At 44.9% G+C, this 576,716-nt stretch overlaps 6 protein-coding genes, 2 long non-coding RNA genes, 3 other non-coding genes and 1 pseudogene across 22 annotated transcripts in view; 6 read left to right on the top strand and 6 right to left on the bottom strand.

The window, feature by feature from the left end:
* The window catches only part of CREG2 (cellular repressor of E1A stimulated genes 2), a 15,862-nt gene extending 780 nt beyond the window's left edge, over window positions 1-15,082 (top strand). The window contains exons 3-6 of the mRNA XM_081587365.1: window positions 1-307; window positions 2,964-3,133; window positions 12,453-12,566; window positions 14,501-15,082. The exon at window positions 1-307 is cut by the window's left edge and continues 408 nt beyond it. Of these exons, the coding sequence (XP_081443491.1) occupies window positions 1-307; window positions 2,964-3,133; window positions 12,453-12,566; window positions 14,501-14,648 (739 nt within the window). The 3' untranslated portion in view covers window positions 14,649-15,082. The remainder of the gene's footprint in view (window positions 308-2,963; window positions 3,134-12,452; window positions 12,567-14,500) is intronic.
* A 27,835-nt stretch (window positions 15,083-42,917) lies between these two features.
* LOC145504137 (small nucleolar RNA U13) lies at window positions 42,918-43,022 on the bottom strand. The gene has a single exon (XR_014052118.1). It is a non-coding gene; the product is annotated as a small nucleolar RNA U13 (small nucleolar RNA).
* A 7,561-nt stretch (window positions 43,023-50,583) lies between these two features.
* On the top strand, window positions 50,584-77,173 carry RNF149 (ring finger protein 149). 2 transcript variants are annotated; one of them, XM_081591531.1, is made up of 7 exons: window positions 50,584-51,171; window positions 62,427-62,677; window positions 63,485-63,553; window positions 67,159-67,241; window positions 69,525-69,621; window positions 73,427-73,625; window positions 75,929-77,173. In XM_081591531.1, the coding sequence occupies exons 1-7, from the start codon at window positions 50,733-50,735 to the stop codon at window positions 75,970-75,972; spliced, it is 1,182 nt and encodes a 393-aa protein (XP_081447657.1). In that variant the 5' UTR covers window positions 50,584-50,732; the 3' UTR covers window positions 75,973-77,173. The 2 variants fall into 2 exon arrangements, with proteins under 2 accessions (XP_081447657.1, XP_081447658.1); XM_081591532.1 differs by having other exon boundaries at window positions 62,433-62,677.
* Window positions 77,174-78,380: 1,207 nt separating this feature from the next.
* LOC145504120 (small nucleolar RNA SNORD89) lies at window positions 78,381-78,492 on the top strand. Its single transcript, XR_014052103.1, has one exon. It is a non-coding gene; the product is annotated as a small nucleolar RNA SNORD89 (small nucleolar RNA).
* A 2,579-nt stretch (window positions 78,493-81,071) lies between these two features.
* Window positions 81,072-93,821, bottom strand: CNOT11 (CCR4-NOT transcription complex subunit 11). The gene is made up of 7 exons (XM_081591530.1): window positions 93,226-93,821; window positions 89,883-90,047; window positions 89,341-89,493; window positions 85,887-86,089; window positions 84,478-84,680; window positions 82,079-82,175; window positions 81,072-82,005 (listed from the first exon to the last, which is right to left on the bottom strand). The coding sequence occupies exons 1-7, from the start codon at window positions 93,740-93,742 to the stop codon at window positions 81,808-81,810; spliced, it is 1,536 nt and encodes a 511-aa protein (XP_081447656.1). The 5' UTR covers window positions 93,743-93,821; the 3' UTR covers window positions 81,072-81,807.
* Window positions 93,822-112,098: 18,277 nt separating this feature from the next.
* LOC145545994 (uncharacterized) lies at window positions 112,099-120,283 on the bottom strand. Its single transcript, XR_014082400.1, has 4 exons — window positions 120,180-120,283; window positions 114,965-115,125; window positions 114,096-114,187; window positions 112,099-113,053 (listed from the first exon to the last, which is right to left on the bottom strand). It is a non-coding gene; the product is annotated as an uncharacterized LOC145545994 (long non-coding RNA).
* Window positions 120,284-136,354: 16,071 nt separating this feature from the next.
* TBC1D8 (TBC1 domain family member 8) lies at window positions 136,355-279,771 on the top strand. Of its 6 annotated transcripts, none has more exons than XM_081591517.1 (20): window positions 136,355-136,593; window positions 192,615-192,770; window positions 221,144-221,262; window positions 225,779-226,007; window positions 229,622-229,862; window positions 237,657-237,864; window positions 241,417-241,611; window positions 242,821-242,988; window positions 244,194-244,344; window positions 245,664-245,878; window positions 247,104-247,221; window positions 250,271-250,556; window positions 251,458-251,587; window positions 251,731-251,829; window positions 253,079-253,147; window positions 261,093-261,333; window positions 262,164-262,229; window positions 275,335-275,424; window positions 277,511-277,608; window positions 278,763-279,771. In XM_081591517.1, exons 1-20 carry the CDS (start codon window positions 136,467-136,469, stop codon window positions 279,228-279,230), a joined length of 3,474 nt encoding a protein of 1,157 aa, XP_081447643.1. In that variant the 5' UTR covers window positions 136,355-136,466; the 3' UTR covers window positions 279,231-279,771. The 6 variants fall into 6 exon arrangements, with proteins under 6 accessions (XP_081447643.1, XP_081447647.1, XP_081447645.1 ...); XM_081591521.1 differs by having other exon boundaries at window positions 279,435-279,771; XM_081591519.1 differs by having other exon boundaries at window positions 192,615-192,725.
* On the bottom strand, window positions 141,015-141,121 carry LOC145504161 (U6 spliceosomal RNA). Its single transcript, XR_014052137.1, has one exon. It is a non-coding gene; the product is annotated as a U6 spliceosomal RNA (small nuclear RNA).
* Window positions 279,772-280,392: 621 nt separating the features above from the next.
* RPL31 (ribosomal protein L31) lies at window positions 280,393-285,523 on the bottom strand. 2 transcript variants are annotated; one of them, XM_081591533.1, is made up of 5 exons: window positions 285,432-285,523; window positions 284,914-285,020; window positions 282,023-282,148; window positions 280,767-280,879; window positions 280,393-280,457 (listed from the first exon to the last, which is right to left on the bottom strand). In XM_081591533.1, the coding sequence occupies exons 2-5, from the start codon at window positions 285,018-285,020 to the stop codon at window positions 280,426-280,428; spliced, it is 378 nt and encodes a 125-aa protein (XP_081447659.1). In that variant the 5' UTR covers window positions 285,432-285,523; the 3' UTR covers window positions 280,393-280,425. The 2 variants fall into 2 exon arrangements, with proteins under 2 accessions (XP_081447659.1, XP_081447660.1); XM_081591534.1 differs by having other exon boundaries at window positions 285,258-285,442.
* A 3,769-nt stretch (window positions 285,524-289,292) lies between these two features.
* NPAS2 (neuronal PAS domain protein 2) lies at window positions 289,293-485,078 on the bottom strand. 5 transcript variants are annotated; one of them, XM_081591527.1, is made up of 22 exons: window positions 484,963-485,078; window positions 484,831-484,890; window positions 410,093-410,146; window positions 379,335-379,483; window positions 367,344-367,435; window positions 358,539-358,628; window positions 348,430-348,550; window positions 347,231-347,344; window positions 328,086-328,204; window positions 327,128-327,210; window positions 326,278-326,384; window positions 323,880-324,027; window positions 321,225-321,309; window positions 315,959-316,100; window positions 315,026-315,126; window positions 311,774-311,863; window positions 308,385-308,531; window positions 302,294-302,485; window positions 300,920-301,095; window positions 299,962-300,054; window positions 293,214-293,379; window positions 289,293-290,697 (listed from the first exon to the last, which is right to left on the bottom strand). In XM_081591527.1, exons 3-22 carry the CDS (start codon window positions 410,122-410,124, stop codon window positions 290,530-290,532), a joined length of 2,415 nt encoding a protein of 804 aa, XP_081447653.1. In that variant the 5' UTR covers window positions 410,125-410,146; window positions 484,831-484,890; window positions 484,963-485,078; the 3' UTR covers window positions 289,293-290,529. The 5 variants fall into 5 exon arrangements, with proteins under 5 accessions (XP_081447653.1, XP_081447650.1, XP_081447655.1 ...); XM_081591524.1 differs by adding an exon at window positions 389,589-389,640 and having other exon boundaries at window positions 484,831-485,078; XM_081591529.1 differs by having other exon boundaries at window positions 289,293-290,691; window positions 484,831-485,078.
* On the top strand, window positions 324,657-324,926 carry LOC145545993 (dynein light chain 1, cytoplasmic pseudogene; annotated as a pseudogene).
* A 35,785-nt stretch (window positions 485,079-520,863) lies between the features above and the next one.
* On the top strand, window positions 520,864-525,924 carry LOC145545972 (uncharacterized). The gene is made up of 2 exons (XR_014082370.1): window positions 520,864-523,632; window positions 524,971-525,924. It is a non-coding gene; the product is annotated as an uncharacterized LOC145545972 (long non-coding RNA).
* The last annotated feature ends 50,792 nt before the right edge of the window (window positions 525,925-576,716 follow it).

A 576,716-nucleotide genomic window follows, 5' to 3' on the forward strand; every position in this document is an offset into this window, starting at 1 on the left:
CGTGTCCTGGGCCGTCACCAACGAGGTGGACGAGGAGCTGGACGGAGCCTCCACGGAGGAGGCGCTGCCCGCGCTGCTGGGGGACTCGGGCAGCCTCTGGCAGCGGAGCTTCCCGGCCTCGGCGCACAAGGAGGACGCACACCTGCCTCCCCCGGAGGGCGCCGCCCGCGCCAGGCCGCCCCCCGCGCCGCCCGGAATGTTCTCCTACCCGCGCGAGGGCGGCGCGAGGCTGCGCCCGGGCATCGCCCGCTTCTTGGCCCACGCCAGCGCCTGGGGCTGTCTGGCCACTGTGTCCGCCCATGAGAAGGTAAGCCGCCCCCGCCGGAGCCGCCTGCAGGAGCGTGCCTGGCGCGCCCAGGGGACCCAGAGAGCCTGGGGCCACTCCCGTGCTCCGTCCGATCCAGATCTAGCAGACGCGCGCAGGGGTCTGGATCGGGGTGGACAGCGTGTAATTAATGAAAGCAGATTTTGCTTCGGTTACTGGGGCAAACCAGGGGCGGGGGGTGCGAGGGGAAGGACGACAAGCAGGCTTCCTGCCAGGTGGATGAGGACAGAAGCGCGGTCTTGAAATGGCCAAAGAGGGGGTGCAAATCACCACGCCTGACCAGAGACCTGGACAAAAGAAGCCAGAGCCGCCTTTAGCATCACCAAATAGCACATCCAGCCTGTCCCCGCATCCAGCCCCATTCCCGCCCACCAACCGGAATTGTCCTGTCGCCTGTTGACACCAGGACAGTGGCTTTGGTGGAAATTTACATTTAAAACAATGGCATTCGAGAATTGTTCTGGAAAGGAGGCTTACTGTGCTGAAGCTGTGAGTGTTGGAGTGACAGCGCTGTTGCCAGGGGCAGCCCTCATCCTTCAGTTCACAGGTTATTTTATTCACCTGTTAGACATGATTCCACCTGAGGCTGAAATAACATGGATACCTAAGGAGGATGTAGCATTGCTACATGAACACCCTCCATAAAGCTTTTAGGGCTGTTGAGATAGATGTAAGGAGTCCGGTGGTTGGGACTTGGCCTTCCCGTGCAAGGGGTGTGGTTCCACCCCTGATGGGCAGCTAAGATCCCACCTGCCTTGGGCCCAAAAAGACAAAAAACAGAAGTAATAGTGTAACAAATTCAGTAAATAAAAACAGTCCACTTAAAAAAAAAAAACTTAAAAAAAGAGATAGATGTATGGCAAAAATGATCACAATATTATAAAGTAATTATCCTCCAATTAAAATACATTAATAAATTTTTAAAAAGAGATAGTTGTAAGGGTTTTATTACAGGGCAGTAATTTGAACCCCTATTTATTTAATGCAAAAAAAATTTATTTTATTATGGCGTTTGTAGGTCATGAGGGAGGGGACGGGGGAAGGTTCTGGGCCCAGATCCGGGTCTCACCAGGTCCGAAACTGTGGCTAAGTCACTGGGTCCTTCACTTCGCTTTCCTCATCTATGAAATTGTGTTGGACTAGGTAGTTCTGAAGGTCCTTTTATGCTTTGGGGAAAAAAAGAATCTAAATGACAACTTTATTCTAATTATGATGATGACCTTAACGTCTCTCACAGCCTTCAAATAGTTTTCCACAGCAATATCTTATGCTCCTAAGACACACCTTCAGAGGATATGAAGCTGCTCTTGGTTTAAAACATAGATCACTTCCAGCAATTAAAAGTCTAATGCCAAAGTATTCAAAGGTATTATGACTTTCAACATCCCTTTTCTTGGCCTTGTTAGTAGTTCCCTTTTCCACTATTGACATTAACACCAAATCCAATAAATTCAGAGAACATTTACATGTGTGCCCAGCATGACCAGCCAGTTTGTGAATCAGTTCAGTTCAGTCGCTCAGTCGTATCCGACTCTTTGCAACCCCATCGCAAAGTTTGTGAATGACCAACTGAAAACAGGATCTGGTAATGACACGTTACCATTTGGTAGGATTTCTTCAAAAGTTAAAGCCACCCCTTATCACAATTCTACATACAGTTGTTAAGTGATACTTCAAAGACAGCCCCCGAGTGCTGAGCTAAGTAACAATGAGAAACACACTCTATAAAGGGTTAAGGTCATGATGCTGGACCCAGCAGGGCTTGGGAAAAACCTGAGAAATATCTGTGTATATGTCTGAGAATTTCACCTGCTGAATGATCGTGAACAGAAATTGTTTCTCATGGTTCTGTATCTTCCTTGAAGCTAATAGGGTACGAAACAAATTCCCTTAAATTACTGAATTATATGATTGAAATATTATTAACTATAATAAAATAGATGACTGGTAAGTGAGGAGGTGGTATAACCCTAAAGGAAACAATAACAGAAAGTTCCTGGATTCCAAAGACCAGGTAAGATGTGAGGTTTAAATTCTATCCCCAGAGTTGCCAAAAATTTGGGGCAGGTGGTGAAGGCAATGGGATTTCCAGGGCAGCTTGTGAGAAAGGTCTTTAGTGACCCTCCACCTCTCCATGAATTTCATTGCCTTTTCCCCAAATAACTTTCAATTTAATAGAGTGGTTTTTTAATTAATTAGTTTTTATTTTGTCCCTTAATTTTTGGTTTGTTTTGGGCCACACCACATGGCACGTGAGATCTTAGTTCCCGGGCCAGGGATTGAACCTGGGCCCCCATGTGGAAGCACGGAGTCCTAACCACTAGACCACGAGGGAAGTCCCAATACAGTGTGTTTGCTGTTTTTCTGAAGCTTCAAGAATAATTCCCTAACCATCCCCCATCCACGGTGCCACTGCTAAGATCCTCTATAGACATCATGAAGCCATCAGTGGGTAAAGTGGACAGGCTGGGAACCACTCTGCCTGGGTTTATGACCTGTCAAAACCGTGGTGATGTCGTGCTGCCTTTGCATCCCCAGTGCTCTGTTTTCTGGTCAGAGACACAGACTTAGCTCCCAGCTCAAGTCAGTTCACAGCCCTGTATTGAAAAGGCCTTTTTTTTTTCTTGATGTTTGTTAGATCCCAGGCCTGCCATTTGGGACCTGCCTGCCCATCAGTGATGGCCCCTTCGACAACAGTACTGGGATTCCTTTCTTCTATGTGACACCCAAGGACCTCCTGGTGGCCGATCTGATGAAGAACCCCATGGCCTCGCTCCTGCTGCCAGAATCTGAAGCAGAGTTCTGCAGGTAGGCAAAGGCCTGGCTTCCCTCACCCAGCTCCTCTACACAAGGCAGGGAGGTTGTGGCGTTCATAGGGCCCCGAGATGCAAAGCCATGTCCTCACCACTCAGCCAGGGCTGTTTCTTGTCCCGGCTCTGGGTCTCACCAGATTCCAACACTGTGGCCAAGTCACTGAGGTCTCCATGCTGCTTCATCATCTATGGAATTAAGTGATGAACTAGGTAGTTTTGAAGGTTCTTTTTTGTTTTGAAAAAAAATTATCGAAGCAACAACTTTATTCTGAGGATGGCAATGATCTTAACCACTTAGGCAGCTTCCAAATGGTTTTTCGTGTTTCTATTTTATGTCCCTAACACACACCTTTGGAAGATATGAAACTGAAATGTGAAGCTGATCTTGGTTTAAAATATAGATCATTTCAAGCAATTAAAAGTCTAGTGCTGGGGTGGTTTCCCAGGTGGTCCACAGGCTAAGACTCTGAGCTCCCAATGCAGGGGGCCTGGGTTCAATCCCTGATCAGGGAACTACATCCCACATGCCACAGCTAAGACCCAGCGCAGTCAAATAAATAAACAAATAAATATTTTAAAATATATTTTTTTAAAGTCTAATGCCAGGGACTTCCCTGGTAGTCCAGTGGTTAAGATTCTGTGCTTCTAACACAGGGGGTACAATTTGATCCCCAGTTGGGGAACTAAGATCCCACCATGCCAAGGGGCATGGCCAAAAAAAAAAAAAAACCTATAAAAGTGTAGTGCCAGTGTGTTCCAGATACACTGTCAACATATGTTGTAAGAATGTATTATAAGCCGTGGAATCAGATCAATAGAATTCTACCATTCATGAGGTGTGTGATTTGGGGCACAAAGTTATTGAAATTTGGGAGCTTCTATTTCCTCATCTGTGAAATGGAAATAGCAATTTCTACCTCCTAGGGTGATGGGGAGGGTTGGAAAGATTTGAATGTGTTGCACAACCCAGATGAGTAAATGACAGCTCTTGTTGTGATAGCAAAGATGGAGGTGGGAAGGAGAGGGTAGAGAAGGAAGAGCCAGTGGTTTGTCCCCCAGGAACATACTGCATAGAGTCTATTTATTGTTTTTCTACCTGCCCCCATGAGGTATGCGCAGTGAAGACCCAGAGCCCCTAAAATCACTTTCTCAAAAACTTTCTAGGGACTTCCCTGGTGGTCCCAATGCAGGGGGCCCGGGTTTGATCCCTGGTCTGGGAACTAGATCCCACTGCTGCTGCTGCTGCTGCTAAGTCGCTTCAGTCGTGTCCGACTCTGTGCGACCCCATAGACAGCAGCCCATCAGGCTCCGCCGTCCCTGGGATTCTCCAGGCAAGAATACTGGAGTGGGCTGCCATTTTCTTCTCCAGTGCATGAAAGGGAAAAGTGGAAGTGAAGTTGCTCAGTTGTGTCCAAGTCTTAGCGACCCCATGGACTGTAGCTTACCAGGCTCCTCTGTCCATGGGATTTTCCAGGCAAGAGTACTGGAGTGGGGTGCCATTGCCTTCTCCGCTAGATCCCACATGCTGCAACTAAAAGATCTAGCACAGTGGAATAAATAAATAATATTTTAAAATAAATAAATGTTATTTCTTTTTAAAAAGACAACTCTCTAAAAGAAAGGACAGTAGGCAAAAATGGAACCCTGTAACACCTTTGTCTGAAATAAAAATGTAGTGCTGTTAGGGAGATGTCTGCACCCAGCTATCTTCTGGAGGGGGGTGCATGAGAGGAACACCCCCACAGCAGTAACAGAGGTGGCGGGAGACCTCGGGAGAGTCCCTTCACCCCCGGAGCCTCAGTTGTCTTCGCCTGTAATGTAGTGATGCTTTAGGAACTCAGGTAAAATTCCTCCCAGCTCCAAAATGCTGTACTTCTTTATGCAAAGCATGAAAAACATATTAAGTGAACAGATGTCAGTTCTTAGGGGGCATGCTCAGTCGTTTCACTCATGTCTGACTCTTTGCGACTCCATGGACTGTAGCCCACCAGGCTCCTCTGTCCATGGGATTCTCCAGGCAAGAATACTGGAATGGGTTGCCATGTTCTTCTCCAGGGGATATTCCTGACCCGGTGATGGAACCCGAGTTGCCTTCATTGCAGGAGGATTCTTTATTGCTGAGCCACTAGGGAAGCGCTTCTTTGGGGGAGGGAGGTGCTAATAATCAGAGCAATAGTGCACCATAAATTGCAGCCTGGATAAGGCCCTGTGGCTTACCCCCAGCCCCTCACCCCGCACCAGAGCTGACAATGGAGATGCAGCCAGCCAGCCGGAGGCAATTCAGCTGACCCAGTGCTCTACCTGGGCATCTTTCAAAACCCAGACAAGATCCACAAGATCCTGAGATTCTCCTGCTTAAACTCTTTCATTAGGAAAAGATAACAAAATCCTGAATATGGCCTGGGAGACCCTGCCTACCTCTTAGGATAAAAATAATGCCTGATCCCTAATAGTTAATATGACCCCTAATAATTAAGTTAATGACCCCTAATAATTAATAATTGACTTAATATGTGATTTAGGCCCTCCTTCAATGCAGGAGACACAGGTTCGATCTCTGGGTTGAGAAGATCCCCTGGAGAAGGGAATGGCAACCCACTCAAGTATTCTTGCCTGGAGAATTCCATGAATAGAGGAGCCTGGTGGGCTACAGTCCATGGGGTCACAAAGAGTCAGACAGGACTGAGCGACTAACTCTATTAAGTGTAGAGCTTTAACCTGAAAACTTGTCATCTAAGCTGATGTATGTGTTTGGCATGTAGCTCAGAAGTGCTTTTTTAAACATTGTGATAATTAACGTGTTGATTTGATACATTTATGTATTACAATGTGTTACCCCTGCAGTACTAGCTAACAACTTGATCACATCACATAATTATCATTTCTTTTTTGTGGTGAGAACATTTAAAATCTAGTCTCCTAGCAACTTTGACATTTATAACACAGTAATGTTCAATATTCATTGGAAGGACTGATGCTGAAACTCTAGTACATTGGTCACCTGATGCGAAGAGCCGACTCACTTGAAAAGACCCTGATGCTGGGAAAAATGGAGGGCAGGAGGAGAAGAGGGCATCAGAGGATGAGATGGTTGGATGGCATCAATGATTCAATGGACATGAGTTTGAGCAAGCTCAGGGAGATGGTGAAGGACAGGGAAGCCTGGCATTCTGTGGTCCATGGGGTCGCAAAGAGTCGGACATGACAGAATGACTGAACATCAACAGCAACATTGAGTATGATCACTGTGCTGACTTTAGATCTCCAGGACTTAGTCATCTTCTGACTGCAAATTTGTGCTCTTTGAGCAATATCTCCCCAGTTCCCAAGCCCCTAGACTCTCACAACCACCACTGAATCTGTTTCAATGTGTTTGGCTTTTGTAGCTTCCACATATAAAGATATCATGCAACATGTCTTTATCTAACTTAGTGTAATGCCCTCAAGGTCCATCCATGTCACTGCAAATGGCATTATTTGCATTATTTCACTCTTTTTTATGGCTGCATAATAGTCCATTGTACATATGTACTACATCTTTATCCATTCATCTGTCCATGTCCAGCTATTGTAAATAGTGCCGCTGTGAACTTCGGCATACATGTATCTTTTCGAATTCGAGTTTTTGCCTTTTCTAGATATATGCCCAGGAGTGGGGTTACTGGATCATGTCATAACTCTATTTTTAGTTTTTTAAGGAAACTGCATACTGTTTTCTGTAGTGGTTGCACCAATTACAGTCCCACCACCAGTGTAGGAGGGCACCCTTTTCTCCAAGCCCTCTCCAGCATTTATTATTTGTAGAATTTTTGATGGTGGCCATTCTGACCAGTGTGAGATGATACCTCACTGAAGTTTTGACTTGTATTTCGCTAATCATCAGTGATATTGAGCATCTTTTCATGTGCCTGTTAGCCATCTGTATATCTCCTTTGGAGAAATGTCTATTTAGGTCTTCTGCCCATTTTTTGACTGGGTTGTTTGTCTTTTTGACGTTGAATTTTATGAGTTGTTTGTATGTTTTGGAGATTAACCCCTTGTCAGTCGCATCATTTACAAATATTTCCTCCCAGCCCACAGGTTGTCTTTTTATTTTGTTGATGGTTTCCTTTGCTGTGCAAAAGACTTTTAAGTTTGATTAGGTCTCATTTGTTTATTTTTGGTTTTGTTTCTTTTGCCTTGGGAGACTGAGCTAAGAAAAATTGCTGCAATTTATATCTGAGAATGCTTTGGCTATGTTCTCTTCTAGGAATTTTATGGTGTCATGTCTTCTATTTAGGTCTTTAAAACACTCTGAATTTGTTTTTATGTATAGTGTGAGGGAGTGTTCTAACTTCACTGATTTATGTGAGACTGTCTTTTCTCCATTGTATATTTTTGCCTCCTTTGTCAAAGATTAGTTGACCATGGGTGTATGGGTTCATTTCCAGGCTCTATTCTATTCCATCCATCTATTAATATATGTATGTTTTTGCCAGTACAGTTCTCTTGACTCCCATCTCAGGCCATATTGAATTGAATGCTATTACCCTGCACTGTATTCTCTTGGGCTTCCTAGGTAGCTCAATGGGTAAAAAATCCACCTGCAATGCAGGAGATGCAGGAGACGTGTGTTTGATCCCTGGACCAGGAAGATCCCCTGGAGGAAGGCATGGCAACCCACTCCAGTATTCTTGCCTGGAGAATCCCATGGACAGAGGACCCTGGCAGGCTGTGGTCATAGGGTCACAAAGAGCCGAACACTGAGCAACTGAGCACACAACCCCTAATCTGATCTTCTGCCTTCCTCTCTAAGGACCCTTGTGTTTACATTGGGCCCATCCAGATAATCCAGGATAAACTCGCATCTCATGGTCATTAACTTAATCATATCTATGAAGTCCTTATTGCCATATAAATAACAGTCATACGTTCTGGGGACTAGGACGTGGACATCTTTGTGGGGAGGCTTTATTCAACCCACCGTGGATGGGTGTACCAGTTTCAGTGCATTTGCAAGTGTGGAGAGAAACATGGTAATTCACTCTGATGTATGCTAAGGCTCTCATTGGTATTTTGAGGGAGTCATGATTGTTCCTATTTATAATATACATGTATTTTAAATATAGATATTAAAATGACTCACATGTGATATGCAATCAATGAATATAAATTTTAATATATTCTTAGCATGGCAAAATGATAGAGAAATGTGAAAACTGCAGACAAACGGGTTGTAAATTGAACAGTCCTGTGAAATTGTGCTTTGCCTGTTAGAGTGAACTGTTTTTAGCATCCCTGCTGCTCTCCTGCCTGGAAGTGGACCTAGCTCCCCCTTTTGCATGTCTTGTCCCTTTACATGTGTCCCTCTGAAGTCTATTGAATCACAAGACTTGATGCTGAATCAAAGAAAATCCTAGCCCAAGACACACGCAGAAATGTAGCAGCCTGTCCTACAAAGACACATGGCCAAGGCTTCCAAATGACAAATATTTCATCCCAAGAAACTCAGAGAAGCCATGGATAAGAACATCAAACTGAGGAGTGGAAATAGCATCAACAGCATGAAAATGGACCAACTTGTTCAGAGTCTCAAAAAACAGAGGCTGGAAGAGCCTGCAGGTGAACCCAAATAACTTTGATAGTTATTCCAGGACAGACTGTTTAAAAAAAAAAATAGTGTTGGATTTCCCTGGTGGTCCAGTGGTTAAGGTTCTGTGCTCCCAAGGCAGGGGGCACGGGTTCGATCCCTGGTCAAGGAACTAAGATCCCACATGCCACACGACAAAAAGTAAAAATAAATAAGTATAAATACATAAATTGGGCCAAGATATTAAAAAAAAAAGACTATATAAAAAGAAAAGGTGACCCTTCCTGAGATGAATTTGCCCTTCTCCGTTATCACCACCACCTCAACCTCAGTCACACAGAGATGCACAAATGCAAAATCGGCAGCAGTCACTATTAAAAATCTTTAATAGTGATGTTTTCTTGCTCCATTAGGAGCCAAGGAATGAAGTTAAGCTAGAGTCAGAGGTCAAGGAATAGCAGATGGTGTCTCAGACTAGGGAGCCTGTGTACATGCTAAGCAGGAAACAAGAGGAATACAGAAGACCTCTGGAGGTTCAAAGAGGCAGAGCAGGGGGCTCCTTTGTGCCAGTGCTGCTAACACCCCCAGGTAGGGGAGTGGGCCCCTAAAAACCCTGGACTAGTCCAGAGAAAACAAGGCCATTCAAGGCTTCCGAACAGCACCAGCAACATCTCTTCCATTAGTTTGCTCTATAATCCTTGTAAGATGTAATATTTTGTCTAAAGAACAGATAACAGGCTTCAGGGAAAATTCATTCTCTTGCCTTTTCCAGCTTCTAGAGGCTCTCTTTTCTCCTGGGTTCAGCCCCCCACCTCCCATATTCAAAGCCAGCTATGGCCAGGAGAGTCTTTTTCCCATCACATCACTCCAACCTTCTCATTTGCTTCCCTCTTCCCCCTGGTGGCTCAGACGGTAAAGCATCTGCCTACAATGCGGGAGACCCGGGTTCAGTCCCTGGGTCGGGAAGATCTCCTGGAGAAGGAAATGACACCCGACTCCAGTACTCCTGCCTGGAGAATTCCACGGATGGAGGAGCCTGGTAGGCTACAGTCCATGGGGTCGCAAAGAGTCGGACACGACTGAGCGACTTCACTTTCTTTCTTTCTACAGTTCCTTTTGGAGAAGGAAATGGCAACCCACTCCAGTGTTCTTGCCTGGAGAACCCCATGGACAGAGGGCCCTGGTGGGCTACAGTCTATGGGGTCGCAAAGAGTCGGACACGACTAAGCAACACACACACACACATCTTCTTTCTAGCTGGTGTAATCACCACCAGTGGAGATGCAAAATGCTCCCTCCTTAAATCCAGTGTGTTCTTCTATCATGACTTACTTATTTATTCTCACTTCATTGCTTTCATGAAGGAGCAAGTTTGCGGGGAAAAAAATGGCTTTAATAGCAAACAAATTCAGTACAACTGATGACAATCTTGTCGGGTATATGTAAATTTAGTTCCCATTTACTATTTTTACTTTCTCCTATCCATCTCAGGTTTTTATACAAACTTCAATGTCAATTCAGTGTTTACAGCTATTATGTAGATTGCCTCCCATCCTTCTTTCATCTTAGAAAAATTCACAATTCAGCAACAACACTTTTGCAGTGTCAAAACCACCGCAAACAGTAACACTTTCAAATGGTATGCAGTGTTCTCACATGAAGCAATTTACCTGAACCTGTGGGCGTGTCCACTCTTTCTCTTGACTCAACAGGGTGTGTAATAAAGAAAAACTTGTAGGCAGGTGAAAACAAGTTCCCTAAGTATAAGCAAAACATATGCTTTGCTTAACAAATGTACCTTTCTCAAGTTAATGTTATAATGGACGGGAATGAGTTCTAACGAGTCAAGCCTCAAAGCCGCCGTTTTGTGATATACACCATCTTTGAAAAGAGCATCCTGGGTCTCCTTGGTCAGTTGTGCCTGGGGTCCCAAGACCACCCTCAGGCTCAATGACTCCTTGGAAGAACTCACAGGACTCAAGAGCTCGGGGTTTATTCCAGTGAGAGGATACAGATCAAGGTCATCAAGGGCAAAAGGTGCATGAAATGAAGTCCAGGAAAAACCAGGCCTGAGCTTCCAAGGGCCCTTTCCCACTAAAATTACATGGGGATACGCTTAATCCTCCCACAAATGATGTGTGACAATAGGTGCAAGATATTGCCAACCTGGGAAGCTTACCTAAGCCTGGATATCCAGGGTTTTTATTGGAATCCAGTCACTTGGCAGTTTCAACATCTGCATGACTGATCTTAGCTACTCAGACTCAGGGCCCAGGAGGTCAAGCTGACCCAGCATGGCCCAGGGCCTCAGGCACAAAAACATGCTTCTGAAGTAGGAAATCTCAAGGACTCAGAGGTATCTTGGAGGAGCCAGTCAGGGGTCAGTCCTCCTGAAGACAGGCCTTTCAGAACCCAGGTCTGCTGAATTACCCCTTCATTCCCCACCAGGAGATAATGGTATATGACCGTTATTTTTTTTTAGTCTTTTTCCAGCTTTATTGGGGTATAATTGACAAAATTATAAGATATTTAAAGTACACACCCTGATGATTTGATATACGTACACATTGTGCAAAAATTCCCACCACCTTACAGCCAGTAAGGAGAAGAGTATAGAGATTCCTTAAAAAAATAAAATTAGAGCTACCATATGACCCCACAATCACACTCCTGGCCTTATATCTGGAGCAAAACATGATCCAAAAGGATATATGCACCTCAGTGTTCATTATAGGAAGTGAAAGTGAAGTCGCTCAGTCGTGTCCGACTCTTAGCGACCCCATGGACTGTAGCCTACCAGGCTCCTCTGTCCATGGGATTTTCCAGGCAAGAGTACTGGAGTGGGGTGCCATTGCCTTCTCCGATCTAGAGAAATCTCCGATCTTAGAGAAAAGTGGTATATATATATATATATATACGCATACACACTGGAATATTATTCAGTCATTAAAAAGAATGAAATAATGCCATTTGCAGCAACATGGATGTACCTAGAGATTGTCATCTGAGTGAAGTAAGTCAGAGAAGGAATAATAGTGTATGATATCCCTTATATGTGGTATCTAAGAAAAAATGATACAAATGAACTTACTTACAAAAGGATATAGAAGTATATAAAATAAAAAGAACTTTTCCCCAACACATCAAGCCCCTCAGATCTCTTTCTGACTTCACTCAGTGTGATCATTTCTAGGTCTGTCTATCCATGTTGTTGTTTCTATATATAAATATAAAATATTTTCACATAGGCAGTGTGACAGGAGTGTGTGTGTACACTAGATGTCAGTCTGCATCCTCAGGGCAGGAGACAACTTGGGAAGTACTAGTCAAGAGTACACAGGCCAGGGCAGGGCTCCGCAAGACCCTCACTGGGAGCCCCTGAGAGTCAGGTCGCTGCTCTGTACAGCTCCAGGGGGCGCCACTCATCTGACCATATCTTTATACATTCATCTGTCGATGGACAATTAGGTTGTTTCCTTGTCTTGGCTATTGTGAATAGTGCTGCAGTGAACAGTGGAATGTGTGTATCTTTTTGGATTATGGTTTTCTCTGGATATATACCCAGGAGTGGGATTTCTGGATCATATGTGTCAAAGTATTTTCAAGTAATTCCAGAAAAATGTAAAAGCCTGAATGATATAACTAGCAATGTAACTATTATTTTCTCTTTTTAGTAAAATCCTTCATATGTCCAGCTGATGTTCTATCATCATTTTAATATCTGGAAAATGTCCTTCAAATGCAGAAAAAGCATCGTGGACCCAGAAGATCCTCGCTGTGCCCGGTTGACGCTCACTGGTCAGATGGTCGCAGTGTCTCCAGAAGAAGTAGAATTTGCCAAGCAAGCCATGTTTTCAAGGTTGGTATATGGTTTAAGTGTTTGTTCTTTCCAAACCCTTAAAAGTTACTATGACACTGACATCAGTAGCATCTTCCTTCATGAGTAAATATTTGTGGAGTTATTGACCCGCCCTAACAGGTGAATCAGCCTTTTTGGAAAAGGAAATGGCAACCCACTCCAATATTCTTGCCTGGAGAATCCCATGTACAAAGGAGCCTAGTGGGCTACAGTCCAGGGGGTCACAAAGAGTTGGACATGACTGAGCGACTAACACACACACACACACACACATATGGTTTAAGGGGCTTCCTCCTGTGGCTTAGCCTTAAAGAATCTGCTTGCAATGCTGGAGACGCGGGTTCGATCTCTGGTCCGGGAAGTAAGATCCCACATGCTGTGGGGCAACTAAACCCAAGCAGCTCAGTTACTGAGCCTGCGCAGCATAATTGAGACCCAGTGCTGCCAAATAAACTAACAGCACACTGAAAAGCAGGGACATCCCGCCAACTATGCCAAAAAATGAAAACGCAGAGACATCGCTTTGCTGAAAACGGTCCACCTAGTCAAATCTATGGTTTTTCCAGCAGTCATATATGAATGTGAGAGTTGGACCATAAAGAAGGCTGAGCGCCAAAGAATTGATGCTTTTGAACTGTGGTGCTGGAAAAGACTCTTGAGAGTCCCCTGGACTGCAAGGAGATCAAATCAGTCAATCCTAAGAGAGATCAACCCTGAATGTTCATTGGAAGGACTGATGCTGAAGCTGAAGCTCCAATACTTTGGCCACCTGATGCGAAGAGCTGACTCACTGAAAAAGACCCTGATACTGGGAAAGATTGAAGGCAAGAGGAGAAAGGGACGACAGAGGATAAGACGGTTAGAGAGCATCACCGACTCAACAGCCATGAGTCTCAGCAAACTCTGGGAGATAGTGAAGGACAGAGGAGCCTGCCGTGCTGCAGTCCACGGGGTTGCAAAGAACTGAACATGACTGAACAACTGAACAGCAACATTTATTTATATTTATTTTGGCTGCACTGGGGCTTCTTGCTGGTTGTAGCTCATGGGCTTAGTCGCTCCAGGCGTGTGGGATCTTAGTTCCCAGACCAGGGATCAAATTTGAGTCCCCTGTATTGGAAGGTGGATTCTTAACCACTGGACAGCCAGGGAAGTCCCAATAAATATTTAGACAATAAATAAATACTCAGTTTTTAAACCACAAAATAAAAAGAGAGAGGACTCAAAATTCTTTTAACATTTCATACAGAGATATTTTAAGCCTTTCTTGATGCTTCCTGATAACAGTGACCCATGTCCCCTGAACACTTCCTCCAAGCAGTTTCCTTATGAGCCTCACTGTCTGTTCCCCACGCAGCCCTGTGGTCCCAACAGCGTCCCTCTCACCCCACATGACCAGCAAGGATACCAGGCTTGAGAGGGCAAATAGCCCGTGAGGCATCCCAGTTCATCAGCGCCAAACTGTGGTTCAGACCACGTTGCCTGGCTCCAGACTTGAGCTGTCCACCACCCTCTGGGGATGACTGTCCTGCCCTCCTTTTGGGGTCCCAGACCCCAGCCCTGGCTCCCTGGCTTTGGCCTCTGGCTGGTTTGAGCAGGTTTCAGAGACCTGGGGGCTTCCCGGGTAGCCCAGTGGGTAAAGAATGCAATGCAGGAGATGCAGGCTCTATCCTTAGGTCGGGAAGATCCCCTGGAGAAGGGAGTGGCAACCCACTCCAGTATTCTTGCCTGGAGAATCCCACAGACAGAGGAGCCTGGCAGGGGTACAGTCCATGGGGTCACAAAGAGTCGGACACGACTGAAGCAACTTAGCACAAGCACAAGAGACCTGGCGTCTGGCCCTGTGACCTGGCCAAGGCTACGTCTGGCCCTGTGCTCCAGAGGGCACATCCTTCAATGAAAACTGCTCTATGGTGACTTCTTTATTTCCGCAGACACCCAGTGATGAGAAAGTGGCCTCGGCCATATGAGTGGTTCTTCATGAAGATGAAGATAGAACACATCTGGCTTCAGAAATGGTATGGAGGAGTAGCCGACATCTCCAGGGAGGAGTACTTCAGAGCCGTTCCAAGAAAGGCCTGATGGAGGGAGAAGAAAGTCCTTGATGATTGCGTAAAATGGAAACTTTTACGCAGCGCTGCCGGACAGTGGTTGACTGCTGTCTCTTTGTGGAAGGGTTCACAGCAGGCCTGTCACCCTGACAGCAAGCAGGATGAGAGCAAGTCACCAGGGACCCCTGTGCTGGCAGGAGAGTGAAGTGGCCATTTGCAAATACCCAGATCACACAGGGACTCCACCTAGAGAGTCTGTTCACATGCTTTCAAACCAGACTCACCTGTGTGGGAGCATTGTTGAGACAGCTGCTGTTCCATTCAAACAAAAATTATGCCTGTATGTACAACGTGATTGTTTTGTATTATAAGAATGTGTTTGTTGCTTGTTGTGCCCAAAGCTGTGTCTTTGTTCTAAGCTCATAGCAACCACAGAAGAACTAAATATACATCATTCAGCTGTCATCTTGTCTTCAGGGTGAGGGTGCAGGAATCTTTGTATGGGTTACCATCCTGCTGGGCTTCCCTGGTGGCTCAGTGGTAAAGAATCCCACCTGCAATGCAGGAGACCCAGGTTCAATCCCTGGGTCGAGAAGGTCCCCTGGAGAAGGAAATGGCAACCCACTCCAGTAGTGTTGCCTGGAAAATTCCACAGACAGAGGAGCCTGGCAGGCTACAGTCCATGGGATCATAAAGAGTTGGACATGACTGAGCGACTAACACTTTCACTTTTTCACTACCATCCTGCTGTTGAATGGCGGATGCATTATTGAGTCTCATTTGCTAAAATGTACTGGTCACTTATGAAGCTTTTTTCCCCACTGTAACGTGACAAACCATGTGAGAACCTCTGAGTTTGGTGCACAGCCCTATTCTAGGTAATGATCAGGTCATGATAGTACATTAAGGGAGGGGCAGCTTCGGCATTAGGCTCCCCAGGTCCCCTCTCCTGGTGCTGTGACAAAGGGTCCCCTTCTCTTAGACACAGGGAGTGGTACTCAGTCTGTGGTGTAGAGAGAAGAGGGGGAGAGGGAGAGGCTGGAAAGGAAGAAAAGGCCACATATAAGAAAAGAGAGGAAAGAAGTCAATAGCTGAAGGCATGCTTCCTGCCCATCCGTGGGCCAGACCCTTGACAGGATCATCTCACTGGAGTCTGACAACCAAGGAGATGCATCATCGTTGCCACTTTCAGACAAGAACACTGAAGCTCAGAGAGCTGAAGTCAGCATCCCAGGGTCTGACTCCAGCATGCACTGCACACAGTGGACGCGATGGTACCAGGCAACTTCCAATTCTAAGAACAAGACTCCAGCATGCGCTGCACACAATGGACAGGGTGGTGCCCAAACAACTTCCAGTTCTAAGAACAAGACAAAGAGTTACTGAAATACACAGGTAGTCACGGAATCAGCAAAATCAGTAAAGCGATGACTAACCTACCTGTGGATGATCAGCTACTATTTTCTACCAAAAAAGAAAAAAAGTCTCTGAAATTTCATTCTTACTTTGGATTTTAAATTTTCTACAAATTATACACAGGAATGCCCACATCATACCTTTGTATATACCTAAGGCCTTCAAGGACCTATGAGTACACATTTGAGACCACTTACATTTGAAATTTATAAGGAATCTAGCAAGACCCAGTTTTCTGCTTTTTTATAATGACTCTAAGCCCGCTTTGGTGGGTTAGGTATGTTTTATAAACATTAAAAACACAATACACAAAATATAGGAAATATTTACTTAAAAAATAAATAATAGTGTTATTAATTGTTACACTATTGTTTAAAAAATTAAGACATGAAGAGAGTTTGAGTTGTCAAAATATTTTTAAGTGCCTATTCATAAGAGCATAGTCAAATGCACAGAATTTTTTATTTATCAAAAGTCAAGTCACAAAAGCATTATTTAACAATAGCAATGTCTAATATAGAAGAATAAAGTAAATTTGAGGGTAAAAATAGAGCTACCATATGACCCAGCAATCCCACTCCTGGGAAAGAGGAGAGAAAACCATAATCCAAAAAGAAACACACACCCTGAGGTTCACAGCAGCACTGTTTACAATAGTCAGGACATGGAAGCAGCCTAAATGTCCATCAATGGAGAAATGGATAAAGAAGATGTGGCACACATATACAACAGAATATTAATCAGCCACAAAAAGAAACAAAACTGTGCAATTTGAAGAGGCGTGGATGGACCTAGAGACTTATACAGAGTGAAGTAAGTCAGAAAGAGAAAAACAAATAATGTATGATGTCACTTATATGTGGAATCTAGAAAAAATGATACAGATCAACTTATTTGCAGGGCAGAAATAGAGACATAGACATAGAGCACGGATGTATGGAGACTAGGAGGGGGTGGGATGAACTGGGAGGTTGGGACTGACATATATACATTACTATGTATAAAACAGATAACTAATGAGGACCTCCTGTGTAGCACAAGGAACTCTACTCAGTGCTCTGCAGTGGCCTGATTGGGAAAGAAATCCACAGAAGAGGGAATACACAACAACGCACAGCTGATTCACTTTGCTGCACAGCAGAAAAGAACACAACATTGTAAAGCAACTATACTGCAATAAAAATCAATTTAAAAAATAGAGCATAACCCTAAACGTGAAATATAAAGCCATAAACCTTTTTAAAAAAATATAAAATCTTTGAGACCTAGGGCTAATCTAAGCTAAGCCTTCTTAGACTTGACACCAAAGGCCTAAAGTCCATAAAAGGGAAGTTTGATAAATTGGACTTCATCAAAATTTTAAACTTTTATTCTACAAGAGATCATCATGTTAAGAAAATGAAAAGACAGGCTACCTACTGGGAGGAAAAACCTGCCAATGGCATATTCCAACAAAAGACTACCATCTGGAATAGATGGAGAATGCTTAAAACTCAACAGTTTTTTTAAAATCCAATTAGACAATGGAGAACATGAATGAACTTTCTCTGAAGATAATACGGCAGGTGAGCACATGAAAAGGTATTCATCATCAGCAGTCATTATGGAACTGCAAATTAAAACTCCAGTAAATACCATGGGGCACCTACCAAAATTGCTGAATTTTAGTAACAACATCAAATGTTAGCAAAGATGCAGAGCAATGAGATCAGTCTGTAGCTGGTGGGAAAATCAAACAGAACAGCCACTCTGGAGAACCAACTGACAGTTTTTTACAAAGCTAAACAAGTGACTGTCATACTACTCAGCAATTGCACTCCTGGGCATTTATCCCAGAGAGGTGCAAACTTATGTTCACACAGAAACTTGTACGTGAATGTTCAAAGCAGTTTTATTCATAATATTCCAAATCTGTGAACAACCAGATGTCCTTTAATGGGTGACTGGTGAAACAAATTGTGATACAGTCAAGTCATGGAATACTATGCAGCAATAAAAAAATAATTTCTGATACAAGCAACCACTTGGATGAGTCTTCAGAGAATTATGCTGAGTGAAAAAGCCCATCCCCAAAGGTTATGTACCATGTAACTCCATTTATAGAACATTTTGAAATGTAAAATTCTAGAAATTGATCAGGGTCACCAGGGAGGAGGGTGGAGAAGGAGAGAGGTGAGTGTGACCATAAAAGGGGTACTTACTGTGATGGAAATGTTCTCTAGCTTATTTGTATCAATGTCGAAATCCTGGTTGTGATACTGTATCATTTTGCAAGACTGGGGGAAAAATAGATAAAAGGCACACAGAATCTCCCTATTCAATCTTTCAACTCCCTGTGAATCTACAATTATCAGCAATTCTCTCAGAATCTACAATTCTCTCAGAGTAAAAAGTTTAACAAACAAAATTTAAGGCTTAGCTTAAATAAGACATTTATGTCCTCTCACTGGTTCCTAATCAAGTTAAGAACTGATCTATGTGCCAAAGCCTAGCAGAACAGATGACAATTTGTTTTTAGCCATTAATATATGCACTTTTTGGAAGAGGGAGAATATTTCTTTCAAAGTATGCAAGAGGTATTCAACTTAATACTGAATACAAATTAATAAGAATTCAACAAATCTGCTGTATAGATTTTATGTGGGACACTTAGAAGAAGAGGAAATCTTTCAGTTTCTGGCAGAAAGACATTAAGGTACAGGTGTATATAGGCCTCCAAGTCTGTGCACAGTGACTCTCCACTGATGTTCATAGCAAAGAGCTGTATTTTCAGTCATCCTCCACTAAGAATTCTTTTTTTGTTTCTATGAATAAGCTATATCCTGCCCCACACATTTTTATTTTCCATGATTATACACATCTATGATGTTGACGTAGACAGCGTATCTGATGTGACTTGTTTCAATATGCCTTTTATATGTCAACATATACATATATATTTGTATACATGACATATACAGTCTTGTATAATGTTGACTCATTCTAAGATAGTTGTCTGGGATTGAAATGTATTTCTACAATTTTTCCAGAAAGTCTCTATTTCATTTTTAATAATTTAACCATCAAATACTGTTCTGAAAATAAAACTTCTCCAGAATAATTTCTTGATGCTTATTTGATTGCTTATACCAAGTCAATTGCTAAAAAAAATTTGAATTATAATGAAGCTATGGTTTGCCCTATGTAATGCATGTGGAGTGTAAAATATATTTTTGACACTGTATATGTCTATCTAATTAAACACTATTTCATTCCGGATATGATTTCATGCTCAATTAAATAAATGTATAATATTTCTACATAGCCCTTTCACGGAATATTAGCAATTGACATTATTAGATTAATAAGAAAATAGATGCTATTATAATAAATCAGCAGTTACATTTCCAACAGAAAGAAAAGAACTAGCTGGGTGACTATTGTTGATATGACTTTTTTTTTTAATTTAGCTGCAACACACAGGACCATTGTTGTCACATGCGGGATTGGCATGTGGGATCTACTTCCCTGACCAGGGATCAAATTCGGACCCCCTGCATTAAGAGCACTGAGTCTTAACCGCTGGGCCACCAGGGAAGTCCCTTGATAGGATTTTTTTAAAAGCTCTGAGTACAATGCAGTTAATTTGCAGACTGGAAAATGCTGATATAACCACATTTCAGTATTCCCACTCTAGAAATCTTTGCCATTTTTAGCATAGTTGTTATTCCTAGAATTCAGGGCTACCAAAAAAAGCTCCCTTTTGCTAATGAGAAAACATACCACACATACTTAAGTCTAGGTCAAAAGATGATACATGCCTGCAAGCATGATCGATCCTGCAGCTTTCACAGACCATCCTGTGACACTCAGCTTCTCAGAGATGCTCTTATCTTAGAGACAAAGCAGAGCGCGACCAGCAGCCCAAGTGACCCAGGACTGGGGGGGCCCCGGGACACAGGACTTTCAGTGGTAAAGTCAGAAAGTTCAGGGCAAACCAAGATGGATTGGTCACCCTACCTCCACTCCATCTCACACTCCGGATCCTGAGCGGGTCATCTCCAGAACCAGCCCACCTGGAAAAATGGATTCGGACATCCAGGCATGTCCTCCAACCTCTCCACCCTCCTCCCAGCTCTCTCTTCCTGCTCTGGAGCCCTGAGCCTCTTCTCTGACACCATCTGACTCACTTGCCCAAGCAGGTGTCTGACCACGTGGTGGGATTACAGTGGAGAACAAGGCACAGCCCCCAGGAAGCTTGTGTTTTGTAAACGATAAGTGAACAAGTAGGTTTTGAAGCCAGGTGATCCGGTAAGGTCTGCAGATTCGGCTCCATCACGTTAGCCAGGATCCTCAGCATCCCCACTGTTTTCTGTTGGAACCACGCAGACCCCGTCCTGGATAAATTCCGTGACCATCTCTGCAGCTTCACTTGTAACAGAGAAAAGCCACAACCACCAGGAGCGGTCGCACCTTAAATCAGGGGTCCTCATCCTTGACTGGCCCTCCAGCTGCCCGGAGACCCTGACGTGGTTCTCCCTGAAGCTCTCTCCCACTCTCATAAGCAGTTGTCTCCAGGGCTGTCCATAGTCGTCAGCCCCTCAACCTCCTCACTCTCAGCCGAAAAAGAAAAAGGTGCTTCCCAGAGAACCTTCAAATAAACACAACCTCAATCACAGAATTGTCTATTCCTCTGTTGCTCCCCCTCTCCTAACACTCTCTGCAGCTGGGTGAGTTTTCTGGATGCAAGGCTAGGTTTGTAGGAGTTGGCAGCAAGTGCCATGGAGGAGGGTCAGACAAGCGGGAGTTTAGAGTGTCTTTAAGAGTAGGGGCTTAAAGGCTTAAACTGAGGGGTTTCCCTGGTGGCTCAGTTGTAAAGAATCCGCCTGCCAATGCAGGGGACACAGGGTTAGAGATGAAGGCGTCATATGTCTCATTATTTTCATATGCGTGTTGGTCATCTGCCCACGTGTCAGCCTCCTCAGGAAGGCTGTGAGCGACTCAAGGGGCTGATGTAACACGCCACCCGTTTGTGGCTCATGGTTAAGGGCTTGACAAGTGGATAAATGATCTGTGGGCTGTGGGCCAGAGCCTCTACCTTTCAGTCACACGTATTCTTTCCTCCTCCTCCAGCTCTGGCTCTCCTCCTAGCCTGCTTGTCCTCACGGAGGTCGTCCATCCTCCTGACCATTTCCAGATGAGCCCTGACCAACCCTCCCAGAGCTTCTGACAAAGCAGTCAGTCCCAACAGCCGCGGCAAAGAACCGTCGCGCCCCCTGGTGGCTAGATCTGGAAACTTCACCTTGTTAAGACCAGAATCCCGGCCGAGGAAGAACCTAGAATGTACAATCCAGGCCAGTTCCCAGAGGCACCAGCCATGCACACCGAGCACTCTGCACTCACTTGGAAAATACAGTGTTTTCCTGCATGTGATGGCAGGACAAACATAAATACTTTGACATTTGGATAGTGATATTATAATTAATTATTAATTACCTGGTGGCTTTCACTTTTCACTTCCATGCATTGGAGAAGGAAATGGCAGCCCACTCCAGTGTTCTTGCCTGGAGAATCCCAGGGATGGGGGAGCCTGGTGGGTCGCCGTCTCTGGGGTCGCACAGAGTCAGACACGAGTGAAGCAACTTAGCAGCAGCAGCAGAACGTAAAGAATCCACCTGCAAGGCAACAGACCTGGGTTCCATCCCTGGTTTGGGAAGATCCCCTGGAGAAGGAAATGGCAACCCACTCCAGTATTCTTGCCTGGAGAATCCCATGGATGGAGGAGCCTGGTGGTCTACAGTCCTTGGGGTCCCAAAGAGTCAGACATGACTGAGTGACTAATACTTTCACTTTTAAATTATTTATTTATATTTTAGTTATTTATAAATAATTAGCTAATTGCAGCAGTTATCGTAATTTAACTCATCCCATGAGCTAGGTATTTTATATACTTTTAAAGAAATCTCTTTTAGTTTTTACATCCACCCTCCAAGGAAGGAGAAAACTTCAGTTTTCAGCAGTTCTCAGACCAGCGTTCCTGGGAACTAGGACCAGGAAGGAGGCCCAGTGGGTACTAAACCCAGGACCGTCTGAGGACTGACACCAGCCTCCTGTCCCTCTTCTCAATGCTTGGGTAGGGCGGGGAGGAGACTGGAGGAGAGGCTGGTGGATCTATGTAGCTTTTCTTCTCTGCCTTCTTTCTGTACCCCCCGGTGAGTGGCTATCCCTGGTGTGCCCTCAGGCTCAGGGAGGGGCAGGTGCAAAGACATTGGAAAATTGACTAAGTGCTCTGTTAGCTCTTCACAAGCTGTACCTGGTTTAGTTGTCCTACTAACCGCGGGATGTAGAGAATTCTAATTGCCAAGTGAGAAGACCTGAACAGAGTCCCCCGATTAGTAAATGGTGATGAAAAAAGAAATTAACAGGATTTTCCTGGTGGCCCAGTGGCTAAGAATCCACCTGCCAATCCAGGGGATACGGATTTGATCCCCAATCCAGGAAGATTCTACATGGCATGGAGCAACTAAGCCGGTGCGCCACAACTCCCGAGCCTGTGCTCTAGAGCCTGGGAGGCGCAGCTGCTGACGCCCAAGCGCCTAGAGCCCGTGTTCCGCAACAGGAGAAGCCACCGCAGTGAGGAGGTCTCACACCACAGCAAAGAGTAGATCTCTGCTCTCCACAACCAGGAAATGCCCAAGGAAAGCAAAGACCCAGGGCAGACAAAAAAAAAAATACAAAAACAGAGAGAGAAACCCAGAAAACGTTATAATAAAAAATGCCCAAACAGAAACTCTTATGGCAAAAAGCAAGGAAAAAATAAAGAGCCTCTTGATGAAAGTGAAAGAGGAGAGTGAAAAAGTTGGCTTAAAACTCAAAATTCAGAAAACTAAGATCATGGCATCTGGTCCCATCACTTCACGGCAAATAGATGGGGAAATAATAGAAACAGTGACAGACTATTCTCTTGGGCTCCAAAATCACTGCAGATGGTGACTGCAGCCATGAAATTAAAAGATGCTTGCTCCTTGGAAGAAAAGCTGTTACCAACCTAGACAGCATGTTTAAAAGCAGAGGCATTACTTTGCCAACAAAGGTCCTTCTAGTCAAAGCTATGATTTTTCCAGTAGTCATATATGGATGTGAGAGTTGGACTATAAAGAAAGCTGAGTGCTGAAGAATTGATGCTTTCGAACTGTGGTGCTGGAGAAGACTCTTGAGAGTCCCTTGGACTGCAAGGAGATCAAACCAGTCCATCCTAAAGGAAATCAACCCTGAATATTCATTGGAGGGACTGATGCTGAAGCTGAAACTCCAATACTTTGGCCACCTGATTCGAAGAACTGACTCACTGGAAAAGACCCTGATGCTGGGAAAGATTGAAGGCAGGAGGAGAAGGGGACGACAGAGGATTAGGTGGTTGGATGACATCACCGACTTGATGGACATGAGTTTGAGTAAGCTCCAGGAGTTGGTGATGGACAGGGAAGCCTGGCGTGCTGCAGTCCGTGGTGTCGCAGAAGTCAGACCCGACTGAGCGACTGAACCGAAACAGTAAACCTCAATTATACAGAGCCAGGTGACCAGAAGGGGGCGCTCTCACGCTGTGGGAAGAAGCTGCCCTACAGGTTAGAAGAAAGATTCTTCTCTGAGTACAGTTGAGCCAATGGAAATCCATGGGCTCTTTGTTTACTCTAGCCCTCCCAGCTTCCTCTTCCCGCTCCAAAAGAGTTCTTCCTTTGCTGTGCAGGGACTTGCTCTTTGCTCCCCAGGGTCGCAGAGCCCAAGCTACATTTCTCTGCTGCTCCCTGTGTGTGCTCAGTCGTGTCCGACTCTTTGGGACTCCAAGGACTGTAGCCAAACAGACTCCAGTGTCCATGGGATTTCCCAGGCAAGACTACTGGATTGAGTTGCCACTTAATCCGTTTTGTTGTTGTTGTTGTTGTTTTTTTTTTGCTAGAGAAATAGCTGACCTCAGGCTTCTTTGTGTCTTTTTCAGTATCAAATTGTGATTCACATTTTTATTTTGATTCAATAATGCTTCCAAGAACAGTAACTCAAGTGTAGACTCACAACCTCCAGCCAGGCAGTAGGAGCTTTTGCCATCTTCCCTGCTCCCAACCCCACCTTCCCAACCTCCCACTTCCTCAGATCTTCCAGCTTCTTCTTGACCAAGTCCCTGCATTAGACCCCTCTTTACTTGAATGCTGCCTGACTTGCCTTTCAACATAAAAGAAATGTTTGTGGCATTGATCTCTGAGTTTCTCATGCAAGAAAAAAGCCTTTGTCCTGTCATGACTGTGTCTCACATTTCCTAATTTATCATATAATTTAATAAACCTTTGTTCTGAACTTATATGAATGCCACTGTTTATAGGCAGTTTAAAAGGACTTTGTAGTTGACCTAAAAAAAGTTCCCGAAAGTGTCTGCAAATAATAAAACAGGGATTTTTGTTTGTTTTTTTAACATAGCAGGGTTGTTTGTCTTTTATTTGTTTTCTAAATGTATGTAATTTCTTAGATGGCAATTACAGGGAAGCCTGGCATGCTGCAGTTCATGGTGTTGCAAAGAGTCAAACACTGTTTAACCACTCAACAACAAATTTCTTTTTATAGATTTGTTTTTTTATATGGATCATTTTAAAAATCTTTTGTTGAATTTGTTACAATATTGTTTTTGATTTTATGTTTCAGTTTTTTGGCCATGAGGCATGTGGGATCTCAGCTCCCAGAGCAGCTGTTAAACCTGCACCTCCTGCATTGAAAGGTGATCTTAAGCACTGGATCACCAGGGAAGGCCCTAGAAGTTATTTTTAAATAAAAATTGTACTCATGGTATCCTTCTGGAATGTAGCTGGTGATTTTTTAATTTTTGATTAAAGATTCAATTCTCTCTCCAGACACTATGCTAAGAAAGGAAAACTGCCCTGCCCTTGCCTTGGATCTGGCTGACAAGCTAGACATAGAGTCAGTTGCAAACTTAACTGGCAACATTTCTCCCAAGATCATGCTACAGCTGTAAAGTGTCATAACCAACCCCTTTTTGAGTGACTTCTGATTTCTCAGTGAGAAATCGTGTTCTAAATTCAGCAGCTGACAGAATCTTTGGTGTTTGAAGTCTAATCAGTAAAGTTACCACAAAATTGGGCTCACTTCTTGGTGAGTGTCAAGCCAAAAGACACAACCAAACTAAAGATGGGGAGAAGGAAGAATGGGAAAGAAGTTTATTACCTGCAACAAATAAGGAAAACACTGGGGATCTTTCCCAAAGCAGTGCCTCCCAAAATCAACATGATTTTAAGCTAAAGGGTACATGCACATGCATGAAGGGGCTTGAGTAGAGGAGAATTCAGCATAGAATTGGGGCAAAGGTCAACAGAGTCCAAGCTTTAGTAGATAAAAGTCAAGGGTCAGAAAAAGTTAACATCATCATCTCTTCAGTCTATCAGTTCATCAGTTCTATCAGTCTGTCAGTTCAATTGCTCAGTTGTGTCCGACTCTTTGTGGCCCCATGAAATGAAGCATGCCAGGCTTCCCTGTCCATCACCAACTCCTGGAGCTTACTCAAACTCATGTCCATCCAGTTGGTGATGCCATCCAACCATCTCATCCTCTGTCGTCCCCTTCTCCACCTGCCTTCAATCTTTCCCAGCATCAAGGTCTTTTCCAGTGAGTCAGTTCTTCGAATCAGGTGGCCAAAGTATTGGAGTTTCAGCTTCAGCATCAGTCCCTCCAATGAATATTCAGGGTTGATTTCCTTTAGGATGGACTGGTTTGATCTCCTTGCAGTCCAAGGGACTCTCAAGAGTCTTCTCCAGCACCACAGTTCGAAAGCATCAATTCTTCAGCACTCAGCTTTCTTTATAGTCCAACTCACATCCATATATGACTACTGGAAAAACCATAGCTTTGAGTAGTCGGACCTTTGTTGGCTTTTTAATATGCTTTTTAATATGCTGTTTAGGTTGGTAATAGCTTTTCTTCCAAGGAGCAAGCATCTTTTAATTTCATGGCTGCAGTCACCATCTGCAGTGATTTTGGAGCCTGAGAAAAGAAAGTCTGTCACTGTTTCTATTATTTCCCCATCTACTTGCCATGAAGTGATGGGACCAGATGCCATGATCTTAGTTTTTTGATTATTGAGTTTTAAGCCAACTTTTTCACTCTCCTCTTTCACTTTCATCAAGAGGCTCTTTAGCTCCTCTTCACTTTCTGCCATAAGGGTGGTGTCATCTGCATATCTGAGATTATTGATATTTCTCCAGGCAACCTTGATTCCAGCTTGTGCTTCATCCAGTGCAGCATTTCGCATAATGTACTCTGCATATAAGTTAAATAAGCAGGGTGACAATATACAGCCTTGACATACTTCTCTCCTAGTTTGGAACCAGTCAGTTGTTCCATGTCTGGTTCTAACTGTTGCATCTTGATCTGCACACAGGTTTCTCAGGAGGCAGGTAAGGTGGTCTGCCTTCCCATCTCTTTAAGAAATTTCCACAATTTGTTGTGATCCACACAGTCAAAGGATTTAGCGTAGTCAATGAAGCAGAAGTAGATATTTTTCTGGAATTCTCTTGCTTTTTCTATGATCCAATGGATGTTGGCAATTTGATCTCTTGTTCCTATACCTTTTCTGAATCTAGCTTGAACATCTGGAAGTTCTCAGTTGATATGCTGTTGAAGCCTAGCTTGGAGAATTTTCAGCATTACTTTGCTAGCATGTGAGATGAGGGTAATTGTGTGGTAGTTTGAACATTCTTTGGCATTGCCTTTCATTGGGACTGGAATGAAAACTGACCTTTTCCAGTCTTGTGGCCACTGCTGAGTTTTCCAAATTTGCTCATCTTATCCTGTGAGAACTCCAAAATTGCAACTCACTGCTGAACAACCATCAACAGGAGAATGTTGGATCCCACCAAAAAATGATACCCCAAGTCCCAAGGCAAAGGAGAATCCCCAACAAGGTGGTAGGAGGGGCAAAATTGCGTTTAGAGTCAAACCCCATACCCGCCAGAACCTTGTGTGCACCAGGACCCAGAGACCCCACAAGAGACTGAGCCAGACCTGCCTTTGAGTGTTTGAGTGTCTCCTGCAGAGGCATGGGTCAGCAGTGGCCTGTGTCAGGGACAGGGGCTCTGGCTGCAGCAGCGTGTGGCATAAATCCTCTTGGAGAAGGTCACCATTAGCCCTACCAAAGAGCACCAAGCAGATAACCCACAAACTGAGAGGTTCCCGTTGATCTGGTGGTTGAGCGCTCAAGGAGGGAGGGGTTTAAGTTCTGCGAAACAGCTCAGGACAGCTTCAGGTTAATCTTTACTATTGAAACAGAACTTGGAGTCTTTACAACTGATTTATTATCTTTGCTATTGTTATTCCTGTTGCCTGATAACAGTTGCTTGTTCTTTGTTCCCGTAAGATCAGTATCACTGAGACCTGTTCAAGGGCAAGCATTGTGACCAAGCTTAGATCACAAAATGGCTTAGACCTGGGACTTCCCTGGTGGTCCAGTGGTTAAAATCCCAAGCTCCGAATGCAAGGCGTATAGTTCACTCCCTGGTCAAGAAACTAAGACCCTAAAATAAATAAATAAAAAGAGAAAAAAATTGAAAAACCAAAACAAAAAAGAACTAAGACCCCCCATGCCACATTGTGCAACCAAAAAGTAAAAAAATAGTAGAAGACCAAATATGCATATATTTTTAAATGGCTTAGACCTAAAATGGGGCTTCTCTGGTGGCTCAGATGGTAAAGAATATGCCTGCAACGCAGGAGACCCAGATTCGATCTCTGGGTTGAGAAGATCCCCTGGAGAAGGGAATGGCAGCCCACTCCAAGTATTCTTGCCTGGAGAATCCCATGGACAGAGGAGCCTGGTGGGCTACAGTTCCTAGGATCATGAAGAGTTGGACACAACTCAGCGAAAAACATTTAGACCTAAAATGGCTTCTCTTGTGTCAAACAGCAACATCTAGGGGACTTCCCTGGTGCTTCCAATGCAGGGAGCACAGGTTTAATCCCTGGTTGGGGAACTAGGATCCCACATGCTGAATGATGCAGCCAAAAAAAAAACCTACCTCTGGTTCTTTTTCTCCAGGAACCCACTACCTTATCTGCTTACAGTAGGAAGGAAATATTCCACTTTGCCTGGAAGATCTATGTCTTGAACATAGAAAGTAGCCTTGATTTCCAACCCCAATGAAGGCTCCAAACATAAGTCTTTCTAGGAAAGACCTTGTGTTGGTATCTTGACTTGTCATTTCCAAGAAACAGGGCCCTAAGTCTACTTTGCAGTTTAGACCCAAAGTTGACCCCTGTTTGCCTCATTGAGGCTACCCAAACATTGCTTCATTTAAATTTTACTCCTTCCCCCCTATATCACATAACAACCTGATCTCTTTCTTTCACTGATGAAATGCGTTAGGCTCTGCTGGAATGCAGTCTCCCTTCCCAGGAGACAGTAAACCTGTCATTCTTGGGGTTTGTCCTCAGGACACTGGCTGAGGGAACTTGGTGATGCCATCCAATCATCTCATCCTCAGTCATCCCCTTCTCCTCTTGCCCTCAATCTTCCCCAGCATCAGGATCTTTCTTTTCTAATGAGTTGTCTCTTCATATCAGGTGGTTGGATGGCATCAATGCACATGAGTTTGAGCAAACTCCAAGAGATAGTGAAGGACAGGGGAGCCTGGCATGCTGCAGTCCATGGGGTCACAAAGAATCAGACACAACTTATGGACTGAACAACAACAACAGCATGAATTGAATCCACATGCAATTGATTTATAAGCCATCATGCTAACTTATTAATGTTAAGCGAATAAAATATTTGTAGTAAACCATAATCATTGGCTTTGTTATTAGAACTCTTAGGTCTGAAGAAGCCAAATTAGAGAGCAATACTGCAAGGTAAGCCTGATGACAAAGGAAGACGGAGGCGGTGGGGAGACTTTTCTGGATCTCTGCGATGCCATGAGCAGGTGTGGGAAGCTTCCGCAGGGGAGAGGGAGCCAAGATTCTGGCATCTTCTTTCTGGCAAGTGGAGATAGGGCGGCTGCCATCAGAACACTGACTTAGCCTTAGTAATATGTTTGCTTCTCTCTTTCTGCTGTATGGTAGCCACTTAAGAAGAATTTTGATCTTGCTGCATTTTTCCTTTATTTGTTCAATAAACATTTATTAAGTATGAGCATGGCAATTGTACTGGGTATTGGGGCTACAGTGCTGAGTAAGGCGCAAGCCTGCTCTTCACTGGCAGTGATAATGTAAAATATATAGATAAATGGCTAGACTCTATCTCGAGAAGATTCCACTCTCTGCTTTCTTTTCTTCATCCTCCAGGGACCCCATATGGATGAGCCTTGCCAACTGGTTTTACCACACATTCCTGGATTTAGTTGCAGTTGGGCTCCCAGTGGTCTTCAGAAATCTGTTTGCCCATACCCAGTCAACTCTGAGTCTCATTCCCCAGCAGCTGTTTCAGTTCTTTCCTTTATTCTCAAATCCCATCACCTGCCCCATCCCAGTCTCTGGTGACCTCACTTTCTGTCCTCTTGAGAAATGTGAGTTGTGCACTGAGATTGCCTTTGGCTTCCTGATCTGTCTTTGGATCCAAACTTGCCATTTCATCCTCTCCTGTGATGAAACAAGGTGTCTACCCCTTTTCTTCTAAGCTTGCCAATCCACCCTTTTTGCAATTTTAATCAGTCACTCACTCTAACCTCCACCCTCTGTGTCCACTTATCCCTGGTTCTGTCTCCTCAGCCTACACACATTCCCAGCTCCCCCACTCCAAGAAAGAAAATGTTTCCCTCAATCCTACTGTGTTGTTATTTAATTGCTCAGTCATGTCCGACTCTTTTCAACTCCTTGGACTGTAGCCCACTAGCTCCTCTGTCCGTGGGATTTCCCAGGCAAGAATACTGGAGTGGGTTGCCATTTCCTCCTCCAGGGGAACTTCCTCACCCAGGGATTGAACCTGCATTACCAGTCTTGCTTCTCCTCAAGTGACTTAAAAGGGTATATACTTTCAGCCCCCAGTATTGCAGTCAATAATATCCTTGGGGTCTTCTTCCTTCCAATGCCTCTTCTTCATTCTCTTGCCCTTCCCAACCACTACTTCTTCCCCTCAGGGTTTTCTACCTTCTCTCATCAAATAGTTTCCTTAGCTGGGCATTTCGATCCTCATGGCTCCCTCGTCATCTTTATGCCGTCACCTCTCAAATTAGGATCGCTAGACCTCACCTCTGTCTCTAGCTGCTGACCTATATTGCCAGTGCACATTTCTACATGAGTGACTTGCCAAGAACCTCAAACTCAATCCAAGCCAACTCATCATTGTCCCACCAAACCAGTTCTTCCTGCTGCTTTCTCTACCTCTGCTTGGCACTGTCGTCCTTCCAAGCTTCCTTTCTTTCCCTTGTTGTTCCTATTTGAGCAGTTTTAAGACCTATAAATACTGCCTCAATCATAGCTCTTTATACACTGTCATTCCTCTCAGATCCCACTGCCAATACCCTTGTTTGGTCCATCCTATTGGTCTCTTATTATTTAAATAGTCCCTTAGTCTCTTTCACTCCAATCTCATCCTCTTTAGATGTCTGTTCCTCAAAGATATGAAGTTAATCTTCTAAATCAAAGTAGAATCATGCCACTTCCTGGTTCAAAAAATGTCAGTGGGTCCCTCTTGTCTACCAAGTGAAGGGTAAACTTCATGGTATGGAATACAAGTCCTATGTCACTTGGCCTCAAATACATTCTGACCTTACCTCACTCTAACTTCCATACCTATTTACCATTCGTTGGGCTCCAAACACAACCCTCATTTTCCCACTTCCAAATCTTTTCTTATACTGTGTCCTACCTCAAAGCCTCGTCTTTTCACCTTATCAACCCCATCAAAATCTTAAACATCACTCATAACCCAATAAAACAGTGGGAGAGGATCCAAATAGACAGTTTTTCCAAGAAGACATACAGTCAAAAGGTATGTGAAAGATTAATCATCAGGGAAATGCAAATCAAAACCACAGTGAGATATTGCCTCACAGCTATTAGAACTACTATTATCAAAAAGATAAGGGATAAGTGTTGGCAAGGATGTGGAGAAAGAAAACCCTGTTAGTGGGAATGTAACCAGGTACAGCCACTATGGAAAATGTTGCATAGTTTTCTCAAAAAATTAAAAATAGAACTACTATACAATCTGGACTTCCCTGGTGGCTCAGATGGTAAAGAATCTGCCTGCAATGTGGGAGACCTGGGTTGAATCCCTGAGTTGGGAAGATCCTCTGGAGAAGGGAATGGCAACCCACTCCAGTATTCTTGCCTGGAGAATTCCATGGACAGAGGATCTCGGTGGGCTGCAGTTCATGGGGTCACAAAGAGTTGAACACAACTGAGCGACTAACACACACACACACCATACAATATAGCAATCTCATTTCTGCTTGTATAACAAAAGGAAATGAAATCTACATCGTGAAGAGATATCTTCATCCATTCAACACTATTCACAATAGCTAAGATATGGTACAACATAAGTGTCTGTCAATGGATGAATGGATAAAGAATATACCTAGTTCATCCATAAAAAAAAGAAGAAAATTTTGCCATTTGTGACAACATAAATGAAGCTAGAGGACATTATGATAAGTAAAATAACCCAGGCACTAAAAGACAAACTATATGGTATGACATATTTAAAACCTAAAAAAACTGAAGTCACGTATAGGTGATTCACATTGATGTACAGAAGAAACTAACACAATATTGTAAAGCAATTATTCTCTAGTAAAAAAATGAATTAAAAAGAAGAAAAAAAATTAAACTTGTACAAACAGAGAGTAGAATGGTGGTTGCTAGGGGCTGAGTGGTGGGGGAAATAGGGAAATGTTGGTCAAAAAGCACAAACTCTGAGTTATAAGGTGGATAAGTTCTGGGGATGTAATGTACAAGAGGGTGAAAAGAGTTAGTAATACTATATTTAATACTTGAAAATTGCTTTAAAAATGGTAGTTATGTGGGTGAGTACTAAGTTGCTTCAGTCGTGTCCAACTTTTTTTGACCCCATGGACCCACCAGCCTCCCCTGTCCATGGGATTCTCCAGACAAGAACACTGGAGTGGGTTGCCATGCCCTTCTCCAGGGAAATCTTCCCGACCCAGGGATCAAACCCATGTCTCTTATGTCTCCTGCATTGGCAGGTGGGTTCTTCACCACTAGCACCACCTGGGAAGTCTGGGTAGTTACATGAGATGATTATATTAACTTGACTATTAATTATTTCACAATGTATATTGAATCACCATATTGTACACCATATACATCAATTTTCATTAGTCAGTTATGCCTCAATAAAGCTGAAAACAAATATTTTTCTCCCTAAAAGATTTTTTCAACATCATGCAAACTTTAGTTCATATTCACTGCTTCCTTGAAGCATCACCAGATTTTTCCACTAAGAAGTTCTCTTATTATTTGGAGCTTCTCTGATACCTACTACAACTTACCCTGTAATAAGACATAGAAAAATGTGCATCTTATCCCTGATACTCAGTCATAAATAATCTTGTATCTGATCTATCTTTGCATCTTCCCATACAGTGCCTCATGGGCTTCGCTGGTGACTCAGTGGTGAAGAATCCGCCTGCCAATGAAGGAGATATGGATTCGATCCCTGGGTTGGGAAGATCCTCTGGAGGAGGAAATGGCAACCCACTCCAGTGTTCTTGCCTGGAGAATCCCCATGAACAGAGGAGCCTGGCGGGCTACAGTCCATGGGGTCAAAAAGAGTGGGATACGATTTAACGACTAAACAACAACAATGCAGTGCCTCATGCAAAGTATGGTCCCTATCACTAAGCACACCACTCAGTTCAGCTGAATTTTTTTCTTTTTATATCAAAACTTTTTTTTCGATAAGGGAAACAGTAGATTGATTTACCCTCTGGCACAAGCCCCTTGTCCCTGGCAGACCATTGACAAACAGCTTACTGGCACCAGATCACATACAAATAGGATTGCCCTGGGACACAGTATCTTCCAATACATATTTTAAATGAATAAGTACTCTGATCATTGGGCAGTCTTACTCCTCTCTATTAAAAGTCATTATCGATAATCTTATTGACTAGTTTTCACTTAGTGTCACATGCAAGTTCCCTATCTGTATTAGTTTCCTGTAATTTTTTTTCATTGTTTCTTGATATAGAATCTTTCATCTTGGCAAGTTGACATGAAGATAAGTTTATCAAATGTAATACACAGAGAAAGAAATTTCTGGATTAGCCAGTTAAGGACCTCTGAAAGCCAAATCTCCACAAAAGCAATAAAAACACTCCCAGGAAACAGTCCAAATCAACTTTTCAGATCTGTGGAAGTTAGCCAAAGTTTTGCAACAATCTGAAAGGCATTAATTCAAGAAAAATGGCCAAATCTCCATGAGAACAGCAAGCTTTGTGGTTTTTTGACACACCCTGCCTCCATCCACATCTCCCCAGCTCCACAGTAACCTTTAAAACCAACCTTGGGAACTTGCCTGGTGGTGCAATGGCTAAGAACCTGCCTGCCAATGCAGGGAAAATGGGTTCAGTCCTCGGTCCTAAAAGATTCCACGTGCCAAGATTCCACATGTGTCAGAGCAGCTAAGCCCATGCGCCACAACTACTGAGGCCATGTGCTGTAATTACTGAAGCCCGTGCGCCTAGACCCTGTGCTACACAACAAGAAAAGTCTTCACACCGTTCTCCACAGCATGAGAAAACTCCAGCACAGCAATGAAGACCCAGTGCCACCAAAAATAAATAAATAAATAATTCAAAAAAAAAAATCCAACAGCCTAAGACTTTCCTGGCATCCAGTGGTTAAGACTCTGAGCTTTTACTGCAGGGGCATCAGTTCCATCCCTTGTTGGGGAACTAAGATCCCGCATGCCTCACAGCACAGTGGCACATAAATTTGAAAAATCTGCCAGTGAACATTTACAAAAGATTAAAAAAAAAAAAAAAAAAACGCCTTGCAATTGTAACAGCCGTGAAAACAAGTAATCTAGCAACCAGCTCAGTCTAACATGATGTGCTCAGAGCACCCAATAATGCCCCATTCCCTGAGAACTGCATTATTCCAGCTGTCTGGAAGTTCCCTGGAAACACAATAGAGTTTATCTTTGTTTGACCTCATTCAGAGCTTGTTTAGTGGGGCTAGCCTTTCCCTAGGGATATTTGTTCAAAATAACCAGCAATGTTCATATTTGTCACCTGCCTGAAGTAGTATTGTATGTATGTAAGTATTGTATGAAGACAGGCTTCAACAATTCATGAACCAAGAACTTCCAGATGTTCAAGAAAAGGCAGAGGAACAAGAGATCAAATTGCCAACATACATTGGATCATAGAAAAAGCAAAAGAATTCCAAAAAAACATCTGCTTCTGCTTTATTGACTACGTCAAAGACTGACTATGTGGATCACACAAACTGTGGCAAATTCTTCAAGAGATGGGAAGGCAGACCACCTTACCTGCCTCCTGAGAAACCTGCATGCAGATCAAGATGCAACAGCTAGAAGGGGACGTGGAACAACGGACTGGTTCAAAATTGGGAAAGGAGTATGTCAAGGCTGTATACTGTCACCCTGCTTATTTAACTTCTATGCAGAGTACATCATGAGAAATGCTGGGCTGGATGAAGCACAATCTGGGATCAAGATTGCTGGGAGAAATATCAATAACCTTATATATACAGATGACACCACCCTCGTGGCAAAAAACGAAGAAGAACTAAAGAGCCTCTTGATGAAAGTGAAAGAGGAGAGTGAAAAAGTTGGCTTAAAATTCAACATTCTAAAAACGAAGATCATGGATCCAGTCCCATCACTCATGGCAAATAGATGGGGAAACAATAGAAACAGTGACGGACTTTCTTTTCTTGAGCTCCAAAATCACTGCAGATGGTAACTGCAGCCATGAAATTAAAAGATGCTTGCTCCTTGGAAGAAAAGCTATGACCAACCTAGACAGTATACTTTGCCAGCAAAGAGACATTACTTTGCCAACAAAGGTCCATCTAGTCAAAGCTATGGTTTTTCCAGTAGTCATGTATGGATGTGAGAGTTGTACTATAAAGCAAATTGAGCACCAAAGTATTGATGCTTTTGAACTGTGGTGTTGGAGAAGATTCTTGAGAGTCCCTTGAACTGCAAGGAAATCCAACCAGTCCATCCTAAAGGAAATGAACCCTGAATATTCATTGGAAGGACTGATGCTTAAGCTGAAGCTCCAATACTTTGGCCACCTGATTCGAAGAACATGACTCTTTGGAAAAGACCCTGATGCTGGGAAATATTGAAGGCAGGAGGAGAAGACGACAACAGAGGATGAGATGGTTGGATGACATCATCAACTGGATGGACATGAGTTTGAGTAAGCTCTGGGAGTTGGTGATGGACAGAGAGGCCTGGCGGCTGAAGTCCATGGGGTGGCAAAGAGTTGGACACCACTGAGTGACTGAACTGTGCTGTACTGAAGTAGTATTAATAGTTGCAGCAAATGAAAAGCTGATCAAAAAATTTGAGAAGCTGATAAATTAAAGTATAGGGACTTTGTAAACCTCCAGCATATTCTTTTTTTTCCCCCTAACTGCTTATTTTGTATTGGAGTACAGCTGATTAACAAACTGTGTTGTGATAATTTCAGGTGAACATCAAAGGGACTCAGCCATACATATACAGATATCCATTCTCCCCCATACTCCCCTCCTATCCAGCTCCAGCATATTCTTGGGAATCTAAAGGAACATGCCTGCACAGAACTGAGAAGGTCCTGATCTCTCACCTACGATAACCTTGAGGCTATGCACAACTCAGAAAGGAAAATTAAGGCAGAATTGTAAACTATCTTCTGGAACATTGAAAAAAAACATGCCCCATTGTGTACACAGAGCCCTTAAGCAAAGGCTAGGAGATGTAATGGTTCAAGGCACTTAAGAAAATCTCAGACCATTCATTAACCAATATTCAGAAAATATTAATATGAATATTCAGAAAATATAGCCCAAGGATTCTATATTTAAGAAAACTATACTTCAAAAAAAATGTAGAAGCAATTAAGACATTGCAAGATTAACAAACAAAAAATTAGGAGAATGTATTTGTCAGCAAACCTGCTCTATAAGAAATTTAAAGAGGGTCCGTTAGATTGAAATGAAAGAACACTTTAAAAGTTCTCAATAAGTTTAAGATAATTGAAATCATGAGAAGTGTGCCCCCCAAACACAGTGGAATTAAATTAGAAGTTGTAACAGAAATAAATTGGGGAAATTCACAAATATGTGGAAATTAGGCAACTCACCTCTAAATAACCTATGGGTCAAAAATTTTAAAAAAATAAGGAAAAATTAGAAAATAATTTGAAATGAGTGAAAATAAAAAATAAAACATACCCAAAACATATCAAACAGGATGCAGGTAGAGCTGTGCCTAGGGCAAAATTTATACTAGTAAATGCCTTCATTAAAAAAGAACAATGTCGAATCAATAACCTAAACTTTCACTAGAAAGAATGAGCAAACTAAACCCAAAGCAAGCAGAAAGTAGTATGTAACGGAGCTTAAAACAGAAACAAACAAGAGAGAGAATAGGGAAAATGATAGAGAAAATCAATGCAAATAGGCTCTTTGAAAAGACAGAAAAAATTGACAAACTTTCAGTTAGACTGGCCAGAGAAAATGAACTCAAATTACTAAATCAGGAACAAGAGGTGACATTATTTCTGACCTTCCAGAAATAAAAAAAGTTCTAAGAGAATATTATGAACAATCATTTGTCAACGTAGATAACTAGATGAAACAGAAAAATTCTCAGAAAGACAAATATAACAGTTATCTACAAAATGCTGCTATATTTATTTGCCTGTCCATAAGAGCATATGTTCAAAGACTAACTGAAAATTAAGGAAGGAGATAGACCATTTTGAATATTGGTAAATGAGCCTGTCATACGCCTCTTTTTTTTATGACTTTTTTTTTTTTTTTTACCTTGCTGGATCTTCATTGCTTTGCTCTGGCTTTCTCTGGTTGCAGTACACAGGCTTCTCATTGCACGGCTTCTCCTGTGGTGGAGCACAGGCTCTAGGCGTGCAGGCTTCGGTAGTTGCAGCACGCGGGCTCAGTAGCTGTGGTGCACAGGCCTAGGTGCTCCACAGCATGTGGAATTTCCCAGACCAGCAATCGAACCTGTGTCCCCTGCATAGCCAGGCTGCTTCTTATCCACTGAGCCTCCAGAGAAGTCCCTAGATGCTTTCCTTTATTTCATTTTGTTCTTAGGTTCCCCTCTAAAGGTACAAGTGTTAGTCATCCAGTTGTGTCTGACTCTGCAACCCCACGGACTGTAACCTGCCAGGCTCCTCTGTCCATGGAATTCTCCAGGCAAGAATACTGGAGTGGGTTGCCTTTCCCTTCTCCAAGGGATCTTCCTGACCCAGGGATTGAACCCAGGTCTCCTGCACTGCAGGCAGATTCTTGACCATCTGAGCCACTAGGGAAGCCCCTAAAGGTACAAGTGATTATCTAAATAGGATGAATGAAGGTTCAAGAACCTTGCCTCTTCTTTTAAATGTCCTCAGAAAAGCCCCTCATTATATAAAAGGATTAATGTACTACTTGCTTCCAGAAAAGCCGCACAACGCACAAGCTTGAGGAAATGGAAGACTTTTTACCAGGGTGAACTATAACATTGCATAACAGGCTCTGTTAACACAAGGTATAATCATTGGATGACCTAGTATTAGGAATGCACTTAACTTACAAATTGCAGGTTGCACCAGCAGCAAAGCCTTATACACACCCCTGTTTGTGGGCATTTAGCAACCATTTACAAATCTATGTATTTCTGAAGTTTGTAGGATGTCATAGTCACTTATTTCAGTAGGATAGAGAAAGGTTTTGGTAAATATCCAATCTCACAATTTCTCACCATCTGGTAACCTATCTGTTTCATATACTGGTGCTAAATTTTCAGATGGTTGTAAGGCAAAGTTTCCATTGATCCATTTAGAAATATTTATTAGAGAATCATGGGCTGCCCAGGTGGCTCAGCGGTAAAGAATCCTCCTGCCAATGAAGAAGACACAAGAGATATGGATTTGATCCCTTTGTTGGGAAGATCCCCTGGAGTAGGAAATGGCAACCCACTCCAGTATTCTTGCCTGGAGAATCACATGGACGGAGGAGCCTGGCAGACTACGGCCCATAGGGTTGCAAGCGTTGGACGTGACTGAAGCGACTTACGCACGCACGAGCCTAGAGAGATCTCTTCTCTCTAGAAGCCACCAGGGGTTTTTTTTTTTTTTTTTTTTTTTTTTTTTTTTTTTTGCCAGTGTTTCAAAACTGTTTATTTCATAAGTGGATGGCTATTCCTATTACATTTTTCTCATGGACCAGCAATGTAGTCTTTTTTTTTTTTTTTTTTTTTTTTTTTTTTTTATAAATTTATTTATTTTACTTGGGGGCTAATTACTTTACAATATTGTAATAGTTTTTGCCATACATTGACAAGAATCAGCCATGGGTTTACATGTGTTCCCCTTCCCGAACCCCCCACCCACCTCCCTCCCCCTCCCATCCCTCTGGATCATCCCACTGCCCCGGCCCCGAGCCCTTGTCACATGCATCGAACATGGAATGGTGCTCTGTTTCACATATGACAATACACATGTCTCAATGCCATTCTCCCAGAACGTCCCACCCTCACCTTCTCCCTCAGAGTCCATAAAATTGTTCCATGCATCTGTGTCTCTCATTCTGTCCCGCATATAGGGTTATCGTTACCATCTTTCAGATTCCATATATATGCATTAGTATACTGTATTGTTGTTTTTCTTTCTGGCTTACTTCACTCTGTATAATGGGCTCCAGTTTCATCCATCTCAGTAGAACCGCTTCAGATTGAATAAAGTCAGGCAGAAGTTCACCCTGGGGTGTGTGCCTCCGGGCTCTCTACCATCAGCTGGTGTCAGTCAGGCAGAGCCGTTGCCACACGCCCCAGGGAGCCTAGCAAAGCCCTGTCCTTAATCCACCAGGTGTCAGCTCTGTGCTCTCTTGATGTGCTCCTACACATCCCAAACCAAACCAGGAAGCCTTTGCAGACCTGGAAACCTAGGTTTCACTTAAGCTTCTAAGATTTATTTTTCTACCAGTGAAGTCAGACAAGTGCATTAAAGAGAAGTTCTAAAATAGAGGAGTTTTTTACAATTTTTTTTGCTTGTTTGTTATTTGCTTAGTCATGTCCAATTCTTTGCAACCCCATAGACCGTAGGCCACCAGGCTCCTCTGTCCTTGGGATTCTCCAGGCAAGAATACTGGAGTGGGTTGCCATTCGTTCTTCCAGAGGATCTTCCCAGCCCAGGGGTGGAACCCGGGTCTCCTGCACTGCAGGCAGATTCTTTACCATCTGAGCCAACAGGGAAGCCCATAAAAATTTAAAAATTCATAGTGAAATAAAGCTAAATCCAGAAAATTCACTCAGAGAGGGCCTTCCCTGACAATCCAGTGGTTAAGATTCCAAGCTTTCAAGGCAGGGAGCATCGGTTCTATTTCTGGTTGGGGACCTAAGGTCCCACATACCACACAGCATGGCCCCCCAAAAAAGAAAATGTACTCAGAGTAGTACCAACCATGAAAACGACTACTATTAACAACTACGTGAGTTCCATTAAAATCCTTTCTCAGGCATACTCAGGTTGGGTCAAGGTGAATGTGTGTCTTGTAGAATTTTAGTAAATTATGATTTATTCATTCATTCATCACTGTGAGTACACAAATCTAAAAGCCACAGCCCCTACCATCAGGAAGGTCTTTTGTCTAGGAAAGGGGGTTTTAAGCTTCTTTAGAAACTTTTTTTAATCTCAGTGGAATTCTAATGTGCATATAGTCCACATAGAAATCAGATAAGTGATGCTTTCGTCATGGAACCTAATTTTGTAATTTCAAATTGGTAATATCTGTTCTGAAATACTTGTGGCTTCCCAGGTGGCACTACTGGTAAAGAGCCCACCTGCCAATGCAGGAGACACAAGAGTTGCAGGTTTGATCCCTGGATTGGCAAGATGTCCTGGAGAAAGGCATGGCAACTCACTCAAGTATTCTTGCCTGGAGAATCCCATGGAGAGAGAAGCCTGATGGGCTACCGTCCATAGGGTCGCACAGAGTCCAACACAGCTGAAGCGACTTAGGAGGCAAGCACGTTGTGAAATACTAGTTTGTTCTCCTATCAATGACCACATTATCTCACACCCCTCCCCCACACAAGCAGGTCCAGGGCTTGGCTTTTCTTGGCCTTGAGAAGTTTGCAGAGCAGACAAGAGAAGCCATCCTAAGGCTCTTCCATCTTTTGAAGGGGTCCTCGCCACTGTTACAGAAAGAGTGGTCCTCTGAGGAGCTGTGGGCTTGTTATAAATGTGAGCCCATGGGTCCCACCAGGTCCCTGGAATCAGAATCTTTGTGGGTGAGGCCCAGGGAAATCTTGTAAGAACTTCCTCAGGCAATGAGCACACATATCAAGGTGAGGGAGCCACTGTGTTAGAGGAAAGGTAACAGAGACAAAGGGGAGGAAGGAGGAAAGAAAGCCAGGCTCCAGGGCAGGAAACAGGAAGCTGCTGAGACCTCAGGTGAGGTGGCCTGGGGTTCCCGGCCCGGCCAAGGCTCCTCCTGCCCCCCACGATAGGCAGGGAAGCAGGGTGCGAATGAACTTCAAGGCACCACCAGAGGCCTTGACTGTGAAGGTCAGTGTGTCCACAATGGGCCGCTCATCAGAGCCCTGCCTGGTCCCCCAGCCCTGTATTCTGGACCCCTTTGGAGCCCACTGCATTCTGCAGGGCCGTGTGGTTAAACACCCATCCAGGGACAGAGCCCACAGCCTGATTGATTGATGGCTGTGACTCACTTTGAGAAATTGCACTTGGGCTCCCAGAGCCAGGGCTCCTGTCTTGAGTCCAACCTGTAGAAGCAGACTCGGGGTTAGAAGAGGGCGTGGAGAAAGTGAGGAAGGAGGAAGGGGCAAGGCCACCTGTGATCCTGCTCATTAACCGGTCCCTCTGTTGTTGCTGTTGTTTAGTCGCTAAGTCATGTCTGACTTTCTGGGACCGCATGGACTGCAGCATGCCAGTGCTGGACTGTCCATCACTATCTCAAGAAGTTTGCTGAAACTCATGTCCATCAAGTCAGTGATGCCATCCAACCATCTCATCCTCTGTCACCTGCTTCTCTTTCTGCCCTCAATCTTTCCCAGGATCAGGGTCTTTTCTGATGAGTCTTCACATCAGGTGGCCAAAGTATTGGAGCTTCAATTTCAGCAACAGTCCTTCCAGGAAATATTCAGGACTAATTTCCTTTGTCCAACTCCTGCATCTGTACATGACTACTGGAAAAAGCACAGGTCCCTCTGACCTGGCTCAAAATTTCCTGACCACAGAACTGCCTCAGGGCTTCCCACTAACAAGACAGAATCCCCAAAATAGGGGCCACAGACTCAAATACTTTCATGGTAGGCCAAGGAACAGGTGTGGTGAGGTTCAAAATGTTAAGTTATATTACAACTTGCATGTCTTAAGTTGCTCATCCTGAACCTGAAGTCTTGAGATGAGCTTTTTTTTTTGATCCCTTCAGTTATATGGAGGTTTCTCTGCAGGATAAATACTTAGAGGTGGAAATGCTGCGTAGGTACATTCATAATTTTTTTTTAACTTTTGATCCCTTCGTCTGTTTTTTTCCACCCCTGACTGCCATCTCTTCCCACCCCTGTAATCACAATCTATCTGTTCTCTGTACCTATAAGCTTGGTTTTATTTGTTTCTTTTTAGATTCCACACTTAGGAGAGGTCACACAAGATAAGCTCTTTTCTCTGTCTGTTTTATCTCACTTAGCATAATGAGATAAGGTCCATGTTGCTGCAAATGGAAAGATTTCATTTTTTATGACTAAATAATATTCCATTGTGTGTATACACCACAACTTTGATCTATTCATCCATCAATGGACAGTTAGGTTGGCTATTGTGAATAGTGCTGCAATGAACATGGGAGTGCTATATGTTTTCAAATTAGGGTGTTTGTTTTCTTTAGATAAATTTCCAGAAGTGAAATTGCTGGATCATATAGTAGTTCTATTTTTAATTTTTTGAGGAACCGCCATACAAATGTCCATAGTAGCTACACCAATTTACATACCCACCAATAGTGCACAGAGTTCCCTTTTCTCCACATCCTCTCCAAAACTTAGTTGTTGTCTTTTTGATAATAGCCATCCTAGCGGTTTGAGGTGATATCTCATTGTGGTTTTGATTTGTATTTCCCTAATGATTAGTGATGCTGAGCATTTTTTTCATGTACATCTTGACCACCCATAAGTCTTCTTTGGAAAACTGTTGAATTTTTTCGTAATCAGATTTTTCTTTTTAATGTTTATTTATCTATTTTTGGCTGAGCTGGGTCTTTGTGGCTGCGAAGCTTTCTCTCATTGCCAGGAGCAGGGGTTACTCTTGGTTGCAGTGCTCAGGCCTCTCGTTGCGGTGGCCCCTCTTGTTGTGGAGCACGGGCTCTAGGCCGCTTGGGCTTCAGTAGTCGGGGCTCCCAGGCTCTAGAGCATAGGCTCATTAGGTGTGGTGCATGGGCTTAATTGCTCCAGGGCAGGCGGAATCTTCCTGGATCAGGGATCAAAGCCGTGTCCCCTGCATTGGCACGCATATTCTTGACCACTGGACCACCAGTGGAGTCCTGTTTTTGTGTTTTGTTTTTCCTATTGCGTTATATGAGTTCTTTATTTGTTTTAGATATTAACCCTTTATCAGATATATGATTCACAAATATTTTCTCCCATTTCATAGCTTACCTTTTATTTATTTATTTATTTTTTCTCTTTTCACGTCAGACGGGTAATGTGCCGGTGTCGTAACAAGGTTTGCAGGGAGGCACATGTCACGCAACAGCATGAACACCCAATCATCACGCTCATGAACTACAAAAAGATCTTATAGGTTACCTTTTAGTTTTGTGGATGGTTTCCTTTGCTGTGTGAAAGTTTTTTAGTTTGATGTAATCCCACTGTTTATTTTTGCTTTTGTTGCTTTTATTTTTGGTATCAGATTAAAAAAAAAAATCACCAAGACCTATGTAAAGGAGCTTACTACTTATGCATTCTTCTGAGATTTTTATGGTTTCAGGTCTTACATTGTATAAGTCTTTATCTTGAATTCATTTTTGTGTATGGTATAAAGCAGTGGTCCAGTTTTACTCTTTTGCAGTGTGACTGTCCAGTTTTCCCAACACCATTTTTTGAAGAGACTATCCTTTCTCCATTGTATATTCTTGCCTTCTTTGCTGTAGATTAATTGATCATAAGTGTGTGGGTTTATTTCTAGGCTCTCTATTCTATTCTTTTGATCTACATATTTTTTGCCAATACCATACCATTAGTGTATCTTTGTGATATAGCCTGAAGTTGGGAAGCATGATATTTCCAACTTTGTTCTTCTTTCTCAAGATTGCTTTGGGAATCTTGTCTTTTGTGGTTCCGTACAAATTTTAGAATTATTCATTGTAGTTCTGTGAAAATTGTCATTGGTATTTTAATAGAGATTGCATTGACTCTGTAGACTGCTTTGGGTAGTATGGACATTTTAGCAATATTAATTCTTCCAGTCCTTGAGCTTCCCCGGTGGCTCAGCAGTAAAGAATCTGCCTGCCAATGCAGGAGACATGGCTTTGATCCTTGGGTCTGGAAGATCCTCTGGAGAAAGAAATGGCCCAGCTCCAGTGTTCTTGCCTGGGAAATCCCATGGGCTACAGTCCATAGGATTGCAAAGAGACAGACACAACTTAGCAACTGAACAACAACAAGTAACAACAATCCTTGAGCATGGGGTATGGCGCTTTTTCGTGTGTCTTTTTCATTTTCTTTCCTTAATGTCTTGTACTTTTCAGGGTGCAAGTCTTTTACCTCCCTGGTTAAATTTATTCCTGGGTATTTTATTCCTTTTGATGCAGTTGTAAATTGAACTGCTTTCTCATTTCTCTGAAATTTCATTATTAATGCTTAGAAATGCACTAATTTTTGTGCATTGATTTTGCATCCCACAACAGTATTGGATTCATTTATTAGTTCTACCAGCTTTTTATGGAGTCTTTAGTGTATTCTATAAAAGAGGAAATATTGCAAAAGATACCACAGAAATACAAAGGGTAATAAGAGACTACTGTGAACAGTTATATACCAACAAATTGGACAACCTAGATGAAAAGGATGCATTCCTAAAAACAGGACCGAATCATGAAGAAATTAAAAATCTGGATAAACTGATTACTACTAAGGAGATTGAAAACTCTCCCAACAAACAAAAGTCCAGGGTCAGATGGTTTCACCGGTTAATTCTATCCAAGAGGAATTAATACCAGTCGTTCTCAAACTCTTCCAAAAAAATAGAAGAGGAGGGAACTCTTGCAACCTCATTTTACATGGCCAGAATCACCCTGATATCAAAACCTCACAAGGATTCCACAAGAAAAGAAAATTAAGGGCCAATGTCTGTGATGAACATGGATGCAAAACTCCTCAACAAATATTTGCAAACAAAGTTCAACAATTCATTAAAGGAGCATACACAATGATCAAGTGGTGTTTTTTCTGGGGATGCAAGGCTGCCTTAATATCCACAAATTAGTCAATATGCTACACCACACTAACAAAACGAAGGGTAAAAATCATATGATCATCTAAATAGATGCAGAAAAAGCTTTTGATAAAATTTAACATTTATGTTAAAAAATCTCAACAAAACAGGCATAGAGGGAACATACCTCAATATATTAAAGGCCATATATGATAAACCCTTCCCTAGTGGCTCGGTTGGTAAAGAATCTGCCTGCAATGCAGAAGACCCACGTTTGATCCCCGGGTTGGGAAGATCCCCTGGAGAAGGAAATGGCAACACATTCTAGTACTGTTGCCTGGAGAATTCCATGGACAAAGGAGCAGGGCAGGCTGCAGTCCATGGGATTGCAGAGTCAGACACAACTGTGCAACTAACTTTTTCTTTCATGCTAAGCCCTAGCTAACACCATACTCAAAGGCGAAAAGCTGCAAGCTTTACTTCTAAAATCAGGAAGAAGACAAGGATGCCCACTCTTGCCACTTTTACTTGACATAGTATTTGGAAGTCCTAACTTGAGCAATTAGACAAGCAATTAGGTGGACTAATTAAACAATTAAAAAGAATAAAGAAGTGAAGAATTCTTTGAGGTTGTAAAATTGTATTAATAAACTGAGATTCCTCCCCATTACATATATTATAGAGTCAAAAAATGAGAAAAAGAACCATTTCAATGAATACAAAATTCTTTATGGGGTAATGAATGATACTTTCTGTTTTTTATCAACCTCACCATTTAAGGTATTTCTTTATTAGGGATTTTTTTTACAAACTATGAAGAAGAATGAAATTAAAAGATGCTTGCTCCTTGGAAGAAAAGCTATGACCATCCTAGACAGCATATTAAAAAGCAGAGACATCACTTTGCCAACAAAGGTCTATCTAGTCAAAGCTTTGGTTTCTCAAGTAGTCATGTACAGATGTGAGAGTTGGACTCTAAAGAAAGCTGAGCACCAAAGAATTGATGCTTATGAACTGTGGTGTTAGAGAAGACTCTTGAGAGTCTCTTGGACTGTGAGGAGATCCAACCAGTCCATCCTAAAGGAAATCAGGCCTGAATATTCATTGGAAGGACTGGTGCTGAAGCTGAAACTCCAATACTTTGGCCACCAGATGGGAAGAGCTGACTCATTGGAAAAGACCCTGATGCTGGGAAAGATTGAAGGCAGGAGAAGGGGAAGACAGAGGATGAGATGGCTGGATGACACCACTGACTCGATGGACATGAGTAAACTCTGGGCATTGGTGATGACAGGGAAGCTTGGCATGGTGCAGTCTATGGGGTCGCAAAGAGTCAGACACGACTGAGTGACTGAACTGAACTGATGAAGGAGAAAATCTTTAGTTACGCTGAGAGGTAGGTTCACTTATACAGTTTTTTTTGAGGTTTGTGGCATTGTACAGGAGGCAGGGATCAAGACCATCCCCAAGAAAAACAAATGCAAAAAGGCCAAATGGTTGTCTGAGGAGGCCTTACAAATAGCTGTGAGAAGAGAAGCGAAAGGCAATGGAGAAAAGGAAAGATATGCCCATTTGAATGCAGAGTTCCAAAGAATAGCAAGGAGAGATAAGAAAGCCTATGCAAATCAATGCAAAGAAATAGAGGAAAACAATAGAATGGGAAAGACTAGAGATCTCTTCAAGAAAATTAGAGATACCAAGGGAATGTTTCATGCAAAGATGGGCTCAATAAAGGACAGAAACGGTATGAACCTAACAGAAGCAAAAGATATTAAGAAGAGGTGGCAAGAATACACAGAAGAACTATACAAAAAAGATCTTCATGACCCAGATAATCACGATGGTGTGATCACTCACCTAGAGCCAGACATCCTGGAATGTGAAGTCAAGTGGGCCTTAGGAAGCATCACTACGAACAAAACTAGTGGAGGTGATGGAATTCCAGTTGAGCTATTTCAAATCCTAAAAGATGATGCTGTGAAAGTGCTGCACTCAATATGCCAGCAAATTTGGAAAACTCAACAGTGGCCATGGGACTGGAAAAGATCAGTTTTCATTCCAATCCCTAAGAAAGGCAATGCCAAAGAATGCACAATTGCACTCATCTCACTAATAAATTAATGCTCAAAATTCTCCAAGCCAGGCTTCAGCAATATGTGAACTGTGAACTTCCATATGTTCAAGCTGGATCTAGAAAAGGCAGAGGAACCAGAGATAAAATTGCCCACATCTGCTTGATCATCAAAAAAGCAAGAGGGTTCCAGAAAAACATCTACTTCTGCTTTATTGACTATGCCAAAACCTTTGACTGTGTGGATTACAACAAACTGTGGGAAATTCTGAGAGAGATGGGAATACCAGATCACCTGACCTGTCTCTTGAGAAATCTGTATGCAGGTCAGGAAGCAACAGATAGAACTGGACATGGAACAGCAGACTGGTTCCAAATAGGGAAAGGAGTACGTCAAGGCTGTATGTTGTCACCCTGCTTATTTAACTTCTATGCAGAATACATCATGAGAAACACTTGGGTTGATGAAGCACAAGCTGGAATCAAGATTGCCAGGAGAAATATCAATAACCTCTGATATTCAGATGACGCCATCCTTACGGCAGAAAGTGAAGAAGAACTAAAGAGCCTCTTGATGAAAATGAAAGAGGAGAGTGAAAAAGTTGGCTTAAAGCTCAACGTTCAGAAAACTAAGATCATGGCATCTGGTCCCATCACTTCATGACAAATAGATGGGGAAACAGTGGAAACAGCGACAGGCTTTATTTTTTTGGTCTCCAAAATCACTGTAGATGGTGACTGTAGCCATGAAATTAAAAGACACTTGCTCCTTGGAAGAAAAGCTGTGACCAACCTAGACAGCATATTAAAAAGCAGAGACCTTACTTTGCCAACAAAGGTCCGTCTAGTCAAAGCTGTGGTTTTTCCAGTGGTCATGTATCAGTGTGAGAGTTGGGACTCTAAAGAAAGCTGAGTGCTGAAGAATTGATGTTTTTGAACTGTGGTGTTGGAGAAGACTCTTGAGAGTTCCTTGGACTGCAAGGAGATTCAACCAGTCTGTCCTAAAGGAAATCAGTCCTGAACATTCATTGGAAGGACTGATGCTGAAGCTGAAACTCCAATACTTTGGCCACCTGATGCAAAGAACTGACTCATTGGAAAAGACCCTGACGCTGGGAAATATTGAAGGCAGGAGAAGATGGGGATAACAGAGGATGAGATGGTTAGATGGCATCACCAACTCAATGGACATGAGTTTGAGTAAACTGTGGGAGTTGGTGATGGACAGGGAGGCCTGACCTGCTGCAGTCCATGGGGTCACAAAGGGTTGGACATGACTGAGTGACTGAACTGAACTGAGGCAGAGTTTGGGACTTGCCTGGTGGCTCAGACAGTAAAGAATCTGCCTGCAGTGCAGCAGACTCAGGTCTTTCCTGATTGATATTATTCTGAAAAAGTTAAAATAACTGAAGATGTGAAAAAAATATCTTTATTCAGATATAGGCCAAAAAAAAAAGGCTATCTTGGTAACACAACTAAAGTCTCAGGTGTGAATAAAATTGGTTGGTAGATTACACATTTAAATAAGTGTCTCTTAATTCCAACTTTGAATTGGAACTCCATTAAGAATAATATTATATTGGTACTTCTCTCGTGCTCCAGAGGTTCCAACTCCATGCTTCCGACACAGGGGACACAGGTTCGATCCCTGATCAGGATACTAAGATCCCATATGCCATGGGGCATGGCCAAAAAATTAAAGAAAAAAAGAATATTATAGCTAACATGGGGGGATCTCACAAAAGAAGTCCTCTAGAATAACACTGCAGTGTATCATTTCTCAAGGGGCAAAGTCAACATGTAGGTACCAGAGGGACTTCCCTGGTGATGCAGTGAAAGTGCCTATTAGCCTGCAAACTTCTCTGAGCAATAAGCCTGTAAGTAATCATAAGAGTTTTAACTCAAATAGTACAAAAGAGCTATTTTGCTTATTTAACAAACATGGATTACATACATGATGCTATAGGCTGGTGGAAACATCAAAGACACACCCCTGGTCCTCAGGAAACTCACAGTATTATTAAGAAGACAAAACACTGTTTGAAAAGCAGTACTGCTGGTTACTATAACATTGATGCGAAAGCAAAACATCCATTAGCAACATGGAACTTTGGAGCACTCAAGTTTTGCTTTTAGGAACCAGGAAAGGTTTCACAGAAGAAATAGCTTTTCAGGACTTCCCTGGTGGTCCAGTGGCTAAGATGCCATGCTCCCAATGCAGGGACCTGGGTTCTGATCCCTGATCAGGGAGTTAAACTTTGAAGATGAAGTTGGTGTTTTCCAGGACAAGAACCAGGAGCAGGAGGACTTCAGGAAGAAGGAAATGAAATGGCAAGACATAGCATGCCACAATAAACACCTTTCCTGGAAATTACAAGTATTTTTTTGCTTGTTGAGCTTATGGTGGGGGTCCTACACTGCCATGACCACCATACCTTATCTCCTTTATTTTAGGCTTGGAACAAGCAGGAAGGCCTCAAGTCTTTTGTTTTTTAATATTTATTTTTATTTATTTATTCATTTGGCTGCTCCCGGTCTTACTTATGGCACGCAGGATCTAATTCCCATACCAGGGATTTAACTTGGGTCCCCTGCATTTAGAGCACAAAATCTTAGCCCCTGGACCACCAAGGAAGTCCCCTTTCAGGCTTTTAAAGCTAGTTTCCTAGTGGTGAAAGGAAAGGAGATCCAACTTCAAGGAAAACTTGTGTTGTGGGCTGAATTTTGGAGCAGAGTTTTAAAATGCAGTCCAAGAAGGCCTTTCAACAAAGAGGATACAGAAGGGTATGTCAAGCCCAACAAAACGCTTTGTGTGACAGCAACCTACTTCCTGCAATTATAGGTTCTTGTGCAAAGAAGGAAGATGAGTCAGAAATCAGTGTTCTAAACTTCTTTTCCTGTAACAGTAAGGCTTCCTTTTCAGGGCAATTTCATATGGACAATCACCCAGTTTTTATTTCCCAACAGTAACTTTCTCTTTTTATTTACTGCTGTGCCATTTAAGTGCTCATCTAAACAAGTAGTTTGATGCACTTAACTTCAAAACTACAGACTATACATGAAATACCGAAATCAATTAGCCTTAGAAAATCCGCAACAAAAGTGATCTGGAAAATTTGTGTAGCTTTGGAGCTTTTTTCCAGTGTTTTAGACATGCAAGGCCTTTGCCACGTGCCTTACACAGTAAATTCTTCACAAACATCCGCTCAGTGATTTTACACAATCACGCTCCCACGCTCCTCGGCCGGCTCCCGAAGTTCCCCGTTTCTCCGGGCGGGGTGCGGGTAGGGGGTGGTTACTTCCCCAGGTTTCTGGGCACTGGAGCTCCTGTTGCATAAGCTCGGCCCCTGGCCACTGAGGCCCGGCGTGGCATAAGCCACACCCGCTCCTCGGGATACGCTGGGTGGTAGGTAAAGCGAGATGCTCTAGGACACTCGTGGATCCTGGGCCCGCGATTCTGGCGCCAACGTCAGCGCAGGGGAGGTGCCAGACCAGGCCACGCCCCCACAACAACAACGCGCCCCCTGCCGCCGCTCCGTCAGATGCGCGTGCGCCACCGCCCCGCCCGCCAGCCCCGCCCTTGCCCCGCCCTTGCCCCGCCCTTGCCCCGCCCCTGCCGCCGCTCCTCCAGCTGCGCGTGCGCCACCGCCTCGCCCTTGCCCCGCCCTTGCCCCGCCCCCGGCGCTGCTCCTCCAGGTGCGCGTGCGCCGCCGCCTCGCCCTTGCCCCGCCCTTGCCCCGCCCCTGCCGCCTCTCCTCCAGGTGCGCGTGCGCCGTCGCCTCGCCCCTGCCCCGCCCCTGCCCCGCCCCTGCCGCCGCTCCTCCAGGTGCGCGTGCGCAGCGGCGCCGCTCGCAGACGGTGCTCGCTCTTCCCGGGCGAGGCAGCGGGACCTCGCTTCTCCGCTCTGTTCAGCGGCCTCGTCGGCGCGCGCCGTGCGGCCCCTGCCGGGAGTCGCCCGGCTCCCGGCCGGTCCCCTCGCGGTCAGCCCGGCGGCGCGTCCATGGCGTGGCGGCGGCGGCCCGAGGCCCGCGGCGCGCTGGCGCTGCTGGCGCTGGCCCTGTGCGCCCCCGGGGCCCGGGGCCGGGCTCTCGAGTGGTTCTCGGCTGTGGTGAGCACCGAGTACGTGGACCCGCAGACCAACCGGAGCGTGAGGAGCGTCTCGGAGAGCGGCCGCTTCGGCGACAGCTCTCCCAAGGAGGGCGCGCGGGGCCTGGTGGGCGTCCCGCGCGCGGAGGACCACGACCCCGAGGGCTGCGAGGCCGGCACTCGCTTCCTCGTGCCCGGCGGCCGGGGCGCCGCGCCCTGGGTCGCGCTGGTGGCGCGCGGGGGCTGCACCTTCAAGGAGAAGGTGCTGTCGGCGGCGCGGAGGAACGCCTCGGCGGTGGTCCTCTACAACGAGGAGCGCCACGGCAACCTCACCGCGCCCATGTCCCACGCGGGTGAGCCGCCGGCGCGCGGGGACGGGCGGGGCGGGGCGGCCGTGCACCGGGGCCCCAGCCGAACGCGAGGTCCTCTGCCCGGCCCCTGAGGGGCGGCGATGATGGGCTCCGGACGTCGGGACCTGCGAGGGTAGCGCCAGCTTGGCTCGGTGTGACCCCCGGTGCTCTAAGGAGGGAGGCGAGCCTCCGCACAGGATTACATCTTCCCCCCGGGTCGTTCAGGTGAAAGGTGCCGTGTGCAGGAAGGAGGGCGGTGGGGAGAACTATAGACTTTAAAACCCGCATGAGGATTGTGGTTCTCACCGGCGGAAAGTCTCTTGATTCTAATCAGGGATCCCTTGCCATTCAGTGTTTCCCAAAGTCAGATGGGGCTGGAGTGGAAGCTCTTTTCCAGGGCTTTACGGGGTCTGGCAGTCCCTTCACCATGTAAGGCGGTGGCTCGGTGACACTCTGGTTTCTTCCCTTTAATAATGTACTTCAGTATTCTAAACTTTAAAGTGAGACAGTCTGGATTTAACTGAGTCAGAAAACCGGGCCTTAAGTTGGAGTATGTTTTCTCACTTGTTAAATAGAAGGTTGTAATACTGGCTCCATTGTCAGATTCCTTGAGTGGAGTTTAGATGAAAATTTTTAAAGTGATCATGCAGGGAAAGATTTTGTTCTTAGCTAGGCAGCCCTTCCCACAGGCAGTTTTCCGAGGCAACAAGTTACATCTTCAAGCACTTATGAGAATTTGAAAGGTTTATTTTGCAACGGTTCTTATTCTCAGAAAGGGCTTCCTCGGTGGCTCAGTGGTAAAGAATCCGCCTGCAATGCAGGAGACTCAGGTTCGATCCCTAGGTCAGGAATATCCCCAGGAGGAGGGCCGGGGCAAGCCACTCCAGTATTTTTGCCTGCAGAATCCCGTGGACAGAGGAGCCTGGTGGGCTACAGCCCATAAGGTCACAAAGAGTCGGACACGACTGAAGCAACTTAGCACGCAGGCATGCATCATTCTCAGAACTGAAATTCCAAGTGCTGTTCGACCGATACAGAGTCTGACGGCCTTCTAAGATCAGACTCATTCTGAACTTCCTGGGATCAAAATCTGTAAAGTTTCTGCTGCTGCAAGTCAGACATTCTTTTTCCCTGTGCTTTTGACTTGTTCTGTTTTGGCTTCTTGAATGTAAGTTCAGAATACCTGTAAAATGAGGACAGAAGGGTGACTTTGGACTTGGCCTGTTTTAGCAGAGTGATGGAACAGAAGTCAGTTCGGAGGTGGGGAAGTGAGACTGTTAGAATGATGCTTTCAAGACGGTTGATAGCGACGGCTGGGGGGGTGCTGAAAGATGGGTAGAAACTGGGGAGAGGTGGGATGCACGGCACAGTGAGGAAGGCACATTGAAGTTGGATGGGGGAGAAGAGGTAACTGAAAGAGTCAGGTCTTTGGGAAGGATGGCGGCTATGTCCAGGATTCTCGGAGGGGTTGACCTCCGATAGAAGAGGGGGGAATTCCTCAATTGCAACAGAGAGGAAGTGGGTTTGGGGAGGAAATGGGAGCAGATGTCCACGCGGTGGCATTGGGCGAGGTAGCACCTTTGGTGCAGTTATTTCAGTTGTACCCAAGTCATGTTTCTGCAAAACTCTCATGAGAAGTGCTGTCGGAGTTCACACAGCGTTCCAGACGCCTCCTGTGGACAGGGTTCTGTCGGAGAAGAGAGGGCAGTGTGCCAGGATCCTCCGATGCTGGGTCCTTGCGTTCACTTCTGAGCCTGCAGCTTCCTGTGGGCTTTCTTTTTTCCATGGCAGTTCTTTTCCATCCCACAATTTTCTAAATGTGTTTACTGCATTTTTTGGCAATGACACTAACATCCTTCCAGGCTAATCGCACTTTCCTAACCATGGTTCAGCAACCTTGGTTGCTTATCTTACGGACGTATAATTTATCCAGGCTCAGAAAGCCCCTCATCGATGCTCATTTTTAATCTTCTTGCAAGCTTCTGTTACCATTCTCGGTGTTCATTTTAGTCTGTTTCAGTGTAAGATTAATTCTGTTTGAGGAAAGAGACAAAAGTAACAGCATTAGCAGTTTTTTAAAAAATGTATGAAAGTTCCCGGTGTAGTCAGTTCTCTGCTTAACGCTCCTGACAGCCCTTTGAGGTAGGTGCTTGAACCCCAGTTTACAGATGAGGAGACTGATGTTCAAAGAATTGAAATGACTGGCCCCCGGGAACAAGGCAATCTACGGCCAGATCATTCTTTATTGCAGGGGCCTGTCTTGGCCTGTATCCACAGGATTCCAGTTGTGACAGCCAAAAATGTCTCCAGATATTGCCAAATGTCCAGAGGCAGAGAGGATGACAGTAAGATCCCAAATTTTAACTGCTGACTTAAAACACACGAATTTGGTAGCAGTGAGGCCAGTGGGTTACACAGAGGAAAAGCTGAAATCCACTAGTCCAAGCAGAAATATAAGGGCCTGTGCTGTGTTGGTGACTAGAAATGGAAAAGAAGGTCCCTTTCATTCTCAGAGCTCAGTCCCGCCGGGGACAGGGGTACAACTGTGTCATGTCTTTTTGAGAATGGATTGGAATTAAGAAGGGAGTGAATGGAATTAAGTCAGAAGAGGAGCTGGCTTTGACAGACTTGAATTTTAAATGTTACACAGAACCTTGACAGCAGCTCAGACTTTAGTTTTTCCTGTTTTGTCAGAATGTGGGTGGAGCCAGTAAAAACCACTGATCTGTGGTTCTCAAGTGTTCAACACTGTGTGATACTAGGGGTCTGTGTACATAGGTCAGGTGGCTGCTACTGAACTCCGATTGTGATGATCTCCTCCCAAGTCTCAGAATTTCAACAGTTTTTCGTTTTTTTTTTTTTTTTGGCTGTGCCAGTTCTTCACTGCTGCACAGGCTTTCTTCTAGTGTGTCAAACGGGGACTACTCTCTAGTTGCAGGTTTCTCATTGTGGTGGCTTCTGTTGTTGTGGGGGCCTCCCAGGTGACGCTAGTGGTAAAGAACCTATCTGCCAAAGCAGGAGATATAAGAGGCTCGAGTTTGGTCCCTGGGTCGGGAAGATCCCCTGGAGGAGGAAATGGCAACGCACTCCAGTATTCTTGCCTGAAGAATCCCATAGACAGAGGAGCCTGACAGGCTGCAGTCCATGGGGTCACTAAGAGTTGGACGTGACTGAAGCAACTTTCCATGCACACATACTCTTGCGGAGCACGGGCTTTAGGGCGCAGACGTAAGTAGTTGCTGCTCCTTGGCTTGGCCTCTAGAGCACAGGCTCAGTAGTTGTGGGGCAAGGGCTTAAATTAGTTGCTTCTTGGCATGCGGGATCTTCCTGGATCAGGGGTTGAACCTGTGTCTCCTGCATTATCAGGGAGATTCTTTACCACTGAGCTACCAGGGAAGCCCCTCAGCAGTTTTTTTAAACCGTGTTGCTTGACTGCTAAAATCCAGTACAAGATGTTGTGGACTTAAGTCAGTATTTTACTGTGGCTCCAAAATAAGTTGTGACTTTAAGATAATATTCTGTCAGGACTGTAACAGCCCTAACTGTAAGGACTGTTACTGTAATGCCCAAGGTTGGTTCCCTTTCCTTTGACAGATGAATAGAGAGTGGCCAGTCTGGGCCGCATATGGCACCTGCTTGCGAGTAGAAATGCCTAAGACACGTACCAGCCTTTGAGGAGTTCACAGCTTAGTGGAGTGATAAACAGACCTTTCCAGCCCATACGGTTGGGCCCTCAACAGAATTATATGCCCAAGTGCTTAAAAACATAAAGGAGGGGCATCCAATGTAGATCTTGCAAAGGTGATTAGAGGCTATTTTGAACAAGAAGAGTAAAAATTGATACAAGTCAAGCCGTTGAAACGAAAGCTTTTAGAGAGGATTGGCCTTGATGTGGTGACTGCTAGTTAATTACAGGCAATCCTCCAGTCTTGAGTGGCTGTTTAGACTGGCACTTTCCTTGTGTCAGCAGTTTACTGAGGCCAGGTGTTGGCAGGGCTGAAAGGTGTGTTTGGGGAAGGGGCCAGCGTTGGGGTGGCGGGAGATGACCCAAGATAAGAAGTCCCTTAGCTTAAGAGAGATGTACACTCTGTGTTTGCAGAGCGTGGGAAATGGTCTTTTATGAGTGAGTGGTGCTCAGTGATCTTGAATGCTTTGCTCTCACAAATGAGCTAAACATTTAGATTTGAGTTTAGCTTGTATTTTGGTGCCCTAGGAAGAGATGGTGCCTTACAGCCTCATAGCAGGTGGGATTAACTCAGACTGTTCCCAGATAGCAGGCAGACAGAGTCTTGAAGGACAGCTTAAGTTGAAGGTTTCTGGGTATATGTGATATGGGGGCTAGGTGAAGAGCTGTAGAACCTTTTGGGTGACAAGAGTGGCCTTGCCCAAGACTGAAGGACTGAGATGAAGTAATGCATTTAGCAAAACTGCAAAGATTGTACAGTGCTATACTCAACAAATACAGAATATTCTTGAGCAAGCCAGATTTCTCCAAAACAATGTGAAATTCCAAGACAAGAATTGCATGTGTTTTTGAGTCCTCATCACTCATCCCAGCCAACCATAAAGACATTTGTGTTTTGCATGATAGCTCACGTTCTGGAGACATTTCCATTCCATTCATATTCCATGTACTATTTCCCCTGCAAAGGGAGTCTCTGATATTCTCCTTACCTTGGGTCAGTTCAAGGATAATACCAGAAGAAAAACCAGTTTTGCAGGTCGACTCATTCATACAGAAACCATTCTGTTGGGTCATCGCGTATGATGCCAGAGCTACAGAAACTAATAAATAAAAACAGTAGTCCTTGCCTAGTGAGGAGGAGGGACTCACGAAGACATTATATGTGTGCGTGCGTGCTAAGTTGCTTCAGTCGTATCTAACCCTTTGAGACCCTATGGACTGTAGCCGGACAGGCTCCTCTGTCCATGGGGTTCTCCAGGCAAGAAGACTGGATTGGGTTGCCATGGCCTCCTCCTGGGATCTTCCCGACCCAGGGATTGAACACACATTTCTTATGTTTCCTGCATTGGCAGGCAGGTTCTTTACCACTAGTGCCACCGGGGCAGCCCAAGACATTCTATAGCAGGTGAATAAAAACACGTGTACTTAAGAGGCATTGCTGTATCGTATACACAGAGGTATGGGGATGCTGGAAACCAAGGCTGAACCTGTGCTGAATCTTAATTCTTCCATGTTGGCTGCAGGATGGAGAGACTGTGGAAAAAAAGAAAACCTAAAAGGTCATGGGATTCTCATGCTGGAGCTTTAAAGTGCATTTTTTTTAAATTTCTTACTTTTAATAGTTTTATAGTCGTATTTACATACATTTACAAATTGTTAAGTTTACAGTTATGAAAGCATACCGGTTTTTATGTTTAGGCATATTAAAGTAAAATTATAATAGTAACCTCTCACACTTGGGTATCTTTGATGTATTTTTCCTTCCAAAGGAAGCTATTTATTTTTATGTTTTTAAGCTTTTTATTTTTTATTGGGGTGTACAAATACCCTTAACAATGTTGTGGTGGTTTCAGGTGAACAGCAAAGGGATAAAATGCATTTCTTGCTGCCTCCATCAGTTTTCTAGACCAGAAATCTAATCTACCACTTTAAATATTTTAGTAGTTCCTGTCTCCTTCAAGAGAATGTTGAAATCTACTTTAAATAGTTTCCTAGGGAGGAGAAATGGTACACTAGACTCATATGACCCTGCAGAATTTTGAAGCTGTAGACCAAGACAGGTTTTGTTTTTTTTTTACATTTTTTTGTTTGTTTTTGACAAGGTGGTAAGAGGAACTATTGTTTTTCAAGAAGGTTTATGGTCATGTGCTCTGTGCAAGACCTTGAGTTACATCTAAGTTAGGAATACAACAAACTGCCTTCCCGGAGTTAGTGACTGACGGTTGTTTGGGGGGAGGGGCGGGCATTGCTAGCAATGTGAGGCTTAGGGAAGAAAAACATTCAAAGGGTTTTTTCTTCCCCTGTCCCAAGACTTTGAGCGTCTTTGCCTTCTGTGAGGAAATTCAGCTATTTGGTTTGGAAATCAGCTGGTGACTTGCTCTCTCAGGCCACCAGGGCTCTAAGACTGGCCCAGGGAGGCAGTGATAAGTCAGGAGGACAGGGCAGAGCCAGACAGGGGCCTGTGCTAGGTACTCCTGGGGGCCGTGCACCCAGCGACCCTAAGCTCAACTGCCCTGCCTCCATTCATCCCCCGACACATCCCAGAAAAGCCAATCATGGGATAGAAGAAGTCTTCATTCTGAGTTTCATGATTTAAAGTAGTTCCAGAAGGGACTTTCCTGATGGTCCAGTGGCTAAGACTCATCACTTCCAATGCAGGGGGCCCGGGTTCAATCCCTGGTCAGGGAACTAGATCCCACATGCTGCAACAAAGACTTGAAGTCACATAAGTAAATGTTAAGTAAATATTTTAAAAATAGAGTATTTCACAGAGGCAGTCTTGCTGCTATAATTGTTCAGTGGCTAAATCATGTCCGACTCTTTGCCGCCTCATGGACTGCAACATGCCAAGCTTCTCTGTCCTTCACTATCTCCCAGAGTTTTCACAAACTCATGTCCATTGAGTAGGTAATGCCATCCAACCATCTCATTCTCTGTCACCCCCTTGTGCTCCTGCCCTCAATCTTTACCAGCATCAGGGTCTTTTCCAGTGAGTCGGCTCTTTGCATCGGGTGGCCAAAGTATTGGAGCTTTAGCTTCAGCATCAGTCCTTCCAGTGAATATTCAGGGTTGATTTCCTTTAGGTTTGACTGGTTTGATCTCCTTGCTGTCCAAGGGACTCTCTGTACTTAGAGTGTAGCAAATTTTAGCCCTCAGCCCAGGCACAATATTATTATTATTACTTTTTAATGATTTCTTGTAACTTAGTGAACTAAGAATTTTTTAGGTGAAAAACTTCAGATTGATTCTGCAGATATTTTCCATTCCAGGTGTGCTTCTGATGACCAGAGTGTTTCTGCAGCCCCTCCCTTGAAGTTTCAGGTGTTCTCAGCTCATCCACCATCTCTTACTCATTTAGGCAACAAATATTTATTAAACACTTACTATGTGCCAAGCTGCATGATGCACTGGAGGTACTGAGATAAACAGGATACCTTTGTGTATATTGAGTCACTAAGCAAACTGGGCCAGTCACCAATGCAAATATGCTTTTATGATGGTACACTGCCTAGAAAACCTCCCTTTTTGCTTGATAAACTCTTCTGTCCATCAAGATGCACTCCCTGCCCAGGGAAGAGTTCCTTCCCATCCCAGAAAATAGGATCACCTCATTTCTGCAGCTTTTCCTTATTCCACATTATCATTCAATAATCAACAATCCAAAATAGAAAAATTGTCATTCCCGTTGTACAGCTGAAGAAATAGTCTCAGAGGACCCAGACATGAATTGTCAGCGGAAGATTGGAGCCCAGCCTGGTGGTCCTGAAGCCTGTGTTCCCCCACTCCCCCCCCACCCCCCACTCACAAGGGAGAAAGGCAGAGGTGCACGGAGGAACTGGGTCTTCAGGCCCTGGGACTGGCTTTTCCAGGTGCTGCGTCATATTGAGCAATTCTCTTAAGATGTCTACAGCCCTGGTCTGTAGAATGATCACTCGCCTCTTTCTGCCTCAAGTGAAATGTGATACAAATGTGAAAATGCTTGAGAGTTGGTTTCCGCATTAACAACCAAAGATTGTTCTATGAGTACAGAAATTGTACCTGTAACCATAGCATAGAAATGTTTTGTTTTCTGCATAAACGTGGAGACAGGTCCGTGGGGTTCACTATACTGTCCTTTCGACTTTAGTATGTGCTTGACATTTTCCATTAAAGGAAACTTTTTTAATTTATGAAAAGGGTCTTCAGCTTCCAGGGCACCCCGTAATCATACATGGTGTAGTTCTCCTAATTGTTTCTGTATTTGTCTTTCTCAGCTACTAGCTGTTTATTTCCCTGAAGGCAGGAAGTGCCTTGCTCCTTATTGAGCCTCCCCAGGGATGATGTAGAGGATTGTGGGAGCACTCAGGCAGCCATGGCACTTGCCAAGTGACACTTGTTGGACTGGGTTGCAGCATCGGCTTCCAGACAGGAGCCACCTTAGAAGGTTCCTCTTCTGGGGTTTCAGTAACTAAATCCCCATGGCCGAGGGCCACAGTGGATTTGCTATGGATTAAATTTCTCCCCACAATAAAATAGTGTTAGAATGTGGTTTCAGTGTAATGCCAGAGAACCGTCTTTAAATGTATTTTGGGGGGTTAGTTTTTGAATAGATAATATGTACACAGGGTAGAGATTTTTTACTATGTCCAACTCTCTCCCCCCACCCCCTCTACCAAGGCAGGTGGTGGTCTGTATTTGTGTGACCTTCATGGGTGTTCTGTATTGATATGACCACGTAGACCTCTTGTCCACAGTTTTTTTTTACATGCTGCTTTTTTTTCCTCCTCTGTCTTGACTGCCATCAATATTAACAGAGCTGCTGCCTCAGTCTGTACACATACTATAATTTATATAATGGTTTTCTTGTTGATGGACATTTAGATTGTGATAGCAAAAACTTAGAAAAGGGACTTCCCTGGTGGTCTAGTGGTTAAGAGTTCACCTTCCAACGCAGGGGGATCGGAAATTCCAGAAAAACATCTGCTTCTGCTTCATTGACTACACTAAAGCCTTTGACTGTGTGGATCACAACAAACTGGAAAATTCTGAAAGAGATGGGAGTACCAGACCACCATACCTGTCTCCTGAGAAACCTGTATGCAGGTCAAGAAGCAACAGTTAGAACCAGACAAGGAAGAATGGACTGGAAAAAGAGTATGTCAGGGCTGTATATTGTCACTCTGCTTATTTAACTTGTATGCAGAGTACATCATGCAAAATGTCAGGCCGGATGAATCTCAAACTGGATTCCAGATTGCCAGAAGAAATATCAATAACCTCAGGTGTGCAGTTGATACTCTAATGGCAGAAAGAGAAGAAGAACTAAAGAGCCTCTTGATGAAGGTCAAAAAGGAGAGAGAAAAACTGGCCTAAAACTCAACATTCAAAAAACTAATATCATGGCATCTGGTCCCATCACTTCGTGGCAAATAGAAGGGGATAAAGTGGAAACAGTGGCAGATTTTCTTTTCTTGGGCTCCAAAATCACTGCAGATGGTAACTACAGCCATGAAATTAAAAGATGTTTGCTCCTTAGAAGGAAAGCTATGACAAACCTAGACAGAGTATTAAAAAGCAGAGACATCACTTTGCCGGCAAAGGTCTGTCTAGGCAAAGCTATGCTTTTTTCAGTAGTCGTATATGATGTGAGAGTTGGACCATAAAGAACACTGAGCACCAAAGAATTGATGCTTTTGAATTGTGCTGGGAAAGACCCTTGAGAGTCCTTTGGACTGCAAAGAGGTCAAACCAATCAATCCTAGAAGAAATCAACCCAGAATATTTATTAGGAGGGCTGATGCTGAAGCTGCAAAACTTTGTCCACCTGATACGAAGAGCCATCTCACTGGAAAAGACCCTGATGCTGGGAAAGATTGAAGGCAAGAAGAGAAGAGGACAAAAGAGGATGAGATGGTTGGATGGCATCACTGACTCAATGGACATGAGTTTGAGCAAATTCCGGGAAATGGTGATGGGCAGGGAGGCCTGGAGTGCTGCAGTCCATGGGGTTGCAGAGTCAGACATGACTTAACAACTGAACAACAAAAACATTGGATTGTACACTTATTTTAAAGAGTGAATTTTATAGCATGTAACTTATATCTCACTAAAATTGCCTTTTAAAAAACAAAACCCATTTGTGTTTTCTGCAAGCTCACTTCATTTTCTTTGTCTTTCTGTTGCTCTTTTTCTTATAGGAAATTAGTTTTTATCTTTGCTATGTTACATATATTTTCCCCCTGCTGGCCATTTGCTCTTTTGATCTTGAGTCCTTGATTTTGCTTTCTTTTAGTCAGAACAGACAATTTTTGTTTTTATATAATTGGTTAGTTGCTCGAGTCTTTTTTTTTAAAAGAAGTTCTGAGGTGATTTTTTCACACTTGGAAAGGTTTTCCTTCGATGTTACTTATTTTTTAATGTCCATGTTTCTTCTGGCTCATCTCTGTTTTTTCTTTTTTATGTATTTACATCTTGGATTTTTTTAGAATTTAATTTTGGCTTTAAGTTGTGAAGAAAGGATTCATCTTTTTTATCCTTAGATGGTACTCAGTTGCACCCATACTATTTTTTTTTTAACATAGTCCATTTTACCCCATTGATTTGAAATCCACTTTTATCATTTACTGAATTCTTTTATGTTTGGGGATCTTAATTTCTGGGCTGTCATATGCTACTACCACACTGTTTTAATTATTTTGACTATAAAAGCTAGTTCAAGTTTTATTGTTTACAAAGTTTTCCTAATCTTGATTATTTTTCCCCTAAGTGAACATTAGAAGCAGAATTTTTAGGGTTTTTAAAATCCCATTGATAATTCTAAAGATTCACTTATAGATGAAAAGTGAAAGTGTTAGTCGCTCAGTCATATCCAACTCTTTGTGACCCTCATCGACTGTAACCCGCCAGGCTCCTCTGTCCCTGGGATTTCCCAGGCAAGAATACTAGAGTGGGTTGCCATTCCTTCTCCAGGGGATATTCCCGACCCAGGGATCGAACCTGGGTCTCCCAAATTGCAGGCAGATTTTTTACCATCTGAGCCACCAGGGAAGCCCTATTTATAGATAGATTCTTGTAAAATTGACCTTTGTATCCCTTCTGTTTTATTTCTCTTTTTTGTCCTGTCTGCTCATGCATTCAGAACAACATGAAATAATACCGAACAGAGTAGGAATTCTCAGATTGCTTCCCTGAGTTAATGGGCACGCTCAGGCGTTTGTATTAATATTTACAAGTAAAATTGGTATTTGTGTATTTTTTTTTTACCGTGTTTGGTTTAATTAAGCTAGAAATAATTTTAAGACTTCTTTTTTTTTAAATCTGCTGTAGAACACTTTATATGTTGCTCTTTAAAGATTTGAGAGTAGAATTCTCTTGTGAAATTGAATGGGGGAGGTGGGGGGTCTCTTGCTTGCTTTCAAGGGGGTATTTCTTAGTGATTTATTCTGCTTCTTATGTAATCAGTCTGTGTTCTCCTTGGTCACCCACGTTGGTGACTGGGGTTTTTATCACAGTTTTCGGTCACATGTGTATGGACCCATACTTTCTCCATATCTTATTTTGTGTTCTTATGTTGACTGCTTTGTTCTTTACTAAGGAACAGGAAACATAGTGGTCATTATGGTTAGCTACCCAAAAGGAAGAGAAATTGTGGAACTTGTGCAAAAGGACATTCCGGTCACCGTTACCATCGGGGTGGGCACCCGGCACGTCCAGGAGTTCATCAGCAGTCAGTCCGTGGTCTTTGTGGCCATTGCCTTCATCACCATGATGATTATCTCATTGGCCTGGCTAATATTTTACTATATACAGCGCTTCCTATACACCAGCTCACAGTTCGGAAGTCAGGTAACTCTCAAAATATCGTTTGTAAATATTTCCTGTGTATATTTTTTGAAACTATTAGACAATATTCTTAATTTCATTATCATTTATAATATTTAAGTATTGATATGTGGGAGTTTTTTTTTAATAAGTTTTAAATTAGAATATATTCAACTTTATGTGCTGTAGGAAATCAGGTCATCTCTCACTCCTGCAAAGATCTTCTCTCCTTTCCAGACATAAAGGGATGACAAAAAGGCATGAAGTTGGGGGGAACATGGTTGTATTTTGGAAGGTAAATGGGCCTGCCTGTCTCCACAGTGGGGCTGCATTCAGAGCTGTTTATCTGCGGGGGTGCTGGCTCAGTAGAAGCAGAGCAGGGCCCTGTGGGTCCCACACTCACCTGTTGTCTTGAGAACCACCCTTCCTGGCTGCTCAGGCAGCAGATGGTCATTGCTGGGTCACCTTCTACCTCTGACCAGGAAGCCTCTGTCCTTTTAGGGGCCTTCACAGATGAGTGTATGGAGCCCCGTCCTCAGCTGACTACATTCTTACCAATAATCAGACATAAGATTGGTTTCTTCTTCAGGCATGGAATTGAAAATAAGTATTCTTGATCAAACAGCTCTTAAGTTACACATGACTGTCCTGTACCTTAGGACTTAAATGGTAGTTTTTTGTTGTTGTTGTTTTTTAAGTTATTTCATTGTAGTCACCAAATTTTTGCTTTTTATGACTTTTTTTTCCATAGCTTGCTTACACCATATGAATTTCTTAAATAGTGACTTAAACATTTCAATAATAATAATAATAATGTTTTTCTTCCCTAAGAGCCATAGAAAAGAAACAAAGAAAGTTATTGGGCAGCTTCCTCTTCATACTGTAAAGCATGGAGAAAAGGTAATATTTTCGTGGTTGTTTTTTGTTTATAATATAAATCTGGAGACTTCCCTAAGACTTTGCCTTCCAATGCAGAGGGCCTGGGTTAGATCCCCTTGGTCGGGTAGCTTAGATCTCATATACTTCTCAGCCAGAAAACCAAAACATAGAACAGAGCAAATTGTAACAATTCAATGAAGACTTTAAAAATGGTCTACATTTTAAAAAAAATCTTAAAATATATATATATATAAAATACCAATCTGTTTGTATGTCTCAGCTAACAGTGTTGATCATGGAGTTTTGGCTAGTTTGTTAATTTTGACATATGTGTTTATTTTAAAGAAGAGTTGACTGAAACACTCCAGTGTATGGGAAGAGCCTTCTATACCTGTGCTGCCCAGGAAGGTACCCCTAGCCACATACAGCTGTCTGAAATTAAATGAACTAAATTAAACTGAAAACTGAGCTCCTCACTCACCCTGGCTGCATGTCAGATGCTCAGGTGGCCATACTGGCTACTTGCTGCCAGACTGGATGGTGCTGTCAGTCAGACACAGGTGACTCTGAAGAAGCTCCAGTCTCTCTACCAGAGACACTGAGGCTTAAATCCACCTCTGTTAAATCTTGTACTCTGTCCATTCTCTCTGACTCCATTAATTACAGGGAGTAAAGACTGGGATTTATGGAGAAGAGGAGAAAAGATGTTGAGTCCTAATCACTGGACCACTAGGGAAGTCTCTAAAAGGCCAAACTCATAGCAGAGTTCAGAAGCATTTTTGCAATAAGTCCTGTTTCAGAACCTCATGTTCTTAGAGGATAGGTTCCTTACAAGGAAAACAGTTACTAATGCAGGAATAGTTACTCTTTTAACAGTCCGTTTTCTGTGCTGTGAAACGTTGAGTCGACATAGCTATGGGTGGGTGCCATCGTTTGGGTTTTCTTTTTTTCCTCCATGAGTTGTTGAAACCTGGTCCATGCCGACATTGCAGCCTCCGATCCCCAAGTGCCCTTGGGTTCACATCTCCTCCTATGACCTACTTAAAGGATTAAAGCTTCAGGATAACACTGATTACATTTATAGACCTTTGATTTTAAAGCTTTGGGATCAGATATTGATGGTTCCTATAGAATATTTACCAGTAGGATACTCTAGGAATTACATTGTTGGCTGCATTCTTTCCTGGATGCCTTACATTGTAGTGACAGTGAATTTTCCGACTTGGTGCCGAGTCCAGGTTTCTTTCCATGTGGGTTTATTTAAAAGGAAAAGTATAAAAAAAAAAAGTCCCATCTCATGGGAAGATTAACATATGATTTACAAATTATGAGGGTCCCTGGCTGCGGGGTGCAGAGAGAGAGAATGTGTGTGTGTGTGTGGGTGCATGCATGCATACTCAGTCGTGTCCAGCTCTTTGCAACCCTGTGGACTATAGCTTGCCAGGCATCTCTGTCCGTGGAATTTCCTAGGCAAGGATACTGGAGTCGGTTGCTATTTCCTTTTCCAGGGGATCTTCCCGACCCAGGGATCTAACCTAAGTCTCCTGCATTGGCAGGCAGATTCTTTAGCGGCTGAGCCACCAGGGAAGTGCCCCCTGGGGGAGAGGGTCCCCAGCAAGTATCTTGAGACAGGCTGTGCATTCAGCTAGCAGTTCCGTGATAAGCACAGTTTTATGTTCCTCTTGAAATGTATCTTCTACTCTCTGGCAGGAAATCTGTCCTTAAGTATGAGAAGACATAGATTCATATGTGTAATTTACTGCATGAAGTCTTTGAGAACATAAGTCAATTGATATTACCCTCTTCCTGTACAGAACAATTGTGAAAATAAGCTTCTACAGACTATTGTCAGAAATAATGGTTTAAAAAAAAGAAGTCTCCATAAACGATCCTTGAGGTATATAGGTGGATTTTCTGGCAATCTTACATGTTTAATTTGTGCAAATAAATACTGTGTTTTTTCTTAAATCTACATCTTGTCGAGTTCCAGAGACTGGTTGTTTCCTAGTTTTTCTTACAGACTCAATCACAGTAATGTATAAGCTTGCAGACCATTAGGGAAGTAAAAATGATTTCACCATTCTTTCTTGGCATGTGAAAAAAGGTGATGATGTCTAGTTGCAACATCTGATTTTAGTTCAGTGACAAAGTTAATTTTAGTACAATCTTTGATAGCAGTATCCACATATAAAATCAGTTTTTACTGCTTGCTTGTTAACAAGTGACCTATGTGCTTAAAGATACTTTTAAATAATTACATGATGACTGTGAAGCTGTGTTCCATAAAATTAACTTGCTAAAGCTACAGACACTGGTAACTGAGTCCCTATCCCAGAGTCGTGGAGGAGAGAAGCTCATTGGCCAAATTTGGGTCAGGTGACCAGGTCGGCCATGCTCATTACTTTGGTTGATGGGCTAAAGCCAGGTGGACAGATCCAGGCGGTACCCAGGAAAGTGGGATGAGCGGACACCCCCAGAAAGGTCACAGCCTACAGACTCTCAGAGCTGAAATCGTGTCACAAGACTGCTTCCCCAGAAATTTTTGTTTCTTTTTACCTTTGTTAATTTGATGTACAAAAAAGTAACTCAAGCTTCCCAGTGGTAAAGAATCCACCTGCCAATGCGCAGGAGGCGTGGGTTTGATCCCTGGGTCAGGAAGATGCCCTGAAGGAAGAAATGGCAACCCACTCTCGTATTCTTGCCTGGGAAATCCGATGGACAGAGAAGCTTGGTGGGCTACAGTCCATGGGGTTGCAAAGTTGGACATGACGTAGTGACTTTAAATATAAAAAAAAAAAGGTAACTTATTTTAATTTGTGGTTCTTTTATCACTAGTGAGGTGAATATTTTCAGGTACTTAGTCCAAAAGTATCTCATTTGTATTTTCTCATTTGTGGGCTATAACTTTGCATTTTCTCATCTGCAAGTTATAACTTTGTTCTTTAGCATATTCTAATGAAACTGCTTTTGTATTATATTTCCAATGATTCCAGAAAACATAATCTTGTTAGATATTCATTCTCTTTGTAAGTTTTATATTTGAAAAAAATTTTTATTATAATAAAGCAGGCATTTGCATTTCTACAGCCCTTAAAAATATGATCACTTAAAAAAGTAAACAGCCTCTTATTTAAACATTATTCATGCCTGATTAGTTAGACAATGAAATTTTTTCCTTTTCAGACAAATTCTTTTAAAAATAAAATCTCTTGATGGTGGTAAAGATAAATACCAAGTAGAAATTATCTGTATTTAATTTCAGGATGTACCAATGCAGATTAGAATTCATCATTGTTTTAGTTGAGTTGTAGTGAGTTTTGTTTTTGTTTAGATTTTATTGTTGTAGTGAGTTTTACCAAGAGTATGTTATTTACTAGTGTTAGTCGCTCAGTCCTGTCCAACCCTGCAACACCATGGACTGTAGCCCACCATGCTCCTCTGTCCATGGGATTTTCCAGGCAAGAATACTAGAGTGGATTGCCATTTCCTCCTCTAGGAGATCTTCCTGACCCAGGGGTTGAACCCAAGTCTCCTGCATTGTCAGGGGGATTCTTTACAGTCTGAGCCACCAGGGAAGCACATACTGTTTGCTAAGGATACAGATTTTTTGTTCTTCTTTTTTACAGGGGATTGAAGTCAATGCTGAAAATTGTGCCGTGTGTATTGAAAATTTTAAAGGAAGGGACGTAATCAGAATTCTGCCATGCAAGTACGTTCTCTTACTTCCTGAGATGTTAAAAATCACAAGTTTCAGGTTTCTGACCAAATAGTTAACATGTCTTTTAGGATATGAAGATCTTACTATCAGGTGATATCTTGTGATCATCTCACCTTTTAGAAAAGAAGCTCAAAGCCTTCAAGGTCCTCTTGTACTGTTTTACTTTAAGACTGTTGAAGACTTTAGGTGACCGTTAAGACCCACTGTCTCCTTTTGTTGCAGATTGGCTTTTAATCTTATAAGCAAGAAGGCTTCAGTAGGGTCCTGGGGGTCTATACTGTACATTTATCAATGGAGAAAGTCTGCCATGTTGGGAGAAAGGAAACTGAAGCTGGCCAGGTGAAGGCTCTGGGGGAGAGAGCCACAGACAATCAGCAGACCTGGCTCAGGCTCTGCTATTATTATTATGATTATTATTATTTTAGCTTTTAACTATTTTAATTCTTATGTTTTAAACTAGTGAACATTTTCCCAGACATTTATTAGAAATGTTATCCTTAAAGACATTTCCTGGTTATGTATTTTTATCTGTTATTTTTCTATGAAGATGCCTTTTTTCTTAGATTAGGCTCTGCTGTTATTTGCACCCTGCGTTTGGATTCTTTTTGGGGTTGTGTGAAATAAATATTCCTCCTCTATTTAACTAGCTTTTTTTTTTAGCAACAGGAAATTGTTTCCTTTTTAATCATGAGATGCTTTGATAACTTTTCTTTAAAAATTGCTTTTTCAGCAGAAAGGTGTACCGAGACTGTGTTTTAAAGCTGGTCATTTTAAATTCTGCTTCACACCGATTAGAAGCAGGTCACAAGTTAGTATGTAATTATGCCTCGCTTTATGTTTGCGAGTGTTCAGAGTATATACCAGTACTTTATAGGAGATAAAGTTCTCAGGAGTTCTGTAGAGGACATGAAGTAATGAGGATCGGATAACAAAATTAATTTCCCTGCATCAAGATAGTGAACTTAAATCTACAGGAGTTCATGTGGGTTGGTGTGCGGGGTGAATTGGGGTCAGTGTCTGTTGATGGTGTCCTGTAGAACATTATTAAAATAGAAAAGAATTATTGTTCTAGGCCGGTTGAGGGCAAGTCTTTCTGACTTGAATGTCACACAGTGAGCAGCCAGGTTTCCTTTTACAGGAAATGGAGATACTCCTGATGGCCTAGCTGGGACTTGCACTCATATCATAAACAGCTGAGTGTATCCTGAATGTGCATGTATCCTGGTCTCCTTAGTGGGGTTTTCATTGCTTGCCCCCACCCCACCCCAGTTTTCTCCTGTGATTTATTTCAACTAATTTCCCATTGGAACCAACATATTTGTTTGTTTTTTTTTCAAAACTATTCCTGTGGGTCAGTTTCAGTTTAAGGATGGACAGGTCACAAGACAAGCTGTGTTGGACCACCTTACGTCCTTACCTGCTGTGTTTTTAACTGCCCTGACAGGTTTCCCTTTGGAGAAAAGGTCTTTAGACAATGATGACAGTAATAATAATGAAAAATTGCTGAGGATTTATAGTGCCCACTACCCTAGTAGCCACGTGGCATGTTTGCTTCTCAGAAAAGTCTTTGGGGTAGGTGCAGAGGGGCCTCAGGATCTAGTTCAAAGTCATAGCATCTGATCACACAGCTGGTATCTGAGCCTAATCAGTGTGGTTCTGATCCCCACACGCACTTACCTGCAGCACAGATACACTGTAGATTCATCACCCAAGAGGGAAAGTGAGCCAATGAAGACATCAGTAAAAGAAGAAAATTCATATGTGATTTCTTTGATTCTGAAACTAATGTGTTACATTCTAGAAAAATGTAGATGCTACAAAAATACGTTAAGACAAAAAAATAAGTGTTTTTTTAACTTGCAACCCAAAGATGGCTTTAATATTTTAATTGATGGTTTGTTGTATTTCTATTGGAGTCACTTTATATAAGATGCTGTCAGTTTTTTGTTAGTTTGTTACTGTTAGTTTACTCTTCAGTTTCTTAGGTCACATTCATTCCCAAAAGGCTAACAGAGGCACATAAAAATACATCCCAGCAGGATACAGAAATAAACCATGCTGCTTTCGTGCAGTGAAGGGGGAATTTCCCTCTGCCAAATTCCATTTAATTTGGAAAGTAGAACAGATAACCACCCAGGGTAAGTGGATACACTGGAATTTTGATATGACGGCATTTAACTTGTGAACAAGAAGATGAGTTGGTAGGATGTGTTATTTCCTTTATAAGGTATAAGCAATTATTTTAAGACATTAACACGTACTTAATTTTTTTAGGCATATTTTTCATAGAATATGCATTGACCCATGGCTTTTGGATCACCGCACGTGTCCAATGTGTAAACTTGATGTCATCAAAGCCCTGGGATATTGGGTTTGTTACATTTTTGTTTATATTCAATCTCTGCTCCCCCCACCCCACTGCCCCCCATTCTCCCTGAGTGATTTGATTCTGTTCCTGACCAGAGGCAAGAGGAGTGAACCAGACTCTCCTAGGGCTCTGCTGGTTCCTGAAGAAATTTTCCTCTGTATTAAAAGTGAATTCTTAAGACAGTCCCCCAAAATCAGTGAACTTAACAGGGTTATCGAATAATACACTAGGTGTATGCTTAAAGTTCGTACTTAGAGTGGCATTTTTGCTATATGTTGTAACACTCTGCAGAGTCTTGTAGATGCTGGTTAGTGTTGTAGAAATAATTATTGTAAAACATCTGACCTGCAAGGAGCCAGGTGCACATTTTACACACAAGGAAGTGAAAGCCAGCACCTCTGGACACGAGCTCTCCTGATACCTGGGTTTCAGAGTCAGATACCGCAGGGGAAATTCCTCCTGCAGCGAACATGCTCCATCACTTGGCGATACTGAGCTGGTCACAGGACCACGCTCAGAGAACAGGGCCGCGAGGGCGGAGTGAAAGAGAGCAAGTTATTGCAGCCATGCAGTGAATGACTTACGTGCATCAAAATATTGACTCCTGGTCTCTCTGGGAGGGTAGCGCTGTTTCAGTAACCACCTTTAGTAACCAGAAACACGAGCTTAGAAGTCGCTCATCACGGGTGATGTGATGGGGTATCAGCTTTCAGGTGTAAGTTTGCTTAATTCCAGGGTCCAAGCTCTTAACTACCCTCCTACCCAAAAGAGGGAAAACAGGTTTTCCTAGATTGTTATATTTTTAAAGTCTAAATACAATCTATTACTGTCCCAAGATACTCTTGGTTAAATATAAATTGTTTTGAAACAGAGATCTTTGAGAGAAGTAATTTAAATATCAGATAATATTTTTCTAGTTGTTAAACATAAGAGGTTTTTGCAGCATTTATTAAAGAGATTTTTTTTTATGATAATGATTTTATGTGATTGTACCAGCCCTCAAGGCTGCAGGCCTCCTTCAAAATATTTTTCATTTTCCAGATCAGCATATCTTCAAAAGAGAGCTAAGCGACCATGCACTGTCTTAATAACCAGTGTGATTTTCTGTGAACTACAGTGTTCAAGTGTGAGTTGCAGAGGCCTCACTGTGGATACACAGAGAGGGAGGCAGAACTGTCTTACTGGAACCTCACCCACTTAGATATCTAGAAAACATGCCTTTGCTCTAGAATCTATAATGTTCATTCGGAGAAGGCAATGGCACCCCACTCCAGTACTCTTGCCTGGAAAATCCCATGGATGGAGGAGCCTGGTAGGCTACAGTCCATGGGGTCGCTAAGAGTTGGACACGACTGAGCAACTTCACTTTCACTTTTCCCTTTCATGCACTGGAGAAGGAAATGGCAACCCACTCCAGTATTCTTGCCTGGAGAATCCCAGGGATGGGGGAGCCTGCCGTCTATGGGGTTGCACAGAGTCGGACACGACTGAAGTGACTTAGCAGCAGCTATAATGTTCATTGATTCGTTGTTTTTGATAACTGGCAGCTCTCCTCAGTTTGGTGGGTGTCCTGGGCTTTCTTAGTGACCGTGGCTCATTCCTCTCTCGCCGGGCCCTCCTGGGACCGTGTCTCAAACAGTGGAAGCCAGAGATTAAACAGTGGTTTCCTGGCAGTTTTCCTCCTCCTTTTCCTTCTGTAGATGCACTCTGAAACTCCTTTTGAGTTGCTTTCTTTGTTAGTTGGTAACTTTAAAGCTGCTTTTCATTTCTAAACATTTGTGGAAAAGGCATTCCATTGACCTTAGCATTCAGACTGTTTTTGAAAATGCATCTATGTATATTTCATGCATTAAAACTCAAGACTCATTTTACATCAGGTTGTCTTGCTTTCAGAACGTTAGTTTCAGAAGGCTAGAATATGTGTTCCCAGAAAGCTTGTTTTCTGTTTTGAAGAAACCTACAGTAATTTGCGGAGAAGGCAATGGCAACCCACTCCAGTACTCTTGCCTGGAAAATCCCATGGACGGAGGAGCCTTGTAGGCTGCAGTCCATGGGGTCACAAAGAGTCAGGCACAACTGAGCGACTTCACTTTCACTTTTCACTTTCACGCATTGGAGAAGGAAATGGCAACCCACTCCAGTGTTCTTGCCTGAAGAATCCCAGGGACGGCAGAGCCTGGTGGGCTGCCATCTATGGGGTTGCACAGAGTCAGACACGACTGGTGCAACTTAGCAGCAGCAGCAGCACAGTAATTTGAAATCACACTTACGAAATTAACTTGTCTTGCCTTTATTTATTAATTTTTTTAATTCTTTGACAGATCTGCCTTTTTTTTAGACCCGCTGACCCTCCTGCATTGAGTTCTGGAGAGTTTTACACTCTTCCTCTCGTGTGGCAACTAGTTCTAATTTCCACAGTGGGGAAATGACCACAGTGGGAGCAGCACAGACTTCAGCGTGGTGCCCGACCTTGCAGCTGTAACCGCTTTGACATGCCTCTTGTCCCTGTCGTGTTTGCTTCTGGGGCCGGCCTTTATCAGGGGTGTGCAGTGCTGGGTCTGGACTTGGCTCTGGAGAGGCAGAGCTGGGTAAGACTCCACCGTTCTGCTCACTGGCTCCTGGGGATTCCGCCATCTGGACTGGCGGAGGGCAGGCATGCACCCCACCCCGCTGGCCAAGAACGCCTGTTTGGAGAGCGTGGGGCACAGAGAGGGGAGGCCTTGACCCTGCCAGCAGCAATGGGAGAGTTCAGGGAGGGGTTTCTGGAGGGACATTTGAGCTGCGTGTTAATGGATCTGCGTATCACAGGTCAGTGGCGAGTGACCACATGGGGTCTGAAATGGGCAGCTAGTTCAGCCTGGCAGGTATTCAGACAGGTACCTAGAAAAACAGATTAGGGCGGGCTGAGCGGGAGCGCGGGTGCAATGGCAGTCCAGCAGGACTTGTTGGTTGGTGTGGCAGGAGTCTTCTCTGGGGCTGCCTGTGAGAAGGCAGTGAGACACGCTGTGTCCAGGAGTGGGGAAAAGGTTCTAGAACACAGGCAGAGCCGTCAGCGGGAGCAGCAGTGCCCTTGGCCCTGAGGACCCCAGGAGTGGAGTGGGCAGCTAGGCTGTGTGGTGTTCAGTCTCAGCCCCGGTTCACAGCAACACCCACCTGCCTGCAGTCGGTCTTTTACCAGCAGATTTGTCCATCACAACTTTGGCGTTAATCAAAAAAGGTTTCTGGATGGCCCCCAGGTTTTGAGACTCAATGCAGGGGTGCTTCTAGGGTTTCCTGTACTCACTTTCATAATCTCATTTTCTTCTTTAAAGCAGCATATGGGGAAATGGAGACACACTGGCAGCAGGCAGACACCCTGTGCAGAATTGGTGCTCTCTGAGTGAACCAGGGGCAGTCTGTACCCCCTGATGATCAGGAGCCTACTTGTCTCCTGAGCCCTGGCCGCTGGCAGCGGTTAGGGCGGTCTTTCAAGCTCAGGGCCCTGGTCTCAGTGGTCAGCAGCCAGCCAGGCTGCTCAGGAAGTCAGGAAAATGCATTTGTGACAGAGCTTCATTTTCTGTCAATACATAGTTTAAAAGGTGGCATCACGTGTGTTGAGGGGAAAAATGGTTTTTTGGAGGAAAAGCATTTAGGCCATGTAAAGCTACTTACTGAGAAGTAACTCACTTTCTGGTGATGCTAAGAAGACACTGATGTGCTGTTTGCAATATCGGTGTTTAAATAGTTTGTTTGAATTATGAGCAGATGATGATAGATAAGCTTGATGGTGTTACTAAGAAAAGGTGTTTTCTTTGCTCTAACTCTCAAGGGCGAGCTTGAGGACGTGCAGGAGGTGACGGCCCCAGAATCTCCCCCTGGGGGTGTCTCGGCTGCAGATCTGAGTCTCGCAGTACCAGACAGTGAGAGAAGTGACGCTGGCAGCTCCGAGTTGCCCTCCACCAGTGACCCCGTGCCGCCCTGTGATGCTAGCTTTAAAGAGGATGCAGGTGAAAACACAGCTTTGTTGGGTGAGTCACTCCCAGTTAGCAAACACAGTGGTGGTATCAGTGCTTAAACGAAAGTGAAAAAGCATGTAACGTGCAGAAAAAACATAAAGGAAAGATGAAAACCATAATCTTACCCCTACAGATACAATACTGTGTCAACATTTCGATAAATATATCTCAGATTTTTTTCTCTGTGTGAGGAGGAGGAGAATATCATTTATGTGCCCTTAGGTAACCCATTTCTTCCTCTTAGTGTATGAAACTCTTTCTGTATCCGTGGGACAAGACATGTGATTTTGTGCAGCTATGTACTAGAGTACATTCTGGGTTCTGTGTAGTTTCTGTAAACCACATCCTGCTGATGGGCTTTTATCATCAGTAACACTGAAATAATTTCCGTGTATACATTTACCACCTTCTGTCTTGTGTCCTCCTCATAGGTAAAACAGAGTGAATTACATTTTTAAAGTTACTGATGCAACTACCTTCTTTTCATATTTGTTGGTTATTTATATTTCTTTTCTGAGTTGCCCATTTCATCCTTAATTTATTTTTCTATAGAAAAACTAATTTTTTCATATTGATTCTAAGAGCTCTTTGGTCTTTGCTTTGTTTTTTATTTAGTCCAGCCTTCTCATACTTTGTATGATTCTGCCTTTGATAGAATGCTAACTTAGGAAAGTCTTTCTCGAGGTTATTAACTTATTTTACTAACAGTTGTGGTTTTGTATTTTATGCTTAAATCTTTAATGCACATAGCTTCAGAAAAGATTTAACTCAACCATTTTCCCCAAATGTTTAACCACTTGTCAGTTGTTTAGTGATCATTACTTGTGAATAATGTTTTGATATTCACAAGGCAAGGCAAATTTCCTCATCTTTATTCTTATTTTAAAAAATTTCTGAGCTGTTTTTCATTTTTTAAGATTAATTTTAAAATTAATTTACCATGTATAAGAAAATCCCATGAAAATTTTTATTATAGTTGAATTAATTTATAGATTAACTGAGAAGAACTGATGCTTCTAATTTTGAATTTGCCAACCTGGAAAAAGAAGCATATTTTTCCAAACTGGTAATGTTCAGACTGAATCAGTTTGTCTTTTTTTTGTACATTTTTAGAATCTGGGAGGCAAAGATAGAAACATGAGAACTGAAGTTTTAAAGCAGAACCAGAGGAAGAAAGAATGCATTGTGTAAGAAAAAGGGAGAATGAATTTCAGAGAATTAGGAAGTGGAAAGGTGGATCTCCTAGGAGTTCTCCTAGCCTGTTTCCCTAGCCGGGTCTCCTGCTGGGAATGAACCACCTTGTTTTTTAGCAATTCCATTGCATTGAGCACAGATGCATTCCATTGTAATTTTTGCTGTTTCCTTCAGTCTCCAGAAGGGAAACAAAATTTGTTTCCTATACTACTTGACTACCCTTGAGATATTTCAGGACAGGTAAAATTCTTAAGCTGAATTTCTAAGTATTTGTTCACTAGTAAATTTAACAGGTAATTTATGTGTTAATATTATTTCTAGCCTACCATCGTAACAGCATCATTTGAGAACTATTACATTGGAAAAAAGTTAATTCTTTCCAGCCGAGCTTAGGGTTTCCAGAGTATAATGTAACTTCACCAGTAGCCAAGCTAACACTTGCTCAACCCTCAGCAGCATCTGGAGATGAAGGTGGGGGTTCTTAGGGCAGTCCACTCCCTAGAGAAGGTGTCTGCAACCAGTGGGCTCCTCTCTGGTCCACATGACCTCAGGTCTGATTGTAGGTGAACTCACAGAGTTTGGTTCTCCTATATTTGAGGAGGTACTGTATTCTTGAAAGAAACCTTCTGTGCCAAAATTATTCTGTTTTACTTTCCTAGTAACATCCGACTGGACTCGAATGCCAGTTTGATCCTCTCCATGTCTCAATTTCCAGTCTCTAGATTAGGGATAATAATGTAGCCGTCTCTAGCTCGAAGGGTCAATATACATTGCCCAGTAAACGCAAGCTGCTGTGTTCATGGGTGGTGATGCCATCGCTGTGTATTTGAAAACACACTCTAGTTAATCCCACCAGCTCAGCCTGCGTCTTTTCTGTTGCGCGGTGCTGACCACATGCTTGTTGATTAGACTAGAAAACCTCTCATGCTCTATATGAAGGTGTTTTTATATTTTCTTAACTCTCTGTCTGGAATAGGTTGCTGTTCTTCTATGTAAGTTTTATTTTAAAATTTCTATAATTTGTTTCTATGAACTATGATCTCCAAATGTAACAGTGTTTATGTAACCAGAGCTCAGAATATGGCAAGCGACTAACATTGGCTTCCATTGCTTTATTGTAGAGACAGGCAGGAGTGACGCTCAGCGTGATGGACCTGCCTGTTAGCGCTCGACCTGTGGACCGTGTCATGGACAGAGCCCAGGCTTGAATTAAAGGACATTTTATTTTTTTTACTTCAGTGCATAGTTTGTATATGTGAAAATAATGTACATTCTTTTACCTTTCAGGTTCTAATTTGGTATAAAAGCTGAGATATTTTATTCTTTCAAGAGACTTTTTGATTAGTCTTGATATATTTATCTATTGAAATGTATCATAAGATTATTCTGTCTTCTCAAGGATAGTTCTAGACTAAGCATGTTGAATTTAGACTAGTTGAAATGGAGTTGTGTGATTATATTCAGTAATTGGTCATGCGAATTTCCCTGGAGGAAAGATTTTTTAGAACATTAAACTTGTAAATGTGATGAGAGAAATCTGTTGCTTTCTTGCACCTCTACTTTAGAGAGATTTCCAAACCTGAGAGCACTTTCATTGTTGTTTTTTAAATTTGGAATTATGAAAAAAGTACTGGTGGACTTGAGTAATTTCATTTCTCCCTTTTATTACTTAATTTCTTCTAATAACCTTGATGGGGAAGGAAGTTTTGTCCCTTTTTTTCTACAAATAAAAAAAGCTAAGATTCTGTATCACACACGAGCATGAAGTTCTTCATTGCTTGTTAAGGAAATGGAGTAAACAGACTCTAAAGTGTTGGGGTTTTTTTTTTTTTTTGAGGTAAATGATGAATTTACTGATTCCAGCTAGAGTTTAATCTTTACAATTAAAAGGGTGATAGATGGAGACTTTCAGTTTCTGTTAAAATAAACAAGTAACCCGTTTTCTAGATTAATTTTAAAGCAAGCTTAATGACAGTGAACTTGTTTCATCATCTCTCCCCTTTACTCTTGTTTGCTGTTATTCCTTGAAGGTAGGGGGATTAGGCTGCTCTGAAGCTTTGAGGGCCTCTCTCTAAGTTGAAAAAGTGATTAAACAAACACACGGTGGTTAAGACTCTGCACTTCCACTGCAAGGGCCGCAGGTTTGATCCCTGATTGGGGAAGTTCTGCATGCCACAGGCAGGGGTGGCCAAAAAGAACCCCAAAACACACACATACATTCTGCTCTGCTGTCAATTCTTAGAGGTGGAAGGTCCAGAGTGAGGAAGAGTTTTTTACAACTTGAAATTGTAGTCCTTTGTAGCTTCCAAACTGTTTACTGTGTACATCTTTATTTCATGGTAAAAATAAATGTTTACTAGAGTATATAATTTTTAAAGTGCCAACGATTTATTCTTATAGCTGTATCTAAGACGTAAACTTTATATAGTTTATTTTTTTTCCGAGTTCCTTAGTACACACTGATTCCAGCCACTCCGTGAAACTCTAGGTGATTAAACAGTGTTACTGGTATCAGTGGAGGCCAGACTCCTTGGGAATAGCTATTGGGATAGAAATTGCCTTACTCTCGAGTGCTCATTTCAACAGACACTGCAGTGGGTTTCCATAATAGCCATTATCTTTGAAATTTGCCTTGTGTGTCATTCATTGCAGATAGGAAAATATGTCCCTGATTCTATACCAAGTAGATTATTACTCTTTGTATTTTAAGACACATACTAGTGGAAAGTGCTTTAATTCTTCCCATTAGCCAATGAAGCTGACTTTAAAGAATGCTTTGACAGATCAGGGTGAATTGTTTTTGATGATTATGGGCGAGTGAGTTCTTATCAGCGGCTGTCAACCAGAGCTCCACCTAATTCAGGAGTTTGAGGGACTCCTCTGGGGCTCACTGTTGGGCGCTCTGTGCTTCCACCACAGGGGGCACGAATTCCACCCTTGTCAGGGGACTAAGATCCCCTGTGCTGTGAGGCACAGTCAAAAAAAAAGAGAGACTTTGACCCTAAGTTATAAACATAAGAGACTGGAAAAATTATAGTACTCTCTAGAAACACAAGTCTTTAACAGCAAATAAAGAAATCTGCAAGAGCAGACAGAAAACCCTTGTGTACTTCGTAAGGAAAATGTTTCCTTTCAAAAGGATTTTCTTAGGTGGACGTGATAAAGGGTCAGTTACTAGAATTTTTGCTGAAACACAACATTGATAAAATGCTGGGAATCTGGGGAATATAAATGAAGAAAGGTTAGTAAAGCAGAGAGATTTAGTTCAGATTGTATTACTTAATGGCAGTAATCACTTTCCTTCTGACAGTTGTCTTGAAAGCTTTGTTCACAAATAATGTAGAGACAGTGTTCTTTCTTTTTAACTGTGAGGGCCTCGGTGGTGTGTGGACAGCATGTACCCATGGATGCCAACGCCCCTGCTGTGCAGCTTCCGGGCTTTCCATCAGAAAGCCACGCCGCCTGGAGGAGGGATGTGCACACAGCACCTGTAGCAGGTAACAGCTCCTCACCTGCTGTCCTGCTGGGAATGTTGGGTACCCAGACTCTTTCCTGGAGGACTGCCCCATAGTTACTGAGGAATGATGACACTAAAAGGCCGAATTGCAGTGTGTCCCTTGGCAGTTGGCTCTCTGGGTGCACGATGACAAAACCTCCTGAAGCGAACCTCTGGTCTGACCTCAGTAATGTCAGGGCAAGGTTTCCAAAATGGGCCTTTCCAGCAAGCTCAGACATTTTTAAAAAGAGATGATCGGTGAACCCTGGGCAACTTTGGGGCTTCAGCATGCAATAAGCCCCTTTCTACATGTTTTATGATATACTTGCTACATCAAAGACCGCTAGAATCATGAAAACAATAATAATAGTAATAGACCACAATGGTAAAGAATTTGCATGCCAATGCAGGAGACACAAGAGGCATAGGTTCGATCCTTGCCTGGTTCAGGAAGATCCCCTGGAGGAAGAAATGGCAACCCACTCCAGTACTCTTGCCTGGAAAATTCCATGGACAGAGGAGCCTGGCGGGCTGCAGTCCATGGGGTCGCAGAGAGTCAGACATGACTGAGCACACAAGCACAAAACATTCAAGACCCAGGTTGTTTTCACTGGGACAAAATACCCAACATAACCAGATGCCCCAGCAAGACGGCTTAGCTTAGCTATAGTCTCTGTTTTTGAGCATATTAAAGTTCGTATCATCAATGAGGGCTGAGGTTAAGTCAGCACATATACATGGCTAACTAGAACCTAAGGTACTTAACATGTTTTAGTCAAAAGCATTTCTCCAGGCTTGGTGTAAACCCTAATTTGCAACTTACAGAGCACAGAACTTTGCCCTGATCCAGAGTTCATCTTATTTTTCTGCACGCTGTGCTTCTGTCATGAGATCACCAATTAGAAAAGCCACTGATGCTTTTCCCAGTTAATTTTCATTTTTGAAGTTTTAAAACACTTAAAAGCATTTCATTTTCAAAAGTACTGGCACATCTGTTACTAGTTACAAAAGTAAAACAATGTCATCATCAGCCATGCAGCTAGAAGTGTGCCCTCATTCTAACAGGAAAGTATAAAATAAGTTGTAAATCAAAAAAAGTATTTGCATTACATTAGTTTAAGATTAGTACCAAAAAAGTCAATCCATTCTTTTTGATGTGTTGGAGGCTTATGTATCAACAAATAAAGAGAAACCTGGGAAGACACTTATACTTTGTTAGGCTGATTATAGTTATTGAATCTCAGGGTTTTGGAAGTCCTTTTCTTAAGGATTTTCCACGTAAGAGTTTGCACAGACTCATGTCCATTGAGTCCACTGAAATTTATGAAAGTTTGTCTATTCTGTAGGAATAAAAGTTGAATGATACCATTTTAAGTTGCATAAGTAAACAATATCGCTAAAGAAAGTTACCTAAAATAGTTATATTTTAGGATCACAAATACTTTTTCCAACATCTTTCTATCCTAAGATGTCATTTTAATAGGTCTTCTTGCTTCTTTTAAACAGGTGATTTGAAGATGTTAAAGCTAGAAATTGGAACTAAAAGGCCAGAGAATTCAAGACGTGGTTTTTAAAAAACATGAACTCATCTAATTAAACTTAAAAAGTTGATGCAGTTATCAAATCCCAGGATTATAGTTCCTTTTATTTCAGGTAAACTTTCTTCTACTTTTAAACATGTTTAAAGAACTTTTTGCTGGTGTTGTAAATGTGTATCTGGGGGTTTTTTTCCCTCCCATAAAATGTTCTCTAAATATAACTACTTTTCTTTGTAAGCTGTTTATTTGAAATACATCTGAAACCCTTTCCTCTGTCAAGTAAACACCAGGACTATAACCTGCAAATGATGAGCAGTGGTCTGTCTTTCAGAGAAGGCAAGGCACCCCACTTTAGTCACCGGCCACGTTTGCAGATCTACCCACAAAAGCCCCTTTGTGGCCCCAAATCAGTGCTTGCGTGGGTGGCGACTTGTGGATGCCCTTGGGGGCAGTGAAGTGCCTAGCTGCCAGCACACACGCTCCCAGGTGAGGCTGGACAGGAGAACATGGTCTTCTAGTGTCAGACTGACAACAGGTGTCCTTTTGTGGTCAGTGTGGTGCCACATTTCTGACATTTTGTGCTGCTTAAGTTGGTGATTCCGTAGCTTGGGACAGTGCTCAGGCATAGGGCTGCCACATGACTGAGGTGCCTCACAGAGAAAACGTGTGTTAGGTGGGCTTCATGTGTGCGTCCAGGCTGCTGGCCAGGAGCTCTTGCTTACCGAGAATCGGCAGGGCCTGAACCCGAGGTTGGGAGGCTTCCAAGCAGTGGTGTGGTCGAAACTTCAGCATCACAGAGAGTACTGGCTCATAAACTTTCTTTGCCCGGTGCTAATGTGCAAAATGGTGATGCCCGCATGTCAGCCCTGGGCAAAGAAAAGTTAGGTGTGGGAAGACGTCCGTTCCTGCCGTCATTTTTGGACTTCTGAAGGCGTGCCTGTTACACCAGCTTGGGTCCTTTTGAAGCAGATGTATTTATCAATCTCTTCCCTTTATGAGAATATCTAAGCTAAAATTTCTCATCATCTAGGCATACTGTTTTGCCAGTATTACAAGGCTGGAATTTATACTAATCTTAAAACCTGCCCTGCTTGGTATATCCTTTAACTTTTGCTAAGAGTTGGACTGGAAGGTGAGTGATTCAGGTCTCTGTAAAGAGTATGCTTTGAAAGTACCTCAGTAGATGGGGAATTTTTCATGATTTCTTCAAGTAAAAACTACATCAGATAATAGAGATCATAGAAAACTTTAATGTAAGGCACTGTTGTCCAGAGTTAAAAGAGGGATAACAGCCCACAGGACCCCACAGGTGGGGTACACACCCCATTCGGTGAGGACAGCTCCCCAGGACCATCCTCCCTCCCAGAGCACCGAACATCAAGAGAAAAAGCCCAGAGAACTACCAGCTATTACAGTCCCCAAAAGTGGTTTCTAAGAATTCCCATCTTGGTAGGCAGCCCAGGAAAGTGTTTACTCTGTTGTCTCTTAGGTCCCTGTGAAAAGAAAGCATGAGGTTGCACGTGTGTCCGTGGCTCACACTGGGCCCAGTGAGAAGTTCAAGGGTCAGACTGCCATCCCGGGATGACTCCAGGCCCCAGGGGCAGGAATTCACGTTCTTAAAGAGGGTCTTCATTTACTCTCCCTAAAGCCTTATCAGAAGCCTATGACTTACATCTTAAGCAAAAACAAGCCTGTTGCCCTTCAGTGCTGATGGCCTCATCTCCTGAGTGCAGTGACTTTGGGGTGACCTTTCCCTGTGGATAGCCCTCAGCAAGACACCTACAGGATGCATTCTTCCAGGTTCTTACCAAAAATTCATCTAAAGGGGAAAGTCACCCAGGGAGGCAAGACTAAGTGGAGAGAGTGATGTTTATGTGCATTGAACCAAGCAATCACTGGGGTCTGGACAGTTTAAAAAGGAAAGCACAGCACAGCTTAACAACGAACGGGAGGTCCCGACGAGGCATCACTTGGACATCTTGGTCTCAGCAGGTGTCTCCCCAGTGTCCAGGGTCTTCAGTAACCGGAAGAGGCCCGCAGCCTCGCGGATCCTGCTGAACTCGATGCAGAAGGCCTGCACTTCTATAAACAAGTCCTGCACATTGATGATCTTGTTACGGATCAAGGACTGGAGAAAGACGCACACGAGACGCACCAGACGATTCTGAAAAAGGAAGCTGTGTTAGCGTCTGTTTTCAGGGCAGGCATTTATGAAGGTTACAAAAATTGTTCCTTACCTGCATATATTTGTCCTTAATTTGTTCACAGGTAGAAATGCAATTGGATATATAAAGGTGAATAAATTCGGGAGGTAGATCAACAGCTGTGGTTAGTCTGTTTCATAAACATAAAGGCAGGCCTGTTAATTTCGGTCATTTAGTGAAAATTCTGATATTAATGGTTTATGCAAGTAAACATTGTAGCCACCCACCCCACTCACCCCCGTTAATAAGTGACACTTCCATTTCTCAGGTCTGCACATCATATGTAATACGTGCTGAGCACCATGTCCCTGGGTGGTCTTGGCCGAATCTTAATTCCTAGTTACCATCGAAGGCTCTGACGATGTGGGCAGTTACTTTGTCTACGTAAGTAATACCAACCTGATTACACATGAGTGCTATGCAAGGAGCACTTGTGAAGGAAGGCATGGTAGGAACTGAACAGCACAGTGCATGACTAAGTACTTACGTGGGAAAAATGTTTGCACAAGGAGCAGTGTAAGTGGCAAGGCTTCACAGGGCATATGATTTACACTGATACCCAAGGAGAGAAGTGTTCCTTCAAATCAGTAAATAATCTGAGTGAAGTGTAGAATCGGGGTTGGCGTGGCGTGTTTCTAAACTTACTTGACTACAGAATTTTTTCCCTCAAGGCTCCAAGGAAATGCAGCCATAGGCTGCTGGTGACGCGTGGGATGGGGTGATGCACAATGAGGAGGGTGGGTGGGGCTCCCACAGCAGGCCCCACCCTTGAAATCATGTCCACACTATGATAAAAGGATGTAGTTATCCTTGGACAAAGTGCCTACTGTCTGGTTTAGACAGTAAGTGAGCACTCAGCATGGTCAGCCTGGAGGTCCCAAACAGAAGAAAGGCTCAAAAGAGAAGGTGACAGAAGTAGCAGGTTAACAGGTCTTGCAAATGACAGAAAATGAAGGTTGAAAACCTCGTGCTTCCTCTCTCTCCCTCCCCAATCTGTGCTATCCTAGGACACACCTGCCCTGGGCTTTCAGTTAGGGTTCTCCCACCAGCTGATTAACTTAAAAGGACTTTTTTTGGGGGCGGGGGGCCTCACCATGCAGTTTTTGGGATCTTAGTCGTGTTCCCCCTCCCCACCCAAGGGAGTGAATGCTGGCCCTCGGCAGTGGTCTGCAGTGGAAGTGCTGAGTCCTCAACACTGGACTGCCAGGGAATTCCCAGCTTAGTACAGCTATAAATAGGTTAAAAAACAATAATCCCCAACTTACAAAGGAGCGCTCCACAAGGGTCGTGCTCTAATTGAAGTGTAGTTGTCTAGCACTCAGAATGGATCTCCCCTTAAGCAGAAAGGCCATACGATTTAGCCCCCAAAACAGGACACCACGTAGAGGGGGGTTGAGGATGAGAAGCCTAAATTGGGACCACACCAGGCAAGCCTGCCTATATAGCTACACTATTTGTCGTTGTTCAGTTGTTAAGTCGTGTTTGACTCTCCTGTGACCCCATTTGCTGTACCCCATCAGACTCCTCTGTCCATGGGATTTCCCAGGCAAGAATACTGGAGTGGGTTGCCATTTCCTCCTCCAGGGGATCTTCCTGACCTACACTACATATAAACAGCTTAATAGTAGGTTCCCAAGCTAACCTCCAAGTCTGTGAAATTTGTGATGTACTTCAAACTTACTTGTAAGCAAAATAACAGAGTGAGAAACCACTTGTTGCTTCCCTGACAGTCGATGACAGCAGAGCAAGGAGACCAAATCAAAGAACGGTTCAGAGAACAGTGCCAGGAATTCTAGGAAGGTATTCTTGGAACTGTCTCAGCTCCTCGGCCCCTACCTTCCCACGATAGAGCTTTAGTCACTAACAGAAATAATGTAACACCTGTAATGTATGTAGAGATAAAGAATATAGAGCTTCCCAGGTGGTACAGTGGTAAAGAATCCACCTGCCAACGCAGAAGATGCAGGAGACTGGGGTTCGATCCCTGAGTCAGGGAGATCCCCAGAATAGGAAATGGCAACCACTCCAGGATCCTTGCCTGGAAAATTCCATGGACAGAGGAGCCCGCTGGGCTACAGTCCACGGGACACACAGAGACGTGACTGAGTGACTGAGCACAGAGCACTAAGAACACATGACCATAAACAGGGAAATAAACGTTAGCAATTAGCTTTCACAGACTGTGACTTCCCAGGTGGTCCAGTGGTTAAGATAGTGTTAAATGCTCAGAATATCCTCTAAGTTCTTCCTTGGGGGTGCGAAATTCAATGCAGTTAACACTAAAGCTCAGATTATTTAATGGCTTTTCTCAGACTAACAATGTCAGGAAAAAAAATTTGTTGTGAGTTTTTTCCCTTCTAATCATTTAATCAGGATCTATACACCTGCCCCACACACCCCCACCCAGCATTTGATCGAGTACAGAAACTTACCGATTTACAACTTCCATCGAATGTAATGACATATCCATATTGACTAGAACTGAAAAATACTCAGTGATCTGGCTTGACTGCATTAACTTCAGCAACATTTCTATAGCGACTAGAGGATTGTTTTCCACTAGGTCAGGAAGTTTGGCTGGAGTGAGGCCAATATGATAAACAAGTTTGGGGTCCTTTTCCAACTCTCCAAGGAGCTAAATAAAATCAAGTTTTTTTAAAGAGAGAAAAAGAAGTTAAGTTAGAAATTCTCTTTCCCGCATATAAAAATACCCAAGTATTTTATTTTTAAAATGTTATAAAATTTACCTGCACTGAACCAACTTCATCAGTATCTTCCCTCAAACCCATGATCATCATGCTTTGGTATTTTGACACATTAGAATTGTCAGGTATTACAACCAGGCACCATCACAAGAGTTGATAAATAACACTGATGCCTCCTGGGCATGAAACCAGAATCAATACTGTCTGGATTTTAACAATAATATCCTTAAGTACCTTGTAGGTAGGTTTTTTCTTTTTTGTTTTTGGTTATAATCAAAAATAATCTTACCAACTAGTACTACTGAAAAGCACAGACCACACAGGTCATCAGGAAACTCAGGAACTGAAGCCCTGCCTAGCACCTGGGGGAGGGGGAGAGTTGGGGGTCAGATTGCGTACACTACAGTGCAAGTCACACGCCCACTGTTATTCAAATATGTGTCCTCAAAAATAATGTTTTTTGCCAAATTTGTACATTCCTTTACATACATTTTCTATGCTATTTCCCCATCTACTTGCATGTACACACATACTCTTTCAGGACTGACTGGTTAGCAAAGTGAACTACAAACAAGGCTTTTACTTGACTCTGAAGATGGTGTTAGGTGGTAAACCGGATTGGAGATGTATCTCCTGACAAGTTCTAACGGGAAAGTGTGCAAACTGGGTAAAATTCACCAACAGGAACTACCCACAGCGTCCTGTCTTTCCTGAAGGAAGTCTCATCGTTGGGCACAGGGACTTTTGAATCCACGACCAACCGTGTGATGGGCGCTGGTTTACCTTCCTGGTGAAACGTGAGTAACTGCAGACTCACCCTCTGGGGTAAGTCCTGTTCAGCTAAGCAACAATGTACTTGAAGCACCCAGCAGCGGAGGCAGAGCAGAGTGCCCTGAAGTGAGCGCCACCTCAGAGCCCTCGCCCAGGTCGAACTGATCCCAGACAGAAGTTGCAGGGTGTTCGGGCACCAGACTCGTTGCCCCACCACAGTGCAGTGAGCAGAGTGGGAGGCCAAACGAAGCTTCAGGGACCAAAACACTTCCTGCTAGTGGATCATGGTGACGACACCGTGTCACTTTATGAGAAACAGACACGCTTGGTGAATTCCATACAGAACGCCGATGGTGAACACATACCTGTGTCTGCTGAGGAGAGGACAGGGGGCTTTTGAAGGCTTTAGCCATTATTCGCTTGATTTCTACGCCGGTGCTGTTCTTCACGCACATTGACTTGTCCCACTGGATCACGTGGTCAGGCTCGGTGGGGTTGAGCCAGGCCAGCTCGTCCTCACACACATGCAGTGGAGGTGGGGGGCGAATGAACTCGGGCCGAAAATGGCCTGCAATCAGAGGAACCTGTGTGACTGCTGCTGTGGGTCGGCTGACACTCAAGCACTTCTGTATAAACCCCATATCTGTGCATGCGGGCGTGCTCAGTCATGTCTGACTCTGTGACCCCATGGACTGTAGCCCTCCGGGCCACTTCTGTCCACGGGATTGCTCAGGCAAGAATACTGGAATGGGCTGCCAAGACCTCAGATGCCACTTAGTGCAGTGCAGTTAACACTCTCTTAATAAGGACAACACGGTCACACTGATTGAAAAATCAGAAGCAGAAATGACATAAAGTCGGTTTTTTCCAGAACACAAACGAAAGAATGAAACGCTAACATAGAATTATTATACCAGAGACCAAACCTACCTTATCTTTGGAGAGCAGAGGAAAGCATTACCACCCCCTGACAAGTCCTGGTTCAATCATGATCAGTAGCAAAAGGACACCACTTACTTCATTGGTAAGTCTTTTGATGGGAAAAATAAAACACTATTTGATCTCAGTCATCCTATTCTCAGCACTCTTATTCAAGAGACCATACAATGTGTACCAGTTTTATTTTTGCATCTTAAAACCTTGCAGTAGCAAATTATGTACAGATAAAATGGGCAGGTAAGAACTATGGTTGACTGGACATTCTCAAACGAATCTGGAGAGTTTCATAAACCCATAAATTCACAAATGCCATATCATTTTCATAAAACAGTAAAAAACAACAACAACAAAAATAAACAGGACAGGGGAGTGACTCGATACCTCAACTGTTTTATAAAGATTGATCCCTAAGATATAAATGCTCTGAAGTAAATGAAAACAAACACTGGCTGGGACTCCCGAGCAAACTTCCCCCCTCACTTTGGTGTTCACACAGGGCCTAAGATGGCTGTCTCCTCCCATGGACCAACCCCCAGTCAAATTTCAGACTCGGATACTCCAGTTCATTGAAAATGTCTGTTTTCTGGCTAAGAATCATCCCTTTATCTTTTTTTTTTTGGGTTGTGCTAGGTCTTTGTTGTTACATGGACTTTTCTCTAGTTGCGGAGAGTGGGGTGTACTCTCCAGCTGCGGTGCATGGGCTTCTCATTTCGGCAGCTTCTCTTATTACAGAGGAACATGGGCTCTAGCCACATGGATTTCAGTAGTTGCAGCTCCTGGGCTCTAGAGCACAGGCTCAATAGTTGTGGTGCACAAGCTCAGGTGCTCCTCAGCATGTAGGATCTTCCTGGACCAGGGATTGAACCCGTGTCTCCTGCACTGGCAGGCAGATTCTTTACCACCAGGCCACAAGGGAAGCCTCATCCCTTTATCTTAAACTATGCCATCTCTTCACATATATTACCAGAACCAGCACTGAATCTCTGCAGACTATTAACAAAGAAAAAGTGTTTTAACATTTTAGGAGATGCAGTACTTATGTGATCAAGCGAAAGTTCCCATGAGGTAAGGATGCTTGGTGTTCAGCTAGACTCGGACCTGATACCTGACCAGTCTACTTCTTACATCCCTTTCCAGTGGCCCATTCCGGTCACAGCTATGCCCAGCAAGCATTAAATAACCACCTCTCTGTGCCTTGGACCTTCCCATACACTGTGACTAGCTGAGACTTGTTTATGCCAAAGATCTACTACAAATGGCATTAAGTGTCACAGTGCAGGTTTCAAACTCAAGGTAACACTAGTCTGGAGAACATAATCTTATCCCTAAGCAGAAAGCACGCTTTCATCATTAAAACCACACAGAAGCCTGTAAAACCAAAAAATACAGTTCCATAAGCTTCAATAGGTGTTTTCTTTGAATTAAAGTAAGAGCCGTAAGATCAGTAAAACTTTGAATGGAGAATGATGAGATTAATAAAGAGGTATAAAACAAAAAAGGTAATAAGATACAAAAATAAGCTCATTTCAGTAAAATCAGGGAATTTATAGCTTTAGGTATGTAATAAAAAAACTTGGTATTTTTATTAAAGAAGAAACTAACTTTTATTGAGCATATCTACTATGTTCTGGACACCATACTAGAAGTTTGTCATTAAATTCATGTTTAACATTCTCTGGCATAAATCCCACCAATATTTTTTTAGATCCTTCTCCTAAGGCAATAGAAATAAAAGCAAAAATAAACAAATGGGACCTAATCAGACTTATAAGCTTTTCTTCAGCAAGGAAAACCATAAACAAAACTAAGAGACAACCTACAGACTGGGAAAAAATACTTGCAAATGATGCGACCAACAAGGACTTAACTTCCAAAATACACATACAGCTCACCCATCTCAAGAGCAAAAAAATCAACCCAATCAAAAAATGAACAGAAGATCTAAAGAAACATTTCTTCAAAGAAGGCATACAGATGGCCAATAGGCACATGAAAAGATGCTCAACGTAGCTAATTATTAGAGAAATGCAAATCTAAACTACAATGAGGTACCACCTCACACCAGTCAAAATGGCCATCATTAAAATCTACAAATAACATGCTGGAGAGGGTGCGAAGAAAAGGGAACTCTCCTTCATTACTGATGGGAATGTAAATGGCTGCAGCCACTATGGAAAACATCAAGGAGGCTCTCAGTAAACTAAAAACAAGTTGCCATATGATCTAGCAATCCCACTTCTGGGCCTGTTATCGACAAAGGTGCAATTCAAGAAGACAACATGCGCCCCTAGGTTCAGAGCAGCACTATTCACAGTAGCTGAGACATGGAAACAACTTGTCCGTTGAGAGGTGAACGGATAAAGAAAAAGAATGAAATAATGTCATCTGCAGCAACATGGACCTAGAGATTATCATAATAGTGAAGTAAACCAGACAAAGACAAATATATCACTGATATGTGGGATCTAAAATGTGACACAAATGAACTTATCTATGAAATTGAAACAGACTCACAGACAGAACAGACTTGTGGTTGCCACGGGGGCGGGATGGATTGGGATTTGGGGATTAGCAGATGCAAACTATTACATGGAGACTGGATAAAGAATAAGGTCCTACCATATAGCACAGGAAACAAAATTCAATATCCTGTGAGAAACCATAATGGAAAAGAATATGAAAAAGAACATATAACTGAATCACTCTGCTGTACAGCAGAAATTAACACTGTAAATCAACTATTTCAATAAAATAAAAGTTTTAAAAGATTCATGTTTCAGCATAAATGAAAACAACATGTTTCAGAACACCAGAGTCTCAGGGGGACACTGGTAAAATAAAACCAAGAATATAAAAGAATATAAAATCAGATTTACTCACTTTCAATAGGTGGCTTTGGTCCACTGACTAAAGCTTCCGTGATCTGAGAGGCAACGGAGCTGTCGAATCCAGAGTTAGACGAATCTGGGTCCGGGTCACTGAGAATGCTAGGGAAGCTGGCCTTACTTTGAGTTGGCAATTCAGACTGGCGTTCTAAAAAAGATTAAAACAGAAAACACTTTAAAATGTGGTACAAGGAGAGTGAAAAGACAAGCTAGTAACTGGAGAAACTTGTCTACAACACACAAGCAAAGGGCCAGATTCAAGTTTTTTTTGTTTTTTCTCCCAAACTCCTGCAAGTCAGTCTTTAAAAATAGGGGGGGAAATGGGCTAATGGCTTCAATGAGTATTTACTGCATACACACTGTAGTTGTAACTGTCCCTTGTCGTCATTGATGCTTATTTCCTAGTTTTCTTAAAGTTAGGAAAACACAATTGCATCATCCATAAATATATCTGTGGTCCCTGGATCTCACTGCAAAGACATCTGAATTGCAGACCAGCCTCTGCACAAGAGTAACTGAACTGTGGCTCCGCCTTACCAGCCAGGGCGAGTTGAAGCCCGCTAATGTCCACAGACTGGCCCATGTTCCCGACGTCCATGAGGGCGATCTGCCGAGGTGTCTTTTTGAAGAGTTCCCGTGGAGGTGCCAGCATCAGCTGGGAAAGAAAAAACTTCTCTGGTGGAGTTATAGGAGGTAAAAACCCTGTAAACACACAAGCAAAAAATGTATGACGATTTCTCTAATGGTTATTTTTATAAATTATCTTGAGCCTGATAAAGTTAGCATCTCACGTATCTTTAAAGACAATTATAATTGAAGATTCATTTAACCAAATACATACATTTATGAAAATGTAATTAAGGAGTCATCTCAAGGACTGGTTCCAGGACCACCTGCAAATACTAAAATCCAGGGATGCCTGGGTTCTATACATAAAAAGCTGTAGTATTTGAATGTAACCTACACACATCCTCCTTATACTTTAATCTCCAAATTACTTACAATACCTAAGACAGTGTAAATGCTATGTAAATACAATGTAAATGCTAGGTAAGTACAATGTAAATGATATGTAAATAGCCGCCAGAATTCAAGTTTTGCTTTTGGGAACTTACTGGAACTGCCCCCCTCCCCACCCCAAGGGGCTGGTTGAATTCTTAGATGCAGAACCCAAAGATGTACAGGGCCGACTGTATGTCAACTGATTCACTATGATCTGTGGCGATGTCAATGAAACTTAAGGTTTCTGGAGCTATTAAGAACTTTGTTTTCTAACATGCTTCAGTTCCTACAAAGATAAGCTTAGGTATACAGACCAAAACAAATCAAAAACTATAGTGCTTAGAAATGCTTTTCTTCTCTGCTGCGACCAGCAACTGTGTAAAAGGTAAAGAGACAAGGAAGCAACCACTAGCTCTGCACTATTATAAGACCTTCCTCATCTGGTCCTGACGCAGTCTCCTCATTCCATTTCCCCCTCCAGCGCTTGTGTTCTACATTCTGGTTGCACAAAACCTCTCAGCTTCTGATTCCTGATTTCAAAACATAAAATACACGCAGCTCTTTAGAATACCTGAGAGGGCCGCATCCTTCTCTTCCCACCACCGCCAATCAACATCCAGCAAAACCATCACTCCCTCTCGTGGTCCCTCCAGCTCCACGAGTGTAGTTCCCCATTCCACGAGGCACTGTGTATGTGCCACATAGCACAGCCCTGGATGTCGGGTCACAATCACGTTTGTGTTTCCTCAGCCAGACTGAAGTTTCGTGAATGTGAAGCCTTCCTACTCACATACAAATACATTTTCAACCTTGGCTCTGCAGCAGAGTCACCTGAAAAGCTCAAAAAACATACACCCACTAGATGGAAAGCTGCTGTATATACAGCACTGGGAGCTCAGCTCCGTGCTCTGTGATGACCTAAAGGGGTGGGATGGGGGAGAAGGAGGGAGGTTCACGAGGGAGAGGATGTTTGTATACATACAGCTGATTCACACTGTTGCACAGCAGAAACTAATAACACTGTAATTACACTAACTGTATATATACCCATTATATACTCCCCTTGATGTACAATGTAATAAGCCTTGGCATCGACAGTCCCTCTCTTGTCAATTTAAGCACCATCCCTACCAACGGTAATTGTGGATAACACTTACTTCTATTCTTCACAACTCTGTGTTTGTTAGTCCCTAAGTCATGTGCAACTCTTTGCCACATCATGGACTAGCCCACCAGGCTCCTCTGTCCATAGGATTCTCCAGGCAAGAATACTGGATAGGTTGCCATTCCGTTCTCCAGGGGAACTTCCTGACCCAGGGATCAAACTCTGGTCTCCTGCTTTGCAGGTAGATAATAACTCTGCCAGCTCGGAATTATTATCTGCAGCTTACAGACAAGTACACTGAGGCAGAGACAGGCAAAATAACCAATCTATGGATTTCTTTCCTGGGAAATCTGTACAATACAGTTAACAGCCTAGATCTAGTTTCAGACTCACTGCATTTGAGAATAACATTACATAAATCACAGTTCCTTTACCTAACCCATCCTACAGAATTCAGAAGGCTCTCACACCCAAATCCCACACTGTCTCTGTCCATCTTGGGTGGTGGGTTTGACCAGACCACACACAAACACACAACACACCTTGCATTTTTCTGGGCATTCTCAAACTTCCTGAAAGTCAGGCTCAGAACCTGCACCCTACTGACATCTCATGGAATACAAAAGTTGCCCCTTTTAGGTAAGAGCCGTGCAGGAAACCAATCAGAAGATGCTTTAGATCCAGAAGAATTGCCAGCAGCAACAATGACTAGCTTAACTGCAGAAGCCCTCTCCTGCAAGAAAAAATTCTCTAGTATTACATTAACCCTCTGCCTTCACCTTCTGGCTCCCAGAATAGTAGTCCCTTCCTAAGAAGTAAGTGACTTACCTGTTTCCGCACTGCCTAAGGACTGAGATCAAGCTGCTTCCCACCTCTGACCACCTGTTCTGCCCACTACACTGGGCCCCGTCTAAATCTCCCAGACACTCATCACCATCTATCTCCTCTGTGCCTTTCTCTTCTCCTGGCTTCAGGTCTTCTCCTAAAATCAAGTCTCGTAAACCACCTCTTGAGTTACCACAAAAAAAAAAAAAAAGCAGCCTGGCATCAAATCCACCGGTCTCACCCAAGTTGCAGAAAACACACCTTTTACATAATGTCCAGTAGTAGTTTTCTAATCTAGGCGGTGAATTCGAGGCTGCTTTCTATCCTGTGACCCCCATCGCGTTAACCAAGGACACCTAACAACAAGAAGGTGGCTAGTATAGTCCTTTGTTGTTTAGCTGGTAAGTCGTGTCCCACTCTTTGCGACCCCATGAGCTGTAGCCTGCCAGGCTCTTCTGTCCATGGGATTCTCCAAGCAAGAATACTGGAGTGGGTTGCCATTTCCTTCTCCAGGAGTTCTTCGTGACCCAGGGGTCCAACCCGTGTCTCCTGCATTAGCAGGCGGGTTCTTTACCACTGAGCCACCGGGGAAGCCCTGCGTACTGTGTATCTCCGCTCAACCACGTCTTCCGGTTCTGAATGACTTCTCATTGACTCCCCTGAGACTTAAAGCCGGGGGCAGATAAAGTGTGTCGTTACTTACAACTTCACACACCTCTGACGGGCTAGACGAGAACGAACGGCACGTGAGGCAGAAAAGCGTCAAGCCCCACACTAAGCTGCACGGTTTGACGGCTCCTACTGTTGCGAGGGGGAGCGGTTAATTTTCGGTGCCAGGAAGCTGCCACTCGTCCGTGGAGGGGGTGGGGAGGGAATTTCACAAGGAGACGATGGATTTCCCGGGCCGGTGAAGGCCCAGCAGCTCCAGGCGGGCGGTCCCGGCCGTACCTGAGAGGGGCGGCCGGTCGGGTTCCTGGCCGCCGCGGGCGGGCGGCGCAGGGTTGAGCAGGTGCGCGAAGCTGGCGGCGAAGGGGTTGGCTGCGAGCGGCTCGGTGCGGTACATCTCCCAGAGCAGGTAGAGCGCCGTGAGGCGCTGCGCCGCGCTGGGCAGCAGGTCCGGCTGCTGCAGCAGCATCACGAGCACCGAGCCCAGGCGGAAGTGGTCGGCTTTGCTGAAGTAGTGGTGGAAGGCGGTGGACAGGCCCTCGAAGGTGCTGCCGCCGCCCGCCTCCTCCGAGATGATGTTCAGCAGGCTCGAGAGCTCCTTCGGGGTCAGGCTCATCCTGCCCGCGGGGCCCCCCGGGCCTCCGCTCCCCGGCCCGGGGACGCCCGCTCCGCCTCTGCCGCCGGAGCCCGAGACTCCCGGGCCGCTCCTGGACCCCGACCCCGCCGCTTCCCGGGCTCCCCTTTGCTCCGCGGCGGTGAGAAGCCGGCCAGATGCCGCGCTTGCTCCGCCACCGGGCATCAACCTCTTCCGCCCGTCCTGCTTCCCGGCCGGAGAGGCCCTGGCGCCGGCTCGCTCCGTCCCTGCGGCCGTAAAGCGCGCTGTGGCACGACAGCGTCGCAAACAAAACAAGCCTGGAACCCAGCCGCAGTAGAAGAGGGCAGCGCGGAGCCAGAGCGAGGCTGCTGGAGCCAGGCCAGGGAGAAGATCCTGAGACGCCGAGGGGGCGGGGCAAAGAGCCGGAAACTGAGGCGGGGCTTGCAGGAGGTGCCGAGCCGCCGGCGGGGCCCGGATCTCGCCCTGCGGAAGTCTCGCGGAGCCACAGCGCGGCATTGCGATGTCATCTGCGCGTGCGCGAGCGAGAGGCGCGCCCCCGGGCGCTGTGCCCGGGAGCTACCGTCGTCCAGATAAACGTGTGGAGAAGTGCATATTCGAAACTGAAAAGTTCTCTTAATTAACACACATGACTATTCATGGTAGACAACTTTTAAGTGCAAATAACTATAGACCACGTGTTTCTCATAACCAAAATTAATTTTCAGTCCTACACTATTTGAAGAAATGGAGTCACATGAGCTATTGTACGCAGTTGTTACAACAAAATTTCCGGAAAATATTTTCAGAAGGCAGAGACGCCTGCCCAGGTGACTAGGGCTCTCTCCAGGCTGGGAACCACCGAGTGGTGTGACCAGACTTGCTTGGTTCCTCCCTTAGACCTGCAAAACCCTGCAGGGATTCCTGCCAGGGAATTTGGGAATCCCAAGTTTGGGAAATCCTGTGTGAGCTAACTAATGCTGGCAACTGGAGAATTCTCTAGTTCAGTGCCTCCTTAGTTCTAAAGTAAAATTGAAAGAAGAGATATTGTTTGGTCATAGAGGATGCATATTCTGAAGACTTCTTGAATTGACTAGTAGAGGGGCATCCCTGGTGGTCCAGTGGCTAAAACTCTGTTCTCCCCCTACAAGGGGCCTGGGTTGGATCCCAGGTCAGGGAGCTAAGATCATGCATGATGCAATGAAGAGCAAAGATTCCATGTGCTACAACAAAGGCCTGGCACAGCTAAATAAATTTTTTTTTTAAGTTTAAAAAATTGTTAGATATCCCTCTAGAAAGGTCCTGCCAATTAAGAGCAGCAGACGTAACTTGCTAACTTAGGGAACTGATTTAAATTATCTTGAAAGTATTCTTATTTACTTCAGTAAATCAACTTTATTGTGTTTGGGAGGTCTGTTTGTTACTGGGGTTTGGTCCTTTAATTTTTGTACTGCAGATTGTTTTAAAAAATATTTATTCATTTAAGCTGTGCTAGGTCTGGCCAGTTGTGGCATGCTGGATCTTTAGTAGTGGCATGTGAGATCTAGTTCCCTGACCGGGGATCATACCCAAGTCACTTGCATTGGGAGCACAGAGTCTTAGCCACTGCACCACCAGGCGAGTCCAGATTTACTGTTTTGTTTTGTTTTTAAGTTGTTTCAAAATATTTGAACATTATGTGCCCCCCAAGCACCAATAAACTAAATATTTTTTTTTTTCTGTAGGAGCACTTTCAAAATTAGGTTGATGTTACAAAGAAACACAGAGGCCCCAGATGGAGTCACTTCTCCTAGGTCACACCACTAACCTAACTAAAACTTCATCCTCCCCCAGAAAGTGTGAATGTTAGTCACTCAGCTGTAGCCGACTCTTTGCGACCTCATGGACTGCAGCCAACCAGGCTCTTCCGTCCATGGAATTCTCCAGGCAAGAATACTGGAGTGGGTTGCCATTCCCTCCTCCAGGGGATCTTCCTGATCCATGGATTGAACCCCAGTCTCCTGCCGTATAGAAGGCAGATTCTTTACCATCTGAGCCACCAGCGAAGCCAAAATGTAGGCTTAACCAGGAATTTTCTAGTTGGCATCAATGAGGTAATTGGTCATGTGGACCCTCTCCATCCCCCAAAGGGAGATGAGGTAGCCTGCCACAAAGACCCCTTCCGTTCCCCATAAGCAAGTTGTGTGCTGTGCTCAAGTCGCTTCAGTTATGTCCGACTGTTTTACCTGCCAGGCTCCTCTATCCATGGAATTCTCCAGGCAAGAATATGGGAGTGGGTTGCCATGCCCTCCTCCAGGGGATTTTCCTGACCCAGGGAGTGAATCTGTGTCACCTTCGTTGCAGGCTGGTTCTTTACCCACTGAACCACCTAAGGAGCCCCATAAGCAAGTTACCTATGCCTGAAATAACATTTTTTTGCTGATGACTTCCTTATCTTGCCTTTGAAAACCTTTCCCTTCCTAAAAAAGCCATTGGGAGCTCCTCTCTACTTCCTGGATGGGATGCTGCCTGACTTGTGAATGGTTCAGTAAAACCAGTTAGATCTTTAAAATGTACCCGGTTGTATTTTTGTTATTTAACAGCAGTATCCAGGGTTTCCTTCATGTTCCCTGAAAACAACTCTCAGGTCCTGGAAACAAATAACCACAAACATAAATCTGTCCTCTCATAGTTCTGGAAGCTAAAGGTCCAAAATGGGGGTGTGAGCAGAGCCAGACTCTACACCCCTGAAGGCTGTAGGGAAGAATACTTCCTTGTCTCCTCCTGGCTTCCAGTGATGTCCAGTGGTGTCTGACATCCCTTCTCTTATGCTTCTGCCATTCCCATCTCTGCCTCTTCGGTCAGGTGGCCTTCTTTTTTTATATTAATGTTCACTGGAGTATAGTTGCTTTACAATGTTGCATTACTTTCTACTGAACAGCAAAGTGAATCAGTATACATATATATACATGTATATATATATATACATATATATGTATATGTATATATGTATACATATACATGTATATATATGTATACATGTATACATATATATACATGTATATGTATGTATATCTTCTCTTTTTTGGATTCCCTTCCCATTCATTTTTTTAAACTCAGTTTTATTGAGATGTATTGATATATAACATTGTATAAGTTTCAGGTGTATAGCATATAATGTTTTGATATATGGTGCTGGAGAATATGCTTGAGAGTCCCTTGGACAGCAAGGAGATCAAGCCAGGCAATCCTAAAGGAAATAAACCCTGAATATTCCTTGGAAAGACTGATGCCGAAGCTGAAGCTCCAATACTTTGGCCACCTGATGCGAAATGCCGACTCATTGGAAAAGACCCTGATGCTGGGGAAGATTGAAGGCAAAAGGAGAAGAGAGTGACAGAGGATGAGATGGTTGGACAACATCACTGACTCAATGGACATGAGTTCGAGCAAACTCCAGGAGATAGTGAAGGACAGGGAAGCCTGGCATGCTGTAGTCCACGGGGTAGCAAAGAGTCGGACATGAACTAGCAACTGAACGACAACAAACAACATACATTACAAAACGATTAGCACAATGAGTTCAGTTAACATCGTTCACCTCACACACATAATTCTTCCTTGTGATGAAAACTTTTTAAGATCTACTCTCTTAGCAGCTTTCAAATACACAGTAAAGTATTGTAACCTGTAGTTACCAGGCTGTATATTAAACCCCTAGAACTTATTTCTCTTGTGTAACTGCAAGTCTGTGCATTTTGGCCACCTTCACGTAAATCCTCCTCTTGTATAGACCTCTCCTTCTTAGCAGCTTTGCCTGCTGTTTCGTTTTGCTTTGCACCTCACACTGCTCCTGCATGTTCAGGGCACCACAGCACGCTGTGTAGAATTCTCTGAGCTATACAGTAGGTGCTCATTCATTGTCTATTTTATGCCGAGTATCAACATGTGGCCTTCTTTCCTGTGTATCTGTGCTTCACGTGGCTTTCTTATGGGGACACCAGTCATTGAGTTTAGGGCCCACCCTAATCTCATATGACCTCATCTTGACTAATTACACCTGCAAAGACCCCATTTCCAAATAAGGGAACATCCTGAGGTTCTGGGTGGACGTGAGTTTTGAGGAGACAAGACTCATTCTCCACTCAGTAGAGACCCAAAGTTCTCCTGGGCACATGTCTTGGTGGTTCTCCTTCACACTCACCTCATCTCTGCCCTTAGACTCTCCCCTAGCATTTATACAGTTAACAAACACTGCGGTTTATTTTTATATTTACTTATGTGTTTTGCGGCACATGGGATCTTTGGTTGAGCCATGCAAACTCTTAGTTGTAGCATGAGAGGTCTTAAGTTCCGAGACCAGGGATAAAAACCTGGACCCCTTGCATTGGGAGTTTGAAGTCTTAGCCACTGGACCACCAGAGAATTCCCCAACAAACAGTGTTTTGAGCACCTACTATGTGCCAGCCAGTGCTGGAGGCAGTGAGCAGAGATGATAAAGCCCTGCCTCAGAGGAGGTGGTCAGCCTCTTGTTCAGCCTTACAGTAACTCTCAGCACAGCCTGGAACCCACAGGAGACCCACCTCATCCTAATCATTGACTTGACCAAATAATCGAAACGTCCCGCTGAAACTTTTAAATTCTTTCTGCAGTGGATCACGTTTCCCTTTCTCTTTAGACTGAAGTATATACAGGATTTCACCTTGCTGTCATTATAACTGGTGTGTTCTCAGACAGTAACCTCCAGGGCCAGTGACACACAGAGAACTTGTTGCCCTGCACAGAGGGTCCTCAGTTGCTGGACCTTTCAACTCTTGTGCCTTTTGCAGTTTTTCTATTTTTCTGCCCTGTCGGGTTGTAGTTACTCTCGCATGAGAGTTAACCTTCCAGCTGCAGTTCACACAAAAGTGTTGTAGTGAGAGGGCATATGGTTGCTGGAAACTTGACTTTTTAAAATTTTTATTCATCAGTTTGGCTGCGCCCGGTTTTAGCCGCGACACGAGGGATCTTCCTCTTCATTGCGGCATGCGGGCTCTTTAGTTGCAGCATGAAGGATGTAGTGCCCTGACCCGGGATTGAACCCGGGCCCCCTGCGTTGGGAGCCCACACTGGAGCACGAGGGAATACCCTATAAAACATTTTTGAAAAGACCACATTTTGGAGATTAAAAATAGATTAATGGTTTCCAGAGACTGGGGGGGGCGGTGGCAGAGAGGTAGGTCTGCCTCTGAAAGGGTAACATGGGGAGCTCTGTGGTGATAGGAGAGTTCTGTACCTTAGTTGTGATGTTGGCTACACAGATGTGTACGTGTGATAAAATTGCATAGAACTGAACATGTATATTGTAACATTGCTTGTTTCCCAATCTCAATTGTGTACTAGAGTTACGCAAAGTTCTACCATATTGAGGGAAATTGGGTGAAGAGTAAGTAGCACTCTCCCTACATGTTTTTGCAATTTCCGGTGAATCTGCAGTTATTTCTTCTGTTTTGGAAAAAACCTGCTTAAAAAAAAAAAAACTCTTTATTGAATTTGTTACAGTATTGCTTCTCTTTTATATTTTGATTTTTTTGGCTGCAAGGCATATGGGATCTTAGCATCCCAACCAGAGATCGAACCCTTACTCCCTGCACTGGAAGGCTAAGTCTTAACTACTGGACCACCAAGGAAGTCCCTGCAGTTATTTTAAAATAAAAAGTGTTTTTTTTTAATATAGCAACATTCCTATGGCATAATGCTAAATGCAGAAAGCAAAATAAATGTGTTTCTCTGTGTGTGTGTGTACATGCATGTATGCTTTAAACTGCAAACAGTGATTGTCCTTAAATATTTACCTTTTTATTGAAGTATAGTTTACAGCGTTGTGTTAGTTTCAACTGTGCAGTAAAATGATTGTTATATATTCTTTTTCAGATTCTTTTCCATTATAAATTATAAGATATTGAATATATTTGGCTTCCCTGGTGGCTCTGTGATAAAGAATCTGCCTGAAATGCAGGAGACGTGGGTTCAACCCCTGGGGAAGATCCCCTGGAGAAGGAAATGGTAACCCGCTCCAGTATTCTTGCCTGGAGAATCCCATGGACAGAGGAGCCTGGTGGCTCTTTGTGCTATACAGTAGGTCCTTGTTATTTATCTATTGTATACATAGGGGTCTATATGTTAATCACAAACTACTAATTTATCCCTCCCCTTCCCTCCCCTTTTCCCTTTGATAACTATAAGTTTCTCTCTTATTTCTGTGAACCTACTTCTATCTTGGAAATAAGTTTATTTATATTGTTTTTATTAGATGCCAGAAATAAGTGATATCATAGTTGTCTTTGACTTACTTCACTTAATATAATAATCTCTAGGTCCTTTGTTTCTTTTTACATTGATGTGACTTCTGAATAAAATGTATTACTTTTAGGATGGAAAAGAATTGTACTGAAACACAGGAAACATCCACTGTGGGTGTATGATTGGGATCTGTTCCCATTTACTCAGACGTCTGCCCATGAGACCTTTCTGAAGTCTCCTCCGCTCCCCAGCTGAAAGGAACGGTAGGTGTTTCCTCTTTGTCTGTCGCCTGCTCCTTCTTGGGGTGCCAGCAGCGTCCATCCATGTTCCACGTGGATCGCTGTGAAACTGAAGGCAAAGCAGTGCGAGTGTCCCTGTGGTGCCATCAAAGAGAGCTTACAGTTGGTTTATTTCTTATCCCTCCTGAGTGGCTCTTCCAGAAAAACCAGGAAAGGCAAAAAAGAGGAAGGAAGCTTCAGTGAAAACCTCTGATTTTCTGCCCATCAGATGAATGGTCACCTCCTGTGAGTGTGCTAGCATCATAAAGCTCTTTCCATCTCTGACTCTCCCCAAAGCCCTTCTATATGCTGCGCACAGTCACCAGTCATTTGGGGTATCTTGTCAATTCAGGGCTTTCAAACAACTTGACCAACTCAGCTGAAATAGGTGTAAGCCAGGGAGGTTGGCAGCGCTACAGAAGCAGGCTCACCTGGTCTGCCCATGCGTGCCTGCTAAGTCGCTTCAGTCGTGTCCAGCTCTTTGCAACGCTATGGACTGTAACCCGCCAGGCTCTTCTGTCCATGGGATTCTCCAGGCAAGAATACTGGAGTAGGTTGCCATTTCCTCCTCCTGGGGATCTTCCCGACCCAGGGATCGAACCTGCGTCTCTTCTGTCTTCGGCATTGGCATGTGGGTTCTTTACCACTAGCTCCACCAGGGCGCCGCTCAGTAAACCCCTCCCGAGCACAATTTGTGAGCCCCGAGAATGAGCTGGAGTGGTGGGGGGACAACGTGGAGGAGACCTAGTCCCTGCTCTTGAGGAGCCTTCAGGCTGGATGAGGAGGAGCTTAGCATCCCCTGCTTTGTAACATTGGCCTCGGGTGGGCTCTCTGGGCCTCAGGTTCCTCTTCTGGGAAACAGGGGCTTCCCTGGTGGCTCAGACAGTAAAGAATCCATCTGCAATGTGGGAGACCTGGGTTCGATCCCTATGTCGGGAAGATCCACTGGAGGAGGGCGTGGCAACCACTCCAGTATTCTTGCCTGGAGAATCCCCATGGACAGAGGAGCCTGGCGGGCTACAGTCCATGAGAGTCGGACACAACTGAGTGACAAAGCACAGCACAGCACAGCTGGGCAACAGAAGATCCACAGCAAGTGAGCCATTGTTTGGGCTCCCCTTGCCTCAGATACCTATCTTGAGAAAGAGAAGAAAGAGTTGTGTGGGGTTTTTTTTTAAGTTAATCTTTTTTGGATTGTGGATTTTTAAGCATAAAACTATCTTTACTGGGACTTCTGGTTAAGAAGTGGTCCAGTGGTTAAGAGTCTGTGCTTCCATTGCAGGGGACGTGGGTTTGATCCCTGGTCTGGGAACTAAGATTCCATGTGCCATGGAGTGTGGCAAAAACAAACAATCCCCTCCCCCCAAAATTAGATTTTACTGCACACCTCATTCAATAAAACTTTTATTTCAGCCTTTAGATAATTTCAAGACATCTGACATGAAATTAACTTTAAGCATTTCTAAATCTTTCTGATGAAAAAGACCAAACCTGTGAACATAGAGGGGCTTCCCCGGTGGCTCAGTGGTGAAGAATCTGCCTGCAATGCAGGAGCTGTAGGAGATGCAGGTTCAATCCCTGGGTCAGGAAGATCCCCTTGAGGGGGCATGGCAACACACTGCAGTGTTCTTGCCTGGAGAATCCCATGGACAGAGGAACGTGGCGGGCTACAGTCCATAGGGTCACAAGAAGTCAGACACCACTGAAGTGACTTAGCATGCATACAGGCCTTTCTCCTCTCAAAAGAGTATAAGTTCCATAAGACCAGAAATCTTTTTTTTAATGTTTTGATTTGTACTTCTTTCTCTCTCTATTTTTGTTTCACTGGGTCTTCGTTGCAGCAAGCGGGGGCTACTTACTCTTCATTTTGGTGAGCAGGTTTCTCATTGCAGTGGCTTCTCTTGCTGCAGAGCACAGGCTCTGGGCACACAGTCTCCAGTATTTCGACACACAGGCTCAGTAGTTGTGGTGCAGGGGCTTAGTTGCTCCACGGCGTGTGGGATCTTCCCAGAACAGGGATTGAACCTGTGTCCCTTGCTTCGGCAGGCGGATTCTTATCCACTGCACCTCCAGGGAAGTCCAAGACCAGAGATCGTAGCTGTCTTAATTGCTTTACTTTCCTAGGACCTAGAAGAGTGCCTGGCACATAATATGTACTCAATAAATATTTGCTGAAGGAGGGAAGCGCTGGCGTTAAATGTTTCTCTTTTTCATTTTAGGATGGTGGTTCTCAATCTTGGTTTTGCACTGTTATCACCTGAGGAGCTTTTAAAAAGTCCTGCTGCCCATGCCACACCCAAGACCAGCCAAGGCAGAATCTCTGGGGCTGGTGCTCAGGTATCAGTAATTTTTTTTTAAGTTCCTGGGGTGTTTTGAAGTCTGAGTCCCTTGCTCGCAAAGCAGTCCTTTTTGAAGCAGTACCTGTCATTTCCACTAGATGGCTTCAGAAACCGTCCGGATGTTACCAGCCGAGCCCTGAAACCCATGCCCTTTGTGTGTGTGTCCTCTGTCGCTAAGTCGTGTCCCACTCTTTGCTACCCCATGGATTGTAGCCCACCAGGCTCCTCTGTCTGTGGGATTTCCCAGGCAAGAATTCTGGGAATGTGTTGTCATTTCCTTCTCCAGGGGATCTTTCCGACCCAGGGATGGAACCCACATCTCCTGCACTGGCAAGCAGGTTCTTTACCACTGAACCACCTGGGAAGCCCAAGAGCTAAAATTCACTCAGAAAAAAATAATGCCACATACTGTAAATGTATATTTGTTTCATCAGATTGGGGTTGGTGTTTATATTGGGAGTAATTCCATAACTCTTAATTACAGCAGATCTTCTGGTTTTGCTTCATTTTAAAACAAAAGGAAGTGAAATAATGATAAAACAATACATACATACATACCATACATCTATGGTATGTGAGATTATTTTTTCTCTGAATGAATTTTAGCTATTTCTAATCACTTTCCCCTAAAAAAAAGGAAACACTTTAGGCATACAAAGAATTATACAACATCACCAACATCATATAATATACAACATCATATAATAAGTATCTATATGCCTTTAACCCAGGCTAAGAAATCAGAAATAAATACAGTTGTAATCCCCAGGGGCTGTTTCTTCTTTCTCTACTCCACCTCTCCTGCTGTGGTGGTAGTGGTGGTGGTTTAGTCACTGAGTCATGTCTGACTTGAGACTCCATGGATTGTAGCCCACCATGCTCCTCTGTCCATGGGATCCCAAGTAAGAATAATGAAACTGGTTCCTGACCCAGGAATTGAACCTCCATCTCCTGCTTTGCAGGAGGGTTTTTTACTGACTGAACCACCAGGGAAGCCATCTCCTATTGTGAAAAGGCTAAATTTATGAGTAAGCTCATATATACACAGAATCTCTCAATGCCATAGACACAGCAAAAAAATTTAAGCCTATATCCAGGATTTAAAAGAATCTCTCTTTTCTTTTTTACTAACCTGACTTGATTAAAAAATATCTTTGGACTTGAAGTATAGATGATGAACAGTATTATGTAAGTTACAAGTGTACAATATAGTGATTCACAATTTTTTAAGCTTCTATTCCATTTACAGTTATAATAAACTATTGGCTATACTCTCTGTGTTGTATAATATATCCTTGTAGATTATTTTATACACAACAGTTTGTACCAGTTATATCCCTATTCTTATCTATCCCTTCCCCCTCCCCTGTCCCCACTGGTAACCACTAATTCATTCTGTATATTTGTGAGTCTGCTTCTTTTTCATTATATTCACTGGTTTGTTGTATTTTTTCGATTCTGCATATAAGTGATATCATACAGTATTTATCTTCCTCTGTCTGATATATTTCACTAAGCACAATGTCCATCCATGTTGCTACAAATGGCAAAATTTCATTTTCTTAATGGCTGAGTAGTATTTCATTGTGTGTGTGTGTGTGCCACATCTTCTTTTTCCATTCATCTATTGATGGACGCTTACACTACTTCTATACCTTGGCAGTTGTAAGTAATGCTGCTATGAACACTGGGGTGCATATATTGCTGTTTTTGTATTTTTCAGATAAATATCCACAAGTGTGACTTCTGGATCATATGGCGGTTCTATTTTTGGTTTTTTGAGAAACCTCCATACTGTTTTCCACAGTGGCCGCACCAGTTTACATTCCCACTGTAACCAAGCTATGGGACACCTGCCACCCCCACCCTGCCTCCAAATATTCTCCAGCTGCCTGTGTCTGTAGAGAAACTTTCAAGATCAATTTAGGGACTTCCCTGGAGGTCCTGTGATTAGGACCTCACCTTCCAGTGCAGGGGGTGCGGGGAAGCTAAAATCGCACATGCCTCATTTCCAAAAAACCAAAACGTGAAACAGAAGCAACATTGTAACAAATTCAATAAAGACTTTTAAAATGGTCCACACCAAAAAAAAATTCTTTAAAATAAAAGAATAACTTTAATGGGGGAAGTGAGAAAATGCAGAAAGAAAGGAAAACAGTCAAATGACAAAATAATAATAGTTTAGCCATTAAGTTCCTCCTCAAGGACTTTAGATAATATTCTGAGCCATGTCCTTTCAGCTTTTTTGCAGAGACTGAAACCCCTGCCAGGTGGAAGCAGGAAGATGCTACCCACAAGCACACAGACCCCAGACAGGTTGGAACCAGGTTGATGATGTTGACTCCTGATTACCTCACCACCAGCCAATCAGAAGAATGTCCACGAGCTGATTAGACACCCCATGAACCAACCTCCCCCCCCCCACCTTGTCTTTAAAATCCTCCCCATGAAAGCTTTCATGGGGTTCAAGTCTTTTGAGTACTAGCTGCCTGGACTAAATAATAAACATTACAATAGATGCTGACTCTCCTTCACTACAATCCCATGTCAGTGAACTGGCTTTCCTGAACTCAGGCTAGTGGACCCAGGTTTGGTTTGGTAATACCACCAACAGTGTAGAAGTAATCTGACTTGATCTGAAATCCTCTTTTTGTAACAATTTTATTGAGATATAATTCACATGCTATACAATTCACCCATTTCAAGTGAACAAGTCAATGGAATCCTTCTGTTTTAGGGTCTGTTTTGTGGTTCAGACGGTAAAGAATCTGCCTGCAATGTGGGAGGCCTAGGTTCAATCCCTGGGTTGGGAAGATCCACTGGAGAGGGGAATGACTGCCAACTCCAGGGAGAAGGCAATGGTACCCCACTCCAGTACTGTTGCCTGGAAAATCCCATGGACGGAGGAGCCTGGTGGGCTGCAGTCCATGGGGTCGCTAAGAGTTGGACACGGCTAAGTGACTTCACTTTCACTTTTCACTTTCATGCGTTGGAGAAAGAAATGGCAACCCACTCCAGTGTTCTTGCCTGGAGAATCCCAGGGACGAGGGAGCCTGGTGGGCTGCCATCTATGGGGTCACACAGAGTCGGACACAACTGAAGTGACTTAGCAGCAGCAGCAGCAGCCAACTCCAGTATTCTGGCCTGGAGAATTCCATGGACAGAGGAGCTGGTGGGCTACAGTTCATGGGGTTGCAAAGAGTCAGACACGATTGGAGTGTCTTTCACTTTTACTATTTTTAAATTTATTTATTTTTTTAGGCTTCCCTGGTGGCTTAGAGGGTAAAGCGTTTGCCTGCAATTCGGGAGACCGGGGTTCCATCCCTGAGTTGGGAAGATCCCCTGGAGAAGACAATGGCAACCCACTCCCTACTCTTGCCTGGAAAATCCCATGGGCAGAGGAGCTGGGTAGGCTGGAGTCCATGGGGTCGAAAAGAGCCAGATACGACTGAGCGACTTCACTTTATTTTTGTCTGTGCTTTGTTGCTGCGCGGGATTTTCTCTAATTGTGCCAATCCAGGGCTACTGTTTGTTGCAGTGCATGGACTTCTCATTGCAGTGGCTTCTCTTGTTGTGGAGCACTGGCTCTAGGGTGCACGGGCTTTAATAGTTGTGGCACGTGGGCTCTAGAGCACAAGCTCAATAGTTGTGGAGCACGGGCTTAGTCGCTCCGCAGCATGTGGGATCTTCCCAGATCAGGGATCGAACCCATGTATCCTGCATTGGCAGGTGAATTTTTACCACTGAGCCACCTGGGAAGCCCTAGAGTCTGCTTTTTATATGCAGCTGTGGGCTTTTCTTCAGAGATATTCTCAGGCTCCATCCAAACTGGTCATGTGTGAAGTTCCCATCTGCTTCCATGGTGTTGCTGGGGAGCCATCAATCTCCTCCCTCACAGACTGATTTCTCCCATCCCCACATGGGCACAGAAAAAGGCCTGATGAAACAGCCAGCAAGCCGTGGGAAGCTGGGCAGAACTTAGATGGCGTGTTTAATGAGCTTCTGTATCGTTTGACAGTTTCACAAATGGTATGTCTATTATTTTAATTTTAAAGCAATTTTTAAAGTCTTATCTCTCCCTAGCATTTGCCTAGTTATCATCTTCGGAGGCACTAGTAGTAAAGAAAGAACCCACCTGCCATCACAGGAAGTGTAAGAGATTCTTCCTACGTGGAAAATGCCAGGAGCATCCAGTGGAAGGCAGACCATCCCGTTCCTTCCCAGAGAGCAAGTTCTGTGTCAGATTTCCCATCATAAGAGGGTCAACTCCACCCCTCTTGTTCTCTTTCCTTCCATCACTCCAAGGATGAAGGTCCTCCCCATGCTAACTCATCTGCAGACAATGATGACTGCCTCTAGGTAGAGAAAGTTTAAGTCACAGAATTCCTTTTAACAGACAAAGGTATCAAATGCCATAGAGACCAGTCCGCTAGCTTTCAAAACACAGTAAATGAAAGCAGTGTTAATGTCCATCAAATTTCCTGACAGCAGCTCTGAATGCAGCGTGGAGCTGGCCCATCCCTGATTATGTGTCTGGCAGAGACCCTGGCCCTGAATCCAGGTGGGAGGGGACCTCAGACACACCATATCCAAACTAGTGAGCCTGGGGAACCCTGCACTGTGTTTACTCAAGGTCCCCTGGGAGAGCATCACCCGATCGAGAGCTGTGAAGAGTCTGAGATTTTGCTTTACAAGGAAGCCACCACTGTTTCATGGCTCTGGTGGAAAAGGGGACTCCTGGATCAGAGCTGGAGGGTGGATCATTACTCACAGAAATAGCAACAGCATCCGTGCTGGTTCCCAGGGCCCCAGCTCCCAGGGCCACACAGAGACGACCAGGTGAGCCCTGCACCTCAGTAACGACACTGCAGGAGGAGATCCCTGAGCTCATGGAACCAGGGCTTTTATAACAGACAACAAGCCTATCTGACCTTTATGATGGAGAGGGCAGCTTTAGTCACACCTATCCTTTCTCCTTGCTGTTCATCATACTCAGATTTTTGGAAAGATGACCCAAAACAAAGGTAGTCAGAGCCTTGCTCACCAAGATCCAGGGAGAACTGTCATAGTTGAGCTGCTAAACAAAAATACCCTCTATAATTATTATAGTTCTGAATTCTGTACATTTGAATAGTTTTTTTTTTAATCTTTTGATCAGGTGTCATGTGGATCTTAGTTCCTGACCAGGGATTGAAATCATGCCCCCTGCCTTAGCAGCAAGGAGTTTTAACTATTGGACTGCCAGGGAAGTCCCTATGTGCATTTTAAATTAAGTGGGAGCCTTAGGAAAACGTGAGTGAAAGTCGCTCAGTCGTGTCCGACTCTTTACGACCCCATGGCCTATGCAGTCCATGGAATTTCTCCAGGCCAGAATACTGGAGTGGGTAGCCTTTCCCTTCTCCAGGGGATCTTCCCAACCCAGAGATTGAACCCAGGTCTCCGACATTGCAGGGGGATTCTTTACCAGCTGAGCCTATCATCCATAAAATTCAACTCCTCTGTTTTTCTTTACTAGGCTACTTAGCTCAAAGCAAAGTTAAAAACTAAATTTCACTTTAGACATTCTGAGAATATTTTCTCCAGACTAGAAACTTACAGAAGAGAAACAGTAAATAAATTACATTTTCCTAACCAGATAGGAGAGTTTCATGTCTTGCTGCTTTGCTACAAGAAAGGAGAAAAATAGATATTAGCCTATTAAAAACAAAAAACTGTTAAAGATGAATTTACCTTTACCTTATGACTAGAAAATGTCACCCCTTGATTAATTTTTCCTTTTCTGCTTTCCTGTGGGTGTAGCCCGAGGTAGAAGCTTTGATTTTTGCTTTCTTAAAATTTATTTTAATTTCTTAAAAATTGGAATATACTTTCTTTACAGTATTGTGTTAGTTTCTGCTGTACAACAAAGTGAATCAGCTATAGAACCCCTCCCTCTTGGATCTCTCTCCCCCTCCCCATTCCATCCCTCTAGGTCATCACAGAGAACTGAGCTGAGCTCCCTGTGCTATAAAGCAGCTTTCAATTAGCTGTCTACTGTACACAAGGTAGTGTATGTTTTTCTGAGCAGAGTTGTGGATTGGATATAAATGAGCAGAGGGTGTAGAGAGATCCTGGGTGGGGCTGGGGTGGCAGGGAGCAAGGAGTGTGCAGAAAGGGATAGGGAGGCTGAAGTGGGGAGGGATAGGGGAGCAGAGGAGGCAGGGTGGGACCAGAAGAGATACACCTTCTCCTTAGGAAGTGGAACTTTGGGTGAGAGATGTTACAGCGATTTTTTCTGATGTTTTCCGGTGTGAGTGGAACCTTTGCCTTCTCTTTTCCTTGAAACTTTATCCACATTATTTGCAGATGCTTTCCAGTGGGTTTGGAGTTTTTACAAGGTACAGCTCTACAAACTTGGCCTCAGGGTGTAGGGTGACAGCCGAATCAGATTGGGTTGCGATATTACTTTTTGAACCCCAAAAGTATCCTCCTGGTTTATCTATGCAGTGATAGGGAAATACCAGGTCGCTGAGCAGACACTCTGGAAAAGACGGCTTAGCCTCTGGCGAGGAAACCGTGATTACCTGCAACCATTGAGGGGCTATTTGGGAAATACTTGTAGGAGGAAAAAGGAAGCTGTGGAAGGTCCACATTCTGCCCTGGGGCGGCTCTCTGCTGTAGACAGACCGCCTCTGGCGCTAACCAGTGCCCCGGTGTACGTGTTTTCTCTCCTTTCTCATAACCCTGAACACAACACCCGTCACCAGCTCTCCATTAGCTCTGGGAGCACCTGTTAACCTGAGTAACGAGCAACAGCCCTTGGTACTTTGTGAGCTCGTGGCCAGAAACTCTGCTCACAACCACACGCATGCCCGTGCTTCATCCCGCCAGCCGCTCAGGTGACTGGAAAACGAGATGCTTTTCGCTCTCAGGTAGGTGGGCGGAGCCCTGGGGACGGAAGAGGAAGCCGCTGCTGGGATGCTCGGAGGTGGAGACCGGAGAGAAACAGCGCCCGCTTCTGACGCCCGGGCTGGAGCGCAGGGCTGCGAGGACGGGCAGAGAGGGATGGGGATACGTAGTGAGAAAGAGAAGGGCCGGCAGACAGGGTGGCGACCACGCCGCAGCCCCGACCTTGCATTGGGCTTAGCGGGCCCCGCCATCCTGGGCCCAGCGGAGGAAGCAGCCCTGGTGGGGGTGGGGGTAGGGTGTCGGGGCAGGGATGAGGAAATGGGGTTGGGGGAGATAGGTGACTTGCACAGTCACACGGCTGGAAAACCAGGTTTTGGCTCCCAAGCGGGTGCTCTTCACTGGTTGGTGTTGTTTAGTCGCTCAGTCGTGTCTGACTCTTTGTGACCCCATGGACCGTAAGCCGCCATTCTCCTCTCTGCCCATGAAAGTCTCCAGGCGAGAGTACTGGAGTGGGTTGCCATGCCCTCCTCCAGGGGGTCTTCCCCACCCAGGGATCAAACCCATGTCTCCTGCATTGGCAGGTGGATTCTTTACCACTGAGCCACCTGGGAAGCCCCCCCTTCATCGGTTACCACACTGTGTGAAAGCAAGCTTTGCCTCCTGTCTGGGTGCTGAGGACCACCCTGCCTTTGGGATTCTCCCTCAACAGCCCCCACTGTCGGGCAGGACCCAGGCTGGTCTTGGCTGCAGTGTGGGGCGCTGGGTAGGCTGAGCGACCTCGGATCAGTGGATGGACAGACCGGCTGCACCAGGCCTGCTCCCCATTTAGGAGGCCCTCCCAAGCACTTCAGGTGCAGGACCCAGGCTGGTCTTGGCTGCAGTGTGGGGCACTGGGCAGGCTGAGCGACCTCGGATCAGTGGACGGACAGACCGGCTGCACCAGGCCTGCTCCCCATTCAGGAGGCCCTCCCAAGCACTTCAGGTGCTCGGCACGCACAGCATCTTTCTGAGTCAGTTCATCACTTATTCCTGGCTTCCCTTTTCATGGCCTCATATCCAGCGATTGTTACTTGCCTTTGCAACACCACTTGATGCTGGAAAAGCTTTAAATACACTTTAATGAAGCATAATAGCATCGTATGGGCTCAGGAAGGAGTTATTGATTTTTTTGGTGTAAAATATTAACCTGTCTTTCAGGCTATTTATGTCCTTGGACCACAGAGCTCAGGATGTCTGATGCCACACCAAGACCTGGTTTTCTTTCTGGGAAAACATCAAATATTTACCAGTGGCATCACCTCCCTTCTCTTTCCTCATTTTTATTGTATGTCCAGGATCTAAGTCATGACGGCTGTAGGTATGTTTATGCAGCAGATGTATCAGGTTTTCAGGACCTGGTCTCGTCTGTTTCTGAGGTGGGTGCTGACCTGGTTTTGTTTGTTTTGTTTTGTTTTTTTGGCTGGGATACACAGCATGTGGGATCTTAGTTCCATAACAAGGGATGGAACCCACACCCCCTGCATTAGAAGTGCGGAGTCCTAACCACTGGACTACTAGGGAAGTCCTTGTGCTGACCTGGTTTTCACTGGAGCATTCTAGAGTCATCAGCTCCATGGCTGCTGTCAGATGTGGTTTCTGATGAAATAAAAATGTAAAATGTTTTTGGTATGTGATCTTCCAAACATTCCTCATTTTTTCCCCAGAAGTACACATGACAGATGGTGCTAGAAGTGCAGGGCAGGGGGTAGGTAATACTCTTCCTGGCTCCACAAAGAGGCCTGGGCTCAGAGGCAGGATGGAGCTGGATCAGGAGTGAAGGTCAAGGTGCCCTTGGGGCTTCTTCAGATTGGTGCCCCCAACCAACACAGATGATCATGCTGAGACCAGGAGGGCCAGTCAAGCAGAGTTTCCAAGACAGTGTGCGGCCAGTACCACACCTTTCCTCCTCAGTGCACAGAGAGACCATAGCACATCTTGAGAAATGAAATTATTCTGGACAAAGGGGTGTGGGCGACGTTTAGATTCAGCCCATAGGCATCTCCCACCCACGCTCCTACCTTCTCTCTTCCTTGGCTCTTTTGGAGACCACATGTTCCAGGAGGTGCAGCTACAGGAGGGAGGAAGGCCCTGGCACCCCCATTGCACTCTGATGTTGATGCTCTTAAACTTGCATTGTGTCACTTGACTAGGGTTCCCCCATATACCCTATCCTTTCCATACCATTCAGCTATGTACTCACTCGGGGACTTCCCTCAAAGTCCAGCTGTTAAGACTGCACACTTCCAGTGCAGAGGGCATGGGTCCTATCCCTGGCCAGGGAATCTAAGATCCTACGTGCTATGTGGGATGGTAAAAAAAAAAATTTTTTTTTAATTAAAAAAAATAAAACAGGGCTTCCCTGGTGGCTCAGTGGCAAAGAATCTGCCTGCTAATGCAGGGGACAAGTATTCGATCCCTGATCTAGGGAGATTCTATGTGCTACAGGGCAACTAAGCCCATGCACCACAACTACTGAGCATGTGTTTCAGAGCCTGGGAGCTGCAACTACTGAAGCCTGTGTGCCCTAGAGCCCGGTGCTCCGCAGGAGAAGCTCGCACGCTGCAAGTAGAGAGTAGCTCCTGCTCCCCCAACTAGAGAAAAACTCGAGCTGCAACTAAGGCCCAGCACACCCAAAATACATAAATTAAATTAAAAACATTCTTTTAAGAAGTAAAACAAATGCGTACTCGTTAAAAAAAAAAAAAACCATTGTAAGTTCCTTGTTTGTAAGTTTCTTGCTCAAATAATTTGAGGAACATTGGTTTGCACTTGTTTATTCATTGCCAAATTTCTCAGAGACTTTATTATCCTAACATGTATTGTGAATCTTCTAGAGAGGCATAGCAAGCCCTCTTGACCCCTGGGGCCCTTTTTTTGCTGATGTCTCATTGGAGAAGGAAATGGCCACCCACTCCAGTATTCTTGCCTGGAGAATCCCAGGGACAGAGGAGCCTGGTGGGCTGCCGTCTCTGGGGTCGCACAGAGTCGGACATGACTGAACCGACTTAGCAGCAGCAGCATGGGAAGAACTTTCTAAAAAATTCACTTGGGGAGATACTGCATCAGGGAATGGAAAATAGTAAAGGTCTTTTGAAATGTCAAACAGGAAGAGGTGGCATCACTTCATCCCATGGTGTGTGTCTTTGTGGAGGAGGAAATGGCAGCCTACTCCAGTATTCTTACGTGGGAAATCCCATGGACAGAGGAGCCTGGTGTGCTGCAGTCCGTGGGGTCACAAAAGAGTCGGAAATGACTTAGCCACTGAACATGCACACATGCACCATGTATCTTTGGGGTTTCTGAGCTGATGCTCAGGGATTTGGGTGCTGTCATCAATGTCATCCTTGAGGATAAAGACTGTAATTGCAGCAGTCCACATTACATAATGGTGTTTTTGAAAGTTTTCAAGGCCTTGGCCTAGAGCAGGTTAATCCAACCAGCTGCCTGGGGCAAGAGGCTCCAAGTGGTACTAAAATATCATTTGAAACACAAGCAATAAAAGCAAAAAATAGATAAACTGAAATTCATCCAAATTAAAAAACTGCTGTGCGTTAAAGAACACTATCAAAAAGGTGAAAAGACAGGGGCTTCCCTGGTGGCCCAGCAGTTAAGCGTCTGTTCTTGCAATGCAGGGGTCTCAGGTTCCATCCTTGGTCAGGGAACTAGATCCACATGCTGCGAAGATCGAATATCCTGTGTACTGCAACTAAGACCTGGCACAGCCAAATAAATAAGTAAAAATACAGCATAAGAGAAACGATTTGCAAATTATATGGGTTGGGAAGATACCCTGGAGAAGGGCATGGCAACCCACTCCAGTATTCTTGCCTAGAGAATTCCGTGGACAGAGGAGGCTGGTAGGCCACAGTTCATGGGATTGCAAAGAGTCAGATACAACTGAGTGACTAACACTTCACTTCACCTCATATCTAATAAGGGATTAATATCCAAAATACATAAAGAACTCTTACAACTTAGAACAGTAATCCAAAGACAAATACCTCATTTAAGAAATGAGAAACCTCCTTCTTTAAAGAAGATATACAAGAGGTCAAGAAGCACACAAAAAAAATGCTCAAGTCAAGAGTCATGCATGAGTTCGTGCTCAGTCGCTTCAGTTGTGTCCAACTCTTTGCGACCCTATGGACTACATCCTGCCAGGCTCCTCTGTCCATGAGATTCTCCGGGCAAGGATGCTGGGGTGGGTTGCCATGACCTCCTCCAGGGGATCTTCCCAACCTAGGGATCGAACCTGCGTCTCCTGTGTCTCCTGCATTGCAGGCAGAATCTTTACCACTAAGCCACCATGGAAGCCCTATGAGTCATAAGGGAAATGTAAATCAAAACCACAGTGAGATGCCTCTTCACACCCACTAGGGTGGTTGTGCTGAAGAGGCTGTCCAGTGATAAGTGTCAGCAAGGAGGTGCAGAAGTTGGAACCCTGATATGTTGCTGGTGGAATGTAAAACAGTACAGCTGCTTTTGGAAACAGTTCAGCAGTTCCTCAAAAAGCTAACCATAGAATTTCCATATGACTCAGAAATGCTACTCCCAGGTGTACGCCCAAGAGAAATGAAAACATATATCTATGCAGACACTTGTACTGAAATGTTTGTAACAGTGTTATTTATAATAAGCAGAAATTGGGAAACTATCCAGATGTCCATCAACCAATGAATGGATAAATAAAACGTGGTATAGCCATACAGTGGAATATCATTTGGCAATAAAAAGACATGAAGAACTGATACATACCACAACAGGATGAACCATAAAGTGTTACACTAAGTGAAAGAAGTCAAGCACACACTCGGTCTTCCCTGGTGGTCCAGTGGTAAAGAATCTGCCTGCCAATGCAAGGGACATGGGTTCAGTTCCTGGTCCAGGAAGATCCCACACGCTGTGGAGCAACAAAGCCTGTCTCCACACCTACTGAGCCTGCCTGCAGCAACTACTGAAGCCTGTGCACTTTGGAGCCTGTGCTCTGCAGTAGGAAAAGCCGCTGCAATGAGAAGCCTGCGCACCACAACTAGATAGTGGCCCCTGCTGGCCACAGCTAAGGAGAGCCTGTGTGCAGCGACGGAGGCCCAGCACAGTCGACAAAATACATAAATAATTTTAAAACACACCCCGAAGCCGTATATTCTATGATTCTGTTTATGTGAAATGTCCAGAATAGGCAAATCTATAGAAACAGAAACTAAACTAAAGGTTGCTAAGAGCTGGGGAGAGAGGACAATGGGGAATGGCTGTGAGGATGTGTCTCTTTTTGAGGTGATTTAAAATGTTCTGGAATTAGATGGTGTGGTGGTTGTACAACCTTGTGAATATACTAAGAATCATTCAATTATACACTTTAAAAGGGTGAATTTTATGATTGGTGAATTATATCTCAATAATGATTTACGAAATCGTTAGAATAAATGGGAAGTAGAGTGCTCATCCGGAGAAGGCAATGGCACCCCACTCCAGTACTCTTGCCTGGAAAATCCCATGGACGGAGGAGCCTGGTAGGCTGCAGTCCATGGGGTCGCTAAGAGTCAGACACGACTGAACAACTTCACTTTCACTTTTCACTTTCATGCATTGGGGAAGGAAATGGCGACCCACTCTAGTGTTCTTGCCTGGAGGATCCCAGGGATGGGGGAGCCTGGTGGGCTGCCGTCTATGGGGTCACACAGAGTCGGACACGACTAAAGTGACTTAGCAGCAGCAGCAGCAGCAGGGTGCTCATCAATGCCAGCTTGCACACAGGACTCTTCACATAACTGGCAGAATATCCTCACTGGGGGAAAAAGCAAACAGACAAAACAAAAACCAAGCAACCAGTTAGAATTCCTCAGCAGTGCCAATGTATTTTTTCAGATTTTTTTACTTTTTATTTTATATTGGAGTATAGCAGATTAACAATGTTGGGATAGTTTCAGGTGGACAGCAAAAGGACTGAGCCATATATATACATGCATCCATTCTCCCCCAAGCTCCTCTCTCATCCAGGCTGCCACATAACATTGAGCAGCGTTCCCTGTGCTATACAGCAGGTCCTTGTTGGTTATCCATTTTAAATATAGCAGTGTGTACATGGGCTTCCCTGGTGGCTCAGTGATAAAGAATCTGTCTACAACGAAGGAGATGAGGGTTTGATCCCTGGGTTGGTAAGATCCCCTGGAGAAGGAAATGGCAACCCACCCCAATATTCTTGGCTGGAAAACTCCACGGACAGGGGAGCCTGGTGGGTTATAGTCCATGGAGTCACGAAGAGTCAGACATGACTTAGGGACTAAACAGCAACAGCAGTGTGTACATGTTAATCCCAAACATATTTCTGTAGAGCACTTTTGCTCTGTGTTGTATCCAACAGTCCCGAACAGGCCTGCATAGGCTCAGCCCTGAACCTCAGACCAATCAGATGAGGGTCACCCAAGATAATGTCTAATGTTCAGAGATGATAACTGGAAGTTAATGATTCTTTTTATTATCTACACTGTAAAGTCTTCAATAGTTTTGCCACACAATTGCCAGATTCAGAAAACAGCAAAAGAAAACTGGAGAACAAAACATACTGACATGTAGGGCAGGGTTGGCCCCAAACAAGCCTGAAGAAATAGCACAGAAGATGATCTGGACAGGTCTGTGTGAATGTGAGTGACTTAGGCTGCCCAGTTACAAATGATGCCATGAAGGACAATTCGGATGTTGTCATTTACAGCTTGGCGATATTGGGCTTGACCTGAACCCTGTGCTCCTGGGTTAAAAAGGAACTGTTAAGAAGCACCCTCCTCCCTTTGCATCCTGAAATTCTACCTCTGCCCCACTCTACTTGCTTGGTCTCTGAGAAACAACTGACCCTAATTGCAAAGTACCTGTCTCCTCCATTTGACTTAGGTAACATCCACTGTCCACTCTCCGGATTCTACAAGTATAGAATCTGGGGCCTCCTAGTCCTCCTGCCTCCATAAAACCAGGTCCCCTTCCTTTACATCAAAACATTCCTCATTAATTATGTTCTCTCTTGTAATAGCCAAAATAAAACCATCTCCTTAGTTATCCAATGCACTTTTGTCTTTCACAGGCATATAATAAATCCTTTCTTCTGAACATGAAGAAAGAGGTACACAGTTTTTCTTAGCGGACAATCTGTTCTTTCTGCCCCCCACTAAGAAAATGTTGGAAAAATATGCAAAGAATGTCAGTTTGAAGGGATGCCAAATTATTCGCCAGCCGGACTAAAGTCTGTCTTGACCAGATATCTCAGATAACCAGGACTGCGGAACAGACTTGCGTGAAAGAAAATTCACCCCCTGGTAGTGATCAATCAAGGGAGTTTTGTTTTTTAAAAAAAATAATTTTATTTATTTATATATTTTTGGCCATGTTGGGTCTTTGTTGCTGCACAGGCTTTTCTCCCTTCGTGGTGATCGGGGATCCTCTCTAGTTGTGGTGCGTGCGCATCTCACGGTGGTGACTCGTCCCAGAGCACAGGCTCTAGAGCATGCAGGCTTCAGTGGCTGCGGTTCCTGGTCTCTGGAACCCAAGTTCAGTAGTTGTGGTACATGGGCTTAGTTGCTCCAAGGCATGCGGGATCTTCCCAGGCCAGGGACTGATTGGCAGGCAGATACCTTATCACTGAGCCACCAGGGGAGCCCCCTGTTGTTGTTGTTTTTTAATTAAAAAAATATATATACATACATCTAGGTATGTGTGCGTGCGTGCCCAGTTGCTTCAGTCATGACTGACTTTTGTGACTCTATGGACTGCAGCCCGCTAGGCTCCCCTGTCCTTCATTGTCTCCAGGAGTTTGCTCATATTCATGTCCACTGAGTCAGTGATGCTATCCAACCATCTCATCCTCTACTGTCCCCTTCTCTTCCTGCCCTCACTCTTTCCCAGACTTAAGTTTGAGCAAACTCTGGGAGATAATGAAGGACAGGGAAGCCTGGCATGCTGAGTCCATGGGGTTGCAAAGAGTCAGACATGACTTAGTGACTAACAAGACTGTGCTCTTTATTTTTTTTTGGCTGCGTCATGTAGCATGCAGTATCTTGGTTCCCTGACCGGGAGCTGAACCATGCCCCCTGCAATGGAAGCGTGAAGTCCTAGCCACTGGGCCACCAGGGAAGCCCCAAGACTGTGCTTATCATTCTTCTGAGACATATTTATGGAGACCCCACTAGACACTTGGTAAAACGGCGATGAAAGGAAAGATCCCTCCTGTGCCTGGAACCCAGCAGAAAGTGACACACCCTAAATGACAAACATAATAAATGCAAACATATATGATAGGCAGCAAAGCATTTCGATAATTACAGCAAAAGCATTATTCAAGTAGATGCCCCAAACCTGTGGAGGTCGGTTTGAAGGCTTTGATATTTTGTTGTTCTCTTTAACCAACTAACCCAGATTGCCCTGTTGTGGAAAGGCGAGGGTGGCCAACGAGCCCAGGATTCTTGTGTTTAGAGTTTTGTTTACAAGTAACAAAACCAACTGAAGCTAGATTAAGCAAAAAGGGGAACTTTACAGAAAGACAAAAACAAATATCGTCTATTAACACATATATATGGAATCTAGAAAGACGATACTAATGAACCTGTTTGCAGGGCAGTAATAGAGACACAGTCATAGAGAACAGACTTGCAGACACAGTGCGGGAAGGAGAGGGTGGGACAAATTGAGAGAGCAACATGAAAACCTACACACTGCCATATGTAAAATAGGTAGCCAGTGGGAATTTTCTGTACGGTTCAGCGAGCTCAAACCCAGTGCTCTGTGACAACCTAGAGGGGTAGGATGGGGTGAGAGGTGGGAGGGCGGTTCAAGAGGGAGGGGACGTAAGTATACCTGTGGCTGATTGAAGTATGGCGGAAGCCAACACAATATTGTAAAACAATTATCTTCCAAATTAAAAAAAATTTTTTAAAGGGAGACTTTATGCCAAGGACCCAGGGGTGTGTCATGGAACTGCACACTGACCCAGGATTGATACTGGGCTGCCTGGAGTGCAGACCTGCAGGAGGCAGCCGGGTTCATGCAAGGGCAGGGCCGTGCTGGTGGGAGACCTTGGTCAGGTTGTTCAAGCCCCAGGTGCCTTGTCTGCCACACCCTAATCCAGCCTCGCTGGGCCTCCTCCAGAGACTGAAAGGGGCCCTGAACAGCTCCTGGGGCCTGGGTGTCCTCTCACTGCCCAGGTCTGGGCTCCCCTCACCACCCCACATCAGGAACATGTCTAAAAATACCAAATATTTCATGTTACACATGTTTCTTTCTTTTTATAATTATTTTTATTTTTGGCTGTGTTGGGTCTTAGTTGCAACAGACAGGCTCTTCATCGAGGTTTTCAGCCTTCTCTGGCATGGGCTTAGGTGCCCCAAGGCATGTGGGATCTTAGTTCCCTGACCAGGGATCGAACCCATGTTCCCGGCATTGCAAGGCAGATTTTTAACCACTGAACCACGAGGGAAGTATAAGTGCATGTTTCTACAAAAAAATGTTAAAGATTTTACAACTTGCTGTTAGAAATAAACATTAATTTGATTCTGCCATTTTCTCTTCATATATTGGAGCTGATACCCTTTCCAGGACTCAAAACTTTTCAAGGACCCTGGAAACACATGTGCAGGCTCTGGGCTCTCAGCTCATCTTAAACCCTCAGCCAAGCTGTTCTGATTGCTTCCTCTGCTCAGGGCCCCAAGTGAAATCAATCCAAGGAGTCCGATGGCCAGATCTGATATAGGGGCCAGGTAAGAACCTGAGCCGCCTTGGGGACCGGCTGGGAATCTCAAAGCAGACACACGTTCCCCGTTAGCTGCTACCAAGGAGGCCAATTTCAGCAGAATCATTAAAAGTTGATGATTCTGCAAATGTCTTTTGTTGGCTATGGCTAGGTTGTATGTGGTGGGGGGAGTGAGGAAGGGTGTTTTTCTCCAAAACGGAATTAAGCACTAGCTGAAGAAAGGCTGTAAGATAATCCTGCACATAACCTTAAACTGACCGTGGGATTCAATGTTTAAGACTTTTCAGAAAGATTCGGGAGGAAAGGAGAAGTTGGGGTAACCACTGAAATACTGAAAGGTCAGGATATGGGGTAAGGAGGTCCAGGAGTACCTTCACAAGAAATCAGAGCACAAAGAGCTGGTCTTAGAAATATTTTTCCCCTGAGGAATTTAAATACATCAGTGTTTGGTAACACTGTGTTTGGTAACACTGTTTGGTAACATCAGTGACAGTAAATTTGAGACACTGGACGGCATCACAGGATGCATCCTTCTGTACCCGATAGGGCTGAGGTCCCACATCTCCCTAGGGGGAACAGCTCTGGCCTCAGAATGCAAAGGGCCCTGTACACAGAGAAGGGAACAATCCAGTAGGGGACACAGGCTCCTTGTCATCAGAAAAGGTGGCACAGCTGAGCTGAGCTGGATCCTGTGTTTCCGGATTCTCAGTCCAAGTCTAACATTCCCACTCTTTGTTGTTGTTGTTGCTTAGTCTCTAAATCGTGTCCAGTTCTTTTTCGACCCCATGGAATATAGCCCCCCAGGCTCCTCTGTCCGTGGATTCCCCAGGCAAGAATATTGGAAAGGGTTGCCATTTCCTTCTCCAAGAGATCTTCTCAATCCAAGGATCAAACTCACGTCTCCTGCATTGGCAGGTGGATTCTTTACCATGAGCCACCTAGGAAGCTCACTCCCACCCTTCACATAAACATAAGCTGACTCATCCGGCTCAACTGTAGGCCATTTGTACATTCTGAATAATATTTGTAAATGACCCACTCCCGTGGATTGTTCAGAAAGCTAGTACTTAGATTTTGCTGTATTTCTTTGCCATGAAAAAAGCACTTACGTTCAGTGAGTTTTGTTTGTTGAGCTCCTTCTTTCTCAGTCACTTGCTGCAAGCCCACAGATGATCAGCAGAACCACGGGACCTGGAAAAAATGGCTTATGGGCAGTTTCACATCATAAAAACTTCTTGCTATTATAGAACAGAAAAAAAAAAAAAAAACAACCCTGAGGTTAAAGAAGAGGGAACGGCCTTAGTGACACTGGAGGGGGCGTTTCTAATGAGCAGGTCAGTAGGTCAGAGCCGTATGAACTGTCTGCCTTCCCTGTTTCTCTCCACTACTTTCCTGAGTAGTTCAGACTGTGTCGTCTCCTCTCCCAGGTAAAGCATCACTGAGCATCCTCCATGAAACAGAGATTCAAGGGGTCAGGAATTTCTCAGCACAGCATGGGGGATGCTGCTGGAATAAGGTGGTTCTGGTTATTGCTTGGCACCAGCAGCCTTCACTGTGGCTCCCTTAGACATGCTGCGGCCCCCTGGGAAATCAGAGGCTTCAGGACCACTGTGCTCATCTCAGACTCCTGATCGCCATGGCAGCCCCTCAGCTCACAGCGCTGTAACCTTCACAGAGGCTGGAGGCAGTGCTGGGGAGTGACCAACCTAGAGGGGTTGTAAGACCGAATGACTCAGACTGAGACTTGAGCCAACTGTCTTTTAATTGAGATCACACACCTGGTCTCAGGACTTAGCGAAGCTCACATTCTTGATGTCTCAGTGCAGAAAGAATTTAGTGAGAGGCAAAGTGATAGGTTTTGTTGTTCGTTGTTCAGTTGCTAAGTCATGTCAAACTCTTTGCAACCCCATAAACTACAACACACCAGGCTTCCCTGTCCTTCTGTCCTTCACCATCTTCTGGAGTTTGTTCAAACTCACGTCCGTTGAGTTGGAGATGCCATGCAACCATCTCATCCTCTGCTGTCCTTCTCCTCCTGCCCTCAGTCTTTCCCAGCATCAGGGTCTTTTCCAATGAGTCAGGTGGTTAAAGTTTTGGAGCTTCAGCTTCAGCATCAGTCCTTCCAATGAATATTTAGGATTGATTTCCTTTAGGCTTGACTGGTTTGATATCCTTGCAGTCCAAGGGACTCTCTAGAGTCTTCTCCAGCACCACAGTTCAAAAGCATCAGTTCTTTGGTGCTCAACCTTCTTTATGGTCCAGCTCTCACATCTATACATGACTATGGGAAATACCATAGCTTTGACTACACGGACCTTTGTCAGTAAAGTAATGTCTCTACTTTTTAATATGCTGTCTAGGTTTGTCATAGCTTTTCTTCCAAAGTGATAGACCAGAAGTAGATTTATTTAGAGAGATACACATTCCATGGACAGAATGCAGATGTCTCAAAAAGTGAGAGTGGCCCTGGGCATGGGGTCCTCTTGGAAACTGAGTATGGTCCTGGGAGAAATACCCTACAAACAGAGTGTGGGCCATCTCAAAAGGTGAGAGACTCTGAAATATGGGGTGGTTAGTTTTTATGGGCTGGGTAACTTCATTGACTAATGAGTGAGAGGACTATTCCAACTATTTTGGAGGAAGGGGCAGGGATTTCCAGGAATTGGGCTACCACCTACTTTTTGGCCTTTTTTGGTCAACCTCAGAACTGTCACGGCACTTGTGGGTGTGTTGTTGTTGTTTAGTTGCTCAGTTGTATCTGACTCTTGTGACCCCATAGATTGTAGCCTGCCAGGCTCCTATGTCCATGGGATTTCCCAGGCAAGAATACTGGAGTGGGGTGCCATTTCCTCCTCCAGGGAATCTTCCCAGCCCAGAGATTGAACCCACATCTCCTGCATTGGCCCGTGGATACTTTACCGCTGAGCCATACCTGTGGGTGTGTCATTTAGCGAATGTATTACAGCTGGTGTGTAATGAGGCTCAAGGTCCACTGGAAGTTGAGTCGTGAACCATCTTTTGCCTGGTTGGTTCTAACTAGTTTTTTTTTAATTTATTTATATTTTGGTTGCCCTGGGTCTTTCTCGCTGTGCTTAGACTCTTTCTAGTTTCGGTGAGTGGGGAGTAGTCTCTGGTTGTGGTGTGCAGGCTTCTCACTGCAGTGGCTTCTCTGTTGTGGAGAATGGCCTCTAGGGTGCTTGGGCTTCCTAGCTACAGGACACAGGCTCAGTAGTTATGGTGCATGGGCTTAGTTGCCCCGAGGCATGTGGAGTCTTCCTGGACCAGGGATCGAACCCTTGTGCCGTGCATTGGCAGGTGGATGCTTAACCCCTGGACCACCAGGGAAGTCCTTCTGTAACCAGTTTTTGTTGTGTCCTTAAGGACCATGTCATTCTTTTAAAGGTGTCCCCTGCCCCCTTCCCTCCTGTTTCCCTTGGACAGGAGGGACATCTGTACTGCTGATGACTTCCTGCAGAGAGAGACCACCACCCTTGACAGACTGGAAAGTACCCTGTGTTTCAGACCTTCTGTGAAGTCAGGCTGTCCCTTCTCTCCCTCATGTTTCTCCAACTGCACGAGCAGCCGAGGGAACTGAGACCAGAGGAGGAAGTGAGGAGGATGCTGAGGGGGAACTTCAGTGGCTCGATGACCCTGCCCTTGAAACTCTCCTAATGCTATTGTGTGTGCCTTAGTGTCTGAGCACTTGAAATGACAGAACAGAGGGGCAGGGGCCAGGGCCAGAGGGATGGCCTTGGAGAAAAGAGCCCTGGCTTTTCAGATGACAGCATCACCTAGGGGGAGAGAGAGGGTCCCCAGGGACGAAACTGTCACTCATTCACCTGTTCATCTATCAAACACTGCAGTGGGTAGGGGAGTTCCCTGGTGGTCCAGTGGTTAAGAATCCTCCTGCCAATGCAGGGGATGCGGGTTTGATCCCTGGTCAGGGAACGAGGATCCCACATGCTTCAGGGCAACTAAGTCTGCCCACCGCAACTACTGTGTGCTGCAGCGAAGACCCAGCACAGTCACAATGAAATAAATAAATGAAACACCCACATCGGGTAGCAGCAGGTGAGGCACCAGGGAGATAAGTGTCCAGCAGTCAGACCTTCCTCTAGGAGCTGACAGGACAGTGATAGTGCCTTGTGGAGTTATGAGATTACTGGAAGAGGTCACATAAAGCTGAGGATGAGCAGGAGTTTGCCAGATACAGAGATGAAGGTTGTGTTACCAAATTAAGTCCCATGGATGAGGCTTGGGCCCTAGCCCAGCCAGCAGCCTGCCTCTTGTTCCATTCGGGGTCAACGGCCAACAACAAAACCAGAGCTGAGATCCACACAGCACAAGCCGTATTCAGTGGCCAAAGATGGGAAGACTGGGGAAGTGGGAACCAAGTTCACAGAACCAACTTCTCGTCCACATGTAGTGGCAAGGGGGATTTAACTTTAAATATAATGGGAGGAGGAGTGAGGCTGATGATGGGGAGGTATATGCAACGGTCTACCAGGGAAGGAGCGGGGCTTTTCCTGAGGGAGTGGGTTATCACATTTTTTCACCCCTTTTTGGTCCTTGAAGTCTGATTCTGTGGCTGGCAGGTGTCTCATCTCCCTGGTGGTCCAGTGGCTGAGACTCTGAGCTCAGACCCAATGCAGGGGGTCCTGGGGTTCAATCTCTGGTCAGGGAACTAGATTCCACGTGGTGCAACAGAGTGTTCACATGCCGCAACTAAAAGGAATCCGCATTCTGCAACCAAGACCCAGCGCAGCCAAATTAATTAATTAATTAATTTAAAGAATAATGCTGATGTGGTAAAATTAGCATATAATGAGACTCAGGGTCTGTTGGAGGTCAGATTCATCACCATCTTGGCCCTAGCTGGTTCCCTCTGGTATTTTTGTTTGTAGCTTCCTTTTTTTTAATCTCTGGACCTTTTATTTATTTATCTGTCTATTTAGTTATTTTTTGACCACACCGAGCAGCACGCAGAATCCTAGTTCCCCGACCAGGGATCAAACCTGTACCCCCTGCACCGGAAGGCAGGTCTTAGCCACTGGACTTCTGGGGAAGTCCTTGAACCCTTTAACCTGAAGATTTATGCAGATTGCTACTAAAGGTGGGGGTTGGAGGGCTTTGGGCAAAGATCCAAAGCAGCACTGGCAGCAGCTGGGGAGAGGTGGGCATTTCTAGTTGAGGAGCCAGCAGGATGGGGACCGGCCAGATTCCTGTGTGTAGATCTGCATGTCTCAGTATACCCGTTATCTTCTAGTGAGGAGGCCGCTGTGCAAGTCCAGATAAGAGGATGGAGGTCTCACATGGCAGAGAGGGGAGGGGCTGAAGAAGGAGGGTAAACCATGAAAGTGATGAGCAATGTGTATGTGCATGCTCAGTCGTGTCTGACTCTTTGCAGCCCCATGGACTGCAGCCCGCCAGGCTCCTCTGTCCATGGGATTCCCCAGGCAAGAATATTGGAGTGGGCTGCCATTTCCTCCTCCAGGAGACCTGGAGTCTGACACAAGTGAGTGACTAACACTAGCAGTAGTTATATATGACCACACTGACTGAGGTCTTTCAGTAGTTGTTCGTGTGGATAGGTCATCATTTGTGACCTATGAACCTCCTTTCCTGAATTTACTATTATTATTATTACTATTTTAAGTTTATTTTTGGCTGTGCTAGGTCTTTGTGTTTTTTAAAATTTATTTTTAATTGAAGGATAATTACAGTATTGTGTTGGTTTCTGCCAAACACCAACATGAATCAGCCATAGGTTTCCCCGTGTCCTCTCCCACTTGAACATCCCTCCCACCTCTCTCCCCATCCCACTCCTCTAGGTTGTTACTAAGCTGGTTTGAGTTCCCCGAGTCATACAGTAAATTCCCATTGGCTATCTATCTTACACATGGTCACGTATGTTTCCATGTTTCTCTCTCCGTACCCCCCATCCTCTCCTTCCTTCCCACTGTGCGGGGTCTTTGTGCTGTGAGCTGGCTCTTCTCTAGTTTCAACGAGCCGGGGTTGCCCTCTGTTGCAGTGTGTGGGCTTCTCATGACAGTGGCTTCTCTTGTTGCAGAGCACAGGCTCCAGGCGTGGGCTTCAGTGGTTGTAGCGTGTGGGCTCTGGGGTGCCCAGACTCAGTAGTTGTTGCACAGGGGCTTAGTTGCCCCATGACATGTAGAATATTCCTGGACCAGGGATCGACTCCATGTCCCCTGCATTGGCAGGTGGATTCTTAACTACTGGACCACCGGGAAAGTCCCCTTTCCTGGATTTAAAACATGAGCCAGGTCGTCTCTTCTTTCTATGCTCCCCTGTGCTTAAGAGAATGCCAAGGGCAAGTCTCCAGTCTTCACCACCTGAAAGCAGCTTCAGAACTGCAGGCAGAGAAGAGATGTCGCTGGTGTGCCCAGACCCAGAGGTGATGCTGTGCGTGCATGCTAAGTCCCTTCAGCTGTGTCTGACTCTGTGTGACCCCATGGACTGTAGCCTGCCAGGCTCCTCTGTCCATGGGATTCTCCAGGCAAGAATACTGGAGTCGGTTGCCAGGCTCTCCTCCAGGGGATCTTCCCAACCCAGGGATCAAACCCAAGTCTCTTGTGTCTTCCTGCAGGCAGGAAGCCCAAGGTGATGCTAACAGTTGCCATTTGGAAGATGCCCACGGGCAAGCCCTGTGGTAGGCACAAGGCCTAGTTTACTTCATTTAGGCCTTGTAACATCTCAGTGAGATGTGAATATTCCAATTGAGAAACGGAGAATGTAATAGGCAAGAATACACAGAAGAACTGTACAAAAAAGATCTTCACGACCCAGATAATCACGATGGTGTGGTCACTCACCTAGAGCCAGACATCCTGGAATGTGAAGTCAAGTGGGCTTTAGAAAGCATCACTACGAACAAAGCTAGTGGAGGTGATGGAATTCCAGTTGAGCTATTTCAAATCCTAAAAGATGATGCTGTGAAAGTAATGCACTCGATATACCAGCAAATTTGGAAAACTCAGCAGTGGCCACAGGACTGGAAAATGTCAGTTTTCGTTCCAATCCCAAAGAAAGGCAATGCCAAAGAATGCTTAAACTACCGCACAATTGCACTCATCTCACATGCTAGTAAAGTAATGCTCAAAATTCTCCAAGCCAGGCTTCAGCAATACGTGAACTGTGAACTTCCAAATGTTCAAGCTGGTTTTAGAAAAGGCAGAGGAACCAGAGATCAAATTGCCAACATCCGCTGCATCATCGAAAAAGCAAGAGAGTTCCAGAAAAACATCTATTTCTGCTTTATTGACTATGCCAAAGCCTTTGACTGTGTGGATCACAATAAACTGTGGAAAATTATGAAAGAGATGGGAATACCAGACCATCTGACCTGTCTCTTGAGAAACCTGTATGCAGGTCAGGAAGCAACAGTTAGAACTGGACATGGAACAACAGACTGGTTACAAATAGGAAAAGGAGTACATCAAGGCTGTATATTGTCACCCTGCTTATTTAACTTCTATGCAGAGTACATCATGAGAAATGCTGGGCTGGAAGAAACACAAGCTGGAATGAAGATTTCTGGGAGAAATATCAATAACCTCAGATATGCAGATGACATCACCTTTATGGCAGAAAGCAAAGAAGAACTAAAGAGCCTCTTGATGCAAGTGAAAGAGGAGAGTGAAAAAGTTGGCTTAAAGCTCAACGTTCAGAAAACTAAGATCATGGCATCTGGTCCCATCGCTTCATGGGAAATAGATGGGGAAACAGTGGAAACAGTGTCAGACTTTATGTTTTTGGGCTCCAAAATCACTGCAGATGGTGATTGCAGCCATGAAATTAAAAGACGCTTACTCCTTGGAAGGAAGGTTATGGCCAACCTAGATAGCATATTTAAAAGCAGAGACATTACTTTGCCAACAAAAGTCTGTCTAGTCAAGGCTATGGTTTTTCCAGTGGTTATGTGTGGATGTGAGAGTTGGACGGTGAAGAAAGCTGAGCGCTGCAGAATTGATGCTTTTGAACTGTAGTGTTGGAGAAGACTCTTGAGAGTCCCTTGGACTGCAAGGAGATCCAATCAATCCATTCTAAAGGAGATCAATCCTGGGTGTTCACTGGAAGGACTGATGTTGAAGCTGAAACTCCAATACTTTGGCCACCTCATGCAAAGAGTTGACTCATTGGAAAAGACCCTAATGCTGGGTAGGATTGGGGGCAGGAGGAGAAGGGGACAACAGAGGATGAGATGGTTGGATGGCATCATCGACTCGATGGACATGGGTTTGGGTAGACTTTGGGAGTTGGTGATGGACAGAGAGGCCTGGCGTGCTGCAACTCATGGGGTCGCGAAGAGTCGGACACGACTGAGCGACTGAACTGAAATGAATAGGTTAAGGACTTTACCTGTTGTCTTAGGACTGGCAAGTGGGGAAGCAGAATTTGGAATCCAGGCCTGGCTCCTTTGGAGCCCCTGGCATTTAGGTGATGGCTCTAATCTTTATTAAAAGTAATGTTAAGGAAAGCAAGTGGTGTCACTCTGCTTCTGTGAATCAGACTGAATCACAACCAAGTGCACGTTAATGGAGAAAGCATTGGTCTGTGATTCAGAAAAGCCTAAGAATAAATGCTGGTTCTGCCCCCTATCAGATGTGTGATGTTGGTGAGTGCCAAGCTCTTCTGTGGGTCTGAGTTTCCTCATCTATAAAATGGGACTAATTTTACTTTCTTTTTCCTTTTTTTTTTTTGTGTGTGTGTGTATGAAAAATGAGTGATATTCTTTTGGGAAGTACATGGAGCATTGTGCTTAATACAGAGTGGCCCTCCTTCAGTTCTTTCTCTCTTGGGGGAATGTCCCCTTGGTAAGATACGAAGGTGGATACTAAATTTATTCATCTTTGCATCCCAGAAATTTTGCACTGTGCTAGGCTTTTGAACATTCTCAATGAATGGTTTATTTATTTATTTGGCTGCATTGGGTCTTAGTTGCGGCGTGTGTGATCTTTCCTTGTGGCGCATGGACTCTGTATTTGTGGCGTGTAGGCTCAGTAGTTGTAGCACCTGGGCTTGCTAGCTCCTCGGTATGTGGGATCCTAGTTCCTGGATCAGGGATGGAACCCTTAGCCACTGGATCACCAGGGAAGTCCTGGTGATGAAGTTCTGAAAAAGTGGTGTGCTTTCATCTCCACATGAGCATCCTCACACTTCAGGGCACACTTGTGTGCTGTGTTCCTCCGCTTCATCAGAAGGCCAGTCAGTTAGAGCGGAGGAGGTGGCCACTGGGGTTTGGATGCTTCCAGAGCAGAGACATGACCCAGAGACCAGGCCTGGTTCCCTCAATGTGCTTTGCCTAGAGTGTTAGCCTAAGGGACTTGCATCTTTTCTTGGGGGCCGGGGAGTATATTTAGTGACGATTCATATCCTGTGTAGAGGAGAACAAGTATCTTTGAAGTTCCTTCTCCCATAACTTCTCTCTCCATTTTCCATCTTTCTACTATAATGAAATAATTTCAGCATCTGGCCAATGATGTAACCCTTCTTCTTATTGCTAAAATATAATTTTCAAAAAGTTAAAAGCATAATTCTTACTGCAAACATAAAATGAACATTGGACCAACAATTTTATTCAACTCAATAACTCACGAATCCACAAATACTTAGAAGGGATGAACTTGATGAGTTTGGCTCATCTCCCCAAATTCTTGTCCCTTCAAGTCCTTGCTGCCATCATTGTCCCCTCATGACTTTAAACAGATTTAAAAACAGTACTTTGTCCAGATTTGCGGTTGTTTTCAGCAGGAGGAATGATACTTCACTGCTGTTCCTAGAAGAAGAAACTTCCCACATTTCTTAAGGTCTTGATGAAGATGTATAGTGTAGTTGTAGGGTGATGATCCCAATGACCAGGGGTATGGTATGGTTGTGGGGTGGTGGTTGTGTAGGTTGTAGGTTACAAATAAAATACCCACTCAAATATTCTCTTCTCATCAACCTTTAAATCTTAGTCTACAATATGCCAGGGAAGTTTTGGCATCTCAGTCTCATTGATTTATGATAGTGTGTGTGTGCACGCACTCATAATCATGCCGGACTCTTTGTGACCCCACAGACTGTAGCCAGCCAGGGTCCTCTGTCCATGGAATTTCCCAGGCAAGAATAGTGGAGTGGGTTGCCGTTTCCTCTTCCAGGGGATTTTCCCAACCCAGGGATTGAACCCACATCTTCTGGCGCCTCCTGCACTGCAGGCAGATTCTTTACTGCTGAGCCATCAGGGAAGCCCCACTGATTATGGGCATTGTTAAATCCAGGCTTCAATAAACCAAGGAATCAAACCTTAGAGCCTCTCAGATGTGCTGAATATAATAGAGCCAGTTATGCAGAGTGAAGTAAGTCAGAAAGAGAAAAACAAATATTGCATATTAATGCATTTGTATGGAATCTAGAAAACTGGTACTGATGAACCTATTTGCAGGGCAGGGATAGAGACACAGATGTAGAGAAGACTTGTGGACAAAGCAAGGGAGGGCAAGGGTGGCATGAATTGACAACGCAGCATTGAAACATACACACTACAATGTGTAAAATAGATCACTAGCGGCAACCTGCAACACAGGGAGCCCAGCCTGGTGCTCTGTGATGACCTAGGGGTGTGGGATGGGGGTGGGGTAGGAGTGAGGCTCAAGAAGGAGGGGATATATATATGTAGTTATTTGAGTTGGTGTACAGCAGAAACCAACACAACATTGTAAATCAGTTTTCCTCCAATTAATTCCTAAAAATTAATGAACAAACAGAAAAAAAACCCAATTACATTGGGGATCCTGGGTGAGTGTAACATATGTTTATAAATTTTGCTGAATCCAACCTTGAATTTCATCCTTCTTGGTTTAACACTGTAGATTCCATTCCCATCCATGACCTCAGCTTCCTCTCAATTCATGTTGACAGGATGTTCCGATTTCCTTGGTGTGTAATTTACCTCTACCCCGTCCCTAGCAGATCTTGCAGTTTTCTTCTGGGCTCAGCTAGGAGTTTATTCTTGTTATGGCCCCAGAGCCAATGCGGTGGCAAGTGGTCAGGATTTGAGGACAGGCATCTACATGGCAGGCAAAAGCCCCAGATGAGAGACCTTGTGAAGGATGGCTGATTTCCTCAAATAGGGGAAGAGTGGGTGCTTTTGTGCAAGGGAGGCTGGGGGTTGGGAGGTCAACTGTTAAAAAAAATTAATAATATCTTAGTAGTTTGTTCAGCATCTCTGGAATCTACAATTTTGTTTTTATTTGTATTTATGAAGCTGTATTTTGAATATTCTCCCCCTCCCCTTTTCTCTCTCTTTCTATTGATCAGTCTTTCTAGAGACTGTATTTATTTTTCAATATCCAACTTTTGGGTTTATCTATTCTCTCTATTGCACTTTTGTTTTAATCACTTTTTTGATACTTTTATGAATAATTTTGTCAACTTATGTTCTAATTCTGTTGTTCTCTGTTTCCTATTTATTTCTTTGAGTTTCTGCATTCAACTTTCTGCTTTTTCAATTGAGATATAATTGACAGAAAATGCTGTGTAAGCTCAAGGTATAAAATATATTGATTTGATATGTTTACATGGCAATATGGAGAAGGGAATGGCAACCCACTCCAGTATTCTTGCCTGGAGAATTCCATGGACAGAGGAGCCAGGCGAGCTACAGTCCATGGGGTTGCAAAGAGGGGTACAGTCCATAGCGTTGCAAAGAGTCAGACATGACAGAGCAAGTAACACTAGCTGTCTCTGTTACACACTGTATTGCAATATGAAAGCCATTGTAGCATTAGCTAACATCTCTATGGCCTCACATAATTATCACTTTGTCTCTGCCTCACCCAAATATTCCCTTCACAGGCTATGGTCCTGCTCCTCTCCTGTCAACATCCTAATATTAGCAAGAGACTTGCTGAGGTTGAACACTTAAACTTTGCAACAAAGGGAAAAGAATCTGAAAAAAAATGGATATATATGTGTATATATATATATATATATATATACACACATACATATATATAGCTGAATCACTGTGTTATACACCTGAAACTAACATGATATTGTAAATCAATTATAGCTTAATAAAGAAAAGTGAGAAAAAAACAAACTTGCAACAACTTTATGACATGAACAACATTAAAAATTAAAAAAAAATTTATTGGAGCGTAACTGATTTACAATGTTGTATTAGTTTCAGGTGTACAGTAAAGTAAATCAGTTATACATATACATATATCCACTCTTTTTTAGATTCCTTTCCCACATAGCCCATTAGAGTATTGAGTAGAGGTCCCTGTGTAATACAGTAGGTCCTTATTAGTTACCTATTTTATATATAGTAGTCTGTATATGTCAATTCCAACCTCCCAATTTATCCCTCCCTCTCTGAACAATTATATTTAGGATCTGAGGATGACCCTTGTCTGTCCTGCAGCTGTACCAGATTAAGACTTCCTTGAATTCACTATACCTGTATCATGAAATTGAAATTTAAAACTTCATGCTTATTTAAAAAAAAAAAATCAAAAAAAAAAATCAACTCTTCAGGGCAGTCAGAAATGGCCATCTTACTACTCTACACACCTTGTAATTATCATCGTTGCCATGGCAACCAGTGCACCAGAGGCAAGAGCCCCCTCAAGCCTTGTCCCCCCTCTGCCCGTCACACTACCACTGTGCTCATTTGAGTAATCCTGTGGCCACTGTGCGCCACGCCACAGGTGATCGCAGGTCTCTTACTCCCAGTGTAGGCACAGATATGCAAGTGGCTCAGCCAGAATTCCATACCGAGGAATTCCCTACTGTGTGTGCTGGGGCCACTCCCAGCATCAGTCACAGTCCCTGAAGGCACCCAGGTCAAGAGACCTGCAACTGAACAGCCGTGGGCAAGATTAGGGAGCCAACTGCATGAGTTTTCTAGGACTCCCTTAACAGAGTACCATCCATAAACTACATGAGTTAACAACAGACACTGTCACACACTTCTGGGAACCGGAGATCAAGGTGTTAGTGAGATTGGTTCCTTTTTGTTGTTGTTGTTGTTATTATTTTATTTACTTATTTGTAACTTTAAACTTTGTGTTGGGGTATAGCCTGTTAACAATGTTGTGGTAGGTTCAGGTGAATAGCAAAGGGACTCAATCATACATATACATGTATCCATTCTTCCCCAAACTCCCCTCCCATCCAGGCTAGCACGTATCATTGAGGAGAGTTCTGTGTGCTATACAATAGGTCTTTGTTGGTTATCCATTTTAAATATAGCAGTGTATACATGACATTCCCAAAGTCCCTGATATCCCTTCCCCCTGGCAACCATAATTTTGTTTTTAATATTTATTTTTATTCATGTGGCTGCAGTGGGTCTCAGTTGAGGTATGTGGGATCTTCGTTCTTTGTTGCAGCATGCAGGACTTTAGTTGCTGCATGAGAACTTTGGGCTTCCCAGGTGACTCAGTGGTAAAGAATCTGCCTGCCATTGCAGGACACACAACAGACACGGGTTTGATCCCTGAGTCAGGAAGATCCTCTGGAGGAGGAAATGGCCACCCATGCCAGTATTCTTGCCTGGATAATCCCATGGACAGAGGAGCCTGGTGGGCTACAGTCCACGGGGTCGCAAAGAGTGGGATGTGACTTAGAGACTGAGTACACATGCATGCACACATGCAAACTCTGAGTTGTGCCGTGTGGGATCTTAGGTCCCTGACCAGGGATTGAATCCGGGCCCCCAGCACTGGGAGCACAGAGTCTAAGCCACTGAACCACCGGGAAGTCCCAGGGTTGGTTCCTTCTGAGGGGAGGGTGTGTTCAGGCCTCTCTCCTGGCTTCTAGTCATTCAGTTGTGACAGCTTGACTCCAGTCTTCACATCTCCCTGTGTCCAGATACCCCACTTTGTAAGAACAGCAGTCATACTGCATTAGAGCTTACCCTAAAGACCTCGCTGTAACTGAATTACATCTGCAACAACCCTATTTCCTAATAAGGTCACATTCTAAGGTACTGGGGATCAAGGCTTCAGTCTATGAATTTTGGGAACACTTCTAATACCAACCATAATTGCCCAGAGATGAGTGGCAGTGAGATATATCTACCATTCATCACAATATCCACTTGGGCTGGATATTCTCCACTGGCCCCTCCGGATCCCCTCTCTGACCACCTCCACCTTGCTCTTCTGCAGACGGCATATCCCAGGCTCCCCTGCCTTTTCACTTCTATTGGACTTCACCAATGGGAGGCATAGGCAGGAGCCTTGCACGTGGGAGGAGAGAGAGGTCAGGGCACCGTACCCCAAAAGACCCTTCCCATCCCCTCCCAGCTGCTTTCATGTGTTACTTTCCATGATTTAATATCATATAGTTTATATTTACCATTTGGCAGATAATGAGAGCTTGGTGCTAGGTAGGTTTAGTAGCTTAGTCATTTGCTACTCTTTGCAACTCCATGGACTATAGCCCACCAGGCTCCTCTGTTCATGGGATTTCCCAGGCGAGAGTACTAGAGTGGGCTGCCATTTCCTTCTCTAGGGGATCTTCCTGACCGAGGGATCAAAACCATGTCTCCTGCATTGGCAGGTGGATTATTTACTACTGAGCCACCAGGGAAGCCCAATAAGAGCTTAATAATGTTTAAAATATGGGTGAGTATGTCTGTGGATGGTTTCGCTTCCAAGAATGTCTGTACATTTAGTGCTAACAGCTGACATTTATTGAGTGCTTATGTGTGTTCTAAGTACTTGAATATGTTATACACTGGATAGAACCTATAAGGGAGGTGCTATGATTATCCCAACTTTATAGTTGAGTAGACTGAGGCTTCCTGAGATTCCAGTTATGGCCCAGATCAAGGTTCAATTCAGTTCAGTTCAGTTGCTCAGTCGTGTCCGACTCTTCGCGACCCCATGAACTGCAGCACATCAGGCCTCCCTGTCCATCACCAGCTCCCGGAGTCCACCCAAACCCATGTCCATCAAGTCGATGATGCCATCCAACCATCTCATCCTCTGTCGTCCCCTTCTCCTCCTGCCTTCAATCTTTCCCAGCATCAGAGTCTTTTCCAGTGAGTCAGCTCTTCGCATCAGGTGGCCAAAGTATTGGAGTTTCAGCTTCAACATCAGTCCTTCCAATGAACACCCAGGACTGATCTCCTTTAGGATGGACTGGTTGGATCTCCTTGCAGTCCATGGGACTCTCAAGAGTCTTCTCCAACACCATAGTTCAAAAGCATCAATTCTTCGGCGCTCAGCTTTCTTTATAGTCCAACTCTCACATCCACACATGACCACTGGAAAAACCATAGCCTTGACTATACAGATCTTTGTTGGCAAAGTAATGTCTCTGCTTTTTAATATGCTGTCTAGGTCGGTCATAACTTTCCTTCCAAGGAGTAAGCGTCTTATAATTTCATGGCTGCAATCACCATCTGCAGTGATTTTGGAGCCCAGAAAAATAAAGTCAGCCACTGTTTCCACTGTTTCTCCATCTATCTGCCATGAAGTGATGGGACCGGATGCCATGATCTTATTTTTCAAGGTTGCATGGTGAAATAGTAGCCGGATTAGAATTTGATCTGTCTCTAGGGCAGTCTGTCCCTAGAAGTGTGCCCTAAGCCACACGAGCACACATGCTGATCCGCTCACCAGGCCTGCCCTCCTGACTTGTGCCAAACACATTCATTTCCCAAGCCCTGGTCAAACCACAGCTGTTGCGTGGGGCTTTCTCATCCGCTCCCTGGGGAGCCGCCCCTTCATTCTGTGAACCCACACTGTCCCCAGCCGTACTCCCGCTGCACCTTGTGCCTCTTTCCTACCTTCAGGGCAGGGGCCCTGTGCCACTCATCCTGCAATTCCACGGCCTGGCCCTGCGTCTGATTGTGTGTGTGTGTGTGTTAGTCGCTCAGCTGTGTCTGACTCTTTGTGACCCCAGGGACTGTGGAGCCTGCCAGGCTCTTCTGTCCTTGGGTTTCTCCAGGCAAGAATACTGGAGTGGGTAGCCATTCCCATCTCCAGAGGATTTTCCCGGCTGCTACCACATGTCTATTTCCACCAGGCTTTGAGGAAATACTCATTTTTAAAGCCCAACCTCCACTTTCCCTATAGCTTTTCTTTACTGTCACCTACTCCATATTGCCCATCTTTTCAACTCTCTGAGAACCAACATGCCTGGTTTTGTTCCTGGGTAGGGGACATGCATGGGAGTCCTCACATAGGCATCTCCTGTGCCCACAAGGGTTGTGCAGTGTTGAGTTTGGTCTGACACTCCCCTCAGATTCCTACAGCATCACCCCTCTTCAGCAGATCCGTGGATTCGCTCCTGCGCGCATCGAGAGCGTACACTCAGCATTTTTAAAAAGCAGAAGAAAATTTTATTTTTTTAATACTATTTTTTGGTTACTTGTAAAAATGTTTCTTATTTTATTTTTTTGTATACTTGGCTTTGAGGAGTCTTGGTTCTAATTCCCCAACCAGGGATCGAAGCCCAGCCCCTTGCATTGGGAGCTTGCAGTCTTAGCCAATGGACCACCAGGGAAGTCCCTGTTTCTTGTTATTTTAAAATAAATTCTATTTATTTAGCTTTGGTTGTGCTGGGTCTCCTTGCAGCTCGGGTTTTTCTCTATTTGTGGCGATCCGGGCTACTCTTTAGTTGCGCTGTGTGGGCTTCTCATTGTGGAGGCTTCTCCTGTTGCAGAGCATGGGCTCTAGGGCCTGCTGGCTTCAGTAGCTGAGGCACATGGGCTTAGTTGTTTCAAGGCATGTGGGATCTTTCCAGCCTAGGGATTGAACCCGTCTCCTGCAATGGCAAGTGAATTTTTTACCGCTGAGACACCAAGGAAGCCCCGCTTGTTATTTTAAATGCTACACTTGCGTTTCATGGCGTGCATGCTGTTCCCCAAAACATAAAGGCCCTGGGTCGGCAACTTGCAGCTGTGACAACAAGATGCCTTTTCCCCCCATCTCCTCCTCCTCCTCTTCCTGCTGCTGCTCTCCAGACTGCCTCCTCCCAGGGGCGGAGGAGGGGAGAGGGGCCCCGGCGCCCCCCGCGCCCCCCGCGAGCGCTGGAGAAGAGGCGGGGAGCAGCCGGGATCGGACTTCCTCCCTCCACTCCGGAACTGCCTGGAGCCGCCAGGACTCGGAAATCAGGACGTCCCCACGGGAGCCGGCGGAGTGGGCGGGGCGCAGGCGGAGGGCGTGTCCGGGGCGGGTCAGGGGCGGACTGGGGGCGGGGCCGGCACGAGGACTGCGCGGGCTGCCGGGGAGAGCTGCACCCGCCGCGCTCCCTGGACTTCGGAGCGCAGGGCGCCCACAGGCTGCGCTCCTCGCCGCCTCCTCCCGATCGGGCTCGGCCCGGCGGCCGGGGCGATGTGAGCCGGGGCCCGCAGGCGCGGCCGGACCGCTGCGATGTGGCTCAAGCCCGAGGAGGTGCTGCTGAAGAACGCTCTGAAGCTCTGGGTGACTCAGAAGAGCAGCTGCTACTTCATCCTGCAGCGGCGCCGCGGGCACGGCGAGGGGGGCGGCCGGCTCACGGGTAAGGGGCGCGCCGCGGCGGGCGGGTGGCCGGGCCCGGACCTCGCTCCCCGCTGGGCCCGCGGCCCCAGTCCCGGGCTGCGTGCGGCGCAGGTGGCGGTTTCTGGGGAGACGCCGGGCTGGGTCGGCCCTGCCTCGGGCATGTTTTCCTTTCTCCTGCGTTTCTCCTGTACGCTCCCGTCGAGGTGGCGGCCGGAGGGACTCTCGGGCTCGTGCATTTCCCCGGGCGGGGCAGGTGCCTTCACCGTCGGGCCCGGGGGCCGCCTGGAGGCCAGGCTTGACTCGGGCAGCCAAGGAGAGATCTGCGCTGGAGCGAGGGCCGCGCCGGGCGAAGCGGGGCCAGGTGACGGCGGGTCCGCCCGGCCATCTGGACTCGCCCGAGGCTCCAAGTGGCGCCGCGGTAGGGACACTTGAACAACCCCCGGCGAGACGAGGCTCGGAGGCTCTGGCAATCTGAGACTGTCGGAGAGATGAACGAGTCGGGCGGGGCGGGCCGCGCACCGTCTGTACGCCCGGAGGAGAAACCCAGGTGGAGCGAATCCCGAGCTCGTGATCCTAGTAGCAAAACCGAGCGGGTCAGCTCCCCACCCCCACCCTTTCGCTTTCTTTCTAGGAATGAAAGGAGGAAAAAAAAAAACAACTCAGGCTTGTAAAATTTATTTACCCCCTCGCCCCCCAATTTAAGGTCCAAAACTCTTTGAAAATCAAGCATTTGGACAGTTTGCATCAGCGAGGACACCTGTTTGAACGGTCAGTGGAGGAATAATAGGAACTTTTCTCAGCTGTATCTAGGGAACCCATTTGGAATTTCAGATTTTGGGATCGAAGTAAAAGGAACCTTAGAGCTTCCCATCTTGTCCCTTCTTATACCCAGGAGGAAACCAGGGCCGGGGAGGGAGTGGTGAAGGGGCCGGGCCTGGGTCCCTGGGCTCCCTGTTGGTGACTCTACTGCCTGCTTATTCTGAGGGAGGCCCTCCAGGCCCTATGGGGGAAATGCGATTGGTACATCCTGAAAGGGCAGAGCCAAATGCCAGGGCTTGCTTTACCCTGCCCATACTTTAGACTGGGGAGGCCTGGAAGCTGGCAGCCAGATTCCTTAGGGAGGGCAGACTTCACTGAGCCTCAAGGAGTCAATAGGAGTTGGTGGGGTTTCTGGTTGGAAGGGGCAGTGGGGTGGTGGTCAGTGGGAACAGGTGGACGGCAGGTGGGCCTGCTCTGGGAACTGTTTGAGGCTCTGAGTAAGGGAATTGGCATGGGAGATCAGAGGTCAAAGGGGTCATTGGTGGGCCCCTGAGCAGCACACTGGCTCTTAGTGCCTGGGCTCTTGGGGAGTGGAGGTGGGTGCTGTCCCGGGGAGGGGGGCTGCTGATCAGAGGCGAAAAGTCTGGAGGAGTGGTCTGTCCCCTCCTCGACCTTTGAGCACAGCGGAGCTTTAATCTTTGGTGTGTTCAGCACATAACCTGGCCTACAAAGGGCCTCCTTTAGTAGAGGGTGAGGACAGAGCCTGAAATAGGAAGCGTGAGGAATATTGGTTCAGCAAGTGTTTGTTAACTTGGTTCCCACACGCTGTCTGTGGGGTGCTCCTTCCCCATGTGGCTGTGTTGGGAAAGACTTCAGGTTATTTGCCATCGGGCAGGGGAGACAGTCCAGACCCAGAGGGCAAACCTTATGGTCCTGTGACTAAGACAGGTTCAGGACAGCTTCCCTTCTGGAGAGCCTGCCTTGTGATTCAGTTGGTCTTGCTGCTCAGTCGTGTCTGACTCTTTGTGACTCCATGGACCCCCGCTAGACTCCTCTGTCTTTCGGATTCCCCGTCTGTCTTAGATGAACTCAAAATGATGCTCCTTCTTCCACTGCATTCCAGCATCAAAGAGTACCTGTACCTTTGGTCTTACTTGGGCTTGACTGTGGTTTTGGCTTGCTGTGAATATGCACAATTTTCTTACTTTTAAACTATTTTTATTTATTTGGCTGTGCCGGGTCTTAGTGGTGGCCTGCAGGATCTTTAGTTGTGGCATGTGGGAACTAGTTCCCCGAGCAGGGATTGAACCTGGGCCTCCTGCATTGGGAGCGCAGAGTCTTAGCTGCTGGACCACCAGGGAAGTCCCCAATTTTCTTATTCTTAAAGGAAGTAAATCAGCTGAAAAAAGGGAAGAAAAATCCCCAGAAAAAGACCCATGACATTTTGCTTTATTTCTCGGAGACTCAGAACCTCTTTCTGGGGCTTCCCAGGTGGCTCAGTGGTAAATAATCTGCCTGCCAATGCAGGAGACGTGGAGTTCGATCCCTGGGTCGGGAAGATCCCCTGGAGGAGGAAATGGCAACCCACTCCAGTATTCTTGACTGGAGAATCCCATGGACAGAGGAGCCTGGCGGGCTACAGACCACAGGGTTGCAAAGAGTCGGATACAACTGAGCACACACAGAACCTCCTTCTAATTGTGAAAGAGTGGTATCCCCTCAGCAACGGGCACCCCACCTTCGGGCATTCAGCTGGGAGCCAATGGCTGTGCCGATTAGGCAACTCCGTTGCCACATCCACCGGTGAGCTGGTCTAACTGGGGCCTTAGGAATGTTGTGAAATCAAGACTGATGTGACACTGGGGCCAGCTCCACGTTGGTATGGTTTTCAGAACCGGCAGACTCCTCATATGGCAATTTTTTTAGCAGTTTATTTCAAAGATTTAAAGCTTAGGCTGAGTTGACTCAAGAAATTAATGGGTGCACATTCTGACTGATTTTTGGGCTCTTCTTTGGAGAGAAGCAAGTAGCAGGTGGTTAAAAGGCTTGGAAATGAAAGGTGGAGGAGCAGTAAAAGGAAGCGTGATGCAGAATTTGAGATTAGGTTGTTGTTGTTGTTGTTCAGTCGCCCAGTTGTGTATGACTTTTTGCAATCCCATGGACTACAGCTTGCCAGGCCTCTCTGTCCCTCACTGTCTCTCAAAGTTTCCCCAAGTTCATGTTCATTGCATCAGTGATGGCATGAGATTAGGTAGCAGAGTCTTAAACATGTGAGGTTCCCATTGGTGTTTTATTTTATTTTATTTTTTTCAGTTGTAATGAAATTTTTATTTTTTTTTATGGTCTGTCCATTGAAAGTAATTTTATTTATTTATTTATGTATTTTTTAATAAATTTATTTATTTTAGTTGGGGGCTAATTACTTTACAATATTGTAGTGGTTTTTGCCATACACTGACATGAATCAGCCCTGGGTTTACATGTGTTCCCCATCCTGAACCCCCTCTCACCTCCCTCCCCATCCCATCCCTCTGGGTCATCCCATTGCCCCAGCCCTGAGCATTTGTCTCATGCATCGAACCTGGAATGGTGTTCTGTTTCACATATGATAATATACAGGTTTCAATGCTGTTCTCTCAGAACATCCCACCCTCACCTTCTCCCTCAGAGTCCATAAGACTGTTCTATGCATCTGTGTCTCTTATTCTGTCTCGCATATAGGGTTATCGTTACCGTCTTTCAAATTCCATATATATGCATTAGTATACTGTATTGTTGTTTTTCTTTCTGGCTTACTTCACTCTGTATAATGGGCTCCAGTTTCATCCATCTCAATAGAACTGATTCAAACGTATTCTTTTTAATGGCTGAGTAATATTCCATTGTGTATATGTACCACAGCTTCCTTATCCATTCATCTGCTGATGGACATCTAGGTTGCTTCCATGTCCTGGCTATTGTAAACAGTGCTGCGATGAACATTGGGGTACACGCGTCTCTTTCAATTCTGGTTTCCTCGGTGTGTATGCCCAGCAGTGGGATTGCTGGGTCGTATGGCATTTCTATTCCCAGTTTTTTAAGGAATCTCCACACTGTTCTCCATAGTGGCTGTACTAGTTTGTATTCCCACCAACAGTGTAAGAGGGTTCCCTTTTCTCCACCCCCTCTCCAGCATTTATTGCTTGTAGACTTTTGGATAGCAGCCATTCTGACTGGTGTGAAATGATACCTCATTGTGGTTTTGATTTGCATTTCTCTAATAATGAGTGATGTTGAGCATCATTTCATGTGTTTGTTAGCCATCTGTATGTCTTCTTTGGAGAAATGTCTGTTTAGTTCTTTGGCCCATTTTTTGATTGGGTCGTTTATTTTTCTAGAATTGAGCTGCAGGAGTTGCTTGTATATTTTTGAGATTAATTGTTTGTTGCTTCATTTGCTATTATTTTCTCCCATTCTGAAGGGTGTCTTTTCACCTTGCTTATAGTTTCCTTTGTTGTGCAAAAGCTTTTAATTTTAATTAGGTCCCATTTGTTTATTTTTGCTTTTATTTCCAATATTCTGGGAGGTGGGTCATGGAGGATCCTGCTGTGATTTGTGTCGGGGAGTGTTTTGCCTATGTTTTCCTCTAGGAGTTTTATAGTTTCTGGTCTTACGTTTAGATCTTTAATCCATTTTGAGTTTAAAAATATGGAACGCTTCACGAATTTGCGTGTCATCCTTGCGCAGGGGCCATGCTAATCTTCTCTGTATCGTTCCAATTTTAGTATATGTGCTGCCGAAGCGAGCACCCCATTGGTGTTTTAAAGTAATCTGACATGTTGAAAGCTTGCCCACCGTCAGAAAGAGGAGGTTTTGTTTCATTGAGGATTGTAATTCATCCTCCGACTTAATGCACATCCCTATGCACATCTCATTTTATTTTCTCCATAGCCCTTTCTCACTTTTCTTTCTTTCTTTTTTAAAGTAGTTTTTATTGTTTTTTGGTCACACCGTGTGGCATGTGATCTTGATTCCCCAACCAGGAATCGAATTTGTGCTCCCTGCGTTGAAAGCTCAGAGTCTTAACCACTGGACCACCGGGGAAGTCCTTCACTTTCTGATATCCGTCGCACTTATGTGTTTTGTTCATGGTTTCCCCTACTAGAGTGTCTGTTCTGTGAGGGCAGGCATTTTACCCATGGTGGTGCCTAGGACATAGCATAGGGTCAGTTAACATTTGTAGGATGAATAGATGGATGAGTCCACGCGTGAATGATCGAGCGCACATTTTTCTCCAAAGCTAGGTGGGTGTGAAGGCCTAGCTTTCAGACTGAGCCTGAGCTGACCACATGGGACAGGAAGCATACCCTCTCTGTCTTTTGCTTTCTGTGTATCTGCAGGCTGACCACCAGGAAGCTGGGGGGAGTGGGTGGGAATTGAAACCTATTTTTGTGCCTCCTTGCTTCGAGGGCCAGCCTCTTAGGTGGCTTCTATTGCCAGCCTCAGGCACCTGTCTTGAGAAGATCCCAAGCCGGTGAGGAGGGTTGGGTGTGGCGGTGGAAGGCAGTGACCTTCACCTCCAGTTCGAACTTAGTGACTGAACACAGTATTTTGAGATGTTTCCAAAACTCCCCTGACAGTGATTCTTGCTGCCCTGGAAAGGAGGAAGTTATACAGTGTTTCCTTGGACACAATCTCCAGCCAGGGGGAATATTTCTTATAAAAGTGCAGTCAGCCCTGGGAGAACAGAGTGGAGGCACTTAGCCTTTGGAAGTGGTGGGCAGAAGGACACCAGCATCACTTCCCCCTCCCTGCCGGGTTCTCTGATGCACTTGCAATGAGCCACATAAATGGAACTTTAAAGACCAAGTATCACCACCCATATGTGCCCCTCTTAAGGGCACATTTATTTTTCAGTGTTTTATTTTGTGCATTCCTGTATGATCTTGAAGTTCTTTCCCCAAAGAGGCCGGCACTTTAAAAGTTATCATTTGAATCCCATACTGATGTTTTCTACTTTTCAGGGTGTTTCCCTCCGGCCCTTGTTCCTGTCACCGTACTTGGAGCAGTTATGGGCTAACCAATTTCCTAACAGTTAGGGACACGGGAGGAAGTATGGGCTGGGAGTGGAAAACAGGGTTTGGAGTCAAGATAAGTCTGTTGGGTACAAATCTGGGCTAGTTTATTTGGTTTCTTTGAGCCTTTGTTATAACTCTGCCTTAAGGCAGGGACAGAAAGGGACTTTAGAGGGTTAGAAACTGTTTTCCACCTTGACTATCCCATCTTACATTCCCATCAGCAGTGTGAAAGGCTTCTGATTATAATAAGGGTTAGAATGAAAATAAACATTATACAGCAAGGGCTTAGTTGTGCTCGTCACCTAGTAGTTTTAAAGAAAAAAAGCAAAGTAACATTTAAAAAGTCAAATAACAGGAAGGCTTTTTAGAACAAAAGTGTTGCCAAAAAAGTTAGTTGCATTGTACTGAAGGATGTGAGAAACAGTCACTTATCCATTACTGCAATATTTACTAAGTGTAATTAGAAGAGGAGCTATTTTTTGTTTATTTAATTTTTAAAAATCTTCACATTTATTCCTTTAGTTTTGTTTTTGGCTGCGCTGGATCTTTGTTGCTATGCGCAGGCTTTCTCTAGTTACAGAGAGCGGGGGCTGTTCTTTGCTGCAGTGGCTTCTCTTGTTGGGAGCACGGGCTCTAGGGCACACAGTCTTTAACAGTTGTGGCTCTTGGGCTCTAGAGCACAGGCTCAGTAGGTGCAGCGTAGGGGCTTAATTGCCCCATGGCACATAGAATCTTCCTGGGCCAGGGATCGAACTGGAGTCACTTGTATCAGCAGGCGGATTCTTATCCACTGCGCCACAAGGGAAGTCCAGAAGATGAAATATTTAAATAGCAATTTGTGCCAGCAGGATTTGGGTACGGGGGGTCTTGGACCACCTCAAATGCTAGTTAATAAAGGGAACTGAGTGTGAGTGGCCAGCTGTGGCCAGGGTGAATTGTCTACTGCCTTCAGGACAGTGCCCACGATGGGGGGAGTTTCATCTAGGGACTTCTGTGGAAGGTTCTGAGGCTTGCTCAGATGACTGTTGCATGGCTGGAATGGTGAAGCCCAGCACCGCTGTGGCCTTTCTCGACTAGTCTGTCTGACATCAGCAGGAGTCCTGCTCAGGCTGCCGAAGCTGGTGGATTACTTCCCCGCCACCGACAGAAAGGCCTTTCGGCTCCACAGGGCTGCTGTTGCGTGGTGTGGTGCGTGCTCCCCAGATACTGGCCCTAGAGTCTTACATGCTTTGGTTTTGTTTTTCCAAAGCAGGACAAGGAAGAAATCACAAACAAAGGAAGTACTTTGATTCCAGGAGCCTAAATCGGAAGGTTCATATAAGTAAAATAACGGGCATATCTCTAAGCACTGATAAGCCATTACCAAAAGCTCTGGGGTCCCCAACAGATGCGTTTAATGAGAACATAACAAGGGCCATGCATTTGAAATTGGATAATCAAACAAGGCCCAGTTCGGGTCACTCTAGGAAATAATATGAGGTACAAATGTGTGGATGGCGGAATGGTGGACGCTATTTCAGCCTAATTGGGGTTCTTTAGGAAGAGCTGAAAATGAGAGGCTTGGAGCATTTGAAGAATTCATTTGCTCCCTGTGAAGGGTTAGGATTTCATGATCTTGACTCCACATTCTGGCAGTGCTGGATAAGGGAGGGATTTATTTAAAATGAAAGTAGTAAGTCTGATCATATTTCCAGCACAGATGTCCCCCCTTTCATTTTGTAAAACTTTAATCTATCAAAGAGCAGGCTTCCCAGGTGGCTCAGTGGTGAAGAATCCGCCTGCCAATGCGGGAGACCTGGGTTCGACCCCTGGGCTGGGAAGATCCCCTGGAGAAGGAAATGGCAACCCACTCCAGTATTCTTGCCTGGGAAATCCCAAGGACAGAGGGGCCTGGTGGGCTACAGTCCATGGGGTTGCAAAGAGTCAGACACAACTGAGTGACTGAAAAACAACAGCAACAACAAAATTAAAGAGCAGCCCTAGCAAATTTTCACAGCTCCTGGGGTTTGATGAACTACCCCTGCACGACCTCTAAGGCTCTATCTCCTCCGCCTTCTGCTCTTGAACAAAAGACCCTCCAGCATGTAGGTCACTTTCCTCTCCTTGGGTCTTCACAGACTGTGCCCTCTGCCTGGGTTCTCCCACCTCCTCTTGTAGTCTCAGCTTGAACTCCATTGCCTAGAGGTGGGGCCCCCACCCCCATCTTGTCCTGCCCTGCCCTCTACCTTTTTTTTTTTCTTTTTTAAAGAAAGTGTTTGTTTTATTTTTGGCTGTGCTAGGTCTTTGTTACTGTGTGTGGGCTTTCTCTGATTGCAGCAATCTTGGGGGCTACTCTCTAGGTATGGTGTGCAAGCTTCTCATTGTGGTGGCTTCTCTTGTTGCAGAGCATGGACTCGAGGTGCCTCAGTAGTTGCAGTGCATGGGCTTAATTGCCTCGAGGTATGTGGAATCTTCTTGGACCAGGGATTGAACCCATGCCCCCATGCATTAGCAGTCAGATTCTTAACCACTGGACCATCAGGGAAGTCCCCCTTCACTTTTGCTGTATAACACTGACTGCTGTTTGTTACAACGTGGCTCTTTGAGGCTTTATCTGTTTCGAGCAAAGCAGACCTTGAGCTCCTGAAGGAAGGTCCCTGGTTCGCCACCAGCATTGGAATCCTTGCTGTCAATGGAGCACTCTTGATGCATATTTAGTGAATCCACGGATGCCCAAGTCAAATCGATAGCTGTGAGCCTTTGAGGTTGAGAAATGTTTTTCGTCATCCTGAACATGGAAATTAAGCAGAAAATAGGAATAGATAATACAGAGAGTTGTTACTGCTATTTCTCATGCCCGCGTGCATGATGGTAAGGATTGGCGGTAGCTTGTCAGCCGTGCCAGCCCAGCTGTGAGAACTCCCTGGTGGTAACCTCTACAGAAATGAAGACCCAGAAGGATTTTCCCAGCACGTCACCAGCCAGCTCACACAGCTCTACGAGTCTGAGTCATTAATATTCTTGAACATTTGGTAGGTGTGTTGTAACCACTAGATTTATTATTTCTCTGCTTCCTTTTTTTTTTCAACTTAAAAAAAAAAGGGAAAGAGAAATCAACAGCAAAATAAACAGTCCCCAGTAAGATCTCCTTGGGCTTCCCTGGTGGCTCAGTGGTAAAGAGCCCTCCTGCCAATGCAAAAGACATGGGTTCGATCTCTGGGTCAGGAAGATTCCTTGGAGAAGGAAACAGCAACCCATTCCGGTATTCTTGCCTGGGAAATCCCATGGACAGAGAAGCCTGGTGGGCTACAGGCCAAGGGGTTGCTTAAGAGTCGTACATGACTTAGCGACTAAATAACAAAAATAAGATCTCTGAAGGAAAAGGTATCATATTTTGTGATTAGTTATATTCTCAGCAAGTGAATAGTTACTAGTAGAGAATGGAAATTCAAATATAATGGGATGATAGTTTGCCTGAAGTTTTAAAATAGAAATCTTTTGTGTGCATAGGAGTATATAATGCAAGTGTGAAGTATAAGTAACACAATAGCCACCAGCTATTGCTAAAAAAAATAGAGTATTTCCTGTGCTTGAGAGATCCCTTGTGTGTTTTTCTGATTGTATTTCCCTCTCTCCCTTGTGGGCACTAATATACTGAATTATGTGTTAGTACTGCCCATGCTTTTATAGTTTTGACACTTTTATATGTATCCGTCATCTATACACTGTTGCTACATTACATTTTTTCCACTCAGCTGAAGCATGGTAATTAGTCACTTTAAAAAAAATCATCTATGCATTGTTTAGTTTTGTGTGTTTTTTAAAAAAATTATTTATTTATGGCTCTGTCTTGGCATGGGGGATTTTAGTTCCCTTAACAGGGATTGAACCTCTGACCTTGCAGTGGAAGTGCAGAGTCCTAACCACCAGACCACCAAGGAAGTCCCTGTATGTATTTTTTAAAATGCTCTACAAGGGGAGTCATACTTTATTTTTCTGAAGCTTGTTTTTCTGCAACCCCCCCCAACGTTATTGTTACAGTTTTACATGTATAGTTAAGCTTCCAGTACTCTTGCCTGGAAAATCCCATGGATGGAGGAGCCTGGTAGGTTGCAGTCCATGGGGCTAGGAGTTGGACACGACTGAGCAACTTCCCTTTCACTTTTCACTTTCATGCATTGGAGAAGGAAATGGCAACCCACTCCAGTGTCCTTGCCTGGAGAATCCCAGGGACAGGGGAGCCTGGTGGGCTGTCGTCTGTGGGGTCGCACAGAGTTGGACACGATTGAAGCGAGTTAGCAGCGGCAGCAGCAACACTGAACCATGCTGATGTCTGGTTCAGTAGCTGTATTCATTCATTTTCCCTGATGAGTAGTAACCCATTGAATAAATATGCCATTATTGATTGATTTATTCATTAATTCTACTGTCTGTTGATATTTGGGTTTCTAGTTGTTGTTTTGCTATTACAAATAGTGCTGCTGTGAACATTGGCAGAGATGTGATTTTTTGTGAATCTAGTAGGTATTAAAATAGTGTCTGAGAACCACAGAGGTGGTATTTCCTTCATAGGAATAAGAATCTTTTTATGTGTTTATTAATTACTTGTCCTGCCTTTTGATAAAGGTTTGTGTCGTAGGAGCTGTGTGTGCATGCACGTGTCTGTATGTGTTCTGTATTCTTTTTCAATTATATGTATTGAAAAAATCTCTCTATGCCTAGGCTTTTTTCATTATGGGTCTTTTGAAGAACCAAAGTTCTTAAAAAAAATTTTTTTTATTCTTTAATTTATTATTTTATTTTTTCATTGGAACATAATTGCTTTACAATGTTGTGTTAGTTTCTGCTGTACAACGAGGTGAACCAGCTCTATGGATATATATATCCCCTCCCTCTTGGACCTCCCTCCCACCCCTGCCCCTCTAGGTCATCACAGAGCACTGAGCTGAGCTCCCTTTGCTATACAGTAGCTTCCCACTAGCTTTTAACATTCTTAATCTTCACGCAGCCAGTACCATTCTTTCCCTGTAATAGTTTATGCTTTTTGTTACTTGTTAAGAAGAAATCCTTGGAAAGGACTGTCCAGGATGACAGTGAAGAGAAATCCTGAGATGAGAATCCCATCCTTGGTCCAGTTTGAAGCAGGGCAGAGGCTCCAGGACAACTCCTAGAAGAGAAACTGATGGAGCGGGGCATGTATGTGTGCTCAGTTGCTCAGTCATGACTGACTCTGTGACCTCATGGACTGTGTAGCCCATGAGGCTCCTCTGTCCATGGGATTTCTCAGGCAAGAATACTGGAGTGGGTTGCCATTCCCTTCTCCAGGGAATCTTCCCAACCCAGGGTATGAACCTGCGTCTCCTGCGTTGGAAGGTGGATTCTTAACCACTGAGCCACCAGGGAAGCCCCAATAGAGCATTGCTATTGAAGGCTCTATTGCTCTATTGCTATTTCAACGTTCAGAAAACTAAGATCATGGCATCTGGTCCCATCGCTTCATGGGAAATAGATGGGGAAACAGTGGAAACAGTGTCAGACTTTATTTTTGGGGGCTCCAGAATCACTGCTGATGGTGACTGCAGCCATGAAATTAAAAGACGCTTATTCCTTGGAAGAAAGGTTATGGCCAACCTAGATAGCATATTTAAAAGCAGAGACATTACTTTACCAACAAAAGTCCGTCTAGTCAAGGCTATGGTTTTTCCAGTGGTCATGTATGGATGTGAGAGCTGGACGGTGAAGAAAGCTGAGCACCGAAGAATTGATGCTTTTGAACTGTGGTGTTGGAGAAGACTCTTGAGAGTCCCTTGGACTGCAAGGAGATCCAATCAATCCATCCTAAAAGAGATCAATCCTGGGTGTTCATTGGAAAAACTGATGTTGAAGCTGAAACTCCAATACTTTGGCCATCTCATGCGAAGGGTTGACCCATTGGAAAAGACCCTAATGCTGGGTAGGATTGGGGGCAGGAGGAGAAGGGGACAACAGAGGATGAGATGGTTGGATGGCATCACTGACTCAATGGACATGGGTTTGGGTAGACTCCGGGAGTTGGTGATAGACAGAGAGGCCTGGCATGCTGCAATTCATGGGATCGCAAAGAGTGGGACACGACTGAGTGACTGAACTGAACTGAACTGATTGAAGGAAGATCTGCTCACCAGGGATGAGCTTGTGGGTGAATTCTTGACACACAGAAAACTGAATCAGCCAAGAATCCCAGGACTGTTGTCAGTTCCAGGGAAAATATAAAGCTGTGTAGTGTAGGAAATGGAGAAGGCAATGGCACCCCACTTCAGTACTCTTGCCTGGAAAATCCCATGGACGGAGGAGCCTGGTAGGCTGCAGTCCATGGGGTTGCAAAGAGTCGGACATGACTGAGCGACTTCACTTTCACTTTTCACTTTCATGCATTGGAGGAGGAAATGGCAACCCACTCCAGTGTTCTTGCCTGGATAATCCCAAGGACAAGGGAGCCTGGTGGGCTGCCGTCTATGAGGTCGCACAGGGTCGGACACGACTGAAGCGACTTAGCAGCAGTAGCAGCAGTGTAGGAAAGGTTTGATCCTTTTACTACAAAACTCAGCTCTTGGTAACATTTCAGTAATGTAAATGTTTCAGTTGTCTTTACAATAATGTAAGTATCCGCTGGTGATCTAACCCAGGCTGTTGCCTAACTGAGTGAATGGCAGGTGGGGGTGCTGAGAGAACGGGGAGCTGTTAATACATACTTTGTTTCTGAAAGTTGCCAGCCGGTGCCCACAGGGAAAATGATAGTAGTGGTACCCGCATGGTAACCGCATGTTCCTTGAAGAAGTGGAAGTAGATGGGAAAAGAGCCCATAAAGAGTTGGGAGTAAAAAAAAAAAAAAGAGTAAAAAAAAAAAAGAGTTGGGAGTAGTTGCTCTCTGGGAGCTGGGAAGTGGGAGCAGGGAGGGGTTGAGGGGCCTGCTGGGTTCTCGTGAGCCTTGTGCAATTAGATGTTTCTTTCCACGCGTGTGTATACTGGATAAAAGACAGAATGGAAGCTTTCGGAGAGCTTGGCATTTTTTCTGGCTAGGAGGATCAGGAGAGGCATTGAAACAGTGTAGCCTGAGTGCCTCATAGGCCATGATTCCTGGACCACCAGTACTTCAGACATTTGTCCTCTCAGTAAACTATATTTAGCCTTCAAAGTGTCTTGGATATGTGGGGTATGTCAGTTTCACAGAGGCTTAAAACTTGTTTTCAGAAATGGATCTAATTTAGCCAGGTACTTTTTTTTTCTTCCTTTCTAGTTTTCCCTTTCTATTTTTAAAAAAATATATAAATTTTAAAATTTATTTTTGGCTGTGCTGTGCCTTTGCTGCTACTTGCAGGCTTTCTCTAGTTGTGGTGAGCAAGGACTACTCTTCATTGCGGTGCCTGGGCTTGTTGCAGAGCACGGGCTCCGGGGCTCAGGGCTTCAGTGTTTGCGGCTTCCGGGCTCTAGAGCACAGGCTCAGTAGCTGTGGTGCACGGGCTTAGTTGCTCTGCAGCATATGAGATATTCTCAGACCAGGAATTGAACCTGTGTCTCCTGCATTGGCAGGCAGATCTTTCATTTGAAATTAAAATATATCTATTGTGGATTTGTTTTCCTCTAGAGGAGAAATCAGTTTAGAATTTGACATTTATAATATGTGTATCATTTTTGCCCCTTCCCTAGCCTCAGACCTAGGGTGCTATAATTGGATCCCATCCCTCCTGAGGTCTCAGATTCTCTGCCTGAAAAGCAGTGATAATAATTATAATAACGAAAATAGTTATTGGTTGGTAGAAGTGTTTATACTTTGAACTCTCATATTTTACAGTCATGTTGGCAAAATCCATTTAATTATTTGTGTGTCAAGACGAAGGAAAAGCCAAGAGAATACTGCAACACTGCCAGGCCCTGTGTTCTTATGACACATATGGTCGAGGGGTGGAGATACTAGTGGGAAGGGGGCAGTATTAAACCATGAAATACAGAATTATCAAGGGTGGTCACTGCAGGGGGAGTGAGAGGGAATAATAACAGGGAAGCTCATTTAGGTTGGGGTGTCAGGGAACTTTTCTCTGAGGACATGTAAACTTAGCTGAGACCTGCAGGTGTATAGGATGGTATTAACCTACTCTTGCATGTCCAAGAGTCCTGTGGCTCCCAAGAGCCTGCTTTGGACAAATTAGGTTTGATGAGCTGTGAGCTGTCCAGTAAGGCCTGTGGAGCAACTGTTTGGGCACCAGAGACCAGTTTTGTTGGAAGACAGTTTTTCCTCAAACCAGGGGGTGATGGTTTTGGGATGATTCAAGCCCATTACGTTTAATGTGCATTTTATTTCTATTATTATTACATCCGCAATACCTCAGATGTGCTTCCCTGGGTGGCTTAGACGGTTAAGAATCTACCTGCAACGCGGAAGACCCGACTTCAATCCCTAGGTTTGGAAGATCCCCTGGAGGAGGAGATGGCTACCCACTCCAGTATTCTTGCCTGGAGAATCCCGTGGACAGAGGAGCCTGGTGGGCTGCAGTCCATGGGGTCGCAAAGAGTCAGACATGGCTGAGTTAACAACACTTAACACCTCAGATGTAGAGGTGTTTTGATTAGGAAGTGTGGTCGCATTCTGAAAATGGGATGGGCCTTAGTGATGCCAGGTTTGGAAGGACTTCTGGAATTTCTCACTTGAAAAGTAACATTTGCATGACAGAAACACTCTGTAAAAAATAAATAAAAGGCAGAAAAGGATAGCACAGGAACATAGAGCAAATGGGCTGTGAGTTTCTATTATGTTGCTGTGTTGCTGTCGTGGGCTTCCCTGATGGGTCAGCGGGTCAAGAATCCACCTGCAATGCAGGAGACACAGGCGATATAGGTTTGATCTCTGGGTTGGGAAGATCCCCTGGAGAGGGAAAGGGGCAATCCACTCCAGTATTCTTGCCTGGGAAATGCCATGGACAGAGGAGCCTGGCAGGCTGAAGTCCAAGGGGTCACAAAGAGTTGCTATTATAATTAAAAATAAACGTAAAATGTAAGATTGCTTTCAGAATATATAGCTTATGATCTCTCATCTATCAAGGATTCAATCACAGGAAGAATTTGGCTGGAGAGACTAGAATTGGGTAAATCCAATGTGGCAAAGTTGTGTGCTTTGTGGATGTGTGTGTACATACGCATGCCTGTGTGTTTTTGTTTTAAGTGGACATTGTTTCATCCCAGTACAGTAGAGCTCTCAATGTTTGGATTAGGTTCCAAAATCAACATGGAAGACAGAAATTGCTTGTGGTAAAACTTACCCTTGAAATCAGCAAGGTCACCTGTCTTGATAATCTGCTTCTGGTACAAAGAGTTCCTGTGGGGGGGGCAGGGAGGGGGGAAGTGGGGAGTTCTCAGTGGAGCTGGGAGATTCCAGCTGCCCAGGGAGCTCAAATTGGCCAGTGCAGGTGGTTGAGGTTTGTTTTTTTTTTTTTAATATTTATTTATTTGGCTATGCTGGGTCTTCCTTTAGGCACGCAGGATCTTCATTTGCACCATGTGAACTCTTAGTTGCAGAATGTGGGATCTTGTTCCCTGACCAGGGATTGAACTAGACCCCCTGCTTTGGAAGCTCAGAGTCTTAGCCACTGGACCACCGGGGAAGCCCAGGTGGTTGAATCTGGTAAGTTACCCATGAGATTGGTGTCTGTGTACCACCATCCACTGGTTTAAGTAGAACCTCTGAGTCAGCTCTGCGGGCAGGTGAGGGCAGTAGACATAGGGTCTGCCTGGGACGCAGGAGACCCGGGTTTGATCCCTGGGTCAGAAAGTTCCCCTAGAGAAAGGAATGGAAACCCACTCCATTATTCTTGCCTGGAGAATTCCATGGACAGAGGAACCTGGTGGGCTACAGTCCATGGGGTTACAAAGTGTTGGACACAACTGAGTGACTAAGCACTTGGCACATTAATTTGGGAATTGCTGTTAGGTGAGGTTGATGATGAGTATCCTATAGGTACAGTCCTCATGTCCACTGATGAGATGGTTTGCCGTGAAAAAGTCAGCATTAAGCAGAGGTTGTTCTGTCTTCATTTATCCAAATAAAACATTGAGATTAGAGGATAAGAAAGGTTGGAAGGCCTCTTGTGGAATTGGAGGGTTCTCTCTGATGGTTTGTGTGTCCCACTGGAAGAGCTGCTTTCTTTGCTTGATTTTAACTTCTGTATGACCTGGAAGGCTGGGTTGAGCATTGAATTGTTGTTAGTCGCTCAGTCATGTCCGACTCTGTGCAACCCTATGGACCGCAGCACACCAGGCTTCCCTCTCCTTCGCTATCTCCCAGAGTTTGCTCAAACTCGTGTCCATTGAGTTAGTGATGCCATTCAACCATCTCATCCTTTGTCATCCCCTTCTCCTCTGGCCTTCAACCTTTCCCAACATCAGGGTCCTTTCCAGTGAGTCGACTCTTTGCATCAGGTAACCAAAGTATTGGAGCTTCAGCATCAATCCTTCCAATGAATATTCAGAGTTGATTTCCTTAAGCGTTGACTGGTTTGATGTCCTTGCTGTTCAAGGAACTCTCAGGAGTCTTCTTCAACACCACAGTTCAAAAGCCTCAGTTCTTCAGTGCTCAGCCTTCTTTATGGTCCAATTCTCACACGTGTACATGACTAGTGGAAAAACCATAGCTTTGACTATATGGGCCTTGTTGGCAAAGTGATGTCTCTGCTTTTTAATACAGAGCATTGTATATTGAAAGGCAAAAGTTAAGTTAGAGTCATATAATCATAAGCATATTTACTTTCTTTGGATTAAAATATACAGGAACCCAAACTGTAGGCAAGGTCAGAGATTTAATTGTGTTGATAGTGCCTGAAATCTAGGTTTCAAGATCAGAGTCTCCATAGGTGAGCATTGCTTTATAGCAGAAAGATTGTTAGAAAGTCTATGTGTAGGAGAAGGAAGGAAGGAAGACAGGAGATCCTAATTGCAGAAGCTTTGGGAAGATGTGCTCAAATGTGCTACATTATAATATTGCAGCATGCATTCCTGCAGAGTTTTAGTTAGAATCAGAATTGTATAAATTAGACAAGTTGCCCATTACTCACAACCTTAGAGAGATCTACATTTTAAGAACAGAGAAAGTTACTGAAAATTTGTAGAAAAATCTGTAAATTTGAATCAGATCATATTTCAGGTATAAGAATATTTTTATTACAAACTAAAAACAGCTTTTGGGATCGAAACTGTCAAAAACAAAAAAAGGGCAATGGGGACTTCTAACTTCAAAATGCCACACTTAAAGACAAAGAAAAGCTGTGGATTCAAGGAAACTGCGCAGACCTGATCACTAAATGTGATACCTAACCTAACCTAACCCAATATGCTACTGGAGATCAGTGGAGAAATAACTCCAGAAAGAATGAAAAGAGGGAGTTAAAGCAAAAACAATACCCAGTTGTGGATGGGACTGGTGATAGAGGCAAGGTCGTATGCTGTAAAGAGCAGTTTTGCATAGGAACCTGGAATGTTACACTCATGAATCAAGGCAAATTGGAAGTGGTGAAACAGGAGATGGCAAGAGTGAACGTCGACATTCTAGGAATCAGCAAACTAAGATGGACTGGAATCGGTGAATTTAACTCAGATGACCATTATATCTATTACTGTGGGCAGGAGTCCCTTAGAAGAAATGGAGTAGTCATCATGGTTAACAAAAGAGTCCAAAATGCAGTACTTGGATGCAATCTCAAAAAGGACAGAATGATCTCTGTTCGTTTCCAAGGCAAACTATTCAATATCACAGTAATCCAAGTCTATGCCCTGACCAGTAACGCTGAAGAAGCTGAAGTTGAATGATTTTATGAAGACCTACAAGACCTTTTAGAATTAACACCCAAAAAAGATGTCCTTTTCATTATAGGGGACTGGAATGCCAAAGTAGGAAGTCAAGAAACACCTGGAGTAACAGACAAATTTGTTCTTGGAGTACAGAATGAAGCAGGGCAAAGGCTAACAGAGTTTTGCCAAGAGAATGCACTATTTATAGCAAACACCCTCTTCCAACAACACAAGAGAAGACTCTACACATGAACATCACCAGATGGTCAACACTGAAATCAGATTGATTATATTCTTTGCAGCCAAAGATGGAGAAGCTCTATACAGTCGGCAAAAACAAGACCGGGAGCTGACTGTGGCTCAGATCATGAACTCCTTATTGCCAAATTCAGACTTAAATTGAAGAAAGTGGGGAAAACCACTAGACCATTCAGGTATGACCTAAATCAAATCCCTTATGACTATACAGTGGAAGTGAGAAATAGATTTAAGGGACTAGATCTGGTAGACAGAGTACCTGATGAACTATGGACGGAGGTTCATGACATGGTATAGGAGACAGGAATCAAGACGATTCCCACGAAAAAGAAATGTAAAAAAGCAAAATGGCTGTCTGAGGAGGCCGTACAAATAGCTGTGAAAAGAAGGGAAGCGAAAAGCAAAGGAGAAAAGGAAAGATATACCCATTTGAATGCAGAGTTCCAAAGAATAGCAAGGAGAGATAAGAAAGCCTTCCTCAGTGATCAGTGCAAAGAAATAGAGGAAAACAGTAGAATGAGAAAGACTAGAGATCTCTTCAAGAAAATTAGAGATACCAAGGGAACATTTCATGCAAAGATAAAATGGGCTATTTCAAATCCAAAAAGATGATGCTGTGAAAGTGCTACACTCAATATGTCAGCAAATTTGGAAAACTCAGCAGTGGCCACAGGCCTGGAAAAGGTCAGTTTTCATTCCAATCCCAAAGAAAGGCAATGCCAAAGAATGCTCAGGGTACAGCACAATTGCACTCATCTCACACGCTAGTAAAGTAATGCTCAAAATTCTCCAAGCCAGGCTTCAGCAATACATGAACTGTGAACTTCCAGATGTTCAAGCTGGTTTTAGAAAAGGCAGAGGAACCAGAGATCAAATTGCCAACATCTGCTGCATCATCGAAAAAGCAAGAGAGTTCCAGAAAAACATCTATTTCTGCTTTATTGACTATGCCAAAGCCTTTGACTGTGTGGATCACAATAAACTGTGGAAAATTCTGAAAGAGGTGGGAATACCAGACCACCTTACCTGCCTCTTGAGAAACCTGTATGCAGGTCAGGAAGCAACAGTTAGAACTGGACATGGAACGACAGACTGGTTCCAAACAGGAAAAGGAGTACGTCAAGGCTGTATATTGTCACCTTGCTTATTTAACTTATATAAGAGTACATCATGAGAAACACTGGGCTGGAGGAAGCACAAGCTGGAATCAAGATTTCTGGGAGAAATATCAATAACCTCAGGTATGCAGAAGACACCACCCTTATGGCAGAAAGTGAAGAAGAACTAAAGAGCCTCTTGATGAAAGTGAAAGAGAGTGAAAACGTTGGCTTAAAGCTCATCATTCTGAAAGCTAAGATTATGGCATCCGGTCCCATCACTTCATGGCAAATAGATGGGGAAACAGTGGAAACAGTGAGAGACTTTATTTTGGGGGGCTCCAAAATCACTGCAGATGTTGATTGCAGGCATGAAATTAAAAGACGCTTACTCCTTGGAAGGAAAGTTTTGACCAACCTAGATAGCATATTAAAAAGCAGAGACATTACTTTGTCAACAAAGGTCCGTCTAGTCCAGGCTATGGTTTTTCCAGTAGTCATATATGGATGTGAGAGTTGGACTATAAAGAAAGCTGAGAGCAGAAGAATTGATGCTTTTGAACTGTGGTGTTGGAGAAGACTCTTGAGAGTCCCTTGGACTGCAAGAAGATCCAACCAGTCCATCCTAAAGGAGATCAGCCCTGGGTGTTCATTGGAAGGACTGATGTTGAAGATGAAACTCCAATACTTTGGCCACCTGATGCAAAGAGCTGACTCATTGGAAAAGACCCTGATGCTGTGAAAGATTGAAGGCAGGAGGAGAAAGGGATGACAGAGGATGAGATAGTCGGATGGCATCACTGACTCAATGGACATGGGTTTGGGTAAACTCCGGGAGTTGGTGATGGGCAGGGAGGCCTGGCGTCCTGCAGTTCATGGGGTCGCAAAGAGTTGGACACGACTGAGTGACTGAACTGAACTGAACCTAACCCAAGAGTGGGTCCCACACTGGAGAGGAAAATGCTGTAATGGATGTTATTGTTTCACATAACACAACTGGGATATAGATAGTCGATAAATGCACAGCACGTGTTAATTTGTGTGACACTGATAACTAGGTTATTGTGTTAAAATATCGTTATTCAATATCATGTCATATCAAAGCACACTACATCATGTTATAGCATACCATCTTACATCATGTTCTATCATACAGCACATGCCATCATTTAATGTCGTAACATACTGTGTCATGCCATGTATATGCCCAGTTGTGTCTTCCTCTGCGACACCATGGACTGTAGCCTGCCAGGCTCCTCTCTGTCCATGGGGTTTCCCAGAATACTGGAGTAGATTACCATTTCCTCCTCCAGGGGATCTTCCTGACTCAGGGATCGAACCTTTGTCTCCTTCACTGGTAGGCAGATTCTTTACCACTAGCTCCACCTGGGAAGCCCATATCATGTCATACCGTATCATATCATAGCACTTCACATCATGTCATATCTCATGAGGAAGAGAAGATGAAAGAGCTGTGTTAGAGCAGATGGGGTGAACTGTTACTAGTGAACCTGTTTCTAGGCAAAGGTTATATGGGTGTCAGTGGTCCTGTTTTAATTCCTGAGGCTTTTATTGAAGCTTGAAGTTATTTCCAAATAAAAAGTTAAATAAATAGATACGTTTAAGTTGCAACCCGGAAACACTTATCCACTTTGATAGAGGTATTTTTAGCCTGTAATAACAAAATATAAAATAGAACTTAAAAAAAAACAACACCTCTATGAAGTTTCTGCAGGAAGAATAACTTTATTGTGAGTAGGAATTAGCCATCCTCTGCTTTTCTCATTGAAACAACCATCTGTATAACCTGGTTTCTGAAAAGTTGAGGTTTCTTGGGGTCCCTGTTGCCATGTGCAGCTGGACAAATGTTGGCTGTAGGAGGATCCCCACCACCCTAGGCTTGAAGTGGCTTTGACATAGGCCTTCTTAATATCACGTGTGTGTGTGTTTCTGTGTTAGGTTAGGCCTTGGTTGTGGTCAGTAAACAGTTGAATTTTAAGAGAATAAAGCTTTTGGGAAAGAAGTTCACTGAATAGGTATTTACTGTATACCTCTGGGCACCCAGCTCTCTTCCAGGCAGTGGACACGACAAAGCCCTGCCTCATGGTGTACTCTCCTCTCCTAGATAGTCTAGAGCACCTCTTCTCTTGTTCGTTGTTGTTCAGTTGCTAAGTCATGTCTGACTTTTTGCGACCCTGTGAACTGCAGCACAGCAGGCTTCCCTGTCCTTCACTGTCTCCCCGAGTTTGCTCAGACTTACGTCCATTGAGTTGACGATGCCATCCCAACCATCTCAGCCTCTGTCGCCCCCTAAAGTGATTACTTGCTCTAGCAATTAATCTAGAACAACTTTGCTCCAGTAATTACTTACTCTAGCAATTAATCTGGAACATGTCTGCTCTAATAGTTACTCTAGTAATTTAGAACAACTCTGCTATAGTAGTTACTTAGTCTAGTAATGAACCTAGGACTAGAATTCTCAAGTGTGCATGCAAATCCCCTTAACTGTGGCATCATTATAAATTTACTTCATCAAAACATTTTATGACGTTTCTACCGCACTGTAAGGGGTTGGCTTTTGTCTTTTTCGCTCTTAAAAACTGAAATATTTAATCCAGGAAGTTAGGGCCTCTGATCCAAATCTTTGAGGTTCTTTCCTGCTTTTTGTTGTTCAGTTGCTAAGTCATGTCCGACTCTTTGCCACTCCGTGAACTGCAGCACGCCAGACTTCCCTGTCCTTCACCATCTCCCAGGGTTTGCTCAAACTCCTTTCCATTGAGTCAGCGGTGCCATACAGCCATCTCATCTTCTGTTGCCCCTTTCTCCTCCTGCCTTCAATCTTTCCCAGCATCAGGGTCTTTTCCAATGAGTTGTCTCTTTGTATCAGGTGACCAAAGTATTGGAGCTTCAGCATCCACGTTATTTATAAACTCTCTGTTGGGGCCCAAAGACTTGAAGTAGCTCCTGCTCCCTTGAAGTCTTTCTTCCTCTTTCTCGTTATCAGAGACCTGGCACACTTACAGTGAGCACAGCTGGCCTGGGCGCATGGTACTCTGCCCTGGGCCTCAGGTGCAGGAGTGGCTGGGTGCCCTGCCCTCCTGAGCTCCCTGAAGTGTTGGCACCTTCGGCCTCCTTGGTCCTTTGGTCCTTCTCTCTTTTGTGAATCAGCTCTGCAGCCTTCTGTAGGTGACTAGAATGAAGTGGGTTCATTTCTTATTTAAAAATAACCTACAGAGACTTCCCTGGGCTTCCCTGGTGGCTCAGATGATGGAGAATCTGCCTGCAGTGCAGGAGACCTGGGTTCAATCCCTGGGTCGGGAAGATCTCCTGAGAAGGGAATGGCAACCCACTTCAGTATTCTTGCCTGGAGAATTCCATGGACAGAGGAGCCTGGTGGGCTATAGTCTATGGAGTCGCAAAAAGTTGGACGTGACTGAGTGGCTAGCACTGAATGCCATTTAAGGACATTCACATTGTTGTGCAACCAGCACGGCTGCATGGTTCCAGAGCTTTCTTTTTCTTCCCAGAAGGAAACTCTGTCCCCATTAAACCCCACCTCCCCAACCCTCCTGCCCCCAGCCCCAGGCACCCAGCACTCTGCTTTCTGTCTCATACAGATATACCTCTAGGTCCCTTGTGTAAGTGAAATCATACAACATTTGTTTTTTCTTAAATATGTTTATTGTGTTTATTTCGCTGCACCAGGGCTTAGTTGCAGCACGTGGGATCTTTAGCTGTGGCATGCAAACTCTTAGTTGTGGCATGTGGGATCTAGTTCCCTGTCCAGGGATCAAACCCAGGCCCCTGCATTGGGAGCATGGAGTCTTAGTGACTGGACCACCAGGGAAATCCTGGTATTTGTCTTTTCATGACTAGCTTATTTCACTGACCATAATGTCCTCCAGGTTCATCCACATTGTAGCCACAGTTTCTTTCCCCTTTGCATGCATGTGTGCTAAGACATGTTAGTCGTGTCCGACTCTTTGCAGCCCTATGGACTGTAGCCCACCAGGCTCCTCTGTCCATGGGACTCTCCAGGCAAGAATACTGGAGTGGATTGCCGTTGAACCTGTGTCTCTTAGTCTCCTGTATTGACAGGTGGGTTCTTTACCACTAGCACAACTTGGGAAGCCCTCTTTCCCTTTAAGACTGAATAATACTCCATTGCATGTAGAGACCACACTTGGATTACCTGTTCATCCATTGAAAGACACTGAACTGCTTCTGCCTTTGGACTGTCATGAATAATGCTGTTAGGAACATAAGTGTGCAAATATTTGTCAAGTTCCTGCTTTCAGTTCTTCTGGGTGTATACCCAGAAGTGGGGTTGCTGGATCATACGGTAATCCACTTGATTTTTGCATCTGATTCTCCATCTCCCTGGGCCTCTGTGGACTTGACCATCTGGCTGGGACTGTACTCAGTTTTCTGGGACCCCCAGCTTCCCAAACACCTTCCGCCTGGCTCTAGAGACCTTCACTTCTCTTCCCGTTAAGATTGAGGAAGGAATTGGAGAGAACTGAAGCTAGTTCAGAGGGGCATGGCAGTCCATCGAAGAAGATGAAGAGGAGTTAGAATTTGACTTTGGGAGTATCTTCATGTTTATCGTTAGGTTGTTTGGATTTCATGGAGTTTTGTGTTTTATAGCTAAGCTATGGAGTGGAATAATGAACATTAATTTGGTTTTGGTGGATTGTACTAGTATGTCCTCAATTCCATCTGAATTTAATTTCCTTAATTGTTGTTGGTTGAAAAGAGTAGAACTACGAGGAGATAGGAAAGAAATCTTGTTCATATTCCTTGTATTATTCCGTGGGGCTTAAAGTTTCCTCTTGTAAAATGAGCTAGTACTATGCACCTAACACAGATCATTGTAATTATAATAGCAATTGGGAAAAAACGTGAATCTGAAGTTTTGATACTTGGACTGTGCTTGACAGCCACTGGACTTAGTGTTAGTCTCAGCTTGTCTTTTTTTTTTTTTTTAATTAAAAAACTTAAAAAACATTTTTGGTTATGCTCTGTGGCTTGTAGAATCTTAGTTCCCAAACCAGGGATTGAATTCGTGCCCCCTGCATTGGAAGTGCAGAGTCCTAACCACTGGCCCCCCAGAGAAGTCCCCTCACTCTGCTTGTTACTGTGCAGTGATTGGAAATGGTATGTGGGGGTATATAGTGGTCCTCAATTTTTTTTCTAATTGAAGTAAAGTTGATTTACAATATTATGTGAGTTTCAGGTATATAACAAAGTGATTTCTTTTAAAGAGTCTTTTCCCTTATAGGTTATTACAAAATATTGAGTATAGTTTCCTATGCTATATATACAGTAGGTCCTAGTTGTCTTTTATTTTGTATCTGTTAATCCCAACCTCCTAATTTATTCCTCCCCTCACTTTTCCCCTTTTGTAAACATTAATTTGTTTTCTATGTCTGTAATTCAGTTTCTGTTTTGTAAATAAGTTCATTTGTATCTTTCTTAGATTTCACAAATGAGTAATATCACCTGGTATTTGTCCTTCTCTGACTGACTTTGTTTAGTATGATAGGTCCATCCGTGTTGCTGCAAATGGCGCTATTCCACTTTTTATGGCTGAGTAGTATGCTATTGACCGGAGAAGGAAATGGCAACCTACTCCAGTATTCTTGCCTGGAGAATCCCAGGGATGGCAGAGCCTGGTGGGCTGCCGTCTGTGGGGTCGCACAGAGTCGGACACGACTGAAGTGACTTAGCAGCAGCAGCAGCAGCAGCAGTATGCTATTGTGTTTATATATACCACATCTTCTTTATCCACTCCTCCATCAGTGGACACGTAGGTTGCTTCCCTGTCTGTCAAAAATAGCAGTATTGCAAACAGTGCTGCTGTACCTTGGCTAGTGTAACCACGCGCGCATCTTTTCAAATTATGGTTTTCTCCAGATGCATGTCCAGGAGTGGGATTGCAGGATCATATGGTAACTCTACTTTCATTTTTTTAAGGAACCTCCATCCTGTTCTCCATAGTGGTCCTTGATGTTTGAAGAGTAAGACAGCAGCAGTGGGATGAGCTGGGAGCAGGGCCGAGAGGGGGTTCCAATGTCACACAGGCAGTTAACTCTCTGTACTGTATGACCCCAGGTCACTTGCCCAGCTCCCTCCAGCCTCAGATCCTCACCTGTCAATGAAGATGTTGGTCCCTTTCCTCCCTGTGGTTCCTTGTGGCTCAGCGATTCCAAAGGATTCTGTTTATGCCTAATCTTTATATACATATGTACATACATACACACACACACACACACACATAATTGACATATAGCATGATACTAGTTTCAGGTGTACGACATAATGATTTGATATTTATATATTGTGAAATGATCATCACAGTAAGTTAATGAACATCCATTATCTCACATAGTTAACAGTTTGTTTGTTTTTTCTTGTGATGAGACCTTTTAAGATCTATTCTCTTTGGGACTTCCCTGGCGGTCCAGTAGTTTAAGACTTTGCCTTCCAGTGCAGGGGGTGAGGGAGGCTGAGATCCTACATGCCTCACAGCCAAAAAATGAAAACATAAGCAATATTATAACAAGTTCAATAAAAAGACTTTAAAAATGGTCTGCATCCAAAAAAAAAAAAAAAAGTCTTAAAAAGGATCAACTGTCTTTGCAACTTTCAAACAGGTAATTCAGTCTTAATAACTATAGTCATGTCACCCTTGGTGTATGTTATATCCTCAGGACTTATTATTTTATAGTAGAAAGGGTGTACCTTTTGACCCATTGCATACCTCCCACCCCCAGCTTGACTGTGGAGTTTTTTTCTTTTCCATGATATCAAGTCCATTCTCTGTAGGTGGTGGACATATCCCCTTGGGATGGGTGTGAAGTGAGCTGAGAATTTCTGGTATTTCAAGATCTGCTGCTTTGGGGCCAGGTGGGATCCAGGGTTTCCTGTTACCAGGGTGGATGCCAGACTTCTGGCTCCAGCCCCAGATTCCAAATACCCATGAAGAGTAAACTCTCAGGCTCCTGTGTCCCTGGGGCTGGCCAAATCTAGCAAGGGAATTGGAGAGTCCTTCCCAGGGAGAGGAGAGGAGAGGAGAAAAGGATGAGGAGAAGGTCTTTGGGGCTGTGGATATCATTTTTACTTGCTCAAAAATAGAGTGAAATCATCTTCAAGGAATTGGGCAGAGGCTCTCTTGCACTGCCCTCTTCAAGCCTTGGCTGTTGTCTACAGTTAACCTTGTCTGCTGTATTACTGTACTACAGTGATAGGTCTTCATTTTCTCCAAGAAAGAACAACCAGCATGTAACTTGTAATGCCTTTTTATTCTCATCTTCCTATTTTAAAAAAAGATTGCTTCTTAGTGCAAGACTTCCCAGGTGGCTCAGATGATAAAGAATCTGCCTGCAGTGCAGGAGACATGGGTTTGATTCCTGGGTCAGGAAGATCCCCTGGAGAAGGGCATGGCAACCCACTCCAGCGTTCTTGCCTAGAGAAGTCTCATGGACAGAGGAGCCTGGTGGGCTCCAGTCCATGGAGCCGCAGAGAGTCAAACACAACTCAGTGACTAAATAACAACATTACTACAGTGTTTTTGTGTATTGCATTGCACTTTTCATCAACTTTCCCTCCCTGAATGTGTACACAAAGATTTGGCTGGGCCACTTGGCATCCTCCGGTTGCAAACTGAAGTGAGTGTGGCCACCTGATTGCTCTTGGTGGCAGAGCCCTGGCACTTTCTCTCTTCTTTCAGCAACACTCAAGAAGTGTGTATTTGTGGGAAGTCTGCATATGCCCAGCAGAGATGCTTGTGGTGGAGAATTCTTACCTTCAAGGCATTATGACCTGATAGGGTCTCAAGGGGAAGAGGATGGAGTCCAAGTCTGTTCCCTGTAATTAATATAGTTATTTAATTAATGTCATTAAGGCCAGTAATTAAAATGTCTGATGCAAGAAGGAAGCGCTGTGGATTCATAGTTTGGGGATGTCTGAATTTAATACTGTAATACTAGTTCTGCCTGATGCTGGCTTTAGGAAAAGGAGATGTCTGTGTGTGCTTAGTCACTCAGACCCCATGGGCTGCAGCCCGCCAGGCTCCTCCATTGGATTCTCCAGACAAGAATACTGAAGTGGGTTGCCATTCTCTTCTCCAGGGGATCTTCCCAACCCAGGGATTGAACCTGGGTTTCCTGCACTGCAGGCAAATTCTTTACCAGCTGAGCTGCTTGGGAAGCCCAGGGAAAGGGGATAGTGTTTTTCTGTTTAAAATTATGTCAGTTTTTTTAAAAAAATTATTTGGCTGTGTCAGGTCTTGTTGCAGTGCATGGAATCTTTTATTCATTGTAGTGTGCGGGATCTTTAGTTGTGACATGTGGGTTCTAGTTCCTTGACCAGGGGTCAAACCCAGGCCCCGCACATGGTCTTAGCCACTGGACTACTAGGGGAGGTCCCAGGAAAGGGGACAGTGTTTAAACAATGGATTCAGATAACCTTAAACCTCTGGGCTGTCTATCATAAAAGCTTATAGCTTATCTCTGCAAGCCATTTCACAATATAATTAGGTGTAAAGACAGGAAACATTGCCTAACATGACTTATTTCTAACCTTTTCCTCCTATTTTTTAACTGACTTATAGTTGATTTTCAGTGCTTCAGCTGTTTAGCAAAGTGATTCCATTATAGTCTTTTTCAGATTCTTTTTCATGATAGGTTATTACAGGGTATTGAATATAGTTCCCTATGCTATACAGTAGGAGGTTGTTGTTTTTCTAGACTCATTTCTCATCTTGAGGGCAGATGGTTTGGGGGTTGACCTCTGGAAGGAAAAGTATGGGTGGGCCCACGACCTTCTTTGGAACAGAAAAAAGATGTTTAAAATAAATGAAATTACAGTAGATAAGAATCTACCCTGGCTCAGATAGTAAAGAATCCACTTGTACTGTAGGAGATGTGGGTTTGATCCCTGAGTCGGGAAGATCTCCTGGAGAAGGAAATGGCAACCCATTCCAGTAATCTTGCCTGGAGAATCCCATGGATAGAGGAGCCTGGTGGGCTACAGTCTGTGGGGTTGCAAAGAGTTGGACATGATTGAGTGACTAACACTACATGGAAATAAAACTTCTGGAAGGAAGCTTTGTTTTTTTTCTTTTCTTCTTTTCTGAATGTCTGTGTGCATATTTCCTGAAGTTCCTGACTTTGTATGTTTAATAAACCTGTCAAAACAGCAGTGTTCAGGTCTGGAAGCACAAGACATGGGAAATGGGGTGATTTCTACAGTTTTTCTTGACCGGCTGTCCTGACTACTACTGGCAGGGAGTGGCTGTGAATAGCAGGTTTAGGAATGCAGGACTGTGTTTTCAGAATATGAACTCCGGCCCTGGGCGCCCGGGGGCTCTGGAGGCTCGGGGCTGCCAACTGCACTTGTTGGCGGGGAAGAGATGCTGGTCTGAGGAGTGGCCGGAAGGCCTCTGAATTGTTTGGATGATGAATGCATCTGTCACGGGAGACTGCTTGTTTTTAAACAGGCATAAAAATATCATTTGCTCAGAGGAAATGAATTCGCATACACATGTCATGAACCTGTTCCTCGGTGATCTTGTGTTGTTTGTCTATGGTTTGCAGATTGAGGAGCTTAGTTCTAAGGCATTTGAGGCAGGGGCTCTGAATCTGTGCTCTAGAGCCTGTTTGGTGAGCGTGTTTGTCTGCCTCTGTAGGGAAATCCTACCATGTCTCCAGGGGCATTTTTTTTTTTTCTTTTCAGTTGTTACATGCAAACTCTCAGTTGCAGCATATGGAATCTAGTTCCCTGACCAGGGATCGAACGCAGGCCCCCTGTATTGGGCGCTTGGAGTCTTAGCCATTGGACCACCAGGGAAGTCCCTTCTTCAAGGGCTTGGAAGAGGATTCTTGCCTACCCAGCCCTTCATGATGCTCTGATGGTAGGATTTTCCCTCATCCCCCACCATCTTCCTAAGTAATAATCTTCTAGTACTTCTGGCAGCTGGTAGGTCTGGGCTGTGTACCAAAAAAGGTACAAGTTTGTACTCAAGAACTTTGGGCAAAAGCTTTGAGGCTGGGCCTCAAATTCAGTCTTGCCTTTGGTGAGTTCTCTTGGGGAATAACCTGAGCTTACCTCTTCTCCACCGGTTACATAAAACCCTTGCCAAATCTATTCCTTTGCTTGTGCCAATGGAATATATGTTGAATTAATATGAAGTTTTCCCTTAAATTCAAGGAGTTGTTTTCTATTGTATTTTTGGATTTGGGGAGTAGAAATGTGGTTGTTTTTACCTCAGTTAGCCTGTAAACAACCATTATAGAACTCTCTAGAAATTATTGGGAAATTTGGAAGTGTTTCTCTTAGAGACTTGAAATAGCAAATGCACTTTCCTTAGATGTTGTTTAGTTGCTAAGTCATTGTCTGATTCTGCGACCCCATGGAGCCTGCAGGCTGCTCTGTCCATGGGATTTCCCAGGCAAGAACACTGGAGTGGGTGCCCATTTCCTTCGCCAGGGGATCTTACCAACCCAGGAATCCAACCTGCATCTCCTGCTTGGCAGGTGGATTCTTTACCACTGAGCCCTAGATACACAGCACTTAAATGCTGTATTTGTATATGTAACTTTGTTCTGTATTTTCCAAGTCTCCTGTAAATGTGTTATCATACTTTTGTAGTTCAAAAAATAAAGAAACTCATAAAAAAGTAAATGCTGTGTTTAGGTAATGATGCAAATACTTTACAAAATGTGTGTAAAGAAAGGGAAAGGGTGGACTTCCCCAGTGGTTCAGTGGTTAAGAATCTGCCTGCCAATGCAGGGAACACGAGTTGATTCCTGGTCCGGAAAGATCCCACATGCCATGGGGCAGCTAAGCCTGTGCGCCACAACTGCTGAGCCCAGGTGCCCTAGAGCCCCTGTTCTACAACCAGAGACGCCACTGCAGTGAGAAGCCAGCGCGCCGCAACTAGAAGTTAGCCTCCACTAGCTGCAACTAGAGAAAACCTGTGCACAGCATCAAAGACCCAGTGCAGCCAAAAGTAAAAAAGAAAGGGAAAGGGTTTGAATTGTTCTTCTCTTGTTGGAGATTGCTTTCCAGTGAATGCTCCCCTGCCTCCCTCCTGCTGTTTCGGGCAGCTTCTGAAGGTGCACTTGTCAGGTTCTAGAAGGAAGGGGGCCCTGGCCGTGGGAAGCAGGTGTTCTGTGGCTTGTGGAGGGCTTAATGCTTCAGGGCTTACTCCGTGAACACCTGGCCAAATCTAAACAACCACCTGTCTGTTAAGCCAATGAACTGTCCTCTCTTTTATAAGGTAGAGCAATAGAGGGGACATTGTGAATCCCAGGGAAGGGCATCCTGCTCTCTTTTAGGAATAGCGGTTAGAAATACAGCATGAGGGACTTCCCTAGCGGTCCAGTGCTTAAGACTTCCCCTCCCAATGCAGGTGCTGTGACTTTGATCCCACGTCGGGAACTAAGATCCCACATGCCTCATGACCAAAATGCCAGAATATAAAAAAAACTGAAGCAATATTGTAACAAATTCAATGAAGACTTTAAAGATGGTCCATGTCAATTAAAAAAAAAAAATCTAAAAATATAAAAGAACCATAGCATGAAAACCTGCTCTACAACCAGCTCCAAACCACAGAGCTTTCACAGATAGTTACAGGACAGGTTGAGATAGGCTTGTGCACTGCCTCAGAGCTCACCGGAGAGACCCCTGTCTCGAGCAGCAGCTCCCCAGCATCTTTGGGACGCCAGGGACTTTGGGTTCATCTGGAATGTAGCTGGCCTCGTCAGCCTCGGGGACAGCCAATCCCTGCTCTGGGGTCACATCCCGTTGGCTTGTGCGCTCTTTGTACATTCCGTCAGTCTCTGACTCCTTTGCCCTAGTTTATGGCTTCTCAAGGCCTTGACCTTGTGTATTTTCGTGGATACAGGTGCTGCCCTGACATTCTACTGTGCCCCTCACTTTTTTTGGTGGGGGGCTTGTGAGATCTTAGTTCCTTGACCAGGGATTGAACCTATGGAAGCGAGGAGTCCTAACCATTGGACCTGCAGGGAAGTCCCCCCATCACCTTATACTTATTTTTTTTTTTTTCCAAACTTTACTAAACTTTTTATTTTGTATTGGGATATAGCTGATTAACGGGCTTCCCTGGTAGCTCAGCTGGTAAAAAATCCGGCTGCAATGAAGGAGACCCTGGTTTGATTCCTGGGTTGGGACGATCCTCTGGAGAAGGGATAGTCTACCCACTGCAGTATTCTTGTGCTTCCCTGGTGATTCAGACAGTAAAGAATCCACCTGCAATGCAGGAGACCTGGGTTCGATTCCTGGGTCACAAAGATCCCCTGGAGGAGAAAATGGCAACCCACTCCAGCATTCTTGCCTGGAGAATCCCATGGACAGAGGAGCCTGGCAGTTTGCAGTCCATGGGGTCATAAAGAGTCGGACACGACTGAGTGACTGAGCACAGCACAGCACAGCCAATTAACAGTGTTATAGTTCAGGTGAACAGCAGAGGGACTCAGCCATACATGTACCTGTATCCATTCTCCCCCAAACCTCCCATCACCTTTTATTTGCAGCTGTAGGTCACCTACCTAGGTCACATTGCTGCATGACCTGCTTGGCCTGGTGTTTTTTCCTGAAAAATGCCACTATACAGGTATATATACATTCCTGGCTGTAGCAAAACACGGGTTACACATTGATCAGTGTTTGGCCCCACTGGGAAGGGCTTGTGGCAGGCTGGTGTGACAGCACATGGGCAGAAAACACAGGAGGACCCAGCTTTGAAATCTGGGGGTATTATTTTAAATACTGATTTTAAAGCCTTGAGCAATTAGCATCTTGACTGGTCTGGAAGTTCATCTTGGTTCCACCAGTGATTATGTCATATGCTATTACAAGTTCTGGCTATCCTTGGATGGAAAGCTTCCTCAATACAGTGGTATTTTTTTTTTTAAGTCTTGATTGAATTTGTTACAATATTGCATCTGTTTATGTTTTTATTTTTGGCAGTTGAGGCAGGTAGGATCTTAGCTCCCAACCAGAGATCGAATCCGCACCCCTTGCATTGGAAGGCGAAATCTTAAGCACTAGACAGCCAGGGAAGTCCCAATAGAGAAGTGTTAAAAAAAAAAAAGACCATTTCCCGTCATGATTTAGTCTTTAAGTTAGAAAACCGAAAGCATTAGAAACACTTTTTTGTAGTGATGCTTTCTTCCATGATCTTATAAGTCAGTGCTGATGGTAGAAAATTGGAAAAAGAAGAAAAAGCCCTGAAAACCATAGTTAACCTTTCTGTATTGATTTTGAAGCTTTATCTGTAAATTTTGTTTATATGGTCAAGTTCATACTGTTTAGGGCTTCCCTGGTAGCTCAGTTGGTAAAGAATTAGCCTGCAATGCAGGAGACCCTGGTTCGATTCCTGGGTCAGAAAGATCCCCTGGAGAAGGGAAAGGTTACCCACTCCAATATTCTGGCCTGGAGAATTAAATTGACTGTATAAACCATGGGGTCACAAAGAGTTGGACACAATTGAGCGACTTTCACTCTCACTTTTCACACTGTTTTTGAAATTTTGTATCTTATTTCTCACTTAATGGAATTATAGCATTAGAAAATGTGCCACACATGTATTTTGTGTGTTTGTGTATGATTTACAGCCTCTCAACTGGGTCCTGCATTGGCACCTACCTCCTGTATATGCCCCAACATGCCCCCCTCTTTCCCTACCCAGGCTCCCTGGGGACCCCGACATAGTGGCCACAGGTCAGCATCAGCATTAAGAACATTCTTGAGCCCTAGCTCAAGCCTGTCTGTGCCTTGGTGAGACCCTTGTGTTTTGGATGAGGAACTTGGGATTGGAGAGGTAGTCTGTATCCCTGCTCGCATCTCAACTTTCCTTGACACTTAGTTTTAGGTTGTTATTGTTGCTAAGTCATGTCCAACTCTTTGCAACCCCATGGACTGCAGCATGCCTGGCTCCTCTGTCCTCCACCATCTCCTGGAGCTTGCTCAAATTCATGTCCATTGAGTCGGTGATGCCATCCAACTGTCTCATCCTCTGTCACCCCCTTCTCCTTCTGCCCTCAATCTTTCGCAGCATCAGGGTCTTTTCCAATGAGTTGGATCTTCGCATCAGGTGGTATGGCCAAAGTATTGGAGCTTCAGCTTCAGCAACAGTCCTTCCAATGAATATTCAGGGTTGATTTCCTTTAGGATGGACTGGTTTGATCTTCTTGCAGTCCAAGGGACTCTCAAGAGTCTTCTCCAGCACCACAGTTCAGAAGCATCAGTTCTTCAGCACGCAGCCTTCTTTGTATCCAGTATTAGATTGTACCAACCTGTTAAAACAATGACTTGGATGGTCCTCCACTTAGAAAGCAAACCCCAGCCTGTTCTTCTCTCTCACCATCAGCACTCCAGCAGAGGGTGGTTGCAAAGCCTGTTTAGTCTGGCTAAGGTCCAGTGCTCAGGAAACATGTACACGTTGATGAATGTGGGCCCCAGGTCCTGTTGGGTGGTCCTCAGTGTACATACCACCTGTCTACTAAGATGCTTGTCTCTGTCTTTTAGGTCGGGAGCGATGCTGAGTGTAGCTTTGTAAAGTGCGCGTGGTGCAGTCCTGTCAATCATCTTGGCGGTGACATTCCTGGGTGATGTTGAGACCTCCCGAGGTGGCAGGGGCTCAATTTTGTTTGTGGTCCTGTCAGAAACATTACACCTTGTCGGGACACTGTTCCTATTTTCTGTTATTTCCGGCGGGATGTGAAATTCACTTGTGCAGAGATGACTTGAGATTGGCAGGTTTGCTTGGTTAATTAAGAGTCAGGTTCCTGGCTCGGCTGCGGAAGTTCAGCCCGAGTCCTCCTGGCCCGGCGGACCCATCAGTGGTAGGTGCTGTGCATGGGCTGCCCGCGATCGGGTGTGCAGGCCATGCTCCCCAGGGGCTCTCCCTGGGGTCAGGACCTCTGTGATGGCCTGGCTCTGCATGTGGAAGTTTCCTAAGGCCACCTTCCCTCCTCTGGTGAAGTGACTGGCCCAGGGCTGTGCCAGGGCAGATGCTTCACTCCTGCTAGTACTCCTGCCAAGGATCTCTCTTCCAGCTTGTAGACTGCTGGCGCCAGGGCCCGTGTTGCTGCTCTGTGCTCCAAGCTGGAACACGAGTGGGTCCACAGAAAAGCCCAGGCTGCCTGTCTGTGCACTGTGGGTAAGGCTGATCAGGGGATGACTTCCCTGCTTGCACATCCCAGCTGTGTGACCTTGTACCAACTGCATAACCATTCGGAGCCTTGGGGATAAAACCACACCCACCTTTAGGGTGGTTGTTGTTCAGCTGCTGAGTTGTGTCTGACTCGTTGTGGTCCCATGGACTGCAGCACGCCAGGCCTCCCCTGTCCTCCACTCTCTCCCCCGGAGTTTGCTCAGATTCATGTCCATTGAGTCGGTGATGCTATCTAACCTTTAGTGTAGTGAGCCTTAAACAGAGGTAATGAGAGGGAAAGGTTCATCGCAGTCCCCATCATTTGTTCTTTGTATGATGTGTGCTAGCTGATGACAGTTATGACTGTGTCCACAGTTGGGGGGTGTTGGGGATAAGACTGAAGTAACTTGTGTTCAAATACGCACGGCCGATAACGATGTTCTATAGGACAGAATACAGTTCAATGTTTCTGGGCTGCTGAATTTCAAAAGGGCCAAGAAGTTTAAACAAAGCAAAACAAAATCCTCAGTGGCTTGCTGACGTTTAACTCTAATAATAGGGATTTAGCTTCTAAGCTTTAGGGCTTCCCTGGTGGCTCAGACAATAAAGAATCTTCCTGCATTGCAGGAGACCTGGGTGATCCCTGGGTCAGGAAAATCCCTGGAGGAGAAAATGGTAACCCACTCCAGTATTTTTGCCTGGAGAATCCCATGGACAGAGGGAACCTGGCAGGCTCTAGTCTGTGGGGTTGCGAAGAGTCAGACGTGACTGAGTGACTAACACTTTCACTTTCTAAGTTTGAAGGCCTCACTGCCCCATTTAAAGGTCTCCAGACCTGTGAGTGTGTATGTGTGTGCACACGCCCTCTGAATGCCTTCTTTCCAAGGCTGTGTGCCCTGAGCCCACTCCCTGGTGGGTGGCTATGAGCAAACTCTTATTAGAGTCACATGTGAACCAGCTGCCCATCACATCCTTGGGTCCATCCACTGCTTCCTGGGACTTTGTTTCTTATCCAGCCTGACCCTGAAGTCTGTTTGCATCTTGTCTGGGCTTCTGTGATTTTGTGTTTAGTTATTTTAACAAAGGAGACCTACAGGTGGTTTCCTCCTGTGTGTGGCTTGGTTTATTTTCTTTTTTTATTGGGATATAATCTACATATAACATGCTATAAGTTTAAGGTTTACAACTTATGTTGTTTTGACACATTTGTATGTTGCAGTATGATTACCATGTGGTCTTGACTCACACCTCTACCACTTCATACAGTGATCATTTTTTGTGGTGAGAACAATGAAGATCTAGTCTTTTAGAAGCTTTGAAGCCTGTAACACAGGACTGTTGACTATAATTGCTATGCTGTGAGGTAGATCTCCAGGATTTTTTTATCTACTAGTGGCAAGTCTGTACCCTTAAACAGCATCTCCCCAATTCCCCACACCCCCAGCCCCTGGTAACCTGCGTTCTACTCTCTGTTTTTATGAGTTGACTTTTGCAGATGTAAGTGAGATCATATAATATTTATCTTCCTCTGACTTATCTCAGCATAATGCCCTCAAGGTCCATCCATGTTGCAAATGACAGGATTTCCTTCTTTGGATCATATTCCATTGTGTGTATGTGTGTCTGTGTCTTTATCCCCCCCTCGCCCCCCACATCTTTCTTTATCCATCATCTGTTGGTAGATGCTTAGGTTGTTTCCATGTCTTGGCCCTTGTGGGTTAGTTTATCCTCTCCTGTACTTCATGTCCTCTTAGGGAGACTTTAGTGGGCAACTCCATCATGTAATGAAGGCTGCTGCTTAATTATTCAAAGAACAGGATAGAAGCAGTCATTCGGAATCCTGGAGCACTTCCAGTGGGCCCCACTGATTCCTTGCGTCTCTAGCTTAGGGTTTTGAAAGCTCCCCCTGTGACCCTGGGCTTCCTAGGTGGCACTAGTGGTAAAGAATCCACCTGCCAATGCAGGAGACTCAGGTTCAATCCCTGGGTCAGGAAGGTACCCTGGCGGAGGGCATGGCAACCCACTCAGTATTACTGCCTAGAAAATCCCATGGACAGAGGAGCCTGGTGGGCTCAGTCTTGTAGGGTCATTAAGAGTCAGATGCGACTCAGAGACTGCGCACAGGTGACCCCAGTGCTCAGGCATGATGGAGAACAAGTGGACTAACCCCCGGCTCCTCCTGAGCCATGCAGGACAGCCGGCCAGGGGGATCCTCAGCCTGGGCAGGTGGGTTTTCCTGTTACCCCTGTCCTGGTCTGAGGAGCGAGCTCTCAGATGATGGAGCTTTCCTGCTGCTGGCTGCCCTGCTCCTTCCCCACCCCGGCCCCTGACCTTGGTGCTGGCTCTGGCAGGAGACAGACCCCCAGATGAAGACACAGGGGTGGCTGAGGGCAGCGGGGGGCCCGGATTCCACACCGGCTCACACACACGAGTTACTCGGCCTGTTTCCTGGAGGAGGGACATCTTCTGTGTGTCACCTCGTTTTATCTGGTCGTTCCTGTGACTAGAGAGAGGGACTCTCGTCCTTATTTTACAGATAAGAAAACTAAGGCTTGAATGGAATGAGTGAAGAGTCCAAGGAAACAGCCAGTGTCTTTTCAGGGCACCTATAGGAGAATCGTTGGGGTGGAGGTGGGGCGGGATGGAGAGAGAAGAAAGGGGGCGGCAGGCGTGTCCTGCCTTTTGGTAACTTTGGAGATGAAAGTAACCCTAGGAGGGAAGTAACAGCTCCAGGCAAACAGGGTCAGGAGCCTCAGGGAGAAAGAGAAGGTCCTTGAATGGCAAGTCTCCGTCTCCCCTGCTTGGCAGGCTCTCAGGGGAGCTTGTCACAGTGTGGGGGCCCAGGCAGCACTCTGGACCAGTCACCCCAGACTTGGGTGCAAGGATGTAGGCATTGCTGGAGGCTCCCAGCCTCATGACTCTGCAGTGAAGCCAGAGATCGGGAGCAACAGGAGATGAAAAGGGGTCCTTACTGCAACCAGGTTCGGGAGGAGAGGGCTTGGGAGCATGGAGGGAGGGGATTGTGTGCCTTCGGAGGCTGGCAGGGAAGCGGGCACCACCAGGTGACCGATGGGAGGTAACCTGCCACTCAAGTGCTCTGCATGCCCCCTTCCCGGCTCCCCTGTCACTTGGGACCATGTGAAGCCCCAAGGGGACCCGCGGGTTTGGCCGAGTGGCGGGGTTTGGACCAGAGGCTGGAAAACACACAGCGCCAGTACTTCTCCACTCCCTGTACGTGGGAGGCCCCTGGGGAGAATTGGGAATGCTGAGGCCAAGCCCCACCCTGGCCCAGGAGAACTCAAGTCCCTGGCTGCGCCTGGGGAGGCAGGGAGGGCCTGGCTTTCCTTCCCCCACTGAAGCTGGCCCAGTCCTCACTGTGTGTGACCTGTGAGAATCGTTAAGGGTAATGTTGGCTGTTTCAGGAACTTCAGCAAATGAGCCTGGTGTTGATGTTGATCAGGAGCCTGGTCCTCAACCCCCTCCTCCTTCCACAGACATTCCAAGGAGCTCGCTTTTTTTTTTTTAAATATGATTTTATTTATTTATTTATGGCTGTGCTGGGTCTCCATTGCTGCATGGGCTTTTCTCTGTTTGCTGGAAGTGGAGGCCACTCTTCCTTGCAGAGTGTGGGTTTCTCATTGCGGTTACATCTCTTGTTGGGGTTCCCGGGCTCTGGAGCACAGGCTCAGTAATTGTGGCGCACGGGATTAGCTGCTCCAAGGCTTGCGGGATCTTCCTGGAGCAGGGACCAAACCTGTGTCTCCGTGCATTGGCAGGTGGATTCTTTACCACTGAACCACCAGGGAAGCCTGGAGTTCACTCTTCTAAAGGCTAAAAAGGAACATTTTGCCCTCTAACAACTGCCGCGCTCTTGGAATGCATGGGTGTCCCCTCCCATGAGTTTGCCTTTTGCTGGACTTAGGTTATTGGTAAGTCAGGGCAGTGGGTGAAATAAAGGTTAACCACTAGTCAGTAAAGACTGTCTGTGAAATCCATTTTGGGTTCAGAGAGATGGTTGGATGTGATGGTCAGTGTGTTGTGTGGGGTGGTGGAGGCCCCGTCTTGACACATTTGGGGCTGCCTTGTTCTCCATGCAGGTGGGCAGGGGCCGCCAGGAAGCCCCCCGAGTTGGCGGTGTCTATGTTTCCTAGGGCTGTTGTAACAAAGACCCGCAAACCAAGTTGCTTAAAAAAACGGTAGTTCTGGGATCTGGAAGTCCAAGATGAAGAAGTTAGCGGGCCAGCTTCCCAACACCTGCGGGGGAATCCTTTCTTGCTTCTTCCTTGCTCCCCGTGCTGGCTGGAAACCTTTGGGGCTCCCTTACAGCTGTGTTGCTCCAGTCTCTGCCTTCATCGTCCGGAGGTGTTCTCCTTGTCTGTCTGTCTGTCCTCATGTGGCCAACTTCTCACGCACACCAGTCAGGCTAGGTTGGGGAACCTACTCTGTACCAGGATGACCTCATCATAACTAATAATTACACATGCAGTGACCCTGTTTTAATAAGGTCACACCCTAGGGTACTGGGGAGTAGGGCTTCAGCATCTTTGGGGAGCATACATAGTTCAGCCTGTGACAGGGGTGTTGTTTAGGTGAGGTGTTTAGGACCTCTGTATGAGGTCCATGCAGACCTCAGTGGACAGGGGACTAAGTCACACAGCCATTCCAGCACAGAGTCAGGATTTGAACCCAGTTCAATCCAGTCGCTCAGTCGCTCAGTCGTGCGACCCCATGAACCACAGCACGCCAGGCCTCCCTGTCTATCACCAACTCCCGGAGTCCACCCAAACCTATGTCCATTGAGTCGGTGATGCCATCCAGACATCTCATCCTCTGTTGTCCCCTTCTCCTCCTGCCCTCAATCTTTCCCAGCATCAGGGTCTTTTCCAATGAGTCAGCTCTTCGCATCAGGTGGCCGAAGTATTGGGTTTAAGCTTCAACATCAGTCCTTCCAATGAACATCCAGGACTGATCTCCTTTAGGATGGACTGGTTGGATCTCCTTGCAGACCAAGGGACTCTCAAGAGTCTTCTCCAACACCATAGTTCAAAAGCATCAATTCTTCGGTGCTCAGCTTTCTTTATAGTCCAACTCTCACATCCATACATGACTGCTGGAAATAGTATAGCCTTGACTAGATGGACCTTTGTTGACAAAGTAATGTCTCTGCTTTTTAACATGCTGTCTAGGTTGGTCATAACTTTCATTCCAAGGAGTAGGCGTCTTTTAATTTCATGGCTGCAGTCACCATCAGCAGTGATTTTGGAGCCCCCCAAAATAAAGTCTGTTACTGTTTCCACTGTTTCCCCATCTATTTGCCATGAAGTGATGGAATTTGAACCCAGGACTTTGCAAATCCAGAACAACATATGTCTTCCCTGGTTTGGACTGACTGAGGGTTCTCTGGGGCTTCCTGTGGAATGAAGTTCATTGGTCTTCTGGGCTTTCTCAGGGCATTGGAGACATTGGGCTTCCCAGCTGGCTCAGTGGTAAAGAATTTACATGCCAGTGCAGGAGATATAGGTTCGATCCCCGGGTTGGGAAGATACCCTGGAGAAAGAAATGACAACCCTATCTAGTATTCTTGCCTTTCTGGAAAAATCCCATGGACAGAGGTGCCTGGCGGGCTACAGTCCACAAGGCTGCAAAGAGTCAGACATAACAACTAAACAACAACTGGGCACATGACCCAGCTCTAAGTACTAAGCTACCACTTTCCTGCCCTCATTCCCTTTCTGGCAGGGGCCGCCTTTCTGGATGAAAGAAGATAGCACCCATTTACCAGAAGGAAACTCAGAAACAAGAAGTTAGCTTGATTTGTTGACGGGGTTGCATGGGGATTTTTCTTATGTTTATTTTTATTTCCATTCCCATCCTCATGAACAGCTTAACATTCTCTTAAATGGTACAAAGAGAGCTTTTTAGAGCTTGGTTAACCAACACCCTGCTGAAAGTTGCTTGTCCCTTGGGATCCTCCTGTGTCATCAGCCTTATATGACAAGGACTTAACCTGGTTCCTACTGGGGAGCAGTTCCTACAACACCAGAGGGCCCATGATGGAAGGGTCAGGTTGTGAGGTGGCCTGGTTCCACGGTAACCACCAGGCGTGTGTCTGTAGAGTCAATGTCACTGTGTTTTGCCAGCAAGTGCCTTGTACTGGCTGGTTGCTGGGACCCAGCGTCTTGCAGGCTACAGCGACTTTGGCAAATGGCAGGCTTTCAACAGGAAGATTTCAAGATCAGAATTCCCAGCGGAAAACTCCCTGAAATAAAGAGGCGTCCGTGAGTCTGAGGGTCAATTGCTGCTGCTGCTAAGGCTCCCCCATTTCATCTTGTTAAATTTTAATTGGATTTTTCTGATTCCTGGATCCATGTTTGCATTTCCCACAGGTCCTCTGCCAGTGGATGTGGGCAGATGTGCAGCGTGAGTCCAGAGAGAAAGATTTTCTAAAAACGGGTGAGGAGACCTCTATTCCTAGGATGTGTGATGGCCTTAAAGGCAGGGGCAGGCCACTATCTGACCGTCTCCTCCTTTCTTCCTGTTTTCTGCCATGGACCCTGTCGTGATCTGCACATGGCTGACTGACCCATGACTTGCTGAGGACCCAAAGATGTTGGCTACAGACCAGTTTCGCAATAATGTCACTCTTGGGGAAGGCTGGAAAAACCATAGCGTTGACTATACGGAACTTTGTTGGCAAATTGATGTTTGTTTTTTAATATACTGTCTAGGTTTGTCATAGTTTAGCTATGGTTTTTCCAGTAGTCATGTGCAGATGTGAGAGTTTGACCATAAAGAAGGCTGAGCACCTAAGAATTGATGCTTTCAAACTGTGGTGCTGGAGAAGACTTGAGAGTCCCTTGGCCAGCAAGAAGATCACACCAGTCCATCCTAAAGGAAATCAACCCTGAATATTCACTGGAAGGACTGATGCTGAAGCTTCAGTACTTTGGTCACCTGATGCAAAGAGCCTACTCATTGATAAAGACCCTGATGCTGGGAAAGATTGAGGGCAGGAGGAGAAGGGGGTGACAGAGGATGAGATGGTTGGATGGCATCATTGACTTAAAGGACATGAGTTTGAGCAAACTCCAGGAGATAGTGAAGGACAGGGAAGCCTGGTGTGCTGCAGTCCATGGGGTCAGAAAGAGTCAGAGACAACTGAGCTACTGAATAACAAGGGGAAGGCTGATTATGGGCCATGGAATAAATCCACTTGCTTGTTTCCTTGGGGAGGGAGTGTGTTCTCCTCACCCTCCAATTTGCCCTGCTCTCTCCGCCTGTTTTCTGCTTTCTTGAACTAATGGTTCATTAATCTGAATCTCAGCGGTAAAGAATCCACCTGCAATGCAGGAGATACAGGAGATGCAGGTTCGATTCTGAATCTCAGCGGTAAAGAATCCACCTGCAATGCAGGAGATACAGGAGATGCAGGTTCGATTCTTGGGTTGGGAAGACCCCCTGGAAAAGAAAATGGCAACCCATTCCAGTATTCTTGCCTGGAGAATCCTATGGACAGTACCCTGGTGGGCTTCAGTCATGGGGTTGCCAAGAGTTGGACATGAGTTAGTGACTGAACAACAGCAACGTCTGAATCTGTATGACTCTGTAGATGGAAGGCTTGCATGTGGTTTTCCTTTAACCACAAAACAGAAAACAAGAAAACCGGCTTAGTCCCTGGGATAAATTTAGTTACTGAAACACTTATGTTTTGCCTTAGCCCCAGATAAGATTAGTGGAATTCTGTAAGAGAATCCAGCAACTGTTGATAGCCTAATGAGGCTCTGAAAGGGAGTGACAGATGGCCGGCTTTTAGTAATCGCGTTTCGAGATCAGAGTCCACAGTGAACAAAACTCCAGCTTCTCGTGGCATATGGGGGACAATGTCCCCTAAACAAGCTTAAGGAACCATGCCTTTGATTTCATCTTGTTCTGAGGATTCATCAAGCAGTGAGGGGAGGCCAAGAGCCAGGCACACCAGCTGTTGGGAGCTGATGCAAGCTCGCTGGCCCGCCCCTTTGTCTCCCCGTAAAGAGGCACTTACCAGTAAGAGGGATTCTATGGGTTGTAAACATTCAATACTTAGTTGTAACAAATTAGGTATAATTTGATGCCTGAAAAGACTGTGTTATGACCCAGGACAGAAAGTGTCTAAATGAAAGTGAGAAGTAAGTAAGGTCTTTTTTGCGAAGGTTGTATAAGGGTTTTTGTAAAACATTTGTGCCAAATACCGATATGCAGAGCTTGGCGTCTTTGGGTCCATACATCTGCAGCCTTCACTTCCAAGCTGAATGGAACCCACTGTGTCCTTACTGGCTGGAGTTTGTAAGCATAGACGATACTGGCATGTAGTAGGAGTTCAGTGAAAGTGTGTTTTAAAAATTGCACAGGAGCTGCTGTATTGATAAGCCTGATGAAACTGGCGGGCTCATCCCTTTTAAAGGAGTTTTACAGGCTCCCCAGGGGTGGGGATTGGGGGCTGACTTTCCGTGTGAGGAGCTGGAATCCAGTGGGTACTGTCTTTCACTTTGAACTTGAGCCAATGGAACTGTCTTGCCCGGCTGACCCTTTTGACTCTTCTATTGATTTCCATTTTGCCAAGGAGGCACTATTGCTTTGTCTTACTATTTATTTCTCTGTGCTCCTTGACTGCTTCCAAGCTCCACTTCCTGCCTTCAATGATGTAGAAGGCCATTAAGCAAAAGTGTGGTTTGCAGGTTGAATTGTGGCTGTAACAGCTCCAAGGAGCTGGTGGGCAGTGGGCTGCACTTGTGATTAGATTTGGCTGGTAAACTGGTTTGCACACCACCTAGGAGTCTTGTTGAGCAAGTTTACCAGCCTTTCTACAACTGTCTCTGAGCACAAAAGGAGAATTCTTTGTGTTTCATGTTCAGTCTTGTTTAACTTCCAATCCTCACTATCCCCAGTGTGGGAGCTTAATAGTCTAAATTTGTGATTAGTTAAGAAAAAATGCCAGGAGCACACAAACCAGGGGTTATTGTCATGTGGCAAGATGTGAGATAAGTTTAATTTTTTTCTTTGTGCTTTTATGAATTTCCCCAAATTTCTACAACAAAAAAAGTGTTCATTTTGTAATCAGGAAGATCAAAACCAAAAAACATGGGATAGCTTTAGGAGGACAAACTGAGACTGGGCCTTATTTTGGGGGGAAAGATTTTTGGAAAAGCTGTTCTTTGTAACTGGTGCCCTTTATGTGATTTGAGGGTCCTGTTGGGCTTCTTAAATATGGGTCATCAAAAGTGATAAATCATTCTGTCTCAAATGGAAAGTCTCCTATCACCGTCTACAGGTACCACATGTATCAGGCTATTAAAATACTTGACCCAAGGCAGATAGTTTCTCCACAGATTAGAGAGATCAGAAACGTTTTGCCAGAGGATTTGGTTGTTTTGAAGTTGCAGAAAATGGCAAGGGAATACGGCTGCTGCTGTTGTATTTGATTGCAACACAGTCGTATGATGTAATTTTGTGACTTGTTTTTCTAGGCTTCAGTGGACTTCAATGGCTTCAGTGGATGGTCCAGTCTTCATGGGTTAGGGAATCTTCATGGATTAGGAAATATTAGGAGGGAAGGTTCGGGATTGAAATGGGTGACAGTGCTTTAGAAAAGGGAATTCTGCCGTTTGCAACATGAGTAAACCTTGAGGACGTTACGCTAAGTGATAAAAGCCGGTCATAGAAGGACTCGAGCCACATGCCATGTGTGTGACGAGTCTACGATCGTCACACTCAGAGAAGGAGAGGGTGGGATGGTGGCTGCCCGGTGTTGGGGGAGGGGAAAGTGAGGCCACATTAGTCAGAGGGCACAGAGTTTCAGTTATACAAGCTGAATAGTTCCTGAAGGCCTACCATACAGCATCAAATGCCTATAGTTAACAGTCTGTATACTCAAACATTTGTCAAGAGGGTAGATCTTATATTAAATGTTCTTACCCCATTGTATGTATATTCATATTAATATTGGGTTGGCCAAAAGGTTTCTTTGGGTTTTCCCATAACATTTTATGGAAAAAACTCCAATGGAACTTTTTGGCTAACCCAGCAGAAGGCGGAGAGGGAACTTGTGGAAGTGATCAGCATGTTTGTGGCATAGATTGTGGTGATGGTTTCATGGGTGTATACTTATCTTCAAAACATTGTTGCATATGTTAATTATGTACAGCTTTTTGTATGTTAAAAAGAGGGTGACAGGTTTCTAGAAAGAGCCAAGTAGCATGGGGAAGGCAGATTAGCACATGGATGGACCCATCAGGCAGGTGAGTGGGCAGTCCTGGAGCAGTGGGACTTTCATTTCAGAGTCAGTGTCCAGGGAAGAGTTCTGGGTGCCCCTGGACTCTGTTGGTCTTGGCCGTGGAGGGAGAGCAACAGTCCTTTCCTGTCCACCCCAGATACCCTTGCGGCTGGTGTTTCACTTGACAACTGTATCAGATCTTAAAGCCAAGCTCTTTGTTGAGTCTTTTATTATTATTATTATTAATTTATCCATTTGACTGTGCATGGTCTTAGTTGCGGCTTGCAGGATTTTTCGTTTTAGCATGTGGGGTCTAGTTTCCTGATGTGGGATCGAATTCAGGCTCCCTGCATTGGAAGCATGGAGTATTAGCCACTAGGCCACCAGGGAAGTCCCACCTTTGTTGAGTCTTGGTTTTCCTTCTTTCCTGGTGTCTTTTACCCTTTCACTTCATACCCTTGAATCATCCCTTTTCTAAAAGAACTTAATTCTAATTGCTGTGCATAACTGCCATGCCAAAAGACCAGATAAATGGACAGCCAGGTAGATGGAAATGCTGGGAAATTTTCAGAAGAGCGTTTCATCGTACCCACAGCAACACATATCTGTAAGGCAGGGAAGTCCCTGTGTTGGAACTGGCTGTCATGGTGGTGTTTCAGAGCAGGATTCTTGCTGTCACATATTTTGAGCATTACATCACCCTGCTTGGAGGTTCATGATGGCAGGATCCGTACAGTAAGTGTGAGCCAAAACAGACTGCTTGGTTCCCATCCAAGGATTATTTATGGAGTGGCTAGAAGAACATGTCAGGGTTCAGCAGGGTGGACATTTATGTTCAAATGTGTTTAGGATTTGTCAGTTGGGGGATGGTGTTAGGAAAAGTTTCTATACTTACTGTAGGAAGCCAGCTGCAGAAATTACCGACCATTAACATTTTCATAGTTTAAGACAATTGTGGTAAAAAACACGTAACATAAAATTGGCTATCTTAACTGTTTTTAAGTGTCCAGTTCAGTAGGTATTAAGTATATTCACGTTAGACAGTCATCACTACTACCCAATGCCAGGGTTCTTTGCATCTTGGAAAGCTGAAACCCTATACCCAATAAAGAATTTTCACAGTTTTGGAGTGAAGACAGAAAAAAAAAAATTTTCCTTATAATTCCAGCATGACCATGAGCAGGACAGCCACTCTGGCACTGTGACTCCCGCAGCTGGACAGAGCCGCTCTCTGCACACTCTGCTGTCTCCTGGCTTCCTGAGATGCCGGGGGTCCTGTGCACTGTCTGCAACCCTGCTGTCTCCTGGCTTCCTGAGATGCCAGGGGTCCTGTGCACCGTCTGCAACCCTGCTGTCTCCTGGCTTCCTGAGATGCCAGGGGTCCTGTGCACTGTCTGCACACCCTGCCGTCTCCTGGCTTCCTGAGATGCCGAGGGTCCTGTGTGGCCTGCCTTGCTCCGTGTGTCGGGGACACGGTGTGCAGGTGAGGGCCTGGTGGCTGCCTCTCCTGTTTTCGACAGCTGACTCTGGAATCCTTCCCTTATGATGGCCTTGAAGGCCTTCTCTCTGGACCGTGATGGTTACCCTGTGGCCTTGCCCATCGAGCTGCTGCATCCTCTGAAAATAGCACTGCCAACTTTTGGGTTTAGTGGAAATGTGTGGACTCCTAAGGGAACCAGACAAAAAGAAATACCGACTTCTATACAATGCTTTGTAAAAAAAAAAAAAATTGCAATTGAGTAATTTGGGTTATGAATTTTACTTCCAAGAGGGGAATTCTCAACATCCTCATGTTGAGAATGCAAATACCCTGCGGGTTATGAATTTTACTTCCAAGAGGGGAATTCTCAACATCCTCATGTTGAGAATGCAAATACCCCAACCTTCATCTTCCCTCTTTGACAGTCAGGAGAGAGAACTTCAGACTTCCCTGGTAGCTCAGCTGGTAAAGAATCCACCTGCAGTGCAGGAGACCCCAGTTCAATTCCTGGGTCAGGAAGATCCCCTGGAGCAGAGATAGGCTACCCACGCCAGTACTCTTGCGCTTCCCTGGTGACTCAGACAGTAAAAGAATCCACTTGTGGTGCAAGAGACCTGGGTTTAGATCCCTGAGTTGGGCAGGTTCTCTGGAGAAGGGCATGGCAACCCACTCTAGTATTGTTGCCTGGAGAATCCCCATGGACAGAGAAGCCTGGCAGGCTGCCGTCCATGGGGTGGCAAAGAGTCGTCGGGCATGACTGAGCGATTAAGCACAGCACAGCCCAGAGAGAACTTCATGTAATCCTTTATGGTTATTTGTCACTTTTCAAAACTAAGAGTTTTCCCCTTTATTCTGGTTCTTCATTTGCTTTCCCCACCCCAGTCTCCAAAACAGGGGCAACAGCCAAACCACACAGCCCTGACATGAAGACAGAGATACAGCCCAGATTGGTTTCCTGATAGGGGGTTAGGGTGCTGAGCTGGTGCCCTGTGAATGTGCTGTGACCTTGAAGCTTGTGTGCTGTGGTGAGAGGCCCTTTACTGGAGAGGCAGAAGTGTTTGTCATGGGGTTGCTTAGGGCCTTAGTTGTGGCATGAAAGCTCTTAGTTGTGACATGTGGGATCTAGTTCCCCCACCAGGGATCGAACCCCGGCCCCCTGCATTGGGAGCTTGGAGTCTGAGCCACTGGGCTACCGGGAAGTCCTGCCCACCCCCGCCTTTTTAAGTAATTAATTAATTTATCTGACTGCATCAGCTCTTTGTTGTCTTGTACGGGATCTTTGGCTGCAGTGAGCAGTTTCTCTAGTTGTGGCACACGGGCTCCGTAGTTGCGGTGGGCAGGCTCAGTTGCCCTGGGGCTTGTGGGATCTTAGTTCTCCCACCAGAGATTGAACCCGAGTCCTCTGCAGTGGAACGTGAATTCTTAATCACTGGACCACCAGGTAAGTCCCTCAGGTATACTGTTTCTAAGCCACTAGGAGGATCTGCTTTCTTGAGTGCATTAAGAGAAAAAAGGACTTTAGGCTTTCTGGTTTTCTGACTTTTCATTAAAATGCTTTTCGTGGGGGATGGGTGTCACTGTTTTTCAAAATGGGTTTATTACACTCTGGTGCTCTTACTGCTAAGAGCACAGAACTTTGTCAGTGTGGCCAGCGCTAAGTCTCCGGGCCCAGCATAGAGGTTATAGAGCCAGGAGGCCATGGGAAGCCTTCTCCAAGCATCCTTTCTTTTTCCCAGGTCAGAGGCTATGATTTCATCTTAAACTTGGTTCCATCCACTTGCATGGAATGCAGCCAGGAGGAAAGAATAGTGGCTTTCTCACTTAGCAGCAAATTTTTCCTCCGTCCCTCTTTGGGCCATAATTATAAAACTTGTCACTCAACAGCTATCTCAGCCTGAGTTGTTATTCTGATTGGTTAAAAATAGGAGTGTTGCACTCACAGGACACCAGGAGGGTTTCCCTGGAGCTCCCGACCAGCCATATGGAACTGCCTGGGAAACAGGGAACCCAGGAAACCCCCAAGCGCTGCTCTGCTTTTGTTGGGGGGAACTTGCTCCTCTCCGTGGGCATTCTCCAGGCTGGAATACGGGAGTGAGTTGCCATGCTCTCCTCTTAATGAGCCTAAGCCTAGCTAATAAATATTGCTAATGGGCTTCCCAGGTGGCTCGGTGGTAAAGAGTCCACCTCCCAATGCAAGGAGATCGAGGAGATGTGGGTTCGATCCGTGGATCAGGGGGATCCCCTGGAGAAAGAAATGACAACCCTCTTCACTGTTCTTGCCTGGAGAATTCCATGGACCAAGGAGCCTGGTGGGCTACAGTCCATGGGGTCGCAAAGAGTCGCACATGACTGAGCACACACGCACCTTTGAAGCAGGGGTCCCCAACCTCCAGAATTGAATGCCTGATGATCTGAGGTGCTGATGCAGTAATAACAGAAATAAAGTGCACAAGGGATGTAATGCACTTGAATCATCCCGAAACCATACCCTGCACCCTTCCGTGGAAAATTGTCTTCCACAAAACCAGTCCCTGGTGCCAGAAAGGTTGGAGATCACTGTCCTAAAAGACATCCATGGGGGTTATCTTCAGCTTCTTTATAAAAGGGGAGAATAAGTAGGACAGTGTACCCTGCCGTTAGGAGTCATGCCGAAGCGTTTTTCTGAATATTTGCTTTGTTTACGTGTATAAGTGTACATGTTTTTGTCTTTGATGCATTTGAAATTTGCAGACATATTACCATTTAAAAAAATAACCTTGAAGGATTTGTTTGCCATGCTAACTTCTTCTAATTCACCTCTGTAAACAACAGAAATTGAAGGGTGATTTTCTCTTCCTGAGTTCATTTCTCACTTTGGTTTTCCTCTCTTGCTGCCCTACCTCCTGGCTTTGCTGCTTCTCTGTGGTCTTGGCCTCTTGTCTCCTATTTTGTTTTTGTGCTTTGGTGGGCTCCACCCCAAGTGCTCTGGTTTACTCCTCTTCCCCATTCATTGCTCCTGCTGCTCTTGCGGGTTCTTGCAGGAGAGTTTGCATTTGCACAGACAGAGAGGTCACCCCTGTACTTGTCTGGAGGTGGATACTGACTGGGTTGGCTCCCCTTGTCCTTTTCTTTTTTAAAAATTAAAAAGCAATTTTTAATTGGGGGTAATTGCTTTACAATATTGTGTTGGTTTCTGCCATACATCAAGATAAATCAGCCGTGGTGGTTTAGTCACTAAGTCATGTCCGACTCTTGCGTCCCCCATGGACTGTATGTTGCCTGCCAAGCTCCTCTGTCCATGGAATTCTCCAGGCAAGAATACTGGAGTGGGTTGCCATTTCCTTTCCTGGGTATACATATGTCCCCTCTCTTTTGGACTTCCCTCCCACCTCCCACCTCTCTATGTCCTTTTCTTTTTAATAAACTTTATTTTTAGACCAGTTTTAGGTTTAGAGAAAAATTGGGAAGATAGTAGTCCGAGTTCTCATACACCTCCCATGCAGTGTCTACTATTATTGACATGTTAGTATGGCGTGTTTAGTTGCAATTAACTAGCTGATACTGATCAGTTACTGTGATAGGCAGAATAATGACTGGAACCTGGCATTAGGTCACATGGCAAAAGGGGGATTAAGAGCATGGGTAGGATTTAGGTTGCTCATCAGTGGACCTTAAACTAGAGGGATTGTCCAGGTAGGCACAGTGTTATCACAAGGGTTCTTAAAGCTAGAAGAAGGACTCTGAAAAGAGACCCAGAGAGATGGCAGCATGGGGAACTTGTCCTGGTGTTTCTGGCTTTGAATAGAGGAAGGGGCCATGAGCCAAGGAAAGTGAGTGGCCTTTTAAAGCTGGACAAGGCAGGCAAATAATTCTCACCTAGAGCCCCTAGAAAGAAGACTTCTATTGACACCTTGATTTCCGCTCAGATCAGCATTAGACCTCTGATGTTACAGAACTGTAAGAGAGGAAGCTTTTTTTGGGGAGGAGGGCGGATCGTTTTTAGACTTTCCTGAATTTGTTACAGTATTGCTTCTGTTTTCTGTTTTGGTTTTTTTGGCCATGAGACGTGTGGGATTGTAGCTCCCAACCAGGGATCAAACCCACACCCCCTACATTGGAAGGTGGTCTTAGCCACTGGACTGCCAGGGAAGTCCCAATAAGTTTTTTGTTTAAGCTATTATGTGGTAACTTGGCGCAGAAGCAGTAGAAAACTAACACGATGATTGTTACCAAAGTCCACCTTTTCTTTGGTTTTCTTTGGTCTTTTTTCTGCCTACGGATACATTTAGTTGTCATTTGGGTTGTGACAGGTTCTCAGACTTCTCCTTGTTTTGACCTTGACAGTTTTGAGGAGTATATTGCTCAGACATATTGTAGACTGTTCCTTAATTGGAATTTGTCTGAAGTTTTTCTCATGACTAGAATGGGGTTAAATTAAGGGTGTTTGGGAGGAGAAATGGGGTAAAGTGCTATTCTTATTGCATCCTATCAGAGGATTATGACTGATATTGACCTTTATCACATGGCCAAGGTATCTCTTGCCAAGTTTCTCCACTGAAAAGTTACTGCCTCCACTTCCGGTACTGTGGGACTTTTTCTTTCTTTTGTTGAGCACGATCTTACTTTTCAGCCACTACAAGGTGCTCTGGGATCATTTTATGTATTTCCTGCTCCGGATCTAGAATCAGCCATTTTCCCAGAGAGTCCCAGTTCCTTTTATTGGAGGTTAGTAGAAACCGAGACCTGGGTCCTCTCTGCTAACAGAACAAGGAAATCTATGTACTACCTTTGTATACCCACACATCAGTAAGTGTTTCTGTGTGTAGCCATTTGTATTTGTGGTAAACTAAACATTATACCTATGGCTTGGACTCTAATTACTGTATTTTTAATTTACTTGGGCTGCGGTGGATCTTCATTGCTGCACGCGGGCCTTCTCTAGGTGCGGAGGGCAGGGGCTCCTCTCTTCGTTGAAGTGTGCGGCTTCTCACTGCGGTGGCTTCTCTTGCTTTGGAGCTCAGTCTGTAGGCCCACGGGCTTCAGTAGTTGTGACACATGGGCTTAGTTGCCTCATAGCATGTGGGATGTTCCCAGACCAAGGATCAAACCCGTGTCCCCTGTGTTGGCAGGTGGATTCTTAACCACTGGACCACCAAGGAAGTCCTAATTACTGTATTTCTTGGCTCTGCCTTGCTTACCTGTAAACTCCCACTCCAGTTAGGAACCTGGCTGTCACCTTCCATCATCCTCTTTCTTATGTTGGTTTCTACCCACTCCAGTACTCTTGCCTGGAAAATCCCACGGACGGAGGAGCCTGGTAGGCTGCAGTCCATGGGGTCATGAAGAGTCAGACACAACTGAGTGACTTCACTTTCACTTTTCACTTTCATGCATTGGAGAAGGAAATGGCAACCCACTCCAGTGTTCTTGCCTAGAGAATCCCAGGGATGGTGGAGCCTGGTGGGCTGCCGTCTAAGGGGTCGCACAGAGTTGGACACGACTGAAGCGACTTAGCAGCAGCAGTATTCCAGAAATGTATCAGAATTGTTAGCAGTGGACTCTATGGAGTACAGTACTTAAGCACATTTCTTTGACCTTTCTTCCTAAAGACTCAGTTCATTTCCACAGTTACTTAAGTCAAACCCTTTTCCTGTATACTCTTCACTCTCATTTCATACATTTGTAATACAATTAGATTTTTTTTTTTTTTGGTCATATTCTGCATTCACTTGGGAACCCTTGGACCTCCTAAATGATTTTTTTTTCAAAACTTGCAAACATGAACGTTCACTCTTTATGCTGGAAACATCTGGATTTTGACAAAGGCACAGTGTCATGTATATACAATTAGAGTATCATACAGAATAGTTTCCCACCCTAAAATTCCCCCACATTTGACTAATTCAGCCCCTTCTTGGTAATCACTGATTTTTCTACCCTTGCTGTATTTCCCATTTTTTTTCCCCAGAATAATTAGAATCGTGCAGAATGTAGCCTTTTCAGGAGGGCTTCTTTCACTGAGCAATATGGGTTTAAGGTCTCTCTTTTCATGGCTTGGTAATTTGCTTCTTTTCATCACTGAAAAATACTCCATTGAATTATGTACCACAGTTTGATTTTCTCTTCACCTGTTGAAGGACATCTTGGTTGTTTCCAATTTGGGACAGTTATGAATACAACTTCTATAAGTATTTGTGTGCAGGTTTTTGTGTGGGGGTAAATTTTCAAAACAGTTGGATGAATACTTAAGAGTGTGATTGCTCTGTGGTCTAAGACTATGTTTAACTCATCAAGAACAACCAGACTGTCTTCCAAAGGGACTACCCTAAGCATTCCCATCAGCAATGAATAAGTTCCTGTTGCTGGCATCCTTGTCAGCAATTGATGTGTGATACATTTTGAGTTAATTTTTGAAAGGTATAAGATCTGTGTCTTAGGTTTGTATTCTTTCATATGGATGTCCAATTGTTCCAGAACCATTTGTTGAAAAGACTATCCTTCATTGAATTACTTTTGCTCCTTTGTCAAAGATCAGTTAATTGTACTTGCAGGATATTATTTGTGAGGTCTGATTCTGTTCCATTGACCTGTGTATTTTATTGCCCATACCACATTGTCTTGATTACTATAGCTTGGTACAATGGTTAAGTCTTGAAATTGTATAGCATGAGTCCTCCAACTTTGTTCTTCTTCAGAGGTATTATTATTGACTCCTCTAGGTCTTTGTCTTTTCAAGTAGACTTTCTAATCAATTTATCAATATCTAAGATTGATAAATCTTGGATAATCTTAGATAAATCTCAGCCAAGATTTTTGTTGTGTTGCCTTGAATCTATAGATCAGGTTGGGATGACTTGACATCTTAACAGTACGGAATCTTTCAGCCCAAGAACATGGATTATGTTTCCATTTGTTTAGATCTTCTTTGAGTCCTTTCATCAGAGTTTTGTTGTTTTTTGCATATAGATCCTGTGCATATTTAGATTTCTGCCTGATAAAACACCTTTTGCTATTGTCAATGGTAATTACATTCTTGTCAAATTCCAATTGTTCATTGCTGGTATTTGGGAAAGCACTTGTCATTTACCCTTCTGTCTGACAGCCTTTCTATGTTTGCTTATTAGTTCCTTAAGTTTATTTTTTTTTGGTTATTGATTCTTTGGGATTTTTCTGTAAAAACAAGCATGTCCTCTGTGAACAAAGGCAGTTTTGCTATTGATTCATCAGTTTCTTTCTTTTTTTTATTATTCAGGCATTTTATTTTATTTATTTTTTTTAATTTTTTTAAAAATAAATTTATTTATTTTAGTTGGGGGCTAATTACTTTACAATATTGTAGTGGTTTTTGCCATACATTGGCATGAATCAGCCGTGGGTTTACATGTGTTCCCCATCCTGAACCCCCCTCCCACCTCCCTCTCCATCCCATCCCTCTGGGTCATCCCATTGCCCCAGCCCTGATCATTTGTCTCATGCATTGAACCTGGAATGGTGTTCTGTTTCACATATGATAATATACATGTTTCAATGCTATTGTCCCAGAACGTCCCACCCTCACCTTCTCCCTCAGAGTCCATAAGACTGTTCTATGCATCTGTGTCTCTTATTCTGTCTCGCATACAGGGTTATCGTTACCATCTTTCAAATTCCATATATATGCATTAGTATACTGTATTGGTGTTTTTCTTTCTGGCTTACTTCACTCTGTATAATGGGCTCCAGTTTCATCCATCTCAGTAGAACCAATTCAAATGTATTCTTTTTAATGGCTGAGTAATATTCCATTGTGTATATGTACCACAGCTTCCTTATCCATTCGTCTGCTGATGGACTTCTAGGTTGCTTCCATGTCCTGGCTATTGTAAATAGTGCTGCGATGAACATTGGGGTACATGCGTCTCTTTCAATTCTAGTTTCCTCGGTGTGTATGCCCAGCAGTGGGATTGCTGGGTCGTATGGCATTTCTATTCCCAGTTTTTTAAGGAATCTCCACACTGTTCTCCATAGTGGCTGTACTAGTTTGCATTCCCACCAACAGTGTAAGAGGGTTCCCTTTTCTCCACCCCCTCTCCAGCATTTATTGCTTGTAGACTTTTGGATAGCAGCCATTCTGACTGGTGTGAAATGGTACCTCATTGTGGTTTTGATTTGCATTTCTCTAATAATGAGTGATGTTGAGCATCTTTTCATGTGTTTGTTAGCCATCTGTATGTCTTCTTTGGAGAAATGTCTGTTTAGTTCTTTGGCCCATTTTTTTATTGGGTTGTTTATTTTTCTGGAATTGAGCTGCAGGAGTATTGTTGCTTCGTTTGATTCATCAGTTTCTTTACTAGATATACATCTATTCAAATGATTTAGCTCTCTTTGTGTGAGTTTTGGTAATTTGTGTCTTTCAAGGAATTGGTACATCTCATGTAAGTTATCAAATTTGTGAGTATAGAATTGTTCATACATTCCTTTATTATCCTTTTAATATCTCAGGGATCATTTCTGATATTGGTAATTTGTATTTTCCTTCCTTTTTCCTTCCTTAGCCTAGCTAGAGGCTTGTCACTTTTATTGATCTTTGCAAAGAATCAGATTTTGGTTTTATTGATTTTTTTTTTTTTTTGCTATTGTTTTTCTATTTTGAATTATGTTGGGTTTTTCTGGCTCAATTTTTATTATTTTCTTCACGGTTATGTTGTTCTTCTTTCTATAGTTTCCTAAAGGAGAAGCGTAGAGTATTCTAGTGTTAGAGCTGAACCCAGAAGTCCCCTCATCACTTTTTAACTGCTGCTCTTCCCACCTTCTTCCAGGTGAAGGGGCCAGGTTGGTTCTGTAAAACTTGCTGCCCATTGCCAAAGCTCCTGAGTCTTGAGTCTTTTCAAACAGAAAGACTTCTTCTGTGTGGTATAGATATACAATGGAATAGTACTCAGTCATAAAAAAGAATGCAATGATGCCATTTTCAGTAACATGGATGGACCTAGAGATTATCATACTAAGTAAATCAGAGAAAGACAAATATTATAGCACTTATATGTAGAAGCTAAACTATGACATAAATGAGCATATCTATGAAGCAGAAACAGCCTCGCAGGCGTAGAGAACAGACTTGTGGTTGCCAAGGGGAAAGGTGGACTAGGGAAGGATGGATTGGGAGTTTGAGGCTAGCAGAAGCCAGCTATTATATATAGGATGGATAAACAACAAGGTCCTACTATATATGGTTAATCTGGATTATTTACAATAGCCAAGACATGAAAGCAACCTAAGTGTCCATCAATAGCTGAATGGTTAAAGGAGATGTGGTACATATATACAATGGAGTATTCCTCAGTCACCAAAAAAATGAAATAATGTCATTTGCAGCATCATGGATGACCTAGAGATTACCATACTAAACGAAGTAAGTCAGAAAGAGAAAGAGAAATATCTTATGGTGGCACTTATATGTGGAATCTAAAATGGGATACAAATGAACATATCTTCAAAACAAACTCACAGACATAGAGAACAGACTTGTGGTTGCCGAGGCGGAGTGGGGAGGGGTGGATTAGGAGTTTGGGGCTAGCGGATGGAAACTATGTATAGAATGGATAGGGCAGGAATAGAGAAGTAGATGTAGAGTGGACACAGTGAGGGAAAGAGAGGGCGGGACCAATTGCGACAGTAGCCTTGACATATAATATACATTACCATATGTAATAGATAGCTAGTGGAAAGTTGCTGTCAAACACAGGGATCTCAGCCTGGGCTCTGTGACAACCTAGAGGGGTAGGAAGGGGGCTGGGTTGGAGGGAGGGAGGCTCAAGAGGGAGGGGATCTATGTTTACTTACAGCTGATTCATGTTGTTGTATAGCAGAAACCAACACAACATTGTAAAGCAATTATTCTCCAATTAAAAATAAATAAATTTAAAAAATGGACAAAATCTTGCTGAATAGCACAGGGAACTGTATTCAATATCTTGTGATAAACCATAATGGAAAAGAATATGAAAAAAAAGGTGTATATATGTATACCTGAATCACTTTGCTGTACAGAATAAATCAACACAGTATAAACCAACTATACTTCAATAAAATTTAGCAAAAAAAAGAGGCTGCTGATGCTGAGTTACTGCCTCGCCTTCCCAGTGGGCTGCTGGCTGTCCGTCCCTGTGCTCACATGTGCGTTGTCCTCTTGTCTCTTGAAGGTCGCCTGGTGGGTGCCCTGGACGCGGTGCTGGATTCCAATGCCCGGGTTGCTCCGTTTCGAATTCTGCTCCAGGTGCCCGGCTCCCAGGTGTATTCTCCCATAGCATGTGGTGAGTTACTGAGCGGATCGGACGTTTACTGGGCCGTGGCCACGGGTGAGTTTCATCCCAGGTGGAGCATTCCCCACCTTGAGGTCTGAGCATGGATATCTGCATGGTGGTGATGCTTAAAGGTAACTCGTCGAAACTCATCCGCTGCTGTGAGCTCTGTTCTTTCTTTCCACCATCAGAAGCATGTAGTGGTTCTTAAGGTTGGACAGCCAGGTTGGACAGACGGTCCAAGTGGTGTGTTGTTCCCGGAGGAGCCCAGCCGTTTTCTTTTCCGTCTTGTGTCTGACATAACACAGGAGTCCCGGGCGCGAGTGCACGCCGTGATGGAGCAGGGGAGGTGTCCCGGGCTGGGTCTGTCTCAGGCCCGTCTTGGTCCTTGTTCCACATGCACTGAATTCCTGGACAGAGGGGCTCTGCGGGAGTTTAGAAATCACCTTCCCATCCTCTTTGAGTTTCAGCTGCTCCCACATGCACCGTTTAGGACTCTGCCTGGACCAGGTCTTCTGGGGATCATGGCATCGTGAGAAGCCCCTTCTGTTAAAAAACAAACCTGAGATGTGTCTTTTTATGTATTTATTTTTCAAGCACCACAGAAACTTTATTCACACAATCCATGTGAGATTTCTGAACCTGTGCCAATGAGGCAAGACAAGCCCTTTTCTCTCAGGCTTGTTACTGATGTGTAAATTAACACAAATGCAAGTCAAACTTACACACTGTTGACAGATAACTCCTAGTCCCTATTTTAGTATTACTGTCACGGGGATGCTCAAAGAGCAGTTGGTGAGATGTGTCTTTTTAATTACGCAAGTAATCTTCACACTCCAGAAATTAGAAAATGGGTAAGAAAGAAGGAAAAAGAAGTCATCTATAACATCTTATCCAGGGTAATCACTCTCTGTCTACATGTGTTTCTACACAGAGATTTTCAGTGTTTTTTTTTTTTCTCTTAAAAAAGTGAAAGTGTTAGTCACTTGATCATGTCCTACTCTTTGCAACACCATGGACTGTAGCCTGCCAGACTCCTCTGTCCATGGGATTCTTCAGGCAAGAATACTGAAGTGGGTTGCCATCCCCTTCTCCAGGGGATTTTCCTGACCGAGGGATTGAACCCCAGTCTCCAACATTGCAGGCAGATTCTTGACTGTTTGAGCCACCAGGAGAGCCCACATTTTAGTAACTACTGTCAGATTTCAGTGTCACCTTACATTCTTTAATGACATCGGATTACTTTTTTTCCTGGAAAAAATACAGGAAAGGATAAAGAAGAAAATTGTCATCTTATACCCACCATTCATTACTAATGACTGTTAACATCTTGGCACATTTTTTCCCAACTTGTTTTGTTTGTTTGGACAAATCATTCTGTATTTGCATAAAGTGATAAAATGATGCTTGCTCAATATAATCAATTAGCCCTGGAAAGTACAAAGAAAAAAATATATCTTCTTCCCCCCTTCGCCCCCTCCACCAATATCCTAGCCAACCAACCTCCAGCAACACTGGTTGACAACTTTTTTTCCTTCCTTCCTTTTGTCTTTTTGTATTTTTTGGCCACGCTGAGCTTGGTTCCCCAATCAGGGATTGCTCCCAGGACTGCGGCCATGACAGCTCTGAGCCCTAACTGCTGGACCACCAGGGAATTCCCAGCACCACTTTCTAACGCATCTATGCAAGTCCAGGGATAGTTGGGAAGAACAGTAGATGGTGCAGCTTGTCCGACAGTGCCAGTTGACAATAAAAATATTGTTTTTAGTGGATTTCAACAAAGGGAAAGATGCTGAAGTGAAATGAAAAAACTTAAACTTCCAAGAAATAGCCCTCGAACACTGAGTGCCAGCTTTCTAAAAGGTTCATTGAAGGTCAAGGGGATAGATGTTTGAAAGTGTGACAAGGTCAGAACTGTGGCTTTTGAAGACAGTGTTTGTACTCGGACGGTGTTCATTGACTCACCTACTGAAGGACAAGGATGCCTTCTCATCCGTCCCCTGCTGCCCCAGGCTCTCATTTTAAAAAGTTTTACTCTTAATTGTGTGCTTTGATTCTCATTCTATTCGGTAACTGTGTTCCTCAACATTATTTGGCTCAGTTCTCTGTGTAAATCGATTCAGTGCTTCCATCAGGTATGACTTTCCCAGCATAGCATCTTTTATTTTGGCTCCTTTAGTTGGCCCCGTTTTCTTTCCCTAATGATGTCTCACATGGTTGCAATGCCCTGGTAGGGTATGATGGGTTCTGACCAGTCTCTGGGGCTTGGTGGCCATCACTTTGGGGTCTTGCAGTATTTCAGTGGCGAGGGGAGAAACCTCAGGCTGGTCTGATGCACCCTACCCCCTACCCCGCGCCTTGTGGGTGATGTGCTTTTCATGGGTATGACTGCTTTTTTTATCTCTGAGGTTTTGCAACATTAATCACTTTAGTAGCTCCCTTATAATCTGTTACTCCCTGGAGCACTTTGTGTTACATTTTTCTGAAACTCTGTGTACTCTTCCAGGACTTAACACTGATTTCTTTAATCATTTCAGGAAACTTTCTTAATATCATTCTGTGTATGTGTTACATTGTAAAAATGCATTTTATATTCCGTTGATTGGACTTCCCACTTCAAGGACACTTTATGTTGGACAGCTGTTGTCTGTTTTTCATATCTGCTTTTCCTTTTTTTTGGTGAAAAGAGATCTTTGATAAAAGAATTGACCGTACAGGAGCACTCCCCTTTCACAGTATTCCTTTTTACTTACATGTGTTATTGGTTATGCTCTAAGATTTCTTGGTTACACCACTAAAGGGCAGAAAAAGGAATGTATATAAGGCAGTATTTCTTTTAGGTGCAGTTAGCGTGGGCTTCCCCAATGACTCAGTGGTAAAGAATCTGCCTGCCAATGCAGGAGACGCAGGAGACACAGGAGACGTGGGTTCGATCCCTGGGTTGGGAAGATGCTCTGGAGGAGAGCATGGCAACCCCCCTCCAGTATTCTTGTGTGAAATGTCCTGTGGACAGAGAAGCCTGGTGGGCTACAGTCCATGGGGTCGCAGAGTTGGACTGAGCAGCTGAGCACACATAGTATAGTAGTGTTTTAGGAATACTGTGTTTTTCTTGATCTGTCCTTTTCAGCTGCACTCTGCATGCTGGTTGTATAGCCCTTTCCTCTAAGGGAATTCTGTTTTCAGCGGTGTTTCCCAGACTCTGCTGCCTTTAACTGACCTACTAATTTTGTTGACATGTGGTTTTTTAAAAAATCTAAGTAAGTGAGTGATTTGGCCGTGTCGGGTCTTAGTTATGGCACTCAGGATCTTCATTGCATCACGCGCGATCTTCCGTTGCGGTGCACAGGCTCGGTAGTAGCGGCAGGCAGGATCTTAGTTCTCCGACCAGGGATCAAACCCGCATCCCCTGCTTTGCAAGGTGGGTTCATAACCCCTGGACTACCAGGGAAGTCCCCATGTTGTCAGTGGTTTTGATCCTCAGTTCATTTCCTTAGGTCTCCAGTCTCCCATTTTATCTCTGTAATTTCACCATCTCATCTTTGAGCTCTTGTTTCATTGAACTCACGTTTCTGTCATCTTGGGGTGTGAAGGCTTCATGGGCATTTCCTCCTCCTCCTCTTCCTCCAGGACACTGAGCACCTCGTTCTCTCTCATCCCCTTGCAGTCAGCGGGTTTGCTTGGTTGCTGTGCTGTTTCTCCCCTTTCTTGCTCACGCTTAGAAATGGTTCTCCTATACGGTGTAAGCATTAATACAGTGACCGTGGCATTTTGATGTGTATTGTGGGGACAGGGCAGGGGAGGCTGGTGTGCTGCTGGCCAGGACGAGGGATGGGAGGGGCAAGACCCTGTCCTCTTCTCCCGATTCTCCCTGGATTCCTCTCCTCTGCCCCAGGCAGGGGAGGTGGTCTTGCTCTAGGATTTGAGACTTTTGATGAGAATGTTTGGATTTTTGCCTCCTGCTAGATGGACCTCTGGGGAGTCACCAGTGGGGGGAATTACTGCACAAGCCTGCTGGGGTCCTGAGACCACATAGCCCTGCAGGTCCACAGGCGCCAGCCTGGGGTCCACAGTTTCGCAGTGTCATGCTTGATGGTGACACAGTGTTCAGCCTTTGGCTGTAGCTAGATTTACTCATCTAGAGCTTTATTAGATACTTAATTGGCTCTGATTTTTGTGTATTTTATAAACCTAAATGACCATCCAGACACTTAAATATTTCAGGCCATCCCCAAAGTCCTCTCATTTGAAATGTTTGATGCTTGTCTCGTACAAGACCTGTGCTTGGTGCCGGGATTCCTGGATGAGGGTGTGAGAGGCAGTTTCCTCTCCCTGACCCTCTTCTTGGGTCATGGGGAATCAGAGAGCCAACCTGGAAATGGCAGGTACAGGTGGAACAGGGCAGGGAAAGCAAGAGAGGCCAGGACCCCGGGGGAACACATGTACAAGCATACCTCGTTTTATTGTACTTTACTGTGCTTTGTAAATGTTGCATTTTTTTTTTTTTACCAATTAACAAGGCTGATCACATGGTTTTGAATTGTGGTGCTGGAGAAGACTCTTCAGAGTCCCTTGGCCAGCAGGGAGATCAAACCAGTCAATCTTAAAGGAAATCAACCCTGAAGATTCATTGAAAGGACTTGTGCTGAAGCTGAAGCTCCAATACTTGTGTCACTTGATGAGAAGAGCTGACTCACTGGAAAAGACCCTGATGCTGGGAAAGATTGAGGGCAGGAGGAGAAGGGGATGACCGAGAGTGAGATGGTTGGATGGCATCACTGATTCAATGGGCTTGTGTGCTAAGTCGCTTCAGTTGTGTCTGACTCTTTGTGACACTATGGTCTGTAGCCCGCTAGGCTTCCCTTGCCATGGGATACTCTAGGCAAGAATACTGGAGTGAGTTGCCATTTCCTTCTCCAGGGTATCTTCCCAAACCAGGGATGGAACCCACGTCTCTTATGTCTCCTGCATTGGTAGGCATGTTCTTCACCCCTAGTGCCCCCTGGGAAGCCCTGAGTTTGAGCAATCTCTAGGGGGTAGTGAAGAACAGGGAAGCCTGGCGTGGTACAGTCCATGAGGTTGCAAAGAGTTGGACACAACTGAGCGGCTGAACAACGACTGTTGTGTAGGACAAATCAATCTGTGCCGTTTTCCGACAGCATTTGTTCACTTTGTGTTTCTGTGTTACCTTTTGGTAACTCTGTCAGTATTTCAGACTTTTTCTTATTGTATTTTGTTACAGTGATCCATCATCAGTGATCTTTGATGTGACTGATAAAAAGATTGCTGACTTGCTGAAGACTTGGATGATGGTTAGCTTTTTCGTAGCAATAAAGTATTTTTCAAACTAAGGCATGTACATTGTTTATTTAGATATAATGCTATTGCACACTTAATAGACTACAGTGTAATAGAAACATAACTTTTATGGGTACCATAAAATAAAAAAATTCATGAGACTCCCTTTATTGTGATGTTTGCTTTATTGCAGTGGTCTGAACCTGGCCCGCAGTATCTCTGGGGTGTGCCTGTAGTAAGGAATTATTGCCTCCAATGGATATACATTTATAAGGCCGTTTATGTGCGTATTCCCAGGTTACCTGCTATGAAGGTTGCAGCAGTTTACACTGGCTGCCTCCCCCCTGCCAGTGTCATTGCCTTGAGCACATTTAATTCCTGGAACATTCTTTCTCTTGAACCAAGATCTGCTTCCTTGAGCTATAAAAAGAATAAAACAATGCCATTTGCAGCAAAATGGATGGGCCTAGAGATTATCATACTAAGTGAAGTCAGAGAAAGTCAAATATCATATGATATCACTTATATGTGGTCGCTCTTGTTCAGTCGCTGAGCTGTGTCCAAATCTTTGTAACACCACGGGCTGTAGCCTGCCTGGCTCCCCTGTCCTTCACTATCTCCCAGACTTTGCTCAAATTCATGTTCATTGAGTCAGTGATGCTATCTAACCATCTCATCCTCCTGGTACCCCCTTCTCTTTTTGCCTTCAATCTTTCCTAGCATCAGGGTCTTTTCCAGTGAGTTGACTTTTCACGTCAGGTGGCCAAAGTATTAGAGTTTCAGCATCAGTCCTTCCAGTGAATATTCAGGGTCGATTTCCTTTAGCATTGATTGGTTTGATCTCCTTGCTGGTCAAGGGACTTTCAAGAGTATTCCTCAACACCACAATTTAAAAGCATCAGCGTGAAATCTACAAAAGTAGTACAAATGAACTTGTTTACAAAACAGAAATAGACTCAGACAAAACAAACTTATGATTACCAAAGGGGAAAGGGGGATACATAAATTAGGAGTTTGGCATTAACATATACACACTATTATATATAAAATAAACAACAAGGATATAGTACAGGGAACTCCACTTAATACTCTGTGTAACCGATGTGGGAAAAGAATCTGAAAAAGAATAGACATAAGCATATATGTATATCCGACTCAGTTTGCTGTACACTTGAAACTAACACAACATTTTAAGTCAACTATTTGTTGTTCAGTTGCTAAGTCATGTCCAACTGTTTGCGACCCCATGGCCTGCAGCACACCAGACTCCCCTGTCTTCCATTACCTCCTGGAGTTAGCTGGAATTCATGTCCGTTGCATCAGTGATGCCATCCAGCCATCTCACCTCTGTCGTCCCCGTCTTCTCCTGCCCTCAGTCTTTCCAAGCATCAGTCTTTTCCAGTGAGTCAGCTCTTCTCATCAGATGGCCAAAGTATTGGAACTTCAGCATCAGCATCAATCAACTATACTCCAATTAAAAAATGAATTTAAAAAGGTCTGCTTCCTTTGATTTCCACTTGACTGGGTGCTCGCCTTGGACCTGACCTGTGGCAAGTTAGGCGCCACCTTCGTCTGTCCTCTTGCCCACTGAAGGTCTGAGTAAGCAGTCGTTCGTCCCGGTGCCCTTTTCTCGGGTAAGGGAGGAGACACTGGGGTGGAGATTTGGCTCGGGCCTGTGGCATTGATTTAGGTACTCAGGCCTCTTTCCGGGAGTCCCTTGGGCATCTTGTGCTGTGATATTGATTCACCATGTTTAATATTTTATTGTGTCTTGAGCCCTGAGAAAGGCTCCCTGCCCAGGGTCTCTTGTCTCAGATGAAGCACAAACAAGAGCTGTAGGAAGGGCCTGCGTGGCACTAGGACGGGTCAGAACAGGAAGTGTGGCCCGAGGGGGTGATTGATATCTTCACTTGTCTCTGGCTGCTCACAGGGCAGTGCAGGCAGTGGGGGGTGATTCTTGAGGATAAGAGTCTCTCTCTTTTTTTTTTTAAAGCAGAGGTGGAAGAGCTGGGTAGGTAATTTTGTGGGTGAACGTGATTATTACTTGGCAGCAGAGATCTGTGGCTGGTGCGGGAAGAGAGAGAAGCTCCTGTTATTATTACTTTGTTAACTTACATGGATTGAAGAATCCCAAGGTGTTGTTGTTGTTGTTGTTTTGGATCCCAAGGCTTTATAATCACTACTGGTTTCAGTGGACAGAAGAGAAGGTACATTGTGAGGGTCGTTATGAGCTGTTTCGAGGGCGCTGGCAGAGGCGTGTGCCCTGTCATTTGGATCAGATCTCAGATGTCCCCTACCTGCCCAGAGAGGCCTCCCCAGGACCCCCTACCAACTGCCTCCTCAGTTCTGGCTCCCTTGTCCCTCCAGCACTTGGCTCTACTAATGTTTCCCTTTTATTTAAGCGCTTGGTCCCCAGTGAAAATAGTTTTCTCAGAGTGGTGCTCAGTACTGACGCTCAGTGCCCAGGGCAGAGTCGGGCGTGTGGGTGAATGAGGGGTCAAGTACGTAAGAGAAGGTCAAGGGCTCAGGAGTCAGGACCTCTGTTCCATAAGGAGGGGAAGGGAGATGGTGTGTGTCACCACTGATAAAGTGTCTTGGGTCCTTTCTGAGAAGCCAAGGCCAGGGATAGTCCAGGGCTGTGTGGGGCCTGAGTCTGAGCTCTGTAGCCAGCCACTAGGACCACTGCACAGTAGAACTTGGAGAAAAGGGTCTTGCTTCCTGTCTTTAAAAAGAATTTTTTTTTTATTGTGGTTAAATATAAAATTGATTAGCTTCAACATTTTTTTTCTTTTCCATTATGGTTTACCACAGAATATGGAATATAGTTCCCTGTGCTATATAGTAGGACCTTGTAGTTTATCCATTCTATATATAATAGTTTGCATCTGCTAACCCCACACTTTTAGTACAATAATCGCTAGATTCATCCATGTTGCCGCAAATGGCATTATTTCATTCTCTTTTTTTGTGGCTGAATAGTATTCCATTGTACACACACACACACACACACACACCCCACATCTTCTTTATCATCCATGTGTTGATGGATGCTTCGTTTGCTTCCATATCTTGGCTATTGTGAATAGTCCAGCTTAGCCATTTTTTTAAAAAAATACCTATTTGGCTGTGCTAGGTCTTAGTTGTGGCATGGGGGATCTAGTTCCCTTATCAGGGATCAAACCTGGGACCACTGCATTGGGAGCATGGAGTCTTAGCCACTGGACCACCAGGGAAGTCCCAGCTTAACCATTTTTAAGTGTACAGTTCAGAGCATTAAGTGCACTCATATTGCTGTGCTACCATTGCCACTGTTCATCTCGAGAATTTACAAATGGAAACTCTGTGCCCATTAAACACTAACTCTCCATTCCTTCATCCTCCTGGCCCTGAAAACAACCATTCTGCTTCCTGTCTCTAGGACTTTGATGACCTTAGGAGCTTCATATAAGTGGACTTATGCAGTATTTGTCCCCTTGTGTCTGGCTGACTTCAGGCATAATGTCCTCAAGGTTCATCCATGTCAGAAACTGGAGACAAATTAGGAAATAATATGCAAATGATTTAAAAGTGCAAAATGGAAAAAACGGTTCATTCATGTCATGGTGTGTGTCAGAATTTCCTTCCTTTTGAGGCTGAATAATGTGTGTCTGCTTTCTTTTTGAAATCAGATACATAGTGATTGGTGCATGACTTGAAATCAAGCACGTGGTGTGTAGAACCAGGAGAGGTGACTGCCAGGAGCCAGGTCCTAGTCAGAGGCGGGAGGGGAGGGAAACAGCAGGTAGAGGAGACTGGGGGGCAGGGTCCAGCCTGCAGGTAGGGGTCAGCCTCTGAGTTGACGCCTAGGCTGTGAAAAGCTTTTCAGGGCCCTGGAGGAACAGGGCAGTGTTGCTGTTTCTCTGTGTCCGGTGGTCTGAGCCATGCTTTGTCCTGTGATGAGCCCAGGCCACGCCAGGCTGTGAGGTACCGATGTATCATTCCATGTCCCTGTTGGTAGGGGGCTCTCAGAGCTATGGCTGTGTTACCCACACACACATTTTATTTTTGAGTGTGGTGCTAAACGTAGTTAGTGGGTTTTGCCTGTTTTTAGGAAACGGAAGATATCCAGGGAAGACTCTGGGTGATCTGCCTGGACTAGTGCAGGAGTTGAATGGATGGGGCAATAATTTGACTCCTTTTGATGTCAGTTCATTGAGATTGGGGGTGGGCTGTCTTTTCTGGTGACTGACAGAGGACTTGCTGTGCTTCAAGGCGCCCAGGATGGTGTCCTGCCAGGAGTATTCAGGAGAAGCTCATCAAACCTTTGTCCACGTGGCCTTTTTTTCTTTTTTAATTGAGGTATAGTCACTTTACAATGTTGCGTTATTTTCTGCTGTGCCACGAAGTGAATCAGCCATATGTATACCTAGATCCCGTCCCTCTTGGACCTCCCTCCACCCCATCCCACCCCTCCTGGTCACCACAGAGCTGAGCTCCCTGTGCCGTACAGCTGCTTCCTATTGGTGATCTGTCTTACACACGGTAGCGTATGTATGTCAGTCCTAAACTCCCAAATCATCCCACAGTCGTGCCTACACATTCGTTCTCGGCATCTGCATCTCTATTCCTGCCCTGCAAATACGTTCACCTGTACCGTTTTTCTAGATTCCACATATATACAGTAGTATATATCTGTTTTTCTCTGACTGACTTCACTCTGTATAACAGACTCTAGGTCCGTCTATGACTCTACAAATGAACCAACTTCATTCCTTTTTATGGCTGAGTGATATTCCAATGTATCCATGTACCACATCTTCTTTATCTATTCATCAGTCAACGGATATTTCAGGTGACCTTTTAGTAATGCTCATGTCCTTATGGTCTGCATTTGGACTGCAGAGTGCCTGGCTAGTGTTGTCACTGTTTATGATAGCGTCGTGCAATGTTTTCATGTTCCGTGTTCCTAGCAAGGTCTGGAAATGAAGGAGAGCAGGAAAACGGAAGAAAACAGAGCGAAGTGGTAGCAGGTGAGAGAGGGGATGCTGTGACAGCCCCACCCACCATCGGAGTTTAGATTTCCCAGCAGATGGGGGTTGGGGGGATGGGGATGTAGGCAGAGACACCCCTGCATCACGGGAGCAGGTATGTGTGTGTAGTTTGAGGAAAACTTGGTTAATATTTTAGGTTTGGAAAATTTAAAAACAAGCTGATTTTTGAAATTTTAAGGATCATTAAAGGAAGCTGTATAGCATAGAAGCATATACACCACCATATGTAAAATAGATAGCCAATGGAAATTTGCTGTGTTACTTGGGGAACTCAAACCGGGGCTCTGTAACAACCTAGAGGGGTGGGAAAGGGTGGGAGGTGGGAGGGAGGTGCAAGAGGGAGGGGACATATGTACACCGATGGCTGATTCATGTCGATGTATGGCAGAAATCAAACTTGTATTGTAAAGCAGTCATCCTTCAATCAAAAATAAATTTTAAAACAAGGAAGCTGTGACATTTTTTGTTCACAAATTGTGGGATGTGTTTTATAAAAAGTGAGAATGACAAGTGTGATGCTTTCTGGTTTAAACAAAATCCCTTTCCCATACGTTCCTCATTTGAGCCATGAATAATTACTAATTGGCCCTGGGGAGGGAAAATGCAGCATACAGGCTCCTCCTGACTTGCCGGGGCCACGTCTCATGTCAGGGGGGACACCACACCCTCTGCCCTACACCCCCACCCCTCCCAGCAGCCCAGGTGCAGGTTCTTAACGGAACATTCTGTCCGTGTTCTTTCTGCCGTATCGACGCTTATCTCTGCCCTTGACCATGGCTGGCATTTTAGTCTGTTGTCTTCTGCATCACTGTTTGCTTTGTCTTTGGAGAGAGAGTTTTATTACGGGAGGAAATGTTCCAGGGTGGATCAGATTCGTGTCTCGGTGACCTTTGTGCCAGGGCGGCTGAGGAAGTGCCGCCAGCCAGGTCGTTTTTCAAGAACAGAACTTGCTGTGCACTTCAAGGCAAGCCCGGGACGCAGCCTCGCAGGAGGAAAGTTTCAGAACTGTTTTGTGTGCACCTCCTAAGGTCATGCAGGATGAGTGGTCATGCTTGCTTTTGGTTGCCTGCGACTTCTGAGAACAGCACTGGCTGCCCTTTTCCACACAGATTTACACTCAGAAGTGACTGATGGGGCCCTGGCTGACATTTGTCTTCTGTTAGGAAGCATCCATCACTAGGCTTTTACAATTTCCAATGAAATAATTTTGCTTATGGTCAGATAATGAAACTCCCCGAAGATGTTCTCCCATTAAGGGATGTGTTTATCGTTACTTGAAAAAGCTGGCAAGTGCTGAGTCTAACTTTCTGACTTAGTGAATTTGGATTTCAGAAGTCATTTTTGTAAAATGCTTTTAAACTAGGGAGGTTGTTGGAGATCTCACAGTCTTGAGTTTTCTCTTTTGGGTTAGTTCCTTTTCTGAAATGTATAGAAAGAGTAGATCACTGTTAGACAAGAACTAACATAGTGTTGTCAGTTATGCTTCAAAAACAAACTCATGGAAAAAGAGATCAGATTTGTGGTTACCAGAGGTGGGGGGTGTGGGGGAAGGGGGCCTTGAAAGCAGGTGGCCAAAAGGTACAAACTTCTGGTTGCAAGATAAATAAATACTAGGGATTGTAATGTACAACATGATATAAATTATTATGAATAATGATAATATATGAAATATATAAAAAATATATAGATGAAAGTTTTAAAGACAGTAAATCCTAAGAATTCTCATTACAAGGAAAACTTTTTCTGTTTCTTTTATTTTGTTATCTATATGAGAAGAAGGATCACTAAGCTTGTGATAATCATTTTATGATGTATGTAACCAGATGTAACACAGGTAATTTTGCTGTGCACCTTAAATTTATACAGTGCTTTATGTCAATTATATCTCAATAAAACTGGAAGAAAAAAATTAGTCCCTGTTCTCCCTCTTGTAATAATCCTTTTGCATAAAGTTTATTCTTACTTTAAAATTCTGATTCTTTTAATGTAACGTACTTCAGAATAAATATTGCTTAAACAAAAAACATAAAGTTTTTAAGCTGGAAATTAAACTTTTCTCTAGGATTTTACACGTTGCCTAACTTCTGCACAGAGAATAGGGAGGTTGGGACTGACGTATATACACTATCGATTCTATATATAAAAGAGACAAATAGGGCTTCCCCGGTGGCTCAGATGGTAAAGAATCTGTTTGCAATGCAGGAGACCTGGATTTGATTCCTGGGTTGGGAAGATCCCCTGGAGAAGGAAATGGCAAACCACTCCAGTATTCTTGCCTGGAGAATCCCATGGACAGAGGAGCCTGGCGGGCTACAGTCTATGGGGTCGCAAGAGTCAGACATGGCTGAGCAAGTAACACCCCCCCCACACACACAATGAGAACCTCCTGTAGAGCACAGGGAACTCTACTCAGTGCTCTGTGGTGACCTAAATGGGAAGGAAATCCAAAAAAGAGAGGCTATCTATATATGTATGGCTGATTCGCTTTGCTGTACAGCAGAATAGAATGCAACATTGTAAAGCAGCTGTACTCCAAAAAAACAAAAAAGAAACCATCTGGGGGTGATCTTAGCACACATTCAGTTCCGTCCATCCCATTTTAGTAGGTGAGTAGAGACTGACTGAGGCAGCTCAGTTTCCAAGTATGGTGACTTTGGTAAATGATTTTTATTCGCTGACTCCTAGATGGTCAATGAAGTCGGCAGAGCGAGAGAGCAGAAGCCTCCTAACGCACATGGAGTCCAGAGTGCTCCTTCCCTGTAGGACCTAGGTCTGTCTGGGTATATCCTCGTCCTTAAGTCACGCTGACTTCCACAACAGAAGCTGTCACTGTCCCCAAGGGCTCACTTCTCTGACATCTGCTAGAACCTTACATGTCTGAGTGGTCTGGTGCTGGGAAGTGATCTGCATTTAAAATATACAAAGGAAATTCAGAGATTATACATTTCTGCCCCATTTTCTTATCCTGCTTTCACTTCTGATTTTACAAAATATGTGCATAGGTGGAGATTAATTATCCAGACTTATGCCTTTTGGAGAAAATTGAAGTATAGTTGATGTACAGTGACTCATGTGTACAGCAAAGTAATTCAGTTAATTTTGTTGTTGTTCAATTGCTAAGTCATGTCCAATTCCTTGCGACCCCGTGGACTGCAGCATGCCAGGCTTCCCTGTCCTTCACTATCTCCAGTTTGCTCAAACTCGTGTCCATTGAGTCAATGATGCCATCCAACCATCTCATCCACTGTTGCCCCCTTCTTTTCCTGCCCTCAGTCTTTCCCAGGATCAGGGATTAATTCAGTATTAATTCAGTTAATACATGTATATATTCTTTTTCAGATTCTTTTCCATTATAGGTTATTACAGGATATTGAATATAGCTCCCTGTGCTATAAGGTAGATCCTTATTGTTTATTTTATATATTGTGGTGTGTATCTACTAATCCCAAATTCCTAGTTTATCCCTCCTTTTTCTTTTCACTAACTGTAGGTTTGTTTTCTATGTCTGTGAGTCTGTTTCTGTTTTGTAAATAAGTTAGTTTGTATCTTTTTTTAGATTCCACATGTAAATCCTTCTCTCTTAGACTTACTTCACTTAGTATGATAACCTCTAGGTCCATTCATGTTTCTGCACATGGCATCAGTTCACTCTTTTTCATGGCTCAGTAGTACTCCGTTGTATGTATGCACCGCATGTTCTCTGTCTGTTCATCTGCTGATGAGCCGTTAGGTTGTCTCCACATCTTGGCTGCTGTGAACCCCAGGTGCGTGTATCTTTTTGAATTAGAGTTTTTGTCTTTTCTGGATACATGCCTAGGAGTGCAATTGCTGGATCATATGGCAGCCCTATTTTTAGGTTTTTAAGGAACCTTTGCACTGTTTTCCATAGTAGCGGCACCAATTTACATTCCCATCCACTGTGTAGGAGGCTTCCCTTTTCTCTGCATCTTCTCTGGTTCAGTTCAGTTCAGTCGCTCAGTCGTGTCCGACTCTTTATGACCCCATGGACTGCAGCACACCAGGCCTCCCTGTCCATCACCAACTCCCGGAGTTTAACTCAAACTCAAGTCCATTGAGTTGGTGATGCCATCCAACCATCTCATCCTCTGTCGTCCCCTTCTCCTCCTGCCTTCAATCTTTCCCAGCATCAGGGTCTTTTCCAAAGAGTCAGCTCTTTGCATCAGGTGGCCAAAGTATTGGAGTTTCAGCTTCAGCATCAGTCCTTCCAGTGAACACCCAGGACTGATCTCCTTTAGGAAGGACTGGTTGGATCTCCTTGCAGTCCAAGGGACTCTCGAATCTTCTCCAGCACCACATTCAAAAGCGTCAATTCTTCAGCGCTCAGCTTTCTTTACAGTCTATCTTCTCCAGCATTTATCATTTGTAGACTTTTGAATGATGGCCATTCTGACTGGGATGAGGTGGTGCCTCCTTGTGGTTTTGATTTGCATTTCTCTTACAATTAGTGATGTTGAGCATTTTTTCATGTGCCTGTTGGCTATCTGTACGTCTTCTTTGGAGAAATGTATTTCTCCAATAGGTATTCTGTCATGGCTTTTCTGTTAAAATGTTTTTAAATCTTTACTCTAAAGGTTTTCAAACATACCCCAAAGTAGTATGTTTATAATGGTGTAACGACGTCCTCCAGGCCCTTTATGCAGGTACGTTATGATCAAGGTTTGCCCACCTTGCTTTATCTCTTACTCTCTGAATCTTTTTTTCCCCTGCCAATGTATTTTAAAGCAAATCCTGGAAATAATGATATTTCACCCCTATATATTTTAGTGAAGATCTCTGAATCTAGGGCCATTCCTTGTCACTGCAGTAGCATTATTAAACTGATAGAGGAAACTGAACTCCTTGCTGTTAGCTATACTCTATACAGACATGGGCTTCTGGTTGCTCCAGGATCCTCCATGGATCTGGTTGTTGTCATGTGTTCAACCAGAAACACACTGCTCATTTGATTGTTGTGTCTCATATCTTTTAAAGAAGTATTTGTTTTGTTCTTTGGCTGCATCAGGTCCTAGTTGCATGCACGCAGGCTTCTTTCTCAGGGTGCTCAGGCCCCAAAGCGTGTGGGTTCCGTAGTTGCAACATGCATGCTTAGTTGCCCCACAGCATGTGGAATCTTAGTTCCCTGTCCAGGGCTCGAACCTGCATCCCCTGCATTGCAAGGGAGATTCTTAACCACTGGACCACCAGGGAAGTCCCTCTTCTATCTTTTTTAGTCAAGAAGGTCTCCATCCCGCCATCTCCACTCTACTGTTTTCCCCCACATCATTGACTTGGTGAAGATTTGGGTCAGTTTTTATGTACAATGTCCCACTGATCTGTTTCCTTCCTCAATGTATTACCCCATCCATTTCTTGGTCCTTCATATTTCTTGAAAAATGAATGGTAGTTACAAAGGTTCAGTTGAATCCAGGTTCAAAAAGAATACTAAGCAGGTGGCTGTCCTTCATCCTGCCTGGGAGCACATGTCCGCTGGTGTCTGATTCTTAGGGATGCTAAGATTAGTTGATAAGGTCAGGTGACAGCTTCTATTGCATTCTTCCCCATCAACCTTTCATCTAGTGGTTTTAACCATTAAAATCATTGCCTAAATAATTTTTCTCTACATACCACAAAATGATGCTTTTCTAATTTGATCAGTACTTCTACAGATTTCAGTTGGAGCTTGTCTGTGAAGGGCCATCTGCTCGCCCTCAGAACATTTAGGAAAGGGAGGGGAAGGATGCTTGCTTTCACCCTTTAGTTGCCTGTCGTTAGTGTATGTGCCCCGGCTGTCTGCAGTGGTGACAAGTGAGTGAGGTATTTTTGGTCTTGGTTTGGTTTTCTCTTTTGCTTCCTCCCTCCCTTTTTAGTGTCATTTTAAAGTTCATGTTCCCCATTCCCAACCCTTTATTATGCAAATTTCCAGACACACTGAAATGTTGAAAGGATTATACAGGGAGGAATTCTCCAGGCAAGAATATTGGAGCGGGTTGCCATTCCCTTCTCCAGGGGATTTTCCCAGCCTAGGGATCAAACTCAGGTCTTCTGCACTAGAGGTAGATTCTTTACCATCTGAGCCACCAGGGAAGCCCCTTATGCATTGTGTGGGTTTGGTTAATTGCTGTCTTTTTTGACACTCAGATTGTGCCACCATCTGCCTGTGAGAACCCCTTCCTGTGTCTTCTGTGACTTGTCTTGCTCCATTTTTATTTATTAATATTTTTGGCTGTACCAAAGACAGTTGTCTCTGTTGCACCTTGAGGGCTTTCTCTACCTGTGGCGAGTGAGGGCTGCTCTCATTGTGGTGGCTTCTCTTGTTGTGGAGCACAGGCTGTAGAACTCAGTACTTGTGGAGCATCGGCTTAGTTGCTCCGAGGCATGTGGGGTCTTCTCGGACCAGTGATCAAACTTGTATCCCCTGCATTGGGAGATGGATTTCTTATCCCTGGACCACCAGGGAAACCCCTCATTCATCTCTGAGTGATTCCTTGCTCTCTGCCAATAAGATGTTAAATGCTCATCTAGTGCATTTTGACAACAAAAGTCTGTCTAGTCAGAGCTATGGTTTTTTTCATTAGTCATGTATGGATGTGAGAGTTGGACTGTAAAGAAAGCTGAGTGCCGAAGAATTGATGCTGTTGAGCTGTGGTGTTGGAGAAGACTCTTGAGAGTCCCTTGGACTGCAAGGAGATCCAACCAGTCCATCCTAAAGGAGATCAGTCCTGAATATTCATTGGAAGGACTGATGCTGAAGCTGAAACTCCAAGACTTTGGCCACCTGTTGCGAAGAACTGACTCACTTGAAAAGACCCTGATGCTGGGAAAGATTGAAGGTGGGAAGAGAAGGGGATGACAGAGGATGAGATGGTTGGATGGCAACATCGACTTGATGGACATGAGTTTGAGTAAGCTCTGGGAGTTGGTGATGGACAGGGAAGCCTAGCATGCTGCAGTCCATGGGGTCACAAAGAGTCAGACACGACTGACTGACTGAACTGAACAGTGCATTTCCTGCCTCCTGCCTGGAATCAGCCCTTCCTCCAAGTAGCCCTGGTTCCTTTGCATGGGGAATGGTGTTTAGGGACCACAGTCTGGGGTGTGGGCTTGCTTATTATTACTGGGTTGTCATTGCCTCTAAGGGTCTTCAAATAGGATGAGCCAAGAAGTACGTGAAAGAAAAGAAAAAAGAGGTATGAAAAAGGAAAATAAATCGTGAGTTCATACTTAGCTTTCTAATTCAATTGTAAAACCACATAGTTGTAGCTTTGATTTTATATTTGCTTTTCCCTTCCAATTCACTGAAATCTTGGTTTCTAACAATATTCACAGAATCATTTTGTATGTATTGTACATGCACACACACGTCTTTAAGTAATATGAATACTGCTATTAAGAATAAGAGTAGTGAGAGAAAGTAAATTTTTTGCAGCTCTATTTGGCCTTAGAATGTATTTAACTGTGGATGTATAGTCAAAATGGGCTTCCTAGGTGGCACTAGTGGTAAAAGAACCCCCCACCAGGGCAGGGGATGGAAGGGACTGGGGTTCGATTTCGATTCCTGGGTCAGGAAGATGCCCTGGAGGAGGGCATGGCAACCCGCTCCAGTGTTCTTGCCTGGGAAATCCCATGGCCAGAGGAGCCTGGTGGGCTGTGGTAGGATCACAGAGTTGGACATGACTGAAGCAACTTCACATGCATGCACGTACAGTCAAAATAGTGTTTAAAACAATTATTTTCTCTGTGCAGTCATATCGGTAATTATTTTAATAACCTGATAAACAAATTCATTTTTCATTGTTAAGGATTGTATTTTTTCCCTTTATGACTTACCTCAACTGAAAAATGCAAAACCCTTTTTGTGATTAATCGAATCTATAAATCTCTGAAAACACTATGTTTGTGTTTAGAGAAACCACGCTCCCCAGCCTTTCTTTTTTATGAAGGTCACATGTATTCTGTTCTGTGCTTTGCCTTTTTCACATGTCAGCATATCCTAGAAATCTTTCCATGTCAGAGAGTAGAGACTTTCTTCCCCTTCCACTTCCTCTTCCTCTGTTTTCTTTCTCTCTCTCCTTTGTTTCAGTCTTTCATTGCCTAGAACTACCAGAATTTATGTAACCTATTCTCTGCTGCTGCTGCTGCTGCTGCTAAGTCGCTTCAGTCGTGGCCGACTCTGTGCGACCCCATAGACGGCAGCCCACCAGGCTCCGTCGTCCCTGGGATTCTCCAGGCAAGAATACTGGAGTGGGTTGCCATTTCCTTCTCCAGTGCATGAAAGGGAAAAGTGAAAGTGAAGTCGCTCAGTCGTATCGGACTCCTAGCGACCCCATGGACTGTAGCTTACCAGGCTCCTCCGTCCATGGGATTTTCCAGGCAAGAGTACTGGAGTGGGATGCCATTGCCTTCTCCGAACCTATTCTCTACTGGTGGATATTTCTGTTGTTTTCAAACTTCAGCCTGACAAATAATGTCCCAGTGAATAACCTGGTAGCTTCCTAGAAATGGGATCGTTGCATCAATGGTTTAATTAGATATTGTTAAATTCTCTTCTTTCCATTGGGGTTGCATTATTATTTTTTAAAAGTCCAGTCGACACTGGATGAAAGTTTCTGTTTTCCCAGACTTGTCTTCATATCACACTTACGGGTTTTTGCCAGCCTGACAGGTAAGACATGGTGTTGTTCCATAGTTTTAATTTGCGTTCTTTTTGGTACGAAAAAGTTGACCATCTTTCATTTTAAGGACTGTTTTTAGAAACTAATCTCATTTACTTAGTTTTTTATTGGATTGTTCTTTTTTCCTCTTCAGTTTTTAGGTGCTGTGTATTAGGAATTTAAGCCCTTTATTTGAGGTGTGAAAGTACAAAATCTCTCCTCAGTTTGTCATATAGTGGGATTTAGAACTCCTTTGTTTTATGCTTTCTGATTTTGAGTTATGGTTGGAAGATTTCCTCATTCTCAAGTTACTCAGGAATCCACTCGTGTTTCCTTCAATTACTTGTGAATTAATTTCTTTCTCTCAGTGTTTTAAAGCTTTTGCTCTGTGTCTTCTTTCTTGCAACATTTCTGATAGGATATCTACTTCTGATCTTTTTTCCTCTGTAAATTTTTTTTTTCCTTCTTTATCACTGGTTTTCACCAGTTTATTTATGGTGTGCTTTTCTGCAATTTTCTTTAAGAATTTTACTACTTGGGGCTTACTGAGAATCTTGAATCTGTTTATCAAACTTGAAAAACATTTTAGCCACTATTTCTTCAGATTTTTTCTGTGCTTGCTTCTGCAGCACATATACTTAAAAAATGTTTTCTTCTACTCTCCCCACTCTCCTGGGGCCTCAGGTACAGGGATTTCAGGCCGCTGGTTGCTGTCCCACAGCTCACTGACGCTCTGTCCTTTCGGCTTTGGTCGTCCTTTTTCTTCTGTTTCTCATTGCAGAGGTTTTATTTGCTATCAAGTGTCCTGTTTTCCCTGCAACGTCCAATTTACTTTTAATCTCATTAGCATCTTTCTGATTTCAGACACTGTTTTCCATCCCGGAAAGTTTGACTTGGATATTTTTTTTGTATCTTCCATTCAGTTCCTCACCACCCCCATGCTTTCCTCTACTGTCTGCGCTCGTGAAGTGTAACAGCCGTCACGTCTTTGTACCGATTTTTAAATCTATGTCACTTCTTGTTCTGTTTCTAATTATTCTTCTTTTCTTTATGTAGGTCAAAATTTCCTGCATCTTTGCTACTACCCCTGCTTCCATTTTTAAAATTAAGTAATTTTTATTTTTGCCACACCATCCACCATGGGGGGTTTTAGTTCCCCAACCAGGCATTGAACCCACATACCTGCATTGCAAGCACAGAGTCTTAGCCACTGGACCACAGGGAGGTCCCCCTGCCTCTGTGTCTGAGAGGTGTTTCTACTGACACTAGTACAAGGACATTTTAGTGACTATTTCAATTGTAAATTAAAAATCAATTTTCAGTGTCAAGGAAGTTGTTTTGCATTTACTGGAAGTAATTTTAGGGACTCATTTTAATTTAAAGGCAAAAAGGGGTAAAGAAATTATGTAAAAAGAAAGGTTTAGAGCTTATTTTCTTAAGCTATATAGTGAAAAATATACACAGGTTTAAAAAAAAATCATAATGTGACATTCTTGTTTGTTCCTATAAAGATACTCCTTCAGACAGTGTAGATTAGGTATTATTAGAGCATCCACTTTAAGAATGTGAGATTTCTGAAAGTTAAAGCTTTGGTGCAAACTTCCCCACTGTCATTTGCGATTTTTAGTAGATTCTTTGCCTCTGAGTTTCTCTGTGTAGGATGAGTGTCAAGTGGAATTTGGGAATGACACTGTGTTGACTGTTACACTTTATAATTTTTTTAAATTTATTTTTAACTGGGGGAAAATTGCTTTACAATTTTGTGTTGGTTTCTGCTGTACAACAACGCAAATCAGCCATAATTATACATGTACCCCCTCCCTCTTGAGCTTCCTTCTCCTTCCCCCACCCACCCCTCTAGGTCATCACAGAGCACCAGGCTGGGCTCCCTGTGTTATACAGAAGCTTCCCACCAGCTTCTATTTTACACATGGTAGTGTACATATGTCAATGCTACTTTCTCTGTTCATTCACTGTCTCCACAGAGAATGGATATGTGGACTGTTACACTTTCAATTAGTCCTTTTGTGGTTTGTGTGGCTTTTAGTCCAGGCATTTAGAGAGAAGACTTTTAGTGTTTGGACAGGAGAGAAATGTTAATTATTTTTTAAAAAAGTTTTTTATTGGAATATCATTGCTTTACAAGGTTGCATTAGTTTCTACTGTGAGTCAGCTCTATGTATACATATATCCCCTCCCTCTTGAGCCTCAACTATTGCAAAAGAACAAATCTGAAGGATTTACATTGCAATGCCCATGTCATTGTAAATTAGGATCCAGGGAGCTGAAGAAGATAGTTAACTCAGTTGGAGATTTACTCTGCAGAGAGAAACAGTTATTTTTTAAAACTGAAGCTGGGGTCGAGTTATTTATGACTGTGTTCGTGCAGAAGCTGTTAAGTGTAGACAATGAAATGCTTGTTTGATTTCCTGAAAACACCTCTAGGGAAAACCCAAGAGAATAAATACAGTGTGTGAATTTCAAAGTGACTCAGCTTGAGCCTCAGGCTCCTGTCTCCTCTGTGTGTCACAGAAAGAGCTAGAAGAACAGGCCTCCAGGTTGCTCTTGTCTGCACTTTAGATTTCTCGCCTAGAAGATGGAAATAGCAATACCTCTCTTGTGATCCTTTTTTTATGAAGATAAACAAAGTTAAGTGTACAGGGTACCTAACAAAGTGCCTGACTCATGCTAGACCTTCGGAAAATGTCCTGTGTCTGCAGCTACAGCTGTTCTTTCTTAGACCATCAAATTGGTTATTTATAAACCCATTGATGTGATTTATTTTGTGGTCATAATTGATGTTTCTAACACTGTATTTTAGTTTTGCATTTGTTGTTCAGTCGCAAAGATGTCTCCGACTCTTTGCAGCCCCGTGGACAGCAGCACACCAGGCTTCCCTGTCCTTCACTATCTCCTGGAGTTTGCTCACCTCATGTCCATTGTGTAGATGATGCCATCCAACCATCTCATCCTCTGTCACCCGCTTCTCCTCCTGCCCTCAATCTTTCCTACCATCAGGGTCTTTCCCAATGAGTGGCCAGAGTAGCTTCAGCTTTAGCATCAGTCCTTCCAATGATTATTTAGGGCTCATTTCCTTTAGGATTGACTGGTTTGATCTCCTTTGCAGTCCACGGGACTCTCAAGAGTCTTCTCCAGCACCACAGTTCGAAGGCATCAATTCTTAGGTGCTCAGCCTTCTTTATGGTCCAACTCTCCCATCCATGCATGACTACTGGAAAAACCAGAGTTTTTGACTATAGTTTTGCATGTGCGGTGCTATGCTAAGTCACTCAGTGATGTCCGACTCTTTGCAACTCCATGGACTGTAGTCCACCAGGCCCCTCTGTCCATGGGATTCTGCAGGCAAGGATACTGGAGTGGGTTGCCATAGGCATTTACAGATCTGATTTTTGACTTCTTGTGTAGGTAATGTTTAAGATCCACTGAATTTGAATTTTCTGAGAAAAGAAAAGAGGCTTTTTCTGTAACATTAGGGGCCTCGATGAAACAAAGTATACTTTTGCTAGTTGAACTTCTGTTGGAATCCACAGTGTTCTATAGGTTTGGGTTTTAGAAAACTGTATTAACCTGCTGTGCGTGGGCGCCAGGTTGCTTCAGTGTGTCTGACTCTCTGCGACCCCATGGACTGTAGCCCGCCAGGCTCCTCTGTCCATGGGATATTCCAGGCAAGAATAGGAGTGGGTTGCCATTTCCTTCTCCAGGGGATCTTCCCAACCCAGGGTTCCAAGTCTCCTGAGGCTCCTGTATTGCAAACGGATTCTTTACCACTGAGCCACTAGGGAAGCCGTTAACCTGCTAGGGCTACCTTAACAAAGTATCACAGACTGGATGGCTTAAACCAGGGGTCCCCACCCTCTGGGCTATGGACTGGTATCCATCCATGGCCTGTCAGGAACCAGGCTGCAGAGCAGGAGGTGAGTGGCGGGTGAGCAAGCAAAGCTTCATCTGTATTTACAACCGCTGGCCATCAATCGCATTACTGCCTTAGCTCTGCCTCCTGTCAGATCAGCAGCGGCATTAGAGTCTCATCAGAATGCAAACCCTACTGTGAACGGCACATATGAGGGACCTAGGTTGCTTGTTCCTTACGAGAATCATCCCCAAGCCATTTCCCCACCCCCAACCCCACAGGTCTGTGGAAAAAATGTCTTCCACAAAATCGGTTTTTGGTGCTAAAAAGGTTGGGGACTTCTGGCTTAAACTGTAGGAAGTTATTTTCTCAGAGTTTTGGAGGTTGGAGGTCCAAGATCAAGCGGCCAGCAGGGTTAGTTTCTCCTGAGGCCTCTCTCCTTGACGTGCAGATGGCTGCCTCCTTGTGGGTCCTCAGTAGATGCACCCCAAGTGTTTCTTCCTCTTCTTAGGTGGACACCAGTCCTGTCTAATAAATAGGTAGACCTAATTTAACCTTTTGTTGTTGTTCAGTCGCTATTTTGTGTCAGACTCTTTTGTGAACCCCTGGACTGTAGTCCCCCAGGCTCCTCTGTCTTTGGGATTTCCCAGGCAAGAATACTGGAGTGGGTTGCCACTTCCCTCTCCATGTCATCATCCTGACCCAGGGATCGAACCCACATCTCCTGCATTGGCAGGCGAATTCTTTACCACCGAGCCACCAGGAAAGCCCACATTTCTTATTTTCTCCTCTCTATATTTTTCACCACTAATATGTCTGTAATGGGATGGCTTTCAAACTTTTCTTTGACCTTGACCCACAGACAGGAATATATTTATGTGTTTGTGCATAATTCTAACAAATATTTTCTAAGTCAGTCGTTGCCCTTATAAAGTGGTATGGGGACTTCCTTGGAGGTCCAGTGCTTAAGACTTCACACTTCCAATGCAGGGAGTGCAGGTTCGATTCCGGGTTGGGGAACTATTAATAAGATCCCACATGCCTCCAAGAAGTAAAAAAAAAAAAAAATTGGCATGTTTATAAAAATAGCTGTTTTCTGATGGGCTATTTGTATAGCTGAAAAACACGCCTGCCACATGTGGTCCAAGCTTTGACGTGTGATATACGTTAAGTGACTTTCCTTTTTGGCCCTTTGAGGTCGCGGGTGTACAGTCGGCTTGCAGTGGTTTACGGTATTTTTGACCCTCATCATAAGACTTTCCTGCAGAGGAAATTAGAGTTTGGAAAATTTCTCTGCCATTTGGCACCTTTTGTAGGAAGTAGAAGACAGTTGGGTGGGAAAGTTCCAGGATGGTGTTTGTTTTTGCTGGAGAGACACACAGCCGAGTCAGATTAGGACAGGCTAATGGACTTCATCACCTCCTCCCCTGACCTTCGCTCAGAGATAGATGTTACATTCGGGTTTATTTTCTGTCTCAAGATGTGAGCTTAGTTTTGCTCCAGAATGGTTTTCTGTTGTCATAAGGCTTCTGGAGAGGCAGAAGAAGTTTTTAAAGGGATAAAAGTCTCATTTTGGGGATGACGTGGCCTCAAGTCTTAATTCCACATGATATACTGTGTTGGGGCTCCGTTGGAATTTTATCCATGCTGTCTGTGGTTAGCAGGTGGAAGGCATGCATGGTTTCTCGGATCAGTGAAAAGCTATCTCATGTCATCCATGAAGATGGACTCAGGAAGATAGGGTGGCGGGCAAAGTGTTTGCTCTCCGTGCAGAGTAACCTTTTTAGTGTCAAGACCTAGGAAGTACTGGACCAGAGGATGATATAAGTGTTACTTGAAAGTGAAAATGCAGCTTCTTACTGGAGGGACCCCAGGGCACTTCAAGGTCGCAGAGAGTGAGCTCACACCCTGGTTTGCCTTTCATCTGATACCTGTGACCTTGGAGATACAGCTGACCCCCTTTCCTCGCTCAGCCTTCGTTTGACATCAGTGAGGCTGTGCCCGGAACAGAAAGATCACAGAGCCAGTCCTGGCCCCCTCTGTTCCTCCTCAGTCCTCCAGGTTGTTTTTCTTTTTTTTGGGTGGGCGGTGTTGGACGGTTAAATTAGGAAGTATGTGAAAACATATGGCAAGAGATTGAAGACCAATACAGATACTCTTTTTCCCATGTATTCCTTACCCTTTGTTTTTTTTTTTGTTTTTGAGCTTTTTATTTTGTATTGGGGTATGTTGTGGCAGTTTCAGGTGGACAGCAAAGGGACTCAGCCACACATAATACACGTATCCATTCTTCCCCAAGCTTCCCTCCCATCCAGGCTGCCACATAACATTGAGCAGAGTTCCCTGTGCTACACAGTAGGTCCTCGGTGGTTATCCATTTAAAATAAACAATGTGTGCATGTCCATCCGAAACTTCCTGACTATCCCTTCCCCTTACCCCTCCTCCTGTTTTGCTTGTCTTTTTTTTTTTTTTTTTTTTTAATATTCTGACCAGTTGATTTTACTATGATGCATAATAAAGGCTAAATAAAGATCTATAAGGGGAAGTATAAATTAGGAGTTTAGGGTTAGTATTTACATACTACTATATATAAAATAAATAAGCAACAAGGATGTACTGTATAGCACAGGGAACTCAATACTGTGTAATAACCTAGATGGGAAAATAATCTGAAAAAGAATAGGTATATGTATAACTGATTCACTTAGCTGTACACCTGAAACTAATGCAATATTATAAATCAAATATACTCTGATACGAAATAAAAATTAAATAAAAAAAGATCTAGAGAGAGAAAACTTTAAAGTTCTAGAGAAGAGAGGAGAGCTGGCCACCAAGGAGCCTATGAACATAAGTTTATTGGCTGCAATGGCCCTGAGACTGTCTCCTGCGATGAACTGTCCCCACAGTTGAACTGTTCATCACAGATGAACTTAGGCACAGTCCCCTCCCCACAAAGACACTGTTTGCCAGCCCATGGGATTTAGGGGGTGTCCTGGTGAATGATACCTGCATAGCTGGCAACTGAAGACAATGAACGGACAAGGAGAGTGCAGCCAGTCTAGTAAATGAGACGTACATCTCAGCGTTGAATGTGAGGAGCCAAGCAGGCGCTGTGGGTCTTCAGTTCAGGGGGACATTGTTTAGAGGCTTCAAGAGAGTCCTGTTGCAGAGCCTGGAAATAGGTGGGCTTTTTTGTTTGTTTGTTTTTCGTAGGTTCAAGTCTTTAAACTTTTGTATATGAAGAGCTAGGGGTTCTCAGTTGCTGCTAGTGGTAAAGAACCCGCCTGCCAATGCAGGAGACACAAAGAGACATGGGTTCAATCCTTGGGTCAGGAAGATTCCCTGGAGGAGGAAATAGCAACCCATACTAGTATTCTTGCCTGGAGAATCCCTTGGACAGAGGAGCCTGTCAGGCTACAGTCCATGGAGTTGCAAAGAGACGGACACGACTGAAGCAATTTAGCATGCACATACGAAGAGGTAGCATTGTATCTGCATAAAGTAGACGTCCTGGATGACCTAGTCAAGGGAGTTCACTAAATCCAACTTAAGCCGATGTCCTTTGAGTACCAGCAGAAGCACTGGCACATATTGAGGCTGTATTTCTGGGTCATACCATGCCAGTTTGAGCAGAGCTGGCCAGAGTGAGAACCCTGGCCATATTCTCTCTGACGGCTCCTGTAGAGCTGCTGGTGGCCCATGTTGCTTCTCAGCTGCAACAAGGCAAGAAGGTGGAAACGTGTGGTTTGAGGCTGTTGTTTCACAATGGTCTCGCTCTCCCGTAAGAGGAGTAGGGAGCCTGAAGGGCCAGGGGCTTCCTGGTTGGGTAGGAAGTGGAGATATGACCACTCACCCCAAGTGGGCTGCTTCTTGGGTTTATGATCCAGAAAGAGCAAGATGGGAGGTGGACTCATGAAGAGCTGGATGGGCTCACTGGTGGTGAATGGTGTCTTTCCCCTCCCCCCATGTGCAGATGTGTGCAAGCCCTCCCCCCACCAGTGTGATGGTACTTGGAGGTGGGCCCTTTGGGAGGGGATTCAGTTCAGATGAGGTCATGAAGGTCGGGCCCCATATTGTGGTTAGTGTCCTTAGCAGAAGGATGAGAGTCTGGTTTAGTGATGACCAGAGGATATTGCTTTGATTATGCCATGCCTAACATTTGGAGAATACAGGGGAAAAAAAAACATTGTGTTTTGGGTGTTTTTTTTGGCGAAGGGGTTGGGGGGAGGCTCACCAAGTAGCAGGTGGGATCTTAGTTCCCCAACCAGGAGTCGAACCCACATCCCCTGGACTGGAAGCACAGTCTTAACCTCTGGGCCTCCAGGGAAGTCCCTAAATACCACTGTTGAAAGTCTCACTTTTCCTTATGAGGCATTATCTCAGGTTCTTGTTTTTACTCCTTCCCAAAGTGCACATCAGAACTCGCCATAGGCACCCCAAATCCACAGGTCCAGGGTGAGCTCTCTGGCAGTTTTGTTGTGTCTTTTTTTTTTTTCTGGCAGTTTACGCATGGGGTGTTTATAAAGTCTTCATGAGTGTCCACATTCTGGGGAGGGGAAGACCATAAATAATAGAGAGAAAGGTCAGCTCAGCACCGTGAGTGTCTGCTTTCTGTGTAAGTGGTCCATGGTTCTGTGGGTCGTTACGCCTCTCACATTGGCTGGATTACTCTGCACTCTTGTCCTCTAGCCCTTCATCTCTCTGAGGTTAAGGTGTCTCCTGCTTCCCATTTGAAAAAACTCGCCCTCCTAGCTGGGTGATCACCTGTTTCCACGCTAGACGTACCAGAGGCACAGGTGCCTCTTCTAGTCTAGGACTGAGCTTGCTTCAAGCCCTGGACTTTATCAGTAGGGGCTGGCACAGTTCCCGTGCCAAGGTGTCCATTATCCAGTGGGGAAAACTAGGAGCTCCTTTTGGAGAACTAACCCCAACTAAGACGTCTAAGCTTTTTGGTAACCGTGTTGTGGAATGCTTCACTAATAGGCTGATTGTGTTCTTAGTTGCCTTTGAAAGAAATTAACTTACTAGATAACCATTGAATGTTTCTGTGGTTTTGTTTTAACATGTACAATAAAACCTCTTTTTATATGTGTTCTGAGGAATTTTGTTATAAAACATACGAAGGACAAATGGGTAAACCTAGAAATGATCCAGCGGCAGTGCTCTGGGGCCACGGGCAGAGCCATCTCAAGGCATATTCTCATCCATTTTGAGGGATCCCCATTCTCACAGGGGGAATTCTGTGAGACCATTCAGAATCAGGTCACCCTGGGGCTTGTTTGCTCTGGAATGGCTGTAGAATTATAGACGTTTTGGTCCCTGGAGTGGAGGTAGTCAGAGTTCCACACGCTAGCTAGGCTGGCAGGACTCCTGCAGAGAGGTCCCAGGAGCAGCTCGGCTGGTCGGCTGACCCATCTGTGTGGCAGGTGGACCGTGCCCTGGGGCAGGCTGCCTTCCGTGTCAGCTGGCTAACTGACGTGGTCACATAAATGCAGGACTCCTATTTGGAAAGCAAGTTCATATTCTAGAAATTGGTTCTGTCTCTTAAAATCTCTGTGTCTTTTTCTGTTCTTACCCAGGTGCCACGTTAGAGGAAATAAACCAGCACTGGGACTGGCTGGAGCAAAATCTCCTCCACACCTTGTCTGTCTTTGATAATAAAGATGACATTGCCAGTTTTGTCAAAGGGAAGGTGAAGGTAGGTTCCCCCCACCCTACCCCCCGGCTTTCTTAAAAATTTGACTTCACTGGGTCTCAGTTGCAGCATGTGGACTCCTAGTTACAGCATGCAGGATCTAGTTCCTTGACCAGGAATTGAACCTGGGCCCTTGCATTGGGAGCACGGAGTCTGAGCCACTGCACCACCAGGGAAGTCCTGAAGCTAAGTCCATTGACCTTGATGTTTCTCCCGGTTTCACATCTCTAATCACTGCTGCATAACACTCAGGACACTGCAGCATTTTTGATCATATTCTTTTCTTTTAATAGTGTCTCTACTATAATTGAACTTCTTGGCTTAATTATTGTTGTTGTTTAGTCACTAAGTCATGTCTGACTCTTGCGACCCCATGGACTGTAGCCCACATGGCTCTTCTGTGGTGGGATTTCCCAGGCAAGGATACCAGAGTGGGTTGCCATTTCCTCCTCCAGGGGATCTTCCTGACCCTGCAATTGAACCCATGTCTCCTGCACTGGCAGGCAGGTTTTTTTTTTTTTTTTTAAACCACCGAGCCACCAGGGAAGCACTAAAACCAAATGAATTTGACTTGTCATCAGTCAAATTTTAAAGAGTCAGTCTGACAAAATCCACCCAAAATGGAAACAAAACAAAACCCTCATTCTTGGGCCTAAGGTTTCCTTATCCTTTACAGAAGTGAAGGTCCTTTTTTATCTGAAGGGGAGAAAATGTTAAGATTCATGTTTTTGCACAGCAACAATGTTATTTGTCTCCTGAAATGAATTACTAGCAACTTCTTTGCAGCTGTGACCTCTTGTCCCTCTTTTATTTAGTTGGAGCTAGCACTTTTCTCTCTATGCATGTGGATATTTGTTCTTAAAACATGTTAATTGAATGAAATGAAAACCAAATAAGTTTTGAGAAGGGAGAGGAATGTTTAGGGAGGTCTCTTACCTGCTGTGAGCTATGTCTTATGTAAAAAGTCTCATTGCAGTAAGATGCTTGGTAACTGGTGCTTTGAAAACCCTAAAACATCCCAGACTATTGATTTTTTTTTTCTCTCTCTCTAAAAACTTTGCCTTTCCAGTATCCTAAGTGTTTTGGCTTTTAGTAAAGGGTCTTAGAGTAAATTCTTTATTTTATTTTTTGGAAAAGATTTATTTGTTTATTTTTGGCTGTGCTGGGTCTTCGTTGCTGCTTTTGGCCTGTCTCAAGTTGCGGTGAGCAGGAGCTGCTCTCGCTGTGTTTCGAGGGCTTCTTGTTGCAGAGCACGGGCCCTAGACCGCACAGGTTTCAGTAGCTGCAGCAGCGGGGGCTCCGTATTTGTAGCTCCCGGGCATGCGAGCACAGCCTCAGTAGTACGGTGCATGGACTTAGTTGCTCCGAGGCATGTAGGATCTTCTGGGGACCAGGGGTGGAAACTGTGTCCCCTGCACTGTCAGACGGATTTTCAACCACTGGACCACTAGGGAAGCCCTACATTCTTAATTTCAAAAGGGCCAAGAGGAGCATTGTTTTCCTTTGGGGACTGGGGATAATTCTGGGGTCAGGTGGAAGAGCAGTCTCCTGAGTCCAGGAGAAGTGACCGTGCTGGCGCGTGTCCTCTGCTGTTACCTCTGGCCTGTAGGGTGAGCAGATGGATGCAGGTCCCAGTGGGTCTTTTTCAGCTCATGTGTTACCACTGCAGAGGGGTCCAGCGTGGTTCCCCAGGTCAGGCTGCACTGACAGAAATAGCTGTTTCACAGTTATTTTCACATTTACCTTCTTTTCTCAGTCGCACCTTAGTTCTGGTGGGTCTTTGATTTAGGTGTTTCTCCTCTTAATCAGGAGGAAGGAAATGCATTTCTGCTGCAGTGACTTTTGGAAAGTCAGAAGTAGGGGAGGGAAAAACTTTTTGCTCTAACCTCTTGTGTTCTGTGCTGGAGGCCTGGAAATTAAACCAACAGAAGACAGCTTAATGAGAAAAACAGTTTATCAGCTTGGGCATTGCACGTAAAGGTGGGAAAAACTCCACAGTGAATAGCTCAGTGGGATGGTTAGGACTCGGGGCTTGTGCAGCATCATAATGAAGAATAGCACATTTACAGAGAAGCAATGAGTCAAAGGAACAAAGAGTGTGAGCTTTTAGGGTGGTAAGCTGCCAGATGCTGGATCCTAGAGTGAGACCAGCCACTCCAGTTGGGTTTGCCATGTAGGCTCCTCCTGTCTGGTGCCTCTCATGCTGGTTAAACTCCAGAGTTGTCTCTGATGAGTCAGAGCCTAAGAACTGTCTTCCTCTTTCTGGCACAGGATGGGGAGACACCTTTACAAATGGAGATTTGTATCCTGTTTTTAGGTAAATAGTGGGGAAGGGCAGAGAACTTTTTTTTTTGGCATCTGCTGTTTCTCAAGTGTCTTTAGCTCAAAATAATTCTTAAGCCCAAGTGGCATATTTGGGGAGGGGACATATACTGATCCCTTGGGGCTTCGCAGGTGGCTTAGTGGTAAAGAATCCACCTACAATGCAGGAGACGTGGGTTTGATCCCTGGGTTGTGAAGATCTCCTGGAGAAGGAAATGGCTACCCTCTCCAGTATTCTTCCCTGGGAATCCCATGGACAGAGGAGCCTGGTGGGCTACAGACCATAGGGTCACAAAGAGTCGGACATGACTGAGCACACATGCATACACAGACACACACACAGATACACACACACACACATATAGATATACAGAGAGACACACACACATATATGCATACACAGACACACACACACATGCATACACAGACACACACACATAGATATACAGAGAGACACACACACATACATACATGCACACACATATACACACATACATACACATAGACACACACACTCAGATGTGCCTTTTAAGTCCCTGGGAGGCTGCTGGCCTGGAGTGGGTGCCGGGGACTGAGGGGACCCTGGTCAGAAGCTGGCTGTGTCTTTGGGGCCACCGTGTGGCATTGGTTCGTCGAGCGTCCTCGTCGAGCGTCCTGGGAGATTGAAAGGATCTGGGAACTGGGGCTTTCCTACCTGTATCCTGACCATTCGACTTACTCTACGGAACTTTAAAGGAAGCCTCTGCTTTGAGCTGACTCAGCAATCAAGGAGGCCAGGAACTGTGTGGCTGCCCTTGTGACTGTGTCTGCCTGCTATAGAGGCCTCTTAAAAATCCCCTTCACGTCTCATGGTGCACAGCATTTATTACATATTAGATAACTTTGAAAAAATACCTCTCAGGACTTCCCTGGTGGTCCAGTGATTAAGATTCTGCCTTCCAATGTAGTGGGGATGGGTTTGATACCTAGTTGGGGGGCTAAGATCCCATGCGCCTCTCCGCCAAAAAAAAAAAAAACAGAACATAAAACTGAAGCAATATTGTAACAAATTCAGTAAAGACTTTAAAAATGACCCTTATCAAAAAGATCTTTAAAACAAAATGCCACTCTTGGTTATAACTTTTATAACGTCTCGTGAAATAAAATTTGGAAAAGAAAGAAAAGCATCATGAGAGAAATGAAAATCCCTGTAAGTTTTTACCAGCCTTCAAATTTATTTTTTAAGAAACTTTAACTTACATTTTTATTTTAATGGTAATGTGCAGGATATTTTCTAAAATTGCTCACGCAGTGTAGATTTGGGTAGCAATCCCCTGGTGGCTCAGAAGGTAACAAATCCACCTGCAATGCAGGAGACATATACAGGAGATTCAGGTTTGATCCCTGGGTCAGGAAGATCCCCTGCAGGAGGACATGGCAGCCCACTGCAGTATTCTTGCCTGGAGAATCCAATGGACAGAGGAGCCTGGCAGGCTACAGTCCATGGGGTCGCAACGAGTCAAACACGACTGAAGTGACTTAGCACACATGCATAGTAGATTTATAATGTATTCATTTCTGCTATACTACAAAGCGATTCAGTTATATATACACATTCTTTTTTAAAAGATACCCTTTTCAATTATGTCTGATGACAGGATATTGAATACAATTCCCTGTGCTCTACAGTAGGACCTTGTTGTTTATCCATCATATATATAATAGTTTGCATCTGCTAATCCCAAACTCCCAATCCATCCCTCCCCGCATTCCCATTGGTAACCACAGGTCTGTTCTGTGTGTCCATGAGCCTGTTTCATAGAGATGTTCTTTTGTATAAAAAGACTAACTTTTAAACCCTGGCATGGATGATGCTTCAGAGTTGATGCATTGCGTCCATACCCCCTGAGACCATCATTTGACCTCCTATCTCTGGAGGGAGGAGCAAGGGAGATTATAAAGCAGTAACCCATTTGAGAACTGGGGCTTAGAAGTCGGAGACTCACCCAAAGCCTTGGCTGGTGAGCAGCCAAGAGAGAGACTGGTCTGAGGATTCCCCCAGCTTGCTTCCTCCCCTCTGGGCATGTTTCTGGAGGGTGGACCAGATCCTCATCCATCCTAAGGGTCTGTCTGAGTGGGGCTGGCTCCCCGGGCTCCCGTGCTCGACTGTCCTTGCCCTTTTTCCTGACCTGGGGACCCTCCTCTCTCTGTGTGTCAGGCTCTGATTGCCGAGGAGACGAGCAGCAGGCTGGCCGAGCAGGAGGAGGAGCCTGAGAAGTTCCGTGAGGCCTTGGTGAAGTTCGAGGCCAGGTTCAACTTCCCGGAGGCCGAGAAGCTGATCACATATTACTCGTGCTGCTGCTGGAAGGGCCGGGTGCCCCGCCAAGGCTGGCTGTACCTGAGCATCAACCACCTCTGCTTCTATTCCTTCTTCTTGGGCAAGGAGCGTAAGTGAGGGGCAAGCGGGTCCCTCCTGGTGGAGCTGGCTCTTGGGATGCTCAGTGCTGGTCCCGAGACCAGTCATTGCATGAAGAGTTAGACGGCAAAAGATTTAAATAAGTGGTCAAGACGTAACAGGTTGCATGTGGTTAATTTCCAAATGCCCTGTGCAGACAATCATATTGTATTATATATATGAGTACCACTAAGGTTTGATTTTATTTTTTTAATTTTTATTGAAATATAGTTAATTTACCGTGTTGTGTTATTTTTCATTCTACAGCAAAGTGAATCAGTTATACACATACACTTTGTTGTTTAGTTGATAAGTTGTGTCCAACTCTTTGCGACCCTATGGACTGCAGCACACCAGGCTTCCCTGTCCTTCACTATCTCCCAGGGTTTGCTCAAACTCATGTCCATTGTGTAGATGATGCCATCCAACCATCTCATCCTCTTTCACCCCTTTCTCCTCCTGCCTTCAATCTTTCCCAGCATCAGGGTCTTTTCCAGCGAGTCAGCTCTTCGCATCAGGTGGCCAAAGTACTGGAGCTTTAGCATCAGTGCTTCCAATAAATATTCAGGATTGAGTTCCTTTAGGATGGACTGGTTTGATCTCCTTGCTGTCGAAGGGACTCTTCAAGAGTCTTCTCCAGCACCACAATTTGAAAGCATCAATTCTTAGGCTCTCAGCCTTCTTTTTGGTCCAGCTCTCACATCCATGCATGACTAGTGGAAAAACCACAGCTTTGACTATATGGACCTTTGTCGGCAGAGTAATATCTCTGCTTTTCAACACACTGTCTAGGTTGGTCATAGCTTTCCTGCCAAGAAGCAAGTGTCTTCTGATTTCATGGCTGCAGTCACCATCTGCAGTGATTTTAGAGTCCAAGAAGAGGAAATCTGTCATTACTTCTGCCTTTCCTTCTCTGTTTGCCATGAAGTGATGGGGCCAGATGCCATGATCTTAGTTTTTTAATATTTAATTTTAAGCAGGCTCTTTCACTCTCCTCCTTCACCTTCATCAAGAGGCTCTTTAGATCCTCTTCACTTTCTGCCATTAGAGTGGTATCATCTTCATATCTGAGGTTGTTGATGTTTCTCCCGCCTATCTTGATTCTGGCTTGTAACTCCTGCAGCCTGGCATTTCTCGTGATGTGCTCAGCAGCATGCAGGTTAAACAAACAGGGTGACAGCAGACAGCCCTGTCGTACTCCTTTCTCAATCTTGAACCAGTCAGTTGTTCCATACAGGATTCTAACTGTGCTTCTTGACCTGCATACACGTTTCTCAGGAGACAGGTAAGATGGTCTGGTATTCCCATCTCTTTAAGAGCTTTCCACAGTTTATTATGATCCACACAGTCAAAGGCTTTGACATAGTCAATGAAACAGAGGTAGATGGTTTTTGGAATTCCTTAGCTTTCTCTGTGATCCACTGAGTGTTGGCAATTTGATCTCTGTTTCCTCTTCCTTTTCTAAATTCAGCTTGAACATCTGGAATTTCTTGGTTCACTTAATGCTGAAGCCTAGCATGCAAGATTTCAAGCATAACCTTACTAGCATGGGAGATAGGTGCAATTGTCCGATGGTTAGCACATTCTTTAGTACTACCCTTCTTTGGAATTGGGATGAGGATTGACCTTTTCCAGTCCTGTGGCCACTGCTGGGTCTTCCAGATATGCTGACATATTGAATGCAGCACCTTGATGGCATCATCCTTTAGGGTTTTGGATAGTTCTACTGCAATTCTGTCACATCCACTAGCTTTAGTAACAGCATTGCTTCCTAAGGCCCACTTGACTTCGCTTTCCATAATGTCTTGCTCTGAGTGGCTGACCACACCGTCTTAGTCATCTGGTTCATCTGGATCTTTTTTATACAGTTCTTCTGTGTATTCTTTCCATCTTTTCTTGAACTCTTCAGCATCTACTAGGTCTCTACCATTTATTTCCCTTTTTGTGCCCATCTTTGGGCAAAATGTTCCCTTGATATCGCCAATTTTCCTGAAGAGATCTCTAGTCTTTCCTCTTCTGTTGTTTTCTTCTAGTTTTATACACTGTTCCTTGAAGAAGGCTTGTCTTCTTGTCTCTCCATGCTTTTCTTTGGAAATATGCATTTAGTTGGATATACCTTTCCCTTTCTCCCTTGCTTTTCACTTCTCTTCTTTCTATTTGTAAGGCCTCCTCAGATAACCACTTTGCCTTCTTGCTTTTCTTTTCTTTGGGATGGTTTTGTTCACTGCCTCCTGTACAATAATGGAGCTCCATCCATAGTTCTTCAGGCACACTGTTTACAAGTTCTAATGTCTTGAATCTATTCATTACCGCCACTGCATATTCATAGGAGATTTGATTTAAGATGTACCTGGCTGGCCTAATGATTTTCCCCACTTTCTTTAGCTTAAGACAATTTTGCTATGAGACACTGATGATCTCAGCCACAGTCAGCTCCAGGTCTTATTTTTGCTGACTGTATACAGCTTCTTCTTCTTCGGCTGCAAAGAATGTAATCAATTTGATTTCGGTATTGGCCATTTGGTGACGTCCAGGTATAAAGTTGTCTCTTGTGTTGTTGAAAAAGGATATTTGCTATGACCAATGCATTCTCTTAGCAGAATTCAGTTAGCCTTTGCCCCGCTTCATTTTGTTCTCCAAGGCTTGTAACTTGCCTGTTACTCCAGATATCTCTTGACTTTTGCATTCCAATCCCCAGTGATGAATAGAACATCTTTTTTTGATGTTACTTCTAGGAGGTTTTCTAGGTCTTCATCAAACCAATCAACTTCAGCTTCTTCGGCCATTTATTGCAAGATAAATGGAGAGAAATGAGAGAAATGAAAACAGTTCATTGTCCCCTTTTTTAATTTGAAAAAGAACGAATTATTTTCTGAAAGAAAAGTAATTCTGCAGTTATCAATCATCATCACTAAACCTGATTTTGTTAAGTCGATGAAACTTGGAAAACAGAAATGGTTCCAAATATTTGATAACACTGATCATTTTAAGTTGTTGTGTGTGTCCCTCCCCACTTGTTCCACGTCAGCCACTCAGCCTAACAACCATGGCACTGGAAACATTTCTGAGAACAGGACGCTTGTAAACTGTCCTGTTAGCACTGTTATTCCTTTAAAAAGAGTTCCATGAAAAGCACTTGTACTCTGTTTTCTAAGATTTGGACAGCTGTCACTTGACACAGTCTAAATGTTGGGCCGGTTCCTCCAAACCAGATCACAAATCCTCTTTTGCCCTCCCATTTTTTTCATACCTTATGTCATGAATGCACCTATTGAAACCAGAATTTATGTGGATCGAGAAACGTCTGCATGTTTTGCAATCTTTCAGTTTAACTATTTGGGGGATGTTTCCCTGTTACTAACTTGGTGTGTCAGAATGATGTTCCTTGTGCGTGTGCAGTAGCCAGCAGCTTGGCTTAAACCTTGAAGAAAATGACTAGAACATGAGTTGGGTTCTAACAAAGCAGCTGCCAAGCAGTTCTGCGCTTCCTCTTTCCTGCTCTGGCTTAAAGAGTGTTTGCATTTCCACTGCAGGAAAAGCCTTGCACTGATGCATTCAAATTTGGGTTACATTCGAGGGTAAAATTTGTGTTTGCTCTTTTTCTAGTTAAACTTGTCATCCCTTGGGTTGACGTCCAGAGGTTGGAGAGGACATCCAACGTCTTTCTGACGGATACCATCCGCATCACCACCCAGAACAAAGAGCGGGACTTCTCCATGTTTCTGAACCTGGACGAGGTGTTCAAGATCATGGAGCAGCTGGCCGACGTGACGCTCCGGAGGCTGCTGGACAATGAGGGCTTTGACCTGGACCCGGGTCTGCAGGAGCCCAGCCAGATCACCAAGAGGTAGGAGCCCGCCTCCCATGGTGCCTCTCACCCCTCAGGGGCTTACGGCCCATGCGCCACCTCTCTGGACATGTGCTTTGTTAGCTTCATTGTGTTAGATTGAAATTTCCCTTGTGACATAATCCATGTTTTTCCCGTGTGGTTAATCAGGACAGAGAGATGATAATTGGCAGTGATGGTTTTTCATTTCCTTTATGCAGTAGGCTTTGATGCCTGGATCCAGTTTCTCCTTCTTTTCAGATACTATTTCAAAACTGATTTTCATAAAAAAAAACTTCCAGGAAATTCCCTGGCGGTACCATAGCTAAGACTCCTAGCTTTCACTGCCGTGATCCTGGGTTTGAGCTCTGATTGGGGAACTAAGATCCTGGAACCCCTGTGGCACAGCAAAAAAAAAAAAAATTTCCAGGAAATGCAATACGGGTAACCTCAGATTTCTATTCAGCCTGGGACTTTATTAGTACACATTAAAAAACATTTTGGTTTTTTTTTTTTCCTATTACATTACTTTATTGAAGATGCTTTCAGAACTGCTGGATGTTTTTGGTACCAGTTTGTCATAAGAAAGTTGATCCCATTCGTGGATCACAATCTTGTCATGGTGAAGGTACTTGCATAACTCAGTGAAGCTATGGAGCCTCGATGTGCAGGGCCACAAAGACAGACGGGTCCTTGTGGAGAGTTCTGACAAAATGTGGTCCATCAGTGGAGGCAGTGGCAAACCACTCCAGTGTTCTTGCTCTGAGAGCCCCATGAACAGTATGAAAAGCAAGGTGCCTTACTAAGAGTGTAATTGACGTTCTCTGTTATTTGTTGGCTCCCAGTTGATACTGGACATGAGGACTTCTGAGGTAGCTGCTTGGATTAGTTGTCACTTTAAAGGAGTTTGACTTTATTATCCCAAGATTCAAACTGTGGTATTTGTGCTTGATTCTGATTTCTGCCTTCATGGTTCTAACTGGGTAACAGTAGAGCTGATGCCTTTGTAAGAGTTCACGGTTGTGATCCTTTGAAAAGCAAGTTTCCCAGAAAGTGCTGCCCTGGCTGGATGTTTTTGATGTAGTTACAGAATCACCACTGCTTTCTGAATATTACTCATCACTAAAAAAATTTTTTTTTATTTCGGTAAAATACACATAACATAGCTTCCCAGCTGGTGCTAGTAGTAATGTAGAAAACCCAAGAGATGTAAATTTGATCCCTGGGGTCGGGAAGATCCCTTGGAGGAGGAAATGGCAACCCACTCCAGTATTCCTGCCTGGAGAATTCCATGGACCTCCGTAGCCTGGCGCGCTACAGTCCATGGGGTCACAAAGAGTCAGACATGACTGAGCACACACACACCATTTTAGTTCTTGACACATAATACAAATTTTGTCATCTTAACCATTTTTATTTTATTTTTTGAAACTTTTTCGAAAATGAATGAAAGTCTTTAAATTCTACAGTGCTTTACAGTTTTTAAAAGCTTCACACATATGATTTTTTAATTTTATTTTTTGTTTTGGCCACACTGTAAGGGTCTTAGCTCCCCGACCAGGGATCAAACCCAAGCCCCCTGCATTGGAAGCCTGGGATCTTTTTAAAAATGTTTTTATTTTCAATTGGAGGATAATTGCTTTACAATGCTGTGCTGGTTTCTGCCATCCAACAGTGTGAATCAGCCATAAGTATACATATGTCCCCTCCCTCTTGAACCTCCTTCCCACCCATCTTGGCTGTCACACAGCACTGGTTGAGTTCCCGGTGCTATACACCAACTTCCCACTAGCTATCTGCTTTACGCATGGTAAATGTGTAAATAGTGTACATGTTTCAATGCTACTCTCTCAATTCGTCCCACCCTCCCCTCTCCCCTATGTGTTTACAAATCTGTTCTCTATGTCTGCGTCTCTATTCCTGCCCTGCAAATAGGTCCATCAGTCCCTATTTTCTAGATTCCCTACATATGTGTTAATATATGATATTTGTTTTTCTCTTTCTAACTTACTTCACTCTGTATAACAAGCTCTAGGTTCATCTACCTCATGAGAACTGATTCAAATCCTTTTTATGGCTGAGCAATATTCCATTGTATACATGTACCACAACTCCTTTATACATTGATCTGTCGATGGACATCTAGGCAGGGAAGCATGGAGTCTTAACTACTGGAAACCAGAGAAGTCCTCAATATGATTTTATATTATCCCACAATAATCGTTTTTTAAACGATTTTTTAAATCCCTTACTCCTGTATTGTCTCTCCCTCTCTTCTCTCTCCACTAGTAACCACTAGTTTGTTCTCTATGAGTCTCTTTTTTTGTTTTATTCACTAGTTTGTTGTATTTTAGATTCTACATATAAATGGTATCATATGGTATTTGCCTTTCTCTGTCTGACTTACTTCACTTAGCATAATGCCCTCCAAGTCCATCCCATCCGTGTTGCTAAATGGCAAAATTTCACTCTTTTTAGATGGCTGAGTAATATTCCATTGTATATATATACACCACATCTTTATATGTTTATCTGTTGATGGACACCTAGGTTGTTTCCATATCTTGGAAATTGTAAATAGCACTGCTGTGAACATTGGAGTGCTTGTATCTTTTCAAATTACTGCTTCTGTTTTTTTTGGGGGGGATACATACCCAGGAGTGGAATTGTTGTTCAGTCTCTAGGTCATTTCTGACTCTTTGTGACCCCATGCCAGGCTTCCCTGTCCCTCACCATCTCCCGTAGTTTGCTCAAATTCATGTCCATTGAGTCAGTGATGCCATCCAACCATCTCATCCTCTGTCATCCTCTTCTCCTCCTGCCCTCAATTTCCTTTACGATTGACTGGTTTCATCTGCTTGCTATACAAAGGACTCTCAAGGATCTTCTCCGGCACCACAATTCGAAAGCATCAGTTCTTTGACACTCAGCCTTCTTTATGATCCAACTCTCTCACCCATACATGACTACTGGAAAAACCATAGCTTTGACCTTTGCTGGCAAAGTGCTGTCTCTGCTTTTTAATATGCTGTCTAGGTTTGTCATAACTTTTCTTCCAAGAAGCAAATGTCTTAATTTCATGGCTGTAGTCATCGTCTGCAATGATTTTGGAGCCCCCCAAAATAAAGTCTGTCACTTTTCTATTTTTTCCCCATCTATTTGCCATGAAGTGATGGGACCGGATGCCGTGATCTTAGTGGAATTACTCGGTCATATGATCTTTTAGTTTTTTAAGGGACTTGCATACTCTTCCCCATAGTGTCTGCACCAATTTCCATTCCCAGCAACAGTGTAAAGGTTTCTCCTTTTTTTTCCCACATCCTCACCAACATTTATTATTATTTGTGTTCTTTTTGATGATGACTCTTCTGACCTGTGCCTGATGATATCTCATTGTGGTTTTGATTTGCATTTTCCTAATCATTAGTGATCATCTTAATCATTTTTAAGCCGGTGGTTTGGTGGTATTGTTATTAAGTACGTTCATGTTGCTGTGTAATCATCACCACCATTCATCTTAAGAGATCTCATCTTTCAAAATCGAACTCTGTCCACATTAAACACTGACTCCCCACCCATCCCCAAGTCCCTGGCACCCACCCTTCTGCTTTCTATGTCTGTGATCTGCCTCCTCTAGTGAAATCCTAAAGAATTTGTTTGTGGTGTGTGTGTGACTATCTTACTTTACTTTCCCTAACGTCCTCAGGCTTCATCCATCCTGTGTATTGTCAGAATCTCCTTCCTTTTTAAGACTGAATAACAACACTCCGTTGTACGTATATACTGCCTTTTGCTTACTCAGTGGATACCGAGTTCCTTCTCCCTTTGGCTCTTCTGAATAACGTTGCTGTGAATATGGATGTTCAAATACCTCTTCAAGATTCTGCTTTCAGTTCTTTTGGACACACGCCCACCAGTAGGATTATTGGATTATATTGTAATCCTAGTTTAACTTTTTTAGGAGCCACTCCTCATTAAAACTTTTTTTAAACATTCGTCTATTTTTAACATTGCTATTATTTCTTAAGGGTTTCCCTGATGCCTCAGTGGTAAAGATTCTGCCTGCCAGTACAGGAGATCAGGTTTGATCCCTGGGTCAGGAAGATCTCCTGGAGAAGGGAGTGGCTCTCCACTCCAGTATTCTTGCCTGGAGAATTCCATGGACAGAGGAGCCTGGCAGGCTACAATGTCTACTATGTTCTCTGAACATTTAGGGCATTTAGGGGAATGTGTGTCGTTTTAATTAGTAGTATCTGAATGGCAGGCAGTGTCTAAGAGTTTTCATGTGTTCAGAAAGGATTCAAAGACTCTTCGTGCCATGTGTATATTGTAAATTGATCGCTTTTGAAAACAAAGGTGGAGTTTTGGGTAAAGTCCCACTGAATTTCACTTGGTGTTGTGTCATTTCTGATAATCCGAGAGTTCCTTTGTGGAGTGTGGATGCTGCTCACCCCTCTTATGAAAGGGGACCCTTTGGTCTTCTGACTCTCAGTCCCTAGCTCCTCTGTGTACCTCTGGCCCCAGGCTTCCCATGACTGAGTCCTGCTCCATCTCAGGGCCCAGAAGACAACCCAGGACAGAGGGTCCTCTCTCTCCCGTATTTCTTCAGCCGTTTCTATATAATTTGATACCTGAGTGTTTTTAGTCCAGCTTACAAAGATCTGTTAAAAATGAAGAAAGCCATCCCTGTTGTATGCATTGTTAAAGAGCTCATGGAGGGATTTCCCTGGTGGTCCAGTGGCTAAGACTGTGCTGCCAATGCTGGGGGCCTGGGTTCAATCCCTGATTAGGGAACTAGATCCCACATATTGCAACTAAGAGTCCCACGCCTCAACCAAAGATCCTGCATGCTGCAATGAAGATGAAGATCCCTCGTGATGCAGCCAAGACCTGGTGCAGCCAAATCAATACATGTGAACAAAAAGAAAAGCACTCATGGGAACCACCAAGGAGAGGTTTGATGTCTTTCACCACGTTTGCACTCAGACGGGGAGGCCAGCTCATAGCTGAAGCGCTCTGGTCTGTCCATGGGCTTGGGATCTCAGGTGATTCTTCATACAGTTCCTGATGTTCTGTCATGACTGTACTTCTAGGGGTGGCATTTTTAATTTGGGGTAGAAATGAGCAAAGGAAAGGAAAATGGAAGGTCTGTAGCACTTAGGACCGTTTGGGAAACGTCATCCATTTTGGAACAAAACTCATCCATGTTGAGAATCCTGCAGAAACAGGTGAATTGTACAAGACTGCCGGCCCCAACCCCAAGTTCTGGAAACTTGTAGAAGGAGAGGAGAGAAAGGGCACAAAGGACCCCAGCGATGGCCAGTGGTGGGGGTTTGCCTGGCCCTCGGGTGTCTGGGGCCCCAAGGTAGACGTCAGGGTCTCGGTCCATGGCGTATTTTGCCGGTCACTGCACTTGAGTGACTTCCTCCAAAAGTGAAAGGCATGTCGTTCCCGCCAGCTCCTGGCAGGTTCTCACTTGCAGCTCTCTGTCCTGGAGACGTCAGCCTGTGGACGTAAACAGGTAATGACTCAGTCAGCTTGACATCCTGCCAGGACAGTCCAGGTTGAACTTGAGGGAAACAGGCTCTTCTTGCTCAGGGCACAGTGTGGGGCTGGAATGCTCCTCCCCCTTTTGTTGATGTAGCTTTACTTCCGTTCCCAGATAACGGCTTTGAAAGGTGCCCTTAGGGTCGGATTACGGGTTAGTCAAGATTGCTGCTCGGGTGCTCCCCTGGGACTTTGGGACACTGAGCAGAGCGAGCTGGGAGCTCCCAGGGGAGCAGGGAGGAGGGGATGGGGCGCCGTCACCCGGGTCCCTGAGACACGTTAGGGCTGACGGGACTCTCCAGAGGACGGCCTGACCCTCCCGATGCAGGTGCAGGATCCAGGGGGCCACAGGGGGCCAGTGGGGCGAGGCCTGGGAGGGGGCTTCCCAGAGGGCGGGAACGAGGAACAGATTGATTGGCCCTGATACTTCAACCAGGAAATATCAGTTCTGAAGATGTAAAGGATGGGGTGAGATGAGGATAGCCCACTATTTTAGGGGACCTCACACAGTTCATCTCAGGAGAGAGTCTTGGGGCCCATGAAGCCAGTAAATGTATGCAGGCTCCTTGGGTGGCCAGCTTCTGCTTTTCACTGGCACATTAAGGTTCTCTCTCTAGATCTTGTATTTTTAATTTAATTTTGATTTTATATTAAATACTTCCCTAGTGGCTCAGTGGTAAAGAACAAGCCTGTCAGTTCAGGAGACAAGAGACATGGGTTCGATCCCTGGGTCAGGAAGATCCCCTGGAGGAGGGCATGGCAACCCACTCCAGTATTCTTGCCTAGAGAATCCCATGGACAGAGGCAGCTGGCGGGCTATGTAGTTCATGGGATCACAAAGAGTAGGACATGACTGAAGTGACTTAGCACAAGCACTGCTGCTGCTGCTAAGTCGCTTCAGTCGTGTCCGACTCTGTGTGACTCCATAGAAGGCAGCCCACCAGGCTCCCCCATCCCTGGGATTCTCCAGGCAAGAACACTGGAGTGGGTTGCCATTTCCTTCTCCAATGCATGATAGTGAAAAGTGAAAGTGAAGTCGCTTCAGTTGTGTCCGACTCTGTGCGACCCCATGGACTGAAGCCCACCAGGCTCCTCCGTCCATGGGATTTTCCAGGCAAGAGGACTGGAGTGGGTTGCCATCGCCTTCTCCCAGCACAAGCACAACAGTTGGTTTACAATGCTGTGTTAGTTTCAGGTGTACAGCAAAGTGATTCAGTTATCCATATACATATATCCATTCTTTTTTAGATTCTTTTTCCATACAGATTATCAGAGTATTGAGTAGAGTTCCTTGTGCTATACAGTCAGTCCTTGTGATTACTTGTTCTATATATAGTAGTGTGTATGTGTTAATCCTGAACTTCTAATTTATCCCTACCCTGCCTTTCCCCTTTGATAACCATAAGTGTGTTTTCTAAGCCTGTGAGTCTGTTTTGTAAATAAGTTCATTTGTATAATTTTTTAGATCCCACATATAAGTGATAGATATGGTATTTGTCTTTCTTTGTCTTACTTCATTTAATATGATAATCTATGTCCATCCCTGTTGCTGCAGATGGCATTATTTCATTCTTTTTTTATGTATGAGTAATATTCTGCTGTGTATATTCTATATACCACATCTTCTTTATCCATTCAACTGTGGATGGACATTCAGGTTGCTTCCATGTCCTGGCTCTTGTAAACAATGCTGCAGTGAACACTCGGGTATGTGTATCTTTTTGAGTTACCATTTCCTCCTGATATATGCCCAGAAGTGGGATTTCAGGGTCATATGGTAGCTCTATTTTTAGTTTTTTAAAAAATTTAGTTATTTTTAATTGAAGGATAATTGCTTTACGGTATTGTGTTGGTTTCTACCAAACATCAGCATATTTTTAGTTTTTAAAGGAACCTCCACACTGTTCTCCATAGTGGCTGCAACAATTTACATTTCCACCAACAGAGTAGGAGAGTTCATACTAGATTCTTACACATTTGCTTTGTGATAATTCATAGTGTTACTCAAACCAGGAAGGCAGACTTGCACTGGTCTGTGTTCGCTGCATCACCTCTGTGCAGAGGTGACTTATTTGGCCTTTGGTTCTCACTCCAAAGGTTGGCTGTGGGGTGGGGAGGGGGCTGGAGAGGTGCGAGAACTGGGGGCCTAGCACCTTTCTGCATCCCCTTCTATATCAGGTTGTGCCAGGGGTTTAAAAGTGTTTTTATTTATAATCTAGTGAGTTCAGTCACCATGTCTGCCTCTCTCCCTTCTCCCTCCTTCGCCAGGGACCTGGAAGCTAGGGCACAGAACGAGTTCTTCCGGGCCTTCTTCAGGCTGCCAAGGCGGGAGAAGCTGCACGCCGTCCTGGACTGTTCCCTCTGGACCCCGTTCAGCCGCTGTCACACCGCTGGGCAGATGTTCACCTCCGACAGTTACATCTGCTTTGCCAGCAAGGAGGCCGGCTGCTGCAAAGTCATCCTGCCACTCCGAGAGGTAGACCTGCCCTCCTCCCATGGGGCGGGGTGGGGGGCAGGGGGGTGTGGTTGCTGGGAGACAGAGGGGATGGATGCTCACAGGGGAAGGCTCTGCCTCTGAGGATGGGCGAGTTTAGAGGGATGCTTGGCCTGAGTTGACCAGGGGCCCCTGCTTTTTTCTGTTGTTGCCTGGCAACCTGAAATTTGCATAGATGTGAATGGTGAGAACAGGCACCCTGGCTTCCACATTATTGATAAAGCTCTTATTAAAATGTTCATGCCTAGCAATGAAAGCTTTTCCAACAGCCGTTAGGAAGGAGTCCTCCCCTTTCACCCACCAAGAGGGAAGAGAAAAAAGTGACCTATTAATCACCTTTTGAAAAGAAATGTCAAGTTGCTTCGTTTGTATATCCTTCTAGAATTTTACATAAAAATTTAGAAAAATGCTTCTCTTCCTGGTGGCTCAGATGGTAAAGAATCTGCCTGCAATGCAAGAAACCTGGGTTTGATCCCTGAGTCAGAAGCGTCCCTGGAGAAGGGAATGGCTACCTACTCCAATATTGTTGCCTGAAGAATCCCATGGACAGAGGAGCCTGGTGAGCTACAGTCCGTGGGGTTGCGTAGAGTCGGACACGACTGAGCAACTAACACTTTCTCTTTCCAGCTATAAAATTCCAGAGTTCTCTTCTTGGAAGTGGAGTCTGCTTTGAGATCTGCTGAGCTCAGTCCTGTGGTTTCGGGGCATGTCTGTTGTGACAGGACCCACAGCTCTGTCAAATGTCAGGACTTCCAAACTCGTGCTGTTATAATGTACAGACTAAGCAGTATTCAGAAAAACTCAGTTTTTTCATTCATGTGATTGACTCCCATTTTTCTGCAGCAGATGACTTCATTTTACAAATGCCCTTAGAGCAGAGCAAGAATTCCTTATATAGTTATTTTTTAAAATTATATACATATAATGTGAAGTCAAGTGGGCCTTAGGAAGCATCACTATGAACAAAGCTAGTGGAGGGGGTGGAATTCCAGTTGAGCTATTTCAAATCCTAAAAGATGATGCTGTGAAAGTGCTGCACTCAATATGCCAGCAAATTTGGAAAATGCAGCAGTTGCCACAGGACTGGAAAAGATCAGTTTTCATTCCAATCCCAAAGAAAGGCAATGCCAAAGAGTGCTCGAACTACCGCACAATTGCACTCATCTCACTCATCTCACAATTGCACTCATCTCACACTCATCTCTAGTAAAGTAATGCTCAAAATTCTCCAAGCCAGGCTTCAACAGTACGTGAATCCTGAACTTCCAGATGTTCAAGCTGGTTTTAGAAAAGGCGGAGGAACCAGAGATCAAATTGCCAACATCCCCTGGATCGTTGAAAAAGCAAGAGAGTTCCAGCAAAACTTCTATTTCTGCTTTATTGACTACGCCAAAGCCTTTGACTGTGTGGATCACCACAAATTGTGGAAAATTCTTAAAGAGATGGGAATACCAGACCATCTGAGAAATCTGCCTCTTGAGAAACCTGTGTGCAGGTCAGGAAGCAACAGTTAGAACTGGACATGGAACAACAGACTGGTTCCAAATAGGAAAAGGAGTACGTCAAGGCTGTATATTGTCACCCTGCTTATTTAACTTACATGCAGAGTACATCATGAGAAACGCTGGGCTGGAAGAAGCACAAGCTGGAATCAGGATTTCTGGGAGAAATATCAATAACCTCAGATATGCAGATGACACCACCCTTATGACAGAAAGTGAAGAAGAACTAAAAGAGCCTCTTGATGAAAGAGAAGGAGGAGAGTGAAAAAGTTGTCTTAAAGCTCAACATTCAGAAAACTAAGATCATGGCTTCCAGTCCCATCACTTCATGGGAAATAGATGGGGAAACAGTGGCTGGCTTTATTTTTGGGGGCTCCAAAATCAGTGCAGATGGTGATTGGAGCCATGAAATTAAAAGATGCTTACTCCTTGGAAGGAAAGTTATGACCAACCTAGACAGCATATTAAAAAGCAGAGACATTACTTTGCCAGCAAAGGTCCATCTAGTCAAGGCTATGGTTTTTCTAGTAGTCATGTATGGATGTGAGAGTTGGACTATAAAGAAAGCTGAGCACTGAAGAGTTGATGCTTTTGAACTGTGGTGTTGGAGAAGACTCTTAAGAGTCCCTTGGACTGCAAGGAGATCCAACCAGTCCATCCTAAAGGAAATCAGTCCTGAATATTCATTGAAAGGACTGATGCTGAAGCTGAAACTCCTAATAATTTGACCACCTTATGCAAATAGCTGACTCATTTGAAAAGACCCTGATGCTGGGAAAGATTGAAGGCGGGAGGAGAAGGGGACAACAGAGGATGAGATGGTTGGATAGCATCACTGACTCAATGGACATGAGTTTGAGTAAACTTCCGGAGGTGGTGATAGACAGGGAGGCCTGGCGTGCTGCAGCCCACGGGGTCGGAAAGAGTCGGACACGGCTGAGCAGCTGAACTGAACTGAACATATACATGACATTTATCATTTTAACCATTTTTAAGTGTTATGGTTCAGTAGTATTAAGTCCATTCACATTTTGTTCAACCATCACCAGAATTTTTTCATCTTTCCAAACTGACACCCTGTCCCCGTTAAACAATAGCACCCCAAACCCCCCTCCTCCAGCCCCAGGCATCCACCACCCTCCTTTCTGCCTGTATGAATCCTGACTCCCCTGTGCTCAGTCATGTCCAACTCTTTGCGACCCCATGGACTGTAGCCCCCCAGGTTCCTGTGACCATGGAATTCTCTAGGCAAGAATACTGGAGTAGGTTGCCATTTCCTCCTCCAGGGAATCTTCCCAACCTAGGGATCAAATCTGAGTCTCTTATGTCTCCTACATTGACAGGTGGATTCCTTACCACTGAGGTACCTGGGAAGCCCTGACCTCTTTAGGTCTCTTGTATCAGTGAAATCCTACAAAATTTGTCATTTTGTGACTGGCTGTATCACTTAGCAGAACGCCCTCAAGGGGAATCTGTATTTCAGCACTTGTCAGAATATCCATCCTTTCTGGGACTTCCTGGGTCCAGTGGTTAAGAATCTGCCTGTCAATGCAGGGGACACAGGTTCAATCCCTGGTCAGGGAACTAAGATCCTATATGCAACATAGTTTGGCAAAAAAAAAAAAAAAAAAAGAATATCCATCCCTTTTAAGACTGAATAATGGAGGGGGGTTCTGGAAGGGGAACACATGTACACCCATGGTGGATTCATGTCAATGTATGGCAAAACAAATATTGTCAAGTTAAAAAATAGATAAATAAACTAATAAAAAAAAAAGACTGAATAATGTTCCATTGTGTGTAGACCCGTGTTTTGGTTATGTTCTCATCTGTTAATCCAGCCGGGGGCACTTGAATTACTCCCACTTTGGGCTGTTGTGAATACACCACATCCCATTCTTTCTAACTTTGTATTGGTTCCTTATTGCAGTTATTGGGTTTGTCCTTCTCTCTCTGTTTTCTGAATCTGCAATTGAACACCTGCCCCTCTTCTCTCTTGCTGTGCCTTTGTGCGCGTGACTGTTTGCAACAGGTTGTGAGCATTGAGAAAATGGAGGACACGAGTCTGCTGCCAAACCCCATCATCGTTAGCATCCGGAGCAAGATGGCCTTCCAGTTCATTGAGCTCAGGGATCGTGACAGCCTGGTGGAGGGTCTGCTGGCGAGACTGAAGCTGGTGCATGCCGACCACCCTGTGCACTATGACACCACCCTGGATGAGGACCTGGTATGATCCTTGGAGATAGCAGGAGTCTGTAAACTGAAAATCCCCCCTTTTTTTTCCCCCAGCATCTCTAGGGCAGGTGTCTTCAAAGGGGAGTGCATGTAATGATGACCCATTTGGGTACCAGAAAAATGTTAGTGATGCTGGACCTGGGTAGCAGACAATCTGATATCATCTTTAATGAGCTGCGTGTCCTGAGTGGGTATGGCAGGGTTAGAGGGTGTTGAAGGGGACTCACCCACAGGTTGGAGGGGCTAATGGGGCTCACAGGTTAGAGGGGTTGATGGGGTACACTCAGGTGTCAGGGATCAACAGGCCATCTTCTCAGAGGTTGGAGGGTTTGATGGGGAATCAACACACAGGTGAGTGGACACCCTCTTTATTAGAGAGGTCAGTGCCCTCATCCCCCTGGGGTTGGAGGGATGATGTTATAGTATTTGGGCACAGATGTAAGTTTCCCAAAGAGATGATTCATTGTCTTTAAGGTTGGACAGTGCCACAGTAGATCCAGATCTGCTGGACCTAGTCCCTAATTCTTTCACACCCATCCTCGTTTTTGGACCTCTTTTCACCTGAGTAGTGACAGGAGGAAAGGAGAGGAAGTCTCTCAGTTCCCTAGAACTGCTTTCTCCAGATGCCCATCTTCAGTTCTAGATGCTGAGGGTGCGATGTTTCCTTCCTGGCCACACATGGGGCCATGCTCTGTGAGCCAGGGAGCAGCGGTGCTGGGAAAGCCCTGTGTGGACCATGCTCCTTCCTGAGGATCTGCTCCGTTGGGTCTAGTGTTAGACTGCCTTTCCCATAAGTCCCAAGCAGATAGGCATATTTGAGTTTATTATGCTCACACATCCAAAGAGAAAGACTGCCCTGTAACTAAAGCAGTGCTGCTGCTGCTGCTAAGTCACTTCAGTTGTGTCCGACTCCTAGCGACCCCATGGACTGCAACCTACCGGGCTCCTCCATCCATGGGATTTTCCAGGCAAGAGCACTGGAGTGAGCTGCCATTGCCTTCTCCAATGCATGAAAATGAAAAGTGAAAGTGAAGGCACTCAGTCGTGTCCGACTCCTAGCGACCCCATGGACTGCAGCCTACTGGGCTCCTCTGTCCATGGGATTCTCCAGACAAGAGTACTGGAGTGGGGTGCCATTGCCTTCTCCGACTAAAGCAGTGACTTTCTCTTTTTGTCATTCTTTTTTTTCCTTCCCATGCAGACCTCACCTGTGTTTCATGCAACAAGCTTGTGCAGTGGCAGCCACAGGTTTGGGGGTCTTGAGATTGTGTCTTCACAAAATAGCGAGGAAAGGGAGAAAGAAACGAGCCCACGGAGGCACCCCGAGGCTTTCCGGCAGTCGGGCAGCCAGAGCCCAGACTCCAGATTGGTGAGTGACGTGGCTCCGCCCTCGCACGTGGAGGTGGTGGGGCGTGGCTTCCAGGCCCCTCCCGGGGTGGGCCCGACACAGGTTACTAGGCAACCCTGGGCGCCAATGATGTGACCTCTTTGCCTCATTGGAAAAGTGGAAGGGGGCAGAGATGCCAGTGGCCTGAACGCTTCCGGGTGGGTGGAAGATGTGGCGGGACGTCGAGAGGCAGTGACTTTCCACCTGCCCTTCAGGGAGCATCTATCCGTGCTCTCCTTGTGGGGTTTCCAGGTGCAGAACAAGTCTGTCTCCTTTTATCCAGTGGTGTCAGCGGGACTCCTAGGTACAGCACTTCGTTTTTGGCCCCTGGCTGTTTTCTAGTTTTACTGAACTAAAAATACCTTGGTTACACTTGTGATTGTTTGCTCCTCCGCAGGGAGACTCTGTGGGCACTGCTTGTGTGGTAAATAGACTAGAAGCCTAGCTATGAGATGGTGCCCTGGCAGGAGGCACGCTGTGTGGGCACCGCCAATACCAGGGTGGCTGTGAACATGATATCTGCCCCTTGGCCGCTTAATGGTGTGTGTATCACGTATTGTTAGCTTTATTTATTCAGGGTGAGGCCTTCTGATGTGCTTTTCAGAGATGCTCACTGGATGCTCATTGTTTCAACAAATAAGAATATTGACTATATGTGTTCTACTGCTGCTAAGTTACCTCAGTCATGTTCTACTCTGTGCGACCCCATAGATGGCAGCCCACCAGGCTCCGCCGTCCCTGGGATTCTCCAGGCAAGAACACTGGAGTGGGTTGCCATTTCCTTCTCCAATGCATGATAGTGAAAAGTGAAAGTGAAGTCGCTCAGTCGTGTCCGACTCTTAGCGACCCCATGGGCTGCGGCCCACCAGGCTTCTCCGTCCATGGGATTTTCCAGGCAAGAGGACTGGAGTGGGGTGCCATTGCCTTCTCCGTAGTAGTGTGGATGAACACACTCTTAATGTCAACTTTGCCAAGGAAATGGCATTTTATTCATGTCAGGTCTCCCACGGGGCTCTGAATTCCTGAAGGGCTAGTGACCTTTACATCCCCCATGCTGGTGGACGTTCAGAGGTGTCTTCCCAGCGAATTGCCTGGCACAGGTGGGTCCTCTCTCGGCCGAGGGAGCACCCTCTGTGACGGGCTGTGAACGGTGCTTCTTCGTGCACCGAGCGTGTTTCCGCTTCCAGTCCAGGGAACAGATCAAGGTGAGCCTCTGGAACGACCACTTTGCAGAGTACGGCAGGACAGTGTGCATGTTCCGCACAGAGAAGATCCGGAAGCTGGTGGCCATGGGGATCCCCGAGTCCCTGCGCGGCAGACTCTGGCTTCTTTTCTCAGGTGAGGGTTTCTGGGGTCTCCAGGCCCAGATTTTATTTCTGGAGCAGACACAGGACAGAGGCCCTGACCTGAGTTGGGGGGTGCGTGTGTGCTTGTGCATGTGTGTGCTTGCATGCAGACAAGTCCTCTCGGCCTGTGACATGCATAGCTGGGGACCTTGGGACCTTCCTGTGTGGACCGTGGGCTAGGCTGCTGCAACCTCTGGGCTGTGGGGTCCCCGGTCAGCGTGAGGTCTGGCAGTGATTTTATGAGTCTCTTCATCATCCTCAGAATTCTGTTCAGAACCCCCTGGACATGCAGTGTCTAGATGTCTAGAGACCTGAAAACATCTTCAGAAGTTGTTCACTTGTGTGCTTTCCAATAACTCCCTCTGGGGAGACTTACTACTGGTTCCCCCGTGGCGGGGGATGCACATGGAGTCGAGGGGACCTCCCTCCTGCCCGCATCCTCCTCCCGCCTCACCCATCTCGGCCTCTCCCTCTGCTGCTTTGGGGCAGCTCTCATCTGATGCTCGCCGGTGGATGGGCTGAGCCTGGGGCCCAGGTCTCCAGAGGCGTCTTCTGTGAGCCATGTGGCGCCCCTCGGTGAAGGAATGGGGCCCCAGCAGCAGGAAGGGGAGGCCCTCCGGGGTATGACCACTGCTCCGTTTGAGGTGCTGAGGGGATGGCGGCCAGGGCTCCACCTTCCTTGGAGACCCTTCTGGGAGCCTTCCAGAGGCTGGGCCTCCTTGAGTGTACACATAACATGTGCTCCATAGCTTTTTTTTTTTAAATTAGTTTGTACTTTGTTTTTGGTTGCACTGGGTCTTCATTGCTGCACACGGGCTTCCTCTAGTTGTGGCAGATAGGCCACATGCATACATCTGTTACTGAGGAATACAACTAATTAAAAGTATATTAATGTAAAGCTATTTTTAGTATGAGCTCTTCTGCCCCTCTCTCTGTAAGGTTACTCTTAGAAAAGCCATATTATTTCATTTTTCCTTTCTTTTTTGTTTTTAGCAGAAGTGAAGTTCCTTTTGGTCGTGTGTGGTCTTAACTATTTTGTGTCACTTAGATAGTGAGACCCCACTGAGGTCCTCCAGCAGGACAGGCCCCTCCCCATGTGGACTCTCTCCCAGAAATCAGCCCCCCTTGAAATGTTATTTTTAAAAAAACTTTTTATTTTACATTGGAGAAGAGCCGATTAATGGTGTTGTGATAGTTTCAGGTGAACGGCAAAGGGACTAAGCCATACATATACATGTATCCATTCTCTCCCAAAGTCCCCTCCCATCCAGGCTGCCACATAACATTGAAATGTTACTTGTAAATCACCAGATGCTGTCACGGACCTTGCCGCACATCCTGGTTACTACGGCAACCTGGTGGAGGAGTCCATGGGAAAGTGTTGCCTGGTGACGGAGGAGATAGAGCGGGACCTGCACCGCTCCTTGCCGGAGCACCCCGCCTTCCAAAACGAAACAGGCATCGCGGCGCTGAGGAGAGTCCTGACGGCCTATGCCCACAGGAACCCCAAGATCGGGTACTGCCAGGTGAGCTGTGCGCTGCAGGGCCGTCCCAGGCCAGCCACCCAGGCCTTGGGTGCCGTGTTCTTAGCCATCTGTACCAAGGACTGTCCTGTGGAGGGAATCAGCCTTGTGGAGTCAGACAAGCTGATGATGTGGGAGGAGTGTTACCCAGTGCCCAGGAGAGCGTGATATGAGCTGGCTCCTGTCCTCAGTAGGCCATTCAGCCTTCATGGCCTCCCAGCCTCCACGGCAGGATGGTATTGATGAAGCCGCTCTGGAGTGTCCTACCTCTAAACCGTACAGAAGTCATCAGGATTATTTTTAAATCTGAACATAGCCGCAGAGATTAGTGGGGGTGGGTTCTGAGCCTAAGGTGTGCTCCACAGCCCAGCCCAGCATCACTCCCTGGGGCCAGGAACAAAGTAGTGGCTTGATGATTCAGCCTAGCGGGTCTTGTGAGGCCCACGTTGATACTGTGGTCATTCCAGCTCAGTCTTTTTTTTTTTTTTTTTTAAATAAATTTATTTATTTTAGTTGGGGGCTAATTACTTTTCAATATTGTAGTAGTTTTTGCCATACATTGACATGAATCAGCCATGGGTTTACATGTGTTCCCCTTCCTGGACCCCCCTCCCCCCTCCCTCCTCATCCCATCCCTCTGGGTCATCCCATTGCCCCAGTCCTGAGCATTTGTCTCATGCATCGAGCATGGAATGGTGTTCTGTTTCACATATGATAATATACATGTTTCAATGCTATTCTCCCAGAACGTCCTACCCTCACCTTCTCCCTCAGAGTCCATAAGACTGTTCTATGCATCTGTGTCTCTTATTCTGTCTCGCATATAGGGTTATCATTACCATCTATCAAATTCCATATGTATGCATTAGTGTACTGTGTTGGTGTTTTTCTTTCTGGCTTACTTCACTCTGTATAATGGGCTCCAGTTTCATCCATCTCAATAGAACCAATTCAAATGTATTTTTTTTAATGGCTGAGTAATATTCCATTGTGCATATGTACCACAGCTTCCTTATCCATTCATCTGCTGATGGACATCTGGGTTGCTTCCATGTCCTGGCTATTGTAAACAGTTCCAGCTCAGTCTTGATTGGCTGGGTATACTTCATCTCTCATCTATGTAGTCTGGACTTCTGTGGATCACTTGGGCTTGTGTGTTGTTGAATGTCTCTGTGGTACACGTGACCTGGTCAGTAATTGTCCCCTCCCCTGTGAATCCCCTGAGCAGTCCATGAACATCCTGACCTCCGTTCTGCTGCTGTATGCTAAGGAGGAGGAAGCCTTCTGGCTGCTGGTGGCTGTGTGTGAGCGGATGCTGCCCGACTACTTCACCCACCGAGTCATTGGTAACTGTCTCCTTCCTTCCCCTCTGTCCCTCGGGGGTGATTATAAAGAGGCTTGGCTAGTCTTTGCACCAGCACCATTTGACTCTTCAGTCTTCGAAACTAACTGATGTAACTCTCTGCACAGTTTTGGCAAAAGGGTGGAATATGGTAACCCAACTGCTTTTTTGCCACAAACTCTTACAGATTTTTTTTTTTGGTGGCTCTGTGTGGCGTGTGGTATCTTAGTTCTCTGACCAGGAATCAAACCCATGCCTCCTGCAGTGGGAGCTCAGAGTCTTAACCACTGGACCCCCGGGAAGTCCCCTCTTAGAGATTTTTGGATAAAGAACAAATTATTTTATATGGATAGCTGAACTTAAGGAAAGAAAAATTCCTAGGTTCAAAAAGCAAGTCGAAAAGTGAAAACCAAAGAGGTTTTTCACTGATGCTGAGGCCTAGAAAGAGAGGAGTTCTTCTTGGTACCCAGGGAGTTTGTGCAGATAGGAGATGCAGGGAGTAGAGCAATAATGGAGACCCTTGGGGCCCGACGTAAAGGGCAGAGGAGGAGAACTCCTCACTTATCCAGGCTGATGGTAAGAAAGGGCATTTGTGACTGCCCGGGCACTGGGCAAACCTGTGTATGACCCCTCAGTGCCCAGGCATGTGCGCTGCTGACCTTCATGTGGTTGAGATTTGAATTTGCACCCTCTCTGTGATCCAGCTACCTCCTCGTGGAGAAAATGACACGGAAATTGCTCTGGCCGGGCATTACTCTTAGGGACACCTTATAGTAATCCAGAATGAGAGGTGGAAATGGCCTAAACTTAGGGTGGCAGCCGTGGGATCAGAAACAGAAGAACCAATTTGAGATGGAAATTGGCAAAGGACTGGATGTAGGGACAAGGCAGGAAGAAGAGGCTTGAAGACTGAGGTCTAAGAACTGAGGGAATATTATGACCGCTGGGCTGGGTGGCTGGGAAGGAGGTGGCCTTTGACTGTCTTCCCTGGCCCCCTTCCTATATTTGAGTGGTTAATTGGTTTGCTTCCCTCTTCCCTTCATATAAAGGGAGGTATTTAATGTTGTACAGAGCAGCAAGGAGTAACCAAGGAGACCCTTGGGGCCTCTTGGAGGCCCTTGGGTCTGCAAGCAGCAAGGGCCCTTGAAGTCATTGGGAGGCATGCTGTCCAAGCCCTCACTGGGTGATGGGACAGATGGTAGTCAGCAGTGACCAGTAGACCCTCCATGATAATGTGACCACCACCCCAATACAGGGAACATTTCTACAACCCAGAAAGTTCCCTTCCTCCTCTTCCCTGCCACACACAACACTTGGTACTGATTTCTGTCACCACAGGTTTACTTGGCTTGTTCTTGAACTTGGAATAAATGTAATAGTAGAGAATGTTCTGACTTCCTTCACTCAAGATACTGTTGGTGCATCAGCAGTTCCTTTTCATTGCTGTGTGCTATTTCATGGTACGTTCATACCATGATTCTTTCATCCCAGTCATTGGAGTTTCCAGTTTCTTATTTATAAGTCCCAATGAACATTCATGTATAAGTCTTTTTGGAATATATTGACACTTTTCTTAGGACTTACCCAGGAGTAGAATTCCTGGGTCATAGTTAGATGTATGCTTAACTTTATAAGAAACTGTCAGTTTTCCAAAATGGACAAAACATATTCACATTATCTCACACCAGCAATGCATGGGAGTTCCAGTTGCTCCATATCCCTGTTTATACTTGGAATTTTCTGTCTTTTTAATTTTAGCCATTCTGGTGGGTGAGAGTGGTATATCATGGTGATTTAAATTTCCATTTCTCTAATCATTGTTAATGATGTTGAACCTATTTTTCTGTGCTTATTGGCCATTTGTCACTTTAGAAATGTGTGAATCTTTTGCCTTTTTTTAAAAAAAAGATTTATTGATTTATTATTATCAATTTGCATCAGTTCTTTATTTTTATTTTGATTACAAAACCTTTGTCAGATACAGTTGCCACAGATATTTTCTCTGAGTCTGAAGTTTGCATTTTCATTTTATGAATGGTCTCTTTTGAAGAATGCTAGTCTTTAACTTTGATGAGATCCAATTAATAATTTTTCTATGGTTAACGCTTTTGTGTCTTAAGAAATTTTAGCCTTTTGGTTGTATTTTCTCTTAGATGTTCTTTTAGCATTAGCTTTCATACCTAAGTCCATGACACATTTCAAATGTATTTTTCTGAATGGTTTGAAGTAGGAAGAGGGGTCCCTTCCCCCCAACCCTGCCAATGTAGGTGGGCACTTGGTTCAGCACTGTTTTATTTTATTTATTTATAATTGAAGGGTAATTGATTTACAATATTGTGTTGGTTTCTGCCATACATCAGCATGAATCACCCATAGGTATACATATGTCCCTTCCCTCTTGAACCTCCCTCCTGCCTCCCACCCAATCCTACCCCTCTAGGGTATCACAGAGCACCACTTGGGCTCCCTGAGTCATATAGCAAATTCCCACTTGCTCTCTGTTTTATATATGGTAGTGTATATGTTTCAGGGCTACTCTCTCCATTCATCCCTTCCTGTCCTTCCCCCACTCTGTCCATAAATCTGTTCTCTAGGTCTGGGTCTCCATTGCTGCCCTGCAAATAGGCTCATCGGTACTATCTTTCTAGATTCTATATATATGCATTAATATACAATATTTGTTTTTCTCTTTCTGACTTACTCTGTGTAATAGACTCTAGGCTCATCCACCTCATTAGGACTGACTTTTTATGGCTGAGTAATAGAGTAATATCCCATTGTATACATGTACCACAGCTTCTTTATCCATTCATACTTCAATGGACATCTAGGTTGCTTCCATATCCTAGCTATTGTAGATAGGAGCCCTGATTTTGAAAATGCCAGATGAAAATACTATCCTTCCCCCATTGAATCACCTTGGTCCAAACATCAGAAGTCAGTGAACCAAGTGTGAGTCCTTTCCTGTGTCATGGTTCTGTGTATCTCAGAGCAGTTCTAATCTGAGAGGGAGTGACTCCCTCCCCAGCCAGTCTCCATGGCTCCTTCCCCAGGGGCCCAGGTGGACCAGTCCGTCTTCGAGGAGCTCATCAAGGAACAGCTCCCTGAGCTGGCGGAGCACATGCATGACCTCTCGGCCCTGGCGTCCATCTCCCTGTCCTGGTTCCTCACGCTCTTCCTCAGCATCATGCCCCTGGAGAGTGCTGTGAACGTGGTCGACTGCTTCTTCTACGACGGCATCAAGGCCATCTTCCAGCTGGGACTGGCTGTGCTGGAGGCCACTGCCGAGGACCTGTGCAGCAGCAAGGATGACAGCCAGGCCTTGATGGTCCTCAGCAGGTGAGGCAGGGAGCCAGGCAGCTGGACTGGGTGGTCACTGTGGGGCTCCCCTCCACTCTGCCACCTTGTGGTCCCCCTGAGGCCAAGCCATCAGGCGACCTTGTCATTCTGTCCACCTTTCCCTCGCTCCTGTCCACCAAGAGGCAGGAAGGTGAGGGTACTGGTGTCTTTCTCTGAACAGGTTCGAGTGTCCTAAGTCTAGATGGACCTCCGGTGACCTTGAACGGAAGGAGGGCAGGCGGGCACGGGGAAACATGGACCTCAGGAAGCCAGCTGGGGGATGTGGACTGTGCACAGGGGCTGGTGTGTTGCAGTGAAGGCAAAGCCCGCTAGCCTGAGGACATGTGGCACTGAGGGCGAGTTGGCTGATAAATGACAAGTTCCTGTTCAGAATACTGTGGAAACACAGTATTTACATCACTGGAGAGTCAAAAAAGTGAAAGTGTTAGTCGCTTAATCATGTCCTACTCTTTGTGACCCCATGAACTCACCCGCCAGACTCCTCTATCCATGGGATTTCCCAAGCAAGAATACTGGAGCGGGTTGCCATTCCCTTTTCCAGGGGATCTTCCTGACCCAAGGATTGAAACCTGGGTCTGTCACATTGCAGGCAGATTCTTCACCGTCTGAGCCACCAGGGAAGCCAGAGAGAGTCAGAGACCTTGGAAACCTTCCTGTGGTTCCAGGGTTGCCATGTCTGTCTTCACGCTCATTTCTCCTGTTCTCTAGAATGAGTGTAGCTGTAGCAGCCTGGCCTTCCTCATAGTGACTGGAGACAGAGGAACCGGTTTGACAGTTGCCCACATCTGGGGGCCCCTGTGAAGGTGGTGGTGGCTGCGAGGTGCCCAGGGTGGGGGAGGGGATGGTAACCCTGTGCTTTCCTGGTGTCTGATGAGCCCAGGTTTCTGGATCACGTCAAGAACGAGGACAGCCCGGGACCCCCGATTGGCAGCCACCATGCCTTCTTCTCTGATGACCCGGAGCCGTGCCCCGTGACTGACATTGCAGACCTGATCCGGGACTCCTACGAGGTGCCTGGGCCCCATCCCTGCCTACCCCCACCCCCAGGCCTCCTGGGAGATGAACTTCCAGGGAGGTGTTCGGGGCTGCTGCTTGTTTCCTGTCTGGATGCAGAGAGGACTCTGTGAGCGAGTGATCCCTCCCTCCCCTGCAGAAATTCGGGGACCAGTCTGTGGCTCAGATCGAGCACATGCGCTGCAGGCACAGGATCCGAGTCCTCCAGGGCCACGAGGACACCACGAAGCAGAACGTGGTGAGTAGAGGCTGCCTCTGGACCATGGCTCCCGGTGGCCAGGTGCTGACCTGCGCTGGGTCTCCTGCTGCCTCCCAACAGGAGAGTAACAGCTTTTTTTTTTTTTTTTGCATTAGATTAACAACTAATCAGGAACCCTAGTGGTTCATATGGTAAAGATTCTGCTTGCAATGCAGTGGAACTGGGTTCGATACCTGGGTTAGGAAGATCCCCTGGAAAAGGAAAAGACAACACACTCCAGTATTCTTGCCTAGGAAATCCCATGGACAGAGGAGTCTGGGGGGCTACAGTCCATGGGGTCACAAAGAGTCGGACACAACTGAGCAACTAACGACAGCTTGACAGTGGTGAGCTAGTGGAGAAACAGCGTGGATTCAGTTTTAGAGTCAGACAGATTGTGAGCAAATTAACTACTGTGAGCCTCTGTCTCCCTGGTTGTAAAATGAGGATAATAACACTCATCATGTGGGGTTAAATAAGGAACTATATAGAAATTGCCCGGTGCTGAGGGCCTGCAGTCTTTTTTTTTTAGGGGCCACTACTACTGGTGTAGGAAATAGCAAACCACTCCAGTCTTTATTCTTGCCAGGAAAACTCCATGGACAGAGGCGCCTGGCAGGCTACAGTCTGTGAGATTGCAAAGAGTCGGACAGGACTGAGCATACATAATTTTAAAAAATTTTGTATTTATTTATTATTCATTTATTTTTGGCTGTGCTGGGTCTACACTGCTGCGTGGGCTTTTCCCTAGCTGTGGTAAGTGGAGGCTCCTCTCCAGTTGTGGTTCAAGGACTTCTCATTGCTGTGGCTTCTCTCGTTCTGGAGCATAGGCTCTAGAGTGCTCCGGCTTCAGGAGTTGCGGCATGCGGGCTTAGCTGCTCTGTGGCCTGTGGGAATCTTCCAGACCAGGGATCGAACCTTTGTCTCCAGCATTGGCAGGCTGACTCTTAACCACTGGACCACCAGGGAAGTCCAGGCCTATAGTGTTGATGGTTATGCTGCGGGAACTTGCCACCCGAGCTCTAGCCTTGCTAGTGTTTGATCCCTTGCAAGTATTTAAATGCTTGTCCTCAGTCTTGGATGTGTGAATGAGAAAGGTTGAGGATGAAGCCCTGAGAAAGTCGCCATAAAGCCATCTCTGGATGATCTGGGCACCTGGCGTCCACTCCAGTGGGACACCCCTTCTTGACCCCTGATCCTCCAGGGCAGGCAGAGAATTCACTCCATGCCTGTTTGTTCTTTCCTCGAGCTCCGAGTTGTTATCCCAGAAGTCTCAGTCCTTCCTGACGACCTGGAGGAACTCTACGATTTATTCAAGGTAGGAAACTCTGAGGGGTGAGGAAGTGACAGACCCTGAGTCAGGCCACAGCCAAGGTTGTCCACCTGCGGTGGGGAAGGATCAGCACAGACCTGCTGAGTGGCAGTGAGGCTGGGGTGGCCTCTGCCAGCCAGCTCTGGCTTGACTGCGCTGAGCCTGTGCATGAATGCTACTGTGCTCGGCTGAGAGGCCCTCAGTGATGGGGACGCACCCTTCACTGCCCATCAGCAGTTCCCAGTCAGCAGTAGACACAACAGTGATTCTTACTAAACTTATCTTCTCGTATCCATTTTTTTTCGTTATTATTTTTTTTAATTGAAGTATAGTTGATTTACAATGTTGTGTTAGGTTCTGGTGTATAGCACAGTCATTCAGTTATACACATATATGTATTTTTTTCATTATAAATTATTACAAGGTATTGACTATAGTTTCCTGTATCACCTCATATACGTTTTAGTCATAACACCACCTACAAGACGTGTATGCATATGTTTCTGTTTGTGGGGCTGGTCTGGGTGCTTATTTATGTTCTGTTTTCCTTGATGCTATTATTAACACTTTTTCATGTTGCCGTATGATCTTATTTTTAAATCATTTTACAACTTGTCCTGTTGGTATTGCTTAATAGTTGGTGGCCATTCCCTTTTCCAGGGGATCTTCCAGACCCAGGGATCGAACCTGGGTCTCCCCCATTGGAGGCAGATTCTTTACCATCTGAGCCACTAGGGAAGCCCCAATACTTAATACAGTAAATGGTATTTTGAATATTTGGGTATTTAGGTGGATTCCCAGCTCTTGCTACTTGCATCATCCTGCAAAGACCATTTTCTAGTGCCTTCCTAGAAATATTCTTGCTCGAAACAGTCACTAGAAATGGGGAAGAGAGGCAGGCCGTGGACCCACTCCTGACAGCGTCGCAGTGAAGGGGAGAGGAGCAGCGCGCAGGCCAGCAGAGCAGTGGCAGACCCAGAGGAGTTTGGCCGCTAGGGCTCTTCTGGTGCGAACTCTGAGCCCTCAGTGCTTCTGAACTTGAATTGCCATGTACTTGAAATAGTCCCAGGCAGCGTGTAGGTTCTTCTGAGGGGAGCCACAGAGCTGGTCTGACCTCGTGTGGCTGTCGTGTCACTGCCCACTGCGGTCACTGACACAGGGGCTGGCTCAGTCAGTTGCTGGCCCTCCTGACCCCTCAACAGCAGGATGTGTGATGAGGACTCCTGTAAACATCACTGTTTTTCAAGTTTTATAGTTTTCTCTGTTGCATGAAGAGAAAATACAGAGTCAAAAGTGACTTGGTGTCCCATGCCCCCACCTCCTTTCTTCAAGGAGTTAAAACAGGGAACATTAGAAACACAAAAGCAGGTAAACCAAGGTGATATTTAGCATGAAGAGTCTAATTTCTTTAGCGCTGACTGTTCTCAATTGGGAGAATAAGACACGTCAGACATCTGAATTTATGTAACTTAAAAGATTGCTTTAAATTCATCATGAAAATAAACTGCAGTAAATACTAACCATATCATTAAACTTTCATATAAGGAGTATTTAAAGAAGACGGCTATTTCCTGTTTCCTATTTCTATCCTTTCTGTGAACGATGTGGGTGAAATTTATTTTCGTATTTGTTGTTAGTTCTGCAGGCCCTTGGTTTGTGAAGGGCTAACTACAAATGTTAACTGTGAATACAATGCCAATTTCAAGACAACACTTCCAAAAGAAATTTCAGTGGAACAGCGTCATAAGCATGGTGTCTAATTCTGTTGTGCAGCCTAAGGCGCCTCCTGTGCACACCCAGGGCCATCCACAGCCCCGCAGAGCAGCGCTCAGGCTGCCCCCACCGTAATTCCTGTTCCTGAACTCCTCTGAGTCTCCTTGGCTTTTGTAATCTGACCTCATGTATTTAATTAATTAATTAATTAATTATTTTTGGTGTTCAGGATGTTTATTAGGGAGTACTCTTTTTCTTTAACTTTTTATTTTATTTTATAGCTGATTAACAATATTGTAGTTTCAGGTGGACAGCAGAGCGACTCAACCATACATATACATACATCCATTCTGACTTCATATATCTTAATGCTTGTTTTAAGTACTGCAAGATATAAGGTTCCCTAGTTGGATTTTGCATGATCTCTTGTCTTTTGAACCAGGGGTTCATTTACCCAGGGAAAGGGCCACACAGAGATGCCCTTACATCATTGAATAAATATGTAATAGGTTCTCATTAAGGATTAAAGAGTCTGTGCCTTAACTTCACTGCATCCTTTCCTAAGCCTGGGATGTACAGGGTGACTGTTCTCTGTGTTAACAACAAACAGTCTTCTCTGTCTTTTTTACAGACTCTTTTGTATTAAAGATGAATAGTGTGTACTTAGTGAAATCCATTTTTATTCTGAATTTTAAGTCATCTTTCTTTTTTGCCTGAATGCAATTCTTTTTTTTCTTTGTTTCATTGAGATATAATTGACCTACAGCACTGAGTGTAATCTGTACAGCATAGTGAATTACATATATTGCAAAACGATTCACAGTAGGTTAACATCCATCATGTCATTTGTTATTCAGTTGCTCGGTCGTGTCCAACTCTTTGTGACTCCATGGACCGCAGCACGCCAGACTTCCCTCCTTCACCATCTGCTAGATCTTGCTCAAACCCTTGTCCGTTGAGTCGGTGATGCCATCCAACCATCTCGTCCTCTGTCGTTCGTTCTCCTCCTGCTTTCAATCTTTCCCAGCATCAGGATGTTTTCTAATGAGTTGGCTCTTCACATCAGATGGCCAAAGTACTGGAGCTTCAGCTTCAACATCAGTCCTTCCAATGAATATTCAGGATTGATTTCCTTTAGGATCGACTGGTTAGATCTCCTTTGCAGTCCACGGGACTCTCAAGAGTCTTCTCCAACTGCACAGTTCAAAAGCATTAATTCTTCAGCACTGAACCTTCTATATGGTCCAATTCTCTCATGTATACATAACTACTAGAAAAACCATAGCTTTGGCTATGCAGGCCTTTGTTGGCAAAGTAATGTCTCTGCTTTTTAATATGCTGTCTAAGTTTGTCATAACTTTTCTTTCAAGGAGCAAGTGTCTTAGAATTTCATGGCTGCAGTCACCATCTGCAGTGATTTCAGAGTGAAACAGCCCATCTCACTGTTTCCACTGTTTCCCCATCTATTTGCCATGAAGTGATGGGACCGGATGCCATGATCTTAGTTTTCTGAATGTTGAGCTTTAAGACAACTTTTTCACTCTCCTCTTTCACTTTCATCAAGAGGCACTTTAGTCCCTCTTCGCTTTCTGCCATAAGGGTGGTGCCATATCTGAGGTTATTGATATTTCTCCCGGCAATCTTGATTCCAGCTTGTGCTTCTTCCAGCCCAGCATTTCTCATGAGGTATTCTGCATATAAGTTAAATAAGCAGGGTGACAATATACAGCCTTCTCATACTCCTTTCCCAATTTTGAACCAGTCTGTTGTTCCATGTCCAGTTCTAACTGTTGCTTCTTGACCTGCGTACAGGTTTCTCAGGAGACAGGTAAGGTGGTCTGACATTCCCATCTCTTTCAGAATTTTCCACAGTTTGTTGTGATCCACACACTCAAAGAAAGGCTTTAGCATAGTCATTGAAGCAGAAGTAGATGCTTTCCTGGAATTCTCTTGCTTTTTCTATGATCCAGTAGATGTTGGCAGTTTGATCTCTGGTTCCTCTGCCTTTTCTAAATCCAGCTTGACCATCTGGAAGTTCTCAATTCACATATTGTTGAAGCCTTCCTTGGAGAATTTTGAACATTACTTAGCTAGCGTGTGAGATGAGTGCAATTGGGTGGTAGTTTGGGCATACTTTGGCACTGCCCTTCTTTGGGATTGGAATGGAAACTGACCTTTCCCAGTCCTGTGGCCACTGCTGAGTTGTCCAAATTTGCTGGCATATTGAGTGCAGCACTTTCACAGCATCATCTTTTAGGGTTTGAAATAGCTCAGCTGGAATTCCATCTTCTCTACTAGCTTTGTTCATAGTGACGCTTCTTAAGGCCCACTTGACTTCACATTCCAGGATGTCTGGCTCTACGTGAGTGATCACACCATCGTGGTTATCCGGGTCATGAAGATCTTTTTTGTACAGTTCTTCTGTGTATTCTTACCACCTATTCTTAATATATTCTGCTTCTGTTAGGGCCATATCATTTCTGTCCTTTATTGTGCCCATCTTTGCATGAAATGTTCCCTTGGTATCTCTTATTTTCTTGAAGAGATCTCTAGTTTTTCCCATTCTATTGTTTTCTTCTATTTCTTTGCACTGTTCACTTAGGAAGCCTTTCTTATATCTGCTTACTATTCTTTGGAACTCTACATTCAGGTGGGTATATCTTTTTCTCCTATATTTTTCACTTCTGTTCTTTTCACAGCTATTTGTAAGGCCTCCTCAGACAACCATTTTGCCTTTTTGCATTCTTTTTCTTGGGGATGGTTTTGATCACCGTCTCCTATACAGTGTTAAAATACCTCTGTCCTTATTTCTTCAGGCACTCTATCAGATCTGATCCCTTGAATCTATTGTCACTTCCACTGTATAATCATATAGATACAAAAGAAAAAAGAAAAACAACCCCAAAACAACAAAAATGGTTTTTTTCTTGTGATGAGAAGTTTTAGGACCTACTCTCTTAGCAACTTTGGAATATACCATACAGCAGTGCCAAGTATAGTCATCATGGTATACATACATCCCCAGGACTTATTTGTTTTTTAACTGGAAATTTGTACCTTTTGACCACCACCCTCTTATTCTACAACCCACCCCCAGCTCCTGTCTCTGGTAAAACCACAAATCTGATCCTTTTCTATGACTGGATTGATTTGTTATATTGTTTTAGATTCCACTTACAGGATCATATAGTATTTGTCTTTCTCTGACTTATTTCACTTACCATAATGCCCTCAAGGTCCATCCAGATAATAAAGCAGTGTTTTAAATTATATAAATCCATGTTTGTGACATCTGTCCCTTATTCTGTGAAACTGAGAACAATTTTATTAGTCTTCTCTCTCCAAGTGAGATGGGAACAATATAACATACACTTGGTGTCATGGGCTACTCCGGGAAATACCCAGGACCTGAAACAGTGCCTTGTGTTAACATATTGCAAAAGTGTGCTTTTAAAAAAAATTGGAGTGTGTTGTTAGTTTCAGCTGAGTAACAGTGTGAGTCAGCTGTATGTATACATGTGTCCCCTCCCTCTCGGGCCTCCCTCCTACCCCTCTAGGTCATCACAGAGCACTGAGCTGAGCTCCCTGTGCTGTGCGGCAGCTTCCCGCCAGCTCTCTGTTTTACACTTGCATGAACCGGCTGTTGTTAACGTTCAGCTAAATTTATTCACTTCTGGATTATTAGGCCCTGGAGACCATTTGGTTTGTTTAATATTATTTTGCCTGCTTCCGTGTTCTGGTTAATACTTTTATTTTTGAAACTTAATTTAAAAACATAAACTGAAACAAAAATATACAAAATATATATATACAAATATATTTATATACTATATATATCATATAAAAGTATATTTATATATAATATATAGAGTAATACCTACACTCACTATTTAAAAAGAACAATAACTATTTAAGCAAAATTTAAAAGGTCTTATCCTGTCTGCGCCTGTAGTCCCACTTTGTACAGTAATTACTGTTAACAGTATATGGTGGATCTCATTCCCGATTTCTTTCCCTTTTTACTGTATCTCTCTGTAGACACACACACAAGCAATACACTCTTACTTCTTTTTCCACGTAGAAGTGAGATTGTGCTACACACGGTGGTCTGCAGTTTCTAAAATTTATGGCCACACCATGTAGCACGTGGAATCTTAGTTCCCTGACCAGGGATCGACCCTGTGCTGCCTGCTTTGGAGGCGTGGAGTCTTAACCATTGGACCACCAGAGAAGCCCCTGCAGTTTTTACCATGGACATTCTTCTAGAGTCAGTATTTGCAGATCTTTTCTCATTCTTTTTTAATGACAGCAGAATTTGATTGTAGGGCTGAACCACACTTTATTCACCTTTCACCTGCTGAAGGACATCTATCTCGTTTCCAGTTTTTTCTGCTTCATAAACAGTGCTGTGCAGAGCATCCTTGAGCCTTTCTCCAGACACCTATGCTGCTTTTTCTGTAGGATGGGTTCCTTAGGGATGCACAAACCAAATTTCAGTCACTGTTGCTAAAGTGTTCTAGATCTTTCAAATTTCATTTCCATTGATGATGTCTAAAAGTGTTCATTTCCTAATGTTTCACACTCAGCTATCATTTAATATTATGGATCTTTAAAAATTTTGCTAGCCTTGTAGAAAATTGCATTTCGTCTTTTAAAAAAATATTTATTTATTTGGGTCTTAGTTGCAGCATGTGGAATCTTCAGTGTTCATTGAGGCATACGGGATCTTTAATTGTGGCATGCGAACTCTTGCTGCAATGTATGGGATCTGGTTCCCTGACCAGGGATTGAACCTGACCCCCTGTATTAGGAATGCCGGCATCTTAGCCACTGTACCACTAGGGAAGTCCCAGAAAATTGCATTTCATTTTAACTTAAATTTGCGTACTCATTAGTGAGGTTGCATACCCTTTTGTAAGTTTATGGGCTAATTGTCTACTTTCTTGTATCATCTCTTCATATCCTTTGCTGATTTTTGTATTGGCTTCTAGGATTCTGTGTAAATTGGTTGCACTGGTCTTAAGCTTTTATAACTGTGTTCTTCTGGAATTGATTCTGAGGGCCTCTAGCTAGCATGACAGGATGACAAAAATATACACGCAAATTCACAGTGTGTCTTGGGTTTTGAGAAATGGGAATTTACGAGACCTTCATTTTACACTTAAAAGTTCTTACAGTACTTCTCATCATTTTGCAAAGGCTTTTTGAAGAACATGTCTGCTGGTAATATGCAGTAAAATTATAAATGGCATTTTGGTCTCCATCTGAAGATAGGCACTTGGATATTAGAGCATCTGTACTTGTTTCTGTGCCATCCTTATGGGCAGAGGGCACTGAAGTTGTGAAAGGGTTCTGAGTCAGTGAGCCGAATGTCCCACGAGATGATTTAGCACAGGTGTGAAAGATACATTCTAAAGCACCTAGCTGGTCCTCAGGGATCAGTGATGGGGCCAGTGGTGATTGCTTTAGTTTTCAGTCTATTCCCAGGACTTCAAATGGTCTTTGTTTTTTTTTTTTCTTTTTAAATTTTTGACTTGTTAATATGGTCATGTGGTTCAAAATTCAGACCATATAAAAAAAGCATGTAGTAAAAAGGCTTGCTTCTTAATCTGGGTGCCTGCCCCTGTCTTCCATCCCCATAGGTAACCAGCATTACTAGTTTCTTCTGTAGCCTATAGATTTATCTAGTAGTTTTTTATTTTCGAATAATATGATTTTAAGTGAAAATATCAGAATAAAAATTGTACGACTTCTTTAATTAAAATGATGATAGCTCAGCTGTACATTTCAAAATTGCTAAAATGGGGACTTCCCAGTGGTTAAGACACCATGCTTCCAATGCAGGGGGCATGGGTTAAATCCTTGGTCAGGGAACTAAGATCCCGTAAGCCACATGACCCAAAAAAATAGAAAAAAAATTTTTTTAAATTATTAAAATGGTAAATTTGATTAAGTATATTTAACTACAGTGGAAAAAAGAAACCTTAATTTAAAAAATGTCAAAATTACATATTCATGTAGGCAAGGACTACAGGGTGATAAGCGAAAACTTTTACATGTCTGGTTGGAGCAATGACACTGTTAGTCTTTTCATTTTTTGTGTTATAATGTTGCTTATTTGCTACTTAATTATTTTGTAAGGCAAGCCAGGAGAGAGGGCCAGGTTGGCTTTGGCCGTCACTTGTGTGGCCTCCCTGGGGTGCCACCGCCCCTTACAGGCCCCTCTCCTTCCTGGTAGAGAGAACACATGATGAGCTGCTACTGGGAGCAGCCCCGGCCCATGGCCCCACGCCACGACCCCAGCAGGCCCTACGCAGAGCAGTACCGCATAGACGCCCAGCAGTTCGCACGCCTGTTCCAGCTCGTCTCCCCGTGGACCTGCGGGGCCCACACGGAAATCCTCGCCGAAAGGACTTTCAGGCTTCTGGATGAAAACATGGACCACCTTATCGAATTCAAAGCGTTTGTGAGCTGCCTCGGTATGACTCTGTGGGTCTTTTCTGCAGTGAGTTCATACGGGATGTGAGTCCTGTGAGACACAAGACAAAGGGATAGTGAAGCAGGCACTCCACTCAATGAAATAGATCTGTGACTCGCCCGATGTGATTTGGGGACTTTAAAAAGCCCTCTGCAGGCTCCTCTCATGACCTCTTTTATGCTTCCTAAAGGGCACGGTGGGGAGGGGAGCCCAGGCTGTCAACATTAAAGGTCATTGACCATGTGCTTCTGCACACCCAGGTGTGGTGGTGGGTTGTTCTAACTCATTTTTTTAGAAAAAAAATTTTAATTGAAGTGTAGTTGATTTATAATATTATATAAATTTCAGATATACAGCACAGAGATTCAGTTGTACAAGTCATATATGTATGTGTGTGTATATATATATATTTTTTTCAGATTCTTTTCCCTTATAGATTATTACCCAATATTGATTATGGTTCCTTGTGATATACAGTAGGTCCTTGCTGGTTGTTTATTTTATACATAGTGGTGTGTATGTTAATCCTAGCCTCCTCATTTGTCCCTCCCACTACCCACGTTCCTAACTCGTGCAGCTAAAATTAAAATCTTTCTGAAGCTGTGAGGCCAGACAAGATTCCCAAGGTTATCTTGCAGCTCTGCAGTCTCTACTCAGTACCCTTCTCATTTTCTTTTCACATACACTGTGTCTGGAGACGTGAGAGATGAAGTGTCAGGTCAACAAACATTGGCCTCACTACATTCTCTCTACACTGACTTTGTGTCCTGACACCTGTATTTGAACTATTTGCCTCTGCTCAGTCTCTCTCTCTCTTCTTTAATTTTGCAGATATTATGTATAATGGAGAAATGAATGAGAAAATTAAACTGTTATATCGGCTTCATATCCCTCCAGGTAAGAAATTCTAAGTAGAAAATTAGGCTCTGTTGTGCCTTGACCTGGATCAACTTTGAGCACGACCTTGAGGTTCTTCTCTTTTTAAAGATATTTAAACTTGAGGCAATAGACATTTGTAGTTTGGAGTGGGCTGATGACAGGTTTGACATACCATATTGTGTGGCCTTGGCAGGGGTTCCCAAACCCGAGGGTGCATCAGAATCATTTGGGCAGCCTGTTGTGACACAAGATGCCTGGCCTACCCGTTCTGATTCAATAGGTCTGAGGACCACACTTCAGGAGCCACCAGCCTGTGGGATGTGGGGGAAGACATCCCCCACATATTGGTTGCCTCAATAGATGGTTATTGTAGCTTACTGTTTTGTTTTGTTTTTTTTCCATTGAGGTAAAACTGGTATATAATATTGTATTTAGTTTCAGGTGTAAAACATAATAGTTCAGTCTTTGTATACACTACAAAGTGATCACCACAGTAAATCTCGTTACCATTTGTCACCATAAAATTGACCTCCTTCACCTGTTTTGCCCACCTCTCAACCACTTTCTCCTCTGATAACCATATGACCTCTGTATCAACGAGTTTTATTTGTTTGTTTCATTTTTTAAATTGCACATATGACTGAAATTGTATAATATTTGTCTTTCACTGACTTATTTTGCTTAGCATAATGCCCTCAAGGTCCATCTATATTGTTGCAAATGATAAGATTTTCTTCCTTTTTCTGGCTGAGTAGTATTCTATTGTGTGTATGTATGCGTGTGTGCAACTTTACTGAATTCATATATACCAGGAGTTTTTTGTTGGAACCTTTAAGGTTTTCTACATATGGTATCATGTTATTTGCTTCCCTTGTGGCTCAGCTGGTAAAGAATCCGCCTGCAATGCGGAGACCTGGGTTTGATCCCTGGGTTGGGAAGACCCCCTGGAGAAGGGAAAGGCTACCCACTCCAGTATTCTGGCCCGAAGAATTCCATGGACTGTATAGTCTATGGGGTCACAAAGGTCGGACACGACTGAGTGACTTTCACTTAAGATTTTCTACATATGGTATCGTGTCATCTACAGTTAGTGACAGTTTTACTTCTTCCTTCCCAACATGGATGCCTTTCATTTCTTGTTCTTGTCTGTTGTCTGGCAAACACTTCCAGTACTATGTTGAATAAAAGTGGGCAAAAGTAGACATCCTTGTTTCGTTCCTGATCTTAGAGGAAATGGCTTTTAGCTTTTTACCATTGAGTATGATGTTAGCTGTATTTGTCATATGGCCTTTATTACATTGAGGTACATTTCCAAAATCACTGCAGATGGTGACTGCAGCCATGAAATTAAAAGACACTTGCTCTTTGGAAAAAAAGTTATGACCAACCTAGACAGCATATTAAAAACCAGAGGCATTACTTTGCCAACAAAGGTCTGTCTAGTCAAAGCTTTGGTTTTTCCATTAGTCATGTGTGGATTTGAGAGTTGGACTATAAAGAAAGCTAAGCACCTAAGAATTGATGCTTTTGGACTGTGGTGTTGGAGAAGACATCTGAGAGTCCCTTGGACTGCAAGGAGATCAAACCAGTCAATCCTAAAGGAAATCAACACTGAATATTCACTGGAAGGTCTGATGCTGAAGCTGAAATTCCAATACTTTGGCCACCTGATGCGAAGAGCTGACTCACTGGACAAGACCCTGATGCTGAAGGCAGAAGGATAAGGGGACGACAGAGGATGAGATGGTTGGATGGCATCACCGACTCAATGGACATGAGTTTGAGTAAGCTCTGGGAGTTGGTGATGGACAGGGAGGCCTGGCGTGCTGCAGTGCATGGGATCACAAAGAGTCGGACATGACTGAGCAACTGAACTGAAGATTTCCTAAATAACCACTTTGAGAATTTTTATCATAAATGTATACTGAATTTTGTCAAATGCTTTTTCTGCATCTATTGAGACAATCATACAATTTTTATCCTTGATTTTGTTAATGTGGATTGGATCGTGTTGATTTATAGATGTTGATACATCCTTACATTCCTGTAATAAATCCCACTTGATGAGGGTATATAATCCTTTTAATATATGTTTGAATTAGATATGCTTATACTTGGGGTTTTTACATCTATTTTCATCAGGGATATGGGCCTATAATTTTTTTTTTTATGGTATCCTCGTTTGGTTTTGATATGGGGGTAATTCAGGCCTTTTGAAACGACTTTTGAAGCATTCTCTCTTCAGTTTTTTTCGAGTTTGAGAAGTTTAGGTATTAAATCTTGAATGTTGGTAGAATTTACTAGTGAACCCATCTGGTCCTGGGGTTTTGTTTGTTGTTGTTGAGTCACTCTGTCGTGTCTGATCCTTTGTGACCCCGTGGACTGCAGCGTGCCAGGCTTCCCTATCCTTCATTATCTCCTGGAGTTTGCTCAAACTCATGCCCATTGAGTCAGTGGTGCCGTCCAACCATCTCATCCTTTGTCGCCCCCTTCTCCTGCCCTCAGTCTTTCTCAGCATCAGGGTCTTTTCCAATGAGTTGGCTCTTCCCAGCAGGTGGCCAAAGTATTGGAGCTTCAGCTTCAGCATCAATTGCTGACTCAATATTCTTTTCTTTTTAAATTAATTTATTTTAATGGAGGATAATTTCTTTATAGTATTGTGATGGTTTTTGCCATACATCATGTAATATTGATCTGTTGAGATTTTCTGTTTGTTCATGATTCAGTCTTGGAAGACTATGTTTCTAGGAATTTATCCTTTTCTTCTAGGTTATTCATTTTGTTGTATAATTGTTCATATGAATTTCTCATGATCTTTTGTCTGTGATGTCAGTTGTAACTTCTCTTTCATTTCTGACGTTGAGCTCTCTTTTTCTTGGTAAGACTAGGTAAAGGTTTGTCAATTTTGCTGATCTTCTCAAAGAAACAGGTCTTAGTTTTAATGACTTTTTCTAGTGTCTTTTAAATCTCTATTTCATTTATTGCTATTAATTTCCGTTAGAACTGCTTTTGCTGTATCCTGTAGATTTTGAAATATTATATTTCCATTTTCATTTGTCTCAAGGTATTTTTAAAATTTTCTCCTTGCTTGCTTTCTTGACCTACTGGTTGTTTAACCTCCACATACTTTGTGGTTTTTCTAGTTTGCTTTTTTGGTAATTGATTTCTAGTTTCATACTAACGGTGTTGGAAAAAATGCTTGCTATGATATCAGTCTTCTTGAATTTATTGAAACTTGTTTTCTTGGAGAATGTTCCTTGTGCACTTGAGAATACGTATTCTGCTACTTTGGGATGGAATGTGTTGTATATATGTGTGGTTTAAGGCTGATGCTTCATTATTGATTTTCTGTCTCGATGTTCTATCCGTTAATGTAAGTGAGGTCTTAAAGTCGCCAACTAGTGCTGTATTGCTGTCAATTTCTCCCCTTAGGTCTGTTAATATTTGCCTTATATATTTAGGTGTGCCTCTCCTGGGTGCATAAATGCTTACACATGTTATATCTTCTTGTCAGATTGACCCCTTTATCATTATGTAATGCCCTTCTTTGTCTTTTATTGCAGTTTTTGTTTTAGTCTGTTTTGTGTAATGTAAGTATAGCCACCCCAGCGTTCTTTCTGTTTTCATTTGCAGGGATTGTCTTTTCCATCCCATCACTTTCAGTTTGTGTCCTGCTATCTCAGTGAGTCTTTTGTAGGCAGCGTATGGATGAGTCTTGCTTTTCCATCCATTCAGTCACTGCTTTTTTATTGGAGAGTTTAGTCTGTTTAGATTTAATTATTGACAGACATGCGCTTATTGCCATCTTGTTAATTGCTTGTTGTAGTTCCCCTCGTTTCCTTTTTTCTCTCTTCCCTTGTGGTTTGATGACCTTTTGTGGTGTTACATTTAGATGTCTTTCTCATCTTTTGTGTAGGTTTTTGCTGTGCGGTTATCACAAGTTTCACTATATGACAGCCTATATATATATTTAGATCTATATAGATATCTATACATAGATCTATACAGATCTATACCAGTCTGTTTTAAGTTGATAGCAACATAAGTTTACACCTATTCTAAGAATTATGTATTTTTACTCCCTCCTCCTACATTTTACTTTCGATGTGAAATTTTACATATTTTATTTTTTTATATCCTTTGACCTATTATGCTCTACTTAATTGTACTACTTTTGTCTTTTAACCATTTTATTAACTTTGTAGGTGGTTGAGCAATCTTTATATTGCCTTTATCAGTCAGATTTTGACTCTGCTACGTTTTCTTGTTGCTAGTTAGGACTTTTTCTTTTTAGCTTAAAGAAGTCCATTTAACCTTTCTTATAAGGTTGGTTCAGTGGTGGTAAAGGCCTTTACCTGTTGTTTGGAAATGGTTTATCTCTCCTTCAATTCTGAATAATAACCTTGCTGGGTGGAATATTCTTGATTGGAAGTTTTTTCCTTTTAGCACTTGGAAAGTATTGTGCCACTCCCTCTGGCCTGCAGTTTCTGCTGAAAAATCAGCTCATAGTGTTATGGGGGTTCCACTGTACATAACAACATTGTTTAACAAATGGAAGAGAAATATTCCAGATGATTTGATACCCCATCAGGTGATACAGGGATGAACAGTATTCTGGAAGATTACTAAAATTGGAGTTTTCATTGCAAAAAATTGATTGATATGTAGGTATTGGTCATTTTACTCAGCTAGTTGCACTAATTGGACTTCCAGAAGACAACTTTGTGGAAGAACATTAGATGCATTAGGAAGAAGCATCAAAACCAGCTACTGAGAATGATGTATTGGAATTGGTAAATGAAGACAAATGAATGAGGCATTGGAGGCTTCCTGTAAGAGAGCCTGCTGAGAGTGGGGCTGACAGTGTGGGCTCTGTTCCTCCTGGGAACTCTGGGATGCAGGGAATACATTGTCAGACTTGCAGAGCAACTCCCAGGGGTGTCCCTGCTGCTCTGGATCCATGTGAAGTGATGTTTTCAAAATGCTGACTCAAGTAAAATTGGAGCTGCTTCAGTCTTAGTGTTCAGCTTTAAGTGAAGAAGTAGAGATTTCTTCCTGAGGTTGTTTACATCCCAGAGTGCATTTGCTGTCCAAAAGAAGAGTTTTTTCAGGAGCTGAGTTAGGTGGCTCAGTGGTAAAGAATCCTCCTGCCAATGCAGGAGACACGGGTTTGATCCCTGATCCAGGAAGATCCTACATGCCTCAGAGCAACTAAGCCCCTGTGCCACAACTATTGAGCCCACGCTCTAGAGCCTGGGAGCTGTAAATACTGATCCCACACGCCACAGCTACTGAAGCCCATGCACCTGGAGTCTGTGCTCTGCAACAAGAGAAGCTACCACAATGAGAAGCCCGTGTACGGCAGAATAACTCGCGACAACTAGAGAAAAGCCTGTGCAGCAGCGAGGACCCAGCACAGCCAAAAATAAATGTCTTAAAAAGTTGAGCTAAAAAGAAAAATGTTGTAAATGATTCCAATTTACTGTTTAATTAAAGATAGTTTTATTTTGCTGTGCTGTACATCGTGCCAGATCTTAGTTCCCTGACTGGGAGGTCAAACCTGTACCCCTCTGCAGTGGAAGCACAGAGTCCTAACCACTGGACTGCCAGGGAAGTCTCAAAGGTAGTTATTTTAAAAAGGACTTAAAATGTTGAAAACCTGAGTGAACTTCATTGAAAATTGGAAGATCACATGAAAACATTAATGTGCACTGATGAAGTATGGATTCAAAGCAGAAATTCATCTTAGAAAACTATAAGGTTATAAATGCTTCATTAGTGATGCTTAGTCAATATTATAATTTGAATCCTGAAGCATAATTATAGACTAAAACAGCAATATCTATATAAATGAGAAGTTTATATCAATATCTGTATAAATTTTTAAATACTTTATATGAAAAAATGTTGGCTGGATTTAAAATTCAGTCATATTATGGGACTTCCCTGATCAAGGAACTAGATTCTGTGTGTTGCAACTAAGAGCAAAGATCCTGCATGTTGCATCTAAGACCCAGTGCAGCCAAATAAATAAATAAATACTAAAAACAGGAAACCAAAATTGAGTCATATTATGAAAAAACTCAGATTTGTTATTAAGGGAGAATCATCATACACTTGAAGTAAAACAAAAACATTTGAACCATTCAAATTCTCAGTACTGGCAAGAAAGCAGTTTCCATCAAGTACAGCAAAATGCCATCTGCTTCTACCTTCTTGTCCAAATAGTTTCTCAGTGATGCTGATAGTCCATTGAAGAGGCTGTCTTTTAAAAATCCTAATTAAGAATTGTATGGAGACATTTCAATATAATATTAGTATGAAAACTAATATTAAAAAGTCCCGAGCATGCTAAGATTTCAGTACCATTTGACCCATTTTGTTACTTGGCAAAATGTATGTTGTTCCATTGCCCTTGATTAAAGAGTGCACCTTAGAAGTTCAAGTCCATTGACAGAATGGCTCCACTTTCGAAGTCTGTGCAGTACAATTGAAAATATACTAGATCTTTGCAAGGCAGCTATGCTCACTGCTCTACCACCAACACTGAAATACACTAAATCTTTGCATGACGTTGTCTGCTTTGTCCAGAGTGCCTGCAGATGAGACCCATAAGTACTGATAGTAATATATATGGACTTCCCATATATATTAATGGGTAGCTCAGGGGTAAAGAATCCACCTACCAGTGCAGGAGATACAGGAGACCTGGGTTTGATCTTTGGGTCAGGATGATTCCCTGGAGAAGGAAATGGCAACCTACTCCAGTATTCTTGCCTGAAAAATCCCATGGACAGAGAAGCCTGGGGGCTACTGTCCACAGGGTCACAAAGAGTCGGACACGACTTTAGTGCCTGAACAACAACAGTGACTACTGATATAAAACCATAGGTTTCACGGAATATTCTCTGTGGATGACAACCTTAGTAGTATTATGGAATGGGAAATCATGTGTTTGAAATTACTATCAAGAGACATGGCATGTGACAACTACTCTTTGCCTAAGAAAAATGTTGTGGCACCCAGGTCACGTCCACCATATTGGTTCTTCACTTTTTGGTCAGCCTTTTCTTATGGTTATACTAAGAAACAATACTGAAGATAAAATCTATAATCTCCTGCCTATGAGAGTGTGCTGATACGTCAGAACACCTGCTGGAACCCAAGGGACTGAAGGATCGTTACACCATTCTAAGGACCAGATTATTAATAGGCATGACCCAATTGGCATACATGAAGAAGGCTTATCAGCTAAAGTGGAAATATGTGAACTAAATGATGACTCCAGTCATGAAAGATCAAGAACTTCCCCTGGAGACTGGAGACAGTCGGTCTGAAGACTCAGATTCTGAAAATGGATGCTGTACTAGGGAAACTTGCAAAGGTCAACTTCTCACAGGATCCAGAAGTGATAGTTTACATCTGATAACTTGGGAAGTACTGATGCCAGCTGCATCAGAAAGGCTCATTCGATTTGGGACAGACAGCTGAGGCTAGATGTAAGTCTGGTCTTTGGATTGGGATCCTGAGTTGAAAATATCACTTGAGGGTTTTGAAAAATATGAATAGTGTAGAATATAAACCTCCTGAGGAACCTTTTGTGAAATTAAAAGACTGCATTGAACTTATAATTTTATTTTTATTTATTATTTATTTTTGGCTGTGCTGAGTCTTCATTGTTTTTGCTTGGGCTTCCTCTGGTTGTGGCAAGCAGGGGGCTACTCTGTATTGCAGTGTACCAGCTTCCATTTCAGTGGCTTCTCTTGTTGCACAGCACAGGGTGTGGGCCACTCGGGCTTCAGTAGTTCCAGCTCTTGGTCTCTGGAGCACAGGCTCAATTGTTGTGGCTCATGGGGCTTAGTTGCTCCTCAGCATGTGGGATCTTCCCAGATCAGGGATCGAGCTCATGTCTCCTGCATTGGCAGGCGGAATCTTTACCACTGAGCCACCAGGGAAGCCCCTCCGTTGAACTTTTTAAGAGAAAAGCTAGTTGCTTAAAACCCCTGATATTATGCAAATTGTCAAGGAGCCACTAAGATTGGATTTGTGGTCCTAGTGAGTGTCCAGTATGTGTCACAGCTTAGGAGGTTTTCTAGATTATATATCTGGGACACAAGTTGGAGAGCTTGGTTGATCTTCCTGTCCTACTGATGACTTGGGAATACTGGAATTCTTAATTGATCCAAATGCAAGTCTGTGCTGTTAGAAGTTGATTGCTGTTTCTAGCCACCATGGAGAGGTAGAGGAGGGTACTGTTTGGCTTTTTCAAGAAGAAAATATGATGGAAATGGTATTATTATTTAACTTTTTATTTTGTATTGGTGGTTGTTGTTCAGTTGCTCTGTTGTGTCCACCTCTTTACGACTCCATGGACCACAGCACGCCAGGCTACCCTGTCCTTCACTGTCTCCTACAGTTGCCTCAAACTCATGTCCATTGAGTCGGTGATGCCATCCAAGCATCTCATCCTCTGTTGCCCCCTTTTCCTCCTGCCCTCAGTCTTTCCCACCATCAGCATCTTTTCAACGAGTCAGCTCTTTGCATCAGATGGTCAAAGTATTGAAGCTTTAGCATCAGTCAAGGAATATTCAGGGTTGATTTCCTTTAGGGTTGACTGGTTTGATCTCCTTGCTATCTAAGAGATTCTCAAGAGTCTTCTCCAGCACCACAGTTCAAAACATTAATTCTCTGGTGCTCAGCCTTCTTTATGGTCCAACTCTCACATCCATACATGACTACTGGAAAACTAGCCTTGACTGTACAGACCTTCATCAGCAAATGATGTCTTTGCCTTTTAATACACTGTCTAGGTTTGTCATAGCTTTCCTTCCAAGGAGTAAGTGTCATTTAATTTCATGGCAGCAGTCACCCTCCGCAGTGATTTTGGAGCCCAAGAAAATAAAGTCTGTCACTGTTTCCATTGTTTCCCCGTCTATTTTCCATGAAGTGATGGGACCGGATGCCATGATCTCAAGTTTTTTGAATATTGAGTTTTAAGCCAGCTCCTTCACACTCCTCTTTCACCTTCATCAAGAGACTCTTTAGTTCCTCTTCTCTTTCTGCCATTAGGGTCATCTGCATATCTGTGGTTGTTGATATTTCTCCCCCAGCAATCTTGATTCCAGCTTGAGCTTCATCCAGCCTGGCATTTCACATGATGTACTCTGCATATAAGTTAAGTAAACAAGGTGATAATAGACAGCCTTGACATACTCCTTCTCCAATTTTGAATCAGTCTGTTGTTCCTGTCTGGGTCTAACTGTTGCTTCTTGCCTGCATACAGGTTTCTCAGGAGGCAGGTAAGGTGGTCTGGTATTCCCATCTCTCTAAGAATTTTCCACAGTTTGTTGTGATCCACACAAAGACTTTAGTCAATGAAGCAGAAATAGATGTTTTTCTGGAATTCTCTTACTTTTTCTATGATGCAGTGGATGTTGGCAATTTGACCTCTGGTTCCTCTGCCTTTTCTAAATCCAGCTTTTACATCTGGAAGTTCTCAGTTCACGTACAATTGAAGCCTCACTTAAAGAATTTTGAGCATGACTTTGCTACAGTGTAAGATGAGTGCAATTGTGCGGTAGTTTGAACATTCTTTGGCAGTGCCCTTCTTTGGGACTGGAATGAAAACTGACCTTTTTTAGTCCTGTGGGCACTACTAAGTTTTCCAAATTTGCTGGCATATTGAATGCAGCACTTTCACAGCATCATCTTTTAGGTATTTCAAATAGCTCGGGAATTCCATCTCCTCCACTAGCTTTGTTCATAGTGATGCTTCCTAAGGCCCACTTGACTTCCCACTCCAGGATGTCTGGCTCTAGGTGAGTGACCACACCATTGTGGTTATCTGGGTCATTAAGACCTTTTCTGACAGTTCTTCTGTGTATTCTTGCCACCTCTTCTTAATCTCTTCTTCTTTTAGGTCCTTTCCATTTCTGTTCTTTATTGTGCCCATCTTTGCATGAAATGTTCCCTTGGTATCTCTAATTTTCTTGAAGACATCTCTAGTCTTTCCCATTCTATTGTTTTCCTGTATTTCTTTGCATTGTTTACTTAAGAAGGCTTTCTTATCTCTCCGTGCTATTCTTTGAAACTCTGCATTCAGATGGGTATATCTTTCCCTTTCTCCTTTGTGTTGGAGTGTAGCCGAGTCACAATGTTGTGATAGTTTCAGGTGGACAGCTGAGGGACTCAGCCATACGTATACATGTACCCACTCTCCCCCAAAGTCCTTTCCCATCCAGGCTGCCCCATGACATTGAGCAGAGTTCCTGCTGTGCTATACAGTCGGCTCTTGTTGGTTATCTGTTTTAAATATAGCAGTGTGTACATGTCCATCCCAAACTCAGTATCCCTCCCTCCAGCAACCATAAGTTCATTGGAAAATGGTATTACTTTGATGACTGTAGTGTCAAGTGCATCTGAAGGCCATACAGGGTTGAAAGCAGTCTGTGTCCTCTTCTGCCAGAGATAAGCAGCTTTCAGTGCAACTGGTGTTTTCCCCCCACAAGCATCCCATTTAGAAAGTGACGAGATGACAGTGTTACAGGGAATGGATGTGTGCTCCGACTAGACAGTCCCTGAAGCCACAGGGAGACGTCTGTGCTGGTGTCTGTCTGCTGAAGCCATGCATTTATCCACCCATCACACAGACATTTGAGATCAGGAGTTTCAGAAAACCAAATGCAAATCCTTCATCCGACTTTTAATTTGTGCAGAATGTGGAGACACAGTGAAAGCATTAATAGGATTGTCTCTTAATCCATGTATAGTGCTCAACTGTGATTTACAGGTATACTGGAATGTCAAAACAAGATTACATTGATAGAAGTTCATAATTTCATTTTAAAAGGTTGAAAGAACATTTAAGGATTGTATAGACTCTGTGGACTGTTTTTCCTAATGCACTGTAGCTTATTTCTGAAAGAGTAGCTAACAGGATGAGCGTTTTCCAGTGAGCTCCCAGCCTCCTCCACTGTCCCCTGGTGTCCAGTCCGGGTCCAGGTGCTTAATGCCAAGATGGTGGGGAGAGAGGTTGGAGAGCACTGCTCTGAGGTTGGCTGGCCTTTTCTGGCTCCCTGTCACTGCTGATGCTTGACCTACCTCCTCTGGATACTCACCCACCCTGTAAATTAATCACTCCTCTGTGCTCCCATGCTTGTGTATTAGTTCTTTTATGACAGCATCCTCCTAGAGTGACTATTGTACACGTTTCTCCTGTTTGATACGCTGAGGTCTTTTGAGGGTAAGGATCTAGTATATGCTTGACATCCCAGCGGCTGCTACCTAGGAAGCAATTTCTATGGTGACTGCCTCAAGTACTATCCAGTGTTTGTAATTTCCCTCCTATTCAGTGTGAATGGGCTTCCTTGATAGCTAAATTGGTAAAGAATCTGCCTGCAATGCAGGAGACACCAGCTCGATTCCCGAGTTGGGAAGATCTGCTGGAGAAGGGATAGGCTACCCACTCCAGCATTCTTGGGCTTCCCTTGTGGCTCAGCTAGTAAAGAATCCACCTGCAGTGCAGGAGAGCTGGGTTCGATCCCTGGGTTGGGAAGATCACCTGGAGAAGGGAAAGGCTACCCAATCCAGTATTCTGGCCTGGATAGTCCTGTATAGTCCTGTATAGTCCTGTATAGTCCATGGGGTCACAGTCGGACTCAACTGAGTGACTTTCACTTTCAGTGTGAGTGGATTCTCACATGTGCCACTGCGTAGAATTTGTTTTGGGCAAAGGGCAAAGTAGGAAAAAAGAAATGACTCAATAATTTTGTTGGGGGAGGGGGGGTAGCAGTGAATAAAGACCAATGGAAAATACAGACAACCCCAAGCATCCTCCACCTTTCAAACCCCAGAAACCTACTTCACAAGTAGGAAGGAGGGTAGCTCACCAAGGCTTTGGTGCCACCTTGTGGCTATTTGTTGGATCACAACAGGATTTTGCCTTATTTATTCTCAGTGAATGGCTTACTATTTTGAAATTTCAACATTTTTTTGAGGATCCTTCATTTGCAGTCCCTTTTAGAATTTGTTTGGCAACAGCTTTATCGGTTTATAATCCACATACCATAGAATTCACTCACTGGATATGTATAGTGTCTGATTTTTAGTATAGCCATTACAAACCATCATCACAATTTTAGAATATTTTTATCTCCCCAAAAAGCCTGCACCCTTATTTATTGTCCCCAGTCCACTCATTTTCCCCTGGCTTTCAGATATGTCTGTTCTGGGCTTTTCCTGTAAATGGAGTCTTGCTGTATGCACCCTTCTGTGTCTGCCTGTTTTCAGTTAGTATGTCTTCAGGGTTCATCCATGTTGCAACATCAGTGCTTACTCCTTGGTTTTGCCCTAATTTGTTCAATTGATGAATACTTGGTTGGGTTTGTTTGGGGCTTCCCTGATAGCTCAGTTGGTAAACAATCTGTACTTTTTGGCGCTTTGGAACAAATACTGCTGTGAACATTTGTGTACAGGTTCTGAGTGGGAATGTTGTCATTTCCTTTTGATATATACCTAGGAGTGGAATTGGGTAAAAATGGGAACTTATTGACTTAATTTTTGGTAACTGCCAAACTGTTTTCCAAAATGGCTATGCCATTTCATATTCACACCAGCAGTGTATTAGAGTTTTGTATATTTCCAGAAAACTTGTAACAGGCTTTGAATTCAGGAAAGCTTTTTTCAGTTTTTGCTAGAAGTTATTTAAGTATACCATGATGTGCTAATTACTGGAAAAAAAAAAATTAGAAGTTTAAAGCAATTACCCTGTATTACATCATCCAGAGATGTTATTTCTAGAATTTATGTGTGTATGTATATACATACTTATAATTTGAAAAAATCAATTTTTAACCACATGGAAATTTTTCTAGGTCAGTATCAGCAGTGTCTTATGAATTTGTGTCATTACAGTACCTACAGACATCAGAGAAAAAAGAGTGTGTCAGATGCTTCTGACTTCTTGGTGTACACAGGGTTCAGACCAGGGAGGACCCCGCAGCCCTCAGACTGGGGGTTTCTAGCTTAGCCTTTAGTTTTACCTAAAAAGCTAAATTACTGTTAGTTTTGGTTAAGACACAATAATTTTCCCAATTAATTTTTAAAATTTTCTATTTTTAAAAAGCACTCACTGAAAATGATCGAGACAGCCAGTCACCACTGAAGAATCCTCTGTTGTCGACGTCAAGACCCCTGGTTTTCGGCAAGTCCAATGGTATGTACCTCTTTTCATTACCTTCTGATCAGGAACACCACTGCAGTCTTTAAGAATTATTTCACAGCTATTCTTAGAAGCAGAGCATCTCTTCCTCTCCCTCCTAGGAGCTAATACTGAGACCACTGCTTCAGAGGCCAAACCTTCCAAGGTGCAGTGTACTGGGTGACTGCCCTCAACCCTCCCGTGTTTCTTCCTTCAATATTGCAGGGGTTGTCCTAGAACAAGAGGTCATTCAGCTGTCACTATCTATTTGTGGCCACTTTCTGTACAAGACCTTTGTACAAGATTGATCTCTGCTTTTCAGTTTGTATGTGGGATTTGCTTAGTGGAGTCCCTCATCCCCTTACCACTCCTTTCCATTTTCCTTTTGTTTTCATGGAATTTACTTCAGTTCAGTCGCTCAGTCGTGTCTGACTCTGTGCGACCCCGTGGATTGCAGCACACCAGGCCTCCCTGTCCATCACCAACTCCCAGAGCCTACTCAAACTCATGTCCATTGTGTTGGTGATGCTATCCAACCATCTTTCGTTCCCTTCTCCTCCCACCTTCAATCTTTCCTAGCATCAGGGTCTTTACCAATGAGTTGGTTCTTTGCATCAGGTGGCCAAAGTATTGGAGTTTCAGCGTCAGCATCAGTCCTTCCAATGAATATTCAGGGCTGGTTTCCTTTAGGATGGACTGGTTTGATCCCCTTGCTGTCCAAGGGACTCTCAAGAGTCTTCTCCAACACCACATTTCAAAAGCATCAATTCTTCAGTGTTCAGCTTTCTTTATAGTCCAACTCTCACATCCATACATGATTAATAGAAAAACCGTATCTTTGACTAGACGGACCTTTGTTGGCAAAGTAATGTGTCTCTGCTTTTTAATATGCTGTCTAGGCTGGTCACAGCTTTTCTTCCAAGGAGCAAGTGTCTTAATTTTATGGCTGCAGTCACCACTCGCAGTGATTTTGGAGCCCAAGAAAATAAACTCTCTCACTGTTTCCATTGTTTCCCCATCTATTTGCCATGAAGTGATGGGACCGGATGCCATGATCTTAATTTTTTGAATGTTGAGTTTTAAGCCAGCCTTTTCACTCTCTTTCACTTTCATCAAGAGGGTACTTTAGTTCCTCTTCACTTTCTGCCATAAGGGTGGTGTCATCTGCATATCTGAGGTTATTGATATTTCTCCCAGCAATCTTCATTCCAGCTTCTGCTTCATCCAACCTGGCATTTCGCATGGTGTATTCTGCATATAAATTAAATAAGCAGGGTGACAATATACAGCCTTGACATACTCCTTTCCGAATTTGAAACCAGTCTGTCGTTCCATGTCCAGTTCTAACTGTTGCTTCTTGACCTGCATACAGATTTCTCAGGAGGCAGGTCAGGTGGTCTGATATTCCCATCTCGTAATTTTCCAGTTTGTTGTGATCCAGTCAAAGGCTTTGGTGTAGTCAATAAAGCAAAAGATGTTTTTCTGGAAGTCTCTCGCATTTTCAGTGATCCAACGGATGTTGGCAATTTGATCTCTGGTTCTTCTGCCTTTTCTAAATCCAGCTTGAACATCTGGAAGTTCACGGTTCATGTACAGTTGAAGCCTGGTATGAATTTTGAGCATTACTTAGCTAGCAAGTGAGATGGGTGCAATTGTGCAGTAGTTTGAGCATTCTTTGGCACTGGAATGAAAACTGACCTTTTCTAGTCCTGTGGCCACTACTAAATTTTCCAAATTTGCTGGCATATTGAGTGCAGCACCTTCATAGCATCATCTTTTAGGATCTGAAATAGCTCAACTGGAATTCCATCCCCTCCACCAGCTTTGTTCATAGTGATGCTTCCTAAGGCCCACTTGAGTTCGCATTTCAGGATGTCTGGCTCTAGGTGAGTGATCACACCATCATGGTTATCTGGGTCATGAAAATCTTTTTTGTATAGTTCTTCTGTATATTCTTGCCACCTCTTCTTAGTATCTTCTGCTTCTGTTTGATCCATACCGCTTCTGTCCTTTATTGTGTTCATCTTTGCATGAAATGTTCCCTTGGTATCTCTTAATTTTTTACTTAGACTGAAGTCTATATTCTTTCCTTTGTCTCAAGGTGATACAATTGATTATCAGAAACAGCTGAAGCAGATGATTAAAGATTTGGCCAAAGAGAAAGACAAAACTGAGAAAGAGTTGCCCAAAATGAGCCAGGTATGGACTTTATTCTGTACAAAGAATTTACTATTTTAGCAAGCTATGTGTTCCGTGGTAAGCTTTTTAATTAAGCCGGACCCCCACCTTACCTCCTAAGCTATAATCAAAGGATCTTTAAGACATTTTAAACATTGTGACATTTAAATAGGAAATATTTAAATTGTGGTCCATTCAGCTATTCAGATGTTCAGCACTCTTCAGAACAGGATGCTAGCAGATTTCATATCCTCAAAAGTTTCTGTATCAAACTCATTTACCAGGTTGTGATGCAGATTCATTCCCTAGAGCACCAGAAGCTATTTGGGAGACTGTGGACAGAATTTTTCATATAAAAAGTGCAGTTTCTTGAAAATTGCTGACTACGTATTAGTGTACTGATACAGCTTCAAGTTGAAAACCTCCCTTTATTATAGGACTTAAATCCCTCTGGTACTCCTGTGAGCCCCCAGGAGTAGGATTTAGCAATTTTGTTTTTGATCATGAAACAGTGTTGCTCCACTCTGAGTGGCTTTCAAACATTCATTCTACTCTCTGGATATAATCAGTTAAATCTCAGTGTCAGTTGTACCTCAGTTATCATGGGTATTTCTCTTGAACCTCAAATGCTAAATTAGTAGCTCAAACCATTTTCCTGTTCCTAGAGTGACCGTGAAGCCAAGTCCCACCTCTGTTGTGACATAAAGATTCTCAATTTGGGCAGGAGTGTGTGTTGCCTGAGTGTGCACAAGGCATCACTGTTGAACTTTATGGCCTTATCTACTGCTTTGGTATTTCCACCGGATTAACAAGTCTAATAAGATTAATTCAGTCCTAATATTTAGGGTGTTCCCAGACTTTTTCTACTAAAAACACTAGCATTCGCATCCTCATAAAACCCATCTCTATGCACAGCTTCTGAATATATTCTCACAAGTTGTTTTCCTGGGTTGAAGGGTGTAACATTTTTAATAGCTGCTGTAAAGACAGCACAAGTCTACACGGTGTATGGAAATCCTCTGGACTTGGTGAGTCTTCAAGGGCAGAGACTACCTCTTATTTTCTGCTGCAAGAAGTACGGTGTGGTTTTGATCAGAGAATTAAGTATAAAGTTTAAAAACAAACATATATTTGTTACACTATTATATTCAGATTTTCCCCCCTCACATTTCCAGAGAGAGTTTATCCAGTTCTGTAAGACTCTGTACAGTATGTTCCACAAAGACCCGGAAGAGAATGACCTGTACCAAGCCATCGCCACAGTCACCACGCTGCTGCTGCAGATCGGGGAGGTGGGGCAGCGAGGCGGCAGCTCTGGGAGCGGCTCCCAGGAAGGCGGGGAGGAGCTGCAGGCCTCGGCTCCCTCTCCCTCTTCTGAGCAGGACTTGGTGTTTGCTGACACGGACACAGGGCAGAGTCCTCAGGAGTCCCAGGCATTTCCTGAGGAGGCACAAGGGGACTGGACTGTCTCCCTTGAACATATTTTAGCCTCACTTCTGACTGAACAGTCACTAGTCAACTTTTTTGAAAGGCCACTGGACATTAAATCCAAACTTGAAAACGCCAAGCTCAATCAGTACAGCCTCAAGACTTGTGAAATGAGCCGCCAGTCACAGCCTGAGCTCAAGCTGAGCAGCCCATAGGACAGTGGTTGGCTGAGACCCATCTCCATACCAAAGCGCAGACCAGGTCCCCGGGTGCGGTGAGCCCAGGAAGCCAGGTTTGTCCAGCTCACCGTGAATACTTTACAAGCTGGGTACACACTGTGGCTGGGGGAGTTTAGACACTGTCAGTGCTAGAGGGTGTCAGCTCCCTTGACACTTGACTTGCAATTCCATTGTTACCAGGTTTGCTGTAATAGGCACTTCTGCTGTGACGCTAATGTTCTGTTCTCAGTTGGAAGCTAAAAAAGTGAGAGATGTGTGATACTAACCAAGATGAGAGAAGCCCAAGCACTCATCCTTCACTTGAACGGGAGGGACAGAGTTCACTTTCAAGATTTGAGAGCCACTATCTGTGCAATTGTATTTGGCTTTTTTTGCACTAATTTTGTTTCAATGCTGGTAATTGAAACCATGTTAATGTATTTGGTTGTATTCACTTTGTGTCCTTCCAAAAAATGTGTACAAACCACGCTTTCAATGTTGGCCTCCAAGTTTTTTTAAAAACAAAGTTTTGTATCAACTTGTTTTGTGTCTGGATCTTATTTCAGTGTCTAAGGTTTGGACTGTGCCTGTCTGGATTGGATACCTGTAGACCCACCCCCCAGCCCCTACAGCCTACACTCCAGGTAGCCTCCAACCCCACTACCATCATCAATAGGGTTTCAAAAGGGCACCTCTTTATGCCATTTAATCCACATCAGTGATGAAACATATAGCCTGCAACACCTTCGTTTCGGGCTCAATTGAACATAACGTTTGTTAGTCCTTTTAAGAAAGGTTATCTCTGACCTTTAGCTCCATGTGGAAATGGCAACCCACTCCAGTATTCTTGCCTGGAAAATTCTATGGACAGAGGAGCCCGATGGCGTTGCAAGAAGTCAGATAGGACTGAACAACTGAGCACAAACCAGAAGTAAAAACACCTCATCGGATTACCAAGTAATTGAGCTAAAAACGACAAACGGTACCTCTTTCATTAAATCTAAGACCCTCAAAAGCCTACCAGTTTAGTCTTTTAAAACTCCTGGGAGAAGGGGCCCAGGCCTGGAAATGCTCTCCAGATGACCCTGTAACTGAGAAATGCTTTAAGATACACAAGCCTACTTTACCTCCAACTAGAAAAAGAAAATCAAGATGCAAAGGCAGTTCGATAACTTTATTGGATCATCAGCAATTAGTTCTCATCCACATTGACCGTCTGTAGATCTGCAAAAGAAGCGACAGCTGATCACCTTCCACACCCACACCCCATCCCATCCCACGCTCACACAAAAACCTTTTCTGCAAGGGCTTAGGTAGGTATTATTCTGAATGACCTTTTCCAACCCAGATACAGACATGTTCTGTATCCTTTTCCATTTTCCCACACCATAACACAACTTCAAAAAGGTTTACTGACTATGCCTCTTACATCCCTACTGGAAGGATAGAGAGACATAGGTAAATAGTATTTGTTGAACAAATGAACTTAGGTTATAATACGGCCAAGGACTTAAAAAATGAAGTAGACCTTACTTTTGAAGGTGGTGACGGGCACGTAGGTAACCAAAGTGTAGAGCTTGTTTGGCGAGTCTTCATCTTCATTACGTTTTCTCGACAACCGCACACGGATCCGGTATGGGACATTCCTGAAAAACAGAAAACACAGGTGTCTTGGGATGTGGAGGTAGAAATGGCAACCCAATACAAGAATACTTGAGTATTCTTGCTTGGAGAATCCCATGGGCAGAGGAACCTGGCAGGGTCCATGGGGGTCTCAAAAAGTTTGACATGACTGAGCATGCTTGGGATGTACCCGTCTCAGCTGGCAGCCACCACGGCCACAGCAGTGACCTCAGCAGAAATGTCAGCGCCGTGTGTAAACGTTGGCTCTGGGAGCTGTTAAATCCCAAGCAGCACTAGGTGAACACGTGCGACTGTCAAACGGTTCGTTTCCAGGCCTCACGCACACAGTCCTCCTCCTGGCTCACCAACCTTCTCAGCAGCATCACAGCTGACTGTATCTGCTCCTTCGTTGACCCGAAACTTCTCTCAGTTCACGGGACACCCTCCTCCCCATCTCAAGGGAGTCCACAAACAGCTCCTTCATTAGACACTCCCTACCATGACAGCCCACTGCGGGGCTAAAGCTCAAGTCCCTGTCGTTGCATCCAACCCCAATGTTAAAAGACCACCCAGATGCAGACAGCACCCCCAGGCTGCTTGTCTCAAACCCTCCAGTCCCTGCCAGCACCACTCACCCGGCTGGTCCCACTTCTACCCTGGCCCCTTAACTGTCCTTTACAGTAACCCCCCAAATCTGCCTACAAGCAGGGCTTCTCCGCCTGAGCACCAGAGACCTGGCCGCACCATTTCGTGTGTGGTTGTCCGCTCTGTGCACTGTGTAACTGCTGGGAGTCTCTGGCCTGTAGCCACCCCCACTGTGGACACTGCTCTTCGGTTTAGAGAAAGCCAGACCCCACACCATGACCGACAAGGTCTGTCTGCTGCCCGACTCCATCCTCACTCACTGTTCTCAAATCACACCGTCTACTCCACTGTAACCAACTGCTGTTCCCAGGTCACGTTTCTTCTCTTTGTGTGCTGTGCTTACCTGACCTGCACATTGCTGACTCCTTCAGGTCTTAGTTCAACACCAGGTTAAAGAGCTTCCCCACAGATGATACCCACTCTCTGAGCCACTGCTACATGATTTTTTTCTTATACATCCATGTGCATCAGCTTAGTGGAATGGTAAAAAATCTGTCTTACAACACAGACAACTCGAGTACCTGATTCCTTTGGCCCAGACAGCTTTGTTGAGCCTGGTGTCGATGCGCACATCCGGGGTTCCCATCTCCTTCATGGCAAACTTCCGGATTTCTTTGAGTGCCCTAGGAGCGCGCTTCTTGAAGCCTCTGAGATTCAAAAGTAAGTGAATGAAGTGAGTACAAAATTAAATGAAACACACAATACAGCGTGTTTCCATAAAACAAATCTAAACTAAACCTCTAACAATGCAGGAGCAATTCTTCACCACTATGTCATGCCCACCAATTACAGAATGGTAATCTTCTATGCACAATGTACTTTCAGTAATGTAGAACAAGGACTCTGTCTATGATCCTTAAAAGATGCTAATATATACACTGCTCAACACTTTCCTGATAAAGCAAAAATACTCTCAAGCTCTGATCCCATCTGCCACAGAGAATATATAAGAAAGAATGTTAGAATGTGCTTGAACACAAAGCACACAACACTGAAGTAAACACTATGTCATCAGGTTTCGGCAATCATTCAATGCTAATTTAATTAAAGGTCCCTTATTAACTTGGTCTATGATTAAAGACAAGGGGCCTGAAATGGACAGGTTTCCTCTCAAAAAACAAGGGCAACACTTAGTGCTACGGATTTCTCATCATGTGTCACGTACTATTAACCTGTTGTTTAGATAGGGATACATAAATTCTTTGAATTTCATTCTTTCAGTTAAATACAAAATGTGAAAAAGCCGAACTCTACTACTGGCTGAAATGGTCAAGCAGTTGGTTAAATGAACGCTATTCCAAGTGGGGCAGAGACCAAAAGTTAAACAGGTGCCTCCCCCCCAGATTGTGAATGTCAGAAAGAGCCATGTCAGTTACCATATCTGCCCTCTCCCCACTCTACCCCTCACCATCCTCTTTGAACCCATATAACAAGCTCCCTTCACTCACTTAAATATTTAACCATCCAGAAAAAACATGCTACAAAGAAAAAAACCAGAGAAAGGAGAGGAATAGGGAAGGGGGGCTGCATGTTTAAGTTAAGATGGCCACAGATACTGAAGTCAAGATCCAAAGATGAGGGCACCTGTTTAGCTACCTGTGACAAAAAGCATTATGGGGGTGGGTAAGACTAAGCTCAAACCGTTGCCCTGAATCAGGTGCTTGCCAGCTATGATTAATTAAGTGGCCAACCCATGTAGAATCATAGCAGAACTCTGGCCTCTCAAGATGGTAAGATGGGAAGCCAATGGAGGGTCTAGGAGCAAAGCAGCCCAGGTGTTTTGGGGTGGAGGAGGGAACCAGGAGCCCATCAAGGAAACAATTCTTGTTTCCTTGGTGGTGGGACCAATGTAGTCAGGCTGAGGAAGGAAGACCCAAGAGGACATGCTCACTTGCCAACAAAAAAGGGAAGGCTGCAGGGAAACTGGAAAGTGAGCGGGGGCGGAGTGGACACAAGGAGTTTGGTTTGGGGTTATGTAAAATTTGAAATGCCTATTAAAAAACACTTGCATACATCCTAACAGCAGCTGGACATATGAGACCCTAAAACTAGTTGCTATTACCATAGTTAGAGAAGGGTTGAGTCCTGGACTCAATATTAAGAGGCTGGCATGTGAGGAGAAACAGAGATCAAGGAGGAGCAGCTGCAGAGGCAAGAAAAATGCAAGAATGTGGAATCCTAGGGAGTAAAATGAAGAATGAACAAAGAACTGCCAACTGTTGCCCATCAAGAACTAAAAATGACCCATTCATTTAGTACTGTGAAGATCTTCACTTAGGCTTTTGTAACAAAAATGCCTGAAAAACTCATCCAGCTGCGATGGCTCACACCCACTCTTTTAAGGTCTGGTTAACTGTGTGGCCTGTAAAACACCACCCTATGACTTACTCTTCACCCTTTTCTCTCTGGATGCCTGTCTACCTCCTCCTCCTAAGCTAGGAAGGCAGGATCTTTTGGTTTCCTATTGAACCCGCAGAGCCCAAGACACACTCATGTGCTCCCTACCATGAATCCAACACGCCCCAAACTGAAAGACTCCACATCCACAATACTCCCTGGCTCACACATGATCACACCTGGCCGGAAGTGCCAGGCCCAGTGGGGTCGCTGCCACATGTAGGTCCCTCACAAAATCAGCTGTCGAGATATAGGAGAGACCGACCAAACCAGTCAAGAAATTTTTGCAGTGCAACGTCTGCTGTTAAAAATACTCCAAACAGCAGCATTCAAGAAAAGATGCGGTCTCCATATCACTCGTCAGCACCATGCGCAGAAAAGGGAAGAGAAGCACTACAACCAAACCTCCAGAGACCAACACCAAGAACCAGGACGTTGGAAATCACCCCCAATATTCCTGTGTATCGCCAATCCACAACCTCCAGGCGTCCTCCCAGCAGGTAACTCCACCGACACATCCTTTTCTGGTGTCGACAACAGCTTCACTCCCTGGCATCACGACTCTCCCTGTGTCAGTACCCATCTGTGTGGGTCAGGGAATTAAAGAAACCGCATCACATCGTTCCCGTTCTGGGCCGGTCCAGCCTCAAGTAACTAGTGAATTTGACTACAAAGACCTAGACACATCAGCGTCCCCTCCTGCACAACCTTCAGGCCTGCCAGGGCTTTATTCAACGACAAAGCAACGAGGTAAATGGTTTAAGCACTACCGTATTTCCCCAAGCTGGCTCTCCCAGAAACCTTACCGTTCTAGCTCCCGTTTCTAGGTATCAACTTCTGAGACATTACCCTTTAAACCCTATAAACCTTAAACAGGGTCCATAGAAATCAGACTTGAGCTTTCGCAGCATTAATGAGTAATTTCTGGCCCACTCAGCCTTCAGGCTAGACAGACTCAGAGACCACCAGACCGTGATTTCGGGAGCCCCCAACGGCAGGCCGCAAGGGTACTCACACTCCATGGATGCGTTTGTGAATGTTGATGGTGTATTCTCTTGTCACCACCTCGTTGATGGCGGACCGGCCCTTCTTCTTCTCGCCGCCCTTCTTTGCGGGAGCCATCTAAACAAACCCAGGCGACAAAGCAGCTCAGGGCGAGTGCGACAAACCTAAGTCAAGGCCTCCTTCCCGGCCCGGCCTCACGCAGCCGCCCTCGGTACGGTTTCCGGCGACAGAAAGTCCGGCCAGTCCCTGAAGCCCCAGGTCGGGGTAGACAAGCCGGCTAGCCCGCGGCCCAAGTATCCGTATCCCTTAGGTGCCCCCGCCCCGGAAACCCCTGCAGCTCGGGTTCCCCCAAACCTGGCCTCTCTCCCTCTCAGGCTCCGGGAGCCCTTAAATGCAGCGTAGATTCCCGTGCGCCGGGGATGCGGGCTCCCAGGCCAGCTCAGGACAGAGCCTGAAGTCCTGGTCAGCACAATCCAGTTAGAGGATGGCGCCAGATTACTGCAGACGAGACTCAGCAGCCATACTCACCCTGCAGGGCCGGGGTTGGAAAGGAAGAGCGCGAAGGATTGTGGGCGAAGGAAAGCAGCCTCGCAAGTACAACTTCCGGGTTACCTGGCGTCGGGGGAAGGAAGAGGCGCTGCTGTGATGCAAGCAGCGCGCGTCGGGGGGAAAAGGCGTGAAGGCCTCTGGGGCGGGGCCTCGAGCGTCGCGCTCTCTCTCTCTCTCTCTCTCTCAGCTTCCTGTCGCCGGTCCCCGCGTCCTGCGCGCGAAAGAGGGTGGGAGGGGCTTGCGGTTCGCGTTTAAGTCTTCAGAGAAAACGGGGTCCTGGTCCCCAGGTGGAGGGGGGCAGGGTAGGGAAAGAAGATGCTCTTCTGTTTTTCCCACTCGCTCAGTGATTCGGCCAGCATTGCCTGAACCTGTGTGCCTGGTTGGCAGCCCGGAGATGACCTACGCGGATGCCGACCTGGACGGAGCCGGGAGCCTTTCCCGGCGGCAGCGATCAGCTAGCTGTAGAGGTGCAGAGGAGCCTAGGCTAGGGGCGACGAGGCGGGCAGAGCAGAGGTTTGCACAAGAAGCGTTTCGAAATTAAAAGCGCCAGTTTGTAACTGACTATATGAAATGTCAATTTAGGAGACAGTAGTTGATAAAATCACCTTAGAAAGGGAGAGTAAAATACTATGTGCAGTCTATTATATTGGAGAAATCAATATGATTTCGTGACCTTAAACATGTTTTTAGCTCTATCACAACAAAATAACCCAATAACAGCAATAGAAGCAGCGCTTTTATCCAACAACTGGTGTAAAATAGGCACCTTGAAAATGAAAAAGGAGGAGGAACCTGATGGCAGGAGGTTGACAGACTTCATGAGTTGACAGACTGCATGGCCAAGTCCCGGGTCCCCATGCCAAACCCACGGGTTCAGAACTCTGGACCTTCCGTCTGCTGATCAGAAACTGCATTCTCTTCTGGAGGGGCAAGGGCATGGTAAAATCTTTCAACCTAGGAAGGATGTAAAAATTTTGAGGGTTGAGTTACTGAAACCCTAGAATAGTATGTTAAAACTGGAGCACGTACATGTATGGCTGAGTCCCTTTGCTGTCTGCCTGAAACTATCACAATACTTTTAATCGGTTCTACTCCAATATAAAATTAAAAGTTTAAAAATATAGAAAATAAAAATAATGAGAATTATAAAGAATTCTCCAATCAGGAAAGGAAAAAATAAAAACTGGAGCACTGAGAAGGTGTTTGGATGAGTCTGGAGTAAAACACAAGTTAGCTCTGTGATAGTCATAGTTTGCAACTAGTTTTGATGTAAAGATACTCAGTTTTGTTATATTTTGTGGGTCCTTGTACAACTTTTAAGAAATCTGTATCAGACAAGATTTTACTTTTATACCATGTGTTAATATCTAATCTCTTTTCATCACTGGATAAATTTTTTTTGTAAATTCCTAAATATTGATTTATGTGTTGTTTAAGTATTATATGACTAATAGGGGAAATGTTGAAGTGAAAGTATTAGTCCCTTTAGTCTGACTCTGCGACCCCATGGACTGTAGCCTGCCAGGCTCCTCTCTCCATGGGATTCCCCAGGCAAGAATACTGAAGTGGGTAGCCATTCCCTTCTCCAGGGGATCTGACAGGCAGATTCTTTAAGGTCTGAGCCACCAGGGAAGCCCCATAAGTCAGTAAATTGGTCATTAAATGGTGTACAATTAGTGGTGACTGTATCTTTCCATGTCCCGAATCCCCTATGACAGAAATGGACTTAACCAGCATGGAGGATACAGTTTTTCAGTTTGTCTGGATGAGTGGGGTCATGGCTGCACTGAAAGAGATGGAGACACTGGGAGGGGCAGATGATTTTAAAGGATTCAACTACATTAAATTAAGGAACTTTTAAGTGCGTATAAAGTGGTTACCCAAGTTGGAGTATATATTTTAAGGCACGTATTATTTTACTGAATGCGCTGATGGGTTACCCTGCTTCTCCCATAGCTAGACATTGGCTGGATAGAAAAAAATCCTAAAGAAGATTTTCCTTTTTCTTTTTTTCTTTCTAATGAGGTTTTTTCCCTGGAAAAATAAAGGTGTTTCACAGATACCACAAGGCTGTATATTTCAGCCATTCAGTCAACCATGTTATGCTTACAGAAGTATGCTGTTGTTTGTACTATTGCACATAGGCATCGTATGAAGTTCATATGTGTGTATCCAAAAAGCCACACATGCTGTTACTCTGGAAGACTCAAATTAGTTATTTGTCTCGGTTATTAATGGCTGACTTTAAAACCTCCAGGCTTCACATAAAGTGAAGAGAGAAACTTAAGCAATTTTTTTACTGAACACCCACATTTTACCAGATAATTTCAGCCCGAGTCCAACATATCATGGCTTAGCATGATCTCACAGTTGGCCAGTTCACCATATTGCCTGTATAAACAAACAAACAAAAAAACTAATATAATGGACATTAGTTGCCGTTAGAGACAAGATACTACATTTTAGTGGAGTTAGTTTAAAATATTCTAAAACTTGGTATATTTCAGAGTTCATATTTCAGTCACTTCTCATGAGCCAAGATTTTATAGTTTCTAAAAGAAAGGTCATGACAAGTTTGCAAAACAGTCTTTTAATCAGCACAATTAAATGAATCAAAAGTTTAAGGATTAAACTTCCCCTGACGTTATGTGGGTTTAAAGAAATTTACTCAATAAGAATTTTCTGAGTTTACCCAGACTATGGACATGTGTAAAGTTTAAGCAATACTAAATTAATTCAGCAGCATGACATAGTCCACCCTCTTCTAATGGTTTCCGGCTGGAAAATCCTACCAAGAACAAATATGCTATTTCCATTAAAAATTTGTTCTACTTAGAAGTGCAGATTCTGACAGCCAATTAAAATACAAATTCTTTTACAGAAAGATCAGATCTGGAAATCTTTGAATTTACCAAACAGTTAAATTCCAAAATAGGTAGTCTAGTGTCACACAGAATTTTTGTTTTAAAAAGAGGGTCCATTTTGGGTTCCTTGAAAGAGTAAATGATCCTAAGATATGCAAAATTTTTAGACTTACCTTTTTTTCAGGTAATTCATATCACAATTGTGTGAATAATTAAAACTCCTTTTGATGTATTTATGTGGCAGCTTCTTAGGCCATTGAAAACTGATCCTGGCCAGAGAATGGAAAGGAGTTTTCTCTCTTTTACAGGGAAGCAGGTAGAAACACGGAGTTCCAGTGATGGAACAAGGAGAGGAACTTAGTTCTCTTGGGCCAGCCAGCGTTCTGCTGAGTGTTGCCATCTCAGTGATTCTCAGTCTCAGTGTGCCAGGGCACCCTCACGCCAGCGTGCTGAAGCCTCATGGAAAAGGGGGTGCTGTCTGCTGTATCTCCCCTATCCACGTGATGTGTGCTCAGGTCTCCCACACAGACACACAAACCCTGGGTGCATCACTGATACATAAGTCCTGGCAAGCAGGAGGCCATGGAACCCCAGCCCAAGTGAGTTTAATTATGGGCTATACCTGCTTCTGTGGATAATGGCTTGGTCATCTCTATGGATTATCCATGTCTCTTAAGTTAGAGATGTTTTCAGGAACTTTTTCTGGTTTTGTCAGTTTGTTTTGCTATCATTTCTAAAAGAACCATTGATTTCTTCTGGCACAATCTTTAAAATAAAGATCAGGATCCCAATAGGCTGAGATGCATGTGAGCTCAAAAAACCTAAGGCCATTACCCAGATTATTGTTTGCTCGCTCCCACCTTTTCCGCATTTTTGATTATCCTTAGAAATGTGTGGAAATTAAAAAAAAAAAATGTTTACTGACGAAGAGAGGTATGAATGCATCAATAACAAGGTACAGAAACTGCCTCAAAAGGAAATCGTACAAATTTGTTAATTTATTACAAAATGTCCACTCACAGAAATACACAAGAAACCTTTTATCCTTTTATATTTTGGGAAAGGAACTGGTGTCTCAGATACAAAATAATTTACACAGAATCCATACAATTTTATTTTATATAGAAATAGGTCCTTATTACAACGGCTGTACATTCACTACACTTCGTCTTATAATTACATAAAATCTTCTCTTTAGAAACATCTCAACAAAACATACAAAAAAAGCAAAGTGCATTTTTGAAAAGGAAAATCCACTCCTGGGTCTCGGTCAGGAAAGATATGTAGAAAGCTGCAGCATCCTCACTCTGAGGGCCAGCATGTGGGGGAGGGGAGTTTCCTGGGGTCCTGCCTGGCCTGTAAAACCTTCCCCTTCACAGTCCTTGAGTCCTGTCAGAATCCCAGAACGTCACCTGCAGGATTGTACTTTGCGTTGAGTCCACCTTTGTAGTTGCAATCACGGGGAAGTCAACAGGAAACAGTCCAGTGTTACATTCAGGAGAAAAAAAAAAAAGCCAATCACCAGAACGGTGTGGGGAGAAGAATCTCATTCCATTAGGGTTTAGGCGGGAGGGTGGGAGGTGGGGGGCTGCAGTCTGGTTAATAATGCCCAGCTTTACTATCTGATTGGAGGGCTGTTTTTGTTACTGGGGTCTCCGTGTGAAGTCAGGAAACCTGATTTAAAAAAAAAAAGGAAAGTGCCTAAGTTATCTCCTTCTGCAGCTGTGCAAATTAAGACAGAAACGATCATCTAAAAATAATGAGAAAAAAAATCATCTCTTCTCTCCTTTCAAGACATCGCTGACCCGGTGCTTCTCCGAGGAAAGAGGATCAGGAGAGTGAAGGCCAATGAGCATGTGCGCACGTGGCGCAAAGACTGGTCCACGCTGGGGGAGGGGCGATCCAGCAGAGATGCTCCCACTCTAAGCTGAACAGAGTGACGCACTGATGCGCTCAGCTGGGGACCGCGGTATGGTTGTAGAATGTGGCTGTGAAGCACAGGGAAAAGGGAAACAGGGCCAGCTTCCCTGCTCACTCACGTCCGTGCTGGCCACCGCCCTCGGACGTGGTCACCACCCAGGAGCTCTGAAATGGATGCAGCGTGCACGGAAGTTGGGGTGTCCTTTAAACTCTTCTCCCCAACTCCCTGGCCACCCGCCCCCTCATCCGTCCATTGGTTAAAGCTGATGTGACCCAACCAAGGTGCCCGGCCACTACCGGGGCGGCTGCTGGAGGCCTGAGGACTCAGACAGGCTGCTGACCCTTCGGGCTGGGCGCGAGGACCCCGGCGTTGGGTAGCTCAGGGTCCCTGGCTGTTGTGAGTAGGTGGAGAGAAGGAGGGAGTCCTGCCGCTCACTGTGCAGAGAGGTTGGCACCTGCACCTGGAAAGAAAGGAACCAGCTCCAGGGAAGGTTCTGGGATTCAGGGACTCCTTCCCTAAATGGCTGGGGCAGTGATGCAGTCCTCCTTAGATTAAAGGGTCCTCCTCCCCTGCCTGGGGGCCTGGGGGAGTGGATGCCCAGCTCTCAGGCCAGCACTAGGGGTTCCTACTGGCCCGGTGGCTGGGGGCCTAGGCTGCAGGAAATGGTTTCTTGAACATATGCACAGGAGCCCCCACATAGCCTGTGTGGTATTGGACTGGAACCCAACACCACATGTACATCATTGCCGGGACAGCATCCAAACTGGCCTGCAGTCCACATACTTTTCACTGGTGGTCCCTATTTCCAAAACCACTTCCAAATACTGCCATCTACCAGGAAGCATCCTAATGTGAAGCACAGAAACTCACTAGGTTTTCCTGGTGCCTCAGATGGTAAAGAATCCACCTGCAATGCAGGAGACCTGGGTTCAATCCCTGGGTTGGGAGGAGCCCCTGGAGAAGGGCATGGTAACCCAGTCCAGTATCCTCGAAGCCGGGAATATCCCACGGACAAAGGAGCCTGGGGTTGGGGCTACAGTCCACAGGGCCTCAAAGAGTCAGACACAACTGAACAACTGACACACAACTTCAACTGGTCAAACATTAACTCTGGAATCTTCAATCTCACCTCGCACTATTCTCAGCCATGAAATCTCTCCTCCAAGGAACCCCATCCACCCTGTTTCCAAAGCTGTGCAAGGCACATCTGCCCCTCTACCTTGGCTCAGGCTGCTTCTGTTGTTGAAACGTCCCCCCACACCTCACCCTCAGCCATCCACAAGTTGAGTGTTTCCGTCCCCACTCCTCGTCCTTTTTTGACCTTGGCCCCTCAGCCCCAGTGCTCCATTGGCACTGACCCAGGCCTGGCAGCTCTCTGTGATGTCCCCTGCCCCCTGCCCTCAAGGTCCCTGAGTGCTCCTTGCATCCTTAGCCCTGCATCTGGGTGGAACAGGCACCTGCAAGCACGCTGGTGGCTCCCGATGAAGGAACAGATGGGCAGCCTCTAGCTCTCCCGCATCAATTCCCATCCCAGATCACTCCAGGGTCCTGCAAGCTGACCAGGGAGCAAAGCTGAGGTCCAGAGTTAACTCCCACTAAGACGTGGTGTCAGGGAGATCTGAAAACTATGCCATAGCTGGTTTAGCCGCTTTGAAATTCAATTATAATCTAGAACTCGAGGAGGACTCTGCATGTTGGTCACCCCACACATTCACCTATGGCTTCGAGGATGCCCAAGCGGGGCAGGCGGGGGTGGTGGAGCAAAAGCTACACTGTGCCTTGTGGTAGGGGCTTGAGGCTGTGGAGGAGGCCCCACTGGACAGGGTCAGGCTGGGACAGGAAGGGGTACATGGGCATGTGTGGGAGGGAAGGCCAGACTCTGAGCAGACACTTCTGTCCCATCTGAACCCCCAGCCACTGGCTCACACCCCTTCCTTCCAGTGCGTGTGGCACTTGCTTAAAGTAAGAAGTGACCACAAGATTATATATGTACAACAGAATATCACTCAGCCATTAAAAAGAATGAAATAATGCCGTTGGCAGCAACATGGATGGACCTAGAGATTGTCTTACTGAGTGAAGTAAGTAAGAGAAGGAGATATATTGTATGACATCTGTTATATGTGGAATCTAAAAAGAAATTATACAAATTAACTTATTTACAAAACAGAAACAGACTCACAGACTTAAAAGAGAAGGAACTTACGGTCCCCAGGGGGGACGAAGGGAGAGAAGGGATAGTTAGCGAGTTAAGGATGGATGTGTATGCACTGCTGCATTTAAAATGGATATCCAACCAGGTCCTACTGTACAGCTCAGGGAACTCTGCTCATTGTTAAGTGGCAGCCGGGATGGGGGAGGAGTTTGGGGAAGAATGGATATATGTATATGTATGGCTGAATACCTTTGCTGCCCACCTGAAACTATCACAACATTGTTAATCAGGTATACTCCAATATAAAATAAAACGTTTGAAAAAAAAAAGAAGTGACCACAAGGAAACATGCCCCACATTTTCCTGGAAAGCCTCAAATTCACGCAATGTTATCTCATTCATTTAAAGGAAGTTTGATGAATCTTTAAACATGATGTAATTTTCTACTTGTATGAGATACTGCATATAAACGCACTGACAAGTCCAACAAACATGGCAATCAGTGTCTGATTTTTGCTCTAAAAAAGTGTAGACACCATAATAAAAATTACTTTTTATAAAATGGACCTTCTTAGTGCATAACCACAAGAGGCAAAATAGCTGCTTCTAAGTTTCTCGCACTGCATATACATAGATTTTATCAACTTGGAGCATGATAAACTTTAGAAATGATAAAGTTTCAAATATGAATCTGTCTGAGGCTTATTTTGATACTGACGCCTAGAACCCCGTTGAAAGCCTGGAACGGAAGGAAGGGTCCATCAGACCTGGGCTAGGGGCTCAGCCCTGTCTCCCCCTCCCCAGGCATGGCCCAGCCCCACCTGAAGAAAGTGCGGAGGCTGCGGTTGGGCCTGTGCAGGCTTCAGGGGTGACGGCTGGGAGGTGGGGAAGCTGGGGTGCAGCCCCATCAGCAGGACAGGGGTGGAGGCGCTGCTGCTGGTGGTGTGCACGTCCGGGTTCTGAAACACAGCCTGGCTTGGTGGATACCTGTTTGGTGACACACAGAAGAAGAAAGACCTTTACAAAAACTATTGACATGGACACCAAGAACACGGATGACAAGAGGATGAGCATCACTCTATCCATGCAGTGAAAACACTGCCAGAAAAAAAAAAAAAAGCTGCCAGAAAAATCTTTGCAAGTCCTATGTCTAATAAGAGGTCGATATCCAGCTGTATATAAATACGATTTCTAGAACTCACCACCACAACAAATGCAAATAACCTGGTTAAAAAATGGGCATAAGCTTGAGTAGACACCTGGAAAGAAAAGGTACAAATGGCCAACAAGCACGTGAAAAGAGTCGTTGCTGCTGCTGCTGCTAAGTCGCTTCAGTCGTGTCCGACTCTGTGCAACCCCATAGACGGCAGCCCACCAGGCTCCGCCGTCCCTGGGATTCTCCAGGCAAGAATACTGGAGTGGGTTGCCATTTCCTTCTCCAGTGCATGAAAGGGAAAAGTGAAAGTGAAGTCGCTCAGTCATGTCCGACTCCTAGCGACCCCATGGGTCTGCAGCCTACCAGGCTCCTCCACCCATGGGATTTTCCAGGCAAGAGTACTGGAGTGGGGTGCCATTGCCTTCCCCGAAAAGAGTCGTTAGGAAAATGTAAATCAAAACCAAGTGAGGATTTCCCTAATGGCACAGTGGATAAGAATCTGCCTGCCAATGCAGGAAACAAGGGTTCGATCCCTGGTCGTACCACATGCCACAGGGCAAACTAATCCCCACAAATGTTACCATGGCAAAACTGGGAGAGTCAACAGTGTTATCCAGCATGCTGTTGGCTTCATTGTAAACAAACAAGGGCAAGATTCTTGCCAAGAGAATTAATGTTTGTATTGAGTGTATTAAGCACTCTAAGAGCCGAGATAGCTTCCTGAAATGTGTGAAGGAAAATGATCAGAAAAAGAAGGAAGCCAAAGAGAAAGGGACTTGGGTTCAGTTGAAGAGCCAGCCCTGCCCATCAACAGAAAATTGGATTAAAGATTTACTGAGCATGGCCTCGCCCATCAGAGCAAGACCCTGATTCCCCCACAGCCACTCGCTCCCATCAGGAAGCTTCGATAAGCCTCTTATTCTCATCCATCAGAGGGCAGACAGAATAAAAACCATAATCACAGAAAACTAACCAAACTGATCACATGGATCATAGCCTGTCTAACTCAATGAAACTATGAGCCATGCCATGTAGGGCCACTCAAGACAGACGGGTCATGGTGGAGATTTCTGACAAAAGTGGTCCACTGGAGAAGGGAATGGCAAATCAATCACTTCAGTATTCTTGCCAGATCATGAACTCCTTATTGCAAAATTCAGAATTAAATTGAAGAAAGTAGGGAAAACCAATAGGCCATTCAGGTATGACCTAAATCAAATCCCTTATGATTGTACAGTGGAAGTGACAAACAGATTCAAAGAATTAGATCTGATACACAAGGTACCTGAAGAACTATGGACGGAGGTTCATGACATTGTATAGGAGGCAGTGATCAAGACCATCCCCAAGAAATAGAAATGCAAAAAGGCAAAATGGTGGTCTCAGGAGGCCTTACAAATAGCTGAGAAAAGAAGAGAAGCTAAAGGCAAAGGAGAAAAGGAAAGTTAGATCCATATGAATGCAGAGTTCCAAAGAATAGCAAGGAGAGATAAGAAATCATTCTTAAGTGATCAATGCAAAGAAATAGAAGAAAACAATAGAATGGGAAAGACTAGAGCTCTCTTCAAGAAAATTAGAGATACCAAGGGAACATTTCATGCAAAGATAGGCTCAATAAGGACAGAAATGGTATGGACCTAACAGAAGCAGCAGATATTAAAAAGAGGTGGCAAGAATACACAGAAGAACTGTACAAAAAAGATCTTCATGACCCAGATAACCACGATGGTGTGATCACTCACCTAGAGCCAGACATCCTGGAATGCAATGTCAAGTGGGCCTTAGGAAGCATCACTAAGAACAAAGCTAGTGGAAGTGATGGAATTCCAGTTGAGCTATTTCAAATTCTAAAAGATGATGCTGTGAAAGTGCTGCACTCAATATGCCAGCAAATTTGGAAAACTCAGCAATGGCCACAGGACTGGAAAAGGTCAGTTTTCATTCAAATCCCAAAGAAAGGCAGTGCCAAAGAATGTTCAAACTACTGCACAACTGCACTGAAATCATATGATAGCAAAGTAATGCTCAAAATCCTCCAAGTTTGGTTTCAACAGTATGTGAACTAAGAACTTCCAGATGTTCAAGCTGGATTTAGAACAGGTAGAGAAACCAGAGATCAAATTGCCAACATCTGCTGGATCATAGAAAAAGCAAGAGAATTCCAGAAAAACATCTATTTCAGCTGGTAAAGAATCCGCCTGCAATGCGGGAGACCTGGGTTCAATCGCTGGGTTGGGAATATCCTCTGGAGAAGGGAAAGGCTACCCACTCCAGTATTCTGGCCTAGAGAATTCCATGGACTGTATAGTCCATGGGGTCGCAAAGAGTCGGACACGACTGAGCGACTTTCACTTTCTTCTTCATTGACTACGCTAAAGCCTTTGACTGTGTGGATCACAGCAAACTGTGAAAGAGTATTCCCATTCTTAAAGAGATGGGAATACCAGACCACCTGACCTGCCTCCTGAGAAATCTGTATGCAGGTCAAGAAGCAACAGTTAGAACTGGACAAGAAATGATGGACTGGTTCCAAATTGGGAAAGGAGTACGTCAAGGCTGTATATTGTCACCCTGCTTATTTAACTTATATACAGAGTACATCATGGGAAACACTGGGCTGGATGAAGCACAAGCTGGAATCAAGATTGCCGGGAGAGTTATCAATAACCTCAAATATGCAGATGACACCATCCTTACGGAAGAAAGCAAAGAGGAACTAAAGAGCCTCTTGATGAAGGTGAAAGAGGAGAGTGAAAAAGCTGGCTTAAAACTTAACCTTCAGAAAACTAATATCATGGCATCTGGTCACATCACTTTACGGCAAAAAGATTGGGAAACAATGGAAACAGTGACAGACTTTATTTTCTTGGGCTCCCAAAACACTGCAGACGGTGACTGCAGCCATGAAATTAAAAGACGCTTCCTTCTTGGAAGAAAAACTATGACCAACCTAGACAGCATATTAAAAAGTAGAGACATTACTTTGTCAACAAAGGTCTGTCTAGTCAAAGCTGTGGTTTTTCCAGTTGTCATGTACAGATGTGAGAGTTGGACCATAAAGAAGGCTGAGCGCCGAAGAATTGATGCTTTTGAACTGTGGTGTTGGAGAAGACTGTCGAGAGTCCCTTGGACTGCAAGGAGATCCAACCAGTTCATCCTAAAGGAAATCAATCCTGCTTATTCATTGTAAGGACTGATGCTGAAGCTGAAGCTCCAATATTTTGGCCACCTAATGTGAAGGGCTGACTCACTGGAAAAGACTCTGATGCTGAGAAAGATTGAAGGCAGGAGAAGAGGATGTCAGAGGATGAGATGGTTGGATGCCATCATCGACTCGATGGACATGAGCTTGAGTAAGCTCCAGGAGTTGGTGATGGACAAGGAGGCCTGGCGTGCTGCAGTCCATGGGGTGTCAAAGAGTAGACACGACTGAGGGACTGAACTGAACTGAAACTACTCCAGTGCACCACAACTACGGAGCCTGTTTGCTGCTAATACTGAAGCCCTCATGCCCTTGAGCTCGCATGCTGCCATTGCATCTATGAACCTAGTGCCTGTGTCCTGCCACAAGAGCAGCCACCACAATGAGAAGCCCTGGCACTGCAACAAAGAGTCTCCACTGCTCACCAAAACTTAAGAAAGCCGTCATGCAAGAAAGACTCAGCACAGTCAAAGAAAAAAAAAATCAAACCGAGGTATCATTTCATTACAATACCATTAACGAAGAAAGAAATTGTACATAACAAGTATTGTTGAGGATGTGGAGAAATTGGAACACTTGTGCACTGTTGGTGGGAGGGTAAAATGGTGTAACTGCTGTGCAAAACAGTGTGCTGCTGCTAAGTCGCTTCAGTCGTGTCCAACTCTGTGTGACCCCATAGATGGCAGCCCACCAGGCTCCCCCCGTCCCTGGGATTCTCCAGGCAAGAATATTGGAGTGGGTTTGCCATTGCCTTCTCCAGCAAAAACAGTGTGAAGTTTCCTCAAAAAGTTAAACTTAGCATTACCATGTGATCCAGCAATTCTACTTTTGGGTATATGGCCCAGAGAAGTGAAAGTAGGGGACAGAAACAGTTATTTGTACATCCATGGTCGTAGCAGCATTATTTACAATAGCCAAAAAGTGGAAGCAACCTCATGTTCATTGATAGATGATAGATAAACAAGGTGCAGTGTATATAGACAGTGGAGTATCATTCAGCTTTAGAAAGCAAGGAGGTTCTGACACAGGTTACACCATGGGCGAGTCTCAAAGACATTACACTAAGTGAAATAAGCCCACCACAAAATACAAATACTGTATGAGTCCACTTAGATGAGATACCTAGAGAAGACAAATTGATAAGAGACAAAAAGCAGAAGGCTGGGGGCAGAGTGAATAGGAAATTAGGGTTTAATGGGGACATAGCTTCAATTTGAGATGATGAAAAAGTTCTGGAGATGGACGGTGGTGATGGTTGCACAAAAATGTGGATGTACTTATGCCACTGCATTGTACACTTAAATATAGCTAAAATGGGAAATTTTATGTTATATGGAATATATTTATATATTTTTTAAAGCAAGAGTAGTTGATGATAATGGCCAGGTAACAAGGGGAATGCCCTTTGGGAGAACTCTGGAAGAGTCCAGAGCAGGAGAGAAATTGCAAGTGTTAGCCACTCAGTCATGTCAGACTCTTTGCGACCCCATGGACCATAGCCCACCAGGCTCCTCTGTCCATGGGATTCTCCAGGCAAGAAAATTGGAGTGGGTAGCCATTCCCTTCTCCAGAGGATCTTTCCGACCCAGGGATCAAACCCAGGTCTCCTGCGTTGCAGGCATATTCTTTACCGTCTGAGCCACCACGGAAGCCCATCAATAATTTAAAGATACTATACAGGGAATTCCCTTGTGGTCCAGTGGTTAAGACTTCACCTTCCAATGCAGGAGGTGGGTTTCATCACTGGTCAGGGCGCTAAGATCCCACATGCCTCCTAGTCAGAAAACCAAAACATAAAACAGAAGCAATACTGTAACAAATTCAATAAAGTTGTTAAAAATGGTCTACACATAAAAAATCTTTTTAAAAAAAAGATACTATAGAGAAGTCCATTTATATTTTTAGAAGTGTTCTATCTCTACATGGGTCGTTTTATGGTAACAGGCACTGGGGATTCCAAAATTTCAGGGGCCTGTGCGTGTGGGAGACAGATTCTGACCTGCCCTAGAAAATGGAGAGTTAGGTCATGTCTGGAGGAGATGGATGGGGAGATGTGGATGGTATAAATTACTGGGTTGACCGAAAATGACAGTTTAGATTTTCCAGAGGAAAGAATTTCCATTTTTGCCTAGTTTCCTGCATTTGAAACATCTCTGGAAAGTGATGTCACAAGATTCTGTGTTTCCACTTATCTGGATCATTTAGAAAGAACAGTCCAAAACCAAAACCAACATCCCGCGCACCCCTCCAGGCAACTGAGAGCATCATCAAGAATTTAAAGGCAGTTTCCTTGCCGTGTACAGCTCCCTCCACCCCCAATGCCACCACCCCCACCATCATAGGGTTTTCATGGATGTAGGTATGGGCCCCAATCTTCAGAAATGCTCAGTAATCATCACTATTACTATTATTACTGGAGGAAGACACAGGAAAAGGACTCCAAGCAGGCAGCCCCCAAGTCATGGAGGGAAGGCCCCTGCGTCTGGGCACAGCAGGCCTCATTAGCTAGCCCTGTCCCAGTGAACTTCTGACGCAAATGAAACCAGTGTTTATATGACCACGGTGTCTGCTTTATTTCAAAGGGCTTAGAACTATTTTCCAGTGGCTTTTCAAGGATTCACTCCTCTGGCTCCAGGAAACCTGTCCCTTGTAATGAAATTGGCTAAGCACAGCTGCTCCGGGTACTGGGGGTGGCAAGCGAAGAGCCCGGAGCGAGGAGAGAGAGAAGGCTACATGTCTGGGAGGGCAGAAGGGCCCCACGTCTGCACAGGGTCACAGTTCAGGGCACATCCCCGGAACCACAGAGCAACAAGCTCGTGTGGTGGAATCTGCCAGCATTGGGAGGTCAGCCGGAGCTACACAAGGGCCCTGGGGAAGGGGGACAAGGCTCTCTAAGACTCCGTTTACCTGGGATGTTACCCCTTAGACCCTTAGATGGGAAGATAGTGATGAACTTGGCATGTAAAGAATTGTTTCCTTCAGGTCTTGTTCTCAGCCTGGAATGCTGACATGAAGTTTTCTCTCTTGACACAGGAAATGGAGGAAGAACAGCTAAGGGGAGGAGTCCTTTAGAAAGGTGTGGGCACATGTGGATCCTCCCTGCAGTGCCCGACTCGCAGGGGGGCGGCTGGTCCAGGCAGATGAAACCCTGCAGCCTGAGACCACTCAGTGTGGCTCTCTGCCCCACCCTTCCCCAACCGGGGCCACCTACTTGACTTGCCGTCCGGTCCTCCCGACCTCTGAGGGCTGCCTCGCATCACAGGATCCGGGCATCATGGGCTGGATGGGCTGGCTCAGCAGTAGCCTTAGAGCCGAGGAGGAGAGAAATGGGAGACTGTGATCAGTACCCAAGCTGAGGACCCGCCGGCCAATCCGCACCTGCCAAGCCTCACTGGACCCTTTCTGGCCAGCCCCACGGAATCCCTGCTGCTCTGTTCTGGAGGATCCTTAATGTAGCAGGTCTCTTCCTCTGCCCATCGAGACCCCAGCCCTGTCCTGTCACTTCATGAGCTGAGATCAATTGCAGAGTTGATTAACAAATGAGTTATTTACAAAACAGAAACAGACTTAGAGAACAAACTTATGGTTGCCAGAGGGGAGGATGAGGGGATAGTTGGGGAGCTGGGGATAGACATGTATGTAAGGCTATATTTAGGATAGATAACCAACAAGGACCTACTGCATAGCACAGGGAACTCTGCTCAATGTTATGTGGCAGCCTGGAGGGGAAGGGAGTCTGGGGGAGAGTGGACACATGTATATGTATGGCTGAGTCCCTTTGCTGTCCACCTGAAACTATCACAATATTGTTAATCAGCTTTATGAAAAAAGCGAAAAGTGTTAGCTGCTCAGTCATGTCTGATTCTTTGTGACCCCATGGGCTATAGCCCACCAGGCTTCTCTGTCTATGGAATTCTCCAGGCAAGAGTACTGGAGTGAGTTGCCATTGCCTTCTCCAGGGATTGAAACTGGGTCTCCTGCATTGGCAGGCAGATTCTTCACCAGCTGAGCGACCAGGGACTCCAATACATAATAAAAAGTTCAATTAAAAAAATTGCAGAGGATTTGGAGTCTATTTGTCTAAACTCTGCCTCCATCTTCAGCAGAGAGCCAAGATGAACAGTGTAAAACTATGTCTCAGTTATCTTTCCAACAGGGACAGTCTATACCTGAGCTGCCGGTCATGGCTGAAGTCCGGGCTGGGTTGGCCCTGGGGGGCCTCCTGGGAGGCGGAAGCTGGCGTGGTCAGGCTCAGAGCTGACGGGAGTGCAGTGGTGGTGCTGCTAAACTGGGGTGTCAGGCTGCTTCCTTGAATCATCTGTGAGCTTCTCAATGGCTTTGGACCCTGGAGCAACCATCAAAACAAGAAAGGTAAACCTTCAGCTCAACTCAGGTGTTACCTCCCCAGAACCTCTTTCTTTTACCCGCTTAGGCCTTTCTGAACATTTAGGACCCACTGACCATCATTATGATGTTTTCATGTTATGACTGGCTTTCCTGTTGGACTGTAAGCATCTCAAGGATTCTTTAAACCCTTTGGGATTTAAAGGACAGTGCCAGGCTCGGGGCAGGCAAGCCATTACTGAATCCATGATTGTTATTTAGTTCCTAAGTCCTGTGCGACTCTTGACAAATTCATGGACTGTAGTTAGCCAGGCTCCTCCTCCTCTTGCCTGGGATTTCCCAGGCGAGAATGCTGCAGTGGGTTGCCATTCCCTTCTTCAGGGGATCTTCCTGACCCAGGGATCAAACCCACGTCTCCTGCATTGGCAGGTGGATTCTTTATTGCCGAGCTACCAGGGAAGCCCAAACCCATGATTATGTGTATAAATAAAAGAGGCTTCAGGAGAAGCTGTATCCAGCCTTCTAAGCTGTTATGGTCTGGAAGCAGGGGCTCAGAACTTCTTGAACCCATTGTGTTCAAGTGGCACTGACTGACGGGTGACCCTGTCAGACTGCAAGGTCACTGATGGCTTGTAGTAAGCGGTAATGACTGTGAGAACAGGGCTTGAGAGGGAAGCTGGAGGACCAGGAGGAGCATGGTGACTCTCCAGAAAGGGATGGTAAACAGAAGTGGATAACTCTTCTCCCACGTGTGCATGCATGCTAAGTTACTTCAGTTGTGTCTGACTCTGTGCGACCCTACGGACTGTGGCCCGCCCGATTCCTCTGTCCATGGGGATTTCCCAGGCAAGAACCACCTGGGAAGCCTAAAGCCAGGGGTGATGATGGGTACCAAGGGCACATGTGTGCCCATTTGTGGGGACGTGTGCCTTTCACCGTGCATGTCAGAGACAGCCACTTCTACCTCCAGCCAAGCTCAGAGTCAGAGCTGCAAGTTCCAGCTGCATGATACCTTTAAAGCATTTTAATACACTGATAAAACACAGAAGGGAACCAATAGAACTTGGGACTTCGAAGTGACAAAGACAAGAAAAGCCCCATCATGATTATCCAGCTCTGGTCATAGGAGAAGTAGATTTCTGGCTCGTGAAGAACATCTGCTGGTGACAGGGACTGAGACTGGAGATGAGCACATTTACCTGGGTCGATATCACACTCGATTCTCTTAACAGGTGCTGGTTTGTGATCTGGGCAGAGGTTATCTGTCCTGGAAGCTGCGGGCTGGCCACAAGCTGGGGACCTGAGCCGGACCTCTGCTGGAGTTGCTGCTGAGACTCCGGCCGCTGGGCACTGCTGAAGCTCAGGGATCCATCTGGCTGCTGCAGAAACATCTGGAAGCACAACAGAAACACCGTAAGGCTGCGATCACTGCCCTCACGGGCCCGCATCTTCTTTGTATGGCCTGCCTATCCTCGGCATAATGGCAGCTTTCTTACTTGCTCTGACCTCCCTGGGAAGGTTCACCCAGTAGATGTGGAGACACTGAGTGCCTGGGAGGCCACCAGCAGAGTTCATGAAGCAGAGAGGGGCAGCCGGTGGCATGGATGCTGACTTGGCCCTCAAGAAGGCTCTGGTCTAGTGATGAGGGTCTAACAGTGTGAAAGATGCTGAGCCCCAGGTATGCCACTTGACATTCTCATTTAGTCTGTACTGGCTTGTCACGTTCTTATTAGGAGAAACACCTTGTGAATGGAAGGAATAACACAATCATGGGGGCACAGGGTTGGCTGACTAGTGGTGGGGGACGCATCGTCCTGGCAGTAGGACCTATGCCTGGGCTTGAATCTCTGACCAGTGATCACCATCTGTACCCATCCTATGGTTTGTATCGTCCATCCAGCTCCCAGCTGAGAGGGCAGTTCTGCCCTGGTTAACTGGGTTTGCCTGTGCATTCCCAGGAAGGCAGGTAAGTCCAAAGGATGACATGACATAACATCAAGTCCATGAACTTTAAAATGATGTTTAAGAAAAAGTTTTACAATCACCACACTAATCTCTATGTGTTATTTAATATGTCTCAGACATTCAATAAGCTGTGCTATATCAGCCTGGTAGTTTTAATGGCAAAGGTTTAAGAGAATTTGATCCAGTTTGTAAAGAGTGTTTAAAAGGTTATGAGAACCTTGGTCTACTTTGTTTATAAATTTGATGTATCCAATTTAAAACAATTCCTTAAGGACTTCCCTGGTGGCTCAGTGGTAAAGAATCTGCCTGCCAATGCAAAGGACACAGGTTTGATCCCTGGTCTGGGAGGATGCCACTTGCTTCATCGAGTAACTAAGCTCGTGAGCCTCAACTACTGAGGCCACAAGCCACAGCTACTGAAACCCATGCACCTACAGCCTGTGCTCCACAAGAGAAGCCCCCGCAATGAGGAGCCTGCACACCCCAACAAAGACAAGTCCCCATTTGCCACAACTAGAGCAAGACTGCTTGAAGCGACAAAACCCCAGAAAAGCCAGAAATAATACATAAATAAAAAAATTTTTTAAAGAGAATTCCTTAAGGGCCCAGCCAGGACCATGAAATGTCTGAAAGGTTAAGCTATATTAAATTTGTAAATTAATGGTTTTCATAATGAATGTTATTTACCATTTGTTAAATTTATAAATTAATTGAATGTGAACACAAGTAAAAGCACTGGTATTTTTGGCCACATCAGTAGATTTGTAAATAAAATGTAATCTATGGATTGACTGTAAAGGTTTAAGAAAGAGAAGTTTAGTAATTTCTATCATACTTTAAACTTAAGACCCGTGACTAGCTCTTTTTAACAAAAGTTCCTCTTGGGCATTAAAAACTGGTATTATCTGTATCGTGGGCTTCCCTGGTGGCCCAGACGGTAAAGAATCTGTCTGGAATGCAGGAGACCTGGGTTCAGTCCCTGGCTTGGGAAGATCCCCGGGAGAAGGGAATGGCAACCCACTCCAGTATTCTGGCCTGGAGAAACCCACGGACAGAGGAGCCTGGAGGGCTATAGCTCATGGGGTCGCAAAGAGTGGGACACGACTGAGCAACTAACACTTTCACTTTCATTATCTGTATCAGATTCTTGACAAGCAGTATCCCACTCCATTTCAGATACTTAGCTCTGAGGGCTGAAAGACTCTCCCCCTGATCGTCTGGAACTTTACCCCGAATTCCTGCATTCAGGTGGCATAACCTCACACCCAGTATGGAACTGACATGCTGACACGTGCTGGGTGACAGAGTGGTTTTGGAACAATAGCTGTGGAATCATGCCAGGCAGATGCTTAATCAGTTAGTTCCAGCATCTGCTCCATAGGGTGTGTCAAGCCCTGAGCAAGATGACCATCTAATGCCTTTCCGGCCACACCACCAGGCAGGTCTCCCCACTTTCCTTTCTGCCCCAACCCACCAGAAAACCCTGCAATTTTGACTGAAGGCTCTTTGTCACTTTAGAAGTTAAGAAGAATTTTCTGGGTCTCCATCCTCTCAGATCCAATACCCGAATATTCAGAATTAGTGCTTTACACAACCTCAGCGAGCTGGCTTACTCATAGCACACGAGGTAATTTACACTTCAGCAAAAACCCGGTATTCAAACTAAATAACAAACATTTTTCTGGTGGGATACAATTAACCTTCTGATTAGAGTTCAGACAACTGCAACCTTTATTTATGACAGGCAGTATCAATCTAGCTTAAATCCAACAGACTAGTTCAAATTCCAACCCCACCACATACTAGTGGTATTAACTTGGGCAATTTTCAAAACTTCAAATTGACTGTTAGTTTCCTCATTAATAAAAACAGTAACATTAACACCATATACCTCATAAAAGATTTAATGGAACTTGTGCTAAGGCATAATCCTAAGTGCTCAGTAAATGTTAGGGAATAACAATATTTAAAATAAAAAAGGAGTTCCTTTTGCTCCTTTGCCTCTTTAGGCATATAAAAACTATCTGAGGACCTCCTTGGTGGCCCAGTGAGTAAGAATCTGCCTGCCAATGCAGGGGACACAGGTTTGATCCCTGGTCTGGGATGATCCCACATGCCATGGAGCAATTAAGCCCATGCACCACATCTACTGAGCCCTCGCACCCTAGAGCCTATGCTCTGCAACAAGAGAAGCCACCACAGTGAGAAGCCTGTGTACTGCAACTAGAGAGTGGCCTGGGCACAGCAATGAAGACGCGGCTCAGAAAACAAAAAACAAACTTATCTGAGAAGTGAAAGAATAGAATAAATAAATGAACAAACAAATAGATCAAGTTTTGCTCAAAGAAGGGAGACTGTTTATGCTTGTATTAAGGCAGAGACTGGTGGGTCTGCTACTCTGTCCCATTGATGTATGTTCTCTGAGGGCAGAAACCTTATTCTGTTTATTCCTGTGCCCCCACAGTACCTAACCAATTGCCTGGAACATACTGGGTGTCTGCTAGATGGATGGATGGGTGGATGGATGGATGGATGGAAGGGTGGAGGGGTGGGTGGGTGGTGTGTGGATGGATGGGGGGATGGATGGTGGATGAATGGGTAGATGTGTGGACAGAGGGATGGAAGGAAGGGTGCAAGGATGGACAGATAGAAAGATGGATGAAAGAACCAATCAGAGAATACATCTGCCATTGCCACAAGTGTCCTTCTCTATATTTCTTGGCGTCGCCAGTAGAGGGCACGAGTGCTCTCAAAAATAAATTAAGAAGTGACCTCCCAAGGACGCAGGGGTGACAGCTTTTCAGCTGAACAGCTCTCTATGTAGCACCCTTCATGATCCCATCTAGGTGCAAACACCACACCCTGAGAACGTCTCCCTCATAACCCAATCTTTTTTGGAAAAAAAAAATATACTTAGCAAGCATCTCAGGCCCACATAGTTTCAATGAAGCTCCAAGCCAATGGAAAAAATCCACTGAAGTTAGGAATAATGGACCTGGGGGGAGTGGGGAAGAGGTAGGATTTGCTACCGTGCATGTCCACGCCCCTGCTTTAGTGACAGTAAAGGAGAATTGTATGGCTTAAGAAGATGACTTCTTTTTTTTTTTTTTTTAGAAGATGACTTCTTAACAGTGCTCTGGAGTCAGTTTTATAGGAAGCCTGAGGAAAAATTTCCCTAATTCAAGTGGGCAAAGTCATCTGAGAAAAAAAAAAACTTTAATTTTCCACCAAACTAATCCTACTACTCACATGTGGTTTTCATTGTTCTTATATGCTTAGCTTTACAAAGACTTATTATTACAGAACATTTCAGAAGTATAGAAAATAGATACTGTATAATGAAACCCCATATATCAATGCTAAGCTTCAGCAATTATCCACATTTTGCTCATATTTAATCTATCCTCCCACTTTTTTGGGGAGGATTGGAGTAATTTTTACTTGCTTATCTTTTATGCTTGACTCACTTATTATTATTTTTTTAAACATCATATTTTCGCTGAACATTTCGGAATGTATCTCTTTAAATCCCTAAACGTGCAAAAATACATGAAAAAAGACCGAGGGCTCGTTCTCTGGTTTGACTGTGGATTTCCAAGCTCATTGGAAAATTCCACTGCAAAGATAAGGTCAAGGGAAGAAACCAGCGGAATAACACGGGGAGCTCTGGTGCTCATGTCATCGCTCACAAAGCTCAGGTGCTAGACCTTGGGGGTCAACAAAATGCACTGTCAGGAGGAAGAAAAATAATAACGCTTCATACCAGCGAGCAAAAGAGATAGCCTTGTGTCCCTATCACTTGAGAGTTCAGCTTTGAAAATAGAGAAGTCTGGGCTCTGAGGCGGATGTTCATCCACCCACCTTGCTTTTAGTAGCTTCTGGCTCAGTGCCCGCTTTCTGGTAATGCAAAAATTCCATTTAAGTCATTAGAGTCAGGAATTCTAGTCACTGGACCCTGGATTGGTGAGGATCAAGATCAAGGTACTTTGATGATCCCTTGTGTCTTCACATAAATGCTGCAGTATTGTCCCTTGGCAACTTGGGGATGCCACTCAGGAGGTTGGGGGAGCATAGAGTTGGGGGCGGAGCACAGGGCTGTGGGCGGGGCGAAGGGTTATAGGCGGAGCACAGGGCTGTGGGCGGGGCGAAGGGTTGTGGGCGTGGCTGGCCGGTCCAGAGGCACGGAGCAGGTGCACCTGACTAGGCTCCTCTGCCTTAAGGGACCGGAGGGGCCAGGCCGGGCAGAGAGGGCAGCCCCGGGTTTATAGCATATGTAAAGCCCACCAGGAACCTCTGTGGGGACCCAGGGAGGCAGGACGGCTGGCTCTAGGAGTCTCCAGGCTGCCCAACACCTTTGTACTATCCTGTGTTCATCTCAGTTCAAGGTGTTATGTCCACAGGAGAGGTTGCCTGGATGGTGGGGGCGTGGGGGGTGGAGTGGACGGCAGGGTCAGTACCCTGGCTATTTCCCTCAGGGGTCTCTTCTGCTTCCATCTGTTCCCCCCTAGGCGGGTGCCAAGGCTTACCTCACTCAGGGCAGACTCCAAGGTTGGCTACATTTACAAGCAAAGGCTGGGCCCAAAGAATGCGCTTTGGAAGAAAAACAGTCCTGGACTGATTTACATGAAACCTGGTAAAAATAATTTAACCTTGAAAGAGATCCAATATATAAAGTTTTTCCCTCCATAAAAGAATAGAATAGGATTCAAAGAAGTGACATCTGGGGCTGGGGTGGGGTGCGGTCCAATTAAAAGCAGATGCTGTCAGGGCACCCCAATTGCCATGCCACAATGGGGGTGGCCTGGGGGTGCCAGGGTGCTGACCTCCAGTCTCCAGCTCCTGGGCCGCCCCCTGCAGGGGGCCATTAATGGGCACAGATTCGAGTCTCTCCGCATTCATGTTTTGGATGGGAGCACAGAGCAGATCATCTCTTTGTCAGCAGCCTGGGTTGGGTGCTCGGAAAGCAGTTACACAGGTGCTGGGGAGTTTAAAACCCCATGGGAGGGAGGCTGGTGTCTGTGCAGGGTGACTAACCACCAAACACATGAAACAAAGTGCAGGCAACACAGGAAATGTGAGGGGTGAGTGAAAAGGCTGTCATGTGAATTTTATGTTTGGCCTGGAGCTGGGGATGGTGGAGGTGGGGTTCATGACTTGCAGTTCACTGGTAGAGGTTTCAGTTTGTTCAGGAAGCAGGGCACAGTAAGGCAGCCTAGTGAACCTTGGAGGGAGTCCTGGCTGCCCTGAAAGGGTGGACTAGGACACATCACACAGCGGTGGGGAGCACAGAGCCCAGGGGACCGCTGGCCCAGTAAGGGGCATCACCTGGACGTTGGAGTCCTGAACCAGGCAGAGCTGCTCCTGGATCTTGTGGAGTTCTTCCTGCTGCCACCGGATGTTGGCTTGCAGGATGCGTGTCCGCTGCTCCAGCTGGTCTTTGATGGTCTGGAACATGCTGAGCTGTGCTGAAAACTTGAAGGTGGGGTCAAGACACAGAACCCAGTGAGAGCGCTATTTCAGCCATGCAGACGGATAGTGCTGTTGCTCTGAGTGGCCCTGTGCACTTTCACTTTCAGTGCCTTACCCTCCCTTTGCAGCATCCCTGATCCACTGCTGCAATGAGTGACCCACTGCTGGGGAGCTTGCTGATAAGAATGGGTTCTGGATAAGGGTGGGGGTGGCCCAGGGACTCTGCCGTGAGCTTTTCTCAGGCCCATGGGGACCTGCAGGTCTAATTCATTGTACTCTAGTCTGGGAGGACCAGCTTTGGGATTCATATAGACTGTGTATATATATGGGCTTCCCAGGTGGCTCAGACAGTAAAGAGCCCACCTGCAATGCAGGAGACCTGGGTTTGATCTCCGGGTTGGAAAGATCCCTGAAAGATGGGAATGGCAGTCCACCTCAGTATTCTTGCTTGTAGAATTCCATGTACAGAGGAGCTAATGCACTGTTAGTCTGGGAGGGCCAGCCTTGGGATTCATATGGAATGTGAATATATACATACATATATGGGCTTCCCAGGCGGCACTAGTGGTAAAGAACCCGCCTGCCAATGCAGGAGACATAAGAGATGTAGGTTCGATCCCTGGGTTGTGAAGATCCCCTGGAGTAGGAAATGGCAACCTGTTCCAGTATTCTTGCCTGAAGAGTTCCATGGACAGAGGAGCCTGGCAGGCTACAGTCCATAGGACTGCAAAGAGCTGGACACAACTGAAGTGACTTAGCATGAATGCACGTATAAGTGAATTGCTTTGTTGCATATCAGAAATTAACACATTGTAAATCAACTACACTTCAATAAAAATTATTGGTAAAAAAATCTGCTGCTAAATATTTGTTTAAAAATATCTGCTCTATACCAACAGTATCACAAAAATCTCACTCAGAAATCTCACTGATCAAAACACCAAGCTAGGATTTTGAAAGAGAATTCGATCGAGAAAGAAAAGTTCTATCAGGTATTCAGTTAAGATAACAAAAGACAAAAGTTCCTGTGCTGGGTTCCCTAAAGTCTGGAGACTGTCCAGGCTATGACACCCATGTCCAGAGAGGATGCTCTGGACTGCCCCTTGGCTCCCAAGGGAAACAGTGAGGGGGCTGGAGGTGGTCATTGGTGAGGGCCCAGCACCAAATTTCATGAGTGTTAATTACTTCTAGTATTACTCTTATTTTCCTAAGGCATTCCAGGAACCCCCAAACATGAACTCTTGTTATATTCTTTCTTTAAAATTTATTTACTTTTAATTGGAGGATAATTCCTTTACAATGTTGTGTTGGTTTCTGCCATACATCAACATGAATCAGCCGTAGGTATACACATGTTCCCTCCTGTCCTGAACCTCCCTCCCACTTGCTACCCCATCCCACCCCTGTAGCTTGTCACAGGTACCAGGTTGAGCTCCCTGCGTCATACAGCAAATTCTCACTGGCTCTGTAGTTGACACACGGTAATGTATATATTTCCATCCTATGCTTTCAATTCATCCCCCTCTCTCCTCCTGTTGTGTACACAAGTCCATTCTCTACGTCTGTGTCTCCACTGCTGCCTTGCAAATAGGTTCATCTGTACCATTTTTCTAGATTCCATATATATATGTTAATATGCAATATTTGCTTTTCTCTTTCTGAATTACTTCACTCTGTATAACAGTCTCCAGTCTTGTTATATTCTTGATCATGGCCTTTTTGATAAAGAGTTTTATCCCAACTTAGAGACGCGTTAGCAACACACCATGAAGCAAAACAATCACTTACCCAGATAGCCAATTTCCCAGATTTTGGATTTTATTTTACATTTCCCCTTTCCCTGATGGGATCCCTCAGTGATAACATCAGTGAGGAGAAAGAGAAAACTGCAGAATCTCATTTTTCACATAAGTAGGCATGAGAAAAACTGTCTGACAAAAAGGACAACATTATGCAAGAACCTCTTAAAGAATACAGCTATTAAGTATAATATGCCTGAGACTAAGAACTGCTAGTGTTAATTAAAATGAGGTTCAATATATGAAAAATTCCAAAAGGGCCTTCATCACCCCATGACTTATTATAAAACAAAGACATTCTTTCCTATGCAAGACCCACAAGTTGAAGGAATTCTCATTTCAAGGGCCTGTGGATAAAAAAAGTTACTTCCTACCAAATGTGCCTTGGGAATTTGTAGACAAAAAAATAATTTTTTTTTTTTTCCTGATGAGGATGAATAGAGATCATGTTAGTCAATTCTGGATGGGTTGGTTTTATATCCTTACTTAAGCCTAACTCTAGCAAAAGGCCCATGCTAGCATATGTCTTTCTTACTTCAGGAAACCATACAAGCCTGCTGTTAATGGGACAGGCATATGTTCTGAAAAGATTTTCATCAGTGGTGCCAGATTGGCAGCAAGACAGACTCTACATTTTGGCAAGAGTATGGCCAGGGGCACATGTTGATAGACTGCCCCCAGGACCCCCTTGTGGCCAGGGATGGGGCAAAACTCAATATCCCATAAAAGAATTGAAACCTGAGGTCTGACCAGTCAGCTCAACTGCTCTTGGAGTTCCACAGGCAGAATATATATATATATATTTGTTTACTGGTTCTATGAAAACACACACGTGGTGGCTTCTCTGTTCATATGAGTATCACTCCCTTCAACTCTGAGTCCAAAAGCGAGGGCCCTGTTATAAGCATCCTTGCCTCCTTCACACTCACTCCCTGACTGACCCAAATAGTAACTCATTGAATGTTGTTGAAACAAAGCAGGAATTACTCCTCAAAGCCCTGGTCCTTTATTTTTTTTTTAAATGTGGTATTTATAGTACTGGACTCAGAGTTTTTAAATCCTTGTAGAGTCTTCCTATGACATTTGTCCTAATTCAGACCTTCTCTAAAATATTGTGGCCAATCAGGAGCCATGAAAAATGAGAGGAACACAGAAAAGTGGGTGAGGGATGAAGCAAATTGTTGACAGGATTGAGAGATAGATGACGGGGAAGATCGATGGGAGGATGGATGGAGATGAGGACAGCGGGGAGAGGGCAGGGGGAGACGGGAGGTCCACAACTCCACATGCCCCGCCTGCACGTGGGAAGAAAGAGTCTCATTTTGGGGGCCTTGGTCTGGAGCCTGTAAGTCGGCACCAGCGTGCCCACACCCTCCAGTGGATTTCAGCATCCTGTCTCAAGGAAGTGCCTCCCTGGGTCTCCCTTGCCCTGAGCCCCAGACTTACCTGTGACACCGGGGCAGGTGGGCTCTGCAAGACGGTCTGAGGCAGGAGCTGCTGTGTGAGGTCACAGGACGCCGGAGCTGGCAGGGGGGCCTGGGGGAGAGAGGGAGGGTGGCTTTGATAGATATACAGCTTCTGGGCTATTACAGAAGGGATGGGGTGCTCTCAGCCAGCTGTGCTCTCTGGCTTCAAGGAGGCCCTTCTGCCCTAGAGTGGATTGCTCATTTCTGGAAGGTATATGTTCCCCCGAAAAGGTGGGGTCACAGGCTATTACCCTTGCAGGGAATGGAGTCAGAGCTGACACACAGCTGCTGACGGATGGGAGGTCGTGGGACCACTCAGACCCGACGTTCCCACCATGGTGTGCTCTGCAGAATCACTACCACCAGCCAGAGCTGGGCACTGCCACCCCACCCACCCTCCCCTTCTATTCTAGGCTCCATTCTTGGTGGATTTGGTTGGTCTTTCCCTAAATTGATACTTTCTCAGCATTGTTGTGCAGCAGAAAGAAGGGGAACTCATAACCAGTGTTGACTCTGTGTGGCCTTTCCGCTCAACACTCAGACTAACGTGGACAGATGCACCCGGCATGCTCTCTAGCACTGCCTTGCCCAGGCAGTGTTTGTGGCTGCAGTTTCACCGGACACTGCTGGAATCTTGTGGACAGAGTCCTGCAAGGTCAGCTGAATCCCAGATCTTGTGGGCAGGGGGCCGTGGCGGGGGACTAGAATTGGGGGGGAACAATGTGTAGAAACAAGAAACGCAACCCTCAGCTTCATGAAGCTCTTGAGAATTTTTAAATGTAAAAAGATTCTTCTGAAGCTATTCCATCATTGCCCCAGGCCCAGGGGGCTATGAAAAGCAGCTCCAATGCCAAGTTGTCCCCAGGACAGCACTGCGGGCAGAGCAGCAGAAGACTTTGTTTTGAATGACAGTCCTTGGGGCTGGTTCCGATTCTCCCAATTTTGTTCCATTGCTCAGCTGGGTGGAGGAACCCTGCCACCCTAAGCTGTTAGAAGAGCAGTTTGCTACAGTGGCTGGAAAGCCAGGCTTGGAACTGGATGACCTGAGTTCAAATAGCTCTTCTGTCCACCTCTCTGAGTTTCAGCTTCCTCATCTATTACTATTTCTAGCTGTGGCCCATTTATAGAATCTCTGCCACCACCTGGTACTCTTTTCAGGTGCCTTTGTTAACAGGCACCTGTTAACTCATTCATTTCTCAAGCTAGAAGGTATTATGATTATTCCCAAACCTAGACACAGGTTAGTTAATTTACTGAGAGTCACACAGCTACTAAATGGATGAACTGAGTGATATTTGAAGCAGGTGGCATAAGTCCAAGCCTTTTTGCTTCACTATGCATACTACATTTTCAGCATTCCTGAACAAGTGGGAAATTTGAGGAGCACTTCAGAAGAATGGTTTGTTGTTGTTTAGTTGCTAAGTTGTTTCTGACTCTTTTGTGATCCCATGGACTGTAGTCAGCCAGGCTCCTCTGTCCACGGGATTTATCAGGCAAGAACCCTGGAGTGGGAAGCCATTCCCTCTTCCAGGGGATCTTCCCAGCCCAGGATTGAACCTGTGTCTCCTGCACTGGCAAGTGGGTTCTTTACTACTGACCACCTAGGAAGCCCATGAAGAAAGGTTTAGAGGTATTCAAGAAAAGAGATGGTCTCCAGGGACCAGGAGCTCAGAGGGTAGAGTCTCAGGGTTTTTGGCCCCTTATGCACGCTCAGTTGCTCAGTTGTGTCTGACTCTGTGACCCCATGGGCTGTAGCCAGCCAGGCTCCTCTGTCCATGGTATTTCCCAGGCAAGAATACTGGAGTGGGTTGCTATGCCCTCTTCCAGGGGATCTTTCCAACCCAGGGATCGAACTCGAGTCTCCTGTGGCTCCTGCATTGCAGGGGGATTCTTTACTTTGAGCCACCAGGAATGCCCAATGACTTCACTGCCATCTCCAAAATGTCAGCCAGGGATGGGAAGAAGGTACTTGGCAACTATTTGAATGTGGCTCCTAAATTTGGGGACACTTTCCCCCTCAAGAGCAAGGTCTGTGTCCTACTACATGGGTGAGCTTGTGACTGCTCTGACCAAGAGGGATGGTGGAGGTAATGTATTGAAGGGGAGGGCATGGAAAGCCATGTGGCTTGTGTTTGGCTCTCGTGGGAGGTCCCTCTCCAGAGTCTTCGTCTTGGAACCAGGAGCTTTGCTGGGAGGGTGGCATGGAGACGTCCATGCAGGTCAACAGAAGATGCTCTTGGCTGAGCCCACCTTCAGCCGGGGATGCACAGAACGGGGATGTGGACCTCCCAGCCCTGAATGGGGAGACCTCTAACAACAGGCAGCAGAGAAGAGTCACCCCCACTGTGCCCTTTCTGAATTCCTGACTCAGAATCCATGAACATGGAAAATCCTGGTAGTTTTATGCCACTGAGTTTGGTGTGGATGGCAGTTTGTGATGGATCACCAGAGTATGATAGGTACATCGGTGACTCTGCATCCAGCCAGTGTGCTTTCTAGGAGGCCACGTTCCCTGACATCCTGGAGTTGTTGTTGTTGTTCAGTCACTCAGTCATGTCTGACTCTTTGGGACTCCTGGACTGCAGCACGCCTGGCTTCCCTGTCCTTCACCATCTCCCGGAGTTTGCTCAAACTCATGTCCATTGAGTTGGTGATGCCACGCAACCATCTCATCCTCTGTCATCAGCTTCTCTTCCTGCCCTCAATCTTTCCCAGCATCAGGGTCTTTTCCAATGAGTCCTGGAGAGGCCTGGCATATATGAAGGATGCTGCCTGATCCTGGGTTGACCAATAAGTTCATTTGGCTTTTGCATAAGATGGAATGGAAAAATCCAAACAAACTTTTTGGCCAACCCAATATATGCCAAGGGACATTTTTGTTAACATCAAGCTTCTCAGACATTTTCACTGGGAATGTGGGTCTGAAATGGGACCGTCCTGATCATGTACCCCCAGAGGCTCTGTGAATGGGACCCCCCAGGTTGGAAGTTTCAAGCTTTAAAACTCCTTTGGATTTTGCATGCTGTGGATATACATCCATGTTAATTTTAGGATCTGAGTGTTGCAAATTAGTTGCCAATTAAGCTACTTAGCTTCCCACCCCCGCCTGCCACCCACAATCTCTAAGTACAGCACGTTCTCTAGGAAGATGCCGCCCGCAGTCCTGTGGCCTGGCAGGCCCCTGCAGTGCTGTAGTGCAGTCTAGGGGGAAAGTTTGGGGTCACACACATACCGGCATCGCGGCTGCCTGGCTGAGTCCTGGCACTGGGAGCTCTTGGGCTGATCTGGGCAAAGCCGGGGTGCTGGCCTCTGCCCTCAGCTTGCTTGGAGTGGCTGCAAAAAAATATGGCACCTTGCAGACTTGCACACACTTAACAGCTCTCTTATCAAAAGAGGGAAAGAGAACTTCCCTGGTGGTCCAGTGGTTAAGAATGCACCTGCCAAGGCAGGGGACACGGGTTCCATCCCTGGTCTGGGACGATTCCACATGCTCGGGGGGCAACTATACACATGCGCCACAACCACTGGCTCACGGCTGAAGCCCGTGAGCCCTAGAGCCCATGCTCTGCAACAAGAGAAGCCACCACAATGAGAAGCCCGTGCACTGCAACTGGAAAGGAGTTCCCGCTGGCTGTAACTACAGAAAGCCTGCACACAGCAATGAAGACCCAGCACAGCCATACATAAATAAATAGATAAATGTTTTAAAAAGAGGGGGAGGGTGACCATGGTGTGCATGAAACATGGGCCTGTTTGGAATCTGATGAAGGAAGCCTAGCAGGAGTGGGGGTGGTTCCGAGAGGCCTAGAAGTTCTGCCAGCCTCCAGCCTCGCCTGGGGAACAGGGGGATGACAGCGGAGCACCCACAAGCTTTAGGTGCGCCACATGGTTCAGCCGCCTGCCTGATCACACAGCTCACCAGGCCTGCATGACACCTGCTGTATGTCGGCTTTGTGGGGCAGTGGAGGAAGCAGAGCATGGAGCGGGGTTGGTGTTGGGGTGGGGTGGGGGGAGGAAGCTAGAGGGAAAGAAAGCAAGGAGTGGGGAGCAGATGGCGACTTCAGCTTCATGGCATGGAGTGCCCTGCTTCTCCTTGAATGTGGGGTCCCTTGTGGGACTCTGTGTATACTCCCAACCGTCCTGCCCTCTGCAGAGTCACACTTACAGGTGGGCTCTGACATGGCTGTGCATGAAGATTTGTGGGAACTTCTTGAGGAGGCCGATGGTGAGTGACTGGTGTTAAGGCCTGAGGTGCCCATGTCAAGTGCATTAAAGTGCTGCTGAGGTTCCAGGCTGGAGCCCTTGTCCTGAAACACACACACACAGAGTCCATGTTTCAGCATCAAGACCATGGCAATGAACTTTGGTACTTTAGTTGTCCTCTAAATACATAGGAAAGCTTGAAGGGTGCTGAGAGAAATACTATAACTGCTTGGAGAGAATTCCAAACACATTCAGGTGGACTATTTATACAAATATATAATCTAGCATCTTTGAGGGCCTGGTAGCTTCCCTGGCGGCTCAGATGGTAAAGAATCTGCCTGCAATGCAGGAGACATGGGTTCGATCCCAGGTTGGGAAGATTCCCTGGAGAAGGAAATGGGAACCCACTCCAGTATTCTTGCCTGGAGAATCCCATGGACAGAGGAGCCTGGTGGGCTACAGTCCATGGGGTTGCAAAGAGTAGGACATGACTGAGCGACTGAGTTTCAGGTTTTTTTTTCAGCCTGTAAGCAGTGTTTATTACACTTTCTTACCTTCTATTTTGATATTTTAGATTTTCATAATTGACTTGCCATTTTGTTTTTCCTTAAAATTGTCACCTCATGCCCAGAATCTTGGCTTTCCCAGAAGGGGAGTGGAGAGAAAGATTCTAGAAATAAGGTTGCTGGTGGGACTGGGTTATTCATACTCCAATGAGGGACTTGCCTGGAGATCCAGTTAGGAATCCACCCTCCAATGCAATGCAGGGGCGCAGGCTCAATCCCTGCTTACACGCCTCACGAGCTAGAATACCACATGCCTCCCAGTCAAAAAACCAAAACATAAAACAGAAACAATACTGTAACAAATTCAATAAAGACTTCAAAAATTGTCCACATTTAAAAAAAAATCTAAAAAATACTCTGGGACTTCCCTGGTGGTCCAGTGGTTGAGAATCCGCCTTCCAGTGCAGGGGACGTGGGTTCCATCCCTGGTTAGGGAATTAAGATCCCACATACTTTGGGGCAACTAAGCCTGTGCACCCTAACTAGAAAGAGAGGCTTGAGCTCTGCAACTAGAGAAGCCTGCAATAAAGATCCCACAACGAAGGTACTCCAACCAAGACCTGATGCAGCCAAACAAACACATATTTAAAAAATAAAAAATAAATACTCCAATCAGACAAATGCCTTTGGACCATTCTGGACACCGTCTCCCTACTGCTCTTCCTCTGCAGCCTCAAGGCACCCGAGGCCAAGGGGCAAAGGTCTCCAATTCTTGACCCCTGGATCCTAACTGTTGCTGGACCCTCAGGGTGCCTCTGCCTCAAGAGCATGGCATGAAGAGAAAGCAGCTGTGACTTTCCAACCCTGAGGAACCACCTTTCCATCCTGCATTGGCTCAGGTGCGTGTGTGCTAAGTCATTTCAGTCGTGTCCAACTCTTTGCAACCCCATGGACTGTAGCCCGCCAGGCCCCTCTGTCTGTGGGATTCTCCAGGGGCCCACTGGAGTGGGTTGCCCTGCCCTCCTCCAGGGGATCTTCCCGACCCAGGGATCGAACCCACATCTCCTGCACTGGCAGGTGGGTTCTTTATCACTAGTGCCACGTGGGTCATAAGCCTAAGAAGAAGACTCTAGTGATTTTTAAGCTAAAGAAGAAACATGATTACTCCCCTGAGCCAGGCTCCTTCCTATTCTCAGAAGGATGGTGAGATTCCTGGGCTGCTTGGACAGGCTGGTGTCCCTGGCCTCGGGTCTTAAATCCCTGTGTCTAAGTCTACATGACAGTTCTGTCCTTTGTGTTGGGCCTCCAATGAAGAAGGACCCTGAGTGTGCCCAAACAGGCCTGAAATGATTGCTACCAGCCATAAAGGCCTTTGTGCAGAATAGAATCGCAGGGTTGTGCCTGGGTTGGCTGGGCTCAGTGTCTATTTTCAGACGCTACTGCTTGGTCACAGCGTGCGTGCAAGCTTATTTGCTTAGTCGTGTCTGGCTCTTTGTGGTCCAATAGACTGTAGTCCACCAGGCTCCTCTGTCCATGGGATTCTCCAGGCAAGAAGTTGTTGTTCAGTCGCCCAGTCATGTCCAACTCTTTGTGATCCCATGGACTGCACACGCCAAACTTCCCTGACCCTCACCATCTCCTGGGGTTTTCCCAAGTTCATGTCTATTGCATCAGTGATGCCATCCAGCCATCACATCCTCTAACATCCTCTTCTCCTTCTGCCCTCAATCCTTCCTAGCATCAGTGTCTTTCCCAATGAGTCAGCTCTTTGCATCAGGTGACCAAAATACTGGAGTTTTAGTTTCAGCATCAGGCCTTCCAATGATTATTCAGGGTTCATTTCCTTTAAGATTGACTGATTTGATCTCCTTTCTGTCGAAGGGACTCTGAAGAGTCTTCTCCAGCACCACAGTTCTAAGGCATCAATTCTTTCATGCTCTGACTTCTTTACAGTCCAGCTCTCACAACCTATGTAACCACTGGGTCTTACATGACCAGACAAGAAGAGTGCTCCCCAAATCATACCTTTTAGAGTGGGGTCCCAGGTGAATTGTGTGTGCCAGGTCAGCAGACAAGTAAGTACAGGAAGTGAGAGGAAGAGCTGAGAAACTTTTCTAGCCATCTGCCGTACATCACATCCAAGCAGGGGAATCTGCATGTTACAGAGCATCCATCAGTGACAGACTTGAAATTAAAAATCCAAATGTCCCATTACTGCTGAGAGCTTGAAAAGCATGGTCCTGGAGCTGTGACTCTAAAAGGGATTCTGAATCTGGCAGCCTGGGACTGTATTTGTGTGTTTGTTGTTCAGTTGCTCAGTCACGTCCAACTCTTTGTGACTCCATGGACAGCAGCATACCAGGCTTCCCTGTCCTTCACCATCTTCTAGAGTTTGCTCCAACTCATGTCCATTGAGCTGATGATGCCATCCAACCATCTCATCCATTGCCGACCCCTTCGCCTCCTGCTTTCAATCTTTCCCAGCACCAAGGTCTTTTCCAATGAATCAGCTCTTCGCATCAGGTGGCCAAAGTATTGGATCTTCAGCATCAGTCCTTCCAATGAATATTCAGGGCTCATTTCCTTTAGGATTGACTGATTTGATTTCCTTGCTGTCCAAGGGACTCTCAAGTGTCTTCTGTGTGTTTATACGTAAGTGCATGCTGATGAGAAGTTTCACTGGGCTCTAATATTCCCCAAAGATCGGAAACCTGAATACTGAATTTCCGACTGGATGACACACAGTGTGCCTGATCTTCACCTGTGATGTATGGTGTGTCGAACACCTGCCTATGAACAGCTTAATCCCAGCCTTGGACATGACATATGATGCATTCCTGTGACAGAGCTGGGTAATAAACACATCCATGAACAATGACAGAGGCGTTGTACCACAGTGCTGGTGAGGAATCACCGCACAAGGCCGCAGCACTTTGCCTGCCAGTGGGAGAGGCTCAGCAAAGATGCAAATGCATTCTGGTCTCTAAAAGGGATCTCTTCCTCTTCCCAACTCAGTTCTCAATGGACAAGAGATGTGTCTATGGTCCACTGACTGCAGTAAAGTGAGTATCACAATAAAGCAAATCACATTAATTTTTTTTTGTTTCCCAGTGCATAGAAAAGATAAACTGATCACTGCTGTTGTGTCAGTTTCTGGCCAGAGACTCTAGATTCTAGGTCATGGGCAGGCTGGAACTTGAACTGCGTTTCATCAGTTCTAAGATGAACTTCCCTCCCACATTTTGCAATAAAATGAAATTGGGATATGTCCTTCAACTCACAATAAGAAATCCTGACTTCACAGACTGGTAGCTTTCTCTCTTTCTCAGTGGAGATAGAGATAGATCTTACAATCGATGGCTACTTAGCTTTGATAAAATACAACATTCCCTTTCTTGCTTTCTCTCTTTTTTCCTCCCAACATATGTGTCTGCTTAAAGAATGACCTTTGAGAAACAGGGTTCTGGTCTGCTTATGAGTTTCTGTCGACTTGTCAGCAATAAGGGCTGCCTGGCCAGAGGGTCTCAGGGACTCAGGCTGGAGAGGAAAGAGGTCTGGGCTTTGTGAAGAGAAGTACCTCCCCATGCCTCTAAGGGCTCCCTGATGCCAAGCTGGCTCCAACAAGGATTTCAGCTCAGACCTCCAGACATAGAAGCACCAAGTACACCCCGCCAGTGATACCATAGAGGGTGTGTGAGGGGCAATGAGCTTGTGGGGTGCTCTTTTTGAGGGCAGGGTACAGCACTTAGGCTAAGGGGAGGACAGGATGCACAGACTATGCCCCACCTCGATGGGATGATGGAATAACCCCCCACTTTTCATCTGTGGGAGAGATGCAAAGTGGACTTTCCTATAGGCAGACATTGTTTTATTATGTTTCCCTTTATCACACTTCTTGGAGAGTGTGATTTTTTACAAATTGAAGGTTTATGGCAATCCTGTCTTGTTAGATGCTGCTTACCATTTTTTAGCAATAAAGTTTTTAAAATTAAAGTATGCCATTTAAAGAAACCAACTGGGCTTCCCTGGTGGCTCAGACAGTAAAGAATCTGCCTGCAGTGCAGGAGACCTGGGTTTGATCCCTGGGTCGGGATGATCCCCTGGAGGAGGGAATGGCAACCCACTCCAGTAATCTTGCCTGGAAAATTCCATGGACAGAGGAGCCTTGTGGGCTACAGTCCATGGGGTCACAAAGAATCGACAGACTGAGCAACTAACACTTTCACTTGCACACTTAACAGACTACAGAATAAGGTCAACATATCTTTTATATGAACAAGGAAACCAAAAAAAAAGTAATGTGATTTGCTTTGTGGTGATACTCACTTTACTGTGGTGATCTGGAACCTACAGCATCTCCGAGGTTTGCCTGCACAGTCATTCTTTTAAGGCTGGAAGGTCACCAAACCCTGCTTTGAGTCGAGAGGCTGTTTTCTCGCACTGCTCTGTGAGTTCCCAGTCTCCGTGACCTCAGATACGCTATCTGCATCCCCAGTACGCTCAGTCCCACCTGAAGGACAGCAACAGTGCCCACCTCGCGGGAACCTCATGAGGGACAAGTACGCAAATACCCCCAAAATTACATTGAACAGTACTGGGAACATAGCAAGAGCTCAAAAAACATGACCGGCTGCTTCATTATTACTATTTTTATGATCACAACTCATGAAAGATTCTACTCAGCCAAACTTTGCCTTCCTCCTCTGCTGGGGATCAGATTACCTTCAGGGCCGAAGGGTGGATGGTCTCCAGCAGCGGGTCCTCCAGCGCCAATTCCTGCCTCCTCTCCACCCGGACCTCGGCGTAACTGCTCAGGAAATCAAGAGACCACAGCTGGAGGGGGCACGTCCTGGGATGACACCAGCAACGAGGGCTGTGAGACGCCCTCTCCCAGGGCAGCCACTAGCAAGGCTGGCCCAGTTACTTGTTTGGGGATGAGGTTTCTTTCTGGGCCCACATTCCACAGGAGTCACTTCTACTGGGACATTCAGAGTGACTTCCTTTCTGGGACTTCCCTGGTGACCCAGGGGCTGGGACTCCGCGCTTCCACTTCAGGGGGCCTGGGTTTGATCCCCATCAGGGAACTTCCCTGGTGGTTCAGATGGTAAAGCATCTGCCTACAATGCGGGAGACCCAGGTTCAATCCCTGGGATGGGAGGATCTCCTGGAGAAGGAAATGGCAACCCACTCCAGGATTCTTGCCTGGAAAATCCCATGGATGGATAAGCCTGGTAGGCTACAGTCCATGGGGTCGCAAAGAGTCGGACATGACTAAGTGACTTCACTTCAGGGAACTAAGGAGCTTCCCTGGTGGCTCAGACCATAGAGAATCTGCCTGCAATGTGGCAGACATGAGTTCGATCCTTGGGTTGGGAAGATCCCCTGGAGAAGGGAATGGACCTCACAAGCTGTGGGGCATGGCCAAAGAAAAAAACAATCATAAATTTTTTTTTAAACACATAAAAAAGAACATTTTCCCTTCCAGGATGTTGTTGTTGCCTACACTTTTTGTTGTTGTTGTTGTTGTTCCTTTCTCTTTTTACTGATCTTGACCCACCCACCCACAGACAATTATCTTTAGAAACCTATTTTCATTAGTAGGATGAGCCTCAGCCTTCATATAATTAGAAGACTTTCTGGAGACCTACTCAGTTTGGACTATGCATAGAAGGAAGTAATGTATAAATTTTTTTATTTAAATAATTACAGACTATGAAACTTCCAGAAGTTTTCTTTCACCCAAACCTAGGACTAGCCAGACCCAGACAGCCAATTAGTCTATGGACCCACTTTTCGAATGGCATGGGGAAATCAACTCAGAGTGGTGCTGGCCGAGTGACCCAGCTGTGGCTTTTGCGACTAGAGCTGTGGGGTGGGTATGGGGCCCTGGGGAGCGGTGGTGGCTCCTGGGCCTCTGGAACACCTATGACCTCATTTCTCTCTTGGTTGCTCCCTACTTACTCTGAGAATCTCATTCTGGGATCTGAGAAGATGGACCGGAAATCAGACTCTGAGGAGCAAGGTGTTGATGATGTTCAGTCTTACATGGGGACAAAAGGACCCCCTGGCAAAGGTCCAGGCAGTGGGGGTAGGTGTGGGGAGAGTGCTGGACATGGAATCAGAAAACACTGGCTGCTGAACTGCTCAGGGGTGGGCTGGGAAGTCAGGGTCAGGTCCCTGGGGGTGGGCATGTACATGATGATCAGGGTCACTGGCCAAGAAATACCTGCATTTTTTATCCTTCCTCTTTCCTCACTTACTAAAGAGGAGGGATTTACGTGTGTGTGTGTGTGTGTGTGTATGTGTGTGTGTGTGTGTATTGAGTTGGCCAAAAAGCTCGTTCAGGTTTTCTAGAGATGTTACGGAAAAAACAAAATGAGCGTTTTGCCCAATCCAATAGATAAGCATGTGTATATGAATAGTATCTATCCATCCATCTATTATCTATCAATCAACCAATCATCTATTGTCTATCAATCAACTATCTATCTATCCATCTATCATCTACTGATCTATCCATTTACCTAACTACCCATTATCTGCTGGCAATCATCCATTTCTTATGTACATGTACATAACAATAGGTATGTATATATACCTCTCGATCTATCATATATCTGTTATCTATCATCTATCTGTTCTATATTGATACATATATATAATGTGATCTTTCTAACCTTTCTTTCGTTGCTCTCCTCAAAGGCTCTCCTCTAGATCAGCTTAAAACTAATTTATGTTCTTAAAATTTTTGTACTTGGGGAAAAAAACCCAAATGGCGTTTCCCCTTTACCTTTGGGAACTGTGACCCTACACAGGCAGTGTCTAGGAAGCACTGGATCTGCCTCCTCCCTTGGAAGCCCTGCCACCCACATGCGGCTGGGGCAGATAACCTCTGCCTGAGGTCAGGGAGCCACCAGGAACCCTCTGCCAGCAGCCTGGCTCTTGTTCCACCCTGCCTCGCTTGCCACCGGCAGTTTTTGAGGCATTCAGAGAAAGGGGTGGGGGGGGCTATGTCTCTGAGTTATTCAGACGTAAAATTTTAATTTTCTTTTCCTATCAGTGACAAGGGAAGACTGGGGGCCGGATGGAGATGAGGGAAAATATGTAAGTAGGTCACTGAAGCAGTAATTTACGGAGGAACATCCTGGCTGCCTGGAAGAGCTCAATGAGGCTGTCAGAGGGGCCTGGCGGGGCCCTGGGAGGAAGTCTCCGCCCTGGGAGGCCAGGGCTGGGTGTGGGCTAGGAAGGAGCTGGCTTCTGGGGATTAGTCTGCTCACTGCAAGCAGAGTTCTGCTGCAGAACTCAGGCTGGGGACCCCTGAGGATGCCCACCCTCCCAGCCCCCGGCCCGCCCACCCTCCTAGCCCCTGGCCCGCACCTGACCACCGAGTGTGTGCACACGATGAACTCAGGCTTGGAGTTCCACTGGTGGTAGGTGATGTAGTAGTGAGTCTGGAGCCAAATCCACTGCTGGCCTTTGGTCAGAAACCTGTAGCAGCACGACTTCCCTTTGCCAAACTGCATCACTGTGAGTGGAAGACGGAGTCGGCATATAACCAGCGTTAAGACAAAAGGACCCTTTCCTCCCACAATCACTTTTAACACCACCAGCTTTCAAAATGACAGTGCCACACAGCGGTCATTTCCCCAGTAGTGACGGCACTTAAGTGACCATCAACCACCGTGTGTAAAGCAGACAGCTAGTGGGAAGTTGCTACACAACACAGGGAGCCCAGCTCAGTGCTCTGTTGATGACCTAGAGGGGTGGGATAGGGGCGGGGAGGGGGGCTTAAGCAGGAGGGGACATGTTTATAATTATGGCTGATTCAAGTTGCTGTACAGCAGAAATCAACACAACAACATTGTTAAGCAATCTCCCTCCAATTGAGAAACAAATTTAAAAAATGATCACAGGAAGTGGTCATGAATTCAGAAACAATGGAGGGATGATCCTCCTGCTTCCCCAAATGCTCAAAAGCTTAACAGAGCCTTAAATCCAGGCAGATTCTTCCACTGGGAGTTTAATTACTAAGAAGCCCTGGTTTTTGATGCGCCACGGCTTTGGTAGCGACCGCCTCTCTATGTGGGCGTGAGTGTTGCAAGCCCCTCCCCTAGGAGACCGCTGCAGTCGGCCAGCCCCTGCTCCTTGGTAACCATGTGTGACCAAAAGGCCATGATCAAGAATGCCGATAGGTAGGAGGAGATGCAACAGGACTCAGTGGAGTGTGCTGCTCAGGCACTGGAGAAATATAACATAGAGAAGGACACTGTGGCCCATATCAAGAAGGAGTTTGACAAGAAGTACAACCCCACCTGGCCCTGCACTGTGGGGAGGAACTTCGGTAGCTATGTGACACATGAAACCAAACACTTCATCTACTCCTACCTGGGCCATGTGGCCATTCTCCTGTTCAAATGTGGTTAAAAGCATGGACTGTGCCACACAGCCAGTGATCCATGCAAAAACAAGGACTGCAGTCTAAATTCCAAATGCCAGAGACTGTGGTCTTCAGCCTTGCTTCAGGGAACACCTCCATCTTTGAAACTTTACCGTGTTTTGTACAGGGCATTCTCTGTACTAGTTTGTGGTTATTAAGCAATTAGCAAAACATCTTACATTTGTATTTATTTCCTATTCCATACCTCTCTGCCCCATGTTTTTTCTCTTCAAAATCCATTCCTTTAAAGAAATCTGTTGGAGAAGTGTGCGTTAAAAAAAAAAAAAAAAGTCCTGGTTCTCCTGGGGCTCACCATCCTGCTGCAGCTGGAGCTGTCTTTGGAGTTGTGGGAGAGACCATCCAGACGCTGGGAGAACTGGACCAAAAACAGATCCGACAGCCTCTGGACGGGTGCTCTGGCTGCCAGTCAGCCAAGCATCCTTGGTCTACATGGCTCTATATAGAGGATCAGCCACAGTGGCTTCCACTGCAGACCACTGCACAGGGCTCCTATGGTTAAGCTGTGGCTTCCCTGGGGGTACCCGGTACACACAGATGCTGCTGGGTTAGGCCTGGGCAGGGCAGAATGCTGGACCACGGGTCCAGGGAAGAGGAGCAGCTGGAGGGCACTGTCTCAGTGCCTGGACTTTAGCTCCTCTTTACATGCTAGCAGTCAAGAGAAAGCCTAACCAAGAGACCAAAGCAACAAAAAGGAGGCACCGAATTTGCCAATAAAATAATATTTCTGGGACTTCCCTGGTGGTCCACTGGTTAAGAATCTACCTGCCAGTGCAGGGGACACGGGTTTGATCTCTGGTCTGGGAAGATTCCACATGCCACGGGGCAATTAAGCTCCATGAGCCGCAACTACTGAAGCCTGTGTGCAACTACTGAAGCCCATGTGCCCCAGAGCCTGTGCTCTGCAACATGAGAAGCTACCGAAATGAGAAGTCCAAGTGCCACAACTAGAGAGTCGCCCCCGCTTGCCATAACTAGAGAAAGCCCAAAAATAAATAAATAAAATAATAGTTATCAGACTACTTAAAAAGAAAAAAAAGATCAAATAGTTTGCATAGCTGAGGGAAGCTGAGAAGGGGCTGGGGGAGGAAGCACACAGATCAAAGTCAATTTCAGGTGCAAACAAAACACAGGGGAATCTAGACAAGGACTTCCAACAAGGACCACAACTCGATCATCTCAGAGAAGTTAAAATTCTTGGCCTCAGAAGAAACCAAGTAATAAGTTGCCTTGAAGAGCCTACAAATCCCACTGTCAGGGCTGCAGGGAGAGAATGGAGGTCCTTGGCAGGGGCGCTGGGTCGTTGGCATGGGTACTCACGGTGCTGGTGGCACCTGGCCAGGAGCTCCAGGTCGTCCACGTGGTAGTAGTCGTAGCCCGAGGTTCCCAGGACTTCAAAAGGCAGGTATCCTATGATAGGAGGGGCTCTGCAAGGACAGTTGGTAAGGGGGTCTTCACCAGCCCTGTGGGCTTCCTGTAGTGGCCAATAGGCAGGGGCAGTTTGCATGTTTCATGATCAACCCAGGGACCTCATTTCTCAAGAATAAGCACAGAAAAAACCATTTGGCAATGGTCAAAGCCAGAGAAGCAGTGTTTTCCAAAGTGCTCACATTTTTTGGCATTAGACACTCGGTTCCCTCGACCTAAACTGGCCCCAGTGATCATAAATGTTATTACTGCTGAATAATTAAGAACAGCTATGCATGGAGTCAGCCCAATTCTAAAGTGTCATAAAAAAAATCAAAGGGCGGGAAGGGGAGATTGTTAGTTCTTCAACTGTGAAAAAATGCAACACAAGAAGGAAAGAAGTTTGGTCTAAAGGGACGAAAGGGTGTTGAAGGAAATAAAATGAGAGCTTCCTTCACATCTTGTCTTGCCTAATGAACCTGGTGAGGGTCCTGAATGGAGTGGGGTGGGGCAGACGGGGGTGTCCCAAAGATGTTTCCAGCGAGGTTGTGTGGCTCTCCTGAGATGCTCTGACCCAAACCCAGGACATATCCACAGATGGGACAAATGCAGTGGAGGGAGACCCCAGCCCTTTGGCCAGCAAGCACTTTCCCCACCACAAGAGAGGACCAGGTCTGAATTCTGTCCCCCAGGGAGAGCCTGGCTCCTGGAAACAAGTGCTTGAAAAAGCACCCAACCCAAATGTGCTTTTCTTTTCACAAACCTGTGATCCAGAAATAAAAATTTCCATTCCAAGCTATGCCTTGAAGTGAATTCCTCTAAAGGTTCGTCAACGATGCACATTTCCTGTATTGAAAGGGAGGAAAAATATGACTCGGGGTGCCAGATTCTCACCCCCACCCCCGGTTGTGTCAAGAACGCACGGTCGGCAACAGAAGCTGAAAGCATTGCAGCAAGTTTCCAAGTTGCGTTGGACCAAAGCGCCTCATCAGCAGCTAATTTCGGTATTAGCGGCTGCTAAATTTATTTCATGAGCTGGGGAAAAAGTTCTGAGAGCCAAAATGTCATACCCCTCCCTCCCTATATCTAGACATGTGGTAAACACATGGAAAATGGCTTTTCATCTGAATTTGAATGAGTAACTTAACTCAACATTCATGCCATCTAAAGAAAAGAAATTATAGATGGGAGTCCAGAGCTCTGTCTGACAGGTTTTACCTTTGCCTGCACTGATTGGTGTCAACATAGATGTGAAGAGTAGGGAGGTTTATAGAGTTCTGGAAGACCCATCTCTGCCCCAGTGATTCACTGCCTTCAAACAAAATTCCCTCGAGGAAGGCATGGCTACCCACTCCAGTATTCTTGCCTGGAGAATCCCATGGACAGAGGAGCCTGGTGGGCTACAGTCCATGAAGTCCGCAAGAGGGGCTTTCTGGGTAAAGACTGTGCCTGGAATGCTGGAGACCTGGGTTTGATCTCTGGGTCAGAAAGATCCCCTGGAGAAGGGAATGGCTACCCACTCTGGTATTTTTAGGAAACTGAAGCTTGGGGAAAGAGTTTGTGGGGCTGTTGCTGTACAGAAATCAAATACTGAATATTCTCAGAGTCGGTAATGAGCTCAATGAAATCATCTTCTTTCCCAGAAAGACAAGGAATTACCTGCCACACAAGGTGACTTGGGGGTGCTTGTTCCACAAGATAAATTCTCTCTGGGTACTTGCCTTTAGGAACTGTGGTGTGGCCAGGCGAACGGTGGCGATGAAGCAGACCTCCTTCCCCAAGGGCACTCGGCAGGGCCTTGAAAGGGTGCCATCAAAGCCATTACAAGAGGGGCTGGGCACTGGTGGAGGGGAGGAGACACAGGTCAGCCCTAGCTGGTGTGGGGCCAGCCCCGCCGGGCACCACCAAGTGGCCATCAGCTGTTCCATTCTCACAGCAACCTGGGGATGTCAATGCTATTCTTACCCCCACTGTATGGGAACCTGAGGCTCAGACTGGGAAGCAATGGGCACAAGGCCAGACAGAGCTGGAATTCAAGTCAGTAATGCACAACTAGGGCTTCCCGGGTGGCTCAGTGGTAAAGAATCCACCTGCCAATGCAGGAGAGGTGGGTTCGATCCCTGGGTTAGGAAGATCCCCTGGAGGAGGAAATGGCAACCCATTCCAGTATTCTTGCCTGGAGAATCCCCATGGACAGAGGAGCCTGGTGGGCTACTGTCCATGGGGTCGCAGAGAGTCGGACATGACGTAGTGACTAAACAACACACAACTCTGCCTCCCGCTGCCACTAGTCCTGCAGCCACGGAGGCTGCTGTGCTGGAAAAAAATCCTCTGCCAGACAAGCAGATGGCCCCACGATGCAGGAGGGTCTGGACGCGCACATCACCCTGTGTCTTAAGGGTGCATCGTTAGACGGTGTTTCTGATACTGACCGGCTCAGGGCAAGTATAGTGGCTCAGATAGTAAACAATCTGCCTGCAATGCAGGACACCCAGGTTCAATCCCTGGGTTGAGAAGATCCCCTGAGAAGAATGGCTACCCACTCCAGTATTCTTGCCTGGAGAATCCCATGGACAGAGGAGCCTAGTTGAGCATAAGCTATAGTCCATCGAGTCACAAAGAGCTGGACATGACTAAGTAACTAATACTACTACTACAGGGGAACTAGTGGGTCTTGACCCTGGATTGGCCTAGCTGGGATTCAAGAGATTGTGCCCTGAACCGCCTCAGAGCCCAGGCTGATGCAGGACTTGACTGAGGAGCTAGCTCAGGATTCACAGTGACCCCCCCAGTTACACAGCATCCACAACAGAACTCACTGCCCAGGTGACAAAACCCATTCACTGTGTCTTATGTGCTCTCACAGGCTGGGAAGGATGGCTTTCCTTATCCTATAAATGAGGAACCCGAGGTTTAGGAGGCTTGTGTATACTAACTGAGCTCACTCAGAGTTGAAATGGTGCAGCAGGGCCTCCACCCAGGTCTTAGGACTCCAAGTCCTGGTTCTAACAGGGCCGAGAGGGGGCTGTTCTGGGCTCCTGCCCACCATGATACTGAGGCCAGGCCCCCAGAGGCCCGGGGGAGGTACCACTTGGCATCAGTAGCCATTTCCCTAGGAGCAGTACACCTGTCTTCAGGGTGACTGTGAAAAACAGCTTTGCCTTCCAGAGAAAACTTCTTGCTATTTTCAGTGGAGTTTGCTGGGTGGAAAAGAGAGTTAAACGGGAGAAACATCAACCTATCAGGTACACGGAATTCCCTCCAGATTCCCCAGAACCAGATACGTGATTGCCCCCAGCCCAGATCAGCTACTTCAGAAACTCGGGGGGAAGCCTGGGCAGCAACACTTTATAAAATCTCCCCAGAGACTTCCCTGGTGGTCCAGTGGTTAGGATCCCACACTTTCAATGCAGGGGTCATCTGTTTGATCAGGAACTAAGGTCCCACACGCCATGCAGCCAGAAATTTTTAAAAAATAAAATAAAATTGGGTCTTAAAATGTCAGTAAAAAAAAAAATTTTTTTTCTTTGTTTTCTTAAAGTCTTTATTGAATTTGTTACAATATTGCTTCTGTTTTATGTTTGTTTGTTTTTTTTTTGGTCAAGAGACACATAGGATATTAGTTCCCCAGCCAGGGATCAAACTTGCACCCCTGCACTGGAAGGTCAAATCTTAACCATGGGCAGGGAAAGTCCCTAAAATGTTTCTTTAAAAAAACAGAGAAACCTCCCCCAATTTACTGACATGCAGCCAGGGTTGAGGATTACTATTCTAGATAGTCTACATTACCTCTTTCTTTTTAAAATGTAGTTGATTATATCCTGCATATTTCTGAGCTTGTAGATTAAAACATAGTTATATTTTCCAATTTGAGAACATAAAAATCATCAGAAAACTGTTTTCTGAAATGAAGTCTGTAAGACTCTCTTTGGCTTTCCGGTAATTTTTTGTTTTCTATGTTTACAGGTTTCTAAGTGAATCCATCTATACTGGGTCTTCTATCTATAGTGGTCGGCTACCCACCAACAGGAACACACTCATTTTACCAAACATAGTCTCTGAATGCCTTCACATAAATACTAATAAATGTTTCCAAACATGAATATAAAGTAAGGAAAACAAAACAGAGTGAGCCCAAGAGAATTTACATCTGTCGGTCTCTGGCTTAGATCATTGCAGATTAATTTGTTGGGTGGGCCAAGGAAGTCACCAAGGGAAAGGAAAACAAGTCCACACAAGGGAAGGGTCTGCAGATGTGAACATCTGCGTCATTAAAAAAAAGACATTTAAAAATTTCCCAGATGTGAAAGATCCTCTCTGCCTGAATCTAGAGACATTGCCTGCCAGATAAGAACCTAATAAAATCCTCTCTGCTCTTTCAGAATAGCAAGACCTTCCAAACGAACATCCGAGGACATCACAAGAATTTAAGAGAAAATCTCTTGAATATGTCTCTATACCATGACCTGCTCTTCCCAGTGGTGCAGTGATAAGGAATCTGCCTGCCTGGGCCAGAGACATAGTTTGATCCCTGGGTCAGGAAGATCCCCTGGAGTAGGAAATGGCAACCCACTCCAGTATTCTCACCTGGAGAATTCCATGGACAGAGGAGCCTGGCGGGCTACAGTTCATGCTGCAGAGTCAGACATAAGCACACACACACACAAACCAGTTTGAGTGATCTTTTTGATTGCTAAATTCATGTCAGTAAGCACCTCCCTGGGTGATTTACTGTGAGGAGGATGGGGTAGTGAACAGCAGCCCCCGAGATTGTGGAAAAGAAGTGGATGTTTTGCAGACCTTGCCGTTGGCCTGACTGCCTCCCAAGGTGGTTTTTATCCGTCCTTTTATCACTTTGAAGGCTTTAAAGAAGAAAATGCACCCCAGGAGGGACACCTCATGATTGCTCAGAGTCTGCACTTGATAAGTTGGGTATTTTAGAGAGGGGATTGAAGCTGAACAAACTCCTTTTCTAAACAAGCTTCCACCCCCAGAAGCCTTAAGCAGATGAAGTCTTGAGCAAAGGTGAAAATAAATGAAGACTGAAAGTTATAACAGAGGGCAAGGAGAAGACCTTGGGGGAAGCCAGGGGGAAGAAGACACTGTCAACATTTTGTCGGTTGCCTCTGAAATGACTTGTGCTCCCAGCATGAGCTTTCTTGAATATTCTAGAGTTAACAAGAGCAGGCTGTGCCCAGGGATCTCTGAGTAATAGGGAACACTTAGAGTAACTTCTCTGGCACTTCCCAAGGTGGTTGAAAAACATTAATTAAGGACTTAATTAGCTGTTTCAACTTCAGTCATAGAAAAAAAATAGATCTAATTACAATTGGCTTCGAGAGCCTCTCAGAAGGATTAACCACTCAATGAAGGCAAAGTCCTGTCTTATCAGATTTCTGACCCTTTCCCGACTTCTCCTTTCCCTGCCACCAACAAACACATAGCACTGACCAACGACAGATACGAAAGTGATGAATGCTTGCTCCACCTCCCAGGGTTACTCAAAAGTGATCTGAGTACAATCCTGTGAATCATTACAGGGTGGCCTCATTTTCATTGTTTTGTTTGAGATGTATTATTCACAAAAATATTTTACCCCATTTATATCCTGTGTAATAAAAAAACCCAATACATTGTCAAAGATAAGTCATTTTGTGGTTATTTGCCATTTAAAATTATCCAGGATTTCTTTGCATCCATTAACACAAATAATCGAAGAATGACTTGTTTTCACCTGTAACAAACTGATTTATTGTGGGCGGGGACTGTAATATACTAGTAGTAGTAGTTGTGTTAGCTGCTCAGTTGTGTCTGACTCTTTGTGATCCCACGGACTGTAGCCCACCAGGGAGCTCTGGCCATGGGATTCTCCAGGCAAGAACACTGAAATGGATTGCCATTCCTTTCTCCAGAGGATCTTCCTGACCCAGGGATCGAACCTGGGTCTCCTGTGTAATATACTAGAGTCATATTTAATTGTGAACTCTGCCTCCTCATACAACACATTAGGAAATAGTCCCCCAAATCAGTACTGAACTTTGGTGGCGGTGGTTTGGTGGTTTAGTCACCAAGTCATGTCCAACTCTTGCGACACCATGGATTGTAGCCTGCCAGACTCCTCTGTCCATGGGATTCTTCAGGCCAGTATACTGGAGTGGGTGTCCATTTCCTTCTCCAGGGGATCTTCCCCCCAACCCCAGGAATCGAACCCAGGTCTCCTGCATTGCAGACAGATTCTTTACCAACTGAGCTAGGAGGGAAGCCCCGCTGAACTTTGCATCAAATGTAAAGGAGACTCTGGGTGCTATAGCTAGATTATTTTGAGGCAAACAATGATTCCCAACTGATTTAGTATCAGTATGTTCTGTAATTGAGAACATGTTCACCAAATTATATTTTTTAGTGATTTTCTGTACATTTTATAGGGGACATGTTCTATGTATGGGCTTCCTTGCTGGCTCTGTGGTAAAGAATCCATCTGTCAGTCAGGAGATGTGGGTTTGATTCTTGGGTTGGGAAGATCCCCTGGAGGAGGAAATGGCAACCCACTCCAGTATTCTTGCCTGGAGAATCCCATAGACAGAGGAGTCTGGCGGGCTACAGTCCATGGGGTCACAAAGAATCGGACACAACTTAGCAACTAAACAACAACGTGCTCTGTGTATAGTGAATAAATAACTCATAGTATCAAAAAAAATAAGTGATCTTAATCAAAAACCCAAAGCTGAAGAGCTAGCTTCCCCCACAGTGGGAGCTGGGGCAGTGGCGGGGGTTGGGTGGGGCTGGTTCTGTCTCCAGCTCTGAGCAGGAGTCTTGCCCACATGTGTTTACTCAATGACTCTCTCTCGAGATGATCTTCCACCTCACACTGCACCACAGCTTAAAGTCCAGTCTGGGAAGAGACCTTCAGATCCGAACCAGCAACTGATGCACAGACCTTGAGACTCCTGGTTGGCTTCCCTTCCGCAGCCCAGCCTGCTGCTGCTGGTGGCCCGTGGGCTGTGGGAGGCTGGCCCATGGACATGGTTCTGGTTCCAGGGTGCTCGGGCTGGCTCACTGCCCTCTGAGGCATTAACACTGGTCAGAAGGACGCCTGGGTGAGAAACAGCCGCAAACCAGCACACACAGGCATCAACGCTCTGTGGAAAACAGCCAAGCACCTGTCATGGGTCTCATGCTTGGGGAGATGCAGGATGTTGAAAGGATCAAGCGTTTAGCAAGTCCCTTCTTTGCTCACAGATCGTTCAGCCCTGAAGTCTCTGATTTCAGAAATCCTGAAAGAATTTTCGCTTGGGCTCAAATTCTCAGGATTCCAAAACCAAGAGAACCCCAAGGTTCAATGGAGGACAATATTAGTGCATATATATGGAGTCTAGAAAGATGAGCCTATCTGTAGGGCAGCAGTGGAGACACAGACTAGAGAACAGACTTGTGGACACAGTGGGGAAAGGAGAGGGGGGATGAACTGAGAGAGGAGCATTCAAACATACACACTACCATTTGTAAAATAGATAGTCGGTGGAAATTTGCTGCATGACGCAGGGAGCTCAAACCGGTGCTCTGTGTCAATAGAGAGGTGGGATGAGAAGGGAAATGGGAGGGAGGTTCAAGAGGGAGGGGACATATGTATACCTATGCTGATTCCTGTTGATGTATGGCGGAAACCAACACAATATTGCAAAGCAATTATCCTCCAATTAATAATAAAAAAATTAAAAAAAAAAAGAATGACGATGTCTTGGCATCTGGGGTTGTCTTCCCAGTCTGCATGATGACAGAGGTGAGCCCCCCAAATCAGTCATGACAAGGAGATAAGGATGCTCTGGGGGCAGGGAGACCTCGGGGGAGACAAGAACGTGCTTCCAAAGAGCAAGATGGAGGAAGTGGGTGACAGGGAGAGTCAGCCACCAAGAAAGAGAGAAAGAGGAACTTGTCTCCTCAGCATCGGTTCGGCCATCAGGCCCACGCCATGGAGAATTTGGATTAGAGATGGCCTGCCGATGGTAACTTAGTTGCAGTAGCTGTAGGAAAACACAGTAATAGTCCACAAGTGTAAGCCGCTCAGTCATGTCTGGCTCTTTGCGACCCCATGGACTGTAGCCCTCTAGGCTCCTCTGTCCATGGGATTCTCCAGGCAAGAATACTGGAGTGGGTTGCCATTCCCTTCTCCAGAGGATCTTCCCAATCCAGCGATTGAATCTGGGTCTTCCACATTGCAGGTGGATTCTTTACCACTTGTCACCAGGGAAGCCACAAGTACATAAGCAGAGTGACAAATAGCTTTCCCTACACTTCTTGGAACAAATGAAAGAAAAAGCTGGTAGGTGTCTGGGAAGATGTGAAACAGTCAATGAGGAGGTTTGGTAAAGGAACAACGAGGTCCCTAAATTTCGTTTGTGATGAACATCCACATTTGGGCTGGAGTGTTAGAATGGGGAGGGAAAAAAATTTCTCTGCACTTTCATGAGAAATCTGCTGCTGCTAATTATTTGCTCTTTCCAGACTCTTTTTCTCTCTTCACAGCATCTTTCCCATGATATCTTGTGAAAAGTGGACTGGGCTCTCAGAGCAGCGGCAAAAGAATGCTGTGTGGTTTTTAGCCTGGACCACCACCCAGCTTGCTGGGGGTAATGCGTAATTTCTTCTTTTTCTTCTGCCAGTCCTGTCTGGCACGTGGAAAAATGACATCAGAGAAAGACTGAGAGCCACATGAGGGAGCCGGGGGTCTGCAATGTGCTGGACTGAAAAAACATCACCCTAATGGGCAAATACAAGTCTTACTTGAGTTTCTCTTCTCTTGGTATTCATCAATTGAAATGAATATTTTTCAGGGCCAGAAACTTGTGAGGGCATAAACAAGATCTCCCCCAGATGGTTGGCCTGATCATTGGGTGCTTGGGGAAGCGAACAGGCCCTCGTCCCAACCTCCAAGTGCATATCTTGTGTGTGTTTTAATCACAATTATTGCACAACCTGTACAAAGTTCCCTGCTGTCAGGGCTGAAATAAGCAGAGAGACGGGGCTGGTAATGGTTCTGACCATTCCTCACCACTCCATTTTATTAGATGCTCACATAAGACAATGCCCTTGAGTAACAATTTGCTCTTGATTGTGAACTTGATTCCTCTGCAATCTAATCTGGCAGCACTGTACATCCCTGTGCAGGTGGAAGGGATACTGTTTCTTATTCTTGGGGGCCTGGGACAGAGATCAGACTTTGCTCCAGGAAGCTGTCCTTTAGTGTGAAACGCACGTCCCCACTACTAGTGAGGTCTGACGGGCAAGTGGCTGGTTGCCTTCACCGAGATGTCTCAATTAGTTCAGCTCAGGAGAAAAACCAAAAAACAAACAAACGAAAATCCCCAGACCCCAAAGCCAGAAAATGAGGCAACCTACAGAAACCCCACGGAACAGACCGGCACCACGTGTTGAAAGCTGGAAAGCATCCACTGCTGCCAGCGTTTCAAATCTGTTTGTGTGGTGAGAGTGCCTGATAAGTCGCTTCAGTTGTGTTCAACTCTCTGCAACTCCACAGACTGTAGCTCACCGGGCTCCTCTGTCCATGGGATTCTCCAGGCAAAGAACACTGGAGTAGATTGCCATGCCCTTCTTCAGGGGATCTTCCCAACCCAGGGATCGAATCTGCATCTCTTATGTCTTCTGCATTCGCAGGCAAGTTCTTTATCACTAGCGCCACCTGGGAAGCCCCATGGTTAAAGGGGAGTAGGTGAAACAAGGGCAGGGAAATTTGCACCCTTTGCCGTGTGGTTTGTGGAAAACCCAGAGTGGAATGTTTGCTGAGGATGACCTATTTGGAGCTGCACCAGCCACTTCTGAAACACTGCTTTCTGGATTTTAGTCCGAAGCACAGTGAGATCCAAATCTGGGGGTGGAGGTTGGGCTCCCAGGGAGGACAGCCTACTTCCTGGCATCAAGTTCTTTCAGGAACTAGGACCTGCCTCTTAGGATCCCTTCCAGCAAAGACTGCTCTTACACCTTTGCAACTCACCTGGGCAGTTCCTCCCCAATCAGTGTATAGGGCTGGGCAGCAGGACTTGGTTAGGGGTTAGGAGGGTATTTATTTGAAAGCATTAAAAAAAAAAAATCTGTGACTGGACAAACATATCCCCAGATGAAGTGATTTTGTTTCAATTCTATTCTGGAAACAGTGGGCAGAGCACAGGTGGCCCGGAGACTGCTCTGACCAACAGTTCACCCCGGGGCTCCAAGCCACACGGCCAGGGTCAGAGAGTGGACTTTTTATGGGGACAGGATGAGACAAATGGTTCAACTGCCAAGCTCAGATTCCTTATGGAAGCTTCTCACAGAGTAGGATAGAAACTGCCCCAAAGTGAAACAATTTGAAGAAAATGACTGATACTTTCTCATCTCATTTCCTGACATACAGGTCTTCACAGTGATTAAAAATCTAGGTTAAAGATGGGAAGTCCTGTCTGCCCTCTGTCCCCTAGAACATCTGTGGCAAATGATGGCCTCCCAAGGAATGACCAAGACATGCCATTTTTCTCAAGTATTTGGGCTTCTCAGGTGGCTCTAGCGGTAAAAAGAAAAGAAAAAAAACCCTGCCTGCCAATGCAGGAGACATTAGAGATGCGGGTTCCATCCCTGGGTTGGGAAGATTCGCTGGAGAAGGGAATGGCAACCCACTCCAGTATACTTGCCTGGGAAATCCCATGGACAGAGAAGCCTGACTGGCTACAGTCCATGGGGTCGCAAAAGAGCTGGACACAAAGCGACTTAGCACACAGCACATTTAGGCAACAGTTGGTACATTTGTGTCCATGGGTGGGGGGTAGGGGGAAATGTAGCACAATTGATGTGCGAACCTGGAAACATCCAGTTACAGGGTTCAAGCTTGTCAACAAGGGCCAAGGTGTTCTGTCCTCCCCTCTTCCAGCCTCCCAGGGTCACAGAGCCAGAGGATCTGAGCAGGTAAGCAGATGGCATCTTCATTGACATGACGTACGGCTCTCCTCTCTGGCTCAGTGCCACCCTCTCTCCCCTGCCCTGCACTCCACACATGTCACTGAGGGCCTTTTGCCTTAAGGCCCGAGGGTTCCTATGGATACAAGCCTGGGGAAGCAGTCAGGACCTGTCAGCCTAGGTTCCATCAGATGGTTGGTGAGACAAGCTCTAGGCTGGGAAAGGGTGTCAGGAACAGTTCTCGGAGTGGGGTGGGGGGGCAAGTGAGGGGCCTGAGAAGGATGTCAGGAAGGGGGCCACTGGCCTCCCAATACCTGGTCCACTCAGCACTACTCAGGAGGCCTGCCCGTGTAGACAGCTCACAGGGCACCAGCAGGTACACACTCCACTTCACCCAGTGCACATGAAAGTGGATTTCAACTTCACTTTGGGTTTAAGGCCAAAGAAGTGGCAAGAGCCTTCCAGGAAGCCGCCCTCCATCTCTGGAGGGTACTCTGGGCTTCGTCAAGGAGTACTCTGTCCTCAGCTCCCCTCGAGTCAGAAGTCTTTGGCCTAAATCCTGGCTCTTCCCCCACTACCTATGTGTCTAGGGCCGAGGACTTGGAGCCTCAATCTACGTCAACCTGCCTCTATCAGGCACTCGTATATGTGCCAGGTATGGACTGTGTGGGCCCAGGGAGGGTGGTGATGAGTCCACAGGTGAATAAATTCAGTATTTCCTTTTTCCAGGCATCAAGAAAGAATTCACCAGGGACTTCCTGTTGGTTCAGTTCAGTTCAATTCAGTTCAGTCGCTCAGTCATGTCCGACTCTTTGTGACCCCATGAATCACAGCACGCCAGGCCTCCCTGTCCATTACCAACTCCCAGAGTCCATCCAAACCCATGTCCATCGAGTCGGTGATGCCATCCAACCATCTCATCCTCTGTCGTCCCCTTCTCCTCCTACCCCCAGTCCTTCCCAGCATTAGGGTCTTTTCCAATGAGTCAACTTTTCGCATGAGGTGGCCAAAGTACTGGAGTTTCAGCTTCAACATCAGTCCTTCCAATGAACACCCAGGACTGATCTCCTTTAGGATGGACTGGTTGGATCTCCTTGCAGTCCAAGGGACTCTTAAGAGTCTTCTTCAACACCACAGTTGAAAAGCATCAATTCTTCGGCGCTCAGCTTTCTTCATCGTCCAACTCTCACATCCATACATGACCACTGGAAAAACCATAGCCTTGACTAGACGGACTTTTGTTGGCAAAGTAATGTCTCTGCTTTTAAATATGCTATCTAGGTTGGCCATAACCTTCCTTCCAAGGAGTAAGTGTCTTTTAATTTCATGGCCGCAATCACCATCAGCAGTGATTTTGGAGCCCAAAAAAATAAAGTCTGACACTGTTTCCCCATCTATTTCTCATGATGTGATGGGACCAGATGCCATGATCTTAGTTTTCCGAACGTTGAGCTTTAAGCCAACTTTTTCACTCTCCTCTTTCACTTTCATCAAGAGGCTTTTTAGTTCTTCTTCACTTTCTGCCATAAGGGTGGTGTCATCTGCATATCTGAGGTTATTGATATTTCTCCCGGCAATCTTGATTCCAGCTTGTGTTTCTTCCAGCCCAGCGTTTCTCATGATGTACTCTGCATATAAGTTAAATAAGCAGCGTGACAATATACAGCCTTGACGTACTCTTTTTCCTATTTGGAATCAGTCTGTTGTTCCATGTCCAGTTCTAACTGCTGCTTCCGGACCTGCATACAGGTTTCTCAAGAGGCAGGTCAGGTGGTCTGGTATTCCCATCTCTTTCAGAATTTTCCACAGTTTATTGTGATCCACACAGTCAAAGGCTTTGGCATAGTCAATAAAACAGAAATAGATGTTTTTCTGGAACTCCCTTGCTTTTTCGATGATCCAGCGGATGTTGGCAATTTGATCTCTGGTTCCTCTGCCTTTTCTAAAACCAGCTTGAACATCTGGAAGTTCACGGTTCACGTATTGCTGAAGCCTGGCTTGGAGAATTTTGAGCATTACTTTACTAGCATGTGAGATGAGTGCAATTGTGTGGTAGTTTGAGCATTCTTTGGCATTGCCTTTCTTTGGGATTGGAACAAAAACTGATCTTTTCCAGTCGTGTGGCCACTGCTGAGTTTTCCAAATTTGCTGGCATATTGAGTGCAGTACTTTCACAGCATCATCTTTCAGGATTTGAAATAGCTCAACTGGAATTCCATCACCTCCACTAGCTTTGTTTGTAGTGATGCTTTCTAAGGCCCACTTGACTTCACATTCCAGGATGTCTGGCTCTAGGTGAGTGATCACACCATCGTGATTACCTGTTGGTTCAGTGGTTGGTAATCTGCCTGCCAATGCAGGAGATACAGGTTCAATCCCTGGTCCAGGAAGATCTCACATGCCTCGGGACAGCTGAGCCTGTGGACCACAGCTACTGGGCCAGGGCTCTAGAGCCTGTGCTCTGCAACAAGAGAAGCCACTGCAATGAGAAGCCCGGGCATTGCAGTGAAAAGTAACCCCTGCTCATCACAGAGAAAACCTGCACACATCAATGAAGACCCAGTGCAGCCAAAATTAAATAAATATATAAATAGATAAAAATTAAAAAAACCAAATAGAATCAGACAATGCTCCTCAAATTAGTCAGCCCTACAGAAATAATAGGACTTTCCATGGAAATGGACCCAAGTTGGGTTTCCTATATATTAATAGTTCCTCAAAGTATGAGCAGGTATTCAATTAAAATAAAACTGATGTTAACTGATGTCATCCCTTCTACCCTTTACATATTGCTCTTACCCTGTGCCTGCCTAGGACCTTGGGGAAGTTGTGTGGAGTGGCCTGTGTAATAATCATGTTTCTGTATTTGATGTTTTGAATTTTGGGGCCTGGCTGAGCTAGAGGGACTGCTCCTCTCAGGGTCAGACAACTCCTAGAGATAGTAAACCACTCACTTCTGGTGTACTTTTCAGATGCAAACCAACCCATCCAATGTTCACACTCCCTAAACATCTCCATCTGGCTCTCACACTCTGAGCCACTCTCCACCTGCCCAAATCACACCAGGACCAGGCAATGGGGACAGCCCTTAACCCCAAGTTGTTGTTCAGTTGCTCAGTCGTGTCCAGCTCTTTTGTGACCCCAAGGACTATAGCCCACTAGGCTCCTCTGTCCATAGAATTTCCCAGGCAAGAATACTAGAGTGGGTTGTCATTTCCTTCTCCAGGGGAGATTCCCAACCCAGGGATCGAACCCTCATCTCCTGCACTGGCAGGCAGACTCTTCCCTGCTGAGCCACCATGGAAGCCCTGACACTCCAAAGCCTGCTGAAATTATTCACACAGCCAAGTCCAAGCTCTACCTCGCCTGTTCTTCTCCACAGAAACCACGACAGACGCTCTCACCCACATTTCATCAGCCCCCTCTGCTCCTGGCCTGCCCTGGAGCATCTCATGGTGTGCAGCTCTAGGGATCTGTGAGCATAAACCTATCCCTTCATCACAGTCCTGTCCATGTCTGTGTGTCTGCCTTTGACTTAAGTCTAAGGCACTCTTAAACATCCTGGACCTAAACATCCAGGACACCTGATGTGCACAGGAACAAACATTGTGGACCTACAGGATGCTAGATACCAGGGAGAGGCCTATGTTTGCATTTAAATGTGTAATTCTCAGCTAGATTTGTAAGGACCAGCAATGCACTGAGGTTAAGAATATGAGTTCCGGGTTAGATTCGCTCCGAATGTGGGTCCCGCATGTCCCACCTGTCTGCTTGAGACTTAACTCTTTTATGTATCAATTTCCTCCTCTGGTAAGACGGAATAATGCCATATATCTGGAGAAAACTATAATTTGAAAAGGTACATACACCCTAGCCTTCCCTGGTGGCTAAGTGGTAAAGAATCTGCCTGCCAATGCAGGAAACACAGGTTTAATCCCTGATCCGAGAAGATTCCACATGACATGAAGCAACTAAGCCCATGTGCCACAACTATTGAGCCTGCACTCTAGAGCCTGGGAGCTGCAACTACTGAGTTCACATGCCACATCTTCTGAAGCCCGTCTACCCTAGAGCCCATGCTGCACAACAAAGAAAAGCCACTGCAATGAGAAGCCTGTGTATCACAACTAGAGAGTGGCCTCCACTTGCTGCAACTAGAGAAAAACCTGTGCAGCAATGTAAACCCAGCACAGCCAAAAAACAAACAAACAAACAAAAAAAACTACTCAGCCATAAAAAGAATGAAATAATGCCATTTGCAGCAACACGGATGGACCTAGAGATTATCATACTAAGTGAAGTAAGTCAAAGACAAATATCAAATAATATCACTCATCTGTGGACTCTAAAAAGAAAAAGATACAAATGGATTTATTTATAAAACAGAAACAGACTCACTGACTTAAAAACAAACTTATGGTTACCAAAGGGGAAACCTGGTGGAGGGGAGGAATAAATTAGGAGTTTGAGGTGAACATATACACAGTATTGCATATAAAAGAGATAACCAACAAGGACCTACTGTATAGCACAAAAAATAATACTCAGTATTTTGTAATAATCTGTAAGGGAAAAGAATCTGAAAAAGAATATATATGTGTATATATATATATTCATATGTAGGGATTCCCTGGTGACTCAGATGGTAAAGAATCTGCCTGAAATGTGAGAGACTTGGGTTCAATCCCTGGGTTGGGAAGATACCTTGCAGAAGGGAATAGCTACCCATTCCGGTATTCTTGCCTGGAGAATTCCATGGACACAGGAGCCTGGTGAGCTATAGTCCATGGGATTCCAAAGAGTTGGACACGACTCAGCAACTAACACTTTCACTTTTAATATTCATATATATATACACATACATATTTAATACATATATGTACATATATATGTGTGCTCAGTCCCTCAGTTGTGTTTGACTCTATGCAACCCCACGGATTGTAGCCCACCAGGCTCTTCTGTCCATGGGATTTCCCAGGCAAGAATACTGGAGTGGGTTGCCATTTTCTCCTCCAGGGAATCATTCTGACCCAGGGATCCATCTGCATCTCTTGCATCTCCGGCACTGACAGGAGGATTTTTTTACCACTAGCACCACCTGGGATGTACATATATACCCATATATGTATTACTGAATCACTGTGCTGTACACCTGAAACTAATATAACATTGTAAATCAACTATTCTTCAATTAAAGAAAAAGATAGGGTAATGTCATTAGGACAATCTCAAGAGGCTGCTGCCAGGATTCAATGAGATGACCAGTGTCAGGACTGAGCCCAGGACCTGGTGCTAAGGAAACCTTCCTAAGGTGAGCTGTTTTTATTATTCCATTATTTCATGTTTATTGAGAAGTAAACCTACAGAACCAAATTTGAATGATTTCTTACATTAAGCCTTACTTGAGAGATAAAAAACGGCTGGATGTTGGTGATTGCATAGGGTTCCATCTCAGAAATTCATTCGTCTGACATATTTTGCTGTTTTAATCCAAGTGAGAATTAGACTTCAGCTTTTCCACAATTACATTTTGAGACTCTTTTTTCAAGAAAGACCCCCTAACTTTGGTTTGTTTAGCAGGCTCTGGAAAGACACGCTGGTTTTAGATTCTTGGTTTAAAATTTTCCAATTTTCATGCTGTGTGTTTTTAGCAGTAACAGTTTCAAAAAAAAAAAAAAAGAAAAACCACACACATGATTTCCACACATTGTTTCTGGCAAACAAACATTGTCTCAACTTGAAAATAAAACCTTGTTGGTTAAAAAAAATGAAAAGTCTCAGGTATTCTCAATGAAGCTATGCTATTTCCCTGAAACCCTCTAAAATGTGATAAATGACAGGAAGCTTCAAAGCAGTGTTCAGTAGCATCTTAATGAGAGTCATGGAGATGTAAATTCACAGGATAACACTGCTCACCAGCCAATCACAGCCTGGTACCCTTCATTCAGCATGTGCGCTGTTGTCATGGAAACACATGGGAGCAGCATCCCATAATTTCCATAGTCTTGGCACTCTGGGGGCCCTTCCTTGCACGTAGCCAATGGGGATAAGCTGCTACCCCAGCAGGTGGCATTATGGCCACTGCACACATTTTAAGCAACATCCAAGCCAACACTTATATTAATTCAAGGACAGAGTTGCCTGGAAGAGCTCCATAAGCAAGAGGAGTGTCATTAAAATTCCTAGGCAAGGCAGAAATGGAGATGTACACATAGAGAATAGACTTAAGGACAAGGGTTAGGGTAGGAAGGAGAGGGTAAGATGAATGGAGAAAGTAGCACGGAAGCATGTGTTAAGCTGCTTCAGTCGTGTCCGACCCTTTAAGACCCCATGAACTGTAGCCAGACAGGTTCCTCTGGAGAAAGTAGCATAGAAGCATATACACTATCAAATGTAAAATAGATAGCCAATGGAAATTTGTTGTGCGACTCAGGGAAGTGAAACTAGGGCTCTGTAAGAACCTAGAGGGGTGGGAAAAGGTGGGAGGTAGGAGGGAGGTTCAAGAGAGAGGGGACATATGTACACTTATGGCTAATTCATGTTGACGTATGACAAAAATCAAACCAATATTGTAAAGCAACTATCCTTCAATAAAAATAAATAAATTTAGTTTCATTCTTTGACAAGTGGTTGACCAGTTAGTTTTCCCAGCACCACTTGTTAAAGAGATTGTCTTTTCTCCATTGTATATTCTTGCTTCTTTTGTCGAACATAAGGTGTCCACAGGTGCGTGGGTTTATCTCTGGGCTTTCTATTTTGTTCCATTGATCTATATTTCTGTCCTTGTGCCAGTACCATACTGTCTTGATTACTGTGGCTTTGTAGTAGAGCCTGAAGTCAGGCAGGTTGATTCCTCCAGTTCCATTCTTCTTTCTCAAGATTGCTTTAGCTATTCAAGGTTTTTTATATTTCCATACAAACTGTGAAATTATTTGTTCTCAGTTCAGTTCAGTTCAGTCGCTCAGTCGTGTCCGACTCTCTGCGACCCCATGAATTGCAGCACGCCAGGCCTCTCTGTCCATCACCAACTCCCGGAGTCTACCCAAACCCATGTTCATCGAGTCGGTGATGCCATCCAACCATCTCATCCTCTGTCGTCCCCTTCTCCTCCCGCCCCCAATCCTACCCAGCATTAGGGTCTTTTCCAATGAGACAACCCTTCGCATGAGGTGGCCAAAGTATTGGAGTTTCAGCTTCAACATCAGACCTTCCAATGAACACCCAGGATTGATCTCTTTTAGGATGGATTGATTGGATCTCCTTGCAGTCCAAGAAACTCTCAAGAGTCTTCTCCAACACCACAGTTCAAAAGCATCAATTCTGCGGCGCTCAGCTTTCTTCACCGTCCAACTCTCACATGACCACTGGAAAAACCATAGTCTTGACCAGACGGACTTTTGTTGGCAAAGTAATGGCTCTGCTTTTAAACATGCTATCTAGGTTGGCCATAACCTTCCTTCCAAGGAGTAAGCGTCTTTTAATTTCATGGCTGCAGTCACCATCAGCAGTGATTCTGGAGCCCAAAAAAGTAAAGTCTGACACTGTTTCCACTGTTTCCCCATCTATTTCCCATTTGTTCTAGTTCTGTGAAAAATACTGTTGGTAGCTTGATAGGGATTGCATTGAATCTATAGATTGCTTCGGGTAATATACTCATTTTCACTATATTAATTCTTCCAATCCATGAACACGGTATATTTCTCCATCTGTTTGTGTCCTCTTTGATTTCTTTCATCAGTGTTTTATAGTTTTCTATATATAAGTCTTTTGTTTCTTTTGGTAGATATATTCCTAAGTATTTTATTCTTTTTGTTGCAATGAATTTAAAAAGTTCCTATGCAAACAACAGCCTTTAGGATTACAATGGGACAGTGTTTCTCAAAGTCAAAGCCCCTTTGTATCAGAACCCCAAGGCTCTTTTCCTTCTGCTCAATCCCAGCCCCACCCTCAGGTCTCCTGAACTAGAAACTTCCAGCCACACCCGGGACTCTGCACAGTAACGAGCTCCCTCACCCAGGGAACCACTGGCACCAGGCTGGCACCAAACTGAGTTTGTCATGGGGCACCTCTTGGGTCAGCTTCTTTACTCAGTTGTGTGGTTCATTACATGAACCCATGTGGTTCAGGAAAGCCTCTCAGATGAGTCAGGTTAGACGTGGGCAAGCCTTGGCTTCACCCTGATTTGCCCAGATTTAGGGGTTCCCTGGAGCTTCCCTGGTGGCTCAGATGGTAAAGAACTTGTCTGCAATTAAGGAGACCTGGGTTTGATCCCTGGGTCAGGAAGATCCCCTGGAGAAGGGAATGGCAACCCATTCTAGTATTCTTGCCTGGAGAATCCCATGGACAGAGGAGGCTGGAGGGCTACACAATACATAGCATCGCAAAGAGTCAGACACAACTGAGCAACTAACACACACACACACTAGGGAACGCTGAGCTGCTACCACTTCCAACCACTCAAACCCTGGGGGAGCTTCTCAGAACAGTGCCAAATCGGCCATGGAGCCCATCATCCAGGAATCAGCCCTGAATGCTGGGCCTGGAGGATTATGCTGTTTAGCAAATCGGTGCAGCCTTTTAAGCAAATCCTGTATGTTTATGCAAATAACATACAACAGGGATCTTCTGAGGCTGGAAGAGACATCCTGATGAGCTCAGCATTAGGACTCAGGGTCACAACTCTGGCTGCTTCTACTGGAAACTCTGGGACTAATTCGATGGGGGTGATGGACTTGACTGTGGGTCAGAGCCAACAGCAAGTGAAGAGGCACAAGTCAGGGGGTCTTCACCAGTCCCCCTGTCACCCAACCGCCCATCCCTCCTTCCCATCGCCCTTCATCTTTCTGTATTTGTTTCTGTGTGCTTTCTCCTTCCCTCTGCTCTCTTTTCACCATTTCCTATCAACACTGCTTTCTGTTTTTTTCCCCCATCTTTGCTGTTTGATGAAATGCTAGACCTTTCAAAATTAGGTGTTTTGTGTCGGGTTTTGAGGATTGGCCACTCTGAGCTGGGCTCCTCAATGGGGGCTGTGTGCTGGGGCTTGTGTTTCTGAATCTCTGGCATCAGGCCTGTGTTCTTATTTTGGGGTCAAAAGTAAAACAGAGGGTTTAAGTATAATTGAGAGTTTGGACACAATGAGTTATCTGGGTAATTCCAGAAAGCATCATTTTACTGCTTGGCTTATGTGGTTTGATAATTCATCTAACGGAGGTGGGCAGCTTCTTATAAAAGGACCACATCCAGATTGAACACGAGGCCCCTGTGAAAAGTTAGTCACTCAGTCATGTCTGACTCTTTGCAACCCCACAGACTGTAGCCTGCCAGGGCTCCTCTGTCCATAGGATTTCCCAGGCAAGAATACTAGGGTGGATAGCCATTCCCTTTTCCAGGGGATCTTTCCAACCCAGAGATCGAACACGGTCTCATGCTTTGCAGGAAGATTCTTTACCCTCCAAGCCACCAGGGAAGCCCAGAAGGCCCACGGACTGAAGCTATGAAAACAGGCTCTAGGCATTTCTGTATAAAGGAGGATAAAAATGCAGATGCCAAGGTTGCGCATCCTCATGTCACAGTGAAGCCCTGTTTGGCTGTGTGTAGGCTGAGCCTGTTCTTTATTAACTGCTGTTTATTTCTCGCAGCACAGAACTATTCCATTAGCCTGAAAATAAATAAATGAATAATGTGCCTTTTGGCGGCATTAGTGCGCTGGCATAAACAGGTGTGGGGGTGTGTTCTTCCCGAATGGGCGATACCCATTTACGAGCAACAAAAACACATCTTTGGAACACAGAAATCCAAATACCAATGCGGAGTACACATCCTCTCCCTGCTCCTCCCCACAGCGATACTCTTGCCCCCATGGGCAGGTCTGCATGAGAAAACCCAACACAATCACCGCAACTGTATGACAATGAATGCTTACCATTGTTGTAAGAGCGAAAATTTCCTACAAATTTTATGTATTCATAAGTTGGAAATTCCTTTGGGTTCAAGCTGCCTCTGAGAAGATGGCAATAAAACTCTAAATCGTTGTCAGCTGGGCCGTTACAGAAAAAAAGGAGAGAAAGGGAATAAAAGCATTACGCCGATGATTCTAGACTAAACAAGCGGCATCTTGGGAAACTCACAGGGTTTGGTCAACACATAGCCAGGCTATTTGTCTCATTATAGCTGACTTTCGGACATGGTTTTATAAACTTGGCAACATAGGTTTTTCCGCTCCATAGTTTATAGATAGTTTGCATCCCATACTCGGAGCCAATTAGTCTTAATTTAACCACAGATGTCTGCGGTTGGTTCTGTCGGCATTGATTAGTTCTGGTCGTTTTCATATGGTATATTAAAATAAAGCTGCTCACATAGAGCTGCTCTCTTTAATTTAATCTTTCCACTTTGCTTTGAAGGAAAATCAGATGTACAAGAGGACAAATTATTCATGGAAAATGAACTAAGGCTTGAATAAGTATAAGGCATTGTTGCTATCATCATCAAAGAACGTGCTTCATTAAGTGACCAGGCCAGCTTTCTGAGTTGCTGATTTTGATAAAAACTATAAAATTCCACAAAATCTGCAAATGTATATAAATAATCAGATGACAGCCTCAGAAGAGAGTTTTGACCTAATTATTCAGTTTTTAGTTGGTTACTTAGTATCATACAAATCTAGTTTTCTAGCATCCTCCAAAATAAACAGATTATTCAGTGATTTTTGTATCCTTTATTACTAAAATGCTCTCATATGAAAAAAAGGTAATCTCTTGTTATCACATGCAAAACAAAGTTATTATTCTAAAGCTCTGTGCTTTTCAAAATTTCCACATAAAAGTTCGTCTTACGTATTCCGAACTCCAGTTTTAGCTTTAAACTTAAAATATACCTCTAAGGATCTTGAAAATGTTCTGAGTCACAAGGAAAATTATTTTTAAAATTAGTCCTCCCTTCTTAATTCATTCTAACTTCCTTTCTCCCATCCACGTGCTAACCAGGCCCAACCCTGCTTAGCTTCTGAGATCAGACTAGATCGGGCACCTTAAGGGTGGTATGGCTGTGGACTCTTAACGTTCCTTTCTGATATAAGATCCTTATTTTTCTCTCTCATAAAACCAGTGAAGTTCAACTTACATTTTAAGTATTCTGGGGAAGGGGCGTCCGTCACAAGCATATGGGAAGAGAGCATTTTATAGACTTCCGAGTGTTCTTGCTCTGGAAGGAAATTTAACAAATTCTGATCCATGACATCCGACTGGAAAAGAAAAGAACAAAGGTACACACTCTACGAAGATGGAAAACAAAAGCAAGAGCAGAAACTGAACTTTCTTGACGACTCAGAACCGACTTCTGAAATGAGAAGCTCCAGATCTGATTCTCTGTGGAGACTCTGTGGTCATGAATTGTCATCTAGAAGGGTTTACTCGCTCAAATGCAAACACGCTATTGCCTATGGGCCCGAGAAAGAATTCAGGCTTAGGCCACACAAACATGAAGAGGAACCTCATGTGCTGAGACTCCCAAGTTCTAGCTGGGGCCATGTGGCTGACGTGGAGCCCCAGCAGGCCAACCACTCCTGTGAAGCACCTTGAAGAGGGCAGGGTTCCTCCTCTGGCCTTCAGGCCAGCCAACAGCTGCCTGTTGACTTCTCAAAGGTATCTAATCTAAGGAATTGTACTTGTTCTTCTGAGGACCTGGGCACCCATGGACACAAATCCAGTAGAGCCTGGACCCAGTGCTGTCCACTAGAGTGGTCTGTGATGATGGAAATGGCCTGTAACCTGCCCTGGCCATGAGGGAAGCCACGAGCCACACAGCTTCTGAGCATTTGAAATGGGGCTAGTGTGACTGAAGACATATATGTATGTTTTTTTTTGTAGCCACCCCTTGGGAGCTTAGTTCCCCAATCAGGGATTGAACTGGGGCTCTGGCAATGGAAGTACTAAGTCCTAACTAGCAGACCACCAGGAAATTCCCCCAAAGACAGGCTTTTTAATTGTATTTAATTATTCTAATTGAAATTTAAATAACCCCACGTGGTCAGAGCACACGGGGTGATTTAAATTTATGGTGGCTAGTGGTAAAGAATCTGCCTGCCAATCAATGCAGGGATTTAAGAGACCCAGGTTTGATCCCTGGGTGGGGAAGAGCCCCTGGAGGAGAGCATGGCAACCCACTCCAGTATTCTTGCCTGGAGAATCTCATGGACAGAGGAGTCTGGTGGGCTACAGTCCATAGGGTCGCAGAGTCGGACATGACTGATGTGACTTAGCATGGCACGGCATGTGGCCAGTACAGGTGGGAGACCATGGGAGGAGAGAGAGGAGACAGGCATGCCTCCATCCCTGCCTAAACTCATCCCCGCCTACAGCGTCAAGCACCGACTGTACACACTCTCACATTTGTATAGGCAGGCAACTCGCTCCTGGGAGTCCTGGCTTAACCTTCCAACCGCCACCCAGATGCCCTTGAGGACCCCAGATCCACACACATCCCCAATGCCATACCCTCTGCCTCCCGTGTTCTCTCCCCACGTGCAGTGTTGCTAGGCAGTCACCTGCCCACACCCGACACCCAGCTGGCATCTTTGATCTCTCCCTATCATCTTCACATCCAGTGTCCAAATGTTGTGAGATTTTCCTTCCTCAAATTCTCTCAGATCCAAGAGATTGTCATACTGAGTGAAGTAAGTCAGACAGAGAAGGAGAAATATCGTATGACATCCTTTATAGGAGGAATCTTAAATGAAATGATACAATGAACTTACTTACAAAACAGAAAGAGACTCACAGATTTAGAGAATGAACTTATAGTTGCTGGAAGGATTGGGGGAAGGGATAGTTAGGGAGTTTGGGAAGAACAGATACACAAGGCTATATTTTAAATGGATAACCAGCAAGGACCTACTGCATAGCAAAGGGAACTCTGCTCAGTGTTGTGTGGCAGCCTGGACAGGAGGGGAGTTTGGGGGGAAACGGATACATGTATACGTATGGCTGAGCCCCTTGGCTTTCCACCTGAAACTATCACAGCATTGTTAATCGGCTATACCCCAATACAAAGTTAATAAAGTTTCTGTCAGATCCATTCCTCTCTTTCTCTATGGCCTCCACCCTCATACAGACCATCATCTCTGGCGAATGGCCAGACGGTCTTCCTACATCAACTTTTGTCCTCTGCCCAATTTGTACTCTGCCAGAAGCCTTGTATCAGATCAAGTCACCATCTCGCTTAAATCCTTTCATTGGCTTCTGACTGTCCGACTGCTCCCGGGACAAGCCCAAATACCTTGATTCACTCATCAGGCTCTGCTCAGCACACCCTCTGACCCTAGACCTTCTCCAGCCCTGCAAACTGTCTTTTCTTCAGGTTGGCAGCTGTCCTCATCTTCTGGAACTTCCCCCAGGCTGCTCCCTCTGGCTGGAACATTCTGCACCCTCTCCTGGTGCTCGGTAACTCCTGCGCATCCTTCTGGCTTTGAAATCATCTCCCCTGAGAAAGCGCCCGTGACAGCCCTTCACTCTCAACAGGACCCTCATCTCACCCTTGCTCCTCTGGCCACTGTACCTGTGTCATCTGTACCCGCTAGGGAAGGCCACATCTTTGCTGTTTTTCAGTCGCTCAGTTGCGTCCAACTCTTTGCGACCCCACGGACTGCAGCACACCAGGCCTCCCTGTCCATCGCCATCTCCCAGAGCTTGCTCAAACTCATTCCATTGGTTCAGCAATGCCATCCAACCGTCTCATCCTCTGCCTCCCCCTTCTCCTCCTGCCCTCAATCTTTCCCAGCATCAGGGTCTTTTCCAATGAATCGGCTCTTCGCATCAGGTGGTACTGGAGCTTCAGCTTCAGCATCAGTCCTTCCAATGAATAGTCAAGGTTGATTTCCTTTAAGATTGGCTGGTTTGATCTCCTTGCTGTCCAAGGGACTCTCAAGAGTCTTCTCCAACACCACAGTTCAAAAGCATCAATTCTTTGGCGTTCAGCTTTCTTTATGGTCAAACTCTTACATCTGTACATGACTACTGGAAAAACCATAGCTTTGACTATACCAACCTTTGTCGGCACACCTTTGCCCAGGGGGTAAGGCCTAGGGGGCGGGGGGAGAGGCAGGTGGGAGCCCCCAAGGTGGGATGTGAGCACAGCTCTGCCCTCCAAGCTGCAGTTTGCTCCACTGAAGAATGAGGAGGCTGTGAGGTGAGAGGAGCGGATTCAAGTCCGCTGCCGGTACAAGGGCACACGGCAGACGCCAGGCATGATGGTGGCTTGTTAATCACGTAGGACACAACCCTAAGTTTTCTCCTTCTTTCAAGTGATGACGTGGGTTCTCTGCCTGCCTCACCCACACCCCTGACATTGGATGGTGCTTGGCCTTCAAGAAAAGCATGGTGATGAACTGAAAGAACCATGTGGCTAGCACTGTGACAGAAATAAAAACAAGGTGCCTAGAGGATGCTGAGGACAGGGTGCAGAGTCCATAATGATGGGGTAGGGGATCTCCCAGGACAGTTCCCAGAGGGAGGGATCTTCATGGTAGAGGGGGTGTCTGGGTGCCCCAGGCAGGGGTCTAGGCCCAAATAGAAGTGGGGATGGGGGCCCTGATGGCCCAGCAAGGGAGAGGAGAGTAGGGAGAGGGAAGGGAAAGGGCGGTGGGGTCTGGCCTTAGCATCTCTGGGGGAGTCAGGGCTGAGCCTGTGTGCCAGGGCATCCACTGGGGGACATGGACAAAGGCGGGCAGGACTTTGCTTTTATTTCAGACCTTCTAGTGGCTGGAGGAGGGGGGGAGCACAGAAGTCAGGCAGTTATAACAGGTCCAGGGAAAGGGAGACTTGGAGGAAGGGGCCGAGTCCAGAGGGCTCAGTTGACAACATCATCATCCACCCGCCCGCCAACGACTCAGGATGCCGTGTTCTGGCCCCTTCTTCCAGCAACACAGCAAAGTAGGCAAGTCCCTCCCCTCCTGCAGCCAGGGCTCCAGGGCTGGAGGACAGGCTTGGTGGCCACTGAAGGGCAGGGGTGGAGGGAGGGACTCCGGGGTCTCCCGGGCTCCCCACATAGAGGCTCCTGTTTTCATCTCTCTGAAACCACAGTACTCACTGTGCCATCATCTTCCAGTCTGGCTTTCTCCAAGTCCCTTCTGATGTTCTTGATTCTATTTTAAGCCCACTCCCTTTAGTTTTTTGGAACATGACTCATGCTCACAGATGACAGTACTCTTTCTTCTTAAAGAGATGCTGGATCCTTGAAAACAATGACTAGTCACCACAGTCTTTTCTCCAAGGGCCGGTCAGAAGCCCACGCCCCTGACAGTGGGGTGGCAGGTGCAAGGCAGGGGGCTGCCCGGCCTTGAGCCTCCTCTGGGGATGACTGGCAGGTCAGAGGGCTGTGGGGGCACCCCAGGACACAGGTCGTGCACAGGACAAAGATGAATGCTGGAGGGAGGAGGGAGAGGTAAGCCATGGGAGAAGGGGTTGTGAGGATGAAGAGTTGACACACGAGGAGAACTCAGAACACGCTTGGCACAGAGCGAGCTCTTTCTGGGTCTTTGCTGTTAAATTCCTATTATGCAATTTCCGTGCATTGGAAACCAACACAAACAATGACAATTTGAGAATTTAAGCACTAGTGCTCACAGGAGAGTAAATTATGCCTGCAATTGTACTGTCCCTTGAATGCGCGGAGTGAGCTCTCTTTATTAAAACTGTGGCGACTCCAGAGACGAGGGAGAGGAGGCACCATCCCATAGCTGAATCACATTGTCTGGAACATCATTTACGTGTTGCAGATGGAAGGTTCTTGATGCCAACTTGCTGCTATTCCCTTGGCTACTTTATCAACGATCTGCCCTTCAGGAATAGAAATGCAGACGTAGAGAATGGACATGTGGACACAGTGGGGGAAGGAAAGGGGACAGACTGAGGGAGTAGCACTGACATATATATACACCACCATGTGTAAAATCAACCCTGAATATTCATTGGAAGGACTGATGCTGAAGCTCCAATACTTTGGTCACCTGATGCTAAGAGCCGACTCATTGGAAAAGACCCTGATGCTGGGAAAGATTGACCATAGGAGGAGAAGGGGAAGACAGAGGATGACATGGTTGGATGGCATCATCAACTCAATGGACATGAGTTTGAGCAAACTCTTGGGGGATTGTGAAGGACAGGGAATCCTGGTGTGCTACAGTCCGTGGGGTCACAAAGAGTTGGACATGACTGAGTGGCTGAACAACAAGATTCAGAATCCAGCTGACGCCTGCCAAACAGGAAGACTCTCCGAAGACAGTACAGAAAACAGCTTTTACCCAGGAGGAATGAAGGATGAATTCAGGTATAAAAAGAACCAACTCTAAAGACACTCTCTTTCTCAAAAGACTCTAAAGAGAGGGCAAGGCAAACTGCAAGTGAGAGCAGTTATTTGCAATGCACAGACCTGTGGTGTGTGCCTGGGATGCAGGTTCAGAGTGACATGTGGCCTTGTCATCTAACTGCATTGAGAGGGCCTTGACTGGACTCCTGAACCCCTCTCACCACCCCAACTGACAGATCCTTCTTGCCACCAATCAGGTCTCCTGAACTAAACAAACCTCCTTACTGGGGGCCCCCGGGCCAGTTACTGCTCATCCTGGAAGTGGGCTTCAGTGCCCTGCCAGTCAGTCACATCCTTTATGGGAACTGAGGGGCATCTCACCCTCTTGTTACTGCCAAACCACTCCTGCCCTGTTCCCCAGTGCAGCCCCCACACGTGCCCGCATGACTCGGAGCACACGCCTCCCTGGGACTGTGAGCACATGTGACTGATCCACTGTCAATGTCACTTGTCCAGCATTGGGTGCTGTGTGTCTGGCCATCACTGTCACCTTAGGGCAGAGTGACTAAGAGGCAATTATTAATAAAACAGCACCTGGCAGAGGACTAGCAAGCAGAACATGGAGAGAGTGCTTACAAGTTACTGCACATCTAGGAGCAAAAGAGCAAATACTTGAACGAGGTTGTCACAAGAAAGGAAAGTCAATGGCTGACAAAGTACGTGAAGACAGTCACACCAGCCATTGGGAGAAAAGCAAAATTTCAAGATTTCTTCACACGTTAGACAGACAAAAACTGACAATTCCATCAATATCAAGTTCCAGTGACAAGGAGCAGCAGGAATTCTCTACCCCCAGCTGATGGAGGGTGAATCAGTGGCGTCACCATGGAAACAACTAGGCGTCACTCAGTAATGGCGACCGGTCGCTACCCCACGATCCAGCGATCTTACACACGGTCAGCTCTCTGAGGGACGCTCACAAATGTCCAGTAGGAAATACAGACAGACATCCACAGACGCGCTCTCTCAGAGTTCCACGCTGGCCTGGGGGCAGGGATTGTAGCAGGTGCCTACAGCAAGGACGACAAACCAATGCTGGCCACTCTGGACGGTGTGAGATGGACAAATGCCACCTCAAAGCTGAGCGAGAGGAGAGGTCAGCAGAGAACACTGTCCATGGCTCTGTCTCCACACAGATAAACCAAAGGGCATACTCAGTTATAGTGATTCATGATGAATTAACAGAAAAGTCAGTAGAACAGTCTTCCCTGGTGGTCTAGTAATTAAGAGTTTGCCTGCCAGTGCAGGGCACCTGGGTTTGATCCCTGATCTGGGAAGATCTCCCATGCTGTGAAGGAACTAAGCCCATATGCTGCAACTACTGAGCATATGCTCTAGAGTCCGAGTGCCGCAACTACTGAGCCTGTGGACCTATCGCCTGTGCTCTGCAACAAGAGAAGCCACGACAATGAGAAGCCCATGTGCCCTAATAAAGACCCAAAAATAAATAATTAAGAAACAAGTTGGCAGAACTACAGAGAGGAACAAGGACAGGACGATCTGCAAATGGCCATCTCTACGTGGTGGACGATGTGTCAGGAAAGGAGCAGAGACGAACTTCTGTGGGCCTGGTTGGGCTGTCTGTCTTACCCCTGGTGACTGCTACATGTGTGCTGATGCTCACCTTATCATTAGTTTAAAACCAGACTATATGTCTTACACATACTTCTGCATGCATGATAAATACAGATCAAAGGGCACAGAAAAGTCAAACAAGTCTAATGGTGACCTGGACCCTTTTCACCTGGGATCAAGTCTGATGTGCAGCCACACCTCCTTGCTGGGCCCTCTCCTAGTCAGGGCACCCTCCCAGGTCCACTCTGACCTGGAGCCACCTAGACAAGGTGACCTGGACCAGGTGGACTCTCCTGGCAGGTAAGGGCAGGCGGGGGTGGAGAAGGAGGGCCAAGGGATGCTCCCTTGAAAGCACTGCATCTCGTGGTATCATGAGTCAGGCGCTCTGCCTTCCTTCTCTGTGACCTCTTCACCCTGCTGTGACTGCCCCAGGAACTTGACCCCATAATCCACTTTGACCTTGTACTTCTGGCCAGGGCTTTCATGTGTACAACCAGCATTATTGTTGTTGTTGTTCAGTCGCTCAGTCATGTCCGACTCTTTGCGACCCCATAGACTGCAGCTTTCCAGGCCTCCCTGTCCATCACCAACTCCCAGAGCTTGCTCAAACTCATGTCCATTGAGTCAGTGATACCACCCAACTGTCTTATCCTCTGTCATCCCCTTCTCCTCCTGCCTTCAATCTTTCCCAGCATCAGAGTCTTTTCCAACGAGTCGGCCCTTTGCATCAGGTGGCCAAAGCATTGGAGCTTCAGCTTTAGCATCAGTCCTTCCAATGAATAGTCAGGATTGGTTTCCTTTAGGATTGACTGGTTGGATCTCCTTGCAGTCCAAGGGACTCTCAAGAGTCTTTTCCAGCACCACAGTGGGACCTGCAAAATGATCAAGCCTTTCTCTCATTCTCTCGCTGCAAAATGTTCCAATGTGCTGGTCCTCAAAGCAGCCATGAATGGCCATCAGGATGTTGCTTCACAGTGTGAGGCCAAATGCATGCCAGCGTTCCAGTTATTTAAAAAGGGACAGAAGGTAGCTGAATTTTCTGGAGTTACAAGGGAAAACTTGAAGCTACCATTCATGAATTAATCTAATCAGATCATATTTTCTGAAGGCATGACTAGCTATTGACTGTTTAAAGCTTGCAATTTTTTTTTTACATAAAGGAAAGATCAAGTATGAAGATTATATGCCTAACTGCCATCTGATAAGTGACAATGAAATATTAACTCTACCCTTTTTTAAAAAAGAAAATAATTCATAAAGATGACTCTAACTTGTTCCATAATATCAAATCAGAAGAATTATTCCCAATCAACTAAGTCCTCTCTGACACACATGGCAACTTAGTCATCAGATATTACCAAGAGCAGAAAGCAGAACAGTGCAAATCCTGTTTTGCCAAATGGCTCTGGGCACAACCCCAGGCCATTGTGGAGGCAACGTGTCTTTACTTTGCATCAGTGCCTCTCGCTGCTCGACCCTGTCCACTCAAGACAAAACCCAACTCCCTCTGAAGAAGCACCCCATCTCCTCAGGTCAGCCCAAAGAAACCATGCAGATTTCATGGGGTCTCATCACGCCTTCCCTGCTGGCTCAGACAGCAAAGAATCCACCTGCAATAAGGAAACGTGGGTTCAAGAAGATCCCCTGGGGAAGGGAATGGCAACCCACTCCAATATTCTTGCCTGGAGAATCCCACAGACAGAGGAGACTGGTGGGCTACAGTTCAAGGGGTTGCAAAGAATCAGACATGACTGAGCATGTGCGTGCACGCGCGCACGCACGCACACACACACACACACACACACACTCATCACTACTCCAGCCTGACCCAAAAACCAAGATGAAAATGCATTCCCGACTCCTGCGGGCTGAGTGAGAACCAGCCCCTTCCAAGGGCTCTCAGGGGAGACAACCCCCAGCCTCACACACCCTGGACATGGGCTGAACCACAATGTCAGATGGATTTGGAGTAATTCAAAGGCATCTGTCTTGTGAAGTGAAAAATGCTGGGCCACCACACGCAGTGACCTGCAAAGGAAAAACACGGACAGTGGCTTTGGTCTCCACTCAGCGTCATCAGCAGAAGGGGGAGCGGCTTCTGAGTAAAAGTATGACCCTGGACAATGTTGGGTCCTGGTCTTTAGCAAAGCTGGGCTCAGCACCACCAGTGGGGTGAACTGCCCACAGAGCAAGGCCATGGTGCTCCTGGCAGGCACGGCTAAGGAGCGGCCACCATGGTCCTCCAGTATCACCCCGGTCCATGATTTCCCATGACCAGGAACCCAGGGCAGGCTGCTACCCTCCCCCATCAGTGCCCTAGCCGGACAACCACCTATGTGTGGGAATAGGGGGTGATGGGGGCTGAGCGGTTTGGTGGGGCTTGTTGGGAGGAGACAGAAGAGAGGATATTTCATCCCCATTAGTCACAAAGGATGCTCCTGGTACAGCTTGCTTCCAGGCCAGACTCTGTGGGAATAAATGATTGTGTGGCGGGAGGTGGAAGGCTGGCCAGACACCTTCCCCCGGGGGCCCTCCAGCAGTTGAGTGATGCTCTGTGAGTCAGAGCATCCTGATGCAGGTACCAGAGAGCCAGAGAGGCTCAGGAGGAGAGGAGGGGTGTATGAGGGAAGAGGGAGGGAGTGAAGGAGGGAGGGGGTGAGAGAGGAAGGAGAGGGAAGGGGGGAGCGCCCACGGCACCACCCCACTCCATGCCCCAAGTGGCTCCCTGGACTGCAGAGTTCGCCCTTCTGCCCAGATCCTCCTTGTCCCCCAAGGTCCTCCTGGTCCAACATCTTTGAAGAGTATTTCACTCCCCCCCTACCCCCGAGGTCATCCCTGTCACTGAACCCTCGCCACCAGCAAGTGTCACACCTACTGCATCCCAGGCACATCTCTAGGGATGCCCAAAGCCTGTCCCATCTCCAGCCATCTGGTGCACACTCCTACACCTGCTCCCGGGGGACCCTGTCTTCCTCTGCAGGTGTCTATCAGCCTCCACAGAGGCTCTGAGCTCTGACAACTGTGTTGTGGGCACGTGGCTTCCGGGAGGTTTCCGGGACAGTGGAGGGTGAGGACGCACCATGGCCCCTGTTTCAGGTCTTACGCATTCCAGGACGACACAGTCCTGCACCTGCCCTTTGTCTGGAAGCACCTGGGGCTAGGCCTTGGCCTGGTTGGGACTCCTTGACCCTCCTCACATGCAGACCCTGCAGACCTGCAGCACCCCAACTCTGAGACCTGAATGGGAAAGAGGATCACACATACTGCCAAAGGCCGTCTGGGCAGAAACTCACCGGTAAGTGCCCGAGGAGAGGCGTGATGCTGTCAGAAACATAGAGGATGCTGCCATCTGTCGTCACGGCAATGATGAAGCCATCCAAGGCCTGCAAAAAATGCAATAGGTGAAGGCGCTTCTGTCATGCTTTTATGCAGGAGGGGATCACTGAAGCCAAGGACCCTGGGTTACAACAATGACTTCGTTTCATAACTCTTTGAATATTTCCACGACTAACCTCACAGCACTTTTTTTTTCGTCTTGCACACAAGTGGGTTTCTTACTTAGAACTTGTCTAACCCATACGAAATCATTGCAAAGTATGAAAGGACTTAGTGGAAAATGGGACCTACAATATCATGAAATAAATTCAGCAGTGGAAATTACCTGAGTACATTTACTGATAAGTGTGCATTTGGGCTGAACCAGAAATATCACAATTGCCATTAAAAGGTGTCAGTGAAGAGTTCATGATCCCTGTTCTCCATCCCCAATACCACTTTGAATTCAGTGGTAAACATTTACTAAAAGATACATGGGCTTCTCCCATGGTGGTGCTAGTGGCAAAGAATCTGCCTGCCATCTCAGGAGACACAAGAGACATGGGTTTAATCCTTGGATCAGGAAGATCCCCTAGAGAAGAGAATGGCAATCCGCTCCAGTATTCTTGCCTGGAGAATTCCATGGACAGAGAAGCCTGGCAGGCTACAGTCCATGGAGTCGAAAAACAGTCAGAATGACTGAGCGACTCACACACACACACACACAAGCTCACAGAGGCATTAAAAACAGAAAGTGTGCCTTCTGGTCAGGGTAGACCTCTGCCTACGTCCATTGCCATAGAAAGACCGTCTGAAGGAACTCTTTATAAAGAACATTCACATTAATCCACCAAAGTGAAAAGTAAGGGCTGATGGGGAAAGGCTGGGTTATTTGACTAGATCCACGAGAACAGTCATCTCTCAGTGTCCATGGGGGACTGGTCCCAGGATCCCTGCAGACACCAAGTTCCACAGATGCTCAAGTCCCCCAGAGTCACCCCTGTATCTATGGGCCCTGCATTCTGGGATTCAGCCAACCGTGGATGTGAAACCCACAGACATGGAAGGCCAATTGTATTTCAGAATGTCTGGAAAATTCATTAGTTTAGAAGTTTTGACTGAGTGCCTGCTGTGGGTTAGGTGCACTGCCCTCAGAGCTCATGGGAGAAAAGATACAGGCCCTCCATGTTTTCTCACAGTCACCAGCTGTTTGGTTTTCGGGTTCCTTATCAGGTGCTCACAATGCTTTCATAAGTCACACAGAAAGGTGATTTCTAAAATTCAGACTCTGTCCAGCAGAGAGTGGGGTCATCCGGGCAATTCACCACACTGGCCTGCCACGGAAAGGGAAGAGATGAAAAATGAAACCTTTCTCCCCCAAAACAAATATTCGAGGATATAAGACGCTCAGGCAGGCGGTCGCTGTAAACTATCACTGCTGCCTCACTGATTGTACTGTTGCAATAGCATCAAGCACAAATGTGTGGATTTTTCTACTTTGAGGGAAAAATTCCCAAAGTGAAGTATGTGTTTAGAAAGTTCTGGAAACATTTTGTATGCCCTCAGCTCGATCTTCCCAGGGTGTTACTGATCTTCTGTGCAGCCAAGAGGGCATGGATTCTTTCAGGGTAGGAGGGTGCAGCTAAGTGCCTGGCAGCAGGAACCAGAAGTACTCCAGAAGTGTGTGGAGAATGGTACCACCATCAGCACACACCACCATGGGAGAGAGTCTTTTCAGTGGGAAAATTACTACTAGGGTCACTGATTATTTAACACTTGGTTCTGCAGGGTTGGGAAGAATACCCTGGAGGAGGAAATGGCAACCCACTCCAGTATTCTTGCCTGGAGAATCCCATGGACAGAGGAGCCTGGTGGCCTATAGTCCATAGGGTTGCACAGAGTCAAACACGACCGAAGTGACTTAGCACACAGCACACACCGCAGGATTTAAGACTGAAACATCTATTAAAGCACATTTCTTAAGTGGACCCCATTCTCTACTATTATATCTGCGGTTTTCAACTGGCGGCAACTCTGCCCCACTGGGGACATCTGGCAATGTCTAGAGACCTTTCTGGCTGTCACTTCTGGGGTGAGCACTGTTGGCATCTAGTGGGTAGAGGCCAAGGATGCTTTGAAATACCCCATCTACAATACACAGTATGTCTCTACCACAAAGAATGATCAGGTCCAAAATGCTAATTGTGCTGAGATGGAGAAATCTTGGACCAGATTTACCAGTCATGGTGAACACCAAAGTACATCCTGTGTTCAGTCGCTCAGTCGTGTCTGCCTCTTTTGAGACCCTATGGACTATAGCCCGCCAGGCTCCTCTGTCCATGGGATTCTCCGGGCAAGAATACTGGAGTGGATTGCCATTTCCTCCTCCAGAGGATCTTCCTGACTCAGGATCGAAGTTGCATCACCTGTGACTCCTGCATCGGCAGGAGGATTCTTTACCTGCTGAGCCACCTGGGAAGCCTCAACATTCTGGTGACCTTTATTTCTTTTCCATTTAAGTATTTTTTCTAAATTAAAAAAAATCATATTAGCAGTGCTCCTGGAGGTGAATTTTTTCTAAGAGGTGGAGGCATTGTGGATGACATCAGCGGGACCATTTTGGAAACAGCAGATTGAAATACTGGGAAAAGCAGGAGCAGTCTAAATTCTCTTCTTGCACAGTGAGCCCATGCCCTCTTGAATTTATAAACCAAGTAGGTGTTAAAAAGCAGGAGGTATTTATGGATGGAAGATAACGCTCATCAGCCCATTGGCATTTTCCATCAAAAGCACAAGGATTATGCTGAGTCACTGCATTAAGAACACTTGTGATGGTCTCCAAAGTCCCACTGGCTGCATTTGAGAGTGACTCAACAGGACGTGATTAAAAAGCAGTGTGTCCCTCTTGTTGAAATGGGGACTCTGGCAAGAGCTTCAGTGGACACCCAAGATTCTATAATGGCCTGAATTTCACACCTGCCACACGCCAGAGGGAAACGAGAGGACCCCTCTCTGCCAATCCCTGGTTCTGACAGAGTGTTTCTTGTCTTCTCCAGGACAGCCTCTGGGCTAAGGGAAAAGACGGCTGTAGCTTTTCTGAACAAAATTCAGAAACATCGCATATTCCGTAACTGCCTGTCAAAGAGAGTGTCCCTTCCTTTGACTTTGCTTGTTCTAATGCTTGTGGCCACCATCTTGGACAGCTTTCACTTGACCAGCTTGGCTGGCTACAACCAAGTCGCTTTTGTTCTTTCCAATCCCACAACGGTCTGAATTCTCCTGCAGTCTGGTTTGGGGCCTTTTTGGGAGAAGAGGAAGGAAGCGAGGATTCACACTCAGATGACACCGCAGTGCCATTCCCTGGGGACTGCCAGGCTCTGTCCTGGGTTTCATCTTCATTTAAAAAAGGAAACTCCTAGTTACAAAGACATGGCATCTGGATTCCTCATGCTCCCTGAAGTGGTTCTGAACAAAGGAAGGGGATGTGCAGCTGGGATGGGATGCATACTATGGAGAAGCTGCATCCTGGAAAATGAGAGCATCATCCCATGGGGACCATCGCAAGGAAGGTACAGGAGGCTCCTGTCACCCATCATCTGGTCCGTGTCTCCTGAGGAGCAAAAGGGTAGAAGAGGAGCCTAAGACAGTTCAGTTCAGTTCAGTCGCTCAGTCATGTCCAACTCTTTGCGACCCCATGAATCGCAGCATGCCAGGCCACCCTGTCCATCACCAACTCCCGGAGTTTACCCAACCCCATGTCCATCGAGTCAGTGATGCCATCCAACCATCTCATCCTCTGTCATCCCCTTATCCTCCTGTCCCCAATCCTTCCGAGCATCAGGGTCTTTTCTAATGAGTCAACTCTTCGCATGAGGTGGCCAAAGTATTGGAGTTTCAGCTTCAACATCAGTCCTTCCAACAAACACCCAGTACCGATCTCCTTTAGGATGGACTGGTTGGATCTCCTTGCAGACCAAGGGACTCTCAAGAGTCTTCTCCAACACCACAGTTCAAAAGCATCAATTCTTTGGCGCTCAGCTTTCTTCACAGTCCAACTCTCACATCCATACATGACCACTGGAAAAACCATAGCCTTGACTAGACGGACCTTTGTTGGCAAAGTAATGTCTCTGCTTTTTAATATGCCATCTAGTTGGTCATAACTTCCCTTCCAAGGAGTAAGCGTCTTTTAATTTCATAGCTGAAATCACCGTCTGCAGTGATTTTGGAGCCCCCCAAAAATAAAGTCTGACACTGTTTCCCCATCTATTTCCCATGAAGTGATGGGACCAGATGCCATGATCTTAGTTTTCTGAATGTTGAGCTTTAAGCCAACTTTTTCACTCTCCTCTTTCACTTTCATCAAGAGGCTTTTTAGTTCCTCTTCATTTTCTGCCATAAGGGTGGTGTCATCGGCATATCTGAGGTTATTGATATTTCTCCCGGCAATCTTGATTCTAGCTTGTGTTTCTTCCAGCCCAGCGTTTCTCATGATGTACTCTGCATGTAAGTTAAATAAGCAGGGTGACAATACACAGCCTTGATGTACTCCTTTTCCTATTTGGAACCAGTCTGTTGTTCCATGTCCAGTTCTAACTGTTGCTTCCTGACATACATACAGATTTCTCAAGAGACAGGTCAGGTGGTCTGATATTCCCATCTCTTTCAGAATTTTCCACAGTTTATTGTGATCCACACAGTCAAAGGCTTTGGCATAGTCATTAAAGCAGAAATAGATGTTTTTCTGGAACTCTCTTGCTTTTTCGATGATTCATCGGATGTTGGCAATTTGATCTCTGGTTCCTCTGCCTTTTCTAAAACCAGCTTGAACATCTGGAAGTTCACAGTTCACGTATTGCTGAAGCCTGGCTTGGAGAATTTTGAGCATTACTTTGCTAGCGTGTGAGATGAGTGCAATTTTGCGGTAGTTTGAGCATCTTTGGCATTGCCTTTCCTTGGGATTGGAATGAAAACTGACCTTTTCCAGTCTTGTGGCCACTGCTGAGTTTTCCAAATCTGCTAGCATAGTGAGTGTAGCACTTTCACAGCATCATCTTTCAAGATTTGAAATAGCTCAACTGGAATTTCATCACCTCCACTAGCTTTGTTCGTAGTGATGCTTTCTAAGGCCCACTTGACTTCACATTCCAGGATGTCTGGCTCTAGGTGAGTGATCACACCAGCGTGATTATCTGGGTCGTGAAGATCTTTTTTGTACAGTTCTTCTGTGTATTCTTGCCACCTCTTCTTAATATCTTCTACTTCTGTTAGCTCCATACCATTTCTGTCCTTTATTGAGCCCATCTTTGCATGAAATGTTCCCTTGGTATCTCTAATTTTCTTGAAGAGTTCTCTAGTCTTTCCCATTCTGTTGTTTTCCTCTATTTCTTTGCACTGATTGCTGGGGGAGGCTTTCTTATCTCTCCTTGCTATTCTTTGGAACTCTGCATTCAAATGGGAATATCTTTCCTTTTCTCCTTTGCTTTTCGCTTCTCTTCTTTTCACAGCTATTTGTAAGGCCTCCTCAGACAGCCATCTTGCTTTTTTGCATTTCTTTTCCATGGGGATGGTCTTGATCCCTGTCTCCTGTACAACCTCACGAACCTCCGTCCATAGTTCATTAGGCACTCTGTCTATCAGATCTAGTCCCTTGACAATCAGAGACAAATCTAAGGTTCTAGTTGGAGGGTTTCCCAGATGCCTCAAAGATGCAATTTACCCAGAATGCCTGCTTGTTGTACAGGCTTAATTGGGGGTCCAATTCACTTATGTAGCATGATTTCCTTTAGACTGGCTTCAAAGAGTCTACACTAGGAGCAGAGGAAAGTGCATAATGCATATCCATACAAATCTAAACTCTTCTTTTTCTAGAAATTTCAGCCTTCTAAATCTCAGTTCAGCCCCGATTTTCATTTTTAAATGAAGAAGAGAAAAGGAAGGACACTACATAATAACCAAGGGATCAGTCCAAGAAGATACCACAATTGTAAACACATATGCACCCAATACAGTAGCACCTCAATATATAAAGCAAATGTTAACAGACAGAAAAGGAGAAATGGACAGTAATACAATAAGACTGGGGGACCTTAACACTTCATTGACATCAACAGACAGACCATCCACATGGAAAATCAATAAAGAAGTATGAGCCTTAAATGACACATTAGACTAGGTGGACATAATTGGTTATTATAGAGTACTCCATCCAAAAGCAGCCAAGTACAACTTTGTTTCAAGGCCACATAGAACATTCTCCAGGACTGACCACATGATGGGTTACAAAGTAAACCTCGGCAAATTTAAGAAAACTGAAATCCTGTCAAACATCTTTTCTGACCACAACACTATGAGATCAGAAATCAACTATAGAAAAAAAAAAAAAACCTGCAAAAAACACAAATACAGGGAAACTAAACAATTTGCTACTAAACAGCCAATGGATCATTGAAGAAATCAAAGAGGAAATAGAAAATACCTAAAGACAAATGAAAATGAAAACACAACAATCTAAAAACCTATGGGAGTCAGCAAAAGCAGTTTGAAGAGGGAAGTTCATAGAGATATGAGCTTACCTCCAGAAACAAGAAAAATCTCAAATAAACAACTTAACCTTACATCTCAATGGACAGGAGTTTAAGCAAACTCCAGAGATGGTGAAGGACAGGGAAGCATAGTGTGCTGCAATTCATGGGGTCACAAAGGGTCCGACCGAACAACAACCACCTTACACCTAAAGCAACTAGAGACAGAACAAAATACCCCCAAAGTTGATAGAAGGAAAGCAATCATAAAGACCAGAGCAGAAATAAACAAAATAGAGACTAAGGAAACGATAGAAAAGATGAAACTAAAAGTTGGTTCTTTGAACAGATAAACAAAACCTATAAACCTTTAGCCAGATTCATCAAGTAAAAAAGGGAGAGGGTCCAAGACAATAAAATCAGAAATGCAAAAGAAGAAGTTACAACTGACTCCACTGAAATACAGGCGACCATGAGACTACTACAAGAAACTGCATTCTTAACGTTATAAAAGTCTTGTTTCCTCAAACACCTTTGATACCTTGAAACTCCCTTGGGGGCGGGGAGGGTAGAATGTGCCACAGGCTTCTCAAGAGTGTCATGTGCTATAGGGTTATATGTTTTAATTACTTTTCCCTAAGAATTAGAATATAAAACGATTTCTGTGAAATAGCATAATGATACATTAATTCAACCTTGTATATCACAAGCTGCTCTAAATTTAACATACTTAAAATGCATTGCTTCTGGAGGAAGTTCTGTATTTTCTTTAAATATAGTTCACATGCAGATTTAAGTATCTTTCATTTCATGCAAATGTTCATTAATGCGTTTATATTTCATAATATTTGGACAGCTTCATTCTGGCATTTTCTTACTCGAGTAACTTTCTGTTTTCTGCAGTTAATCTATGTAAATTAAAGTTTATATCAGTCTTATACAGGCACATAAGACGAGATCTAGAAAGCTGGAGCCCAAAGAGTCACCTTCTAATACCCTGCCGGGAACCACTGACACAGCCAGCATCTAACTTCTTTTGACTGAATCCCTCCATCCCAGGTCTCTTCTTCCAATTCAAGGACTCAGACACACCACCTCTGGGGCTTTCTCTATGTCCACCATGGTATCTGAACACTCCCAGTCTTATCCCCAGTTTAGAAGTCAGAACCAGCTACATGTTTTTGCAGTGACTTAGCCTCGTCTGGGCTTCCCCAGTGGCTCAGTGGTAAAGAACTTGCCTGTCAATGCAGGAGACACAAGATACGCGAGTTTGACCCCTGGGCCAGGAAGATCCCCTAGAGGAGGGCAGGGCAACCCACTCCAGTATTCTTGCCTGGAGAATCCCCACGGACAGAGGAGCCTGTTTGCCTACACTCTATGGGGTTGCAAAGAGTCAGACACGACTGAAATGACTGAGCACACAGCACATCCTTGTCTCCCCTGAGAAGTCTCACCCCTAGAGACACATGAGGCAGGCCAGGCACTCAGATCAGCCAGACTTCTCCAATCTAGCCCAGCAGATGGGCGCAGGCACATAACTTTTCAGAGGAAGAAATGTGAGTTTTTCTGCACAGAGAGAGCACACTCTGGGGGCGTGGGTTGTGGGGGGCATGGCCATGTATGGTTGATACTGTACACCATGTTGATGAAACGGGACCTCAAGTTAAAAGCATAATTTTAAAAGAAGACTTTTGCTTTCAAAATGTGTCCTACCAAGAATATATAATTGTTGCATTGGGCTTCCCTGGTGGCTCAGAGGGCAAAGAATCTGCCTGCAATGAGGGAGACCAGGGTTTGATCCCTGGGTCGGGAAGACCTCCTGGAAAAGAGAATGGCTACCCACTCCAGTATTCTTGCCTGGAGAATTCCATGGACAGAGGAGCCTGGTGGGCTATAGTCCATGGAGTCACTAAGGGTCAGACACAATAGCACACAGGCATATACATACATATATTCTACATAAATACCCTCGCTCTCCCTACCGCCGGCTAGGTGTCCTCTGGTTGGAGTGGGTCTGCCCTGCAGTCGCCATGGCAACAGGACACATTCACACTGAGTTTGGGGATTCTGGCTTTTCCTGTCCAAGTCAGTAGCCAAAACACACACCACAGCAGGCAGATTTTTTTCAAGAGTCTGTCTGTTCCCAGCCTTCCTTTCAGGGTCAAGAACAGTTGTTTACTTCAGGCCAGGGTCTTATCTGGAACAAGCAGCTACATTTTAATCCGCAACCCATCAAGTTAATTGAAAAGTGCATCTCACCTCTAACATCAGCTGGGTGAATTCTTCATTACTGAGGAATGAAGGCTTCCAGTCCTGCTGAATGTCACAGATTTCCGTTTGTGCTGAGACTTCTTAAAAAAAAAAAAAGCACAAACAAGCTTTTAGATGAAAAGACACCTAGAAACTGGAATTAAGAAATGACACACATGTTATTTCTATGCAATTTTGTATAAATGTGTAGTTTAATAAAGAAGCTGATATAAGGACACATGCTACTATGATTTCCAAGGATGGGGTACATTGGAGATAATGGACTCTTGATGTTTTCTCACCCCTTAATGAGGTCTCTGGGAAGAGAGCACCCCACCCTTTGTACTGGGTGTAGTGTCTGCGATTAGCACATGGCACCTTGCCCTTGAATTTTTACATGACAAAGCCCATCACCAGCAGCTGGAGTTAGGTAGTTGCCACCTGGGTTTTCCTGGTGGCTCAGAGACGAGGGTTCCATCCCTGACTGGAGAAGATCCCCTAGAGAAGGAAAGGGCAACCCACTCCGGTTATCAAGGCAACAGGAACAAGGACGGGGTGGAGGGGCTTAAGCTGCTTAAGCTGCTTCTTCACGGTCAAGGCGAAACAAAATACTTTAGCGAGCTGGGATTTTAAAAATTCCAGAAACATCTTAGGGCACAAAGTTCCTAACCTACTGCGTTTGTGTAGATTGCAATGTATATTTCAGCATTTCAAGTTACTAAAGTATAATTCGTTATACAAATACATGTGGCTTAGTTGCTTTGAAGGCCAGAATTTACTTTTCCTAAAACTTTCTGGGGTTAATCTGTACTTTGCCTGTTTCAAGTAACTACTTTGTTCACAAAACGTTATTCGCATTTGTAAATCTAATAGTCACTGGTCTACACAGGACTCTGTAAACACTCTAGTTTTCCTGCCCTTTTGTGTTTTTTTCTTTTAATAGTTTATTGAAATTGTTTTTTTCCTGTTCATGATTTAGAAGAAACTCTTTCTGCTTCACAACTTGGCAATTTTGTGTAAATTCTTAGCATTTTTGTCAAGTTTGGGAAAACACCAATCAAGTTTCTTTCCTACAAGAATTGTGAAATTTCAGGGCATTTCACTTTTTTTTTTTTTTTGGCTCACTGACTAACCTGCAATGCTCTTGCTTTGTTTTTTAATTTTTATATAATTTTTTTAAGTTTTTTTTTTATGTGGACCACTTTAAAAGTCTTTACTGAATTTGTTACAATATTTCTTCTGTTTTATGTTTTGGTGTTTTGACTACAAGGCGTGTAGGATCTCAGCTCCCTGATCAGGGATGGACCCCACACCCACTGCATTGGAAGCTAACATCTTAACCACTGGACTACCAGGGAAGTCCCTAATTTTTATACAATTTTTAAAGGTTATTTTCCACTTACAGTTATTTTAAAATATTGGCTATATTCCACACACTGTACAACACATCCTCGAGCCAATCCTACACTCAACAGTTTGTCCCTCTCATGCCTCCACCCCTATATGGTCTGCCCCACCACTGCTAACCACTAATTTGTTCTCTATATCTGTGAGCCTGCTTTTTTCTTGTTATAGTCACTAGTTTTGTATTTTTTTAGACTCTCTATATGAGTGATAGCATACAGTATTTGTCTTTCTCCATCTGAATTATTTCACTTAGCATAATGCCCTCCAAGTCCATCCATATCACCGTGCTAACTCGCTTCAATACTGTCCAACTCTTTGCAGCCTTATGGACTGTAGCCCACCAGGCTCCTCTGTCTATGGGATTCTCCAGGCAAGAACACTAGAGTGGGTTGCCATGCCCTCCTCCACGGGATCTTCCCGACCCAGGGCTCGAACCCACATCTCCTACATCTCCTGCATTGGCAGGTGTGTTCTTTACCACTAGCACCACCTGGGAAGCCCCCATATTGCTGAAAATGGTATTAGTTTATTCTTTTTTATGGCTAAGTAATCAGCTGTTGTGTATATGTACCACATATTCTTTATCCATTCATCTGTCAATGAACACTTAGGTAGTTTCCAGGGATTCTGGCTCCCTGACCAGGGATTAAACCTGCACTTCCTGCATTAGAAGGCAAAGTCTTAACCACTAGGGAAATCCCAGGAATTCAGTGTTATAATCAAATCTCTGATTTTTCTCTGAGATGGCAGAGGAATAGGACAGGGAGACCACTTTCACAACAGAATGGGTAAGACTAGAGATCTCTTCAAGAAATTAGAGATACCAAGAGAATATTTCATGCAAAGATGAGCACAATAAAGGACAGAAATGGTATGGACCTAATAGAAGCAGAAGATATTATGAAGAGGTGGCAAGAATACACAGAAGAACTGCACAAAAAAGATCTTCATGACCCAGATAACCACAATGGTGTGATCACTCACTTAGAGCCAGACATCCTGGAATGTGAAGTCAAGTGGGCCTTAGGAAGCACACCATGAATGAAGCTAGTGGGGGGAATGGAATTTCAGTTGAGCTAATTCAGATCCTAAAAGATGATGCTGTGAAAGTGCTGCACTCAATATGCCAGCAAATTTGGAAAACTCAGCAGTGGCCACAAGACTGGAAAAGGTCAGTTTTCTTTTTTTTTTTTTTTTATAAATTTATTTATTTTAGTTGGGGGCTAATTACTTTACAATATTGTAATAGTTTTTGCCATACATTGACATGAATCAGCCATGGGTTTACATGTGTTCCCCTTCCTGGACCCCCCACCCACCTCCCTCCCCATCCCATCCCTCTGGGTCATCCCATTGCCCCGGCCCTGAGCCCTTGTCTCATGCACCGAACATGGAATGGTGTTCTGTTTCACATATGATAATACACATGTTTCAATGCTATTCTCCCAGAACGTCCCACCCTCACCTTCTCCCTCAGAGTCCATAAAATTGTTCTATGCATCTGTGTCTCTTATTCTGTCTCGCATATAGGGTTATCGTTACCATCTTTCAAATTCCATATATATGCATTAGTATACTGTATTGGTGTTTTTCTTTCTGGCTTACTTCACTCTGTATAATGGGCTCCAGTTTCATCCATCTCAGTAGAACCGATTCAAATGTATTTTTTTTTAATGGCTGAGTAATATTCCATTGTGTATATGTACCACAGCTTCCTTATCCATTCGTCTGCTGATGGACATCTAGGTTGCTTCCATGTCCTGGCTATTGTAAACAGTGCTGAGATGAACATTGGGGTACACGCGTCTCTTTCAATTCTGGTTTCCTCGGTGTATATGCCCAGCAGTGGGATTGCTGGGTCATATGGCAGTTCTATTCCCAGTTTTTTAAGGAATCTCCACACTGTTCTCCATAGTGGCTGTACTAGTTTGCATTCCCACCAACAGTGTAAGAGGGTTCCCTTTTCTCCACACCCTCTCCAGCATTTATTGCTTGTAGACTTTTGGATAGCAGCCATTCTGACTGGTGTGAAATGATACCTCATTGTGGTTTTGATTTGCATTTCTTTAATAATGAGTGATGTTGAGCATCTTTTCATGTGTTTGTTAGCCATCTGTATGTCTTCTTTGGAGAAATGTCTGTTTAGTTCTTTGGCCCATTTTTTGATTGGGTCGTTTATTTTTCTGGAATTCAGCTGCAGAAGTTGCTTGTATATTTTTGAGATTAATTGTTTGTCTGTTGCTTCATTTGCTATTATTTTCTCCCATTCTGAAGGCTGTCTTGGAAAAGGTCAGTTTTCATCCCAATCCCAAAGAAAGGCAATGCCAAAGAATGCTTAAACTACCGCACAGTTGCACTCATCTCACACACTAGCAAAGCAATGCTCAAAATTCTCCAAGCCAGGCTTCAACAGTATGTGAACCATGAACTTCCAGATGTTCAAGCTAGATTTAGAAAAGGCAGAGGAACCAGAGATCAAACATTGCCAACATCCAATGAATCATCAAAAAAGCAAGAGAGTTCCAGAAAAACATCTATTTCTGCTTTATTGACTATGCCAAAGCCTTTGACTGTGTGGATCACAATAAACTGTGGAAAATCCTTAAAGAGATGGGAATACCAGGCCACCTGACCTGCCTCCTGAGAAATCTGTATGCAGGTCAAGAAGCTACAGTTAGAACTGGACATGGAACAATAGACTGGTTCCAAATCGGGAAAGGAGTACATCAAGGCTGTATATTGTCACCCTGCTTATTTAACTTATATGCAGAGTACATCATGAGAAATGCCAGGCTGGATGAAGCACAAGCTGGAATCAAGATTGCTGGGAGAAATATCAGTAACCTCAGATATGCAGATGACACCACCCTTATGGCAGAAAGTGAAGAAGAATTAAAGAGCTTCTTGATGAAAGTGAAAGAGGAGAGTGAAAAAGTTGGCTTAAAGCTCAACATTCAGAAAACTAAGATCATGGCATCCAGTCCCATCACTTCATGGCAAATAGATGGGGAAACAGTGTCAGACTTTATTTTTCTGGGCTCCAAAATCACTGCAGATGGTGACTGCAGCCATGAAATTAAAAGACGCTTGCTCCTTGGAAGAAAAGCTATGATCAATCTAGACAGCATATTAAAAAGCAGAGACATTACTTTGCCAACAAAGGTCTGTCTAGTCAAGGCTACAGTTTTTCCAGTAGTCATGTATGGATGTGAGAGTTGGAACATAAAGAAAGCTGAGCGCCAAAGAATTGATGCTTTTGAACGGTGTTGGAGAAGACTCTTGAGAGTCCCCTGGACTGCAAGGAGATCCAACCAGTACATCCTAAAGGAAATCAGTCCTGAATATTCATTGGAAGGACTGATGTTGAAACTGAAACTCCAATATTTTGGCCACCTGATGCGAAGAACTGATTCATTTAAAAAGACCCTGATGCTGGGAAAGATTGAAGGCAAGTGGAGAAGAGGAAATAAATTTAAAAACTAAAAAGGAGAACAGGGACGACAGAGGATGAGGTGGTTGCATGGCATCACCGATGCAATGGACATGAGTTTGAGTAAGCTCTGAGAGTTGGTGATGGACAGGGAAGCCTGGCGTGCTGCAGTCCATTGGGTTGCAAAGAGTTGGATATGACTGAGCGACTGAACTGACTGAACTGAATCGAATCTCCACTGGCATTTGATGGGACCACCATTACAAGCTGTAGGTGACTGGGCAGGATGAGCAGAGGAATATGGTCCAAGTGGCTTCTAAATAGCAAGGGAAATACAGCCATATGGGAGCAATTTTTTAGGGAAGCATTGCAATTAACAGTGGAACCCCTAAAGCCTACCATAGTGTAGGTTGTCCTTATGCCCTAGAACACCTGCCTCCCAATAGCTCATGCTCCACAGGAACCAGCAGGACAATGTTGGGCTAAGGAAGAGTCTAGAAAATGGCACAGACAGTAGGCTGGTGGGGTAACTATTACCCTGCCCAACAGGGACATGTCTCCTTGCTCTGCTGTCCTCCCTACCCCACCCCCACCTGCTAAGGCAGACATCTGGAAGGGCAAGGGTGAGGACTGGGATTTGATGTTGGGAGAAGATGACATCGAACCAGCTGAGACTCACACAGGAAGAGGAAAGCACACAAGTCAGCCTGGTCCTGTGGAAGTAACAGATGGCCATGAATAAGGTTACTCACTATGCCCTACTATTGACATAGTTTAGAGGCTTCTCTTCTGTAATAGCTCTGGGAACCCACTCTAGTCTTCTTGCCTGGGAAATCCCATGGACAGAGGAGTCTGGTGGGCTACAGTCCATGAGGTCACAAAGAGTTGGACACGACTTAGTGACTGAGCATGCTCCTGTAACAGATACTGACGACACATTTCCCTATGGAGAAACACGGTGAGATTCTCATTTTGATTTGGCATTACTTCTAGAAGTATGCATTCCAGGATCAAGGTTTATCTCCCAAACTGAGAAAACAGGGATGCTTGGCAGATTACTGATGAAAGAGCTAAGTTATTTTAATGACTACCTGCATAGCTAAAGTATCACGTGGTCTCCCTTCAGGATGAAGGCAGAAAGCACACCAAAATCCACAGTTCTGGGCCTCCCTGGTGGCCCAGTGGTTACAAGTCTGCCTGCCAATGCAGGAGACATGGGTTCGATCCCTGATCCAGGAAGATCTCACATGCCATGGAGCAATTAAGCCTGTGCATATCAACTAGTGGAGAAGGAAATGGCAACCCATTCCAGTATCCTTGCCTGGAGAATCCCATGGACAGAGGAGCCTGGCAGGCTACTGTCCATGGGGTCTCAAGAGTCGGACACAACTTAGCAACTAAACCACCACCACCACCACATCAACTATTGAGCCCACGTACCCTAGAGCCTGTGCCCCACAGCAAGAGAAGCCACTGCAGTGAGAAGCCCACATATTGCAATGAAGAGTAGCCCCTGCTCACAACTAGAGGAAGCCCTTGTGCAGCAACAAAGACCCAGCACAGTCAAAAACAAATTTAAAAAATGTATAAACCCACAGGTCTTAACCCTGACTGCATGCTGACTTCACCCGGGCATCTTTAAAAACATGGATGTTTAGGCCTGACCCAGGGGTGATCTGGTAGAAGGCTCTCCATCCCCTCATCAGTCGTGTTTGCCTATTTCTAGGGTGTAAATATTCAGATCCTCGCTGGTTTCAAGCTGCCAACATGATGTCAGCTGGCTTGCAAAACTCTTAAAAATTTAACAATCATCTTTTGCAAGCTGGAACAAACTGGCCCCAGCTCACAACATGGGTTCCATCCCTAGACATTTTGATGTGTTAGTCTGTGAGGTGTGACCCAGTTATATGTATTTTTAAAAGCTTCTTGGGTGATTCTAAGGGGCCACCAGGGGTGAGAACTAATAGTCTTAATGGCCACACTGGGGCTTCCCTGGGGGTTTAGTGGTTAAGAATCCTCCTGCCAATGCAGGGGACACAGCTTCAATCCCCCCCGGTCTGGGAAAATCCCACATGGCACGGAGCAACTAAGCCCGTGAAGCTCAAGTGCCCTGGAGCCTGTGCTCTGCAACAAGAGCAGCCACTGGCGTGAGAAGCCCGCACACACCACAACAAAGCAGAGCCCCCACTCACTGCCACGAGAGACCACGCAGGGCAACGGAGACCCAGCGCAACCAAAACATACATGAATGAATAAGCAAATTAAAAGAATAAATGGCCACACTACTGAATTGCTACAATGTGGCTATGATGTCTGTATCTAAAACAGTCCCATACATCACCTGTGGCAGAGAAGCAGTATGGTTTAATGTTAAAAAGTTGGGCTCTAGAGACAGAATAGCCTGGTTTAGATTCTGTGCCTTCCTGGCTGTCTAATGCTAATGATCTAACATCTTTATGCTTCAGTTGCCTCATCTGTGAAATGGCACAAACTCAAAGGGCCACTATGAGGCTCCTATGAGTTATACCCTGGTGAATTACTCTATGGGGCTTCCCTGGTGGCTCAGATGGGTAAAGAATCTGCCTGCAATGCAGGAGACCAGGGCTCGATTTCTGGGTCAGGAAGACGCCCTGGAGAAGGCGATGGCTGCTTACTCCAGTACTCTTGTCTGGAGAACTCTATGGACAGAGAAGCCTGGCGGACTACAGTCCATAGGGTTGCAAAGAGTTGGACATGACTGAGTGACTGACACTTTCATGAGTTACTCTCTGGAGGCCTTAAACAACTCCTGCCTGGCTCAGGGTGAGCCCCAAATGAATGCAGATCATGCTCCTTTGAAGATGCCTGCAGAGTTCACAACCATTTGGATTGTAAGTAAAGTTATTGCTTGTTTTTTGTTTTTTGCTTTAATCCAAATTTTGGTCCAGCGCTGTATCTCTTCATAAAATCTGTCATGGATTTTCTGTTTTCTTTTGTGTATGGAATAATGAGGGAGATCTGGGGTTGATTCTGGTTGCCTTTCAGTGGGTAGTGTGGGGTAGGGCTCAGTCTTATGAAAAAGGTGAGGTGGACACAGGAGCTCTGGGTGGTAGCAGGCTGAATTTCTGCTGACCCATCCTCTCCAACTTCCAGATTCGACAATTCTGTAATTCCACAGTGGGCAGAGCCCAGTGTAAATGTCACACGGATGAACTGGATCCCAGCTGTCCTATTTCTCAGTGACACTGACCTGGTTTGAGTAATTTGCACAAAATATCTTGGTAATCAAACCAACCTGCTCTTTCATTTAGCTAAATCATCATTTAGGACATATAACCATTCTGCTTAAACTATTAGGGGCAATCAAATGCTGCTGCAATACTTTATTCCAATCCTGGCTTGATTGTTCTCCCCCAACTTTTAACAAAAGCAATTAACATGTTCTTTACTCTCCCCTGGGCAGCTTTGGGGGGGGGGCAACCAAAAAGGAGGCTGTATCATTACTGTCACATTTGTAATAGGTATATACAATTATGACAGAAATAAAAAAAGAATAACAAGTATAATGAAACTTTCTAGTGTCCCAGCTGTGCCCTCTCCCATGAAATCATCTTGTCTGGGAAAATGTTCAGTGAAGGAGAAGTCTCATGGCAAGCACAGAAGAACTGTAATTATCTCCTCAATAATCTGACATTTCTGACTTTAATATGCTTGGTTGCTTGCTGTCACGATTAAGAAAAAAAAAGAATTCTGTTCTTCTTGCTTGCTAATAGTTCCTGAATCCTCCCAACTATTCTTAAATTTTTTGGTACCATCCACAGGCAAGTGGTAGTGCATGGTGGGCAAGGCTAGGAGTTAAAAGGGTTTGCGTGTGTGCTAAGTTGTTCAAATCATGTCTAACTCTTTGCAAGTCCGTGGACTGTAGCCCGCCAGGCTCCTCTGTCCATGGGATTCTCTAGGCAAGAATACTGGAGTGGGTTGCCCTAACCTCCTCCAGGGGATCTTCTCGACCCATGGATCAAACTCACGTCTCTCAAATCTCCTGCATTGGCAGGCGGGCTCTTTACCACTAGCACCACCTGGGAAGACCAAGAGGTAAAAGGGTTGAAGGGGAGTAAAATGAAGAGAGGATAGTTTGAGAAAGACGTAAGTCCAAGGATGGATTCAAGTTGTAAATTCATAGAATGGGATACTAGGTACCAAGGAAGAAGAACTAGCCATCGAGCTGGTAAAGCACAGCTTCATCACACAAACATGATGTTCATAATATACAATTTCATCTGAATAAGGCTCTAACAGGAAAAAACCCATCTCTGGTATTAGAAGTCAGTCAGAGGGGACTTCCCTGGTGGTCCAGTGGTTCAGAATCTGCCTTGCCAATGTAGCGGACATGGGTTCAATCCCTGCTCCAGGAACTAAGATCCTACATGCCGCGGGGTACCCGCGCCTGTGTACCGCAACTACTGAGCCCGAGACCTGCCCCTACGGAAGCCTGTGTGCCTAGAGCCTGTACTCTGAGCCGAGAGAAGCCACCGCAATGAGAAGCCTGCGCACTGCAATGAAGAGGAGTCCCCGCTCACCGCAAGCGGAGAAAGCCCATGTGCAGCATCCAACCAGAGAAGAAAGAAAGAAAAAGGAAGAGAGGAAGGAAGGAAGATAGAAAGAAAGCAGTCAGAGATTATCTTTGGGGAAAGTGGAGTTAAATAGGAGGGGCATCTACTGGGGAAGCTTTTATTTTGTGACCTGGGTGTTGGTTTCCTGGCTGCCTTCACTCTGTGATGACTAATTCAACCATACAGTTATGACTGTGTATTTTCTGTATGTGTGTTATACCTTTATAAAGTATCAAAAAAAATTTTTTTTAAGTGGACTGCTGGGATAACTAGATAATCTTAGGTCAAAGGATAAATTCTGACTCCCTCCCTTTCTCTATACACAAAAGAGTAACTCAAAATGGACCAACTATCTAAATGTTTAATTTATGGCTTATATCTAAATGCTTAAATTATAGCTTAAAATTATAAAAGTCTGGTTCCCCTGGTGGGCCAGTGCTTAAGAATCTGCCCGGCGATGCAGGGGACATAGGTTTGATCTCTGGTCCAAGAAGATCCCAAAAGCCATGGAGCAACTAAGCCCAGGGGCCACAACTACTGAGCCTGTGCTCTGAAGCCTGAAAGTCACCAACTACTGAGCTTACGTGCAGCAACTACTGAAGCCTGCGCACCCCAGAGCCCTGTGCTCCACAACAAGAGAAGTCACCACAATGAGAAGCCCACACACCACAACTAGAGTAGCCCCCACTCTCCACTACTGGAGAAAGTGCACGCACAGCAACAAAGACCCAGAGCAGGGAAAAATAGTAATAAATAAATATTTTAAAAAAGAAAGTGAAAAGACAACTCACAGAATGAGGAATATATTTGCAAATTACGTATCTGATAAGGGTCTATGGTCCAGAATGTATGAAGAACTCTTACAACTCAACAGCAAAAACATAAATAACCTGATTAAAAATGGGCAAAGGGTTTGAACAGACATCCTCAAAAGAAGATGATATAAACTGCCATTAAGTCCATGAAAAGCTCAACATCATTAGGTATTAGGGAAATGCAACCAAAACCACAGTGAGATATCACTTCTTACCAACTAGGAAGGCTACAATAAACACACACACACACACACACACACACACACACACACACACAACTGTCAACAAGTACTGGTGAGGATGTGGAGAAACTGGAACCTTCATACATTACTGTTGGGAATGTAAAATGGTGCAATTGCAATGGAAAATTTGGCAGTTTCCCCAAAATTTAAACACCAAGTTACCATTTGACCCAGCAGTTCCACTCTTAGATACATACCCAAGAGAACTGAAAATATATACCCACTCAAAAATAAGTACAGCAATGTACACAGCAGCATTATTTAACAGCCCCAAAATGAAAATGCCCAAATATCTGTCAAAAGATAAACAGATAAATGAAATGGTATATCCATACAATAGAATATTATTTTGCCATAAAATGAAATGAAATCTAGGTAGTTGCTAACATATGGATGTTAAATGAAAAAAGCTGGAAACAAAAGACCACATTTTGTATGATTCCATGTGTATGGGGTGGGTTTAGTTGCTAAGTCGTATCCGACCCTTGTGATCTCATGGACTGTAGCTTGCCAGGCTTCTCTGTCCGTGAGATTTTCCAGACAAGAATACTGGAGTGGGTTGTCATTTCCTTCTCCAGGGGATCTTCCTGATGTGGGGATCAAACCTGCATCTCTTGCATCTCCTGCATTGGCAGGCGGATTCCTTACCGCTAGCACCACCTGGGAATCCCCACAGGGTTTCTTTGGGGGACAATACATTTAGTTAGTGTTGATGCTTGCACAGCCTCATGAAAAGATTGTACTAAAAACCACAGAGCTATAAACTTTACAGTAGTGAAGTTTATGCTATGTGAGTTATATCTCATTGAAAAAACAGATTTGACATTAAGTCAGTTAATTATTTTTGATTACTTCTTTCCATGCTGTTGCTGAGAAGGCCAAAGACTTTAGGGGTGATGGTGGAAATGAATGGAGACATCAGTACAGTTTAAGTCAATGGGAAATTAATACCTGGGCATGGTGCCTGCAAGGCTGAATGAAAAGGACTGCTCTAGACATTTTTAATCAAGATGCTCCCATAATTGGTGCTGCCCCGCTTGGGCTGGTGCTACCTGTGAGTCTGCCCCTCTGGCTGAGAAAGCAATTTGGGAGGGGCATGTCCTATCCCAAAGCTGCTGGAGATGGGGTTTTTCTGGAGGGTGGAGCGTGGTGGAAAGAGAAAACCTATGACCAAGGAGGTCAGGTTTGCTGGGGAGAACCAAGCAGGAAGACCAACTTGATAAAAGTGAGAGAAAAGTGAAAGTAGTAGTCGCTCAGTCCTGTCTGACTCTTTATGATCGCATGGACTATAGCCCACCAGGCTCCTCTGTCCATGGGATTCTCCAGGCTAGAATACTGGAGTGGGTACCCATTCCCTTCTCCATCGGATCTTCCCAACCCAGGGATTGAATCCCGGCCTCTTGCACTGCAGGCAAATCCTTTACCGTCTGAATCACCAGGGAAGCCAACTTGATAAAGTTGTCAAGTGGAAATGGCAGGAAGGGAAATAAAAACGGAAAGAGGGTAACGGTTACCATTGTGTTTCTGCAAGAACCCAATGACCTTCTCCAGCACAGTGGTCTTGTCCATCTTCCGCGTGTTGCCAGGCAGCATGGAGCTGAGCTCTTTGATGAGGACATTGAACTGGTCCCGACGCTTTTTTTCAGACTTGTTTCGGGAAGCTCTGTCAACACAAAAAGGGAAAGTGTTAGCCTCTCACTCGTGTCTGACTCTTTGTGACCCCATGAACTGTAGCCCCCCAAGCTCCTCTGTCCATGAGATTTCCCAGGCAAGAAAGTTGGAGTGAGTTGCCATCTTCTATTCCAGAGGATCTTCCTGAGCCAAGGATGGAACTCAGGTCTCCCACATTGCAAGAAAGGCTCAGGTTACTGGAACATTTCACTTTCAGAAGGTTTTCTTATTGGATGGATGTACTTTAGGTCAGAGTGTATTCTGCTGAGATTATCTGATCAAAACTTTTCAAGGAGGGACTCCCTTGGTGGTCCAGTGGCTAAGACTGTGCTCTTAATGCAGGGGCCCAGGATCCATCCCTGGTCAGGGAACTAGATCCCACATGATGCAACTAAGAGTTTGAATGCTGCAAGCAAGATCAAAGAGCCACAGCTAAGAGCCGGTGCCGCCACATAAGTGAAAACAAATATTCACATCATGGTTCTAATTAAAAAAACAAAAACAAACAAACAACAATAGAAATTTTTCAGGGGAAGGAACATTTGTCACATTTCCGAGCTGGGTGACGGGGTCAGAGAAAATGTTATGCTAGACTCCTGGACACAGAGAGAAACAGTATTAGTGAGTCCTGTCAGTCAGTCAGTCAGTTGCTCAGTCGTGTCTGACTCTTTGTGACCCCATGGGCTGTAGCCTGCCAAGCTCCTCTGTCCATGGGATTCTCCTGTCAAGAATACTGGAGTGGGTTGCCATTTCCTCCTCCAGGGGATCTTCCTGACTCAGGATCGAACTGTCTTCTGCATTGGCAGGTGGATTCTTTCCCACTGAGCCACCTGGGAAGCCCAGATGCAAAATCTTACAGATGGGCTCCACAGTCAGAGCTCAGTGGGCTCCACAGTCAGAGCTCAGATACTCTGACTCCAGAAACGAATGACATTATCTACATCAATATAAATAGCCCTGAAGGGTTTGCTTTAACAGCGCATCCTCAAGCCCATACCAGGTTCCCTCTAACCCAGAGCACCCAGCTTCTGGTACCAAGTCACAAAGGATAGGCAGGCACTGCAAGTATCCAGCAGAGAGCCAGTACCACTAGGGCACAGACCCTGTACCCTGCTCCAGAGCTCATCATCTTGCTAGGGAGTCCAGGCACACCCCCACAAAACCATCCACAGCCACACATGGTCCAGAGCCAGCATGACAGGGATTGCACGTGACTGCCGAGCTGCTAAATGTATCTGAACCCTTTTTAAAATGACACAGTGGGACTTCCCTGGTGGCGCAGTAGATGCAAGTCCGCTTGTCAACGCAGGGGATGTGGATTTGGTCCCTGATCCAGGAAGATCCCAAGTGCTGTGGAGCAACTAAGCCCATGAGCCACAACTATTGAGCCTGTGCTCTAGAGCCTGGCAGCCACAACCACTGAAGCCCATGAGCTCTAGAGCCTGTGCTCTGCAACAAGAGAAAGCACTGCAAGGAGAAGCCTGTGAAGAAGAGCTCCTGCTCGCTGCAACAAGAGAAAGCCCATGCACAGCAACAAAGACCCAACACAGACAAAAATGATAAATAAATTAATTAGTTTAAAAAATGACACAGTGGAAACTTCAATGCACATTACAAAGTGAAAGAGCCAATCTAAAAAATCTCCATACTCAAGGGTCCCACTCTATGACATTCTGCAAAAGGCAAAACTATGGCAATAGTGAAAAGATCAGTAGGCCAGGGGTTGGGGGGAGGGATGAAAACACAGAGTCCAGAGAATTTTTAGGGATGGGAAACTGCTCTGGATGATATCACAATGGTGCATGCATTTGCCCAAACCCACAGAATGTATAATTCCAAGAGTGAACCCGAAAGTAGACTATAGTCTTTGAGGGCATAATGACCTGTCAATGCAGCAGCATCATTTGCAGCAAATGGACCACCTTGTTGGGGGTTGTTGATAGGGGAGGCTGTGCATATACATAGGCAGAGGGCATATGGAAAAAGAGGGCATATGGAAAATCAGTGGCCTTCCACCCAATCCTGCTGGGAACTTAAAACTCTTCTAAAAATAGAGTATATTAAAAACAATGACATACCCCACCACACTACTACAGAAGGAATCAGTGTGGGGGCACTCAGCTTGAGGGGTCTTCCCACTGAGGCTCTGAGGACCCCAGGGTCCCGGGAACTTGGAGAGGAAACCATGGCTGCAAGGGCTGCTCTATTAAACAAGACCCCCACCCCACCCCCCACCGTCCCAACCACCTCTACCGGCCTGGGAAGCAGGGCTGTCCCAGAGGCCTTGATCCTTAGCACATCACAGGCCTGGGCCAGCTCTTAGCTCTGCAGGTCAAGCCCCTCCTCCACGGCCAGCTTACTTAAAGTTGATCCAGGGCTGGGAAGGCAGACTCACCCCTCCCAAATTCAGCCCAGATGGATTTGTTTCAGAAAAGTCAGTAGTGAGAGAACAGGGACCACAGCTGCAGGGCCCATCAAACTAAGTCTACTTTCTGGTCCAGGCACCCGGGGGCCCAGAATCAAGGTGCCTGGGGCAGCTAGTCACCCACCAGGAGGTCACTGGACAATGTGTGGCCAGGACAGGAAACTGGTTGTTGTTGTTGTTCAGTTGCTCAGTCATGTCTGACTCTTTGAGACCCCATGGACTGCAGCATGCCAGACTTCCCTGTTCTTTACTATCTCCCGGAGCTTGCTCAGACTCATATCTGTTGAGTCAGTGATGCCATCCAACCATCTCATCCTCTGCCTCCCCATTCTCCTCTTGCCCTCAGTCTTTCCCAAAATCAGGGTCTTTTCTAATGAGTTGGCTCTTCGCATTAGGTGGCCAAGATATTGGAGCTTCAGCATCAGTCCTTCCAATGAATATTCAGGGTTGATTTCCTTTAGGATTGACTGGTTTGATCTCCTTGTAGCCCAAGGGACTCTCAAGAGTCTTCTCCAACACCACAGTTCAAAAGCATCAATTCTTCGGCTCTCAGCCTTCTTTATGGTCCAACTGTCACATCCATACATGACTACTGGAAAAATCATAGCTTTGACTATACCGACCTTTGTCTGTACCGACCTTTGTCAAGCAAAGTGATGTCTCTGCTTTTCAACATGCTGTTTAGATTTGTCATAGCTTTTCTTTTAAGGAGCTAGCATCTTTTAATTCTGTGGCTACAGTCACCATCTTCAGTGATTTGGAGGGTGCTGGTGGCTTGTGACAACTCAGTGGGTTCCCCTTAGAGGGATTCACCTGCCTTGGGGTAGGTACCAATATCCACAGGTGTCAGCATCCACATAGATTTGGGTTCCCCCAAGAGCGCTTGGAAACCTAGGCACACACCACAAATATCCTTTCCCTGGACACCGTGATGGTCATAAACATTCTGCTCATTGCTACCCAATTAGACACGACCTGTCCTTTTTATTCTTAAAGTTTTGGGCTGTTCTGGGTCTTTGTTGCTGTGTGTGGGTTTTCTCTAGTTGTGGCGGGTTGGGGCTACTCTCCAGTCACATGCACAGGCTTTTACTGCCATGGTTTCTCTTGTTTCAGAGTACAGGTTCTAGGCACTCAGGCTTCAGTAGCTGTGGCCTGCGGGCTCAGTACCTGTGGCACACGAGCTTAGTTGCTCCCCGGCATGTGAGATCTTCCCAGGCTAGGGATCAAACCCATGTCCTCTGCACCATACATTGGCTCTTAACCGCTGGACCGCCAGGGAAGTTCCTTGACCTGTCTTGATTTCAACACACCCATTCATACATCACCTTTTGCTGATTTCGTCTCAGTTTGGGATGTTTTCTGATAGCATCTAAGGCAATTCTTCGAAGTTCACGCATGGTCGCTACCCTTACCTAAGGGTCTCTTCCTGTTCCTGACCTTTTCCTCCTTCCTGTCTCTCCTTCGAGTTTTGGGAGGGCCTGAAATCCTCTAGGCGTTTCTACAAAGGCCTCATTTCTAGCCGAGTCACTATCCCCAGGAACGCTCTCTCCCAGTCACAGACTGACTGCAGGGGCAGCAGTAAGATGCCGAGGGGCCTTTGTGCTGGTCCAGGGTAAAACCCATAGTGTTCAAACACATGAGAGAAAACAAAGGAACCCTTTAACTTTCTGAGTGACTGTCTGTGCATTATAAATACATTTTCAGCCTAGATTTGAAGAGTGACATGCAACCTCCTTAGCCAGAAAAAGCTCTATTCCTGTCCTAGTTTGCCCATTATAAATTATTGGTGAGCGGATAACACCCGGCTCATTATAACTCTGTTCTCTTCTTCAATGGGTGTAATGACAATGAACACAGCCTGGCAGAGCTGATGATGAAGGCTTATATCATTAGTGACAGGAACACAAGCTTGTTTCCGTCAGCCTCCGCCTGGGACACACGATGGTGCCCACTGGAAATCGGTCAGTGTCAGTTGGATCCGCAGCTCTGAGCCAAGAAGGAAAAAAAGAGCCTTAAATGACCTTATTTCTGATACAGGAGGCCTGTTCCGGCAGGCCCTGAGACCACCAGGCATAAGGCATCAGGAAAACCGGTTGAAAGACACTTAACCAAGCAGGCTGAGGGTTTGTTTAGTCCTTTGAGGCATAATTTATGTTCAGTGAAACTCATCCATATTATGTGTGTGGTTTGATGAATCTTAGTAATTGCCTGAAAGTGAAAAGTGAAAGTATTAGTCGTGTCTGACTTTGCGACCCCATGGACTGTAGCCCGCTAGGTTCCTGTGCCCATGGAATTTTCCAGACAAGAATATTGGAGTGGGTTGCCATTCCCTTCTCCAGGGGATCTTCCTGACCCAGGGATCGAACCCCAGTCTCCTGCATTGCAGGCAGATTCTTTACCATCTGAGCCACCATAACCACCACAAAAATTCAGCTGCAAAATAGTTCCTCCATCCTAAAAAATTTTCTCCTGCATCTTTGTTGTTGATCTCCCCTGGATCACAGCCCTGGGAAAACCACTGGTCTGCTGTCACTGTAGTTTTGCCTTTTTCTAGGATTTCATATAAATGCAATCAGCACAATGTAGTTGACTTTAGCATAAAGTTTTGGTGATTCATCCATGTTATTGTATATATTAATACTTCATTTCTTTTGACTGCTGATAAGTAGTTCGTTGGGTTGTTTTCAGTTTGGGGGTATTAAGGACAATGCTGGGGGCTTCCCTGGTGGTCCAGTGGTTAAAAATCCACCCATTAATGCAGGGAACATGTGTTCAATCCCTGATGTGGTAAGATCCCAAATGCCTCAGGATAACTAAGCCCATGCACCACAGCTACTGAGCCCAAGTTCTGAAGCCCTGTTCCACAAGAGAAGACCCTGCAATGAGAAGCCTGCACACCACAGTGAAGAGTAGTCCCCACTCATCACAACTAGAGAAAGCCCGCGCATATCAGTGAAGACTGAGCACGGCCATTAATTAAATTAATAATAAAATAATGCTGCTCTGATTGTACAACATGGGAAATATAGCCAATACTTCAAAATAACTATAAGTGGAAAGTAACCTTTAAAAATCATGTAAAAATTAAACAAAAAGAATAATGCTGCTCTGAACATCTATCTCCCTGTCTCTGTGTAGACACAGGCATACATTTCTCTTGGGTACATACCCAGGTGTGAAATTGCTGGGTCCTATGATAAGTGTAGGGCTTCTCTGGTAGCTCAGCTGGTAAGGAATCTGCCTGCAATGCAGGAGACCCTGGTTTGATTCCTGGGTCGGGAAGATTCCCTGAAGAAGGGAACAGCTACCCACTACAGTATTCTTGCTTGGAGAACTCCATGGACAGAGGGACCTAGCAGGCTACAGTCAATGGGGTCGCAAAGAGTCAAACACGACTGAGTGACTTTCACATGCTAAGTGTATGTATAACATTGTAAGACACTACTATACAGTTATACAAAGTGGCTCTCCTATTTCTGCATTTCTACCTACAATGTATGAGAGTTCTATTACTCCACATCCATGCCAGCACTTAGTGTTGCCAATCCTTCTTCACTTTAGCCATGTAGCATTATCTCATTGTGGTTGTTTTTTTAATTTATTTATTTTTAATTGAAGGATAATTGCTTTACAATATTGGTTTGGTTTCTGCCATACATCAACATGAATTAGCCATAGGTATACATATATCCCCTCCCTCTTGAACCTCCCTCCTTCCCAGCCCTCCCCACTCCTCTAGGTTGTTACAGAGTCCTGATTTGAGTTCCCTGAGTCATACAGCAAATTTCCATTGGCTACCTATTTTATACATGGTAGTGTATATGTTTCCATCATACTCCATTTGTCTCACCCTCTCCTTCCTCCCTTCTGTGTCCATAAGTCTGTTCTCTATATCCGTGCATCCATTGCTCATTGTGGTTTTAATTGGCAGTTGTCTGATGATGAGTGATGTTTAACATATTTTCATGTGTTTAATGCTCTTTCATATATCTTCTTTTTGAAGTGTCTGTTCAAATCTTCCACCCATTTTTCAGTTGTGTTGTTTGTCTTCTTTTTATTGAATTTAAGAGAGAGAGAAAGAGAGACAGGGAGGTGGTCTGGGAGAAAGGGAAGGGGTATATGTGTGTGTGTTAAATATACTTTGATACAAGCCTCCACCTTTGATTTTGAATGCAATGCTCAGTGAGCCCCAGTCTTGTCTTACTATCTTTTCTGCTTTTTCCCAGGGGACACTGTTGACATCGCTAACACTGTCTGGGCACTTACTATGTAATAGCACTATTTTAAGTGCTTTACATGTATTAATGCCTTTAATCGTCACAATGATCTGTTATCATTCCCATTTCACAGGTGCAGTTGAGGTACCCAGAGGATGAATAACTGCTGAAGTTCTTGACTAGGGAGTGGTGGAGAAGGTCTGCTCTGGTGCTCATGCTATGGAGCACCTGCACTCTCCCACCGCCTTCTACCATTCCCTCCAAAATTCCTTCACTTTCTCCATGTCTGTAACCACTGGAAGCCCCTGTTCTGTTCTCCATCACTGCATTCTCTTTTTGGGAATGTCGTACAAACGCAATTAGACAGCAGGTAACCTCTTGAGCTGGCTTCTACCCAGTTCATCCAAGTTGCTGCACCTACCAATACCTTCTCCTTCTCACTGCTGAGTAGCTTTCTATTGCATGGGTACATCAGTAACACAGCTGGCTTATCCGTTCACCTGCTTAAGGCAACTTGGATTGCTTCCCATTTTCCTTCATGATAAATACAGCAGCTATGAACATTTCTGTGCAGGTTTTTGTGGGAATGTAAGATGTCAGCTCTCTGTAGTAAGTAACTTGGGAGAAGGATGGCTGGATCACACGGATGTTTAACTTTCTAAGACACCACCAGACTGTTTTCCAGGGCAGCAGCACCATTTTACCTCTTGCAAGTGATGTAGGAGTGATCCGGATGTTCCAACATCCTCAAAGGGAGTTGGTATTGTCGGTACTTTTTATTTTAGGTTGTCAAAGAGATGACTCAGCATAGAGAGTCACTTCCCAGGTGACTCAGCAGTAGAGAATCCTCATTGGGCTTTCTTTTGCATTTTTCTAATGGCTAATGATGTTGAACATCTTTTCATGTACTTTTCCACCATCTGCGTATCCTCTTTGGTGAAGCATCCATTCATGTCTTTCACCATTTTTAAACTGAGTTGTTTGTTTCCTTACTATTGATGTAAGGCAGTGTATTTGTGTATTCTGATACAAGTCCTTTGTTAGATACATGATTTGTCAAAATTTTGCCAGCTTGCCCTTTCGGTCTCTTAATAGTGTCTTCACAGAGCAAAAATTTTTTTAATTTTGATGAAGCCCAAGTTAACCTTTTTTTTTTTTTGGTTTATTTTTATTTTTTAAATGAGTTTATTTATTTTAATTGGAGATTAATTACTTTACAATATTGTGGTGGTTGTTTTATGGATTGTGTTTTGGTGGCAGATCTAAGAACCCTTTGCCTAATGTCAGGCCAAGAAGATTTTCTCCTGTGTTTTCTTCTGAGAGTTTTACACATTTTACATTTAGACTTATGATCCATTTTGAGTTATTTTTATAACATGTAAGGTTGAGGTTAACCTTTGCATGTGCGTGTGTGCCAAGTTGCTTCAGTCGAATCTGACTTCAGTTGAGACTCTGTAGGACCCCATGGACTGTAGCCCGCCAGGTTCCTCTGTCCATGGGATTCTCTAGGCAAGAATACTGGAGTAGGTTGCCATGCTCTCCTCTAGGGGATCTTCCTGACCCAGGGATCGAACCTGCATCTCTTATGTCTCCTGCATTGGCAGGTGATTCTTTACCACTAGTGCCACCTGGGAAGCCCTTTGCTTGCATATGGTTGTTAAATTGTTCCAAGTTCACTTTTTTGAAAAGAGTCTTCTATACTGAATTACCTCTGCACCCTTGAAAAAATCAACTGATCAAGTTTATGAGATTCAATTTCTAGGTTGTCTCTTCTCTGTTTGTCTCAGGGACCTATGGAGCTTTCCTTTCACCAGTGGCACTGTGTGACTTCTGTAGTTTCAGAGTAAGTCTTAAAATTAACAATGTGATTTCTCCAGCTTTAGTCTTTTGCAAAATTATTTTGATAATTCTAGTGCTATGCCTCTCCATTACATTAAAAAAATTAATTTTAGTTTATTTTGGAGTATAGTGGATTAACAATGTTGTGTTAGTTTCAGGTGTACAGCAAAGTGATTCAGTTATACTTACACATATATCTATTCTTTTTTTAAGATTCTTTTCCCATATAGGTTATTACAGAATATTGACTAGGGCTCCATGTAACATATAGTAGGTCCTTATTAGTTATTTGTTTTATATATGTAGTGCATGTGAGCTCAGTTGTGTCCAACTCTTTGCAACTCTATGGACTACAGCCCACCAGGCGCCTCGGTCCATGGGATTCTCCAGGAAAGCATACTGGAGTGGGTTGCCATTTCTTCCTCCAGGAGATCTTCCCAAACCAGCAAGTGAACCCACATTATAAACAGTAGTGTGTATATGTTAATCCCAGCCTCCTAATTTATCCCTTCCCTGCCTTTCTTCTTTAGTAACCGTAACTTTGTTTTCTATGCCTGTAAATCTGTTCCTGTTTTGAAAATAAGTTCATTTGTATCCTTGTTTTAGATTTCACATATAAGGTATACCATGTGATATTTTTTCTCTGTCTGACTTACTTCAATCAGTTTGACAATCTCTAGGTCTGTCTGTGTTGCTGCATGGCATTATTTTATTCTTTTCCCACACTTTTTAAATGAGTATGTAAGAGACCCATAGGAATCAAAAGGTGGGAAAACAGATTCTGAAAGCCTGATGGCAGGGTCTGTAAATAAAACAGACCCTTTTGCAGGAAAGTATATGGGGTCAAGCTGGACAATAGCCACAATAGACTCTTGAGGAAACGTACTTCTGGGTAGTTCTTGGGGGGACAAGGAGGATGACAGATAAATTGGGCAGGTCCTCCTTCCCTGGGCATGAAGGTATCACTCTAGGATGACCAAACATTAAAAAGGTACAGAGAATGGACATGTGGACACGGGGGGGTGGGGTGAGGGGAGAATGGGACAAATTGGGAGATTAGCACTGACCTATATATACTGCCATGTATAAAATATATAGCTAGTGCGAAGCTGCTATATAGCACAGGGAACGCAACTCAGTGTTTTGTGATGACCTAGATGGATGAGATGGTGGACGTAGGGTGGGAGGAAAGTCACAGATAGAGGGGATACATGTATATTTATAGCTGACTCACTCTGTTGTACATCAGAAACCAACACAATATTATAAAGCAATTATATTCCAATAAAAAATTAAAGGTTCATGACAGAGGGGAAAGATATACCCATCTGAATGGAGAGTTCCAAAAACTAGCAAGGAGAGATAAGAAAGCCTTCTTAAGTGAACAATGCAGGGAAATAGAGGAAAACAATAGAATGGGAAAGACTAGAGATCTCTTCAAGAAAATTAGAGATACCAAGGGAACATTTCATGCAAAGATGGGCTCAATAAAGGACAGAAATGGTATGGACCTAACAGAAGCAGAAGATATTAAGAAGAGGTAGCATGAATACACAGAAGAACTATACAAAAAAGATCTTCATGACCCAGATAACCACGGTGGTGTGATCACTCACCTAGAGCCAGATATCCTGGAGTGTGAAGTCAAATGGACCTCAGGAAGCATCACTACAAACAAAGATAATGGAGGTAATGGAATTACAGCTGAGCTATTTCAGATCCTAAAAGATGATGCTGTGAAAGTGCTGCACTCAATATGCCAGCAAATTTGGAAAACTCAGCAGTGGCCACAGAACTGGAGAAGATCAGTTTTCATTCCAATCCCAAAGAAGGGCAATGCCAAAGAATGTTCAAACTACCGCACACCTACACTCATTTCACATGCTAGCAAGGTCATGCTCAAAATTCTTCAAGCTAGTCTTTAACAGTATGTGAACTGAAAATTTCCAGATGTACAAGCTAGATTTAGAAAAGGCAGAAGAATCAGAGATCAAATTGCCAACATCTGTTGGATCATAGAAAAAGCAAGAGAATTAAAAAAAAATCTGCTTCATTGGCTATGCTAAAGCCTCTGATGGTGTGGATCACAACAAACTGTAGAAAATTCTTAAAGAGATGGAAATATCAGACCACCTTACCTGCCTCCTGTGAAAACTGTATGCAGGTCAAGAAGCAAAAGCTGGAACCAGACATGGAACAATGGACTGGTTCAACAATATTGAATGAACTGGTTCAAAATTGGGAAAGGAGTACGTCAAGGCTATATATTGTCACCCTGCTTATTTAACTTCTATGCAGAGTACATCATGCAAAATGCTGAGCTAGATGGATCACAAGATGGAATTAAGATTACTCGGAGAAATATCAATAACCTCAGAGATGCAGATGACACCACCCTAGTGGCAGAAAGCGAAGAGGAAGTAAAGAGCCTCTTGATGAAGGTGAAAAAGGAGAGTGAAAAAGCTAGCTTAAAACTCAACTTCAAACAACTAATATCATGGCATCCAGTTCCTTCAGTTCATGGCAAATAGATGAGGAAAAAATGGAAATGGTAACAGACTTTATTTTCTTGGGCTCCAAAATCACTGCAGATGGTGACTGCAGGAATGAAATGAAAAAATGTTTGCTCCTTGGAAGAAAAGCTATGACAAACCTAGACAGCATATTAAAAAGCAGAGATATCACTTTGCAGATGAAGGTCTGTATAGTCAAAGCTATTGTTTTTCCAGAAGTTATGTATGGATGTGAGAGTTGGACCATAAAGAAGGCTGAGTGTCAAAGAATTGATGTTTTTGAGTCATGGTGCTGGAGAAAACTCTTCAGTGTTCCTTGGACAGCAAGGAAATCAAGCTAGTCACTCCTAAAGGAAATCAACTCCAAATAATCATTGGAAGGACTGATGCTAGAGCTGTAGCTCCAATACCTTGGCCACCTGATGGGAAGAGCTGACTCAATGGAAAAGACCCTGATGCTGGGAAAGATTGAAGGCAGGAGGAGAAGGGGATGACAGAGGATGAGATGGTTGGATGGCATCACCGACTCAATGGACATGAGTTTGAGCAAGCTCCAGGAGTTGGTGATGGACAGGGAAGCCTGGTGTGCTGCAGCCCATGGGGTCACAGAGAGTTGGACACGACTGAGCGACTGAACAACAACAGAGATTTGATTTACGATATTGTATTAGTTTTAGGTGTACAGTAAAGTGAATCAATTATATATATACATATATCCATTCTTTTTCTGATTCTTTTCCCATATAGGTTATCAAAGAATATCAAATAGAGTTGATAGAGTCATCATAAACCAGATAATTCAAAATTCTTTTCAACTTACCCCATGAAAAGATGAGTTCTAATTCCCCTCCCTTGAGAATGTCTGGCCGACCTCAGCAACTTGTGTCTAGTGGGTTGAAGGTGGCAAAAGTAACCCTACCTGACTTCCAAGACCAGGTACTAAGGGGACGCATGGCTCCCTCTTCTCCCCCAGCGTTTTTTTTTTTTTCTTATAATGCTCATCCTCAAACCCAATCACATGTCATGAGAAGGCCACACCTCCACCTCCATGTAGAAAGCCACTGTCCCAGCTGACAGCTAACATCCACACCAACCATGAGCAAGTACATCTTCAGATGGTTCTGTCCATCATCCATCTCTCTCTCTATCTATTTATCTATCTGCCTGTCTACCTATTTATGTAGCTATTCTCAGTCTTAGTTGCAGCACATGCGATCTTTAGTTGCAGCATGGTAACTCTTAGTTGGGGATCTAGTTCCCAGACCAGGGATCGAACCTGGGCTCCCTGCATCGGGTGCACAGAATCTTAGCCACTGGACCATCAGGAAAGTCTCTGACCATCATCTTTGAATGGCTCTAGCTGAGACCACAAGGAACAGGGACAAGCATTTCCTGCCAAGCCCCATCCAGCCTGGATAGCTATAAGCAGTTATGCCTCTGCATTAATCTTGTAAATTCTGGAGATATCCAGATAGTTAATGCTTAAAATACCGGCTCACTGATGCCCAAGTTCCTTCCAGGTGGGAATTCTGGCATTTCTTATCTAGGCTAATTGGTTCCACATTATAGGATAAGACTGAAAAGAGAAACTGAGAAAGAGTTTAGACTAGGTCTCCCAAATCTGAGTGTTATAAACCAAGCAGAAGAAACCTGTCTAAGAAGGTTTCCAGATTAGGTCTTCTACTTCTTTTGTAGCCCTTGAAGCAGAGGGCATGGTTGTGGAAGGAACTCAAATTTCATGTAGAAATGAAATATGCCAAATATGGGCTCACTGTCAGTGTCCAGAGAGGCCACTGTGATGTGCAACGTTCAGAAGTAGCATCAATCTTAAGTGTCCTCTACACGAACAAGAGTCCTGTCCATGCATGTGAACTTCCACGAAGAATAAATTAGAGTCTGATCAGCCACATTAACCAAGATCTTATAAGAGTATGTATTCCTGTCATGTAAACTGGTACAGCCACTGTGGAAAACAGTATAATCTGAAATGAGGCATGCATCCCTATGTTCACAGCATCACTCTTTACAATAGCCAAAACATGGAAACAACCTAAATGTCCATCAACAGACAAATGGATAAAGAAGATGCGGTGTGCATATACATACATACATACATACACACACACAACGAAATACTACTCAGTCATAAAAAATGAAGTAATGTCATTTGGAGCAACATAGATGGGCCTAGAGATCATTATACTAAGTGAAGTAAAGTCATAATGAGAGAGATAAATACCATATATCACTTACATGTGGAATCTAAAATATGACTCAAAGGAACATATCTACAAAACAGAAACAGATTCACAAACATAGAGAACAGACTTGTAGTCACCAAGGGGGAAGTGAGGAAGGGCTTGGGAGTCTGGGGTTAACAGATGCAAACTATTATAAATAGGACGGATAAATAACTAGGTTCTACTCTAGAGCACAGGGAACTCTGCTCAACATCCTGTGATAAACCATAATGGAAAAGAATATGAAAAAAATATATATGTATAACTGAGACACTTTGCTCTACAGCAGAAATTTACACAACATTGTAAATCAACTATGCTTCAATAACATTTGTCAAAAATTGATGGAAATATAGAAAAAATGTGATGGGAAATATGTCAAAATATTAACAGTATCTATGCCTCTAAGTGGTATGATTATAAATCATCTTTGATTATTTCTTTAAACATTCAGTATTTTTCAAGTATTGTTTTGGTATTGTTTATGTATAAGAAAACATACCCCAAATTACTAGGATAAAATGGACACACCTACTGCATAAGACAGTATTAGGCTAAGGGTCTTCCATGGAAAATTATGAAGAATTATTTGGAGAAAGAGGCCAGAGTAGCCAGAGAAGTTTGTTTTGTTGTTACTATTTTTTGTTTGTTTTTTCCAGATAACTTTTTTTCCAATGCAGTGTGACATAAAATGAAACAGATTTTTGTTTGCTCATGTGCTAATTGCAACCGTAGCACCTTTCATGTGTTAAGAAGCTCTGAAACTTTTCAAAAGGGAGAAGCAGTAAATAGTGCAGCTTCAACGTGTTTTCAAAGGTACTTCCTGAGACTAAGGTTTCCTAGAATGAGTTTTGGGAAACTCTGGCATTAAAGCAAGATTCATGTAAGGCCTGGGTTACCTCTCCTCATCTCCATAACCACCAACATCCTTATACACCAAAGCAGCAGGGTTTGGGAGCACTGCCAGGTCCAGGAGCCTTCAGCAATTCTCTTTAAGAACAGAACATCAAAGGACTTTTCCAGTGGTTCAGTGGTTAAAACTCTGCCTTCCAATGCAGGGGGTGTGGGTTCGATCCCTGGTTGGGGAAGTAAGGTCCCATATGCTGTGGGGTGTTGCCAAACATTTTTTTTTTTTTAAAGTGGAAACAGTGACATTGTATTTTCTGAGATGGTTGGATGACATCACCGACTCAATGGACATGAGTTTGAGCAAACTGTGGGCGATAGTGAAGGACAGGGAAGCCTGGTGTGCTGCAGTTCATGGGGTTGCAAAGAGTAGGGCACAACAATGAAAAAGAGAGAGAATGTAATCTGTCGCGGCAGAGAAGTCACCCCACAGCGATCAAGAGGGGTCAGGCTGGTGTCACCCGCATCTTAGAGAAACCTCTGCACTCCGTCTGCTTCCTACTGTGCAGCCCTGCTGATGCACTAGGGGCATGACTGGGCTCCACTGAGTCTGTTCTTACCTCTCGAGATGTATCAGGGACATCTTGACTCTTAACCAGAGTTATCAGGAAATGCTGGGGCTTAAAGGGGAAGCTGGCTTCATTTCCTAGTGATTCTGACTTAACGGTTCCCTGAGGGGAGGATTTCACGGGAGCACAATCCTTAGGTACTTGTCACCGAAACTCTAACAGGAATGTTGATCTGAAAAAAGGGCTGCATTTTCAAGATAGTGAACTTCTGAGCATGCTTTTCAATTTAAAATAGATTGAGGGGACTTCCCCGGTGGTCCAGTCGATAGGAATCTGCCTGCCAAGGCAGGGGACGTGGATTCAATCACTGTTCCCGGAAGATTCCTCATGTTGTGAAGCAACGAAGCCTGGGTATACCTCAGCTACTGAAGCCCGCACTCCAGAGCCTGCGCCCCACAGTGAGAGAAGGCACCACAGTGAGAAGCCCAAACACCATAACTAAGACCGAGTGCAACCAAAAATAAAAATTAAAAAAAAATAGATTGGGTGTGTGGGGCTGCAATGTGCACACCGCTATATTTAAAATAGATAACCATTATGTTTACCAGGGGAAAAGCTGGGGAGTGGTAAATTGGGAGATTGGGATTGACATATATACACTACTATATATAAAGTAGATAATTAATAAGAACCTACTGTATAGCACAGGGAAGTCTACTCAAAACTCTGTAATGACCTGCATGGAAAAAGAATCTAAAAAAGAGTGGATATATGTATATGTATAACTGATTCACTTTACTGTACAGTAGAAACTAACACAATATTGTAAATCAACTATACTTCAATAAAGATTCATTAAAAAAAGAGATAACCAACAAGGACTTATTTTTTTAGCACAGGAAACTCTGCTAAATATTCTGTAATAACCTAAATGGGAAAAGAACTTGAAAAAGAATAGGTATACACATATATAATCACTTCACTATACTAGTCATTAGCAAACACTCTCTTCCAACAACATAAGAGATGACTCTACACATGGATATCACCAGATGGCCAATGCCGAAATCAGATTGATTATATTCTTTGTAGCTAAAGATGGAAAAGCTCTAGAGAGTCAGCAAAAACAAGACCTGAAGCTGACCATGTTTCATATCATGAGCTCCTTATTGTAAAATTCAGGCTCAAATTAAAGAAAGTAGGGAAAACCACTAGAACATTTAGGTATGACCTAAATCAAATCCCTTATGATTATACAGTGGAGGTAACAACTATGGATCACCTCATCTAATCCCTTCAAGGGATTAGGTCTGGTAGGCAGAGTGCCTGAAGAACTACGGACGGAAGTTCATAACACTGCTGAGGAGGTGGTGACTGAAACCATCCCAAAGTAAAAGCAATGCAACAAGGCAAAGTGGTTGTCTGGGGAGGCCTTACAAATGGCTGAGAAAAGAAGAAAAGCAAAAGGCAAAGGAGAAAAGGAAACATACACCCATCTGAATGCAGAGTTCCAAAGAACAGCAAGGAGAGATAAGAAAGCTTTCTTAAGTGAACAATGCAAAGAAACAGAGAAAACAATAGAATGGGAAAGACTAGAACTCAAGAAAATTAGGGATACCAAGAGAAAATTTCATGCAAAGATGGGCACAATAAAGGACAGAAATGGCAAGGACGTAACAGAAGCAGAGGAGATTAAGAAGAGGTGGCAAGGATACACAGAAGGACTATACGAAAAAAAAAAAAGGTCTTAAATGATCCAGATAACCACAATGGTGTGCTTACTCACCTAGAGCCAGATATCCTGGAGTGTGAAGTCAAGTGGGCTTTAGGAAACATTACAATGAACAAAGCTAGTGGAGGTGATGGAATTTCAGCTGAGCTATTTCAAATCCTAAAAGATGATGCTGTGAAAGTGCTGCACTCAATATGCCAGCAAATTTGGAATACACCTGAAACTAACACAACATTTTTAATCAACTGTTTTTTGTTATGTTTAGTCACTAAGTTGTGTCTGACTCTTTTGCTCCAACATAACATAAAAACTTAAAAAAAAAATTTATTAAAATGATTGGAAGGGAGTTTAGGAAACTGCCCTTTGCCTCCAATGCCCCCAGAAAGGTTCTGGGTCTCTCTGAGCTGGGACAGTCCCAAGTTTCTAGGTCTACTACGAACACATTTCTCCTTCTGACAAGTTTTCTTGGCCAACCAAGGGACCCCACTAGGGTGAAAGCCAAGAGCCCCAAATGGAGGGAGGCACCTCTCCAGTCTCTGTTTACTGGACCACAATAAGAATTAGCATTCTGCCCGCAAGCACACTGCTACCCTCCCCTTTGTTTTGAACACAGAGTCACTCATCTGGAAACTCCAGGCTAATAGAAATGAATTGTGTGTCCTGATGCTGCTACGTTCTTACAATGCCTGCTGCTGCCTTCATCACCAAATAAAACAGACAGAAAGGAAGGCTCACATTTTTTTTTACTGCCATTTTTCCCTGTGTGTGGGCTTACGATGATGTACAGAACACACAGTCAAGGGGCTATGAAAGGAAAGCAAGATGGATGGGCTCCAGTTGGGAATGGCAGTGTGCATTGCCTGGGGCCAGGCTTTTTCACTCCGCACCAAGCCTGCACACAGAGGCACTAGCAAGTGTGAACAGAGCAGAATATCTGAGTTCACTACAACCCTCATGGTGATGGCCTGCCCTTCCTTTTAGATGTACAGAATTTACATCCAGAGAAATGAAACAACAAGGTCAGTCTTTCCTAGTAACCAAGTTATCTCTCCATGAACGGGCACTTGGCTGAGAAAGCAGAGCTCACAATTTCTGATCATCATCCCAGCTCTGCCCAACACGGACCTCTTGGGGATGTTTTCTTTCTCCCCCGTGCATGTTTTTCAAGGATGCTCCCAACCTGCTGGAAAGCTCGTAGAGGGCAGGGTCAGGCTCTGTACCCCTTTCTGTACCCTCCACTTGCTCAGGAACTTAGCCAATCATGACTCGAGGGTGACGGAATGGCTACTGCCATTGGTCCATATCAACCAACGCCCCCAGGGGGGACAGAAAGGAACAATCAGCTTCCCAAGACTGAAGCTTTTCCTTCTGAGAAGCGTGCTACTGCAAAACTGCACGGAAAGGCCTCTAATTTATTGTTTTTAACTCCTCTCTCTTGCCTGCACCATTTCATTGGTGTTGAGAGTAAGGATTAGAGTCAAAGAATAATAAAATGGTCTAGCCTGTGTTTCAGAACCAGCACTCACTCTGTAGTGAGAACCAGCTACTCTCGCCTGACACTCAATCCTTATTAACAAAAGGCCACAGGAAGAATGAAATAATGTCCCTTGCAGCACCATGGTTGGACCTAGAAGTTATGATACTAAGTGAAGTAAGCCAGAGAACAACAAATATCATACGATATCCCTTACATGTGAAATCTCAAAACATGAGACAAATGGACTTATTTACAAAACAGAAACAGACTCTTAGAAAACAAACTTACAGTTACCAAAGTGGAAAGGGAGAGAGGGATAAAGGAGGACTTGGGGATTAATATATATACATACTATATATAAAATAGATAAACAACAAGGACCTACTGCATAGCACAGAGAACTATACTTAATATCTTACAATAACTTATAAGTCAAAAGCACCTGAAAAAGACAGATTTATAACTGAAAAAGACAGATATATATAACTGAATCACTTAGCTGTATACCTGCAACAAACACAACATTGTAAATCAACTATACTTCAATTAAAAAAAAAAAAAAAAGACTAACATGGTTAGCAGACATTTGATCTGTTGAAAATGTCCAGGGAGACGTCTGGTCATGCCAGAAGGTCCTTGATGTTTTAGTCCTGTCCAAAACCATTTGGCATGGACTAAACATGTTCATCGATATTTTAGATAGAACCAAGCATCTTTTTTTTTTTAATTGGAGGAAAACTGCTTTACAACGTTGTGATGGTTTCTGCTGTACAACAATGCATATCAGCCATAATTATACATATATTCCCTCCCTCCCCTCATCCCACCCATCAAGGTCATCACAGAGAACCAGGCTGGTCTCCCTGTGTGATATAGCAACTTCTCACCAGCTATCTATTTAACACATGGTAGTATATATATATATCAATGCGACTTTCTCCATTTGTCCCACTCTCTCCTTCCCTCATTGTGTCCACAAGTTTCCTCTCTGTATTTGCGTCTCCAATCCTTCCCTGCAAATAGGTTCATCAATATCATTTTTATAGATTCCACCAGTTCAGTTCAGTCACTCAGTCTTGTCCGACTCTTTGCGACCCCATGGACTGCAGCACACCAGGCCTCCCTGTCCATCACCAACTCCCGGAGCTTACTCAAACTCATGTCCATTGAGTCGGTGATGCCATCCAACCATCTCATCCTCTGTCATTCCCTTCTCCTCCTGCCTTCAGTCTTTCCCAGCATCAAGGTCTTTTCAAATGAATTAGTTCTTCACATCAGGTGGCCAAAGTATTGGAGTTTCAGCTTCAACATCAGTCCTTCCAATGAATATTCAGGACGGATTTCCTTTAGGATGGACTGGTTGGATCTCCTTGCAGTTCAAGGGACTCTCAAGAGTCTTTTCCAACACCACAGTTCAAAAGCATCAATTCTTTGGTGCTCAGCTTTCTTTTTAGTCCAACTCTCACATTCATATATGACTACTGGAAAAACCATAGCCTTGACTAGACGGACCTTTATTGGCAAAGTAATGTCTCTGCTTTTTAATATGTTGTCTAGGTTGGTCATAACTTTTCTTCCAAGGAGTGAGTGTCTTTGAATTTCATGGCTGCAGTCACCATCTGCAGTGATTTTGGAGCCCAAAAAATAAAGTCAGCCACTGTTTCCCCATCTATTTGCCAAGAAGTGATGGGACCAAATGCCACGATCTTAGTTTTCTGAATGTTGAGCTTTAAGCCAACTTTTTCACTCTCCTCTTTCATTTTCATTGAGAGGATTTTTAGTTCTTCTTCACTTTCTGCCATAAGGTGGTGTCATCTGCATATCTGAGGTTATTGATATTTCTTCCAGCAATCTTGATTCCAGCTTGTGTTTCTTCCAGCCCAGCAGTTCGCATGATGTACTCTGCATAAGGAAAAGGTGATGTACTCCTTCTCCTATTTGGAACCAGTCTGTTGTTCCATGCCCAGTTCTAACTGTTGCTTCCTGACCTGCATTCAGATTTCTCAAGAGGCAGATCAGGTGGTCCAGTATTCCCATCTCTTCCAGAATTTTCCACAGTTTATTGTGATCCACACAGTCAAAGGCTTTGGCATAGTCAATAAAGCAGAAATAGATGTTTTTCTGGAACTCTCTTGCTTTTTCGATGATCCATGGGATATTGGCAATTTGATCTCTGGTTCCTCTGCCTTTTCTAAAACCAGCTTGAACATCTGGAAGTTCATGGTTCACATACTGTTGGAGCCTGGCTTGGAAAATTTTGAGCATTACTTTGCTAGTGTGTGAGATGAGTGCAATTGTGCGGTAGTTTGAGCATTCTTTGGCATTGCCTTTCTTTGGGATTGGAATGAAAACTGACCTTTGCTAGTCCCATGGCCACTGTTGAGTTTTCCAAATTTGCTGGCATATTGAGTGCAGCACTTTCACAGCATCATCTTTTAGGATTTGAAATAGTTCAACTGGAATGCCATGACGTCTACTAGCTTTGTTCGTAGTGATGGTTCCTAGGGCCCACTTGACTTCACATTCCAGGATGTCTGGCTCTAGATGAGTGATCACACCATCATGATTATCTGCGTCATGAAGATCTTTTTTGTATAGCTCTTCTGTGTATTCTTGCCACCTCTTCTTGGTATCTTCTGCTTCTGTTAGGTCCATATCATTTCTGTCCTTTATTGAGCCCATTTTGCATGAAATGTTCCCTTGGTATCTCTAATTTTCTTGAAGAGATCTCTAGTCTTTCCTATTCTATTGTTTTCTTCTATTTCTTTGCAATGATCACTGAGGAAGGCTTTCTTATCTCTCCTTGCTATTCTTTGGAACTCTGTACTCAAATGGGTATATCTTTCCTTTCCTCCTTTGCTTTTCGTTTCTCTTCTTTTCACAGCTATTTGTAAGACCTCCTCAGACAGCCAGTTTGCCTTTTTGCATTCCATTTTCTTGGGGATGGTCTTGATCCCTGTCTCCTGTACAATGTCACGAACCTCCATCCATAGTTCATCAGGCACTCTATCAGATCTAGTCCCTTAAATCTGTTTGTCACTTCCACTGTATAATCATAAGGGATTTGATTTAGGTCGTACCTGAATGGTCCAGTGGTTTTCCCTACTTTCTTCAATTTAAGTCTGAATTTGGCAATAAGGAGTTCATGATCTGAGCCATAGTCAGATCCCGTCTTGTTTTTGCTGACTGTATAGAGCTTCTCCATCTTTGGCTGCAAAGAATACAATCAGTCTGATTTCAGTGTTGACTATCTGGTGATGTCCCTATGTAGAGTCTTCTCTTGTACTGTTGGAAGAGGGTGTTTGCTATGACCAGTGTGTTCTCTTGGCAAAACTCTATTAGCCTTTGCCCTGCTTCATCCTGTACTCCAAGGCCAAATTTGCCTGTTACTCCAGGTGTTTCTTGACTTCCTACTTTTGCATTCCAGTCCTCTATAATGAAAAGGACATCTTTTTGGGGTGTTAGTTCTAGAAGGTCTTGTAGGTCTTCATAGAACCTTAGATATGTGTTAATATACTATATTTGTTTTTCTCTGACTTACTTCACTCTGTATAACAGGCTCTAGGTTCATCCACCTCACTAGAACTGACTCAAACCTGTTCTTTTTTATGGCTGAGTAATATTCCATTGTGTATATGTACCACATCTTCTTTATCCATTAATCTGTCGATGGACAATCTAAGTTGCTTTCATGTCCTAGCTATTGTAAATAGTGCTACTATGAAAACTGTGGTACATGTGTATTTTTTAATTATGACTTCCTCAGGGTATATGCCCAGTAGTGAGATTGCTGGGTCATATGGTAGTTTTATTCCTAGTTTTTTAAGGAATCTCCATACTATTCTTCACAGTGGCTGTATCAATTTACATCCCCATCAACAGGACGAGAGGGTTCCCTTTTCTCCACATCCTCTCTAGCATCTATTGTTTGTAGTTTTTTTGAATTTTTATTGTTTGTAGATTTTTTAATGATGGCCATTCTGACTGGTGTGAGGTGATCCCTCATTGTAGTTCTGATTTGCATTTCTCTAATAATTAGCGATGTTGAGCATCTTTTCCTATGTTTATTGGCCATCCGAGGACCAAGCATCTTACAGACCAAGCAACTCTTGAGCATTCTGGACAGGACCAAATTTCCTGCAAGGGGCAGCACAATTCTAACCTCACCACCCCCCACCCTTCCTCCATAAGGATGCATGAGGTTATGGAACTGGGCCTTCACTGATAGGCAATAATGTAATTTTAATTAACACCAATGAATTGGCCATTTAATATTGGCTTAAAGGAAGAGGCTCACAGGAAAGCCTTTCTTCTCAGCATTCAGTTCTATCAAGAAATGGAGTGAGGACCTCCGTGGTGGCCCAGTGGTTGGGAGTCCACCTGCCAGTGCAGGGGACGTTGGTTCGCTCCCTTCTCCAGGAAGATCCCACATGCTGCAGGGCCACTGGGCCTGTGCACCTCCACTATGAACCTGCGCTCTACAGCCCCTGCTCCACAACGAGAGAAGCCTCTGCCATGAGGAGACTGTGCACCACAATCAGAGTCGCCCCCACTTGCCACAACTAGAGAAAGCCTGTGTACAGCAACAAAGACCCAGCACAGGCATAAATAAACAAATAAAAGAAAAAGGAAATGCATGAGCTGTATTTTATGATACTGCCAAGTTATAGAAACTTGTTTTCTTTGCAGAGTGGTGATTCCTACCAGCTCTTCCTGTCCCTACCCCTCGAGCACGTTGGCGAGTCATGTCATAGGGAGCTGCTAGGAGTCCAGACTTTAGAAACTAATGCCTAAATGTGAATCCCCGCCTGCCCCTGTCTGCCCGCTCAGTCTTGGGTTTCTCCAATGTAACGTGTGTGTTAGTCACTCAGTCGTGTCTGACTGTTGGTGATTCTATGGACTGTAGCCCACCAGGCTCCTCTGTCCATGGGATTCTCCAGGCAAGAATACTGGAGTGGGTAGCCATTCCCTTCTCCAGGGGATCTTCCCAACCCAGGGACAGAGCCCAGGTCTCCTGCACTGCAGGCTGATTCTTCACCATCTGAGCCACCATGGAGCTAAAAATAACCTGTCAAGGTTTAGAGTTAATTAAGTAAAATGCTGCAGACCCCCAGCGTGTGTCCCGTAAGTGTCAACTTTTCTTATCTGCACTGTGTACCCTGCACTGTGCTAGGGGCTTCCACTGAGCTCCATTTATTAACAGTTCCTCCAAAAACCCTAGGAAGAGGGAATGGCTATTGTTGTTCAGTCGCTAAGTCGTGTTCAACTCTGTGCAACCCCATGGACTGCAGCACAACAGGCTTTCCTATCCTTCACTATCTTCAGGAGTTTGCTCAAATTCACGTCCATTGAGTTGGTGATGCCATCCAACCATCTCATCCTCTGCTGCCCCCTTCTCCTTTTGCCTTCAGTCTTTCCCAGTATCAGGGTCTTTTTCCATGAGTCAGCTCTTCAAGTCAGGTGGCCAAAGTATTGGAGCTTCAGTATCAGTCCTACCAATGAATATTCAGAGTTGATTTCCTTTAGGATTGACTGAGTTATCTCCTTGCAGTCCAAGGGACTCTCAAGAGTCTTCTCCGGGGTATTCTTTCTGCCCCCTTCTGATGCCTATGCCAGAAGCTTTCTCTATCCCTTTAATACTTTAATAAACTCTATGGCACAAAAGCTCTGAGAGATCAAGCCTCGTCTCTAGCCCCGGATTGACTTCCTCTCCTCCGGAGGCCAAGAATCCCGGTCGTCTTTTCGTGATTCAGCAAACAACCTTTCATCTTGGGGGCTCATCCAGGATTCTTCAGGACAAGATGGGAGCTAACAATTCCAGCCTCACTCCTTTGAACTGTATCCTGAAAAACTGGGATAGATTTGGTCCTCGGGCTTAAAGAAGACACACCTGGTCTTCCTATGTGATACTGCATGGCCGCGGTACCCATTGGAGGATGGCAAACGGTAGCCAGTTGGAGGATCTCTTAAGTATAATACTGTTTTACAATTAGACCGGTTCTGTAGAAAACAAGGGAAATGGGTAGAAGTAGCATATGTGTTGCCCTTTTTCTCTCTGCGAAATATGCCTGACTTGTGTCCTAAGGGTATAGATTTGGGTGTGACACCTTCAGCTCCCTCCTGTCCTCCTACTTTGCCCCCATACCCGGGGCTCCCAACTGAACAAACTGAAAGCCAGAGAAACCCCTCAAGAAGGGCTGCCTTGGTCTCAGTGGAAACCCAAACTGAGATTCAAACTGCCCATGTAAAGGTCCAAACACCTCCTGTCTCAGTACGACCTCAGACTACTCTGGTTTCAGTAGAAACTCAGACCATCAAAGTAAGAGATGGAATGGAGAACAGGAGACAAGGACATAAGGTAACGCCAGTTTCTCCGTTGTATCCCTGGGATCATATCCGCAGAGCAGCCAGAGAGACCGAGGAACAGCCGCACAAGCTGTTGTCTCTTCATGAAGCACCCACCAGGAGAAATAATCAGTCTATGAGAGTTAATAAGCCTTTTTCTTACCAAGAAATACAAAGAATTAAGGAGTATCTGGGAGACTATTTAGAGGGCCCAGAAAAATATATTACAGCTTTTAAAGGTGTTACTCTGCTTTATGACCTTACTTGGAAGGATGTGATGTATATCTTGGGACAAACGCTAACTCATAGAGTCGAGTTTTGGGGAAAGCGGTTGCTCACGGAGATGAATGGCTTGGTAATGAATCAGTAGGGAAGAGGGAGGACGATATAGCCGCCCTCCCCACTGGGAATCAGGCGGTCCCAACTATAGAACCAGATTGGGACTATAACACAGCTAAAGGAAGATGGGACCAGAGTCATTTTGTCAGATGCATTCTTGAAGGACTCAGGCAGGCGCATGCTAAGCCTTTAAACTATGGCAAATTGGCAAGCATAGAACAGGAGGAGAAGGAAGCTCCGGTTAAGTTCCTAGATAGACTTGAGAGAAGGCCTTCGCAGATTCACTGAGATTAATCCTGAAAGTGAGGAGGGAAAAGTGATCTTAAAAGATAGATTTCTCACTCAGTCGGCTCCAGATATCCACGATAAGCTATTAAAATGGGCATATGGACCTAACCAGTCTTTAGATAATCTGTTACAACTGGCTCAGACAGTTTATTATGGTAGGGAATATGAAGAAAAGAAAGAAAGGCAGAAAAAGACAAAGGAATAGGGGGAAGCCCTCGCAATGGCTGTAAGAACCGTTCTTAAACAGCCTGAGAAAAATGCCCAGAGGGACCCAGGTGAAAAGGGATGGGCTTGCTATTACTGTGGAAAGGAGGGGCACCTCAAGCGGGATTGTCCTCAGGCATCTAAGCCGCCCCCGGCTCCATGTCTGGTCTGCAAAGACCACACTGGAAGAGAGACTGCCCCCAGAGGCGTAGGTTTCACGGGTCAGACTCTCAAGACAATCAGGACTGAAGGTGCACGGGGGTCCCTACACAAGCTCCCGTCCTAATTACACCTGAGGAACCCCGGGTACTAATAGCTGTGGGAGGCCAATCCGTCGATTTCCTTTTAAATATGGGGGCGACTTATTCAGTGCTTACTGAAGCCCCTGGTCCACTTTCTTCCCGACCCGCTTCCGTAATGGGACTGTCTGGACGAGCCAAAAGATGGGCCTGATAATCTATGTGAGCCTACTTCTGCTAACGCCAAAGATCCTGAGTCTGCTGTTTGATCCTCAAGACAATGCCTTCCTGTCCTGGGCTCACGCCTATGCAGCATTTCATAATCGGTCTAACTGCTGGGTCTGTGGAGCACTCACTCCCCTCTTCATCAGTGGAAGGCTTCCCGTGGTGGACATCTCCAATTCAAGGAAAAGATTTTCTCCAAGTCTGCGAATACCTTCAACAACAATTATATGTAATGCCTCTTCTTCAACTGATGATATCTAACAACCTTAAGATGGACTGATGTAACTATGGACATCATGTGACTTTTCATTTTGATTTTAACTTGGTTAAATGACAAAAAAAAAAAAAAAAAAAGAGTCTTCTCCAACACCACAGCTCGAAAGCATCAATTCTTCAGCACTCAGCCCTTCTTATGGTCCAACTCTCACAACCATACATGACTACTGAAAAAACCTTTGCTTTGACTATACTGCCATTTACACCCCCATTTTACAGAATAGGAAATTGAGGCTAAGAGAGGTTTAGTATAATAGCTCATCTAAAGGTGGAAAGTAAAAGTGGTAAGAATCAAAGCTGGGGTTGTCTGATTCTAAGCATGTGTACTTCCTGCCACACTACACTAGTTCCTGGATGAAACACACATGCACACCCCCACCCCACCCCCCACAAAACTGTGTCACATCAGAATTAAAAAGACGTGTTTAAGACTGGAACACAAAATGGTAAACTGTGTCTCATTATCCAGGGATCCAAATGTCTCTCAACCAAACTGTTTCTTTTTTGAGTACAAGGACCATGTTTTTCCATCTTCCACTAAAGAAAATAGCACATCATTCTGTATACACAATAGGGCATGCAATTAATCCTTACTGGATTTACATGGAAATTTAAAGAAGAAAGTGGATCTGTGTCCTGGTTTAGAATACTCAATCAAACAATCCAAATAAACCATGAATTCCCCAAAGCTTTGAAAACCTTGCCAAGTATAGCTCATGTTTTCTGGAGACAATGAGAGTTCTGATCTGAAGCACAACATTTCTACTAATCTCATCAAAAATATCAGGAGTGCAAACAATTCCTATCAGACCTCCAGGTGGGATTAGGGAAGGGCTTCCCATGTTGAAGCTAAAAATCCCTACAGCTAGAGGCTTTGGAAGTGACACAGTTTTAGGATTGTGTTTATTTTGTCCTCCCCCTCCCCGCCCCCAGGTGTTATGAAGAATACTGCATTATTGCTGCTATTCTGGCAAAGAGAACGGGGTAGTCCCAAACAGTCTCAACCCATTTCCCAATCTGAGGATGAGAGCGGGGTGAGGACCAGCAGCTTTGCTTCCCAGTGTCTGTGCTGGGAGGTTTCTGAATAGGCAATTTAGGGGAGTGGGTGCCCATGGCTCAAAGCAAATGGGGATGGGAATAAATGGAAACTGCATACGATTGGATTTATTTCTACGAGTTTTTAGCCACAATTTTATTGAAATGTCTCTGATTACATCAGATGATCTCTGAGGATGGCAGACCTTAAATATGCATTATATATTTTTTGCAAACTTTTTATTGTCTTGGGATATATCCAATTAACAATGTTGTGACAGTTTCAGGAGAACAGCGAAGGGACTCAGTCATACAAACACATGTGCAATTCAGTTGCTCAGTTGTGTCCAACTCTCTGTGACCCCATGCACTGCAGCACACCAGGCTTCCCTGTCCATCACCAACTCCCAGAGCTTGCTTAAACTCATATCCATCAAGTCAGTGATGCCATCCTGCATTCATACCTCTTCTGGATTGTGAGGTAAGCCACGTAGTAGAGAGACAGGGCTGAAACTGGGGGCCCAGGGGAGACATGAAAGATGATGATGGTGGGACTTTCCTGGTGGTCCAGTGGCTAAGACTTTGTGCTCCCAATGTAGGCAGCCCAGGTTCAATCCCTAGTTGGGGAACTAGATCCCACATGCCGTAACTAAGAGTTCGCATGCCACAACTAAAGATCCTGAGAGCCGCAACTAAGATCTATGGCAGCCAAAAAAAAAAATTAAAAAAAAAATAATGATGGCAAAAGCCAAAATCCTGTGAACTCAAAGTCACATTAGGACACAGACTGGACCTGCCAGAGAGAATGAATTTGTTATCATGTGATGAGATATGTGTGTGGTCTGGGGAGTAAGAACAGAGTCTGGCGTTTAGGAAGGCTGTATTTAACTTCTGCTACTTATTACAGCTTTAGGGTACCTGAAAAGTTGCTTAACCTTATCGGGCCTTAGTTTCTTCTGTAAAATTGTAACAACAGGGATACACACCTCAAAGGAATGTGGAGGAGGTGATACGAGATAATGCATAGAAACGTTCTTACCCTAGTGCTGAGCACCGGGAAGGAACAGGGCATACAGGACACACCCAGGCCAGCACTGCTGACCTCGTCATTATCGCTGATGGGAACAGCTTGTAAATGTGTTATTGTAAAATGTTCTTCACCTTCACCTACAGGTGAGGCTTCCCAGGTGGCGCTAGTGGTAAAGAACTCACCTAACAATGCAGGAGACATGAGATGCGGGTTTGATCCCTGGTCAGGAAGATCCCCTGGAGGAAGGCATGGCAACCCACTCCAGTGTTCTTGCCTGGAGAATCCCCATGGACAGAGGAGCCTGGTGGGCTACAGTCCATAGGGTTGCAAAGAGTCGGACATGATTGAAGCAAGTTAGCACACACAGCAAGTAATACTTCGGAAAAAAAAAAAGAAGAAGAGCTTCTTGGTGTATTTTGTGGCTGACCCTAAAATAACACGAGAGGAGGGCAGGACAGAAATGATGACCCACGTGTTGCATCTGAGAGAGTGGAAGCTTATCAGGTGAAGGGGTTTGCTGGAATCCAGCAGGCGGGGCAGGGTCAGCCAGGCATGTGGCTCTGGTCTCTGTTCTCTGTTCACAGCATCCTGGGAGTCCACCAAGAGGCAAGATGCCCCAGAGTGGAGAGCTGGAAGCCTGCCCATGAGACAGGGTGCCAGGACTCTGCTCTAGTCTGGTCTATTCATTTACATGTTGTTTGGGACCCGTATGGATTTTATAACCCTTGTAGGTGGTGGCCTAACAGAGCCGTGGTGCCCAGTGCCAAGTAAAGGGCCTGTTAGACGAATCCGAGGGGTTCCTTAGGTTTAAATGGAGTTCCAATGTTTAAACTGCTATTACACACAGAGAGAACAAACAGATGGATAAGGGAAGAAGGCAGGGTGGGATGAATTGGGAGATTGGGATTGGCATACAGACACTATTGATACTATGTACAAAATGGGTACCTAATGAGAACCTGCTGTAAACACAGGGAGCTCTACTCTGTGATGACCAAATGGGAAGGAAATCCAAGGAAGACGGGATATATGTACACTTATGGCTGGTTCACTTTGCTGTGTACCCGAAACTAGGACAACACTGTAAAGCAACTATACTTCAATAAAAAAAATACATAGGAAAAGACCTTAAAAAATAAATAGTTATTACAGAACAACTTCCAAACGAATAGAAAAGCAGAGATTTAGAATATGCTGATCCCCCAGTGCTGGTCCTTCAACTCCAGCAATCTTCACTCCACACCAATCTGAGTTTGTCTACACTTCAGGCCATTTCCCTGCTCCCTGATTTTTTTAAGGAAAACTTTGGGAAATGAACAAACAGTACAAACGTTCCCTGTGATTTGGGTCTTGGAGGTCTGAGTGCCTGGGGGTTTATGGTTCTCAAGGCCGCCCCCCACCAGGCAAGATGGAAGGACAGACTCCCCTGGGGCTGCTGAACTGGATGACCTCTGGGAGCTCTGTTATTTACAATGGGAGGATTTCGTAGGTGACAGTCAGGAGGTGGGCTCTGTGAGGGGAGGCGGACAGACCTTTCAGCTCCGCTGGTGTGTTAGAGATTGTTGGGGGGCTTCCCTGGTGGCTCAGTGGTAAAGAATCTGCCTGCCAATGCAAAAGACATGAGTTCGATCCTGGAAAGATCCCACCTGCCAGGGAGCAACTAAGCCGGTGGGTCACAACTATTGAGCCTGTGCTCTGGAGCCTGGGAGCCACTTCTACTGAAGTCTGCATGCCCTAAAGCCCATGCCACACAAGAGAAGTGACCACAATGAGAACCCCTCACACTGCAACTAGAGAAAACCCTGCACAGCAACAAAGACCCAGTGCAGCCAAAAATAACTAACTAAATAAATAAATATTAAAAAAAAAAGAAGAGAGAGCTTCAGGGGCTTGGGGAGGGACCTGCCAGCCAGGCAGCGGCAGAAAAAACAAAGAGGAAAGAGCCTGGAGGAGGGAGGCTTGTCTGCTGGGCATGAGCGAAGACCATCCTGAGACAGGACATTTCATGTCCATGCAAGCTAGTGATCTATGGTCGCCTACCCATCGCCACCATCACCTGGGACCCCTCATGGGCAAGACACCTATTGTTCATCTCTCTTTCCCCAGAGCCTGGTGCAGTAACTGCCAACTTGGGCTGATTTTATGAAATTGATAACATCCAACTGGGCTTTACCTTCAAAATATCCACTTTATGACTCCTCATATACAGGAGGGATTCAATGAACGTCCACTGAAGGGACAAGCATGGACACAGTTATAACAGCACTGATGTGCCAGCAACCAAGCTGGGGTTTCTGGTCAACCCAAAACCAGAGGCAAGCGGCCGTGATCCTGGCCAACGAGGAAGCTGAGACAACATACATGGAAGAGCGCAGCCCAGTGGGGATGGTTATTCCATATCCAGTGTGTGCTGCTGATTATGCCCATTATTGTCCACAGCCAACTGCTTCCCAACAGCAGAAGTAGGATTTGAACCCAGGCTGGCCTGGCCTGGCCAAGGAGTGTCCATCCTGGAAATGCAGTAACCAGAAGCCTTTAAAAAGAGGGCTGGGTCAACATGGTCACTACACGGACATGTGAAAACTACAAACAACTTGGCAAGTCCTAGACAATGAGTAACTTCAGGGTAAGAAACAGAATTGGGGTAGCTAGTATAAATTCTGGGGGCAGAGCATTCAGTATTTCATGGAGCATGTGTTTTCCATCACTGACTGTGCCTTTCTCTGCAGAGTGAGAACAAGCAAGGTTTAAATGTCTCTTACCTCTTTGCTCTATCTTTCTCATCTTCATCCATTAGATTGTCTCTGCAGTTTTTCCTGCAAAAAAAAAAAAAAAAAGAACAGATGATGACTGTCTGATTCTCAACCTTTCTCACAGGTCTTTTTGGTTGCCATCATTGTTGTTTTTGTTTAGTCCCTAAGTCGTGTCTGACTTTGCTACCCCATGAAATGTAGACTGCCAGGCTCCTTTGTCCATGGGATTCTCCAGGCAAGAATGCTGGAGTGGGATGCCATTTCCTTTTCCAGGAGATCTTTCCCACCCAAGGATCCATCCTGGGTCTCCTGCACTGGCAGGAGGATTCTTTACTACTAAGCATCATTTTGGGCTGATCTAAACCACATGCTTTAATCCATAGCTTCTCAAACTTTCTGGTTCCAGCAACCACTTGCATGCTCAAAAATGACTGAGGACTCTGAACAGCTCTTGTGTATGTGGGTGAAAACTGAGAAATCTTAAAGATACAAGCATGCTGTCCATTAGGCATCAGAGAGATGTAGCTGACAGATGTTAAGGAGTTTCTGGAAAAGTCCACCATAGGGAATTCCCTGGTGGCCCAGTGATTAAGACTTCACCTTCAATGTGGGGGGCACAGGTTCCATCCCTTGTCAAGGAACTAGATCCCACATGCCTTGCAGCCAAAAAGCCAAAACATAAAACAGAAGCAATATTGTAACAAATTCTATAAAGACTTTAAAAATGGTCCACATCAAAACAAACAAAAATAATAAAAAGAAAAGTCCACTGCATACTCATGTGAGTAAACAGGCAGATGATATGCCAACATTAGGAAAATCGTTTTGACCTCATGGAACCCCCTGGTTCCCTAGATCACACATTGGGAACTGCTTTCTGGGAATAGCTCAAAGCAGTATCTGTTTATTTCAAGCCTTAAACCTGAAAGCTGCCCATGACATTCTAAAGGAGAGCATTTATTTATCTGTTCCTTCAAATATACAAACTCCTCTTAGGCAGCCTGGAGGAATTGGGGCCCCAAATGAGTATAATTGCTGTCCTTTAAAAAATTTTTATTCGAGTATAATTGCTTTACAATGTTTTCTTAGTTTCTGCTGTACAGCAAAGTGAATCAGCCATACATATATATATATCCCCTCCTTTTTGGGATTTATTTCCCAAGTACGTCACTACAGAGCATCGAGTAGAGTTCCCTGTGCTATACAGCAGGTTATCATTTTATACACAGTATCACTAGTGTATATGTATCAATTCCAATCTCTCAATTCATCCAAGCCACCCCCTTCCCGCTTGGTGGCCATATGTTTGACCCTTACGTCTGTGTCTCTATTTCTGCTTTGCAAATAGGTTCATTTGCACCATTTTTCTAAATTCCACATCATATACGTTAATATATGACATTTGTTTTACTCTTTCTGACTTAATTCACTTGGTATGACAATGTGGTGAAAGCATTTCCTTTACGGTCAGAAACAGGACGAGGACGTCCACTCTCGCCACTGTTATTCAACATAGTGTTGGAAGTCCTAGCCATGGCAGAGAAGAAAAAGAAATAAAAAGAATCAAAATTGAAAAAGAAGAAATAAAACTGTCAGTGTTTGTGGATGACATGATACTATACATAGAAAATCCTAAAGATGCCAACATAAAACTTCCGGTGCTAATCAATGGATTTGGTAAAGTTGTAGGATATAGAATTAATACACAGAAATCTCTTACATTCTTATACACTAACAATGAAAGATCAGAAAGAGAAATTAAGGAAATAATTCCATTTACCCACTGCAATAAAAAAAAATAGCTAGGAATAAATCTATCTAAGGAGGCAAAAGACCTGTACTCAGAATACTATCAGATGCTGATGCTGTCTTTTTTTTTCAAAGGCATGTACACTCCCAGACAGTCAAGGCACACAGATGTGAAAAGTAACAATCCAGGAACATTCTCGCAGCCCCAGATCATCTGAGACGGCCTTACTATTTGGGCCTTCACTCTCCCAGGCCACTCACTAGAAGCCTCTCAGGCTCACTGACCACGTGTCCTCTTCTCCACACAAGCCTGTGATCCTTGGAGCCACATTCCTGATTCCCTTTCCTTCACATGCCCCCCAGGGTCCCTTCTATCTCAGGGGCTCCCCCTCCAGCCAGCCCTCCATGCAGAAAGACTATCAGGATGTCTTTAGGCCAGAGTTAGGTGAACTGGAGACAGGCGCATGAGGCAAAGTGTGATGGAGACACAGGCAGGGACCACGTGGAAATGGAGTCACCATGGTCCATGTGGTTCTGGTCTCCAAACAGAGGGTCTGACGTCAGGACTCCAGAATCGACACCTTGAAAATGCACTAATGTTTACTCTTGAAATTCCAAGTTCTAGATCACAATTTTTTAAATGAAAATAACTCATTTCATGAAAAAAACAGTATGGAATTTTTTTAACAATAGTTATCTACATGCTACTTTTTTCCAATCCAGTACCATGTCTGTAAGCTCAGGTCCCTTTATTTTTTTTTATTTTTTATTTTTTTTAATAAATTTATTTATTTTAGTTGGGGGCTAATTACTTTACAATATTGTAATAGTTTTTGCCATACATCGACATGAATCAGCCATGGGTCCACATGTGTTCCGCATCCCGGACCCCCTACCCATTGGAAGATACTTGCTTTACAATGTTGTGTTGGTTTCTGCTGTACAACAATGTGTACATATATATATATGTATATATATCAGCTATGTTGGAAAAAAAAGTGTTAGTTGCTCAGTCGTGTCTCTTTTTGACTCCATCAACTGTAGCCTGCCAGGCTCCTCTCTCCATGGGATTCTCCAGACAAGAATACTGGAGGGGGTTGCCATTCCCCTCTCCAGGGGATCTTCCCAACACAGGGATCAAACCCAGGTCTATATCAGCTATATGTATGCATATGTGCCCTCCTTCTTGACCCTCCCTCTGCTCCCCCACTCTGCCCCAGCCCTGATCCTGCCCCTCTATGTTGTCAGAGCACTGAGCTGGGCTCCCTGTGTTAAACAGTAACTTCCCACTGGCTGTGACAAGAACATTAAAAGAAAGAATGATCGGAGGCCAAGCTCGTTCATGAACATGGCTATGAAAATTCTAAACCAAACATGAGCAAATCCAATAGAACCATATATAAAAATGGTAACCGTACATAACAATTCTTTATGGGAACAGATGAATCTTTGCTCTGAGATAATTTCGTTGTGTGGTTTTCATCTGCTGTGAGCTCAGACACCAATCTGAGTCAAAGGAATTGTGCAGCCACAGCTCAACTGTTTACGCACAAGCCCCGTTCAGCAGGCATATTTTAGTGATAGATTTGTGAGACACGCCATTCGGCAGTTGAGGCTTGTATCATAATTAAAGTGGGCTTAGCACAGCTGCAAACAGGCATCTGCTTAATGTTTCCCATATGGAATCTGTTCAAAGCTTTAAGACATGGAAAATGCGGTCCATTCATTTAATGATGTGCTACCCAGGTCTGCGCTCCAAGGAAAGTGGTGGCTGTCTGTGTGCTGAGGGTGTGAGTTATGATCCAGCCATGGGGAAAGGGTTAAAGGCTTGCCCTTTCCCAACTGCCCCTGGACAGAGCACATTCATAGGAGGACGTGGGCTTCAGTCTGCTTTGCTGAGGACCTGAAATCCTGATTGGACAACTGAGGTTGCTTCGTCATACACAAAACTTCTACAAATGACTAATAGATATTCTGTATCAACTTGGCAGCTCTGATTTCTCTGTGTCCTTAAACACTTCCTGAATCCACAAAGCCCCAATGCTCTACACCCACTTCCTCTTTGTTCCTTTCCTTCCCATTTCCTTGCCTGACAGCTGTCACTTGACCCTTAAGTCAATGGGCTCCACTGCACCTGGGGGAACACAGCACAGCTGAGCCGAGCTCCCTGGAAGAACCTGCCTGATAAACTGTGTGCTGACATCCTGTTCTGTGCTGTCTGCTATGCCTTCCTCATGTCCATCAAGAGAGGAGTGGATAAGGAAGTTGTTGTACATATATACAATGGAATATTACTCAGCCACAAAAAAGAATGAAATAATACCATTTGCAATGACATGGATGGTTCTAAGCAAAGGACCTAAGCGACTTCATACTAAGCGAAGTAAGTCAAAGACAAATATCACATGATATCACTTATATGTGGGATCTCAAATAATGATACAAATTAACTTATTTACAAATCAGACTCACACATTTTGAAAACAAATTTATGGTTACCAAAGGGGAAAGGTGGGGAAGGGAGGGATTAAATTAGGAGGCTGGGATTAACATACACACAACTATATATAAAATAGATAATCAACAAGGACTTTATGTGCAGCACAGGGAACTCTACTCAATATTCTATAATAACCAATATGGGAAAAGAATCTGAAAAAAACTGGATACACGTGTATTTATAACTGATTCACTTTGCTGCACACCTAAAACTAAGACAACACTGTAAATCAACTATACTCCAATAAAAAATTAAATTAAAAATTAAAAAGTAAAGTGCATATTAAAAAATCCAATTGGGGTAAAGTACACATAACATAAAATTGGCCATTTTAAAGTGTACAGTTTATAGGCATTAAATACATTCATACTGTCATACAACTATTATCACCATCCTCCACCAGAGCTCTTTTTATCTTGTAAAACTGAAAATCTGTTCCCATTAAATACTTAATCTCCATTTCCCCTCCCTCAGCCCCTGATAACCACCATTCTACTTTCTGTCTCCAATTTTGACAACTCTAGGGCCTTCATTCCCAGGTGGCTCAGTGGTAAAGAATTCACCTACCAATACAGGAGATGCAAGAGACACGAGTTCGATCCCTGAGTTGGGAAGATTCCCTGGAGGAGGAAATGGCAACCCATTTCAGTATTCTTGCCTGGAGAATTCCATGGACAGAGGAGCCTGGTGGGCTACAGTCCATGGAGTCACAAAAGAGTCGGAAACGACTGAGCAACTAATCACACACACTTCTTTGGGGCCTTCATATAGGTAGAATTATACAGGATTTGTCCTTTGGCAATGGGTTTATTTCACTTAGCATAACACTCTCCAGGTCCATCATGTCTTGGCGTATGTCAGAATCTCCTTCCTTTACAAGACTGAATCATATTCCACTGTAGGCATAGACCACTTTCTGTTTACCCATCCTCTGTCAATGGACACTGGGTTTCTTCCACCTGTTGACTATTGTGAGAAACATGTGGATCCCTCCCCTCTTGTATTTTTGAGTCACTTTTTCACTTCATGATGTGGAGGAGCTAGAGAAGCCCAAAGCACACAGGGAAGAGGGCAAGGGGAAGAAGACAAGTCCCATGAGATCAGGTTAAAGGAACAACAGAGAAGTTAAGGGGTGACAGCTACATTTCTCAACTGTATAAAGAGTTTCCAACTTTGTTCTTCTTTTTCAAGATTCCTAGTTATTTTAGTTCTTTGCGTTTCCATGGAAGTTTCAGAGTCGACACTGTCAATTTCTATAAAAAATGGCTGCTGTGATGCTTATTGGGACGGTGTTGACTCCAAAGATCAATTTGGGAAAAAGTGATCCATAACAATGCTGAGGTTCATATGCGCAGCATCTCTCTGTGCAGAGGCACCGAAGTGTCTTTACCGGAGCACAAAGATGACACCCATGTGCGATCTTCTACGATTCAATAGATACTCCCTGAGAGTCCTGGCTCCCATGGCACTCAGGTGGTGGGGGACAGGCAGGGCGGAGGGGGCAAGCCACAAGCACGTCAAGTAAGTAAACAGAGGGCCTGTTGCTGGTCATTTAAGCCAAGAGGGCAGCGTGATGGGTGGGGTTAGAGAGGGGAGACACCCAGGGAGCGTGGATGGAGCTGGCCTCTGCTCTGAGTGACACACGAAGGCACTGGGGGTTTGGATCAGAGGACTGGCCTATCTACCTACAGCTGTGACTTTTTTTTTAGATTTTTTTTTTTTATGAGGACAAATATTTAAAAAATTTTTTTGTATTGAGGTATAGCCAATTAACAATGTTGTGATAGTTTCAGATGAACAGAGAAGGGACTCAGCCGTATGTATCCATTCTCCCCCGTGTGAAGAGCTGACTCACTGGAAAAGACCCTGATACTGGAGAAGATTGAGGGCAGGAGGAGAAGGAGGTGACAGAGGATGAGATGGATGGATGGCATCACTGACTCAATGGATAAGAGTTTGAGCAAATCCAGGAGATAGTGAAGGACAGGGAAGCCTGGCATGCTGCAGGCCATGAGGTCACCAAGAGTCGGACATGACTGAGAGACTGAACAACGACATTCTCCCCCAAACTCCCCTCCCATCCAGGCTGTGATGAGGACGATTTTTAAAGTCTTTACTGAATTTGTTACACTACTGCTTCTGTTTTATGTTCTGTCTGCAAGGCATGTGAGATCTTGCTCCCCAAGCAGGTATTGAACCCACCCCGCTTACACTGGAAGGCAAAGTCTTAATCACTGGACCACCACGGAAGTCCCCAGCTATGACTCTTAAAGAGGTTAATTATGTTGGCAGGTATGAAAGAGCCAGCCTGGTCCACAGCAGATACTCAACATCTGGTTCCCCACTTGGATGGCAAGGACTCAGTACAAAGCGCCTTTACCCATTACCCAGGCCACAATGCCCAGCCCAGCTCCTTACCCACATCAGGTGCTCAAGACATACATGAGGAATGAAGGAGAGGAGAGCGGGGGAGAGGAAGGGAGGGAGGCACAGGGCGAGGAAAGGAAGGACACAGCCGGGACCAAACTCTGTCTGAATTCTCACAATATTGACTAATACTAACTCCCACAAACCCCTCAGTGATCACGGTTAACCCAGGGTACCAACACTTAGGGTACGTCTGAAGGTACAAGCTATTGACAAAAGAGAAAATTCGCTTTAACCAGCACCTTCAAGAGAAGCCAATGGCTCCCCTATCAACCCTTGACCACCACCAGGTTCTGGAAAACCATCGTCTCATCTCCATCCAGCTCTGTGGGTGGAATGGGCCACAGTCTCCCCTCCTTAAGCAATCAGGAAGGCCAAGCAGCCCAGGGACCCCTGGCTCTGTGGGCAGAGCCTGCCCTGGGCTGTGTATCCTTGAGTTGACCCACTGCCTGCTAAGAATGTGTGGGCCTCTGACCACAGAGTCAGACTGACTTCAATTTTAGTTCAGATTCACTTATTCCATGATCTTCAGCAAATCTCTGCAACTTCATGAGCCTGTTTCCCTCATTCTAGTGGGAGGCCACCAGGTAGCAAACGTGTGGCGTAAAGGAGAGATGCAAGTGAACAAGGAGGGCCAGTGTGTTCCCCACAGCACCAAAGCATCAGGCGAGTCCTGTTCACCCACAACTGCCCCAGATGATCACCCTGACTTCTGTATTCCCGCTGTGGTCCTGAGCCCCCCTCCAGCTCATCTTTCTCCTTGTCTGCCTTAATGAACACACTCTGCCCAATGAGAAGACCACCATAGAGTGAAGGGGGTCACATTGACCTCAGGTTTCAGAGGGGGCGCTCCTGATCAGGGAAGGAAGTGCTGTATGGGGGGAAGGAAGCTTTTCCAGCCAGAGAACCAGACACGAGCTCCCACCCTACCCGCCTCCAGAGACCACCTATGGCTGCCAGCAAGCAGGGCTGTGGAGTCCCTGACTCATTTGTCCCTGGTAACAAAGAGAACATCACAGATTTTAGCTACAATTAAACACAATATCATTCAAGACAATGAGTTAGAAGGCCAGCAGTAGAAACTAGTACTTAAGCCTGTCACAGGTCTTTGGGCAGAGTGGGGTTACTGTGCCTGCCTACTGCTGCTGCTGCTGCTAAGTCGCGTCAGTCGTGTCCGACTCTGTGCGACCCCATAGACAGCAGCCCACCAGGCTGCTCTGTCCCTGGGATTTTCCTGGCAAGAATACTGGAGTGGGTTGCCATTTCCTTCTCCAGTGCATGAAAGTGAAAAGTGAAAGTGAAGTCACTCAGTCATCTCTGACTCCTCGCGACCCCATTGACTGTAGCCTACCAGGCTCCTCCATCCATAGGATTTTCCAGGCAAGAGTACTGGAGTGGGTTGCCATTGCCTTCTCTGTGCCTGCCTACTAGTCGGTGTCAAAACCTCTCTGTGTGTATTCATGGAAGACAGACAGACAGACAGATACACAGGGGTGCTGCCTGAAGCATCCAGTGGCAGTTCAACAGAACCTTCGGTCCTTCTGAGGAAGAGAGGCAGAGGGAAGAGAGAGTGAAAGAAACACAGGAGGACATGACCGAGGACGCCCTCGATGAATATCTAGTGGCCTTCACTGAACAGAGCACCACAAATGAGGTCTGCAGAGGGCACCGCCATTACCTTGGTGAAATCTCTGCCTCCCGAGGGTTCATTCTCACAGACACCTACTACACCGTGGATCACAACTCTGGCCTTTGAACAGGGACTGGCTAGTGGTAGCGCTACCGTTTTCTCATGCCCCACGGTGTGTCAGCGGGGAGGTGGGATTAATGTACCACACAGAGGACAGGCCCCCCCCTGGGGACTGCCAGCTCACTCCTGGGGCTCCAGAGAAGGCTGTGAACATCCTACACGGTAAGGTATGTCATTCCCTGGAAGCAAGGGTTTTCTGCAAAGAGCCACCTGCTAAGTATTTTAGATGTCAGGCTTCCCTGATGGCTCAGATGGTAAAGAATCTGCCTGCTATGTGGGGGACCTGGGTTCAGTCCCTGGGTCAGGAAGATCCCCTGGAGAAGGGAATGGCGACCCACTCCAGTATTCTTGCCTGGAGAATTCCATGGACAGAGGAGGCTGGCGGGCTACAGTCCATGGGGTCGCAAAGAGTTGGACACGACTTGAGTGACTAACACTTTGACTTTTCATCCAATCTCTGCTGTATCTTAGTGTGAAAGTGCAAAGCTGTGCCAGTGGGCAGGTGCAGCTGTGTCCCAATAAAACTGTTTGTAACAACAAGCTGGGGTTGAGACAGAATTCCTAGAATCAGTGCTCAGACTTTCTCTTCTGCATCTTTTTAATTCTGAACTCTTCGTACAGCCAGCCTGGAGAGGCTCAGTGGGTCATTCTGCATCACAGTGAATTCCCCCTGAAATGGCTACCCTAGGCCTGTTGCATTGCAAGGCCTATGTTTTTTTAAAACTAAAATCATGATGTTTTCAAATTGTTGGAGAAATGGTTTGAATTACAGGCCCCAAGGTAGCTGGAAAATCTGAATATTCCTCCTCACTATATCTACCAAACCCGGTGCCTTTCAGTTATTAAAAATAAAAAACACTGCAGATTCACTTTGTTATACAACAGAAACTAATACAACACTGGAAAGCAATAATACTCCAATAATAAAATTTATTTAAAAAAGAAAAACTACTGCAAACAAGAGCACGTGGAAACCCCAAAATATCTCCCCGGTTGGCTGGGGCTTATTTATTGTCAAGAGCATGTGTGCCTTCTGCCCTCCCAGCCAGTGTCTGGCAAGAGGACCTTGTGTCGTCTTAGATTAACATCTGCATCTTCCATGTGGGAGCTCAGCAATGATTTTTCCTCATTATATTTAAGAAATAAAAAGGCCCTGAAAAACAGTCGCTGATGAGCTGCGGTGCGGACTTGTCTTCCTTTGTCCTTTGGCGGAGGCTAGGAAATCATTTCTACATTTTAATTCTTCCTCTCCAGGGCATGTTGTTTTGGTTGCAATGATTCATTCACTGGAGGAAAAAATAGTTCTTTTAAAGGAAATGGATGGTGCCAACGTAGAGCCACCCACTCTTGCAACTCCAACTCTTGTCGAGTGGGGCCATGTTCAGCACCATCGCTCACACTGTGTGACTTGGGAAAGCTGAGGAGGATGGGTCTACCCTTCAACAAAGCTCTCCCCACCCCTCCTGGCCAGCTGGCCGGTGCCTCACAGAGCTGGACTCCTAGGAAAAACCAAGGACAGCCCCCCACTCAGTGAGGTCCCATGACCCTATGAGGATGACTCCCCAAGCCTCTCTAAGGTCAAGGCTGAGGATTTATCTGCCTATTAAGATCACGATGCTTCCCTTCATGTTTTCCTTTTTCTAAGGGTCTGATGATTCATTATTCAGGGCAACAGTGACATAAACAATGAAGGAATGGAAGGAGAAAGTTAGAAACTTTGTCATTAAGCAAATGTGCAATGACATCGTTCAGTTAGCAAAGACTTTCCAAAAGAGAAATCACTGCTAAACCTGGATCAAAGGGTCATCCTAACATGACATTTGATTCTTACAACCTTTGAGACTTATGTTCTCATCACTGACGATTCCTTTTAGGAGCTCCTTTCTAAAGAGTTCAGACTGCACAGTGCAAACCAGACTTCACGAGAGAATCTGATGGGTAACAGTGTGTGGTCAGGACATGGACAGCAGATGCCTATAAAAATCACCAAGAGGGGAAAGGGGATTTGTGAGTCATGCTCGGAACTGAGTCAGTGAAAGCCTCTGTTGGGAGCTGCCACAGACAAATGGAAATGAATCCACAAAACACTGCTGTAGCCCGGCACCCCCGTCCACCAAACAGTTGGTCCTGCTCACTCCTTCGCGCCTGGAAGCGCTCATCCTAACAGGCTCAAGTTTGCCAAGAGAGCACAAGAAAAAGATGTCCTGAAATGAGAAGTCAGATTTGCTTTGAACACCCAGGCTGTGGAGTTTGTGGTTTGATATCAGGGCTTCAAATAAATAATGTTTAATAAAGGTATAGGATGCTTCTGTAACTGTTGCTGCTGTTCAGTTGCTCAGTCCTGTCTGACTCTTTGCGACCGTATGGACTGCAGCACGCCAGGCTTCCTTGTCCTTCACTATCTCCTGGAGCTTGCTCAAACTCATGTCCACTGAGTCGGTGATGCCATCCAACCATCTCATCCTCTGTCGTCCCCTTCTCTTCCTGCCCTCAAACTTTCCCAGTATCAGGGTCTTTTCCAATGAGTCAGCTCTTCACATCAGGTGGCCAAAGTATTGGAGTCTCAGCATCAGCCCTTCCAATGAGTCAGGAAAAATTAGTTTGGAGCTAACGAGATCTAGGTCTGTGTGTCCTCTGGCCTCTCTCCTTCACTCAGCACCGTGGTCCAGACGGAACCTGGGAGCGATGACCTCGTCTGTAAATGGGGGATGAGCCCTCACTGTCCTCCTAAGAACACATCAGGACAGCTCATCTGCACTCAGCAGAGGGCGGGCTGAGTGAGAGAGGTGAACTGCCCCCTTTCTAAGGCACAGTGAATCATAGTGGCCTTGGGATGAGGCCAGCATCTTTAGAGATGCAGGTAACTTTACCGGCTGCCGCACACCTGGTTGGCACCAACTAGCCTTATTGTGCATCATCTTCCCTTCTCTCCCATCATTGCAATTACTTCTTTTCTTTACAGTTTAAACAGAGAGCACTGCCCTCCCGGCAAAGGCAGGGTGCTCCAGCCCCACTACCTCTGCTCCGAGCCTAGGGGCCCCGCAGAACACTCCCCTGACGCTCCCAACTGTACTGTGACTTTCTGTGTTCATTTCACAGGTAACCCGTGAAGTTAGATCATCCCACGCTCCTTTTATCAGTTCCCAATGTACAACTCAGCCGAGCCCAGTTCCCCGCGGGAAGCAGGTGCTGCCTGGGGTGGGGTTTTCCCCTAGGAAGGGGGAAGGAAGGCCCATCCACACCACCTGGACACCCCTCCCCACCTGATGTGAGAGTCTGGGGTGATCTGGAGCTCATGGTTAGGAAACTGGTCATGGTGACTGATACCCAGACCTGTCTGTACTGAAAAAAAAAAACAACAGGTGGATGCCTTGACCTTGGCGGTGTGTCTGCTGTGGGTCACGCTGCTCTTGACATGTCCCCAGGGCCCTTGTCTCACTCAGCAGGGAGTGATGAGTGCCTCTGATGAGGGAGGCAGCACCACCCTCTAGTGAACAGCTGGGCTCGTGAGATGAAGGATCCATCACAGGAAGGCCCTGTGGCCACGGTCATGTTTTAGAATGCTTCACAGGCTTTGATTAGAGGACAGTTTACAACAGGAACAGTGTTGTCCCCTCTTGTGCTGGATGCTGCCCTCCAAATGTCCCCACAGTAAAGGACAGCAATGGTCTGAGCCCCTGGGAGTCCCTGGGGTTCCCCAGCAACATTGTGTACCCTGTCTCTCCAACTCTAGCCACCGCTGTGAAATCTACACCAGGGTTTGCAGGACAGGTGGGTCGCAGGTAGCCCCTAAATGTCCCAGAAGCTGGCATTTCTCCTTAACACTCGCAGATCCTTTGTACAAAGTCTAAAGAAAGGACTGCCCTCTGGACATGAAGGGAAGATGAGATCCAGAACAGATGCAAACAGTACACCAAGCGGGAAACCCTCAGCAAACCACCTCTCCTCCCTTACCCTAGAGAGGGGACTTGAAGAGTCTCTGCTGGGAAGACCCTGCCGTGGGCAGAAGGACAACCACAGGCTGAGATCCAGTCCTGTTCACCAAGCAAGCAGAGCATTGGCAGGTCCAGAAATGTCTGGTTTCCACACGTTTAACGGTCAACCCGGCAGGATTGGAAAGGTCCAGTTTTATACCTTTGGCTATTCACGGTGTAAGTTAATGGTAAGTTAGAGGACCTCCGTCCTTACTCATATTCATCCCTGGACAGCAATCTCCGGACGGGACACCAAGCAATGCACAATTCGCCCACTGGCCCAACACCCCTCCTGCCTGAGCTCTGAAGCCCAAAGTGGAGGCTTCAGGGTGTCAGGGTGAAGGCAAGACATGACCCCTCCTCAGGACACTCAGCCAGGGCTCTGGGATGAGAAAGCATAGGCCCAGATCGTCTTTTGGGAGGCATATTAAAAGATACTTGCTCCTTGGAAAAAAAGCTATGACAAACCTGGACAGCATATTAAAAAGCAGAGACATCACTTTGCTGACAAAGGGCCATCTAGTCAAAGCTATGGTTTTTCCAATAGTCATGTACAGATGTGAGAGTTGGACCATAAAGAAGGCTGAGCACCAAAGAATTGATGCTTTCGAAGTGTGGTGCCAGAGAAGACTCTTGAGAGTACAGATGTGAGAGTTGGACCATAAAGAAGGCTGAGCACCAAAGAATTGATGCTTTCGAAGTGTGGTGCCAGAGAAGACTCTTGAGAGTCTCTTGGACGGCAAGGAGATCAAATCAGTCAATCCTAAAGTCAAACCAGTCAATCCTGAATATTCATTGGAAGGACTGATGCTGAAGCTGAAGCTCCAATACTTCGGCCACCTAATGTGAAGAGCTGACTCATTGGAGTAGACCCTGGTGCTGGGAAAGGTTGAAGGCAAAAGGAAAAGGGGGTGACAGAGGATGAGATGGTTGGATGGCATCATCAACACAAGGGACATGAATCTGAGCAAACTCCAGGAGTGAAGGACAGGGAAGCCTGAAGTGCTACAGTTCATGGGGTTGCAAAGAGTTGGACATGACTGAACAAGAAGTGCTAGGTACCTGATACACGAATTAGTGACACAAACACAGGTAAAGCTAAGCTTCTGGTTTTCCCATGTCCACTTATTCGATCATGACTATTTCATTCTACATTTCTTCCCTGGATAACCCTAAGAGATACCATCCTGTGCCCACAAGCAGCAATGCAGTGACATGCAGCTAAGAATAAAATTGTGATAGGCCATCATTAAAAAGTCTACAAGTAACAAATGCTGGAGAGGGTGCTGAGAAAAGGGAACCCTCCTACACTGTTGGTGGGAATGTAAATTCATGCAGCCACTATGGAAAACAGTATGGAGGTTCCTGAAAATACTAAAAACAGAGCTACCATATGATCCAGCAATCTCACTCCTAGGTATATATCCAGAGAAAATGATAATTCGAGAAGATACATGCCTCCTTATGTTCACTGCGCACTATTTACAGTAGCCAAAACATGGAAACAACCTAAATGTCCATTAACAGATGAATGGATAAAGAAGATGTGATATAGACATATATATATATATATATATATATATATAAACACAATGGAATATGACTCAGTCATCAAGAAGAATGAAATAATGCCATTTTCAGCAACATGGATGGACCTAGAAATTAACATGCTAAGTGAAGTCAGAAAGAGAAAGACAAGTATCATGATATCACCTACATGCAGAATCTAAAATACGGCAGAGGTGAACTTATCTACAAAACAGAAACAGGGTCAGACATAGAGAAGAGACTTGTGGTTGCCAGAGGGGAGAGGAATGAGGGAGGGGTGGACCGGGAGGTTGGGATTAGCAGACACAAACTATGACATACAGAACAAGATCCTTCTGTACAGCACAGAGAACTCTATTCAATGTCCTGTGATAAACCATAATGGAAAATATGAACAAGAATGTCTATATATGTAAAACTGAATCACTTCACTGTACAGCAGAAGTTAAACACATCATAAATCAACTACACTGCAATAAAATAAAAAGTGAAAGTTTTAGTTGCTCAGTCATGTCGAACTCTTTGCAACCCCATGGACTGTAGCCTGGCAGGCTTCTCTGTCCACGGGATTCTCCAGAGCTGGGCAGCCCTGTGTTCGGGTGCTGTCCCCAGGTCACCTCAGGCCTCGGGTCCTAACTCTTTAGACTAGCGGAAAACGGGACAACCAGATTAAATCACGTTCCTCCGAAGATTGCCATCTGTACGACTCAGAAAGCTCCTTGCTCCGCCTGGCCCCTCTGGACAGTGCTAAACAGGCTTAGCCTGCTGTAGGCAAACAGGAAAAGTAGGTCAGCTCAGCAACATGGTTCTTCCCCAGTGAAGAACCAGTGACACGAAGGCAGGGTCTCCCCCGCTCTCCTCCGCCCAGGTTATCCCCTCCCAGGTCCTTGGAGGCTCTGGGTACCGCCTAGTGGGCTCAGACAGCCTTTGGGGACAGACAGAGACCCAGGGAGTGAGGAAAACTCAAAGAAAGTGTAGAGAAAAAGGTTCTTGGGAAAAAAAACTGCAGGAAGAGAACAGTGTACACACTGACTTCCCTGCCTTCAAAGACAAAACTGTGGTGGAATAAGCTTACTTCTCTCACAGCTCTGAAGCCCGAGTGGAGGCTTCAGGGGGTCAGGGAGAAGGCAAGACATGACCTCCCCTCAGGACACTCAGCTGGGTCTCAGGAGTGAGAGAGCAGTCCCAGAACATCTTTTGGAGGCATCGTGCTGGGTACATGGTACCTGAGTTAGTGATGGAAACTTCAGGTGAAGCACAAACCACTCACTTCTAAAGGAAATCAACCCTGACTATTCACTGGTAGGACTGATGCTGAAGCTCCAATGCTTTGGCCACCTGATGCAAAGAGCTGACTCATTGGAAAAGACCCTGATGCTGGGGAAGATTGAGGGCAGGAGGAGAAGGGGACAACAGAGGATAAGATGGTTGGATGACATCATCAACTCCATGGTCATGAGTTTTAGCAAGCTCTAGGAGATGGTGAAGGACAGGGGAGCCTGGTGTGCTGCAGTCCACAGGGTCACAAAGAGTTGGACACAATTGAGCGACTGAACAACAACAAAAGCTCCACTTCTCATTTTCCACGTCAGCTTAATCGATCATGACTGCCTCATTCTATGCTTTTCCCCCGGATGGCCCTAACAGACATCACCCTGCACTCTGACAAAGTGTGCCCTCTTGGCAATTCACATGAACGCCGCAAGTCATCCATGGAGCAGGCTCCCCCACCCTTCACTACTGGTAATCACTGGGCACTCGCTAGGGGTAAGGATGGGCTTGAGTCAGCGGTGTCGAGACCAGCAGGCCTGAATCCCAGGCAGGAGGGCAGGCCCTGCAGTGTCCCTACGATGCCTGTGTTCAGTGGGGCTGCAGCTGCACAGATGGAAAGGCCACCCCTTCGGCCTCTCGGGCTCAGCAGTTGGACGAAGCATCCGACAATGTGAGGGAGGCACCCCCGAGGCCTGGGTGATCTAACCTACTTCCAGAACCTGGTGTCTGAAGTCTCAGCGCAAACCTGGAGGCTGATGCTGGGGTCCCTGGGCAGGGGGCCAGATCCTGCTCCCCAGGGATCCCAGGAAGGACAGGGTCTCTAGCTCACCCCCAGAAAAAGCTCACTGGTGCCCCTGGAACAGGAGCAGACCCAAGTCAGCCTGGGGCACCATGGAAGTTTCCCAGCAGAGCAGTGGCCTTGTGGCCCGTGCTGACCACGTCTGTAAATGCAGATATGTAAGATGTTGGACATTGTATGGCAAAAACTATTACAATATTGTAAAGTAATTAGCCCCCAAGTAAAATAAATAAATTTATAAAAAAAAAAATAAATAAATAAAATAAAATCAAAAAAAAAAAAAAAAAAAAAAAAAAAGATGTTGGACATTGTTTCCTCCATGTTTCATTTCTGTAACAGGGGCATCAGAAGGTTTTGTCAAGAATATTTTGAGATATGTTCATATCTAAAAACCCATGACTTCGGGAATATTCACCCAGACTCTTTTAGCCATGACCTTCTCTGAAAAGTTTTCTTGAGAACAGTGAGGCAGAGGCCAGAGCATCACTGGGCCTTGACACAGTCCGTCCTCCTCCTCCCAAACCTCAAGTCTTTGTTCACACGCTTGTTCAGCACATATGCTGTGCCCTGGCCCCCCTTTCCCACCTCACAACCGACAGTGAAGATCTAATGAATTCAGAATGTGACTCGGTGGTTTAACTTGCTGAGTGACCTCAGGCAAGTTACTGAGCCTCTCTCTTCACAGGGCAGCTGAGATTTAAGGACATAACACCTGTCAAACACCTAGATGGGGAGCTGCGGAGTAAAAGGGCATGGCAGGTTAGCTCAGATGGTTGGGATTATTAGAGCAATCCAGGAAGCCTTCAAAAGGTGCTGGCCCTCATCTCAGTAACAGATGCTAACCATGGATGTCAATTAGCTTCATTTTCAAATTCCAAACATATTTACCAGCTCCCAGGGAACCTGCAAGGCAAGCCCTTTCAAACATCCCTTGCAATCCAAAAGGTTCCCATACAGGGATATCAGCTTGCATAACAGTATCTTCCCCAAAGAGCAGGTGATAAACAACATTTCTGTGAACTGAATCATACTTTATGTGTGTGAGTGGCTCTCGGCCCACTAGCTTGAGGAGCACAAGTCCCACCTTTTCTTCCAGACCCTTCTGCAAAGCAAAGCTCATCACCACCCCTTAGTCTCTTTAACAGACTATCACACACCTGGTTTCCATGAGGCCACAGCTAACAACTTCTAAACTTTGAAATCCTGGGTAAAATGGGAGATAGTTTGGATACTTTTAAAAATTTTTAAATAATTTATTTTATATGTTTAGCCAAATTTAGCAAAGGGGAGAGTGAAATGTTCTTCACATCAGTTGACCCTGTTAGTCCAAACTACTCTTCAATGCATTTATTAATCAATGCAGCTTTATCTCAAAGCATGTTCAAATTACTTGATTACTTAACTAAGCAATTCAGTATATTTACTGGTGTTATATTCTTTTTTCTGTAAAGGCACTGTTTTTTTAAATTTTTATTTTATATTGAAGTATGGTTGATTTATGATGTAGTATTAGTCTCAGGTGTATGGCAAAGTGATTCAGTTATACATATACTTATATATGTATAAACTTTTTCAAATTCTTTTTCCATGCTGCTGCTATATGCTTATCTTTACCTGAGTCATGTAGTCTTCAGTCCTTAGAATATGCTAAATTCTTGAGTCCATGAAAAAAACTATTAAATTCTTTAGAACAGAACAAAATCATTATTCCAAGGCCACACTCAGATTTGGGAATGTTATAAACAGAAATACGTTTCATTTTCACAAGCCTGTTGGAGAGAAAAGGAAACCAACCAACAAATGAAACAAAAGGAGATGGTCTAGTTTACATGAAAATATTAAAAAGCTATCTCATTGTTTTCAGAGGGAGAAGCAATGCATATTTATAGTAATCTCTTCCTGCTTTCTTTCAGAATGAAAAAGTCAGGATCTTAGGCCATTTTTCATTAGGTAAAATCAAGTTCATTATCGAAAAGGGGATGGCAGAGGATGAGATGGTTAGATAGCATCACTGACTCAATGCACATGAATTTGAGAAAACTCCGAGGAAGACCTGGGTTCAATTTCTGGGTTGGGAAGATCCCCTGGAGAAAGGGATCCCCACTCCAGTATTCTTGCTGGAAGAATTCCATGGACAGAGGAGCCTGGCAGGCTACAGTCCATGGGATCGCAGAGTTGGACACGACTGAGTGACTAACACTTATTCTTTCCAGGAGATAGAGGAAGAGAGAGGAGCCTGGTGTACTGCGGTCCATGGGGTCCCAAAGAGTCGGGCACAACTGAGTGACTGAATAACAAATATAAGTATTAATTATATACAACTATAAAAAATAAATCTGAGCTGTTTCTACTAGAAATATTGTCTCTTTTTTACCTATACTCACTGAATTACTCAGAGTTTTTTCCTCCTTCACATGATTTCAACTGTTTACTCTGCTGTGTTCCAGAGGAGAAGTCAAGTTCATGTCTATGTCAGAATGACAGGCCAGCTCACACTGAGTAGTCTGTTCCTAGCCCTGCACATGCTAACATTTTGAGGTCATGAAAAATTAAATTATCAACAACAAAGCCTTTCTTAGCTACGATTTTAACAATGTGTGGTTTTGTGTGTGTATGTGTGTGCACGCACCCACGTGCTCATAAGCGTTGCATGGCAACACGATAAGGCGGCAACACTGTAGGATTTATAGCGCCGTGAGACCAAGAATCCCAGGGGCAGGAAGAACACGTCCATATCAGAGGCAGGATTCTGATGAGATGTACAAAGCACCTGCTTTCCTCTTTCTGTCATCTCTTATCTTGGCTGCAGAAAAACAGATGCAACCAAGGCAATGAAGGAATGTTCTGTCTTCCTGAGGTACTGTTTGCTTTCTGATAAGCTCCTAAGTGCCCTCATATGCCCACAGGGAGAAGGCGAGAGCGTGACAAGGATTTAGAGAGGAAGGAACTGAATCCGGGAAGAAGAGACTCACGGAAGCTAAAATACTGAAAAATACCGCGTGTGCGCGTGCTCAGCTGTGTCCGACTCTTAGCAAACCCCATGTGAAATGGAGCAGGACCCCCAACCCCATGTCCTCAGCCTGCCTTTTGTCTGTGGAAAACTTCAGTCAAATAATAAGTTTAATCAGAGAAATGAGAACATACAAAGAAAAACAGTAAAAGGAGACCAAATAATCATAATGTAGTCATTAAGCATAGTCAAGGAGTTCCTTGACTTCTAAAGGGCTTCAGTTACTTCTCAGGGGCTGTAGAAAATATTCTCAGCCATATCCTGTGAGCTGTCCTATAGCGACTGGAATCCCAGGCGGGAGAAGTTAACTACATGATGACCAGACCGTACCCATGACACGAGCTGCCACAGTTCACAGAACTGACCTCAGAGAAATGGGAACAAATGGACCCTGGAACTGAAGACTAACTGTACGTAAAACAACCAAGATGACACTGGTCAAACCACCGATGACCAATTTGGAGATGACTGTCAGAGCTGACTGTGCTGTTTCTGCATGTAGTTCCCGCCCCCCGCCGCCCCCCTCAACCTCTGTCTATAAAATCTCTTGCCCAACTGGTTGCCAGTGGTGGGGGGAAGCTGGCCTTTGGACAGACGTCGCCACCCCTCCCCTCCAGTTGTCAGCATCTGAAAATAAAGCAAACTTCCTTTCCACCAACCTGGCCTGTTAATTGGCTCTTGGGCAGCGAGCAGCTGACCCCCACACACCTTTTGGTAACACATGGACTGTAGCCTGCCAGGCTCCTCTGTCCATGGCATTCTCCAGGCAAGAACATTGGAGCAGGTTTCCATTTCCTACTCCAGGGAATCTTCTGGACTCAGGGATCGAACTCATGTCTCTTGAGTCTCCTGCATTGGAAGGTGGATTATTTACCACTGAGCCACCAAGGAAGTCTGAAAAATATCATGTTTTACTCAAAAGCTTACCCGGTGGCTCAGATGGTAAAGTGTCTGCTTGCAATGCAGGAGACCTGGGTTCAATCCCTGGATCAGGAAGATCCCCTAGAGAAGGAAATGGCAACCCACTCCAGTACTCTTGCCTGGAAAATCCCATGGACGGAGGAACCTGGTGGGCTATAGTCCTGGGGGTCACAAAGAGCCAGACACGACTGAGCGACTTCTCTTTACTCAAAAGCAAGCCTGCTGAAAGATGCCCTGTGGGGCTGTAGCCAGAGCTGGTTTGGAGTCCAGAACCAGGGTCAAGCTCTCTCAAGGGCCTGCCTGTTTTAGGGGGACCTGGAGAGGGGGAAGGATGAGCAGAGAGGAGTCTGGAGTTGGGGGGTGGTTCCCATGGAACCAGGAGCTGCCCCTCTGCCTCCCACAAACCACAAAATGCTGAGGGCTGCGTGCCACCCTCCAGGGCCACACAGGAAGGCTGCTCTGTGTGAGAGGGGCCTCAATCAGTAGGAACATGGAATCAAGAGGATTCTGTGGACTCTGGGGTTGGCTCCATCACTGACAGGCTGGATGACCTCAGGCAGTCTCCTGCTTTTCTTTCCAACTGTGGTTTCTTCCTTTGGTGGAATAAGAAATAACTTTGTAATAAAATACTATATAAAATGTGGTCTTCTCCATGGAAACAACCTAAATATCCACTGACAGATGAATAAGGGAGATGTGGTATATACAGATGATGTGGGTTTTCTCGAATGAACTTTTTGGCCAACCTTCTGCCCCCCCCCCCACAAAGTGGAATATTATTCAGCCATAAAGAGACTGAAATAACGCTATATGCAGCAACATAGATGGCCCTAGAGATCATATTAAGTAAGTCAAAGACAAATAAGATAATCACTCCTATGTGTAATCTGAAATATGACACAAACAAATGTATCTATGAAACAGAAACAGACTCACAGACACAGAACAGACTTGTGGTTGCCAAGTGGGCAGTGGGGGTAGGGGAGGGACAGATTGAGAGCTCAAGAGTAGCAGATGCAAACTATCATATATAAAATGGATAAACAACAAGGTCTTGCTGTACAGCACAGGGCACTCTATTCAATATTCTGTGATAAACCATGATGGAAAAGAATATAAAAAAGAGTGTGTGTGTGTGTATATATATATATATATATATATAAAACTATGGACTACAAGGAGATCAAACCAGTCTATCCTAAAGGAAATCAATCTTGAATATTCATTGGAAGGACTGATACTGAAGACCAAGCTCTAATACTTTGGCCACCTGATGCAAAGAGCTAACTCACTGGAAAGGACCCTGATGCTGGGAAAGATTGAGGGCAGAAGGAGAAGGGGGCGACAGAGGATGAGATGGTTGGATGATATCACTGACCCAATGGACAGGAGTTTGAGCAAACTCTGGGATACGGTGAAGGACAGGGCAGCCTGGCGTGGTGCAGTCCATGGGGTCACAAAGAGTCAGACATGACTTAGGGACCAAACAACAACAAACTGAAGTGATCAACATTTAAAGTCAACTACACTTCAACTTTTAAAAATGTGGTCTTCACAAAGTCCTCCTGTAGAGCACATGGAACTCTGGTCAATGTTATGTGGCAGCCAGGAAGGGAGAGGAGTTTGCGGGAGAATGGATACATGTATATGTATGGCTGGGTCCCTTCACCGTTTACCTGAAACTATCATAATATTGTTAATCAGTTATGCCCCAATAGAAAAATTAAAAGTTTAAAGTAGGAAAAAAATGTGGTCTTCTGATTACTTGAGGATAGTAATTTTTCCCATGTGCTCTTCTGCATGTGGATTACCTGCCCAGGTGTCCAGACAGGTGACAAGGAGATAGGATGGGGAGAGCCTGGCCATGACAGAGCATTCTCTGTCCACGACTGTGCCATGGTGACGATCAGGGCAATCCCTGCCAGTCTGCTCTGCTTTTAACTGTGCACATAAATCCTTAAGACTCTGGAACAGGGGGGTGCCTGAAGTTCAGGTTTGTGGCTCTCTACCAGTGAGTCAGACATAGGTCAGACACCTGCCTTCTGGTCTGTCGTGTGCTGATGCTGTCTGTGGCAAGAACTAGGCCATGAACCCAGTCTGACCCTGGGACCTCATCTGCGCCACCTGTGACCAAGTATGCCAGTGGTCTGGCATCAACCCTGACACTGAGGACTTTATCTGGACCCAGTGGGTCTCGGTCTGGACTAGGATTGAACAAAATTAACCTGTCTGTCTGAAATGTACTAATAATATTGAAGAGGTAAAATAGCAAGGGGCTTCCCTGGGGGCTCAGTGGTAAGTAATCTGCCTGCCAAGCAGGAGGAGTGGGTTTGATCCCTGAGTTCCAAAGATCTCCTGGAGGAGGAAATGGCAACCCTCTCCTAACTCTAGAATACTCCAATATTCTTACCTGGGAAATCCCACGGACAGAGGAGCATGGAGGGCTATGGTCATGGGGTTGCAAAGGATTCTTCAGGCAAGAATACTGGAGTGGGTTGCCATGCCCTCCTCCAGGGATTGAACCCACGTCTCTTATGTCTCCTACGTTGGCAGGCAGGTTCTTTACCACGAGCGCCACCTTCACAAGATAACATGAGACAAAGCAGGGACTTCCCTGGTGGTTCAGTGGTTAAGACTCTGAGCTTCCACTGCAGGGGGAACAGGTTTGATCCCTGGTCAGGGAACCAAGATCTCATATGACCCACAGCTTGGCTCAGAAAATAAATTAATTAAAATAAATCAAAAGCAAGAAAAAGCAGTCCAAAATGCTTTACAAATCGTCTATGGCAGTACTTCTCAGATGCCCATGGACACCCATATCACCTGAAATCTTGTTAAAGTGCAATTCTGAGCAGGTGGGTCTGGGTGGGGCTGAGGTTCTATATTTCTAAGCAGCGCCCTATGGTATGAAGATGCAGGTATATGAAGACTGCTGGGCATGAGTGGTGGGAGGGATGCTAAGTGTCACGCGCTTCCACCAAAAGCAGGCAGACACCGGGGCTCCTTGGTCTGGAACCCCAAGCTGTGCCTCACACCAATGGTATTAACATTAATTGCCCTCTGGGGGTGGGCCCTGCCTGACTCTACCACCTCTTCCCCTCAAGGAGTGATTCCCATGCACCCACTACTAGGGGAGAACCCCTGCTCTGGAGCCTGAATGCCACCCACAGCATCCCAGCCAGTGCCATCCGTCCCCATGGAAACAGGACGCACTACTCTCTCTGGCAGCCACTGCTAGTTCCTGTTAGTTGAACTTACTAGAAAATTCTTCCTGTTAAGCCAAAACACCCGTTTCTCCCAAGCCCCGGGCCTTCTACTCGTTTATTCTATGTGTTCAAGAGCTACACAGAATGACAGCCCTCAGACCAGACTATCATGTTTTAAATTGAGCTGAAATTCACTTAACTTCATTTAAACATGATCCACAATATTGTGAACATTTCAATATCATCAAAGAAGCAAATTATTCCTCTCGACCCATATGTGCCCCAGAGATATTTTCTATTGACTTCCACAAAAAGATTTAGAGGGCATTTTTCCTCTAAATAATTCACAATCCCTTCCTTTCAAAAAAAAAATCAGTGGTGAGCATTTAAAACCCAGGTCACATCATTTGAACTCAGAAAAATTTCAAACAAGTAAACACAGCTGGGTATCAACGAGGATCAACAAAAATCAACACCAACAACATTATCAAAGATTTCTCGCAAACAAAGCAAGGCAGTTACCTTGACACTGTTGGTGGATCACTGAAGGAGCCTAATGCACATTTCAGATGATGTTTAAAGCCAGGTGATCATTTTAAAGAAGAAACGAAGCAGCCAAATCTGTTCCTTTCTTTTTACAGTTTTACAGGTAGCTTTTTTTTTTTTTTTTTCAGTAGCTGGTGGCTGTGGATCTTTCTCTTGTTTTCACTCAAAGTTGGAAAGATGAGCTGCTAGTTTTCTGGGTTCTCAGCTATTTTCAAAGCATGCCCATTTTGTCATAGCTGACCCCATCTCCTCTCGGCCTGCAGAACACTTGAGCAGGCTTGAGATGTTCCCATCTCCTAGCTGAGCTCCTGGGACAGTCCCCTAGATTGCTTCTTCCTCCTGCTCAGCCTTCCTTAGAGTCTGGAGTCCAGTGGCCACTGACCCCTACACAGCCACTTGCACTCAACTGGTTCCTGGAGACGGTCCTCTGGGGCTGCCCATCTCAGCTGCTGCCAGAGAACCTTCCATGGACACCAGGTAACTCTGAATCATCACCACATTTTGCAATCTGTGTAGGAGTCCAGAGGGCCCTCAATGCACAGCGTTTCTGGGCTTAGTTGTACCACCGGTTAACTGACAAATTCTGAAGTCCCCTGGCTATAAGAGTTTTCACATTTCTCTGGCTTTCAGCCATGTTTAATAAATGTTTTCCTTGGTCTCTGGTATTGTCCTAAGGTTCTTCCATGGTGGCTCATAGAGCAAAATCAGGAGCGTCCATCTACTGAAGATAAAGTTGAATTTAAGTAAATTGAAGGCACTCCCTAAGACATGTTAGGAAGATGCTGAACCAAGGCTCATGACATAGTCACCACTGAAGGCTGGGGCAATGGTCACAGGGTGTAGAAGCGTCAGGAGACGGGGCTGTGGGGCCGTGTGAAATGGTGAGACGGTGCCTGTAGCCTCACACCTTCCTCTGGGCCTCCAAGGAATGAAGTGAACATACCTGTGACCTCTCCCTGGCGGCCCAGGGTTGTCAAGATGATCGTGACAAGGGATATTCTGGGAGCAGGCTCCTGGCTGGTGACTGAGTACAAAGTCAAGTGTCCCTGGAACGCCAAGCCTCTTTATTCCGCCATCAGCTTCTCTGGTCACTGGCCCCCCGCCCACCTTCGCAGCACTTGCTCCCCGAGTAGGTGACCACCTCCTCCGATGCCGAGACCTCTGCCTGCCCGAGGAGCTCAGCAGGTGGCCCTGGGACCTGTTTGGCTGTGTGTTCCAGACGGTAAAGAATCTGCCTGCAATGCAGGAGACCTGGGTTTGATCCCTGGGTCTGGAAGGTCCCCTAGAGAAGGAAATGGCAACCCACTCCAGTATTCTTGCCTGGAGAATCCCATGGACAGAGGACCCTGGTGGGTTACAGCCCATGGTGTTGCCAAGAGTCGGACACGACTGAAGCGACTAACACACTTCCAGGCAGGTGAGGCGGCCAAGGAGATGGATGTCAATGCTAAGAGAACTGAGCTGTTCCACAAGCACACGGGCCACCACTGCCCTGATAACCACCCTCCACTCCCAACCACTCCCGCCCCACCCACCCGCCCATCGCTTCCCATTTAAGCTCTTTATTCATTACCACTGATGGAGAAGAACTGATGAAAGCTTTGATTCCCAGATCTCCCTTGGCAGTGGAACTAGCTGGAGAGCCACTAGAATACAGAGTCCCGGGTCCCTGAGAGATTCTGAGCCTTGTCAGGGAGCCAGGTTCAGAAGGACGAGGCCAGGCCAATCCCTGATTCCATGTGCCCTGAGGACTCAGCAGAAGGGAGGGAAGCAGAGACCCCCACTGACCAAGTGTCCAGAGCAACGGAGGCACCCCTAGTGGCCAGCCTGGGACCACACACTTCTCCAGGCAGCACATTCTGGTCCGGCAAAAATGTACTAGCCGTGTGCGTGCATGCTCAGTCCTGTCAGTCATGTCTGACTCTTTGCAAGCCCATGACTGTAGCCCTCCAGGCTCCTCTGCCCATGGGATTCTCCAGGCAAGAATACTGGAGTGGGTTGCCATTCCCTCCTCCAGGGGATCTTTTGGTTCAAAACTTCCATTGTCCCAATTGCCCTGGTGAAATGCTGAAAAGCGCACCTGTGGCTCCAGTATGGCACTACAAGGACCAGATATCCAGATGATATCAGTGGACCAGCGATGCCCAGGTGACCCCAAAGGAGGCCTCTCCCCCTGAGGTCAGCATCCCTCAGCCAGGCCCACTCTGATTCCATCACACACAACACTTAGTATGGCAAACGCAGAGAAAGGCAAATAATTCAGTTCACCAAATAATTCAGCCTGTCACTGGAAAACAGGCTTTATAGCATCATTGATGCTAAAAATAGCTTGAGCGCCCTCACTCCTGAACTTTCTGCACTTCACATGGTTTTAACCCATCTCCATTTCCTTCTGTGGTAACATCATGCGGTGTGAAATGTGTTTTCTGCGGTGTTTGATTCCATGTGGGTGTTTTTTCCTGCATCTGTCTTCCTTTGTGTTACTTCAAGGGAAAAACAGCCCTGGGAGAGCTTTTGTGCCGTCTGCTATTGTTCTGTATTTAAGTGGAAAAAAAGTACACGCTGCTTCACTGGAGCCTTAAGACCAGGCCAACTGGCAAATTCCCTAAGCTTTAGATCTTTGTTAAAAATGCCAAAGTAAGTGACCCCCAGTCTACAAAGCCAGCAGAACACAGCCCTGCCCACACTTCCAAGTCTCAACAAGTGTAGACACTTCCAGGGGTCACACAGGCCTGAGTCTGTCCAGCCTCTAGAAAGGGGCTACCCCGGTCACCCTTCTGAGAACCTACGTAATGAGGTTTCGTAACCACACCTGCATGATCCCCCTTTCTTTCCAGTTGTGGTAAAATGTACATAACATGGGGCTTCCCTGGTGGCTCAGCAGGTAAAGAATCCACCTGCAGTGCAGGAGGCACAGGAGATGTGGGTTCGATCCCTAGGTTGAGAAGACCCCCTGGAGGAAGGCATGGCAGCCCACTCCAGCATTCTTGCCTGGAGAATCCCCATGGACAGAGGAGCCTGTAGGCCACAGTCCACAGGGTCACAAAGAGTCAGGTCAGATACAACTGAAGTGACTGAGGACGCACACATGCATACATAACATAAAATTTGCCATCTCAACCTTCAAGGGCATACTTTAGTGGCATTAAACACATTCACGATGTTGTGTCACTGTCATCACCAAACATCTCCAGAATTTTTTCAGCACCCGAAGCTGAAACTCTAATTCTCCACCCCTCCCCCCATCAGCCACGGGCAGCCACCATCGTATATCTTCTGTCTCTATGAATCTGACAGACTTAGGAACCTCATAGAAGTGGGACTGTGCAATACTGTCCTGCTGTGTCTGGGTTCTCTCACTCAGCACAATGTCTTCATGGTTCATCTGTGCTGCAGCATGTGTCAGAATTTCCCTCCTTTTCATGGCTGCATAATATTCCCATGCAGGCAGCCATAAAGAAGAGACTTTTGGACTCAGAGGGAAAAGGAGAGGGTGGGATGACTTGAGAGAATAGCACTGAAACATATACATTACCACATGTGAAACAGAGAGCCAGTGAGAGCTTGATGTATGACATAGGGCACCCAAAGCCAGTGCCCTGTGACAACCTGGAGGGGTACAGTGGGGAGGGAAGGGGGCGTTCAGGTGGAGGGGACCATGTATATCTACAGTCGATTCATGTTGATGGATGGCAAAAACAATCACAATATTGCAATTATCCTCCAATTAAAATAAATAAATAAAATTTAAAAATATTCCATGTATCTGACACATGGGCTTAAGTTTTTGATTCTACAAATGATGAAAATAATTCTTTTCAACCTGCCAACATGTCTAGGATTCCATACTGTTTCAATAGCTACAATTTTAATAGACAAATTATCCAGCAGAAGGCTCCCCACACAGTCAAAAGGGCCCATCCACTTCACACCCCCTTCCTGGGGCCACAGCCTGGAACCTGGTATTAGAGCAACTAAAATTCTAGGTTAGGAGCCAGCCTGTGGTTCTGGGCGTTCTCTGCCTTGACCACACCACAGGACTGTGAGAAAGCTTGCAGAAAACTGATGCCTTATTTTATTTTTATCTTTGAAAATTCTGATTGCTGCATAAGAATTCCCAGTTTCCCTGGTGAAGCAGAGACCATGTCTCCAGCCTGGGTGAGGCAAAGTGGAAGAAGATGGGGCCTGTCCACATCATCCTTGGGCCAAGCAGCTGGATGGTGGATGTGGCATCTGCGAAAGACCAGATGGCAACCCTCGGCCTCCACAGAACACTGATTAACTGTATATGGTTCTACGCCCAAACATCTTGGACCACCCTCTGCTAAAGTCAACTAAAATGAAGGATAAAAGAAGGATTAAAGAAAATACCAGAATTATCACTGAACTGATAAGACAACAGGAATCTATGCAGACCAAACACACAGTGGAGGTGGGGGTCCCAGGAGTAAATGAGGCTGAAGCTAGGTTCTCCCAGGAGGCGAACCCCGGCGATGTTGAACACTGATATGATGCTGTGTAGGTCGAGACAGAAGGAAAGTGGCATGCCCTGTCCATGTTGGGACCCACTAGGAGACCCTTACGTGAAGCTTGATCTCAAAGGAGGGCTCTAATCAGCGTGGATGGGAACAAGAAGGATTACACAGAATGGACAAGAAGGCTTCCATTTTCAGCACCAAGGAGAAAAATAATCTCTCGTGAACAGTCATAACCAGCAGATGGCCTTCAAACAGATTTCAGGCCCTGTGTGGTTTGAAAATCCCTAAGAGAGAATTTCAAGTAGTTTCGGGTTGACAGGACTCATGTGCTAAGTAGAATAAACACAAATCCTCTTCAGAGGAAAGTAACTTTAACTCAAGCTTCAAAAATATTTCACACATCAAGCTCCAAGGAATATAAACCCAGTCGAAATTCACAAAATGTGCAAGGAAAAAGGCCACTTGTAGAAAGAATAACCAGCAAAGTCAGATATTTTATATCAAAATGATTTCAGATATAGGAGCATTTCAGTGCTCCTAAACAGAAGATTTGGAGCTTCGCTGGTAGCTCAGATGATAAAGAATCTGCCTGCAATTCATGCGATTCGGGTTTGATCCCTGGGTCAGGAAGATCCCCTGGAGAAGAGAATGGCAACCCACTCCAGTCAGTATTCTTGCCTGGAGAATCCCATGGACAGAGGAACCTTGCGGGCTACAGTCCATGGGGTGGCAAAGAGTTGGACACGACTGAAGGACTAACACTTTCACTTTCAACAGAATATTTGGAGCAACCATCTCAAATACAACTCATTGTAGGGTGACTAGATACCACACTAGTTAAAAAATGACTAAATCTGTAAACCTGATGTTACTAAAGACAACAAGCACTGTTTTTGTCACTCATACTCAGCTACTGGACATCTCCCTCAAAGCAGACAAGAAACAATATCAAAGCTACAACAGTCAAAATGATGACTGAGAACCTAAAGGAAAGATATAGTTCATCCAGAATTCTGGATGGATGATGACTTGTTACTGTCTAGAACGTAAATAGCATGGGAACAAGAATCTTCGTTTTGTTGACCAATATATCAATGTCTGGCACATTACGGCGCTCTGTTAACATGTTTGAATGATGGGATGCTTGTGCTTAGTCGCTCAGTTGGGTCTGACTCTTTTGCGACCCCATGGACTGTAGCCCACCAGGCTCCTCTGTCCATGGGATTTCCCAGGCAAGAATACTGCAGTGGGTTGCCATTTCCTTCTCCAGGGGATCTTCCTGACCCAAGGATCGAACCTGAGCCTCCTACGGCTCCTGCATGGGCAGTCAGATTCTTTTACCACTGAGGCACCTGAGAAGCCCAAACGACGGGGGACAGACATGAACAAAAATGATATCCTACTACCAGATGTCCTCTTGCCTTGCCTTGGGGCACTGTGATAATCCGGAACATTCTGTGGTGTATGTTCTATTTGGCAAGTGAGTAGCCCAGTCATCCTGCCTGTAGGTTCAGACATGATTTTCAAAAAGAAAGCACACAGCATCTGTGTTCATCTCAGTGTGCCAAGTTAACTCTGAGACTGCTGGACACAGAGATTCCTTGATGGAAGTATCTAGGACCTGTGAATGGGGGTAAACTTTGATGGGAAAAGCAGAATGTGGGCTGGGGACAGCGAAAATGCACTCAGCTCTACTTGCCTAGTGTTTTTCTTCCAGGGAGGGGAATGAAATCACACAGTAAACAAGTGACTCATGAGTGGCCTACTCTTGACAAACTGGAGCATCTGAGGAGAAAAGAAGATGCACAGGAATACTTTGCACTGACCAACTGTTCTCTTTCATCCTTTCTGGCCTCAACTCCTTTGTTATGCTGCTCCCTCCAGGTCCAAAATTCTAGCCCCAATTGATGGCAGAGCTCGCTTCTAGCTGAATGTATGTTTAGACAGCAGGAAATGAGGAAAAAAGTGGTCCACTCATAAGGTAAAGAACTGAGTGTGAATGTGGATGGGGGTGTAGATAGAACAATGGGGAGTAAGGATGGGGGTTGGGGCTGGAGTCAAAGTCAGTGAAGAAGCAGGAATAAGCAGTTATCAGGCCCAGAGTCTAGGCAAGCACTTGGGAAAGTCAACAATTCTAGCTGGAGGCAGCTCAAGGTCCCCCTCTGCAGCTCCATGTCTGGTGTCTCAAAACCAACAAAGTCTTGGTCCAAACGGGAGATTCTTTATTCCCCCAAATGCCAGTGGCCCTTCCTGGACTGAGAGCCCTTGGTTGGCTGAGTCAAGCAGAAGCATGACTTGAGCATGCTGGTTGAAGAGTCAGTCAACAGCACCAAGATCTTGGAATGGCCTCCTTTCTAAATTCTTCTCGGAGACAGGGTCCAAGAGTTGGGGTTTTGACTAATGTTCATCTGCTTAAGAGTTCCCCTTCTGATTGTAACTGGTGTCACAGTGGTGATCTGTGTGACCAGGTTACCCAAGCTAAGCAGAAATGTTGTACAAAGTAGAACATGTCAGTGGTCACTGGTTGGGGAACCAGGTGAACCATGTGAGCTGCCCAGAGGACAAGAGCAGGTCAGTAGAACCTTCACACCATCCTAAGCAGACAGGGGGCCAGACTGTGTCCCCAGGACAGAGGGGAGTTTGAAAGCATCCAAAAGATCCCACCAGCTTGGGCAGACAGCACAGCACAGTTCCTCCCAGGGACCGCCAACACCTTGGCACAAAGAATAGACTTTGTATTGAGTTCAGGGTTCGTGTGTGCGTGTGTGTATCCTGGTTCAACTAATTACTCTATATTAGCAGTTTTCAAAGAGGAGACCAATGACCCCTTGGGTGCTCATGATCTTTTCAAGGGGTCCACAGAGTCAAACCCTTTCATGACAAACCTAGAGAGCGTATTAAAAAGCAGAGACATTACTTTGCCAACAAAGGCCCTTATAGTCAAAGCTACAGTTTTTCCAGTAGTCATGTACGTATGTGCGAGTTTGACCATACAGAGACTGAGCACCAAAGAATTGATGCTTTTGAACTGTGGTGCTAGAAAAGACTCTTGTGAGTCCCTTGGACAGCAAGGAGATCAAACCAGTCAATCCCAAGGAAATCAATCCTGAATATTCACTGGAAGGACTTATGCTGAAGTTGAAGCTCCAATACTTTGGCCACCTGATGTGAAGAGTCAACTCATTGGAAAAGACCCTGATACTGGGAAAGATGGAGGGCAGGAAGAGAAGGGGGCAACAAAGGATGAGATGGTTGGATGGTATCATCAACTCAATGAACATGAGTCTGAGCAAACTCCAGGAGATTGTGAAGGACAGAGGAGCCTGTGAGCTGCAGTTCATGGGGCCTCAAAGATTTGAATGCAACTTAGCTACTACTGAACAACAGCAGAGTCAAAACTATGTTATAATAATACAAAGACATTAATTGTCTTTTTCAATATCATTTTCTTAAGAGTGTGCCATGGAGTCTCTCAAAGGATATTAACAGCTGATACCTCCTTCTAGTAAGTCGGACAACAAAAAGATTTGCAAAAACTCAAACAATATCACTCTTCTCACTCAATTATATCATTTGGGGAAACATAGCTACCTTATTCTTCTGTTATAATACAATGCATTTATCACTTCTATTTTCAACTGAGTTAAAAATTATTTAAAAATTTTCTCAGTTTTAATTTCCAAGATGGTAAATATCCATGGATACAAGCCACATAAACAAAAACTCTGGGATGCTCACTAGTTTTTAAGAATGTAAAGGGAACCCAAGATCCATAAATCTGAGAACTGCTACTCTATACTTTAACTAAATCCTGGTTACAAGCCCTGACAGTTACCTGAAATAGCCATCTCTCTACAACATAAGGTAGTGCTGTGCTACCATTTTTGACTATGTAGATGAACGAGCAATATAAATGGCTCAGCAACCATTTTTCAATGTCATTTTCCTTCTGTCTCAGAAATGGCTCAGTAATTTTAAAGCCAGACACTTCACACCTGTGTTCTAAAGCAGGGTTCTCATGGAATTATTTATTCTAGGGAGTTGTTGGCTGGTCACATGGGAACATAATTCTCAACTCATCACCATCAGATGCTGTAGAGGCTTTATTTATATCTTCCTAGGAAGCAGAGAATCTTACTATATCACATATTTTGGGAAATATCAAGGAGACTTATGAGCAATTCAGATATGCCCCTAATATGTTATCTTGATGGGCTACAGGCTCTAGGATTTAAGGTAACTTGATAATTACTCAGACAACAACCACAAAATGTTGAGTTGACATTCAGATAAGCTGTCGTTCTTCTTTTCATATTTTATTAGGCATAATAACTACACACAAATCAACAAGCCAGAAAAGATAAAAGGTATTCCATATGTGCCCTGAATTATTTATAACTTCCAAAGAAATATGATGCTAAGTCATAATAATATAAGAACCAAATTCCCACTAAAAGCATCTAGCTTCTGATATTTCAAGTGCAATACATATCCCTTCTTGACAACATCTCAGCAAAGCATTTTCACAAGACTAGTCTTAATGCAGCAGAAACATTTTCATTCATTCATTTCAGGCAATTCCTCACTGCTGTGTTGTGTTCAGTTTAGATTAGGGAGTGTGACAAATTAAGATGTGCTTTAGGTTCAGAGTGTGTCTTCAGGAAGGGTAAAGTCTATGAGAGAGAGATGCACAGCAATGACGACACTACAAAGTGGAATCTAGAGAGTTCTATAAGAATTAGATACTTGCGTGCATGCTGTTGCTTCAGTGTGTCTGACTCTTCGCAACCCTGTGAACTGTAGCCCACCAGGCTCCTCTGTCCTTGGAATTTTTCAGGCAAGAATACTGGAGTGGGTTGCCATTTCCTTCTCTTCCCAACCCAGGGATTAAACCTGTGTCTCCTGAGTCTCCTGCATTGGCAGGTGGGTTCTTTACCAACTGTGCCACCAGGGAGGCCCCAAAACCAGGAGAGTGAGCTGTTTCCACCCTCCTGGTATTAGCAAAAGCTATTAGAGCTCACAGCTATGTGAACTCTTTCTACCTGCCAGAGTCTCTCCCTCTGAGACACAATCAGTAATCCAGGAAGGGGCTTGTGGGTAACCACATGGGGTTTTCATCAAACCAACCCACCAACAAACCTACCAACCCACCAACCTAGCCATCAACCAACCCACCCACCAACCAATCCACCCACCAACCCACTCAGCCATCATCCAACCCACTAACCAACCAACAGACCAATCCACCAACCAACCTATCAACCAAAGAACCAGTGGTGGTTGCTTCCTGCATAAGACCAGTGTGGCTGTCTAGCAAAGTCGCATGACTGTGTTCTTTGCGCTAAGTGTCTATGAGCTACAAACGAGTCCCTCCTGCTCCCCACTCTTGTTTTGGGGGGTGTGTGTGCTATTTCAGAGTATGCTTTCAGACGCATCAGGATACCAGATGTGCTCTGAATGAGCCAATGTCCCAGCTAGAGAAGTGAGTGTTATACAGGCCCTTCCTCGATAGAGAGGATGCCACCCCATCCCAAGGCCCGGCTTACCCCCACCCCACCATGACCCGATAATACCGTCTCACTGACAACTCGACAAGCAGCTGTTACCAGTCACTAATGCTGCTAACAGGCAGCGTTAGGAGCAAGTCACGTGGGGCCCAGAGAGCAGCTTTTTCTTGGGTGGTACAGGGACAAAGCTGGATCTGTACACAGTGACTCTCGTACAGGGAGGCTCTCAAGAAGGGTAAATGAGGTGCTGCCTGCCTCTTTCCCCACAGATCTTCCCGTCAACCTGATATACTTAGAAACCAGACCCCACACACAGTTCAGGTGTCATGCACAGAAGCAGTGACTCTGACTTGCTGAAAAAAGAACAACGTGAAAGAAAGTATTAGTTGCTCAGCTGTGTTTGACTCTGTGACTCCATGGACTATAGCCCGCCAGGTTCCCCTGTCCATGGGGATTCTCCAGGCAAGAATACTTGAGTGGGTTGCCATGCCCTTCTCCAGGGGATCTTCCCAACCCAGGGATTGAACCCAGGTCTCCTGCAATGCAGGCAGATTTGTTACTGACTGAGACACTAGGGAAAAAAGGATGCCTATGGACAATGTAAAATATCTTAACAAAATAGGAAACCCTCCCTCCTAGTCTCCCAAGGATTCAGGAGGGTCACAATAAAGAAGTGTTGGAATAGTTGATCACTGGGCCATGGGCTGCATCCCCAGGACCCCCTCCACCACTACGCATTCTCCATGGACCACTGTCTGCCCATAGCACCGGCCATAGCCTTCCAGCCAGGCTGCCAGCTTGCTAGGCTGCAGTTAATGCCAGTCCTTGATTTTTAAAGTAAAATTTAACTTAAGAGGAGCTGAAAGTTCTTGATTTCACTTTTCAGACAAAAGTCAAACTTAAAAGCAGTCCCATGAACATCAGTCAAACAAGCTGTTTCTGATTTAGAGGCAAAAAATAACTCCATAAACATTAGCAAAAATGCCAAAACAAACAGCATCTGTCTCCACTGGGATGACTGAACTTAGTGCATGAAAAGCCAGCTCCCTGTCTTGTGGTCTGAGGAGCAAGTCTTGGGTGACAAAACCACCATGTGTTTGCAAATTAAGCATCTATATAGTGGTAGTTCTAACACTGGCCTCCCATGGTTGGCAGCCAGCCTGTTTCCAATATTTTCCTTTCACTCTCTGATGGGTGGTGGTAAAGTCATGATTACAGTCTTCTTATTAGGGATTCTTTATCTACATTCTGTTTTTCAGTAATCCCTTGTCAAGCTTAATTTTAAGAAAATGTGTTTTTTGACAGCAATCATTTTAGGTACTGCATATATTCACATTTGTTGTTGTTGTTCAGCCACTGCTACTGCTAAGTCGCTTCAGTTGTGTCCGACTCTTTGCAACCCCATGGACGGCAGCATGCCTGGCTCCTCTGCCCTCTACTGTCTACTGAAGTTTGCTTAAATTCATGTCCATTGAGTCAGGGATGCTATCTAATCATCGCATCCTCTGCCACCCTGTTCTCTTTTTTATTTGTAAAATTTATTTCCTCTTCTCCTTTTGCCTTCAATCTTTCCCAGCATCAGGGTCTTTTTCAATGAGTTGGCTCTTTGCATCAGGTGGCTGAAGTACTAGAGCTTCAGCTTCAGGATCAGTCCTTCCAGTGAATATTGAGGGTTGATTGCCTTTAGGATTGACTGCTTTGATCTCCTTGCTGCCCAAGGGACTCTCAAGAGTCTTCTCCAGCACCACAATTTGAAAGCATCAATTCTTTGGCACTCAGCTTTCTTTATGGTCCGACTCTCACATCCATACATGACTACTGGAAAAACCATAGCTCTGACTATATGGACCTTTGTCGGCAAAGTAATGTCTCTACTTTTTAATACACTATCTACGTTTGTCATAGCTTTTCTTCCAAGGAGCAAGGATCTTTTAATTTTGTGGCCGCAGTCACCATCCACAGTGATTTTGGAGCCCAAGAAAATAAAACCTGTCATCGCTTCCACTTTTTTCCCCTTCTATATATATGCATATGTGTACACAGACACACATATATTCTTTTTTCCCTCCCTTAATACATATATAGTTCAGTACAGAACCCTTAACACACAAAAGGTGACAACTACTGTGCATGCCTTCCCTGGTCTCTTGGGGTCAGGTTGTCACCAGTAACTGCAGGGGAGGAAATCTGTTTATACTCCTCTTTTTTGATAAATGGATCAAAGGCCAGTTTAGAAAACAAGTGCCTGGGCTTTGAACCATGTTGTGAAAATGCCAAGTGCTTGCCCAGAGCTGCAGAGAGAAAGAGCCAGATTGAAGCCTGAGAGAGACGCCGAGGCAACCAGAAAGCCTGGATTCAAAGCCTACCCACGAGGCCCTCAGACATGTGGCCAAAATTCCTGAGTCTCGGGGGTCCGTAGCTCCAGTCCAGCCTCTCTCTCGCCTGAGTCCCAGGCTCCCATGCGCATTTGCCTCCTCCCCTGGCTGCCTGGCTGCCCAGAGCTCTCCGGGTTCCCAGACCCAAACAGGAACTTGTGCGTGATCTTCCCAGCTTAAGGCGGCTCCTCCCCTGCCTCCTTCCCTCCCTCCCTCCTTCCTTCTTTCTTCCTCCCTTCCTTTCCTTCTCTACTGAACTTGTTACAACATTGCTTCTGTTTTATGTTTTGGGTTTTTTTGGCCCCAAGGCACGTGGGATCTTGGCTCCCCAAGCAGGGATGGAACCCGCACCCCCGCATTGGAAGGCAGTCTTAACCCCTGAACTGCCAGGGAACTCCCCCCATCTTTCCTATTCCAGGAAAGGGTACCTCCATTCTCCCCCTGGGTCACTCCCCATATCCCACCATCAGCTGTTAGTTCTAGCTTTAAAATCTTCCTTCCACCCACCTGCATTTTCCACTTGTACTATCATGATCTTGCTGGAGCCCCCAGACTGAGCGACAGTCGAGTCTTCCCCAGGTCCTCCCCGATTCTCTTTTCTGTCCCTTCACAGCAGCCCTCAAAGGCCGCCACAGTAATATTTTTAAAATGCCCATCAGATCAGGCCAGTCTGCAGATCAGGGCCCTTCAGTGGGATGCTCTTGGCTTAAAGGCAGCAGGCTGGTTGTGGGGTCAGAGCAGAGAAAGGATGAGGTGGGCCTGCAATAGCTTATCCTGCCAGAACGTAAGACGTACTCAAGATCAATGGGGACATATACAAAACCAGCTCCAGAGGTTCTGGATCAGACCTGGGGGCAATATGAACAGCCAAATTGTAATTTATTGGGACTTCCCTGGTGGTCCAGTGGCTAAGACTCTGCACTCCCAAGGCAGAGGGGGCCCAAGTTCAATCCCTGGTCAGGAAGCTAGATCCCACATGCCATAACCAAGAGTTCACAAGCTGCAATCAGAGATCCTGAGTGCTGCAATGAAGATCTCATGTGCCACAGCTAACACCCAGTGTGGCCAGATACATAAATAAATTTTTATAAAACTAATTGTGACCCGGTGCTCTGTGACAACCTAGAGGGCTAGGATGGGGGATGGATGGGAGGGATGCTCAGGACGGAGGGGATATATATATATACTTATGGTTGATTCATTTTGTTGAAACCAATGCAGACACCAATGCAACATTGTAAAGCTATTATCCTCCAATAAAAAATAAATTTAAAAAAATGTACATACAGCACATATAAAGGTCAATGCTACATTTAAAAAAAAACTGATTTACTGAGAAAACAGGAATCCCTGAAATCTTACTGATTCAAAGGAATGAATGAATGAGTGAATAGGGAGAAGAAAAGTTCCTCATCCAAGAAGATTGCCAACTCCTACCACTCTCAGGTGGCTCAGTGGTGAAGAATCCACCTGACAATGCAGGAGACATAAGAGACGTGGGCTCGATCCCTGAGTCTGGAAGATCCCCCTGGAGGAGGGCATGGCAACCCACTCCAGTATTCTTACCTGGGAAATCTCATAGACAGAGGAGCCTGACAGGTTACCATCCATGGGGTCGCAAAGAGTTGGACATGACTGAAGTGACTTAGCACGCGTGCACGATATCAGTAATTAGGACTCTTCATAGTACAGAAAAGATGGCTTAAAAATAAGTTAAGTAAAGACTAATTAACTTACATAAGAGTCACCCTGGGGCCTCCTGTGAGAGCTGATGTTAATGATGTATTCTCTGTAATTAATTTTTATGTGCATCCTGGGGTTCCCATCACCTTCTCTAGAATGACTCCTTGATTCTGGTGCCTCTCTCTTCCATTCAGCCACCCCCATTGGGTCAGCCTTCCCCCCAGAAAAAGGGAAAACAGAGAGAACCAGAAATAGCTACCTAATAGCTACCAGTTAAACCTTAGTGTGACCACAGTGTCTTTGTTCAGAGAGGAAATTAAGTAATTAATACATGCAAAAGCATATTTTGGGAATAGGAGGTTTTTCTCTGTGTTTAAAAAAAGTCTAAAGGGAAGGACAAAATGGAGACAGGCAGTATTTAATAAACAGAAAGGCAAGAGATCCAAGTTCAAGTTCAAAGACTACCACCACTTGGTAGCCCGGAAGATCACGTTCTCTCTCCAGATCTCACTTTCTCTAGGTTGCAGGTTTTAAATGTGGACAGCACCCTGGACCCTGGAAGACAGAGGCTGAGGCCAGTGACCTGCAGCTTTTATGGTAAGAAGTACTGTCAGTTGCAGCCAAAGCTTTGAGAGGTAGCAAAAGAGAGCAAATAAGCCACCTCCCCATAACTTATTCCCCACCTCTTGTCCATAACTGCAAACATGGGTTGTTGTTGTTCAGTTGCTAAGTCATGTCCGACTCTTTGCAACCCATGGACTGCGGCACACCAGGCTTCCCTGTCCTTCACCATCTCCCAGAGTGTGCTTAAACTCATGTCCATTGAGTCAGTGATGCCATCCAACCATCTCATCCTCTGTCACCCCTTCTCCTGCCCTCACTCTTTCCCAGCATCAAGGTCTTTTCCAATGAGATGGCTCTTCACATCAAGTGGCCACAGTATTGGAGTTTCAGCTTCAGCATCCATCCTTCCAACGAGTATTCAGGGTTGATTTCCTTTATGATTGACTGGTTTGATCTCCTTGCTGTCCAAGGGACTCTCAGGAGTCTTCTCCAGCACCACATTTCAAAAGCATCAATTCTTCTGCACTCAGCCTTCTTTACGGTCCAACTCTCACATCTGTATAATGGCTACTGGAAAAACCATAGCTTTGACTAGACGGACCTTTGTCGGCAAAGTGATGTCTAAATGGGTCTAAATGGGATATACTGACATGCTTATAAAAGGATGTTCCTCCACCAGTAGGTGAAAGGGTGCCCTGTGATTGGATCTGTCTAGCTGATCTGGGTTCATGGGAAAGGCAGGCAGAGAACACAGCACCAGGAACTTTTGCTCCCAAAGTGAGCACCAGCTTAACGAATCACTTCTCATCACCTGAGCAAATTAACTATGTGTTTAATCCAGGAGAAGAAAGATGAGTAATATCAAGCCAAATAAATGTGTGTCACTTAAAAGATATCCTAACTTACAGTCTTGCCTGATTTTTATTTGTTATTCACATATCAGAGGGAGAATTATCTGAACCCTACTGCCTGTCCTAGAGAAAACATTCCAAAGAACCCAGACAGACCTGGATCCACTTTTTGTTTGTTTTGTTTTGTTTGGGGATCTATTTCTCTCAATACGTCAATTCCAGGAAAGCTCCTTCAGTTCAGTTCAGTTCAGTTCAATCGCTCAGTCGTGTCCGACTCTTTGCGACCCCATGAATCGCAGCACGCTAGGCCTCCCTGTCCATCACCAACTCCCGGAGTCCATCCAAACTCATGTCCATCGAGTCGGTGATGCCATCCAGCCATCTCATCCTCTGTCGTCCCCTTCTCCTCCTGCCCTCAATCTTTCCCAGCATCAGGGTCTTTTCCAATGAGTCAGCTCTTCGCATCAGGTGGCCAAAGTATTGGAGTTTCAGCTTCAACATCAGTCCCTCCAATGAACACCCAAGACTGATCTCCTTTAGGATGGACTGGTTGGATCTCCTTGCAGTCCAAGGGACTCTCAAGAGTCTTCTCCAACAACACAGCTCAAAAGCATCAAATCTTCGGCACTCAGCTTTCTTCACAGTCCAACTCTCACATCCACACATGACCACTGGAAAAACCATAGCCTTGACTAGATGGACCTTTGTTGGCAAAGTAATGGCTCTTCTTTTTAATATGCTATCTAGGTTGGTCATAACTTTTCTTCCAAGGAGTAAGCGTCTTTTAATTTCATTGCTGCAATCACCATCTGCAGTGATCTTAGAGCCCTAAAAAAACTGTTTCCACTGTTTCCCCATCTACTTCCCATGAAGTGATGGGACCAGATGCCATGATCTTAGTTTTCTGAATGTTGAGCTTTAAGCCAACTTTTTCACTCTCCTCTTTCACTTTCATCAAGAGGCTCTTTAGTTCTTCTTCACTTTCTGCCATAAGGGTGGTGTCATCGGCATATCAGAGGTTATTGATATTTCTCCCGGCAATCTTGATTCCAGCTTGTGCTTCTTCCAGCCCAGCATTTCTCATGATGTACTCTGCATATAAGTTAAATAAGCAGGGTGACAATATACAGCCTTGATGTACTTCTTTTCCTATTTGGAACCAGTCTGTTGTTCCACATCCAGTTCTAACTGTTGCTTCCTAACCTGCATACAGTTTTCTCAAGAGGCAGGTCACGTGGTCTGATATTCCCATCTCTTTCAGAATTTTCCACAGTTTATTGTGAGGAAAGCTCCTTAATTTTGCTTAATTAAGTAGGGATCTTAACTCTAATCCATCTAATCAAAATGTATCACAGGAAGATATAATAAGTAAAACATGCTTGGAGAGGGCTCCCCAGGTAGCAACAGTGTTAAAGAACCTGGCTGCCAATGCAGGTGATGCAAGAGACTCGAAGTTCCATCTCTGGGCAGGAAGCTCCCCTGGAGGGGGAAATGACAACTCACTCCAGTATTCCTGCCTGGTAAATCCCATGGACAAAGGAGCCTGGCAGGCTACAGTCCATGGGGTCGAAAAAGAGTCGGACACAACTTATCGATGGAGCATGCTCACAGCCCGACGCCTCCCCTTATCGTCACCTTCTCCATTCCAGTTGAGGTATAAGAGGTGCTGTATTTTTTCTGCAAAGGGTTTGGGAAAAATCAGCTTCAAGCCCCTGATTCAGCAGATGTGAAGGAAAACAGAGGTGGAGAATGGCCTGGCTGGCTCACTATTGTATTCCCAGAAGGCCGCCCAGAGCCTGAGCAACGGCTAGGGTGTGACCACTTGTGAATGAAGTGGATGGGTGGAAGGATGGAAGGATGTACGGATAGAGGGAGGTAAGAGTGAGACCTACAAGCAGGCAGAGAGCTTCCACTGTGATTAAACTCTGAAACATCTTCTTACATCTGGATCATAGGCTAAACGCAGAGATTACAGACTAAATTACAGAGGTGACTCAACAAAGGAGGTTAAAAAAATCACAACAGCAAAAACAAAGCAACTGAGAATGCTAGTGTTTTGCTGGTGTTGTCGTTTGTTTTTCTATTTCTTGGTGGGATCTTAGTTCCCCAACAGGGGATTGAACCTGTGTCCCTGCAGTGGAAGCTCAGAGTCTTAACTACTGGACTGCTCCCAGAATACTGGTGGTTTTAATGGAGATGCAAGCCTTCGCTGACGGGATTCAAGAATGAGATTCTGTACATAAGTTGTGACATCTGTCAGTCACAGTTTCTCCCTTGAATCCAATGAGGTCCCAGCTTCCTCCATAGTCTGGACCTTGGGGAGACAGACTAAACAATTTGGGAGACTTCTGTCCGCAAATCATGAAGGGTAAACAATGACTTACTCACTAAAACACCCACACATTCAAATAGGCAGCACACATTGAAGTTTCAGGAGATAATTTCAAGGAAAATAAAAGTACCAGTGGGTGGTAAGTTTAAGGATTAACTGCTATTCTGTCACGTGACCACCCCCCCCACCAATACAGAGATAAGAACAACAGTCTGCGACAGTGCCATCAAGAGGAATATAACATGATCCACCTACATCATTTAAAATGTCTAGTAGCCACATTTAAAAAGTCAAACAAATACAACAAACGAGTGAGTGTAACAAAAAAGAAGCAGACTCACAGATATAGAGAGCAAACTAGCAGTTACCAGTGGGGAGAGGGGAGGGGGGCAATAAAGGGCTAGGTGAATAAGGAGTGCAAGTTATTTATGTGTAAAATAAGCTACAAGGATATATAGTACAACACGGGAACTATAGTCAATATTTTATAAGAACTATAAATGGAGAATAAACCTTTAAAAATTCTGAATCACTATATTGCACACCTGCCACTTATATAATATTGTACATCACCCATACTTCACTTTGGAAAAAGTAAAATGAGAGAGGTAATTTTGATCATATACATTGTTTAAGCCAACATACAAAATATTACTTCAACATGTAATAACTTTTTCTAAAAGTTACACGCTTTCTGTCCTGTTAAATCTTTGACAGCCAGGATGCAATTTAAAGTCACAGCACATAGTCTGGACTCACCACATTCCAGGGGCTCAAGAGATGCAGGCAGCTGATGGCCACATACTATCAGCACAGGTCCAGGAGGACAGATGGACAAACAGCAAGCATCACTTGAGGGCTCAGGTTTGGGGCCTGCCCCTTTATGGGGGTTCAGTCACTCTGGCTTCTTACTTCCTTGGGGTTCTTGCCATGTGGGGTTTTTTTTAAATTAATTTTTACTGGAGTATAATTACCTTACAATGTTGTGTTAGTTTCTGTCGTACAACAAAGTGAATCAGCGTATGTATACACAGATCCCCACTTTTTTGGATTGCCTTTCTGTTTAGGTCACCACAGAGCACTGAATAGAGTTCCCTGTCCTTGACAGTAAGTTCTCATTAGTAATCTATTTCACACACAGTAGTGTGTATATGTCAATCCCAATCTCCCCATTCCTCCCATCTCACCTTTGCCCCTTGGTATCCATAAGTTTGTTCTCTGCATCTGTGTCTCTATTTCTGCTTTGCAAATAGGTTCATCTGTACTCCTGGGGTAGGGAATGGGAATCCATTCCAGTATTCTTGCTTGGAGAATCCCCGACAGAGGAGCCTGGTGGGCTACAGTCCATGGGGTTGCAAACAGTTGGACATCTGAGCGCCTAAGCACATGTACCACTTTTTTAGATTCAACATGTAAGCATTAATAGGTATTTTTCTCTTCCTGACTTGTTTCATTCTGTATGACAGTGTCTAGGTCTATTCAAGCCTCTGCCAATCCTGCCATGTGAGGTGTTTTTTTTTTTTTTTTTTTGAACAATTTTATTTATTGGCTGTGCTGGGTCTTCATTGGGGTTCGGGAGCTTCTCTAGTTGTAGCACGTGGGCTTCACTGCCCAGCAGCATGTGGGATCAATCTTAGTTTCCCAGAGTTCAAAGCCATGTCCCCTGCATTGGAAGGTGGGTTCTTTACCACTGGACCACCAGAGAAGCCCCATGCCGTGTGGTTCTGATGAGGCTTAATTCATGGTGCCTGACCCCTGACTCCCAGGCTCAGCCCAGGACCCTGGCTTTTCAACCAAAATTCACGCCACTGCCGTGGGCCAAGAGACAGGCATGTGACCAGGCCAGGCCAATCAGAATCCTTCTCTGGGACTGGTATCCAGGACCCAGAGAGAAAGGCTTTCTCTCTCCCCTGGGGCTGCTTGAGTGTGATCTGAGGGTTCTCCCCATCCCAAGGAGAGCCTGTCTAGGATGGGGGTGCGAGCAAGCCCTGCGGCCCTGATTTGGGGATCTTTCTCATGTGAATTCTGCATCTATCCCACATCCTTCCAGTACTTGCTCTCATTTGCTCCACATAATTTGACTGGTGTTTCAGCCACTCTCAATAGACAGTCATGATCCAGGCCAAGCCACAGCTCTGGCCCAATGCCATATTCTCCCACCACGTGCCAAGGGCTAGCTCCAAGATCGCATCCCAGGCCAAAGAGGGCCCAGTGGCCAGACTCCACATGTCTGCGTCTTACTTCCCTTCCCTCTTCGTGCATCCCGCCTCAAGAAGCAGCATGGTATCCTGGTTTGCCTTTCCACTACAGCATCCCAGTGGCCTCCTCGTGAACAGTGTGAATAGCCTATTCTGAAGCACTGGCCTTTTCCAATCAGCCGAGCACAAAAGGAGACTGTTCCAGGTCAAAGGTTATAAACACAAAGATGACAATCCCTCCTCTGCGTGTGCATGGGATTTGCACAGATATTCCCAGTGTAACAGCAAGTCCAGTCACCAGGAAGCAATGACCTGCCATGTAGGTCCCTGGTGAACAGCCTCTTGGGGTATTGTGGGAATGAAGCCCAGCCTGGCCTTGACCCCATGGTAGAGGATGATTTACTGAGAGAATTCTAATAAATGTAAATTGAAGTTGACACACTACGCGAGTTTAGCTTCCATGAATTCTGGTAGAAACCATCATTAAGCTAAGTACTTATTCACACTCCCTCCAGATTAGTTTTTATCCTTTCCTGAGCAAGTTTCAGAGAAAGCTGAGGGCCTTGCCTTCAGGCACTGGATCATTCGAATCCCACAGGAGGTATAGACGGGGGTCTCTTCTCTCTGCCCCACACTGCAGAAGGCGTTTATAAGACAGGTAGTTAAAATTCACAGATCAGATTATTCCTGTTCCTTGCAGGAAGTTCCATGAGCTAATGAATGCTTCAATGTGCTTAATGTTTTAAGGGATATGCAAAAATCATGAGTGAAATTCCTATGGAGCTATTACTGTTTTTGCATCACTGAACTCCTGTGCCAGGAACCAGCGCTAACTAACCAGGTGGCTTCTAAAGAGAACAGACCACAAATGGATGCTCTCGCTGTTCTGCACATCATCCTCCTTCAGATGTGAAGGGCAGGGTCATGAGTAGGCCCCCAGTCTCCCCATCGCATATGTAATTTGCGGGTCTGAATGTCCTCCTCGCTATGTCCCCTCATAGGTTCCCACTTACCTACTTGAATGCGATGACAGGTTTGTGGGGCTGATGCGCTACGATGTGCTGTCCTGAGAACTCTGAAGTTGCAAACATCTGTCCAATTAGGTTCTGTTCTGACACTGGTGGGTAGAGACCCATGGGAAAAAATCTGGCCTCCAAAAGGCCAGAGGATCCCTTCCCGGTGGTGGTGGGGGGAGTGGGATGGAGAGGAGGGAGTCCACAAAACTCTTTCTTGCTAAGGAACCCAAGGCAAGTTATCTACCCTGCCTAAGTCTCACTTTCTCATCTTCGAAGTGGGAACACAACTGTGTCTCCCTGGTTCAGTTGCCATGAAGGGACACCTGAGATCACTCCGGAGAACTGCTGTCTCCAATGGCCTGCGGCAGCAGCTCATCACATCCTTATTTTCCTTCACCTAGGGTTATTTTTGAGGGTATTCCCACCTCCTCCCCTATAAATAAGATTGTGAAGAAGTGAAGTGTTAGTTGCTCAAAGAGTTGTATCCGACTCTTTGAGACCTCATGGACCTGGCTCCTCTGTCCACGGGATTCTCCAGACAAGAATACTGGAGTGGGTTGCCATTCCCATCTCCAGGGGATCTTCCCGACCCAGGGAGCAAACCCAGGTCTCCTGCATTGCAGGAAGATTCTTTACCATCTGAGCCACCAGGGAAACTCCAATATAAATAAGATTACTCCCTCAAAAACCAGAAGGGCTGCAGAGTTGCAATGCTTGCACCTGGACACACCTATCCATGAGCAACAAAACACCAAAAAACTGCATGGGACTAAAAATAACTGCAGTTGCGACAAATTCTGGGCAAAAGATACAGAGACCAAAAAAACCCAACTGCCAATTTTGAAGAGCCTGGAGCAAAAGCAGGATACTGGGCATGCCCCCTGCACACAATAACACCTAAGGAGTGGGCAAACCACCTAAGCCACTCCTCCAGCCCGACCCCTGGACACACCCCCACTCTCACCCCATATAAGAAACAGCTCGCACCCCCACCCCCAGGGAGTGAGCAAGCAAAGGAACCTGTTGTTTTATTCTTGCTCCCCTTGTTGCAGCAAAGGCCCCAGTTAGTAAGTCTTGCCTGAATTTCTTGTCTGCCCACTTGTCAGTTTCTATTGACTGGGGAAGAACCCTGGTCCATAACACAAGGAACCCTGCTCCCCCACCAAGATAATGCAAGACCCCCTGAACTGCCTCCTCCACTGACCTGTGGGCAGCAGGTCATCACTTCTTCACTTTCCTTCACTGAGGGTCATCTTTGAGGGTGTTCCCACCTCCTCCCCTATAAATAAGAATACCCATTCAAAAACCTGGAGGACCCAGGAAAGTAGGGAAATAAAAATCATCTCTTCCATGGATTCATGATCCATGATAACCACTATGAACATCTGGCATTTCTTTTCCTAAGCCTGGGTGCATTTTACAGAATTGAGATCACACTGTGGCTATCACTTGGTAGAGTTCTTTTCTCACTTAACATGATCTGCGTTTTCCCATGTTACTCTGTCATCCCCAGAAATAATCCTTGTACTAGCTGCATTTTATTCCACCCAGTGGTTTCTCAGAGTTGACTGAACCACACCCAACTTTCCAGACATTTCAGTTTCCAGCTTCTTGCTAACACGACCACACTGTGGTGAGCACGGCTTTTCTTCAGTCGAGCTTATTCCCTTAGGAGAAGTTCTAGAGGGCTCAAGGTGTGAAGATGGCAATTTCTCTTGACTCCTCCTGCAGGTGGCTTTCCTTGCATTCATCTCATAAGTGACACCCTTTTCATCTCCCAGGGGATTATCTTTTAGCACTTTCTGATAACTTGATTGAGGAAAATGGTCCTATCATGTTGCTTTGCACTTCCTCAGTTCTCAAGGGACCATATTCCTGTTAACCATTCCTCCTTTGTGCCTCTCTTTTTGCAAGGCAATGAACCCCTTTAGTGCACTGGAAATTGATGGAAGCATTTGGGCAGACGATGGGAATCTACATTTTTAATTAGTGCTGATGCAAGTGTTTCTTGGGCCAGAATTGGAAAAATTTTGGATTAGAGGGTTAGTTTTAAAATCCTTCCTCAGGTTTTCTTTATACTGAAGATTTCATTCTTTTCTGCAAATATCTTTTCCAGATGTATCCATCTTTACATTTTTATTACTTTTTAATGAAGCACAGGAGTTCAAGTCAAATCTGTCAATATTTTCTTTTGCGATTTCTTTTTGCTCTTCTCAGCTTAGAAATTCTTTACCTTAAGAGCTTTGCAAGGGTTCCTTTTTCTATTTTTCACCTGCTTTTAGAAAAAGTTTCACTGTTTATTTGGAATTGAAGTTGGCTATTTAGGGTAAAGGGAGGAGGTCAATGTTGAATTTTGTTTTCCAAAATGTCTAATGGCTGTCAATAAAACTTTGATGTAGGCTAAGGACTTCCCTGGTGGCACAGTGGATAAGAATCTGCCTGCCAATGCAGGAGACATGGGTTTGATCCCTGGCCCAGGAAGATTCCACATGCCAAGGAACAACTAAACCCATGTGCCAAAACTACTGAGCCTGCACTCTAGAGCCCGGGAGCCACAACAAGAGAAGCCACCACGGTTAGAATCCCATGCCCTGCAGCCTGTGCAACAACAAAGACCCAGCACAACCAGAAAGAAAGAAAGAAAGAAATTTTAAAAATTTGATGGAGGCTAAAAGAGTTATCAAGAGATATTGAGGGAGGGAAAGATTATTCTGTGCAGGTGAGAGAGAGAGTGGTTGCAAATTTTGAAGGACAGAATTTAAAGTTGCCATCCTCCTTGTACCCTAAGCTGACAGCAGGGCCTTTGATGCAGGTAGAACCCTGTGTGCGCTCCGTCTCACCTACCTCTCTCCAGGTTTTCAAAACCTTTTTGTCCTGAACTTGGGCTTCCCTGATAGCTCAGTTGGTAAAGAATCCACATGCAATGCAGGAGACCCCAGTTCCTGGGTCAGGAAGATCTGCTGGAGAAGGGATAGGCTACCCACCCCAGTATTCTTGGGCTTCCCTGGTGGCTCAGCGGGTGAAGAATCTGCCTGCAATGCGGGAGACCTGGGTTCGATCCCTGGGTTGGGAAGATCCCCTGGAGAAGGGAAAGGCTACCTGCTCCAGTATTCTGGCCTGGAGAATTCCATGGACTGTATAGTCACAAAGAGTCGGACACGACTGAGCGACTTGCACTTTCACTTTTCTTGAGAAAACTCCCGGCACCCAAAGACTTCTGCAACCTTGCTTGAAAGCAAAATGAACCATTTAACAATTTTGATTTCTTTCTACATGTGACTTGGAAATGCATTCTAATACCTAATCATGCTTCTTAAAGATAGTCTGTTATATTAGATATTATGAAGTCATGTTTATCACTTTCTAAGAATCCTGTGGTTTGAATGACAGTTGAGGCAGAGATTTTTAAAGCTGAAGAGACCCTTGTGATCATCCGCCTGTAGTTCAGTCCCTATGAGGAAACTGACGCCCAGAGACATACAATGTGCTGCTCAAATTCCTGCAGCATGTGGCTGAGATGGTAAAGAATCTGCCTGGGATGGGGGAGACCTGGGTTCAATCCCTGGATGGGGAAGATCCCTTGGAGAAGGGCATGGCAACCCACTCCAGGATTCTTGCCTGGAGAATCCCATGGACAGAGGAGCCTGGTGAGCCACAGTGCATGGGGTCGCAAAGAGTCGGACATGACTGAGTGACTAAGCACAGCACAATGGGAGATGGAGCTGGAATTCACAGCTGGTCTCTGCTTACAACTGTGTTCCCCTCACTGACTTGCTGCCATTGTCCCCTCCTTGCCAGAACTTATTGGCGGTTACAGTTAAGCAGGAGGTGACAGTTTATCTAAAGACACTATTTATTGTCTCTTAATTACTTTTGTCGACATGCTCAGCTTCACAAAACCAAAATACCCAGCTACCCTCCAAACTAGAGAAAGGAAAGCTAATGTTCAGCTGATACACCCTATTGGATCTAGAAGAAATGCTTCGAGAAGAATCCACCCAGAAAAGATGTATCATGTAACAGCTGGTGGGGAAGGAAGTTGCCTATGTTCCTCTCCCAATAGGTTTCAAAACTCAGGTTACACTTAGATTAAAATGTACAGGAAACTCATATTCCTGACAACTTTGGGAAAGGCTGTCAGATGTCCCGCCACAGCTGGCCCTGTATGCTGGCCATCTGCCCAGCCCATGGACTTGTGATAAAACGACTCAAGGAAGAGAAAGGGTATCAGGGCGATTTGGGACAAACAACAACGAGCTTTTCCCCAACAGAATAATTTTTTTTTTATCAGTACCCAGTCTAAAGTTAAGTAAAGGGACTTCCCTAGTAGTCCAGTGGTTTAGAATCCACCTTCCAATGCAGGGGACAGAGGTTTGATCCCTGGTCCAGGAACTAAGATCCCACATGTCTCAGGGCAACTAAACCCTCAGGCAAAGATCCAGAATGATGCAACAAGGATCCCAAGTACTGCAACTTTAAGACCCAATATAGTCAAATAAGTACATAAATAAATATTTTTTAATGTTTTAAAAAATAAACTAGAGAAAGTCTTATTGTACAAAGGAGCACCTTTCTTGACAGCATGAATGGTAAACTAAAGTAATTCCCAGCTCTAATCTACATGCTCACTGAGTAGAATAAACTGTCTCCTTAGGTGTCTCCGGTTCTATGATCTCCGATTATACAAGTAACTCTCTCAAACACCCACGTATTTGACTGGGCGAAATCACTTTTCAACCCCTGGTGGCACATGTGTATGCCTATCATTCTCCAGGATGCTTTTGAAAAATAGCATATGCTGTAGATATGGAGATGACCATGTTAAGGTGACCTGGTTTAGCCCTTTGCCAAGCTGGGGAGGGGGGAATTTAAGGCTCTGGAAATTCTCTTTTCACCATCTGTTGAGTTTCCTTGGAGCCCAGAATGGCAATGACTCAAGCTCTGATTCAGATCTTGACCTTTCCCTTTTACTATAAGAACTTTTCATGGCATTTCCCTCCCAAGCAAGATGCAGATGTTTCTTCTACAATATGATCTATGTGATCCTGAAAAACTGAACCCTACGAAAAACCAGGACTTATGAAAAAATAGGGTGGGCACTGACCACTGAGGACCCACAGGACTTACTAGCTGGAATCTTACAAAATTGACAACAATCCTTGTAAGAACATGAGCCCAGCTGAATCTCCTGGGCCCATTGGGGGCATCATGGCTCTACAGTCTTCCTCCCTGAACGTGTGCTTCCTTCTTGGGGGAGGAAAGTCCTTGAAGACATTCACTTCTAAAAGAGGCTAGATCATCAAAATTTAAAACTCTGGCCTGGGGTCCCCTTCTTCAGCAAGGCTTTGTTTTCCTTTTTGTGAGCACAGGAGGACACTTCTTCCCACTGTCTTTATCTATGCTTATAACTCCCCAAACACAGCAGGAAATGAAGTGGTTCTTGAAGCTACTAAATCAGCCACTTCTTGCTCCAAAAGAAGGCATTTCTGCACTATTCTTGGCTTTTTTCTAAAGGTCTTCATATCCTGCTAAGGCTTTCTCATTCCTTGTGAGATGAAGGCAGAACAGTAACACACTGGGGAAAATCTCACACCAGCCAACTTAACCTGTGAGGCCTACAGACATCACGACTTATTGAGGAGTCATCCGTGAGCTCGTTGGATTAAAATAAATGTTTAAACATATTTACTTATTGTGATAAAAATATATAACATAAAGTTGACCATTTCAACCATTTTTTGTGAGACATTTTAATGTTTAAAAAATGGAGAAAATTAATGTCTTTTTAGTTAATGCATTTAGTAATAGTGCAGAATTAATTCTGGTCACTGTATTCACATTTATAAATTGTGTTCCTTTCTTTTTTTAAAACTCTTTTTATTTTGTATTGAGTTATTGCCATTTAACAATGTTGTAACAGTTTCAGGGGGATGGCAAAGGGACTCAGCCATACATATACATGTATCCGTTTTCCCCTAAACTCCCCTCCCATCCAGGCTGCCACATAACATTGAGCAGAGTTCCCTGTGCTATAGGGTAAGTCTTTGTGGCAGTGTAACCATTTTTAAGTGCACAGTTCAGTAGTATTAAGTATTTTGCTACAATAAAAAAATATTAAGTGTGCCAGAAACTTATTTTAAAAAAAGAATTCCAAGAAAAGAAGATGATCCTCAATTATTTTTATTACCATCATCCTCCCTTTTTTCATTTGTCTTTTCTCAGATTTAGGTCTAGAAATAGCAAAAAGCAGCAGCAACTATATCTGTGACAGTTTGGCCAAACTTCAAGAGAAGGTCTAATGATCATTATTTCTTAGACTTCAAAAGCTTGAAGGTTTCTGAGCTAAACACACGAATGGTAAATGTTTCTTTACCTCTCCAAATTTATGTTTTGGGGAAAAACCAGAGAGAAACTAAATGCCTTTATAGAGCTCAGGTGGAACCTTCTAGGGTCAACACAGGCTTACGGTAGACGTCTGGAATGAGTGCTCAGTCACTCATTCATGTCCAACTCTGTGACGCCACAGACTGGAGCCCATTAGGCTCCTCTGTCCACGGAATTTTTCAGGCAGGAATACTGGAGCGGTTTGCTATTTCCCACTCCAGGGGATCTTCCCGACCCAGGGATCAAACCCGTGTCTCTTGCGTCTCCTGCATTGGCAGGAGGATTGTTTATCACTAGCACTACCTGGGATGGCTGAGGTCAAAATCATGGCTGTGTGATCAGGCATGACCTCAGACACGTGGCTGAACCTTTCTGGTCCTAAGTGTACAAACTATAAAGTGACGGTAAAATGAGAAATAGATGAGTTAATATTTTTAAAGCATATCCAACAATGAACGTCATGGACTAGTCCTCCCTAAATAGCTAACTATTACTATTGAAAAGCCACGATCCACCAACCAAAATATTTCAGGTAGAGGACCTGTTTGTTTAAAGCATTTTCATTTTGTGTGGCTGAATTTCCAAATACTTATTCTCAGAATTCACAAAAATACTTTAAATAACTTAAAGACATGAACAATTGTTGTTCTTTCAGTGATAAAAATACTCTTTTTCAACTTAAGAAAAGGCTTACTGTTATTCTTGGTAGTCAATGGCACAAGAGTTGTTATTAGCAGGGGGAAAATCTTGACAGCTTTGACTTAACTCCTACACTCAAAGGATGTCATTTGATTTAAAAGTGCAAACACACACAAAGGCAAGGGAACAGATGCCTTTTAAAACCATCCCCTCTTCAAAACCTGCAGATGTCTTTCAAAACCTTACATAATATTGTTAGTGTTTCTTTATAAACTTGCATACTTAAGGCACATTAGATATAAAACGATGTTGTAATAGTCTGAAAACTTTTTTTCTTAAATTCTAGAAAAGTCAAAGATCCCAGGATTGTCTTTGGCTATCCACAATGTCGTCACCTAGGAGTTTTCCATAAATGCCAGAGCAAAATTACATCAAATATATAAACGAAAAAATTTGCACTGGGGAGCCACCTTAGAGGACCCCACAAGCCTGCCAGCATGGAGCAGAGGCACTAAAGCCTGGCATGGACTCTGCTAAGCCACTTGGGATAAATCCATCCTTTTAAGCCAAGAGCAGGGAGGTCATGGCATCAAACTCCATGGCGTTCCAGGAGTGGCGAGAAATTGACTAAAGGAGGAGGAAATTGCTAAAGAAATTTCAGAGCTATCTAAAATACTCCATTCCTGGTCAGAGAAACCTCTGCCATGTCAGGACTGAGAGCAGGGCTGAAATGACACATAAGTGAATCTTTTATTCTCAGAGGCATCCTTGGATGATGAAGACAGCCGGTCACTACCAAAAGTGAATTAAAAGCCAGAATGGGGCTGGCCCTGCCTGATGAACAGCAAGCCCATCCTTGCCTCTCCAATTAAAGTGGCATAAGATGGATGAACACATTTCCATGAAAGGGTGAGCCACTGCCCTGGAAAATGGTGCAACTACAGAACTACACATAGTCACAAGACAGTCATTTCTTACTTCCCAATCATATATGTAACTTTCCTGCAAAGCATCAGTGGTGAGTTCTCATTCATCTAGAATTGGAGCAACTGGAAGTTCCTCTGTACTCATCAAGCATGAGAGCCAAATGAAAAGGAAAAATATTACAGATTTGTTTCAAAATGGACCTTGGGGCCTGAGTGCACCTGCATGATACCCAACATCTTTTACCGTTAAAACCAACAGGAATCATGCAGAACAGGACTCAGAAGCATCAGCTCCTCCACCCCACTGGAGACCAAGTGAGCGAAGAAAGGTGGGCTTTTCAGGAGAGTTTGCGTGCACCTATTGCTTCTAATTCTCAGAAAATTGGTGTTCCAAGTATGAAATATGTTTAAGGAGAATATCAAAATACTTGCTGCTCCTCATAGAGCTCAATATCAGGAAAACAAACAGCCCAATCAAAAAATGGGCAGAAGACTGAAACAGACATTTCTCCAAAGAAGACATGTCCAACAAACACATGAAAAGATGCACAAAGTCACTATTATTAGAGAAATGCAAATCAAAGCTACAATGAGGTATCACCTAACACCAGTCAGGATGGCCATCATCAACATGTCTACAAACAGTAAATGCTAGAGAAGGAGTGGAGGAAAGGGAACCCTCTTGCACTGATCGTGGGAATGTAAATTGATCATCATTATGGAGAACAGTATGGAGATTCCTTTAAAAACCAGGAATAAATCTACCATATGACCCAGAAACCTCACTGCAATGCAAATACCCTGAGAAAACCATAACTGAAAAAGACACATGTACCCCAATGTTCATAGCAGCACTATTTACAATAGCCAGGACATGGTAGCAACCTAGATGTCCATCGACAGATGAATGGATAAAGAAGCTATGGTACATATATACAATAGAATATTACTCAGTCATAAAAAGGAATGAATCTGAGTCAGTTGAACTGAGGTAGACAAACCTAGAGCCTGTTATACAGAGTGAAGTAAGTCAGAAAGAGAAAGACAAATATTGTATATTAACACATATCTATGGAATCTAGAAAAATGGTATTGATGAAATCTATTTGCAGGGAAGGAATGGAGACACAGATGTAGAAAATGGACTTGTGGACCCAGTGAGGGAGGGAGAGAGTGGGACGTATGGAGAAAGTAGCATCAACATATATACACTATCATGTGTAAAGTAGATAGTTGGAGAGAAATTGCTGTACAACACTATAACACAGGGAGCCCAGTCTGGGTGCTCTGTGATGACCTAGAGGGGAGGGAATGGGGAAGGGAGGGAGGCTCTCAAGGGCTGATTTGCCTTGTTGTATGGCAGAAACCAACACAACATGATAAAAATTAAAAACCAAACCAAAAACAAAAATACTTGCTGCTCTGAGTCTCCTCTGAGTACCAAGCTTCTTCATCCCAGCCCTGTGGGGGCCCACCCTCAGAGGCACCCCAGCACTTGGCACAGTGGAAACCTGTAAATGCTGGGTGAGTTGAGTAAACTACGGGAAGATCCCCTGGAGAAGGAAATGGCAACCCACTTCGGTCTTCTGGCCTGGAGAATCCCATGGACAGAGGAGCCTGGTGGGCTACAGTCCATGGGGTCACAAAAGAGGCGGACATGACTTAGTGACTAAACAACAACAAAAGGAAAGATTAGCTGGCAAGGCTCTGTGCTTGCAGATGGGGAAGCTGACGCGACCTTCTATCTGAATGTCATGGCCGTCTCTGGCTGTGCCAGGTCAGGCAGGCCACTTTCTCTTTCTTCTGGGGGGTATCTAACCTCCTGAACCATCCACTTCTGCCTCCCTCTGGGAAAGGTAGGACATTGAAGTTGGACCTGTTTAGTTCTGGGGCAGCTTCTCAGGGCTCTGTCTTCCCACCGGTCCAAACAACTCAGTGATGGGTGAGATAAAGGAAGTTCTGAGAGCCAAGTTCAGCCACACAGGAGTCCTTAACAACTCCATCCAGTTTCCTTTGTAAAGGGATCCTTTAGACTCCTTTTAATAAATGTTACCTTCTTCCTTAAGGGAAACAAACATTTTTTTTAATTAAAAGAAGTTAATATTGGAGTTTGAAAAGCTTTTGAATTAATTTATTTTCCTTCTTTTTCTTGACATAAGCATTAACAGAAAACATGGCTTCAGGCCATATCAACAATGAATAAAATGCAGTATATAGAATAAAGTAATCTCAAACATACCAAATACTTCACATTGAAAACATTGTTAACATTTACCTGCACTGTCCAAACACTTTCCCATCATGAAGTCAGTGATTACCTCTTTATCTAGATATGTATTCCCTATCCACCACTTCAACCCTCCAAATGAAATCAGTTTGGCTGTAACCTGGGGTGTGTGTGTGCGTGCGTGCGTGCATGTGTGCGTGTGTGTGTGTGTGTGTGTGTGTCTTTATAACCAAAGATTAAAGCTGAAGCAAAGCAGAGACTTTGGACTTTGATCAGAAAACGTATTAAATTCCCAGATGAGGCTGATCAAAAATGGAAACAGCAGGACATGCCAGCATTTTTTCACTCCTTTCATGAACAGCTTGGGACAGAGTCATTTCATTAGGCCTGGACTTGACTGTTAAAGAATCCAGCTATGATGGTAAAACTTGGCTATTTACTGCTGTCTGGGGTCTCTTTGGTTAAAGAAAGAACACCGGTGAGGCCACCTGGAGCCACCTGTACCCTGTGTGCTGAGCCAGCTCCCTCGGTCCTCGGTCACGTCCTACAGACAGGGACTCAGGGTTCTCTGGGCCTGCAAAGCACCCATTTATACGGGCCTGCTTGTCAAACAGTACAAGGTCTAAGAAGTTGCCCACTCCCAGTTCTGTGCTTTATATACATGAACACTGCAGGAACGTGAGGCAGCCAGGGCCAGGAAGAGGTGCTCTGCTGATACACACAGACCAACAGCCAGTGTCCATCCTGCAGTGTCCACCCCCAGACCCAAATTCCAGGGCACAGTAATGAGAGCCAATGGGAACTTTCTGCACATGCAGATGATACCCCAGAGATGCAGGAGGGGAAACCAAGGATTCTGTCTACTTATGTGTGCTTCCCTCTGCCTCTAGGAAGGAGGCAAAGAAATCTTTGCTCTCTTGAGATGGGAGGGAAAGGACTCTGGGTTCTTACCTTGACCTACAAGAATGTAAATAAAATATCTCCAGGAGTCAGAGAGTCTCCTGTGTCTGGGCTTTTATGAGCTTGAGATATTTCCCATCTCTTTGGGCATGTAAATACCCAGGGAGACCACATGCCAGTTTTCCTGGCACCTGCAGGCTTAATCCTGTGTGTGTTTGTGTGTGTTTGTGTGTGTGTATGTGTGTGTGTGCACGTGCATGCATTTAAGTGGTGTTCTGCAGGGTCAGTCTATTGACCTAGTCACCGGTCACTGGTCGAGCCTGTCCCCTACACAACCCTATGCCAATCCCAGCCATGCAGGTAGAGATCATGCTTTCTTGCTTTCTCCAAACTTTTGATACTTTTCCCAACATTTTCATGGGTCTAATTGGCCCCAGTACACACATTCACTGTAGAGAATGGAATAATGACAATAAATGGCATGGCTTGCTTCCTGTGAGCCAGCACAACCCTAGGGGCTCTGCTTATAGCATCTCAGCTAAGCCTCAGAACAACAGCAAGGAGTAGGTAGTACTTCAGCCTCTCAGCTAAGTGCCAGGATAACAGCAAGAAGTAGGGATCACCATATCCCTATGGGTGACAGGAAGAAAGGGAGGGTCTGGGTTTTAGCCACTTTCCTAAGGTGCACTTAGCTGGTTAGAAGAGCTGGATTTAAATGCAGGCAGCCCACACACTGGGCTTCTCGGGTAGCTCAGCTGGTAAAGAATCCACCTGGATCGACCCCTGGGTCGGGAAAATCCCCTGGAGGAAGGATAGGCTACCCACTCCGGTATTCTTGGGCTTCCCTGGTGGCTCAGGCAGTAAAGAATCTGCCTGCAATGCAGGAGACCTGGGTTCAACCCTTGGGTTGGGACGATCCCCTGGAGGAGGGCATGGCAACCCACTCTAGTATTTTTGCCTGGAGAATCCCCATGGACAGAGGAGCCTGGCGGGCTACAGTGCACAGGGTCACAAAGAGTTGGACGTGACTGAGCAACTAAGCACAGCACAGCCCACACACTAACCCCCTGACTTGTAAGCACTGTGTTCACCTACCACCATCACCCACCCCCTGTGTATCTATTTGATCCTGTGGATCCTTTTAAAGGAAAGTTCATTCCTTTCATTCTCCCGTATTTTAACTAACATGGAATCAGACTGCCTGTTGTGACGTGCTCTTCCCACCCAGCCTGTGTGACCTTCTCTGATGGATGTGGTTCACAGTGTTCCTTTTCCCACTGCGATGGGACACGTGACTTCAGAGGCACCCGATGTGCTCTGAGATATCAGATCTGGGATTCGAGGTTCTAACCCATAAAGTCTCGGGAACATTGGGCTGGAGAGGGTTAAGACAAGAAGGAAGTCTGTAGAGGAAAGGTTGGGGTATGAAGTGAGGAGCCAAGGTCTGTGAACAGAGGGGATTAGCCCTCAGATGAGGAGAGCACTTCTCAGGTGGCTCAGCAGTGAAGAATCCACCTGCCACCACAGGAGACGCAAGAGACATGGGTTCCATCCCTGGGTCAGAAAGAAATGGCAACCCACTCCACTATTCTTGCCTGGAAAATCCCATGGACAGAGGAGCCTGGAAGGTACAGTCAATGGAGCCACAAACAGTTGGGCATGACTAAGCGACTGAGCACACATGATAATCAAAGGCCCAGGTGGTGCAGGTGACAAAGGTGAGGGTAAAAGACTCTCAGGTGGGAAGGCCCCCTGCCGCCCAGACATGAGAAGCCCTTTGGGAAGCTGTTCAAATAAAGAGGCATTTCGTCCTTCATTCTGAGTGAGCCCCGTGCTTTTATCTGGAAGGAAGTCGGATGTCAGCAGCTACCAGAGACAGTAGGTTCCAGAAGTGAAAGTGGACGGTCTGTGTCCTGCCACTGCCTGTCCCTCCCTGTTCCCGGCAGCCTGGGACTCTGACACCCTTATCTGACTGTCATGAGCAGATTGTGTGGTGCCCAGAGGGATAAGACGGATCTGGGGTGAGGGTGGCCGTGTGGGCTGCAGGCCTCCCCGCCTCCCAGTATTTCTGGGCAGTGACTGCCAGCCGAGGCCAGGGAAAGCCTCATCCTTGCAGACTGCCTGGATTTCAGCTGAGAAGCAACATCCTCAGGTCTCAGGGAGAAAGGGAAGTATGGAAACTTCTGGAAGGGTCAGCAGGTCTGCTAGGCTGCGGGACCTGGGCTCTGGGAGCAGGCAGAGTCCCATTTGCTTTCGGAACCTCTAATTTTCATATGGAAAAAGGTTAGCTACCTTGTACTGGATGATCTCTGAGGCCCCATCTCAGTCTGTTAGGGCTTCCCTGGTGGCTCAGCAGTCAAGAATTTGCCTGCAATGCAGGAGCCTCGGGACACGTGGGTTCGATCTCTGGTTCGGAAAGATCCCCTGGAGAAGGGAATGGCAACCCACTCGGGTATTCTTGCCTGGGAAATCCCATAAACAAAGAACTCTGGTGGGCTACACAGTCCATGGGATCTCAAAGAGTCGGACATGACTTGGTGACTAAACCCACCACCACTCCTTGGTCTATAACAAATTCTGCCATGGGAAGAAAGTAACAGGATTCTCCCAAGGTGGTCAGAGCTGAGCCCAATTCCCCTGGTCAACCCTCTTTAGGGAGGGATATACATATATATATATATATATATATACGTGTGTGTGTGTGTATATATATATATGTATAGCTGATGCTCAATGTAGTACAGCAGAATTTAACACAACATTGTAAAGCAATTACATGCCAATTTAAAAAATAAATGAAATTACATTAAAAAAAAAGAAAACTAAAGGTCACAAGAAACAGCACATCATATTTATCATGGTGAAATGTCCCACACATCCCATAAAATCTTAGATTTCATGGGAATACACAGAGTCTATTTGATTTAGTTTGAATTTTTGGACACCAAAGGTTATCAGGCTACTTTGTTCTTATAAATGGCAAAAGCTTTTGAAGGCAAACTGCAATGCCAAGCAATTGCCAAGACATCCTAAGTGTCTGGCATCTATAGTTGAAGGATTTCACTTTTTCCCATGACGTTAGCTTTCAAGAGAACACTGGCCTATATTGTTTTTAATTGCTAGCATGTACCTTGTGTGTGTGGGTGGGTGGGAGGGACAAACTAAGTACTTCATTCAAAAAGCAATCACCTTGAGGCTGGCATGTACCCAGCTGGAAGTGGGGAAGCATGAATAACAAGCTGGTCACAACAGCAAGTAATAAGAACCATACTAAAACTTTTCATTTTTATGGAACTCTTTCATAAACATTCTCTTCTCCTGGTTCTCCCCATTCAGTATCAATGTTGTTGTTTAGTTGCTAAGTCATGTCCACCTCTTTTCAATCCCATGGACTGTAGCCCACCAGACTCCTCTGTCCATGGGATTCTCCAGGCAAGAATATTGGAGTGGGTTGCCATCTCCTCCTCCAGGGGATCTTCTCGACCCAGGGATCAAACCTGCATCTCCTGTTTGGCAGGCAGATTCTTTCTCTTCTCTGAGCCTTCAGTACCAATACCTCCCTGTTAAGATGAAAAGCAGGGGCTTTGGGGTGTATGCGACTAGCCTAGGTCAATTGGCCACAGTGACTGTGTCAGGGTGTCAAGACTTTCTGCTATTGGCCACAAACCGTCCTCACGAAGTCAGTGTCAAATGATGCTGACTCACCATAAAAAAGAACGAAAAAATGCCACTTGCAGCAACATGGATGGGCCTAGAAATTATCATATCAAGCAAAATAAGCCACACAGAGAAAGACAAATGCCACATGATATCACTTACCTATGGAATCTAAAATAGGACACAAATCAACTTATCTATGAAAGAGAAACAGACTCACAAACAGAGAGAACAGACTCATGGACAGAGAGAACAGACTCCTCTACCCAACAAGGCGGGTGGGGAGGGGTGGAGTGGGAGTTTGGGATTAGAAGATACAAACTGCTATACATAGGATGGATAAACAACCGAATCCTAAGATCCAGCACAGGGAACTCTATTCAGTATCCTGTGATAGACCATAAAGGAAAAGAATAGGAGCAAGAATCTGTATATATGTGTAACCGAATCACTTTGTTGTACACCAAAAACTCATATGATATTATACATCAACTATACATGAATAAAGAAGAAAAAGAAATGCTGCCGACCCACACGGCGATGACCACTCCCATGCTGTGATCTAAAATCGGGTCCTAGGTCAGCGCTGCCAGGTGGGAGGAAAAGGTTTCCGGCTTTCATAGGTGTCTCATATAGACAGACCACAACACATAAATAAGAGCTGCCAACCCGAGCTGTTGGAAAACACAAACACAGCCTCAAGTGAGTTCATCCTAGCGAAGCCGCCCCGCTACCCGGTAGAGCAGACTCTGCTGCTTAGCAAAAAGACCAGAACACAGACAGGCGGTGCCCATGGGAACCAGGGGTTTGGTCCATAAGAGCAGAGGTTAGGCGGCGGGCCACTCTGAACAGCTGACTGGTGCAAACTCAGCACAGCTTCAGAGAAACTAGGATCACAACAGGAACTATTCTTCTTTGTAAAATGTGCTGTGCTTAGTCGCTCAGTCGTGTCTGACTCTTCGCGACCCCATGGACTGCAGCACACCAGGCTCCTCTGTCCATGGGGATTCTCCAGGCAAGAATACTGGAGTGGGTTGCCATGCCCTTCTCCAGGGGAGCGTCTCAACCTAGAGACTGAACCCAGGTCTCCTGCATTGCAGGCGGATTCTTTACCAGCTGAGCTACCAGGGAAGCCCCCACAAATCCCCAGGTCTTTGCAGTTGAGGCCCAGTGAGATGAGCGGAGAAACAGACCACCCCCACCCCATAACTCCACATGAACCAGAGGCACAGGTCCTCATACATGCACACAAATGGGGTGGACATCTTGCTGTCCAGACGTGGGTGTCTGCTCTCAGAGCACGAGGGATGCAGGCCCTGGCCAAGGAGGAGGAGGACCTGCTAGGGCAGATCCAGCCTCAAACACCTCCCAAGGAAGCACCTAGACACCCAGGATGAAGATGAATGAGTTGTTGCCCACAGGTGGGAAGAGGACCCAAGCTGCCAGGGGACCCTGTGCAGGAAGCTGGGTGCTGCTGCATTTCCTTGAACACTGCTGAACCGACCACATCTGCTGTATTTAGCAGCCAGGAACCAACATCAACAGTCTTGTTTCTCCCACTCAGCCTCCTGATTGCCTATCTGCTGGCCCTGCGGGTGGTGTGGAGTGCAGGGGGCTCACATACCAGTCAGAGCTCAGGCTCAGTCATGAAAATGACACTCATGCATGTGGACCAGGGCAGCGATTTGACCACTGGGTCCAAAGCAAACTGTTAGAGAGTGAAGGCTGCAGCCCTGCCTGAAGTATCCTGTTAGTCACCCAGGAACAAGTGAAGGGCTTGGGGCTCTGGGAAGTAAGAGTCAGTATGCCGAGGGGTGCATGACAGCCACGGAGGTGAAAAAGTAGACCTGAGCTAGTGGAGAAGGCAGGACCAGGCCGTGAGGTGCCGGGGAGGGGTCTGTGCTCATCAAGGCCACCACCTTCGTATAACTCTAAAATTGAGGGGTCTTGTGATTCCCCTGGACACAGTCTCCAAAAGTGGAGCCTCCCCAGATCCAATCAAAGTGAAGGCGAGCCACAGTCAGAAGGGGGAGGTTTTCTTCCAAGCTGCCGCCCTCTGTTGGTAAACCTGGTGTGTGGGGGTGAGCAACAGATTCTCCAAGAGGGAGTGGAGGGGTAACAAGTGCTTCCAGGATCCTGGGACCACACAGAGCAGGGCCACCTCGCCCTCTCAGCATTGAGAGCTGAGAGCCACAGGCCAGAGTGGACATACCACGGGGAAGACCTAGAAGTGGCTGAAAAATCAGAAGCTCTCTTACCCCAGATGATATCCATTTGTCTTGAGCCATAAATCCCAGAGATTTTTATCAGCCAAGGGCTCCACAAGTTTGGAACTAGAAGAAACTTCCCTAGCTGTAGAGATCGTAAAACCTATACAAAACTGCCATGCAAATTTGCTGCGAACGGGTTTGTCTCTCTGACCATCCCTGCAAAAGGGAAGCAAGGAGAGACCACAGAAATAAAATCCTGCCTGACCATGAAGAAAACCTTGGCGAGGTCAAGAGTAATCTCTGCTTTGGAGGAACTGACAGTCCAGAGCTACCCAACAACTCATTCTCGGCAACACTCCAGCCCCGCCACAAACACACATCAACACTGGGGTTTTACATTTTCTTCATAGTTTTATTAGAACATGATCTCCAGGAAAACAGGTATCTTATGTAGTTAATGATGATGACCCCAGAGGCCATGTCTTTTAATTTATTAATTCCATCCTTTTTTTTTTTTTGAGGAATTCTCTTTTATTTTTCACAGTTTCCTTTTGAAAAAATTTCATACTGGAGTTCAGTTGATTAAAAATGTTGTGTTAGTTTCAGGTGTACAACGACAGTGTTTCAGTTATACATATACATGGATCTATTCTTTCTCAAGTTCTTTTCCCATTTCAGTTATTACAGAGTATTAAGCAGAGTACTTCAGCCGTGAAATTAAAAGATGCTTGCTCCTTGGAAGAAAAGCTATGACCAACCTAGACAGCATATTAAAAAGCAGAGACATGGAGAAGGAAATGGCAGCCCACTCCAGTGTTCTTGCCTGGAGAATCGCAGGGACGGTGGAGCCTGGTGGGCTGCCGTCTATGGGGTCGCACAGAGTTAGACACAACTGAAGCGAGTTAGCAGCAGCAGCAACACATTGAAATATATACCATAGGTGTTATATGCTGAATATAGTAAGTTGTTACCAAACATAAATATATCAGAAGACTACTGTTGTCATATGATCTCCAGAGCCCCAGAAATCACCTTATAGCAGGACCCAGCCTAAGCCATTTTGCAGCATTTACTGGTCAAATGTAAAATATCAGGAGGTTATAAAATGATGCCATTTATATGTTAAAATGTATTGCTTTCTGATGTCCTTGTTAAGTGATTTTTTTTTGTAAGAGGATACTAACTTTTGTGCACCTTTCTAGATTGTATAGAATTATTAATAAAAGTACTAATTGCTTAGTACTACTATGCAACAGCCAAAAAACAAATAGATAAAAAAAAAAAAAAAGCAGAGACATTACTTTACCAACAAAGGTCTGTCTAGTGAAAGCTATGGGTTTTTCCAGTGGTCATGTATGGATGTGAGAGTTGGATTATAAAGAAAGCTGAGTGCCAAAGAATTGATGCTTTTGAACTGTGGTGCTGGAGAAGACTCTCGAGAATCCCTTGGACTGCAAGGAGATCCAACCAGTCAATCCTAAAGGAAATCAATCCTGAATATTCATTGGAAGGACTGATGCTGAAGCTGAAACTCCAATACTTTGGCCACCTGATGCAAAGAACCGACTCACAGAAAAAGACCCTGATGTTGGGAAAGATTGAAGGTGGGAGGAGAAGGGGACAACAGAGGATGAAACGGTTGGATGGCATCACTGATGCGATGGACATGAGTTTGAGTAAGCTCCGGGAGTTGGTGATGGACAGGGAAGCCTGGTGTGCTGCAGTCCATGGGGTCGCAAAGAGTTGGACACAATTGAGCAACTGAACTGAACTGAACTGAAGCAGAGTTTCCTGTGCTGTACAGGTCCTGGTTGATTACCTATTTTAAATATAGCAGTGTGTACATATCAATCCCAAACTCCCAATCTATCCCTCACTCCAACCCTTCCCCCACAAGTCATGCCTTTTGTAGACAGTGGGCTTCCCAGGTGGCACTAGCGGTAAGGAATCCTCCTGCCAAAGCAGGAGACAAAGAATCTCAGGTTTGATCCCTGGGTTTGGAAGATCCCCTGGAGAAGGAAATGGCAAAACATTTCAGTATTCTTGCCTGAAAAATTCCATGGACAGAGGAGCCTGATGGGCTACAGTCTATGGGGTTGCAAAGAGTCAGACATGACTGAGCATGCGTGCGTGCACACACGCACACACATACACATTCACACACACAAATGGAGATGTTAATGCAACAGATACACGATTTGTTGGATCAACACAGCAGCCTGATGGATTCTTTCCTGTCTCACTCCAGCCTACCTCCTCACAAAAATTTCTTGAGTGGCTCAGCAATGTCTGACCCTCCCCTCACACTGACAACAGGCAGGCTGACTGTTCACACTGTGACATGAACACACTGATCATGTTGCTTATTTCTAAGGAGGCCTTAACCTTGCAGAATGAAATTAGAGGAAAATCGAAGCTACCAAGTCTGAAATTGAAAAAGTACTGGGATTTTCCAGATAAAGACAGATCTGAATTTCACTGAAATGGGCTATTAGTGACACTACCTCCAAAGACCTGTAGGCCCACTGGAGGACAGATGATTAGGCACCAGACTTAAAATGGAATCACCCTGTCCCTGGGAACTTCCTTGAAACATTAGATTCTCTGCATTAAGGCGGAAAAATGTGATTAGCATGTCTTATGAGTTTCATCCATCCCATTTGCTTTCCTCTCTTCTCTTACAGAACTGGAAAATTTCATACAGCAAACTCATATTTCAGCTTCATGCAATGCATGCAATGCACTGCAATGCTTCACGCAATGCATGAAATCTTTGTTTAAATGACTACTGTTTATTCAGTGAACAAATGCCTCTCAGAGTTAAAAACTGTGGATCCCAGAAACAACAAAGCTTCTTAGAAATGCTTGGGCATGACAACCTCGAGTGGTGGCATGGGATGGAAGGTGGGAGGGAGGTTCAAGACTGAGGGGACTTATATATACCTATGGCTGATTCATGTTGATGTATGGCAGAAACCAACAAAATATTGTAAAGTAATTATCCTCCAATTAAAAATTACAAAATCACAAAAAAAATTCTTTTTTTTTTAAAAAGAAACATGCTTGGGCAGCCCACCATCTGACTCGATTGAGAAGGGTCTGGAAGGCTGTCTCCTTCCAGTTTTCCTGGAAATAGATCACTGGAGGAGTGTGTCTCCTAACACCACTTTAGGACTCTCTATAGATTACAGCAAGGTTAATTATGTCTATTCAGTTTTCATAGCCTCCATCTCAATATTCTCTTGTGTGTCTTCATAAGCCAATGAAACACTCCAACCTCAATTATCATGGGCTATTATGTAGCCATTAAAATCACATATACATTTAATGTTCAATGATTTGGATTTTGGTTAAGACATGGCTTCCCAGGTGGTGCTAGTAGTAAAGAATCTGCTTGCCAGTGCAGGGGATGGGGGTTTGATCCCTGGGTCGGGAACATTCCCTGGAAAAGGGAATGGCAACCCACTCCAGTATTCTTGACTGGAGAATCCCATGGACAGAGAAGCCAGGTGGGCTACAGTCCATGGGGTCTCAAAGAGTTGGACATGACTGAGCACATAGGCTTAAAACACGGGGACACGGCAGCCTTCGACGCTGTTTTAGCCATAGACCTGGCAGCATCGGTCAGTCTTTCAAAGAGGGCTCTTTACCCAGGAATACTACCCTAGTAATCCCAGAGAAAAATCTGAAATGTATCTGAAAATATACAGATCAGGAAGTTAATACAATGTTCATAATAGCCAGGAGAAGAAATAAAGTCATGGTTCCCTGGGAAACAGTCCTGGCCTTACAAACAGCTGAGAATGTAAAGCAAAGGAGAAAAGGAAAGATATACCCATCTGAATGCAGAGTTCCAAAGAATAGCAAGGAGAGATAAGAAAGCCTTCCTCAGTGACCAAGGCAAAGAAATAGAAGAAAACAATAGAATGGGAAAGATTAGAGATCTCTTCAAGAAAATTAGAGATACCAAGGGAACATTTCATGCAAAGATAGGCACAATAAAGGACAGAAATGGTATGAACCTAACAGAAGCAGAAGATATTAAGTAGAGGTGGCAAGAATACACAGAAGAACTGTGCAACAAAGATCTTCACGACTCAGATAATCATGATGGTGTGATCACTCACCTAGAGCCAGACATCCCGGAATGTGAAGTCAATGGGTCCCAGGAAGCATCACTACAAACAAAGCTAGTGGAGGTGATGGAATTCCAGTTGAGCTATTTCAAATTCTAAAAAAATGATGCTGTGAAAGTGCTGCACTCAATATGCCAGCAAATTTGGAAAACTCAGCAATGGCCACAGGACTGGAAAAGGTCAGTTTTCATTCCAATCCCAAAGAAGGGCAATGACAAAGCATGCTCAAACTACTGCACAACTGCACTCCTTTCACATTCTAGCAAAGTAATGCTCAAAATTTTCCAAGTCAGGTTTCAACAGTATAAGAACTAAGAACTTCCAGATGTACAAGCTGGATTTAGAAAAGGCAGAGGAACCAAAGATCAAATTGCCAATATCCACTGGATCATAGAAAAAGCAAGAGAATTCCAGGAAAACATCTACTTCTGCTTCATTGACTATACTAAAGCCTTTGACTGTGTGGATCACAACAAACTGTGGAAAATTTTTCAAGAGATGGGAATACCAGACCACCTTACCTGCCTCCTGAGAAAACTGTATGCATGTCAAGAAGCAACAGTTAGAACTGGAGATGGAACAAGAGACTGGTTCAAAATTTTGAAAGGAGTATTGCAGCCATGAAATAAAACGACGCTTACTCCTTGGAAGGAAGGTTATGGCCAACCTAGATAGCATATTTAAAAGCAGAGACATTACTTTGCCAACAAAAGTCCGTCTAGTCAAGGCTATGGTTTTTCCAGTGGTCATGTATGGATGTGAGAGTTGGACGGTGAAGAAAGCTGAGCGCCAAAGAATTGATGCTTTTGAACTGTGGTGTTGGAGAAGACTCTTGAGAGTCCCTTGGACTGCAAGGAGATCCAACCAGTCCATCCTAAAGGAGATCAATCCTGGGTGTTCATTGGAAGGACTGATGTTGAAGCTGAAACTCCAATACTTTGGCCACCTCATGCGAAAAGTTGACTCACTGGAAAAGACCCTAATGCTGGGTAGGATTGGGGGCAGGAGGAGAAGGGGACGACAGAGGATGAGATGGTTGGATGGCATCACTAACTCAATGGACATGGGTTTGGGTAGACTCCGGGAGTTGGTGATGGACAGGGAGGCCTGGCGTGCTGCAGTTCATGGGGTTGCAAAGAGTCGGACATGACTGAGCGACTGAACTGAACTGAACAAGGCTGTATATTGTCACCCTGTTTATTTAAACTTATATGCAGAGTACATCAGGCGAAATGGATGAAGCACAACTGGAATAAAGGTTGCTGGGAGAAATATCAATAACCTCAGATATGCAGATGACACCACCCTTAAGGCAGAAAGCAAAGAGGAACTAAAAAGCCTCTTGATGAAGGTGAAAAAGGAGAGTGAAAAAGCTGGATTAAAACCCAACATTCAAAAAACGAAGATCATGGCATCAGGTCCCATCACTTCATGGCAAAAAGATGGAGAAACAATGGAAACAGTGAGAGACTTTCTTTTCTTGGGCTCAAAAATCACTGCAGATAGTGACTGCGGCCATGAAATTAAAAGAAGATGCTAGCTCCTTGGAAGAGAAGCTATGACAAACCTAGACAGCATATTAAAAAGCAGCGATATTACTTTGTGGACAAAGGTCTGTACAGTTAAACCTATGGTTTTTCCAGTATTCATGCATGGATGTGAGAGTTGAACCATAATGAAGGCTGAACACTGAAGAATTGATGCTTTCAAACTTTGGTGCTGGAGAAGACTCTTGAGAGTCCCTTAGACTGCAAGGAGATCAGCTCAGTCAATCCTAAAGAAATCAACCCTGAATATTCATTGGAAGGACTGATGCTGAAGCTGATGCTCCAATACTTTGGCCGCCTGATGCGAAGAGCTGACTCATTGGAAAAAATCCTGATGCTGGGTAAGATTGAGGGCAGGAGAAGAAGGGGATGACAGAGGACAAGATGGTTGGATGGAATCACTGACTTAATGGATATGAGTTTGAGCAAACTCTAGGAGCTAGTGAAGGACAGGGAAGCCTGGCATGCTGCAGTCCTTGGGATCAGGAAGAGTGGGACACAACTGAGTGACTGAATGATAAGAAATAAAGAATGATAAATGTTTAACAATAGGGAAAGGGTTAAATCAATTATGTCAGCCATACCTCTGATTGTTACTGCTGTTGCTGCTGCTAAGTCGCTTCAGTCGTGTCCGACTCTGTGCGACCCCATAGACGACAGCCCATCAGGCTCCCCCATCCCTGGGATTCTCCAGGCAAGAACACTGGAGTGGGTTGCCATTTCCTTCTTCAATACATGAAAGTGAAAAGTGAAAGTGAAGTCGCTCAGTTGTGTCCGACTCTTAGTGACCCCATGGTCTGCAGCCTATCAGGCTCCTCCATCCATGGGATTTTCCAGGTAAGAGTACTGGAGTGGGGTGCCATTGCCTTCTCCCTGATTGTTACTATGTAACCTTTAAAAAGAATAAAGTAGATAGAAAAAAATGACCCCCCAAATCTCATGCCACACACACAAAAAAGTCACTAAATAAAATGTACGAAATGAATTACATTAGTTTAAAAAGAAAATGTACATACATGGTATACATGTAAATGAAGTGAAAATGACTAACAGATTACAGCCGCATGGTTAATAACAATCAACTCTCCAATAGGGTGCAGAGCTGAGGGATGGATCAGTCAGGATGCTTTTGGTTACAACTAACAAAAAAATCCAACTTGACCTCCTTTAAGAGGTTAGGAAGGTCCCAAATCAGAGCTTCCTCTTGGGTAATTCAGAAGGTCCGGGGCACTGTGGAGGCCCCATTCTTCACCTTTGCATTCTTTGGCTGGTCAGTTGGGACCTGGCCCAGCCCGTTCTGTTGGCTGACAGCTGCCCCACTTACAGGCATTGTGTCCAGAAGAAAAAAAGTGGCTGGTTTCTCCTACATCTCTTTTTAAGAGTCAGGAAAGCCGCCCACTAAGTTACCCTCATGTTTGATTGATCAGGAGGGCCACCTGCTCACCCTAAGCCAATCACTGCTGAGACTGCAGGCCCACCAGCAGTTGCTCAGCCAATCAGGATTTACCCCTGAGGCATGTGGAGGAGAGTGGACCCCTGAGCTAAATCAAGTTTCTACCAGGCAGAAAACATGCTGGACAATAAAGAAGGCAGAGTGTGGAAGAATTGATGCTTTGGACCTGTGGTGCTGGAGAAGACTCTTGAGAGTCCCTTGAAAAGCAAGGAGATCAAACCAGTCAGTCTTAAAGGAAATCAACCCTCAATACCCATTGGAAGGACTGATGCTGAAGCTGAAGCTCCAATATGTTGGCCACCTGATGGGAAGAGCTGACTCACTGGAAAAGACCCTGATTCTGGGAAAGACTGCAGGCAGGAGAAGAGGGTGACAGAGGGTGAGATGGTTGGATGGCATCACCGACTCAAAGGACAGGAACTTGGGCAAACTCCAGGAGATGGTGAGGGACAAGGAAGCCCCGTGTGCTGCAGTCCAAGGGGTCAAGGAGAGTCGGACACGACTTGGTGACTGAACAACATTAGTAGGGCCACAGGGTGAAGGGGATCTTTTTACTAGAAGTAGTTTTGGATTGTGTGAAAATTTTATAAGATTATATTGTTTTTTTAAATTTAACATTAGAAAAAAATTTTAAAGCATAGAAAAAAGACTGAAGGGTAATACACCTTGAGATTGTGGGTAATCTCCATTTTCTTCAATCTTTTCTATATTTGCCAAAAAGTAAGTATACTTTTAAAACAGAAAAATAATAACATTTACAGTGTTCTCCAGTTCTCAATATTATGACTTTCACAGGGTACAGAGATTCCTCATGAAATTGCCTGGTGTGGATTTTGGTTCAGAAGAGGCTGGAAGGATCACTCTGCTGGGCTCAGTCACCTGCTTTCCTTTAGGGGGGCTTGTGTCCACGGGAAGCCCAGGCAATTTTCAGTGACCTGGGACATAATCCTCCATGGTTTCATGCTACAGAGTTGGAACCCTGGGTCCCTCCTCCTACCCTCTGGTCCCGCTTCTGCTCTGGTTTCCATTTTAAGTATTCCCTTACACTTCCCCCTTTATCCCCCCTTCATGGCCTTGGGTTCAATCACTAGTCCTTCCCTCATATGCATCACAGGGTCACAAGCCCGTTGCCATTCTCTTGCACTTGGTTTTCAAGGTTTATTTTGGCAGAGCATGGAGTGGGAGTGGGAGCAGAGAAGTCTCCTTTGTAAATAAGTAGAACTCACAAACATACACATGAGAGCAATAGTGGTGGAGGTATTTTGAGGGCCACCCAGTTTGCATGCTAAGTCACTACGGTCGCGTCTGACTCTTCGCAACCCCACGACTGTAGCCCTCCAGGCTCCTCTGTCTATGGGATTCTCCAGGCTTTAAGAATATGGAAATGGGTTGCCATTTCCTCCTCCAGGGGATATTCCTGACCCAGGGATTGAACCTGCGCCTCTTACGTCTCTTGTACTGGCAGGCGGGTTCTTTACCACTTGTGCCAACTGGGAAATCCAGATGACTCCCCCTAATATCAGGGTGAAGGAGACTTCTTCCTTGGAACATCTGCCTTCCCCAGAAGTCAGGAGGAAGTAATCACCTCAGAGCATTAAGTATAAAATGCGGGGTGGTGAATTCCCACTCACCCTGCACTGCCTTCAGGGAACTCCCACCAAACTGAAGAGGGCTGATGGATGGCTCTGACCCTTAAAAGGACCCATCAAGGGACACACCAATGCCCTTCCCTCTGAAACATATTGTTAAGGCGTGCCTGGTTACCACCAACACCAGTCAGTCCTGATCAACAGAACCTACAGGGTGAGTACCAGGAACAGCCTCAGGTAAATACATTGCTAGAAGGGTACTATCAGGGCTCACCAGAAACCAGGGTCCTGCAGAAGAGTGGAGATGTGGGTGCTCCTCATCATCCCATTTTGCCTCCATTACCTTGCACAGCTGCCTGCCCTGCCAGCCCTTCAGCTGGGTTCTCTCCTGCCAGCCCTGGGTTTGCTGATTAACCAAATGGAATCTCTAATTGGTGAACTACGTGCAAAAATATTTTTAGGAACCTCTTCTTCCTCCATGCCTAGCAAGCCTCCCCTCTCCCATCAGCAGTAATAAAAGCAACCCCGCAACCCACTCCAGTATCCTTGCCTGGAGAATCCCATGGATGGAGGACCTGGCAGGCTACAGTCTAGGGGGTCACAGAGAGTTAGATATGACTAAGTGACTAACACACACTTTTCTGTTATGTCTGATGTGTCTCCTTCACTGGTCATCCTACCTACCTTGATGAGGTAAGCGTTATTCCCACTATTCTTCTAACCAGGGCACTGAGGCTCAGGAAGGTTAAAAAAAAAGTTGCCCCAAGTCACACGGCAGCTGAGCAGGAAGGCTACTCCAGATCTGTCTGATTTCAGTATCTGCATTTTATTTCCTAGCAAGTCACAGAGCTTCTCATTCAAAGAAAACTAGAGGTCAAGGGTGGCCAGCGTGGGAGCCCTTCCAGAAAAAACCTCTTTCCTGGGCCCCTCTCAAGCCGCCACCACACTGAAGAGTAGTGTCCCAGAGCCTCAGTTCAGTCTAGAAAGACTCTCTCTTCCCCCTTGTGTCAGTTCCTCGAGGGCAGGGAGGACCCATGTTCTTTCTTTTTCTATCACCTGGTCCTCCTATGCAGTAGATGCTACACAGGCTGAATTGGATTGAGAACATTCCAGAACCTTCTGGAGTGTCATAGACTTGGGAGCACGTGGGAGCTTTTAAGAAATGCAGGCTCTCAGGTGCCAACCTAGACCTGCTGAGTCAGCACCTGCCCTTCACAAGGTCCCCAATCAATGCTACTATACACTATAAAGTTTGACATACCATCTTCTGCATCCTCCTCTTTTTTTAATACATTTTTGTTTTGCTTTGTTTCACATCAACATAGAAGATTAAACTCTCATTTCTATTCTGAATCATCTTATGGAAAACCACACATTGTCTTATGACCCACAGAAGTTCAAGTGATCTCTGGGGGAACTTTCCCTAAGAGATTGCTTAAAATGCCAAGTGGTCCCCAACCTTAAAGAATTCAGTGAGAAACAGTAGTGCCTTAAAGACTGCATTAAAAACATTCCCCCTTTAAACATATGTTCACATTTAATAAGTGTTTATTTAGTGCTCTAAGGTGCTATTAATCATCTTCAGATTTAAACTAGAATTACTCAGAGTTAAATACCCATTAACATTCAGCAATTTCTACCCTTTGGATAACTGTCATCCACAAGTCAGCTTGTTTCCTACACCTACTTACCATTAAGCATCAATGATGAACAAGGCCTCCTAGGGATGAGATGCTGGATGGAACATAAATGTGGCCTCCCATCTTTGCTACGCATAGAATAAAGATCAGGAACCTGCTAGTCAAACATTTCTGTAAGCAAGTAATGTGTATCATTGCCACTACTCAAATGCAAAATTCCATCAGATGCTTCTTTGATGCAGCCAATTAGAACGTGGCCATAAGAAAGCCAAAAATACAGTGTTACTGGGCTATTTTCAATACCTCACAACTTGACCTCTCTTGGGAAAGAAATGCCACTCTGTGCCTGAGTTCAGCATGGGACAGTCAGTGCTCGGATCACCATGGAAAAGCCAACTTTTCATGGAAAGAATAAAATATATGCTTGTTTTAAAAATTAAGAAAAAGGACTTAGCCCTCTAGAGGCTTAAGATTCAAAAGCCAGACTTCCGAAAAATGACCATATATAGGTACATGGAGGACCATATAAAGATATAAAGAGCATATGCATGCTTTGTTATTTTAATCTGAAAGAAATCACTAATTTTGAATGTGTAACCTAAAAACTAGTAGCAGTACTAACAGCCAGCTATAAAGATTACCAAGAGTTAAGAAAGACTGTTCCAAAAAACAAGATGAATTCAACTTCATCATGACGTATAACAGATGATATATGTCATTTTAAACTATTTTTGTTATTTTACCATTTTCATTATTACATAGCCAGAAATAGCAAAAAGGGCCCAAATTCTTAACAAGAATCAAATGAGCTTAAAAACAATTGTTATTTTCTACAGAAAGATGAATTCTTGAGCCACCATCTGAACACTCACTTCTCCAATCAGTGAACTTTTTTTTCAACACGCTAATTAGTAAAGCCTCACTTGGTTCTTTTCTGGGCATGTTTAACTCTTTGGGAGATAACATTTTATTAGTAACATATTTCCTCTAGAAAATATTCCCTTCTCTGGCCTCCATGGGAGTCACTACGGGGAGCAGTGAGAATCAAACTGATTTTACATCTGCTGCAGTGGGACAGATCAGCAAATAAATATATGCATCGATTTCCAAGGAGAAAATGGCTAAAAGCAGCATGCTTACAATTCTTCTAAGCCACACTCTGCATCTCTCTGTGAGACGGAAGACGATTATTGAAAACCTTTGCTGTGTACATTTTATTTTTAACTAAATCTTTAAGTAGACTGCTGAGAAATGCCAATACTTCTACCGGTCTTGCTTTAGCTGTGCAATCAAACAGATCTTTTGCTTTTGCAAAATAGTGGTCCAAGCCTGAATAGCTCTTTTAAACATCATATTTATTGCAGAGTTATTTTAAAATACATTTGGGGGAAATCTTCTGGACAGAAAGCCAGAGGTACAACTTGCCCTTGAATTTTGAACTTGCACCTCCCAAGGAAGAACAAGTAAAACTTGCTGTGTTTTTAATGCACCTCATAACGAGTTGGTCAGTTCACTGATCAGGGACTTAGTTAGTCTGTGTCTCCTAGACAGAAGGATGGACAGAGCTGAACCCTGCCAGGAACTGCCTTAGAACTCATTAACTGCAAAGTCCAAATGGGGAAAACCCTATTAAGGAAAAAAAAGGTTCCAGTTCTAAATGATCAATTCTGACCAGTTCGTCTCTGCTAATTAAGTTAATTTAATAACTACTCCATTATTTTGCCGTAAAGAAACAGGCCAATCAATATAATGAATCAAAGGAGTAGGCACTAAAGAGGAAACTCACCGAGCTCTCTCTTTCCAGACCCCTTCTGAACACCTGTTGAACCCAGGGGCTTTCAACTTTGCGAACTAAAGCCTCCCGGTATACAACCTTGGAAGCTTTTAGACTTGCTAGAAGTGCGTGTGTATTTTTAAGGTTTCCATCTTGCTTAATCAACAGAGCTGGTTACTAATTATTTATGAATCACCGGGTTGAAAACAAACTTTCTTACCTTAAGCAGTTAAGGAGTGGCAGATAGAGAAGAGGGGTTGGTTTTTAATTTGGCCTTTTGGTACACGGCCCTACCCCCAGGTTACCCGCCCCGTGTGGATCTCTGGAAAGGTCAAAGGTAAGCCTCCTTCCTCGGCTCGGGGGAGGGAGCACACCTCCCAACAAACAACGCGCTGGCATCCAACCTGGGGAGCAAGGCGGCGAGCAGGGCCGGGCTATGCGTGTCCAGGAGGCAGGCTCGGCACCCATTACGGCCCGGAACCAATTCCGATCTAGGGACCCGTTGAGATCGTGGGCCCAGGGCGCGCATGCCACCCTCTCCGGGGGTCCCCGGCGCCCCACGCTCTGGAGAGCACGCGATGGGGCTCAGGGAAGCCTCTGGGCGACCTTCGAGGCTGCTACCCCGGCACGGCCTCCACCCACCCCGACGGTACTCTCTGAGCACCCCGAATCAGGGCGTCTCATCCTCTGCCTCCTACGGCGAGACGCACAAGGAGACTACCCCCCCCGGCCGCCGCCGCGATCCCGCAGGAAGGGATGTGCCCGCCGCAGGACCAGGGGCTGGGGGTGGGGACCCAACCGCCCTGCGCCCCCGGCCCCCGGCGAAGCGCAGTCCCGGGCCGAGGCGTCCCTCCCAGCTCCGTGCGTCCACCGCGCCGGCAGGCAGGTGATCAAGTCCCACGACCCTGCGCGCGCGCCCTCCCACTACGGGGCCCCGCGTCCCGGGGCTCGGCCCTTACCTCGGAGCGGGCCGGGGCGGCCCCGCGGGGCCGGGCGCGGGCTGGGCCCGGGAGACGCGCCTCCCGCCGCCGCTGGGAGCCGAGGCGGCGAGCGGGCGCGGCGAGCTCCTCCCGGGCGGCGGCGGGAGGCGCTGCTCTAGCTGCTGCCGCCGCCGCCGCGGCTGCGGGTCTCAGAGCTACGCCGCCGCCGCGCGTCCCTAGGCTCCTGCGGGAGGCCGGCTGCTAGCGCGGCAAACTCTTCCGCACGCAGAGCCGGCGGAGAGAGGAGCCGCCGCCGCCGCCGCCGCCGCTGCCGCCTCTTCCTCCTCCCCCGCCCTCCTCCCGCCTCCTCCCGGTCCTCCTCCTCCTTCCCTGCGCTCCCGCGGCCGCCGCTGGCCGGGTCTCTCCTGGCCGCGACCCAGCCTGGGACCCGCACCCTGCGCTCCCTACGAGCAGATGGACCCCTGGACCCACCCCCCACCTCCCAGCTTCCCTGAGCGGGGGAGACACCCGCGCCCCAAGGCCGCCACCGCTGTGCTGCTGCCGGGGACGCGCGGCATGGTCCGGCCGAGGGTGCGGGGCGGGGACAGGGTGTGCTTAGAGGGGAACTGTCCGAAGGAGAAGCCAGTAGAGGTCCCGTTCAAGTTGTCAGTGGGGGTGGAGGGGAATCGCCCTCCCCTGCGCGCTGCCACCCCGCTGTGCAGTGCGTTGGGGGGCCAGCGCGTCACCTCGGCCCCCACCCAGCACGCCGTGCTCGTGGGGCAGCCCTGCGCGCCGACCACTGCGCTTTCCCGAAGAACTGCGGGCGGGGATCAGGGAGACGCTGGCGAGCGCAGAGGACCGCGGCGCCTGCTGGGGAGGAACAATCACTATTTCTTCCGAGGCGAACGTAGCCGGTCCGGAAAATGGGTCAAGGATGGAAAGGAGCCCCTCCTACAGGGGTTGGGGGCTGCAGCCAGGAGCGCGCACCCGGAGCTCCAAGCTGCGGCTCCCTCCCCTCCCCCGCTGCCCTCCTCTCCTTTTGCACCAGTGCAGGAAATGTTCCACTGACCTACATATTTTTCCAAACATACGTGACCTTTTTTTTTTTTCTCCTCTGTGGGAGGAGACAGGCGAGAATCCAAAAAAAAAAAAAAAAAGAAGAAGCTGGAGCGGCGCGCGCGAGAAAACAAGGAGGCATTCAGCAAGGCTCCGGCAAACAGCGAACACAGACACCTGTGCATAAACAGTCCAGGGAGCCCGGAGCTGCTGTTGCAGCCTCTGCGGGGCTCCTAAACAGAGTCGGGTGGGAAAGAGAGACCACGCGCCCCTCCGGGGCCCGGAACGGTGTCCCGGCTCCTCTAGACTCACAAACCCCTGTCCATCCTAGGCGCCAGTGAAGAAGCCCCAAAGAAGCGATAGGTTTTCCATCCCCGCGAGGTCACCCCCGGGACATCACAGAGGCATGTTGCCTGGCGCAGCGCTGGAGCCCAGCAGCCTTTATCGGATGTCCCTGAGTCCTTTGTACAATTAGAGGAAAGTGCCCCCACCAGTCCTGTCCCACCACACTATCTTCTCAGGCCTCTCAGAACAGCAGACGGGCCCCCCACTCGGTTCCAGCGCCCTGGCTTTATTTTCCCCGAGCTCAAGACAAACCCTCTCCAGCGCAGACCCGACCCACAGCGCCTTATTTGGGCATGCAACTCGGCACTGTCAATTAGATCAAAACGTTCACACAGACCTCCCTTTCCCCCCCTGTAAAGTAGGTCATTCTCTTTATTTCCCACTTGCATTATTTTTGTCTAATTCTCCTCCTGAAAAATAATCAGCCCTCAGGAGCTTTGCGCATCCTGAGAAGCTGTTATTCTTAGGCTTGTAGGGCTTTTCAAGGAGGAGGAGGAGGCATTTGGCACGTTGTGGTTTTGAAGTCCCTCCCTTTCCAAAAGGAGAACACTTGAAAACTTTATGTTGCTTTGTTTTTCTACCCCCTCCCTTTCCTTCGGGCAAGTAGGTTTCACCCTGCCCTTAGAGTGAGGCTATGACTAATATCTACTCAAGGATAAAGTTATGTGCTTTTAACCGGATTTAATGCAGAATTTAAAGTCACCTCCCTTCCTTTCTTGCTTTGAAAGAGAGTTCAGCTCCCTCCTGCTTCTCCCTTTTGGGAACCAGCTGAACAATCTTTAAGTGATCTTTTAGAAAACAAATGGTCTACAGAAATAATACAGCAGGTGCGCTAGGGTATGTTTTCACCTGTTGCCTGGTAGGATAGCCCATTAAATGTGTGGCTCCTGCCTTATGATCATGGAGATGTTGTATATGTCGTTGTACTTACTCCAGTTGCCATCCTGTCTCCTAGTGTTAATTACACCTGTCTGAGCATAAAGGGGAATGGATCTGCAGCAGAGAACCCAGTTAGGACCCGAGCAGAGTTGAAGAGGGAAGTTTACCTCCTATTCATTCTCTGCAGTTGGCAGTTCAGTTCCTTTAACTGGCATTTGTTGAAGGCTTGTCATGAATCAGGCTAGGCCTGTCCTGTGAGCAATGGAGGGAAACTTGACAGCTGTTTATGTCTGTACAAGAAGGGTTTACAGTGTGGAGGCAGGGATAAAGAGGAGGCCGATAGGGTGAGTGCCAAAAGACCTAGTGACGTGCGTTCAAGAGAGGGAATAAGGATGGGCTTCCTGGAGGAAGTGACATTGCTGTTAGGATTTTTCATCAACCAGATAACAAAGTCACATTGGGTCATAATCTACACATTATTCAAAATGTTCAGCCTGGAGCAAAAGGAACTATCGCAAAACCGCATTGCCAATTTGGGGAAATTCTCAAGTCTCAGATGGTTCGTCCTTTAAAAGAATGTGGCTTTATTAAATGAATGAATGTTGCAGTGATATATCCAGGAACCCCAGCTATTTTTCAAAGAATGATTATTTATGGATGGGAGGGAGAGGAAATGACTCATTCTAGTTGGTTATATCAATCTTTAAAGGTAGCAGAGAAACAATCTGAAGTTTTTGCAGTCTAATCAGATATTCTTTTCTCTCATAGAAGTTGTGGCATATCCTGATTAAAAATATTTAGCTGATTAAATTCTCAAAATATATACAGTAGAAGTATCTGTATATGGTGCTACACACAGGTGAGAACATGTGGATGATTACAAGAGCTATAGTACTAGCTCAAATCTGGGACCCACATTAGACATGTATGCAGTTGTGCGTGTGTGCTCAGTCATGTCCAGCTCTTTGCGACCCCATGGACTGTAGCCTGCCAGGCTTCTATGTCCTTGGGATTCTTCAGGCAAGAATATTGGAGTGGGTTGCCATTCCCTTCTTCAGGGGATCTTCCCAACCCAGGGCTTGAACCCATGTCTCCTGTATCTCCTACATTGGCAGGCGGGTTCCTTACCAGAAGTGCCACCCCCTAGACATGTAAAGTCAGTAAATTAAACTCACACTTCAGGAGAAACACCAAGGACAGTGTTCCATGCTAGATGATATCATCATATTTTGGGGGACTAATTGTAAGATAGAAGGGCCTTTAAAAAAATTTTTTTAAATGAATGCCCAGAAGCCCTTTTATGGATTTTCATCTCCGAGTAGCAGTTTTCACTTAAAATTAAAAAAAGAAAACACAATTCTATGCATCACTTAGTAGAATAATATCATGCTAGGGAAGAAGACTGTTGCAACTGAGGCAGAAGGGGAAGTTGGGTCAGAACGAGGATGAAGGAGCGACCTCAGAGCCCATACCTGGAAATCAAATACTCAAAGGCCAGGTCTGATGAGCATCCAGAGAAGGATTCAAGAATGTCCACCTGCATTTGAAATGCCAAGGTTAGAATGTGAATGCCTTGTTTCTGCAGAAGCATCATAGCGAGAGCAAAGTGCTGGGTGGGATTCAGTCACTGCAGTAGGCTCGACCTGAGGATGCTACCAGGAAAGAATCCAGGCCTTGTGCAACTTGCCTGGGAGAGTGAGGACTGGACTTGGCATTGCTGCCTGTTAGATCATGTGGCTGGCAAACCAAAGAACGAAGTAAGATTTGCTTATAAAGGTGGCATGGAGGGCCCAGGGAGAAATCTGGGCTGGCGGAGTCTGGAGGTGACAAAGCCTCAAAGCCTCAGCTAATCCCTGCTAGTTGACTGCAGTGCTTCCAAGGACCACAGGAGGAAATGGTACGTATGAGTGCATGCAAACACCCGACACACACACATCCTCCGGAAACAGAGGTAGGAAGACTGTTGATAATATGGGCACTTGAAAATAATCTTTCCTTATAGTTAAGCACCCCAAGAAGTCCCTTCACATACACAGTCTCAAAGTTTGATTTTGCATGTGTGCTAAGTCGCTTCAGTTGTGTCTGACTCTTTGTGGCCCTATGGACTGTGGCCTGCTAGACTCCTCTGTCCATGGGATTCTCTAGGGAAGAATACTAGAGGGGGTTACCATGCCTTCCTCCCGGGGATATTCCCAACCCAGGATGAAACCCGAGTCTCTCTGTCTCCTGCATTGGCAGGTGGGTTCTTTACCGCTAATACCACCTGGTAAGCCCAAAGGTTTGATTTTAGGTCCCATTTCTCTCCTAAGAGGATCTTTTTTAATAGTCTTTAATTTTAGAGCAGTTTTATTGTTATTCAGTCACTAAGTCGTGTCCAACTCTTTGCAACCCCATGGACTGCAGCATACCAGGCTCTCCTGTCCTTCACTATCTCCTGGAGTTTGCTCAAATTCATTTTAGAGCAGTTTTAGGTTATCAGCAAAATTGATCCGAAAGTACTAAATTCTCATATAGTCTCCAATCCCCTCCCCCAGCCCCCAGTCAACATTGCCCACCAGAGTGGTACATCTGTTCCAATCCACGAACCTCCACTGACACATTGCTAACACCAGATTTATAGTTTACAGGGCGTCCCTGGTGGCTCAGATGGTTAAGAATCTGCCTGCAATGAGGAAGACACAGGTTTGATCCCTGGGTCGAGCAGATCCCCTGGAGGAGGAAATGGCAACCCACTCCAATATTCTTGCCTGGGAAATCCCATGCACAGAGGAGCCTGGTGGGCTATAGTCCATGAAGTCACAAAGAGTCGGACATGACTGAGCGACTAACACTTATAGTTTACATTAGGGTGGACTATTGGTGTTATACTTCGGTGGCTTTAGATAAATGTATAATGACTGGCCTTTGCCATTATAGCATCAAACAGAGTATTTTCACTGCCCTGAAAATCCTGTGTTCCACGTGCTCATCCCTCCATCTTCACTAAACCCTGGCAATCACTAATCTTTTTACTGCTTCCGTAACTTTGCCTTTTCCAGAATGTCATATAAATGGAATCACACAGTACCTAGCTTTTCATATTGGCTTCTTCTTAAAATGAATTTAAATTTTCTCCATGTCTTTTCATAAAGCTCCTTTCTTTTCAGCACAGAATAATATTATGTTGTCTGGATAAGAAGTTTTTTAAACTGGTATTTTAGAGACTTTCCTGGCAGTCCAGTGGTTAAGACTTCGCCTTCCAATGCAGGAGGTGTGGGCTTGATCCCTGGTCAGGGAGCTAAGCTCCTACAAGCCTCAGGGCCAACAAAAAAACAAAAAACCAAGAAACAGAAGCCATATTGCCATATTGTAATAAATTCAATAAAAGACTTGAAAAAACAAGCTGACATTTTAGTAAACAGTGCTTTCCATAATAACAGGTAACATTTGTCTAACATATGCCATGTATTTACGGGACCTCATTTCAGAAGGCCCTATAAAAAAATGATTTAGGATTTCCTAGCGACAGAGAAGAAATCTGACTTCCGCTCAAGGTACCTTCAGGGTGTGGGCAGACACATGGCAGAGCAGGGCTTGATTTGGGCTTGAAGACTGCTGCTCCCGTGGTCCTACCTCCCAGCAGACCTAGCTTTCAGCTGTGTGAGGTGCCAACACAAGGATATTGGCGGCATCGTTCACTCCCCATGAGATCTTCCTAGATAATGAACTGGTGCCAAACAGGCATGTACTGCTCCATGGATGCGCATCTCTTGTCTCCGTTTTCCTTTGTTCTCCTCTCAATACATCAGTTATTAATATATCTTTACTCCACTCTTGAATCAGCTCTCTTCCAAGCACTTGAAATAGAAATCAGAGATGCAGGCTTGGGGTTGGCAAAAGAGCAACACTTGGTCCTGATGAGCCACAGAAAGAAAGACACTCACTGGGCCGATGTGTAGTGTTTGGCGTATCAGCATCTCACCAAGGGCAGGCACTGTTTGGACTTTGGTGACGGCCTGGATGGGAGTGTCCTTTGGTCAACATATGTGGTCTTCAGACCAGCTCTAGGTTATACAGGTTGGGAATGAAAGCAGATTCATCCTGTGAAAGTGAAAGTTTGAGTGACAGTCAAGCTTCCCTCACTTGGCCCATGAGAGGGGGACCAGGGTGGGCCAGCCCAAGGTGGAGGCCTTGCTCAACTGTTAGATCTGGTCATCCTTCTGGTTATGTCAGTGACCGGGATGTAGCCTTTCTCATTGGAACTAGATTTTTATTTTTTTCAGAGGGGGTGGAGATGCTCAGCTCAGATTTGCTCCCAGGAAGTTTTTAAACAACCCAGGTGGTGAGAATGGTAAAGAATCCACCTGCCAATGCAGGAGACCTGGGTTGGGAAGATCCTCTCGAGGAGAAAAATGACAACCCATTCCAGTCTTCTTGCCTGAAAAACTTCATGGACAAGAGGAGCCTGGTGGGCTACAGTCCATGGGGTTGCAAAGAGTTGGACATGACTGAGCGCCACACACAGTACACACCTTTCAGTCTGTACAAAGTGGTTAGCCTGTGGAAGAGGGGAAAGGAACAGTGGCTTCAAAGCACACAGAAGGTTGAATGGAGGGAAAGTCGTTTGTGTACAGGGTGTCAGGAGCTGGAGGAAGAAAGGCTCTGGGGATGCAAATGTGAGTGGGCTGCAAATGAGGAATGAGAGGTGTTTCTCAGCTCCTGCAATTAGCTGAGTGGATTTCAGAAGCAACTGTAGAGTCAGAGCTAAAGCACATACAGGGTAGAAGGAATCACTTCAAAAGGGACTGGCCCACTGTTGAGACACGTGCTTCTCCAACCTGTGTGGGAAACACCCTTTAAACAGGGCAGAAAGACAGCTGTGTTGACACACAAGCAGGCACTGTCTTTCACTGTTCTCAGCTCATGTCCCATTGAACTCCACTAAGAGATCAAACCAGTCCATCCTAAAGGAAATCAACCCTGAATATTCAATGGAAGAACCGACACTGAAGCTGAAGCAACAATCCTTTGGCCACCTGACGCAAAGAGCCGGCTCATTGGAAAAGACCTTGGTGCTGGGAAAGACTGAGGGCAGGAGGAGAAGGGGACGACAGAGGACAAGATGGCTGGATGGCATCACCAACTCAATGGATATGAGTTACAGCAAGCTCCAGGAGATAGTGAAGGCCAGGGGAGCCTGGCGTGCTGCTGTCTATGGGGTCACAAAGAGTTGGACAGGACTTAGCTACTGAACAACAACAAGAAGAGGTCATTTAATGTATTTGTTGTTTAGTTGCTAAGTCGTAGTCAACACTTTTGCCACTACATGGACTGTAGCCCGCCAGGCTCTTCTGTTGATGGGATCTCCCAGGCAAGAAAACTGGAGTGGGTTGCCATTTCTTTCTCCAGGGAATCTTCCCAATCCAGTGATCGAACCTGTGTCTCTTGCATTGGCAGGCAGACTCGTTACTGCTGAGCCATGAGGGAAGCCCCCTTAATGTATTTACATGTGTCTGTTTAAAATGGGCATTTTCAGCTCATTTCTCAGACTGGTTTCCATTTCTGTCTCATTTTAAAATTCTCTGACTTGGGCGCAATGCTGTTCGAATAGTTAAGTTTCTATACTAACAGATGCATAATCATAATCTACCACGTACTTCGCCCAGGAAGAACATTTAGTGATCTGAAATTCATTACACACAGTTCACTTGAAGTGAAAAGCTAATGATAGAAAAATGTTCTCCAAGGATGTATTTATAATCCCTCCCAAGTAGGCAAAAGAGATGCACTTCCTGTATGGACAAGCATTATTTTATCAGTATGTTTTGTTACAAGGTTTTGGTGAGAAAGCATCTTTTCTCAATGGCTTTGGTCTAACACTTGCATTGACAGTGAACATGATTCTTGAATAAAGACAACCTCATTCAATGTTTTTGAAATGTGCTATTGCTTGTCTCTCTGGATTACTTCCTTTCAAGGCAAAGGAATGTTTACCCTGAAATTATAGATGCTTTTATCGTGGCAATGGGGCTTGACTGTATTTTTGCATTCCAGAAATTCCTAACTAAAGCTATTGTTGTTGCTGTTGTTTAGACACTAAGTCGTGTCCAACTCTTTGTGACCCCATAGACTGCAACATGCCAGGCTCCCCTGTCCTCCGCTATCTCCAAGCGATTACTCAAATTCATGTCAATTGAGTTGGTGATGCCATCTAACCATCTCTTCCTCTGTCGCCCCCTTCTTGTCCTGCCCTCAATCTTTCCCAGCATCAAGATCTTCCCAGGTGGCACTAGTGGTAAGGAATCCACCTTCCAATGCAGGAGATGAGAGAGACACGGGGTTTGATCCCTGGATCAGGAAGATTCCCTGGAATAGGAAATGGCAACCCACTCCCGTATTCTTGCCTGAGAAATCCGATGGACAGAGGAGCCTGGCAGGCGACAGTTCATGGGGTTACAAAGAGTTGGACACGACTGAGCACACACACATGCAAACACACACAAATCATTAAAGCTACTTTTCCTTTTTATGATTATTATGGAGGTTCTGATGGGGCAAAGTGCCTTATGTCTTGGATTGACTGAGTACTAGGGCTTTTCTTTAAAGACTTTTCACTTGCAAATTTAAGAAGCCAGTGGGTAGCATCTTGTTTTCTGGGCCCTGAAATTCAGACCAATGGTTCTCAAAATGTGTTCCTTGGGCCGACTGCATCATCTTCATCCGAGAACTTGTTAGAAATACAATTCTCCACTCAGATCTGCTGAATCAGAAACCCTGGTCACGGGCTCCATAAAAGTGGGTTAAAAGCCTTTCAGGAGATTTTAATGTATATAACATCGGAGAACTACCTATTTAGACAGTTAGTGATGCCACAGGTCATATGACATGAGCTCATTTTATTGTTCTTCCTGTGCCAGTCCCTGGGTTAAGAGCAGGCAGGCATTCATTTATTTAATCTTCATAGCCACCCTTTGAGGCTTCCCTGATGACTCAACAGATAAAGCATCTGCCTGCAGTGCAGGAGATGCATGCTTGATACCTGGGTCGGGAAGATCCCCTGGGGGAGGAAATGGCAACCCACTCCAGTATTCTTGCCTGGGAAATCCCATGCACAGAGGAGCCTGGCGTGCTACAGTCCATGGGGTTGCAGAGACTTGGACACAACTGAGCAAGTGAGCAAAGACACCCTTTGAGGGTGGTTTTCTTATTATCCCCTTTGACAGATGATGGAATGGGGCCGGGAGGGGTTACATTATTGCACAGGTACCACTGCTAGCAGGGAGCAGGGCAGGATGGCACTGGGGGCCTCTGCTGCCCACGCCGGCGCTTTGACCGCCCTGCACTTCTACTGGCCTTGGACACATTCACCCAGGTGACTGATAGAATACGCCTCTTCCTCAAGATTTCTCCCCATTTTCGTATTTCTTTATTCCTTCCCTTTCTCTCAGTATCTTCTGGTCATCTCTTCTTTCTCGCTCTCACTGTCTACCTCCCTCCTCACCCTGCTCCATGGAAATGAACTGCATTAAAATATTACATCTCATCTTTAACTTTGTTTTCATTTGGTGCTTCATCAGAGTCCAGCCTGGCCAAATCTGAAGCATAGAGCTGAGCCAATACCTGGTGACTTCAGGTTGTGTTGAGAGCCAGTTGGCTTGATTGTGGTCTTGAGAGAAAGCAAAACTGGCAGAGAGGACCATTAAGTTAATATGCCTTTTACCCAAGAAGGGGATGGCTATTAAACACAGTAAGCTCTGCTTGTGCTGTACAAGGTGGGGTCTGCAGGCATTGTTTGAACTCATAGGGAGCTGGAGGTCTAAGGTCTAAGATACTAACCTGAGCCAACCAGCCGAGAAATAGACATTTGTACTCTAAGTTAACATAAAAATATGAAGACAGTGCATGAATGGCAAGTATAAGACGTTAAGGAAAAAGAACTGAGAGCTTAGATATAAACCCTCACAGTTAAGTTTGGCTGATTTCAACAACGCCCACACAATTCAATGGGGAAAGAATAATCTTTTGTAACAAATCATTCTGGAACAATGGAATCAATACACAAAAGAGTGAAGTTTGACCCCTACTTCACACTATGTATAAAACATTACCTTGAAATTAATCAAATGCATAAAGGTAAGAGTTAAAACTATAAAACTCTCAGAAGAAAACATAGGGGTAAACCTTCATCACCTTGGATTTATCCAAGGATTCTTAGCTATGACACCAAAAGTACCAGCAACTAAAGGCAGGGGAAATAGACAAGTTGGACTTCATCACAAGTAAAAACGTGTGATGATGCTATCAAGAAAGTAAAAGGACAACTCACAGAATGGGAGAAAATATTTGCAAGTCATATATCTGATAAGGGACCTATAAGGGACCTGGAATATATTATTTTAAAAAAACTCTTAGAAGGCAAATAATTCAATTTTTAAAAATAGTCAAAGAATCTGAATAGATTTTTCTTCAAAGAAGATATACACATGGCCAGTAAGCAATGAAAAGATGATCCACATCCTGAGTCATTTGAGAAATGTAAATTAAAGCCACAGGAAATACTATTTCATACTCACTAGGTTGGCTATTATTTTTGCTTTTGAACTTTTAATTTTATATTGCGGTATAGCTGATTAACAATGCTGTGATGTGATAGTTTCAGGTGAACAGCGAAGGGACTCAGCCATACATATACATGCATCCATTCTCCCCTAAACTCCCCTCCCTTCCAGGCTGCCACATGACATTAAGCACAGGTCCGTGTGCTATACAGTAGGTCCTTGTTGGTTATCCATTTTAAATATAGCAGTGTATACATGACCATTCCAAACTCCCTAACTTTCCCATCCCCCTGACAACCATAAGTTCATTTAAAAGTCTGTGATTTTTTACAATAAAACAAAAAATGAAGATAAACAGGTGTTGGTGAGAATGTGGAGAAATTGGACTGCTAGTGGGAATGTAAAATGGTGCAGTCTCTTAGGAAAACAGATTGGCATTTCCATATAAAGTTAAACATAGAGTTACCATTTGATCCAGCAATCCCACTCCTAAGTATATACACAAGGAAAATGAAAACAGATGTGTACACAAAACCTTGTACATGAATGTTCATATGAGGATTATACACCACAGCTCAAAACAGGAAGCAAAACAAATGTCCATGAACTGATGAATGGCTATACAAAACGTGCTCTGTCTATGCAATGGAATATTATTTGGCAAAGAATAAGAACAAATGAAGTACTGACGCATGCTATGACTTGGTTAAACTTTGAAAACATAATGCTTAGTGAAAGAAGGCAGTCACAACGACTAATAACAGAGAATTCCATGTATATGAAACTCCAAAACTGGCAAATCTCTAGAAATGGAAAGCAGATATACTTGCCTTTTGTAGGGGGCATTTGAGTTTAAGATATCATGGATAAAGAGTACAAGTTTTACTGGGTGATGAAATATTCTAAAATTGATTGTGGTGATGACTATATAATTCTGTGAATATACTAAAACCCAATGAATTGTACACAATAAGTGGGTTAATTGTACTGTATGTGAGTTATATCTGAGTAAAATTACTTTAAAAAATGAAAAAATCCATTAAGGACATATGTCTAATTCTTTCTTCTTCAAGCCTCATCCATCCATTCAGCATCTTGCCTTCTCCTCACCACACCCCTCCCCTTTCCCTCTTCCTACACATCTTCCTGTGGCCCCAGAAGTGAGCAAGTCCCCCACGGTTCTCTCTTGCTATTTTCCTTCTTTCTTGGGAGAATCCAGTTCTGTGGTTCTTATTTCAAAGCCTTTCAAATCTTTATCTCAGGTTCTGACAGCTCTCCACCCACATTGCCAACTGCCCGCTGATATTTCCATGTGGATGTCTCCCACTGAACTTGCATCAAACCAATTTTATTCTTCCTTTTTCCTTTCTCCCCCACCCCAGATCATTCTCCCAGGTGCCCTAGTCCTATGAATGATATGCCTTTTCTTCTGTTTACCTGCACTTGAGAATTGAAGCCTGTCTTAAAATGCTTCCTCTCTCATCTGCTCTTGTCATTCAATGACTGAGCCTGATGGATGCTCATCTCCTCGTGTTTCGTTCACTCTTCTTTTCTTCCCGTGCCTGTGGTCTCTCTCTTCTGTGGTTCAGCCCTATTTAGGAGGGCTCACTTACATTCTAACTATTCTAACTGGCCAGACGTAACTATAGAATATGAGTCATGGAAGAAAAGGAACCTAGTCATGACCTAAGGAAGGGCTTCAAAACTCTGCCCTGAACTTCATATGCAGGAGATTTTGCAAGAGAGTTGGACGAAAGAACTTGAAACCCAAGGGCCTGGAAAGAAACCCACGAATTAGTAAAGCAGTTCATCTTGGGGAAATTGACACATATGGCCCAGGATGAGTGTTTAGAGAGCCTTCTGGTCTTAGGCCAGTGGACACGGGGGCATCTACACCAATGGTGCATATGTATGTAGTCACTAAGTCGTGTCTGACTCTTTGCGATTCCATGGACTGTGGCCCGACAGACTCCTCTGTCCATGAGACTTCCCAGGCAAGAACACTGGAGTGGGTTGCCATTTCCTTCTTCAGGGGATCTTTCCGACTCAGGGATGGAATCCACATCTTCTTCTTGGCAGGCAGGTTCTTTATCACTGAGCCACCAGGGAAGCCCAGACCAGGGGCGGACGTACCAAAATATGTCTGCGCTCCTTGGTAATCTGCCACTGTGCTGAGCCCCCTGACTGCCCCCACAAGGGCTCTGTGGCTCCCCAGGACAGCCTGAGACTTCCCACCACACAGAGGTCATGAGAAGCCCTGCGGGTGGCCATGCTGTCATGTAGAGTCAGATGGCTCCAACTCTATAACCACCTGGCCTCAATTTCACTGCTTTCCCATGCCCGCCAAACCCAATCCACACTCCTTGGCATGCTCAGAACCCACCCACCTTACCCTGATCACAGCCTAGCTCCCTGGTCTATCTTCTGTCACTCCCTACTCTGCACTCCCCCCCAGCTTTATGACGTGTGCTATTCCTGCATCAAATTCTGTTTTTGCCTTTCTCTCCCTGCTCTGCTGAAATTCTTTCTCTCCACAAAGGTCTTGCTTGTAATGCTACCAAAAAGTCATCCCAGAGGCCTTCTTCCTCACTGATATCAACAGGTACATAGAAAAATTATACTGACATTTACAAGCATATATATATATATTTCTTACATATGTTATATATGCATATATTTTTATTATATATTTATTTTATTTCATATATTTTATGTATTTATTATATATATTACTATATATAATTGAATGTATTATTTTTTAACGTTTAATTTATAATTTTATTTATTCATTTTTTGGCTGTGCTGGGTCTTTGTTGCTGTGTAGGCTTTTCACTAGCTGAGGCAAGCTGGGGCTACTCTAGTTGCAGCGTGCAGGCTTCTCATTGCAGTGGCTTCTCTAGATGTGTGGGCTTTAGTTGTGACACATGGGCTCAGTAGTTGCAGTTCACAGGCTAAACAGTTGTGGCACACCAGCTTAGTTACTCCATGGCACATGGGATCTTCCCGGTTCAGGGATCAAACGTGTGTCTCTTACATCTCCTGAATTAGCAGGTGGATTCTTTACCACTGAGTCACCAGGGAAGCCCCTAATTGAATGTACTATTACAATCAATTTTTTTAAACTGCATACAGCATTTTTTTAAAATTTTTATTTATTTGGCTGCACTGTACAACATATGGGATCTTAGTTCCCTGACCAGCGATTGAACCCACATCCCCTGCATTGGCGGCACAGAGTCTTAACCACTGGACCACCAGGGAATGCCTATATTCAATTTTTATAACCCAGTATCTTCCAGTTGTTATAAGGTTACTTTGGATGTAGGAACCAAAACAGCTCTGCCTCCCCATCCTCCAGTCTACTCTGTAGCCAACCACACAGCCTCATGGCTCGCTGTCCTGTCTACTCATCTACTGTACTCTGATGACTCCCAGGTGGGTGACTCTAGCCTTACACACCCCTCTTTGCCTTTGGCAAAGGAAATGTCCTGGGTCTTAGCTTTGGCAGGAAAAGGATGGCATCCCAAAGACGAAGAATTCACAGCCTTTCCTGCCACACCTCGTACTTAAATGTCTCATCTTAAATTAAACCTCATGTGCTTCGGGATATAAACTGTACTGTGTCTGAGAGTGAGACATTTTATTTCAACAACTTCTTCTATATATATATATTTTTTTAAGTAGGGACTGTTGTAGCTTTCCCGAACTGACAGAAAGGATGTTTCATGTAAAAATTAATACCTATTGGAAGAAGAGGGGAAAAAAAATCCCAACATACTCTCAGGGGTTTCCAAGTGGATCAGAGCTCATATTTTATATCCTAGACACCGAGCTAAGGATCTTAGAGTTTGTTTAGATTCAATGACCTGTTGCAGCATCTCAGGATCAGAGGAGTCATGGGTGACTTCCTCTCCTAGGGATCCCAGGGGTCAGTGCATGGCCTTGAGCACTACACAACGTGGTTACTGGTTGTGTGGAGGAGACCTAGAGATCATTTTAAGAATCCCTGAAGAATTTCTCTGGTGGTCCAGTGGTTAAGAGTCTACCTGCCAATGCAGAGGACATGGGTTCAATCCCTGGTCCGGCAAGATGCCACAGAGCAACTAAGCCCGTGAGCCACAGCTACTGAGCCGGAACTCTAGAGCCTGAGCTCCACAACAAGAGAAGCCTGCTTGCCGCAACCAGGAAAAGCCCCGTGGCAGCAACAGAGACCCAGCAGATCAATCAATAAATTTTTTTTTCATGAAAAAGAATCCCTGAGTCCTTGCTACATGCCAGGTGTTATGATATTCTTACTGAATGTTCCTCCTGCCTCCTGCAATGGGCATTTCTCCTTTTGTTGGCAAGAAACTGAAACTGGGAGTGGAGGAGTGATTGTCCAGCTTAACCCCCATTTATGCAGTAGATCTGGAGGTGTCAGGAGCTGAATGTGACTCACGCAGCCAGCCTCCTCGAGTTCTGGTCCCTGACCCCCTGGGGGAGTGCACCGCCACCATCACCAGCACCCCCTGACTCTCGGCTGCGCCTCTACTGTCCTTCTCTCTTCTTCTGAAGCCCCAGGGACTGGGGGGCTTGGTGGCATCAGCCCACACCACCCCTTCCCAGTCTGAGAACCTCCACAGGGTATCTCTCCCCTTACTTGTCTCCAGGGAGGTTCGTTTTCCTTTTTAGAGGAGCTGGGGTTGACCATGGCCCCTGCATATCTGGTTCCTCCCAGGTCACCAGCAGTTCACCAGGTGTGATCAGGGCTATCCTTGTTCAGATTCGCTAAAGCTAGGATTTTGGGCAGGGGCAGATGGAGCTCTTTTTGGAAATGGTATTGAAATCAAATGAATGAACTGAGGAATCCCTGAGGCACCGCTTAAGTTCTGCATTTGTTATTGAGCAAAAGAAAAGTGAGTGGGGGTGGGGTAAAGCAAAGGGGCAGGAGAGGTCACTTGGGGGTTTCATGTCAGATCTAAAAGCAGGCACTGAGGCCTTGGAGTGTCCCGTTGAAGACAGGACACTGTTTTCCACTGTAAAGGAATCCTGTTAACATACTGGTTAACTACTAGATTTCCTTTCTTTCCTTTTTTTTTTTTTTTTTGGCTATGTGTCCTGTGGGATCTTAGTTCCTTGACCAGGGATTGAACCTGTGCCCCCTGCAGTGGAAGTACAGAGTCTTAACCACTGGACCATCAGGTAAGTCCCTGAATTATTTTTCTGCTACTGCTGCTAAGTCACCTCAGTCGTGTTCGACTCTGTGCGATCCCATAGACGCAGCCCACCAGGCTCCCCCATCCCTGGGATTCTCCAGGCAAGAACACTGGAGTGGGTTGCCATTTCCTTCTCCAATGCATGAAAGTGAAAAGTGAAAGTGAAGTTGCTCAGTCGTGTCCAACTCGTAGCGACCCCATGGACTGCAGCCTACCAGGCTCCTCCGTCCATGGGATTTTCCAGGCAAGAGTACTGGAGTGGGGTGCCATTGCCTTCTCCGGAATTATTTTTCTGAAGTAACTTAAAGTGTTAACAAGGACTCCAGCATTCAGCTGTGCAGGTCAGGCACTGCATGACTCAGGCCTGTAGTCACACAGGCTACTGATTCAGCCTAAATGCGCTTGAACTCAGGATACCCTTGAGGAGATGATGGCAAGAGAGTTCTCTTGCAAGAGAATTCAGGAGAGGTGAGATATTTTGCCAGAGGGGCCAAATAGAGCCTGGGGCAAGATCAAGCACTTTAGAGGCAAACCAACATGGCTTCAGGTCTCATTATTACCATGTCACCGTTTAGTACTGGGATCAAAGGGCCGGTTACTACTTAACTTCTCCGAGTCTGTAAAAGGGACAGGGTGGGCAAGAGTGGTCCATTGACTGGTTGTCAGGCCAAAGGCTTTCTACATCCTTTGACTCCTCTTTAGCCGGGAAGGAGGATGAATTGGGAGTCAGTGACCCAGCTGAAAGACCTCTTCCCAGGCCTTCCCTGGCAGCTCAGTGGTTAAGACGTCACCTTCCAAGGTAGCAGATGCAAGTTCAATCCTTATCAGGGAGCTAAGTAAGATCCCACATGCCTCCCCAGCCAAAAAAACCAAAACACAAAACAGAAGCAATATTGTAACAAAGTCTATAAAGACTTTTAAAAAAATCCCTGGTCACCCCAATCCAAATGCAAAAGGTTCCAGGCAGTTTATACATATAAATATATTATACATAGATACACATTGTTATTGTTGCTGTTTAGTTGCTAAGTTGCACTGGACTCTTTGTGATCCCATGGACTGTAGCCCGCCAAGCTCCTCTGGGCATGGGATTTCTCAGGCAAGAATACTGGAGTGGGTGGCCATTTCCTCCTCCAGGGGATCTTCTTGACCCAGGGATCGAACCCACATCTCCTGCAGGTGGGTTCTTTACCACTGAGCTACCAGGGAAGTCCTATGTATATCATTATCATGGCAAAATATGCATAACATAAAATATACCATTTTAGTCATCTTTAAATGGCATTAAGTACATTCACGATGTACAGCCGCCACCACCACCACCACCATCATCTCCAGAACTTTTACATCTTCTCAAACTGAAACTCTGTCCTCATTAAACAAGAGTTATTGTTGTCCCTCAAGCCACTGGAAAGCATCATTCTACACTCTGCCCCTTCCCTGGGACCGAGCATCCCAGGCTTGCATGCGATCCAAACAAACCCTCGACATCCTAGGTATTTGGGGGTGAATTGCAGCCCAGGCCTTGTTCTCAGCTCTGAGCAGAGCATGCCCAGCTGGTACCCGGAGTTGGGATGCTGGCTCTTGGGGCAGGACTTTGACGTCAGATGTCAATTATCTGCCGTCTGTTCTGAGCCACTGGCTGGAGGACTTTTCCACTCAGAATCCCTCTCTGGGCCCCCTTCTGTCTTTGTTCCCCAGATTTTTTCCAGCAGTCCTCTCTCCCAGCTGCGTTTATCACCCCGTGGAGGGAAAGAACGGGGACATTCTGCATGTTTTCACTAGAACAGAACTGAAACAGGGAACAATGCAAGACCCAGGAGGAGCAGAGCACCAGTCCCTTAGCAACCACTGACCGTCAAGGTTACATTCACCCGGAAACCCCAGAACACCCACCTGCCAGCCCCTTACTGCTGGGCTCTCATGAGATGGTGCAGGCTGGGTGCACCTTCACTACCCCCACCCCAGCCTCTCATCCCGTGAGCCTCTCTCTCCTGACAGATGCCCCAGGAAGCAATTATTAAGTAGCACACCTTGACCCTTTACTTACAATTGTTAACAAGATAAATGGAAAAGACGTGCCAAGCCCTGGAACCATAAAAAGAAAATAAGGCCAATTTCAAGAAATGAAGCTTGGTTTAAATCCTGACTTGCACTCCCACAGCTCGCTGCCTGCTCCTCCCACTCCCTGATAGTGAGATCTGGGAGAAGGTTACAGACACTGCTGGGAGATTATAGTTATCCAGCCCCTTCATGTGTGGGGCCTGGGCTACCCACTAGGGCTTCTGGAATAAAGAAGGAAAGCTTCCATCTGAGTGCCTGAACCCATAGGATGGGGCCTGCATGGGTGTGAGAGCTGGGCCCCGGATCTTAAGTTGAATTTATACCCTTCCTTTGCAAGCAATCAGCGTTCTCCTCCTTCTGAGAACATGAATATTCACTCTGCCATTAATGGGAATACTATTCCCACCGCCAATGGGAGGAAAAATGCCCAGAAACATGTTTAATGGATTTTTTTTTTTTTTTGATGCTTGAACATACTGCAGTGATTTCCTGTTTCCAAAAAGGACACGTTGATAACTTTTCCACATGGTAATTCTCTGTTCTGATGGTTAGCGGCAAGGCCATTTTTAATACTAAATTCCTAACGGTCAGCAGAATTTTGTCCAGTTTTCAACTGGGAAGACCCATTAAGTTTTCCTAGAGGAAGTCGTTATTTCTTCTCTATTCAGAGTGAATAGACATCTTTGTCCCCAAACCCAGAGTCATCTCATCTTATCATACGTGGCTTCAGGGTCATGACAGACGGAAGGTTACAGACCCAAGGCTCCCTCACTGACTGGCATGTTGTTCTCATGTTCAGAGACACAGGCACCAGGTTTACTAGGGCTTCCTTTTGCAGTAACACACTGATCGTCAGCGTTGTCAGGGAAGACGCTGCCAGGCTGAGGACAGAACTCTTTTTTCCATGCAGAGAGCAATCTCAGCATAAGCCAGACTCCCTGTCCCGCAGGCTGTCTCTCACAACTTAAAAAATTAAAACTGCCTGTCCCCTAAAAATATCAAAGAAGACGCTTTCAAAACTTATTTAGTATCTCTAGCCTTTCCTCCTGTGGCTGGTATTGACAGCAGAAGAAACTATATGCACCTACTTAACAGAAAGGAGGCAGACGATTGTAAAAATGGCATCAGCTATGGAAATAACACGAATTTGGATGTCTGACAAGCGCTTATGTGATTTACAACTCTCATCCATTGGAACTGTGAATTTCCATTTATAAAAGGCACATTGCCGCCTGAATGACCACCTCATATAAAAGGTAAATGAAAACCAACCTTTTCAGATGCTATTTTGTGCAACCCTTCATTTCTGTGACTTCTTTCTTTCCCACTTGCTTCTGTGAATTAAACTATTTTCAACTTTCAGGCTGAAGCAAACGATGCTTTTTTGAAGTCTTGGGTTTATTTACTTTAAGTCTCCTACATATGAATCTTCAAATTGCAAACTTTCAAAGATACAAAGTGCGTTCACTTGTCTAATCATGTAAGTTAGTTCATGTGTCTCATGTATGTGCATCCTCTACAAGTGATTGTGCTTTTGTGTACTTTACTGCTGCTGCTGCTGTTGTTGCTGTTCAGTTGCTCAGTGGTATCTGGCTCTTTGCAACCCCATGGACTGCAGCACACCAGACTTTCCTGTCCTTCACTATCTCCCAAAGTTTGCTCAAACTCATGCCCATTGAGTTGATGATGCTATCCAACCTTCTCATCCTCTGATGCCCCCTTCTCCTCTGGCCCTCCATCTTTCCCAGCATCAGGGTCTTTTCTAATGAGTTGGCTCTTTGCATCAGGTGGCCAAATATTGGAGCTTCACCTTCAGCATCAGTCCTTCCAATGAATAATCAAGGTTGTTTTTCTTTAGCATTGACTGGTTTGATCTCCTTGCTGCCCATGGGACTCTCAAGAGTCTTCTCTAGCACTAGAGTTCAAAAGCATCAATTCTTTGGCACTCAGCCTTCTTTCTGGTCCAACTCTCACATCCATACATGACTAGTAGAAAAACCATAGCTTTGATTATATGGACCTTTGTTGGCAAAGTGATGTCTCTGCTTTTTAATACCTGGTCTACTTTTCTCCCGGAACTAGGATTGAGAAATAACTGGCCTAAAAAGAGGTCTTTAAAAAGAAAAAAAAATGATGCACTGCATCCCAGCCTTCTCATTCCTTCCAAGGAAATTTCTCTTGGAGCTTCAAAAACACCACAGGCATCAGAATGGAGTAAGAGCCTGTGGCAACTCCAAGGCTTTGCCTGATGAATCTCTGGTATTTAACAAAAAAGCCTTCATTTCATCGTCTAAGGAAGCAGTTCTATCCAGCCTCCAGGACCAACCTTGATTTCCTTTGCCTTCATCCTCCCTATCACTGTCTCCAGAACACTAGAAAGGACCTAATTTCCTGGCCTCTCTGGCTAAGTACCACATATGAGGACAAGAACAAACATAAGCTTTTAAGAGCTTGCCACTACAGACACATACACAGAGTGTAGGTTATATTTGACACACAAAACCTATTTCTGAGAAAAACTCAACTCACATCTTTAAGGGGAGGGAGGTGGGAGGGTTTTCACGATGGGGAACACATGTACACCCATGGCTGATTCATGTCAATGTACAGCAAAAGCCACTACAATATTGTAAAGTAATTACCTCCAATTAAAATAAATAAATAAAATTTTTTTAAAAAGGCAATACATAGCTTACATTGTTAATATAATATAGAAAAGCGTAAGAAAGAAAAGAAGTCTCTTTATATATACATATGTATGTTAGTCTTAGTCACTCAGTCATGTCCGACTCTTTCCAACCCCATGAAATGTAGCTGGTCAGGCTCCTCTGTCCATGGAATTCTCCAGGTGAGAACACTAGAGTGGGTAGCCATTCCCTTCTCCAGGGGATCCTCCCAACCCAAGGATTGAGCCTGGGTCTCCTGCATTTCAGGCAGATTCTTTACAGTTTGAACCACCAGGGAAGCCCATATATATATATATATATATATATATATATATATATATATGTATGTATGTATGTATATATGTATGTATGTATGTATATATATACACGTTTATACAGGCACAAACACATATGTATGTGTATCTACACATGAGATTCAGACAGTATAGAAATAGAAAGTCAATAAAATACAAGTCAGTCTTCTCTTTCTTTTTCAGGTCTCTCTCCAACAAGATAACTATTGTGAACTTGTCTTGATTCCTCCCAGAAATTAAAGGACTATACTTATATGTGTCAATGTCAGTGCTCACACACTCACATGTACATATTTTACAGAGGGGTCAAAATATGCAGACATACTACAAATAACAAATGCCAGAGAAGGTGTGGAGAAAAGGGAACCCTCCTACACTGTTGGTGGGAATGTAAGTTGGTGTACCCACTATGGAAAACAGTATAAAGGTTCCTCAAAGTACTAAAAAGAGAGTTACCATATGACCCAGTGATCCAACTCCTGGGCATATACCCAGACAAACCTTTAATTCAGAAAGATACATGCAGTCCAGTGTTCATTGCAGCACTATTCACAATACCCAGGACATGGAAACAACCCAAATGTCCATCAATAGATGAAAAAGGATAAAGAAGATGTGGCACATAGAGACAATGGAATATTACTCAGCCATAAGTAAAAGGAAATAATGCCATTTGCAGCAGCCTGGATGGAACTAGATATTGTCATACTGAGTGACGTGAGTCAGTCAAAGAAAGACAAGTATCATATGATATTGCTTATATGTGGAATCTAAAACATGGCACAGGCAAACTTATCTGTGAGACAGAGACAGAGTCAAAGACATAAAGAACAGATTTGTGGTTGCCAGGGGCGCGGGGGAGAGTGTGGAAGGGATGCAATGGGAGATAATGGAATTAGCAGATACAAACTATTATACATAGAATGGATAAACAAGAAGGTCCTACTTCTTCATCTAAGCCTCTCAGATACCCCACCTCCAAAAAAAAAGGTCCTACTTTATAGCACAGGGAACTATATTCAGTATCATGTAATAAAACATAATGGAAAAGAATATTAAAAATAATATATATATAGTGTATGTATGTGTATATATGTATAACTGAATTACTGTGCTATATAGCAAAAATTAACACAATATTGTTAATCAGCTATACTTTGATAAAATAAATACATAAAAACTGGCTTTTTCACATAATATGTATGGTCTCAGCACGTGCAGACACACCCCCTTCTTTGTCCTGACTGCGTAGTATTCCACGGTATGGGGTAATGGGGTGAATTGCATCTCCCCCTAAAAGATACATTAGTATCCCACCTCCTAGTAACTTAGAATTTGAAACAGGGTCTTCACATTGACCACCCAGTTAAAGTGAGGTCATGAGGGTGGGCCCTAATCCAAAATGACTGGTGTCCTTAAAGAAAGAGGAACAGAGACAGTCACAAAGACCACCATTTACAAGAGCCCTGGGTGAGATCCTTCCCTCTTTGCTCTTGGAAAGAGCCAGCTCTGCCAATACCTTCACCTTGGATTTCTAGCCTCCAGAACTGTGAGACAATAAATTTCTATCATTTAAGAAAACCTAGTCTATAATAAAGGGAAAGTCACTAAGTTTTATTCGACTCTTTGTGACCCTATGGCTGTAGTCCACCAGGCTCCTCTGTGCTTGGGATTTCCCAGGCAAGAATACTGGAGTGGCTTGCCATTCCCTTCTTCAGGGCATCTTCCTGACCCAGGGATTGAACCTGGGTCTCCTGAATTGCAGGCAGATTCTTTACTGCCTGAGCCACCAGGGAAAATCCCAAAATCTATGATATTTCATAATACAGCCCTAGGTTGTACATCAAAATTTGTTTTACTAGCTCCTTTAAAAGATAGTTTGGTTCCAAAAGAATGTTTTTAACGCAGTAGATAATTGAAACAATCCCTTCTAATAAATTCCTTTTTGAAGAATGTACAATTCTTTTGTGGGTAGGAATATTTAACCATTAAATTTTTGGATTTGATTATGTGCATTTTAGGGCTTCCCAGGTAATGCTAGTGGTAAAGAATCTGCCTGCCAATTCAAGAGACATAGGAGACACAGGTTCAATCCTTGGGTTGGGAAGATCCCCTGGAGGAGGCCACGGTAACCCACTCCAGTATTCTTGCCTGGAAAATCCAATGGACACAGGAGACTGGTGGGCTACAGTCCATAGGGGCTCAAAGAGTTGGACACAATTCAAGTGACTTAGCATGCATGCATGTGCATTTTAACACACCAAGTTTTCTTAAAGTGAGCCCACCTATTAACAAGGTGCCCATCCAGGTAGACCAGGTGCAGCTATAGAGATTTTCTACCTCACAGTGAGGTCATGAGTACAGGAGAGTCATCAGACATTATGAGGGATCTTTTTGTTGCAAGTGACAGAAGCTCCCGTTGGATTAGCCTAACGGAAAGGGAAATTAATGTTGAGGATATTCTGCTGCCCTGGAAGATTTCAGGATAGTTGAGCCTCAAGGGAAATTGAGATTGGTACCCAAGACACCATCAAAACCCTCTCCTTCTGCTTTAGTCTTGCTCCTCTCTGCATATTCCATCAATTTCCCCTCTCTTTTTGAGATCAGCTTTCCCTACTTTTGTAGCCAAGATAAAGTCTGATTTTTAAAGGACTCTGAAGATAACCAATATTAAAAAGTATAAATAACAAAAGTTGGAGAGGGTGTAGAGAGAAGGGAACCTTCCTACACTGTTGGTGAGAAAGCAAATTGGTGCAGGCACTATGGAGAACAGTATGGATTTTCCTCCAAAATCTAAAAACAGAGTTGCCAGATGATCCAGCAATTCCACTCCTGGGCAAATATCTGGAAAAACTACAATTCGAAAAGATTCTTTAACCTCAATGTTCATTGCAGCACTACTTAAAATAGTCAAGACATGGAAGCAACCTAAACGTCTACTGACAGATGAATGGATAAACAAAATGTGCTATGTATATGCAATGGAATATTACTCAGCCATAAAAAGAATGAAATAAGACCATTTACAGAACATGGACCAGACCCAGAGACTATTATACCAAGTGAAGCCAGACAGAAAAAGACAAATACCAGATGATATCACTTACACATGGACTGTAAAATATGACACAATTGAACTTACTTACAAAACAGACACAGACTCCTAGACATAAAAAACAAACTTATGGTTACCAAAGGGAAAAGAGTGGGGAGGGCTAGATCAGGGGTTTGGAATTAGCAGATACAAACTACTATATATAAAACAGATAAACAACAAGGTCCTACTGTATAGCACAGGGCACTACATTAAATATCCTATTAATAAACCATAATGGAAAAGAACATGAAAAGGAATAGTTATATAGATGTATAACTGAATCACTTTGTTGTATACCAGAAGCTGACACAACATTGTAAATCAACTACACTTCAATTTTTAAAAAAAGAAAGGACTCTGGTGGGCTCAGCTCAGGTTAGGCTCTAGGGCCAGGACCTACCTGGAGCTGTATCACTGTGTACTAACCAGAGTAAGCTCGGCATGATAGGAGTGGTGTGGTGGCTGGGGACACCTCCTAGTGGAGGAGGTTTTGAGCACACACTTGCCTGGGGGCTCCTGTTTCAATGGAACCTTCCTGTGTGCCTGTATGTGCTCAGTCATGTCCAACTCTTTGCAACCACATGGACTGTAGCCCTCCAGGCTTCTCTCTCCATGGGATTTCCCAGGCAAGAGTACTGGAACATGTTGACCATTTCCTACTCCAGGGGATCTTTCCAACCCAGGGATCGAACCCAGGTCTCTTGTGTCTCCTGCAATGGCAGGCGGGGTCTTTACCAAGTGTGCTACCTGTGCTCCATAGAATCTTCCCGAGAGGAATTTCAGCAGTGCCATCACTTGGAAAAGACCTAAGCCTTCATCTTCCCCATCTGAGGGCACTGGGCAGCTCCTTGGACCCAAGCAGAGGTGCTCTGCCCATGTGGAGTCCACCACACACCTCCCTCCCCAGACTTACGAGCTGTGCCATCCTTCCAGGCAGAAGTGGAAGGCAGCAGAAACAACTGTCAAAACAAGGCTGGGTTCTGGCTGCAGGAAAATCTGGGCTATGGCAGAGACTCAGCGCCTGCCAAGCGAAATACCAGTTTGGAGATGTCGCTGGCATGCAATTTAAAGAATAACTTGACTAGCACTTGAAGTTATTTAGAAAAATACCTTCGGTCACGTGCTTTCCAGTATGCTGTGTGGGATGAATCATCCGTACCGAGCCCAGAGCGGATTTAATTACAATCCCCTCCCATGTTGCTTCTTTTAAAACTTGACCTTCTTTACTGGTTGCCATTCAAATTCGGCAAAATATCAACTTGTTTTCTTTCTTTCTTTCTTTGAAGCCAAGGAGGAACGTTCTAGAACTGAACAGATTCAGGCAGGAAGAAGGGACCAAGCACCCAGGGAGAAGCCTTGCAGGATGGCTGGGACAACAGATTACCTTTCATTACTGAGAACATAGCATTTACCTGCGAGAGCTATAAAATAACTTGTGCCATCAACTGTACCCAGCTCGAAAGCAAAACCAAACATCTAAGGTATCACAAAAACAGAATTTTTTTTAGTAACCGGACATGATTGTGCCAGCCAAGCAGGCTTGGTATATGTGCTTCAAGTGGGGGTCACTGTTCCCACCCAACCCTGGGGTTCCATGGTGGCTCAGATGGTAAAGAAACTGCCTGCAGTGAGGGAGACCGAGGTTCAATCCCTGGATCAGGAAGATCCCCTGGAAGAGGAAATGGCAACCCACTCCAGTATTCTCGCCTGGAGAATCCCATGGACAGAGGAGCCTGGCAGGCTACAGTCCATGTTGTCGCAGAGTCGGACATGACTGAGTGACTAACACTTCACTTATTAATATAAACAAAGAGAAATCTGCTTTTCCAAATCCAGGGGTCCTTGCTCGTCTGTGTGGTATTTGGAGAACCACTCCTGCCAGGGAGTTTCCCTGTCAAGCACACACCCAGGGCAGGATGCCTCGGGCTTGTCTCAGCTCTGATGTGTCCAGTGGGTTAAACATGCCCCTCTGCTCCCAGTCCTAATGCAGCTGCTTCTTCTCAGAGCCCGGATCCCAGTGGCTCAGCGTGGGCTCTGAAGTCACTGCCCCACAGTGCTCTTACAGCTCTGGGACCAGTAGCAAATGACACAAACTCTCTGCATCCGAGTCTCCTCCTTAGATAAATGGAGACCAGCGTAGGAATCCCCAGGCTGTAGAGTTGTTGTGCTGGTGAAATGAGATCATCAAGGTGCCTGGTACAAACGAGGGGTTCAACACACAGGAGTCTGTTCTGTAGTCATCATAATACTCAGTTCAAACCAGAACCGGGCACGACTGGCTGTTAAGTGGAAGGTAAAGTCTTTTTAAAAAATTATTTAAACTTTTTGGCTGGGCTGGGTCTTCTTTGCTGTGTGTGGGCTTTGTCTAGCTGTGGTAAGCTGGGGTCACTCTCTAGTTGCAGTGCATGGGCTTCTCACTGCAGTGGCTTCTCTTGCTGTGGAGCCCGGATTCTAGGCACTTGGTCTTCAGTAGTTACAGCATGTGGGCCCCATAGGTGTGGCTCCTGGGCTCTAGAGCACAGGCTCAATAGTTGTGGCTCACGGGCTTAGTTGCCCCATGGCATGTGATATCTTCCCGTACCAGGGACTGAACCCGTGTCTCCTGCACTGGCAGGTGGATTCTTAACCACTGGACCACCAGCGAAGTCCAAAGGCAGAGTCTTGCAGCTGTGAATCACAATAGCATTTCAGGCTTGTTGCCTGCTTTCTATTCTCCAGGCTGCCACCCGATGCCTCATTTCATCTTTCAGTGGCCCCATATGACGGTGGGGGCGGGTGAAGACCCTCAGCCTAGTCTGTGGGGAAAGCAGCTGAGGCTTAGACGAACTCCATGGCACACCCCGGCTGAGGGAAAAGCCAGCCTGGGCTGATACAGCCTGGGACAGCATGATTGACGGCATTGAGCATCACCAGCCACAGGACAGGGGAGTGTTAGGTTTGCAGGGCGAGACCCCCACCCAGAGCAGGTGCCCAGCGAGCACCTTCCTCACTGATGCACATGCTCCCAAGGCCTGGCTTGGGCGGCTCGCCACATCACACTCGAGAAGTTAGAGATCCGCCACCATAGTTTGTTACTGTGGTTATTTTATCTTAAGGACCAGAATGGGCTGAATTTGTGATTTAATAGATAGCCTCCAAAGAATCTACCTGCAATGCAGAAAACCCAGGTTCAATCCCTGGGTCGGGAAGATCCGCTGGAGAAGGAAATGGCAACCCACTCCAGTATTCTTCCCTGGGAAATTCCATTGACAGAGGAGCCTGGTGGGCTACAGTCCTTGGTGTCACAGAGTCAAACACAACTGAACAACTAACACTTTCACTCACTTTCACTTCATCATGAGGCCGAACCCGGGCCAGATGCAGGAGGAAACTCTGGAGTAAGAACTTGGGCAAGGGACTTCCCTGGTGGTCCAGTGGTTAAGAATTCGACTTCCAATGCAGGGGATGTGGGTCCGATCCCTAGTTGGGGAACAAAGATCCTATATGCTGCAACTACTGAGTTCATGGGAGCTGTGTAGCCTCAGGCAAGCCCCTTAACTTTTCTTAACTTCAATCTCTGCCTTGTGGGGAGAATACTACTGTTAACGTCACAGGATTATTGTGAGGCCTAAATGATACAGGAGGGGCTTGTCACAGTTTCCAGAACAGGGTAAGGGCTTTAAAATGTTAGATAGTATTAGAATACTTTTTATACCTCCACCATATCTTGAGGCCATTCACATGGCTTTCGGTTTCTAACCAGAACAAAGCAAATCATGGGTATGACGGACGATCCTTTCCCTTAGAGAGATTCTTATAGGAAAATCATAGTTCCTAATGCTCAGTTCCCAATGTCCACCACTTCTGCTGGAAAGAATGAGTCTAGTTATTTAGCAGTATTTTTCTGACAGTTGACTTCCTCTCTCTCAAAGCATTTGGAATTCTATTTTTGTGTTTAACTGCAGTTAGAGTGCTTCCATTAATTTCCATATGGGCCTTTCAGTGAATTGACAGTTTCTGTGGAAGCCAGGCTTTCCTAAAAGATGGTCGTGTCTGCCAAGGTCTTTTATTTATTGGCCCTATCACTCCGTTTTTGACCAGTGGAATTTTATTAACTCTTACAATGCTTAGTATTTGTGATAGAGTCCATGATCTATGTAGCATTTAGAAAAACAGAGGCCTTAAGAAATGAAGCAGGACTTCCCTGGTGGCCCAGTGGTTAAGAATCCACCCACGGGCAACAGAGACACAGACATAGAGAACAGACTAGTGGACACAGCGGGGAAGGAAAGGGAGGGACAAGGTGGGAGAGTAGCGTGGACACATACACACGACCATATGTAAAATAGACAGCCGGTGGGGATTTGCTGTATGAGTCAGGGAGCGTGAATCAGGTGCTCTGGGACAACCTAGAGGGCTGGGAGGTAGGAGGGAGATTCAAGAGGGAGGGGACATATGTATACCTATGGCTGATTCATGTTGATGTATGGCAGAAACCAACACAATATTGTAAAGCAATTATTGTCCAATTAAACATAATTCAACATAAAAAAAAAAGAATCCACCTGCCAATTCAAGGTTTGATCCCTGGTCTGGAAAGACCCTTCATGCTCAGAGCAACTAAGCCCATGTGCCACAACTACTGCACGTGCTCTAGAGCTTGTGCTCCACAATAATAGAAGCCGCCACAATGAGAAGCCTGTGCACCCCAACCAGAAAAAGTCTGAGCAGCAACGGAGACCCAGCACAGCCAAAAATATATAATAATTAAAAAGAAAAGAAACGAAGCAGTTCACTAGGGACAGCACAGGCCATAGTCTTCCAGAATCACTGGACCTACAAAAATTCATGCCTGCCTCCCTTCATTAGAGACACCAAGACTCCTTCATCCATTTTTCTTGTATCTCCCTGCCTCTAAGATGAGTCTTTCCATCAAAGCAGTGTTGAAAACATTTCTTTCCATCACAGAATTGAATCTTATTTTAACAGTAGAATTTTTAAATGTATTCGGTGAAAGAGGATGTAGAGATTTGTCAAAGGGCATCTCTTTAAGCTTGTTATACTCTCATTACAGCTTCTGCCCTCAAACCTTTTTATCAGAGGAGCGATGTTCCCTTTGAGTAATAGAATCGAGTACCACCCTTTGACAGCCCAAACTATAATCTTTCAGATGACAGATGGATGCCTGAATAAGAAGAATGAATTTTTCTAATGTTGTTTCCTGATCAGGATGGAGGAGCCACGTTCTCTCCCCCAGGCTGTTGCATCTGCCTTCCAGCAAGTCTCCCTCATTTCTGTCTCTCCACTCCTCTGCCCTTCTGATGTATCATCTGCTCAGAAGTCAAGATGAGCTTTCAAAGAGCAGAGCTGATGCTCTTATGAGAACTGTTGTTGGCTTCTTCCACACTAGGATAAAATCTGACCTCCTTAGCACGCCTTGGGGAGTCTCCAGGGACCTTCCTTCTTTAGCTCTCGGCCATGTGTCCATCTCCTGCCCACTGGATACACTTTCTCTCCCAGCCTCCTCCAATCCTCAGTATGGCTCCTTTCTGGACCAGGAACACCCTCCCTGCTGTTCTCCACCTCTTGGGTCCAGGCCTGCCTCACATCCCAACTCCAGCACCACCCTTTCCTTCCCCTTCCTCTGGGGGCTGTCATCCCCTCCTCTCTCTGAAGCACTCGTCAGGCTGGGGCTGTAGACAGGGGGCAGACAGACAGTTGACCTAGAATTCTGGGCAGGGCTGCCACAGCAACACTGTAAAGAAAGCCAAGAGCATCTCTAACCACTTCTAACCTTTCCTTTCCTATCACAGAGTTTGCTATTCTTTCTTTTTAGGTAATTTGTTGTTGCTGTTATTTTAGTCGCTAAGTTATGTCCAACTCTTTTGCGACCCCATGGACTATAGATGCCAGGCTCCTCTGTCCATGGGATTTCCCAGGCAAGAATACTGGAGTGGGTTGCCATTTCCTTCTCTAGGGGATCTTCCCGACCCAGGGATCAAACCAGCATCTCTTGCATCTCTTGCATTGGCAGGTGGATTATTTACCACTGTACCACCTGGGAAGCCCCTTCTAAAGGTTAATTTCCATTTATGGTTATTACAAAATATTGACTATATTGCCTGTGTTTTTCACTCATTTGTTGCATTTGTTTGGATTCCACATATAGGGGATCTCATACAGCATTTGTCTTTGTCTGTCTGACTTTCTCACTTGGCATCATATCCCCCAAATCCATCCATGGCTAAGTAGCATTCCACTGTGTGTGTGTGTGTGTGTGTGTGTGTGTGCGTGTGTGTGTGTGTGTGTGTGCGTGTGTGTGTGTGTGTGTGCGCATGCACCACATCTTCTTTATCCATTCATCTGTCAGTGGACACTTAGGTTGCTTCCATATCTTGGCAATTATAAATAAGGCTGCTATGAACATTGGGGCATATGGATCTTTTCAAATTAGTGTTTCTTTCTTTTTTTTTTTTTTTCTTTTCTGATAGGACTTGCTGGGTCATATGGTAGTTATATTTTTAGTTTTTTGAGAAACTGGAGCTGGGATTTGAACCCTGTAAGTCTGGCTCCCAAGCTCCTGTTTTTAACCCCTTCCCACCAAGGAGGGGACCTGAACCAACAGTGTTGCTCTTCTTATGAACTATTGACAGGATGGGTGGCACTGATTCAGCCAAAACCTTCCTTCTCCTCCTTTTCTGCTTAAGCGTGAATTAGTGGACTTGACTATGTGTCTACCTGGTGGGGTGCACTAAGGTGGAATGAGCTTGCTGATTGCCTGTCCAAGAAGATGAGAAAACCACTCTGCTGGGAGAAGTTTAATCTCACGCTCCATCTCCATTCCTCATTCATTGTTAATCCTAAAATCCTGGGGAAACTTTGTGAAACGTTTCCATCAATTCAAGTGAACCCTGTTCACACAGGATGGTCACACACCCCTCTCTTCTATTCATTTCTAACAACTTTCTCAGGTTAGAGATGCCCAATTTAACAGAGAATAAATTAGCAGTCCCAAATAAATCTTGAGAAAGCATAGAGAAAATGCTCCCTTGCTGCTTTTGGCAAATCAAATAAGCCAGTGAGCTCATGTTCTTAGAAGAATCTCAGTTCTTAGAAACTCTCCCCATCGTCAGCTTTGAGGAAAATTACAGATTAATTAAGTGAATGGGAAGAGGTAAATACCAGAGAACATTTTGCAAAGATGGCTTGGTCTGTGTTTTAAATTGAAACCACACAGATGAAAAGGCTCAGCTAAGTGACCAGTTCATCGAGCAGACTTCTTGTTTGTATGTGTGGAAGATCCAAGAGCCAGGTCCACGTGGCTGCTAAGAGCCTGGCCACAAGGAGAAGATCCTCACTGCTTGCTCAGTCTCTTCCAGGGGAGGCTGAGACGTGAAGACCCAGTTCCTTATTTATCTTTTTGAAAATTTTTTCATGATGTAGAATCTATCATCTTAACCATGTCTATTTTTTTTAACCATTTCTATTTTTTTATTTAATTTTTTTTTATCATGCCTTGTTCTCTGTGGGATCTTAGTTCCCCCATCAGGGGTTGAACCCACACCCCTATATTGGAAGGGTAGAGTTTTAACTGCTGGACCACCAGAGAAGTCCTGTCCAGGTATTTCTCTTTGATGAAGTTGTTTTCCACTTTTAGGAAATCTTCTCAGCGTACGTGAGGGTCAGTCACCTTTAGTTAAAAAGGCTGGCTGGGCAGCTGACTCAAGAATGTCCAACCTTGGGTAGTTATGGCTGAGTCAGCTGGGCAGGGCCCCAGGGTCCTTGCTGAGCTTTGTGGGGAAGGGTCCTCTGATTTTCCTGTGCAGGGAAGCCAGAGACTGGCCTCTGGGACAGTATAGAATGAATTTGGCCAAGAATGGACTGCCTCAGAGGCAACGGAGCCTGAGATTGTTGGCCTCCTGCCTTGCCTGGGGCTGGCTCTCTGCGGGAACTGCATGCATTGTCCCAAGTGTCTGTGACCTGACATTGGAGCTGAAAGACCCCTGCCCACTGTTCTGAAGCTAGGGACGTGCTGGGGCCCAAACTCCAGCCCCTTCGGAAGCTCTCCCTCCCCCAGGGACCCAATGTGGGAGTTTTGGTCACTACTCAACTGTTATATTATTTCTGTTTCACTCTTACTGACTAGCCATGAGGAAGAGATTTGCTATGAGATCATGGGTCTCCTTTCCAAACTTTACTTTCAAACTTTAAAAGTAAGACAGAGGGACTTCCCTGGTGGTCCAGTGGCTAAGACTCCATGCTCCTAATACAGGGGGCCCAGGTTCAATCCCTGGTCAGAGAACTAAGATACCACATGAGGAAACTAAAAGTTTACATGCTTCAATTAAAGATCCCACGTGCTGCAACCAAGACCTGATGCAGCCATAAAAATAAATATTTAAAACCAACCAAATAGCAACAACAAAAAAACACGCACACTTAAAAAAATAATAAAGTGAGAGAGAAAGTGCCAATGCCAGTCTGGCAAGTAGCTTGGGCCCAAGATGAGGTAGTGGCTCGCTGCTCACTCAGGAGCTCTGTGACTCTCTGGAGCATTCAGGTGACAAGGTTTATAGACACAGAGGCAGGCAGCTTAGGCTCCAATCCCTGACCCAGTGCTTACTAGCTGTGCCTGGGCCACCCACTGAAACTGTCAGATGCTTACTTTCTTTAGCTGCCAAACGGGGATGAAAACAGCCAAGTTGCTTCAGTGGTAACCGACTCCTTGCGACCCCATGGACTGTAGCCCACCAGGTTCCTCTCTCCATGGGATCTTCCAGGCAAGAATACTGGAGTGAGTGGCCAGTCCCTCCTCAAGGGGATCTTCCCGACCCAGGGATCGAACCTGCATCTCTCATGACTCCTGCATTGGTAGGTGGGTTCTTTACCATTAACGTTACCTGGGAAGTTCCTGAAAACACATATCCCACAGCTTTATGGGGTGGAATAGAGATATGGTATACATTATTTAAATGATTTTTTATTTACTTCTAAATTGTTTTTATTGGAGTATAGTTGCTTTACAATGTTCTGTTAGTTTCTGTTGTACAGCAAAGTGAATTAGCCATACATATACATGCATCCCTTTTCCCTTGAATTTCCTTCTCATTTAGGTCACCACAGAGCATGTAGAGTTCTCGGTTCTATACAGAGTTATTGGAACAAAATATAATAATATAATTAATGTTCTCATTAATTATTTATTTTATACCTAGCAGCTTCCCTAGTGGCACAAGTGGTAAAGAATCTGTCTGCCAATGCAGGAGACACGTGTTGAATCCCTGGGTTGGGAAGATCTCCTGGAAAAGGAAATGAAAACCCACTCCAGTATTCCTTGCTTGGAAAATTCCATGGACAGAGGAGCCTGGTGGGCTATAGTCCATGGGGTTGCAAAGAATTGGACATGACTGAGCAGGCACGCACAATAGCAACAAGTAACGTATATAAATATGGCATATGTTTAAATGCTTTGAAACTACAAACAATCATTCAAATACAAACAAGAGCTCATTGGAGCTGAAGACTGTTTCCAACATATAACAGAGGATGATACAGACCCTGTGTGTGGAAATCCAATCATTGCAACCCATTTCTCAACTTGCCATCAGTCTCTGACAAGGCTCAGGATTTTATGCAGCCTGTACTGCAGACTGAGGAAATAATACCACACTTTTCATGTAACAGGCACCAAATGGTCACTTCTTTCCTTGTGTAATTGATGGCAAGTCATATCCAGGGACTGTCATTCTGATATTCATTTATTCTATAAATATGATGAATCGCTTGTTCTGTGGCCTCATGGATTTGATTTTACAAAGTGAGCAGCACTCATCGAGCCCTTGTAAGTCTGCTCGGGAGGGCGTCTCCAGCACCCGGCACATGCATACCTGTGCCTGACAAATAACAGATCCTGGATCTGACGGATGAAAGGACAGATCAAAGGGCCAGCAACTGTCACTCTTTGTCTTCACTGATGCTTTTAAAGTCTTCCTAATCCTTTTGGCTAAAAAGCCAGCGAAGTTCAAAGAACTTTTACAAGGGACGCCCACCATTGCCAGTGATCTTGGTGTGTTCACTGGATACTTTAGCAGAACTTAATAAGCCAAATAATTTATATTTTGTTCCAATAACTTGAGAAGTAATACATCAAGAAGGGCATTGTTTGGGGGAAGTAGAAAAGTAAATTATAGAATGAACTTGACTGTGGTATTGTTGACGTGTTGGTCCTTATATTTTCTGCAGTAATAGATAACTCAGTCTTACAGCTAATCAAATAATTAGAAGTTAGGAATGATTGCTCTCTAGGTCAATGGAGAGAAATAAGTATCACGTTTATGGAATTTTGCCTCCTCTATTGTTATGAAGATAGGAGACCTCTTTAAAATGAGTATGCCAGCACTGTGATTTAGAAACAGATTTTAAGGGAAAAAGGAGCTGAATTCGTGTCATTTTGTTTTCGTTTTGCTAATGTCATACTGATTTTTAAATGCAAAACCATTTAATGTTCAGCGTCCATGATGGATGGATACTATTGAAAGTCTGAACTTGGAGGCCCTTCTCAGCCCCATGGTCCTGATGCCACAAATTGGCCACAAAGGTTCAGTTTCACCACAGGTAGATGGTGGGTGAGGAAAGTGATGGAAATTGATGAAAACAAGAGCAGAAGCAGGTCTGAGGAGGAAGACAGTTTGGACTTGGATTAATGATGCTGGAGGAGATCCTGTTGACTTGCCCATGAGTGCATGAGTAAACACTAGGGAGCAAAGCGTGTCTGGACATTCTTAAGAGTCTAGAGCACAGGTTGGCAAGGTTCTGTAAAGGCGATAGTAAATATTTCAGGCTTATGGACCATAGGATAGCTGTAGCAGCTCTGCCATTGTTGTGCAAAGGCAGCCATAGATTATGCAAATAATGTGGGCATGGCCCTATCCCAATAAAATTTTATTTTATTTTTATTTATTTATTTTTAATTAAATAAATTTATTTATTTTAGTTGGGGGCTAGTTACTTTACAATATTGTAGTAGTTTTTGCCATACATTGATACGAATCAGCCATGGGTTTACATGTGTTCCCCTTCCTGGACCCCCCTCCCACCTCCCTCCCCATCCCATCCCTCTGGGCCATCCCATTGCCCCAGCCCTGAGCATTTGTCTCATGCATCGAACATGGAATGATGTTCTGTTTCACACATGACAATATACATGTTTCAATGCTATTCTCCCAGAACGTCCCACCCTCACCTTCTCCCTCAGAGTCCGTAAGACTGTTCTATGCATCTGTGTCTCTTATTCTGTCTCACATATAGGGTTATCGTTGCCATTTTTCAAATTCCATATATATGCATTAGTATACTGTATTGGTGTTTTTCTTTCTGGCTTACTTCACTCTGTGTAATGGGCTCCAGTTTCATCCATCTCAATAGAACCGATTCAAATGTATTTTTTTAATGGCTGAGTAATATTCCATTGTGTATATGTACCACAGCTTTCTTATCCATTCGTCTGCTGATGGACATCTAGGTTGCTTCCATGTCCTGGCTATTGTAAACAGTGCTGAGATGAACATTGGGGTACACGCGTCTCTTTCAATTCTGGTAAAAAGTTTCAGTTGAGTGGGAGTTGAGGGGAAAGGAGAGGAGGGTGAAATCAGTCCAGTGGGCTGCAGCTTGCTGACCTCTGCTCTAGACTTGGGAATGAATGAAATGAAATGAGTGAGCATGTAGGGTAAACAGCATCTAGAAGAGATGCTGGGAAATGCCTATTTCCAAGGAAAAGGCAGAGAAAGAGCAGGAGGAAAGAGAAGCATCTCCAGAAGAAGGCGGGGAACCAGCGAGCAGAGTGCCTCAGAGACAAGAGGCTGGTTTATCAGGGAGGAGGTGTGTGCTGTGATGTCACAATACTACCAGGAAATTCACTGGGATGAACAGTGAGCAGAGACTGTTGAAATCTGTTGGTAGGATGATAGTTCTGATTTTTGAGAATGCAGTTTTAGGGGAGGGATGCACAATTAAGCCCATTAAATGCAGATAGTTGTCAGGGTAATGGATGGGAAAGTGTGTAAGATAGTGGGGGGAGAGAGGCGGAAGCCAGGGAGAAAGGATTTTTCAGTCTAGGAGAGATAGCTAAATTGGGAAAGCAGAAGGGAAAAAGCCAACATGTTAGCTTTTTCAGGACATCAAAGAGAAGCAGTCCTGGTTCAGCAATTCCTGGAGGAGATGCACTGGAGACCACAGGAGAGAAAGGAAGGGAAGCCAGGCTTGTTGGGTTTTACTTTGCAGTAGATGCTAGGCTGGCCCCTATTAATCCCCAACACAAGCAGATCAAACCAGTCAATCCTAAAGGAAATCAACCCTGAATATTCATTGGAAGGACTGAAGTTGAAGCTCCAATACTTTGGCCACCTGATGCAAAGAGGTGGCTCATTGGAAAAGACCCTGATGCTAGGAAAGATTGAGGGCAGGAGGAGAAAGGGACAACAGAGGATGAGATGGTTGGATGGCATCACTGACTCAATGGACATGAGTTTGAGCAAACTCTGGGAGATAGTGAAGGACAGGGAAACCTGGCGTGCTGCAGTCCATGGGGTCTCAAAGAGTTGGGCATGACTGAACAACAACAACAACAAACCCCACTACAATGGCACAAAATAGATATTTGCTTTGGACTCAGCTAGAGACCACGTGATATCACTCCTCCCTGCTTCCCTACTAATAACCTCCAGTTGTGCTCAGATCTGCAATCCACCCAGCAGGATACTCATCTTGTCACACACCTATGCTGCTAGGAGTGCCCCTGACCCACATCTCAGTAGTGTGTCATCTGGGAAGGGCTCAGGGTAAGTTATTACTTATTCTGATTTTTTAAAGTCACAGCTGGCACATGGCCTTTGCCCTTTGCCCACCGCCTCAGAGCCTGGAGGCTCAAATTTCATGCACTGGTGAAGCAGGAAGTGGGAAGGAGCCTGGTTATCCTAGCAGTGGCCCCGGTTCAGCCTCTTTATCCCTGGACTGCTTTTTAAGTGAGAAAAATAAACCCATATATTGTTTCCTCTGTTTGCTTCCTGGTACCCGGAGTCAATGCAATCTTGACCAACATGACTTTCTGTTTTTCTCCAATGGAAGGAGTGGGCTCTGAGAGCTGAAGGTACTTGAGCAAGGTCAATCACAGCCCTGAGACTTTGGGACTGTGGCCCTGGAACAGAAGCTTCAGTATCACCCAGGAGCTGGTTAGACACACAGAGCTTAGGGCTTCACTCCAGTCCTACTCTATCGGAATCTGTTCTAACAAGCTCTCCCGCTAATTGGCGTGTGCTGTGGTTTGAGAAATGTTGACCTGGACAATCAATAATAGAGTTTGGATTTGATCCCAGGCCTGTATGCTTCTAAAGTCCACACTCTTCTTATGAAATAAGAGGGAATGACATGGGTGTCTTCTGTGAAGTTATGATGCCTTTGGAGGCAGAAGGAAAGAAAGCTGGGAGAAGCTAGGCAGAGGGCCTCAGTCTTCTCAGGATGAAGGGAACTTAGGATATTCATTGCCAAGCAGAATGCTCACCTACTGTGTGTACCATGCACCAAAGGAAAAGATCATCTCTGCCCTCAAGCAACTCAAAAGTAGGGAGGGGACTGTGAACCCCAGACCACCTACCTTAGAATCCTATCAGCACTCATGAAAATCACTCATCTCTGTCCTCCCTAGACATAATAGGAGTGGAATCTAGACGCCTGCACTGAAAACTACACTCTTAACCCACTCCAATATTCTTGCCTGGAAAATTCTAAGGACAGAGGAACCTGGTGTGCTGCAGTCCATGGGGTTCCAGAGAGCTGGACATGACCGAGTGACTCAGCACACACGTACTGGTTGATTCTTCTGCATGTTTTGTTGGATATGCACTAAAAGATGGGGGAACAGGGTGGCACAAAGGATGTGAACTTCCTCAATGGGGGACTCTCTGAATGGTGAGTCCATCTTCCAACCATGACTCATCTTTCCTGGCCCAAAATGCCTACAGAAAGGTTAAAGAAACATCCACACCATCCAGACTTTTCAAGTCCTCGAGAACGTTGACCAGGATGAACCAGCAGCAATCCCCCGCCCACCCAAGACTTGCCAGAGGCATAAATCAACACTCTCCAGTACAGAAGTCCAACTAACAAGGAGTCCATCTCACCGTACTGTTCTTCAGACAACGTTTCATCATTTTATGACAAAAAGGGCCTAGGGGAATCAGTGTTAGATGTCTGAAGCCAAGATTGATGACACCCAGGATATTCCACGGCTCTTGGAGACGCAGACACTCTGCTTTTTGATGCCCTGTAAGAGCAACTTCTGTTAGATTTTTCCCTGACCCTCCCTGACACTTCTTAATTACATAGAGGCTCAGATTAACATCAAAATCTAACTTCTGTGGCCTTTACATTGGAAGTGGGGCTGTAAAGATGAAAAGCAAGTATTTGAGCTCATAAAATCTTTTTTTTCTTTTGAGCTCATAAAATCTTGAGCATTTGAACTAAAGAGAAGGAGCAGCACTACCGTCCTGGTGCCCGTGCCACCTGGCACTGGGACAACCACGTCAGTCTCTCAGTGGCCACTCTCAACCCTATGGGTCAACGCTCCATTCAGCAGACAGAGAGCCGGTGTGCAGCCCTCCAATAATTCTCCTTCGCAAACCAATCCAACAACTAGAGATGATCATATTAAGTGAAGTAAGTCAGACAGAGAAAGACTAATGCCATATGATGTCACTTATATACGGAATCTAAAATATGACACAGATGAACATATGTATGAAACAGAATCACAGATACAGAGAACAGACTGGGGTGGGGGTGGAGAAGGGATGGATTCAAACTATTGGGATTAGCAGATGCAAACTATTATATACAGGATGGATAAACAATAAGGTCCTACTGTGTAGCACAGGAAACTATCTTCAATATCCTGTACTAAACCAGAATGGAAAAGAGTATTTAGAAAAAGAATGTATGTATATGTATAACTGAATCACTCTGCTGTACAGAAATTAACACAGCATAGTCAATCTAGTATATAAAAAGAGAAAACAAAGCTAAACCTTTTGATATGGCCTTCAGGGTTCATCTGGCCCCTGGTCACTCTCTGACCTCATTTCTGGCCACTGTCCCCTCAGTCACTGTGCTCTGGCCACAGTAACCTCTCTGCACTTTAATTTCAGGGCATTTGCACTCACAACTCCCCTTGCCCGGATGTCCCTCCCCCCAGCTCTTTGTGTGGCTTCCTCCCCCACCTCCTCCCCCTCCTCCTCCTCCTTCTTTCTCAAGGCTCAGCCCAGCTCTCACCTCCCCCAATGGCCTGCCCATATACCCCTTGTGCTAAATGCCTGCCTCATAGCAGACACTCACAATGTAATTTGAATGAATGAATGCATGAATGAATTGCTATATAAGCACTGATGTGTGTGTTTGAGAGACACGTAGCAACTCTTAGAGTTTGTTAATAAGATGACCTGCTGATGATGTATGAATAGGAGGACCACAGACTCTCCTGTTCCAACCTATATCCTCAAGACTAAAAGGAAGATCTCTTTATAATTATACCAAGTCCCAGGATGGGACTTGAATTATAATATGTTGTATTTGCCACCCTTACTTAACAGAAAAACTAGCTTTAACTACTCAGGCCACAAGCCAGCACAGGGACACTGCACTGAATAGTCGGCCCAGGGAAAGCCACTGTGCTTGTACTTCCCTTGCAAATTCAAGGGGACCATCTGCGGTTTCCCTGTAGTTACTGGCAAGTCTCAGAAATTTATCAACCCCCACAGCAGGCCTCCTAGGAAGTAGATCGCTTCCCATGTGGAGAGAACTCTCCAGTTTACAAATCTCCCACACATGTTCTTATGACTATCTCGTGATACATGATACCAAAGTGGTGATTTCACTCCTGGGCTACAAATGAGGGAGCCTAGGGTCTAAGGAAGTCGGGTGACCTGAACTGAGGCTGCAAGAAACATCGTCTGTCTGTGTCCTCTCATATTCCCCGCATCACTTGTGTTTCTCCTGCAGGAAATTACAGCTCTCCACCTGAGGGCCATGGTAGGTCGGCCTCAATCAAAAGACAAGATTTGGTAGAGAAATATGCCAGCTTCCTTGTCCCATGGTGGGACAGTTCCAAGGTACCTCCCAGAGACCCCAGAAGGACTGCGCCCCTGGTGCCCATGGTGGTAACTGCTTATTAAAATACCTCGTATTAACCCAAAAACCCATAAAATAATAAGTATTGGCAAGGATGTAGAGAAACAATCACTGGTTTTCTGATGGTGGGGATAAGATGATGCAGAGGCCATTGACAACACTACGGCAGTGCCTCAAACAGTTAAACACAGAATTAACCACATGGTCCAATAAAGCCAGGTATGAGATGGTTCCCTAAAGGGGTGAAAGCAGAGACTTGCACAGACACTGCATACCTCTATTCACAACAGCATTGTTCCAGCTAAAACATGGAAGCAACACAAACATCCTTTGATGGATGAATGGAGGACAAAATGTGGCCTATTCATACAATGGAAAATTATTCATCCTTTAAAAGGAAGGAAATTCTGACCCGTGCTACAACTAGGAAGAACCTTGCAGACATCATGCTAAAGGTGAAATAAATCACACACAAAAGGATGAATACCTTATGATTCCACTTACACGAGGAACCTAGTTTAGTTAAAATTATAGAGACAAGAGACTTTCCTGTTGGTCCAGTGGTAAAGAATCTACCTTGCAATGCAGAGGACTTGAGTTCAATCCCTGGTCAGGAAACTGAAATCCCTAACCATTCAGGAACTAAAGTGCTTCGGAGCAACTAAGTCCATGTGCCACAACAACTGAGCTTGCGTGCTGCAGCTACAGAGTCCATGTGCTGCATCAAAATATCCTGCATGACACAACAGAGATCCTGAGCACTGCAACTAAGACTCAATGCAGCCAAATAAACAAATAAAAATTTAAAAATTATAGAGACCAAAAGTAGAATAGTGGTTACTAGGGGGACGAGGAAGGAGGGGATGGGAGATGATTGTTTATGGGTATAGAGTTTCAGTTTGGAATAAAGAAAAATGTGGAAATGAGTAGAGGCAATGTTTGTGCAACAGTGTGAACATACTTATGACCACCGACTGTACACTCAGGAAGGGTCAATGTTATGTTATGTATATTTTACTATGGGCTTCCCTGGTGGCTCAGAGGTTAAAGCATCAAAAAAGTAAGACTGAAGAACAGACTTATGGTCATGGTGGCGGGGGAGGAAGGAGAGGGTGAGATGTATGGAAAGAGTAGCATGGAAGCATATACACTACCATATGCAAAAGAGATAGCCAACGGGAATTTGCTGTGTGACTCAGGGAACTCAAACTGGGGCTCTGAGACAACCTAGAGGGGTGGGGTGGGAGGTGGGAGGGGGTTCAGGAGGGAGGGCATATAGCTATACCTATGGCTGATTCATGTTGATGTATGGCAGAAACCAATACAATATTGTAAAGCAATTATCTTTCAACTAAAAATAAATAAATTTAATTATTAAAGAGAATAAGAAAAAAACCTACCTTACATTGATTTCGTTCCATAACCTGTCTCACTTTTCACAGAAATTGTTGTGCTTAAAGCCGGTCTCAGTGTTTGCTTGGCAGGAAAGCTAACCTATAACAAGGTTAATAAATGGTAGAGTTAGGATATGAACCCAAACCTTCAACCAGTCTTTAGGCATCAAACTCCATGCTCTTCAGAGCACATGAACTATCCTTGTACAGCATCAATAAAATAGGCTTTATCAATTCAAAGCCAACATTTTGAGATTCTGCCTTGTTCCATGTAGCCCCTTTGGCTAGTTGTAAAATAAATCTCTTGGTTGTATGTGTGCTAAGTCACTTCAGTCGTGTCTGATTCTTGGCGAGCCAATGCGCTGTAGCCTGCCAGGCTTCGCTGTCCACGGAATTCTCCAGGTAAGAATACTGGAGTTGAGTTGCCATGCACTCCTCCAGGGGATCTTCCCCACCCAGGGATCAAACATATGTCTCTTGCATCTCCTGCATTGGTAGTTCTTTACCACTAGTGCCACCTGGGAAGCCCCTTGGTTGTATAGGAGAAAATAAAGACACAGCATGTATGTTTTTCAATGACTAGAATCTAGTTTGCATTACTATATAATTCCACCTGACCTTTCATATGCAATTAGCCACTTTTCTTGACATATACAAGGAAGAGTTTTTTTAAAGATTTGAGAAAATAACTTTACTCAAGCTATATACGGATTTTGAACTTTGTTTCTTATTTCAGAAATATTTAAATCTTGAGCATTGTAAATCTAACTCTGGTCTCCTTCAGAGAAATATAACATCTATTCATTTTTCCCCACAAGTGAGGCAGTCCCTAGGTGGCCATTTCTACCTTGCGTCTTCTGATGAACACAGATACAGGTAAAAGCCTGCTGTTCTAGGGTGCTGACCTAGGACAACAACGTGTGGGCCACCTTGTCTACAACCCATGGGACATGCCTTGGTGTCAGGGAACTCTAATTTTGAGATTGAAAATCTGTATTCTTCAAGTCATGTGTACCAGTCCATGAGTGAGCCATTACCTCATGTTTCTGAGTAAAATAGAATGGAAGTCACTAGGGCTTACAGTAAAGTCAGTATTGTTTTATGGAACTTTCCTATTTCTTTCTCTCTATGTGGCACTGGATTATTATATAAAATGTGTTTCATGTAAGTTTTGGGGGAAAAGGAACTGAAAGTCATTGTTTAAAAAAAATCTTTCTGATCACTTATATGTGGAGTCTAAAAAAACAGCTCAAATGAACTTATTTACAAAACAGAAACAGACTCACAGATATGGAAAACAAGCTTATGGTTATCCAAAGGGAAAGGTAGAGGGAGAGGGATAAATTGGGAATATGTGGTTAACAGATGCACACTACCATATATAAAATAAACAAGGATTTACTGTCTAGCACAGGAAATCATGCTTCCCTGGTGGCTCAGTCAGTAAAAGAATCCACCTGATATGGAGGACTGGGAGACCCGGGTTTGATTCCTGGGTTGAGAAGAACCCCTGGAGAAGGAAATGGCAACTCACTCCAGTATTCTTGCCTGGGAAATCCCATGGACAAAGGAGCCTAGCGGGCTATAGTCCATGGGGTCACAAAAGCTAGACATGAATTAGTGACTAAACCATCGCCACTATCGAAAATCATATTCAATATGATTAATACTGATTACAATATGACTGTAGTAAACCATAATGGAAAAGAATCAAAATAGTATACACACACACACACACACACACACACACACACACACATATGTATAGCCAAATAACTTTGTGGTACTCCTAAAACTGACATAAAACTATAACCATTTTGACAAAAAAAATCAATCTTTGATTTCTATCAGAGGGCTCCTTTGACCACTTACTCTGAGCATCATATGTTTCCACCCCCTCCTGATTCCTTAACTTTCTTTTAACCTGTTGGCTGCACATTGCCATCATTCTGTCCTAAAAATGAGAGAGGAGCCAAGCTCCCACAGCCCCTTGGAGCCTTCTGAGGTTGAGTCTATTGCCAAGACAATGAGTCATTTACTCAGAAAGCAGCCAATTATTTCAGCCATGCAAATAAACAAACAAACACCACCACCACCAACAACAAAACCCGTCTTGCTGGGTCTGTGTTTTCATTTTTCTGACACTTGTTTGACAAGATGCTCACCCAGCCACTCATTCCTCCTGTGAATGGATGGAGAGGTCAGATGATTAAAGCCACGTCAACAATAATACACTGAATGAGACACTGCACAGCGATGAGTCTCCTTGTTGCTTGGAAAATGCACAGGTTTGCACCCATATACACACTCAATAAAACACAAACACTTAGCCAGAAACCAGAGACTTGGAACAGATTTTGAGGTTGACCACTTGAAATACTATTTCTTTGAAAAACAAGCTTTTGAAAACCACTCTTCCTTCCAGCTTCACCTGGCCCTTCAGAAACCCCTGATCTTACCCATACCTGAGCATCACCCCTCCTCTTCCCCAAACAACCCACCTCTTCTTCTCCAGGTTGAAATAGCCACTTGTGCTGAGTGGTGTCTGCTCCACACTGAATAAAGTGACAATTAAGTTGCTCAGTGTCATTTCATCAGTCTGGGCCTGACTCTAGCCCAGCCTGTGTCTCAACCCTGATCAAATCAGCTGCTGACAGTTATGTCTGCTTTAACTTGGGACACTGTGGTCACAGTCACTGATGCAATACAATTCCAAAGGGAATTTAAGGACTGGGAGGTGGGGTCAGGGGGCCATGATGCTCTTTCATCACTCTTAAGTCTACCACAGCATTCTCCATAATCATAAATTATTGGTCATCATCACAGTCACACTTTGCACAACCCACCTCATGTTACAGTGTTGTCACACTAGGTTTATAATTCCTTGCCCATGTATCCACTTCCCAAAGGCTGTGAGCTCCTTATTACCTGTCTACTCTTAATGCTTAGAACAATATTTGTATAACACAGAGAGTTAACCAACAATTGTTGGAAGGTCAGGCTGGATTATTGCACTGGAACCAACAAAACAACGTTTTATGGTAACAAAATTAAAGAATATTTAAGATTAAAAAAAAACCTCAATTGCATAAATACAATATGGGGAATTCGTGGTTTAGAAACGGTTTCTGTGAATAAAGAGTGAGGGTTTCTGGCCTACACCAGTGACTTTTAACTAATGGAATGTGGTAGTTCCAGGAGGCTGAGAGTTCTCCATCACTGAAGATAATCAAGCAGAAAATATGATGAAACGAGGGATCCTAAGTTATACAAGAAAAAGAGCAGTTCCCCATGCAACCTGTTGAAGTGGTGATTATTTCTTAGCTGGAATGGTCTTTTTGCTTCAGATTCTAGCTGGCCTTTTCGCTTCAGATTCCTTCCTTACAGAACACATGGTAGGCCCTAGTCATTGTCTCCCCAGCATCCATTCCTCTCTTCCATATTTGCAGATTTCTTATTTGACTGGGGAGCCTAATCTCCCCAATTCTTCAGGGTGTTCAGTGATTGGCTGAATTCTGGCATGGCATCCCCATTCTCCTTATCAGTGATTGGTTTAGGCCAGGACATGTGCCTCAACTCTGGCCAATGAGATGAAAGGGGAAGATTTCTGGGTGTGATTCCCTCCTTCCTGAGAAGGATAACAGGAAGGGATTGTCTATTCTCCCTCTGGATGCTCTTGGTTATGACTGAGTGACTTGGAAACTGCAGCAACCTCTTTCTCAAGTGAGCTATGCTGAGAACAACCCTCACATCCTGAGAGTAGAGGAGCAGTGGGACAGAAAGCTGATGCTGAAATAACCAACCAACTTTCCAGGCATCTTTTAAATAAGATAATAGATTTCCTTGTTGATCAAGCTCTATTGAGTTGGGTTTCCCATTGTTTGCAGACCAAGTATCCCAACAGATACACAGGACATCTTACTATATTTCCACATATTCCATATATCAGGTTAATCTTTCCATATATTTTCAGGTTAATCTTTATAGAAGGCAATTTTGATCTTTCCACATCTGATCAAAAACCTTCATGCCTCACCCCAAGTCCATACACTAAACTCTTCAAGATCAAGCTTTACTTTCCAAGATCATTTGTTTCCTATCCTCCAGTGAAATTTCACTTCCTGATGTTTTGTTCACATGACCTGCAGTTTACTGTTCCTGCATGGGGCTCCCATCCTGGGATCCAGCCACTTCCCTTCCATTTATTTTTGCTTGTTGAAATGTTGTCTCCAAGGAACCTTGCCAGATCCTCTCTTTTCCATGACACATTTTATGGTCAATATATATATATATTTTCAAATAGTCCCCTATTGCCTTTGGGTATCTTTGTCTTGGCACTTATCCTATTCTGCCATATGGTACAGTTAGTTATTTGTGTACCTTTCTCAGTCTTACTAGTAGTCTGTGAGCCCTGGGGGCAGAAGCCATGTCTTACTGCTCATCTCGGCCTGTCTAGCTGTTCCCAGTGTGATGTTTCATACAGAGCGGAAGCTCAAAACCACCCAGATGAATGCTGTAGGAAGTGGGATACGAAAGACCCTTCTCAGTTCTAAAATTCTCTTGGTTTTATGCCATCAGCTTTTTATCTTTTGAGTGCCTTTTTCTTAAAGGTCAAGAAAAGAGAATCATTATAACCTCTACGCTGTGAAATGGTTTCAGCTGAGTTTGGATTCATTGGGGACATGCTTTGTTAATTCCTGTTCCATTATGTTCTATACATGGCTAATCCGGTAAATGATTTGAAATTCCTAGGCTTCTGTTTCCCATCTCTAAAATTAAGGATAACAATAGTTACCCCATAAGATTGTTGTGGGGACGAAATGAAACAAGTTATGGGTAGCAGTCCCTTCTGAGTGTTCACTCACATCCATTCTTTTTCCTTCTGGTTTAGCCCAGATAATCTTTCAGCTTTAGGATACCAGGGTCATCCTCAAGCTCATTGGCTTGTCCCACTCCTCTTACCACTGGTGGATTTAGGCTTGGAGATGAATTTTGGCTGACGTGATATCAAAGAACATATGCTTGGGATATTTGGGGGGGGGGTTCCTCATTCATAGGACGAGATGAAGAGTTAATATTTTCTTCTACTGGGCATAGTCATCTTGAAAACAAGTCAGTTCTGTTATGACAGCAATGGGGGAGCCTAAGGATGGCAAAGAGTGGGGATGGCTCTGATGTTGAGTGGCTGAATTAGCCAACATGGAGCTACCCTACCTTGGGATGCCTATGATATGAGAGTGTAAATCTTTATTGCTTACGTCATTTACAGGTTATTATTGCAGTCAAAAGCATCTTTATTGTTCGATTATGAAGCACATGTTTATACTCTAAAAATATAAAACTGTACTCCATTTAGTCCTTTCTTATAAATCCTAGGTGAGAATATCTGAGAAAATTGGAAAGGATGATACTTAACTAAAGTAAAATAGACTCAAAAAGATCAACCTTTATAGCTTGACAATGCTTTTTTTTTTGCAGAGCTTGTTGATTGTGAATTAGAAAATGAGTCAGAGACAAAGGATAGAATAGGTGATAAATGTAGCTCATATGGTGCTATGAGAAATATTTGAAAAACAAAGAGAAAATACAAATAAACATGAAGCTTAACTTCACACCAATATTATCCACTGGAAATTGTGTCTTGTTAAAACTCCAGCATGTTTCACAGGACATAGCAAAAATAGAAAAAATCATAAAACCAGAAGAAAAATAAAGGGAGGTTACTCTTAGATTGGTGATTGGGGCTTATTGAATGTTAACAAGCTCAGTTTTGTTTTTTATTTTGTTTAGTTTTAAAAGCAATGGACAACCTTTGAATAAAACAGGCTCTCAAATGCTCTCTAGAGAAACCCCTAGGGTCAGTAGAGAAAATTTCTTCCCCCTGGGCAGCTTCTGGATAAACAAAAAATAAAAGCAAATACGATGGGGTCACTAAACAAATCTACCTACATTGGAATCATGTTGTAATCATCCCACAAGTATGTGCAACTAGAGATGATCATACTAAGTGAAGTATGACGTTGCAAAGGACCATCAAAGTTGCTTACAAGCTAGGTGTACATAGTTTTTTCCCAAAATCAAAGTTCCCTCTTTGGCCCTTAATGAGACCTGGAGTCTAGGCCATGAATGCAAAACAGGGCATTGCACCTTACTAGTTGATCCCAAGGACTTGAAAACTGGGATGCTGTGGGTCTTGTAGCTCTCTCACTGGGGAAAGTGATACCCATTTCTGATTCTTTAGCTAAGTGTTAGTGGATAATGCCTGAAGGACCCAGGAGAGCTGAAAGCCCAGTGTAGGACACTCCCATCTTCCTCTGAACCATCATGGAAACATCAGGTCCCTGGTCCAAGTCTGAGAGGTCATCTGTGGGGGGAGGGACGAACTCACTGGTTTGGACGAGGGCAGGCCATTTAACTGGTCGGGGTGCGGTATCCTTGGCTACAAAATGATGATAACCACCCCCCGCGACTGCCTGGGACCCTGGGAGGCAGAGCACAGACAAGGTGCCCTTGGACTTTCTCAGGAGTGGGCCATGTGATGGGCCAGGTGTCCCGGGCTCCCTTGCTCCTGCCTCCTGGGAGCTAGGGGTGCCTCCCTCCACTCTCAGCCTTAGGACTGCTCCTCCCACTGGGGAACGGTCCACTTACATATACTTAAGCCCCCTTGGCTCAGGACCCATCTGAGACTTGCCCTCCAAAGTCCCAAGTAACCCCAGGAAGGTCCTGCCAACTATTTCCACCGACAGCATCTTCAGAAGCTGCCACCTCCTAGGTCCACTGCCTACACTTCTAGGCGAGTGGTCTTCAGCAGGAAGCAGCAGCAAACCTCACACCTGCAGGCTGCCCACATGTCTGCCTGCAGCATCCTCCTGAAAATCACTCCTTCCTCTCCAGTTCCTCTCCTTGGTATTTACCCCCACCAGGCCTGACACTCCCCTTGCCCATGGAGAGATGGAGGGACCTCTGGGGAACCCAGGCAAGGGGGATCCCACCACAACAAGCAGCCTGGCCCAGGAAGCCTCTTTGTCCCCACAGGCCTAAGACTCCATCCTTCACCCAGAGGCACTTCAGCCCCCCGCTGCATGCACCTGCTAAATCAAACATCAAAATAACACCTCAGAAAAATCCATCATTGGAAGCACAGCCCTTACAGGAGCCCTTGCTAAATGCAAACGGGTGTCTGCCTACTGAAATACAAGATGTAACTATGAACCAGTCTCCAAACAAAGCACACAACATTCCCAGAGCACAATCAAACACCACTCACTGTGAATCAACCCAGAAGCAGAGGAATTGCCTCTTGAGTAAGAAAAAAAGACAATGAACTCACCTTGAGATGGGACTTGCCAGGTGGCGCCGAAGGTAAAAGAATCCGCCTGCCAATGCAGGACATGTGGGTTCAATCCCTGGTCGGGATTGAGAATCCCTGGAGAAGGGAAAGGCAACCTACTCCAGTATTCCTGCCTGGGAGATTCCTCGGACGGAGGAGCCTGGTGGGCTATAGTTCATGAGGTCACAAAGAGTTAGACACGACTTAGCGACTGAGCACACACGCATGCAACCTTGAGATAAATCAGGTGTCAGTGTCATCTGACGAGAATGCTTCCCGAAACGTTTCAGCCATCAGTCATAAACTTCCTCAGGTGAGGACGGGAGGCTGGTCCCAAGCACCCATGTTGGACTAGCAGCAGTCAGAAAGGGCCTTTATGTGGACACTGATTTTCATGTCATTTAAAGATAACTTTCTTTTCCCCCAAGTTTTCTCTCTATGATGCCTCTCTTCAACCAGCTGGCATGGCTCTGTGTAGGAACCATGTCCTTCAGAGGAGCTGGGGGCCACAGGGGCTCAGGGGGCCTGCCTCTGCCCCTTGTTTCACTGCACAAGTGAGCAGCAGGGCTCACCTGGACCCAGTTCAAAATCCCCTGTGGTCAAGGTGCTACCCACCTTATCATTTCAGCATGAGTGTGGCCAGATGCTGTTTATCACAGAAAATGAAAAACACAGGAGAACATCAAAAGAAAAGTCCCTTGTAACTCTACTGTGCAAAGACAACCATTGTAGGTGATCACACCTATTCCTCTAGCGCTAAAAGCAACATTTTAGAATTTAAATGAGGCTTGTGCTAAATATTCACAGTTGTATCCTGTTGCAGAAAAAATGGTAGTATGCTTGTGAAAAATGTCCTCCTACAATATGACTTTCAGTGGTAGGAAAACATTGAAAGTAGCTAACCCACAGCAAAAGCATAATGCATTCCACTTTCCGCTGAGGCTATAGAGGCACAGAGATGTTAAGTGCTTACACAGGGTTGCACAGCTGGTCGGTGGCAGGGGCAGGATAGAGCCCAGTCAGTCTGGCTTCAGGACCCGAGTTTCCAGTCACTTGGTCACCACCTTGTTTAACTGATTTAACCACCAGTTGCTGTGGCTAGTTAGGCTATTTATAATCCTCACTCTCATTAACAGCAATTTTAACAACCTGTGTAGACACGTTTGTCTAACTCTGATGATTCCCTGAGCAAAAATTCCTAGAAGTGCAACTGCTGAACTGACTCTTTGGAGAGCTTTCTGTTCTGCGTGTGCCAGATTGCCTCCCACTCCTTGGTACACACAGACTGAGCATGTCCTGGTCACTCACCTTCTGAGCTGAGAAGGCAAAACTGGTCACTCCTGCAGCTTCCTAAGATCACCGAGCGTGTGCTCTCGGGAGCCAGTTCTAGAAGAAGTCATGTGTGTGTGTGTGTGTGTGTGCTAAGTCTCGTGTGTGGGTGCTAAGTCGCTCAGTTGTGTCTGACTCTGGTGACCTCATGGACTGTAGCCCCCAGGTTCCTCTGTCCATGGGATTCTCCAGGCAAGAATATTGGAGTGGGTTGCCATGCCCTCCTCCAGGGGATCTTCCCAGCCCAGGGATCTAACCTGTGTCTTCTGTGACTCCTGCAATGCAGGTGGATTCTTTGCCATTGAGCCACAGGGAAAGCCCAAAAGAAGTCACACGCTCATCTTTTCAGCCCGTTCATTCAATAAGCATCTCACTGCCAGGCCCTCAGGATATAAGGACCAGCAGATAAAGGCCCATAAACAAACGCGTGTATCAGACCAGCATGCCGATGTCAGCTGAGGCTTTACCTGTGTCACTCCCTAAAAAGACATATTGTCTTACTTTGTTATATAGACACTGTTGTTCTCATTTTCCAAATGAGTAAACTGAGGCTTGAAGAGCCTACTTTGCCCACTTGCCCTCTGGAAAGAAGCACTGTGGGAAACTCAGAGTTTCCCAAATGGCTCTGAGTCCCACACTCTGTGCTCCTAACCACTGCCCCAGTGCCTCCTGGGGCAGGTGCCACCGTGACTACTGCAGGGGTGAAGGTCAAGGTGGGGACAGGAACGAAGGAGTGGGTGTCTGTGAGGAGCTGGCAGGGCAGCCTGAGGGAGCCATCTAAACAAAATCTAGAGGTCCGGAATGACCTGGCGGCTCTGGAGCGGAACTGTAGGTGGAGTGGGGGTAATGCTGAGGGTAGAACTGGTGAGGGGGGAGGGGGTCAGGCCACCAGGCCCCACTGTGAGCTGGGTCCACTGGATCACTGTTCACTGTGTGGTCAGGCTACAGGCAGCACCAAGGCCTGTTTCATCTGGGAAATTCCACACCACCACGTGTGTGTGTGAACACAGGCAGTGCAGGGAAATGTGGTTGTGTGGGGTGCATGGGTCTACTGTGTGGTGAGGGAAGGAGCTGCTCTGAGCCTCTCCACTTCTCCTTTCCTTCCCTGTGAGGTCAGTTTTCATCCTGAAGTAGGGTGACCGTCTCCAGCCTGGCTTGAGGGGGATGCTCTGCTGTTAGCACTAAACGTCCTGTGTCCTAGGGAACGTCTTAGTTCTGGGCTATCTGTGTGACAGCCACTTTGGGGCTCAGGAAACAGAACAGCCAGCTTCAGAGGCCCATGGGTCTGGGTCGGAGCAGTTGTGACCAAGAAGAAAGTGGCTGGTGACAGTGCGGTCAGATTGGACTGGACGGGGCAAGCCAGGCCTGAACTGAAGTCCCAGCGTTAGGCTTCTGGACGGCTGGCCTGCTGTGTGTCCTGCATGTCTCCGCAGCGTGGGCACCCCGCCTGGGCCAGAAGGGTGCCCGGCAAACATGAGGAAGAGATCGCCGAGTTCCACACGACTTGGACCTTGACAACTGCTTTGCCATCTGCCTGTTGGGTCTCCGTAAGTCCCAGTAGGGGCTTTTCAGTTTCCAGTGACTAACGTGCACCTCAAGGGACCCTCTCCTGGACCCTGAGTGTTTGTGTCCCACCCCACCCCCACCCCAGCCCGCACAACCTCACTGAGCTGTCCTTCGCTCCCAGGCTGGGCCGCACAGACCTGCAGCACCCCGAAGCAGCTTTCTGTTCCTTGCTGTGCTCTAGAAACATCTAAGAATAAAATGTAGCAGTGTCTCTGAGAGAAAGATGAGTAACCTTCCACCCTGGAATGGGAAAGGGGGCAGACAGGCCAGGTGGAGTCACTGCTCAGGGATCAGAAGAAAAGAAGGGAGATGTGAATCTTATTTAACTGTTTTATTAGTAAACACAGGAGGGATCGATATCTAAGCTAATTTTGAATGTTCACATCATATTGGAAACAGAGCATTAGACTGTCAGTTCTTGCCTCTCCATGCATCTGTAACGTTAGGGTCTTTGGGTGAAGCTCCCATACCTGCTCACATACCTGCCGGAATGCCTGGAAAAGCTCCGCTCACTGGTTTGGCCGAGGGGAGCAATAGCAGCTGTGGGTGTGGAAAAGCAGTTAGGTCTGCTTTATTTTGCCTCATGTGGATTTCCCAGGAAAGCATGGGCTGATAGGAAAATGTGAGTAGGTTTATTTTCTTTACCCTCTTAATAAGCCTGGCTGTGTGGGCCGTCGTTCATCAAAAATTTTCCTTGATACCTCGAGTGCAACTAGTGGGTCTTCAAGTAAGTGCATGTTTATAAGAAATTGCTAAACTGTTTTTCCACACTTGGTGATGCCATTTTACATTCCACTAGAATGTAGGGTGGATCCATTTGTTCCATCCATTGCTGCCTCAGAAGTTACTACAACCCCAAAGGCTTAAAACAATGCATTTATTATCACACAGCTTGTGCAGGTTGAGAATTTCAGCACTGTTGAGCTGTGTGCTCTGTTTCAGGGTCTCTCACGGTTAAGGTGAAACCAGGGGCTGGGGCTCATATGAGGCTTGACAGGGGAAGGATCTACTTTCGAGCTCATGTGGTTGTTGGCAGGATTCGTTTCCCTGGCGGGGGTGGGGAATGGTGGGGGGCGGAGGTGAGACTTTTAGAGACAGAGGGAGGGGGCTACATGAAGAAACAGCACAGTCAGCTCTGACAGTCATCTTGAAGTTGGTCTCCAGTGGTCTGACCAGCATCTTGATTGTTTTGGGTACAGCTGGCAATGGCATCCCACTCCAGTACTCTTGCCTGGAAAATCCCATGGACGGAGGAGCCTGGTAGGCTACAATCCATGGGGTCGCTAAGAGTTGGATACGACTGAGCGACTTCACTTTCACTTTTCCCTTTCATGCACTGGAGAAGGAAATGGCAACCCACTCCAGTGTTCTTGCCTGGAGAATCCCAGGGATGGGGGAGCCTGGTGGGCTGCCATCCATGGGGTCGCACAGAGTCGGACACGACTGAAGCGACTTAGCAGCAGCAGCAATCTTTAGTTGAAGGTCAGTTTGTTTCCATTCCCTTGAGGCCAATTGTCAGCACTGTGGCAGCTTGTGCCATAATTAATCTGGTCATTGGGTAGTTAACTTCTTCCACCTGCTGAGGGTTTCAGTATTATAAGACAGCTCTCAGGATATGGCTGAGAATATTATCTATAGCCCTTGAGAAGGAACTAAAGGTCCTTGACTGTGCTTAATGATTACATTATTATTATTTGTTCTCCTTTAACTGTTTTTCTGTATTTTCTCACTTCTCTGGTTAAACTTATTCTTTGGCTAAAGTTTTTCCACAGACAAAATGCAGGCTGAGGACAAGGGGGCTGGCAAGGCCCATAGGGTTCTGCTCCATTTCAACAAATCTCACCTATACTTAAAAGGAGGGGAATACCTAAGGGCATAAACACCAGGAAGCAGGGGTCATTGGGGACCATCTTTTAAGTCTGTCTCAGTTCAGTTCAGTTCAGTTCAGTCACTCATTTGTGTCCAACTCTTTGTGATCCCACGGACTGCAGCAGCGGTCAGACAGGAGATGGCAAGAGTGAACATTGACATTTTAGGAATCAGCAAACTAAAATGGACTGGAATGGGTGAATTTAACTCAGATGACCATTACATCCCTTAGAAGAAATGGAGTAGCCATCATAGTCAACAAAAGTCTGAAATGCAGTACTTAGATGCAATCTCAAAAACGACAGAATGATCTCTGTTCATTTCCAAGATAAACCATTCAATATCACAGTAATCCAAGTCTATGCCCTGACCAGTAATGCTGAAGAAGCTGAAGTTGAATGGTTCTATGAATACCTACAAGACCTTCTAGAACTAGCACCCAAAAAAGATGTCCTTTTCATTGGAAATCAAGAGATACCTGGAGTAACAGGCAAATTTGGCCTTGGACTACAAAATGAAGCAGGTCAAAGGCTAACAGAGTTTTGCCAAGAGAACGCACTGGTCATAGCAAACACCCTCTTCCAACAGCACAAGAGAAGACTCTACACATGGACATCACCAGATGGTCAATATCGAAATCAGATTGATTGTATTCTTTGCAGCCAAAGATGGAGAAGCCCTATACAGTCAGCAAAAACAAGACCAGGAGCTGACTATGGCTCATGAATTCCTTATTACCAAATTGAGACTTAAATTGAAGAAAGTAGGGAAAACTACTAGACCATTCAGGTATGATGTAAATCAAATCCCTTACAATTATACAGCAGAAGTGACAAATAGATTCAAGGCATTAGATCCGATAGACAAAGTACCTGAAGAACTATGGACAGAGGTTCGTGACATTGTACAGGAGGCAGGGATCAAGACCATCCCCAAGAAAAAGAAATGTAAAAAGGCAAAATGGTTGTCCAAGGAGGCTTTACAAATAGCTGAGAAAAGAAAAGATGGGAAAGGCAAAGGAGAAAAGGAAAGATATACCCATTTGAATGCAGAGTTCCAAAGAATAGCAAGGAGAGATAAGAAAGCATTCCTCAGTGATCAGTACAAAGATATAGAGGAAAACAATAGAATGCAAAAGACTAGAGATCTCTTCAAGAAAATTAGAGATGCCAAGGGAACATTTCATGCAAAGATGGGCTCAATAAAGGACAGAAATGGTATGGACCTAACAGAAGCAGAAGATATTAAGAAGAGGTGGCAAGAATACACAGAAGAACTATACAAAAAAGATCTTCATGACCCAGATAACCATGATGGTGTGATCACTCACCTAGAGCCAGACATCCTGAAATATGAAGTCAAGTGAGCCTTAGGGAGTATCACTATGAACAAAGCTAGTGGAGATGATAGAATTCCAGTTGATCCTAAAAGATGATGCTGTGAAAGTGCTACACTCAGTATACCAGAAAATTTGGAAAATGCAGCAGTGGCCACAGGACTGGAAAAGGTCAGTTTTCATTCCAATCCCAAAGAAAGGCAATGCCAAAGAATGTTCTAACTACTGCACAATTGCACTGATCTCACACGCTAGCAAAGTAATGCTCAAAATTCTCCAAGCCAGGCTTCAGCAGTATGTGAACCATGAACTTTCAGATGTTCAAGCTGCATTTAGAGAAGGCAGAAAAACCAGAGATCAAATTGCCAACATCCAATGGATCACCAAAAAAGCAAGAGAGTTCCAGAAAAACATCTACTTCTGCTTTAATGACTATGCCAAAGCCTTTGACTGATTGGATCACAATAAACTGTGGATAATTCTGAAAGAGATGGGAATTCCAGACCACCTGACCTGCCTCCTGAGAAATCTGTATGCAGGTCAAGAAGCAACAGTTAGAACTGGACATGGAACAACAGACTGGTTCCAAATAGGAAAAGGAGTACATCAAGGTTGTATATTGTTACCTTGCTTATTTAACTTATATGCAGATAACATCATGAGAAACACTGGGCTGGAGGAAGCACAAGCTGGAATCAAGATTTCTGGGAGAAATATCTGTAACTTCAGATACGCAGATGACACCACCCTTATGGCAGAAAGCGAAGAAGAACTAAAGAGCCTCTTGATGAAAGTGAAATAAGAGAGTGAAAAAGTTGGCTTAAAGCTCAATATTCAGAAAACTAAGATCATGGCATCCGGTCCCATCAGTTTAGTTCAGTTCAGTTCAGTCGCTCAGTTGTGTCTGACTCTTTGCAACCCCATGAACCGTAGCGCACCAGGCCTCCCTGTCCATCACCAACTCCCAGAGCCCACCCAAACCCATGTCCATCGAGTAGGTGATGCCATCCAGCCATCTCATCCTCTGTCGTCCCCTTCTTCTCCTGCCCTCAATCTTTCCCAGCATCAGGGTCTTTTCCAATGAGTCAGCTCTTCGCATCAGGTGGCCAAAGTATTGGAGTTTCAGCTTCAACATCAGTCCTTCCAGTGAACACCCAGGGCTGATCTCCTTTAGGATGGACTGGTTGGCTCTCCTTGCAGTCCAAGGGACTCTCAAGAGTCTTCTCCAGCACCACAGTTCAAAAGCATCAATTCTTCTGTGCTCAGCTTTCTTTATAGTCCAACTCTCACATCCATACATGACCACTGGAAAAACCATAGCATTGACTAGACAGACCTTTGCTGCAAAGTAATGTCTCTGCTTTTTAATATGCTGTCTAGTTTGGTCATAACTTTCCTTCCAAGGAGCAAGCGTCTTTTAATTTCATTGCTGCAATCACCATATGCAGTAATTTTGGAGCCCAGAAAAATAAAGTCAGCCACTGTTGCCACTGTTTCCCCATCTATCTGCCACGAAGTGATGGGACTGGATGCCATGATCTTAGTTTTCTGAATGTTGAGCGTTAAGCCAACTTTTTCACTTTCCTCTTTCACTTTCATTAAGAGGCTTTTTAGTTCCTCTTCACTTTCTGCCGTAAGAGTGGTGTCATCTGCATATCTCAGGTTATGGATATTTCTCCCATCAATCTTGATTCCAGCTTGTGCTTCCTCCAGCCCAGTGTTTCTCATGATGTACTCTGCATATAAGTTAAATAAGCAGGGTGACAATATACAGCCTTGACATACTCCTTTTGCTATTTGGAACCAGTCTGTTGTTCCATGTCCAGTTCTAAGTGTTGCTTCTTGACCTGCATACAGGTTTCTCAAGAGGCAGGTCAGCTGGTCTGATATTTCCATCTCTTTCAGAATTTTCCACAGTTTATTGTGATCCAATCAGTCAAAGGCTTTGGCATAATCAATAAAGAAGAAATAGATGTTTTTCTGGAACTCCCTTGCTTTTTCAATGATCCATCGGGTGTTGACAATTTGATCTCTGTTTCCTCTGCCTTTTCTAAAACCAGCTTGAACATCTGGAAGTTCACGGTTCACGTATTGCTGAAGCCTAGCTTGGAGAATTTTAAGCATTACTTTACTAACATGTGAGATGAGTGCAATTGTGTGGTAGTTTGAGCATTCTTTGGCATCTGGTCCCATCACTTCATCATCCCATCACTTCATAGCAAACAGATGGGAAAACAATGGAAATAGTGAGAGACTTTATTTTTTTGGGCTCCAAAATCACTGCAGATGGTGACTGCAGCAATGAAATTAAAAGACGTTTGCTCCTTGGAAGAAAAGCTATTACCAATCTAGACAGCATATTAAAAAGCAGAGATATTACTTTGCCAACAAAGGTCCATGAGGTCAAAGCTATGGTTTTTCCAGTGGTCATGTATGGATGTGAGAGTTGGACTATAAAGAAAGTTGAGCACTGAAGAATTGATGCTTTTGAACTGTGTTGGAGAAGACTCTTGAGTGTCTCTTGGACAGCAAGAAGATCCAACCAGTCCATCCTAAAGGAAGTCAGTCCTGAATATTCATTGGAAGGACTGATGCTGAAGGTGAAACTCCAATACTTTGGCCACCTGATATGAAGAAGTGACTCATTTGAAAAGACACTGATGGTGGAAAAGACTGAAGGCAGGAGAAGTGGACGACAGAGGGTGAGATGGTTGGATGGCATCACTGACTCTATGGACATGTGTTTGAGTAAGCTCCAGGAGTTGGTAATGAACAGGGTAGCCTGGCGTGCTGCAGTCCAGTTCAGTTCAGTCGCTCAGTTGTGTCCAACTCTTTGTGACCCCACGGACTGCAGCACGCCAGGCCTCCTTGTCCATCACCAACTCTCAGAGCCTACTCAAACTCATGTCCATCATATCGGTGATGCCATCCAACCATCTCATCCTCTGTTGTCCCCTTCTCCTCCCACCTTCAATCTTTCCCAGAATCAGGGTCTTTTTCAATGAGTCAGTTCTTCGCATCAGGTGGCCAAAGTATTGGAGTTTCAGCTTCAGCATCAGTCCTTCCAAAGAATATCAGGACTGATTTCTTCTTGTGTGCACCAGGCCCCTGTTATGATAACAGGATTTCTGTTAAGTCTGTCTGCCACACTCTAAATCCTTGCCAATACTTGCCAAAATCAATCTTTTTAATTTTAGCTTTTTGAGTGGGTATGAATTGCTGTATCATTGTGATTGTAACTTTTATTTCCCTGATTTCTAACATGCTGACCATCTTTTCATGAGCTTATCTGCCACCTGTACATCTTTTTAAAAAATGTATGTTCTAAATCTTTTGATCCCACTCTTCCCACTCTTTAAAATTGAATTCTTTTTCTGAGTTATGGGAGTTTATTTATTTACTCAGGAGATACGTCCTTTGACAGAGTTTCTGTTCCCATTTTTATCACAATCTTCAGTTTGCCTACTCATTTTCTTAGAGTTAACTTTTGAGGTGAAGTTTTACATTTTGATGTAAATGTCTCAATTTTTGATGTAGGGTCTCAATTTTCCTTTTTATGGTCATTGCTTTCTGTGTCTTTTCTAAGAAACTATTCCCTACTCCCAAGTGAGTAAGGTATTCTCCAGTATTTTCTGCCAAAAGATTTATAATTACAGCTTTTACATTTATATCTGTGATCCATTTTTAGTTTTGTTATGAGCTTATTTGTTTGTGCTGGGAGGAAGGGGTTTAACTTCATTTTTTCCCTCATTGTGAAAATCCGGTTGTTCTAGACAACCTATTAAAAGACTCTTTCCTATTAAATAACCTTAGCCCCTTTATTAACAACTAATTGATATGTGGGTACATATTTAGATGCTTTTCTGGCTCTATTGGTCAGTGTATCTGTTGTTACATTGATGCCACATTATCTTGATAACTGTAAATTTTATAGTAAGTCTTTAAATCAGGTAATATAAGTACTCTAACCTTGCTATCGGCTTTTCAAAATTCTCAGGATAATCTAGACTCTTTGCATTTCTATACAAATTTCAGAATTACATAATTTTACAAAAAGAAGTCTGTTGAGAATTAGGGGTTGTATTAAGTCTATAGATCAATTTGAGAAGAATCGCCATCTTAATGAGTCTTTTTCCCCATGAAAGTGCTATAACTATCCATTTGTTTGTTGTTGTTCAGTCACTAAGTCATGTCAAACTCTCTGCGACCCCATGGACTACAGCATGCCAGGCTCCATGGAGTTTTTCCAGCCAAGAATATTAAGAGTGAATTGCCATTTTCTTCTCCAATACATTTATTTAGGTGTTCTTTAATTTGTTTTAGCAGTGATTTATGGTGTACAGTGGATATTTCTTTAAAATATTTCATGTAAATATATCCTTAACTGCTTCTGATTTTTGGTGGTATTATAAATAGCATTATTTTTAAACTTCAATTTCCAATTGTTGCTAGTATATGGAAATACAATTAACTTTGTTTACTAATTGTGAATTTTATCCTGTGATTTTGCTAAACTCATTCAGTTCTAATATCCTTTTTGAAGATTCTAAAGATATTCTTCGTATACAAATATACTGTCTTCAAATAATGACTGTTAAACTTCCTTTCCAATCTGTGAGCCATTTATATCTTTTTTTCTTTGCCTTACTACACTGGCTTTGACCTCCAGTATGATGTCGAATAAAAGCATTGAACTTGGACGCATTGCCTTGTTCCTGAACTTTGGAGGGCAGCATAGGTTTATTCATCACTACTCTTATAATAATGTTAGTTATACGCTTCTCATAGATGCCTTTTATTAGGTTTAAGACATTCTCTCCTATCCCTAGCTTTCTGAGAGTTCTCTCATAAGTGGGTTTTAAATTCTGTCAAATGATTTTCCTGAACCTATTGGTTTTTCATTATTTTTCAGTTTGCTCACGACTGAGCAACTGAACTGAACTGAACTATGGTGAGTTACATTGATGAATTTTCCAATGTTAAGTGAAACTTGCATTCCTGGGATAAAACCCAATGGGTCATGATGTGTTATTTTTACATAGTTGGAATTGATTTTCTAAAATTAAGGATGTTTTTAATTGATGTTCATGAATGATGTTTACCTGTAATTTTCTTTTCCTGTATCAAGATAATGCTGCCTCCATGAAATAAGTTGGAAAGTGTTCCCTTCTCTAATTTCTGAAAGAATTTGAATAGGATTGGTGTATTTCTTCCTTAAATGTTACAGAAAATTTGCCAGGCAAGGCATCTATGACTATAATTTTCTTTGTGAGAATGTTTTAATTATGAATTCAATTTCATAAATACATATTTAATTCTTCAGTTGTTTCTTTCTTTTTTGATACAGTTTTAGTATTTGATGGTTTTCAAGGAATTTGCTCATTTTATTCATATTGTTGGATTGACTGGCACAAGATCAAAAGCTGTTTTGAAATATAATTACAGGAAGAAATTGTGCATATGTAAAGTGTAAAATCTGATGTTTCAACACACCTATAGCCCTGTGAAATCAATGTAAGGTTAGTTTTTGCCCACTATGCATGCAAGACCCTTTGCATATTCTATCCAGAGCCCTCTCTGTTACGAGGTTTTCCTGTCTGATGAACAGATGCTGTTCCTGATCTTGCATCAGCTCCAGGTAATGTTCCCCCTCCTCTTTTCAGGTGGTTCCTTCTCCAACCTTAAACATTTTCACAGATCAGTGCACTGCTTACTAACTGATGGGGATCAGAGCCTCTCTGCATACAGCGCTCTTTCCCGTGGTCTCCAGCCACATTCATCTCCCTGACTGTTGGCTTGGTCTCCTCCACTCAGGGGACACTTCAGTCATTTCCTGTCCTCCAGGGATCCCTATCCTCTGTTGCCTGATGTCTAGTGCTTGAAAACCATTGTTTCACGTATTTTGTTTCATTTTTAATGTTTTTTCATGTAGGAGGGCACGTCCAGTACAGTGTTTCCTGGGTTTTGAATCTCTGTTATGGGGTACAAACATCTTTAGTATGGTTAAGTCCTCTCTAGTATTATAAAAGTTAAGTAAAATGATCCACTTATCATTTTGAAACATTCCGCTTTATCCTTGGTTAGTGTGCCTGGTTCAGGAATCTGCTTTGTCTGACATTAACAGAACCACTCCAGCTTTCTTATGGCCAATGTCTACATGCTAAAAATTTATCTGTCCTTTAACTTCTGACCCACCTCTTCCTCATATATACGTGTTTGTGTGTGTGTGTGTTTTCCTCTGGAAGATGGCTGGGTTTTTTTGTTTGTTTTAATTCAGTCTCATGTCTTTGCTTTTAATTGGAGTATTTAGACCAGCCTTTTCTGATAGAGTTTTGTGATCATGGAAATGTTATAAATGGTATATCCAATATGCTATGCTAGCTTGGTGGCTATTAAGCACTTAAAATATTGATACTGTGACTGAAGAAATAAGTTGTTTATTTTATCAAATTTTAATTAAAGAGCCCCATGAGGCTAGTGTTTAATATATCAGACAGCATAGGTTTAGGCCATTTATATATAATGTAATTATTGATATGGTTGGGTTTAAGTTTACCACATTGTTTGTTTTCTATTTTTGGCTCTTTTAAAAAAATTATTTATTTCCTTGCTGTGTGTGGGCTACTCCCTTTGCACATGGGCTTGTCACTGCAGTGGCTTCTCTTGCTGTGGAGCACAGGCTCTAGGTACGTGGGCTCAGTAGTTGTGGTGATGGACTTAGTTGTCCTGTGGTATGTGGGATCTTCCTAGACCAGGGATTGGATCGAGGTCCCTTGCATTGCAAGGCGGATTCTTTACCACTGGACCACCAGGGAAGCCTCTGTTTTCTATTTTAAATAATATTTTCCACCTCTTTCTTTTTTTCTCTTTTCCTCCTTATTTTATATTGAATATTCTCTATTATTCTTTTTTTTTAATCGCTACCATTCACTTATTAGCGATATCTTTTGTTCTGGGGGTGTGTGTGTGTATGTATTTTAGAGTTTATCATATGCATCTTTAACAGTAAAGGCCTACCTTTAAAGGCTATTTCTTACATATAAGAACCTTACAAATATGCTTCCGTTTCCCCCTCCCATCTCTTGTGCTACTGTCGTGTATTTTACTTCTATATTATAAACCCCACAATAGAGTCGTATTATTTTTGTTTTAAACAGCCAGTTATCTTTTAAGGAGTTTTTAAATGAAAAAATTTTTTTTACTTACCCAGAAAAAATATTTTTTACCCATATTTTAAATATTTAAAATTTTTGTTGCTTATTTCCTTGCATAGATACAAGTTTCCATTAAATATCATTTTCCTTCACCTTGAAGAACTGTATTTACCATTTCTCATGCTACAAGTCTGCTGATAAAGAAAAGCTTTCATTTGAAATTCTTCCAGTTTTCCTCATTTAAAAACTGTTTACAGGGCATATAATTCTAGGGTGATCATTCATTTTATTATGTTAAATGTTTTGCTCTATTCTCTTCTGTTTTTTTCAATTTCTTCCTAAAAATCTAGTCACTCTTACTTTTTGTGTGTATTTAAAACATCTCCTTTGTCTGAATTCTTTTAAAATGACCTCTTTATGACTAGGATTCAGGAATTTGATTGTGGTGTGATTTGGTATGGTTTTCTTAGCGTTCATCCTCCTTCAAGTTTGTAGCTATTCATGGATTTCTGGATTTATAGTTTTAACAAAATTTGAAAATATGATTTCTCCATAATTTTTTTTCCTCTTTCCTTCTTTTTGGGGATTATAACTGCATGTATGCTAGACTTCGTGATTTGCTCCAGAAGTCACTGATGTTTTGTTCACTTTTAGACATTTTGGAATGTTGATTTTGCCATGCATTCATCTTCAGGTTCGTGTATCTTTTCTTCTTCGGTGTCTAATCCACTTCTGTTCCCATCTGGGGTAGGAGGAGGTGCTGTGTGAAAGTACAGAGGGAAGAACCTGGAGGACTCTGGAACTGCAGGGTCCAGTGTGCTCTCATCACACTCAGTTTCAGCTCAGTCCACGGAGAGGGAAATTCTGTATTCTGCTTGGCTGCATGGATCCCCTGTGGGAAATTTAACTGGGAATGTAGCTATTTCTCAACCGTGAAGTTTCTCCCCGGAGTGAAGTTTCTCCCAGGAGGGTCAAATCCTCCTTCTTTTTGTAGCACATCTTCCCATCTCTCCCAGAGGCAGCCCCCACTCTCATCTAATTAGAAACATCTCCAGGTCCATACAATGCTACAGCTGGCAGCCAACCAGCTCTCACCACACAACAGAGCTGCTTAACCTGACTGCTGTGAAAGAAGAAATCCAAGCTACATGAGAGGACAACAGAAAACGCCCTTCACCAAGCCTTTTGTGCTGGTATCCTTGGGATTAGAATGAAATTAGCAATTGTTTAAAGACTTGTGTTCTGATCATTTCTAGCAATGTACTTTAAAGTGATGAATTAAAAAAAAAATTCATCTTGAGGATGAGGCGAAGGTAATGTTTTTTACTCAATGTGCAAATCACTTGAATGTTGCTTCCAGATGACTCTACCTTCAATTAACCATTCATAATTTTCCTGCCAAAAAAAAAAATAAGTAATGTGAAAGTGATGAGGCCAATGACCTTCCAGAAAAAAGTGAATTACTGCTATCTTGAGACCTTTCGGCACCTATACTAAATGAATGCCCACACAGAAGCTTATGTAGGGAAATGTATGACTCCATGAAGGGCCTTGTTAAAGATACAACAGTACCCAAACCCTCATAACCCTGAGCCTCCTATGCTCACAGTAACCTAGTCAGGAAGAACAGCTCAGCGTAGCCCACGTCTCTGTTAGTTCTCAAATCTAGTTACTATTGTTGTTGTTGTTGTTGAGTCACTAAGTCATGTCCCACTCTTTTGCAACCCCATGGACTGAACCCGCCAAGCTCCTCTGTCCATGGGATTTCCCAGGCAAGAATTCTGGAGTGGGGTGCCATTTCCTTCTCCAGGAGATCTTCTCAACCCAGGAATTGAACCTGCCATCTTTTGCACGTGTCTCCTGCATTGCAGGTGGGTTCTTTACTGCTGAGCCACCAAGGAAGCCCCCTCAAAATCTAGAACTTAGAACCAAAGCTAGAGAAGTGTGCCTTACTTTGTGCAGTTAATCTTTCCAAGAAAATGAATTTTTCTTTCTCTTTCTTTCTCTCTCTCTTTCTTTTCGTAAACAACAATCATTTTCAGTTAGGCATTAGGTGAACAATATATGTTTAATAAATTCATTTGAATTAGTACTATCATGAATAAACCATTCTATCACAATGGACAACATCGGAGGAAACAAAATGTAAATTTTATGATCAAGTACTTGGGAAGGTTAAGCTAACAGCCTTGACAGCCATAGAAATTAAGGGCTTAAGTGGTAGGATGCTGCTTAAAGGGATTTTCCACGTAGGGTAGAAATTGAGAGCACTCTGGAGCAAGGAGACCTGGGCTCCAGACCTGCCAGTTACAGGTTAAGGGTTCTTTGCAAATCATTTAATATTCTAAATTTGTGGCTTCTCCCTTTGTAGAGTGGTTACATTTGTCTCATAAGTTGTTGAGAGAATTGAATAATGTAACATATGCAATGATTCTTAATAAACTGTAAAACCCAGTTACTACAGAAAGAGGCCAAATTTCAACGAAGCAGAGGCTCTGTGGGCTGGTGTCACCAGAGGGGAGGTTTGGAAGTGGACAGCCTGCTGTTTGGTTGGATCTTGGAGAGGCCGCGGACTGCTGGAGGAGAGAGCATTCCAGGCTACAGAGGGAGAAGGACTGAAGGGTCCCCACTGCTGAGAAGCAGTTTGCTTCTCCCTTGGAAATGTTCCTAGTTCTTTCTCTATCATGACCACTTTTGTCTAAACGGCAGCAAGGAGAGAGACAAGACAGCACAGCATCTAGACCATCCCTCTCTGTGGGCAAGAGGTGGTCTGTGATTGGTTTAAGAATGAAAACTGGATCTAGAGCGGATGGCTCCCAAACTTGAGGCCACATCTAATCACTTGGAAACATTGCAAGAGCACCCAGTCTCCATCCTGGAGCTGCACCAGAGCAGACTTTCTGAAAATGTGAGGACTTGAGTGTTGTTGCTTCTTAAAGATCTGGACATGATTCTGATTAACCATAGGGTTGACAACTGCTCTTCAGTTCTTGATCTGTGGATAGAAAAATCCATCGTCAGTGAAAACAGCCTGCCCTCCATTAGGTTGGAAAAGTTAACTGTTTGCAGAGCTCCCCAAAGGGGACCACTTGTGATCCCAAGAGGGCAGCGAGAAGATCTGAAATCTGATTGGTGTACCAGAGACTTCCGTCTCCTGCCATGTCCTTAGAATTCCACGTTTATCCACCTTCCCTGGAAGTGCAGGGCTCTGCCAGGTAAAGACTTCGTGCACACTCAGTGATGGTGCATACACCACCTGGAGCGGAGCGCCTGGCACAGCTCACAGGGTTGTGCACTGCACAGGCTCTCCTGCATGAGTCCCTGAGTGTCCTCACTGCCCACCCGACCTGCCCAGCTTTCTGCATGACCTACAGAACCAAGGGAGGGAACTGAATTCAAACATCCCATGCATGTTAGAGCTGTTTATTACTAACATTGTCTCTCTTCATCCATCTTAATTTCATCAGATCTATTGTTATTTTAAATTTTTGGTTAGTGTCTGTCGCCCCCACTGGAAAATAAGCTCCAGGGTTGCAAGGATCTTTTCTGCGTCATTCTGCACCCCAGCACATAGAAATCTGTCTTGCACACAGTAGACACTTAATTGACATGTAGTGTATGAATACATGATTCAGTGCTCCCATTTATGGAGCATTTATGATGTGCCAGGCCCTCCTGTCTATCATCACATTTAATTCTCATAACAACTCCCGATGAAGGTGCTGTTGTTTAGTCCTGTTTCAGGGCAGAGGAAATGGAAACTCTGAGAAGTTAAGACATCTGCCCAAGCCTCACACAGGCAGTAAGAAGTGGGGCTAGGACTTGAACCCACTGCTTTCCAGCTCCAAAGACCAAGCTCTAAACTATTCTGTTATACAGATTCCTCCTACTGGGGGCGCCGCAGGAACAATCCTCAGCAGGGTTTGGCTGCAAATTTTGTTTCACTCTGGTATTGAAGAGCAGTGTCTCGGGGTGGCGTCTCTAGACAGAGGGGTTTCCTGGGCGGGTTACTTCAGTCTAAGGACTAACAAGGAATTCTCTCCACATATCCATCTCCCATGCCCAGGACTCTGCATGATTTCTGCTTTACACTTGAAATTTTTCAACAATGAACACGTGTATTAATTATGGGAAGGATGAAGCTGCTCTGACAGACTGGAAAATACATTAGTATGCACAAGTTCAAAGTTTCATTTTATCGCATGTGATCAGTTCAGCGCAGAAGGTTGGACTCCACTCTGTGAGGTCATTCGGGCTTCCAGCTGGCCCCGGATGGCTACCTCGTCAGCAGGTGGCTGTCCTTTGACCTAGGGCGCTGGCTCCTGTTGGCCTCATCCTGCGATTGAGAGGAGCTCACCAGCACCACCTCCAGGAGAAGATGGGGAAGGATAAGGAGGCTGCGCTCCCTTCCTTTCTCAAGGAGGTACTCATATCTCACTAGCCAAAATCTAGACCTAAAGCCAGCTGCAAGGGAGGCGGAAACCAGGTTCTGGCTGGGCAGCCGTCTGCCCTTCCAACACTCACAGAGACAACCCGTTATTATAAAGAAGACAGGGAGAATGGATATCAGGGGATGATAACCATGTCTATCACGATGGGTATTTTTTCCTAAAAAAATCTATCCCCCCAAAAAATATGACTTTTAAAATGTGTTTGAAAGTTAAGATACATCAAAATTGACTTTTTGCTGTCTGTTCAGGTCCAAAAATTTAAACAAACCTTTGGGTCTGTATGACCTCCACCACAATCTGGATATAGAATAATTCCATCACCCAAAAGACCCTCTTGTCCTGCCTTGCCCAAGCCATGCCCTCTTCCTAACTCGGCACCTTTTCTATAGTCCTGAATTCAATTTGCTAATTTTCTGTTGAATATTTCTGTATCTAAATTCATGAGACATATTGGTCTATACTTTTAATTTTTGTATTGTCTTTGGTTTTGATAAAACTAGCTTCATAAAACTAGTTGAGACATTTCCTTCCTCTTCTATGCCCTGGAATAGATTGTGCATATTTAATGCTATTTCTTATATGTTTGGTAGAATTTGCCAGTGATTTGGCCTGGAGATTTTGTTGTGGGAGGTTTTTAACTATACATTTAATTGATTTGATCGTTATAGAACCATTTGGGTTGTCTATTTCATCTTGGTTGAGTTTAGATAATTTCTGGTTTTCAAGGAGTTGGTCCATGTCATCCAAGTTGTTGAACTTGTGTATGTGGACTTGTTGAAAATATTTCTTTATTATCCCTTCAATGTTTGTGGAGTCTATGTTCGATTCTTCTTTAAACACACTCCACAAAGAAGCATGTTAAGTTCCTTCTTTTGACTTCTCAACTTGCTAATAACATTCTCTTACAGCCTTTGGATTCAAATGTCTTTAGGGATTATAAATGGATTTTCAGCCGGAATGGCATCTCTAGCTATATACCAAATATAGGGTGACGGCTGATTTCTCTGGCATGTGGGCTTTTTGCTGCTGCCAGGTCCCTGATCCCCAGCCTGGGAGAGCTCCCACTAGCTAGCTTTTGGGAAAAGACTGATACAAGTTTAACTACTTCTTTCGGTTCTTCCTCCCTCATCTTGAACCTCCTACTCCTACCAGAATAAAGAGATAAAAGCTCAATTCTTCTCTCTTGGAAACCCTTCCACCCTGCCTTAATACTGCTTTCAAGTCCTCATTTAGCATTTTGGAGAGAAGCCTGGAAGAAATTAATAATTTGATTATCTCTTGTCATCCCTTCTAGGGACTTGATGATCAGAATAGTTAAGCCTGTTTCCTACAGCGAGGAATGGTGCAGGAATTGCCTCCATGTTATAGATCAAGAAGCTGTGTTCTTTCAAGGTAACATCATTTCTAGAAAGCGTACAATATACCTGACTGTTATAGGTTTTATTTTTATAGCTAATAATATCAAGGCAGAGGTTCTTATTTTCACAGAGAAGAACGGTGAGGCTAAGAGATTTTCATTTCAAGGTTTTTTTATGCTTTTGGCTGGTTGTCTGACCCTGAGAAAATGACTTAATTATTAATTAAGTGTCGGTTTCCTCACTTGTAAAGTGAGGGTAATAACATGAGTTACAGGGTTGGTTGAGGATTAAATAGCACATAGTAAACATTTATTAAATTCTGTCATCATTCTTGCTGCTATATTATACCCTACGTTGTTGATTTGATACTTTTCTAGAAGAAAGCATGTTCTCAACGTATATTAATACTAAATTTTCTTTAAAATTCATGATTATTGAATATTAAAAATAAATCCAGGGAAACCTTGACTAACCAAAACTGCACCAATTAATCCTGAAGTTAACTGGCACTTTTTTTTTTTTTTTTGCCTTCAGATCAGGTTAATAAGAAATGAGCAGGGCATATTTAAAATGACAGCTTCAGCATTCTACAAAGAAAGCAGGCTTCTCTCTTTTCCTACCCACATTCTTGGTCCTTGGCCAACAGAGCCTTCAGCATTCCAGACAGCCTTGCTTGGGTGCATTAGGTTGGCCAAGGCTGGAAATGGGCTTATGTATTTTGCAAGATGGGATTTCTGTTCCCATTTCTCTCCTCTCTTCTTCTGCCACAGGATTTCACTTCTTCTCAGTAGAATGTGTGGAGCAGGCTTTCACACCCACCTGAGCATGGCCATCTGACTTGATTTATCCAATAAAATGTAAGCTGCATTAGTTTTTGGAGATACTACGAGATGCACTATGGTTTTGCCTTGGTGTTTGACTTATGCCATTGGCAGTAAGAAGAATGTGCCTTGTGTGGCTGTGGCTGTTGGTTCTGCTACATGGTGACAGAGTGGACTTGAACTCCACATGTGCCTCGGAGTCAAGCCCAGCAGATCCCAGCAGAGCCAGTGAGCCTGAGGCCCCTGAGTAAGGAAAGGGATATCTGTTACAAGCCACCAACATCTTGAGATTGTTATGCAGCAAAATGAATTATATGTATGTTGGTGAATTTTCAACGATCCCTGGTGGCTAAGATGGTAAAGAATCTGCCTGCAATGCAGGAGACCTGGGTTTGATCCCTGCATCAGGAAGATCCTCTGGAGAAGAGGGAATGGCTACCCACTTCAGTATTCTTGCCTGGAGAATTTCATGGATAGAGGAGCCTGTGGGCTACAGTTCATGGAGTCTCAAAGAGTTGGACATAACTGAGCGACTAACACTTTCTCACTCTAGTGAATTTTCAACAAAAGAATTAAAATCTATTGAATGTGTTGATAGTATAGAGTAGGTGTTTTACACATGCCTTGTCAGGAAATCGATTTAACCACATGAAGGGTATACACTGACTCCACAGCACTCAGGTGGAAGATACATCAGATGTTACTTTGTAAGTTCACTCACTCACTTCAGAGTTGGTGGGAAATTCCAACTCAGTCATGTTTTGGAGGCTGTCCACCCTTGGGTGGTGAGGAGACTCAGGTGCTTGCACAGCCCAGAAGACTGGAGGAAGGCTCTGACTGCTGCTGTCATGTATCCAGTCCAAGGACAGAGGCGAGAATTCGGCTGATGCAGTCCCACTCTCTTCCTTGGCACTGAGTCTGTCTTGGCATTGCTGCTGAAGCCTCAGGCAGTGTAACTAGAGAAGTTCTTACACTCTAATGTGTACCGAGACATGTGGCCATCGTGTTAAGTAAGTTTTGATTCAGTGGGTGTGGTGAGGCCCCCGATATTGCATTTCTAATGAGTTTCCAGGTGATGCTCATTGCTGATCATGGACCACACTTTGGTAAAAGACCCTACAGTCCAGCCTCTCCAGCCCTCCAAGAAGCCATTCATCTCACTCTGACTATTTCCGGCTCAGGTCTCCAGCACACGTGGACTCCCTTCAACAAACTGTTTACCTAATCCCACCCCACTAAGATTGAGCCGTACTTTTATTGGAAACTTTCCCTTTTCAGATAAAGCACCTTGTAGGACTTAGAAATCAAAGGCTGGATCCTTCTCTCCTTTGGCAAGGGTGTCACTGATCTCTAAAACTCAGAGCCCTGGCAAAGGGAAAAAAGAAACTCCACTGGCACTGCTAGTAACAAGACTGAGTTAATATCTCAATGAACCACCCAGTTACCATGGGAACAGCCCACTCCCCGGACTGCAGAGGACAGGATATGGTCCTGGAGATGGGTCTTTGTCTCCTTTGCAACCACACATGTCTTCTACCACTTAAAATTCTTGCTCATTTTACTTCGGTGGGTTCTGAAAATCCTGAATTTTCTACTTTTAATCAACAGACTTGGGCAGAGGAAAACAGACCACTGTTTTGACAATGGTCAAAAACCTAGCATGTAGGGACTTTCTTGGTGGTCCAGCGGTTAAAAATCCACCTCACAATGCAGGGGACTTGGGTTCGACCCCTGGTCGGGAAACTAAGATCCCACATTCCAAAGAGCAACTAAGCCCACGTGCCCCAACTAGAGAGTGTGTGTACCACAACTAAGACCTGATGCAGCCAAGTAAACATACACACACGTATTTTTAAAAAAGGAAAGAAGCTAGCATGTAAATCACACCACAGGGCCCTAAGCAGGGCCTACAGGGTGGCCTTTCCAGTCCTAAGAACTTATGGCCAGGAATCCATTCTGATTGGTTGGTTTATTTGTTAAATGCTTTGAGTTTAACAGGTGCCTTGGGAGACACCTTTGCAAGCATGCATTTGGGCTTCTCACTCTCATTTTTTTTCCTGTGATCTTCCAATAGATGGGGAGGGAGGTGGGAGGGAGGGTCAGGATGGGGAACACATGTACAACCATGGCTGATTCATGTGAATGTATGGCAAAATCAGCACAATACTGTAAAGTAATTAGCCTCCAATTAAAATTTAAAAAATAAAAAATTAAAAAAAATTACAATATTAATTCAACAAGAGTACAAGAACACATTACAAATATTGGTTTTTAAGAATCTAACTCCTGTGTGGGGTGAAGTGTCCTTCTGTAATACTGATCTGCAGCTGGCCAGCAGGTTTATTCTACCAAAACATTTTTTGTTGTTCAGTTGCTCAGTCGTGTCCGACACTTTGCGACCCCATGGACTGCAGCATGCCAGGCTTCCCTGTCCTTCACTATCACCTGGAGTTTGCTCAAACTTGTGTCCAGTGAATCCTTGATGCCATCCAACTATCTCATCCTCTGTCGTCCCCTTCTCCTCCTGCCCTCAATCTTTCCCAGCATCAGGATCTTTTCCACTGAATTGAATTGATTCTTTGCATCATTAGGTGGCCAAAGTATTAGAGTTTCAGCTTCAGCATCAGTCCTTTCAATGAATATTCAGGGTTCATTTCCTTTAGGATTGACTGGTTTGATCTCCTTGCTGTCCAAGGGACTCTCAAGTGTCGTCTCCAGCACCACAGTTTGAAAGCATCAATTCTTCGGCCCTCAGCCTTCTTTACGGTCCAACTGTACGTGACTACTGGAAAGAGCAAAATGTTAGGGGGAATTTATCCTCAAGGGATGACAGTGTCGATTATTAAACAATAATTACAACATAAAAGTTAAGAGTTATGTTTTATTTGGTGGGAATTTTTAGGACTTCAGGCCCAGGGAACAGCATCTCAAGTGACACTAAAATCACTGCTCTGAGGAGCCAAGTTATATGGAAGTTTTACAACAAAGGGCAGGTGGTCTGAACATCAAGAGATTATTGTTAATTAAAGGAAAACAGATATATCAAGTTAAGGAATTTAGTGCTTTTCTTTGTATGGGAAGATGCAAGAGTCTGGGCTCACTGAAATTATTCCTTTTATATGTATCTCAGCTATCTGGGGCAAGTATCTTGTGTTTTTTCACATCCTGAGTTCCCTTGGGCTCACCAGAGGGAGTGACTGAAATCTGATGGATACTCTGTTTCTCAATAGTGATGCTGGGTTGGAGCCAGGAGACCCAGTGATGATCTCTTGAAGATGTGGGAGGTGTGGGGAAATGCTGGTATAGGATCAGGCAAAAGGCAAGATCCTCAAATAGCTAAGGGTGCCTTTGTTTCTTCTGGCTCTATTTTTCTCCTGCTCCCCTCCCCCACTCCCCTTCCTCTCCAAATAAGCCAACCCATCAAAACAGATTCCTGGCCATCAATTCTTGGGCCTAGGAAGGCCACCCTGAGGCTGGGAGTCTATTAGCCCTGCTTGGGGCCTGAGGTGTGACTTAGATGGGACTTCTAATTCCTCAGTGATGTGCTGTATGTTAGGAGCACATGGTTGGAACACAGTGCCTGATGGCATCATTATCACCTTGCAGGTGATCCTGGTGCTGGTCAAGTGGAATAATAGGTGAGCAAGCCCTGCCCACAGAGGTCCTTGAGGAGTGGGGTGGGTCGCAGCATCGGAAGGTCGCCTGCAGACAAGGGTCTAGGGAAGGGCACGGACAAGGTGCCAAGTTCTGGTTTTGCCTCAGGCCAGCCCTGTTTCCAGAATTCCTTCTCCGGGTCTTTACATTTCTCTCCTTTTCCAATCAAATTCTGCCTCCAGTCAGAGCTATTCAAGTAAGTTATTCAGATAATCAAGGCTAAAAATATCCAACTTTCACCAGGAAGATCAGAATAATGATGTCCAGAGTTGCCGTGTTGGCCCCAGTTAAGCCCTGATCCGCAGGGACTGGTCATGCCCCCAGCTCATTCTCCCTTGTTTGTCTAGGGACCAGAACCAGAACTCTCTGTTTCTGAGGGTCAGCACCCTCTCTCCCGGCCTCCTCTACAGCTCTCCCTCATCCCCTCCCTCCATCTCCCCTGACTTGCTGGCAGCACCACCTTACCCCTACCCTCCTCCAGGGTTTTCCCTCCCCTTCTGTCACTGAAGCAAAAGTTCATTAGAAAGTACACAGAGGGGCTTTCCTGCTGTATCTGATGCTCTAACATCTCTCTGGTTTCACACTGCTGGACATCATCCCCGTTGGACTTGCCTGGCCTTTCTATCGCTCTCCTAGGACTGTGGCTCCAAGGGGTCAGGTTGGCCAGATGCACAGCCATCAGGGAGCAGCCTTCCAGGGCAATCCAGGGCCCCTGTCACTCTGGGGCCCTCCGTGGTTCTCTTTGGGAGTTGGTGTGTGTTTACTCCCACCTGTGTCTTTGGGAGGCTGGGGTGTGCAGTGTGCATAAGCAGGGTTTGGGGTAAGGGAATAACATGTCTGTTGGCAGAGTCCTGCCATATCAGACCTTCAGCAAGAGCCCAGCCTGCGCAAACACAGCTGGAAGGAACCAGCTTGCTCCTGGGCAGTTCACACCAGCTCTTGACCCTGAACCTGCTGAGTTTCAGGAGCAGGAGTTGCTGGGGGCTGCACCTCCCACCACATCCAGCTCAGCACTCAGCCGGTTTCTGAACACAGATCCTTGCCCTCATCTCTGGATACTCCTCGTCCAGCTGTGAGAGTTCATCTCATGTGTTGACCTGGCTACACTATGGGACCCAGATTTGGGGCAAACACCTGTTTAGATGTTGCTGTGAAGGTATTTCTAGATGAGATTAATATTCACATGAGGAGAGTATGGGCTTCCCTGGTGGCTCGGCTGGTAAAGAATCCACCTGCAATGCAGGAGACCCAGGTTCAGTTCCTGGGTCGGGAAGATCCCCTGGAGAAGGGAAAGGCAACCCACTCCAGTATTCTGGCCTGGAGAATTCCATGAACTGTATAGTCCATGGGGTCGCAAAAAGTTGGACACAATTGAACGACTTTCACTAGGAGAGTATGAGTACAGCAGGTTACCCTCTGTAAAGGGCATGGGCATCATCCAATCAGTTCAAGGTCTTAATAGAAAAAATATTGAAGTACCCAGGGGAATAGGGAACCCTGCCAGCTGATGGCCTTCAGACTCAAACTACAACATCAGCTCCTCCTTGGTCTGCAGCCAGGCTGCCCTGCAGATTTTGGATTTGTCAGCCCCACAACGGCATGAGCCAATTTCTTAAGATTAATCTCTGTATAACCATCTATCTATCTTTCTTTCTACTTACCTATCATCTATTGATCTATCATCTATTATTTCTACCTATCCATCTACCATCTGTTATTTCTATTGATTATCTATCTATCCGTCATCTATCAGGAGGTAATAATTTAACATGCACACATATCCTCTTTGAGAACCTGACTGATCCACCATCTGAAGTGTCCACAGAGCCCCAGGGGAACAACCCAAAGATGAGGCCAATGCCAAACTAATGGGGATTGTTTTCTTCATCAGTTTGAAGAGTGATTAGACATTGTCACTTAAGCTTCTGAGCAGACAGGGCCCAGGGCTGCATTTTTGTCTTCCTGACAACATTGTGCTGTATCTAAGGACAGTGAGGTCAGGACTGTGTTATCACGAATTCCCAGCTGGGGGTACGTCTTGCATGTCATTTTCCATGCCAAGCTTAAAGACTTCATTTATCTTAAAAGTCAGCTGACTGCTCACTGTCCTTCCAGGGGAAACCATCAGTACCTGTTCTAGTGTCCTGTGGGATCCTAGCAAGTCAAAGCCTTTTGCAGAGTTCTCTTTGTCGAATCAGCATTTTCCAGGAGAAGGGCAGGAGAGGCAGGATCCAGTCTCCATCAGAAGTCTGGGTAGGCTTCTGCGCATCCTCATTTCTCCACCTGTTAAACAGGCACATGCTGGCCCCATCAGGGATCAGGGACCTGGCCCAAGCTGGCCCACTGGAGGGAAACAGATCACAGGAGGGAGAGCCCAGCTGACTCAACCATGGATGCTCTAGAAGTTTACAGCCAGAAGGCAGCTAATCCCCCAACAAACAGGGCAGTGCCATCAAGATCAGCAGAGCTGCCTGCTGGACCTACGACTGGCTGCAGATGCCTGCACTGTGCTGTGTGTGTGTTCAGTCCTGTCTGCCTCTTTGTGACCCCATGGACTGTAGCCCACCAGGCTCCTCTGTCCATGGGATTTTCCAGGCAAGAATAGTGGAGTGGGTTGCCATGCCCTCCTCCAGGGGATCCTTCTGACCCAGGGATCGAACCCACATTTCCTGTGCCTCCTGCATTGCAGGCAGATTCTTCACCACTAGTGCTACCTGGGAAGCCCCTGCAAATGCCCTCTGAGTCAAAAAAGCTGCCTTACTGATATGAAAACTGTTGATTTAAAATATTTACTGTGATTCAGGTATGGTGAAGCCAACAGATGGGGAGATGACTGCCATTGAAAAGAAAATATTTTATACTCACAGATCCCAAGAGAAGGGGGCACATCACACCATGGTGGGACCACACAGGGAAACACCAAGATCAGTCAGGAGTGGGGGCGTGTGGGCAAGAGCCTTTATTGCAGTTGAAGGAACAATTGAAGAAGCAAATTAGGATTTGCTCATTTGAATAATTTCAGAGGGCTCCGGGGCATTAGGGGTGTCCCCACATGTCTGGTACCTGGCCCTGGGGTGCTGAAGGCAGAGGACAGTAGCCAAAATGTGGGAGCCCCATAAAGACAGTGGTGAGGATGTGGGCTCTGCATTGGTTTGTTTGCATCAGAAATGTGTGCGTGCAGGTAAGTCATTTTACTGTCTCTAGGAATTAGCCATCTTGGGAGGGGCAGTCCTTCCAGGGTCAGCGAAGAGGCCCAAGACATCAAAGCATCAGTCAATAAAAGGCATGGATAGTTTAGCTGTGAGCAACAGTTAATCAATGATGCTTTGCCAGGGGTTCCCAAACCTCCGAGTTGTGGACTGGTACCTCCTGTCAGATCAGCCGCAGCATTAGATTAGAAATAAAGTGCATGATAAATGTAATGTGCTTGAATTGTCCCAAAACCATTGCCCCACCTTGGTCCATGGAAAACTTGTCTTCCACAAAACCGATCCCTGGTGCCAAAAAGGCTGGGTACCTCAGGGGAGGTGGTGGTGTGTGTGGGGGGATCTACCCACAGATTTCACCCCTGGTCAGGGACACAGAAGGAGCCATGTGTGGTGATGTGAGAAAAGCATATTCAACATTATAGAAACAGTATTATAAAGTAGCTTCTGAAAGAGATTAGTCCTTGCAGTGTAAACTACCCGAAGTAGAGTTCAACAGTGGTTTTTTTGGGCAAAGGGAATGATTTTTAGCTGGGGACCTTTCAGGATTTGAGGGTGGGATGGGAACAGGGTGAGATTCATACATTCACAAGAAGGGGCCTGGGTTATAAAAGTCTAAAAGCTCCATCCTGGATACCTGTGTCCCCATCATAGCAATGTTTGAATGGTCTCCCTACAGGGACAGAGGGAGGTTTGAACAATAGAAATAACAACTGCATCAGAAATAGCCTGAAGTTTCCGTGACTCACAGCTCCTGCCTTAATGACATCCTTGAATTGCACTAAAATCCATTAAAAATCACTTCTGTGGATTCCTCATTAAGAAAACTATATTTCAAGGTGGTATATTTAATGGAACTGAAATAGCAAACTTGGTCAAAATTAATCAGGTCCCCTGGACAGTCCTGGCAGATCTCTGAAATGGATGCATCAGGGAAATCACACATGCGTCTAGATAGGAAAAAACTCAATCTCCTCTGTAGGGAAAACCCCAGTTTTCGACGTCCTCTTGTGTTTCTCTTTCTGCAGGTCTTTACTGTTCACACAAGACATCCACAACACTTCTGAGTTGAGGGGCTTCCCCGCACTGGGGAAGTTAGTTCTCTGTGACAGCAGCTGGGGGTCGTACTATTTAACTTAATCCTGACACTATCTACCTAGAGACAATGTCAGAGCCCACAGGTATGGGATGAGCACCCCAGAGACTGCCCCCACCCACTTCAGATGCCAGTTACAAGTCAAAGGTCCCCAGGTTCCCCACAATTTCTGCCCAATTTGGCTACACCTCAGAAATCCCCATGATCCCCCATTCAGGTTCAATTAATTTGCTGGAGCCACTCACTGAATTCAGGGAAATGCCTATTTATGCTTTGTTGTTATTGTTCAGTCACTTAGTTGTATCAGAGTCTTTGTGACCCCAGGGACTGTAGCCCGCCAGGCTCCTCTGTGCATGGGATTCTCCAAGCAAGAATACTGGAGTGGGTTGCCCGTCCCTTCTCCAAGGGATATTCCTGACCCAAGGGTCGAACCTGGGTCTTCTGCATTGGCAGGTGGGTAAGCCACCGTGGAAGCCCCTATTTATTACCCATCTAATAAAGGGGGGCTTCTCCAGCAGCTCAGTGGTAAAGAATCCACCTGCAATGCAGGAGACGTGGGAAACGCAGTTCGATCTCTGGGTCAGGAAGATCGGAGGCGGAAATGGCAACCCACTTCAGTATTCTTGCCTGATAGATAGAGGTGAAATTTGTTCTGTCATGTCTGACTCTTTGCGACCCCATGGAGTATACAGTCCATGAAATTCTCCTGTCCCAGGGATCAAATTCAGGTTTCCCACATTGCAGGGGGATTCTTTACTAGCTGAGCCACCAGGGAAGGCCAAGAATACTGGAGTGGGTAGCCTATCCCTTCTCCAGGGGATCTTCCTAACCCAGGAATCTAACCAGGGTCTCCTGCATTGCAGGTGGATTCTTTGCCAGCTGGAATATGATAAAGGACACAGATGAAGAGCCAGATGAAGAGGTACATGGGGTGAGGTTTGGGGGAGAGTTGGGGAAGGTCACTCTCCTAGTGGGGATGTTTTCACCCACCTGGAAGCTCTCTGAACCCTCTTCTGTTGGGACTTTATGGAATCTTCCTCATGTGGGCATGATGGATCATTAACTCCATTTCCACCCCTTCCTCTCTCTGGAGGATGAGGCGGGGCTGAAAATTCCAAGTTTCTAATCATGGCTTGGTCTTTCCAGCCCCCTTCCAGGAGCCAACTCAGAGTTGCCTCATTAGAACAAAAGATGCTCTTACTGTTGTTACCACTTAGGAAATTACAAGAATTTTAGGTCCTCCATGCCAAAAGCTGGGGGGAGAGACAAATATATATTTTCTATCACCTCCCAGCATCTTACCCAGCTCCCACGCAGCACTCCAGGAACAAAAGTTAACACTGCTTCCCAGGGAGCCGCACAGATGCTAGAGAGGCTCAGGCAGTGGCAAGGGGCCTCTGGCTTTCCCAACCACCAGTTGGGAAGCACTTGCCCAGGCTTTTGGGCTTCACATTGTTGACCCAAGGTGTTAGCTGAGATCCAGCCTGTGGGTCACATCTGCAGGAGTAGTAAGGAATGATGGGGGTGGTGTCCGGGGAGGGAGGAGTAACTGCTAAGCAAACAGAAGGAAAAGCATAAATGAGCCAAACGGGGCTTCCAACGAGGGCTTCCCCAGTGGCTCAGTGGTAAAGAATCTGCCTGCAACGCAGGAGATGCGAGTTCAATCCCAGGGTCTAGAAAATCCCCTGGAGGAAGAGGGCATGGCAACCCACTCCAGTATTCTTGCCTGGAGAATCCCATGGACAGAGGAGCCTGATGGGCTATAGCCCCATAGGGTCAGAAAGAGTCGGACACAACTGAGCATGCGCTGCTTCCAGGAGGCAGGAGCAGGGAGGGCAGATAGCCAGTGCCCATGACTCCTGATAGGCATTTTACTGGAAAATGCCAGACACCCAGAGGGCGAACCTTCCAGGCTTGGGGAGGAGGGACAAGCAGAATGTACACAGAACTGGGGTCTGTGTGTCAAGAATATGGTCTTGGAGTGGTCGGCTTCTCTGGGGCCTGTGTTGCTGTTTCAGGGGAAATCCAATTCCGTGGCACGGGTTGGGAACAAGGAGGCTTGCTCTGTGCCAGTGGCACTGGCATGACAGTGCAGGGCCCCTCCCTTCCCTGGGCCCAGTCAGTCCAAACCCTACAGTGAAGTTCAAGTGGTCTGTCTACTCAGAGAGGCAATGGGTAAGAATATGGGGGTCATACACAGGTGAGAGTGTGAAAGAAAAAGCGCACCCCACAGGGTGTCCACTCCCTGTGCCTCATCCAGTGGTCAGGGACAGACAATTTCCTGCCACCAAACTTCTAGACAGCTTGCCCTCGGTGAGGAGTTCACCCCCAATGTGACTTATCTTCCTGAGTCTGCATGGCTCAGGCCGTTTCTAGTATCAGCCGGTGTCCCTAGAGTTGGCCTGACACGGTGCCTTCTATAGCGAGAAGAGCTGGAGTTGCTCCAAGAGTCCCCATGAGCCCTCCCTGAGGTTGCTGCATGGCTTTCTGCTGTGACCATATGGAAAAAGATGACCTTCCTAGGATCAGGTTTTCAGAGTCAATCACAGTTGGAAAGACGAAAGGAAAAGAAGTTAGAAGACGACGCAGTAGCAAGGCATGAGCTTCATCTGTGCACCAGATGTCGGTCAAGTGTGAGCCATGAGCCAGGCACCATTCTAGGTCTTGGAATCTGAAACTGGATTCAAATCTACATTAAAATGGGCCAACACAGGTAATTCGTATGTTTCTGCAGATTTTACAGACTCCACTGGGGATAGGGGTGGACCTGGGGTCGGCACAGCAGTCCTAGATACTTGACTGTGTCCTAGAGCCAACTCATTGGAAGAGACTCTGATGCTGAGAAAGATGGAGGGCAGGAGGAGAAGGGGGCGACAGAGGATGAGATGGTTGGATGGCCTCACCGACTCAAAGGACATGAGTTTGAGCGAACTCCAGGAGATGGTGAAGGACAGGGAAACCTGGCGTGCTGCAGCCCATACGGTCTCAAAGAGTCGGACACGACTTGGCAACTGAACAACAACTGACTTTGTCACTAGGAACACCCTAAGTGGCTTTGTCCAGAAGCACCCAGAGATAGGCCTGTGCCATCTGCTGTCAGACCAGAAGGATGTTTGGTGGGCGCTTTGAGAAACTTTCTCCATTGTGGAAGGAGAGGGCTGTTTACGGATTTCTGGAGGAGGGGCTGTTGTCTGCTTCCCTGTGCTTGCCCTGCTCAGAAAAATGCTCAGATTTCTTTTTAAGGCGTCGCACACAGGACCACTCTATTGCAAGCAGTGCATATGTATCTGTTTAATTTTAACTCAAGCTCTTTACCAAAAGGCAAGTTCATTTACTCGGAGCCTAGACAGAAGGCTTTCCCAGTCCTGACACCTTGCTTATTTGCTACTTAAAGACTTTGGGAAGAAAAGAACAGATTTCTGCATTTTGTTCTCTTTCTTACTTCAGGAGGAAAAAAAATAATTTTTTTAAACCCACACAACTGTCCTAATTGGAAAAGATTCTTGATCTGTTTCATGGCAGCCTGTTCATGGCTGGTCAGTGTCCAGAGCAAAAACTTGGCCCCTAGTCCTGCCGAGGCAGCTCTCCAAACATTTCAACTTTGTTCCAGGGCTGCTGGGGCGGCACACAGCCCGGAAATCCCCATGCAGGGCCCCAGGTGACATGCGGGGGCATGGCCTCCCCTCCCGGGTCTGTCCTCAGCTCCCCTTTGGGCCCACCCAGCCCATTGTCATGTCAGCATCCCTGTTCCCTTCCGGCATCTCGTCCAGCTTTCTCTCTCAGCGCAGGGCTGGCCCATACTCTGCGTGTGGCCCTGGGGACTGGGAGGTCAGGTGGTCACACTCTGATGCTGGAATCAATCAGAGCCACTAGGGTGGTGTGTGCACCCAGGACAACACCAGCCTGCATAGAGAGTCCTGGGTTAAGGCCTTACATGATAGGAAGGTGCCTGTTGAAGGCAAAAAGATGGGACTGGAGCAGAGCCAAACATGCAGTGTTAGGGTGGGTGTGAAAAACAAGTTCTCTCTACGAACTCATTGTGACCATATGAAGTCAGCAGGAAGGATGACCTTGAGGTTGGCGGGGGTGAGAGAAGCCACTAAGGCAGTGTGCAGTCATGGTGGGGATTCTTAATGCAGGAGAGCAGAGCAGGACCCTAGAGATGGTCCAGACAATGTGGTACACCAAAGCCTGCCTATATTATCTGTGTGTGTATCCCTAGTTGATATTGAAGGCTTTTAGATTACATGTGTGTTCTCTACTTTGCTACAGCTCCTGGCACTCCTGGTTGTCCCCACTGACCCTCCTCCCCACTAATGTACATCACCACATTACCTGACAGAACAGGAGTGCAGGAGACAGAGATGGGAAAGCGAAGTGATGGACTAAGACCCGACCCTCATCACACCTCAAGCTTACCTGGCTAAATGCCTTGGGGAGGAGAGTATGGAAACTTAGCATTGATGCCCCCAAATTATCAGATTTGGAAACAAGCATAGTGGTGGTGCTTCCTTTTCCTTATGGAAATCAAACACACCTTCAAGGAGCTTCATTTGCCCTGAAGCTTAGAGGTAGATAAACAATCTGTAGACTCTAAAGCACACGTAAGGACTGCCAAGAGCAGAAACCTCACAGGAAGAGGTGCAGGAGTACCGAGGGGCCCGCTGCAGTGCGGCTTAGAAGGTGCAAGCAAAATTACACTCCCTGGAGGTGAGGTGCTCACCTGCCCATCTGCACTGCTGGTGAAGGACTGGAGGTCCTAGGATGGGCAGCAGGAGCCCTCATGGGCCAGGTTTGATTCAGAGAAGCTGAGGAGGCAGAACCCTGTAAAGAGTCACACAATGTTTTCAGGAAGCAATACATCTCTGAATAGAAAAAGGGGGATCCTTTGGGATTAAGAAATCTAGAAGGCTGTTCTTGCCCCACCCTTGGTTAGAACCTCTCACAAAAGAGCTGTATCTAGGAAAGTTCAACCCATATGCTCTATGTATAATAAAAAAGGAAACAGAATAGCTTTGATAAAACATGAGACATAGAGAGCAGCAAATCATGTCAACAGAAAAACATGCACCAGAAAAACGCAGCCCGGAAGCCATCAAATCATGATCAAACATTTCACCCTGAATTAGAAGCAAAACAGAACCAAAAAACTCTAGCAAAACAATTTTCTCTCTGAAGGAAAACCACAAAGCACAAAAGCAGGAACTCAAATAAAAGATGACAAGACAATGGGAGGGGATAAGGTAGGAGCAGAAGACTCAGGAAAGAAGCAGGAAAAAAATGAAGCCATCACACAAGTGAAGACAAAACTGGAGGAGAAAAGGGGGCCAGAGTCAGTGTAAGAAACTCTGTAAGGGAGGCCAAGGACAGAAACGTGAGATGCAAACCAAATGAAGGGATTGAGAGAAAATGACAGGAATGGCAGGAATTCAAAGGAAAACCAACATATGCCCAATTGGAGTTCCCTGAAGCAATCAAAACAATGCAACGCAGCAAGTATTTTAAAATATAACTCAAGTCATTTCCTAAAATAAAACAAGACTTGGGACTTCCATGGTGGTCCAGTGGCAAAAACTCTGGGCTCCCAATGCAGGGGGCCCAGGTTCAGTCCCTGGTCAGGGAACTAGATCCCACATGCCTCAGAGCAACAAAGGTTCCCGAATGCCACAATGAAGGTCAAAGATCTGGAGTGCCACAGCTAAGATCCAGAACAACAAAATAAATAAATATTAAAGAAAAAAGACTTAAATGTACTTACTGAACGTTCACACTACTTACTAGAGCAACCTGATTCAGGACAGTCACCCCATGAGACACATTTACTCAAGTTACTGGACTTAAAGAAAGTAAAGCATAAAAAAATCAAGTCACTTACAAAAAGAAAAAAAGAAAAAAAACAGGGTGAACTCAGATTTCACCAAAGCAGCATTTCACGTTAGGAGAGAATGGAACAACGTTTAGAATGTATTTAAGGGAAGTGTAAACCAAAAAGTTTCCATTATCCAAGCAGTTCGACAATTATAAACTTTATAGCAAACTGTTTGAACATGCAAGAACCTAGAAATTATTGTTCCCATGAGCCTTTCTTGGGGAAAAAACACAGAAAATGAATTTGGACCAACTGAGAGTCAACTATGGTAACTTTGGCCTGAAGTCTCACTGTAAACATTGATTATATTGAGTTTAGATCTAAGAGTGAATATGTTAATAATGTGGAGATTAGAGTAACAACGCAGAATCTAAAGGTCATGTGCAATGTAGAAAAAGCACAACTAACAAAAATGTGGATGGGAAAGAGGTAAAGATGGCAGGAACTTCATAATTGCTGCATCTACAAAGGAAAGAATTTAAAGCTAAAGAATCAGAGTAGACACATAAATATTTTTAAGAGTCCAAAGTAAAAACTAATAGATAATGTTATTGAGTAAAGTCAGGAGTAGAGGAGATGTAGAAGGAAGGAAAGAAAAGACATACTAATTTTATTATTGCTCAATACTACTTAAAAAGCAGACAATCAAGGGGGTTGTATGATGATATTAAGAAAATTGATAGAGGACTTCCCTGGTGGCACAGTATATAAGAATCCATCTGCTGGGCAGGAGACATGGGTTCGATGCCTGGTCCAGGAAGATCCCCCATGCCTCAGAGCAACTAAGCCGCTGCGCCACAACTACTGAGCCCACGTGCTGCAACTACTGAGGCCCATGTGCCTGGAGCCCGTGCTCAGCAACAAGAGAAGCCACTGCAGTGAGAAGTGTGTGCACCGCGACAGAGAATGACCTCCGACTGCCACATCTAGAGAAGAGCCCACACGCAGAAACGGAGACCCAGTGAAACCAAAAACAAATAAATAGTCCATAGAGCAATCTTTGATTTTACAAATCTTCCTAAATACCAGAACTTCTCTTGAGGGCTTTTCTCTTTCCCTCCCCTCCCCACCTCCCCTTCTCCTCTTTTTTCCTCACCCTGACCCTCCCCCAGGAAACAAGTAGACTTTACATGGAAGTGTTTTCAAACCATATATTTAGGGAACAAAATAATATGACAGATATAAGATCAAACTCTTCTATCACATCAACAAACAAATGGGATTAACTCATATAAATGGAATTACATCGTGAAGCACAATCCAATTTTATGCTGTTTAAAAGCAACTAAAAGTATCTAAAACAGTGAACCAGAAAGGTTCAAATGAAGAGGATGGGCACAGTGTACCGAGCAAGATCAAACCAAAAGAGAGCAAGCGTTGTCAGTTTGCCTTCAAAGAAGTGAAAACTCAGGGTAAAACCATTACATGGGACAGAGGAGGAGACATTCAGACACTAAAGTGTATGTCACACAATGAAGACAGAGGAGTCGATGAAGATCTCTGTGTAAAATCAAATAGCGACCATATCTGTGAGGCAGGAATTAGAGAGAGGGAGCCTGGGTTCAACCCTTGAGTTGGGAAGATCCCCTGAAGCAGGGCATGGCAACCCACTCCAGTATTCTTGCCTGGAGAATCCCTATGGACAGAGGAGCCTGGCGGGCTACAATCCATGGGGTCGCAGAGTCAGACACAACTGAGTGACTAAACCACACAGTTAGAGAAAAGCTGAGGCAAAAGAGAAACACACTGTGGCAGGAAATTCTTCAACTCTGAGCTCACACCAGAATTTAGGTAGTAAAAATAAGGAAAAACTGAGAAAGTTGATCTGACTGACATATCTTCAAAAAATGGACTCTTCTTTCCAAGAGTCGATCAAAATACATGAAAACTGATCATGTAATAGATCACAGTGAAAAATCTCAACAAATTCCCAAAAGTAGAAACCGTACTTAGCAAAATCCTCTGGTCATATGGTCAGCCTAGATATGGATTACAAAATAGAGCACCAGGAAAGATTCTTCTACCTGAAATTTTTTTTTTAATCTGAAATTTTTTAAAACACAAACAACTCTCTTCTCAACACCTATCACATCAAAAAAGAAATGCATACCAAGATCACAGAAATTTTAGGAAACACGCAATTGAAAAAATTACACAACAGAACCTGTGTGTTACAGCTGAAGCAGGGCTCAAAGAAAAATGTATGTTAAATATTTATGTCAATAAAAATAAAAAGAATGAAACTAATTACTTTAAACATTTAACTCAATTTTTAAAAACCTGATTATTTTTAAACCCAGTTTTCAATCTTCATGTGTTGTGTTAAAAATAGACTGATGAAAGTGCAAACAATGTACAATAAATGGCACATATTTAAAATGTAAGGGACTTCCCTGGAGGTCCAGAAGCTAAGACTATGCTCCCAATGCACGGGGCCTGGGTTCAATCCTTGGTCAGGGAACTAGATCCTACATGCAACTGAGAACTTGCATGCCACAACCAAAGATTCTGTGTGCCACAACTAAGACCTGATTTAGCCAAATAAATAAATAAAAGGTTTTTTAAATGTGAAATCTGGCGAGTAAGGGGCACATGTCACCGCCTGTGAAACCATCACCACAACCAAGATAATGAGCATGTCCATCACCCCTGAAAGTTTCTGATGTTCTTTGGTAATCACCTCCCTCTTCTGTCTCCATTCCTCTCTCCCCAGACACAGACTTAATTTCTGTCAATATAGATTTGTTTGCACATTCTAGAATCTTAAATAAATAGAATTATAAAGTACATATTCTTTTTTTCTAGCTTCTTTCACTCAGCCTAAGTACTCTGAGATTCACTGAACTGGTTATAGACGTAACGATACAATGTCTGGGATGTGCCTCAAACTCACCTGGTGGAGGTGAACTAAGATCTGCTACAAAGTGATCGTTATTGAAGCCAGATCCTGAGGACCAGACAGGTCGTCACACTATTCTGGCTCCTTATATGAATTTTTCAAATTTTCCTTAAGAAAAAGGTTTTAAAATTCTACTTCTGCTCTGTCTTGCTCTTCTTGTGCCATTTAATGTTACACTGTATGTCTTGAATTCTTGTCTATTACTGTCATTCAAAGTAATTTCCCTTTTTGAGATTTTGAAGTTCAAACTTGATATCCTCAGCTTTCCAAACCAGTGAATCACGTCTCTTCAAAACAAAATGAAACAAAACAAATCCTCCTCTTGATTTAAGTTTTTTAAAGTGCTGGTTTCTAGACATCACGGATGCTCATGTCTAGGGAGGGGACGTGTGTAACAACTAGATGTCTTGTGGACACAGTGGGCAAGATTGGCATCTGATGGCCAAGACATCCTTCTACGGGGAGGTGTATTTGCAGGAGAATTCAGGGATCAGCCAGCCAATGTGGTGTTCTTGTTACTCAGGGGAGGGAAGGGTGAAGGAAGATCATGGGTCACAGGCGATGTACAGTTACTGTCAATCAAATCCAGTGACTAGAAGAATGTAAACAATGAGCCATGATGTCCACACATTTTTTTTTTCAATTCAAATGGTATTTTTAAAAGTTAGAGAGACGTCCCTCATGGTCCAGTGTTAAAGACTTCGCACTTGCAATGCAGGGAGCCTGGATTCCATCCCTGGTAAGGGAATTAGACCCCACGTGCTGCAATCAAGAGTTCGTATGCCACAACTAAAAGATCGAATGCCTCAACAAAGATCGAAGATCCCAAGCGCTGCAACTAAGACCTGGCGCAGCCAAATAAACAAATAAATACTTTTTAAAAAAAGTTAGAGAAATAAAAATGACCAAAAGAACCAGATGAAAAAGTGCTCGAACTGTGTTTGGCGTTAATGAGAATCTGCCTATTAGGGCGAGCACCCTAGCTCCTCCTTTTACTCCAGGTGGCTCTCTACTTGTTCGTTTCTTCTCTGTGAAAAGCAGACACCACACTTTGCTTAAGGTCTTGCAAGTGTGTCAGAGTCAGTTACTCCTGAGGGGCTGTCTCAGTGGAACAACCAGTGGGGTGGACAGTTACACTTGTGGCTCCAAGGGGTCCCTGTCCCCACTGCCCCGCATTACTGTCCACGGCATCTCTGGGCTTGGCCATGTGACTTGCTTTGGGCAAAGGGTCATCAGCGAGAGATATGAAAGCAGAGGCTTGCAGAGTGGGGCTGATCTTGCAAGTTTTGCTCTGGGAGCCAGCCGCTATGCTGTGAGGATGCTCAAGCAGCTACATGGAAAGACCATGTGAATTAAACCAGAGAACCCAGCCTTCCAGCCCCAAAGCAGAACCAGGCTGGATGTTCCAGCCACCTGACAGCAGGCTTATGAGAGAACCCCATGCAAGACAAACAGACGAAACTTCTGGAGGCCCAGTCAACCCTCTGAATCATGAGAAATCATAAATGGTTATTTTCAGCCAATAAATGTAAGTGGTTTCTCTTATACAGCAGGAGGTCACTGAGAGAATCCACATATATGTGACTGTGCAGGTCTCTGGGTGGGGGTGGGAGGTCACTAAAAATTCGCAGGTGAGCCGCAGCTTAAGAGAATTAGTCCTGAAAACAAAAATTCCACAACCGTTGAGATAATGATTTGCTCTTAGCACAGGGTCAGATTTACAACAGCCGTCTCACACATAGGTGATGCTAAAGAACCCACCTGCCAATACGGGAGATCTAAGAGGCGTGGGTTTGATCCCTGGGTTGGGAAGATCCCCTGGAGGAGGAAATGTCAGCCTACTCCAATATTCTTGCCTGAAGAATCCCACGGACAGAGGAGTCTGGTGGGCTACAGTCCTTAGGGTTGCAAAGAGTCGGACATGACCGAGGGACTAACACTTTCACTTTCTCACACATAACTTTTCTGGAACACAGTTATGGTTGCCCAAGAGATGGCACTCCCAGAGGTGCATGGAGGAGGTGATGCTGGAAATGTCTGAGGATAACGGGCACTAACCTAACTGGGGTTAACATGATTGGCCTCAGTTTCTCAGGAGAAAAAGACACTATGGGGTGGCCGGCCCTGGCCTGTTCAGCCTACTTCAGAGCAACGAGAGGCAAGAAACCCAGGGCCAGACACAGAGGAGGCTGCGGAGGTGTCGGGAGCAGGACCTGATGAGTCGGCCTGTGGACGTCAGGTCGGGGAGCTGAGGAGCTGATGGGGATGGGCCCAAAAGCCCCACCAGGGACTGGTCAACAGCACACGCGACACCCACAACAGGGCCCCAGCCACAGAGGGAAAAGTCAAGGAATGCATGCATCCCTGAAGCCCTGTCTTGAGGGGCACTGCATTTCTGTCCCGACTACATTCTCTTCCAGAGTGAGTGAAATGACTCTAGCTCACTGCAGTGGGGCCAAACAGACCCCGCCCACCATTTCCTGGGCGTGGGCGCTACGGGCAGATGCCAGGAGGAATTTAAAAGAAGCTGGCTATTTTGGGTGTTAGAACTTGCCATAATGCCAAGGCAGCAATATGTCTGCCTGAGCGAAATTCCTGCTCTCCAGACATGGAGCTGATCTGGGACTCTCGGTTAGTAACCACCTTTCCGGGCTCCTCTGGGGAGTCGTTGTGTGGCAGCCTCCTTTCCACGCGCCCCCTTCAGCGCCAGGCTCCTGCTCTGACCTCGGGCAGCCACCAGCCAGGCCCAAGTTCAAGTGTATCTCCAAGTGCTTTCACCTCACCAGCTAATGTGAGGGTGGGCAAGGACAGGAGGGTGTCGTCACAGCTGTGGGCAAGGCTGACGTTTGCCAAGAAGGCTCCAGATGGATGTGCTCTGTCCCTAGTTAACTGGCTCAGGAATCAAAATAGAAAACCCAAGAAGAGTGGCCGAGGGGGCCAGACCAGGCCGGTGCCACCCACTGACCAGTGCACATCAGGAAAAGGAGGTCATTCAGAAAAGAAGGGGAAGCTATTTTGGGGAAAGAAAAGGCAAAATGGATGTCAGCAGACTAGCCAGGACAGACCTCCAGTAATACGTGCGAGCATGATATATTTCATTTTATGGAGTTTCACGGAGCTAGGAGGCAAAGCCCTATTTTTAGTGTCTATTGTATGAGGCTGTGGCAGGGCTGTGAGGAGCTGCAGTTTTATTCTGACAATGATTCCATTTTAAATAGGGAAAGAAGGTAATGAGGGCAAAAATAATAACTATTTTCGGGCTTCAGAATTCAGGGTGTTTGAAACAGGGTTTTCTAAAATGCCAAGCCTAGTGGAAGAACCATATTTCCTTTCTGCCTTTCAGCTCTGGCCTCCTAACACATGACACTTGCCAGGGAGACCAGGCAGCAGTCTTGTCATCCTCTGTGTGCCTGGTTCAGGGCCCAGCTGTCTGATTTCCAGTATTTAACATAGGAGAGGAGAGAGGAGGAGCGGCAGCTGTCCCTCCCACCCCCACCCCAGGGTGATGCTCACATTTTGCAACTTGGAATGCCTTGGGGGGCTGTGTGGAATGCAGATTCCTGGCCCCAGCTCCATGGAGGGTCTGACTCCACTGCTCCGGGAGAGGTCTGGGAATCCAGATCAGAGTTTTGTCTTTTTTTTTTTTTCAAACCAAGCATCTCCAGGGACTGGGTATGGACAGTCCTGGACCCCATTTCAAGAAACCTCCCCATGAAGCCAGTGCCTAGAAATTATATTCTGCAAATGTGGAGTCTGCGGTTTTGGGAGCGAGAAGGCACTGACAATAGGATTGGATACGGCTTGGAGGGGCAGGGACAAGACCTCTGTGATATGGTGATTTATAATAAGATATATAGGTTTGGTCCCTGACCCCTTCGTGTCATGGAACTTCTGAGACTGACAAAGGTGTCTTTTGTTATGTTAATAAGGTGACTTCTGGAAGCACCCCAGGAGAGAAGCTGGTTGTTATTGGAACCAACCGTGTGATTGGAGAGTTGGAATGTGTGTGTATTGGTTGCTCAGTCGTGTCCAGGTGTGGAAAGCTTCTGGGTGGGTGAACACGTGGAGCTAGGAACTGAACTCAGGACCATTTGATGCCAGAATCAAGGTGACAGAACAGCTCAGCCTCCAGGACCTGCTGACCACATGGCCTCCCTCCTTCCCTGGCCACCCATGGGAGTGTGGCTGACCACCACCTCCTTCTTATTCTTTTGACTTAAATGATGACCCCTCCCTCATTCTGAAGCATCCAGAGGAACACTGATTGTGGTGTCCACATCTTCCAGCAGTTTATGAATTGGAGAAAAAAACGCCTTTGATTCTGCCTGGCACGAGCTACAGCTGGTCGGCCAGCTACGTGTCCAGCACAGACTCGCAGGTCCTGAAGGCATCCACTCACAGACGAAACACCTATGGAAGGTGTTCTAGAGGGTTTTAACATTTTCATGACAACCATATTTCACAGAACAGGAAAGAGAGTCACTAGGAAATCATGAGAACCTCAAGAGAGCTGCAGATTTAGAGAATTCCTCTCTGCCCCAGTTCTCAATTCTTTCTTCATCGTCATAAGGTTTAAAAGTCTCCCCAAAGAAAAGATCAGGCCTTCAGGAACTGCTCACACCACAACAGAAGAGCAAGGTTTGCCTGGGCGAGCCCCAGAGGTCTCCTCTCTCCGCGAACCCCTTCCCCCGCACCCCCAGGATCTTTCTCTAGCCTCCCCAAGCCCTCCTCCCTCTTCCTGGTCCATCCTTCTTTGATCCCATGGTGGCTCTTATTATTTCTAAACTACGTCGTGTACTTCTATGATTCTGCCTTCCTGCTGTGACATTAAGACGGAACTTTAATGGGAATATAAACACCATTCTAAAATCCTTTCACAGGCTCTCAGGCGTTCAGCCCTTACATTCTGCTGTGTATTAATACTTGTCTCTCTACAAATAAACAAATCGTACAGCAACAAGTAGGGTGAGAAAATGAATTTCCTTTGCTGGGGCAGTGGTTCTTGCTGGAGGCCCTGTGACTTGTAACACAGTTATATTTTCATCCTCCTTCCTGCCCTGACATCAACAAGAAAACCAGAGCAAAATTCAAATCATGCCTTTTGTCATGAGGACGCAGAACAGATATGTCACCCATGCCGAAGACGTGCCGGTCATCTGTCTGTGACTGACACTCTGGACTGGCAAAGTCAAAATGGAATAACTGGGTGTCCAGAAACAACTGGACAGAGAGGCAAGGGTGCCAGAAAGTGTTCGGATGGTCAAGTTGTTGATGCACATGGAGGAAGAGAAGAGGGCTGTACGACAGAGCTGGCATACAGCAGAGACAGCATTTCATCCAACCACCACATCGCTTTTGTGACTGGGACAATATTCAGAGTAACATGACAAGTATCAATAATGATTTCTAGAAATTCCCCGGTAGTACAGTGGATGGGAATCTGCCTGCCAATGCAGAGGACAGGGTTTGGATTCCTGATCCAGGGAGATCTCACACACCGAGGAGCAACAAAACCCTGTGCTCCACAACTACTGAGCCTGCACTCTAGAACCCATGAGCTGGAACTACTGAAGCTTGTGCACCTACAGCCTCTGCTCCGCAACAACAGAAGCCTGGCAATAGGAAGTCTGTGCACCTAGAGAGTAGCCCTTGCTCCCCCAAAACTAGAGAAAGGCTGCATGCAGCAACAAAGACCCAATGCAACCAAATAAATAAATAATTTTTTAAAAATAATTACTTAGAGAACAGAGTAGTTTGAAAACCCTTCACCATGGTTAAATTTTTTTTTTCCCATAAAAGGTAGGTTCAGAATTTTGGTCTCGTTTTGGCTGATCTGCATTGTGACTCATCTGTGCTTAGAAAGGAGTATGGGTGACATTGTCACTAAATGTATCTATAGCCGCATGCTCTGGTTTTGGAGATGGGAGAGAGGAGGGTGTGAGGTTCCTTCTTCTCTAGCTTTCATTTCACTGGAGGGGCGTATAGAAAAGTTCCATTGAACAAGTTGAGCTGCAGGTATCTGAATGGTCCCCAGCCTCCAGGAGGAAGTGTGCAGAGGGCAGTTAGAAACCTGGTGTCTGGAGCTCAAGTGCTTTTGAGAGGGGAGATTCTGATTAGAATTTAGAGACAGGAAGTGAGAGGCTTATGGGACGTAGGGAGGGGAGGGCCCTGAGCAGACGAGTCTGAGGATAGGGGAAAGCTGTTAGGAAAAAGGAAAGCAGAAGGGAGGTGCCTGGAGCTGCAGGGGGAAGTAGTCAGTCAAATGCTGCCAGGATGTGAAAACGA

The sequence above is a fragment of the Giraffa tippelskirchi genome, chromosome 4 (assembly GCF_054371585.1).
Source record: "Giraffa tippelskirchi isolate mGirTip1 chromosome 4, T2T-mGirTip1v1.2.pri, whole genome shotgun sequence".
Taxonomy (NCBI): Eukaryota; Metazoa; Chordata; class Mammalia; order Artiodactyla; family Giraffidae; genus Giraffa; species Giraffa tippelskirchi.

Coding starts and splice junctions, on each gene's coding strand:
- TBC1D8 (XM_081591517.1), top strand. CDS start 136,467: ATGTGGCTCAAGCCCGAGGAGGTGCTGCTGAAGAACGCTCTGAAGCTC. Junction 229,863..237,656: donor CCCAGCCAGATCACCAAGAG/GTAGGAGCCCGC, acceptor CTCCTTCGCCAG/GGACCTGGAAGCTAGGGCAC. Junction 262,230..275,334: donor TCGGCTTCATATCCCTCCAG/GTAAGAAATTCT, acceptor ATTTTTAAAAAG/CACTCACTGAAAATGATCGA.
- CNOT11 (XM_081591530.1), bottom strand. CDS start 93,742: ATGCCCGGTGGCGGAGCAAGCGCGGCATCTGGCCGGCTTCTCACCGCC. Junction 84,681..85,886: donor CCTCTCCTCAGCAGACACAG/GTATGTGTTCAC, acceptor GATTTTATTTAG/CTCCTTGGAGAGTTGGAAAA. Junction 82,176..84,477: donor TCGATGGAAGTTGTAAATCG/GTAAGTTTCTGT, acceptor TTTATGAAACAG/ACTAACCACAGCTGTTGATC.
- RNF149 (XM_081591531.1), top strand. CDS start 50,733: ATGGCGTGGCGGCGGCGGCCCGAGGCCCGCGGCGCGCTGGCGCTGCTG. Junction 67,242..69,524: donor ATCAGAATTCTGCCATGCAA/GTACGTTCTCTT, acceptor TAATTTTTTTAG/GCATATTTTTCATAGAATAT. Junction 69,622..73,426: donor TCAAAGCCCTGGGATATTGG/GTTTGTTACATT, acceptor CTAACTCTCAAG/GGCGAGCTTGAGGACGTGCA.
- NPAS2 (XM_081591524.1), bottom strand. CDS start 410,120: ATGAAGATGAGAAAGATAGAGCAAAGAG. Junction 367,436..379,334: donor GTTCTTGCAGAAACACAATG/GTAACCGTTACC, acceptor TTTTTTTTTAAG/AAGTCTCAGCACAAACGGAA. Junction 316,101..321,224: donor TCCACCCTTCGGCCCTGAAG/GTAATCTGATCC, acceptor TGTGTGTTTCAG/GACAAGGGCTCCAGCCTGGA.
- RPL31 (XM_081591533.1), bottom strand. CDS start 285,020: ATGGCTCCCGCAAAGAAGGGCGGCGAGAAGAAGAAGGGCCGGTCCGCC. Junction 280,880..282,022: donor GTCTGGGCCAAAGGAATCAG/GTACTCGAGTTG, acceptor TCTGTTTTTCAG/GAATGTCCCATACCGGATCC. Junction 280,458..280,766: donor GCCCGTCACCACCTTCAAAA/GTAAGGTCTACT, acceptor CTTCTTTTGCAG/ATCTACAGACGGTCAATGTG.